This window comes from Hypanus sabinus, chromosome 29, assembly GCF_030144855.1.
Source record: "Hypanus sabinus isolate sHypSab1 chromosome 29, sHypSab1.hap1, whole genome shotgun sequence".
Classification (NCBI taxonomy): Eukaryota; Metazoa; Chordata; class Chondrichthyes; order Myliobatiformes; family Dasyatidae; genus Hypanus; species Hypanus sabinus.
Window position 1 is genome coordinate 11,180,288 of NC_082734.1, and position 485,563 is coordinate 11,665,850.

At 46.5% G+C, this 485,563-nt stretch overlaps 6 protein-coding genes across 32 annotated transcripts; 3 read left to right on the forward strand and 3 right to left on the reverse strand.

Moving 5' to 3' along the window:
• Window positions 1-142,118: 142,118 nt before the first annotated feature.
• LOC132382980 (uncharacterized) lies at window positions 142,119-228,653 on the reverse strand. 5 transcript variants are annotated; one of them, XM_059953626.1, is made up of 4 exons: window positions 228,608-228,653; window positions 223,926-224,080; window positions 198,167-198,254; window positions 142,119-142,906 (listed from the first exon to the last, which is right to left on the reverse strand). In XM_059953626.1, the coding sequence occupies exons 2-4, from the start codon at window positions 223,980-223,982 to the stop codon at window positions 142,446-142,448; spliced, it is 606 nt and encodes a 201-aa protein (XP_059809609.1). In that variant the 5' UTR covers window positions 223,983-224,080; window positions 228,608-228,653; the 3' UTR covers window positions 142,119-142,445. The 5 variants fall into 5 exon arrangements, 2 of the variants coding, with proteins under 2 accessions (XP_059809609.1, XP_059809610.1); XR_009508513.1 differs by lacking the exon at window positions 142,119-142,906 and adding an exon at window positions 178,700-179,301; XR_009508514.1 differs by lacking the exons at window positions 142,119-142,906; window positions 198,167-198,254 and adding an exon at window positions 206,954-207,378.
• On the forward strand, window positions 162,912-173,301 carry LOC132382981 (matrix Gla protein-like). The gene is made up of 4 exons (XM_059953628.1): window positions 162,912-163,082; window positions 166,779-166,808; window positions 167,427-167,496; window positions 170,840-173,301. The coding sequence occupies exons 1-4, from the start codon at window positions 163,028-163,030 to the stop codon at window positions 171,042-171,044; spliced, it is 360 nt and encodes a 119-aa protein (XP_059809611.1). The 5' UTR covers window positions 162,912-163,027; the 3' UTR covers window positions 171,045-173,301.
• Window positions 228,654-241,346: 12,693 nt separating the features above from the next.
• LOC132382976 (protein starmaker-like) lies at window positions 241,347-351,409 on the forward strand. Of its 19 annotated transcripts, XM_059953598.1 has the most exons (72): window positions 241,348-241,640; window positions 242,623-242,652; window positions 247,914-247,967; window positions 250,069-250,125; window positions 252,485-252,520; window positions 252,660-252,695; window positions 253,569-253,625; window positions 255,687-255,722; window positions 256,880-256,936; window positions 259,488-259,523; window positions 260,251-260,307; window positions 261,778-261,834; window positions 263,170-263,226; window positions 266,287-266,343; window positions 266,941-266,976; window positions 267,544-267,579; window positions 268,090-268,146; window positions 270,063-270,107; window positions 272,778-272,834; window positions 273,796-273,831; window positions 274,476-274,532; window positions 275,064-275,099; window positions 275,670-275,726; window positions 277,478-277,513; window positions 278,326-278,382; window positions 279,772-279,828; window positions 280,902-280,937; window positions 281,444-281,500; window positions 283,703-283,738; window positions 285,562-285,597; window positions 286,399-286,455; window positions 288,654-288,698; window positions 291,095-291,151; window positions 293,272-293,307; window positions 293,858-293,914; window positions 294,992-295,027; window positions 295,579-295,635; window positions 297,509-297,544; window positions 298,107-298,163; window positions 300,427-300,483; window positions 301,561-301,596; window positions 302,148-302,204; window positions 304,398-304,433; window positions 304,994-305,050; window positions 310,890-310,946; window positions 312,031-312,066; window positions 312,627-312,683; window positions 315,011-315,067; window positions 316,142-316,177; window positions 316,631-316,687; window positions 317,767-317,802; window positions 318,616-318,672; window positions 319,757-319,792; window positions 320,605-320,661; window positions 321,726-321,761; window positions 322,311-322,367; window positions 326,173-326,208; window positions 326,718-326,753; window positions 327,598-327,654; window positions 328,864-328,899; window positions 329,048-329,083; window positions 332,557-332,601; window positions 332,984-333,040; window positions 333,317-333,352; window positions 333,501-333,536; window positions 337,236-337,271; window positions 340,333-340,368; window positions 340,475-340,510; window positions 342,030-342,086; window positions 343,329-343,364; window positions 347,535-347,610; window positions 349,142-351,409. In XM_059953598.1, the coding sequence occupies exons 1-72, from the start codon at window positions 241,583-241,585 to the stop codon at window positions 349,278-349,280; spliced, it is 3,468 nt and encodes a 1,155-aa protein (XP_059809581.1). In that variant the 5' UTR covers window positions 241,348-241,582; the 3' UTR covers window positions 349,281-351,409. The 19 variants fall into 19 exon arrangements, with proteins under 19 accessions (XP_059809589.1, XP_059809583.1, XP_059809594.1 ...); XM_059953606.1 differs by lacking the exon at window positions 281,444-281,500 and having other exon boundaries at window positions 241,347-241,640; XM_059953600.1 differs by lacking the exon at window positions 270,063-270,107 and having other exon boundaries at window positions 241,347-241,640.
• A 3,527-nt stretch (window positions 351,410-354,936) lies between these two features.
• Window positions 354,937-420,143, reverse strand: ddx47 (DEAD (Asp-Glu-Ala-Asp) box polypeptide 47). 3 transcript variants are annotated; one of them, XM_059953625.1, is made up of 13 exons: window positions 419,985-420,143; window positions 416,577-416,747; window positions 402,148-402,241; window positions 387,934-388,122; window positions 386,649-386,720; window positions 383,090-383,208; window positions 379,989-380,060; window positions 379,083-379,199; window positions 378,362-378,508; window positions 378,126-378,263; window positions 375,671-375,741; window positions 366,036-366,165; window positions 354,937-355,405 (listed from the first exon to the last, which is right to left on the reverse strand). In XM_059953625.1, exons 2-13 carry the CDS (start codon window positions 416,685-416,687, stop codon window positions 355,286-355,288), a joined length of 1,380 nt encoding a protein of 459 aa, XP_059809608.1. In that variant the 5' UTR covers window positions 416,688-416,747; window positions 419,985-420,143; the 3' UTR covers window positions 354,937-355,285. The 3 variants fall into 3 exon arrangements, with proteins under 3 accessions (XP_059809608.1, XP_059809605.1, XP_059809606.1); XM_059953622.1 differs by lacking the exon at window positions 419,985-420,143 and adding an exon at window positions 419,183-419,542; XM_059953623.1 differs by lacking the exons at window positions 354,937-355,405; window positions 419,985-420,143 and adding exons at window positions 361,161-362,517; window positions 419,183-419,542.
• Window positions 419,504-430,168, forward strand: LOC132382977 (E3 ubiquitin-protein ligase TRIM56-like). Of its 3 annotated transcripts, none has more exons than XM_059953621.1 (2): window positions 419,504-419,563; window positions 425,142-430,168. In XM_059953621.1, exon 2 carries the CDS (start codon window positions 425,156-425,158, stop codon window positions 427,133-427,135), a length of 1,980 nt encoding a protein of 659 aa, XP_059809604.1. In that variant the 5' UTR covers window positions 419,504-419,563; window positions 425,142-425,155; the 3' UTR covers window positions 427,136-430,168. The 3 variants fall into 3 exon arrangements, with proteins under 3 accessions (XP_059809604.1, XP_059809602.1, XP_059809603.1); XM_059953619.1 differs by lacking the exon at window positions 419,504-419,563 and adding an exon at window positions 419,582-419,789; XM_059953620.1 differs by lacking the exon at window positions 419,504-419,563 and adding an exon at window positions 421,268-421,674.
• Window positions 430,169-434,985: 4,817 nt separating this feature from the next.
• On the reverse strand, window positions 434,986-479,854 carry LOC132382760 (parvalbumin, thymic-like). Its single transcript, XM_059953219.1, has 8 exons — window positions 479,630-479,854; window positions 455,261-455,382; window positions 448,587-448,896; window positions 448,421-448,501; window positions 447,616-447,683; window positions 442,914-443,046; window positions 439,226-439,335; window positions 434,986-435,101 (listed from the first exon to the last, which is right to left on the reverse strand). The coding sequence occupies exons 5-8, from the start codon at window positions 447,674-447,676 to the stop codon at window positions 435,064-435,066; spliced, it is 342 nt and encodes a 113-aa protein (XP_059809202.1). The 5' UTR covers window positions 447,677-447,683; window positions 448,421-448,501; window positions 448,587-448,896; window positions 455,261-455,382; window positions 479,630-479,854; the 3' UTR covers window positions 434,986-435,063.
• Window positions 479,855-485,563: the final 5,709 nt, after the last annotated feature.

Below are 485,563 nucleotides of genomic sequence, written 5' to 3' on the forward strand. Positions count from 1 at the left end.
TCTGTGCTGGTGTTGCAAGTGATTTTATTGTATTCTCAATACCATTTCCCAAACACTTGTGTTTATCAGTGACAAACAGTAAACACAAGAGATTCTGCAGATACTGGAAATCTTGAGCAATACACACAAAATGCTGGAGGAACTCGGGAAAGGTCCTGATGAAGGGTCTTGGCCTGAAAGGTCGACTGTTTATTCTCCGCCAAAGATTCTGCCTAACTTGCTGAGATCCTTCAGCAAGTGTGTTACTTTCAACAATACTTTAGTAGAAACTTGTTAGACATCCCAAAACTCTTTAACCTTCTAAGAAGGTACCTTGTCACTGCGTCAATGTGCTAGAGCTGTGGCTGTACTTATGGTAATTTCAGCACCGTTTTCCCAACCGCCCATGGTACCCCTCCCTACCGTGGGATCTCTCTCTGCCATGGTATCTCTTCGTGCTGATTTTAAAAGTTCAGATCTTGAGTAAGAGAGCTCCAAAAACCAACCAACACTGGGAAATAAACCCAAGAGGTCTGCAGATGCTGGGAAATCCAGAGCAACACACAGGTCCTGATGAAGAGCCTCAGCCCAAAGCATCGACTGTTTACTCCTCTCCATAGACGCTGCCTGACCTGCTGAGTCCCTGCAGCATTTTGTATCTGTTGCTCTGGAGAATAAAGATAAGCCTCATCTCTGTCATAAGTGAGTGACACTTATTTCTAAACATTGACCCCTGGTCCTACATTTTCACATAAGAGCAAACATCCTCTCCACCACCTTGTCTTCACCAAAATGTTACTTCTTTTGCCAGAAGCTTCATATTTTCCAAAAGACAAAGGAGCGGAATTAGGTTATTCGGACATTCAGCTCTGCTCCACCTTTCCATCCCGGCTGATTTATTTTCCCTCTCAACCCCGTTCTCCTGCTTCCTCGCATAACCTTTGACCCACCGACAAATCAAGAACTCACGAACCTCCACTCATCAACAGCCACCTGCGGCAATGAATCCCGCAGATTCACTACCCTCCGGATGAAGAAATTCCTCCTCTCCTCTGTTCTAAACGGACACCCCCCTGAGACTCTGCCCTCTGGTCCTAGTCTTCCCCTCTAGGGAACATCCTCTCCACATCCACTGTATCCAGACCTTTCAGTATTCGATAGGTGTCAATGAGACCCCCCCCACCATCATTTTTCTAAACTCTAGTGAGTACAGTCCCAGAGCCATCAAACGCACTTCATACACTAACCCTGAAATCATTCTTGGACACACACAAGACACTGGAGGAGCTCAGCAGGCCAGGCAGCCTCTATGGAAAAGAATATAATCAGCATTTTGGGCCAAGACACTTCATTGGGACTGGTAAAGGGTCTCGGCCTGAAACATCAACTGTTTACTCTTTTCCATAGATGCCGCCTGGCTGGCTGAGTTCCTCCAGCGTTTTTGTGTGTGTTGCTCGGATTTCCAGCATCTGCAGATTTCCTCTTGTTTGTGATCATGCTTGTAGACCTCTTCTGGGCTAATACCAATGCCAGCACATCTTTTCCAAGCTAATAGCCCAAAATTGCTCACCACACTTCAGGAGTGGTCTGACCGATGCTTCATAAAGCATCGTTTATTACATCTCTGCTCTTAAATCCTAGTCCTCTTGAAATGAATGCTAACATTGCATTTGCCTTCCACACCACAGACTCAACCTGTAAGTAATCATTTAGGGAACCCTTCACACGGGATGCCAAGTCCCTTCGCACCTTTGATTCCTGAATTTCCTTCCCATTTAGAAAATAGTCTACGCCTTTATTCCTTCAACCAAAGTGCACCAACCATTCACTTCCCTACACAATATTCCACACGGCCCATTTTCTCAGCCTGTCCAGGTTCCTCTGCAGACCCCTGACTTCCTCAACACTACCTGTGCCTCTACCTATCATCCACAAATAAAGGACCCCCATCACCCGGGACATGCCCTCTTCTGCCATCAGGGAGGAGGTACAGGAGCCTGAAGGCACACACTCAATGATTCAGGAACAGCTTCTTCCCCTCTGCCATCGGGGAGGAGATACAGGAGCCTGAAGACACACACTCAGTGATTCAGGAACAGCTTCTTCCCCTCTGCCATCAGGAAGGAGGTACAGGAGCCTGAAGACACACACACAACGATTCAGGAACAGCTTCTTCCCCTCTGCCGTCAGGGAAGGGGTAGAGGAGCCTGAAGACACACACTCAGCGATTCAGGAACAGCTTCTTCCCCTCTGCCATCAGGGAGGGGGTAGAGGAGCCTGAAGACACACAGTCAGTGATTCAGGAACAGCTTCTTCCCCTCTGCCATCAGGGAGGAGGTACAGGAGCCTGAAGACACACACTCAGTGATTCAGGAACAGCTTCTTCCCCTCTGCCATCCGATTTCTGAATGGACACTGAACCCACGAACACTATAATTTACAATAACAATGTTCTTATTGTTATGCATTGCACTGATTCTGATAGATGAGCCTTGGAACTTTCTCTCATTGATGAGCGGACAATCCCTCCTGTTCCTGTCATGAACAAAGAATAATTCACACACGGGAACGTCTCTGCGGGGCTGAATGTTCCCATCGGTGAGGGGCCTCTGGAGGGGCTTGGGCACTTTGTTCTCTGGCCGGCTCACTGGAACGTTTCAGCGCCACTGACTGGCCACAGCCAGCAGAGGGCGACAGAGGCTTAAACTTCAGAGCCGGCCGCGAGATCTGGATTTCAGCCCTTCTCCAGTCCTTCATCTCTTTCACCAATCAGCTTCTTGGCTCTTTCCTTCACCCCTCTTCCTCTTCCCGCTGCACCTATCACCTGCCCCCTCGTACTTCTTCCTCTCCTCCTCCCACCTTCTTCCTCTGACTTCTCCCCTTCCTGTCCAGTCCTGATGAAGGGTCTCGGCCCGAAACGTCGATCGACTGTTCACTCTTCTCCGCAGACGCTGCCCGGCCTGCTGAGTTCCTCCAGCCTTTTGTGTCTGTTGCTTTGGATTTCCAGCATCTGCAGATCTTCTCTTGTTTCTGCCAGAGGGAAGTGGAGTGAGTGGGAGGGGACCACAAGACCATAAGACATAGGAACAGAATTAGGCCATTTGGCCCATCCAGTCTGCGCCACCATCACGGTGAATCTATTATCCCTCCAAACGCCGTTCTCCAGCCTTCTCCCCATAACCTATTAGACACCCTGAATAATCAAGGACCTATCAATCTCCGCTTCAGATATACCCAGTGACTTGGTCTCCTCACCCATCTGAGGTAATGAATTTCAAGAGCAAATACGAGGAAATCTGCAGATGCTGGAAATTCAAGCAACAACACACACAAAATGCTGGTGGAACGCAGCAGGCCAGGCAGCATCTATAGGGAGAAGCGCTGTCGGCGTTTCGGGCCAAGACCCTTCGTCAGGACTAACCGAAAGGAAAGATAGTAAGAGATTTGAAAGTGGGAGGGGGAGGCCTGCTGTGTTCCACCAGCATTTTGTGTGTGTTGTTTAAGGTAATGAATTCCACAGATTCACTACCCTCTGGTTAAAGAAATTCCTTTGCCCCACTACAGGAAACATTCACTCTATCTAGGTCTTTCAATATTCGACCGGTTTCAATGAGATCCCCCCCCCCCCCCCATTCTTCTAAACTCCAGTGAGTACAGGCCCAGAGCCACCAAATGGTCCTTGTTCATTAACTCTTTCATTCCCAGAATGATTCTCATGAACCTTCTCGGGACCCTCTCCAATATCAGCGCATCTTTTCTTCGATAGAACTGCTCACAATACTCAAGTGTGGTCTGACCAATTCCTTTTAAAGCCTCAGTATTACACCCTCGCTTTTATATTCTAGTCCTCTCGAAATGAGCGTTAACATTGCATTTGCCTTCCTCACCACCGACTCCCCCTGCAAGTTAACCTTCAGGGAATCCCGCACCAGGGCTCCCGAGTCCCTTTGCATCTCTGATTTTTGGGTTTCCTCCTCATTTTGAAATTAGTCTATGACTCTGTTCCTTCCAGTACCAGAGGGCGTGGATTGAGAATAAGAGGTCAGTTATTTAAAACAGAGTTGAGGAAGAGCTTCTTCTCCTAGAGAGTTGTGGAGGTGTGGAATGCACTGCCTCGGAAGACGGTGGAGGCCAATTCTCTGGATGCTTTCAAGAAGGAGCTAGATAGATATCTGATGGATAGGGGAATCAAGGGATATGGGGACAAGGCAGGAACTGGGTATTGATAGTGAATGATCAGCCATGATCTCAAAATGGCGGTGCAGACTCGAGGGGCCGAATGGTCTACTTCTGCACCTATTGTCTATCAAACTGCAAGACCTACATTATATTCCATCCGCCACTTCTTTACCCATTCCTCCAATCTGTCAGTCCCTCTGCAGACTCCCTGCTTCCTGTATCATCCGCACATCTGCCCACAAAGCCTTCAAAAGGACAGACAATAGGTGCAGAAGTAGACCATTCGCCCTTCGAGCCTGCACCGTCATTTTGAGATCATGGCTGATCATCTACTATCAATACCCGGTTCCTGCCTTGTCCCCATGTCCCTTGATTCCCCTATCCATAAGATACCTATCTAGCTCCTTCTTGAAAGCATCCAGAGAATTGGCCTCCACTGCCTTCCAAGACAGTTGGAGGGAGGGGTGGGGGAGAGGGAGTGGGAAGGGGCTGTGGGTGGGAGAAGCAGAGGGGATAGAGTAAGCGGAATGGGAGGGAGAAGGACAGGAAGTGTATGATTGGAGAGATAGAGAGAGAGAGATAAAATAGTAATACAGGCAGAGAGAGAGAAAGACAGACTGAGAAAAAGAGAAACAGACAGAGAGATAGACAGAAAGAGGGAAGAGAAATATTCACAGACACTCAGAGGGAGCCAGAAAGAAGGATTGACTGAGAAACAGAGAGATGCAGAGTGAGAGACACACACAGAGAAACAGAGGAGGGAGAGGGAGAGGGACACACACATCAAGTCAGAGAAAGAGTCAGGGAGACTGAGAAAAAGAGAGAAGGGACTGTGTGTATCAGTGAGAAAGAGGGATAAAGTGAGTGGGATAGATGGTGAGGGGGCATAGGTGTGGTCTGAAAGTGGGCTGGTGTCCTTTGATGTGAGAGTCTGTTAGATACAAGACATCCTTAGAATTTTGCAAGCAACGCCCGCCCTCAGTCACACTTCCATGCATCTGTGTCCCAAGGACCAGGGAACCCCTCTTGTGTTTCAACTGCCCCATCCCAAGTAAAACTCTTGAATGTGTGCATCTGACCACCTGCTGAGCCAACCGCAAAGACCCCACAGTCTCCTCGCTGTTTTTGTTCCAGCCATACATCGCGGAACAGGCTCATCTGGCCCCAGCAGAACCCCAATTTCACCCGAGCAATCACGGGATGGTTCACAATGACCAGTAACCTACCCGGTTCGTCTGTGGACTGCGGGAGGAAACCGGAGCTCCCGGAGGAAACCCAAGCACTCCACGGGGAAGATGTACAGACTCCTTCCAGGTGACACTGGGACTGACCTCTGAACTCCGACACCCCAAGGGGTCATGGTATCGCGCTGACAGCCATGTTACCGTGGTTCCCATCCATCACCCCAGCTGGCAGCTTTGTTACGGCTTGCATTGCTTCATGCATCTCCTCATCCCTCTGGGACAGCAGCCCATCACATAACCAAAGGAACTTGTGTGGCTTCCCTCGCCCCTCAGCGATCAATCTCCTCAAAGACTGAGGATCAATCTCAAAGATCAAGTACTTTGGATCTGTTTTCACTCGGGAAGACACAAACAATCTCCCAGATGGAACTAGGGTAAAGGATGAACTGAAGGAAATTTATATTAGGCAAGAAACGGTGTTGGATAGACTGTTGAGTCTGAAGGCTGATAAGTCCCCGGGACCTGATGGTCTGCATCCCAGGGTACTTAAAGAGGTGGCTCTAGAAATCGTGGACGCATTGGTAATCATTTTCCAATGTTCTATAGATTCAGGAACAGTTCCTGCTGACTGGAGGGTGGCTAATGTTGTCCCACTTTTCAAGAAAGGAGGGAGAGAGAAAACAGGGAATTATAGACTGGTTAGCCTGACGTCAGTGGTGGGAAAGATGCTGGAGTCAATTATAAAAGAGGAAATTTTGACACATTTGGATAGCAGTAGAAGGATCAGTCCAAATCAGCATGGATTTATGAAGGGAAAATCATGTTTGACTAATCTTCTGGAGCTTTTTGAGGATGTAACTATGAAAATGGACAAGGGAGAGCCAATGGATGTAGTGTACCTGGACTTCCAGAAAGCTTTTGATAAAGTCCCACATAGGAGATTAGTGGGCAAAATTAGGGCACATGGTATTGGGGGCAGAGTACTGACATGGATTGAAAATCGGCTGGCTGACAGGAAACAAATAGTGATTAACGGGTCCCTTTCGGAATGGCAGGCTGTGATCAGTGGGGTACCGCAGGGTTTGATGCTGGGACCACAGCTGTTTACAATATACATTAATGATTTAGATGAAGGGATTAAAAGTAATATTAGCAAATTTGCTGATGACACAAAGCTGGGTGGCAGGGTGAAATGTCAGGAGGATGTTATGAGAATGCAGGGTGACTCGGACAGGTTGAGTGAGAGGGCAAATGTATGGCAGATGCAGTTTAATGTGGATAAATGTGAGGTTATCCACTTTGGTGGCAAGAACAGGAAGGCAGATTACTATCTAAATGGAGTCGTTAGGAAAAGGGGAAGTACAATGAGATCTAGGTGTTCTTGTACATCAGTCAATGAAAGCAAGCATGCAGGTACAGCAGGCAGTGAAGAAAGCTAATGGCATGCTGGCCTTTATAACAAGAGGAATTGAGTATAGGAGTAAAGAGGTCCTTCTGCAGCTGTACAGGGCCCTGGTGAGACCCCACCTGGAGTATTGTGTGCAGTTTTGGTCTCCAAATTTGAGGAAGGACATTCTTGCTATTGATGGAGTGCAGCGTAGGTTCACAAGGTTAATTCCCGGAATGGCAGGACTGTCATATGTTGAAAGATTGGAGCGACTGGGCTTGTATACACTGGAATTTAGAAGGATGAGAGGGGATCTGATTGAAACATATAAGATTATTAAGGGATTGGACACACTGGAGGCAGGAAGCATGTTCCCGCTGATGGGTGAGTCCAGAACTAGAGGCCACAGTTTAAGAATAAGGGGTAGGCCATTTAGAACAGAGATGCGGAAAAAGTTTTTCACCCAGAGAGTGGTGGATATGTGGAATGCTCTGCCCCAGAAGGCAGTGGAGGCCAAGTCTCTGGATGCGTTCAAGAGAGAGTTAGATAGAGCTCTTATAGATAGCGGAGTCAAGAGATACGGGGAGAGGGCAGGAACGGGGTACTGATTGTGGATGATCAGCCATGATCACGGTGAATGGCGGTGCTGGCTAGAAGGGCAGAATGGCCTCCTCCTGCTCCTGCTGTCTATTGCCACCTGGGCAGCCTCCTGTTCTTGGGGGTGGATTGCCCCCCACTTCCCCACTGTCTTCCTGGAGGCAGGTCTCGGAAGGATGAGGGAGCAGCATTACCATGACACCCAGGTCCTGGCAGTCGGTGACTCCCCCCCCACCTGTTAACCAGACCTGCTGCTCCTCGGCTGGGGAAATTCAGCATGCATTGGGTGGGGCACCAGCCAGGGGTAACTGAGGGCACTTGCCCCCACTACTGTCACCAAGCATGCTGGACCCCTCTCCTGGCCTCCTGACTTTCATGATATCCTATCTCGACCTGGCGGGAGTCACTGCGATGCTCTGCCAGTATCGGGACAGCCTGTGGATTGAAGTCAAAAAGGAGTGGATACCCCCAGAGTACAGACAGGGACACCCCCCACCCAGAGTACAGACAGGGACACCCCCACCACCCAGAGTACAGACAGGGACACCCCCCACCCAGAGTACAGACAGGGACACCCCCCCCACCCACAGTACAGACAGGGACACCCCCCACAGTACAGACAGGAACACCCCCCACAGTACCGACAGGAACACCCCACCACCCAGAGTACAGAAAGGGACACCCCCACCCACAGTACAGACAGGGACACCCCCCACAGTACAGACAGGGACAGCCCCCCACCCACAGTACAGACAGGGACACCCCCACCACCCAGAGTACAGACAGGGACACCCCCACCCACAGTACAGACAGGGACACCCCCACCACCCAGAGTACAGACAGGGACACCCCCACCCACAGTACAGACAGGGACACCCCCCCACCCACAGTACAGACAGGAACACCCCCACAGTACAGACAGGAACACCCCCCACAGTACAGACAGGAACACCCCCCACAGTACCGACAGGAACACCCCACCACCCAGAGTACAGAAAGGGACACCCCCACCCACAGTACAGACAGGGACACCCCCACCACCCAGAGTACAGAGAGGGACACCCCCACCCACAGTACAGACAGGGACACCCCCACCACCCACAGTACAGATAGGGACACCCCCACCCACAGTACAGACAGGGACACCCCCACCACCCAGAGTACAGACAGGGACACCCCCCACAGTACAGACTGGGACACCCCCACCACCCAGAGTACAGACAGGGACACCCCCACCCACAGTACAGACAGGGACACCCCCCACAGTACAGACAGCGACACCCCCCACCCACAGTACAGACAGGGACACCCCCCACAGTACCGACAGGGACACCCCCCACCCACAGTACAGACAGGGACACACACCCCCCACAGTACAGACAGGGACACCCCCCACAGTACAGACAGGGACAACCACCCACAGTACCGACAGGGACACCCCCCACCCACAGTACAGACAGGGACACACACCCCCCACAGTACAGACAGGGACACACCCCCACCCACAGTACAGACAGGGACAACCACCCACAGTACAGACTGGGACCCCCCCCCCCCACAGTACAGGCAGGGTGAACACTAACAGGGCCTTGCCATTAGTCAGAAACATTCTCTCAGAGAAAAAAATAAATGCAACTCTGGAATTGGGGAAATTTGTGTCTCAATTTATTACAATAATTAATTAAATTAATGAGGCTCAACTTTATGGTGAATAAGATAAAGAAGTAGCACAATAGACACATCTATTAGGTAAAATCAGGTAATTCTGTTTCTATAATTTAGGCAATGGTTTTATGAAGCCCTGCATTAAGGTAAGTAAGGTAACAATAATGATAAGAGAATGTTACAATTAGGCTAATTAAGGTAATTAATTTGTCTGATGTTCCATATTTATGTTAGGTAAGATAATAGATTTTGTGACCGGATAATTGAGAGGAATAAGGTAACATTTATTCAAGCAGAGTACTATAATTTAGGATACATAAGGTAATATGTTAAACACATACATTACTGGCATTAATAATTGGTTTGATAGTTCAAAGTAACTCGAATAAGAATATAAAGGGGTCTATAATTAGAGTGGAGTAGGTCTATAGTCTCTGGAGTATAATTCTCCGCACTCCTTAGGAGCAGTGTTCTCTCTGTAGCTCCCGACCGTACCTGAAGCCGAGGACTGCCCCCAGTAATCTCCTCCCTCCCCCTGCTTCTCCCACACCCCCTTGTACCCTCTGGATCTCGCTATTCTGTCCGAAGTACCCCCGCCTTCTCCATCTTGCGCGCCTCCCACTTAGCGCGCACCGAATACGTGTCGGAATCTGGTTTATCATCTCTGGCAGTATATCGTGGACCCAGTTTGTTTCTGAGGCGGAGGTACGGCGCAGTAGGGTGTTCGGGGAGGGGGAGCACCTCTGGGGAAGGGGGTTGTCGCGTCCATTCCGGGGCGGCTCACTCCCCGCTGGACACTCGGATCTCACCTGTGGCCCTGAGGAGGTGTTTGCAGGGGAGAGTGGCCACACCCCGGTCCACCACCTCCCCGTCCTGATACCTGTCATAGCATAAGATCATTAGACAAAGGAGCAGAAGTCGGCCATTCGGCCCACCGAGTCTGCTCCGCCATTTTATCCATTCCATTCCATTCTCCCATTTAGTCCCATTCCCCCGCATTCTCACCATAACCTTTGATGCCCCGGCTACTCAGATACCTATCAATCTCTGCCTTAAATACACCCAATGACCCGGCCTCCACTGCTGCCTGTGGCAACAAATTCCACAGATTCACCACCCTCTGGCTAAAAAAAAATTCTTTGCATCTCTGTTCAATCTTTAAGTCATGCCCTCTCGCACTAGACACCCCCACCATGGGAAACAACTTTGCCACATCCACTCTGTCCATGCCTTTCAACATTCAAAATGTTTCTATGAGGTCCCCACTCATTCTTCTAAACTCCAAGAGCGGTCAAACATCCCTCATGTGTTAACCCTCTCATTCCCGGAATCATTCTAGTGAATCTTCTCTGAACCCTCTCCAACGTCAGCACATCCTTTCTTAAATAAGGAGCCCAAAACTGCACACAGTATTCCAAGTGAGGTCTTACCAGTGCCTTATAGAGCCTCAACATCACATCCCTGCTTATACTCTATTCCTCTAGAAATGAATGCCAACATTTCATTCGCCTTCTCCACCACCGACTCAACCTGGAGATTAACCTTAAGGTTATCCTGCACGAGAACTCCCAAGTCCCGTTGCATCTCAGAACTTTGAATTCTCTCCCCATTTAAGTAATAGTCTGCCCGTTTATTTGAAGAATGTGAAGCACGGCGGGCTCCGTGGAGAGCGAAGGGTGTGACAAAGGCATAGGAGGTATCACGGTCATTCGCTGTAACCGAGGGAGACTCCAGTTTGTGACGCTTGTTCGTACCACTGGACCCAGACTTCCGAGGTCGAGAGAGTGGAACTGTCCCACAGTGCAAGGGCTTTCACTCTTTGAAAACTCCCTCGTCATTGTTGGATAGGGCGGACAGCCAACAGCGTGCAATATAAGTTACAATAAGTAAATAAATAAACAAACGATTAGTGCAAAAAGAGATCAAAATAGTGAGGTAGTGCCCACAAGTTCATGGACCATCAGAAATCTGATGGCGGAGGGGAAGAAGCTGTTTCTAAAATATAGAGTGTGGGTCTTCAGGCTCCTGGACCTCCTTCCTGATAGTCGTTTTGAGAACCCAGATGGTGAGGGTCCTTACCGGTGAATGCCAACTTTCTGAGGCGCCGCCTTTTGAAGATGTCGTCCCTGGTGGGAGGGTCCAGCTGGCTAGGAAGCTAGAGGGGTCCGCGTCCTAGTGGCGCCTGTCCGGGACGCTCTCCACGGTACCTGTGCAGGACTCGCTGGGAGTGAGGTGGGCAGTGAATATCCATCCCTTCCGGGCCGGCTCAGCCTCGGCGGCTGGGGAGTTCAGTACACGGGTGTGAGCGGCCGCGTACTCGGAGGGGACCCGCATCTTCCGGGATCCGTCCCTCCGGCGGGTGTGTGGGGAAGGAGACGCGCCATCTCCACCTCAAGGGAAGGCCCAGGAGTCTGCAGATGCTGGAATCTGAAATAGCGTAAGAAATGCTAGAGCTGGGGGTCCGAATCCTCTTTATGCCATGGGGGGAGTCTAGGACAAGAGGGCACAGCCTCAGGATAGAGGGGCGCCCTTTCAAAACACAGATGTGGAGAAACTTCGTAGCCAGAGTGGTGAATTTGTGGAATTTGTTGCCAGTGCAGCAGTGGAGTCTTGGCCGTTGGGTGTAATTAAGGCAGAGATTGGTAGGTTCTTGATTGGACATGGCATCAAAGGTTACTGGGAGAAGGCCAGGAACTGGGGTTGAGGAGGAGATAGGAAAAAAATAGGATCGGCCATGATTGAATAAAGGAGCAGACTCAAATGGCCTAATTCTGCTCCTATGGGTCCATGGGCCCCAGGTTGGTTGGGGGCCCCAGGTTGGTTGGGAGCCCCTGTGCTAGAGGAACTCAGTGGGTCAGGCAGCATCCATGAAAGGACGTGGACAGTCGATATTTCAGTTCGAGATCCTTCTGGATGAAGTTTTCCAACTTGAAACAGCGAGAGTTTATTTTCCTCCACGGACGCTGCCTGACCCGCTGAGTTCCCCCAGCACCTTGAAAGAAAACCACCATGAAAGAAAACCGCTCTGCCAATGGGAAGGTTCAGTTACAAAGGGGAGCACGCGAGTCCATGAACTTCTGCCTCACAACTCCAGCGACCCAGGTCCGATCCTGCCCTCCGGCACTGTCCATGTGGAGTTTGCAGGCTCCCCCTGCCTCCGGGTGCTCCTGTCATGGTTCTGGTTGGCTGTTCCCCTTTAAGGCTCCTTTCTCCCTGATTATGCCCTAATTTCAGTCATTAGATCTCCAGTTGCTGCTAGTTTACTCAATTACAGTACACCTGGTTTACATCAGAGACTGTGAAATAAATACGATGGCGTCACTATCACAGGTTGCTAGTTTGTTGGTCTGCTCCCACGTGATAACTTCATTTCTCGGCTGCTTAGAACCCGTTGTTCTAAGTTCAGCTCCAGATTCAAGATATTCCATGCCAACCCCGTCTCCATGTCAAGCTTCCTCCAGTTTGCGGTTTAACGTCTGAATCGGCGTGCCCTTGTCCTGCACCTGGGTTCCGTGCAACAGCTCCGGCTTCTGCCCACGTTCCAGCAATGGAGGAGTGAGTCGGATGATCAGGCCGCTGCAAATCGCTCCCGGCGCGTGGGGCAAGGGTGGGATCTGGGGGGGGGGGGGAGACGTTGGAGGGTTTGTGGGCAGCACGGTCACACGGCGACTAGTGTAATGCTTCATAGTGCCATCGCCTTTTGTAAGGAGTTTGTGAGTTCTCTCCGTGAACGTGCGGGTTTCCACCGGGTGCTCCAGTTTCCCCCCACAGTCCAAAGACGTACAAATTAGGGTTAGTGAGTTGTGGGCATAATATGTTGGCACCAGAAGCCTGGCGCACTTGTGGGCTTGTGTCATTGATGCAAACGACACATTTTTCTGTTTTGATGTTTTCATGACTATGTGACAAATACAGCTAATGTAGTCTAGGGCTCCACGATAGTGTAGTGGTTAGTGTGATGCTGTTGTAGCTTGGGGTGCCAGAGCTCCCCACACCGCATGGTCTCCTCCCCCTCACTCCGCTTCAAACAAGAGAAGATCTGCAGATGCTGGAAATCCAAAGCAACACACACAAAGTGCTGGAGGAACTCAGCAGGCCGGGCAGCATCTGCGGAGAAGAGTGAACAGTCGACCGACGTTTCGGGCCGAGACCCTTCATCAGGACTGGACAGGAAGGGGAGAAGTCAGAGGAAGAAGGTGGGAGGAGGAGAGGAAGAAGTACGAGGGGGCAGGTGATAGGTGCAGCGGGAAGAGGAAGAGGGGTGAAGGAAAGGGCCGGGGAGCTGATTGGTGAAAGAGATGAAGGGCTGAAATCCAGATCTCGCGGCCGGCTCTGAAGTTTAAGCCTCTGTCGCCCTCTGCTGGCTGTGGCCAGTCAGTCGCGCTGAAACGTTCCAGTGAGCCGGCCAGAGAACAAAGTGCCCAAGCCCCTCCAGAGGCCCCGCAGAGACGTTCCCGTGTGTGAATTATTCTTTGTTCATGACAGGAACAAGAGGGATTGTCCGCTCATCAATGAGAGAAAGTTCCAAGGCTCATCTATCAGAATCAGGATCAAAGTCTAGAACCACCGGCCTATGTAATGCAATTTGTTGTCATGCCGGAGCAATTCAATGCAATAAAAGCATTATTGTTATTGTAAATTACTGTAGGTATAAATATATTTAAAAAGTTGAAGTAAATAAGTAGTGCGAAAAGAGGGGGTGAAAAAGTAGTGAGGTAGTGTTCATGGGTTCAGTGTCCATTCGGAAATTGGCAGAGGGGAAGAAGCTGTTCCTGAATCGTTGAGTGTGTGTCTTCAGGCTCCTGTACCTCCTCCCTGATGGCAGAGGGGAAGAAGCTGTTCCTGAATCGTTGAGTGTGTGTCTTCAGGCTCCTGTACCTCCTCCCTGATGGCAGAGGGGAAGAAGCTGTTCCTGAATCGCTGAGTGTGTGTCTTCAGGCTCCTGTACCTCCTCCCTGATGATAGCAATGAGAACAAGGCATGACCTGGGTGGTGGGGGTCCTTAATGATGGATGCCGCCTTTTTGAGGCCTCACTCCTTGAAGATGTCCTGGAGGTTAGGGGGGGCTAGGGCCCATGATGGAGCTGACTGAGACCACAGCTTTCTGCAGCTCACTTTGATCCTGCGCCGTGCCCCCCCCCCATACCAGTGATGCAGATGCAGCCAGTTAGAATGCTCGAAATGAAACATCTGTAGAGATTCACGAGTATCTGTGGGGACATACCAAATCTCCCCAAATTCCTAATGAAACATAGCCACTGTCCTGCTTTCTTTGTAGCTGCATCGATACGCTGGGACCAGGTTAGATCCTCAGAGATATTGACACCCAGGAACTTGAGATTGGTCATCCTCTCCACTTCTGATCCCTCTACGAGGACAGGTGTATGTTCCCTCGTCTTACTCTTTCCAAAGTCCACAATTAGTTCTTTGGTCTTAACGATGTGCAAGGTTGTTGCTACGACACCACTCACCCAGCTGATATATCTCACTCCTGTACGCCCTCTCGTCCCCATCTAAAATTCTGCTATCAGTAGTTATATATACAGGTCAACAATAGTTTGACCTGTGCCTGGCCACACAGTCATGGGAGTAGAAAGAGTGGAGCAGAGGGCTAAGCTCACATCCCTGAGGTGCACCAGTGTTTATTATCAGCGAGGAGGAGAAGTTATTTCCGATCTGTACAGATACTGGTCTTAAAGTGAAGAAGTCGAAGATGCATTTGCAGAGGGAGGTACAGAAGCCCAGGTTTAGGAGCTTTTTCATCAGAACTGCAGGAATGATGGTGTTAAATACTTATTTTACATCAGTCCGGTCTCTCGCAACCTCCAGACTCCACAAGTGTTCCACTGAAGTTCGTTTAGAAGTGCGATTGATTACTTTGGTAATGAAGGAAGCTCACAGTTCCGGTGACACAGGTTCGATTCTGACCTGTGGTGCTGTCTGCGTGGAGTTTGCATGACCTCCCTGTGAACACACGGGTTTCCTCAGAGCTCTTCAGCTCCCCCCCACCCCCCGTATCCCAAAGACATGTGGGTTGGTGGGTTGGTTGTGTTGCTAAGCGAAGCGGTGAAGCGGGGGGAGTTAATGACATAGCGTGGAATAGGCCCTCCCAGTCCTAATGCCACCCAGTAACATCACAACCTCGATTTAATGCTAACCTCATCACGGGGCAACTTACAATGACCAGTTAACCTAGCCGGTACGATTTGGACGGTACATTTGGACAAACCCGCACATTCCACAGGGAGGACATATAGATTCCTTACAGAGGACGGTGAGGTGGAACTCCAAATTCCTGCGCCCCGGGTTGTGCTGACCACCACGTCACCATAGCATCCCGGTGGGAGTGTGAGGAGAATGAAATAGAATCGATGCGGGATTTTTTTGTAAATGGGTCAGCAGAGTCTCGATGGGTCGAAGGGCCTGCTTCTGCACTAACAAAGCTCTAACTTGTGACTACACACAAGGCGGGACCGGAGATGAAGACCGGAGTCGTGCGTTTGAGTTTGAGTGATAGTACGGTTTTGGGTGACGAGGTGGAGGTACGTCTCTATCAAAGGGGGTGTAAAAAGGTGCTCCTTCTTTCTCTAGCCTGCAAGTCACCTTTGGGCGATCAGGGTGACGTGAAGCCATGGGAGCAGGTGGTGGATGGTCGTCTGAGCAGCTGGTCCATATCACAAGTCCTGGTTATGTGACCACTGACACCAGGCAGTCAATCTCTGAAGAGTGTTGATAATGGCTGGGGTCACCCATCTTGTAAGGACACTGCCCAGAAGAAGGCAATGGCAAACCACACCTGCAGAAAGATTAGCCAAGAGCAATCAAGGTCAAGGGTAAGACCACGATCACCCACGTCATACGACGCGGCATGTAATAATGGTGATGAGAGTTTGGCTCTCTCCTACCTTCCTTCCATTCGGGGCCATTGGGGTGTTTTATGCCCCTGAGAGGGTAAATGATCCTGGACCCTCAGCCCGCCAGCACTGCTGCGGTGGCAGCCTCGGCTCTGTGCTCAAGTCGGCCGAGGTTTGCCCAAAATTTCTGGAAATGCTCATCAGGCCAGTCCCACACAACTCGTGTAAACTCGAGAGATTCTGCAGACACTGGAAATATTGAGCGACACACACAAAGTACTGGACCTATAGCTTGTGATTGATTATTCAGGCAAAAGGGCTCCGTTCTTGTATTAATTGAAATAAAAGTCACCTTATTTTGGAGTGATTAGCCTGCTTCTTCATGAAAGGAAATGAGGCCGGTGGTACCTGTAAAGATGCAGAGAATACAAACGCCCTTTGGAAAATCCTTGACCACACCCCTCTCTCCCTCTCTGTAAAGCTGCCACGATAAACCTGACTCAAGAAAATAAACAGTCCTCACCGCCTCTTATTACTGAGCAACACGCTGAGCTGCTTAACATCAGAGCCCCTAGTCAGCGATGTGGGCCGTACCGAAACCACAGCCCGTGGCTGCCATGCTCAGCACAAGCCCGACGGAGGGTGTAAACATATTGAGCACAGCCATCCCTCAACAAGTTCAAGGCAAGGCCAATGGACAGACCCGATGTTGATCCTCTTTCGGCAAGCACTCGGAACCCGAGGCGATCCCGCAGCGTACCGAAGACGAGAGGAACCGCGGCTCCCGCAGTCTGCTGGGGTCAGCTTTGCCTCACATCAGCTCACAGGGGAACCGCTGGTGCGCTACCACTTCCAGCTCATCTCCCTTGATGCCAGCCAACGAACCACTCAGCCAGTCCAAGTGACATCAGCTCCCTTACTCTGCAGCGCCAGATGAAAGATACCAGAATCAGGTTTAATATCACCGGAATATGTCGTGAAATTCGTTGACTTTGTGGCAACAGTACAATGTAGTACATAATAATATATATATAGGTAAATTAAGTGTTGGCGCGTGGCCTAGTGGATAAGGCATCGGTCTAGTGATCTGAAGGTCACTGGTTCGAGCCTCAGCTGAGGCAGTGTGTTGTGTCCTTGAGCAAGGCACTTAACCATACATTGCTCTGCGACAACACCGGTGCCAAGCTGCTTGGGTCCGAGTGCCCTTCCCTTGGACAACATCGGTGGCGTGGAGAGGGGAAGGCTTGCAGCATGGGCAACTGCCGATCTCCCATACAACCTTGCTCAGGCCTGCACCCTGGAAACCTTCCAAGATGCAAATCCATGGTCTCACAAGACTAACGGATGCCCATATAAAGTTAAATTAAATAAGCAAAGCAAAAATGGAAATAAAAAATTAGTGAGGTAGTGTTCATGGGTTTGATGTCCATTCAGAAATCAGATGGCAGAAGCTGTTCCTGAATCATTGAGTGTGTGTCTTCAGGCTCCTGCACCTCCTCCCTGATGGTAGCAATGAGAAGAGGGCATGACCTGGGTGATGGAGATCCTTACTGATGGACGCCGCCTTTCTGAGGCCTCGCTCCTTGAAACTGTCCTGGATACGACGGAGGCTGGTGCCCATGATGGAGCTGGCTAAGCTTCCAACCTCTGCATCTTACTTCGACCCCGTGCAGTAGCCACGCAGCCCCCCCCCTCCACCCCCAATACCAGACGGTGACGCAGCCAGTCAGAACGCTCTCCGCGGTACATCTGTAAAAATGTGGTGACAAACCAAATCTCCTCAGACTCCTAATGAACTATAGCTGCTGCCATGCCTTCTTCGTAGCTACATCGACATGCTGGGTCTAGGATTAGATCCTCGGAGATATTGACTCCCAGGAATACCAATATTTGAAAATCTAGGCTAAATATTAAAGTGGGAGCTGTTAGTGTTATTTTTTTGTTGAGAACGTTGTACTCATGCAGAGAGATGCCAAATGGGTGAAACAAAATGGTTCCCCCTCATAAGGCCCTAAGGTGAGAGACATCTTTTTCTCCCAGAGTTGGAGAGCCAAGAACAGAGGACATTGAGGGGGAAGAGATGGGGGAGATTTAGTAGAAACCCGAGGGACAAGTTTTTAACCCAGTGGGTGGCGGGTATATGGAAATGAGCTGCCAGAGAAAGTGGTTCTTGCAGGAATATAAGCAACATTTAGATGGTACTCGATGCATACATAGAAAGCTTTTGATAAATATAGGCAAATGTAAGCAAATGGGACTTATTTACATGAGAATCTTGGTCAGCATTGACATGATGGGCTGAAGGGCCTATTTCTGTGCTGTATGACTCTAGGTAGGTTTCAATGGGTACATTTAATGTCAGAGAAGAGTATACAATATACATCTTGAAATTCTTTTTCTTCACAAACATCCACGAAAACAGAGTGCCCCGAAAAATGAATGACAGTTAAAACCCCAAAGCCCCCCCACCAGCTCCCCCCTCCCACGCGCAAGCAGCAACAAGGTGACAAACCCCCCCCCACCAGCAAAAAAGAATCGGCGCCCTCCACCGAGCGCTCGAACGTGCAGCAAAGCACCAAAAAAGACAAAGACTTGCAGAATCCCAAACACTACTTGTTCACCCAGTAATTCGACATACCACATGCTCTCTCTCCCCAATAAAGGAAAAAGAGGTGTCCCTGTTTCACTGAATGTGACTTTAGCTGAAGGAGGCCATTCTGCCCCTCATAGCTGCCCTATCATTGAAGAAGATCATGGCTATTCTTTTACCTCACTGTCATCTTCTTGCAGTAATCCATCATCTTTGATTCCACTTGTATGCAAAAATCTATCAATCCCTTTTGAATTATTCTCAATTATCTGAGCTACACAAACCTCTTGGGTAGAGAATTCCAAAGGTTCCCCACTCTTTGGGTGAAGAGTTGTCATCTCCCCTCCTGGCCAAGCCTTTGTTTTGGACATGCAGGAGATCTGAAACAAATACAGAAGGTGCAGGTGCACGTTTTGGCATTCATTTCGGTGTCCACATGATACTGAGGCTGTGAACAGTCTGGTTTGACCCCAGACAGTCACCAGGGCAAAAGAGTCATGTGAGTTGTTTTTTTTGTAGAAAATGCTGTTCTCAAGTAGCAGCATGGGGGAATCTTCGATACTGTGGGGGAATCTCCGCTCCTTCAGAGCCAGACATCAGACAGCCTCGCTGTTTAGAGACGTTGGTCAGACAGAGCTCGACGTCACCAGCTCCTGCATTGTGCTTTCGGGCGATGTACCATGGGGCAATACTCGCTTGAGAACAAGAAGGGTTTGGGATGGGTCCTCGCAGGACGACAGAGGTGATATTGCAGGGGCAGGAGGAGAAGACATTCCTGTCTACAGCTGGATAAGAATGGATCCAGCTGAGTGTAACCCTACCTGGTGTGAAGGGGTTAGAGGTTGACAGGTCAAAGGTCTAGAAGAGGGGAGGAGCGATCACTGTCAGATGATTGAGCCGACAAGATATGGCATGGAAGTATTGTCATAGGAGGAGCGATTAAACCAATTGGGCCTTTACGATTAGGCTGGACTGGGTTGTAAAGTCAGATCCAAATTCTACAGAGACAGAACCAAAGGTCAGAAGTGAACCTGGATTGATAGTGCTGGAGGTGGAGGGGGAGGTAGTGTCTCTACCAGCTGCTCCACTGTTGCTTCCCCCTCCCCGATATAAACCTAGAGAACAACTCAAGTTATCAAATCAATTGGCCTTGTCAAGATTTTTTAAAATCTGTCCTGTCCTCCGATTGAGTCCATACTTTCTCTCTTTATTCCTCCTGCCTTGGTTTTTCATTCTACGTCTATTGGTCTCCTCAAAAGGACCACAGCATTGTCATAGGGTTTGGAGGCTTGCCTGCCTCAATGACCCGGAGAGCTACGTTGGCTGGAGTCAGGGCTTTATGCTTTGGCCCTTGGTAGGGTCACCCACACCAAACAGGTCAAAGGGTAGAGGTCAGACAAAGAGTGGTCCACCAGTCCTCCAGGTTCAGGGGCTAACAACCCTGATTGGTTAAACAAAACTATTACGGAAACGGTAATGAAAAATCCTTCTACATCTGAGTGCGACAGTATTCCTGAGTCTCCGCCTGGAATTTGTATGACTGACCGTGGTGAAAGCAGAGAGGAAGCTATTGACATGATGAGGGAAGCCTTGGTCATCACCAGAGATGGGGGACCTTCATTGCTATCCTAAATGCCAGGCAGTAAGTAAGTAATAGAGGTAATGACAAGAGATGTAGATAGAATGGACACTAAAGGCTGATTTATACTTGCGCATCACATCAACGCCGTAGTTAGCACGTAACTACGCTGTAGAATGTGCACCTCTCCAGAAAAGTTATTCACACATCGCGGCGATGCAGACCGCAACAACTGTGATTGGTCCAGTTGGTAGCATCGCATTTCCGGTTGCTTCTTCTCCGCCATGTCTGTACACCGATGCGGAATGGATGAACCAAATCGTCAAATCTACCTGCCGACATGCGAAAATGTTTGAAATGCATTTCCTCGTCCATGTCTCTCACGGAGAAACTCAACACAGTGGCGTAGAAACCCCACCGCCAGCTAGCGTTTTGGCGCACAGCAACGCATGCTGGCTACAGGGTAGAGCGACGCAGAAGTGAAAATCAGGGTTATGGCATAGCCCGTACACACAAGTATAAATCAGCCTTTAGTGTCTTAATAGTTGGTAAATATGTAAGTAATCCGTTGGACTAATCAACTCTTATTCAGCTCTCAGTTGAATAAACATCTGTGATTATACCCAACACCAGGACTTTGAGCTACATGAGGGAAGAACATGGTCTAAACGATACTTCAGTAGGAAGCAAGATAGTAAATGTCCTGTGATGGTTCTCCGTTCCTAAATCTCACCTGTACACTGGGACCTGGGCTGACTGGAAACTACCGAACACAGAACAGAAACAGATCTCATGGACCTCAGTCCATCTGGGGACCACTCGCCAATACAGGGTCACGGCTCCAAGGGTAGAATGCTCTGAGCTCTCTGGTCGTCAGCTCCCAACATATAGGCGCATCTCAAGGGTAAACCACAACACATTTCAGCAGTTGGGTCATGTTTACGTGGAGCCAGTCTCTGAGTTTATACTGATCTGCGGCGTGAAAGCTCAGTGGTTTTTGTGACCCACAGATTAGCCCACTGGCAAGAGCTGCCAAAAACTTACAGGAATACTGGCCCCAGCGTTAAATTACTTGGCAAGGCACTGCCCTGTTTATCTCCGAGGAAGACCGATGCCAGTGTTCCCACCCATCTCCAATGCATTTGAAGAACATCACTGGAACACCAAGGAACTGTCCAAAATTATCTAAAGCCTGCTGTGTACGCTTTGCAACTTGGCCCCAGAGGAACGCTGTTTTGCTCGGCTGCATTCATCTGCGGTTGAATGATCCATTAAACCTGATTTTGAATTTGAACATTCTAGGGCTAGGGTCCTGGTCAAAGGCTGCATCCGTTGGGAGCGTGCGTACAAGGTCCTGCACTTCGTCCCGGGATTATGAAGGGGAAGGAGATTAATTTCCAATTTGTTTGTTGCCGCTACGCACACTGAGGCACAGTGGACATCTTTGTTTTAACGTGGAACACCTCAGTATAGTAGAGGCCCTTCAGCCCACATTGCTGTGCTGACCTCTTAACCTACTCTAAGGTCAATCTGACCCTTCCTTCCTACATAGTCCTCCATTTTCCTATCATCCATGTGCCAATCTAAGAGTTTTTAAATGCTCCTAATGTATTTGCTTCTACCACCAACCCCTGGCAGGATGTTCCATACGTGTGTAACCCCCCCCCCCCCCCTGAGTCGCCTCAGGCTCGCTCAGCTCGTTTCCGTCTAGGGGGAGCAGCCTTTGGCCCCGCCAAACTGGGTAATCAGCTAGTGTGGATGCTGTGTGATGTCCCCACCCCGCCAAATAACAGGCAGTAGTACACCATATGCGATTAAATGATACTACTAGAACTATGTGATTAATAACAATACAGTATATATGAGGGAAAAGAAAATAAAGAAAAGGCGCCAAAACTTATCAAAGTCCAAACCCCTTCGTGCACAACCGTTGGAGCTCAATTAACGAAGTCTTCTGGCCACCATTCGATCCCCTCTGCCCTTCTCGACTCGTAGCTCAGGACCCTCCGAGTGGTCAACCAAGCACCCCCAGCACGTCTGTCTTCGTCTCCTCTCCTCGCCGAAAATCCTGTCCTCGGACCCCCGCTCGGGGTCCGTTCCGTCGCCCAGCTTACAGCAACGTGTCGTCTCTCCCTCACCCCCTTGCGCCGGCTCCCCAAAAGCCCGCCGACGTTAGCTTACAGACCCAGAAGAGAGAGAAGAACATTAATCCCAATTGGTTAACAAATGAACACAATTCTCAATATCAGCAACTCTAAACCCAAACAAACTGAGAAACCACTTATCATAACAAAGAAGCATTCTTGCTTTTAACAAAACAAAGAAGCCATTTTGATTAACAGTAACGATGAAAAAGAAGAAAACCACCCCCCCACACACGCACCACTCTGTGCGTAAAAAAACTTACCTCTGACCCCCCCCCCCCATACTTTTTCCCTGATCTTAAAATTATGCCCCCCATACTAGCCATTTACGGTCTGGGAAAAAGTCTCTGGCTGTCCACTCGATCTATGCTTCTTATCATCTTGTACATCTCTATCAAGTCACCTCTCACCCTCCTTCACTCGAAAGAGAAAATCACAGTGAGGGAGTGCAGTGTAGGAATACATCGAGGTAGTACAAAAGGGGAAACAATAACAGAATGTAGATTATAGTGTTAAACTTTTTCCAATGGGTGATAGGATTTTCTAGGCCATAAGACAATAGACCATAATATATAGGAGCAGAATTAGGCCCTTCGGCCCTTCGAGTGTGTTCCACCATTTAACCATGATTAATTGCTTTTTCAACCCCATTCTCCCACTTTCTCCAACACCCTCAATCCCCTCACCGTTGAAGAACCCATCAGTCTCTGCTTTAAATGCATTCAGAGATTTTGCCTCCATAACCCTCCCAGGCAGTGAATTGCACAGGTTCTCCATCCCTCTGCTTGAAGAAACCCCTCCTCATCTCGGCCCCCGTATTCCCAGACCGTGTCTTTAGACCCCAACCTCCCCCCACTGATGGAAACGTCCTTTCCAGCACGGGATTCACTGAGATCTCCACAGCCCCCCGCCCTTCCCATCCGAGCTCCCATCAAGTAGAACCCCAGAGCCATCAAGTGCTCCTTTCATTTCCGGGATTGTTCTTGTGATCCCTCCCCGGATCCGGCTCAAAAACAGATCTTACCCGACAACCGTCGGGCTCCGGGAACAGAGAGGTGACTTCACTCGACTCTGGACTGCTTTCACAACGTACAGACTTACTGCCAAGGACTTTACAACTCATGTTCTCTGTATCATCATTTTCCGATTTGCACAATTTGGCTTCTCGGACATATTTGTTGCTTGTCAGTATTTATATATAGAGATTTTCATAAATCCTATAGTATCTTAAGATCTATCTGTAAGACAATAAATCTCAGGGTTGTATATGGTGACATATATGTACTTTGATAATATATTTACTTGGACTTTCCTCGACACTCAGCCCTGACTGGAATCGGGAGCCACACACCCAGCGAGGGGTTAACAGTGAGGAATCAGAGCTCTTTCGGATTGCTGGTCTTGCTCAGGAGGCTTGAGTAAATGCCGATCAAAGACAAGGAAAATATTGCTGACGAGAACCTTTCCCATGTAGCCACATCTGCCCTGGGAGAGGGCCAGCTTGGGATTCTGGGTTGTGTATTTTAGGATGTGAGTGGGAGTAGGCTGGTTTCAATGAGGTTTGGAATGTGAGCAAGGATTTAGACTGTGGAAGCCTTGTATTAAATAAACAGCCTTCATCCACCTACACAGCTAATTAATGAACTCCTCAATGCACGAAGGGAAATTTAACCAAACACTAAAAGTAACATTGTCCTCAACCACTAAATTATTAATGATAAATCTGTGGTATTCCTGTCCTTATCATTCCTTTTCCATTTTATTCCCAATATTCCCAATCTAGGAAATGCTGTGGACAACGTGCAGGCCAGGCAGCCACCGTGCAGAGAAATACTGAGTTAACCCTTCAGGTCAAGGATCTGTGTCAGAACGGTTCTGGTGAAGGGGCTTGGACCCCAAAAAAGTTAACTCTTCTTCTGCTGCCTCAGCTTTTCCAGCATTTTCTCATTGAGGATGCTGGTGAATACTGGTAGCTTGCAATGAGGAGCTTGACGTTGGGAGCATGGCAACTAGCTGGCAGACGTTTCTTCACCAGTCGAGAGGACGTACCACAGTGCGCAGTAGTTGGGTGTCCACCTGCCTCGGTCCTGACTGGCTGCCCCTTCGGCTGACCTCCGAATTCTGATGGCTGGCGTTCCTTTGGCGCTCAGTACAACGAGATTTACATCGGCTGGACAGGACGTGAACTCACGACTCGTCTACGGGAAACACAGTCCAGCGGTACAGAGACGTGACTCGCCGCCGCCGATCTCGGTACATGAACACCGAGGAAGACGCCACTTTAACTGGGACTCCCCAGAGGTTCGGGCACAGGAATTCTTAAAGGTATGAATCTTTTCTGCTAGCTCTCCAAACAAACCTATTGAAACAGACACCATCTACAAACAAAGAAATATCACCCAATATAACTCAAAAGGTCAATTGAAGGGCTAGCCAAGCAAATGGGGGTTAAGATGGCACCTCGATTGGAGCTAAAACGTCTGTAACCTAATTGCCAATCTCGTCAAATACCCCAACATCAAATCTTCTGGTTTTATTTCAGATTTCCGGCATCTGCGGTATCTTTTCTTGACTTGCAGTTACTAAGCTGAGCTAAAGCAACAGACACGGTCGTCTTGGAAAGTGAAACTGGTCAACCTCAGTCTTGTTCCTATTTCTGTGGATCTTATTAGATTCCTGATTGTTTCCATATGACATCACTGTTGCCATCCTGCTCAATCGACCCTCACTGTCGAGGAAATGACATCACAAATGCAGTGTGGAAATTAAATGTTTTGGGTACACATTCACTGAAAACCAAGGAATGCCGTTTGGTTATTTATATTGACTGATTTTTTTAAAATCCATTTTGGATGGATAAGACAAGGAGAAAAAAATTCCTTTGATTTTGGCTGTATTCAGCCCCACAACTACTCCGGGACAAGAGTGACGAAGGTTTGATATAGAGTGAATCTCCCTTTAAACTGTCCCAAATACACTCCCAGGATAGCTTAAAGATTAAAGATTAGCTTTATTTGTCACATATGTACTAAAACACACAGTGAAATGCATCATTCGCGTCAAATCAAATCAGCGAGGATTCTGCTGGGCAAGTGTCAGCACACTGCCTGCAGAAAATCAGCATGCCCACAACCCTAACTAGTACATCTGCTAGTAGGACATCTCTGGAATGTGGGAGGAAAGTGGGGTTCCCGGCGGAAACCCACACGGTCATAAGGAAAATGAGCAAACTCCTTACAGACAGCGGTGGAAATCGATCTCCTTGCTTACAGTTGGCGCTGTGATGCATCACGCTAACCACTGCGCTACCATACCACCCTGCTTGGTCCTTCTAACTTGTGTTAGATACAGAGTAAATTTTCCTCTAAATCTGGGGTCCCCAGCTTTTTTTATGCCATGGACCCCTACCATCAAGCGAGAGGTCCCTGCTCTAAACCATCCCTTGAACATTCCCAGGGAAGGGACAATGTGGGTTAACTACAGAGTGAATCTTCCTCTAAGCTGGCTCCCACTCTCAATGCAGGGGCACCTAGATTAAATGAAGTTCAAAATTCCCTGCATAATGCCCCATACCTCACTCAAATAGGGAGATAAATACAGAGCAGAGTTTCCACTACCTTGTGACATTGAGTACTCGTAGGGCTGTTGGTGTGGTTGGGTGTGTGATAAGGCTGCCTCAACACCATTCCATCAAATACTATCAGATACAAAATGAGCTACAGAATTGAAAATATAATGTTTTAACAACAGCTTATTTTCCTTCCCTTCCCCCACCCACTTTCTTATTCTGGCTTCTCTCTCCTTCTTTTCCAGTTAAGAAGAGTAGAGGTTAGCACAATGGTTTACAGTACAGGCGACCCAGGTTCAATTCTCACCGCCGCCTGTAAGGGGCTTGTACGTTCTCCCCGTGACCGTGTGGGTTTTCCCCGGGTGCTCCAGTTTCCTCCCACGGTCTAAAGACGAACTGGTTGTAAGGTTAATTGATCATTGTAAATTGTCCTGTGATTAGGCTGGGGTTAAATTGGGAGTTTGCTGGGCAGCGTGGATCGAAAGGCCAAAAGGGTCTAATCCACACTGTATCACAAATAAATAATAAACAAAATCGTCGACTGCTTATTGCCCTCTGTAGATGCTGCCTGACCTATTGAGTGCCTTTAGCATTTTGTGTTTGCTGGTCTGGGTTTCCAGCATCTGCATGAAAATATTAAACAACAGTTTATGAAAATATTAATGTGATGATAATATTGCAATAATATTAATGAAGAGGCCACACTGATCACAGCCTGAGATGACATTGTCCTTGTTAACTTTCCCCTTTGCTTTTTCCTGTCGGTACAGAGCTCACTCAGACTTGGTTATAACTTGGTTGGGGCACTATCTCAGAACACCAAGTGCAGCAGGCTTACAGCCTGGAGAAACAAATGACTTAACGGGCTTTGAATGAGGTTCTAAGTCACACAAGCAGAACATATAGCCTTGTCAGGATGGACAGCGGTATAAAGTGAACACGGTGTTGGGTTTCCTTACGTGCCGCAGTGGCTCGGTCTGCACTGCTCTCTGAAGGGCGATCCAGCTGCCCTTTCGTTAGGGCAGGTAGAGTTGTAGGGTTGCTTGCAGTGCAGGTTATATCCCCTGCACATGAAGGGTTGGCAACGTGCGGTTCTCTCTTTACATTTCAATGAGGAAAGACCCTGCTGCCCTCTGAAGCTTTGCCAACCATTGTGGTCTCGGTGGTGTTTTTCTGCTTGAAGCCATGTTTGAGGAGCTGGTGTTGAAGGTGTTGGTGACCGGCCAACGGCCACTCCTGGTGTAGAATGTTTGACTCACCTCCAGATGCTGAGGGCCATCCTAGAATTTCAACTTGCCTGCTTCTAGTCGCTGCATTTTCCAGAAGTGTGTCACTAGATACAGCACACCCACTAACCAAACTTCTGTAACTCTCCAGAGATCAGTGAAAAGTTGTTCCTGCATTCAATCAAATCTGTTCACTTTTTCCCATCTCTACCCCCGAAGCTTTCTCTGAACCTCCTTGAATGACATATGTTGCCCTCAGGACAGATGTCAGATGCCATAGGCCTGTTTCCCTTGTTTGGTGGAGAGACAGGCGACGAGGCAGCAGCATGGCCTCGGCTGTAGTGAGGACTAGGCCTCAAGCTAGGGGCTTGCCTGCTTCTGCAGTCCAGGTGTAGCGTGGTGCCTGTGCTCATTTGCTGGGTGGCCTCTCCCATCGATGCTGCCCTCCAGTGTTCAGCCGGTGGAATGATAGGCTGGATCCCTGAGAGCTGTACCATCAACTTACATGTTGCTCAAGGCCTTGGACTATACGTGTGTTTTCTTGCACAATGACGTTTTCTCTCTCTCTCTCTCTCTCTCTCTCTCTCTCTCTCTCTCTCACTATTTTGAATGTATGTTATGCAGCTCGGCCCAGAGAAACGCTGTCTCGTTCAGCTGTATCAACGTACGGTTTGAATGATAACTAACTTTGATTTGGCTTGATTTGATTTTTGATTTGATTTGACCGCTTTGATGCGGAAGAGACCTCCACCTCTTTGCAGGCTGCAGATTTACAAAGAGGAGTGGGGACTGACGCAAGGGTCCGAGTCCTGGTTCATCCCCATCAGCTCCGCAACAGAGGGCTCTGGTCTATGGGCTGCTCCTGCAGACACACACCAAGACAAAACCAAGACACATCAAGAGCTGCTGGAGGGGCACCAACTGGGCGGAGGGCGCACCCTGGTCTGCTCAAAACTTGTTGGTCATCCAGCGCAGTGAGATGATCACAAGGAAAAGCCGATGCAAAGGCTCTGTGGGTAAGGACCTCACAATCTGAGTTCCTTCTGCTACAACGCACGGGGGCACAGCCCCTCAAACAATAAAATTGACTTCATCCCTGGGGGCCTCATCGTGGCAACGTTTCTGTGTTTGTTTGTGTTTTTCTTCTCTCTTTAAAGTTTACATCATGTGACGTATGACCAAGAATGTGAAGTTTTTGCACTCTTTCTTCCTTTCATGTAGATTTTTAAAATCATGAACCGTCTACTTATGAAAGAAGAGAGAACCCAAAGTGATCTATGGGCTGTTAAGTACAATAGTCCAGCTCAGGAACAGGCCATTTGGCCCACAATGTTGTGATGGACCAGCTAAAAACTACATCAAACACTAATCCCTCCTACCTACACAATGTCCATATCTCTCCATCTTCCTCATATCCATATGCCTATCTAAACATTTCTTAAAAGCCTCCAATGTAGTTGCCTCCACCACCACACCAGGCAACACATTCCAGGCATCCACCACTCTCTGAGTAAAAAACTTACCCCTCACATCCCCCTCGGAACATACCCCTTCTCACCTCTCGTTCCCGGCACACACACTGAGACAGCCGAGGGGTGTCACTGGAAGATCTTCAGCTCAGTGAAAGACACCCTTCGTCTTCTAGCACAGCAAGATGTCCATAAAGGAATTGTGCAGCCTGGCACCATGTGTACCGATGGACTCAGTACAGCCGATGCTGAAGCTCCATGGAAAAGGGACCACAGTCTCGGCTCCTTCTGCTCAGAGAGAGGCAGGGTAAGAAAACCTTTGTCAGGTTCAGAATCCAGATCATTTTTAATATCACCAACATATGTCATGAAATCTGCCTTAATAGCAGCAGTACAATGCAATACATAATAATAAAAATGTGGATTACAGGAAATATACTGCACATCTTAAATTAACTAAGCAGTGCAGAAATAGAAATAAAAACGTAGTGAGGTAGTGTTCATGGGTTCAACGTTCATTCAGGAATCAGATGGCAGAGAGGAAGAAGCTGTTCCTGACTCATTGAACGTGTGCCTTCCGGCTTCTGTACCTCCTCCCTGATGGTAGCAATGGGAAGAGGGATTGCCCTGGGTGATGGGGGGTCCTTAAAGATGGATGCTGCCTTTTTGAGGTATCGCTCCTTGAAGATGTCCTGGATACTACAGAGGTAGCGCCCATGATGGAGCCAAGTTCACAACTTTCTGCAGCTTCTTTCAAACCTGTGCAGTAGCCGCACTGCCCCCAACCCAACCAGATGGTGACGCAGCCAGTTAGAACACTCTCCATGGTACATCTGTAGGAATTTGCAGGTGTCTTTGGTGACATACCAAATCTCCTCAAACAGGTTCAGATATAAGAAATAGGAGCAGGAGTAGGCCATCTGGCCCGTCAAGCCTGCTCCGCCATTCGATAAGATTATGGCTGATCTGTCCACAAGGCTCGGCTCCAATGATCCCTCAAAGGCATGCCAGCCCACACACCTTTTGCTACTAACACACAAAGGAATTTAAACTCCGCACAAACCTTGTTGGCATATTAAGTGCTTTTCACGATCATACACAGTCATATTTCCTATTCTGGGTTCCAATGTGGACAGTTTTGACTACGTGGAGTTTGCAATGATTTGTCTGCAGATATTAGAACTGGCTCACTCATACTGTTTTTTATTGAAGACGTTATTTGGAGCGCACATGTTGTTGTCACCAGGCAAAAAAATTGCACAGCACAAGATTTTTGTGCACACTGGTCATTACATATTAGAGGGAACATTGCTTCGCTTCACCTTTTCCCATAATCCTTAATACCCCTGCAATCCAAGAATTCATCTAACTGTGTCTTAAATATTTTAATGAGGAAGCCTCCACTGCATCCCTGGGCAGAGAATCCCACAATCTCTGTCCTAAATCTATTCTCCGAAATCTTGTCTCCTAAATCTATGTCTCCTAATTCTAGTCTCACTTGTTAGTAGAAATGGCTTCCCTGCCTTTATTGTATCTATCGCATTCGTAATTTTTTTTTTGTTCTGGAAGATCTCCTCTCATTCTTCTGAATTGCAGAGAGAGTATAGTCCCAGGCGACTCAATCTCACTTCATAGGTTAACCCCGTCATCGTTGTCTTTCCTCAGGTAGGGAGACCAGAACTGTGCCACTATTCCAGGTTGCAGTATAACATTCGCGCTCTTAAATCCAACCCTTGGATTGTTGGGCGGGAAGACCCCCAAAGTAATGAAAGGGTTAACAACTTGGAGGCACACTGTGGCAATGATGCTGCATTTGAACTTTTCTTGATCTTTACAAAACTGCATGTGTTGTATGTTCATGTATATCTCAACTCATCACAGGTTGCTGTTGCACTTCCCTGTGAGTTATGTACGGAACAAAATGTGAGAGGGCATTCTGGGTAGATAACTTGCAAGTAAAATAAATGGCGGCACAGTTTTGTTCCTCACCTCTCCATCTCTCATGTGTGTTATTCACGGCCACCCAGTATCAAAAACATAACAACTGGTGACAAGGTGACATGTCCTCACGCGGTATTTATTGTTTTGCTCCTTCCAGCAAGGAAGGTGTAATGGTAACGGCGTAAGCTATGAAATGCAGATGAGCAAAAGGAAAACGGCTGCAGGAGATGTAGCGAGTGAATAATCTGAGGAGAGAGAACGAGAACACGGTGGTTAGATAAAACAAATAAGGAAAAGAGAGATGGATAAGCGGTGGCTGTTTAAAATTTTTTGGAAGGACGACAAAATAACAGAGCAATGGAGTTCATATACCAAAAATTTTGAATATTTTTCATTGGCAAATCAAATTTCAGATGATATTCACGTACCAACTTTTCTGATTGTGATGAGTGCAAGAACATTTGATTTATTACGCAGTTAAGCCTGGTGATAATCCTTAGTTAAAGTCTTAAAGGATCACTATACACCAAAGTCTTTGATTATTGCTGAGAGGTTTAGATTTTACAGAAGGAACCAAGAGGACAGTGAGTTTATTTCACGGTCTGTGGCAGTGATGAAATGATAGTCTGAATTGATTTTGGGCAGTTGCTGAATGACACATCACATCATGGTTTGTGGTCTGCATAGAAACATTTGCTTGCAGAAGACAGACGAACATTACAGAAGGTGATAGAGATGAGTACATCTACGGAGATGGCAGCCACGGAAGCACAGCTATTAAGCACATAAGTTCATGAAGTTTCTACTGACTTTAAGAATAAGACATCTATTGACAATCAACACTGTGGCAAAACTGGGCATTCAGCAAAAGAAAGCCGGTGTAGAGATTTAGATTGTCAAAGTTGTGGCAGAAAAGGGACATACTGAACGCACCTGTGAAAGTAAATATCCATCTAAAACACTGTGTAATAAAGAAGAATGACTTTGGGAAAAACAAAAAGAAACGTGAACACGGCGGAGCACACTGAGAGACTGAGCAACTCTCACTCGGTGCTTGAAGAAGCTTTGCGTGTTTTATCTGTTTCAGGACACAGTGGTGACCCTGCAACTGGATGGGGCCACAGTGAGGAAGCAGTGGACGCGGGTGCTGCAGTGTCACTGGCGTCAGAGACGGCTTACAAGGGGAAACTGTGGCATCTCACCCCAAAAGGGGCAAGGTTAACTTTAAAGACCTGCACCGGTGAGATTGCTCAGAGTGGTACGTGTCACGGTGGAGGTCTGCAAACAGAAAGAAACTTCCGCTGTATGTTATTAAAGGGACGTAGTTATCCAGCAGCTCTGGGCCGCTTGATCGGTGGGAGAGCTGGCCTACGAGAGGTGTTAAAGAAGCATGCAGAAGTATTCAATGGAGAGCTGAGCAATACGAAAGGACTCATTGTTAAGCACAGGTTCCTAGCGGATCGCCAGAGGCGACTGTCGAACCTCAGTGGTGGCATGGTTAAAGAAAAGAAATGGATTGAAGAAAATGATCAATAACACAATAAATGATACGATAAAAACATGCATGAAGAAACCAGATAGATATTCCAAGGAAAAGCTGCTAGAAATCTGAGTCCCCAAATGGAGAGCAGAGACCAGCATGTCTTTTGGAGAAATATGGCATCTGGAACTCTGAAAACCGGCATGTTTCCTTGTCTCCCGGTTTTGGTTGGAGTTCGCCACTAGATGGAACTAAGAAGGACCTTATTTCAGGTTTGGAGAGGGCAGTTCTCGAGCAAAGAATTGCCGATCCACAAGAGAGAATTAAGGAAGATCTTGACGTTGTACGCATTCCTCAGCGCCGAAGTTTTCAAGGTGGCTGTCATGTGACTGATAGCCGGTGAGCTGGAAGTCCATTGGAGACGGAAAAAATTCGTGGGTTGGGTTGCCAGCAGAGAAATGGAAGAGGACACTTAATAACATCAAGAACCTTTGATCGGGGTGGAAGAGACAAAGACATGCATGACTGAGATGCAAGAGAAGGAAAGGAATGAGACTTCAAGGAAAAGTGCTTCAGGAGAGGTTTGGAAACTCCATGACCCTAATTGAAAGGAAAACTCAAGAGCTGTGATGAGCATGTCTACTCCATTTTATGTCAGTGAGGCTCTCACCTATGTCACAGTGCCATAATAACGTATGCCATTCACGTATTTCGAACATGTAACAAGCAATGAATTATGTAAACAATAATGGTTAATCAAACAATGTATTTACAATATTACTCAAATATTACTGAAATATTTAATACAAAACATTCCTCCTTGCGTAGTTATAAACTCCAACTCAATATAGAATGCATCTCAACTCAAATATGTAACGTCTCACTCTCTAGTCATAACAGACAGTCAGATAGTATACTGTAAATATATAGTAGTAAATCTAAGTATAAATGTAAATATAGTAGTATAATATACTACTATATACAGACATCCACAGCATCATAAATTTTAAATTGTCCATTCAAGCACAAAGATTTAATTGCTGAATTGCTGTGGAGGATTCCTTACTCTTGTGGGATAACGTCTTCCCTGATGTGGTGGGGGGAGCAGGTTCACTCTGCTTGACAGGTGAGACTTGTGGCTGTGAAACAATCTCAGGTTCTGGGGCCTCCTCCGCGGTGGTTGGTAGGAGCTGACTTGGGGACTTCAGGAAGTGATCTTGACAGCTCAGGCCACTGTTCATCGCTAACAATTGACTCTGCCCTCCTCAACTGATTGACATGACATCAAACACAATCTTCACCACCTAGATTTCTGTTCTTAATCTTTCCAACTGTCGATCATTTCTGTAGTCGCTTGTCCAGGAGTGAAACACTTAACCTCCTTAGTTGAGGAGCCCTCGATTTGTCTCAGCTGTTTGTCCTGCGCCCTCCTTCTGAAATTGGGTTTGACGAGATCCAAGTGTGAGTGCAAGGGTTGGCATGGGAACAGTGTAGCTGGTGAGTTGCTGATTGTGGATTGTGTTGCATTGTCATATGCCAGGAGGAGACTGGCGAGCTTCTGATCCAGTGTCAGTGTAGTATGTTCTACTGATGTTGCTTGCAGGGCGTTCTTTAGACTCTGGCCAAACCTTTCCACCAAGCCATTTGTAGCTGGCTGGACAAGGCAATTGTCTTATTCCAATCATTTTGAGGAATGATGATGGAGTTAGTGCTGCACAGTCACTGGAACACCAGTCCTTGAGAAAAGGCTTTTCAAAACGCCAACAGCGTGCGAGGCTGTCGTGGAGGCCGGTGGGAACACATTGTAGCTGCAACTACTACTACCAAGAAATCCGTGCCTACGAATGGTCTAGGAACATCCACACAAATTCTCTACCAGGGCAACGCAGATCATTCGAGGGATCAGGAGGTGCTGTTCTTCTGGACAAGTTGGCCTCACGAGCAGTGCGTGGCAACCTGCTCGATCGGCTGACCTATCCCAGGCCACCACATAAAGTTCAAAACTTCGAGCCAGCACTTTCATTTTGACCTCTCCTAGATGACCGGCATGAAGCTCCTCCAGCGCTTTAGCTCTCAGCTTGGATGGTACAACAACCCTCGATTCCCCATGCAAGGCCACCTCCTTCAAGAGCAAGTTCATCCTGGTGCTAGTAACTATGGGGAAACCAGAATTTCAGCTCCGCACTCCAGCCGTTTTGGGCTACGATGTAGACCTGAGGCTGTGTGGAATCTTTTCTGATTTCCCTTTGGATCATCTTTACCACAACAGGGAGACTTTCAATTTGCGTTAGAGAGAACACATCTAGTGGACTGTCCCCCTTTATAAAATTTTCACACATTTCCTTTTCCAAGGAGAAATGGGACAACCCTTCACAATTGCCATGATTGGTTGTCCTCTTGAATTTAACCTTGTAATTGCGTCCCCCATGAAACAAGAGTCCATCTCTGCCGCTGCTAGTGGAACACCGTTTGTGGCTTGAAAATGGACACTAGTGGTTGATGATCAGTAACAAGGGTAAACTCTCTCCCATACAAGTACTAGTTGAAATGTTTTACACCCCAAACCAGACTCAATCTGTGCATAATTTTTCTGTTCAGCAGTAGGGGAACGTGATGCAAAGGCTACTGGGCATTCAATTCCATCACCCATAACATGTGACATGACTGCACCTATCCCATAAGGTGAGACGTCGCAGGAAAGCTTCACGGGATGGCATGGATCATTCTGTGTGACGTCACCAAATCCTTTATCTTCTTCAGAGCCACCTCACACTATTTTGTCCATTGCTATTTCTTCCTAATTTATAATTATGAGTTCAGGGGATATAGCACAGTAGCCAGGTTTGGCAGGAACCTGTTATAGTAATTGACAAATCCTTAAAAGAACCACAATGTCCTTTGGCCTTGGGCCATCCACCACTTCCTGAATTTTCTCTGCACACTTGTGTAGTTCTTGCATGTCAATGGTGTGACCACATAAAGTGATGCTCAGATTAAAGAATTCACACGTGTTGTGTCATGGTCTGAGCCCGTAATTTTCTAATCTTTATAACACTGTCTTGAGATTTTGCAGACGTTGCTTGTCATCCTCTCTCATGACAATGATGTCATCCAGGTAACTCTTGAGTGCCTGATCCACAGCTTACTGCCAGAACGCAGGTACAGATGCCACTCCAAAGTTAAGCCTATTATAGTAATAAAGTCCTTTGTGAGTGTTTATGCTGAGGAACACTATAGACTCTTCTTCCATCTCCATCTACAAGCAGGCCTCAAGTAAGTCCACTTTGCTGAAGTGTTTCCCTCCAGGAAGGTTTGCAAAGGAATCTTCTATCCTGGGCAGAGAATAATGGTTTACTTTCAGTACTGGGTTGATGCTGACTTTAAAATCACCACAGATCCTGATAGACCCTTTCTTCTTGGCTGCTGGGACCACCATGTCTGGTTTAGGGGGAAAAAAGAGATTTTTGTGGTTGGTTGAATTTGATGACAATAGTTCAGCAGCTGGTCTGTGTGTGGGAAGGAGCGGGAACTTTTAAAATAAAGGGGGAAGAGATATGTGATGTATTCATGTATACTTTGACCTTTACAAGTTGCTGCTGAGTTTCCCTGTGTGTCACACACTGAACGTAAAAGTAAGAGGGTATTCTGGGCAGGTGACTTAATAGCAAAATAAACAGCAGCACATTTGCTCCTCAACTCTCTGTCTCCTGTGTGTATTATTCGTGGCCACCTGGCTTCCCAGTACCACAAACAGACCAGGAAGTAAAGATCATCAATGTTAAGCTTTTCTTTCTTCCTTTCTGAATGATTTTTATCAAGACGAAAGTTTATGTTCGAAATTTTTCAAAATACAGCACTTGGGGCGCAGACTGACCCTTGGCTAGCAGCTACCATTTACTGTAAAGGGCGCTGGGACGTCCCAGTAGAGACAAGTGAGCTGTTTATTGAACCACAAGTTTTCATTTTGGCTGCAGATTAAAGAAGGAAGTTAGAACCCATCAGATACTTATATTGCAGAAAATGTATGTACAGTAAGCTACCCAAAAATCAATAAAGTGATAATGAATGTGAAAAGAGCTGGCATGGAAGGGCCTGTCTCTATATGGTCTCATTACATGACCATTTGACCCTGATATTGATTGAGGTATAAATACTGATCAGGATGGCAACATGAATTCCTCTTCTCATAAACGACATGGGGCCTTATACAACCACAGTCGAAAGCTGGCAGCATTGCAGGTTAATGTTTTGTGAAAGGGAAACTTGTGGCCGAGAAGCACTCCATCCATTCCAACTACAATCAGTCCAAATCAATCCATTCCAACACCAACGAGACAAACCCCATCCATTCCAGCTCCACCCATTCCAACTCCATCCAGTCCAACTCCAACCAATTCCAACTCCATCCATTCCAACTACAATCAGTCCAAATCAATCCATTCCAACACCAACCAGACAAAACCCATCCATTCCAACTCCATCCATTGCAACTCCATTCATTCCAGCTCCACCCATTCCAACTCCATCCAGTCCAACTCCAACCAATTCCAACTCCATCCATTCCAACTCCATCCAGTCCAACTCCAACCAGTCCAACTCCATCGATTCCAACTCCATCCAGTCAAAGTCCAACGAGTCAAACTCCATCCATTCCAACTCCATTCAGTACAACTCCATTAAGTACAACTCCATTCATTCCAACTCCATCCAGTCCAGCTCCAACCAGTCCAACTCCATCCATTCCAACTCCAACCATTCCAACTCCATCGTCCAACTCCAACCATTCCAACTCCATCCATTCCAACCCCATCCATTCCAACTCCAACCAGTCCAACTCCATCCATTCCAACTCCATCCAGTCCAACTCCATCCATTCCAGCTCCATCCATTCCAACTCCAACCATTCCAACTCCACCCAGTCCAACTCCATTAATTCCAACTACATCCATTCCAACTCCATCCATTCCAACACCAACCAATTCCAACTCCATCCAGTCCAGCTCCATCCATTCCAACTCCAAACAATTCCAACTCCAACCAATTCCAACTCCATCCAGTCCAACTCCATCCATTACAACTCCACCCATTCCAACTCCATCTATTCCAACTCCACCCATTCCAACAACATCCATTCCAACTCCACACATTCCAACTCCATCCAGTCCAACTCCATCCATTCCAATACCATGCATTCCAAATACAACCATTACAACTCCAACCAGTCCAACTCCAAACAGTCCAACTCAATCCAGTCCAACTCCATCCATTCCAACTCCACCCATTCCAACTCCATCCAGTCGAACTCCATCCATTCCAACTCCACCCGTTCCAAATCCAATCAGTCCAACTCCAACCAGTCGAACTCCATCCAGTCCAACTCCAATCAGTCCAACTCCACCCATTCCAACTCCATCCATTCCAACTCCAACCATTCCAAATCCAACCAGCCCCACTCCATCCATTCCAACTCCATGCATTCCAACTCCATCCATTCCAACTACATCCATTCCAACTCCAACCAGTCCAACTCCAACCAGTCCAACACCAGCCATTCCAATTACATCCATTCCAACACCAACCATTCCAACTCCAACCATTACAACTCCATCCATACCAAGTCCAACCATTCCAACACCATCCATTCCAACACAAACCAATTCCAACTACATCCAGTCCAGCTCCATCCATGCCAGCTCCAACCAGGCCAACACCAACCTGTCCAACTCCATCCAGACCAACTCCATCCATTCCAACTCCACCCATTCCAACTCCATCCATTCCAACTCCATCAATTCCAACTCCAACCATTCCAACACCATCCAGTCCAACTCCATCCATTCCAACTCCAGCCATTCCAACTCCAACCAGTCCAACTCCAACCAGTCGAACTCCATCCATTCCAATTCCATCCAGTCCAACTCCATCCATTCCAAATACAACCTTTCCAACTCCAACCAGTCCAACTCCAAACAGTCCAACTCCATCCAGTCCAACTCCATCCAGTCCAACTCCATCCATTACAACTCCATCCATTCCAACTCCATGCATTCCAACTCCATCCATTCAAACTCCATCCAGTGCAACTCCATCCATTCCAACTCCATCCAGTGCAACTCCATTCATTCCAACTCCATCCAGTCAAACTCCAACCAGTCCATCTCCAACCAATTCCAACTCCACCTATTCCAACTCCATCCATTCCAATTACATCCATTCCAACACCAACCATTCCAACTCCAACCAGTACAACTCCATCCATACCGTCCAACCATTTCAACACCATCCATTCCAACTCCAGCCATTCCAACTCCATCTATTGCAACTCCACCCATTCCAACTCCAGCCAGTCCAACTCCATCCATTCCAACTCCAGCCAGTCCAACTCCAAACAATTCCAACTCCATCCATTCCAACTACAACCAGTCCAACTCCATCCAATCCAACTACAGCCAATTCTAACTCCATCCAGTCCAACTCCATCCATTCCAAATACAACCTTTCCAACTCCAACCAGTCCAACTCCAAACAGTCCAACTCCATCCAGTCCAACTCCATCCATTCCAACTCCACCCATTCCAACTCCAACCAATTCCAACTCCAACCAGTCCAACTCCATCCATTCCAACTCCAACCAGTCCAACTCCATTAATTCCAACTACATCCATTCCAACTCCAATCAATTCCAGCCACAACCATTACAACTCCATCCATACCGTCCAACCATTTCAACACCATCCATTCCAACTCCAGCCATTCCAACTCCATTCATTCCAAATCCATCCATTCCAGCTCCATCCATTCCAACACCAACCAATTCCAACTACATCCAGTCCAGCTCCATCCATGCCAACTCCAACCAAGCCAACTCCATCCAGTACAAATCCACCCATTCCAACTGCATCCAGTCAAATTTTGTCCATTCCAACTCCACCCATTACAACTCCATCCATTCCAACTCCATGCATTCCAACTCCATCCATTCAAACTCCATCCAGTCCAACTCCATCCATTCCAACACCATCCAGTCAAACTCCAACCAACTCCATCCATTCCAACTCCAACCAGTCAAACTCCAACCAATTCCAACTCCATCCAGTCCAACTCCAACCAATTCCAACTCCACCCATTCCAACTCCATCCATTCCAATTACATCCATTCCAACACCAACCATTCCAATTACATCCAGTCCAGCTCCATCCATGCCAACTCCAAACAGGCCAACACCAACCTGTCCAACTCCATCCAGACCAACTCCATCCATTCCAACTCCATCCATTCCAACTCCATCAATTCCAACTCCATCCATTCCAACTCCAGCCATTCCAACTCCATTCATTCCAACTCCACCCATTCCAACTCCATCCATTCCATCTCCATCCATTACAACACCAACCAATTCCAACTCCATCCAGTCCAGCTCCATTCATTCCAACTCCACCCATACCAACTCCATCCAGTCCAACACCATCCATTCCAACTCAATCCATTCCAACTCCAAGCAGACCAACTCCAATAATTCCAACTCCAACCATTCGAACTGCAACCAATTCCAACTCCAACCAATTCCAACTCCATCCAGTCCAACTCCATCCATTCCAACTCCACCCATTCCAACTCCATCTATTCCAAATCCACCCATTCCAACTCCAGCCAGTCCAACTCCATCCATTCCAACTCCATCCAGTCGAACTCCAAACAATTCCAACTCCATCCATTCCAACTACAACCAGTCCAACTCCATCCAATCCAACTAGAGCCAATTCTAACTCCATCCAGTCCAACTCCATCCATTCCAAATACAACCTTTCCAACTCCAACCAGTCCAACTCCAAACAGTCGAACTCCATCCAGTCCAACTCCATCCATTACAACTCCATCCATTCCAACTCCATCCATTCAAACTCCACCCAGTGCAACTCCAGCCAGTCCAACTCCATCCATTCCAACTCCATCCAGTGCAACTCCATTCATTCCAACTCCATCCAGTCCAGCTCCAACCAGTCCAACACCATCCATTCCAACAACCAAATCCAACTCCATCCATTCCAACTCCAACCAGTCCAACTCCAACCAATTCCAACTCCATCCAGTCCAACTCCATCCATTCCAACTCCACCCATTCCAACTCCAACCAATTCCAACTCCAACCAGTCCAACTCCATCCATTCCAACTCCAACCAGTCCAACTCCATTAATTCCAACTCCAACCAGTCCAACTCCATTAATTCCAACTACATCCATTCCAGCTCCAATCAATTCCAACTACAACCAATTCCAACTCCAACCAGTCCAAATCCAACCCGTCCAACTCCATCCAGTCCAACTCCATCCATTCCAAATACATCCATTCCAACTACATCCATTCCAACTCCAACCAGTACAACTCCATCCATACCGTCCAACCATTTCAACACCATCCATTCCAACTCCAGCCATTCCAACTCCATCTATTGCAACTCCACCCATTCCAACTCCAGCCAGTCCAACTCCATCCATTCCAACTCCAGCCAGTCCAACTCCAAACAATTCCAACTCCATCCATTCCAACTACAATAAGTCCAACTCCATCCAATCCAACTACAGCCAATTCTAACTCCATCCAGTCCAACTCCATCCATTCCAAATACAACCTTTCCAACTCCAACCAGTCCAACTCCAAACAGTCCAACTCCATCCAGTCCAACTCCATCCATTCCAACTCCACCCATTCCAACTCCAACCAATTCCAACTCCAACCAGTCCAACTCCATCCATTCCAACTCCAACCAGTCCAACTCCATTAATTCCAACTACATCCATTCCAACTCCAATCAATTCCAGCCACAACCATTACAACTCCATCCATACCGTCCAACCATTTCAACACCATCCATTGCAACTCAAGCCATTCCAACTCCATTCATTCCAAATCCATCCATTCCAGCTCCATCCATTCCAACACCAACCAATTCCAACTACATCCAGTCCAGCTCCATCCATGCCAACTCCAACCAAGCCAACTCCATCCAGTACAAATCCACCCATTCCAACTGCATCCAGTCAAATTTTGTCCATTCCAACTCCACCCATTACAACTCCATCCATTCCAACTCCATGCATTCCAACTCCATCCATTCAAACTCCATCCAGTCCAACTCCATCCATTCCAACACCATCCAGTCAAACTCCAACCAACTCCATCCATTCCAACTCCAACCAGTCAAACTCCAACCAATTCCAACTCCATCCAGTCCAACTCCAACCAATTCCAACTCCACCCATTCCAACTCCATCCATTCCAATTACATCCATTCCAACACCAACCATTCCAATTACATCCAGTCCAGCTCCATCCATGCCAACTCCAAACAGGCCAACACCAACCTGTCCAACTCCATCCAGACCAACTCCATCCATTCCAACTCCATCCATTCCAACTCCATCAATTCCAACTCCATCCATTCCAACTCCAGCCATTCCAACTCCATTCATTCCAACTCCACCCATTCCAACTCCATCCATTCCATCTCCATCCATTACAACACCAACCAATTCCAACTCCATCCAGTCCAGCTCCATTCATTCCAACTCCACCCATACCAACTCCATCCAGTCCAACACCATCCATTCCAACTCAATCCATTCCAACTCCAAGCAGACCAACTCCAATAATTCCAACTCCAACCATTCGAACTGCAACCAATTCCAACTCCAACCAATTCCAACTCCATCCAGTCCAACTCCATCCATTCCAACTCCACCCATTCCAACTCCATCTATTCCAAATCCACCCATTCCAACTCCAGCCAGTCCAACTCCATCCATTCCAACTCCATCCAGTCGAACTCCAAACAATTCCAACTCCATCCATTCCAACTACAACCAGTCCAACTCCATCCAATCCAACTAGAGCCAATTCTAACTCCATCCAGTCCAACTCCATCCATTCCAAATACAACCTTTCCAACTCCAACCAGTCCAACTCCAAACAGTCGAACTCCATCCAGTCCAACTCCATCCATTACAACTCCATCCATTCCAACTCCATCCATTCAAACTCCACCCAGTGCAACTCCAGCCAGTCCAACTCCATCCATTCCAACTCCATCCAGTGCAACTCCATTCATTCCAACTCCATCCAGTCCAGCTCCAACCAGTCCAACACCATCCATTCCAACTCCAACCAAATCCAACTCCATCCATTCCAACTCCAACCAGTCCAACTCCAACCAATTCCAACTCCATCCAGTCCAACTCCATCCATTCCAACTCCACCCATTCCAACTCCAACCAATTCCAACTCCAACCAGTCCAACTCCATCCATTCCAACTCCAACCAGTCCAACTCCATTAATTCCAACTACATCCATTCCAGCTCCAATCAATTCCAACTACAACCAATTCCAACTCCAACCAGTCCAAATCCAACCCGTCAGACTCCATCCAGTCCAACTCCATCCATTCCAAATACATCCATTCCAACTCCATCCAGTGCAATTGCATTCATTCCAACTCCATCCAGTCCAGCTCCAACCAGTCCAACACCATCCATTCCAACTCCAACCAAATCCAACTCCATCCATTCCAACACAAACCAGTCCAACTCCAACCAATTCCAACTCCACCCAATCCAACTCCATCCATTCCAACTCCATCCAGTCCAACTCCATCCAGTCCAACTCCAACTCCATCCAATCCAACTACACCCATTACAACTCCAAACAGTCCAACTCCATCCATTCCAACTTCATCCATTCCAACTCCAACCAATTCCAACCCCATCCATACCAACTCCATGAGGTCCAGCTCCATCCATTCCAACTGCATACATTCCAAATCCAACCATTCCAACTCCACCCATTCCAACTCCATCCATTCCAAATCCATCCATTCCAACTCCAACCAGTCCAACTCCATCCATTCGAACTCCATCCAGTCCAACTCCATCCACTCCAAATCCAACCAGCCCCACTCCATCCATTCCAACTCCATGCATTCCAACTACATCCATTCCAACTACATCCATTCCAACTCCATCCACTCCAAATCCAACCAGCCCCACTCCATCCATTCCAACTCCATGCATTCCAACTCCATCCATTCCAACTCCACCCATTCCAACTCCAACCAGTCCAATTCCAACCAGTCGAACTCCATGCATTCCAACTCCAACCAGTGCAACTCCATCCATTCCAACTCCAACCAGTCCAACACCAGCCATTCCAGGTCCATTCATTCCAACTCCACCCATTCCAACACCATCCAGTCCAACTCCATCCATTCCAACTCCAGCCATTCCAACTCCAACCAGTCCAACTCCAACCAGTCGAACTCCATGCATTCCAACTCCAACCAGTGCAACTCCATCCATTCCAACTCCAACCAGTCCAACTCCATCCATTCCAACTCCATCCAGTCTAACTCCATTCATTCCAACTACATCCATTCCAACTCCATCCACTCCAAATCCAACCAGCCCCACTCCATCCATTCCAACTCCATGCATTCTAACTCCATGCATTCCAACTCCACCCATTCCAACTCCAACCAGTCCAGCTCCAACCAGTCAAACTCCATGCATTCCAACTCCAACCAGTGCAACTCCATCCATTCCAACTCCAACCAGTCCAACTCCATCCATTCGAACTCCATCCAGTCCAACTCCATCCACTCCAAATCCAACCAGCCCCACTCCATCCATTCCAACTCCATGCATTCCAACTCCATCCATTCCAACTACACCAATTCCAACTACAACCAGTCCAACTCCAACCAGTCGAACTCCATGCATTCCAACTCCAACCAGTGCAACTCCATCCATTCCAACTCCAACCAGTCCAACTCCATCCATTCCAAATACATCCATTCCAACTACATCCATTCCAACACCAACCAATTCCAACTCCATCCATTCCAACTCCATCCAATCCAACTACACCCATTACAACTCCAAATAGTCCAACTCCACACATTCCAACTCCATCCATTCCAACACAAACCAGTCCAACTCCATCCAGTCCAACTCCAACTCCATCCAATCCAACTACACCCATTACAACTCCAAACAGTCCAACTCCATCCATTCCAACTTCATCCATTCCAACTCCAACCAATTCCAACCCCATCCATTCCAACTCCATGAGGTCCAGCTCCATCCATTCCAACTGCATACATTCCAAATCCAACCATTCCAACTCCACCCATTCCAACTCCATCCATTCCAAATCCATCCATTCCAACTCCAACCAGTCCAACTCCATCCATTCGAACTCCATCCAGTCCAACTCCATCCACTCCAAATCCAACCAGCCCCACTCCATCCATTCCAACTCCATGCATTCCAACTACATCCATTCCAACTATATCCATTCCAACTCCATCCACTCCAAATCCAACCAGCCCCACTCCATCCATTCCAACTCCATGCATTCCAACTCCATCCATTCCAACTCCACCCATTCCAACTCCAACCAGTCCAATTCCAACCAGTCGAACTCCATGCATTCCAACTCCAACCAGTGCAACTCTATCCATTCCAACTCCAACCAGTCCAACACCAGCCATTCCAGGTCCATTCATTCCAACTCCACCCATTCCAACACCATCCAGTCCAACTCCATCCATTCCAACACCAGCCATTCCAACTCCAACCAGTCCAACTCCAACCAGTCGAACTCCATGCATTCCAACTCCAACCAGTGCAACTCCATCCATTCCAACTCCAACCAGTCCAACTCCATCCATTCCAACTCCATCCAGTCTAACTCCATTCATTCCAACTACATCCATTCCAACTCCATCCACTCCAAATCCAACCAGCCCCACTCCATCCATTCCAACTCCATGCATTCTAACTCCATGCATTCCAACTCCACCCATTCCAACTCCAACCAGTCCAACTCCAACCAGTCAAACTCCATGCATTCCAACTCCAACCAGTGCAACTCCATCCATTCCAACTCCAACCAGTCCAACTCCATCCATTCGAACTCCATCCAGTCCAACTCCATCCACTCCAAATCCAACCAGCCCCACTCCATCCATTCCAACTCCATGCATTCCAACTACATCCATTCCAACTACATCCATTCCAACTCCATCCACTCCAAATCCAACCAGCCCCACTCCATCCATTCCAACTCCATGCATTCCAACTCCATCCATTCCAACTACACCCATTCCAACTACAACCAGTCCAACTCCAACCAGTCGCACTCCATGCATTCCAACTCCAACCAGTGCAACTCCATCCATTCCAACTCCAACCAGTCCAACTCCATCCATTCGAACTCCATCCAGTCCAACTCCATCCACTCCAAATCCAACAAGCCCCACTCCATGCATTCCAACTCCATGCATTCCAACTACATCCATTCCAACTACATCCATTCCAACTCCATCCACTCCAAATCCAACCAGCCCCACTCCATCCATTCCAACTCCATGCATTCCAACTCCATCCATTCCAACTCGAACTATTCCAACTCGATCCATTCCAACTCCAGCCATTCCAACTCCATTCATTCCAACTCCACCCATTCCAACTCCATCCATTCCATCTCCATCCATTACAACACCAACCAATTCCAACTCCATCCAGTCCAGCTCCATTCATTCCAACTCCACCCATACCAACTCCATCCAGTCCAACACCATCCATTCCAACTCAATCCATTCCAACTCCAACCAGACCAACTCCAATAATTCCAACTCCAACCAGTCCAACACCAGCCATTCCAAGTCCATTCATTCCAACTCCACCCATTCCAACACCATCCAGTCCAACTCCATCCATTCCAACTCCAGCCATTCCAACTCCAACCAGTCCAACTCCAACCAGTCGAACTCCATGCATTCCAACTCCAACCAGTGCAACTCCATCCATTCCAACTCCAACCAGTCCAACTCCATCCATTCCAACTCCATCCAGTCTAACTCCATTCATTCCAACTACATCCATTCCAACTCCATCCACTCCAAATCCAACCAGCCCCACTCCATCCATTCCAACTCCACCCATTCCAACTCCATCCAGTCTAACTCCATCCATTCCAACTCCATCCAATCCAACTACACCCATTACAACTCCAAATAGTCCAACTCCACACATTCCAACTCCACCCATTCCAACTCCATCCAGTCTAACTCCATCCATTCCAACTCCATCCAATCCAACTACACCCATTACAACTCCAAATAGTCCAACTCCACACATTCCAACTCCAACCAATTCCAACTCCACCCAAACCAACTCCATCCATTCCAACTCCATCCAGTCCAACTCCAACACCATCCATTCCAACTCCATCCAATCCAACTACACCCATTACAACTCCATCCAGTCCAACTCCATCCATTACAACTCCATCCATTCCAACTCCATCCATTCAAACTCCACCCAGTGCAACTCCAGCCAGTCCAACTCCATCCATTCCAACTCCATCCAGTGCAACTCCATTCATTCCAACTCCATCCAGTCCAGCTCCAACCAGTCCAACACCATCCATTCCAACTCCAACCAAATCCAACTCCATCCATTCCAACTCCAACCAGTCCAACTCCAACCAATTCCAACTCCATCCAGTCCAACTCCATCCATTCCAACTCCACCCATTCCAACTCCAACCAATTCCAACTCCAACCAGTCCAACTCCATCCATTCCAACTCCAACCAGTCCAACTCCATTAATTCCAACTACATCCATTCCAGCTCCAATCAATTCCAACTACAACCAATTCCAACTCCAACCAGTCCAAATCCAACCCGTCCAACTCCATCCAGTCCAACTCCATCCATTCCAAATACATCCATTCCAACTCCATCCAGTGCAACTCCATTCATTCCAACTCCATCCAGTCCAGCTCCAACCAGTCCAACACCATCCATTCCAACTCCAACCAAATCCAACTCCATCCATTCCAACTCCAAATAGTCCAACTCCACACATTCCAACTCCATCCATTCCAACACAAACCAGTCCAACTCCAACCAATTCCAACTCCACCCAATCCAACTCCATCCATTCCAACTCCATCCAGTCCAACTCCATCCAGTCCAACTCCAACTCCATCCAATCCAACTACACCCATTACAACTCCAAACAGTCCAACTCCATCCATTCCAACTTCATCCATTCCAACTCCAACCAATTCCAACCCCATCCATTCCAACTCCATGAGGTCCAGCTCCATCCATTCCAACTGCATACATTCCAAATCCAACCATTCCAACTCCACCCATTCCAACTCCATCCATTCCAAATCCATCCATTCCAACTCCAACCAGTCCAACTCCATCCATTCGAACTCCATCCAGTCCAACTCCATCCACTCCAAATCCATGCATTCCAACTACATCCATTCCAACTACATCCATTCCAACTCCATCCACTCCAAATCCAACCAGCCCCACTCCATCCATTCCAACTCCATGCATTCCAACTCCATCCATTCCAACTCCACCCATTCCAACTCCAACCAGTCCAATTCCAACCAGTCGAACTCCATGCATTCCAACTCCAACCAGTGCAACTCCATCCATTCCAACTCCAACCAGTCCAACACCAGCCATTCCAGGTCCATTCATTCCAACTCCACCCATTCCAACACCATCCAGTCCAACTCCATCCATTCCAACTCCAGCCATTCCAACTCCAACCAGTCCAACTCCAACCAGTCGAACTCCATGCATTCCAACTCCAACCAGTGCAACTCCATCCATTCCAACTCCAACCAGTCCAACTCCATCCATTCCAACTCCATCCAGTCTAACTCCATTCATTCCAACTACATCCATTCCAACTCCATCCACTCCAAATCCAACCAGCCCCACTCCATCCATTCCAACTCCATGCATTCTAACTCCATGCATTCCAACTCCACCCATTCCAACTCCAACCAGTCCAGCTCCAACCAGTCAAACTCCATGCATTCCAACTCCAACCAGTGCAACTCCATCCATTCCAACTCCAACCAGTCCAACTCCATCCATTCGAACTCCATCCAGTCCAACTCCATCCACTCCAAATCCAACCAGCCCCACTACATCCATTCCAACTCCATGCATTCCAACTCCATCCATTCCAACTACACCAATTCCAACTACAACCAGTCCAACTCCAACCAGTCGAACTCCATGCATTCCAACTCCAACCAGTGCAACTCCATCCATTCCAACTCCAACCAGTCCAACTCCATCCATTCCAACTCCAACCAATTCCAACCCCATCCATTCCAACTCCATGAGGTCCAGCTCCATCCATTCCAACTGCATACATTCCAAATCCAACCATTCCAACTCCACCCATTCCAACTCCATCCATTCCAAATCCATCCATTCCAACTCCAACCAGTCCAACTCCATCCATTCGAACTCCATCCAGTCCAACTCCATCCACTCCAAATCCAACCAGCCCCACTCCATCCATTCCAACTCCATGCATTCCAACTACATCCATTCCAACTACATCCATTCCAACTCCATCCACTCCAAATCCAACCAGCCCCACTCCATCCATTCCAACTCCATGCATTCCAACTCCATCCATTCCAACTCCACCCATTCCAACTCCAACCAGTCCAATTCCAACCAGTCGAACTCCATGCATTCCAACTCCAACCAGTGCAACTCCATCCATTCCAACTCCAACCAGTCCAACACCAGCCATTCCAGGTCCATTCATTCCAACTCCACCCATTCCAACACCATCCAGTCCAACTCCATCCATTCCAACTCCAGCCATTCCAACTCCAACCAGTCCAACTCCAACCAGTCGAACTCCATGCATTCCAACTCCAACCAGTGCAACTCCATCCATTCCAACTCCAACCAGTCCAACTCCATCCATTCCAACTCCATCCAGTCTAACTCCATTCATTCCAACTACATCCATTCCAACTCCATCCACTCCAAATCCAACCAGCCCCACTCCATCCATTCCAACTCCATGCATTCTAACTCCATGCATTCCAACTCCACCCATTCCAACTCCAACCAGTCCAACTCCAACCAGTCAAACTCCATGCATTCCAACTCCAACCAGTGCAACTCCATCCATTCCAACTCCAACCAGTCCAACTCCATCCATTCGAACTCCATCCAGTCCAACTCCATCCACTCCAAATCCAACCAGCCCCACTCCATCCATTCCAACTCCATGCATTCCAACTACATCCATTCCAACTACATCCATTCCAACTCCATCCACTCCAAATCCAACCAGCCCCACTCCATCCATTCCAACTCCATGCATTCCAACTCCATCCATTCCAACTACACCCATTCCAACTACAACCAGTCCAACTCCAACCAGTCGCACTCCATGCATTCCAACTCCAACCAGTGCAACTCCATCCATTCCAACTCCAACCAGTCCAACTCCATCCATTCGAACTCCATCCAGTCCAACTCCATCCACTCCAAATCCAACAAGCCCCACTCCATGCATTCCAACTCCATGCATTCCAACTACATCCATTCCAACTACATCCATTCCAACTCCATCCACTCCAAATCCAACCAGCCCCACTCCATCCATTCCAACTCCATGCATTCCAACTCCATCCATTCCAACTCGAACTATTCCAACTCCATCCATTCCAACTCCAGCCATTCCAACTCCATTCATTCCAACTCCACCCATTCCAACTCCATCCATTCCATCTCCATCCATTACAACACCAACCAATTCCAACTCCATCCAGTCCAGCTCCATTCATTCCAACTCCACCCATACCAACTCCATCCAGTCCAACACCATCCATTCCAACTCAATCCATTCCAACTCCAACCAGACCAACTCCAATAATTCCAACTCCAACCAGTCCAACACCAGCCATTCCAAGTCCATTCATTCCAACTCCACCCATTCCAACACCATCCAGTCCAACTCCATCCATTCCAACTCCAGCCATTCCAACTCCAACCAGTCCAACTCCAACCAGTCGAACTCCATGCATTCCAACTCCAACCAGTGCAACTCCATCCATTCCAACTCCAACCAGTCCAACTCCATCCATTCCAACTCCATCCAGTCTAACTCCATTCATTCCAACTACATCCATTCCAACTCCATCCACTCCAAATCCAACCAGCCCCACTCCATCCATTCCAACTCCACCCATTCCAACTCCATCCAGTCTAACTCCATCCATTCCAACTCCATCCAATCCAACTACACCCATTACAACTCCAAATAGTCCAACTCCACACATTCCAACTCCACCCATTCCAACTCCATCCAGTCTAACTCCATCCATTCCAACTCCATCCAATCCAACTACACCCATTACAACTCCAAATAGTCCAACTCCACACATTCCAACTCCAACCAATTCCAACTCCACCCAAACCAACTCCATCCATTCCAACTCCATCCAGTCCAACTCCAACACCATCCATTCCAACTCCATCCAATCCAACTACACCCATTACAACTCCAAACAGTCCAACTCCATCCATTCCAACTTCATCCATTCCAACTCCAACCAATTCCAACCCCATCCATTCCAACTCCATGAGGTCCAGCTCCATCCATTCCAACTGCATACATTCCAAATCCAACCATTCCAACTCCACCCATTCCAACTCCATCCATTCCAAATCCATCCATTCCAACTCCAACCAGTCCAACTCCAAAAATGTCCAAATCCACCCATTCCAAATCCATCCATTCCAACTCCATCAATTCCAACTCCAACCATTCCAACACCAGCCATTCCAAGTCCATTCATTCCAACTCCACCCATTCCAACACCATCCAGTCCAACTCCATCCATTCCAACTCCACCCATTCCAACTCCAACCAGTCGAACTCCATGCATTGCAACTCCAACCAGTGCAACTCCATCCATTCCAATTCCAACCAGTACAACTCCATCCATTCCAACTCCATCCAGTCCAACTCCATTCATTCCAACTACATCCATTCCAACTCCATCAAATCCAACCAGCCGCACTCCATCCATTCCAACTCCATGCATTCCAACTCCATCCATTCCAAGTCCACCCATTCCAACTCCAACCAGTCCAACTCCAACCAGTCGAACTCCATGCATTCCAACTCCAACCAGTGCAACTCCATCCATTCCAACTCCAACCAGTCCAACTCCATCCATTCCCTCCATCCAGTCCAACATTCATTCCAACTACATCCATTCCAAATACATCCATTCCGTCCATTCACTCCAAATCCAACCAGACCCAGTCCATCCATTCCAACTCCATGCATTCCGACTCCATCAATTCCAACTACATCCATTCCAACTCCAACTATTCCAACTCAATCCATTCCAACTCCAGCCATTCCAACTCCATTCATTCCAACTCCACCCATTGCATCTCCATCCATTCCAACACCAACCAATTCCAACTCCATCCAGTCCAGCTCCATTCATTCCAACTCCACCCATACCAACTCCATCCAGTCCAACACCATCCATTCCAACTCCAACCAGTCCAACTCCAATAATTCCAACTCCAAACATTCGAACTGCAACCAATTCCAATTCCAACCAATTCCAACTCCATCCAGTCCAACTCCATCCATTCCAACTCCACCCATTCCAAGTCCATCTATTCCAACTCCACACATTCCAACTCCAGCCAGTCCAACTCCAGCCAGTCCAACTCCATCCATTCCAACTCCATCCAGTCCAACTACAACCAGTCCAACTCCAGCCAATCCAACTACAGCCTATTCTAACTCCATCCATTCCAACTCCATCCAGTCCAACTCCATCCATTCCAAATACAACCTTTCCAACTCCAACCAGTCCAACTCCAACCAGTCCAACTCCATTAATTCCAACTACATCCATTCCAACTCCATCCAGTCCAACTCCATCCATTCCAAATACAACCTTTCCAACTCCAACCAGTCCAACTCCAAACAGTCCAACTCCATCCAGTCCAACTCCACCCATTCCAACTCCATCCATTCCAACTACATCCATTCCAACTCCACCCGTTCCAACTCCAACCAATTCCAACTTCAACCAGTCCAACTCCATCCATTCCAACTCCAACCAGTCCAACTCCATTAATTCCAACTACATCCATTCCAACTCCAACCAATTCCAACTACAAACAATTCCAACTCCAACCAATCCAAATTAATCCATTCAAACTCCATCCAGTGCAACTCCAGCCAGTCCAACTCCATCCATTCCAACTCCATCCATTCCAACTCCATCCAGTGCAACTCCATTCATTCCAACTCCATCCAGTCCAGCTCCAACCAGTCCAACACCATCCAGTCAAACTCCAACCAATTCCAACTCCACCCATTCCAACTCCATCCATTCCAAATACAACCTTTCCAACTCCAACCAGTCCAACTCCAAACAGTCCAACTCCACCCATTCCAACTCCATCCATTCCAACTACATCAATTCCAACTCCATCCATTCCAACACCAGCCGTTCCAAGTCCATTAATTCCAACTCCACCCATTCCAACACCATCCAGTCCAACTACATCCATTCCAACTCCATCCACTCCAAATCCAACCAGCCCCAGTCCACCCATTCCAACTCCATCCATTCCAACTCCAACCAGTCGAACTCCATCCATTCAAAATCCATCCAGTCCAGCTCCAACCAAATCCAACTCCATCCATTCCAACTCCAACCAAACCAACTCCAACCAATTCCAACTCCATCCAGTCCAACTCCAACCAATTCCAACTCCACCCATTCCAACTCCATCCATTCCAATTACATCCATTCCAACACCAACCATTCCAACTCCAACCATTACAACTCCATCCATACCGTCCAACCATTTCAACACCATCCATTCCAACTCCAGCCATTCCAACTCCATCTATTCCAACTCCACCCATTCCAACTCCAGCCAGTCCAACTCCAACCATTCCAACTCCATCCAGTCCAACTCCATCCATTCCAACTACAACCAGTCCAACTCCATCCAATCCAACTACAGCCAATTCTAACTCCATCCATTCCAACTCCATCCATTCCAAATACAACCTTTCCAACTCCAACCAGTCCAACTCCAAACAGTCCAACTCCATCCAGTCCAACTCCATCCATTCCAACTCCACCCGTTCCAACTCCAACCAATTCCAACTCCAACCAGTCCAACTCCATCCATTCCAACTCCAACCAGTCCAACTCCATTAATTCCAACTACATCCATTCCAACTCCAACCAATTCCAACTACAAACAATTCCAACTCCAACCAGTCCAAATCCAACCAGTCCAACTCCATCCAGTCCAACTCCATCCATTCCAAATACATCCATTCCAACTACATCCATTCCAACACCAACCAATGCCAACTCCACACATTCCAACTCCATCCATTCCAACTCAAACCAGTCCAACTCCAACCAATTCCAACCCCACCCAGTCCAACTCCATCTATTCCAACTCCATCCAGTCCAACTCCATCCAGTCCAACTCCAACACCATCCATTCCAACTCCATCCAATCCAACTACACCCATTACAACTACAAACAGTCCAACTCCATCCATTCCAACTTCATCCATTCCAACTCCAACCAATTCCAACCCCATCCGTTCCAACTCCATCAGGTCCAGCTCCATGCATTACAACTCCATACTTTCCAAATCCAACCATTCCAACTCCACCCATTCCAACTCCATCCATTCCAAATCCATCCATTCCAACTCCAAACAGTCCAACTCCACCCATTCCAGCTCCATCCATTCCAACTACATCAATTCCAACTCCAACCATTCCAACACCAGCCGTTCCAAGTCCATTAATTCCAACTCCACCCATTCCAACACCATCCAGTCCAATTCCATCCATTCCAACTCCACCCATTCCAACTCCAACCAGTCCAACTCCAACCAGTCGAACTCCATGCATTCCAACTCCAACCAGTGCAACTCCATCCATTCCAACTCCAACCATTCAAAATCCATCCAGTCCAGCTCCATCCAAATCCAACTCCATCCAGTCCAACTCCAACCAACCCAACTCCAACCAATTCCAACTCCATACAGTCCAACTCCAACCAATTCCAACTCCACCCATTCCAATTCCATCCATTCCAATTACATCCATTCCAACACCAACCATTCCAACTCCAACCATTACAACTCCATCCATACCGTCCAACCATTTCAACACCATCCATTCCAACTCCAGCCATTCCAACTCCATCTATTCCAACTCCACCCATTCCAACTCCAGACAGTCCAACTCCATCCATTCCAACTACACCCATTACAACTCCAAACAGTCCAACTCCAGCCAGTCCAACTCCATCCATTCCAACTCCATCCATTCAAAATCCATCCAGTCCAGCTCCAACCAAATCCAACTCCATCCATTCCAACTCCAACCAACCCAACTCCAACCAATTCCAACTCCATCCAGTCCAACACCAACCAATTCCAACTCCACCCATTCCAACTCCATCCATTCCAATTACATCCATTCCAACACCAACCATTCCAACTCCAACCATTACAACTCCATCCATACCGTCCAACCATTTCAACACCATCCATTCCAACTCCAGCCATTCCAACTCCATCTATTCCAACTCCACCCATTCCAACTCCAGCCAGTCCAACTCCAACCATTCCAACTCCATCTAGTCCAACTCCATCCATTCCAACTACAACCAGTCCAACTCCATCCTATCCAACTACAGCCAATTCTAACTCCATCCATTCCAACTCCATCCATTCCAAATACAACCTTTCCAACTCCAACCAGTCGAACTCCAAACAGTCCAACTCCATCCAGTCCAACTCCATCCATTCCAACTCCACCCGTTCCAACTCCAACCAATTCCAACTCCAACCAGTCCAACTCCATCCATTCCAACTCCAACCAGTCCAACTCCATTAATTCCAACTAAATCCATTCCAACTCCAACCAATTCCAACTACAAACAATTCAAACTCCAACCAGTCCAAATCCAACCAGTCCAACTCCATCCAGTCCAACTCCATCCATTCCAAATACATCCATTCCAACTACATCCATTCCAACACCAACCAATGCCAACTCCACACATTCCAACTCCATCCATTCCAACTCAAACCAGTCCAACTCCAACCAATTCCAACCCCACCCAGTCCAACTCCATCTATTCCAACTCCATCCAGTCCAACTCAATCCAGTCCAACTCCAACACCATCCATTCCAACTCCATCCAATCCAACTACACCCATTACAACTACAAACAGTCCAACTCCATCCATTCCAACTTCATCCATTCCAACTCCAACCAATTCCAACCCCATCCGTTCCAACTCCATCAGGTCCAGCTCCATGCATTACAACTCCATACATTCCAAATCCAACCATTCCAACTCCACCCATTCCAACTCCATTCCATTCCAAATCCATCCATTCCAACTCCAAACAGTCCAACTCCACCCATTCCAGCTCCATCCATTCCAACTACATCAATTCCAACTCCAACCATTCCAACACCAGCCGTTCCAAGTCCATTAATTCCAACTCCACCCATTCCAACACCATCCAGTCCAATTCCATCCATTCCAACTCCACCCATTCCAACTCCAACCAGTCCAACTCCAACCAGTCGAACTCCATGCATTCCAACTCCAACCAGTGCAACTCCATCCATTCCAACTCCAACCATTCAAAATCCATCCAGTCCAGCTCCATCCAAATCCAACTCCATCCAGTCCAACTCCAACCAACCCAACTCCAACCAATTCCAACTCCATACAGTCCAACTCCAACCAATTCCAACTCCACCCATTCCAACTCCATCCATTCCAATTACATCCATTCCAACACCAACCATTCCAACTCCAACCATTACAACTCCATCCATACCGTCCAACCATTTCAACACCATCCATTCCAACTCCATCCATTCCAACTCCAGCCAGTCCAACTCCAACCATTCCAACTCCATCCAGTCCAACTCCATCCATTCCAACTACAACCAGTCCAACTCCATCCAATCCAACTACAGCCAATTCTAACTCCATCCATTCCAACTCCATCCATTCCAACTCAAACCAGTCCAACTCCAACCAATTCCAACCCCACCCAGTCCAACTCCATCTATTCCAACTCCATCCAGTCCAACTCAATCCAGTCCAACTCCAACACCATCCATTCCAACTCCATCCAATCCAACTACACCCATTACAACTACAAACAGTCCAACTCCATCCATTCCAACTCCATCCATTCCAACTTCATCCATTCCAACTCCAACCAATTCCAACCCCATCCGTTCCAACTCCATCAGGTCCAGCTCCATGCATTACAACTCCATACATTCCAAATCCAACCATTCCAACTCCACCCATTCCAACTCCATTCCATTCCAAATCCATCCATTCCAACTCCAAACAGTCCAACTCCACCCATTCCAGCTCCATCCATTCCAACTACATCAATTCCAACTCCAACCATTCCAACACCAGCCGTTCCAAGTCCATTAATTCCAACTCCACCCATTCCAACACCATCCAGTCCAATTCCATCCATTCCAACTCCACCCATTCCAACTCCAACCAGTCCAACTCCAACCAGTCGAACTCCATGCATTCCAACTCCAACCAGTGCAACTCCATCCATTCCAACTCCAACCATTCAAAATCCATCCAGTCCAGCTCCATCCAAATCCAACTCCATCCAGTCCAACTCCAACCAACCCAACTCCAACCAATTCCAACTCCATACAGTCCAACTCCAACCAATTCCAACTCCACCCATTCCAACTCCATCCATTCCAATTACATCCATTCCAACACCAACCATTCCAACTCCAACCATTACAACTCCATCCATACCGTCCAACCATTTCAACACCATCCATTCCAACTCCAGCCATTCCAACTCCATCTATTCGAACTCCACCCATTCCAACTCCAGCCAGTCCAACTCCAACCATTCCAACTCCATCCAGTCCAACTCCATCCATTCCAACTACAACCAGTCCAACTCCATCCAATCCAACTACAGCCAATTCTAACTCCATCCATTCCAACTCCATCCATTCCAACTCCAACCAGTCCAACTCCAATAATTCCAACTCCAAACATTCGAACTGCAACCAATTCCAATTCCAACCAATTCCAACTCCATCCAGTCCAACTCCATCCATTCCAACTCCACCCATTCCAAGTCCATCTATTCCAACTCCACACATTCCAACTCCAGCCAGTCCAACTCCAGCCAGTCCAACTCCATCCATTCCAACTCCATCCAGTCCAACTACAACCAGTCCAACTCCATCCAATCCAACTACAGCCTATTCTAACTCCATCCATTCCAACTCCATCCAGTCCAACTCCATCCATTCCAAATACAACCTTTCCAACTCCAACCAGTCCAACTCCAACCAGTCCAATTCCATTAATTCCAACTACATCCATTCCAACTCCATCCAGTCCAACTCCATCCATTCCAAATACAACCTTTCCAACTCCAACCAGTCCAACTCCAAACAGTCCAACTCCATCCAGTCCAACTCCATCCATTCCAACTCCACCCGTTCCAACTCCAACCAATTCCAACTTCAACCAGTCCAACTACATCCATTCCAACACCAACCAATGCCAACTCCACACATTCCAACTCCATCCATTCCAACTCAAACCAGTCCAACTCCAACCAATTCCAACCCCACCCAGTCCAACTCCATCTATTCCAACTCCATCCAGTCCAACTCCATCCAGTCCAACTCCAACACCATCCATTCCAACTCCATCCAATCCAACTACACCCATTACAACTACAAACAGTCCAACTCCATCCATTCCAACTTCATCCATTCCAACTCCAACCAATTCCAACCCCATCCGTTCCAACTCCATCAGGTCCAGCTCCATGCATTACAACTCCATACTTTCCAAATCCAACCATTCCAACTCCACCCATTCCAACTCCATCCATTCCAAATCCATCCATTCCAACTCCAAACAGTCCAACTCCACCCATTCCAGCTCCATCCATTCCAACTACATCAATTCCAACTCCAACCATTCCAACACCAGCCGTTCCAAGTCCATTAATTCCAACTCCACCCATTCCAACACCATCCAGTCCAATTCCATCCATTCCAACTCCACCCATTCCAACACCATCCAGTCCAATTCCATCCATTCCAACTCCACCCATTCCAACTCCAACCAGTCCAACTCCAACCAGTCGAACTCCATGCATTCCAACTCCAACCAGTGCAACTCCATCCATTCCAACTCCAACCATTCAAAATCCATCCAGTCCAGCTCCATCCAAATCCAACTCCATCCAGTCCAACTCCAACCAACCCAACTCCAAACAATTCCAACTCCATACAGTCCAACTCCAACCAATTCCAACTCCACCCATTCCAACTCCATCCATTCCAATTACATCCATTCCAACACCAACCATTCCAACTCCAACCATTACAACTCCATCCATACCGTCCAACCATTTCAACACCATCCATTCCAACTCCAGCCATTCCAACTCCATCTATTCCAACTCCATCCATTCAAAATCCATCCAGTCCAGCTCCAACCAAATCCAACTCCATCCATTCCAACTCCAACCAACCCAACTCCAACCAATTCCAACTCCATCCAGTCCAACACCAACCAATTCCAACTCCACCCATTCCAACTCCATCCATTCCAATTACATCCATTCCAACACCAACCATTCCAACTCCAACCATTACAACTCCATCCATACCGTCCAACCATTTCAACACCATCCATTCCAACTCCAGCCATTCCAACTCCATCTATTCCAACTCCACCCATTCCAACTCCAGCCAGTCCAACTCCAACCATTCCAACTCCATCTAGTCCAACTCCATCCATTCCAACTACAACCAGTCCAACTCCATCCTATCCAACTACAGCCAATTCTAACTCCATCCATTCCAACTCCATCCATTCCAAATACAACCTTTCCAACTCCAACCAGTCGAACTCCAAACAGTCCAACTCCATCCAGTCCAACTCCATCCATTCCAACTCCACCCGTTCCAACTCCAACCAATTCCAACTCCAACCAGTCCAACTCCATCCATTCCAACTCCAACCAGTCCAACTCCATTAATTCCAACTAAATCCATTCCAACTCCAACCAATTCCAACTACAAACAATTCAAACTCCAACCAGTCCAAATCCAACCAGTCCAACTCCATCCAGTCCAACTCCATCCATTCCAAATACATCCATTCCAACTACATCCATTCCAACACCAACCAATGCCAACTCCACACATTCCAACTCCATCCATTCCAACTCAAACCAGTCCAACTCCAACCAATTCCAACCCCACCCAGTCCAACTCCATCTATTCCAACTCCATCCAGTCCAACTCAATCCAGTCCAACTCCAACACCATCCATTCCAACTCCATCCAATCCAACTACACCCATTACAACTACAAACAGTCCAACTCCATCCATTCCAACTTCATCCATTCCAACTCCAACCAATTCCAACCCCATCCGTTCCAACTCCATCAGGTCCAGCTCCATGCATTACAACTCCATACATTCCAAATCCAACCATTCCAACTCCACCCATTCCAACTCCATCCATTCCAAATCCATCCATTCCAACTCCAAACAGTCCAACTCCACCCATTCCAGCTCCATCCATTCCAACTACATCAATTCCAACTCCAACCATTCCAACACCAGCCGTTCCAAGTCCATTAATTCCAACTCCACCCATTCCAACACCATCCAGTCCAATTCCATCCATTCCAACTCCACCCATTCCAACTCCAACCAGTCCAACTCCAACCAGTCGAACTCCATGCATTCCAACTCCAACCAGTGCAACTCCATCCATTCCAACTCCAACCATTCAAAATCCATCCAGTCCAGCTCCATCCAAATCCAACTCCATCCAGTCCAACTCCAACCAACCCAACTCCAACCAATTCCAACTCCATACAGTCCAACTCCAACCAATACAACTCCATCCATACCGTCCAACCATTTCAACACCATCCATTCCAACTCCAGCCATTCCAACTCCATCTATTCCAACTCCACCCATTCCAACTCCAGCCAGTCCAACTCCAACCATTCCAACTCCATCCAGTCCAACTCCATCCATTCCAACTACAACCAGTCCAACTCCATCCAATCCAACTACAGCCAATTCTAACTCCATCCATTCCAACTCCATCCATTCCAACTCCAACCAGTCCAACTCCAATAATTCCAACTCCAAACATTCGAACTGCAACCAATTCCAATTCCAACCAATTCCAACTCCATCCAGTCCAACTCCATCCATTCCAACTCCACCCATTCCAAGTCCATCTATTCCAACTCCACACATTCCAACTCCAGCCAGTCCAACTCCAGCCAGTCCAACTCCATCCATTCCAACTCCATCCAGTCCAACTACAACCAGTCCAACTCCATCCAATCCAACTACAGCCTATTCTAACTCCATCCATTCCAACTCCATCCAGTCCAACTCCATCCATTCCAAATACAACCTTTCCAACTCCAACCAGTCCAACTCCAACCAGTCCAACTCCATTAATTCCAACTACATCCATTCCAACTCCATCCAGTCCAACTCCATCCATTCCAAATACAACCTTTCCAACTCCATCAGGTCCAGCTCCATGCATTACAACTCCATACTTTCCAAATCCAACCATTCCAACTCCACCCATTCCAACTCCATCCATTCCAAATCCATCCATTCCAACTCCAAACAGTCCAACTCCACCCATTCCAGCTCCATCCATTCCAACTACATCAATTCCAACTCCAACCATTCCAACACCAGCCGTTCCAAGTCCATTAATTCCAACTCCACCCATTCCAACACCATCCAGTCCAATTCCATCCATTCCAACTCCACCCATTCCAACACCATCCAGTCCAATTCCATCCATTCCAACTCCACCCATTCCAACTCCAACCAGTCCAACTCCAACCAGTCGAACTCCATGCATTCCAACTCCAACCAGTGCAACTCCATCCATTCCAACTCCAACCATTCAAAATCCATCCAGTCCAGCTCCATCCAAATCCAACTCCATCCAGTCCAACTCCAACCAACCCAACTCCAAACAATTCCAACTCCATACAGTCCAACTCCAACCAATTCCAACTCCACCCATTCCAACTCCATCCATTCCAATTACATCCATTCCAACACCAACCATTCCAACTCCAACCATTACAACTCCATCCATACCGTCCAACCATTTCAACACCATCCATTCCAACTCCAGCCATTCCAACTCCATCTATTCCAACTCCATCCATTCAAAATCCATCCAGTCCAGCTCCAACCAAATCCAACTCCATCCATTCCAACTCCAACCAACCCAACTCCAACCAATTCCAACTCCATCCAGTCCAACACCAACCAATTCCAACTCCACCCATTCCAACTCCATCCATTCCAATTACATCCATTCCAACACCAACCATTCCAACTCCAACCATTACAACTCCATCCATACCGTCCAACCATTTCAACACCATCCATTCCAACTCCAGCCATTCCAACTCCATCTATTCCAACTCCACCCATTCCAACTCCAGCCAGTCCAACTCCAACCATTCCAACTCCATCTAGTCCAACTCCATCCATTCCAACTACAACCAGTCCAACTCCATCCTATCCAACTACAGCCAATTCTAACTCCATCCATTCCAACTCCATCCATTCCAAATACAACCTTTCCAACTCCAACCAGTCGAACTCCAAACAGTCCAACTCCATCCAGTCCAACTCCATCCATTCCAACTCCACCCGTTCCAACTCCAACCAATTCCAACTCCAACCAGTCCAACTCCATCCATTCCAACTCCAACCAGTCCAACTCCATTAATTCCAACTAAATCCATTCCAACTCCAACCAATTCCAACTACAAACAATTCAAACTCCAACCAGTCCAAATCCAACCAGTCCAACTCCATCCAGTCCAACTCCATCCATTCCAAATACATCCATTCCAACTACATCCATTCCAACACCAACCAATGCCAACTCCACACATTCCAACTCCATCCATTCCAACTCAAACCAGTCCAACTCCAACCAATTCCAACCCCACCCAGTCCAACTCCATCTATTCCAACTCCATCCAGTCCAACTCAATCCAGTCCAACTCCAACACCATCCATTCCAACTCCATCCAATCCAACTACACCCATTACAACTACAAACAGTCCAACTCCATCCATTCCAACTTCATCCATTCCAACTCCAACCAATTCCAACCCCATCCGTTCCAACTCCATCAGGTCCAGCTCCATGCATTACAACTCCATACATTCCAAATCCAACCATTCCAACTCCACCCATTCCAACTCCATCCATTCCAAATCCATCCATTCCAACTCCAAACAGTCCAACTCCACCCATTCCAGCTCCATCCATTCCAACTACATCAATTCCAACTCCAACCATTCCAACACCAGCCGTTCCAAGTCCATTAATTCCAACTCCACCCATTCCAACACCATCCAGTCCAATTCCATCCATTCCAACTCCACCCATTCCAACTCCAACCAGTCCAACTCCAACCAGTCGAACTCCATGCATTCCAACTCCAACCAGTGCAACTCCATCCATTCCAACTCCAACCATTCAAAATCCATCCAGTCCAGCTCCATCCAAATCCAACTCCATCCAGTCCAACTCCAACCAACCCAACTCCAACCAATTCCAACTCCATACAGTCCAACTCCAACCAATACAACTCCATCCATACCGTCCAACCATTTCAACACCATCCATTCCAACTCCAGCCATTCCAACTCCATCTATTCCAACTCCACCCATTCCAACTCCAGCCAGTCCAACTCCAACCATTCCAACTCCATCCAGTCCAACTCCATCCATTCCAACTACAACCAGTCCAACTCCATCCAATCCAACTACAGCCAATTCTAACTCCATCCATTCCAACTCCATCCATTCCAACTCCAACCAGTCCAACTCCAATAATTCCAACTCCAAACATTCGAACTGCAACCAATTCCAATTCCAACCAATTCCAACTCCATCCAGTCCAACTCCATCCATTCCAACTCCACCCATTCCAAGTCCATCTATTCCAACTCCACACATTCCAACTCCAGCCAGTCCAACTCCAGCCAGTCCAACTCCATCCATTCCAACTCCATCCAGTCCAACTACAACCAGTCCAACTCCATCCAATCCAACTACAGCCTATTCTAACTCCATCCATTCCAACTCCATCCAGTCCAACTCCATCCATTCCAAATACAACCTTTCCAACTCCAACCAGTCCAACTCCAACCAGTCCAACTCCATTAATTCCAACTACATCCATTCCAACTCCATCCAGTCCAACTCCATCCATTCCAAATACAACCTTTCCAACTCCAACCAGTCCAACTCCAAACAGTCCAACTCCATCCAGTCCAACTCCATCCATTCCAACTCCACCCGTTCCAACTCCAACCAATTCCAACTTCAACCAGTCCAACTACATCCATTCCAACACCAACCAATGCCAACTCCACACATTCCAACTCCATCCATTCCAACTCAAACCAGTCCAACTCCAACCAATTCCAACCCCACCCAGTCCAACTCCATCTATTCCAACTCCATCCAGTCCAACTCCATCCAGTCCAACTCCAACACCATCCATTCCAACTCCATCCAATCCAACTACACCCATTACAACTACAAACAGTCCAACTCCATCCATTCCAACTTCATCCATTCCAACTCCAACCAATTCCAACCCCATCCGTTCCAACTCCATCAGGTCCAGCTCCATGCATGACAACTCCATACATTCCAAATCCAACCATTCCAACTCCATCCATTCCAAATCCATCCATTCCAACTCCAAACAGTCCAACTCCACCCATTCCAGCTCCATCCATTCCAACTACATCAATTCCAACTCCAACCATTCCAACACCAGCCGTTCCAAGTCCATTAATTCCAACTCCACCCATTCCAACACCATCCAGTCCAATTCCATCCATTCCAACTCCACCCATTACAACTACAAACAGTCCAACTCCATCCATTCCAACTTCATCCATTCCAACTCCAACCAATTCCAACCCCATCCGTTCCAACTCCATCAGGTCCAGCTCCATGCATTACAACTCCATACATTCCAAATCCAACCATTCCAACTCCACCCATTCCAACTCCATCCATTCCAAATCCATCCATTCCAACTCCAAACAGTCCAACTCCACCCATTCCAGCTCCATCCATTCCAACTACATCAATTCCAACTCCAACCATTCCAACACCAGCCGTTCCAAGTCCATTAATTCCAACTCCACCCATTCCAACACCATCCAGTCCAATTCCATCCATTCCAACTCCACCCATTCCAACTCCAACCAGTCCAACTCCAACCAGTCGAACTCCATGCATTCCAACTCCAACCAGTGCAACTCCATCCATTCCAACTCCAACCATTCAAAATCCATCCAGTCCAGCTCCATCCAAATCCAACTCCATCCAGTCCAACTCCAACCAACCCAACTCCAACCAATTCCAACTCCATACAGTCCAACTCCAACCAATACAACTCCATCCATACCGTCCAACCATTTCAACACCATCCATTCCAACTCCAGCCATTCCAACTCCATCTATTCCAACTCCACCCATTCCAACTCCAGCCAGTCCAACTCCAACCATTCCAACTCCATCCAGTCCAACTCCATCCATTCCAACTACAACCAGTCCAACTCCATCCAATCCAACTACAGCCAATTCTAACTCCATCCATTCCAACTCCATCCATTCCAACTCCAACCAGTCCAACTCCAATAATTCCAACTCCAAACATTCGAACTGCAACCAATTCCAATTCCAACCAATTCCAACTCCATCCAGTCCAACTCCATCCATTCCAACTCCACCCATTCCAAGTCCATCTATTCCAACTCCACACATTCCAACTCCAGCCAGTCCAACTCCAGCCAGTCCAACTCCATCCATTCCAACTCCATCCAGTCCAACTACAACCAGTCCAACTCCATCCAATCCAACTACAGCCTATTCTAACTCCATCCATTCCAACTCCATCCAGTCCAACTCCATCCATTCCAAATACAACCTTTCCAACTCCAACCAGTCCAACTCCAACCAGTCCAACTCCATTAATTCCAACTACATCCATTCCAACTCCATCCAGTCCAACTCCATCCATTCCAAATACAACCTTTCCAACTCCAACCAGTCCAACTCCAAACAGTCCAACTCCATCCAGTCCAACTCCATCCATTCCAACTCCACCCGTTCCAACTCCAACCAATTCCAACTTCAACCAGTCCAACTACATCCATTCCAACACCAACCAATGCCAACTCCACACATTCCAACTCCATCCATTCCAACTCAAACCAGTCCAACTCCAACCAATTCCAACCCCACCCAGTCCAACTCCATCTATTCCAACTCCATCCAGTCCAACTCCATCCAGTCCAACTCCAACACCATCCATTCCAACTCCATCCAATCCAACTACACCCATTACAACTACAAACAGTCCAACTCCATCCATTCCAACTTCATCCATTCCAACTCCAACCAATTCCAACCCCATCCGTTCCAACTCCATCAGGTCCAGCTCCATGCATTACAACTCCATACATTCCAAATCCAACCATTCCAACTCCATCCATTCCAAATCCATCCATTCCAACTCCAAACAGTCCAACTCCACCCATTCCAGCTCCATCCATTCCAACTACATCAATTCCAACTCCAACCATTCCAACACCAGCCGTTCCAAGTCCATTAATTCCAACTCCACCCATTCCAACACCATCCAGTCCAATTCCATCCATTCCAACTCCACCCATTCCAACTCCAACCAGTCCAACTCCAACCAGTCGAACTCCATGCATTCCAACTCCAACCAGTGCAACTCCATCCATTCCAACTCCAACCATTCAAAATCCATCCAGTCCAGCTCCAACCAAATCCAACTCCATCCATTCCAACTCCAACCAACCCAACTCCAACCAATTCCAACTCCATACAGTCCAACTCCAAACAATTCCAACTCCATCCATTCCAACTACAACCAGTCCAACTCCATCCAATCCAACTAGAGCCAATTCCAACTCCAACCAGTCCAGCTCCAAACAGTCCAACTCCATCCAGTCCAACTCCATCCATTACAACTGAATCCATTCCAACTCCATGCATTCCAACTCCATCCATTCAAACTCCATCCAGTGCAACTCCAGCCAGTCCAACTCCATCCATTCCAACTCCATCCAGTGCAACTCCATTCATTCCAACTCCATCCAGTCCAGCTCCAACCAGTCCAACACCATCCATTCCAACTCCATCCATTCCAATTACATCCATTCCAACACCAACCATTCCAACTCCAACCATTACAACTCCATCCATACCGTCCAACCATTTCAACACCATCCATTCCAACTCCAGCAATTCCAACTCCATCTATTCCAACTCCACCCATTCCAACTCCAAACAGTCCAACTCCACACATTCCAACTCCATCCATTCCAACTCAAACCAGTCCAACTCCAACTAATTCCAACCCCACACATTCCAACTCCAGCCAGTCCAACTCCAGCCAGTCCAACTCCATCCATTCCAACTCCATCCAGTCCAACTACAACCAGTCCAACTCCATCCAATCCAACTACAGCCTATTCTAACTCCATCCATTCCAACTCCATCCAGTCCAACTCCATCCATTCCAAATACAACCTTTCCAACTCCAACCAGTCCAACTCCAACCAGTCCAACTCCATTAATTCCAACTACATCCATTCCAACTCCATCCAGTCCAACTCCATCCATTCCAAATACAACCTTTCCAACTCCAACCAGTCCAACTCCAAACAGTCCAACTCCATCCAGTCCAACTCCATCCATTCCAACTCCACCCGTTCCAACTCCAACCAATTCCAACTTCAACCAGTCCAACTACATCCATTCCAACACCAACCAATGCCAACTCCACACATTCCAACTCCATCCATTCCAACTCAAACCAGTCCAACTCCAACCAATTCCAACCCCACCCAGTCCAACTCCATCTATTCCAACTCCATCCAGTCCAACTCCATCCAGTCCAACTCCAACACCATCCATTCCAACTCCATCCAATCCAACTACACCCATTACAACTACAAACAGTCCAACTCCATCCATTCCAACTTCATCCATTCCAACTCCAACCAATTCCAACCCCATCCGTTCCAACTCCATCAGGTCCAGCTCCATGCATTACAACTCCATACATTCCAAATCCAACCATTCCAACTCCATCCATTCCAAATCCATCCATTCCAACTCCAAACAGTCCAACTCCACCCATTCCAGCTCCATCCATTCCAACTACATCAATTCCAACTCCAACCATTCCAACACCAGCCGTTCCAAGTCCATTAATTCCAACTCCACCCATTCCAACACCATCCAGTCCAATTCCATCCATTCCAACTCCACCCATTCCAACTCCAACCAGTCCAACTCCAACCAGTCGAACTCCATGCATTCCAACTCCAACCAGTGCAACTCCATCCATTCCAACTCCAACCATTCAAAATCCATCCAGTCCAGCTCCAACCAAATCCAACTCCATCCATTCCAACTCCAACCAACCCAACTCCAACCAATTCCAACTCCATACAGTCCAACTCCAAACAATTCCAACTCCATCCATTCCAACTACAACCAGTCCAACTCCATCCAATCCAACTAGAGCCAATTCCAACTCCAACCAGTCCAGCTCCAAACAGTCCAACTCCATCCAGTCCAACTCCATCCATTACAACTGAATCCATTCCAACTCCATGCATTCCAACTCCATCCATTCAAACTCCATCCAGTGCAACTCCAGCCAGTCCAACTCCATCCATTCCAACTCCATCCAGTGCAACTCCATTCATTCCAACTCCATCCAGTCCAGCTCCAACCAGTCCAACACCATCCATTCCAACTCCATCCATTCCAATTACATCCATTCCAACACCAACCATTCCAACTCCAACCATTACAACTCCATCCATACCGTCCAACCATTTCAACACCATCCATTCCAACTCCAGCAATTCCAACTCCATCTATTCCAACTCCACCCATTCCAACTCCAAACAGTCCAACTCCACACATTCCAACTCCATCCATTCCAACTCAAACCAGTCCAACTCCAACTAATTCCAACCCCACCCAGTCCAACTCCAGCCAGTCCAACTCCATCCAGTCCAACTCCAAACAATTCCAACTCCATCCATTCCAACTACAACCAGTCCAACTCCATCCAATCCAACTACAGCCAATTCTAACTCCATCCATTCCAACTCCATCCAGTCCAACTCCATCCATTCCAACTCCATCCATTCCAACTCCATCCAGTCCAACTCCATCCAGTCCAACTCCATCCATTCCAAATACAACCTTTCCAACTCCAACCAGTCCAACTCCAAACCGTCCAACTCCATCCAGTCCAACTCCATCCATTACAACTCCATCCATTCCAACTCCATGCATTCCAACTCCATCCATTCAAACTCCATCCAGTGCAACTCCAGCCAGTCCAACTCCATCCATTCAAACTCCATCCAGTGCAATTCCATTCATTCCAACTCCATCCAGTCCAGCTCCAACTAGTCCAACACCACCCAGTCAAACTCCAACCAAATCGAACTCCATCCATTGCAACTCCAACCAGTCCAACTCCAACCAATTCCAACTCCATCCAGTCCAACTCCAACCAATTCCAACTCCACCCATTCCAACTCCATCCATTCCAACTCCATCCATTCAAACTCCATCCAGTGCAACTCCAGCCAGTCCAACTCCATCCATTCAAACTCCATCCAGTGCAATTACATTCATTCCAACTCCATCCAGTCCAGCTCCAACTAGTCCAACACCACCCAGTCAAACTCCAACCAAATCCAACTCCATCCATTGCAACTCCAACCAGTCCAACTCCAACCAATTCCAACTCCATCCAGTCCAACTCCAACCAATTCCAACTCCACCCATTCCAACTCCATCCATTCCAACTCCATCCAGTCCAACTCCATCCATTCCAAATACAACCTTTCCAACTCCAACCAGTCCAACTCCAAACAGTCCAACTCCATCCAGTCCAACTCCATCCAATCCAACTAGAGCCAATTCCAACTCCAACCAGTCCAGCTCCAAACAGTCCAACTCCATCCAGTCCAACTCCATCCATTACAACTGAATCCATTCCAACTCCATGCATTCCAACTCCATCCATTCAAACTCCATCCAGTGCAACTCCAGCCAGTCCAACTCCATCCATTCCAACTCCATCCAGTGCAACTCCATTCATTCCAACTCCATCCAGTCCAGCTCCAACCAGTCCAACACCATCCATTCCAACTCCATCCATTCCAATTACATCCATTCCAACACCAACCATTCCAACTCCAACCATTACAACTCCATCCATACCGTCCAACCATTTCAACACCATCCATTCCAACTCCAGCAATTCCAACTCCATCTATTCCAACTCCACCCATTCCAACTCCAAACAGTCCAACTCCACACATTCCAACTCCATCCATTCCAACTCAAACCAGTCCAACTCCAACTAATTCCAACCCCACCCAGTCCAACTCCAGCCAGTCCAACTCCATCCAGTCCAACTCCAAACAATTCCAACTCCATCCATTCCAACTACAACCAGTCCAACTCCATCCAATCCAACTACAGCCAATTCTAACTCCATCCATTCCAACTCCATCCAGTCCAACTCCATCCATTCCAACTCCATCCATTCCAACTCCATCCAGTCCAACTCCATCCAGTCCAACTCCATCCATTCCAAATACAACCTTTCCAACTCCAACCAGTCCAACTCCAAACCGTCCAACTCCATCCAGTCCAACTCCATCCATTACAACTCCATCCATTCCAACTCCATGCATTCCAACTCCATCCATTCAAACTCCATCCAGTGCAACTCCAGCCAGTCCAACTCCATCCATTCAAACTCCATCCAGTGCAATTCCATTCATTCCAACTCCATCCAGTCCAGCTCCAACTAGTCCAACACCACCCAGTCAAACTCCAACCAAATCGAACTCCATCCATTGCAACTCCAACCAGTCCAACTCCAACCAATTCCAACTCCATCCAGTCCAACTCCAACCAATTCCAACTCCACCCATTCCAACTCCATCCATTCCAACTCCATCCATTCAAACTCCATCCAGTGCAACTCCAGCCAGTCCAACTCCATCCATTCAAACTCCATCCAGTGCAATTACATTCATTCCAACTCCATCCAGTCCAGCTCCAACTAGTCCAACACCACCCAGTCAAACTCCAACCAAATCCAACTCCATCCATTGCAACTCCAACCAGTCCAACTCCAACCAATTCCAACTCCATCCAGTCCAACTCCAACCAATTCCAACTCCACCCATTCCAACTCCATCCATTCCAACTCCATCCAGTCCAACTCCATCCATTCCAAATACAACCTTTCCAACTCCAACCAGTCCAACTCCAAACAGTCCAACTCCATCCAGTCCAACTCCATCCATTCCAACTCCATCCATTCCAACTCCATCCAGTCCAACTCCATCCATTCCAAATACAACCTTTCCAAATCCAACCAGTCCAACTCCAAACCGTCCAACTCCATCCAGTCCAACTCCATCCATTACAACTCCATCCATTCCAACTCCATGCATTCCAACTCCATCCATTCAAACTCCATCCAGTGCAATTCCAGCCAGTCCAACTCCACCCATTCCAACACCATCCAGTCCAACTACATCCATTCCAACTCCATCCACTCCAAATCCAACCAGCCCCAGTCCACCCATTCCAACTCCACCCATTCCAACTCCAACCAGTCCAACTCCAACCAGTCGAACTCCATGTCATTCCAACTCCAACAAGTGCAACTCCATCCATTCCAACTCCAACCAGTCCAACTCCATCCATTCCAACTCCATCCAGTCCAACTCCATGCATTCCAACTACATCCATTCCAACTACATCCACTCCAAATCCAACCAGCCCCACTCCATCCATTCCAACTCCATGCATTGCAACTCCATCCATTCCAACTACATCCATTCCAACTCCAACTATTCCAACTCCATCCATTCCAACTCCAGCCATTCCAACTCCATTCATTCCAACTCCACCCATTCCAACTCCATCCATTCCATCTCCATACATTCCAACACCAACCAATTCCAACTCCATCCAGTCCAGCTCCATTCATTCCAACTCCACCCATTCCAACTCCATCTATTCCAACTCCACCCATTCCAGCTCCAGCCAGTCCGACTCCATCGATTCCAACTCCATCCAGTCGAACTCCAAACAATTCCAACTCCATCCATTCCAACTACAACCAGTCCAACTCCATCCAATCCAACTAGAGCCAATTCCAACTCCAACCAGTCCAGCTCCAAACAGTCCAACTCCATCCAGTCCAACTCCATCCATTACAACTGAATCCATTCCAACTCCATGCATTCCAACTCCATCCATTCAAACTCCATCCAGTGCAACTCCAGCCAGTCCAACTCCATCCATTCCAACTCCATCCAGTGCAACTCCATTCATTCCAACTCCATCCAGTCCAGCTCTAACCAGTCCAACACCATCCATTCCAACTCCATCCATTCCAATTACATCCATTCCAACACCAACCATTCCAACTCCAACCATTACAACTCCATCCATACCGTCCAACCATTTCAACACCATCCATTCCAACTCCAGCAATTCCAACTCCATCTATTCCAACTCCACCCATTCCAACTCCAAACAGTCCAACTCCACACATTCCAACTCCATCCATTCCAACTCAAACCAGTCCAACTCCAACCAATTCCAACCCCACCCAGTCCAACTCCAGCCAGTCCAACTCCATCCAGTCCAACTCCAAACAATTCCAACTCCATCCATTCCAACTACAACCAGTCCAACTCCATCCAATCCAACTACAGCCAATTCTAACTCCATCCATTCCAACTCCATCCAGTCCAACTCCATCCATTCCAACTCCATCCATTCCAACTCCATCCAGTCCAACTCCATCCATTCCAAATACAACCTTTCCAACTCCAACCAGTCCAACTCCAAACCGTCCAACTCCATCCAGTCCAACTCCATCCATTACAACTCCATCCATTCCAACTCCATGCATTCCAACTCCATCCATTCAAACTCCATCCAGTGCAACTCCAGCCAGTCCAACTCCATCCATTCAAACTCCATCCAGTGCAATTCCATTCATTCCAACTCCATCCAGTCCAGCTCCAACTAGTCCAACACCACCCAGTCAAACTCCAACCAAATCCAACTCCATCCATTGCAACTCCAACCAGTCCAACTCCAACCAATTCCAACTCCATCCAGTCCAACTCCAACCAATTCCAACTCCACCCATTCCAACTCCATCCATTCCAACTCCATCCAGTCCAACTCCATCCATTCCAAATACAACCTTTCCAACTCCAACCAGTCCAACTCCAAACAGTCCAACTCCATCCATTCCAAATACAACCTTTCCAACTCCATCCAGTGCAACTCCAGCCAGTCCAACTCCATCCATTCCAACTCCATCCAGTCCAACTCCATCCATTCCAAATACAACCTTTCCAACTCCAACCAGTCCAACTCCAAATAGTCCAACTCCATCCAGTCCAACTCCATCCATTCCAACTCCATCCATTCCAACTCCATCCAGTCCAACTCCATCCATTCCAAATACAGCCTTTCCAACTCCAACCAGTCCAACTCCAAACCGTCCAACTCCATCCAGTCCAACTCCATCCATTACAACTCCATCCATTCCAACTCCATCCATTCAAACTCCATCCAGCGCAACTCCAGCCAGTCCAACTCCATCCATTCCAACTCCATCCATTCAAACTCCATCCAGTGCAATTCCATTCATTCCAACTCCATCCAGTCCAGCTCCAAACAGTCCAACACCATCCAGTCAAACTCCAACCAAATCCAACTCCATCCATTCCAACTCCAACCAGTCCAACTCCAACCAATTCCAACTCCATCCAGTCCAACTCCAACCAATTCCAACTCCACCCATTCCAACTCCATCCATTCCAATTACATCCATTCCAACACCAACCATTCCAACTCCAACCAATCCAACTCCATCCATTCCAACTACACCCATTACAACTCCAAACAGTCCAACTCCACACATTCCAACTCCATCCATTCCAACTCCATCCAGTCCAACTCCAACCAATTCCAACTCCACCCATTCCAACTCCATCCATTCCAATTACATCCATTCCATCTCCATACATTCCAACACCAACCAATTCCAACTCCATCCAGTCCAACTCCATTCATTCCAACTCCACCCATTCCAACTCCATCTATTCCAACTCCACCCATTCCAGCTCCAGCCAGTCCGACTCCATCGATTCCAACTCCATCCAGTCGAACTCCAAACAATTCCAACTCCATCCATTCCAACTACAACCAGTCCAACTCCATCCAATCCAACTAGAGCCAATTCCAACTCCAACCAGTCCAGCTCCAAACAGTCCAACTCCATCCAGTCCAACTCCATCCATTACAACTGAATCCATTCCAACTCCATGCATTCCAACTCCATCCATTCAAACTCCATCCAGTGCAACTCCAGCCAGTCCAACTCCATCCATTCCAACTCCATCCAGTGCAACTCCATTCATTCCAACTCCATCCAGTCCAGCTCCAACCAGTCCAACACCATCCATTCCAACTCCATCCATTCCAATTACATCCATTCCAACACCAACCATTCCAACTCCAACCATTACAACTCCATCCATACCGTCCAACCATTTCAACACCATCCATTCCAACTCCAGCAATTCCAACTCCATCTATTCCAACTCCACCCATTCCAACTCCAAACAGTCCAACTCCACACATTCCAACTCCATCCATTCCAACTCAAACCAGTCCAACTCCAAACAATTCCAACTCCATCCATTCCAACTACAACCAGTCCAACTCCATCCAAACCAACTACAGCCAATTCTAACTCCATCCATTCCAACTCCATCCAGTCCAACTCCATCCATTCCAACTCCATCCATTCCAACTCCATCCATTCCAAATACAACCTTTCCAACTCCAACCAGTCCAACTCCAAACCGTCCAACTCCATCCAGTCCAACTCCATCCATTACAACTCCATCCATTCCAACTCCATGCATTCCAACTCCATCCATTCAAACTCCATCCAGTGCAACTCCAGCCAGTCCAACTCCATCCATTCAAACTCCATCCAGTGCAATTCCATTCATGCCAACTCCATCCAGTCCAGCTCCAACTAGTCCAACACCACCCAGTCAAACTCCAACCAAATCCAACTCCATCCATTGCAACTCCAACCAGTCCAACTCCAACCAATTCCAACTCCATCCAGTCCAACTCCAACCAATTCCAACTCCACCCATTCCAGCTCCATCCATTCCAACTCCATCCAGTCCAACTCCATCCATTCCAAATACAACCTTTCCAACTCCAACCAGTCCAACTCCAAACAGTCCAACTCCATCCAGTCCAACTCCATCCATTCCAACTCCATCCATTCCAACTCCATCCAGTCCAACTCCATCCATTCCAAATACAACCTTTCCAAATCCAACCAGTCCAACTCCAAACCGTCCAACTCCATCCAGTCCAACTCCATCCATTACAACTCCATCCATTCCAACTCCATGCATTCCAACTCCATCCATTCAAACTCCATCCAGCGCAACTCCAGCCAGTCCAACTCCATCCATTCCAACTCCATCCATTCAAACTCCATCCAGTGCAATTCCATTCATTCCAACTCCATCCAGTCCAGCTCCAAACAGTCCAACACCATCCAGTCAAACTCCAACCAAATCCAACTCCATCCATTCCAACTCCAACCAGTCCAACTCCAACCAATTCCAACTCCATCCATTCCAACTCCAACCAATTCCAACTCCACCCATTCCAACTCCATCCATTCCAATTACATCCATTCCAACACCAACCATTCCAACTCCAACCAATCCAACTCCATCCATTCCAACTACACCCATTACAACTCCAAACAGTCCAACTCCACACATTCCAACTCCATCCATTTCAACTCCATCCAGTCCAACTCCAACCAATTCCAACTCCACCCATTCCAACTCCATCCATTCCAATTACATCCATTCCAACACCAACCATTCCAAGTCCAACCAATCCAACTCCATCCATTCCAACTACACCCATTACAACTCCATCCAGTCCAACTCCAACCAATTCCAACTCCACCCATTCCAACTCCATCCATTCCAATTACATCCATTCCAACTCAAACCAGTCCAACTCCAACCAATTCCAACCCCAACCAGTCCAACTCCATCCATTCCAACTCCATCCAGACCAACTCCATCCAGTCCAACTCCAAAACCATCCATTCCAACTCCATCCAATCCAACTACACCCATTACAACTCCAAACAGTCCAACTCCATCCATTCCAACTTCATCCATTCCAACTCCAACCAATTCCAACCCCATCCATTCCAACTCCATCAGGTCCAGCATGCATTACAACTCCATCCATTCCAAATCCAACCATTCCAACTCCACCCATTCCAACTCATCCATTCCAAATCCATCCATTCCAACTCCAAACAGTCCAACTCCATCCATTCCAAATACAACCTTTCCAACTCCAACCAGTCCAACTCCAAACAGTCCAACTCCACCCATTCCAACTCCATCCATTCCAACTACATCAATTCCAACTCCATCCATTCCAACACCAGCCGTTCCAAGTCCATTAATTCCAACTCCACCCATTCCAACACCATCCATTCCAACTCCACCCATTCCAACTCCAACCAGTCCAACTCCAACCAGTCGAACTCCATGCATTCCAAGTCCAACAAGTGCAACTCCATCCATTCCAACTCCACCCAGTCCAACTCCAGCCAGTCCAACTTCATACAGTCCAACTCCAGACAATTCCAACTCCATCCATTCCAACTACAACCAGTCCAACTCCATCCAATCCAACTACAGCCAATTCTAACTCCATCCATTCCAACTCCATCCAGTCCAACTCCATCCATTCCAACTCCATCCATTCCAACTCCATCCAGTCCAACTCCATCCATTCCAAATACAACCTTTCCAACTCCAACCAGTCCAACTCCAAACCGTCCAACTCCATCCAGTCCAACTCCATCCATTACAACTCCATCCATTCCAACTCCATGCATTCCAACTCCATCCATTCAAACTCCATCCAGTGCAACTCCAGCCAGTCCAACTCCATCCATTCAAACTCCATCCAGTGCAATTCCATTCATTCCAACTCCATCCAGTCCAGCTCCAACTAGTCCAACACCACCCAGTCAAACTCCAACCAAATCCAACTCCATCCATTGCAACTCCAACCAGTCCAACTCCAACCAATTCCAACTCCATCCAGTCCAACTCCAACCAATTCCAACTCCACCCATTCCAACTCCATCCATTCCAACTCCATCCAGTCCAACTCCATCCATTCCAAATACAACCTTTCCAACTCCAACCAGTCCAACTCCAAACAGTCCAACTCCATCCAGTCCAACTCCATCCATTCCAACTCCATCCATTCCAACTCCATCCAGTCCAACTCCATCCATTCCAAATACAGCCTTTCCAACTCCAACCAGTCCAACTCCAAACCGTCCAACTCCATCCATTCCAATTACATCCATTCCAACACCAACCATTACAACTCCATCCATACCGTCCAACCATTTCAACACCATCCATTCCAACTCCAGCCATTCCAACTCCATCTATTCCAACTCCACCCATTCCAACTCCATCCATTCCAAATACAACCTTTCCAACTCCAACCAGTCCAACTCCAAACCGTCCAACTCCATCCAGTCCAACTCCATCCATTACAACTCCATCCATTCCAACTCCATGCATTCCAACTCCATCCATTCAAACTCCATCCAGTGCAACTCCAGCCAGTCCAACTCCATCCATTCCAACTCCATCCAGTCCAACTCCATCCATTCCAAATACAACCTTTCCAACTCCAACCAGTCCAACTCCAAATAGTCCAACTCCATCCAGTCCAACTCCATCCATTCCAACTCCATCCATTCCAACTCCATCCAGTCCAACTCCATCCATTCCAAATACAGCCTTTCCAACTCCAACCAGTCCAACTCCAAACCGTCCAACTCCATCCAGTCCAACTCCATCCATTACAACTCCATCCATTCCAACTCCATGCATTCCAACTCCATCCATTCAAACTCCATCCAGCGCAACTCCAGCCAGTCCAACTCCATCCATTCCAACTCCATCCATTCAAACTCCATCCAGTGCAATTCCATTCATTCCAACTCCATCCAGTCCAGCTCCAAACAGTCCAAAACCACCCAGTCAAACTCCAACCAAATCCAACTCCATCCATTCCAACTCCAACCAGTCCAACTCCAACCAATTCCAACTCCATCCAGTCCAACTCCAACCAATTCCAACTCCACCCATTCCAACTCCATCCATTCCAATTACATCCATTCCAACACCAACCATTCCAACTCCAACCAATCCAACTCCATCCATTCCAACTACACCCATTACAACTCCAAACAGTCCAACTCCACACATTCCAACTCCATCCATTCCAACTCAAACCAGTCCAACTCCAACCAATTCCAACCCCACCCAGTCCAACTCCATCCATTCCAACTCCATCCAGACCAACTCCATCCAGTCCAACTCCAACACCATCCATTCCAACTCCATCCAATCCAACTACACCCATTACAACTCCCAACAGTCCAACTCCATCCATTCCAACTTCATCCATTCCAACTCCAACCAATTCCAACCCCATCCATTCCAACTCCATCAGGTCCAGCATGCATTACAACTCCATCCATTCCAAATCCAACCATTCCAACTCCACCCATTCCAACTCATCCATTCCAAATCCATCCATTCCAACTCCAAACAGTCCAACTCCATCCATTCCAAATACAACCTTTCCAACTCCAACCAGTCCAACTCCAAACAGTCCAACTCCACCCATTCCAACTCCATCCATTCCAACTACATCAATTCCAACTCCATCCATTCCAACACCAGCCGTTCCAAGTCCATTAATTCCAACTCCACCCATTCCAACACCATCCATTCCAACTCCACCCATTCCAACTCCAACCAGTCCAACTCCAACCAGTCCAACTCCAACCAGTCGAACTCCATGCATTCCAACTCCAACAAGTGCAACTCCATCCATTCTAACTCCACCCAGTCCAACTCCATCCATTCCAACTCCATCCAGTCCAACTCCATTCATTCCAACTACATCCATTCCAACTACATCCATTCCAACTCCATCCACTCCAACTCCATCCATTCCAACTCCAGCCATTCCAACTCCATTCATTCCAACTCCACCCATTCAAACTCCATCCATTCCATCTCCATACATTCCAACACCAACCAATTCCAACTCCATCCAGTCCAGCTCCATTCATTCCAACTCCACCCATACCAACTCCATCCAGTCCAACTCCATCCATTCCAACTCAATCCATTCCAACTCCATCCATTCCAACTGCATCCAATCCAACTGCAACCAGTCGAACTCCATCCTTTCCAACTCCAACCAGTCCAACTCCATCCATTCCAACTCCAACCAGTCCAACTCCGATAATTCCAACTCCAACCATTCAAACTGCAACCAATTCCAACTCCAACCAATTCCAACTCCATCCAGTCCAACTCCATCCGTTCCAACTCCACCCATTCCAACTCCATCTATTCCAACTCCACCCATTCCAACTCCAGCCAGTCCAACTCCATCGATTCCAACTCCATCCAGTCGAACTCCATACAATTCCAACTCCATCCATTCCAACTACAACCAGTCCAACTCCATCCAATCCAACTAGAGCCAATTCTAACTCCATCCATTCCAACTCCATCCAGTCCAACTCCATCCATTCCAAATACAACCTTTCCAACTCCAACCAGTCCAGCTCCAAACAGTCCAACTCCATCCAGTCCAACTCCATCCATTACAACTGCATCCATTCCAACTCCATGCATTCCAACTCCATCCATTCAAACTCCATCCAGTGCAACTCCAGCCAGTCCAACTCCATCCATTCCAACTCCATCCAGTGCAACTCCATTCATTCCAACTCCATCCAGTCCAGCTCCAACCAGTCCAACACCATCCAGTCAAACTCCAACCAAATCCAACTCCATCCATTCCAAATCCAACCAGTCCAACTCCAACCAATTCCAACTCCACCCATTCCAACTCCATCCATTCCAATTACATCCATTCCAACACCAACCATTCCATCTCCAACTATAACAACTCCATCCATACCGTCCAACCATTTCAACACCATCCATTCCAACTCCAGCCATTCCAACTCCATCTATTCCAACTCCACCCATTCCAACTCCAGCCAGTCCAACTCCATCCAGTCCAACTCCAAACAATTCCAACTCCATCCATTCCAACTACAACCAGTCCAACTCCATCCAATCCAACTACAGCCAATTCTAACTCCATCCATTCCAACTCCATCCAGTCCAACTCCATCCATTCCAACTCCATCCAGTCCAACTCCATCCATTCCAAATACAACCTTTCCAACTCCAACCCGTCCAACTCCAAACCGTCCAACTCCATCCAGTCCAACTCCATCCATTACAACTCCATCCATTCCAACTCCATCCATTCAAACTCCATCCAGTGCAACTCCAGCCAGTCCAACTCCATCCATTCAAACTCCATCCAGTGCAATTCCATTCATTCCAACTCCATCCAGTCCAGCTCCAACTAGTCCAACACCACCCAGTCAAACTCCAACCAAATCCAACTCCATCCATTCCAACTCCAACCAGTCCAACTCCAACAAATTCCAACTCCATCCAGTCCAACTCCAACCAATTCCAACTCCACCCATTCCAACTCCATCCATTCCAATTACATCCATTCCAACACCAACCATTCCAACTCCAACCATTACAACTCCATCCATACCGTCCAACCATTTCAACACCATCCATTCCAACTCCAGCCATTCCAACTCCATCTATTTCAACTCCACCCATTCCAACTCCAGCCAGTCCAACTCCATCCATTCCAACTCCATCCAGTCCAGCTCCATTCATTCCAACTCCACCCATACCAACTCCATCCAGTCCAACTCCATCCATTCCAACTCAATCCATTCCAACTCCATCCATTCCAACTGCATCCAATCCAACTGCAACCAGTCCAACTCCATCCTTTCCAACTCCAACCAGTCCAACTCCATCCATTCCAACTCCAACCAGTCCAACTCCGATAATTCCAACTCCAACCATTCAAACTGCAACCAATTCCAACTCCAACCAATTCCAACTCCATCCAGTCCAACTCCATCCGTTCCAACTCCACCCATTCCAACTCCATCTATTCCAACTCCACCCATTCCAACTCCAGCCAGTCCAACTCCATCGATTCCAACTCCATCCAGTCGAACTCCAAACAATTCCAACTCCATCCATTCCAACTACAACCAGTCCAACTCCATCCAATCCAACTAGAGCCAATTCTAACTCCATCCATTCCAACTCCATCCAGTCCAACTCCATCCATTCCAAATACAACCTTTACAACTCCAACCAGTCCAGCTCCAAACAGTCCAACTCCATCCAGTTCAACTCCATCCATTACAACTGCATCCATTCCAACTCCATGCATTCCAACTCCATCCATTCAAACTCCATCCAGTGCAACTCCAGCCAGTCCAACTCCATCCATTCCAACTCCATCCATTCCAACTCCATCCAGTGCAACTCCATTCATTCCAACTCCATCCAGTCCAGCTCCAACCAGTCCAACACCATCCAGTCAAACTCCAACCAAATCCAACTCCATCCATTCCAAATCCAACCAGTCCAACTCCAACCAATTCCAACTCCACCCATTCCAACTCCATCCATTCCAATTACATCCATTCCAACACCAACCATTCCATCTCCAACTATAACAACTCCATCCATACCGTCCAACCATTTCAACACCATCCATTTCAACTCCAGCCATTCCAACTCCATCTATTCCAACTCCACCCATTCCAACTCCAGCTAGTCCAACTCCATCCAGTCCAACTCCAAACAATTCCAACTCCATCCATTCCAACTACAACCAGTCCAACTCCATCCAATCCAACTACAGCCAATTCTAACTCCATCCATTCCAACTCCATCCAGTCCAACTCCATCCATTCCAACTCCATCCATTCCAACTCCATCCAGTCCAACTCCATCCATTCCAAATACAACCTTTCCAACTCCAACCAGTCCAACTCCAAACCGTCCAACTCCATCCATTCCAACTCCACCCATTCCAACTCCATCCATTACAACTCCATCCAGTCCAACTCCATCCATTACAGCTCCATCCATTCCAACTCCATGCATTCCAACTCCATCCATTCAAACTCCATCCAGTGCAACTCCAGCCAGTCCAACTCCATCCATTCAAACTCCATCCAGTGCAATTCCATTCATTCCAACTCCATCCAGTCCAGCTCCAACTAGTCCAACACCACCCAGTCAAACTCCAACCAAATCCAACTCCATCCATTCCAACTCCAACCAGTCCAACTCCAACCAATTCCAACTCCATCCAGTCCAACTCCAACCAATTCCAACTCCACCCATTCCAACTCCATCCATTCCAATTACATCCATTCCAACACCAACCATTCCAACTCCAACCATTACAACTCCATCCATACCGTCCAACCATTTCAACACCATCCATTCCAACTCCAGCCATTCCAACTCCATCTATTTCAACTCCACCCATTCCAACTCCAGCCAGTCCAACTCCATCCATTCCAACTCCATCCAGTCCAACTCCAAACAATTCCAACTCCATCCATTCCAACTACAACCAGTCCAACTCCATCCATTCCAACTACAGCCAATTCTAACTCCATCCATTCCAACTCCATCCAGTCCAACTCCATCCATTCCAAATAGAACCTTTCCAACTCCAACCAGTCCAACTCCAAACAGTCCAACTCCATCCATTCAAACTCCATCCAGTGCAATTCCATTCATTCCAACTCCATCCAGTCCAGCTCCAACTAGTCCAACACCACCCAGTCAAACTCCAACCAAATCCAACTCCATCCATTCCAACTCCAACCAGTCCAACTCCAACCAATTCCAACTCCATCCAGTCCAACTCCAACCAATTCCAACTCCACCCATTCCAACTCCATCCATTCCAATTACATCCATTCCAACACCAACCATTCCAACTCCAACCATTACAACTCCATCCATACCGTCCAACCATTTCAACACCATCCATTCCAACTCCAGCCATTCCAACTCCATCTATTTCAACTCCACCCATTCCAACTCCAGCCAGTCCAACTCCATCCATTCCAACTCCATCCAGTCCAGCTCCATTCATTCCAACTCCACCCATACCAACTCCATCCAGTCTAACTCCATCCATTCCAACTCAATCCATTCCAACTCCATCTATTCCAACTCCACCCATTCCAACTCCAGCCAGTCCAACTCCATCCAGTCCAACTCCAAACAATTCCAACTCCATCCATTCCAACTACAACCAGTCCAACTCCATCCAATCCAACTACAGCCAATTCTAACTCCATCCATTCCAACTCCATCCAGTCCAACTCCATCCATTCTAACTCCATCCATTCCAACTCCATCCAGTCCAACTCCATGCATTCCAACTCCATCCATTCAAACTCCATCCAGTGCAACTCCAGCCAGTCCAACTCCATCCATTCAAACTCCATCCAGTGCAATTCCATTCATTCCAACTCCATCCAGTCCAGCTCCAACTAGTCCAACACCACCCAGTCAAACTCCAACCAAATCCAACTCCATCCATTCGAACTCCAACCAGTCCAACTCCAACCAATTCCAACTCCATCCAGTACAACTCCAACCAATTCCAACTCCACCCATTCCAACTCCATCCATTCCAATTACATCCATTCCAACACCAACCATTCCAACTCCAACCATTACAACTCCATCCATACCGTCCAACCATTTCAACACCATCCATTCCAACTCCAGCCATTCCAACTCCATCTATTTCAACTCTACCCATTCCAACTCCAGCCAGTCCAACTCCATCCATTCCAACTCCATCCAGTCCAACTCCAAACAATTCCAACTCCATCCATTCCAACTACAACCAGTCCAACTCCATCCAATCCAACTACAGCCAATTCTAACTCCATCCATTCCAACTCCATCCAGTCCAACTCCATCCATTCCAAATAGAACCTTTCCAACTCCAACCAGTCCAACTCCATCCACTGCAAATCCAACCAGCCACACTCCATCCATTCCAACGCCATGCATTCCAACTCCATCCATTCCAACTCCACCCATTCCAACTCCAACCAGTCCAACTCCAACCAGTCGAACTCCATGCATTCCAACTCCAACCAGTGCAACTCCATCCATTCCAACTCCAACCAGTCCAACTCCATCCATTCCAACACCAGCCGTTCCAACTCCATTAATTCCAACTCCACCCATTCCAACACCATCCAGTCCAACTACATCCATTCCAACTCCATCCACTCCAAACCCAACCAGCCCCAGTCCACCCATTCCAACTCCATCCATTCCAACTCCAACCAGTCCAACTCCATCCATTCCAACTCCATCCAGTCCAGCTCCATTCATTCCAACTCCACCCATACCAACTCCATCCAGTCCAACTCCATCCATTCCAACTCAATCCATTCCAACTCCATCCATTCCAACTGCATCCAATCCAACTGCAACCAGTCCAACTCCATCCTTTCCAACTCCAACCAGTCCAACTCCATCCATTCCAACTCCAACCAGTCCAACTCCGATAATTCCAACTCCAACCATTCAAACTGCAACCAATTCCAACTCCAACCAATTCCAACTCCATCCAGTCCAACTCCGTCCGTTCCAACTCCACCCATTCCAACTCCATCTATTCCAACTCCACCCATTCCAACTCCAGCCAGTCCAACTCCATCGATTCCAACTCCATCCAGTCGAACTCCAAACAATTCCAACTCCATCCATTCCAACTACAACCAGTCCAACTCCATCCAATCCAACTAGAGCCAATTTTAACTCCATCCATTCCAACTCCATCCATTACAACTGCATCCATTCCAACTCCATGCATTCCAACTCCATCCATTCAAACTCCATCCAGTGCAACTCCAGCCAGTCCAACTCCATCCATTCCAACTCCATCCATTCCAACTCCATCCAGTGCAACTCCATTCATTCCAACTCCATCCAGTCCAGCTCCAACCAGTCCAACACCATCCAGTCAAACTCCAACCAAATCCAACTCCATCCATTCCAAATCCAACCAGTCCAACTCCAACCAATTCCAACTCTACCCATTCCAACTCCATCCATTCCAATTACATCCATTCCAACACCAACCATTCCATCTCCAACTATAACAACTCCATCCATACCGTCCAACCATTTCAACACCATCCATTCCAACTCCAGCCATTCCAACTCCATCTATTCCAACTCCACCCATTCCAACTCCAGCCAGTCCAACTCCATCCAGTCCAACTCCAAACAATTCCAACTCCATCCATTCCAACTACAACCAGTCCAACTCCATCCAATCCAACTACAGCCAATTCTAACTCCATCCATTCCAACTCCATCCAGTCCAACTCCATCCATTCCAACTCCATCCATTCCAACTCCATCCAGTCCAACTCCATCCATTCCAAATACAACCTTTCCAACTCCAACCAGTCCAACTCCAAACCGTCCAACTCCATCCAGTCCAACTCCATCCATTCAAACTCCATCCAGTGCAACTCCAGCCAGTCCAACTCCATCCATTCAAACTCCATCCAGTGCAATTCCATTCATTCCAACTCCATCCAGTCCAGCTCCAACTAGTCCAACACCACCCAGTCAAACTCCAACCAAATCCAACTCCATCCATTCCAACTCCAACCAGTCCAACTCCAACCAATTCCAACTCCATCCAGTCCAACTCCAACCAATTCCAACTCCACCCATTCCAACTCCATCCATTCCAATTACATCCATTCCAACACCAACCATTCCAACTCCAACCATTACAACTCCATCCATACCGTCCAACCATTTCAACACCATCCATTCCAACTCCAGCCATTCCAACTCCATCTATTTCAACTCCACCCATTCCAACTCCAGCCAGTCCAACTCCATCCATTCCAACTCCATCCAGTCCAACTCCAAACAATTCCAACTCCATCCATTCCAACTACAACCAGTCCAACTCCATCCATTCCAACTCCACCCATTCCAAGTCCAACCAGTCCAACTCCAACCAGTCGAACTCCATCCATTACAACTGCATCCATTCCAACTCCATGCATTCCAACTCCATCCATTCAAACTCCATCCAGTGCAACTCCAGCCAGTCCAACTCCATCCAGTCCAGCTCCAACCAGTCCAACACCATCCAGTCAAACTCCAACCAAATCCAACTCCATCCATTCCAAATCCAACCAGTCCAACTCCAACCAATTCCAACTCCACCCATTCCAACTCCATCCATTCCAATTACATCCATTCCAACACCAACCATTCCATCTCCAACTATAACAACTCCATCCATACCGTCCAACCATTTCAACACCATCCATTCCAACTCCAGCCATTCCAACTCCATCTATTCCAACTCCACCCATTCCAACTCCAGCCAGTCCAACTCCATCCAGTCCAACTCCAAACAATTCCAACTCCATCCATTCCAACTACAACCAGTCCAACTCCATCCAATCCAACTACAGCCAATTCTAACTCCATCCATTCCAACTCCATCCAGTCCAACTCCATCCATTCCAACTCCATCCATTCCAACTCCATCCAGTCCAACTCCATCCATTCCAAATACAACCTTTCCAACTCCAACCAGTCCAACTCCAAACCGTCCAACTCCATCCAGTCCAACTCCATCCATTCAAACTCCATCCAGTGCAACTCCAGCCAGTCCAACTCCATCCATTCAAACTCCATCCAGTGCAATTCCATTCATTCCAACTCCATCCAGTCCAGCTCCAACTAGTCCAACACCACCCAGTCAAACTCCAACCAAATCCAACTCCATCCATTCCAACTCCAACCAGTCCAACTCCAACCAATTCCAACTCCATCCAGTCCAACTCCAACCAATTCCAACTCCACCCATTCCAACTCCATCCATTCCAATTACATCCATTCCAACACCAACCATTCCAACTCCAACCATTACAACTCCATCCATACCGTCCAACCATTTCAACACCATCCATTCCAACTCCAGCCATTCCAACTCCATCTATTTCAACTCCACCCATTCCAACTCCAGCCAGTCCAACTCCATCCATTCCAACTCCATCCAGTCCAACTCCAAACAATTCCAACTCCATCCATTCCAACTACAACCAGTCCAACTCCATCCATTCCAACTCCACCCATTCCAAGTCCAACCAGTCCAACTCCAAACAGTCGAACTCCATGCATTCCAACTACATCCATTCCAACTCCATCCACTGCAAATCCAACCAGCCACACTCCATCCATTCCAACGCCATGCATTCCAACTCCATCCATTCCAACTCCACCCATTCCAACTACAGCCAGTCCAACTCCATCCATTCCAACTCCATCCAGTCCAGCTCCATTCATTCCAACTCCACCCATACCAACTCCATCCAGTCCAACTCCATCCATTCCAACTCAATCCATTCCAACTCCATCCATTCCAACTGCATCCAATCCAACTGCAACCAGTCCAACTCCATCCTTTCCAACTCCAACCAGTCCAACTCCATCCATTCCAACTCCAACCAGTCCAACTCCGATAATTCCAACTCCAACCATTCAAACTGCAACCAATTCCAACTCCAACCAATTCCAACTCCATCCAGTCCAACTCCATCCGTTCCAACTCCACCCATTCCAAATCCATCTATTCCAACTCCACCCATTCCAACTCCAGCCAGTCCAACTCCATCGATTCCAACTCCATCCAGTCGAACTCCAAACAATTCCAACTCCATCCATTCCAACTACAACCAGTCCAACTCCATCCAATCCAACTAGAGCCAATTCTAACTCCATCCATTCCAACTCCATCCAGTCCAACTCCATCCATTCCAAATACAACCTTTACAACTCCAACCAGTCCAGCTCCAAACAGTCCAACTCCATCCAGTCCAACTCCATCCATTACAACTGCATCCATTCCAACTCCATGCATTCCAACTCCAACCATTCCAACTCCATCCAGTGCAACTCCATCCATTCCAACTCCATCCATTCCAACTCCATCCAGTCCAACTCCATCCATTCCAAATACAACCTTTCCAACTCCAACCAGTCCAACTCCAAACCGTCCAACTCCATCCAGTCCAACTCCATCCATTACAACTCCATCCATTCCAACTCCATGCATTCCAACTCCATCCATTCAAACTCCATCCAGTCCAACTCCATCCACTCCAAATCCAACCAGCCCCAGTCCACCCATTCCAACTCCATCCATTCCAACTCCAACCAGTCCAACTCCATCCATTCCAACTCCATCCAGTCCAACTCCATTCATTCCAACTACATCCATTCCAACTACATCCATTCCAACTCCATCCACTCCAAATCCAACCAGCCCCACTCCATCCATTCCAACTCCATGCATTGCAACTCCATCCATTCCAACTACATCCATTCCAACTCCAACTATTCCAACTCCATCCATTCCAACTCCAGCCATTCCAACTCCATTCATTCCAACTCCACCCATTCCATCCATTCCATCTCCATACATTCCAACACCAACCAATTCCAACTCCATCCAGTCCAGCTCCATTCATTCCAACTCCATCCATTCCAACTACAACCAGTCCAACTCCATCCTATCCAACTACAGCCAATTCTAACTCCATCCATTCCAACTCCATCCAGTCCAACTCCATCCACTGCAAATCCAACCAGCCACACTCCATCCATTCCAACGCCATGCATTCCAACTCCATCCATTCCAACTCCAACCAGTCCAACTCCAACCAATTCCAACTCCATCCAGTCCAACTCCAACCAATTCCAACTCCACCCATTCCAACTCCATCCATTCCAATTACATCCATTCCAACACCAACCATTCCAACTCCAACCATTACAACTCCATCCATACCGTCCAACCATTTCAACACCATCCATTCCAACTCCAGCCATTCCAACTCCATCTATTTCAACTCCACCCATTCCAACTCCAGCCAGTCCAACTCCATCCATTCCAACTCCATCCAGTCCAACTCCAAACAATTCCAACTCCATCCATTCCAACTACAACCAGTCCAACTCCATCCAATCCAACTACAGCCAATTCTAACTCCATCCATTCCAACTCCATCCAGTCCAACTCCATCCATTCCAAATAGAACCTATCCAACTCCAACCAGACTAACTCCAAACAGTCCAACTCCATCCAGTCCAACTCCATCCATTCCAACTCCACCCATTCCATCTCCAACCAATTCCAACTCCAACCAGCCCAAATCCATCCATTCCAACTCCAACCAGTCCAACTCCAAAAATGTCCAACTCCACCCATTCCAACTCCATCCATTCCAACTCCATCAATTCCAACTCCAACCATTCCAACACCAGCCATTCAAAGTCCATTCATTCCAACTCCACCCATTCCAACACCATCCAGTCCAACTCCATCCATTCCAACTCCACCCATTCCAAGTCCAACCAGTCCAACTCCAACCAGTCGAACTCCATGCATTCCAACTACATCCATTCCAACTCCATCCACTGCAAATCCAACCAGCCACACTCCATCCATTCCAACGCCATGCATTCCAACTCCATCCATTCCAACTCCACCCATTCCAACTCCAACCAGTCCAACTCCAACCAGTCGAACTCCATGCATTCCAACTCCAACCAGTGCAACTCCATCCATTCCAACTCCAACCAGTCCAACTCCATCCATTCCAACAGCAGCCGTTCCAACTCCATTAATTCCAACTCCACCCATTCCAACACCATCCAGTCCAACTACATCCATTCCAACTCCATCCACTCCAAATCCAACCAGCCCCAGTCCACCCATTCCAACTCCATCCATTCCAACTCCAACCAGTCCAACTCCATCCATTCCAACTCCATCCAGTCCAACTCCATTCATTCCAACTACATCCATTTCAACTACATCCATTCCAACTCCATCCACTCCAAATCCAACCAGCCCCACTCCATCCATTCCAACTCCATGCATTGCAACTCCATCCATTCCAACTACATCCATTCCAAGTCCAACCAGTCCAACTCCAACCAGTCGAACTCCATGCATTCCAACTACATCCATTCCAACTCCATCCACTGCAAATCCAACCAGCCACACTCCATCCATTCCAACTCCAACCAGTCCAACTCCATCCATTCCAACTCCATCCAGTCCAACTCCATTCATTCCAACTACATCCATTCCAACTACATCCATTCCAACTCCATCCACTCCAAATCCAACCAGCCCCACTCCATCCATTCCAACTCCATGCATTGCAACTCCATCCATTCCAACTACATCCATTCCAACTCCAACTATTCCAACTCCATCCATTCCAACTCCAGCCATTCCAACTCCATTCATTCCAACTCCACCCATTCCATCCATTCCATCTCCATACATTCCAACACCAACCAATTCCAACTCCATCCAGTCCAGCTCCATTCATTCCAACTCCATCCATTCCAACTACAACCAGTCCAACACCATCCTATCCAACTACAGCCAATTCTAACTCCATCCATTCCAACTCCATCCAGTCCAACTCCATGCATTGCAACTCCATCCATTCCAACTACATCCATTCCAACTCCAACTATTCCAACTCCATCCATTCCAACTCCAGCCATTCCAACTCCATTCATTCCAACTCCACCCATTCCATCCATTCCATCTCCATACATTCCAACACCAACCAATTCCAACTCCATCCAGTCCAGCTCCATTCATTCCAACTCCATCCATTCCAACTACAACCAGTCCAACTCCATCCTATCCAACTACAGCCAATTCTAACTCCATCCATTCCAACTCCATCCAGTCCAACTCCATCCATTCCAAATACAACCTTTCCAACTCCAACCAGTCCAACTCCAAACAGTCCAACTCCATCCATTCCAACTCCAACCAGTCCAACTCCATTAATTTCAACTCCATCCATTCCAACTACAACCACTCCAACTCAATCCAATCCAACTACCGCCAATTCTAACTCCATCCATTCCAACTCCATCCAGTCCAACTCCATCCATTCCAAATACAACCTTTCCAACTCGAACCAGTCCAACTCCAAACAGTCCAACTCCATCCAGTCCAACACCATCCATTCCAACTCCATCCATTCCAACTCCATCCAGTCCAACTCCATCCATTCCAAATACAACCTTTCCAACTCCAACCAGTCCAACTCCAAACCGTCCAACTCCATCCAGTCCAACTCCATCCATTACAACTCCATCCATTCCAACTCCATGCATTCCAACTCCATCCATTCAAACTCCATCCAGCGCAACTCCAGCCAGTCCAACTCCATCCATTCCAACTCCATCCATTCAAACTCCATCCAGTGCAATTCCATTCATTCCAACTCCATCCAGTCCAGCTCCAACCAGTCCAACACCATCCAGTCAAACTCCAACCAAATCCAACTCCATCCATTCCAACTCCAACCAGTCCAACTCCAACCAATTCCAACTCCATCCAGTCCAACTCCAACCAATTCCAACTCCACCCATTCCAACTCCATCCATTCCAATTACATCCATTCCAACACCAACCATTCCAACTCCAACCAATTCCAACTCCACCCATTCCAACTCCATCCATTCCAATTACATCCATTCCAACACCAACCATTCCAACACCAACCATTCCAACTCCAACCATTACAACTCCATCCATACCGTCCAACCATTTCAACACCATCCATTCCAACTCCAGCCATTCCAACTCCATCTATTCCAACTACACCCATTACAACTCCAAACAGTCCAACTCCACACATTCCAACTCCATCCATTCCAACTCAAACCAGTCCAACTCCAACCAATTCCAACCCCACCCAGTCCAACTCCATCCATTCCAACTCCATCCAGTCCAACTCCATCCAGTCCAACTCCAACACCATCCATTCCAACTCCATCCAATCCAACTACACCCATTACAACTCCAAACAGTCCAACTCCATCCATTCCAACTTCATCCATTCCAACTCCAACCAATTCCAACCCCATCCATTCCAACTCCATCAGGTCCAGCATGCATTACAACTCCATCCATTCCAAATCCAACCATTCCAAATCCACCCATTCCAACTCATCCATTCCAAATCCATCCATTCCAACTCCAAACAGTCCAACTCCATCCATTCCAAATACAACCTTTCCAACTCCAACCAGTCCAACTCCAAACAGTCAAACTCCACCCATTCCAACTCCATCCATTCCAACTACATCAATTCCAACTCCATCCATTCCAACACCAGCCGTTCCAAGTCCATTAATTCCAACTCCACCCATTCCAACACCATCCAGTCCAACTACATCCATTCCAACTCCATCCACTCCAAATCCAACCAGCCCCAGTCCACCCATTCCAACTCCACCCATTCCAACTCCAACCAGTCCAACTCCAACCAGTCGAACTCCATGCATTCCAACTCCAACAAGTGCAACTCCATCCATTCCAACTCCAACCAGTCCAACTCCATCCATTCCAACTCCATCCAGTCCAACTCCATTCATTCCAACTACATCCATTCCAACTACATCCAGTCCAACTCCATCCATTCCAACTCCATCCACTCCAAATCCAACCAGCCCCACTCCATCCATTCCAACTCCATGCATTGCAACTCCATCCATTCCAACTACATCCATTCCAACTCCAACTATTCCAACTCCATTCATTCCAACTCCACCCATTCCAACTCCATCCATTCCTTCTCCATACATTCCAACACCAACCAATTCCAACTCCATCCAGTCCAGCTCCATTCATTCCAACTCCACCCATACCAACTCCATCCAGTCCAACTCCATCCATTCCAACTCAATCCATTCCAACTCCATCCATTCCAACTCCAACCAATTCCAACTCCAGCCAGTCCAACTCCATCGATTCCAACTCCATCCAGTCGAACTCCAAACAATTCCAACTCCATCCATTCCAACGACAACCAGTCCAACTCCATCCAATCCAACTAGAGCCAATTCTAACTCCATCCATTCCAACTCCATCCATTCCAAATACAACCTTTCCAACTCCAACCAGTGCAACTCCATCCATTCCAACTCCAACCAGTCCAACTCCATCCATTCCAACAGCAGCCGTTCCAACTCCATTAATTCCAACTCCACCCATTCCAACACCATCCAGTCCAACTACATCCATTCCAACTCCATCCACTCCAAATCCAACCAGCCCCAGTCCACCCATTCCAACTCCATCCATTCCAACTCCAACCAGTCCAACTCCATCCATTCCAACTCCATCCAGTCCAACTCCATTCATTCCAACTACATCCATTTCAACTACATCCATTCCAACTCCATCCACTCCAAATCCAACCAGCCCCACTCCATCCATTCCAACTCCATGCATTGCAACTCCATCCATTCCAACTACATCCATTCCAAGTCCAACCAGTCCAACTCCAACCAGTCGAACTCCATGCATTCCAACTACATCCATTCCAACTCCATCCACTGCAAATCCAACCAGCCACACTCCATCCATTCCAACTCCAACCAGTCCAACTCCATCCATTCCAACTCCATCCAGTCCAACTCCATTCATTCCAACTACATCCATTCCAACTACATCCATTCCAACTCCATCCACTCCAAATCCAACCAGCCCCACTCCATCCATTCCAACTCCATGCATTGCAACTCCATCCATTCCAACTACATCCATTCCAACTCCAACTATTCCAACTCCATCCATTCCAACTCCAGCCATTCCAACTCCATTCATTCCAACTCCACCCATTCCATCCATTCCATCTCCATACATTCCAACACCAACCAATTCCAACTCCATCCAGTCCAGCTCCATTCATTCCAACTCCATCCATTCCAACTACAACCAGTCCAACACCATCCTATCCAACTACAGCCAATTCTAACTCCATCCATTCCAACTCCATCCAGTCCAACTCCATGCATTGCAACTCCATCCATTCCAACTACATCCATTCCAACTCCAACTATTCCAACTCCATCCATTCCAACTCCAGCCATTCCAACTCCATTCATTCCAACTCCACCCATTCCATCCATTCCATCTCCATACATTCCAACACCAACCAATTCCAACTCCATCCAGTCCAGCTCCATTCATTCCAACTCCATCCATTCCAACTACAACCAGTCCAACTCCATCCTATCCAACTACAGCCAATTCTAACTCCATCCATTCCAACTCCATCCAGTCCAACTCCATCCATTCCAAATACAACCTTTCCAACTCCAACCAGTCCAACTCCAAACAGTCCAACTCCATCCATTCCAACTCCAACCAGTCCAACTCCATTAATTTCAACTCCATCCATTCCAACTACAACCACTCCAACTCAATCCAATCCAACTACCGCCAATTCTAACTCCATCCATTCCAACTCCATCCAGTCCAACTCCATCCATTCCAAATACAACCTTTCCAACTCGAACCAGTCCAACTCCAAACAGTCCAACTCCATCCAGTCCAACACCATCCATTCCAACTCCATCCATTCCAACTCCATCCAGTCCAACTCCATCCATTCCAAATACAACCTTTCCAACTCCAACCAGTCCAACTCCAAACCGTCCAACTCCATCCAGTCCAACTCCATCCATTACAACTCCATCCATTCCAACTCCATGCATTCCAACTCCATCCATTCAAACTCCATCCAGCGCAACTCCAGCCAGTCCAACTCCATCCATTCCAACTCCATCCATTCAAACTCCATCCAGTGCAATTCCATTCATTCCAACTCCATCCAGTCCAGCTCCAACCAGTCCAACACCATCCAGTCAAACTCCAACCAAATCCAACTCCATCCATTCCAACTCCAACCAGTCCAACTCCAACCAATTCCAACTCCATCCAGTCCAACTCCAACCAATTCCAACTCCACCCATTCCAACTCCATCCATTCCAATTACATCCATTCCAACACCAACCATTCCAACTCCAACCAATTCCAACTCCACCCATTCCAACTCCATCCATTCCAATTACATCCATTCCAACACCAACCATTCCAACACCAACCATTCCAACTCCAACCATTACAACTCCATCCATACCGTCCAACCATTTCAACACCATCCATTCCAACTCCAGCCATTCCAACTCCATCTATTCCAACTACACCCATTACAACTCCAAACAGTCCAACTCCACACATTCCAACTCCATCCATTCCAACTCAAACCAGTCCAACTCCAACCAATTCCAACCCCACCCAGTCCAACTCCATCCATTCCAACTCCATCCAGTCCAACTCCATCCAGTCCAACTCCAACACCATCCATTCCAACTCCATCCAATCCAACTACACCCATTACAACTCCAAACAGTCCAACTCCATCCATTCCAACTTCATCCATTCCAACTCCAACCAATTCCAACCCCATCCATTCCAACTCCATCAGGTCCAGCATGCATTACAACTCCATCCATTCCAAATCCAACCATTCCAAATCCACCCATTCCAACTCATCCATTCCAAATCCATCCATTCCAACTCCAAACAGTCCAACTCCATCCATTCCAAATACAACCTTTCCAACTCCAACCAGTCCAACTCCAAACAGTCAAACTCCACCCATTCCAACTCCATCCATTCCAACTACATCAATTCCAACTCCATCCATTCCAACACCAGCCGTTCCAAGTCCATTAATTCCAACTCCACCCATTCCAACACCATCCAGTCCAACTACATCCATTCCAACTCCATCCACTCCAAATCCAACCAGCCCCAGTCCACCCATTCCAACTCCACCCATTCCAACTCCAACCAGTCCAACTCCAACCAGTCGAACTCCATGCATTCCAACTCCAACAAGTGCAACTCCATCCATTCCAACTCCAACCAGTCCAACTCCATCCATTCCAACTCCATCCAGTCCAACTCCATTCATTCCAACTACATCCATTCCAACTACATCCAGTCCAACTCCATCCATTCCAACTCCATCCACTCCAAATCCAACCAGCCCCACTCCATCCATTCCAACTCCATGCATTGCAACTCCATCCATTCCAACTACATCCATTCCAACTCCAACTATTCCAACTCCATTCATTCCAACTCCACCCATTCCAACTCCATCCATTCCTTCTCCATACATTCCAACACCAACCAATTCCAACTCCATCCAGTCCAGCTCCATTCATTCCAACTCCACCCATACCAACTCCATCCAGTCCAACTCCATCCATTCCAACTCAATCCATTCCAACTCCATCCATTCCAACTCCAACCAATTCCAACTCCAGCCAGTCCAACTCCATCGATTCCAACTCCATCCAGTCGAACTCCAAACAATTCCAACTCCATCCATTCCAACGACAACCAGTCCAACTCCATCCAATCCAACTAGAGCCAATTCTAACTCCATCCATTCCAACTCCATCCATTCCAAATACAACCTTTCCAACTCCAACCAGTCCAGCTCCAAACAGTCCAACTCCATCCAGTCCAACTCCATCCATTACAACTGCATCCATTCCAACTCCATGCATTCCAACTCCATCCATTCAAACTCCATCCAGTGCAACTCCAGCCAGTCCAACTCCATCCATTCCAACTCCATCCATTCCAACTCCATCCAGTGCAACTCCATTCATTCCAACTCCATCCAGTCCAGCTCCAACCAGTCCAACACCATCCAGTCAAACTCCAACCAATTCCAACTCCACCCATTCCAACTCCATCCATTCCAAATACAACCTTTCCAACTCCAACCAGTCCAACTCCAAACAGTCAAACTCCACCCATTCCAACTCCATCCATTCTAACTACATCAATTCCAACTCCATCCATTCCAACACCAGCCGTTCCAAGTCCATTAGTTCCAACTCCACCCATTCCAACACCATCCAGTCCAACTACATCCATTCCAACTCCATCCACTCCAAATCCAACCAGCCCCAGTCCACCCATTCCAACTCCATCCATTCCAACTCCAACCAGTCGAACTCCATCCATTCCAACTCCATCCAGTCCAGCTCCATTCATTCCAACTCCACTCATACCAACTCCATCCATTCCAATTACATCCATTCCAACACCAACCATTCCATCTCCAACTATAACAACTCCATCCATAACGTCCAACCATTTCAACACCATCCATTCCAACTCCAGCCATTCCAACTCCATCTATTCCAACTCCACCCATTCCAACTCCAGCCAGTCCAACTCCATCCAGTCCAACTCCAAACAATTCCAACTCCATCCATTCCAACTACAACCAGTCCAACTCCATCCAATCCAACTACAGCCAATTCTAACTCCATCCATTCCAACTCCATCCAGTCCAACTCCATCCATTCCAACTCCATCCATTCCAACTCCATCCAGTCCAACTCCATCCATTCCAAATACAACCTTTCCAACTCCAACCAGTCCAACTCCAAACCGTCCAACTCCATCCAGTCCAACTCCATCCATTCAAACTCCATCCAGTGCAACTCCAGCCAGTCCAACTCCATCCATTCAAACTCCATCCAGTGCAATTCCATTCATTCCAACTCCATCCAGTCCAGCTCCAACTAGTCCAACACCACCCAGTCAAACTCCAACCAAATCCAACTCCATCCAATCCAACTCCAACCAGTCCAACTCCATCCATTCCAGCTCCATCCATTCCAACTCCATCCATTCCAACTCCAACCAGTCCAACGCCAACCAGTCCAGCTCCATCCATTCCAACTCCATCCAGTCCAACTCCACCCATTCCAACTCCAACCATTCCAACTCCATCCAGTTCAACTCCAAACAATTCCAACTCCATGCATTCCAACTCCAACCAGTCCAACTCCCTCCAGTCCCTCCATCCAGTCCTCCATCCATTCCAACTCCATCCATTCCAACTCCAACCATTCCAACTCCATCCAGTTCAACTCCATACAATTCCAACTCCATGCATTCCAACTCCAACCAGTCCAACTCCCTCCAGTCCCTCCATCCAGTCCTCCATCCATTCCAACTCCATCCATTCCAACTACATCAATTCCAACTCCATCCATTCCAACACCAGCCGTTCCAAGTCCATTAATTCCAACTCCACCCATTCCAACACCATCCAGTCCAACTACATCCATTCCAACTCCATCCACTCCAAATCCAACCAGCCCCAGTCCACCCATTCCAACTCCACCCATTCCAACTCCAACCAGTCCAACTCCAACCAGTCGAACTCCATGCATTCCAACTCCAACAAGTGCAACTCCATCCATTCCAACTCCAACCAGTCCAACTCCATCCATTCCAACTCCATCCAGTCCAACTCCATTCATTCCAACTACATCCATTCCAACTACATCCAGTCCAACTCCATCCATTCCAACTCCATCCACTCCAAATCCAACCAGCCCCACTCCATCCATTCCAACTCCATGCATTGCAACTCCATCCATTCCAACTACATCCATTCCAACTCCAACTATTCCAACTCCATTCATTCCAACTCCACCCATTCCAACTCCATCCATTCCTTCTCCATACATTCCAACACCAACCAATTCCAACTCCATCCAGTCCAGCTCCATTCATTCCAACTCCACCCATACCAACTCCATCCAGTCCAACTCCATCCATTCCAACTCAATCCATTCCAACTCCATCCATTCCAACTCCAACCAATTCCAACTCCAGCCAGTCCAACTCCATCGATTCCAACTCCATCCAGTCGAACTCCAAACAATTCCAACTCCATCCATTCCAACGACAACCAGTCCAACTCCATCCAATCCAACTAGAGCCAATTCTAACTCCATCCATTCCAACTCCATCCATTCCAAATACAACCTTTCCAACTCCAACCAGTCCAGCTCCAAACAGTCCAACTCCATCCAGTCCAACTCCATCCATTACAACTGCATCCATTCCAACTCCATGCATTCCAACTCCATCCATTCAAACTCCATCCAGTGCAACTCCAGCCAGTCCAACTCCATCCATTCCAACTCCATCCATTCCAACTCCATCCAGTGCAACTCCATTCATTCCAACTCCATCCAGTCCAGCTCCAACCAGTCCAACACCATCCAGTCAAACTCCAACCAATTCCAACTCCACCCATTCCAACTCCATCCATTCCAAATACAACCTTTCCAACTCCAACCAGTCCAACTCCAAACAGTCAAACTCCACCCATTCCAACTCCATCCATTCTAACTACATCAATTCCAACTCCATCCATTCCAACACCAGCCGTTCCAAGTCCATTAGTTCCAACTCCACCCATTCCAACACCATCCAGTCCAACTACATCCATTCCAACTCCATCCACTCCAAATCCAACCAGCCCCAGTCCACCCATTCCAACTCCATCCATTCCAACTCCAACCAGTCGAACTCCATCCATTCCAACTCCATCCAGTCCAGCTCCATTCATTCCAACTCCACTCATACCAACTCCATCCATTCCAATTACATCCATTCCAACACCAACCATTCCATCTCCAACTATAACAACTCCATCCATAACGTCCAACCATTTCAACACCATCCATTCCAACTCCAGCCATTCCAACTCCATCTATTCCAACTCCACCCATTCCAACTCCAGCCAGTCCAACTCCATCCAGTCCAACTCCAAACAATTCCAACTCCATCCATTCCAACTACAACCAGTCCAACTCCATCCAATCCAACTACAGCCAATTCTAACTCCATCCATTCCAACTCCATCCAGTCCAACTCCATCCATTCCAACTCCATCCATTCCAACTCCATCCAGTCCAACTCCATCCATTCCAAATACAACCTTTCCAACTCCAACCAGTCCAACTCCAAACCGTCCAACTCCATCCAGTCCAACTCCATCCATTCAAACTCCATCCAGTGCAACTCCAGCCAGTCCAACTCCATCCATTCAAACTCCATCCAGTGCAATTCCATTCATTCCAACTCCATCCAGTCCAGCTCCAACTAGTCCAACACCACCCAGTCAAACTCCAACCAAATCCAACTCCATCCAATCCAACTCCAACCAGTCCAACTCCATCCATTCCAGCTCCATCCATTCCAACTCCATCCATTCCAACTCCAACCAGTCCAACGCCAACCAGTCCAGCTCCATCCATTCCAACTCCATCCAGTCCAACTCCACCCATTCCAACTCCAACCATTCCAACTCCATCCAGTTCAACTCCAAACAATTCCAACTCCATGCATTCCAACTCCAACCAGTCCAACTCCCTCCAGTCCCTCCATCCAGTCCTCCATCCATTCCAACTCCATCCATTCCAACTCCAACCATTCCAACTCCATCCAGTTCAACTCCATACAATTCCAACTCCATGCATTCCAACTCCAACCAGTCCAACTCCCTCCAGTCCCTCCATCCAGTCCTCCATCCATTCCAACTCCATCCATTCCAACTCCAACCAGTCCAACTCCATCCATCCCAACTCCAACCAGTCCAACTCCACCCATTCTAACTCCAACCAGTCCAACTGCAAGCAGTCCATCTCCATCCATTCCAACTCCATGCATTCCAACTCCAACTAGTCCAACTCCAGCCATTCAACTCCATCCAGTCCAACTACAAACAATTCCAACTCCATGCATTCCAACTCCAACCAGTCCAACTCCACCCATTCTAACTCCAACCAGTCCAACTGCAACCAGTCCAACTCCATCCATTCCAAATACAACCTTTCCAACTCCAACCAGTCCAACTCCAAACAGTCCAACTCCATCCATTCCAACTCCAACCAGTCCAACTCCATTAATTTCAACTCCATCCATTCCAACTACAACCACTCCAACTCCATCCAATCCAACTACCGCCAATTCTAACTCCATCCATTCCAACTCCATCCAGTCCAACTCCATCCATTCCAAATACAACCTTTCCAACTCGAACCAGTCCAACTCCAAACAGTCCAACTCCATCCAGTCCAACACCATCCATTCCAACTCCATCCATTCCAACTCCATCCAGTCCAACTCCATCCATTCCAAATACAACCTTTCCAACTCCAACCAGTCCAACTCCAAACCGTCCAACTCCATCCAGTCCAACTCCATCCATTACAACTCCATCCATTCCAACTCCATGCATTCCAACTCCATCCATTCAAACTCCATCCAGCGCAACTCCAGCCAGTCCAACTCCATCCATTCCAACTCCATCCATTCAAACTCCATCCAGTGCAATTCCATTCATTCCAACTCCATCCAGTCCAGCTCCAACCAGTCCAACACCATCCAGTCAAACTCCAACCAAATCCAACTCCATCCATTCCAACTCCAACCAGTCCAACTCCAACCAATTCCAACTCCATCCAGTCCAACTCCAACCAATTCCAACTCCACCCATTCCAACTCCATCCATTCCAATTACATCCATTCCAACACCAACCATTCCAACTCCAACCAACTCCAACTCCACCCATTCCAACTCCATCCATTCCAATTACATCCATTCCAACACCAACCATTCCAACTCCAACCATTACAACTCCATCCATACCGTCCAACCATTTCAACACCATCCATTCCAACTCCAGCCATTCCAACTCCATCTATTCCAACTACACCCATTACAACTCCAAACAGTCCAACTCCACACATTCCAACTCCATCCATTCCAACTACATCAATTCCAACTCCATCCATTCCAACACCAGCCGTTCCAAGTCCATTAATTCCAACTCCACCCATTCCAACACCATCCAGTCCAACTACATCCATTCCAACTCCATCCACTCCAAATCCAACCAGCCCCAGTCCACCCATTCCAACTCCACCCATTCCAACTCCAACCAGTCCAACTCCAACCAGTCGAACTCCATCCATTCCAACTCCATCCAGTCCAGCTCCATTCATTCCAACTCCACCCATACCAACTCCATCCATTCCAATTACATCCATTCCAACACCAACCATTCCATCTCCAACTATAACAACTCCATCCATAACGTCCAACCATTTCAACACCATCCATTCCAACTCCAGCCATTCCAACTCCATCTATTCCAACTCCACCCATTCCAACTCCAGCCAGTCCAACTCCATCCAGTCCAACTCCAAACAATTCCAACTCCATCCATTCCAACTACAACCAGTCCAACTCCATCCAATCCAACTACAGCCAATTCTAACTCCATCCATTCCAACTCCATCCAGTCCAACTCCATCCATTCCAACTCCATCCATTCCAACTCCATCCAGTCCAACTCCATCCATTCCAAATACAACCTTTCCAACTCCAACCAGTCCAACTCCAAACCGTCCAACTCCATCCAGTCCAACTCCATCCATTCAAACTCCATCCAGTGCAACTCCAGCCAGTCCAACTCCATCCATTCAAACTCCATCCAGTGCAATTCCATTCATTCCAACTCCATCCAGTCCAGCTCCAACTAGTCCAACACCACCCAGTCAAACTCCAACCAAATCCAACTCCATCCAATCCAACTCCAACCAGTCCAACTCCATCCATTCCAGCTCCATCCATTCCAACTCCATCCATTCCAACTCCAACCAGTCCAACGCCAACCAGTCCAGCTCCATCCATTCCAACTCCATCCAGTCCAACTCCACCCATTCCAACTCCAACCATTCCAACTCCATCCAGTTCAACTCCAAACAATTCCAACTCCATGCATTCCAACTCCAACCAGTCCAACTCCCTCCAGTCCCTCCATCCAGTCCTCCATCCATTCCAACTCCATCCATTCCAACTCCAACCATTCCAACTCCATCCAGTTCAACTCCATACAATTCCAACTCCATGCATTCCAACTCCAACCAGTCCAACTCCCTCCAGTCCCTCCATCCAGTCCTCCATCCATTCCAACTCCATCCATTCCAACTCCAACCAGTCCAACTCCATCCATCCCAACTCCAACCAGTCCAACTCCACCCATTCTAACTCCAACCAGTCCAACTGCAAGCAGTCCATCTCCATCCATTCCAACTCCATGCATTCCAACTCCAACTAGTCCAACTCCAGCCATTCAACTCCATCCAGTCCAACTACAAACAATTCCAACTCCATGCATTCCAACTCCAACCAGTCCAACTCCACCCATTCTAACTCCAACCAGTCCAACTGCAACCAGTCCAACTCCATCCATTCCAAATACAACCTTTCCAACTCCAACCAGTCCAACTCCAAACAGTCCAACTCCATCCATTCCAACTCCAACCAGTCCAACTCCATTAATTTCAACTCCATCCATTCCAACTACAACCACTCCAACTCCATCCAATCCAACTACCGCCAATTCTAACTCCATCCATTCCAACTCCATCCAGTCCAACTCCATCCATTCCAAATACAACCTTTCCAACTCGAACCAGTCCAACTCCAAACAGTCCAACTCCATCCAGTCCAACACCATCCATTCCAACTCCATCCATTCCAACTCCATCCAGTCCAACTCCATCCATTCCAACTCCATGCATTCCAACTCCATCCATTCAAACTCCATCCAGCGCAACTCCAGCCAGTCCAACTCCATCCATTCCAACTCCATCCATTCAAACTCCATCCAGTGCAATTCCATTCATTCCAACTCCATCCAGTCCAGCTCCAACCAGTCCAACACCATCCAGTCAAACTCCAACCAAATCCAACTCCATCCATTCCAACTCCAACCAGTCCAACTCCAACCAATTCCAACTCCATCCAGTCCAACTCCAACCAATTCCAACTCCACCCATTCCAACTCCATCCATTCCAATTACATCCATTCCAACACCAACCATTCCAACTCCAACCAATTCCAACTCCACCCATTCCAACTCCATCCATTCCAATTACATCCATTCCAACACCAACCATTCCAACTCCAACCAATTCCAACCCCATCCATTCCAACTCCATCAGGTCCAGCATGCATTACAACTCCATCCATTCCAAATCCAACCATTCCAACTCCACCCATTCCAACTCATCCATTCCAAATCCATCCATTCCAACTCCAAACAGTCCAACTCCATCCAGTCCAACACCATCCATTCCAACTCCATCCATTCCAACTCCATCCAGTCCAACTCCATCCATTCCAACTCCATGCATTCCAACTCCATCCATTCAAACTCCATCCAGCGCAACTCCAGCCAGTCCAACTCCATCCATTCCAACTCCATCCATTCAAACTCCATCCAGTGCAATTCCATTCATTCCAACTCCATCCAGTCCAGCTCCAACCAGTCCAACACCATCCAGTCAAACTCCAACCAAATCCAACTCCATCCATTCCAACTCCAACCAGTCCAACTCCAACCAATTCCAACTCCATCCAGTCCAACTCCAACCAATTCCAACTCCACCCATTCCAACTCCATCCATTCCAATTACATCCATTCCAACACCAACCATTCCAACTCCAACCAATTCCAACCCCATCCATTCCAACTCCATCAGGTCCAGCATGCATTACAACTCCATCCATTCCAAATCCAACCATTCCAACTCCACCCATTCCAACTCATCCATTCCAAATCCATCCATTCCCACTCCAAACAGTCCAACTCCATCCATTCCAAATACAACCTTTCCAACTCCAACCAGTCCAACTCCAAACAGTCAAACTCCACCCATTCCAACTCCATCCATTCCAACTACATCAATTCCAACTCCATCCATTCCAACACCAGCCGTTCCAAGTCCATTAATTCCAACTCCACCCATTCCAACACCATCCAGTCCAACTACATCCATTCCAACTCCATCCACTCCAAATCCAACCAGCCCCAGTCCACCCATTCCAACTCCACCCATTCCAACTCCAACCAGTCCAACTCCAACCAGTCGAACTCCATCCATTCCAACTCCATCCAGTCCAGCTCCATTCATTCCAACTCCACCCATACCAACTCCATCCATTCCAATTACATCCATTCCAACACCAACCATTCCATCTCCAACTATAACAACTCCATCCATAACGTCCAACCATTTCAACACCATCCATTCCAACTCCAGCCATTCCAACTCCATCTATTCCAACTCCACCCATTCCAACTCCAGCCAGTCCAACTCCATCCAGTCCAACTCCAAACAATTCCAACTCCATCCATTCCAACTACAACCAGTCCAACTCCATCCAATCCAACTACAGCCAATTCTAACTCCATCCATTCCAACTCCATCCAGTCCAACTCCATCCATTCCAACTCCATCCATTCCAACTCCATCCAGTCCAACTCCATCCATTCCAAATACAACCTTTCCAACTCCAACCAGTCCAACTCCAAACCGTCCAACTCCATCCAGTCCAACTCCATCCATTCAAACTCCATCCAGTGCAACTCCAGCCAGTCCAACTCCATCCATTCAAACTCCATCCAGTGCAATTCCATTCATTCCAACTCCATCCAGTCCAGCTCCAACTAGTCCAACACCACCCAGTCAAACTCCAACCAAATCCAACTCCATCCAATCCAACTCCAACCAGTCCAACTCCATCCATTCCAGCTCCATCCATTCCAACTCCATCCATTCCAACTCCAACCAGTCCAACGCCAACCAGTCCAGCTCCATCCATTCCAACTCCATCCAGTCCAACTCCACCCATTCCAACTCCAACCATTCCAACTCCATCCAGTTCAACTCCAAACAATTCCAACTCCATGCATTCCAACTCCAACCAGTCCAACTCCCTCCAGTCCCTCCATCCAGTCCTCCATCCATTCCAACTCCATCCATTCCAACTCCAACCATTCCAACTCCATCCAGTTCAACTCCATACAATTCCAACTCCATGCATTCCAACTCCAACCAGTCCAACTCCCTCCAGTCCCTCCATCCAGTCCTCCATCCATTCCAACTCCATCCATTCCAACTCCAACCAGTCCAACTCCATCCATCCCAACTCCAACCAGTCCAACTCCACCCATTCTAACTCCAACCAGTCCAACTGCAAGCAGTCCATCTCCATCCATTCCAACTCCATGCATTCCAACTCCAACTAGTCCAACTCCAGCCATTCAACTCCATCCAGTCCAACTACAAACAATTCCAACTCCATGCATTCCAACTCCAACCAGTCCAACTCCACCCATTCTAACTCCAACCAGTCCAACTGCAACCAGTCCAACTCCATCCATTCCAAATACAACCTTTCCAACTCCAACCAGTCCAACTCCAAACAGTCCAACTCCATCCATTCCAACTCCAACCAGTCCAACTCCATTAATTTCAACTCCATCCATTCCAACTACAACCACTCCAACTCCATCCAATCCAACTACCGCCAATTCTAACTCCATCCATTCCAACTCCATCCAGTCCAACTCCATCCATTCCAAATACAACCTTTCCAACTCGAACCAGTCCAACTCCAAACAGTCCAACTCCATCCAGTCCAACACCATCCATTCCAACTCCATCCATTCCAACTCCATCCAGTCCAACTCCATCCATTCCAACTCCATGCATTCCAACTCCATCCATTCAAACTCCATCCAGCGCAACTCCAGCCAGTCCAACTCCATCCATTCCAACTCCATCCATTCAAACTCCATCCAGTGCAATTCCATTCATTCCAACTCCATCCAGTCCAGCTCCAACCAGTCCAACACCATCCAGTCAAACTCCAACCAAATCCAACTCCATCCATTCCAACTCCAACCAGTCCAACTCCAACCAATTCCAACTCCATCCAGTCCAACTCCAACCAATTCCAACTCCACCCATTCCAACTCCATCCATTCCAATTACATCCATTCCAACACCAACCATTCCAACTCCAACCAATTCCAACTCCACCCATTCCAACTCCATCCATTCCAATTACATCCATTCCAACACCAACCATTCCAACTCCAACCAATTCCAACCCCATCCATTCCAACTCCATCAGGTCCAGCATGCATTACAACTCCATCCATTCCAAATCCAACCATTCCAACTCCACCCATTCCAACTCATCCATTCCAAATCCATCCATTCCAACTCCAAACAGTCCAACTCCATCCAGTCCAACACCATCCATTCCAACTCCATCCATTCCAACTCCATCCAGTCCAACTCCATCAATTCCAACTCCATGCATTCCAACTCCATCCATTCAAACTCCATCCAGCGCAACTCCAGCCAGTCCAACTCCATCCATTCCAACTCCATCCATTCAAACTCCATCCAGTGCAATTCCATTCATTCCAACTCCATCCAGTCCAGCTCCAACCAGTCCAACACCATCCAGTCAAACTCCAACCAAATCCAACTCCATCCATTCCAACTCCAACCAGTCCAACTCCAACCAATTCCAACTCCATCCAGTCCAACTCCAACCAATTCCAACTCCACCCATTCCAACTCCATCCATTCCAATTACATCCATTCCAACACCAACCATTCCAACTCCAACCAATTCCAACCCCATCCATTCCAACTCCATCAGGTCCAGCATGCATTACAACTCCATCCATTCCAAATCCAACCATTCCAACTCCACCCATTCCAACTCATCCATTCCAAATCCATCCATTCCCACTCCAAACAGTCCAACTCCATCCATTCCAAATACAACCTTTCCAACTCCAACCAGTCCAACTCCAAACAGTCAAACTCCACCCATTCCAACTCCATCCATTCCAACTACATCAATTCCAACTCCATCCATTCCAACACCAGCCGTTCCAAGTCCATTAATTCCAACTCCACCCATTCCAACACCATCCAGTCCAACTACATCCATTCCAACTCCATCCACTCCAAATCCAACCAGCCCCAGTCCACCCATTCCAACTCCACCCATTCCAACTCCAACCAGTCCAACTCCAACCAGTCGAACTCCATCCATTCCAACTCCATCCAGTCCAGCTCCATTCATTCCAACTCCACCCATACCAACTCCATCCATTCCAATTACATCCATTCCAACACCAACCATTCCATCTCCAACTATAACAACTCCATCCATAACGTCCAACCATTTCAACACCATCCATTCCAACTCCAGCCATTCCAACTCCATCTATTCCAACTCCACCCATTCCAACTCCAGCCAGTCCAACTCCATCCAGTCCAACTCCAAACAATTCCAACTCCATCCATTCCAACTACAACCAGTCCAACTCCATCCAATCCAACTACAGCCAATTCTAACTCCATCCATTCCAACTCCATCCAGTCCAACTCCATCCATTCCAACTCCATCCATTCCAACTCCATCCAGTCCAACTCCATCCATTCCAAATACAACCTTTCCAACTCCAACCAGTCCAACTCCAAACCGTCCAACTCCATCCAGTCCAACTCCATCCATTCAAACTCCATCCAGTGCAACTCCAGCCAGTCCAACTCCATCCATTCAAACTCCATCCAGTGCAATTCCATTCATTCCAACTCCATCCAGTCCAGCTCCAACTAGTCCAACACCACCCAGTCAAACTCCAACCAAATCCAACTCCATCCAATCCAACTCCAACCAGTCCAACTCCATCCATTCCAGCTCCATCCATTCCAACTCCATCCATTCCAACTCCAACCAGTCCAACGCCAACCAGTCCAGCTCCATCCATTCCAACTCCATCCAGTCCAACTCCACCCATTCCAACTCCAACCATTCCAACTCCATCCAGTTCAACTCCAAACAATTCCAACTCCATGCATTCCAACTCCAACCAGTCCAACTCCCTCCAGTCCCTCCATCCAGTCCTCCATCCATTCCAACTCCATCCATTCCAACTCCAACCATTCCAACTCCATCCAGTTCAACTCCATACAATTCCAACTCCATGCATTCCAACTCCAACCAGTCCAACTCCCTCCAGTCCCTCCATCCAGTCCTCCATCCATTCCAACTCCATCCATTCCAACTCCAACCAGTCCAACTCCATCCATCCCAACTCCAACCAGTCCAACTCCACCCATTCTAACTCCAACCAGTCCAACTGCAAGCAGTCCATCTCCATCCATTCCAACTCCATGCATTCCAACTCCAACTAGTCCAACTCCAGCCATTCAACTCCATCCAGTCCAACTACAAACAATTCCAACTCCATGCATTCCAACTCCAACCAGTCCAACTCCACCCATTCTAACTCCAACCAGTCCAACTGCAACCAGTCCAACTCCATCCATTCCAAATACAACCTTTCCAACTCCAACCAGTCCAACTCCAAACAGTCCAACTCCATCCATTCCAACTCCAACCAGTCCAACTCCATTAATTTCAACTCCATCCATTCCAACTACAACCACTCCAACTCCATCCAATCCAACTACCGCCAATTCTAACTCCATCCATTCCAACTCCATCCAGTCCAACTCCATCCATTCCAAATACAACCTTTCCAACTCGAACCAGTCCAACTCCAAACAGTCCAACTCCATCCAGTCCAACACCATCCATTCCAACTCCATCCATTCCAACTCCATCCAGTCCAACTCCATCCATTCCAACTCCATGCATTCCAACTCCATCCATTCAAACTCCATCCAGCGCAACTCCAGCCAGTCCAACTCCATCCATTCCAACTCCATCCATTCAAACTCCATCCAGTGCAATTCCATTCATTCCAACTCCATCCAGTCCAGCTCCAACCAGTCCAACACCATCCAGTCAAACTCCAACCAAATCCAACTCCATCCATTCCAACTCCAACCAGTCCAACTCCAACCAATTCCAACTCCATCCAGTCCAACTCCAACCAATTCCAACTCCACCCATTCCAACTCCATCCATTCCAACTCCATCCATTCCAACTCCAACCAGTCCAACGCCAACCAGTCCAGCTCCATCCATTCCAACTCCATCCAGTCCAACTCCACCCATTCCAACTCCAACCATTCCAACTCCATCCAGTTCAACTCCAAACAATTCCAACTCCATGCATTCCAACTCCAACCAGTCCAACTCCCTCCAGTCCCTCCATCCAGTCCTCCATCCATTCCAACTCCATCCATTCCAACTCCAACCATTCCAACTCCATCCAGTTCAACTCCATACAATTCCAACTCCATGCATTCCAACTCCAACCAGTCCAACTCCCTCCAGTCCCTCCATCCAGTCCTCCATCCATTCCAACTCCATCCATTCCAACTCCAACCAGTCCAACTCCATCCATCCCAACTCCAACCAGTCCAACTCCACCCATTCTAACTCCAACCAGTCCAACTGCAAGCAGTCCATCTCCATCCATTCCAACTCCATGCATTCCAACTCCAACTAGTCCAACTCCAGCCATTCAACTCCATCCAGTCCAACTACAAACAATTCCAACTCCATGCATTCCAACTCCAACCAGTCCAACTCCACCCATTCTAACTCCAACCAGTCCAACTGCAACCAGTCCAACTCCATCCATTCCAAATACAACCTTTCCAACTCCAACCAGTCCAACTCCAAACAGTCCAACTCCATCCATTCCAACTCCAACCAGTCCAACTCCATTAATTTCAACTCCATCCATTCCAACTACAACCACTCCAACTCCATCCAATCCAACTACCGCCAATTCTAACTCCATCCATTCCAACTCCATCCAGTCCAACTCCATCCATTCCAAATACAACCTTTCCAACTCGAACCAGTCCAACTCCAAACAGTCCAACTCCATCCAGTCCAACACCATCCATTCCAACTCCATCCATTCCAACTCCATCCAGTCCAACTCCATCCATTCCAACTCCATGCATTCCAACTCCATCCATTCAAACTCCATCCAGCGCAACTCCAGCCAGTCCAACTCCATCCATTCCAACTCCATCCATTCAAACTCCATCCAGTGCAATTCCATTCATTCCAACTCCATCCAGTCCAGCTCCAACCAGTCCAACACCATCCAGTCAAACTCCAACCAAATCCAACTCCATCCATTCCAACTCCAACCAGTCCAACTCCAACCAATTCCAACTCCATCCAGTCCAACTCCAACCAATTCCAACTCCACCCATTCCAACTCCATCCATTCCAATTACATCCATTCCAACACCAACCATTCCAACTCCAACCAATTCCAACTCCACCCATTCCAACTCCATCCATTCCAATTACATCCATTCCAACACCAACCATTCCAACTCCAACCATTACAACTCCATCCATACCGTCCAACCATTTCAACACCATCCATTCCAACTCCAGCCATTCCAACTCCATCTATTCCAACTACACCCATTACAACTCCAAACAGTCCAACTCCACACATTCCAACTCCATCCATTCCAACTCAAACCAGTCCAACTCCAACCAATTCCAACCCCACCCAGTCCAACTCCATCCATTCCAACTCCATCCAGTCCAACTCCATCCAGTCCAACTCCAACACCATCCATTCCAACTCCATCCAATCCAACTACACCAATTACAACTCCAAACAGTCCAACTCCATCCATTCCAACTTCATCCATTCCAACTCCAACCAATTCCAACCCCATCCATTCCAACTCCATCAGGTCCAGCATGCATTACAACTCCATCCATTCCAAATCCAACCATTCCAACTCCACCCATTCCAACTCATCCATTCCAAATCCATCCATTCCAACTCCAACCAGTCCAGCTCCAAGCAGTCCAACTCCATCCAGTCCAACTCCATCCATTACAACTGCATCCATTCCAACTCCATGCATTCCAACTCCATCCATTCAAACTCCATCCAGTGCAACTCCAGCCAGTCCAACTCCATCCATTCCAACTCCATCCATTCCAACTCCATCCAGTGCAACTCCATTCATTCCAACTCCATCCAGTCCAGCTCCAACCAGTCCAACACCATCCAGTCAAACTCCAACCAATTCCAACTCCACCCATTCCAACTCCATCCATTCCAAATACAACCTTTCCAACTCCAACCAGTCCAACTCCAAACAGTCCAACTCCACCCATTCCAACTCCATCCATTCCAACTACATCAATTCCAACTCCATCCATTCCAACACCAGCCGTTCCAAGTCCATTAATTCCAACTCCACCCATTCCAACACCATCCAGTCCAACTACATCCATTCCAACTCCATCCACTCCAAATCCAACCAGCCCCAGTCCACCCATTCCAACTCCACCCATTCCAACTCCAACCAGTCCAACTCCAACCAGTCGAACTCCATGCATTCCAACTCCAACAAGTGCAACTCCATCCATTCCAACTCCAACCAGTCCAACTCCATCCATTCCAACTCCATCCAGTCCAACCCCATTCATTCCAACTACATCCATTCCAACTACATCCATTCCAACTCCATCCACTCCAAATCCAACCAGCCCCACTCCATCCATTCCAACTCCATGCATTGCAACTCCATCCATTCCAACTACATCCATTCCAACTCCAACTATTCCAACTCCATTCATTCCAACTCCACCCATTCCAACTCCATCCATTCCTTCTCCATACATTCCAACACCAACCAATTCCAACTCCATCCAGTCCAGCTCCATTCATTCCAACTCCACCCATACCAACTCCATCCAGTCCAACTCCATCCATTCCAACTCAATCCATTCCAACTCCATCCATTCCAACTCCAACCAATTCCAACTCCAGCCAGTCCAACTCCATCGATTCCAACTCCATCCAGTCGAACTCCAAACAATTCCAACTCCATCCATTCCAACTACAACCAGTCCAACTCCATCCAATCCAACTAGAGCCAATTCTAACTCCATCCATTCCAACTCCATCCATTCCAAATACAACCTTTCCAACTCCAACCAGTCCAGCTCCAAACAGTCCAACTCCATCCAGTCCAACTCCATCCATTACAACTGCATCCATTCCAACTCCATGCATTCCAACTCCAAACATTCAAACTCCATCCAGTGCAACTCCAGCCAGTCCAACTCCATCCATTCCAACTCCATCCATTCCAACTCCATCCAGTGCAACTCCATTCATTCCAACTCCATCCAGTCCAGCTCCAACCAGTCCAACACCATCCAGTCAAACTCCAACCAATTCCAACTCCACCCATTCCAACTCCATCCATTCCAAATACAACCTTTCCAACTCCAACCAGTCCAACTCCAAACAGTCCAACTCCACCCATTCCAACTCCATCCATTCCAACTACATCAATTCCAACTCCATCCATTCCAACACCAGCCGTTCCAAGTCCATTAATTCCAACTCCACCCATTCCAACACCATCCAGTCCAACTACATCCATTCCAACTCCATCCACTCCAAATCCAACCAGCCCCAGTCCACCCATTCCAACTCCACCCATTCCAACTCCAACCAGTCCAACTCCAACCAGTCGAACTCCATGCATTCCAACTCCAACAAGTGCAACTCCATCCATTCCAACTCCAACCAGTCCAACTCCATCCATTCCAACTCCATCCAGTCCAACCCCATTCATTCCAACTACATCCATTCCAACTACATCTATTCCAACTCCATCCACTCCAAATCCAACCAGCCCCACTCCATCCATTCCAACTCCATGCATTGCAACTCCATCCATTCCAACTACATCCATTCCAACTCCAACTATTCCAACTCCATTCATTCCAACTCCACCCATTCCAACTCCATCCATTCCTTCTCCATACATTCCAACACCAACCAATTCCAACTCCATCCAGTCCAGCTCCATTCATTCCAACTCCACCCATACCAACTCCATCCAGTCCAACTCCATCCATTCCAACTCAATCCATTCCAACTCCATCCATTCCAACTCCAACCAATTCCAACTCCAGCCAGTCCAACTCCATCGATTCCAACTCCATCCAGTCGAACTCCAAACAATTCCAACTCCATCCATTCCAACTACAACCAGTCCAACTCCATCCAATCCAACTAGAGCCAATTCTAACTCCATCCATTCCAACTCCATCCATTCCAAATACAACCTTTCCAACTCCAACCAGTCCAGCTCCAAACAGTCCAACTCCATCCAGTCCAACTCCATCCATTACAACTGCATCCATTCCAACTCCATGCATTCCAACTCCAAACATTCAAACTCCATCCAGTGCAACTCCAGCCAGTCCAACTCCATCCATTCCAACTCCATCCAGTGCAACTCCATTCATTCCAACTCCATCCAGTCCAGCTCCAACCAGTCCAACACCATCCAGTCAAACTCCAACCAATTCCAACTCCACCCATTCCAACTCCATCCATTCCAATTACATCCATTCCAACACCAACCATTCCAACTCCAACTATAACAACTCCATCCATACCGTCCAACCATTTCAACACCATCCATTCCAACTCCAGCCATTCCAACTCCATCTATTCCAACTCCACCCATTCCAACTCCAGCCAGTCCAACTCCATCCAGTCCAACTCCAAACAATTCCAACTCCATCCATTCCAACTACAACCAGTCCAACTCCATCCAATCCAACTACAGCCGATTCTAACTCCATCCATTCCAACTCCATCCAGTCCAACTCCATCCATTCCAACTCCATCCATTCCAACTCCATCCAGTCCAACTCCATCCATTCCAAATACAACCTTTCCAACTCCAACCAGTCCAACTCCAAACCGTCCAACTCCATCCAGTCCAACTCCATCCATTACAACTCCATCCATTCCAACTCCATCTATTCCAACTCCACCCATTCCAACTCCAGCCAGTCCAACTCCATCCAGTCCAACTCCAAACAATTCCAACTCCATCCATTCCAACTACAACCAGTCCAACTCCATCCAGTCCAACTCCAACCAATTCCAACTCCACCCATTCCAACTCCATCCATTCCAATTACATCCATTCCAACACCAACCATTCCAACTCCAACTATTACAACTCCATCCATACCGTCCAACCATTTCAACACCATCCATTCCAACTCCAGCCATTCCAACTCCATCTATTTCAACTCCACCCATTCCAACTCCAGCCAGTCCAACTCCATCCATTCCAACTCCATCCAGTCCAACTCCAAACAATTCCAACTCCATCCATTCCAACTCCACCCATTCCAACTCCAACCAATTCCAACTCCAACCAGCCCAAATTCATCCATTCCAACTCCAACCAGTCCAACTCCAAAAATGTCCAACTCCACCCATTCCAACTCCATCCATTCCAACTCCATCAATTCCAACTCCAGCCATTCCAACTCCATTCATTCCAACTCCATCCATTCAAACTCCATCCAGTGCAATTCCATTCATTCCAACTCCATCCAGTCCAGCTCCAACCAGTCCAACACCATCCAGTCAAACTCCAACCAAATCCAACTCCATCCATTCCAACTCCAACCAGTCCAACTCCAACCAATTCCAACTTCATCCAGTCCAACTCCAACCAATTCCAACTCCACCCATACCGTCCAACCATTTCAACACCATCCATTCCAACTCCAGCCATTCCAACTCCATCTACTCCATCTCCACCCATTCCAACTCCAGCCAGTCCAACTCCATCCATTCCAACTCCATCCAGTCCAACTCCAAACAATTCCAACTCCATCGATTCCAACTACAACCAGTCCAACTCCATCCAATCCAACTACAGCCAATTCTAACTCCATCCATTCTAACTCCATCCAGTCCAACTCCATCCATTCCAAATACAACCTTTCCAACTCCAACCAGTCCAACTCCAAACAGTCCAACTCCATCCAGTCCAACTCCATCCATTCCAACTACACCCATTCCAACTCCAACCAATTCCAACTCCAACCAGTCCAAATCCATCCATTCCAACACCATCCAGTCCAACTCCATCCATTCCAACTCCACCCATTCCAACTCCAACCAGTCCAACTCCAACCAGTCGAACTCCATGCATTGCAACTCCAACCAGTGCAACTCCATCCATTCCAACTCCAACCAGTACAACTCCATCCATTCCAACTCCATCCAGTCCAACTCCATTCATTCCAACTACATCCATTCCAACTCCATCCACTCCAAATCCAACCAGCCCCACTCCATCCATTCCAACTCCATGCATTCCAACTCCATCCATTCCAACTCCACCCATTCCAACTCCAACCAGTCCAACTCCAACCAGTGCAACTCCAACCAGTCCAACTCCATCCATTCCAACTCCATCCAGTCCAACATTCATTCCAACTACATCCATTCCAAGTCCATTCACTCCAAATAAAACCAGACCCACTCCATCCATTCCAACTCCATGCATTCCAACTCCATCAATTCCAACTACATCCATTCCAACTCCATCCATTCCAACTCCAAACAGTCCAACTCCATCCAATCCAACTCCATCCATTACAACTCCATCCATTTCAACTCCATGCATTCCAACTCCATCCATTCAAACTCCATCCAGTGCAACTCCAGCCAGTCCAACTCCATATATTAAAAATCCATCCAGTGCAACTCCATTCATTCCAACTCCATCCAGTCCAGCTCCAACCAGTCCAACACCATCCAGTCAAACTCCAACCAAATCCAACTCCATCCATTCCAACTCCAACCAGTCCAACTCCAACCAATTCCAACTCCATCCAGTCCAACTCCAACCAATTCCAACTCCACCCATTCCAAATCCATCCATTCCAATTACATCCATTCCAACACCAACCATTCCAACTCCAACCATTACAACTCCATCCATACCGTCCAATCATTTCAACACCATCCATTCCAACTCCAGCCATTCCAACTCCATCTATTCCAACTCCACCCATTCCAACTCCAGCCAGTCCAACTCCAACCATTCCAACTCCATCCAGTCCAACTCCATCCATTCCAACTACAACTAGTCCAACTCCATCCAATTCAACTACAGCCAATTCTAACTCCATCCATTCCAACTCCATCCAGTCCAACTCCATCCATTCCAACTACATCCATTCCAACTCCAACCAATTCCAACTACAAACAATTCCAACTCCAACCAGTCCAAATCCAACCAGTCCAACTCCATCCAGTCCAACTCCATCCATTCCAAATACATCCATTCCAACTACATCCATTCCAACACCAACCAATGCCAACTCCATCCATTCCAACTCCACCCGTTCCAACTCCAAACTATTCCAACTCCAAACAGTCCAACTCCATCCATTCCAACTCCAACCAGTCCAACTCCATTAATTCCAACTACATCCATTCCAACTCCAACCAATTCCAACTACAAACAATTCCAACTCCAACCAGTCCAAATCCAACCAGTCCAACTCCATCCAGTCCAACTCCATCCATTCCAAATACATCCATTCCAACTACATCCATTCCAACACCAACCAATGCCAACTCCATCCATTCCAACTCCATCCAATCCAACTACACCCATTACAACTCCAAACAGTCCAACTCCACACATTCCAACTCCATCCATTCCAACTCAAACCAGTCCAACTCCAACCAATTCCAACCCCACCCAGTCCAACTCCATCCATTCCAACTCCATCCAGTCCAACTCCATCCAGTCCAACTCCAACTCCATCCATTCCAACTTCATCCATTCCAACTCCAACCAATTCCAACCCCATCCATTCCAACTCCATCAGGTCCAGCTCCATGCATTACAACTCCATACATTCCAAATCCAACCATTCCAACTCCACCCATTCCAACTCCATCCATTCCAAATCCATCCATTCCAACTCCAAACAGTCCAACTCCATCCATTCCAAATACAACCTTTCCAACTCCAACCAGTCCAACTCCAAACAGTCCAACTCCACCCATTCCAACTCCATCCATTCCAACTACATCAATTCCAACTCCACCCATTCCAACTCCATCCAGTCCAACTCCATCCAGTCCAACTCCAACTCCATCCATTCCAACTTCATCCATTCCAACTCCAACCAATTCCAACCCCATCCATTCCAACTCCATCAGGTCCAGCTCCATGCATTGCAACTCCATACATTCCAAATCCAACCATTCCAACTCCACCCATTCCAACTCCATCCATTCCAAATCCATCCATTCCAACTCCAAACAGTCCAACTCCATCCATTCCAAATACAACCTTTCCAACTCCAACCAGTCCAACTCCATCCAGTCCAACTCCACTCATTCCAACTCCATCCAGTCAACCTCCATCCATTCCAACTCCAACTAGACCAACTGCATCCATTCCAACTCCATCCAGTCCAACTCCATCCATTCCAACTCCATCCATTCCAACTCCATCCAGACCAACTCCATCCAGTCCAACTCAATCCATTCCAACTCCATCCATTCCAACTCCATCCAATCCAACTCCAACCAGTCCAACTCCATCCATTCCAGCTCCATCCATTCCAACTCCATCCATTCCAACTCCATCCATTCCAACTCCAACCAGTCCAACGCCAACCAGTCCAGCTCCATCCATTCCAACTCCATCCAGTCCAACTCCACCCATTCCAACTCCAACCATTCCAACTCCATCCAGTTCAACTCCAAACAATTCCAACTCCATGCATTCCAACTCCAACCAGTCCAACTCCCTCCAGTCCCTCCATCCAGTCCTCCATCCATTCCAACTCCATCCATTCCAACTCCAACCAGTCCAACTCCATCCATTCCAACTCCAACCAGTCCAACTCCACCCATTCTAACTACAACCAGTCCAACTGCAAGCAGTCCATCTCCATCCATTCCAACTCCATGCATTCCAACTCCAACTAGTCCAACTCCAGCCATTCAACACCATCCAGTCCAACTACAAACAATTCCAACTCCATGCATTCCAACTCCAACCAGTCCAACTCCACCCATTCTAACTCCAACCAGTCCAACTGCAATCAGTCCAACTCCATCCATTCAAACTCCATGCATTCCAACTCCAACTAGTCCAACTCCATCCATTGCAACACCATTCATTCAAACTCCAACCATTCCAACTCCATACATTCCAAATCCAACCATTCCAACTCCACCCATTCCAACTCCATCCATTCCAAATCCATTCATTCCAACTCCAAACAGTCCAACTCCATCCATTCCAAATACAACCTTTCCAACTCCAACCAGTCCAACTCCAAACAGTCCAACTCCACCCATTCCAACTCCATCCATTCCAACTACATCAATTCCAACTCCACCCATTCCAACTCCATCCAGTCCAACTCCACTCATTCCAACTCCATCCAGTCAACCTCCATCCATTCCAACTCCAACTAGACCAACTGCATCCATTCCAACTCCATCCAGTCTAACTCCATCCATTCCAACTCCATCCATTCCAACTCCATCCAGACCAACTCCATCCAGTCCAACTCAATCCATTCCAACTCCATCCATTCCAACTCCATCCAATCCAACTCCAACCAGTCCAACTCCATCCATTCCAGCTCCATCCATTCCAACTCCATCCATTCCAACTCCAACCAGTCCAACGCCAACCAGTCCAGCTCCATCCATTCCAACTCCATCCAGTCCAACTCCACCCATTCCAACTCCAACCATTCCAACTCCATCCAGTTCAACTCCATACAATTCCAACTCCATGCATTCCAACTCCAACCAGTCCAACTCCCTCCAGTCCCTCCATCCAGTCCTCCATCCATTCCAACTCCATCCATTCCAACTCCAACCAGTCCAACTCCATCCATCCCAACTCCAACCAGTCCAACTCCACCCATTCTAACTCCAACCAGTCCAACTGCAAGCAGTCCATCTCCATCCATTCCAACTCCATGCATTCCAACTCCAACTAGTCCAACTCCAGCCATTCAACTCCATCCAGTCCAACTACAAACAATTCCAACTCCATGCATTCCAACTCCAACCAGTCCAACTCCACCCATTCTAACTCCAACCAGTCCAACTGCAACCAGTCCAACTCCATCCATTCAAACTCCATGCATTCCAACTCCAACTAGTCCAACTCCATCCATTGCAACACCATTCATTCAAACTCCAACCATTCCAACTCCATCAGTCCAACTCCAACCAGTCCAACTCCCTCCAGTCCCTCCATCCAGTCCAACTCCATCCATTCCAATTCCATCCTTTCCAACTCCATGCATTCCAACTCCATCCATTCCAACTCCATCCATTCCAACTCCAACCAGTCCAACTCCATCCAGTCCAACTCAATCCATTCCAACTCCAACCAGTCCAACTCCAACCAGACCATCTCCATCCATTCGAACATCCATTCCAACTCCAACCAGTCCACCTCCATCCATTCCAACTCCAACCAGTCCAACTCCATCCATTCCAACTCCTCTGACTATGCAGCGCTCTCTCGCTACTGTCCCGCAGACAGTATGGCACTCCCTCAGTACTGTCCCTCTGGCAGTGAGGCACTCCCTCAGTACTGTCCCTCTGACAGTGAGGTACTCCCTCAGTACTGTCCCTCTGACAGTGAGGTACTCCCTCAGTACTGTCCCTCTGACAGTGTGGCACTCCCTCAGTACTGTCCCCCTGGCAGTGAGGCACTCCCTCAGTACTGTCCCTCTGACAGTGAGGTACTCCCTCAGTACTGTCCCCCTGACAGTGAGGCACTCACTCAGTACTGTCCCTCTGACAGTGAGACACTCCCTCAGTACTGTCCCTCTGACAGTGTGGCACTCCCTCAGTACTGTCCCTCTGGCAGTGAGGCACTCCCTCAGTACTGTCCCTCTGACAGTGTGACACTCCCTCAGTACCGTCCCTCTGACAGTGTGACACTCCCTCAGTACCGTCCCTCTGACAGTGTGACATTCCCTCAGTACCGTCCCTCTGACAGTGTGGCACTCCCTCAGTACTGTCCCTCTGACAGTGTGACACTCCCTCAGTACCGTCCCTCTGACAGTGTGACACTCCCTCAGTACCGTCCCTCTGACAGTGTGACATTCCCTCAGTACCGTCCCTCTGACAGTGTGGCACTCCCTCAGTACTGTCCCTCTGACAGTGTGACACTCCCTCAGTACCGTCCCTCTGACAGTGTGACACTCCCTCAGTACTGTCCCTCTGACAGTGTGACACTCCCTCTGTACCGTCCCTCTGACAGTGTGGCACTCCCTCAGTACTGTCCCTCTGACAGTGTGGCACTCCCTGTTCTCCTGTGGTGTTCTCTGGGTCCTATCCCACTGACAACACACCCTACTCTAGGTGCAACCTTCTAAGTAGTGCTGCACTCCCACAATATCACCCCTCCTAACGTGCACCCTCAGACCAGGGTAATGGTCATCAATGCTGCCCATTTAACTGAGCACTTCTAACCATCATCCCTCCATTAATGGGTATCCCTCAACACCAGGAATTGAACCTCCCAGATTCTCTGTTCAACTCCTTGTGTAGTACTGTGCAAAAATTTTAGTCACATATATCCAGCCTGGGTGCCTAAGACTTGCGCACAGTACTGTAGTAATTATATGTATTGCACTGTACTGCTGCTGCAAAAAAGAAAAACAAATTTCAGAACATATGTGAGTGATGATAAACCGGATTCTGATATGGGTCTCTATTGTGGACTGGGAATGGGAAATGGGCGGACAGAGGGGAATCATGTTTGGGAAAAGTGGAAGGGAGAGGTGAGGGAGCGGGAAGCACCAGAGAGGCTTTCTGTAATTAACGATAAACTAGTTGTTTGGAATCAAATGACCTTGTCTCGTGTCTCCGGGCTGGGTGTGTCACATGCCCCTCTGCGGTGCTCCACGTTCGCCATCCCCAGCACCCTCTGATCCCGCCAAATTTACAAACTCGCTCTGCGCTCCATGTTACAGTACTGTGTAAAAGTCTTAGGCAGCCTGGCTGTGTATATGCACCTGAGTCTTTTTCACAGCTCTGCATATTCACGAAAATAGCTTTCTATCTCACTGGTGAATGAATCAGCATCTGCAGGCCTCTGGATCACTGCAAAGATTTAATTATTCATCTCTCAGTCTTAAGTAGGTAACTGTTTAACTTGTGACATTTAAAAGAAATTTGGACAAACACACGGATGCGAAAGCTTGGTGGGACACGGGCCTCACGCAGGCAAATGGGACCTGCCCAATTAGGTAACTTGGTTGCCATGACTACCTCACCCTGGGGTACTTGCATGTTAACATTCAGCATTTCCTTGTATAAGAAATAGAACATAGAACAGTACAACACAGGAACGGTACTGAAACAGCTCAAAAACAAATTTTTAAACAACAAAAACGAACCCCTCCTACCTACCCCTCCATACCCCTCCATCCTCACATCCATGTGCCCGTCTAAACATCTCTTAAAAGCCTCTAATGTATTTGCCTCTACCACCAAACCAGGCAGCACATTCCAGGAATCCACCACTCTCTTGAGTAAAAAAATTTACCCCTCACATCCCCCTTGAACCTACCCCCTCTCGCCTTCAGTGAGAGACATTTCAACCCTGGAAACGGATACTCCCAGTCTACTTTATTTATGCCTCACATAATCTTATAAACCCTATCAGATCTCCCCTCAGCCTCCACCCTGAATGACATTTGACAGTGTCCCACAGGGTACATTATATATCCCATTGTTTTCTGTTCTTCCCACCAAATTAAATCCCATCACACTTCCCCAATTACGCTTTGTTCATTTAAGCCACTGCTCCCTCTCCAGGTATTTTGCTGTGCCCTCCCTTAATCCTAATGTTAATATTGAGACCACAGAAATAAGCCCTGGGGTGTTCCAACAGTTACAGCTTAAACCGCCTGAAAAATGGCCCAGTGTATTTTAACACTTTCTTATATCTTTCAGTCAAGCCTCTGTCCAAAGTAATCATCTCGTGAATTCTTATCAAAATTCCTTTGGAATGCCAAATATGCCACATTCATTGCCTCCTCTTTTTTTTAAACCCTGTTTTCTCATTCTCAAAGAGCTCTCAGAAATTTGTCAAACACAACTTCCCTTTCATAAAACCGTGCTGACTTGGCCAAAACATGTTATTTCTCAAACTCTCTTATAGAGTCATAGAGAAGTACAGTACAGAAACAGGCCCTTCAGCCCATCTAGTTCATGCCGAGACCTTTTAAACTGCCTGCTCCCAATGATCTGTACCAGGACCATAGCCCTCCATATCCCTACTTCTCTTAAAGGGTTGAAGTGAGTAATCCAAACTTCTCTTAAATGTTGAAGTTAAGCTTGCATGGACCACTTGTGCTGGCAGATCATTCCACACTCTCACCATCCTGAGTGAAGAAGTTTCCCCTCAAGTTCCCCTTAAACTTTTCACCTTCCACTCTTAAGCTCTCAGTTTGGAGTCCCACCAATCCTCGATGGAAAAAGACTGCTTGCATTTACCCTATCTATATCCCTCAAAATTTTGTATATCTTCATCAAGTATCCTCTCAGTCTTCTACACTCTAAAGAATACGACCTAACCTATTCAATCTTTCTATATAACTCATGGCCTCCAATCCTGGTAGCGGTCTTGTAAGTTTTCTCTGCACTCTTTCAACTTTATTTACATCTTTCCCATAGGTAGGTAACCAAAATTGCACACAATACTCCAAATTAGGCCTCACCAACATCTTATGTAACTCTAACATAACATCCCGTCTTCTCTACTCAATCATTGGTTTAGGAAGTCAAATGTGCCAAAAGCTTTCTTTATGACCCTGTCTGCCTGTGACGCCACTTTCAATGAATTATGTACCTGTATTCCCAGATCCCTGTGTTCTACCGCACTCCTCTGTGCCCTGCTATCCACTGTGTAAGACCTACCCTGGTTGGTCCTACGTAGTGCAAAACCTCACACTTGTCTGCATTAAATTCCATCTGCTTTCTTCAGCCCATTTCTCCAGCTGATGTAGGTTCTTCTGCAAGCCATGTTGGGCCTTATTCACTGTCCACTACGCCCCCAATCTTGGTGTCATCCACAAATTTGTTGATCCAGTTAACCACATAATCATCTAGATCATCGACACAGATGACAAACAACAAAGGATCCAGCATCGATCCTTGTGGTACTCCAATAGTCACAGGCCTCCAGTCAGAGAGGCCAATCCCTGGCTTCTCCCACAAAGCCAATGTCTAATCCAATTTACTACCTCATCTTGAAGTCATCTTGAGTGACTAAACTTTCTTGACCAACCTCCCAGGTGGGACCTTGTTAAGTTCCTTACTGAAGTCCATGTAGACAACATCCACTGCCTTGCCTTCATCCACTTTCCTAGTAACTTCCTCAAAAATCTCAATAAGATTGGTTAGACATGACCCACCACGCACGAAGCCATGTTGACTATCCTCAGTCAGTCCGTGCCAATCCAAATACTTACATGTCTGGTCCCTTAGAATAACTTCCAAAGCCTTTCCCACAACTGACGTCTATAATTTCCTGGTTTCTGTTTTAAACAGCGGAACAGCATTAGTTATCCTCCAATCCTCTGGTACCTCTCCTGGCACTAAGGATGTTTTAAACATCTCTGTGAGGGCACTGCCAATTTCTGCACTTGCCTCCCAAAAGGTCCGACGGACACCTGGGGATTTATCCACCCTGAATTGCCTCAGGATAGCAAACACCTCCTCCTCCTCTGTAATCTGTACAGGGTCCATGAAGTTGGTGCTGCTTAGACTCTGTATCCATCTCCTGAGTAAATACAGATATAAAGAATTAATTTACAATCTCTCCCCCATCTTTTTTGGCTCTACACGTGGATTACCAATCTGGTCTTCCAGAGGACCAATTCTATCCCTTTGCTCTTAACACACCTGTAGAATCCTTTAGCATTCTCCTTCGCCTTGCCTGCTAAGGCAACTTCATGCCTTCCTTTAGCCTTCCTGATTTCTTTCTTAAATGCTCTCTTGCATTTCCTGTACTCCATAAGCACCTCATTTGTTTCAACTTGTCTATACCTGCTGTGCACCTCCTTTTCTTCTCATAACCAGGGCCCCAATATCTCTTGAAAAGTAAAGTTCCCTTTACTCATTATCTTTTATTCTCACAGGCACACACAAGTTTTGTACTCTAAAACTTTTTGTTTTTGAAGGCCTTACACTTCCCAAGTACACCTTTGTCAGAAAACAGCCTGTTCCAATCCACACTTGCCAGGATATTTCTGATACCATTAAAACTGGCCTTTCTCCAATTTAAGATCTCAACCCACGGACCAGACCACTCTCTTTGCATATTTACTTTGAAATAAATGGCATTGTGGTCAGTGGATGTAAAGCGTTCTCTTACACAAACTTCAGTCACCTGCTCTGTCTCATTCCCTAATAGCAGATCCAGTATCACACACTCTCTCATTGGGACTTCTATGTACCAATGTGTACAAGATGATGAGAGGCATTGATCGTGTGGATAGTCAGAGGCTCTTTCCCAGGGCTGAAATAGCTAGCACGAGAGGGCACAGTTTTAAGGTGCTTGGAAGCAGGTACAGAGGAGATGTCAGGGGTAAGTTTTTTATGCAGAGAGTGGTGAGTGCATGGAATGGGCTGCTGGCGATGGTGGTGGAGGTGGAAACAATAGGGTCTTTTAAGAGACTCCTGGATGGATATATGGAGCTTAGAAAAATAGACGCTATGGGTAAGCCTAGGTAGTTCTAAGGTAAGCACATGTTCAGCACAGCTTTGTGGGCCGAAGGGCCTGTATTGTGCTGCAGGTTTTCTATGTTTCTGTTTCTCTATGAAACTTTCCTGAACACACTTGACAAACTCTGTCACATCTCATCTGTTTACAGTACGGGAATCTAACTAACGAGGCCCTTATCACCACATCACACCTCTTCTCCCCACTTCCCTTCTGAGTCACAGAGCCAGAGTCCCGATTATTATATGTTATAACACTGCTAGAGGACATTTGGCCCATTGAGTCTACCCTGACTCTCAGAATGAGCCCGGCAGTCTTGTTCTCTCACTGACTTCCTAGTCTAGCTGCCCGTTACACCATTGGAGATTAGGGCAGCAATGAAGGTCCTCCATCTCGGGTGCCATCTCGGTTCTCACTACTGTCAGTCATGCAAATCCCAGGTGGAGACTCAGGAATACCGTCACACTCCAAAGTGGCAGTGCTTCATTGTGGTTTCCCTAACAGTACTGTTTTAGCAGTCAGGGTTGTTAGCCCTGAGCTCAACCCTTGAACCTGGAGGACCAGTGGACCACCCTTAATCTGGCCTCTACCCTTTGATCTGTTTGACATGGGTGACCCTACCAAGAGCCAAAGCTTAAAGTCCTGACTCCAACCAACGTACATTAGCTCTCTGGGTTGTAGAGGCACGCAAGCCTCCAAACTTTGACAAGGTTCTGGTCCTCTTGGAGGTCTCACCTGTCTGCACCCTGTACTCTAACATAGACCTTTTCCATGTATGTCCTGTCCTCCCCGTGGAACGCGTGTGTTTCCTCCGGGTGCTCCGGTTTCCTCCCACAGTCCAAAGTTGTACTGGTTAGTAGGCTAATTGGTCATTGTAAGTCGCTCCGTGATTAGTTTGTGGCTAACATTGAGTCAGTGGGCCAAAGGGCGGCAGGATAGAGCAGTGCCGTCTCACAGCACCAAAGACCCGGGTTCGATCCCTGCACCCAGCACTAACTGTGAGCGGGTTCTCCTTGTGACTCATCTCCGGGCGCTCCAGTCTCCTCCCTACCTGCCAGTGACGAATGCTATTTATTTATTTAGAGATGCGGCACAGTAACAGGTCGTACTGGCCCAACAAGAGAGCGCTGCACAATTACAGCCATTTGACCAGTTGACCTACTAAGCTGTTCATTTTAGGACTGTGGGAGGAAACCAGAGCACCTAGAGGAAACCCACACAAGTGGAAGACATGCAAGCTCCTTACAGACAGCGGCAGGGATTTAGTCGTTCTGAATCACTTCCTAGTAGGGAGGAGGCAGCCTCTCAAAGTCCAACCCATCGTGAGAGGTGGAAATGAGTTGACGAAAAAGCTTTTTCACCCAGAGAGTGGTGGATATGTGGAATGCTCTGCCTCAAAAGGCAGTGGAGGCCAATTCTCTGGATGCTTTCAAGAAAAAGTTAGATAGAGCTCTTATAGATACCAGAGTCAAGGGATATGGGGAGAGGGCAGGAACAGGGTACTGATTGTGGATGATCAGCCATGATCACAGTGAATGGCGGTGCTGGCTCAAAGGGCCGAATGGCCTACTGCTGCACCTATTGTCTATTGAAATGGGTAAGGCTAGCCAACAGGGCTCTGGTGAAGGTGAATCAGCCAATCCCCTGTACAGTGGATGCAATGGATTACAGCAACATTAAATAACTCCAGACATGCCATCGACTTCAGACGATGGAGATGGAAGATGGGAGGCCGGCAATGGGCAGTGCTCCATTGAGAGCTAAGGGCCCGAGAAAGATAAATGGGAGGAGGTTCAGGGGCCTCAAAACCACACTCGATATTTTGGTTTGAGGGGGTCACGGTGGTGTTGGGGGCAACAGGCTAGTGAGTGGCTTTCCTTTGCAAGTGGCTCCCCAGCTGTGGTTCCGCACGGCAGCGCCTTCCCGTTCTCGGAGCTCGCCGTGTTTCGGTATGTCCAGGTTCGGCCCGGAGTCCGGCACCTTCGGGATGAGGCCTCGCGCTGCCCCGTGAACACGGATTCTCGCACGCGCTGTGAACCGAAGCATAGCGGGAGCCGGAGCTTGGAGACAGCGGCAGCAGCTGTCGGAGGTCAGATGAGATATATGTGTATATCACTCTATCTCTTTCTCTCTCACTCTCACACTCTCTCTCACTCTCTCTCTCTCACTAACTCACTCTCACACTCTCTCTCACTCTCACTAACACTCACACACACTCTCTCACTCTCTCTCTCTCTCACTAACTCACTCTCACACTCTCTCACACACACACTCTCTCTCACTCTCTCTCTCTCACTAACTCACTCTCACTCTCTCTCACTCTCACTAACACTCACACACACTCTCTCACTCACTCTCTCTCTCTCTCACTAACTCACTCTCACACTCTCTCACACACACACTCTCTCTCACTCACTCTCTCTCTCTCACTAACACTCTCACACTCTCTCTCACTCTCACTAACACTCTCTCATACACACTCTCTCTCACTCTCACTAACTCTCTCACACACACACTCTCACTCACTCTCTCTCTCACTCACTCTCCCACTCTCTCACTAACTCACTCTCACTCACTCTCTCACACACACACTCACTCTCACTCACTCACTCTCACTAACTCACTCTCTCACACACACACACTCACTCTCACTCACTCTCTCTCACTAACTCACTCACTCACTCTCACTCTCACACACACACACACTCACTCTCTCACTCTCACTCTCTCACACACATACTCTCTCTCACACTCTCTCACTCTCACTAACTCACTCTCACACTCTCTCTCACTCTCACTAACACTCACACACACTCTCTCACTCACTCTCTCTCTCTCTCACTAACTCACTTTCACACTCTCTCACACACACACTCTCTCTCACACTCTCTCTCTCTCTCACTAACTCACTCTCACACTCTCTCTCACTCTCACTAACACACACACACTCTCTCACTCACTCTCTCTCTCTCTCACTAACTCACTCTCACACTCTCTCACACACACACTCTCTCTCACTCACTCTCTCTCTCTCTCACTAACTCACTCTCACACTCTCTCTCACTCTCACTAACACTCTCTCACACACACTCTCTCTCACTCTCACTAACACTCTCTCACACACACTCTCACTCACTCTCTCTCTCACTCACTCTCACACTCTCTCACTAACTCACTCTCACACTCTCTCACTAACTCACTCTCACTCACTCTCTCACACACACACTCACTCTCACTCACTCACTCTCTCACTCTCACACTCTCACTCACTCACTCTCTCTCTCACTATTTCTCGTGAATGAGAGTTCTCGAGCGAGGGAACTTGGAAATAAAAAAGCAGTGCCTCGGGTTGTGACTGTAAAATTGAAACAGTAATTGTTTAACTTCCCTTTCGCCTTGGAAGCTGCTATATCTGTCTCTCCCTTGTTAGTGAGAGAGGGAGCCTGAGGGATGTCAAAAGTTGGCAGCAGGACTTAAACAAATTGGAAGAATGGGCAAAAAAGTGGCAGATGGAATACAGTGTTGGGAAACGTATGATAATGCATTTTAGTAAAAGGAACAATAGTGCAGACTATTATCTAAATGGGGAGAAGGTTCCAACATCAGAGGCGCAGATGGTCTTGGAGTTCTTGTGCAAGTCTCCCAGAAGGTTAATTTACAGGTTGAGTCTGTGGTAAAGAAGACAAATGCAATGGTGGCATTTATTTCAAGGGGAATAGAATATAAAAGCAAGGAGATAATGCCAAGCCTTTATAAGACACTAGTCAGGCTGGACTTGGAGTATTGTCAACAGTTTCGACCCCATATCTCAGAAAGGATGTTTTACTATTGGAGAGGTTCACGAGGATGATTTCAGAAATGAAGGGGTTAACATATGAGGACCGTTTGGCAGCCTTGGCCTGTACTCACTGGAATTTAGAAAAATGTGTGGGGATCTCATTGTAACCTACCCAATGTTGAAATGACTCCTATACCACCTCCCCAATGGTAGTAATGAGACTACCATCAGTCTCCTAATGGGACTAATTAGGAGTCTCCTTAATTAGGAGTCTCAGTTTTGTTTTCCTGGATGGTGAGATGGCACAGATGCCAGCTTTTTGAGGCATCACCTTTTGAAGATCTCCTCGATGGTGGGGGGAGGGGGCTAGAACCCACGATGGAGCTGGCTTAGCTTACAAACCTCTGCAGCTTTTGCTGATACCATGCGGTGGCCACTCCCTGCCAGACAGTGATACAACCCGCTAGAATGTCCTTCATGGTACATCTGTAGAAATCTGCTAGAATGTTTGATGTTCCAAAGTTCAAAGTGCATTTATTATCAAAGTACATTATACAACCTGGAGATTTGTCTCCTTGCAGACAGCCACAAAACAAGAAACTCAATAGAACCCATTAAAAAAAGATTGGCAGTGTGCGGAGAGGGGGAGAAGCAAACCGTGCAAACAACAGAAATCAGCGAAGGGCATTCAGAAGTGAAGTTTTATGGAAGTGAGACGGTCCGCAGGCTCAGTTTGGCACGGAGCTGAGCAAACGTTGTGGAGTAGTGAGCCGAAGTGGCCCGTCACGTGTCACCAGTCACAACACCCTGACATTCTCAATTTACCCCGGTGCTGAAATCATCCAAACGTCGGGTTGCTCCTTGCCCTTGGACTCCTAATGAAATATCACCACTAGTGCGAGCTGTTGGATACACACCGACATCTGGCTGGAGGACATAAAGACGAGGGTTGAGTTGCTTTAACACAACAGAACCAAACGTGCCTAGGTTAATCCACTAAAACTGAAATAAAAAACACAAGAGCAAATGGATGATAAAAACATGTTAAATATAAGTATCCTGTTATTGGCATGATTAGAAAATGTCTCCCAAATTCTGGACCAATCTTTATCCCTCAACCAACAGGTTAACTGGGCCTGCTAAAAAGGCCTTGGCCTGAAATGTCAACTGTTTATTTCCCTCCATAGATGCTGCCTGACCTGCTGAGTTCCTCCAGTATTTTGTGTGTGTTGCTCTGGATTTCCAGCATCCACAGAATCTCTTGTGCTTAGAACTGACTGGCCATTACCTGCCTTACCATTCACAATGAACGGCGGTGCAGGCTAGAAGGGCTAATTGGCCTGCTCCTGTCTACTGTCTATTGTTGCTTGTGGAGCCATAAGTTAAATATGGCCCTTGTGGCTAAAGGGATCGGGGGTATGGAGAGAAAGCAGGTACAGGGTTCTGAGTTGGATGATCAGCCATGATCATACTGAATGGCGGTGCAGGCTCGAAAAGCTGAATGGCCTACTCCTGCACCTATTTTCTATGTTTCTATGTCTTGCTGTGCGTCAGTGTGTTTTCAAGAAGGTGGCAAAGTACTTTTAAAAAGATGTGAAAGGTGTTATGGCAGTATCCCTCAGAGAAGAACCATTCACAAAAACGATTCCAGGATTGAAGGGCCTGTCATACGAAGAGCTACTGATGGTTCTGCGCCTGCATGCACTGGAAGTCAGAAGAAGGAGGGATGACCCAATTGAAACCTGTCGAATGTTGAAAAGCCTCGACAGAGTGAATGTAGAGAGGTGTTTCCTATGGTGAGGATACAGCCTCAGAATAGAGGGGTGACCTTTTAGGACGGAGATGAGGAGGAATTTCTTTGGCTCGAGAGCGGTGAATCTGTGTGGAATTCTTTGCCACAGGTGGCCGTGGAGGCCAAGTCACTGGGTATATTTAAGGCAGAAGTTGATAGATTCTGCCCTGTTCCAGGCCTATTTGATTTTCCAATTTTGTTTTCATATATGTCAAGAGGATCGGAGTTGACAACGCTGATGATTTTGTATTTTTGTGAGATATTATAAACAGCCCTTTTTTTCTTTTTTCTTTTTTTCTCTTTTTTGTTTTTTTTCTTCTATTAGTTATTAGATTTTAGATTAGTTTTTTTGCATAATAATTTTTTGTTTCCTTTTTCTTTTTTTCTTTTTTTTATTCTATATTATGATATACTTAGGTTTGCCTTGTTTATTTGTATATTGTATCATTTATGATGTGGGAATACTCATTTATACTGTAATCATTGTTTTTGTATTCTTTTATAGTTAGTTGAAATATGAATGTTTGTAATCCCATTATCTATGTACCAATTTTATTTTGTTGTTATTAATAATGATAATAAAAAGATGGAAAAAGAAGTTGATAGATTCTGGATTGGTCAGGGCATGAATGGACACGGGGAGAAGACAGGAGATTGGGGCTGAGAGAGAAAATGGATCAGCCATGATGAAATGGTGAAGCAGACTCGATGGGCCAAAGGGCCTAATTCTGCTCCTATATCTGATGATCTTGTCTTATAGGAAAAGATAAGCTAAGGCAATGCTCCACATGCTGGAACGTATTGCTTTCTAATGCATAGCTGAGATACTGTTTGCGAGTACCTTAGCTTATTAGTGTCACCGATATTTCTCCGCTCGTTGCCTCCTACACAACTCCCAAAATAAACAGAGCAGGAAGTGTGAGCTGGCACAGTGCTCCAACCATCACAGTTAAGAACAGTAAACAGATTGTCACAGGATCGTGTGGAATAGAAAATGCATAAGAGTTCCCAAATCACAAGGACCCGCCATAGCCACAAACTCCCAGATCCTAAACACATTACAGAATGGAATAACTCCCACTCGACACCACACTGTTAAAATTACGTAAATGCCTTGAACACAAACAGGGCAGCTGACGGCTGTAATAAAACAGTGGTCCGAACATACCAGGTGAAGAATTTTGTGTTGGGAAATCTGAAACTGCTTTATAACTTCTGAACCTCAATCTATAGCAAGTGCAAGAGCACACTTTGACTAAACTTTCAGGGTGAGAATTAATAAACAGTCTTCTTGTGATAGCAGAAGTTTGGATGAATTTCAACACTGCTTTCTAGAGTTAGGACAAACAGTGTGGGAGACAGCAGATAAACTCTTCTTACTGTCTTTGTGTACTGTAATTGTGTGTGGCATCAGCTGTCGGGACGGCACACAAAACACCACTGAACTTTTTATAAACAATAATAACTAATATCAATGGAGAGGGGGAGGGGTTGGGGAGAGAGAGACGGAAAGAGAGAACAGATGAGGGAGAGAGAAATGGAAAGAGCGAACAGATGAAGGGGGAGAGGGGAGAGAGAATAGATGGTGAGAGGGGAGAGAGAACAGATGGAGGGTGAGAGGGGAGAGAGAACAGATGGAAGGGAAGAGGGGAAGAGAACAGATGGAGGGAGAGAGGGGTAAAGAAAGAAAGAGAAAGGGAGAGAGAAAACGAGAGAGAGGGAATGGGAGGGGGAGAGAGGAAGGAAGAGAGAATGAGGTTGAGATGGAGAGAAAGAAAGAGAGAGGGAGAAAATAAAATAACTTCAAAGTGTGGAGATGGGGTGGTCACAGAGAGAGGGAAGGAATCAGGTGAAACTCAAAAATAAGGCAGCTGCAGGAAAAGCTGAAAATACCAGAAATACTCAGCAGGTCAGGTAGCTTCTGTGGGAAGAGAAACAGAGCTAATGCTTCAGTTTAAAGACTCTTTTCCAGAATTGTGCGTTTGTGAGGTAATGCTCTCCTTTCACATGCTCCCAAAGTGTGGCATCGAGGTTCTAGATGTATTCCCAAATGTTCTTTTCCATTTTGTGCAGTGTTCCTGGACCAGATCTTCCCAGAATTCATAGAGTCTTAGAGCATTACAACACAGAATCAGGCCTACCTACTATTCTGCCTGGTCCAATTGACCTACACCTAGACATAACCTTTCATATTCTTCCAACCATGCACTTATCCAAACTTCTCTTACATGTAACAACTAAATTCACACTTGTTCCACACTCGCAACACCCTTTTAGTGAAGAAGTACTCCTTTCACCCTTTCACCCTTAAGCTACGACCTCTAGTTTTAGTCACACCAAACTCGGTGGAAAAAGCCTGTTTGCATTTACCCTATCTATACCCATATCAATACCTTTATCAATTCTCCCTTTATTCTCCTTTGTTCCAGGGAATAAAGTCCTAACCTATTCAACCTTTCCCTATTCCCTCATGTCCCAGCAACATCCGTGTAAATTTTCTCTGTACTCTTTCAAACTTATTGACATCTTTCCTGTTGTCAGTGGAGTTGTTCCATTTCTTCAAGGAGGCTTTGGTCAGGATATTGACTCTTATCTTGCCTAATGGTACCTATAAAAGACTTTAGAATATAGGGTCTTGTTGAGGAGTTCGATGTCAGGAATGGAAACATTGTGACCTTCCCAGCAGAGTGTAACTGGGGCCTCAACATGGAGTACGATGACTTGGGGTGAGAATACAGAACTGGCATTACTTTGCCTGAACATTCAGTGAAGTTGGAAGACTCAGTATTGGTGCCATCTCACCAGTGCCTTGTTGCATCTACTTTCTATAGACCAGGTCTCAAGAACATTAAAGAGGGTGGGAATCATTGCTGCCTGGTCAACATGGGCAATCATGGTCTTCTATCTTTCTTTAATCTAAGAAGTTCTAACAAGCTTTTCAAAATGACTGCCTGTCCATCCCTTGATGTAGCTCATGAACGTCATGAGCTGTCGACGCTACTTTTTCTTCCATCAGTTTTTCCCGTCACTGCAAGATGTTTGAGCTTCAGTTCATGTCCCAGAAATTCCAGTTGCCTGATAGTCCATGATTTTGGCCATGCTCTTCAAATACCATTTCCTCCATTGACTAAGCCTGCACTGACTCACTTCAGTATATGTTGAGCTTCATCACTGTTGTCTGGCTTCCCTGAGAGTGGTTTCCAAGACGCAGCGTCTGCTCCACATTTTGCTGGGCCTCACCCTTTTTTCCTGAGGAGTAGGGTGGTGTAGCAACAGGTAACGATGGATCAAAACCATCCTCTGCTATTTTGCCAAGCGTGGCACAGTTGTGTATCAGATGGTGTAAGGCTAATAAAGCACCAGCAATATCCCACCGAGGCTCAACTCCCGTCTCTGACTGTAAACAGTCTGTCCATTTTCCCTGTGACCATGTGGCTTTCCCACAGTGCATCACCTTTCTAAAGATTTATGAATTAATGGTTAGTAAGTTGTTGGCACAGAAAGCGTGGCAATTGTACTGTTTGTTGACATGAACATCGCATTTCACTGTATGTTTTGATGTACATGTGATAAATAAAGCTAATCTTTTAAAAAATATTTAGGCTGGTAGAAGACTTCGGCTGATTGTGAGAGATTGTCCTGCAAGCACTAGTGAATGATTTGAGAATAACTTTGGGCTGAACCTCCAAATGTGCGTAGCAGTGAGGATCACGGGTGTACCTCAGCTCAACGAGCGAGGGTGTCCGTGGTTCTGAAAGAGAGTCACTGCACGTTGCACAACTGTTCGTTCTGAAGATTAGCTACCCACCCCCGCCACAGATGGTTTGCTGAAAATAAGATACAGTATTGCAGTAAGAAAGATGGGGAAAAGTGGCTGGGCATCGGCACAGCCCTGCTTTGAAATGAGCTCTTCAGGGAGTACAAATCTATTGATCTCCAAAGATTTTAGAGCACCTGAGTTGGTTAGCTATTGTTTAATGAAAGTCATTAATTGTTCTGAGTTCCTTGTTTTTTCTTTTCAAGCTATTTTCTATTTGCAATGTGATTTTTTAATGCATTCTGTTTAAACTTGTTAAGTTTATTCTGATAGGCTCTGGGGGTTCCGTGTCACTTGTAGTATGTAAGTGAATGTCCTATTGGAGCTAATCACAGGGTCCTAGTTTTGAGGATGTTAGATCCTGCGGCGTTGCTGGGCCAAGTCACCAATGTTCTGTTGGAATTCTTATGAATAAACTTTGGTCGGCATCTCGACATCAGAGTTCATCTTTCCTCTGCACTTGGGGTCCATCATTTGCACTCATGTTGTGACGTGCTTAGGTCCAGTCTCCTCTGAGACTGTCTCACAGTTGCAAAAGATTAAGGAGGTTTAGTTTGTCACCGAACGCTCTCTAAGATTACGGTTAGCTTTACGGGTATTCATCACATGAACATTGAAACATATCGTGAAATGTGTCCTTTGTGCCAATGACAATGTGCTGGGGCAACCTGCAAAAGTGAAATGCCATCATTCATGCCCGCTACTTACTAGCCCATATCTCTCTGCAATGTACGTGGGGGCAAACTGGGGACACGTGGAGGAAATGCGCGGTCGCAGGGAGAACGCACAAACTCCGTAGAGATCGCTGGCGCTGCAAAGCGTTAAGTGGACTGCCATGCTACCGTGCTGCCCCAGCAAACCTCTACACGAGTACGGTTTTGGAAGCATCCTGCCTGATAGTATCATACTCTTGGATGGTAATTGTGATATGCAGGAAGGGAAGAAGCTGTGGAATGTAGAGGACGTCGTGGTCACATCCTCCCCACCGTTAGAGGTTCCCACATGAGGTGTTGCCTCAAAAAGACAGAATCTATCATATCCCAGCCATTCAAGCCTTTTCACAGCTACGATCGGGTACAGAGCCTGAAGTCCCACACCAATAGGTTCAAGACCAGCTACTTCCCTTCAGCTATTTAGTTCTTGAGCAACCAGCACGGCCCTCAGTATAGCAACAATATGACCACTTTGCTCTATAATGGAACGCTATTTAATGTTCTAATTGTGCTCTTTCTAGTATAATTTTGCATGATTAAAGTTCAGTTTATGTTTTTCTGAACAATGTTGTACCTCTGCGTGCCCGTGATACTGCTGTGGGTAAATTCTCCAATGCATCTGCCTAGACGTGTATTTCTGCCTATGACAATCACCTCAACATCGGGCTTTGCATGTCATTGTGACGCAAATGTAAGATGAAGACTTATTTCTGTGGGCCGTTGGATTTGAGGAGGGTGTGACACTGACCCCCCCAATTTAGTAAGACCATAATACATAGAAGCAGAATTAGGCCATTCAGCCCATCGAGTCTGTTCACCCATTCCATCATGACTGCTTTAGCATCCCTCTCAACCCCATTCTCCTGTCTTCCCGTAACCTTTGACACCCCAACTGATCAAGAAGCTATCAGCCTCTGCTTTAGTATTTGAAGACGTCAGGGTATGGGGGCTGGTGTTGGTCTCGGAGCTTTTCCTGGTTATCAAGTAGTGAAGAAAGTGCAGAATCCATGCTATAGTTCAGGAGCAACTCTTCTGATATTGGGAGGAGGATGATCCTGGTGAAGACGTTCCCTGCAGCAGACAGCATGGAGACCCCGTCCATGGTTACCATCTTCAAACTTGTTCCCTGATCTTCTTTCCAGAGGTGTTGAGCTGGCTCAGCACCCTGGTTCGCTCCTGACCATGACATAGAAGCAGATCGGCCCATCAGGTCTTCTCCACCATTGCATCTGCCCCATTCTCCTGCCTTCTCCCCGTAGCCTTTGATGCCACAGCCAGACCTTCGGTGCTGACTGCACGGAGTTTACACCTCCTCCCTGTAATGGGGTGGGTTTCCCCTGAGTGCTCCAGCTCCCCCTCCCCCCACATCCCAAAGGTTGGTAGGTGAATCAGCTGCTGTAAGTTGCCCTCTGTATAGAATCCAGGAACGCGGATATCAATAGGATTAATGTTGGGTGATTGCAAACAGATGGTTGGTGTTCAGTGTGGACTCCGTCTGTTTCTAATTCTATGGATCAAGGTTCAAGGTATATTTACTATCAAAGTATGCATGCCATATACAACTCTGAGATTTGTCTCCCCCAGATAGCCACAGAACAATGAAAACCATTGAAGATGTTCAAAGAGAAACATCGAACCCCCAATGTGCAAAAACAAAACCAAATTGCACAAATAGCAACAAGAAGATTATTCCCCCCCCCCACTCACTCCATGTGCAAAAAACAAATCGTACAGATGGCAACTAGAACATCAAACCCCCAAACTCACACAAAAAAAAGTCTCATTCCAGGATGGTGGAATGAAATGGTTAATCAATCAGGAGAAGGTCCTTCGCCAGGTGGGAGTCAGGAGACAGGCTGTATCAGACACTACACTCCATGCCTCTTGCTGAATGTCTACCCCCATCGTCCCTGACAGACTCCATAAGGAAGCTGAGTCAGAATGAATTATGTACAGTATCCCGTGATCCCGATGAATCATCCCAGGGAGCTTCCTCCAATGCACCTCAGCCTTACACTCCTGATCTTCGGTCACCCAATGCTGATGGAGGGAGGAGGGCGGTGGGTCGGGGGATCTCCTGGTTGGTTTTCTCCAAGGTGGCCTATCACAGGTCCAGGCATGGGCAGCCAAGGGTTCTGCCCGAGCAGACTGCCTACCGCTCTCTGGGTTTATATCCTTGGAGAAGGAGCACGTGACATTCACGGGTACAAAGGAGTTTGAGAAATCGATGCCCATACCATCATTTTGGAGGCTACCCAAACGTAAATTGTGTTTTAATGAATTATAGGCATCAATACACAACCTGTATTAACCTATTAATTCATACATGGTTGAGCACTGATATGCAGAAGATCAAAGCCAGTGGGGTGAGTCTGTTAACACAGGGACGTGGGTGACCTTGCGATTTACCATGCCTGACAACCTGTTACATCTCAAACATCTTTTAGTTCTGAGGAAAGTTCATCAAACTGAAGTATTACCTCATTTTCTCTTCCCACACACCTGACCTGCTATGATTTTCCAGCAATTTCTACTTTCATTTCCAATTTCCAGCACCTGCAATATCTCGCCTTGACTTTGGTAAACTTCGGCATGGCAACACACACACATAACGCTGGAGGAACTCAGCAGGCCAGGCAGCACCTATGGAAAAAAACGTGCCGTCAGCGTTTCAGGCCGAGACCCTTCAGCAGGACTGGAGGAGAAAAAGGATGAGTAGATTTAAAAGGTGGGGAGAGGGGAGGGAGAAATATCTAGTGATAGGTGAAACCAGAAGGAGAGGGGTGAAGGGAAGAGCTGGGAAGTTGACTGGTGAAGGGGGAGTCTGATAGGGCGGAACAGAAGGCCGTGGAAGAAAGAAAAGGGGGGAGGAGCACCAGAGGGAGGGGAACGGGCAGGTAAGGAGATAAGGTGAGAGAGGGAAAAAGGGATGGGGAATGGTGAAGGAGAGGGGGTGGGCCATTACTGGAAATTGGAGAAATTGATGTTCATGCCATCAGGTTGGAGGCTATTCAGATGGAATACAAGGTGTTGTTCCTCCAATGAGTGTGACCTCATCACAACGGTAGAGGAGGCCATGGATAGATACATCGGAATAGGAATGGGAAGTGGAATTAAAATAGATGGCCTCTGGGAGATCCCACTTTTTCTGATGGACCTATTCTATTTATTCCTCTTTTTACACTGTTCACGGTTTTTCCCTACTATCACGGATTGCGTTGTGCTGCTGCAGCAACTAAACACTGCCAGTGTTTATATGCCAGTGATATTAATTCTGATTCTGATTCTCCGGGCCCTCCAGTTCCTCCCACAGTCCAAAGATGTACAAGGTAGGTTAACTGGTCACTGTAAGTTATCACTTGATTAGGTTAGGGTTAATCGGAGTTGTCGGGGGTTACTAGGTCAGAAGGGCCTATTCCGCACTACATTGCTAAATCTATAAATAAAAAATAAAAATAAACCATGCTGTTCTGAAGTTTGAGTAGAGAAGTATATGAAATACATCTTATGGAAATGTTTGTTTGATGATGAACTTCAATAAAAAATAAATTACAAAAAAAAATAAATTTACTGTTTGTAAGTAAATGATTAATATACTTTGCAGCCACAAAACCCATGAGTAGAGAAATGCCAGTTTTATACAGAATTGACTGGCAGTTACAGATAATGACCATTTGGTAAACTGTGCAGGCTCAAATTCTGTACTAGCAAGTTCAGTCACGCTTCATAATACAGGTGTTAAAAGTCAATTGAAACTGCAAGTTAACCACTGATGATACTTCGAAATTGGTGAAGTAATTGTCCCTCAGTTGACGTGCGCTCCAGGAATCTTTCCCTTACATTCTTATCTCCTGTGTCAGTTCCCAGCTGGGCATGGGGAGGCTATCCTCTTCAAAGGATCTTTGTTAAAAGGTCTTTCTTGCCTGGGCTGACAGCTTAGCCCTTGTCCAGCCACAACGTCCATCCATGTTCATCCATCACTCACGGTCACCCTTGGACCCTCCTATTACTGACAGTTGGCGCTTATTGGGTTGGGTTTGGAATGTTCTATTGATGAGCGAAAGTCCCTCAAATGAATTGGTTGCCCTTCTGACAACGTGGACATTAAATACGCTTGGAGGGTGGGGCAGGGGGGGTGGTCAAGGTTCAAGTTCATCGTCAGGTGTACAGTGAAATGCATCCTTTGCATTCACAACCAACCCAACCTAAGCATGTGCTGGGGGCAGCCCGCAAGTGTCTCCACACATTCCAGCGCCAACATAGCATGGCCACAATTCTCAGCAGAAAGCCACAGAACCACAGCAAGCAACAAAAGCTGAAGCGAGCCCTGCTCCTCCCTCCCACCCACACACAGACATAGCCTCCAGCGGACATGGACTCGGGCCTGCAGAAAATGGACTTTGATCGCGGACTCACAAGAGATTGACAGACCCAGCTCCAGCCAACAGTGTCCTCTGGGCGGCATGCCTTATTCTGATTCTCGAAAGCTGATTGGTTAGTTTAGAAACTGCAGCTGCTTTTCCCATTGGTTAATTGCCTGGTGTCCAGTTTGAAATACCCTGGGTACATAGAGCACGTATGGGAGGTTTTCTCTCTCTCTCTCTCTCTCTCTCTCTCTCTCTCTCTCTCTTTCTTTATTTTCAGACAAGTGCCGCACATGACCATTGAGAAGGTATGCTCTGCGCGCACTTTTAGCTAAGTATGTTTGTTGAATATTCAGCTTTGTAGTGTCCGTAACTTGAATGTTAACAGCATCTGTTAATCATGAGTTGGAACAATCTGATTCATACTGGGGAAAATGGTTTAACTACATAACCTCATTGGCCTTATTTTATTCTCACAAATCAATGAATATGTTGTAAAAAAGATCACTCCCTACTTGTACATAGTTTTCTCCTTTCGCTTGTTCTTTCTTTCCTCTCTTTTCTATAAGTGTATACCACGGATAAATATTATGTGGAGAACTGTGGCATATATGACTATATGTACAATATCTGAAATACATCTTAGGAAATGTTTGTTTGATGATGAACTTCAATAAAAAATAAATTACAAAAAAAAATAAATTTACTGTTTGTAAGTAAATGATTAATATACTTTGCAGCCACAAAACCCATTAAAAAACAAGCATCCAGTGTGTAGAACAATCGTGCTAATAATAAAAGTGAGCAAATAGCATTCAGAATTGAAGTTTACAAAAGTGAGTCCACAGACACCAAGCCAGGCATCACAACAGCCAGTTCAGGAGCCATTAGTTGCAGGCCACAGTCTCCATTTAGCGCAGAGACGAGTAAACCTTCCAGAGCAGCCAGCTGAACTGGCTTGTCCCTCTCCTATAGCCCAGACACCCTCATCTTTTCAATCAGGCCCCCCCCCCCACTTAAATTGTCCAAGCCTCAGCTCTTGGATCCAGGCCTGACACTTCAAAACGTTCTCAGGCCTGAGCCCCACCTCATTGATTCACCCCATACCCAACATTCCCAATTTGGTCCAATGCTTAAATTGATCAAACTTCGGGTCTTACCTCATCCTTAGGCCTTGGACTCGACTCTGCTTTCCTTGCCTCAGTTCTGCTGTATCAAATCACCTCCAAGCCAGCAAATGTTGGCTCATTCCCTCCTCTCATGCCCGGGCCAGGCCACCTCGAATCATTTATTAGATATTCTCTCAAATTAACAGATTTCTACAGATGTACCATGGAGAGCATTCTAACTGGCTGCATCACCGTCTGGTACATGGGGGTGGGGGGGGGGGCACTGCACAGGATCGAAGTAAGCTGCAGGAAGTTGCAAAATTAGCCAGCTCCGTCACGGGCACTAGTCTCCATAGTATCCAGGACATATTCAAGGAGCGATGCCTCAAAAAGGCCGTGTTCATCATTAAGAACACCCACCACCCAGGTCATGCCTTGTTCTCATTGCTACCATCAGGAAGGAGGTACAGAAGCCTGAAGACACACTCTCAATGATTCGAGAACAGCTTCCTCCCCTCTGCCATCTAATTTCTGAATGGACAATGAACACATGAACACTACCTCATTACTTTTTTATTTCTATTTTTGCACTAATTATTTATTTTAAAAATACATATGTGTGTGTATATATATATATATCTATATATATATATATATATGTGTGTGTGTGTGTGTGTGTGTGTTCATATGTATGTGTCTGTATATATGTCTGTGTATACACACACTTACTGTAATTCACAGATTTTTCTATATTTATCATGTATTGTATTGAACAAATTTCAAGGCATCTGCTGGTAATACTAAACCTGATTCTGGTTCTGGAGACACTATGTTTTGTATGGCAGTACTCCAGTGAAAAATGTTTCACAATGTTAAGGAACTCTAGTAAAAATATAAGTAGTTTTTGTTGTCAATAAAAGAAAGTAATTGCTCTACAAAGGAGTAATATCTATGCTTAAACAAAGATCTATATTAGGAGGGATTTATATTTTAAAGGCATTCCTGGGTTGCTGGGAGGAACACTTTCGCAATTGAGGTCATGGAACTAACAAAATATTTTCTGATACAAATTGAGAGAAATAATGTGATTTAATGGTTTCATCATTTCACCCTTCAGACATAACATTTCCTCCAGGGAGATGCATAACAAACAAGAGATGGGAAAGATACCATCAAAGGAGGGCCTTATTTGTGACCACAGTTTCCAAGGATTGTGGGGAGGAAGTCAATAAACATATAGCAGACACCCAGATAAAGGGAAGGTTGATATATATAGAACATGATTTTAGGAGATAGAGAATTTGAGTCATGAGACAGCATTCCATATCCTCACTAAATGTGGTTATCATTTGAAAGAATAATTTTGATATTTGGAATATAGTCAGTGGACACTATATTAGATACATCTGTACCTAATAAAGCGGCCACTGAATGTGCGTCCGTGGTCTTCTGCTGCTGTAGCCCATCCACTTCAAGGTTAAACATGTCGTGCATTCAGAGATGCTCCTCTGCACACCACTGTGGTAATGAGTTTACTGTTGCTTTCATGTCAGCTTGAACCAGTCTGACCATCCCTCCTCTGTCCTCTTTCAATCACAAGGAACTTCCACACTGAACTACTGCTCACTGGATGTCTTTTTCTGCTTTTTGCACCATTCTTTGTGAACTCTAGAGACCATTGTGTGTGAAAATCCCAAGAGATCAACAGTTTCTGAGATACTCGAACCACCCCATCTGGCACCAACAAAGTCACTTAGATCACATGTCCATTCTGATGTTTGGTCTGAACAACAACTGAACCTCTTGACCATGTCTGTGCGCTTTAATGCATTGAGTTGCTGCCACATGATTGGCTGATTAGATGTTTGCATTAACGAGCGGGCGTACCTAATAAACTAAACACTGTGCCTATCTTTTAACCAGAGGTGAGCTCATCGAGATGTGGAGGACTCTGAGAAGGTTTGACTGGGGAGATGCTAAGTCACTATTTTCTCTAGCTGGAACGTCTAGAACGGAGGGTCACACAAAGGGGTGAGGAGACACTGGAAACTGAGAGGCACCCAAACAGCTGGAGGAACTCAATGAATCATGCTGCATCTGTAGAAGAAATGTGTAATATTTCAGGGCAAGTATAAAATGGTGGAGAGAAGGAAATTATTATCATGTATACTAAGGTAGAGTGAAAAAGCTTTATTCAAAGATTCAAAATGATCAAACTATGATAATAAACCTGAGATTTGTCTTCCCCACAGACAGCCATGAGACAAAGAAAACCATGGAACATGTTCTAAGAAAAACACCAACTTGCACCCCCCAACAACACAAAAAAAAGCTAATTGCACAAACACCAACAAAAAAAAGAGCAAAAAACACACAGAGTGAAAAACACAAACTTGAAAAGAGTCCAGGCATATTCAGTTCTACTCGGTGTTTGTTATCTGCAGGTTCAAAGTTGCCCAAAATATCAACAAAAAAAGGAGCGGCCAGAAACCAGAAACACATCGTAACGTGAACTCAGAGTCCAATACACAAGCTGTGTCCAAGGCCTAGAAAATCTGCAACCATCGTCCAACAGCATCGAGGGGGTGAGGGACCATTTGAACACGGGAACCTTCCTCCAGGAGCAGTGAGCAGGAGGGAAAGCGAGAGCGTCGCACGCAGACATCTTCCTCCGGCAGCAGCGAGCAAGGGGCTGGTAGACGCCGCTAAGCACCCACTTGCCTTCTGCACGCACCTCAATGCTTCCAGCCTTCCTCAGCACATTAATCACTGATAACTGCAGTCGATCATGGGTTCGCGACCTGTCTCCAGGCTGCACGCCTCTCAGGAGCCCCACGGAGACGGCAAAGCGCCAGGTCGCTCGATTGGCTGGAAGACACACCGCCAAACTGTAGATCACGTGTTTCAACAGAACCAGAACCACATCTGAAAGAAAAAGAAGACGTAAAAGAAGTGAAAGAAGTAGTTTCGGAAACCTTCTGAAGGATGTTGGCCTCGGTCGCGTTGTTCACTGGCGCCATCTTCTTCTGGATTCATACAGACCAAATAATTCAGATTGAAAAAACAGGTTTATTTATCCCATGTACATTGAGACATACGGTGAAATAAGTTATTTGTTTAGCAACCAATACACCTGAGGGAGTGCTGGGGACAGCCGCAAATGTCACCACATGTTCTGGCGCCAACAAAGCTTGCCCACAATGCTCGTCAGAGCCACAGAGAACACAGCAAGCAACAAAACAACAACATCAAAACAAGAGAAAATCTGCAGACACTGGAAATCCAAAGCAACACCCACAAAATGCTGGAGGGATTCAGTAGGCCAGGCAGCATCTATGGAAAAAAGTCAACAGTCGACACTTCGAGCCAAGACCCTTCATCAGTCCTGATGAAAGGTCTCAGCCTGCAAAGTCGACTGTTCATTCTTTTCCATAGATGCTGCCTGGACTGCTGAATTTCCTCCAGCATTTTGTGAGTGTTACCAACATCAATACAAGTCCTGTTCCTCCCAATGCAAACACTAAGTTCTCTGAACCCCAGGACAGGGCTCCAGCCTCCAGCAGATTCGGACGCGCAGACACTGGTTGTTTGACTTCCGCGACAAACTTGCGGAAAATTGCAGAAGCGGGGCTCCGACTTGCATTAGGGCAGAACGGGGTAAAACAGTAACAAGGCAGAATAAAGTGAATGCAGAGAAATTGCAGAGCAGACAGACAGTAAGGTGCAAGATCATAATGAGGTAGATTGAGAGGTCAGTAGTCCATCTTATTGCGCTAGGAACCAAGCAAGAGCTGTCGAGTGGAGACAGGCGAGGAGCGAGTGATGATAGGCAGACAGGGGAGGGTAGAGTGTAGGGTTGATGTCAGATGCTGGGAGGTGATAGGAGGAAGTGACAAAGGGCTGAAGAAGATGGAATCTGAGAGGCAAGGAAGGAGGAGCATGGAAAAATGTGAAGGAGGCGGGGAGGGGTGTGATGGACAGATGGAGGGAGTGAGGGAAGGGAAGGAGATGTCACGTGCCCATCACACATTTCACCTGTATGAAACTAACTCTTGCTCACCTCTTTATACTGACTATCTCCCAATCCCTCAGTCCAGGTGAAGGGTCTCAACCCCAAATGGCAAATATCCATTTGCCTCCATAGATGCTGCCTGACTCACCAAGTTCCTCAAACATTCTGCGTGCTGCTTCACAAGGAGGACGGCATCCATTTTGGAAGATCGATTGAAATCTTTGGGTCTCGCTTCCCGAGGGCTCTCCTTGTGCAGCAACTGAGCATGTCCAGGGCTGAGATTGTCAGATTTCCGGAACTGAAAGGCGTGACAACACATAAGAAAGTGAATGAGATATGCTGTGCAGCTGAGAAGGCTCAGGGAACCCAGCGGCCTACCCTTGGCTCTTTTCCTCTTGGTTGAACAGGGTAAAACATGGATCTGTTGTCGTCATGTATGGTCAATCAGGAGCAGTATTTAAGCCAGACTGACAGTGCTGTGTTGTTAGAGGGTGCAGTCTTAGGGATGAGACATTACCTCAAGGCTTTTGTTGGTATAGGACATCCCAAAACCTTGTTCAAACAGCAGGAGAGTTCTAGTAAACACCAGTCTAGACCCAGCCAGCAAGTAAAGAGATTATCCATTTGCTTGGTCACTTCCCGTCTGCGGGATTTTTCCAGGTTCCATGAGTTCACCTGGAATAACTGCATCGAAGGCCACAGAGAACAGACCCAGGCCCTTCGGCCCATTGACTCCATCCTGACCGCCAGCTACCCTTTAACCCCAACCTCCGCATCGACCCCCACCCCAGCCATTCACCTACATGTTAGGGACAGTTTCCAGCGGGGAATTTCCAACTTAACTACCACCATCCCCATGTGTCTTTGGGATCGGAGCACCACGCGGTCACAGGGAAAGCGTGCAAACTCCACACAGACGGTGCTGAAGGGCGGGATTGAAGACATTGAAGAAATGTGACATCTTGCTAATGCAGAGAAAGGCCCACAATTCCAAACTGTTTCTCCGAACTCTCTCTCTCTCTCCTTGATGATACTCTGCCTTGCTTTGTCATAACCGGCTCTCATCTTGTCCCTCAACACTCCCCTTACATTTTATCATGGCTTTTTCTCAGGAGTTAATAGCACTGTTCTGAGTGCAGCCATTCTCCAGTGTTGTCAAATTCTGAGGAGGGTTGGATGGGCAGGTTTCTCATGAGTTTATAATCACACCCTTCTCCGTGGATTGTCACCTTGTCGCGATGGAGAAGCTTGTGTGGTCCTGAGATCCCGAGAGCGAGGACGTCTGGATCTATGCTCCTGGTCGGGTCACCCCTGGCGGTAAGGTCGAGGGTGAGGTCCCTGACAGAGAACAAACCAACCAAGACCTCAACGGTGGAACAGGCGGACAAAGTTACTTCGAACTCAACGGCTGTGAAGGCGGAGGAAGGCTGCAACAAATCCATCAGCTCCAGTCGTCGTGGTTTCCATGCCGTTGGAATCAGTTGGTTGATTTGTGAAGTATCGTGGCATGCAACATCAGGTATGCGTTAAACGAATACACGCACAGCCATCTTCGCTCTGTGGGCCAATAGGTCAACGGAATCAAGACCATCCTCCTCGATCTCGAGGGATACGATGACAATAATCACACCAAATATCCCCACATAACATACCTGGTTACCCAAAGATTTCTGAAATGTGACTCACTGGGTGTCGCTCTGTCTCATTCCCTATTGTCCCACTGAGTGAATACCTAACTAACACTTCTCTAAACTCAACAATGCTCGATGGTTGTTATTAGCCTCACTAAAGCCTAGTCAATGAGTGGTAAAAAATCTCCCCAGCAGAAAGCAAGGTCAGAGACAAGGCCAGGATTATTCCTCCAGGGATTGCTTTGCAAGTTCTAATCAGAAGATAAACAGTCCAGAGACGCCAATAGATAAACAAGGATTAAGTTTTGATCGGGCAGTGCAGCTGGTGAACCTCCTCAAGCCTTGACAAAGCCGAGGGTGGAGGGGTGCTAGCTGTGTCTGTGGGGAAAGATCTGGGGTGTTCCCGACAGTCACACTACGGCACAGAAACAGGACCTTTGCCCTGTCTTGTCCCATCGTCTTCCTATTTGATTGATTATTCTAGGACAGAAAATGAGATCTTCGGCATAGAGTCACAGAGTGTTAGGTGCCCTTTGACCCATCTAGTCCATGCTGGCTCTTTTTATTGCTTAGTCCCACCTACCTGCAGCTGGACCATATCCCTTTTATCCATGTACCTATCCAAGCTTCTCTTAAATGTTTCAGTATGAATCTGCATCCACCACTTCCACTGACAGCTCCTTCCAAACTCACTCTGCCCTTTGAGCGAAGAAGTTGAACATTTCACCTTTCCCCCTAAGACTGGAGCTCTAGTTCTAATCTCACCCACCCTCAGGGATAAAAGCCCCCCCATCTATACCCCTCATATTTCACACAACCCAGGGGAAGATGAAGGTCATCAAGAGCAGGACACGCAGGAGTCGGAACACTGGACTCCTGAACAAAACACTGGAAGACGAGGACAAAGCAACATAGCGGCAATGGATCATAGAGTCATGGGATCTGAGGAACACGGACACTGGGATCTGTGATACTGTGGATCAATTTTCCACTGTGGGGAACAGGACACAGACACAGAATTTTGCGGACTAAGGATCAATGGAATTAGGAACATTAGAAAACCAAGGACACTGGAACACGGACTGATAGTTTCACAGGAACACTGGGGTGTTGATCTACAGGGACATGCGAACTCTGGCCCACGTCGACACTAGAGTGGGACATTGGAATTCTGTCCCACGAGGACACTGACATCCAAATGCTGAACACGGGAATGCAGGGCACCAAAACACCAGCACTTTGAAACATAGGAAGACCGGAACAGAGGCACGCGAATCTGGAACACAAGGACAGAGAGAAGCCATTAGCTTGTCAACCCACTCAATGTGATCTGTAGCTGAATGGACTCTCTCTCGCTCTCCTCTCCCTCTCTCTCCCCTCTCTCCTCTTCCTCTCTCTCTCTCTCTCCCCTTCTCTCTCTCCCCTCTCTCTCTCTCTCCCCTCTCTCCCCCTCTCTCTCCTCTCTCTCCCCCCTCTCTCTCTCTTTCTCCCTCACCCCTCTCTCTATCTCTCTCCCCCTCCTCTCTCCCCCCTCTCTCTCTCTTTCTCTCTCACCCCTCTCTCTTTCTCCCCCTCCTCTCTCCCCCTCTCCTCTATCTCTCTCCCCCCTCTCTCTCTCTTTCTCCCTCACCCCTCTCTCTATCTCTCTCCCCCTCCTCTCTCCCCCCTCTCTCTCTCTTTCTCTCTCACCCCTCTCTCTTTCTCCCCTCTCTCCCCCTCTCCTCTATCTCTCTCCCCCCTCTCCTCTATCTCTCTCCCCCTCTCCCTCTCTCCTCTTTCTCTCTCTCCCCTCTCTCCCCCTCTCCTCTCTCTCCCCCTCTCCTCTATCTCCCCCTCTCCTCTATCTCTCTCTCCTCTCTCTCTCTCCCCTCTCTCCTCTTTCTCTCTCTCCTCTCTCTCTCTCCCCTCTCTCCTCTTTCTCTCTCTCCTCTCTCTCTCCCCTCTCTCTCTCTCAAATGAACTTGCCTAACACTTTTACTTCCCCTCCTCCCCATCCACCCTCCTTGCGTGAGCAACAGACCCTGAGCGAGCTCACGTGAAACCAGCTCTGCTCAGGCTCCTGGTGGAACAGTGAACAGGACAAAGAGCTCCGTACCTGGCCCAGGAGTGCGGACCAAGCCTGGGTCAGCCAGGACCGCGTGGTTTGAGCCTGACGAGAAATGTTCCATCGCTGCAGCTTCAGCCCTGAAACCACCTCTTGCGTGGGCACCTCTGAATGTGTTCTTTTTGCACTGAACTCCAGTTTTGTGCAGTCTTTTCTTGTATAATTCGTGCTCTCTGTGTTGCCTGAACCCGCTACATGCGTTGTTGCTGCAGGCAAGCTTTCTCACGGTGCTCCTGACAATGAACACGAGTCTCCCTGCTGTCTGTGAGATCGTCCTGTGTCGAGTTTGAGTGCCTGGTTGCCCAACTTTAAAACTACCTCACAGAAAGGAAGGTCCTATTATGTCGGAGAGGTCAGAGAAGGGTCAGCGGTGGAGTTGTCTCCCGTGTTATGGAGTCAATTAACAGGGAAATAGGCCATTCAGCCCGTCAAATCATCACAGACCACCAACTATCCATTTTAACACTAGCCCATCTCACCTCTGTCCCGATTCCACCGCTCACCGATACGCTAGGGGCAATTCACAGCGGCCAGTTAACCCAACCACCAGCGTGGCTTTGGGATGTGGGAGGAAAGCAGAATGCCCGGGCGATAAACACGGCCCCTTTCCATTTCGTGTCTTTACATTCTGTGTTTTCGCTCGTTCTTCCTTTTGCGCGTCGATGTTGCTGCCGTTTGCATGATTAGTTTTATTGAGCGTGGGGGTGGTGGGAGGGGGGTGTTGATGTTTCTCTTTGAACGGGTTCCGTGGTTTTCTTTGTCTCGTGGCTGTCTGTGGGAAGATGAATCTCAGGGTTGTACGCTGCATACATATTTTGAGAATAAATTTGCTTTGAATCCTCCGAACCACGGGGTCTGTGAAGCAGCAGGTGTCGTTATTGTTCCTGGCTGAACATGGGCGGCAGCCGCTGCTCTCATTTCAGATTCTGAATGTTCCTCTCTCCCTCCTCCTTAGTGACCTGAATCAAAGAGACTTGGACTCAGTTCACCTCGGCTCCCAGATTGTGGAGAGGGCTCATTCCTACTGCTCCGGCGAGAGATGGTGTCGGGCCCCCAGTAGTGGTGGAACAGCGCCCCAGCCTGTTTCTCCCGCCTCGAGCTATTTGTGGATGTCACGGAGTGCTGTTATAGTTGAAGTGCTCAGAGCCCGGTGAACTTTACAGATTATAAATGGGGCTGGCAGCCAGAGACAACACTGAAAATCAGGATGTGTGTTTAACTTGGAAGTGTTATCTGATGAGGCGATGTGATGAACGTCTTTAAACATGTTTTCAAATAGTTTGAAATCAAGCAGCGTCTTTATATAAACGGATTTAAAGAGGATGTCAGTGTTAACACACTAATGTCACCATCTGTGCCTCTGTTTTGTCACAGTAAACAGAAAAATGCTGATGTTAAAAGTGTCCAGTTGGGCAATTAGCCAATTAGAGTAAAGTCATGTGTGTCTGTAGTACCCTCAGGGAGGCAAACATGACTGTGATTCACTTGATTTTATTAAAGTTGTGGACTTCAACAGTGAGACACTCCCTCAGTACTGTCCCTGTGACAGTGAGACACTCCCTCAGTACTGTCCCTCTGACAGTGAGACACTCCCTCAGTACTGTCCCTCTGACAGTGTGACACTCCCTCAGTACTGTCCCTGTGACAGTGAGACACTCCCTCAGTACTGTCCCTCTGACAGTGAGACACTCCCTCAGTACTGTCCCTGTGACAGTGTGACACTCCCTCAGTACTGTCCCTCTGACAGTGTGACACTCCCTCAGTACTGTCCTTCTGACGGTGTGACACTCCCTCAGTACTGTCCCTCTGACAGTGAGACACTCCCTCTGTACTGTCCCTCTGACAGTGCGACACTCCCTCAGTACTGTCCCTCTGACGGTGTGACACTCCCTCAGTACTAACCCTCTGACAGTGTGACACTCCCTCAGTACTGTCCCTCTGACGGTGTGACACTCCCTCAGTACTAACCCTCTGACAGTGTGACACTCCCTCAGTACTGTCCCTCTGATGGTGTGACACTCCTTCAGTACTGTCCCTCTGACAGTGAGACACTCCCTCAGTACTGTCCCTCTGACAGTGAGACACTCCCTCAGTACTGTCCCTCTGACAGTGAGACACTCCCTCTGTACTGTCCCTCTGACAGTGAGACACTCCCTCAGTACTGTCCCTCTGACAGTGCGACACTCCCTCAGTACTGTCCCTCTGACGGTGTGACACTCCCTCAGTACTAACCCTCTGACAGTGTGACACTCCCTCAGTACTGTCCCTCTGACGGTGTGACACTCCCTCAGTACTAACCCTCTGACAGTGTGACACTCCCTCAGTACTGTCCCTCTGATGGTGTGACACTCCCTCAGTACTGTCCCTCTGACGGTGTGACACTCCCTCAGTACTGTCCCTCTGACAGTGAGACACTCCCTCAGTATTGACCCTCTGACAGTGAGACACTCCCTCAGTACTGTCCCTCTGACAGTGAGACACTCCCTCAGTACTGTCCCTCTGACGGTGAGGCACTCCCTCAGTACTGTCCCTCTGACGGTGAGGCACCCCCTCAGTACTGTCCCTCTGACAGTGTGGCACTCCCTCAGTACTGTCCCTCTGACAGTGAGACACTCCCTCAGTACCATCCCTCTGACAGTGTGACACTCCCTCAGTACTGTCCCTCTGACAGTGTGACACTCCCTCAGTACTGTCCCTCTGACGGTGTGACACTCCCTCAGTACTAACCCTCTGACAGTGTGACAGTCCCTCAGTACCGTCCCTCTGACGGTGAGACATTCCCTCAGTACTGACCCTCTGACGGTGAGACACTCCCTCAGTACTGTCCCTGTGACAGTGAGACACTCCCTCAGTACTGTCCCTCTGACAGTGAGACACTCCCTCAGTACTGTCCCTCTGACAGTGTGACACTCCCTCAGTACTGTCCCTGTGACAGTGAGACACTCCCTCAGTACTGTCCCTCTGACAGTGAGACACTCCCTCAGTACTGTCCCTGTGACAGTGTGACACTCCCTCAGTACTGTCCCTCTGACAGTGTGACACTCCCTCAGTACTGTCCTTCTGACGGTGTGACACTCCCTCAGTACTGTCCCTCTGACAGTGAGACACTCCCTCTGTACTGTCCCTCTGACAGTGCGACACTCCCTCAGTACTGTCCCTCTGACGGTGTGACACTCCCTCAGTACTAACCCTCTGACAGTGTGACACTCCCTCAGTACTGTCCCTCTGACGGTGTGACACTCCCTCAGTACTAACCCTCTGACAGTGTGACACTCCCTCAGTACTGTCCCTCTGATGGTGTGACACTCCTTCAGTACTGTCCCTCTGACAGTGAGACACTCCCTCAGTACTGTCCCTCTGACAGTGAGACACTCCCTCAGTACTGTCCCTCTGACAGTGAGACACTCCCTCTGTACTGTCCCTCTGACAGTGAGACACTCCCTCAGTACTGTCCCTCTGACAGTGCGACACTCCCTCAGTACTGTCCCTCTGACGGTGTGACACTCCCTCAGTACTAACCCTCTGACAGTGTGACACTCCCTCAGTACTGTCCCTCTGACGGTGTGACACTCCCTCAGTACTAACCCTCTGACAGTGTGACACTCCCTCAGTACTGTCCCTCTGATGGTGTGACACTCCCTCAGTACTGTCCCTCTGACGGTGTGACACTCCCTCAGTACTGTCCCTCTGACAGTGAGACACTCCCTCAGTATTGACCCTCTGACAGTGAGACACTCCCTCAGTACTGTCCCTCTGACAGTGAGACACTCCCTCAGTACTGTCCCTCTGACGGTGAGGCACTCCCTCAGTACTGTCCCTCTGACGGTGAGGCACCCCCTCAGTACTGTCCCTCTGACAGTGTGGCACTCCCTCAGTACTGTCCCTCTGACAGTGAGACACTCCCTCAGTACCATCCCTCTGACAGTGTGACACTCCCTCAGTACTGTCCCTCTGACAGTGTGACACTCCCTCAGTACTGTCCCTCTGACGGTGTGACACTCCCTCAGTACTAACCCTCTGACAGTGTGACAGTCCCTCAGTACCATCCCTCTGACAGTGTGACACTCCCTCAGTACTGTCCCTCTGACAGTGTGACACTCCCTCAGTACTGTCCCTCTGACGGTGTGACACTCCCTCAGTACTAACCCTCTGACAGTGTGACAGTCCCTCAGTACCGTCCCTCTGACGGTGAGACATTCCCTCAGTACTGACCCTCTGACGGTGAGACACTCCCTCAGTACTGTCCCTGTGACAGTGAGACACTCCCTCAGTACTGTCCCTCTGACAGTGAGACACTCCCTCAGTACTGTCCCTCTGACAGTGTGACACTCCCTCAGTACTGTCCCTGTGACAGTGAGACACTCCCTCAGTACTGTCCCTCTGACAGTGAGACACTCCCTCAGTACTGTCCCTGTGACAGTGTGACACTCCCTCAGTACTGTCCCTCTGACAGTGTGACACTCCCTCAGTACTGTCCTTCTGACGGTGTGACACTCCCTCAGTACTGTCCCTCTGACAGTGAGACACTCCCTCTGTACTGTCCCTCTGACAGTGCGACACTCCCTCAGTACTGTCCCTCTGACGGTGTGACACTCCCTCAGTACTAACCCTCTGACAGTGTGACACTCCCTCAGTACTGTCCCTCTGACGGTGTGACACTCCCTCAGTACTAACCCTCTGACAGTGTGACACTCCCTCAGTACTGTCCCTCTGATGGTGTGACACTCCTTCAGTACTGTCCCTCTGACAGTGAGACACTCCCTCAGTACTGTCCCTCTGACAGTGAGACACTCCCTCAGTACTGTCCCTCTGACAGTGAGACACTCCCTCTGTACTGTCCCTCTGACAGTGAGACACTCCCTCAGTACTGTCCCTCTGACAGTGCGACACTCCCTCAGTACTGTCCCTCTGACGGTGTGACACTCCCTCAGTACTAACCCTCTGACAGTGTGACACTCCCTCAGTACTGTCCCTCTGACGGTGTGACACTCCCTCAGTACTAACCCTCTGACAGTGTGACACTCCCTCAGTACTGTCCCTCTGATGGTGTGACACTCCCTCAGTACTGTCCCTCTGATGGTGTGACACTCCCTCAGTACTGTCCCTCTGACAGTGAGACACTCCCTCAGTATTGACCCTCTGACAGTGAGACACTCCCTCAGTACTGTCCCTCTGACAGTGAGACACTCCCTCAGTACTGTCCCTCTGACGGTGAGGCACTCCCTCAGTACTGTCCCTCTGACGGTGAGGCACCCCCTCAGTACTGTCCCTCTGACAGTGTGGCACTCCCTCAGTACTGTCCCTCTGACAGTGAGACACTCCCTCAGTACCATCCCTCTGACAGTGTGACACTCCCTCAGTACTGTCCCTCTGACAGTGTGACACTCCCTCAGTACTGTCCCTCTGACGGTGTGACACTCCCTCAGTACTAACCCTCTGACAGTGTGACAGTCCCTCAGTACCGTCCCTCTGACGGTGAGACATTCCCTCAGTACTGACCCTCTGACGGTGAGACACTCCCTCAGTACTGTCCGTCTGACAGTGTGACACTCCCTCAGTACTGTCCCTCTGACAGTGTGACACTCCCTCAGTACTAACCCTCTGACGGTGTGACACTCCCTCAGTACTGTCCCTCTGACGGTGAGACACTCCCTCAGTACCGTCCCTCTGACAGTGAGACACTCCCTCTGTACTGTTCCTCTGACGGTGCTAATTTCCTCTGCCCATTTCACAGGTCACAGATGGGCTCCTGCCTCATCATGAATGCATCTCACAGAGCTGTATCTCCCGAGCTCACCTTCGTCCTGCGGACCTGGTGTTCTCCGTGAGCCTGTGGGCATCACTCACTTCCAAGCCTGAGGATTTAATTCTGACTCTAAAAGTCCCAAGTCCACAAACCACCACTGTTCAATCATTGGCCCCATCTTTCTGGTGGGCTGCCAAACTCAGGACCTTTCAATGTATCAGCTGGACGCCAAGACTATCCCATTCGCTACTTCCAAAAAGAGTGGTGCCCCCTGACCAGTGCCCATTTCTTTACCAACATCTCCTGGTCTTTAACCCTGTACTGGTTGTGGGATCTTACTGTTCATGTTGAATGCTACGTTTCTGAAATTACAACCGCGACTACATCAGTGAGGTAATACGCGGGCCACAAATCACCTGGGTGCGCCAGCCGCTGGTGTAGTGGAACCAGCAGCGGACTTCGAGGTGGAAGGTCCTGAGTTCAAATCCAACTAGGATTGCTGCCCCAACCTGGGCAGCAGCAGAATCTGTGCTGAAGAAAGGCCTGGCAATATACTTCCGCATCTCTCCATGAAAATCCGTAGGGTCGCCGTGAGCCGATGACATTCAGCAACAATTTCCTTGGTGTTGTAGAAGGAGAAGGTCTTTCCTCTTCTGAGTCTCAGAATCAGAGAGCAGCACCACAAGCCCTTCGAACCGTTAGTCCCACACCAGGACCATAGCCCAACCCAAACACACACTTATCCAAACTTTTCTTAAATGTTGCATTCAGGCCCCCATACACCACTTCCACTGGCAGCCGATTCCACATCCATTGAAATACGCCCTTTGGCCCATCGAGTTTGCACTGATCATCAAGCTGCTTTTTACAGTAGTCACTTTTTTTTAAAATCCTCTCCACATTCTTCCAACTTGCCCAGCTACACTTGCCCACTCACCTCCAACCAGGGCCCCAAACAGCCCTTCCAGGTGAGGCACAGCTTCACCTGCGAATCTGCTGGGGTTGTCTACTGTGTCCAGAGCTCCCGATGCAGCCCCCTCTACATTGGTGAGACCTGTCGGAAAATTAGGGGACCCCTTCCTCGAGAACCTCCACTCCATCCACCAAAAGTGGAACTAGATTTTCACTCCAATTCCCAATCCGGTTCTGATCTGACCGTCCACGGGCTCCTCTTGTGGCACCCTCAAGTGAAGGAGGAACACCTGATATTCCATCTGGGTAGCCTCCAACTTGATGGCATGAATAGCGATTGATTTCTCCTTCTGGTAAAAAATATTCCCTCCTCCTCCCCTATTCCCCACTGTGGCCCCTTATCTCTCCTCATCTGCCTATCACCTCCCTCTGGGCCACCTCCTCCTTCCCTTTCTCCTATGGTCCACTCTACTCTCCTATCAGATTCCTTTTCCAGCCCTTTATCTTTCCAACCCGGTGTCAGTTTGGTTGTTGTGATGCATCTAGGGTGGGAGTGTAGAGGGTAGCGCTTGTCATCTCACTTTGAGATTCCACCACCGACTCGCAGTCTTGTAAAAAGGAGGGCTGAATGTGCGATTCTCTCCCTGCCAGTACACAGTCTCTCCAACAACAAGCCTCGTGTCGTGCCTCCTCGCTGGCGACACTCAGAAACTGAACTCCTTTCGGACTCGGGCTGAACTACAGAGGACAGGGAGGAGGTCTGTCCCCTGCACACGTAGCACGCAGGCCCACCGGTGTGTGGACATGCCCCGGTGCTCGTGAACCAGATCCCCAGCTAGGGTTAAATAGCCCCACTGCCTTGTGGGCAGCCTCAGGAGAGACGAAGGCTACGGGAGTAAACCCAGACGGCCAATCCGGAGAGGAGCCCCTAAGGCGGCTGGATGTCACTGAATGTCTCTCCGGCAGCTGCTGCGGCCAAACTGGCGCCAAACGTATTGCTTTCATAAGCTTTCCTTTGGACTGCACTGGTGAAGCCGAGAGCGGGATCTTGACAACTGGGCATCTCAGGATCTCCACACCTTCAGCCCAGGCTTGTGATGATGATCATCACCCATTGTGCTTCGAGACGGACAGGTGCTTACCATCTTTCCAACCCACCTGGCCTCACCTATCACCTGCCAGCTTTTGTCCTTCCCCTCACCTTTTTATTCTGGCATCTTCCCCCTTCTTTTTCAGAACTGAAGAAGTGCCTTGGCCAAAATTTTGATGGTTTATTGACGTACATGGATGCTGACTGATCTGCTGAGTTCCTCTAGCATTTTGTGCGGTTACAGATGGCTACCAATTTTCCATGGTCACCCATGTGTCCCTGAAGAAGGACTGCACTGTATCCACAAGTACAGTGGAAGAATTCTGGGACTGGAGGACAGCCCAGGACAGTATTGAGTGGGTTACAACTTGAAACTGTAAATACTGTGTACTGTATTACTGTAATATGTAACACTGTTATCGCTGGGTTGGCAGGGTTGAAATATATCTCTACCAAAGGAGGTGTAAGGTGCTCCGTTAAGCCTGCAGGTCACCCTTGGGCAAGGTGTAGCACCTGCTTAGCCCCCCGATCAGGGTCATGTGAAGCCATGGGAGCAGGTGGTGGGTGACTGTATGAGCAGCCAGTGCAGATCACAAGTCCTGGTTATGTGACCACTGACGCCAGGCAGACAATCTCTGAAGTGTATTGATAATAGCTGAGGTCACCCGTCTTGTAAAGACACTGCCCAGAAGAAGGCACTTCTGTAGAAAAGTTTGCCGAGAGCAAATTATGGTCATGGAAAGCCCACGTCATACAACAGGGCGCATAACAAGCGAACGCGGGAGGAGACCGGAGCACCCGGAGGAATCCCACATGGTCACGGGGAGAAAGTACAAATTCCTTAATGGCAACGGCAGTGTTGAAGCCGCGTGGGGAATTGAAACTGGGTTACTGGTGCTATACTAGCATTCCCCTAACTGCTACACTATTGCACCTTCCCTGAAGGAGGAAAAAGCAGATTTTATCACTGATCAATAGTTCATGGTTAATGGTTCCATTTAATATCAGAGAATGTATACGAAATACAACCTGACGTTCTTACTTTCCACAGGCAGCCTCAAAAACAGAAGAAAACTCCGAAGAGTGAATGACAGGAAAACATTTGAAACGCAAAGCCCCCCCCCTACACACAAGCAGCAGCAAAGCATGAACCCTCCCCTCAAGTGCCTCAGCAAAAGCAACAGCCCCCTCATATCTACATATTAGGAACAACATACAGTGGGGAATTAATCCAGCCACCCGCACACGCTTGGGACGCGGGAGTTAACAACGGGACGAAACGTGGGCAGTTACGAGGGAGAACTTGCAAACACCACACAGGCAGCACCAGGGATCAGGATTGCTCCTGGGTCACCCTAACATTGACCAGCCTCGAGGTGACAGATATCAATAAGCTCGAAAGATTGCTGGGGCTTGAGGGCCGAGGTTAGAGGGAAAGTCTGAAAAGGTTAGGACTTTATCCCCTGGAGTCCAGGAGAATGAGGAGAGATCTTATGGAAGTATACAAAATTATGAGGTGTATTGATAGGGGCTTTTTCCACTGAGGCCAGATGAGACTCGACTAGAGGTCATAGGTTAAGGGTGAAAGTTGAAATACTTAAGGGAGGTGTGCTGCCTGCAGAAGTGGTGAGAGTGGGGTTACTTGCACCATTTAAGAGAAGTTTGGATGGGAGGGGTATGGTCCAGGTGCAGGTTGGTGGGACCAGGCAGAATAATAGTTCGGCTCAGATTAGGTGGGCCTATCTCTGCCACCGGAAGTGGTAAATGCGAGATCAATTGTAACATTTAAGAGCAGTTAGGGCAGGTAAGATGAGGAGAGAGAGATGGATGGCTATGGTCTGGGGGCAGTCTTTGGAGAATAGGTAGACGACCTGGCTGGCAGAGACTAGATGGGCCGAAAGGCCTGATTCTGTTCTGTCGTGCTGTATGATTCTGCGACTGTCTGGTCAGGTGGATATTACAATAATCCATCAGCCCCTTCCCCAGTGGACAATAATGAGCCGGGCGGAGGCAGATCAAACACATTATCTCCACAGGCAAGACGACCACACTCGGTCTATACAACACTGAACAACAGCCGACATCTGTGCGGGGCTGGCCTTGGAAACCATGTGAAAATGAGAGCAATTCAACAGGAATCCTCAGTAAACTGCCAGGATTATTTTTGGAGCAGAAACATGAAACATCGTCTGTCAGCTTGTACAATTGCAACTGTCTGAATCTGTCGTGCAAACGTTTAGGTTTTAGGTGGATTTAATCAGATGAAAAATTACAGAACTGAGATGAGAACTTGGCAGACGAGCTGTACGGCACTGAGGGAGCACAGCACTGTCGGAGTAACGAGAGATCCTTGCACCATCAGACGGACAGTACTGAGGGAGTGTCACACTGTCAGAGGGACAGTACTGAAGGAGTGTCTCACTGTCAGAGGGACAGTACTGAGGGAGTGTATCACTGTCAGAGGGACAGTACTGAGGGAGTGTCTCACTGTCAGAGGTACAGTACTGAGGGAGTGTCTCACTGTCAGAGGTACAGTACTGAGGGAGTGTCACACCGTCAGAGGGACAGTACTGAGGGAGTGTCTCACCGTCAGAGGGACAGTACTGAGGGAGTGCCTCACTGTCAGACGGACGGTACTGAGGGAGTGTCTCAGCGTCAGATGGACAGTACTGAGCGAGTGTCGCACCGTCAGAGGGACAGTACTGAGGGAGTGTCTCATCGTTAGAGGGACAGTACTGAAGGAGTGTCTCACCGTCAGAGGGACAGTACTGAGGGAGTGTCACACTGTCAGACGGACAGTACTGAGAGAGTGTCTCACTGTCAGAGGGACAGTACTGAGGGAGTGTCTCACTGTCAGAGGGACAGTACTGAGGGAGTGTCACACTGTCAGACGGACAGTACTGAGAGAGTGTCTCACCGTCAGAGGGACAGTACTGAGGGAGTGTCACACCGTCAGAGGGACAGTACTGAGAGAGTGTCACACTGTCAGGGGACAGTACTGAGGGAGTGTCACACTGTCAGACGGACAGTACTGAGGGAGTGTCACACCGTCAGAGGGACAGTACTGAGGGAGTGTCTCACTGTCAGACGGACAGTACTGAGGGAGTGTCACACTGTCAGAGGGACAATACTGAGGGAGTGTCTCACCGTCGGAGGGGAGGTACATAGGGAGTTTTAGCAGCACTTTAGCTACACCCTCCTGATGTTCAGCCACCCAGTTGGCATGTGAGGGGTAGGTTCTTCAGGGGTCAGTTTGCTGCTGGGCCTAGCCAAAGTGGCCATTCATAGGACCAGGCAACAGGCAGTCAAGGATTCTGCCCCTCTGTCATGGTTATGTCTGTGCCTGTGAGACCCTGGAGAAGGAGCACGCAGCGTCGATAGATACAATGGAGGATTACCAAGACTGGTGAGCACCATAGGGGCTCGAGTGTGCTCCGGATTGCAATGACGCATTGCAATTTGAAACTATTGCCTGTAAGTCGTGTGAATCTTGGAATACTGTAGCATTCTAATGAGACAATGCTGTAACCACTGATTAACCCTCTTCAGGAAAAGGCAAAATGCCATGCTGTTGAAGAGAAGGGGTTTGGGGCCTATCTCAGCAACCGTACTGTGGGGTGCTGCACTATTAAGGAGGGGAGTGAGGGGTTCACAGGAGTCCCACACTGCCATAGCTGTCTACGTTGAGCTAACCCAGACTCTGCCGACAACCTGTCAAGAAAATCAGCAGATGCTGGAAATCCAAGCAACACACACACGCACACACACACAAAATGATGGAGGAACTCAGCAGGCCAGGCATCATTTATGGAAAAGAGTAAACATTTCAGGCCTGCTTGAGGAAAAGACTTCTCAGTTTCTGATGAACCGAGGCAGGAAACCAGCCCCATCCCCGCTCCAATGCTGTGAATGCCCATCAGGTCGGGCAGCCCCTACGGAGAGAGAGGCTGACCCGGCGGCTGAGTGTTTCCAGCATTTTGTCTGTCTCATTTTTGGTTTCCAGCATCCCCCATTTCTCGATTTCATTTTTTTAATCTTCAGGCCAGTTTCCGGTGGCGTCGCAGAACAATCGAACAACATTGCTGAATGCAAAAGCAGGTTAACTGGTCATTTACAGTCAGTGACCACTGCCCACCGAATTTGGTAATTCCTGCGTCTAATCAAGTGGCTTCTGGGGGTACAGTATGATTGTAGTCTTCGACTGCTATAGCTCATCTACGTAACGGTATGACCAGTTGTACGTTCAGAGATGCTCTTCTGCACACCACTGTTGTAACGTCTGGTTATTTGAGTTACCGTCAGCTTGAACCAGTCTGGCCATTCTCCTCTGACCTCTCTCATTAAGAAGGCAGTTTCACTGCTCACCGGATTTTTTTCTTGTTTCTCGCACCATTCTCTGTAAACCTTGAATACTGTTGTGAGTGAAAATCCCATGAGATCAGCAGTTTCTGAGATACTCAGACCACCCCATCTGGCACCAACAATCATTCCATGGTCAAAACCATTTAGAATACATTTCTTCCCCATTCTGATGTTTGGTCTGGGCAACAACTGAGCCTCTTGACCATGTCTGCGTGCTTTTATGCATTGAGTTGCTGCCACGTGATTGGCTGATTAGATATTTGCATTAATGTGCAAGTGTATAGATGTACTTATTAAAGTGGCTACTATCATTGTTATATCTCCTTTTTATAATACAGCTCTGCGGTGATAAAAGTTCTGATTAACTTTTCTATATATCGTAAGGTTGGCATGGAGTTGGGTAGTGGGAGGATGGGGTGGTAACTAACTTTATACCATTCTACTATGGGTGCTTTTTCTTAATTGTTATTATTTGATACATTTGTTTTGTACTGTATAAACCTCTTTTTTCACTTTTTTTTGTTTTGTCACATGGTAGAAACTTATATAAAAATTTAATTTTAAAAAGTGTACATCATTGCTGCTTTCAATATCTTCCTGTGCACACCTGTCCGCCTCCTTTCCTGTAACTGCAGCGACACTTCCTGTGCACACCTGTCTGCCTCCTTTCCTGTAACTGCAGCGACACTTCCTGTGCACACCTGTCTGCCTTGTTTCCTGTAACTGCGGTGACACTTCCTGTGCACACCTGTCTGCCTCCTTTCCTGTAACTGCGGTGACACTTCCTGTGCACACCTGTCTGCCTTGTTTCCTGTAACTGCGGTGACCCTTCCTGTGCACACCTGTCTGCCCCCTTTCCTGTAACTGCGGTGACACTTCCTGTGCACACCTGTCTGCCTTGTTTCCTGTAACTGCGGTGACACTTCCTGTGCACACCTGTCTGCCTCCTTTCCTGTAACTGCGGTGACACTTCCTGTGCACACCTGTCTGCCTCGTTTCCTGTAACTGCAGTGACACTTCCTGTGCACACCTGTCTGCCTTGTTTCCTGTAACTGCGGTGACACTTCCTGTGCACACCTGTCTGCCACCTTTCCTGTAACTGCGGTGACACTTCCTGTGCACACCTGTCTGCCTTGTTTCCTGTAACTGCGGTGACACTTCCTGTGAACACCTGTCTGCCTTGTTTCCTGTAACTGCGGTGACCCTTCCTGTACACACCTGTCTGCCTCCTTTCCTGTAACTGCGGTGACACTTCCTGTGCACACCTGTCTGCCTCCTTTCCTGTAACTGCGGTGACACTTCCTGTGCACACCTGTCTGCCTCCTTTCCTGTAACTGCAGCGACACTTCCTGTGCACACCTGTCTGCCTTGTTTCCTGTAACTGCGGTGACACTTCCTGTGCACACCTGTCTGCCTCCTTTCCTGTAACTGTGGTGACACTTCCTGTGCACACCTGTCTGCCTCCTTTCCTGTAACTGCGGTGACACTTCCTGTGCACACCTGTCTGCCTTGTTTCCTGTAACTGCGGTGACACTTCCTGTGCACACCTGTCTGCCTCCTTTCCTGTAACTGCGGTGACACTTCCTGTGCACACCTGTCTGCCTCCTTTCCTGTAACTGCGGTGACACTTCCTGTGCACACCTGTCTGCCTTGTTTCCTGTAACTGCGGTGACACTTCCTGTGCACACCTGTCTGCCTTGTTTCCTGTAACTGCGGTGACACTTCCTGTGCACACCTGTCTGCCTCCTTTCCTGTAACTGCGGTGACACTTCCTGTGCACACCTGTCTGCCTCCTTTCCTGTAACTGCAGCGACACTTCCTGTGCACACCTGTCTGCCTCCTTTCCTGTAACTGCGGTGACACTTCCTGTGCACACCTGTCTGCCTCCTTTCCTGTAACTGCGGTGACACTTCCTGTGCACACCTGTCTGCCTCCTTTCCTGTAACTGCGGTGACATTTCCTGTGCACACCTGTCTGCCTCCTTTCCTGTAACTGCAGCGACACTTCCTGTGCACACCTGTCTGCCTTGTTTTCTGTAACTGCGGTGACACTTCCTGTGCACACCTGTCTGCCTTGTTTCCTGTAACTGCGGTGACACTTCCTGTGCACACCTGTCTGCCTTGTTTCCTGTAACTGCGGTGACACTTCCTGTGCACACCTGTCTGCCTCCTTTCCTGTAACTGCGGTGACACTTCCTGTGCACACCTGTCTGCCTCCTTTCCTGTAACTGCAGCGACACTTCCTGTGCACACCTGTCTGCCTCCTTTCCTGTAACTGCGGTGACACTTCCTGTGCACACCTGTCTGCCTCCTTTCCTGTAACTGCGGTGACACTTCCTGTGCACACCTGTCTGCCTCCTTTCCTGTAACTGCGGTGACATTTCCTGTGCACACCTGTCTGCCTCCTTTCCTGTAACTGCAGCGACACTTCCTGTGCACACCTGTCTGCCTTGTTTTCTGTAACTGCGGTGACACTTCCTGTGCACACCTGTCTGCCTCCTTTCCTGTAACTGCGGTGACACTTCCAGCATCTTCCTTCACCCTGAGGCCGGGCAGGAACAAGAATTCCAGACCTATTCAATATCAATTCCCTCTGCAGAACTTTTGTCCAGCGGTCTGCTCCTGGATACTTTCCCAGTGTTTTTTGTGCAATGCCATTGGGTTTCAGTTCCCCAGACTTTTCCCCACCCCCTCCCTCGCACAGCACCTCCCATCCCATCTCCCTCTCACACCGTGAACTCAGCTGACACCTTGAGTTGTGAGTGTGATGCTGTGTACATGCTACAACTTTTTCAAAGAGTTAAAATCTCCCTCCTGTGTATCCCAGTCCTAAACACTACCTCCTGCCCACATACCCTCCCCCTCACTCCCCACCCTTCAAAACCCCACTCCTCAATGAATCCAGGCCTTCTTGTTACCTGGAAAAATACTTCCCTGAGAAAAAAAAAGAAAGCCTTGAGCGGAGCCAGCTTGGCTGCAGAAGATGCTTTCATAATAGTTCCTCTGTCCTTTGGGACCATTTGCCAAAAATGTGCCCACACCCCTAATCCAGAGCATTAGTCAGAGCTCGCTCGGCTGAGTAAATAAGCCTCCTCTTATAAGGGTCTCTGGAGCCGAGCTCTGCTCAGACACGCACAGGGCCAGCTTGTTGGTGTACAGAAGACGTGGAGCGACCAAGAGCTGAATCAAGATGAGGACCCTGATTCTCCTCGGACTCTGTGTTCTGGCTGCAGTCTGCAATGCAGGTAGGACCCGGGTCAACCCTAATCCCAGGCATAAAGAACATGGAGATTTTATTTGACTGGGTGCAACTTTTGATACAGACAATTGGAACATAATCAGGGTTTTTATATATTTTTAAAACAAACACCGAGGGCTTGAAGCACTGTGTTTATTTTGGATGAGAGTTACTGAGGGAGAGCCTCACTGTCAGAGGGACAGTACTGAGGGAGTGTCTCACTGTCAGAGGGACAGTACTGAGGGAGTGTCTCACTGTCAGAGGGACAGTGCTGAGGGAGTGTCTCACCGTCAAAGGGACAGTACTGAGGGAATGTCACACCGTCAGAGGGACAGTACTGACGGAGTGTCTCACTGTCAGAAGGACAGTACTGAGGGAGTGCCTCACTGTCAGAGGGACAGTACTGAGGGAGTGTCTCACTGTCAGAGGGACAGTACTGAGGGAGTGCCTCCCTGTCAGAGGGACAGTACTGAGGGAGTGTCTCACTGTCAGAGGGACAGTACTGAGGGAGTGTCTCACTGTCAGAGGGACAGGCAGAGAGACAGTACTGAGGGAGTGTCTCACTGTCAGAGGGACAGTACTGAGGGAGTGTCTCACTGTCAGAGGGACAGGCAGAGGGACAGTACTGAGGGAGTGTCTCACTGTCAGAGAGACAGTACTGAGGGAGTGTCACACTGTCAGAGGGACAGTACTGAGGGAGTGTCTCACTGTCAGAGGGACAGTACTGAGGGAGTGTCACACCGTCAGAGGGACAGTACTGAGGGAGTGTCTCACTGTCAGAGGGACAGTACTGAGGGAGTGTCTCACCGTCAGAGGGACAGTACTGAGGGAGTGCCACACCTTATTTCAAGGTGACGTCAATATTTTCTCATACTCATGTGGATTTGGAAGACCCAGTGCCTAACATTTTAATTAGACATAGTGCCAATTTGAACACCACAGTCTGCAGTCCTATGGCAGGCTATCCAGCTTTTCTCGTGGTCGGGGAAGGTAACCGAGGCTGAACCGTGTCCCTCCATGTGTGTCGGTCAGTTACTGGTTGCTCTCAGTCGGGGAGGTCACAGGACCAGGAGCAGACTATCGCTACTCGGGAAGTACCTGTGTTAGTTTTTTATTTCGTGCTGGTGGTTTCCTAGACAGTGATTTCCACGTCCAGCAGCCGACAGATTGTACAAACTATGGGTAACATCCATGCCTTGGATCTGGTGGTTTGGCTTCGATATCTGCAGTCCAGTTGTACTGAGCTCAGCCACGCTCGCCCAGGGAGCCGTGAAGCTGAGGCAGCTACCACCTACCCGGGGCATCCTCACCAACACCCACAAACGGTGGAGAGACGACCATTCATCAGAAGGACAGGCTTTCAAAGTTCAAAGTAAACTTATTATCAAAGTACATTTAACCCTTACATACTGTTCATATTCTATACCTTCACGGTTTGCTCTGGGTCAATTTTGACCCGGCCCAAGTATCTCCTCATAACAAGTGTCTATGCCAAATTTTGAACCACCGATCTATTTATAATTTATAAATAACCTATCTAACATTAATAAATGGGTGATTAATCCTTAATTAATGTTTCTGAGATGTAAAATCCATTTCATAGATACGGGTCGAATTTGACCCGGAACAGCCTCAATGTACAAAAATTTGCAGCACCCGTACAGAAGTTTAAAATTTTTAAATATTTTCATTTTTGCACATTTTGGGTCACTTTCGGAAAAGTCATCAAATTCCAGCTAAAAAAAAAGGCATTTAGGGCGTTTTGACTGCTGTGAAATGTCAAAACGGGTCACATTTCACCCGAACAGAATGTAAGGGATAAGTCACTGCACGTAACGTAAGATTCATTTTCTTGCGGCCGTTTCCCGGTAAGTGCAAGAAACACAACAGAATCAATGAAAGGCTCCACCCCACAGGACGGACAAGCAACCAGTGTGAAAAACACAACAAGCTGTGCAGATACAAAAAGAAATAATAATAATAATAATACTAATAAATAAATAAGCAATAAATACCAAGAAGATGAGGTGAACCGCCCTTGAAAGCAAGTCAATAGGGTGTGGGAACACTTCAGTGATGAGGTGGGTTAAGTATCCCCTTGGGTTTAAGAGATTGATGGTTGAGGGGAAATAACTGCTCCTGAAAGTGTAGACTTCTCAAAGCAGTGGAGAACTCCATTAACCCCTTGGTTATCGGTAGAGTAGGTCTATGAATACTAATTTGCTCAACCGATGGATGTTTTCAAGGAATGGTTTTCTCCGCGCATTTTGCGTCATGGAACGTTATACACACGTGATTTTCCTTTGGCAAACGGAGGGACACTGGCCACAGATGGCAAGAGATATCCCTGTGGAGTGCATCACAGACAAATATTACGCCACCTCTTTGAGATAACGTGGTGCTCAATCCCTGGGAGTCTGATCCTTTTTGCAGCATCTCAGCCTGGAGTTACGGGGACAAACTAGTCGCTGAACTTCCAGAACAGTACCCCACTAATTGACACATGCCTCAAGGCACCCTGCAGCTGTGAAAGAGCCTTTGCAATATCAGACATTTTCAACATCAAAAGCAACTGCAGATGCTGGAAATCTGAAATAAAAGTTGAAAATACTCATTAGGTCAGGCAGCAGCTGTAGAGAAAACACAGTGCTAACATTTCCGGTCCAAGGGTAAGTTTTTCAGAGGTTTGGAGGACGGATAGAATGGAGGGAATATAGGGTGAGGTTAGGGTTGCCGTAGTGACAGGTTATTGAGGGAAGAAGCAAAGCATTATGTAAACGATTTGAAATGAGTTCAAAGGCCTGTTTCAGACGGAGGAAGTCAGTTAATTATAATTGTTGAATTTGAAATGTTGGAACATCAGCTGAAAGAAGATAAGGAGCTGTTTCTTGAGCTTTTGTTGAGTCTTATCAGCAGGGTTTCAGGGTCCGCCATGGCTCATGGTAGAGACGAATTCACTCATTTCCCCAAGCCCACCATGGCTCACTGTAAAGAGGGATTCTCATCACTCATTCCATCAGTAATCAGGAAACTCCTTCTCAGCAACATCTCAAATGCTTGCTTTTTTTGCCGGTGGGGGGAGGGGGGATTGTTGCTCGCTGCCGCTTACGCGAGGGAGGGAGGGAAGCTGGGGGGGGGGTAGTTAGGGGTTCTCACGTTTCACTATCGTTCATTCTTTGTGGTACTTCTCTGTTTTTGCGGATATTTGAGAAGAAAAAGTATTTCAGGATGTTTATTGTATACATTTCTCTGACATTAAATTGGATCTTTGAACCTTTGAAGAAAAGCAATTAATGTTTCAAGTCTGAGGCCCTTCCTCAGAACAATCTTCAAAGATCCTGGGCCTGAAACATGAACTGTTCCTCTCCCCTCAGATGCTGTCCGACATGCTGAATGTTTCCAGCATTTACTGTTTTCACTTCATCTGAAGTTTTTTCATTTACACTCCCTTCTCAGGAATTGTATTTTTCATTTTCAGGCTTCGACAAGTGGGAGAATACAAATTCCCTGAAACCATTTCCTGAACACCGCAGACCAATTAACATTTTAACCCTCTGAGACCATAAGGCTATATTCCAGAGGGATTGCTTTAACTCGCTGAATATTGTGTTTTTAATTGCTTTTGCTATTTAAAGAAAATCGATTTTCGTAGTTGTTGGTTGCATTTGTTAACGTCACTAATGAGAGCTTTTTCTCTCTGCAGATTCCTCAGAGTCCAATGAGATTGACGATGGTATGTTAGAGTTTATTAACGGGCTTTTGCATAATCGTGTGGTGGGCAGGGCAGGAGGTAACGTATTGGAGCCCAGGATGCTGGCACTCACAGTGAGGCAAGGACACAGAGACAGGAAGACAGGATTACTGTCAGTACACTGTGGGACAACTTGCAATAGGGGTACTGGGATTGAAAACCTGGGGCCCATTGGGTCAAGGAGTCACACCACAGAGAGTCAGTGACACTGAGACACAGAGGGTCAGACATCGAGACACAGAGGGTCAGGGACTCTGCAGCAGGAATTCTGGCTGCCCTGGGGCGAACTGCGGCAGGGGCATCCAAATGGAGCACGGACACGAGGACCGACCAGTCCAGAGGCACTGCGACGTGCTGGGGCAGGGTTACGGAGACGGAGATGCCGAAGCGCATTGAGTCCGGGAGACTAAAACAAGCAGAACCCGTGATCTGAGAGTGGGGGCGGTGCCCTGGGAACCGTACTGAAGCTGTAATTGTAAGCTAAAAGTGCTGTGCTGAGGGATGTGGTGTGCAGTCAGGTATCACTGAGTGAATTTTGAAGGAGCAATTTTCTTGTGAAGACCGGACCGCTTTCATTGATGTAATTCCTTTCTCTTGCAGTGCTGTTCCTTGGGAGGGGAGATGCCTATTCCTTTATGAGACCTGCAAGGCAACCGTACGGATGGGAAAGGTTTGTTTGCCTTTATAAGGTCACATCGGGTTTAATACTGGACTGGCCATTGGTAGTCATCTGAGCATTGGAATATTGGTCCGGGCTGGGAAGATAACTGATGGTAAGGGTTAAGAAATCACATGCGCTTCCGCCTTCCCTTTCTGAGTATTGTACACAGACTAGCTGCCACCTTTCCCCACGCTCTCCTCCATAGGCAGTCCCCAGGATTAACTCAAAGTTCTGGAGGAACCCAGCATCTACAGGGAGGAACAAACAGATGGTGTTTCCACCTGAGGCACGTGGGTCTCGGCCTGAAACGCCGACTGCTTATTCCCCTCTACAGATGCTGCCTGGCTGCAGGATTTTGTGCTTATTATCCCGGATTCCCAGCAGCTGCAGGATCTCTTCTGTCCCTAGGATTGAGAGCGAATTGCTGAATGGGGTTCTGAAGTGGCTGATGAGACCAATGTTCAAATCCAGACTCTTCCACCGACAGAGCAGGAGAGAGCTAAAGCAGAGGGTTGAAATTTTGTGAGTGTGTGCGAGTGTGCGTGTGTAGCACCCCATTCCTGCCTTCTCCCCATATCCCTTGACTCCGCTATCTTTAAGAGCTCCATCTTTGGGTGGTGAGGGGTGCAGAGGGCTCTTTCTGTCACTTACACAAGGATCCTATGTGCACGACCTTGGGATTCTCCAAACCAGCCCACTGAATTCCTTATAAGGTTATATGGAAGGCAGATAAGAGTAAACAGCTGGTATTCTTCTCCCAGGGCTGATAGCTCTAGTACTAGAGGGCATGCATTTTAGTTCAATGGGGGTAAGGAGATGTGCCGAGCATTTTTGGAGAGTGGTGGGTGGCTGAAATCACTTCCAGGCTTGGTATTGGAGGCAAACACAACAGAGGTGTCTATGAGGCAGTTAGAAAGGAACGTTAATGCCCAGGGGATGGGGGGACGTGGACACTGCAGAGGCAGGGATTAATTTAGTTATTCATTTAATTAGTTTGGCATAGCTTCATGGGCTGAGGGACCATTCCAGTCCAGAGCTGGTCCCTGTTCTATGTTTTGTGCTCTGCATTCATTATCAGAATCAGGTTTAATAGGGGAAAAAGTGCACCGGGCGTTTCGGGCCAAAGCCCTTCGGCATGACCGGCTTTTCTCCCACAGTTCTGATGAAGGGTCTCAGCCTAAAACGTCGACTGCTTGCTCTTTTCCACAGATGCCACCTAGCCTGCTGAGTTCCTCCGGCGTTTTGTGTGGCTTGCTCGGATTTCCAGCATCTGCAGACTTCCCCTTAGGCAATAGACAATAGGTGCAGGAGTAGGCCATTCAGCCCTTCCAGCCAGCACCGCCATTCACTGTGATCATGGCTGATCATCCACAATCAGTACCCCGTTCCTGCCCTCTCCCCATATCCCTTGACTCCGTTATCTTTAAGAGCTCGATCTAACTCTTTCTTGAAAGCATCCAGAGAATTGGCCTCCACTGCCTTCTGAGGCAGAACATTCCACAGATCCACAACTCTCTGGGTGAAAAAGTTTTTCCTCAACTCCGTTCTAAATGGCCTACCCCTTATTCTTAAACTGTGGCCTCTGGTTCTGGACTCCCCCAACATGTTCCAACAGGAACATGTTTCCTGCCTCTAGCGTGTCCAGTCCCTTAATAGTCTTATATGGTTCAATCAGATCCCCTCTCATCTTTCTAAATTCCAGTGTATACAAGCCCAGTCGCTCCAATCTTTCAACATATGACAGTCCCGCCATCCCGGGAATCAACCTCGTGAACCTACGCTGCACTCCCTCAATAGCAAGAATACCCTTCCTCAAATTTGGAGACCAAAACTGAACACAATACTCCAGGTGGGGTCTCACCAGGGCCCTGTACAACTGCAGAAGGACCTCTTTGCTCCTACACTCAACTCCCCTTGTTTGCGATCAGGTTTAATATCGCTGGCGTATGTCGCAAAATTTGTCGTTGTGCGGCAGCAGCACAAAGTGATGCATGATGAACGTAATCCAGATGGAATATAAGGTGTTGCTCCATCCCCCCGCCCCCCGAGGGAGGCCTCACTTTGGCACAAGGGGAGCCCGTGGACCGACACAGAATATACACGTGTAAAGCAACTACAGAACGCAGAATATAGTTTAACAACTACAGAGCAAGTGCAGTGTTGGTAAACAAGGTAATAATTGGGTTACTTGTGAGGTCATGCCCAAGTTACCCCCAAGGGGGTAGAAGCTGTCCTTGAGCCTGGTGGCACGTGCTTCCCGGTTTTTGTATCTTCTGCCTGACGGGAGAGGGGAGAAGGGGAGAATGTGCAGGGTGGTTGGGGCCTTTGATTAATGCCGGCTGCTTCGCCGAGGCAGTTGGACAGAATCCATGGAGCAGAGGCTGGTTTCTGATGCCTGGGCTCTCTGAAGTTACTTGCTTTCATATGCAGAGCAGTTGCCGTGCAAAGCCGTGATGCATTTGGACAAGGTGCTTTCTACAGACTATCGGTAAAATAGGTTAGGACGTTATTCCTTAGAACTTACAGGAGATCTGATAGAGGTATACAAAATTATGAGAGATATATATTTAGGGTAAATGTTGGCACGTGCTGTTCTAGTGATCTGAAGGTAGCTGGTTCGAGCCTTGGCTGAGGCTGAGTGTGTGTCCTTGAGCAAGGCAATTAACCACACATTGCTCTGCGACGACACCGGTGCCAAGCTGTATGGGTCCTAGTGCCCTTCCCTTGGACAACATCGGTGGCGTGGAGAGGGGAAGGCTTGCAGCTTGGGCAACTGCCGGTCTCCTATACAACCCTGCCCAGGCCTGCACCCTAGAAACCTTCCAAGGTACAAATCCATGGTCTCACGAGACTAACAGATGCCTATATTCTATTTAAGAGCAGGCAGGCTTTTTCCACGGAGGTTGGGTAAGACTACAACCAAGGGTTAAGGGTGAAAGGTGAAAAGTTTAAGGGGAACATGAGGGGAAACTTCTTCACTCGGAGGGTGGTGAGAGTGTGGAAGGAACTGCCAGCACAAGTGGTACATGCAAGATCGATTTCAACGTTTAAGAGAAGTTAAGATCAGTACATGGATGGTAGGGGTAAGGAGGCCAGGTGGAGGTCGATGGGAGTAAGCAGATTAAATGGCTCAGCACAGACTAGATGGGCTGAAAGGCCTGTTTCAGTGCTGTACTTTTCAATAACTCTTTAAAAGTTCGACAAAACACTGTGGGTACTGTACTGCTGTACTGTTCTACGTTCTAAAACGGCCTGCACAAACTAGATGGGCCAAAGAGCCTGCTTCTAAATTCAACGTTACTTTCTGCAAAGTGCTTGAAAGGGTTACTTACTTCCTGTGTTGGTTCTCCAGGCCACGACTCAAGTCCATGTACGAGATGAACAGAGAGCAGTGCGAGGATTACCCGCACTGCGGTCGTCCGATAAGACCGACCAGAGGCAGACGCGCTTACAGCGGATTCTTCGGCGGCGGCTGGATGCGTCCCCAAAGCCGCGGCATGTTGCGGCCTCACCGACAGAGAAACGGCCGGTTCGGGAAACAGTACGATGGGTACTAAGGGTGGGGGCAACAGCAAAACCAGCACACACATCCGCACGCACAGACATACACACACACATGGACACGCGCACAAACGCACGCACGCAGACACACTCGCACACAGGAATCTGTGGTTGGCAGGACAGTGTCAAATAAAATCAGGACATGTTAGAAAGACTCAGCTGGTCAGGCAGCATCTGTAGTGAGGGATGTTCCATTAATGATAAGTAACACACACACAATGCAGGAGCTACACAGCAGGTCAGGCAACATCTGTGGAGGGGAATAAGCAGTCAACATGTTGGGCTCCCTCCATAGATACTGACTGACCTGCTGAGTAGCATTTTGTGCATGTTACTCAAAATTTCCAGAATCTCCTGTGTCTCTTCTATAGACGAGAACCCTCCAACACACCCTGAATGCACCTCAATATCCCACGGGTTTCTGGTGTACCTGCCCCAGGGTGATTCAGTGTGACAGCTTCTGTTCACCCCAGTAACCCTCCTCATTGCCCCTGGACCTATCAATTACAGTATCTCCCCTAAATGCTTCTCATTCCCTTACCTGCTGAGTGCTTCCAGTATTGCCTTTTTATTTCAGACTTCCAGTATCTGCAGTTTTTTAAAAATTTTCAGCCGAGTAATGCTACCAGGCGGAAAGGCAATGGAATCTTCCCTGGCATCCAAGCCATTAACATCCTGCCTTGGGGCCTGTTGCCCAGTTGTGTGGGGGGCAGTTTTTTTTTCCCAGTCGCCATGTTACCTCATTCCCGAGAGAGGTGCCGGGAAAAGGGTCTCACACCAAACTCCGTGTCCGCAGCTTGCTCCTAACGGGATCAGGCGGAGAAAATGCCACGGGCATTCAGCCAGTACCCGTGGAAGGAGAACCATTACAGATCAGGAGGTCTTTGATGAAAGGTCGTCAACCTGAAACGTCAGCTCTGTTTCTCTCCCCACTTATGCTGCCTGATCAGCTGAGCATTTCTGCCGTTTTCTGATTTTATTTCACATTTTCTTTCACTCCTGGAACGATCTCCACACAGCACTGAGGCTTTGGCTTTAGCTAATCTCCCTCCATTCATTCACCAAATCATAGCTAACACTACCAGCTCCACTCCTTCCCCTACTCATACCCTCACTGGAGACAGTTATTAATGTTGGGCTTTCTCACAGTAAGCTGCCACGGGAAGAGATCAGAGAGGAGTCAGCGCTCATTGACCATGGGGGAAGGGTGGGGTGTGATGGCCAGAGGAACACAATCATGTTCCCCTCATTCTGTGGAACGAGAGGGTTCCCGTAGAGGTGACTCACTCAGGGTTGGGGGCGTCCTCCATCTCAGTCCAACTGGGATGAGGAAGAGGGGTGCCTCTGCCCCTTAACAGGGGAACTTAATGTCCCAGCCCCCTTTGGGTGGGTACCATTCTCGTTGACTGAAGAGATCCAATCGTCAAGCGATGCAGAAAGGGAGAGAAGTGGTGGTGGGAAAGTGACATTGGACAGATGATGGACTGGCAAGAGGGGAAGCATGTAAGAGTAAACTAAAGTTCAAAGTCAATGTCACCATACACAACCCAGAGTTTCACTTTCTTGTGGGCATAACTCAACAGGTCAATAGAATAATAAGCATAACAGAATCAATGAAGGACCACCCAGCTTGGATGTTCAACCAGAGTGCAGAAGACACCAAGTTGCTTGAATACAAAAATAAGGAAGAACAACAATAAATAAATAAGCAATAAATATTGAGAATATGAGATGAAGAGTCCTTGAAAGTGAGTCCATAGGTTAGGAGAATATTTCAGTGATGGGGCAAGGTGAGTGAAGTTATCCACTTTGGTTCAAGAGCCTGATGCGTGTGACAGAGCAGTACAAAGCAGACCAGACGGCTGACCTCTTCGGGTGCACGTAACCTTTCCACTACAGCGGGGCTGAGAACTTCCTTAGAACCAGTGGCAAAAGGAAGGCAATTTCAGCTCAAGAGCAGCAAGGTGCTTTTCTCCTGAGGGAGGTGGGTAGAGTTAGCAGCCTCTGGGGCAGGATTGCCCAGCACCTGTTCCAGACTGCCCCAGCTCAGTAGATTGTACTCCAGTTAACAATATCAGTAAACAACGCAGTGTAAAGCATATCGGCAGAGAAAAATAAAATTATAGTCTGCAATATATACTGTATATTATACACTTAAACCTTGTAAATACATCCTGTTTGCGACTTGAACCTGTAACAGCTCCTTATCGACCTCTGTTTGAAGCTTACAACCTAATCATAATAGGTGCAGAGTGTAATTGAAATTTTCAATGGCATTTACAAGAATATATAATAAAGAAATATTGAAAGTTTCACTCTGTGCCCGTCTACTTTTCACTGTAGGATTGAGCGGGTGAGATGGAGTGGTGAGTACCATGGTGTAAATGGGGTTTCGATGGCGACTCTAGCTGAAGGGCCTGCTTCTGAGTTGCGTCTCTCTCCCTAAGCCACGAACCTTGCCAGCAGCATCCATTTCTCAGGAGGTAACAACGAACACAACGTGGCCCAGAATTTTGCCCCCCTTCCCGGCCACTCTGTTCTGAATTTGGACGAGTGTTTGTCAGAAGCCAGAATCAGCGTCTGTAACCCTATTCTTTGACAGCCCTGTTCAGCGTCTATAACCCTATCCTTGGACAAACGTGTTCAGTGTCTCTAACCCTATCCTGAGACCACCGTGTCAGCATATGTCATAAAATTTGTTGTTTTTGAGGCAGCAGTACAGTAATATTAACAACTGTGAATTACAGTACATATATATAAAATAGTTAAATAAGTATTGCAATAAAGCAGTGAGGTAGCGTTCATGGATTCAATGTCCATTCAGAAATTGGATGGCAGAGGGGAAGAAATGAATCATTGAGCAAGTGCCTTCTGTACCTCCTCCCTGGTGGTAGCAATGAGGAGAGGCCATGACCTCGGTGATGGGGGTCCTTAATGATGGATTCTGTCTTTTTGAGGCATCGTTCCTTGAAGATGTCCTGGATGCTGGGGGGGCTAGTGCCCACGATGGGGCTGACTGAGTTCGCAAATTTCTGCAGCTTATTTTAATCCTGTGCAGTCCCCCCACCACCACATATCAGTGATGCAGCCAGTTGGAATGCTCTCCACAGTACATCTGTAGAAATTTGCAAGTGACTTTGGTGACATACCAAAGCTCCTCAAACTCCTAATGAACTCCTTTGTAGCTGCATTGACATGTTGAGCCCAGGACAGATCCTCAGAGATATTGACACCCAGGAACCTGAAATTGCTCACTCTATCCACTTCCGATCCTTTTATGGGGACTAGTTTGTGTTCTACCTCTCTTCGAGGACTGCAGTGTGTACAGGAGCCTGGCCTTAAAAGGTGAATCCAAATCCCACCACAAGGAATTAAAATAAGTTTATTTAAACAAACCTGTTGTTAAAAGTTGGCGATCAGTATTGGTCACTGTAATACAAGGTGTCTGTTGAAAACCTGCAGCCACTTTAGGATCAGAATCAGATTTAATATCACTGCCATACAGGTATGTCATGAAATACTTTAACTGGCTGCATCACTGTCTGGTAAGGAGGGGTGGGGGGCTACTGCATAGGATCGAAATAATATGCAGAGACTTGTAAACTTAGTCAGCTCCATAATGGGTACTAGCCTCCATGGTATCCACAACATCTTCAAAAAGCAGAGCCTCAAAAAGGTGGTGTCCATTACTAAAGACCCTCATCGACCCAGGACATGCCCTCTTCTCGTTGTTACCATCAGGGAGGAGGTACAGGAGCCTGAAGACACACACTCAGCGATTCAGGAGCAGCTTCTTCGCCTCTGCCATCCGATTTCTGAATGGACACTGAACCCATGAACTCTACCACCTACTTTTTTATTTCTATTTTTGCACCACTTATTTAACAATTTAATAAATATGCTTTAATTTACAGTTTTTTCTATTATTATGTATTGCATTGTACTGCTGTCGCAAAGACAACAAATTTCAAGATCCATGCCGGTGATATTAAACATTCAGATTCCGATTCTGGTAAACAGCACATCAGCATCGGTATACTGCATTACACAATAAACAAACTGTAAGTTACAATTACTATATACAGGTGTCCCCACTTTACGCCACTTTGCTTTTGCAAAAGACCTACATTAGTAACCTGTTTTCGCTTTACAAAGAGGATTTTCACTTTTAAGAAAAATTTTCCCATATAAATGAATGGTTCTTCGCTTTACGCCATTTCGGCTTAAGAAAGGTTTCATAGGAACACTCTACCTTTGTAAAGTGGGGTACACCTGTATACAGTACTGTGCAAAAGTCTTAGGCACATACATATAGCTAGGGTACCTAAGGCTTCAGCACTGTACTGAACATTGGTTAAAGTAGGAAGGTGTTGGGAAACAGAAACAAGAGTTTGGCTTTGTACTAGCTCAGTCATATTAGATGTTATTTGGTAACTGGAAAGACATAAAGTAAAGTACTGTGCAAAAGTCTTGGGCACCCTAGTAATACGTGTGCCTGAGACTTCTGTACAGCACTATATGTATATAAAATTAAGTGAATAGTGCAAAAAGGTAGCAAAAAGAAGTGAGTTGTTGTACTTGAGCTCATTGTCGGTTCAGAGATGTGATAGCGGTGGGGAAGAAGCTGTTTCTAAAACATTGAGTACGTGTCTTCTGGCTTCTGCACCTCCCAAACATGAGAAGGTCTGCAGACGCTGGAAACCCAAAGCAACCCATGTAACATACTGGAGAAACCCAGCAGGTCAGGCAGAAGCTATGGAAAAGAGTAAACAGTTGACATTTCGGGCCGAGGACCTTCTTCAGGGACTGAGAAGGAAGGGGGAGCGTGTCAGAGTAAAAAGGTGGTGGGAGGGGGAAAGAAGGCGATAGGTGAAGTCGGGTGGGTGGGGAAAGGTCAAGGGCTGGAGAAGAAAGAATCCGATATGAGAGGAGAGTGGACTATAGGAGAAAGGGAAGGAGGAGAGGACCCAAGGGGAAGCAATATGCAGGTGAGAAGAGGTAAGATGTTAGAGTAGGGAATGGGGAGGGTGTAATAGTTTTATCAGAAGGAGATATCAATATTCATGCCATCTGGCTGGAGGCTTTCCAGACAGAATATATGGTGTTGCTCCTCCACCCTGAGGGTGGCCTCATCTTGGCACAAGAGGAGGCTATGTATCGACACATTGGAACAGGAACGGGAATCGGAATTAAAATGTTTGGTCACTGAGAAACCCTGCTTGTGGCGGATGGTGTGGAAGTGCTCGATGAAGTGGTACCCCAGTTTACAACGGGTCTCACCAATGTGGAGGAGGCCCAACAAGAGGTCATGTCCTGGGTGATGGGGGACCTTCACGTTGGACTGTGTTTGTGACTCCAGGTGGCTCACTCTGAAATGGACTTTCGAGTTAGGCTGGGCCACAGTGTTGTTCAAGAACCTGATGTTTGTAGGGTAGTAACTGTCCCTGAACCTGGTGGTGTGGGACCCAAGGCTATTCTACCTTCTGCCTGATGGTACAGTACTAACAAGAAGAGGGCATGGCCTGGGTGGTGGAGATCTTTGATGATGGACACTGCTTTCTCGTGGCAGTAGCGCTCCTTGTGAATGTACTCAGTAGGGGGCAGACTTTGCCCGTGATGGACTTAGCTGTGAGGCTGAGATAGCTGTCAATCACAGAAGCAGGAGCATATCAGCTGTGCGGGGAGGGCAGTGGAGGGGCAGTCAACTCTGCTGTCACCCACTGGGACAGGTCCTCACAACGTGCACTGCAATCTTGGCTAATGGGTCACCAGATTTTGAGCTTAATGGGCTGCTGTGAGATTCCAGTCCCAGCAACAACTTCAAACTAACCACAACGCCTGCAAATAATTACATGATGGAACAGCAAAGGATGTGGCTACTCTAATTCTTGACACCTCAATCCCAATGGGAACCAATTTGAAGATTTAAATGGTCCCATGCTGGCTACCAATGTGTTGATTCTGTTCAGTTTGCCGTAATCAGAGAGGCAGCCACAACACTTGAACTGACACATTCTAACCTCGTCCCGACACAACCCACCCCCAAGCTCTGAAATCGCCAGCCCAATTCTGCCTTTCAGTTCCCACGGATTGATCGTCCTAGAGGAACCACAACCCTGCCGTGCCTCAATGACCTGGAGAGCTACGTAGACTGGAGTCAAGTCTTTATGCTTTGGCTCTTGGTAGGGTCGCCCACGCCAAACAGGTCAAAGGGTAGAGGCCAGACTAAGAGTGGTCCACTGGTCATCCAGGTTCGGGGGTTCAGTTCAGGGCCAACAACCCTGGCTGGTAAAACAAAATTGTTACGGAAACAGCAATGAAGAATCCTTCTGCATCTGAGTGCGACGGTATTCCTGAGTCTCCACCGGAACTAGCTTGGCAGACAGTAGTGAAAACCGAGAGGAAGCTACTGTCATGATGAAGGAATCTCTGAACAACATCAGCAACTTAATGAGCAGTAACGTATTTGAATTGATAGCTCTGTGAGTTTGCAATGGGCTGTGTTGTAACTGTGAAAAAAGTCACCAGAAAGACACCGATATGAGTGGATATAGAAGCTTCTATTCGACAAAAATGAGAAAAGGCTCCATATTCAAGGCAATCTTTGAAGAAGAGGCCTGCGTGACCCATTATTACATGATAACAGCAGGACAATTCTGTTACAATGTATCTATGCTTCCTTTGAATTACAGATAATTTTCAAACACCTCCTTCTTCATATTGGCACGTGGCCAAGTGGCTAAGGTGTCGGTCTAGTGATCTGAAGGTCACTAGTTCGAGCCTCAGTTAAGACGGCGTGTTGTGTCTTTGCGCAAGGTACTTAACCACACATTGCTCTGTGACGGCAGTGGTGCCAAGCTGTATGGGTCCTAGTGCCCTTCCCTTGGACAACATCGGTGGCGTGGAGAGGGGAGACTAGCAGCATGGGCAACTGCCGGTCTCCCATACAACCCTGCCCAGGCCCACGCCCTGGAACCTTTCCAAGGTTCTCGAGACTAACGAATGCCTGTTTATTTATTTACCTCTTTCTTCACACTCACACTCCAGGCACCCAAGGGTCTCGGCCTGAAACGTTGACTGTACTTTTTTCCCCATAGATGCTGCCTGGCCTGCTGAGTTCCTCCAGCATTTTGTGTGTGTTACCCAGGATGAATGCTAGTCTGCATTGACTCTCTCCTGTCGCACTCATGCAGACACTCCAGGTGGTCTCCAGTTCCAGGAAGACCATTGTTCTGAGCTGGGGTTTCAATTCAATCTGCAAGCACGTTCCAATCTGAAGGATGGCTGCTGTTGAAATTAATATTTGCCAGATACCCTAACTCCAGAATACACATTGTAATCTCATCAGTGGATAACAACAGCTGTTTTCATCTCCTTGGCATCTTTAGCACCGAAAAGCAGACGGGGAGTGTTACACTAGAGCACTACCTAACGCTGTTTGGTACAGGAGATATTAGGGCGGGTGTCGAAAACCTTGAACAAAAAGGTAGGTTCAAGTGTACAAGTACAGTGAGGTACAGGTGCAACAAAAATATTCCTTGCAACAGCATCACAGTCACTTAGGTGCCGACAACATGCAAGTTACACTGCACAGCAATTTCTTTTCCAGAAGTTTTGCTTCCTTAGAATTTTTTTCTGTTTGCGATAGACTGCTTGAAGTCGAACACAGATATAAATTCAGACGACACACGCAAAATGCTGGTGGAATTTCCAGCATCTGCAGATTTCCTCCTGTTTGCGTATAATTTCAGACGACTTGTATCATGTAGGAATTTGGAGAAACAAGAACTAAAACTTTTACTGAACATAACGCATTTAATGGTGTAACGGGGCTGACACTTTGCAGCAGTTCAACTGAGTTAAAAGTGTTTTGTTGATGATCTTCTTTTGTACTCGGTATCTGAGGCTTCTCACTTAAGTGTCCAACAATAATCAGTCAGCATGGATGGATTCCAACAGCCTCTGATACTGTTTCTCCATAACCGCAATGTCTCAGTGGAACCTTTCACCATGCTCGTCACTGACAATGCCAGGACTTGCAGGGGAGAAGTCCAAATGGGAATGCAGGAAATGAATCTTCAGTAACATGGTGCATTTCATGGTTTTGTATGCTTGAAGCATGTTGTCAATCAGCTGGACATAGTTTGCTGCTCTGTAGTTGCCAAGAAAATTTTCAACAGCATCCTCGAATGCCTTCCATGCGATTTTCTCCGCTCCCATTAGAAGTTCTTTAAATTGCCTGTCATTGATGACCTGTTTGATTTGGGGACCAACAAAAATGCCGTCCTTAACCTTGGCATCAGTTATTCTGACTTGAAGTAACGAATATAGATAACTTTTAAAAATGGGGTGTGATAGGGAAATTTCATGGTGATTTTCATGATCAGCAGCCATAACCCATAAAAATACACCCAAAAGTATTCATGAAGCTAAATCTTTATTGTCCAGTGTTATCCATAAATTATATAACCATATAACAATTGCAGCACAGAAACAGGCCATCTCGGCCCTTCTTGTCTGTGCCGAACATGTACTCTCACCTAGTCCCACCGACCTGCACTCAGCCCATAACCCTCCATTCCTTTCCTGTCCATATACCTATCCAATTTTACTTTAAATGACAAAAATCGAACCTGCTTCTACCACTTCTACTGGAAGTATGAGGCAGTAAAGAGAGAGAAAAACAATGACATTGCAAAATCAAGGTCTTAGTGCAAAACAAAAAGACACAATTTTAATGAGGGGTATCAACATCATTATGTGCCGTGCTGTGTGACGTAGGTGACCATGACCATGATTGTTCTTGGCAAATTTTTCTACAGAAGCAGTTTGCCATTGTCTTTTTCTGGGCAGTGTCTTTACAAGATGGGTGACCCCAGCCATGATCAATACTCTTCAGAGATTGTCTGCCTGGCGTCAGTGGTCGCATCGCCAGGACTTATAAAATGCACCGGCTGCTCATCCACCACCTGCTCCCATGGTTTCACATGACCTTGATTGAGGGTGGGGGGAGCGGTGGTTAAGCAGATGCTACACTTCACTCAAGGATGACCTGTAGACTAGTGCAGAATAACAAAAAAACTCAAATTGTAACAATAAACTCAGAATAGAAGTCAGAACCTGCCTGTCTGCTGAACGCTGATGCCATCTAGTCAAAACATTTTACTTTCGCCATTGTGCCTTGTCAGTTGTTTTGACTGCCTGACAATGTTTACCGGTGTCATGAGTTGTAGCTTATGTTTGCCTGATGTGAAAATTTCTATGTTCTGACTTTTTTTAATCGTAAAAAAAAAACATTTAAAGTGCTGTGTCCAATGCCCAGTGCAATGGTTGGTCTATGCAGCTGTAAAAAAAAGTTAAAGAGAACATTGTTCCTCACTGATCCGATTTGACGCAAAGGACACATCTCACTATATGTTTCGATGCTTCAATGTACACGTGACAAAGGTAAGCCGATTTAATCTTCTTCCTCTAAACTTTCCCCCACCCATCTTTAACGTATTGGCCATTGCTCCTTGACGAAAAGAACGGCTTCGGCCTGTACCTCACCTCACTCCAGCACGTAACAACAAACTCAACTGAGATATTTTTTCCTGGTTTAGTAAATTAGGCTGGAGACAGTATTTCAGGATAAGGGATGCTCATTTAAGACTGATATGAGGAAGAACGGTTTTACTGAGGATTGTTGCTTTTTGGAATTCTCCAACCCAGAGTCCTGGGGGTGCTGTGGCTCCGCATATTGGCTCGACAGAATTACAGAGACCAGGATCTGAATTGTCATCACCTTATTGAATGACAGCAGGTGCAACAGCCCCTGTGGTTTGCCTGATCCATTTCTAATGTTCTCATTCAGACTCACACACTGTGACCTGCTGGATGCAGCGGTTACAGGAGTAAATTGTTATCGGTCAGTAAACAGGATGCTGGGGGAACTCAGTGGGTCAGGCATCATCTGTGGAGGGAGATGGACAGTCAACGCTCCAGGTCAAGATCCTTCACGTGGACTGACAGGTAGACGGGAGAGAGACAGTTCAAAGAGATGAGGGGAAGAGACGGTGGGCAGTAGGTGGAGTCGGGTTTTTAGGCAGATGAAAGAGGGAAGGGCAGAATCAGATACAGAAACCAGGAGGTGATAGGTGGAGGTGACAAGGGGCTGGAGATGGTGGAATCTGACAGGAAACGAAGGTAGAGCATGGAACCAAATACAGGAGGTAGGGTGGGCAGATGGGAACAGTGAGGCGAGAGGACCTAGTGGGAGCAGTGTGTGGATACAATCAGTTTTAGTGTTCCTGTGGCGAACTACATATACCTGTCTGGACACGCCCCTCTGCTGACTGCTCCTGTGGCTCCTCCCACAGACCCCGGTATAAAGGCGATTGGAGGCACTGCTCCTCCAGGATGTCGTGTGGGGATCTCTTGCTGCGAATAAAAGCCTATATCTCGCCTCACGTCTCCGAGAGTTATTGATGGTGCATCAGTTCCTCAGTAACGGACACATACAATTCACAACAGGAGCGTGGGAGAGAGTACAAGTAGATTTGTTATAATGGGATTACTTTCCTAAGAAACTTTGCATTGTAGAAAGTCATGTTACATCAGAACAGGCTGTAGCTGCTTTCAAAGCATAGATTTAAACCAATTTTCCTGATCTCTCTAACCACTGCAGTCCACCTAATGAACATAATCTTCCCTCGTCCATTAATTACGTTCTATATCAGACCTACAAGTAACCTGGAGTGTAAGGCAGGATTAGAACTATAGGAAGCAGTTCATGTTCAACAAGGATTGCTCAACAAATCTCCTTGTGGGATGCCCAAATTTTTTTTGAAAACTAAATTAAGTTATTTTAATCAGATAATGGAGTGTATAATTTATATACTGCAATTTCTGGAGCTATGACTGACCCCTGGTGATGTGTACGAGTAATGCAAGATTCCAATTGTCCACTTCAAAGTTCGAAGTTCAAAGTAAATTTATTATCAAAGTGTATATATGTATATTGCTATATACTACCTTGAGATTCGCTTTCTTGCAGGAACTCACAGGAAAAACAAAGAAATACAGTAGAATTTACAAAAAACTGACATACAACCAATATGCAGAAGAAAACAAACTGTGCAAATAAAAAATGCTGAGAATATGTGAATTGTAGAAGTTGCTCAGAAGTGAGTCTGCAGGTCTTAGAAACAGTTCAGAGTTGTGATGAGTGAAGTTATCCAGGCTGGTTCAGGATTCTGAACCCAGGTCGTGCTCTCTTCCCACTGCTGCCATCAGGACGAAGGTATGGGAGCCTCAGGACCCACACCACCAGGTTCAGGTACAGTTATCACCCCTCAAACATCGGGCTCTTGAACCAATGGGGATAACTTCACTCAACCTCACTTGCCCCATCACTGAAATGTTCCCACAAATTATGATCACTTTCAAGGACTCTTCATGTCATGTTCTCTGCACCGGCAACATCAGAATTCAAGTGCAGAGGGAAGACAGACCCTTGACGTATAAATGGTGATGAGAGTCTATTCATAATAATCCCAGAAGAACATCAGTGGCCTGACCAAACAACACTGTGAGAAGCAACGTTCTCAAAACCAGGACCCTGCGATTAGCGCTAACTGGGCACCTGCTTAAATAATACGAGTAACACAGAATCCCTGAACCCATCAAAATAAACTGAACAAGTTAAATGAAAGGCACTAGGAGACCGCATTACAAAGAGCAAATCACCCAAGAAAAACACAAAAGAACTCTTGGTGATTAATGACTGTAGATAAACAACAATGAACCCATTCAGGTGCTTGTGCTCTGAAAACTTCGCAGCCCAACACTCTGAGGCCCAAAGAACTCATTACAGTTCTCAATACTTATTGCTTCTTTATTTATTATTAATTATTATTATTATTTTATATTGCACTGTTTGATGTCTTTTGCACGTCGGTTCTTTGTCTGTCCTTTAGGGGGCAGTCTTTCCTTGATTCACTTATGTTTTGTGGATTTACTGTGATTGCCCACAAGAAAGTGAATCTCAGGGTTGTATATGGTGTCATATAAGAATTTTGATAATAAGTTTAATTTGAACTCTGACAGTTGTAAGGTAATAACTGTTCATAAAGCTGGTAGTGTGGCACCTTGGGTTCCTGTACCTCCTGCTCGATGATAGCAGTGTGAAGAGAGCATGGTCTGGATGGTGGGGGTCCTTGATGATGGATGCTGTTTCATGTAAATATGGTCAATGATGGGGCACATCACAAGAGCAGATTAGACTAGTTTATTGTCTTATATTGGTAGTGGTGTGGAGGCCTAAGACATTTCTTCCCTCCGCTAGCCTGCAGGTCACCCTTGGGCAAGGTGTAGCACCCACCTTAGCCCCCCGATCAGGGCCATGAGAAGGCAAGGGAGCAGATGGTGGATGGTCATACGAGCAGTTGGTACCTATCACAAGTCCTGGTTAGGCGACCACTGACAGGAGACAGACAATCTCTGAAGAGTATTGATAATGACTGGCATCACCCATCTTGTAAAGGCACTGCCCAGACAAGGAGACAATGGCAAAACACTTCTATAGAAGACATTTGCCGAGAACAATCATAGTCATGGACAATAATCACCCATATAATGACATGGCACATAATGATGGGGACGATGATTGTCATATACACCAGGGTGCAAATAAATTCCTTATTCACATGCAATTAAATCCCTTATTTAAAGCTGATTAATTTATTTTTCAAAGGTCTGGGAGATTCTGTTGTGAAAAAGGGAGAAGGCTACATCAGTTGCGAAGTATATTAAAGGATCTGAGCATGAAGTGAGGGAAGAAATATACTGGGGGAATTTAAAAAGGATAGTGGACTTCAGGAAGGGGAAGTTGGGAGAACACACACCAATCCTCATTGAGGGGTCAGTGTTGGAAAGAATGAGTAGTTCAACTTCCTTAGGGTCAACATCTCAGAGGATCTATCCTGGGCCTTGGTGTGAGTCCTGAGGCTCTTGTACCTTCTACCTGATGGCAGCAGCGAGAAAAGAGCTTGGGTGGTGGTGGTCCCTGATGACGGATGCCGCTTTCCTGCGACAACGTTTCGTATAGATGTGCTCAGTGGTTGGGAGGGTTTTATCTGTGTAATGTAATCATGATGGAGGCTATAATTCATCAAGAATTTGAGGAGATGTGACACATCAAGGACTCTAGCAAATTTCTACAGAGAAACTGTGAAGAGTTTTCTGAGTGGCTGCATCACCACTTGCGAAGAGGCACCAATGCACTGGATCAAAGTTCAAAGTAAACTTTATTATCAAAGTATATATATATCATCATATACAACCCTGAGATTCATTTTCTTGTGGGCATACTCAAAAAATTTATAGAATAACAGGCATAAAAGAATCAGTGAAAGACTGCACAACTTGGGTATTCAACCAGAGTGAAGAAGACAACAAACTATGCAAATACAAAAAGAAGAAACAATAATAATTAAACAATAAGCAATACATATTGAGAACATAATAAGAAGAGTACTTGAAAGTGAATCCATTGGTTGTGGGAACATTTCAGTGATGAAGTTAGTTGAAGTTATCCCCTTTGGTTCTAAAGCCTGATGGTTGAGGGGTAGTAATTGTTCCTGAACCTGGTGGTGTGAGTCCTGAGGCTCCTGTACCTTCTACCTGATGGCGGCAGTGAGAAAAGAGCTTGGGTGGTGGTGGTCCCTGATGACGGATGCCGCTTTCCTGCGACAACGTTTCGTATAGATGTGCTCAGTGGTTGGGAGGGTTTTATCTGTGACGGACTGGGCCATATCTGCTACTTTGTAGGATTTTACATTCAACAGCATTGGTGCTTCCAAACAAGAAGATTCAGAGAGGTGTAAACCCAGCTACTGTAAACCCAGCTACTTCGATCATGGACACAACCCTCCCCACCATCTTCAAGAAAGCGCATTCATCATTAAGAACCTGCATCAATCAGAGCATGTTGTCTGCCCATTACCACTATCGGGGAGGAGGTACAAGAGTTTAAAAACCCACACTAATCCACCTACCGTTATTCATTGGCTTACCTCCATTATGTCCTGTTTAAGTTTAGAGAAAATAAGAAGTCAGACATTTGATACAGCCTCTAAATTTGAGGAAACTTAGCGACCCTTCCAGTTACCTTTTTTGAAGTTTTGGATTTGATCAGAAAGTTTTTCCTTGTTTTTTTTTTTGCTTTCACTCTCAGTTTGAGCTGCCCAACTAGAGAGTAGGCCATTCTAGATTGGGTATTGAGCAATGAGGAAGGGTTAGTTAGCAATCTTGTCATGCGAGGCCCCTTGGGTAAGAGTGACCATAATATGGCGGAATTCTTCATTAAGATGGAGAGTGACATAGTTAATTCAGAAACAAAGGTTCTAAACTTAAAGAAGAGTAACTTTGAAGGTATGAGACATGAATTAGCTAAGATAGACTGGCAAATGATACTTAAAGGGTTGACGGTGGATATGCAATGGCAAGCATTTAAGGATCGCATGGATGAACTACAACAATTGTTCATCCCAGTTTGGCAAAAGAATAAACCAGGGAAGGTAGTGCACCCATGGCTGACAAGGGAAATTAGGGATAGTATCAAGTCCAAAGAAGAAACATATAAATTAGCAAAAAAAAGCGGCACACCTGAGGACTGGGAGAAATTCAGAGACCAGCAGAGGAGGACAAAGGACTTAATTAGGAAAGGGAAAAAAGATTATGAGAGAAAGCTGGCAGGGAACATAAAAACTGACTGTAAAAGCTTTTATAGATACGTGAAAAGAAAAAGATTGGTCAAGACAAATGTAGGTCCTTTACAATCAGAAAAAGGTGAATTGATCATAGGGAACAAAGACATGGCAGACCAATTGAATAACTACTTTGGTTCTGTCTTCACTAAGGAGGACATAAATAATCTTCCGGAAGTAGTAAGGGACCGAGGGTCTAGTGAGATGGAGGTACTGAGGGAAATACATGTTAGTAGGGAATTGGTGTTAGGTAAATTGAAGGGATTAAAGGCAGATAAATCCCCAGGGCCAGATGGTCTGCATCCCAGAGTGCTTAAGGAAGTAGCCCAAGAAATAGTGGATGCATTAGTGATAATTTTTTTAAAATTCCTTAGATTCTGGATTAGTTCCTGAGGATTGGAGGGTGACTAATGTAACCCCACTTTTTAAAAAAGGAGGGAGAGAGAAACCGGGGAATTACAGACCGGTTAGTCTGACATCAGTGGTGGGGAAAATGCTAGAGTCGGTTATCAAAGATGTGTTAACAGCACATTTGGAAAGAGGTGAAATCATCGGACAAAGTCAGCATGGATTTGTGAAAGGAAAATCATGTCTGACAAATCTTATAGAATTTTTTGAAGATCTAACTAGTAGAGTGGATAGGGAAGAACCAGTGGATGTGGTATATTTAGATTTACAGAAGGCTTTTGACAAGGTCCCACACAGGAAATTAGTGTGCAAACTTAAAGCACACGGTATTGGAGGTATGGTATTGATGTGGATAGAGAATTGGTTGGCAGACAGGAAGCAAAGAGTGGGAGTAAACGGGACCTTTTCAGAATGTCAGGCAGTGGCTAGTGGGGTACTGCAAGGCTCAGTGCAGAGAGGAATCGAGAGGAAGTTACAGCTTGTGATTCAGCTGGGATCTCAGAGAATTCGATCGTTGTAGGTAGGATTTAAGCCTACCTGGTCAATACCTGTGGAGGAGGGGGAACTGCGCAGGCGCGAGTGAAAAGGCAGGACTTCTTTTCAGATCGGGCAGCAGAGCAGAGTCCTGGGCTTTGGCTAAGTGGGCTTCGGCGTAAGGGGACTTCGGTAAGCCTGTGTGATTGCTCGCTGAGGGGAAGAAGGTAAGGTCGCTAGGTGCTTTTTAGACTTATTCTATCAATCCAGTTCAGGTATGGGGGAGACAGTCAGAGCAGTGGTGTGCTCCGTATGCAGTATGTGGGAAGTCAGGGTCAACACAGTTGTCCCTGATGACCACACCTGCAAGAGGTGCGCCCAGCTGCAGCTCCTATCAGCCCGAGTTAGGGAGTTGGAGTGGGAGCTGGATGGACTACGGATCATTCGGGAGGCAGAGGCAGAGATAGATAGGAGTTATCAGGAGGTAGTCACACCAAAAATCCAAGAAGTAGGCAGATGGGTGACGGTCCAGAGATGCAGGGGGAGCAGGCAGAGAGAGCAGAGCACCCCTGCGGCCATTCCCATTAACAATAAGTATACCGTACTGGATACTGTTGATGGGGATGACCTACCAGGAATGAGTTGTAGTGGTCCTGCCTCTGGTACAGAGGTTGAACCCTCAACTAGGAAAGGGAGGAGAGAAGAGAAGAGAGTGATAGTTTTAGGGGATTCTATAGTCAGGGGGGCAGATAGGAGATTTTGTGGGGCAGATTGGGAGTCTCGGGTGGTATGTTGCCTCCCTGGTGCCAGGGTCCAGGACATCTCAGATCGGGTGCAGGCTATTCTTGAGAATGAGGGCATGAACCCAGATGTAGTGGTCCATGTAGGGACCAACGATGTAGGTAAGGTGAGTGAGGGGGTCCTGCTTAGAGAGTTCAGGGAGTTAGGAGTGAAGCTGAAAGGCAGGACCTCCAGGGTGACAATCTCGGGATTGCTACCTGTGCCACGTGCGAGTGAGGCGAAGAATAGAATGATTATGCACATTAATACGAGGCTGAGAGCATAGTGCAAGAAGGAAGGGTTCAGGTTTTTGGATAATTGGTCTTTGTTCCAGGGAAGTTGGGATCTGTTTCGAAGGGACGGTCTACATCTGAACTGGAGGGGTACTAACATTCTTGCAGGAATGTTTGCCAGTGCTGCTCGGGGGGGGTTTAAACTAGATGTGCAGGGGGCAGGGATCCAGAATATGAGAGAAGATGATATGATGAAGGATAAGGGACAGGTGGGGAATACACGCTTCCCAAATATTAATTGTGTAAAGGAGAAAGGTGAGACAGAACATGTGTTGGAAAAGTTACATGTACAGAGGGTTGGTCAGAAGGAGCATGGGGTTAAATGTGTAGAAGGTTTGGGTGATCTTGAGAAGGTCATTAAAATTCAAGGTGCAATTAGCCCAATGGAAGTTCAAGGAGCTGGGTTAGGTACAATAGACAGTGTTTTAAACAAAGAGAGGAGGAATGGGCTAAGAATTCTATACTTGAATGCGCGTAGTGTCAAAAATAAGACCGATGAGCTTGAAGCTCAGATGAAAATGGGGAACTACGATATTGTTGGGATAACGGAGACGTGGCTGCAAGGGGATCAGGCCTGGAAATTGAGTGTACCAGGGTATACATGCTATCGTAGAGACAGAAATATGGGAAGAGGGGGTGGGGTGGCCCTGTTGGTGAGGAATGAGATTTAGTCCTTAGCAAGGGGTGACTTAGGAACAGGGGAAGTAGAGTCTGTGTGGATTGAGCTGAGGAACAGTAAGGGTAAAAAGACCCTAATGGGTGTTGTGTACAGGCCCCCAAGCAGTAGCGTGGATATTGGGTTGATTAGGGAGTTAACATTGGCATGTGCTAAAGGTAATGCAGTCATTATGGGAGATTTCAACATGCAGGTGGACTGGGACAATCAGGTAGGTGCTGGACCCCAGGATAGGGAGTTTGTGGAGTGTCTAAGGGATGTATTTTTGGAACAGCTTGTGCTTGAGCCAACCAGGAACGAGGCTATTTTGGACTTGGTGATGTGTAATGAACAGGAATTGATAAGTGATCTTGAAGTAAAGGAGCCATTAGGAAGTAGTGATCATAACATGATAAGTTTTTATCTACAATTTGAGAGGGATAAGGGCAGATCAGAGGTGTCAGTGTTGCAATTAAATAAAGGAGACTACGGAGCCATGAGGGAAGAGCTGGCCAAAGTTAAATGGGCGGATGCCCTGGTAGGAAAGACAGTGGATCAGCAGTGGCAGATATTCTTGGGGATAATACAAAAGATGCAAAAGCAGTTCATTCCAATGAGAAGGAAGGATTCAAAGAGGGGGAAGGCGCCACAGTGGTTGACAAAGGAAGTCAGAGATTGTATAGCATTGAAGAAAAAGAAGTATGACAGGGCTAAGATGAGTGGGAATACAGATGATTGGGAAAGTTTTAAGGAACAGCAGATCTTAACTAAAAAAGCAATACGGAGAGAAAAAATCAGGTTTGAGCTCAGTCTAGCCAGGAATATAAAAGGGGATAGCAAAAGCTTTTTTAGCTACGTGAAGAGAAAAGATAGTTAAGAACAATGTTGGCCCCTTGAAGAATGAATTGGGAGAAATTGTTATGGGAAACAGGGAAATGACAACAGAATTTAATGCGTACTTTAGATCTGTCTTCACCAGGGAGGACACAAGCAATCTCCCAGATGTATGGATGGGCCAGGGTCATAAGATATCAGAGGAATTGAAACAGATTGACATTAGGAAAGAAACTGTGATGAGTAGACTGGTAGGACTGAAGGCTAATAAATCCCCGGGTCCAGATGGTCTGCATCCGAGGGTTCTAAAAGAGGTGGCTCAGGAAATTGCGGATGCATTGGTAATCATTTTCCAATGTTCCTTAGATTCGGGATCAGTTCCTGAAGATTGAAGAGTGGCTAATGTTATCCCACTTTTCAAGAAGGAAGGGAAGGAGAAAACGGAGAACTATCACCCTGTTAGCCTAACGTCAGTCGTGGGGAAGATGCTTGAGTCCATTATTAAGGACGAAATAGTGGCATATCTTGATGGCAGTAATAGGATTAGGCCGAGCCAGCATGGATTTACCAAGGGCAAATCATGCTTGACTAATCTGTTGGAGTTTTTTGAGGGTGTAACAAGGATGTTAGACGAGGGTAAGCCAGTGGATGTAGTGTACCTAGATTTTCAGAAGGCATTCGATAAGGTGCCACATAGGAGATTGGTGAGTAAAATCAGAGCTCATGGCATTGGGGGCAGGGTTTCAACATGGATAGAAAACTGGTTGGCAGATAGAAAGCAAAGGGTAGCAGTGAATGGGTGTTTCTCGGACTGGCTGGAGGTGACTAGTGGGGTACCACAGGGCTCTGTATTGGGACCACAGCTCTTTACGATTTATGTCAACGATTTAGATGAGGGCATTGAAAACTATATCAGCAAGTTTGCTGATGATACTAAACTGGGTGGCAGTGTTACATGCGAAGAGGACGTTAGGAGAATACAGGGAGACTTGGATAGGCTGGATGAGTGGGCAGGTACTTGGCAGATGTCATTCAGTGTAAATAAATGTGAAGTTATCCACTTTGGAAGCAGGAACAAGAGGGCAGAGTATTGTCTGAACGGTGTCGAGTTAGGTAAGGGAGAAATGCAAAGAGACCTAGGAGTCCTAGTTCACCAGTCAATGAAGGTGAATGAGCAAGTGCAACAGGCAGTGAAGAGGGCAAATGGAATGTTGGCCTTTGTTACAAGGGGAATTGAATACAAGAGCAAGGATGTCCTTTTGCATTTGTATAGGGCCCTGGTGAGACCACACCTGGAATATTGTGTACAGTTTTGGTCTCCAGGTTTAAGGAAGGACATTCTGGCAATTGAGGAAGTGCAGCATAGATTCACTAGGTTGATTCCTGGGATGGCAGGGCTATCTTACACAGAGAGATTGGAGAGAGTGGGCTTGTACACACTAGAATTGAGGAGATTGAGAGGGGATCTGATTGAAACGTTTAAGATAATTTAAGGATTTGATAGGATTGAGGCAGGAAATATGTTCCAGATGTTGGGAGAGTCCAGTACCAGAGGGCATGGATTGAGAATAAGAGGTCAGTTATTTAAAACAGAGTTGAGGAAAAACTTCTTCTCCCAGAGAGTTGTGGAGGTGTGGAATGCACTGCCTCGGAAGACGGTGGAGGCCAATTCTCTGGATGTTTTCAAGAAGGAGCTAGATAGTTATCTGATGGATAGGGGAATCAAGGGATATGGGGACAAGGCAGGGACTGGGTATTGATAGTGAATGATCAGCCATGATCTCAGAATGGTGGTGCAGACTCGAGGGGCCGAATGGTCTACTTCTGCACCTATTGTCTGTTGTCTATTGTTTACAATATATATTAATGATTTAGACGAGGGAATTAAATGCAGCATCTCCAAGTTTGCAGATGACACGAAGCTGGGCAGCTGTGTAAGGTGTGAGGAGGACGCTAAGAGGATGCAGGGTGACTTGGATAGGTTAGGTGAGTGGGCAAATTCATGGCAGATGCAATTTAATGTGGATAAATGTGAGGTTATCCGCTTTGGTTGCAAGAACAGGAAAACAGATTATTATCTGAACAGTGGCCGATTAGGAAAAGGGGAGATGCAACGAGACCTGGGTGTCATTGTACACCAGTCATTGAAGGTGGACATACTTGAAAAAGGCAAATGGTATGTTGGCATTCATAGCAAAAGGATTTGAGTACAGGAGCAGGGAGGTTCTACTGCAGTTGTACAAGGCCTTGGTGAGACTGCACCTAGAATATTGTGTGCATTTTTGGTCCCCTAATCTGAGGAAAGATATTCTTGCCATAGAGGGAGTACAGAGAAGGTTCATCAGATTGATTCCTGGGATGGCAGGACTTTCATATGAAGAAAGACTGGATCGACTAGGCTTATACACACTGGAATTTAGAAGACTGAGGGGGGATCTTAATGAAACGTATAAAATTCTAAAGGGATTGGACAGGCTAGATGCAGGAAGATTGTTTCAAATGTTGGGGAAGTCCAGAACGAGGGGTCACAGTTTAGGATAAAGGGGAAGCCTTTTAGGACCGAGACGAGGAAAAGCTTCTTCACACAGAGAGTGGTGAATCTGTGGAATTCTCTGCCACCGGAAACAGTTGAGGCCAGTTCATTGGCTATATTTAAGAGGAAGTTAGATATGGCCCTTGTGGCTAAAGGGATCGGGGGTATGGAGAGAAAGCAGGTACAGGGTTCTGAGTTGGATGATCAGCCATGATCATACTGAATGGCGGTGCAGGCTCGAAGGGCCGAATGGCCTACTCCTGCACCTATTTTCTATGTTTCTATGTTTCTACCCAGTTCTCTTTTCTTCTTTTTTTTTGTTTTTTCTTGTGTTTTGGGGTTTTTGTTTCTGTACATGTCAATTATAAAAGATCCTTCATCTTATTTTTCTTTTTATGGATAAGAGGAGAATCAATTATCTTTCTCTTTATTATATACTATTAGATTAATACTACGTTTGATCTTGATAATGTTCCTTTTATTCAAACTGTTATTGATATAGATATTTGTGATAATTCTCCTTGTTTTTATATATATATGTATTTTTTTTATTTAACTAATAAAAAGATTGATAAAGAAAGAGTTTAAAGACCCACCCTAAACATTTCTGAATGGTCCATGACCCCCTGGGCACTACCTCCCTATTTCTCTGATAGACAGGAAAGGGGAAGATGTGCTTAGAGGGAGAATCCTATTGTAGAAGGCAGTATTTACAGAGAATTATGTGCTGGATACAGAGGCTTGTGGAGTTGTAGATAAGGCCAAAGGGAACCCTATTCCTGTTATGGTGGCATGAGGATGTGTGGAAAATGGAGGAGATGCAGGTGGGGGCAGCGTCAGTGGTAGTGGAAGGGAAACCCCATTCTTTGGAGAAGGACATCTCAGATTTTCGGCACTGGAGTGCCTCCTCCTGATAACAGACATGGCGGAGATGGAGGAATTGAGAATGGGAGAGGGTGAACGTAATGATAAAAGCTGCAGGGAAGGAGGAGAATATAACTTATATGGGCCGTAAGGGGATATAATGTACAAAGTTTGTATATGTATAATATATATATGGACCGTAAGGGGATATAATGTACAAAGTTTGTATATGTATAATATATATTTGGGCCGTAAGGGGGTAAAGAACAGAATCAGAATCAGGTTTAATATCACCGGCATGTGCTGTGAAATTTGTTAACTTTGCGGCAGCAGTAAAGTGCAATACATGACTAATGTAGAAAACAATCTGAATTACAGGACGAGGGGTGATTAATATGTTTGTGGCCTAAGATAGAAGGAGTCAATTTTACTAGAAAACCTAGCGCATTTATTTTTCAACATAGTCCCCTTCTACATTTACTCACTTAGTCCAGCGGTTTTGGAGCATATGGATCTTGGACCTTCAGAAAGTGTCCACAGAAGGGGTGATTGATAAATTTGTGGCCTAGGGTAGAAGGAGATGAGTTATACAGCTCTCGTTATATTTACATGCAGTTCAACTCTTTGAGTGATTATGCAGAACGTTTGAAGCTAATAACTCATCTCCTTCTACCTTAGGCCCGAACTCATCAATCATCCATCTGTGGACACTTTCTGGAGGTCCAGGATCCGTATGCTCCACAACCACTGGACTAAGTGTGTAAATGTAGGAGGGGACTGTGTTGAAAAATAAATGTGCTAGGTTTTCTAAAATTGACACCTTCTACCTTAGGCCACGAACATATCAATCACCCCTTGCATTTATGTACTGTATGTGTATATTAAATAGTTAAGTTAAAATGAGCAGTGCAAAGACAGAAATTTTTAAAAAAGTAATGAGGTAGTGTTCATGGGCTCAGTATCCATTCAGAAATCGGATGGCAGAGGGGAAGAAGCTGCTCTTGAATCATTGAGTGTGTGTCTTCAGGCTCCTGTACCCCCTCCCTGATGGCAGAGGGGAAGAAGCTGTTCCTGAATCGCTGAGTGTGTGCCTTCAGGCTCCTGTACCTCCTCCCTGATGGCAGAGGGGAAGAAGCTGTTCCTGAATCGTTGAGTGTGTGTCTTCAGGCTCCTGTACCTTCTCCGTGACGGCAGAGGGGAAGAAGCTGTTCCTGAATCGTTGAGTGTGTGTCTTCAGGCTCCTGTACCCCCTCCTCGGGGGTAACAATGAGAAGAGTGGCTGGAATCACTCTGGGTGGCAGGGGTACTTAACGATGGACACCACTTTCCAGAGGCACCACTCCTTGAAGCTGTCTTAGTTAATCCAGAGGTTGATACCCATGATGGAGCTGACTATTCTTACAACTTTCTGCAACTTATTTCGATCCACTGTACCAGAAAGCGATGCAGCCAGTCAGAACGCTCTCCATGGTAAATCTGCAGAAGCTTGAGTGTTGTAGGTGACAAACCAAAGCTCCTACAAAGCAAAGCTCCTCAAACTCCTAGTGAAATTTAGCCGCTGTCTTGCCTTCTTTATAGCTGACTCAATATGTTGGAACTAGGTTAGGTTCTCAGAGATCTTGACACCCAGAAACTTGAGATTGCTCACTCTCTCCACTTCTGATCCCTCTATGAGGTCTGATATGTGTTCCCTCATCTCACCCCTTCTGAAGCCCACTATCAGTTCTTCGGTCTTACTGACATTGAGTGCAAGATCGTTGCTGTGACCCCAGTCCTAACTAGCTGGTATATCTCACTCCTGTACACCCTCCCGTCACCATCTGAGATTCTGCCAATAAAGGTTGTACCATCAGCAAACTTACAGATGGCATTTGAGCTCTGCCGAGCCACACAGTCATGGATGTAGGGAGAGTCGAGTGGTGGGTTCGTTGTGATTGTCAATGAGGAGGAGATGTTATTTCCAATCTGCACAGATTGTGGTCTTTCAGATAGGAAGTTGAAGCTCCAGTTGCAGGGGAGGTACAGAGGCCAGGTTCTGCAGCTTTTTTGATCAGAACTGTAGGAATGAAGGTGTTAAGCATGGAGTAAATCGGAACCTGACATCGATATTTGTACTGCCCAGGTGAGCCATGGCTGTGTGGAGAGTCATTAAAGTAGGGTTATATTGAACAAGATATTACAGAGTTCAAGAGTGAGTTAAACTGTGTGGGGAGAGAGGGACGGTGTATGAAACTGAGATATTAAAGCATCTAGAATGAATATTAGAAGACAGAGATAGTGAGGCACAGGTTGATTATCCTGATATCTTATTAAAGGATGTGAGAAGGGAGGGGGGAGTGGGATTGGTCTGTAACAGGCACTTTGTGAATTCACTGTTCCATGCACCAATGGTCAGAAATTAATCTTGGAAGTCTTTTTATTTCCCCAGAGGTGGTGACCTTATTAGTCCCAGTACAATTAACAACTAACCTGGGGTCAATGAGAATGGAGCTTGGGTCTGTTGGGACCCAGCACCCCGGCTCTGCTCAGTAGGGGCGACTCCAGTTCCCACTTGCAACCTCTCCTTCTGACAGAGGAACATCTGCGTTTCCTCCATTTCCTACACATCTACCCATACCTCCTCCTGACATAACAGTTCCTTATCTACCACCCCACGAGCTTCCATATTCTACTCTGTATATTATTTTCCACAACTTCTGCCATCTCCAGCAGTATCCTACCACCAACCATATCTTTCCCACTGCACCCCTCATCTCCTCTCCCACCGGCTTTCTGTGAGAACATAAGATGTAGGAATAAATTAGGCCATTTGGCCCATCGAGTCTGCTCTGCCATTTCATCATGGCTGATCCATTTTCCCTCTCAGCCCCAATCACTTGCCTTCTCCCCATGTCCCTTCATGCCCTGCCTAATCAAGAACCTATCAACCTCTGCTTTAAGTGTACCTAAAGACAGCTGCCACAGCTGCCAACAGCAACAAATCCCAGATTCACCACTCTTTGATTAAGAAATTCCTCCTCATCTCCATTCTAAAAGAACATCCATCTATTCTGAGGCTGTGTCCTCTGGTCCTCTCCACATCCACTTTATCGAGGCCTTTCAACATTTGAAAGGTTTCAATGAGGTCACACTCCATTCTTCTGAATTCCAGTGAATACAGGCCCAGAGCCATCATACACTCTTCATATGACAAACCGTACAATCCAGGAATCGTTTTCATGAACCTCCTTTGCACCCTCTCCGATGTCAGTGCACCCTTTCTTAGGTATGGGGCTCAAAACAGTCAAAATACTCCAAGTGAGGCCTCACCAGTGCTTTATAAAGCTTCAACATTGCATCCTTGCTTTTGTATTCTAGTCCCCTGAAATGAATGCTAACATTGCACTTGCCTTCCTCTTCACTGACTCAATCTGAAAATTAACCTTTAGGGAATCCTGCACAAGAACTCCCAAGCCCTTATGCACCTTGGATTTTCTGAATTTTCTCTCCATTTAGAAAATAGTCTATCCTTTTATTTCTTCTACCACAGTGCATGACTATACACTTCTCGATCCTGTATTCCATCTGCCACTTCTTTGTGTAGCCTCTCTACTTCCTCAAAATGACCTGCCCCTCCACCTGTCTCTGCATTGTCTACAAACTTTGTAACAAAGCCATCAATTCCATCATCCAAGTCATTGACATATAAAGTAAAAAGGAATGGTCCCAACACAGACCCCTGTGGAACACCACTAGTCACTGGCAGCCAACCAGAAATGGCTCCCTTTATTCCCACTCTTTGCCTCCTGCCAATCACCCAGTGCCTTATCCATGCTAGAATCTTTCCTGTAATACCATGGGCTCGTAGCTTGTTAAGCAGCCTCAAGTGTGGCACCTCGTTAAAGGCCTTCTGAAAATCTAAGTACACAACATTCTCCTTTGTCTATCCTGATTGTTACTTGTTCAAAGAATCCCAGCAGATTTGTCGGGCAGGAATTTCCCTTGAAGAAACCATGCTGACTACGGCCTGTTTTATCACGTCCCTCCAAGTATCCTGAAACCACATCCTTAACAATCGACTCCAACGTTGTCCCAACCACTGAAGTCAGACTAACTGGTGTACAATTTCCTTTCTTCTACTGTTCTCCATTCTTGAAGAGTGGAGTGACAGTGACAATTTTCCAGTCCTCTGGAACCATTCCAGACTGTACTGATTCTTAAAAGATCATTACTAATGCCTCTACAATCTCTTCAGCCACTTCTGTCAGAACCCTGGGGTGTACACCATCTGGTCCAGGTGACTTACCTACCTTCAGACCATTCAGTTTCCCGAGAACCTTCTTCCTAGTAATGGCAACTTCACACACTCCTGCCCACTGATACTCTCGGACTTCCAGCATACAGCTATTGTCTTCCACAGTGAAGACTGATGCAAGATACTTACTCTGTTCATCTGCCAATTCTTCATCCCCCATTACTACCTCTCCAGCATTGTTTTCCAATGGTCCAATATCAACTCTCGCCTCTCTTTTACTCCTTATGTATCTGAAGAAACATAGGGATCTCCATCCACATGACTCCCTTGTCCACTCATCTCTCTTATCCCTGCAAGCATGGCAAGTAATACACTAGTCCCTACACCTCCCCCTTCACCTCATTCAAGACCCTAACAGTCCTTCCAGGTGAGGTGACACTTCATTTGCCAGTCGAGGTCATCTATTGTATCAGACGCGCTTGGTGTAGCTTCCTCTACGACGGTGAGACCCAGCACAGGTTGGGGGATCAATTCGTTAAGCACCTCCACTCTGTCCACTACAACAGCCAGGATCTCCTGGTGGTTACCCATTTCAACTTGACCTCCACCGCCACACTGACATGTCTGCCTATGACATCCTCTACCATTGAGAGGCAACACTTCATGTCTGTCGGGGTACTCTCCAACATAATGGTATGAACACCAATCTCTCAACCTTCTGGGTAACAATTAGCCTCTGTTTACCCATGCAACCCCCACACCTGTTTTTGTTTATCCCCTCTTACCTGTTCCCTTCACCTCCCTCACCCTCATGAACTTCACATTAGCTCCCCCTGGTTCCTCACTTCCTTCCCTTTCTCCCAGGGTCCACTGTCCTCTCTTATCAGATTCCCTCTTCTTCAGCCCTATCACCTCCCAACTTCTCACATCATCCCACCTCCTCCCTAACTTGTACTTCTCTCCCCTCCTATCTCTTTCTTATTCTGGTTTCTACCCCCCTCCTTCCCTTCCAGTCCTGATGAAGGCTCTCATACCAAAACTTCAACAACTTCTTTCCTCCGTAGATGCCGTCTGACCTGCTGAGTTCCTCCGACATTTGTGTATGTGGCTCCCGACAGAGGCGATTGTTTTGACAGAGGATGTGGGTATTGAGGGGTTTTAATGTCAGTGGCTCAAAACAGCTCAGGACAAGAGAAATTGCAACATTACCAAACATTTTTGGGATAACATCCCACCTCAGTCAAACAAACTTGTTTACCCATAGAGCTGGAACTACTGCACAAATATTGAACTTACCCCATTGGAGAGGCCAGTATTGGATCTTGTGGTACAGCTCCTCTGACCCAGCCAAGTACATGGAAATGGTGACCAAGGAACCATCCACCTGTTTAATTAAAAACACAAGGAATGTTTTCAGCTGAATGAGTGAAAAACAAAGGCAGAACGAGCAGTAAATAATAAACACAAGAGTTTCTGCAGATGCTGGAAATCCAGAGCAACAAGTCAGGGAGCATCGATGGAAAGGAGTATAAAGATAAATCTTCAGACTGCAACCCATCATCAGGACGTACTGCAGGTAGATTCCTATTTTCCACCTTTGTACCTTTCTTCTGCCATGAATGGAAGAAGGAAATACAAGCTGGAAAATTGGGATACCGCTTCCTCAAGCACCTCCATTCCATCCGCCAAAAGCGAAACTTGCCCGTAGCAAAACATTTTAATTCCCGTTCCCGTTCCAACATATGGGTCCACGGCCTCCTCTTGTGTCAAGATGAGGCCACCCTCAGGCTGGAGGAGTAACAGCTTATACTGCGTCTGGGTAGCCTCCAACCTGATGGCTTGAACGTCGGTTTCTCCTTCTGGTAAAAAAATAATCCCTCCCCCGCCCCTCTTCTGTTCCCCTCTCTGGCCTTTTACCTCTTCTCGCCTGCCTATCACTTCCCCTGGGTCTCCTCCTTTTTCTGTTTCTGCTATGATCAGCTCTCCTCTCCTATCAAATTCCTTCCTCTCCTGCCCTTTATCTTTCCCTCCCACCTGGCTCCACCGATCACTTTCTAGCTGTCCTCCTTCCCCACCCCCCCAAATTTTCATTCTGTTAATGGTGGTGGACTAGAGAGCAAAATTGTCATTTTTCTGGTAGGTGATGTATCAGTATACAGGAGGGAGATTGAAAATCTGGCTGAGTGGTGTCATAACAACAGCTTCTCATTCAATGTCAGCAAGACCAAGGAACGTCAGGAAAGAGAAACCAGAGGTCCACAAGCCAGTCCTCATCAGAGGTTCAGAGTTAGTAAGGAGGGTGTCACAACCACAGATTCGGCAGCACAGTGGATACGGCAAAAGTGCTTGTGAGCTTTCATGTGTCAGTTAATTATTATTTAATCGTGGTAGGATTTAACTCCATGCTTGTCGTCGTCGAGACTTGGACAGAGCACAGCAAAGCTTTGCTGCTGTTCTGCATTCGGCCTTCCCTGAGGTATTGGACTTTCAAGTCAACTGACTCTGAAGACTAGCCGTATTCCTTCAGTGTTTAGATGTTCTTTTCAGCCGCAGTGTAGCCTTTGTTTTCCCCTTGTGAGTTTTAGTTTGGCCTTGCGTTTATTGTTTATATTCCCTTTAAACACTGTTCGTATTAAAGTCTGGGAACTATCAACCTGCTTCAGTGTCCCTCACTCCGCACTTGGGCCATGTCTGGTCCTGGTAACAGAGGGGGTTAGTAACTTTAAATTCCTGGGTGTTACTATTCAGAGGTCCAGCACATCAGCGTGATTGCAAAGAAAGCACAGCAGCTTCTCTACTTCTTTAGAGATTCGGCATGACATCTAAAACTTTGACTAACCTCTATAGATGTGTAGTGGAGAGAATATTGACTGGCTGCATCACGGCCTAGTATGGAAACATCAGTGCTCCACAGCAAAGAAAGCCCAGCAGTGTCTCTACTTTCTGCGAAGGCTGAGGAAAGTCCATCTTCCCCCCCCCCCCCCCCCCCCATCCTCATCACATTCTACAGGGGTTGTATTGAGAGCATCCTGAGCAGCTGCATCACTGCCTGGTTCGGAAATTGCACCATCTCAGATCGCAAGACCCTGCAGCGGATAGTGAGGTCAGCTGAGAAGATCATTGGGGTCTCTCTTCCCACCATTACAGTCGTTTTTCATGACAAAGCAAACAGCATTATGAAGGACGCCACACACCCCTCATACAAATTCTTCTCCCTCCTGCCATCTGGGAAAAGGCACTGAAGCATTCAGGCTCTCACGACCAGACTATGTAACAGTTTCTTCCCCCAAGCTATCAGTCTCCTCAATACCCAGAGCCTGGACTGACACCTTACTACCCTATTGTCCTGTTTATGATTTATTGTAATGCCTGCACTGTTTTGTGCACTTTATGCAGTCCTGGGTAGGTCTGTAGTCTAGTGTAGTTGATTTTTTTTTTCCTCTGTGTTATTTTTTACATAGTTCAGTCTAGTCTTTGTACTGTGTCATGTAACACCATGGTCCTGAAAAACATCTCATTTTAACTACATACTGAACATAGCAGTTATGGTCAAAAGTGACTTGAAGAAAAAACTACAAAAGATAGTGGGTTCAGCCCAGTACATCACAGGTAAAGCCCTCCCCACCAGTGAGAACATCTACATGAAACGTTATCATAAGAAAGCAGCATCCATCAGAGATCCACACCATACAGGAGATGCTCTCTTCTTGCCATCGGATAGAAGATACAAGAGCCTCAGGACTTGCACCACCAGGTTCAAGAACCATCAGTCCCTTGAATAGAAGGGGATAACTGCACTCACTCGTCCCATCATTGAGATGTTTCCACAACCAACAATCTCACTTTAAGGACTCTTTGTCTCATGCTCTCATTACTTATTGCTATTTATTTATATTTGCACTTGCACAGTTTGTTGTCTTCTACACTCTGGTTGATCTTTCATTGGTCCTGTTACAGTTACTATTCTATAGATTTGCTGAGTATGCCCACAAGAAAATGAATCTCAGAGTGACATATAGGTATGTTGATAATATACTTTGAATTTTGAACATTGAAATTTAGTTTAACTTTTCCACTGTCTGCTTGTATTTTATATAATCACCTACAACATATATGTGTAATTATTCAGTGAGCTTTTCGGCAAATTATAGTATAGATAGATGAAGGTATATTTTTCTATAAATTTCTTTGCAGTAGATGTCAATCTGGTTATTACATAGGTTATTTTATATCATAAAGTGTTTTGGTTTTTATCTGGTCTGAATTAGCTATTAGAATAAGATAACCACAATTTCTTTGTTCTCCGATATTTTTCTTTGTTTTTTTCTTGACATTTTAATAAACAACTATAACTATCAAGTTTTATGCCTCATCCTTGACTTCTGAAGAACCTTTGGATCGCAAAATTACCGGTGTTCATACTTATAACTTGAAAGCATTAAATTAATTCAAAGAAACACGTAGTTCATGTTTACTTTAAGTGAGGTACGATTGTGTGGTAGCATGATGGTTTATGCAATTTGTATTATTTAATTAGTTAAATGAACAGGAAGCTTAATCAATCAATATATATTTACAAGATTATTCAAATATTGATTAAATATTAAATACATAACAACAAGGATCCAACAAAGATAATTATATTAAATATATTGCTAGGATCATAAAGACCAGGCTAGGTAAAGAAGACAGATTGCTCAGCTTCCTTCCCTTCATGCAGGCCCTTCTGTCCTTCATCTGCGCTCTGATTTCCCGCCCTACCTCCCTCACTTTATCCTGCACTCCACCTTCATCTCCTATCATGTTCCATCATCTGCAGCCCTCCATCATCTCCTCCAACGATCACCTCCCAGCTTCTGATACAATTCCCCCTTTTGCTCCACCACTGACTTCTCACCTGCTTAGCAGCCCTCCTCACCTGGATCGACCAGCTCTTGCTCCACCTCGCTAGGCTGGCCATCTCTCCCCTCTGTCTTTCAGTTTGAACCACAACGTCAGTTTTACATTACCCTCCGCTTCCCGTTCCCATTCAGACACGTCAGTCCGTGACCTCCTCTACTGCCGATAGAGCCGCACTCAGGTTGGAGGAGCAACACCTCATGGGTCCGGGTAGCCTCTGACCAGATGGCATGGGCATCGATTTCACGTACATTCAGAAACTGCCCCCTCCACCATTCCTGTTTCCATCTCTCTTATCTCCTTACCTACCCATCACCTCCTTCTAGTGCTCCTCCTCCTTCCCTTTCTTACATGATCTTCTACCCTCTCCTATCAGAGTCCCCCTTCATCTCTTTCACCAATCAACTTCCCTCCCAGCCCCTTCCCCCATCACCAGCCACCTTGTACTTCTTCCTCCCCTCCCCCCCCACCTTCTCACTCTGACATCTCCCCTTCCTGTCCAGTCCTGAAGAAGGGTCTTGACCCGAAATGTCAACTGTTCACTCTTTTCCATAGATGCAGCCTGACCTGCTGAGTTCCTCCAGCACTTTCAGTGTTTTGATTTCCAGCATCTGCTGCTTGTCTTCCCTGCAGGACATTGGCAAATTTGGCAATGGTAGTTTCACTGATTCCATTATTGAGAGAAGCTGTTTATTCTTGAATTACTCAACAACTTGACTTTAAGTTCCCCCAGCTTATGTGAAGGAATTATCTCAATTCCTCTGTTATAAACATTCTACCAAGCCTGTTGTGGATCTGGATAAGTGGCTTGCTTCTAAGAACTATCAACAGACCATTGGTTTAGGGTGAGTTATGTAGCCAGACATCCCAGTATCCTTTGATGCCCTTACTAGTCAAGAACCTATCAACCTGCTCCTTAAATATTCCCAATGCCTTAGCCTCCACAGATTCACCATCCACTTGCTCAAGAAATTCCTCTGTTTCTCTGTTCTAAATAGAGGTCCTTCTATTCTGAAGCTGTGCTCTCAGGTCCTAGAATCTTTCACTATTAAAAACATCCTCTCCACGTCCACTATATCTAGGCCTTTCAATATTCAGTAGATTTCAATGAGGTCCCCCCTCATTCTTCAAAATTCCAGAGCCATCCAATCTCCCTCATACATTAACCCTTTCAGTCCCATGATAATTCTTGTGAACCTCCTCTGGGCCTTCCCCAATAACAGCACATCCTTTCCTAGAAAAGGAGCCCAAAACTGCTCGCAGTCTGACCAAATGCCTTCTGCCACACCCTTGCTTTTACACTCTAGTCCTCTTGAAATGAATGCTAACATCACATTTACCTTCCTCACCACTGACTCAACCCGCAAGTTAACCTTTTAAGAAATCCTGCACAAGGACTCCCAAATGCCTTTGCACTTCTGATTTCTATATTTGCTCCCTTTTAGAAAAAAGTCTACACAAAGCCAACAATTCTACCCTCGAGATCGCTGGTGTATAATGTGAAGTGATCGCAACACTGACCACTTCAGAACACCACTAGTCAACAGCAGACAACCAGAAAAGGATCCCCTTTATTCCCATTCTTTGCTTTCTTCCAATTGGTCAGTCCACGTTAGTATTTTTCCTATAATACCATGTTTTGTTAAGCAGCCTCATGTGTGGCCCCTCGTCAAAGGCTTTCTGAAAACCCAAGTATACAACATCTACTGGCTCTCCTTTATCTATCCTGCCCTTTACTTCTTTAATGAATCCCAACAGATTTATCAGGCAAGATGTCCCCTTAAAGAAACCCATGCTGAGTTTGGCCTATTTTAGCATGTGCTTCCAAGTGCCCCCAAACTTCATCCTTAATAATGGACTCCAATACCTTACCAACCACTGAAATCAGACTAATTGGCTTATAACTTCCTGTCTTTTGCTACCTTCCTTTCTTAAAGAGCAGCGTGACATTTGCATTCTCAAGTCCTCAGGAACCAATCTAGAATCTAATGATCTTGAAAGAGCATTACTAATGCCTCCACAATCTCTTTAGGTACCTCGTTCAGAACCCTGGAGTGCAGTCCATCTGGTTCAGGTGACTTATCTACTGTACTTTCAAACTTTTAAGCTTCCTAAGCTCCTTCTCCTTCGTGATAGCAACTACACTCACTTTCACCTGGTTCAGAAGTCTGAAAGCAGTAGGGAAGGAGCGGGGATTGATATGTACATGCTGGCCTAATTATAACCTGCTATCTAATCCCATTCTGTTTGAAGTTCACGCCTGGCAGATCAGCAATAAGAAATCAAAACTTATTTTTACCAGTATAAATAATCCGTTCTATCCACAGGGGAACAGCTAATTAGGTTTATTTAATTCATGAAGACCATCCGGGAATAAGTTGTCTATTCTGTTTGCTACAAAGTGATACAGCTTACCAGTGGCTAGCCAACTGATTCACTTCCAGCCTCACAGTGACATCCATTTAGAGTTGAATCAGCAAAACTAGTTGCTCCCTGTGCACGGACATTTAATCTGTTTGATATCCATAACCATCATTTACAGTACTGTGCAAAAGTCTTAGAGATATATATATTAGATAGATAGGTAGATAGCTCGGGTGCCTAAAACTTTTGCACCACACTGCATTTGCCAACATGGAGCAGAGAGCAAGTTCGTAACTCTGGCGGGAGTAAAGGATGTTGGGAATGGTGAGGGTGGTGTGACGTGGAAGGGGTGTGGGTCAGAGAAGGAGTGCCAGAGGTGGGGGGGGGGTGGGGGTAGGGGTAGGGGGTGACATTCCCAGCCCCTACACATGTGGCAAGGTCCAAACAATTGATTTGTTGATCATTATAGAATGTCTCTTCAGTGCTTCCTCTTTTCCAAAATCATGATTCCTCTCTCCCTGTCCCCTTCCACTCTCAGTCCACAACAGAGACCCATATTAGAATCAGGTTTATTATCACTCACATATCATTAAAATTTGTTATTTTTGCTGCAGTACAGTGCAATACATAAAATTATTACTGTACTGTGCAGAAGTTTTTGACACCCTAGCTTCAAATATGTGCCTAAGACTTTTGCACAGTACTGTATTTAGTCAGGTTACTTTTATTGTCATTTCAACCATAACTGCTGGTACAGTATATAGTAAAAATAAAAATGAGACAACATTTTTACTGGACCATGGTGTTACGTGACATAGTACAAAAACTAGACTGACACAGAAAACAGAAAAAAAAACTACCCTAGACTACAGACCTACCCAGGATTGCATAAAGTGCACAAAACAGTGCAGGCATTACAATTAATAATAAACAGGACAATAGGGCAGTAAGGTGTCAGTCCAGGCTCTGGGTATTGAGGAGTCTGATAACTTGGGGGAAGAAACTGTCACATAGTCTGGTCGTGAGAGCCCGAATGCTTCCGTGCCTTTTCCCAGACGGCAGGAGGGAGAAGAGTTTGTATGAGGGGTGCGTGGGGTCCTTCATAATGCTGTTTGCTCTGCGGATGCAGTGTGTGGTGTAAATGTCCATGATGGCGGGAAGAGAGACCCCGATGATCTTCTCAGCTGACCTCACTATCCGCTGCAGTGTCTTGCGATCCGAGATGGTGCAATTTCCGAACCAGGCAGTGATGCAGCTGCTCAGGATGCTCTCAATACAACCCCTGTAGAATGTGATGAGGATGGAGTGTGAGGGGTGGGAGGTAAACACAAGAGATTCAGCAGATGCTAAGAATTTTGAGGAACTGACACAAAATGCTGGAGGAACTCAGCGGGTCAGGCAGCATCTATGGAAGGGAATAAACAGTCGATGTTTCAGTTCGAAACCTTCACCAGAACTGGAAAGGAAGGGATTAAAAGCCTGAATAAAATGGGAGGGGGGCAGAGTGGGAGGAGTACAAGCTGGCAGGTCATAGGTGAAAACAGGTAAGGGGAAAGGTGGGAGGGTTGAAGTAAGAACCTGGGAGGTGATAGGGGAAAGAGATAAAGGGCTGAAGAAGAAGGCATCTATTAGGAAAGGCAAATGATCCATGAGAGGTAGGGAAGGTGGAGGGGAACCAGGGGGAGGTGATAGGCAGGTGAGGAGAAGGGATAAGAGAGAGCCAGCATGGGGAATAGAACAAAGAGGGGAGGGGGGAAGGGGAAGAAATTACCAAAAGTGAGAGCAATCAATGTTCATGCCATCTGGTTGGAGGCCACCTAGATGGAATATGAGGTGTTGCTCCTCCACCCTGAGAGTGGCCTCATCATGACAGCACATGGACTGACATATTGGAACGGGAATCAAAGTCAAATTGAAGGGTCTCAGCCCGAAACGTCGACTGTTTATTGATTTCCATAGATGCTGAGTTCCTCCAGCATTTTGGGTGTGTTGCCCTGGATTTCCAGCACCTGAGGACTTTCTCACGAGCATACACTACTCCCACTTCATATGTGATGAGATCTGAGTTCAGTATGCTGGAAGTTCAGTAGCCTAACGGCGTGGGGCAAGAAGCAATTTCCCACCCTAACAGTTCTTGTCCTAATGCTGATAGTAGGGGGTCAAAGAGATTGCTCGATGGATCATTGACAATACTAATTACCCAGCATAAGCAGAGCTCCTGATAAATACCTCTGATGGGTGAAAGAGAGACTCCCTAAAGCTGAAGACTATAACTAATATAATTATCTTTGCTGTCTAAGTGTAACTAGTATCTAATCATTATTACGTTAATACACAGGAGAATGTCACAACTTCAAAATGGTACTGAATTATAATTGATTTTCATATTTACTGAGACACAGGGTGAAATGGGCCCTTCTGCCCCTTCGAGCTGCTCCGCACAGTAACCCACAACTTAACTCTAGCCTAATTACGGGACAACTTACAATGGCCAGTTAACCTACCAACCAGTGGGCCTTTGGACTGTGGGAGCAACCTGTGCAGTCAGGGTGAGTACATACAAATTCCTTACAGGCAGGGGTGGGAATTGAACCTGTACTATAAAGTTTTGTGCTTACCACTAGGCTATACCCCAGGGCACAAAGAAGCATCTTGCTTGTATGAACATTACAGAATAGATAGATAGATAGATAGATACTTTATTCATCCCCAAGGGGAAATTCAACATTTTTCCAGAGTCCCATACACTTATTGTAGCAAAACTAATTACATACAGTATTTAACTCAGTATAAATATGATATGCATCTAAAATCACCCTCCCAAAAAGCATTAATAAATAGCTTTTAAAAATAAATCAGTAGCGTAGAGCAAAGATCGCAGTGCAGACTGATTTAGCACAAATAAATTCTAAAGTGAAGAGTATGGAATAACTGAGAGAGGTTGAATTAAGAAAGGCACGGGAAGCGGGTGTGATTGATTTAGAAGTCTGATAGCAGTGGGGAATGATACATTCTGATCTAATTACATCCTGCTTGCAAAATCCATTTCACATGACGCTTACTCCGGGGAGATCACCAGGTTTATTTTTGCAGATTAGGACTTGTCACTTATCTGTTGTTTCTCAGTGGGTGGTACGGTGGTGTAATGGTTAGCGTAACGCTGTTGCAGCGCCGGTGACCCAGGAGTTTGTGTGAACGTTCTCGCCGTGTCCACGTGGGTTGCATCTGGGTGCTCCTGTTTCCTCCTGCATTCCAGAAACCTACAGGTTAGTAGGTTAGTTGGTCACATGGGTGCAATTGGGCGGTGGGAGCTCATTATACAGTAAAGGCCTGTTACTGTGCTGTACCCAAGTCTAACGTCTCCATAAGCTATAGGAGTAGTACAAGGACATTTGGCCCATCGAGTCTGCTCTGATCCAATTTTCCTCTTTGCCCCAATCTCCTGCCTTCTCCCCGTATCCCCTCATGCCCCGACCAATCAAGGACCTATCAACCTCTGCCTTAAATATATATGAAGACTTGGCCTCCACAGCTGCACTCTCCAGCTAAAGAAATTCCTCCTCATCTCTGTTCTAAAAGGACGCCCCTGTTCTGAGGCTGCGTCCTCGGGTCTTAGACTCTCCCATCACAGGAAACATCCTCCCCACAACCACTCTATCGAGGCCTTTCACCATTCATTTCAATGAGGTCACTCCTCGTTCTTCTGAGTTCTCGAGACTAGGGGCCCAGAGCCATCAAACTCTCTTCATATGACAAGCCATTCAATCCTGGAGTTATTTTCGTGAACTTCCTTTGAACCCTGTCTCCCATTGAGTTGGAGGCCATTGACATACAGTATGCACAACTTCAGCTGATATAATATTGAGGGAATGCTGCCTCGTTTGAGGAGTTAGAGAGTCAAAGAGTATTACAGTGCAGAAACAGGCCCTTTAGCCCATCTATTCACGCCAGCCCGATGTTCTGCCCAGTCCCAGTTACTTACACCCAGACCTGGATCTTGCACATCAAGTGGTGATGACATCATCAATCTGATTGGCTTTCGGCCAATCAACAGATCACAACATTACCCAAGACTCTGCCCATAAGGAGTCTGTACGTTCCTTCCCTTGTGCTCGTGGGTTTCCTCCAGGTGCTCCGGTTTCCTCCCACAGACCATCGGTAGGTTAATTAGTCATTGTAAATTGTCCTACGGTTAGGCTAGGATTAAATGGGGGGGGATTGCTGGGCAGTGCAACTCGAAGGGCCAGAAGGCCTGTTGCACGCTGTAAATAAATTAAAAGCCACAACGAGAAGGCCATCATGACATCTTCTCTCTGCTACCGGCAGGTAGGAGATACAGAAATATGGAGTCCCACACCACCAGATACGGAAAGAGCAACTTTTCCTAAAGCAACGTCAGGTAGCATCACCAACCACAAGACCTCACTCCCTGAAGGGCTTAGCACATTCCTGGCACAGTTTGAATGGAAGGGAAATGCAACGTCACCACCCAGTTTAACAGTCTCCAACACACCTGTACCCACAGTCACTGTGGCAGGCTTCAGAGCAGCCTTGTGGAGAGTGAGCCTCTGACCCGGATGAAGACCCTGGCCGTGTCTTTAGATCCCGTGCAGAGGGGGTATTTTGCAAGTACTTTTAATCTCTGCCAACTCCAAGCTGAGTTTCCCACCTGCTTTAAAGAGACCACGACCATTCCCATGCCAAAGAAAAACAAGGCCACGTGTCTTAATGACTACTGCCCAGTGACTCTGACATCCACCAACATGAAGAGCTTCAAGAGGTTGGTCAAGGCACTCATTAACTCCAGTCTCCCAAATAACCTCAAGCCTCTGCAGTTCACCCACCAGTGAAACAGGTCCATGCAGATGTCTCCTCTGAACCATATGGACAGCACCAGCTCCTACATCCGGCGACCATAGACTGACCTCAGCTCTGCATCCAGGATTAGAAATCCCAAGCAAACTCACTTCCAAATTCCTAGACTGGGACTCAACACTTCTCTTTGCAACTGGACTTCTTGACCTATACAGATCGCGATCTGCAAGGATAGGCAACAGTTGTCCCCAGCATTTGTGCCCCACTGGGCTGCGTTCTTAGCCCACTCCTTTACTCCTTAATCACTTGTGAGCACGAGGACAGGCTCTGCTGCTCTAGCTTCATCTGCAATTACCTGGTGGGTTGGATCTCATACAAAAATAAGTTGGAGTACAGGAAGAAAACAGCATGGTATCATAACAGTAACTTTTCCCTCAATGTCATAGGGTGATAGAGCACTGCAGCACAGAAACTGGCCCTTTGGCCCATCTTGTCCATGCCAAACTGTTACTTGGCCTAGTTCCATTGACCCACACCTACACACCCTGCCCATCCATGCAGCAACCCAAACTTCTCTCAAATGCTGCAATCAAACTCATATCCACCACACCCACATTCAAATAGATTCCATTTTTCAGGAAACAAAAGACTTTCAGAAACAGGGTGGATGATGCACCACTTTGTTGAGATGGAGGTGGTTGGAAGCATCAAGTTCCTACGAGTAAACATTACCACTAGCTTGCCCTGACGCCACCATGGCCAAGAAAGTGCCCTTGTGCCTATACTACCGCAGAGGCCATGGAAATTCGGCACGTCCCGTTGAACCTCGCCAACTTTTACAGATGCACCACGGGAAGCATCCGATCCGGGTGCATCTGGTACAGCAACTGCTCTGCTCGGGACTGCAAGAAACTTTAGAGATTTGCGGACACGGCTCTGCACATCGCAGAAAGCAGCCTCCCCTCTGCAGACTCTCTCTCGCTGCCTCGGTAAAGACCCCACTACCCCAGGCATTCCTTCCATCAGGCAGAAGATAGCAATGCCTGAAAATCACATACCACCAGACACAAGGGCAGCTTCCATCCTGCTGTTGGATGGACCTCTTCCACGGAAAGCTGGACTCTTGACCTCATGGCCTACCTTGCTATGGCTTTGAACCTTATTGTCTACCTGCACTGCACTTCCCCTGTTAATGTAACACTTTCTTCTGCTTTTCCCTTGCACCACTTCTATGTACCGACATTGCAGAATGATTTGTACAGATGGCATTCAAAACAGTTTTTCACTGAACCTCAATAATAAACCACCTTAACAATTCAAAACCGTCAGATTCTTGAACCGACATACACAGCTCTAACCGTACCTCAGCAACACAACCACTAGGAACCACATCCTGCACCGGTTTGGGCTTCTCTTTAATTGTATTTTCCTTTGCACTAAAGCTTCACACAATCTTTTTTTTCAATTGACGTATGATTTAAGTTCTGCGTGTTGTCTGATCTAGGGGCCCGTGATGCCGCTACACAGCAAGCTTCTCATGACACTTTACCTGCGCGTGACTAAAAATTAAGCTTGACAAAGTTTACCAACAACCTCCCCACCTTGAGACCACCCCCCCCCCCCCCACCGTCAAAATCAGCATCGTCCTCCGGGCATATGGTTCCGCGAGGTTTACTCGCTTGCGCTGAACTGTGGCCTGCAGCTAACGGGCTACCGGACCGGCTGTAGTGATGACCGGCTTCGCATCTGTGAACTCTCTTTCCTGACCTTCCGTTGCTCGTTTACTTTGCTGTTTGCGTGATTTGCTGTTTCCTTCCTGCACACTGGGTGTTGGGTTTCTTTGTTCTGTGGCTGCCCGTAAGGAGACGCAACTCAAGGTTTCATACAGCATACGTACAGAATTTGATAAGAAAGGCAACAACCTAGGGCCTGCCTCAACGTCCCAGAGGGCTCTGTTGGCTGGAGTCAGGGCTTTATGCTTTGGGTCTTGGTAGAGTCACCCATGCCAAACAGGTCAAAGGGTAGAGGACAGACAAGGTGGCCCACTGGTCCTCCGCATTCGGGGGTTCAGCTCAGGGCCAACGACCCGGACTGTCAATCAGAATTGTCACAGAAACAACAATGAAGAGTCCTTCTTCATCTGTGGGCAAAGATACGGACACACAGAGATGGAGGACCTTCACTGCTGTCCTAAATGCCAGCAGCGTGACGGGTAGTAACTAAAAACTACAACCATTGGGCCACTTCTTGTGCAAGTCTCCATATCAGTGAAAGACCAGATAGTTCGTTAACACCTCGACAGACCAACATTCCTTGCTGCAAAATGCATGAAAGTGTCCAAAAATCAACTGTTCCCTTTATCTTAGTCATTCCTCTGATGTACTGATTAGGCTTTTGGAAGCTGTCTGTGATGTCTGGGGCTGGATTACTCCTTTGGCAGATGTAATTCATTTTACTGGAGCTGGCAGACGCCCCATTTAACAAACATGACTGAAAAGTTTCCAGGAAGGAATGCAGATATTTTCCACAAGCTCGCTGAAAGCTTCTTCCACTGACTTTCCACTTCTAATCTGCTCCTTTTGATCTCGACCCCAGCCTTGCAAACACTGTGGCTCTGCACCCCCCCCCCCCCGCCAAGAGCAGAGATTAAGTTATCGCAAAAGAGCAACAGATATGAGTTCTCAGCTGAAGATCAGAGGCCAGGAGTGGCAGCTCACAGTCTGAGGCAGGTTGTAGTTTGAAGATCCACACGAAAGCTTTGAACATCAATACCAGACAGAGGGAGTGTCTCACTGTCAGAGGGACAGTACTGAGGGAGTGTCACACTGTCAGAGGGACGGTACTGAGGGAGTGTCACACTGTCAGAGGGACAGTACTGAGGGAGTGTCTCACTGTCAGAGGGACAGTACTGAGGGAGTGTCACACTGTCAGAGGGACAGTACTGAGGGAGTGTCTCACTGTCAGAGGGACAGTACTGAGGGAGTGTCACACTGTCAGAGGGACGGTACTGAGGGAGTGTCACACTGTCAGAGGGACAGTACTGAGGGAGTGTCTCACTGTCAGAGGGATGGTACTGAGGGAGTGTCACACTGTCAGAGGGACAGTACTTAGGGAGTGTCTCACTGTCAGAGGGACAGTACTGAGGGAGTGTCACACTGTCAGAGGGACAGTACTGAGGGAGTGTCACACTCAGAGGGACTTTACTGAGGGAGTGTCTCACTGTCAGAGGGACAGTACTGAGGGAGTGTCACACTGTCAGAGGGACAGTACTGAGGGAGTGTCACACTGTCAGAAGGACAGTACTGAGGGAGTGTCTCACTGTCAGAGGGACAGTACTGAGGGAGTGTCACACTGTCAGAGGGACAGTACTGAGGGAGTGTCACACTGTCAGAGGGACAGTACTGAGGGAGTGTCACACTGTCAGAAGGACAGTACTGAGGGAGTGTCTCACTGTCAGAGGGACAGTACTGAGGGAGTGTCACACTGTCAGAGGGACAGTACTGAGGGAGTGTCACACTGTTAGAGGGACAGTACTGAGGGAGTGCCGTACCATCAGAGGGACAGTACTGAGGGAGTGTCTCACTGTCAGAGGGACAGTACTGAGGGAGTGTCTCACTGTCAGAAGGACAGTACTGAGGGAGTGTCACAGTCAGAGGGACTGTACTGAGGGAGTGTCACACCGTCAGAGGGACAGTGCTGAGGGAGTGTCACTGTCAGAGGACAGTACTGAGGGAGTATCTCACTGCCAGAGGGAAGTACAGTGGGGGGGGGGGGTACTGTCCCCTTTTTTTGGACATTATGCAACATGTCAAAATCGAAGTTAAAGTTCTAAGTAAATTTATTATCAAACTCTGTACATGTTACCATATACTACCTTGAGATCCATTTTCTTGCAGACATTTACACAAAAAATGAAATACAATAGAACTTTAAAACACTGTATGTTAACAGGCAAAGACTGACAGACAACCATTGTTTAAAAAAAGACAAACTGTATAAATAAAAATAATACTGAGAACATGAGTTGTAAAGAATACTTGACAGTGAGTCTGTAGGGTATGAGATCTCGCTCAGTGTTGAGGTGAGTGAAGTTATCCATGCCGTCTCAATTGGCTGATGATTGTATGGTAATAAGACCATAAGATATCGTATCAGAATTGGGCTATTTGGCCCATCGAGTCTGCTCTACCATTTCATCGTGGCTGATCCATTTCCCTCTGAGCCCCAATCTCCTGCCCTCTCCCCGTATCCCTTCGTGCCCTGACTATCAACCTCTGCCTTAAATATACACAATGACTTGGCCTCCACGGTCGCCAGTAGCAAAGAATTCCCCAGATTCACTGCTCCCTGGCTAAAGAAATTCCTCCTCATCTCCATTCTAAAAGCATACCCCTCTACTCTGAGGCTGTGTCCTCTGGTCTTAGACTCTCCCACCACAGGGAACATCCTCTCCACGTCCACTCTATTGAGGTCTTTCAAAATTCGATAGGTTTCAATGAGGTCACTCCTCATTTTTCTGAATTCCGGAGAGCAGTGGCTCAGAACCATAAACTGCTCCTCATATGATATGTTTTTCAATCCCGGAATCATTTATGTGAGCCCCCTTTGAACTCTCTCTGGTTGGTAGTAGCAAGAAGAGAGCACGGTCAGGGTGGTAGAGGTTGCTTTCTTGTGTCAGTAGTTTGTTTAAATGCTCCATGCTAGGGAGAGCTTTGTTTTTGGTGCCCACCATTTTCAGTAGCCTTTTGTTTTTGTTCCTGGGCCTCTGGTTTCTCCCTGGGTGTTGGAGTGGAGAATATCTCCGCCAAAGAAGGTGGAAGGGTCTCCTTCCCTCTGCTCGCCAGCGTCACCCTTGGGCAAGGTGTGGCACCAGCTCAGACCCCGATTAGGCTCACGTGAAGTCAAGGGAGCAGGTGGCGGACGTCACAAGTCCTGGTTATGCGACCACTGATGCCAGGTAGACAACTTCTGACGGTTATTGATCACGGCTGGGGTCACCTGTCCTGCAAAGACATTGCCCAGAAGAGGGCAATAAATAGCAAAGCACTTCGGTAGAAAAATATGCCTAGAATGATCAAGGTCATAATGATGATGATTGATTTTTCCATACCTGGCCCTGGTACAGCCATTTACAATCATCTCTACTCTGCATCTATAGGCGTATAGTCTTGTTTCTCATGATCAAACTCTCGGCTGGGATTCACACCTCCCACTTCCATTAGGGATCATTGTTTTGGACTGATTCCAGGCTGTTTCTGTCCACGACAACGGAGCAGGCCCATCACCTCCAACTGCAGGTGGGCTCAAGAGATGTCCGTGCCCTGAGGGGAGGCTCAATGTCTGATCATATGGTCTGAGTGACCAGGGGAATCGCTGCTGGTAACTCCCAAACGTCCAGCTGCTGCAGCAACCAGGAAATTCCTCCCCGACTGGCTGACTGACAGGAGCCTTGTATTAGCACAGGTGCAGCCGAGCCAGCAGCCCTGCGGGAGGGCAGCCATTCCAGTGTGGTCTTGTACAGACTTCAGCTGACAGCCTCTGAACCAGATGATTTAGTGTGAAAACATGTTGGGATGAAGAACGACTTCTTCAGGAGAGTGTGTCAGTCTGTGAGAGCTGCCTCTGGCAACACACGATGGGCACTCAAAACTGTCCACTTCTCAGTCTCTCTCCCTCTCTCTCTCTCTGTGACACACACTCACTCTCTCTCCCTCTCACACACTCAAAACTGTCCACTTCTCACTCTCTCCCTCTCTCTCTCTGTCTCTCACACACTCAAAACTGTCCACTTCTCACTCTCTTTCCCCCTCTCTCCCTCTCTCTGTCTCTCACACACACTCAAAACTGTCCATTTCTCAGTCTCTCCCTCTCTCTCACACACTCACTCTCTCTCCCCCTCTCTCTCTCTCACACACTCAAAACTGTCCACTTCTCACTCTCTCTCCCTCTCCCTCTCACGCACTCACTCTCTCCCTCTCTCTGTCTCTCACACACACTCAAAACTGTCCATTTCTCAGTCTCTCCCTCTCTCTCTGTCTCTCACACACACTCAAAACTGTCCACTTCTCAGTCTCCCTCTCTCTCACACACACACTCTCTCTCCCACACACACTCACTCTCTCTCTCTCCCTCTCTCACACACTCAAAACTGTCCACCTCACTCTCTCCCCCCTCTCTCTCACACACACTCACTCTCTCCCTCTCTCTCTCACACACACTCTCTCTCCCTCTCTCTCACACACACTCACTCTCTCCCTCTCTCTCTCACACACACACTCTCCCTCTCTCTCTCACACACACACTCTCCCTCTCTCTCTCACACACACACTCTCCCTCTCTCTCACACACACTCACTCTCTCCCTCTCTCTCTCACACACACACTCTCCCTCTCTCTCACACACACTCACTCTCTCTCTGTCTCTCACACACACTCTCTCTCCCTCTCTCTCTCTCACACTCTCTCCTACACACTCACTCTCTCCTCCTCCTCCTCTCACACACACTCACTCTTTCACTCTCTCACACACTCTCACAGACACATTGTCTCCCTCACACACAAACACACTCACTCTTGCTCTCTCGCACACTCTCTGACACAAACACTCTCTCCCACACAGTCACTCTCTCTCCTCCTCTGACACACACTCACTCTCTCTCTGTGACAAACACACTCACTGTCTTTCACTCTCACACACAATCTCCCTCACACACACACACATACTCTCTCACACACACTCTCTCTCTCACACACACTCACTCTCTCTGTCTCTCACACACACTCTCACAGACACACTGTCTCCCTCACACACAAACACACTCACTCTTGCTCTCTCACACTCTCTCTCTGACACAAACACTCTCTCCCACACACTCACTCTCTCCTCCTCTCACACACACTCACTCTCTCTGTGACACACACTCACTCTCTTTCTCTCACACACACACTCTCTCTCACACACACTCTCTCACAGACACATTCTCCCTCACACACAAACACTCACTTTTGCTCTCTCTCACACTCTCTGTGACACACACACTCACTCTCTTTCTGTCTCTCACACACACTCTCCCTCACATACCCACTCTCTCACACTCACACAGACTCACACATACACTCACTCTCTCACACACACTCACTTTTTCACACACACTCTCTCACACACACTCACTCTCCCCCTCACACATATGCTCACACTCTCTCACACCCTCTCACACACACACAATCTCTCTCTCTCTCTCTCTCTCTCTCACACACACACTCACTCTCTCTCACAGACACACCTTTTTGTGTGACTGTATTTTACTGCTGTCTTATATGGCCTTGTGCTGTGTATGAGTGTTGGTAAAGTGCTTTGAACCTTGGCCCAAACACTGTCTCAGTTGAATGTATTCTTGGATATTTATTAATGGTCGAATGACAATTCAACAGGAACTTCAATGTGAACACAAACTTACATGCACACACGTATATAAATATATTTGCATATAGGTACACCCATACATCACGCATGCATAGACACATCAACTCTCATTCATATCAGGATGTAATGTTGAGACTTTATAAGGCACTGGTGAGGCCTCCCTTGGAGTATTGTGAGCAGCTTTGGGCCCCTTATCTTCGAAAGGACGTGCTGAAACTGGGGAGGGCTCAAAGGAGGCTCACGAAAATGATCCCACTCCAGGATTGAATGGCTTGTCATATGAAGAGCACTTGATGGCTCAGGGCCTGTATTCACCAGAAGTCAGAAGAATGAGGGATGACCGCATTGAAACCTATCGAATGGTGAAAGTCCTCAACAGAGTGGATGTGGAGAGGATGTTTCCTGTGGTGGGAGAGTCTAAGATCAGAGGACACAGCCTCAGAGTAGAGCAACATCCTTTTGGAATGGTGATAAAGAGGAATTTCTTTATCTAGAGCAGGGGTGTCAAACTCATTTTAGGTCACGGGCCGGATTGAGCAAAATGCAGCTTCATGCGGGCCGGATCAGTCGGGCGCGTGCGAACGCAGCTTTCATTGCCTCCGTTTTTTCAGCCTGTTCTCATGTGTCTCAGTCTCTGCTATAACTACAAAGTGTTTCACTTCACAAATTCCGTTTCTTATGAAGACTGCTGAGCAAGCATTATTCTTATGATTGGTATTAACTGACAATCATAGGCTTCATATCGCCAGGCCATTAATAATTAAAGTAATAGATCTAAAATGATCTCGCGGGCCGGATATGGCCCGTGGGCCTTGAGTTTGACACCTATGCTCTAGAGAGTGGTGAATCTGTGGAATTCTTTGCTACAGGCAGCTGTGGGGACCAAGTCTTTGTGTCTATCAAGGCAGGGGTAGATAGATTCTTGATTGGTCGGGGAATGAAAGGATTCAGGGAGAAGGCAGGAGATTGGGGCTGAGAGGAAAATCAGATCACCCATGACGAAATAGCAGAACAGACTCGACGGGCCAAATGGCCTACTTCTGCTCCCGTATCTTAAATGCTGTACTCGTAACCAGATCTACACAGATCGATGTTTGTAGTCACACCTGCTCACAAGAATTGGTTCCAAGTTTCAAATACCCATCTTGCTCTGTAACCAGTGTACGGGGACGGATTTTGACTTTCCCCTCGGTACGACCCACGCCCCGTTGCTCTCAACGGCCTCGGATGAGACCCCAGTGAAAGTGTCTCTGACTGAGCCCGGAGACGAGAGTATGGCCATGTGTTTTTGAGACTCTTAAGCTGCAGGATGCAGATTGGCCAGACACTACCGGCCACCAATTGAGTTCCTTTTGATGATTATTTACTCTGCTTTTCCCGATATTTTCCTGAGCTGTCAGCGGTGAGTCAATGCGTGGGAGGATTCAACTGGTGGTATGGCTATAGTTGTTGCTCAGATTGTGGTTAATAGTTCCTCTAAAAATACCATCCGCATCCTCCTTTGGCTCCGTTCTAATTCCATTCTGCCTCACGTTGGAAGGTGATAAATCAATTTCTATCGTTGATTCTCCCCTCAAGTACCCAGTTTATATTTTGAGATAACCCACGATATCTAGGCGATGGCAGATGCTGTAAATCCAAAATTAAAACAGAAAGCATTGGACATATCTATCTATCAGCAACTTGTGTTTTCCCTGGAGCAGGCTGAGGAGAGATCTGATAAAAGTTTATCAAATTATGACAGGCAGGTCTCTGGTGAGACTGCACTTAAGAGTATTGAGTTCAATTCTGGTCAGCTCATTATAGGAAGGATGTGAAAGCTATGGAGAGGGTGCAGAGGAGATTTACCAGGATGTTGCCTGGTTTGGAGAACAAATATTATGAGGCAAGGTTAGCAGAGCTGGGACTTTTCTCTTTGGAATGTAGAAGAATGAGAGGGGACTTGATAGAGGTCTACAAGATTATGAGAGGCATAGATAGGGTGGATAGTCAGTACCTGTTTCCCAGGGCACCAATAGCAAACACCAGAGGGTATATGTACAAAATTAAGGGAGGGAAGTTTAGGGGAGACATCAGGGGTAAGTTTTTTTTTTACACAAAGGGTTGTGAGTGCCTGGAATGACTTGCCAGGGATGGTGGTGGAGGCTAAAACATTAGGGGTATTTAAGAACCTCTTGGACAGGCACATGGATGAAAGAAAAATGGAGGGTTATGGGGTAGTGTGGGTTTAGTACCTTTTTTTAAGGATTATATGGGTCGGCACAACATGGAGGGCTGAAGGGCCTGTACTGTGCTGTAGTATTCTATGGTTCTATAAACGGAGATAGATACCAGAGGATATGCATTTAAGGTGAGAGGGGATAAGTTTAAAGAAGATATGTGAGGTATCTTTTTTTAAAACACAGGGAGTGGTGAGTCTAGAATGTGCTTCCAGGTGTGATGGTGAAGACAGATACAATGGAGGTGTTTAAGAGGCTTTTAACTAGATACATGAACACTCAGAGGAAGGGGGATACGGACATTGCGCAGGCAGAAGGAATCAGCGTAATTAGGCATCGTTAGTTTGGGGTCCCCACTCACTTACAAGAATACATGCACCTATCCAAACTTCTCTTAAACAGTGAAATCAAAATTGCACGCACCATTTGCACTGGCATCTCCTTCCACACTCTCACCACCCTCTGAGTGAAGAAGTTTCCCCTCATTTTCCCCTTAAACATTTCACCTTTCACCCTTAACCCATGACCTCTAGTTGTAGTCTCACCCAACCTCAACGGAAAAAGCCCAATCTATACCCCTCATAATTTTGTATGTCTCTATCAAATCTCCTGCGTTCCAGGGAATGAAGTCCTATCCTATTCAATCCTTCCTTACAGTCTGGTCCTCCAGTCCCAGCAACATCCTTGTAAATTTTCTCTGTACTCTTTCAATGAAAGGACAGGCAGTTAAAGTGAGGGGGGAAAGTTCAAAGGAGATGAGTGAGGCATGTTTTTTTACTACACAGAGAGTGATGGGTGTCTGGAATGCACAGTCGAGTATGATGGTGAGGCAGATGTGATAGAGGTGCTTAAGAGGCTCTTAAATGGATACATGAATGTACAGAGTATAGAGGGATTATGGACGTTGTGAAGGCAGAAGGAATGAGCATAATTAGACATTATTAGCTTGGCACTGCATTGAATGAAGGGCCTGTTCCGCATGTACTGTTCTATGTTCAATTTTGAGGTATGAGAATAAGACGAGGTAGGAGCCTTCAGTGAAGATTCCTGATTCTGTTTCTCTCTCCACAGGTGCTGCATGACCATCCAAGTACATCCAGCTTTCTTTAGAAACTTCAGACAGAAACAAACAGCAGGCGTAGGCCACTCGGCCCTTTGGGTTTTCTCTACCATTTCATACGATCATGGCCGAGACCCCCTCTATCACTCCAAAAATCCGGTGTCCGATTGCTCAGAAATCCTGATAGTCCAGCATTCGGCTCACTTATCAGTCCAAGTACGATACAGGGTTGAGAATGAAAGTGGCGTGTGGCTAGAGCTGGGTGCCGAGAGCTGGGATTAGGATCAGGAACACCCAGGAACAGAAATAGGATTCTGGTCATAGCAGGGCTGCAGAGGATTTGTAGGATTCCTGTTCCCTTAAAACTCTCTGGATTTTCTGAAATATTTATTATGCTACTGTATGACAGGTAAATAAAAGTGAGTTGGTTCTATTATGAGTAACATCCAATGATCCGGAAGATCTGCTGGTCTGGCTTCACTCAAGGGCGCTGTATTATTCAAGTTTGTCTGTACCATATTCCTGGTCCCTCGTGTTAATGCCTTTTTGAATACAGATGTACCTACCACTTTCTTTCTCTTTATATGGGATTTTAAACTTTAGAATAGCTTCAAAGTTAAACCAGAGCCTTAGCCCATTGACAGGACGACTTGGCAACATAGCAGTTGCCAACATAGCATAACACTATTGTAGTGCCAGACACCCGGGTTCAATTTCGTGTCTGTCTGTAAGGAGTTTTCACACTTCGGTGGCACCCTATTAGGTAGCTTCTGTACCTAGTGAGTGGCCACTGTGGGTATGTTCACAGTCTTCTGCTGTTGTAGCCCGTCCACTTCAAGGTTCAACACGTTGTGCATTCAGAGATGCTCTTCTGCACACCACTGTTGTAACGTGTGGTTATGTGAGTTACTGTCACCTTCCTGTCAGCTCGAACCAGTCTGGCCATTCTCCTCTGTCCTCTCTCTGTGGGCGTTTTCACCCCCAGAACAGCCACCCACTGGATTTTTTTGGTTTCTCACTATCCTCTGTAAACTCGAGAGGCTGTTGTGAGTGAAAATCCCAGGAGATCGGCAGTTTCTGAGATACTCAAACCACCCCATCTGGCACCAAGAATCATTCCACGGTCTAAGTCACTTAGATCACATTTCTTCCAAATTCTTATGTTTGGTCTGAATAACAACTGAACCCCTTGGCCATGTCTGCACAGCTTTCTGCATTGACTTGCTGTCACATGATTGGCTGATTAGATATTTGCATTAACGAGCAGGTGTACTGAGGGTTTGCTCTCCCGTAACCATGTAGGTTTCCTCTGGGTGCTCTAATTTCCTCCCACATTCCAAAGATGGACAGGTTAGGACATTATTGGTCATATGGGTGTAGTTGGGTGGTGAGAGGTTGTTGGGCTGAAACAGCACATTACTGTGCTGTTTGCAGGTTGAGTCTGTGGTGAGGAAGACAACTGTGATGTTAACATTAATTTCAAGAAGACTAGAATATAAAAGCAAGGGTGAGGCTTTATAAAGCACAGGAGAGGCCTCACTTGGAGTATTGCGAGCAGATTTGGACCCCTTGTCTTAGAAAGGATGTGCTGAAACTGGGGAGGGTTCAAAGGAGGTTCATAAAAATGATTCCAGGATTGAATGGTTTGTCATATGAAGATCATCTGGTGGCTCTGGGTCTGTACTCACTGGAACTCAGAAGCATGAGGGGTGATCTCATTGAAACCTGTCAAATGTTGAAAGATAGAGTGATGATAGAGAGGAAGAGGATGTTTCCTAAGGTGGGAGAGCCAAAGTCCAGAGAACACGGCACCAGAATAAAGGAACGTCCTTTTAGAACAGCGATGAAGAGGAATTTCTTTATCCAGAGAGTGGTGAATCTGTGGAATTCGTTGACACAGGCGGCTGTGGCGGCCAATTCTTTGGGTATATTTAAGGCAGAGGTTGATAGATTCTTGATTAGTCAGGGCATGAAGGGATATGGGGAGAAGGTTGGAGAGGCAGGAAATATGTTCCAGATGCTGGGAGAGTCCAGTACCAGAGGGCATGGGTTTGAGAATAAGGGGTAGGTCATTTAGGACAGAGTTAAGGAAAAACTTCTTCTCCCGGAGAGTTGTGGGGGTGTGGAATGCACTGCCTCGGAAGGCAGTGGAGGCCAATTCTCTGGATGCTTTCAAGAAGGAGCTAGATAGGTATCTTATGGTTAGGGGAATCAAGGGCTATGGGGACAAGACAGGAACCGGGTATTGATAATAGATGATCAGCCATGATCTCAGAATGGCGGTGCAGGCTCGAAGGGCCGAATGGTCTAATTCTGCACCTATTGTCTATTGGGGCTCAGAGGAAAAATGGATCAGCCATGATGAAATGGCAGAGAAAACTCAATGGAGCAGATGGCCCGATTCTGCTCCTACTGTGCCTATATAAAGTATTCACCCCCCCCCTTGGAAGTTTTCATGTTTCACAACATTGAATCTCAGTGGATTTAATTTGGCTTTTTTGACACTGATCAACAGAAAAGACTTTTGTGTCAAAGAGAAAGCAAATTTCTACAAATTGGTCTAAATTTATTACAATTATTGAACACAAAATAATTGATTGGATAATTACTCACCCCCCTTCAGTACAGTATTTAGTAGATGCATCTTTGGCAGTAATTACAACCTTGAGTCTGTGTGGATCATCACACAGCTTGGACATCTGGACACCGCAATTTGTCCCCCATTCTTCTTTACAGAGCTACTCAAGCTCTGTCAGATTGCATAGGGATCATGAGTGAACAGCCCTTTACAAGTCCAGCCACAAATTCTCTATTGGATTGAGGTCTAGAATCTGATTTGGCCACTCCAAAACATTAACTTGGTGGTTTTTAAGCCATTCCTGTGTACCTTTGGTTTTATGACTTGCTGGAAAACAAATCTTCTCCCAAGTCGCAGTTCTCTTGCAGGCTGCGTCAGGTTTTCCTCTAGGATTTCTCTGTATTTTGCTGCATTCATTTTACCCCCTACCTTCACAAGCCTTCCAGGGCCTGCTGCAGTGAAGCATCCCCACAGCATGATGCAGCCACCACCATGCTTCACAGTAGGGATGGGGTGTTTTTGATTATGTGTGGTGTTTGGTTTATGCTGAACATAGCATTTAGTCTGATGGCCAAAAAGTTCAATTTTGTCTTTCATCAGACCATAGAACCATCTTCCAACTGACTTCAGAGTCTCCCACATGCTTTCTGGCAAACTCTATCTGAGATTTCATGTCAGTTTTTTCAACAGTAGCTTTCTCTTTGCCACTCTTCCATAAAGCTGTGACTGGTGAAGCACCCGGGCAACAGTTGTTGTATGTGCAGTCTCTCCCATCTCAGCCACTGAAGCTTGTAACTCCTCCAGAGTTGTCACAGGCCTCTTGGTGGCCTCCCTCACTAGCCCCTTTCTTGCACGGTCATTTCTTGATGATTGACTTAACTATACTTCAATGAATATTCAGTGACTTGGAAATTTTATTGTACTCATCTCCTGACTTTTGTTTTTCAATAACCTTTCCACAGAGTTGCTTGGAGTAACCTTTTGTCTTCATGGTGTAATTTTTGCCAGGAAACTGACTCACCAGCAGTTGGACCTTCCAGATACAGGTGTATTTTTACCACACTCAATTGAAACACCTTGGCTGCATACAGGTGATCTCCATTTAACTAATTGTTACTTCTAAAGCCAATTGGCTGCACCAGTGATGATTTGGTGTGTCATATTAAAGGGGGTGAATAACTTAAGCAATCAATTATTTTGTGTTTTATATTTTCAATTAATTTAGATCACTTTGTAAAGATCTGTTTTCACCTTGAACGAGTCTTTTTCTGTTGATCAGTGTCAAAAAAGCCAAATTAAATCTACTGTGATTCAATGTTGCAAAACATGAGAACTTCCAGGGGGTGCGGTGGTGAATAATTTTTATGGGCACTGTTAATCTCGTTGTCTTTACGGTATTGCTAAATTAAAAATAATAAGTAAGCAAATGCCAGTAATGAACTTAATGGGTCCAAAGTACAGCAAATAGCACAAAGACTAAGGCCGTGGAGGCGGTCCAGTCATTTTATTAATGTCTCCCTATAGAGAGGTTGAAGAGAGTTATGGACACATCTCAGCACATCATGGAAACCAGCCTCCCCTCTATGGACCCTGTCTATACTTCTCGCTGCCTCAGTAAAGACCCCCCCACCCACCCAGACATCCTCTCTTCTCTCCTCTCTCATCAAGCAGAGGATACAAAAGCCTGAAAGCACGTACCAGATTTAAAGACAGCTTCTGCCCATCTGTTATAAATGGACTCTTGACCCTCACCATTTACCTCGATGTAGTCATTCGCCTGCGTTACATTTTCTCCGGAGCTGCTACACTTCATTCTTCGTTCTGCTTCGTTTACTTCATTCTGCTTCAGTGCCCTGTGCAATGATCCAACCCGTATGAACAGTATGCAAGACACTTTATCTCAGCACACGGGACAATTCCAGAACCAATGCCAATAATCGCTTTCTGCTCAGCTCTGGGACAAAACCAGCCCGCAGTGAAATTTGATGCTTAAAAAGTAGAATGTAACTGCAGTCAGAACCCTAGGATTATTTAAACTTTGATTCAGTTATTAAGAGTTAATGGCATTGGGATCAAATTTGTCCAAACCAGCTAGGGGTGATCTGTGCAATTGCAGGCACTTATTGTGCGTTCTGAATTCTCCTTGAGCAAAAAATGCTGGAGGAACTCAACAGCCTCTATAGGGGGAAATAAACAGTCGACTGTTTATTCCCCTCAATGGATGCTACCTGACCTGCTGAATTCCTCCAGCATTTTGTGCATGGAAGTCAGATTTGTATATGCATTCCTCTTTTTCATTTTGCAGATATCAACATAAATCTAAACTGTGCGAGGCAGTGATCAACAGATAATGAAAGGATCGAAGCACATTTATTATCAAAATATGTACTCAACCCTGAGATTCGTCTTCCCCACAGACAGCCTCAAAACAAAGAAAAACCATGGAACCCATTCAAAGAAAAACATCAAACCCTCACGTGCAAAACAAATTGTGCAAACAGCAACAAAAAAAACATATAACCATATAACAATTACAGCACGGAAACAGGCCATCTCGGCCCTTCTAATCTGTGCCAAACGCTTACTCTCACCTAGTCCCACCGACCTGCACTCAGCCCATAACCCTCCATCCCTTTCCTGTCCATATACCCATCCAATTTTACTTTAAATGACAAAATCGAACTTGCCTCTACCACTTCTACTGGAAGCTCGTTCCACACAGCTACCACTCTCTGAGTAATGAAGTTCCCCCTCGTGTTACCCCTAAACTTTTGCCCCCTAACTCTCAACTCATGTCCTCTTGTTTGAATCTCCCCTACTCTCAATGGAAAAAGCCTATCAACATCAACTCTATCTATCCCTCTCATAATTTTAAATACCTCTATCAAGTCCCCCCTCAACCTTCTACGCTCCAAAGAATAACAACCTAACTTGTTCAACCTTTCTCTGTAATTCAGGTGCTGAAACCCAGGTAACATTCTAGTAAATCTCCTCTGTACTCTCTCTATTTTGTTGACATCTTTCCTATAATTCGGTGACCAGAACTGTACACAATATTCCAAATTTGGCCCTACTAATGCCTTGTACAATTTTAACATTACATCCCAACTTCTATACTCAATGCTCTGATTTATAAAGGCCAGCATACCAAAAGCTTTCTTCACCACCCTATCCACATGAGATTCCACCTTCAGGGAACTATGCACCATTATTCCTAGATCACTCTGTTCTACTGCATTCTTCAGTGCCCCACCATTTACCATGTATGTCCTATTTTGATTAGTCCTACCAAAATGTAGCACCTCACACTTACAGCCTTGTACAATTTTAACGTTACATCCCAACTCCTATACTCAATGCTCTGAAATGAGAGAAAAACACAGAATATAAAACACAAAATCAAAAGGCCCCTATTCAGTTCAGCTCAGTGTTCATTATGCGCAGGTCACTCTGATTCAAAATCACCCGAGATACTGTAGCGGCTGGAAAGCAGAAACACATCATAACGTGAACCCACAAACCGCATCGATTAAACCTTTGCCCAAGACCCAGGACTCCGGTACCATCCACCAACACCATGGAGCAACAGAGACCTTCCTTCAGGAGCAGCAAGTGAGAGACCAATCGGATAATCATGTTGCGATCTGGTTTCCCCCACAGCGTAATGCACATTCGCTGGAGCATGAGGGAGTCCAGTGGAACTGTTACAGTGAGAATAGATCGGCTTTACTTGTTTTCAGGTGTCTATTGGGGGAAAATAAACAGTCAACCGATTCCCCTCCATAGATGCTGCCTGACCTCATGAGTTCTTCCACCATTTTGTGTGCATTGCTCAGGGTTTCCAGCATTTGCAGAATCTCTTGTGTTTACTGAATTCTTCTAAACTGCAGAGGTTGTGGGGCCATGACGCAGGCCAGTTAAGAGTTAACAGCACTGGGGCCGCACGTTGACCAGACCAGCTTAGGAGAGCAGGCCTCCTGCGCGAATCAAAACAGAAGCTGTTTACTCGTTTCTGGTTGACACTGACAATGAATGTTTCTCATTCGGTTCCACGTCTGCCGCTCGGTATCTGGATCGTTAATCTAGTCTGGCAGATAAGGAGGCTGCTGTGAGAGTGGGGGCTGATTTGAAGATGGATCAGGGACTTGCTCTGCTTCCCCCCTCTGCGGAACCCTCTGGAGTTGCAGGTGTCCTTTCCCCCTTCCCCTTCAGATGCTTCTCAGCCCACGGACTTCCTCAAGCGGAGGGTTTTCTGCTAGCCTGCACTTCATGACGACATCACATCAGGACTCGCAGTGTGACAGAGGATGAGTAACTTAATCCAGACACACTGGACCGGTACCGAGGTGCGCGCACACACACACATTCTGCTCAGTAGCAGTGAGGAGTGCGGACTGTCGGCACCCAGCACTGGAGCAGCCCCTTTGTCGGGTGGCATCATACTTCCTAACAGCTTCTTTTCCCACAGCCATCGGCCTTCTGAACCGATCTCCTCACTCCCATCCTCTCCCCAGTGACATTCTCATCCATCCCACTTAACTCAGCTCATTCTTCTGCCAGAAAGTAGTTAACCCCTTGCACTGAGCTGTGGGAGGAAACCGAAGCACCCAGGGAAAGCCCACACAGTCGCGGGGTGAACATGCGAACTCCACGCAGGCAGCACCAGAGGTCGGGATTGAACCTGAGTTGCCGAGGTGTGCAGTGATGGGAACGAGAGAGAGAGTACGTCACAGGGAAACATGAGGGAATGAGTTTGATGGCATTGCCCCTGACAGCCAGCATAGACTCAATGGGATGAATGGCTATTTTCTATGAGGAAATAGGTTGCGGTCAATGGGCAGACTGAGTCAGGCTATTTCTAGGGAAATACAAATTTTAAAAAAAATATCTGGAGATGTTGGAAACAATGAGGAAAAAAACCTGATGAAGTGACTCAGATCTGAAATATGGTTAGCGCGATCACTTGAGTCGAGTAAGATGTTCTCCCAAGAGATTACTTCCTAACTGGAGAATTCCTGCGCATGACTTTCCATAATGCAGAGAGGCTGGTGCACAAGTAACCACAACATGATCCTTGACAGATCGAGGTCAGCATCCGGTGGAGTGGTATTGGTGACCCTTCTCTGCCGTTGTGATGCGTCATCTTTCGCCAGCTCCACCGTCAAGGGACCCCCCCCCCCCCCCTTTGACCTTTCTGCCATGGGTGACACCGCCAGCAGCTAAGCTCCAAACAGCATTGCTCTGGGGATCACAGAGACTCGCAGGCCTCTCCACCGCGACAAGATAAAGGTCCTCTTTCTACAGACAGAACATTGGACGTAGGACTGTACAGCAAAAGAACCGGTCCTTCAGACCACAATATTGTGCTGAGCCAGCTAAAAGATAAATCATAAACCCCCCAAAAAATCCCTCCTACCTACGCAATGTCCATATCGCTCCAACTTCCTCATATTCATGTGCCTATCTAAACATCTCTAACGTATTTGTTTCCATCATCACACCGACATCCACCACTCTGAGTAAAAACCTTATCCCTCACATCCCCTTTGAACCTACCCCCTCCCATCTTCAAAGCTGACTGATTTACTGAGCGTTTCCATAAAATCTTAAGACCATAAGATATAAACCACATGGCCCATTGAGTCTGCTCCATGATTCAATTATGGATAAGAGTTTTTTTCTCAACCCAGTTCTCCCACCTTCTCCCCATAACCCTTGCCAATCAAGAACCTGTCAAACTCAATGCTTTGAACTTCAACCTTCCCAGGCGAGTCACCTCACGCGCTAACCTGTTGGTCAAAAGTCATCGAGGGACTGAGCTCACTGCAGGTCCGAGAATGAGACAGGGAGGCGGAAGTACAGGAGACAGGACTGCAGATGCTGGAACCTGGAGTAATAAACAATCTGCCGGAGGAACTCAGTGGGCCGAGCGGCATCTGTGGAGCAGAATGAGATTGACTGCACACAGAGAGTTTGAGAACATGGCTGTAGCAAACAGCCGTGACATCTTACAGAGCAGAACAGAATGAGGGCATGAATGGGCCCTGCTGTTCAGGAGAATTATGGCTGAGGAATGAGATTAATGGGAATTCTCTGAAAGCCAGCGCCAAATCATTGGGCAGAATGTTCTCCTCCAACATTGTAAGAAACTAAACATTTTGCTGTGAATCTTTGTATCTGTTGACTCCCCAAAATGCCATCTGTCATTCCCATTCTTAAACCATAAGACATACTGTACGAGCGGAATTGGCCCATATAGTCTGCTCCGCTGATTTATTATTCCTCTCAACCCCATTCTCCTGCCTTGTTTCCTTGGTGCTTGAGGCAAGAATTCCAAAGATGTACAGAACTCTGAGTGTAGAAATATTTTCTTAACTCACTGGTCAATGGTTAACCTTTACTCTGTGCCTGGGCCGCTTGTTTCCAGATTCTCCATCCTGAGGAAGCAGTTTCTCCATATCCACAGTCTCAGTCGCTCTGAATATGTTTGGGCTGAGTTGTTCTCTGACCTTAGAAATTTACTTGCCTCAGTGAAAGTCATGTCCTAGGTTTTCCGCTAATAAGCGGTCACGTAGAACTCAACCCTACTGAGTGTAATGAGTGCCAATGAGTGCAAAATTCAAGACAACAGCGCACGACGTTCGCCACAGAGCCAATCAGCGACGAGATTTCCTCCCGACATCACAACAGAGTTTCCGAAATGATGACCAATCAGCTGATTGATAATATACAGATCTAGTGTTCGAAGGACACTCTGCAATTAACAGCGCAGATGTTAATTGTCCCCCCCGAGATACGAGATGTCCCCTCGTATGGAGACAAAATGTTAAATATATTTGCAAATAAATTGCCAAGGTCAGAGAACAACTCAACCCAACCATCAACCACCTGAGCTACACATTTTCTAAATTGTTCCCTCTGAATATGTGTTGATGAGATTGAGGGTGGGAAAGGAGTTGGGTTGTTGGGCTGAATGGCTTTCTCCAGATTTGAGGTTTTCCTGCATTCAGTTCCTAAATCTGTGGGATTTCAAACAATCACAGCAGAGTTTTGTCAATAGAGTCAGAGCATAGAAACAGGCCCTTCGGCCCAACCCTTCCATGCTGACCAAGCTGTCTACCTGAGCTAGTCCTATTTGCCTGGGTTTGGCCTTCATCCCTCAAAACTTTTCCTATCTGTGTACCTGTCCAAATGTACTTTAAATGTTGTAATTAGACCATAAGACCACAAAACATAGGAGCAGAATTAGGCCATTACGTCCATGGAGTCTGCTCTGCCATTTCATCATGGCTGATCCATTTCCCCCTTAACCCCATTCTCCCCATAACCTTTCACACCCTGACTAATCAAGAACCTATCAACTTCCCAGTGGCCTGGCCTCTACAGCCACCTGCGGCAAAGAGTTCCATAAATTTACCACCACTCTGGTTATGAAATTCCTCCTCATCTCTGTTCTAAATGGACGTGCCTCTATTTTGAGGATATTCCCTCTGGCCCTAGACTCACCCCGCTGAAGGAAGTATCCTCTTCACATCCACTCTATCGAGGCCTTTCCACATCCGATAGGTTTCAATGAGACCCCCCTCCCCATTCTTCAAAATTCCAGCAAGTAATCGTGCCCACCTCTACCACTTCCTCTAGCAGCTCATTCCATCGACCCATCACCCTCTACGAGAAGAGAAACCTGACCCTGAGGTCCCCTTTTAAACCTTTTCCCTCTCAGAAGAATTTTGGACTCTTCTGGGGAAAAAGACAGTGAGAATTCACTGTATCTACACCCCTCATGACACTCTAAACCTCCGTGAGGTCACCCCTCAGCCTTCTACACTCCAGGGATAAAACTCCCGGCCCATCCAGCCCCTCCTGACGATTTAATCCAGTCCCGGTCAGCTTTACTGTATCTTGTCCAGCATAAAGATGTCCTTCCTATGACTGGGCAACCAAAACTACACACAGTACTCCAAGTGTGGCCTCACCACTGACTTGTACAGCCGTAATGTGAAGGCAGCAAGGTAGTGTGGCAGCTAGTGCTTTACAGTGTCGGCGAACAGGGTTCGATTCCCACCACTGTCTTTACGAAGTTTGTACATTCGCTCTGAGACGCCATGAGTACCTCTTTGTGCTCTGGTTTCAAAGTTCAAAGTACATTATTTTCAAAGTACGTTTGCCTTATGCCACCTTGAGATTTATTGCCTTGCAGACAGCCACGAAACAAAGCCACCCCGAAAGAACCTCTTAAAAAAAATACCATCAAACGCCCAACGCGCAAAGAGGAAAAGAAATTGTGCTGACAATAAAAGTGAGCAAATGGAATTCAGAACTGAAGTTTAATGAAAGGCACGAAGCCAGTGCAGCCCGGGCAGGCCACAGCTTCAGATCGTCGCAGAAATGAGTCAACGTCGCGGCAGCGGGCAGAACCAGGTCGCCCCTCGCCTCCCATCCCAACGCTCTGGCCTCTTCAATCTGGCCAAGCACTTAAATCGTCCAAACATTGGGTTGTTCCTCGCTCCCAGACTGCTCTGGGGCCTGGACCCCGCCACCACGATTTGGCCCATGCCCGACCTTACTAGTTCAGCCCAGTGGATGTCAATCAGACATCAGGACTTTCCTCGCTCCCTCCTCCACTTCCTTCCTCTTTTTTTCCTTCCTCCACTTTTTTTAGCCTGGCCTCTGCACGCCTCTCCATTGTGAGCGGTGAGTGTTGTTAATCAAGTGTTATTACTAAGGTGTGTATGGTAGTTTTCTTTGTTTTGTATTTTGCCGCTGGTCGTTGGACCCCACATTCCCAAGACATACGGGCTAGTAAGTTTCATACGTGACATGTTGGCGCCGGAAACATGGCAACATTTGCCGGCTGCCCCCAGCGCATCCTCGGACTGTGTTCAGCGTTGACACAAAACCACGCACTTCACTGTATGTTTCGATGTACATGTGACAAATAAAACTAATCTAATCCCAACTCCTCTATTGCATACTATTTAATTTAACCACTTCTGATTCAACAGTGTAGAACCAGTAATAGTAGGAAGACATTGAGGAAAATTATTAGAAAGGGTGGTTCGGTATGAAACCAGAATCAGAATCAGGTTTATTATCACCGACGTGTGACGTGAAATTTGTTAACTTAGCAGCAGCAATTCAATGCAATACATATTATAGCAGAGAGGGGAAAAATAATAATAAATAAAATAAAACATAATAAACAAACAAGTAAATCAATTATGTATATTGAACAGATCTTTTAAAAAATGTGCAAAAACAGAAATACTGTACATTAAAAAGTGAGGTAGTGTCCAAAGCTTCAATGTCCATTTAGAAATCAGATGGCAGAGGGGAAGAAGCTGTTCCTGAATCGCTGAGTGTGTGTCTTCAGGCTTCTGTATCTCCTGCCTGGTGGTAACAGTGAGAAAAGGGCAGGCCCTGGGTGCTGGGGGACCTTAATAATGGACGCTGCCTTTCTGAGATACCGTTCCTTAAAGATGTCCTGGGTACTTTGTAGGCTAGTGCCCAAGATGGAGCTGACTAGATTTACAACCTTCTGCAGCTTCTTTCGGTCCTGTGCAGTAGCCCCTCCATACCAGACAGTGATGCAGCCTGTCAGAATGCTCTCCACAATAGAACCAGTGAGATTCTGAGATGAGGACTCTGGGTAACTGGGTTATTGGCTGGGTAACTTTGGATCACTGTCTGAGAGCCCTCCCACAAGGATTCTGTCGGAAAATTGCTCATTGTTGTGGGAAATCCAGTCCTGGGCATTGATCTGGCTGCTGGCAAGTCCGATCCAGCCAGTCAAGCTCTGATCTGAGCCCTGAGTGGCTAAGAGCAAGGGCGAAGCTGAGTTCAGGCTGAGTTATTCCACCCTTACCATCTCACCGGGACTTCCACATCAGCATTCAGCTTCTAGTCTGTCAGCACTGGTCACTATACCAGAGCATCTCTCTGTGCGAATGGATCAGGATTAAAAATTAAAGATTAGCTTTATTCTCACAAGTAGATCGAAAGATTCAGTAAAATGGGTCATTTGCATCAGATTTCTGAATGGACATTGAACACTACCTCCCTACTTCTTTATTTTTATTTTATCACTACTTATTTAATTATAATTATATATATATATATATATATATATATTTTTTTTACTGCAATTCATGTTCTTTCTATTGTTATGTCTTGCAATGTACTACTGTCGCAAAGACAACAAACTTCACGACATATGCCGGTGATATTAATCTGATTCTGATTTCAGCTGGGTAGCTGTGGTGAACTACATATACCTGTCTGGACACGCCCCTCTGCTGACTGCTCCTGTGGCTCCTCCCACAGACCCCGGTATAAAGGCGATTGGAGGCACTGCTCCTGCCTCAGTCTCCAGGGTGTTGTGTGGTGGTCTCTGGCTGCTAATCGTGGTCTCTTGCAGCTAATAAAAGCCTATTGTTTGCCTCCCGTCTCCGAGAGTTATTGATGGTGCATCAGTAGCCTCCAACCTGATGGCATGAACATCGATCTCCCTAACACCTCTTGCACCTCTTGTAATTTCTTGCACCCCTCCCCTTTTTATTCCATTCTCCATTCTGCTTCCCAATTCTTCGTATCAGTCCACGGCCTCCTCTACTACCGCAATGAGGCCACACTCAGGTTGGAGGAGCAATGCCTGGGTACCCTCCAACCTGAACATCGATGAACACTGATTTCTCAAACTTTCAGTAATTGCAACCCGCCCCCCTTCACCATTCCCCATTCCTGTTTCCCCCTCTCACCGCATCTCCTTACCTACCCATCACCTCCCTCTGGTGTTCCTCCTCCTTCCCTTACTTTCGTGGTCTCCTGTCCTCTCCTGTCAGATTCCCCCTTCTCCAGCCCGTTATCTCTTCCACCAATCAACTTCCCAGTTCTTTACTTCACCCGTCCCCTTCTCCCGGTTTCACCACCAGTCACCTCTTCCTTCCCACCTCCCCCTACTTTCTTACTCTGACCCCTCATCTACTTTTCCATTCCTGATGAAGGGTCTCGGCCCGAAACATCGGCTGTTTACTCCTTTCCATAGATGCTGCCTGGCCTGCTGAGTTCCTCCAGCATTTTTTGTGTGCTGAAAAAATTGTAAGTTATTTCAGAGAGAAACCTCACCCCAGCTCTAAAAAGAAAGGTATCCTGATCATTTTGCGCAATCATCATATCAAACAAGGGGGCTGGTCAATAGTCCTATAACAGCAGGGTAGAGGTCAAGATTGCATCATATCAAACTGGGGGGACCATTCGATAGTCTGATAACCAGCAGGATAAAAGCTGTCTTTGAACCTGCTATTACATGGTTTAGGCTTTTGTATCTTCTGGCTCAAGGGAGGGGCGAGACAGAATATCCCAAGTAGCTGGGGTCTTTGATTACGTTGGCTGCTTTACCAAGGCAGTGAGGAAGGCACACAGTCTGTGGAGGGCAGGCTGGTTTCCAGGATGTGTGGAACAGTGTGTTCACACCCCTCTGCAGTTAAAAGCACAATCAGAGCAGTTAAGACCATAGGAGCAGAATTAAGACATTCAGCACATTGAGTCTGCTCCACCATTTCATCATCAAATCCAATATTCCTCTCAGCCCCAATCTTCTGCTGTCTCCCCGTATCCCTTCATGCCCTGACCAATCAAAAATCTATCAACCCCTGCCTTAAATATACATAAAGGCTTGGCCTCCCGTGGCAAAGAATTCCACAGATTCACCACTCTCTAGCTAATGAAATTCCTCCTCATCTCCATTCTGAAAGGACGCCCCTCTATCCTGAGGCTGTGCCCTCTGGTCTTAGACTCTATCATCATAGGAAACATCCTCTCCACATCCACTCTATCAAGGCCTTTTACCATTCGATAGGCTTCAATGCGGTCACCCCTCATTCTTCTGAATTGGCCCAGAGCCATCAAATGCTCTTCATATGACAAGCCAATCAGTTCTGGAATCATTTTTGTGAACTTCCTCTAAACCCTCTCCGGTTTCAGCACATCCTTTCTAAGATAAGAGGTCCAAAGCTGCTCACAATACTCCGAGTGAGTCCTCACCAGTGCTTTATAAAGCCTCAACATTACATCCTTGCTTTTATGTTCCAGTCCTCTGGAAATGAATGCTAACATCGGATCTGCACTCACTCAACCAGCAAATTAACGTTTAGGGAATCCTACACCAGGACTGGCAGGTCCCTTTGCACCTCGGTCGCTTGTACGGTTTCAGCTGTCGTACAAAGCTGTGATGGGTCCAGATAGGCTACCCGCACTGCATTTTCCCTGCAGCTGTGACCGTCACATTATATCCTAATGTTGCTCCTTCCCCGCCTTACCACAATATACTTGTGTTTTCAGTTACATGGACAGCAAGCAAGGTTTTTCACAATATCACAGTGCGAAAACCAATTAAAGGTTAGCTTTATTTCTCACACACACATCGAAACGTACGGTGAAACGCATCCTTTCTGTCTGTGATCAACACAGTCCGAAGCTGTGCTGAGGGCAGCCCGCTTCTAACGCCAACACATCACGTCCAGAATTCACCCACCCTAATCCATACATCGTCTGGACCGCGGGAGGAAACCCACGTGGTCACGGGGAGAACGTACAAACTCCTTACAGGCAGCGTCGGGATTTAAACTCCGGTCTTATAGTGAGCGCTGGAAAGTGCTTTGCTAACCGCTACGCGACTGTTCTGCCCACTAATTATCAATTAGTAAGATGCTGTTTCATCTTTAAAAGCATGCCGATAGACAGGACCAATCCCACCAGCAGGAATTGAATAGGTTTCAGATACCATGTCAGTAACTAGCACATTGGGCATACAGCCTGCCCTCTACCACTTTGTGTATAAATAAAAGCTCCAGCTGATGTATACATAGGAGACTTTCCACACGTCGCATAGTTGACAGGGCCATTATAAATCCAGGCTGCATTACTAACTGCTCTACCCGACACCACATCCAGAAGCCCACGCAGCAGCCCAAAGGGAGCTGGCCAATTGTTAATGTCTGTCTGCAATTGGTCACACGTCGGAAGAAGTGATATTTACCCAGTCAAACGGTTCAATCCTGCCTTGGTCCACTCGAAATAGAGGCTTCCTGTGTCAGCTCCCATAGGCCAATGACTAATGCTGTGGTGCAACTGTGGCCAACACTTCCAGGTTATTCAAAATATGTTTTTCACACACACACACACACACACTCTCACACTTTCACACACAGTCTTACACTCACACATACACACACAGTCTCACACTCTTATACTCTCATTCACACACACGCTCTCTTACACTCCCATTCACACACTCTCTTACACTCTCATTCACACACTCTCTTACACTCTCATTCACACACTCTCTTACACTCCCATTCACACACTCTCTTACACTCCCATTCACACACTCTCTTACACTCTCATTCACACACTCTCTTACACTCCCATTCACACACTCTCTTACACTCTCATTCACACACTCTCTTACACTCCCATTCACACACTCTCTTACACTCCCATTCACACACTCTCTTACACTCCCATTCACACACACTCTTACACTCTCATACACACACACACTCTCTCTCTCACACACACACACTTTCACACACAGTCTTACACTCACACATACACACACAGTCTCACACTCTTATACTCTCATTCACACACACGCTCTCTTACACTCCCATTCTCCACACACACACACACACACACACACACACACACACACACACACACACACACACACACACACACACACACACACACACACACACACCAGAATGGGAACGTTTGTTTCTCTGCCTGATACCCAACCCCATGAAGTGGGGCCCACACACAAAATGATTTTAAAATTGACAGTTACATTGTACATGTAGTAAAAAAAGCACAAGGTGCTCTAAAGGAGCGCTTCATTCTGGCTTCAGCCCCCTTCCTTTCCAGCCCTGGTGAAGGGTCTCAGCCTGAAACATCAACTGTTTATTCCCCTCCATAGATGCTGCCTGACCTGCCGAGTTTCTTCAGCTTTTTGTCTGTGTTGTCCTGGATGCAGCGCTTTGAGCCGTTGTTGTTGTTCAGTCGTTTAGTCAAGTCCGACCGTGGGGTCCATAGTGTTTTCATGGCAAGATACGGGAGCAGATTGCCAGGCCTTTCCTCCGCACGGATACTGCTGCCGCCCAGGTTGGGACCCGGTTAGACCTTCTGCCTCGAAGTCCAGTGATGCCACTGCACCATATGCGTTGAGCCGTAATGCCCAACAATCCCCGGTTTTAGTCCTAGCCTAATCACGGGATAGTTCACAACGACCAGTTAACCTTCCAACCAGTATGACTTTGGACTGGGGTGGAAACCCATGCAGTCACGGGGAGAAGGTACAAGCTCCTTACAGGCAGCTCTGGGAATTGAACCCGGGCCACTGGTACAGCAAAGCATTGTACGAACCACTACAGCCTTTTCCAGCAACTTCAGAACCTTGTGCGCTTTTAAAATGTACTCCGTGTTCGCAGCCAGCTCTCCCACAAACAGCACTGTCCCAGTGACTAAATAATCTGCTCTGGGTGGCCATTGTAGACCTGAAGGGATGAGGTCCCAAGTTTTTCCCTGAAGCAATGCAGTGGTATCTTTTATAACCGCATGAGACTGCTGGTTAAGCCTTGGTTTCTCTGCTAAAAGGGGGGTCACCCCAGTCTGTACAATACTCCTTCAGCAGCACCACGACCCTGTGGGGAAGGAACCCTGACAGTGCTGTAGATAATCAGAGTCAGGTTTAATATCACCGGCATATGCGGTGAAATTTGTTAACTTTGCGGCAGCAGTACAATGCAATATATGATAAATATAGAAAAAAAACTGTGAATTACATTAAGTATATATGTGTACATTAAATAGTTAAGTTAAGATAAATAGAGCAAAAAACAGAAATGAATAAAAAGGTTGTGAGGTAGCATTCATGGGCAATCAAAGTCAAAGTAAAGTTATTGTCATAACCATATACGACCTTGACGTTGACTCTTTGCAGGCATTTACAAGACAATAAAAAGATGCGACAGAATTTATGAAGAACTATTCATAACCAAAGACTGACAAGGAAGCAAACTTGATCCTCTGCATCTCCTAACCTCTGCCCCCAATTATGGATATCTTGCATCGTTCAGTTCAAAATTCAAGTTCAAAGTGAATGTACTATCAAAGTGTTACCATAGGCTACCTTGGGATTCATTTTCTTGCAGGTATTTACAGGAAAAATGAAATACAATAGAATTTTACAAAAAAAAACTATACTTAGACTGGAAAACAAGCGATGTGCAAAAGAATACCAGTTGTGTGAATTTTAAAAAGTACCAAGAGCATGAGTCCTCGAAAATGAGTCTTTGTGCCATAGAATCGGTTCTGAGAGGAGGTGAAGCTACCCATGTCAGATCAGCAGCCTGATGGTTCAGGGAGACAGAGAAGACCATAAGACATAGGAGCAGAATTAGGCCATTTGGCCCATCTAGTCTGCTCTGTCATTCAATCATGACTGATCCTTTTTTCCCCTCCTCAGCCCCATTCCCCGGCCTTCTCCCCGTAACCTTTGATGCCACGTCCAATCACAGACCTATCAAGTTCTGCCTTAAATACAACCAAATGGCCTGGCCTCCGCAGATGCCTGTGGTAATAAATTCCACAAATTCACCACCCTCTGGCTAAAGAAACTTCTCTGCATCTCTGTCTTAAATGGACACCCCTCTATCCTGAGGCTGTGCCCTCCTGTCCTAGACTCCCCCACCACAGGAAACACCCTTTCCACATCTGCTCTGTCCAGACATTTCAACATTCGAAAGAACTCCTGGAAGAGTTTAGAAGATAAGATTATAAGATGCATAACAGGCACAGAAGGAGTGCCATTCTGCCAGAGGACATCCACTTAACGCAAGTGGGGAAAAGTTTAGAGGAGACAGCAGAAGTAGGGGTTTTACACAGAGTGGGAAGTTCATGGAATGCTCTGCTGAAGGTGGTGGTACAGACAGCGTTCGCGAATCCGCCAATCCAGAGGTTAGAGGGACAGTGTATACCTACCTGGGTAGGTAGGTGAGTGGAAGGGAGGAACGGGGCGCCTTTTGCTGTTGTTTTGTTGCTTGGCAGGTTCCGTGTCGTTTTGCCGAGCGCGGTCAGCGTTCTATGTTGGTGCCCGAAATGTGTGGCAACTCTTGCGGGCTGCCCCTTCCCCAGCACGTCCCTGATGGAAAGAGAGAGCCTGCCTGAGATACCGCAGTGCTGGTTTGTGGACTGTAGTTTTGACGGACTCTATCTCAAGGTCTCCTTGTGGGGCTGCTATTTCTTGCATGACGGGGGTTGGTTGGTGATTCTGCCGGCACAAGTGGGGGGAGGATCAATTCTTCTGCTGTTGCTTGTGGGCGTGAGGGGGGGGCTCTGATGTTCTAATGTCCCTATCGTTCATTCTATGGTGTTCTTGTTTCGTGGGTGTCTGCAAAGAGTAAGAATTTCAGGTTGTATACGGCATACGTTCTCTGATATTAAATTGAACAATTGAACTATTGAGATGATGCACTTCATTGTATATTTCAATGTACATTTCGTAAACAAATCTGGATCGAAACCTGACATTGTAGGCACCCTTTGACAGGCATATGGATGAAAGAAAAATGGAGGGGGGACAGGTTAGATCGAGCATGATGTAGGCCAGCACTACATTGTGGGCCAAAAGGCCTCTACCTCCAATGTTAGGGGCAGAAGAGAACTTTTCTGGCACGTTGGCTACATCATGTGGGACGGTGCAGCACTCCCTCAGCACAGCAGTCAGCTCGTATCCCTGGAAAGGAGCTGCAACCCAGGGACTCGGAAATAAGGTGATCTGTGTTGGATACCGTGCTTCCCTGGAACTGTGTGGTAACCACCAGCAAGGACATCCTCAAGAGGTGAGGCCTCAAAAAGGTGGCATCCGTCATTAAGGACCCCCATCACCCAGGACATGCCCGCTTCTCATTGCCATCATTAGGGAAGGAAGTACAGAAGCCTGAAGGCACACACTCAATGATTGAGGATCAGCTTCTTCCCCTCTGCCGTCCGATTTCTAAATGAACACTACCTCACTACTGTTTTTAGGACTACTTATTTAATTACACACACACACACACACACACACACACAACCAAGACCTCAACGGTGGAACAGACGGACGAAGTTACGTCGAACTCAACAGCTGTGAAGGCGGAGGAAGGCTGCAACAAATCCATCAGCTCCAGTCGTCGTGGTTTCCACGCCGTTGGAATCAGTTGGTTGATCTGCAAAGTGTCGTGTGCTTCTTGGAGTGCAACGTCAAGTACGTGTTAAAATACACGCACAGGCGTCTTCGCTCTGTCGGCCAATAGATCAACGGAATGAAGAGTATCATCATCGACCTTGAGGGATAGTCACGGCAAGATATATAGAGAGAGAGAGAGATAACAGAGGTACTTACTGTAATTCACAATTTGTACTATTATGTATTGCATTACCGCTGCCACAAACACAACAAATTTCACGACACGTGCCAGTGATTTTAAGCCCAACTCTGATGCTGATTATGAACGGTGAGGGCCTACCAGATCAGGAGCATCCAGTTGAACAGCTCACAGCTGCACAGTTCCCCTCCGAAGTCTGAAGTAAAACAGAAAATGCCCCTCCTCCAAATACTGGGCACGCCAGCTGGTGTCTGTGGAGAGAGGGAGAGAGAGAGAGACGGGATTAATTTTCAGTTACGAGACCCTTCATGGGAACTGGAAGGGAGAAAGCAAGCTGGTCTTCAATAGCAGAGAGGGTGGGGAGAGAGTGGGTAGGAAAATGCCTCCGATAGGATGGGACCAGATAGGTGAATGTGGTTGTGTGCAGCAGAGCGGAAGAATGCAGATGTGCCTGAGTGATTTGTTCAAAGTACTGATTTCGGCGTGGGGGGGGGGGGAGGGGAGGAGGCAGCTGCGTGAGGGGCAACGGGGTGGAAGACGGGTGTAGGGAAGAAGAGCGAGACCCTTGGTTGGCGGGTGCTGAGGTGGACGTGGATCACGGTGGGAGAGGAACGAGATTGAGTGGGTGGAGGGAGAGGCGAATTAGTCAGTGAGGGAACGACGGGGAGAGGTGGGTGCGCAACGTAAAGAAGCGTCAATGGGGGTGACGTGTGACGGGACGCCACATACAGGGGATGCGGAGTTGCAACCAACACTGGGCTGGGTGGCGGGGAGGGGTGTGGGGATAAACAGTAGGCGCTGAGTGGCTGGGGTGGGAGGTGAGAGGTGTGGGGCTGGACAGTAACTGGGCAGAACGGAATGGACGAAAGGGAGGCAGGAGACTCCAATGCATAAAGGGAAGAACAGTCGGGATGGCAAACGATTTCTGCCCTCAGGCCTTTAGGCTTCTGAACTCCCCGCCACATCACATTCCGAGTGTCACCAGATAATCTGTTCTGTATAATTAATTTATATTATTTTTATAACATAGATTAAATTTATGCACTTTGTTTATAGAAACATAGAAAATAGGTGCAGGAGTAGGCCATTCGGCCTTTCAAGCCTGCACTGCCATTCAGTATGATCATGGCTGATCATCCAACTCAGAACCCTGTACCTGCTTTCTCTCCATACCCCCGATCCCTTTAGCCACAAGGGCCATATCTAACTTCCTCTTAAATATAGCCAATGAATTCTGCATAATTCACCTGTAGATTTTATCATTAAGTCATTGTGTGCTATGCGTCCTACTGCGCTTTACTGCCCAGTCTGGAGAAACGTTGTCTCGTTTGACAGTATACATTCATATAGTTAAAAGACAAGAAACTCGAGTTGAACAGTGTGAGTGGATGAGGTCTGCTGGGGTCGGTGAGGTGGGAAGATCAGTGTGGAGGTGGAGGGGGTTGGGGGGGGTAGACAGAGGAGGTAGGCCGCGGACAGCAGGCATGGCGTGGAGAGCCACCGGGCCACAGCCGTGAGATTATGGCATCCCTCTGGAATCCCCGGCTGGAACAATGTCCAGATCCGAAATAAAAAAACGATGCACTTCACTGAGAGTGTAAATAGACTGCAAGCCCAGCGTGACCGCATCTGCCCGGAATTAGCTCGGAAGAGGTGGAATAATTTGTCTCACAGACACACACACACTCTCCCTGTACATTGTGAGCTGCGAAGGCTGGTCCTGTCAGGATTGTGAATCACCGGGCAGGTGGCGGCGGGGGGTTCGGGTTTGGACGCTGTGGTCCATCCTGCGAGCAGATGGTAGAAGCCACAGCATCACATGACTCACTCCGCCAGGCAGCAGGAGCGGCATAAAAACGCCGGGTCTGCCCTTGCAGATCATTGCATTGCCGGTCTCCAGCTCGCTGCCACCCCGCCAGGACAAGCGAAGAGATGAGAAGCCTGCTACTGCTTGCCCTGCTCGGACTGGCGGCTCACACCTCCTGCCGAGGTAGGCAGGGGAGTTAATGGGCTCCGGTTCGGATGTATCTCGCACCTTGGAGACGCAAATCCAAGGGATGTTTTTAGTGCGCAGTCATTCACTCCGCGATGCGGGACCGCGCGTTTTAATTAATCCTGGCTTCCTCGCACTGTCCGGGGGAGAAAAAATCCCAGGGGCGCATCTGCGTAGATGGGGTTTAAATGAGGTGCTCAGCCCCTGCACCGCTCCGCGGGCAGAGCTCTCCCCCTCCTCCCCACTGCAGCAACAGCCTCGTGGGGCTGCAGTGCGTTTCCCCTGCCCCCCCCCCCCGACCGTCCTGCCGGTTAGCCCGGGGTGGAGGCGAACCCCAGGCTTGACCTTGTGCCACTTGAGGTGACATTGGGATCTTTCACCATTCCCTGCGATGGCTGCACCTCCCTCCCTGGCCCTGACGATGACCCTGCGTCGCTTCAGTGACCTTTTGGCCACACAAGCCCGCAGCAACCCTGTGACCCGTCACTGGAACCCCCCCAGAAACCTCTGCTGCATATTTTTACAGCAGCCCCCTGGGGAGGAGAGGGAAGGGGGGTGTGAGGATCTCTGGCACCGGGAGAGGTTAAATCCCCTGGAGTCCCTTCCCGAGCGGTACCCAGTCAGAGGGGGGTCTGTAGAAGGTTCCAGGGAGGGCTGGCATCCTCAGCACCTTAGGATGGACCGACCGTCAGCCAAAGGCAGCAGGGCAGGAGCATGTAGTTGCAGGAAGCCCCAGTCAGTGGGTACTGCAGATGTGCTAAAGATGCAGCAAGGCACAAGCTCCACTGCAATAACGTGGAGACCTGCCCGTTCCCCACTCGCGTTCAAACGACGGGGCAGGGGGGCAGAGGGGCAGAGGGAGAGGGAAAACAAGGCGAGAGACAGTCAGAAAAATTCTTGAAAATCCCTCCGTAGTAAATTGGTCTGTTGACACCTCACTGAAAGCATCATTGTGACACGGTATTTCTGTCTTTTGCAGTGATCTTGAAAGACCTTAATGAAAGAGACGGTCAGTATCTTTACTTCCTTCAACTTTCATGGTGTCCTGTTGCGATTCTGTTCTGATTTAAGATTTCTATTTGTATATTTTTGCTATTACTGCCAATAACTGAGGACTAATTGCTACTGGAGGTTGGTATATTTGCAATTTAGATGTAATTAGAAGATGCCTTGATCAGTCTGTTCATTCCCTGTAACAGCTAGCAGCTAAGTCCCGTTCTGCCACTTACAGGGCTTTTCTCGTTGTGTTTTGATGGTTGCTGTAGTGCTGGACCTGTACAAGTGTAAGGAGTCAGTTTGCAAATCAACACTCTCTCCCTCTCTCCCTTCCCTTCCTCCATTTTTTATGTTCGAGTGAGTGGACACTTTATTAGGTTCTTCTGAGTGCATAAAAGCATGCACACATGGTCAAGAGGTTCAGCTGTCATTCAGACCAAACATCAGAATAGGGAAGTGCCTTTGACCGTGGAATGATTGTTGGTGCCAGATGGGGTGGTTTGAGTATCTGAGAGACTGCTGATCTTCTAGGATTTTCATGCATAGCAGTCTCTAGAGTTTACAGAGAAAGGTGAGATCAACTAAAAAAAAAATCCAGTGAGGGACAGTTCTGTTGGTGAAAATGCCTTGTTAACAAGAGAGGTCAGAGGAGAATGGCCAGACTGGTACAAGCTGACAGGAAGGCAACAGTAACTCAAGTAACAACAGTGGTGTGCAGAAGAGCATCTCTGAACGCAGAACATGTTGAACCTTGAAGAGGACGGGCTACAGCAACAGAAGATCATAAACATACACTCGGAGGCCACTTTATTAGGTACAGTGGCCAACGAATTCCATATATACAGAGGGAGGGCAAATGAGGAATTGCAATAAAGAGTCAGACAGTGCAAGACAGAGATAGAGAGAGAGAGAGACTGAGTAAAAGAGAGAAAGACGTAGAACTGGGCAGGGCAAGAGACAACTAGAGACTGACAGCTCTAATATCTTTATGTCTGTCTATGTTGCAATCTCCTTTTCTCCATTGTTACACGGAGGCAGAGGGGAGGATAAGATACGGAGAGACAGACTGAAAGGCAAAGAGAGACGGAAGAGCAGATGGTGACGAGTGAGATGAGCAGAGAGAGAGAAGGACAGATGGAGGTAGGAGAGGGAGACAGACAGATAAATGGATAGGTTGGCAAAAGAGAGAGAGAGACAGGAGACATAGTCGAGAGAGAGTGCAAGTCCTTACTGGCGTGCCTTTGACCTGCCCTTGTGCAGGATGCTCCAGTATCTCCTGGCACCGCTCACTGACTTGGCTCTTTCCCAGCCAGTGAGGCAGCAGGTCCCTAATAAATCCTGTGTTGCATTTGGCTGTTCATCTGCCGTTACTGATAAGCTACAATGTGGAGCTTCTAGTCACTCCCCTCCCTCCTGAAAGTAATGTTTTGCTCTCATTCCCCCCCACCCACCTATTCTACTACAAGCCTCCGATGAGGGTCCCAGTGACGGTCAATATATCCACTTACCTTCGCACTGATCAGTGCACCCCCTTCCTCAATGTCGGACCCCTTAGGAGACGGAGGCCTGGGGTGTTACACAGAGAGTGGTGGGCGCGTGGAGCACCTTGCCAGGAGCGGTGGTAGAGGCAGGTACATGAGGACATTAAAGAAACTCTTAGATGGGCACATGGATGATAGACAAGTGGAGGGTTATGTAGGAGGGAAGGGCTAGATTGATCTTGAGAGTAGATTAAAATTTTGGCACAGCGTTGTTGGCTGAAGGGCTGTATTGTTCAATAGATAGTCTATGTTAGTCGCTGTGTTCCTCCAGAAATATCATACAGTTTTGATACAAGATGGGTCCTTGTCGTCCTGGCGTTTTATTGAGTAGCATCAGGGTGGGGGTAGGGGGGGACTGGAAAATAGGAGGGTGATTCCGGAAAGCCGGAATGCCACAGGCTGAAGAACCTGCGGAGCAGCAGAGCATCTCCGTAACAAGCCTCGGCTCGAGCACCTCCTCCGCTTTCCAGTTCACTGGCGGCATCAGGGTTAAAATGACGAACCGTGCGTCCAATTCTGTCTGAATTCACTGCTCTACCGGATTGGTTGGGGCGGGGTAACATGCAGGTGGAGAGAATAGGCTGATATCTCCTGCCCCATCATGATGCCTATTTCTGCCCTGTGGTAGGCGAGGCAGGGTTCACTTTGTGGATAGGCGAGGACCCTCCTGATAAGAAAGAATCTGAACTGTCCAGGTGAATATCCAGCACATCATTTGATGCTGGTTTTCAATGCTGGAGCGATTGAATTTAAGAAGGGGGAAGTTATGCCGCAACTCTACAGGGTATTGGTGAGGACACACCCGGAGTACTGTTCATTTCTGGTCTTACTTGAGCAAAGATATTCTGGCTGTGGAAGTGGTTCAGTGGAGATCCACGAGGTTGATCACGGAGATGAGGGGGTTAACCTCTGAGGAGAGATTGACTACGCTTGCTGGAATTCCGAAGAACGAGAGGAGTTCTTGTACAAACATTTTGATAGATACAATGGAGGCAGGAAAGTTGTATCAACTATTAAGTGAGACTAGAACTTGGGGACATAATCTCAAGATTCAAGGGAATAGATTTAGGAGAGAGATGAGGAGAAACTGCTTTTCCCAGAGACTATTGACTCTGGAATTTTCTGCCCAAGGAAGCAGTAGTGGCTACCTTATTTAACATATTGAAGGCACAGTTCGGTAGATATTTCCATAGCGGGGGAACGAAGGGATTCTGGGGAAAAGACACGTAGGTGGAGCTGAGCCCACAGCCATGATCTTATTAAATAGCAGAACAAGCTCGACAGGCCAGATGGCCTTGCCCTCATCCCATTTCTGATGGGTTTTTTTTGCTCTTACATCTGAACCCTGAGACCGTGCGAACTGTCTATCTCTCTGGGGTGAGACTATTCAGCTCAGTGACACAGTCCCGCCAAGCCGCCTCCTCCTCCCGTTGGAGCTTGGTAACACCCTCATCCAGTCAGTCGCCTTGCTTTTGGTCATGTGATCATTTCTCTCCTCCCCGCCTCTAAATATATCATTGAACAATTCCTTTAAAATTTCAAAGTCTCTTGGTGCAGAGAGTATAGAGAAGGTTTAGCAGAATGTTCTCTAGAGTGAAAAGGGTTTTGGATAGGCTAGGGTTAAATCGGTGAGTTGCTGGGCAGCACGGCTTGAGGGGAGGAAGGGCTTATTCTGCGCTGTATCTCAATAAATAAATAATCAGCTTGATCTTCATATTGTACTTGCCCTGGCTTGCTGGAACGCAAGATTCATGGTAGACCCCAACCATCAGAGACCCTCACAAAGATCGCCATGGATATGATGAGCAAAAGATTCTTTCCTGTACTGTATAACTCTATGACTCTACAACTAGATCAGGGGTCACCAATGGTCCAGTTTAATATTGACAATATTCTTGGGGACCAGCTGACGGGGAGGTGGGGGGTGTTAATCACGACCAGAATACAGCGATACTCGAAAGAGGTTCCTTATGTCCAGTCTATTCCGCAATTTAGTTTATGCGGCTCTCAGCACTTCTGTCCCACTTGCTTACGTTTTTTACCGCTCAAGAAACTCAACAGGTTTGTCTTTAAATGTGGGGTGCTTGGACCCAAGGTACTGAAGCAGTTTTGAGGGCTTCATTACCTCATTAGACAGCCTCCAGGCCTGAACTCCAGCCTCTGCCCACCAGACGCCTTGGCCAGGTGCGGCACGTCGTGGGTGGGGTGAGAGGACAAGGTCAGGGCCGGAGGTCCCCATATTGGAGCCGCCGCGGTCGCTGTCCGGAGAGAGCGACCGACCAGCTGAGCAAGGAGTGCGACAGGGAACGTGCCCCCCTTGTAGGGTCCATCGGCTGACAAGGGTTTGTCCCGAGGGATGACCTTCAGTAGATCGCAGCGAGGTAGCTGCTCTGCTACTTACGAAACCCTGAGCCCAAATTGGGTAATCTGCGAATATTTTAGCACCGGGTTCCCCACGAACATTCAGTGTGGTAAACAGGTTTAGAGGCGGCGCCCACCTGTCCGCGCTCCAGGCCAGTAGCAACGCCACTTTCTGCCGGCTGGGCGAGGCCAACCAGTGATCCCTGGCGCGAGGGTGTCACTGTGTTTAGGCAACTGATGACCTCGCATGCGTTCAAGTTCAACAGTCAGCGTGACAGGGAATGAGGAAAGGTGCAGCTGACTCGTATCGTTTCATATCGCCAAATCGTATCGTTTCCTCGCGGCCCGGTGGTTGGGGACCACTGAACTGGAAACTCTAATCCTACCCTGAGCTAGTGTTGGATTTGGAGATGATATTGGAAGTCAAGTCATGTGGTTACAAACATTTCATTAAAGGAATGTCAGTGAACCACAGCACCTGAGAACTAACTCTAACTGTAACCAACTCACTCTGGCTGAGAACCTGCCTCATGGCCTCTCTCTGTACTGAAAACAGGTTCAAGGTGGCAGATAGAGTGGATGTGGAAAGGATGTTTCCTGTAGTGGAGGAGTCTGACCAGAGGACACAGCCTCAGAATAGAGGGATTTAGAGAGTTTTAGATGGGAGATGAGGAGGAATTTCTTTAACCAGAGAGTAGTGAGTCTGTGGAATTCTTTGCCACAGGTGGCTGTGGAGGCCAAGTCATTGGGTATATTTAAGGCAGAGGTTGATAGGTTCTTGATTGCTCAGGGCAATGAGGGATACTGGGAGAAGGCAGGAGATTGGATCAGCCATGATGAAATGGTGGAGCAGACTTGACGGGCCGAACGGCCTAATTCTGCTCCTATGTCTTATGGTCTATAAGGGAATCTTCTCCGATTTATAAAAAAAAAATTGCTCATGAGACAACAAAGAGAATCTTGATTAAGGCTCACAAAGAAAGAAAGAAAACACAGAGCCAGCTATGCCGCAAATGATGGAAAATCAGCGGAATGTTTACGGACAAACAGCTGATTATAAGCATGTAAACAAGCATGAAGAAGATTAAATTACAAGAGAAATAACAATTTGGACCCCAATCCACCACCAGGCGCTTAGGTATGGGGAGATAGCTGATGGGGATTGCGTAGGTATGGGAGTCCATTATGGAGGAGCAATTGGGGTTGATGTCCTCTCCTTGATGAGGTGTTTGACCAGCCCCTATGTTGGCCAAGTTCTTTGGTAATTCATAATAGATTCCTTCCATAATTCATCGCCCAGTCACATGTGTCACTGGGAACCTTCCACGCTCATTTTCCATTTTATAACCAAAAAACCGGTTTTTCTTTACAGATTCCAAAGAGGGCGTCGGAAGGAAAGTCAAAGTCTTCAGATCAGGAGATGATGGTTTGTGGATCTCTCTGTATGGGAGTAGACTGGGTCAGTGGGGATTAACAAGCACATGATATCAGATCCACGGGTACCAGCAACAGCACGGGGAGTGGAAGGCCAGATACAAAGCAGAAGGATTCGGTTTAGGGAAGGCCCGATCGAGGGAAGACCCCCCCCCCCCCCAGTGCTGAGGGAACTGGGGGGCGGGGGAGATGGGAGAGGAGGTAGCTGGAGGCTCTTGCAAAATTAAAAATTGAATGAGATGAGCAGAAAGATTTAGGAAAGAGATCAACAATGCAAAACAGCAACACAGTTAAATAAGGTGAAAAATAGACTCTGGAGTTCACTCCCACACTAAATGGTTGAGCGATGTAACAGTGAAGAAGATGTACAAAATACAAGTAACAACGATATATACGAACATAGAATCTTAGAAATGGCCAATCAGTTCTATACATGCTCTAACAGAGTAACCCCCTTCCCGTTACCCACAGCTCTGCATGTTATTCTATCTCAGTTCCCAAACCCAGTTCCTCGATTGGGGCACTAATTGACAGACACACTCAGATGCAAAACTACAATCTGTACAAAGAGAGGTCCACAAACATGCCTTCTATCTTTGTCCACCATTTTGAAGCTGTGACCCCTCCTGTTTGGATCTTCCGCTGCCAGGGTCAGCTTACCGCAAAGAAAATGTTGTGATCTAGGTCTGCTCTTTCCAATATCTCTCCAAGGAGAGCAATTCTCTCCAGGATGACCTTATACCTTTATCCAAGTCCCAGGAACCATTCCAGATCCTTGTTCCTGTACCCTCCACAAATCCTTCATGCCCTTGCTAAGGTGAAGGGTCTGATGTTGGCCAGAACTCTCCAGAAGCTGCCATCCCAGAGATTTACACAGGCTCGGCAGAACCACCCTATACTTGCCACCAATGCCTCTGCGTAGGCCCTCTGTTGATCAGGGTCAATCACGGATGTTGCATCCTAGCTGTCTGCACTTCCCGGGGCCCGTGCGGCAGGCTCCCCCTCTCCATGCAGCTGATGAACCCAGGGACCGATACGGTTAATCACCAGCAGCATTGCGAGAGTTTCCAGTTGGTGTTGAGCTCAGCGTAGGACTGCCTTAGGGACTCCAGCTTCAGGTTTTCCCTCGGGGTTTACTCCTGAAGCCTCCCCCATGAGTGGGTATAACCTCAAGGCAGCGGAGGCTTGGGATCAGAGTTCCTCCTCCTCCTCAATGAGCTGCCAACCACGGCTGAGGAGCCCCAAATGCTGGAAGCGGCTGGTTTTGGCAGAAACCCACCTTTGCCCCTTCTCCTGTTGGTAGAAACTGTTCTGCTGGGTTTAGTAGCTAAGCCACACGTGAAGGCCAGGAGCTGGACTTGGTAGCCAGAGGCTATTTGAGCTGCATACCATTGGGAGGATTTAATAGGCAATGGGAGCTTATCCCCATTACCATCCCCAACTATGACAACCTTAAGGATCCAAACACTATGTACTAAGGCCAGGTCCCCCTTTGATTTATGGTGGCCAACAGGAAGGAGACTTGAATGAAGCTTAAATATCAGCACACGTTTATTCCTGTTTATTCTACGTACAGTAAATCTGATAATTTGCTATATGCTGTTCAGAAATCCCAGTGTATCAGCACCTCATTCCTGTACTCCCTTCCACGAGCTGGAGCCGGGATTTGTCCTGCTCTAAGCCGAGCTGGCTCTAGTTCCCCAAACGCCCTTGAAGCTTATCGAGAAGGGTCTCGGCCCGAATCGTCTCCTGTCTACTCTTTTCCATCGATGCTGCCTGACCTGCTGAGTTTCTCCAGCAATTTGTGTGTGTCTGTCGCTTTGGGCTTCCAGCTTCTGCAGACTTTCTCTGTGTCTGTGCATTGACTGGAAGACTTAATACATTGGGAGGACACCAACTCGGCAGCCAGGCATCTCCGATCAAGGGGTAGGACACCCACTTGCCCTGGAGACTCTGGGGTTCAATTAGTGGTGAAAAGCTGGACAATCCCACCCACCTGAGTCAGATCAGTAGGGATGCAGCGTTGGAATATGACTGGGAACACAGATGCCCTTTCTTCGCATTGCATAATCAAAAACTGGTTTTGCTTTCAGGTTCCAAAGAGAGTGGCGAGCGGAAGATCAAAGTGATCGGACCCAGAGAAGACGATGGTTTGTGTGGGGATTATTGACTAAACTGGTGTGGGGGGGAGCTGAGGATTAAAAGGCTGCTTATTTCACATCAAACCCGTGTGGAGTCAGAGGACCGGCAGTGGAGTAGTGAATATACAACAGAAACGGTAGCGAGGCGGTCAGCGTCAGAGGTTGGAGTCCTATTCCGCATCCTCTGTAAGCAAGTTGATATGTTCCTTCCCGTGAGTGCATGGGTTTTCTCCGGGTGTTCCGGTTTCCTCCCACAGTCCAAAGACGTGCCGGTTGGTAGGTTAATTGTTCATTGTAAGTTGTACTGTGACTTGGCTAGGGTTGAATCGGTGGGTAGCTGCGCAATGCAACTCAAAGGGCCGGAACAGCCTGTCCTTGCACGAAATCGCTTAATAAAATCAAAACATTTGCCCCCGGGGCAGACTACACTACCATACGGGAGCTGGGTCCATTGTCATTGTTCATCACCCTAGGGCAAATAGTTTCAATAAAGATCTGGATGGAAACAAGGAGACAGGCTCGGGTGGGGAGAAAAGGAGGAGACAGTCTCTTGTGAAAACAGGGCAGCAAATGATGTGGGGGAGAATAGAGAAGTGGGGAGATGCGATCGTAACTCATTCGAAGTAGACGGGTGATAGAATCAGGTTTACTATCGCCGGACGACAACAACACACACAAAATGCAGGTAGAACACAGCAGGCCAGGCAGCATTTTGTGTGTGTTGTTGTTTGAATTTCCAGCATCTGCAGATTTCCTCGTGTTTACTATCACCGGCATAGGTTGTGAAAATTGTTAACTTTGCGGCAACAGTACAAAGCAGTACATGATAATAGAAAGAGAAAGAAACTGTAATAATAATTAGCTGTCATAAAGCTATAATAATAAGCAGAAAATTAAGGGATAACCTGTACAAATCATTTCAGAAGAACACAGATGCTCCAGGAAACAGGGGTTGGTGAAATGGAAAACCAGCAGGGTTAGTCTTGAGGCGGTTGGATTGAAGGATTGGGAAAATCAAAGCAGAAGGTCCAGGAAGCAAGTGTAAATTAACCAGAATGAGTCAATCTAATATAAAAATAAATCATGCCAAAAGAAATAAATATTCCTGGAACTGTTATCATGTGTGATCGCAGTTGTCGTTTCTTTAATAGCACGTCCAGGCTTCTTTAGCTGTTGGGATTAAATATAACGATTTATTTTTAATCCTAAGTAATTTATTTCTTATTTTGTTTATTTAGATACAGCACGAAACAGCCGCACCTCCCAGCCCACCTTTTAACCCTAGTCTAATCTCGGGGCAATTTACAAAGACCTATTAATCTACTAACGGGTTCGTCTTTGGACTGTGTGGGGGGGTGAGGGGGGGAACCGGGTCACCCGGAGGAAACCTATGCGGTCATGAGGAGATCTTGCAAACTCCTTACAGAAAGCACTGTAATTGAACACTGATCTCTGGAGCTGTAATAGTGTCATGTAAACCACCACTCTACCGTCTGTCTGCCCGTTACGCGGTTGGGGTTTAGGGCAGCAATGAAGGTCCTCCATCTCTGGCGGTGTCCAGGGCTTCCTTCATCGTGTCAGCAGCTTCCTCCCGATTTTCACTGCAGTCAGCCATGCAGGTCCCGGGTGGAGACTCAGGAATACCGTCTCACTCCGATGTGGAAGGACTCTTCATTGCTGCTTCCGTAACAGTTTTGTTTTACCAACTGGGGGTAGTCAGCCCTGAGCTGAACCCCCGAACCTGGAGAACCACCATGTTACCATACAGCCCCGTTAGTAAGATAAGATTAAAAATAATCATCATAATCTTTAAACAGCCATCTGATTGAAAATTGATAAGCCTGGATTGAACTGAGTTTGCAAGCCCCACCGATGGAGCAGGCTGAGACGCAGGGCAGAGAGCTGCTCTCTCTAGCGAAGGGGCTCCCAACCCTTTTTAATGCCATGGACCCCCTACCAGTCACCGAGGGCCCGTGGGCCGCAGGTCTAGTGCAAAGATCACGGATCTGAGGCCCTGGGGAAGGTGAATCAGTGATGCATGGGGATGATTAGGAGGCCGAAGCTATCGGGAAGAAGGAACAGAGTGGAACTCCCCTTCTGTAAAGAGACTAAGTGTAAACATTACCTTCGTGAGACGTGTTGTTAATGAGGGGTAGGCCTGATGATGTCAGAGCTTGTGCTTCACACCAGGGCCAGGAACATTACTGTAAGATTCTCAGCGATCCTAAGGTCCCACAGGGAAGGAAGGGGAAGTTTTCTCAAAGATTGCAATGTCGCGGTGTCCACAGGGGGAGTGGGACTTTAGAGAAATGTTTGAGTGGCTGACTGTGTGCTCGGGGAACTGAAATTCTCTCCCTTTACGTTTCAGACTCTGCCGAGAATGAGAGTGGGCCGGACGCTAAAGGTATGTCTGCTGACCTGTCGACAATACGTCACTGGGATATGTCATAAAAGCGGGACGGGTAGAATTTAAAAGAATGCAATGGATGGGAAATAGAAAGCCTTGTGGTTTGTGAGTTGATTTCTTTATTTGACTCTTCCAGATTCTGCTGAAAAAGAGAGTCACTCCACAGCTCGAGGTATTGATATTTATGATTTCAATGTCACCCTATCACATTCTCTGGTGAATAATCCACTGATGACTGGATTAACGACTCTCGGAATCTGTTGGAATCCAGTGGCCTTGGCTGGAGTCCTGAAACTGTGAGCTCAGAGCCAGTGCTGGGCTCTCTGTGTTACGATACGCACCCAACCATGCCGCCTTCCAGGGTTTAGGTGCTCTGACTCTCCGGAATATGGATAGCATTTAAAGATTCAGGCCTGCCCCGCTAACTGGCGGCCATGTTTCGAAGCCAAGATTATAATATTTAACGAGCACCTGACCTGAGGTTAGGTGCTCAGCCGTCAGCTTTACTTTGACGCTAGACCCTTGTCTAGGGTCTAGTTTAGAACCCTTTCCTCATTTTCGTCTTGGATCAGGCCTCGATTCTAGGCTCGGATACTCCAGCACTTGGGTCCTAATCATCCCCACCTAGGCCTCTCGTCGTACCCAGTTCCTGTATCCAAGGAGCTGGGAGGCCAGAGTGGATGGGGGGGAGGGACATTCTCATCCCCAGACACCAGTGCTTTGGAACAGAGGGCATGTGTGTAGCACGACTGGGTTGAAACTGGCAGAGGTGGGTGGATGCCAACCTGGACCCAGAGGCAGGAGACTCTCACTTGCCCCAGAGATGCTGGATTTCAGGCTGCGATGTCCCGGGGTAAAGGTCAGACCCTAATCCCAACCTCAGCTGGGGCTTTGGGCAGAGGGCGATCAGCTCATGGGGAGGCACCCAGATTAGTGGGGGGGCATGTAGTGCATTAGGATGGACAGATAGTTGCACATTACATGTTTGCACTTGGGAGCCGGGAACTCGTCTTCCATTTTATAATAAAACACTCCTTTCTTTCAGACTCCAAAGAGAGCGGCGAGCGGAAAATCAAAGTGATCGGATCGCGAGAAGACGACGGTGTGTGGATCTCTCTGTGTGGGGACTATTGACTGAGCTGGTGTGGGGGAGCTGGCACTGTGAGGAATAACAAGCTACTTACTCCACATCAATCCCATTAGGCCACTCGGTCCATCAAGTGCTCTGCTCTTCAATCATGGCTAATTTATCCTCCCTCTCAGCCCCGTTCTCCTGCCTTCTCCCCGTAACCTTTGACGTCCTGACTGATCAAAAACCTATCAACCTCCACTTTTAACACACCCAGTGACCTGGTCTCCAGACATGCGTGGCAATGAATTCCATAGAATCACTACCCACTGGCTGAAGAAGTTCCTCCTCACCTCTGTTCTAAGTTGACATCCCTCTATTCTGAGGCTGTGCCCTCTGGTCTCGGGCTCTCCCACTATTGAAAACATCCTCTGCACATCCACTTTGCCTAGGCCTTTCAATATTTGGTAGGTTTCAATAACAGTACCCCCCACCCCCCCATTCTTCTAAACTCCAGCGAGTACAGGCCCAGAGCCATCAAATTCTCCTCATACATTAACCCTTTCATTCCCGGGATCATTTTTGTGAACCTTCTCTGGACCCTCTCCAATGCCAGCACATCCATTCTTGGATAAGGGGCCCAAAACTGCTCTCAATACTCCAGACAAAACTGGACGTACAACAGAAGCAGCTTCCCCAGTGCAGAATGCTCTGCTAAACAGGAACTGGGCCTGTTAATTGCCCCAGGGCGGTGAATGGCTTTATCTTTGATAAAGATCTGAATGGGAATGAGGAGACTCGCTCTGGCGGGGAGAAAAGGAGATGACAGTCTCTTGTGAAAATAGGAGGGTAAATGGGTCAGGAGAGAATAGACAATAGGTGCAGGAGTAGGCCATTCGGCCCTTCAAGCCAGCACCGCCATTCAATGTGACCATGGCTGATCATCCACAATCAGTACCCCATTCCTGCCTTCTCCCCGTATCCCTTGACCCCGCTATCTATAAGAGCTCCATCTAACTCTCTCTTGAATGCATCCAGAGACTTGGCCTCCACTGCCTTCTGGGGCAGAGCATTCCACATATCCACCACTCTCTGGCTGAAAAAGTTTCCTCAAGAGTGGAGATCCGGGGAAACAAAATTATAACTCGTTCAGAGCATCTCGGTACTTTTCATGCTGTCCTTCAGTAACCAATGGGTCCTGTTTTTACACAAATCCAGAAATCATTTTTTGTCCTTACATCAGAAAATACAGCAAAATCTCATTATATAGTAACTATACTGCCCCACGAATGGAATCCAAAGCACATCAGATCAATGAGAAAGAACACTGTTATGAAAATTACAGAGAGACAGGAGACTAATTCTTCCATCTGTAGATAAGAACCTGATGTACACACATTGGACTTCTGAATTTAATCGTGTTATGGGAGGGCTCCCCTTAAGTTGGGTATTCGTAACCCAGGTAATTAGCAAAAGGGTCAGGAAGAAGCATTTTCAGGTTATTTAAGGATTATGGAGATGTTCTGCTGGAAAAATGATGACATTGGAGAGCACTGTCCCAGACACTGGGCCCGGAGATGGAACTCTCCACCACAATGAAGCCGAGTCCTTGGAGAGGACGCAAAGTGGTATACAGGGGTAATACCAGGACTGGGAGGCTGTACGTGTTAGGAAAGATTGGGTAATCAGTAGGAAAGTCCACTGCATTTGTCATTAGGTAATGAGAGCTGTTGACAGGGTAGACCTGACAAAGATCTCAGGGCTTGTTTCTGAGACCAAGGTCATCACTATAAGACCATCAGTGATGCAACGGGGAATGAAGAAGAAGATTGCCCTTTCTTTGGTGCAGTGATTTTCACAACCGGAGATGAAACCTTTTTTCTTGCTAACTGACCATATGCTCAAGAATCTAAAATGATCTTCCTTGCATTTCAGTCTCAACTGAGATTGAGAGTGGGCCAGATTCTAAAGATAGGTCTCCCAATCTGTGAAGGATTCATTGTTGGAAAAAAAAGAGAGATTTAAACTATTCTGACAGCAGGGGAAAAAATGTCTTAAAATGGATATGTTAAAATCCTTTTCCTTCTTTTCCAGACTCTACCGAGAAAGAGAGTCACTCTGCAGCTCGAGGTACGGATATTTATAATTTTAATGTTTCCCTATCACATTCTCTGGTGAATTATCAACTCCACGGTTGTCATACCGAGCTGAGATGGATCTGGAGTGGATGTTTTCTATGGGGCATCTATAAAATTTGGTGAGGGTCAACAGGGACATGTGGATTTTCTGTCAGCTTCTGAAGAAGTGAAGGTGTTGGTGTGCTTTCTTGGCCATTGGACCTACATGGTTGGACTAGGACAAGTCTTTTGTGTTGTTGACACCTTCAAACTTCACCAACTCACACCATACAATTAACACATAGAGGGAACTGTATGGAAGCACTTCGATACTGTGAAACTCCCCCAACAATTTCCATTTTATTGTGTTTTTAATATTTCAATAATATTTGAGAAAGTGTGTGTGTGTATCTCATTCACTTAAATAATTGATTACAGATTATATGTAAAAATATGTCATTCTACCTTGTGATACATGCACTCCTCGCTTTGAGTAAAATACAAAGTTATACCCACATTCTTTGGACTTCCTGGAGGGCACCCATTTCAGTTCTACTTCCCATTCTCAGTCCATGGCTGCCTCTGCTGCCAAAATGAGGCTGCACTCGGGTTCCGTCTGGGTGATCGATCCATGAACATCGGTTACTCTAACTTCCAGAAATTGCTCCCCTCCCCCTGCCTCTCCTTCACCATTCCCCGTTCCTGTTTCCCTCTCTCAGCTTATCTCCTCACCTGACCATCACTTCCCTTTGGTGCTCCTCCCCTTCCCCTCCTTCCATGTCCTCTCCGAATAGATTCTCCCTTCTCCAGCCCTTTCACCAATCAACGTCCCAGATCTTCACTTCAACCCTTCCCCCTCTCCCAGTTTCCCCTCTATCATCTGCCACCTTGTACTTCTTCCTCCCCCCTCCCCCCCCAATCTTCTTTATCTGACTTCTCCCCTTCCTTTCCAGTCCCGATAACAGGTCTTAGTCTGAAACATCGACTGTTAACTGTTTTCCTGACCTGCTGAGTTCCTCCAACACTTCACCTGTTGCTTTGGGTTTCCAGCATCTGCAGATTTTTTTCGTGTTTGTTCTTCAGACTCCCATGTTTTCTTAGAACTAGTTTAATGTTTTGAAGATACAAGACGTAACACGCTTTATAATCAAAAACTGGTTTTGCTTTCAGATTCCAAAGAGAGCGGCGAGAGGAAAGTCAAAGTGATCGGTTCGCGAGAAGACGACGGTTTGTTGATCTCTCTGTGCGGGGATTATTGACTGAGCTGGTGTGGGGGAGCTGGCACTGTGAGGAATAACAAGCTACTTACTCCACATCAGATCTGCGTGGAGTCAGGGATCTGGCAGTGGGACAGAGAACAGACTGGCTATTCGACAGAACCAATTGCTCCTGCCCACTGTCCAAGAGCTGGGTCCATTATCGTGTTAGTCACCCCAAGGAAGTAAATTGTAAATATCTTTGGATGAGACGATTCACTCGGTTGAGGAGAAAGGAGGTGACAACCTCTTGTGAAAATTGGAGGGTAAATAGAAATAGAACATGATCTGTTCAGCCCAGTCTAGGCCCTTCAGCCCACAATGTTGTACTGACTAACTCCACAATCAATCTAACCCTTCTCTCCTACACAGACCATTGTTATTGTTCCTTTCCATGCCTTGTGACTCATCGGGTGGCAAACTTAATGTTTCTTTAGGAATTTTTGTCTGTTTTACGAGCCCAAGTTGCTAGCTCGAAGCTCAATCCAGCATGGATGGAAAGTGTGCAAGGAGCTGGCCGGATTCGAACCCGGGACAACTCGACTCCAAGTCCAGGGCAGATACCATTACACCAGCAACCGGCACGCAGCCCATAACCCTCCATTTTTCTTGTGTGCGCCTGTCTAAGATCCTTCTAAATGTCCCTCTTGTATCAGCCTTTACCCCCACCCCCAGCAGTTCATTCCCCACACCTATCGCTCTCCGTACGTGAAACTGTCTCTTGACATTTCCCCGGAACTTTCTATCACTTGTCTTACAGGGCCATTACTGGCTTGGGAAAAGGGCGCTGGGGAGAACAGAGTTTAGGGAAGATAGATTTACATCTCATTCAAAGCAGCCAGGGATGATAATAAACAAGGAAAAAATATTTCGGAAGAACACGAATGTTGGGGTGAATGTGTACTTAGATGTTGGTGAGTGCAGACCTGGACGCCTGGGGTCAGAACTGCTCTCTCTCTACTACTGTGAGGAGACTGGGGCCCTGGAGACAGAGCACCAGTGGTGTACAGGGATAAAATCAGGGTGGGGGGGGGGGTTGCAATTGAATGATCTTTATTGTCATTATATACAGGTACAATGAAACTGTTTGGCTTCCTCTCAGGCAATCAAACGAAGCGGTAGATAAAAACAAGACAGTAATAGAAAAACAGTATTAAATAGATAAGTAGCAGAAAATAAATTAGAGCAGCACCAGAACGTCACAGTAATGCACAAAGTGCCGTTAGTGCAAGTATTCGAGTCCATGTGTGTGCTCACAGTTTCAGTCGTTGTTCTGTGGGAGTGGTGTGATGGAGTCCACAGATCTGGGGTAGAAGCTGTTCCTCAGTCTAAGTGTCAGGAAAGATGGAAGATGTCTGTGGAAATGTTCTCTGTTAAAGACAACAATGGAGGTGACATCAGGATCAAAGCCAAAGTCGTATTTCTTGTCATGTGCATAAGTACATGTATGTATAGGTGCAAAAACCAGCATCAGATACTCTGGAAACAATAGGAATCAGAAGTAATACAAAAAGGACACAGTCAGAACAAAACAAAGCCCACTGGAGTACAAGATGGTCAAAGTGGTCGTAGTGTTGTACGTGTTGTTCGTGTCACGCTGTGTTTCTGGTTTTCAGCCACTCCTTTGTTGCTATTTTGGGTGATTTTTGAATTGGGGTGGCCTGCAGTTGACGAACACTGAGCTGAACTGAATGTGCCTGAACTCTTCCGATTTTTGTGTTTTATGTTCTGTATTTGTCGCTCGTTTTTCTTTCTTCGTCGTCATTTGTGCGATTTGTTTTTTTATCGCGTGTCGGGGGGGGGTGGCGTTGATGTTTTCCTTTGAACGGGTTCCGTGGTTTTCTCTGTTTGGTGGCCGTCTGCGGGGAAGACGAACCTCAGGGCTGTGTGCCTCAGGCGCCCTTTGATAACGAATGTTTGAACCTTTTTGAATCTATATCGAGGGGGTGGTTTGGGGATTGGGCAGGTTGGTCCTTGATTTGAAACAAATTGAAGTTTGAAACTGCCAATAAAGACTGAACAAACTGTGAATATTTCCTCCGAACCGGAGGCCAGCAGCTCAGTAGCGTAGCGGCTAATGTGACAGCACCAGCAGTCCGGGTTCAGTCCTGCTGCTGCCTGTAAAGAATTTCTCCTCGTGACCTCGTGGGTTTCCTCCAGGGGCTCCGGGCTGCTCACACGTGTGGGTTAGAGATGACGAAATGGGGTGGTGTAGGGATGCTGGGTGTGAGAGGACTAACAAGCTGCTTATTTCTTATCAAACCCCTGGGGAGTCAGAGAACACATTCGAGGAACTGACCGTGTGGTGAGAAAGCTCAGATTGCCCTCCCTGTTTATCAGACTGTGCCATGACTGAGGGTGGGCCAAAAACTAAAGGCAGCTCTTCTAATCTGTGAATGCTACATCAACAAGGTGGAGTAAAATGTCTTTCAACTGGGAGGAAGTCACTTAAACCATTCTGACAATGAGAAACAGACAATGTATTCTGATGGATAAACCAAAATTCTTTTCCTTCTTTCCAGATTCTGGAGAAAAAGCGAGTCACTCTGCAGCTCGAGGTATTAATATTTATGATTTCAGTAACTCCCCATCACATTAGCCCATTGACACTTGTACCAATGAATCTGGCAGTCTGCTGGGATCCACTGGGCTTGTCTGGAAGCCCAAAGTTGTGAGCCCAGAGTCTATGCTGTATCTGAGGAGCCAGGAGGCCAGAGTGTGTGGGAGGGGGACATTTGCATCCCCAGACTCCGAAGGTTTGGGATAAGAAAACAATGGGCAGCACAGTGGAGCATCTAGCAGAGCAGCTGCTTCACATCTCCGGAGAACAGGGGTCAATCAGGGTGTCATCTGTGCAGGGTTTGCATGTGCTCCCTGTGACCATGTGGTTTCCCACCCAAATCTCAAAGGTGTATGGAATTGTGAGTTAATTAACCAGTATAAATCCACAGATTCAACATTCTCTGGCTAAAGAAATTCCTTTTCACCTCTGCTCCAAAAGGACACCCCTCTATTCTGAGGTTGTGTCCTCTGATCCTAGATTCTCCCACCATAGGAAACATCCTCTCCACATCCATTCTATCAAGGCCTTGCAACATTCAATAGGTTTCAATGAGGTCACCTCATTCTCTTTCAGCATTTGGGCGACAGGCAAACAGTAGATGGGGAGGGACCTAGATGTGAGCGTAACTGAGTGTGATCAAATACAAATGCACTTTAGTACTGTGAACTTTCTACACTCTTTCCCAATTTATAACTGGAAACCACCTTTTTTTTAAATTTCAGATTCCAGAGAGAGTAGTGAGAGGAAAATCAAAGTGATCGGATCCCGAGAAGATCATGGTTTGTGGAGATTATTTTCTGCTCTAACATTTGGGACCGAGGTCCAATATCATACGAGTCGCCCATGGGTGTGAGTGATGGATCAGGGTGAGGATTGAGGGGAATGAAGAGGCCGCAGATGGGGCGAGCAGTGGGATTTGTAGGAGTTTGTGGGAACAAGTTTGCACAATGAGATAAAAATCATCAACACAAAACCTTGAAACCTAATTTCACTGGAAAACTAAGAATACTACACTCTGTAACATCAAAGCAGAAGCCAATTTTGTGTGGAGTAATAACCAGGAAAATTACCAACAATGCCGAAAATCCACCATGTCTCCCGGTCACATTCATTGGTGAATAATCCATTGATTGACAATTGGGAATCTGTTAGGATTCATTAACCTAACGCGTGAGCCCAGAGTCAGTGCTGGGCTCCCTGTTCATGTACGTGAGGAGGGTGGAGTGTGCGGGAGAGGGGCATTCTCATCCCCAGACTCCAGTCCCTCAGGAAACGGGACGTGTGTGTGTGTCCGTTGGTTTGAAATGAGGAAACAATGGGCAGCACAGTGGAGCATCTAGCAGGGCAGCTGCTTCACATCTCCGGAGAACAGGGGTCACTCAGGGTGTCATCTGTGTAGGGTTTACCTGCGCTCCCCGTGACCATTTGGTTTCCCACCCAAATCTCAGATGTATGGAATTGTGAGTTAATTAACCAGTATAAACTTGCCATAGTGCGTGGTAGAATCTGGGGGGAGGGGGAGATGATGAGAACTTAGGGAGAATAAACTAGAGTTGATACAACTGGGTGATTGATGGGTTGTGGGAACTCAGTGTGCTGACGGACTTGATTTTATTCTGACTCCCTCTGTGACACCAGCAAGGACCCACTTTCACTTCTCTCATTCTCCTGGTGGAAGGCCAGTTTACTCCCACTCTCCGCAAGACCATTGGATGTAGGAGCAGAACTAGGCCATTTGGCCCATCGAGTCTGTTCCGCCATGTCATCATGGCTGATCCATTTTTCTTCTCAGACCCAATCTCCTGCTTTCTTCCCTTATCCTCCCCATTCCCTGACAAATCAAAAATCTACCAATGTCGGCCTTAAATACACCCAATGACCTGGCCTCCACAGCCGCCTGTGGCAATGAATTCCACAGATTCACCATTCTCTGGCTAAAGAAATTCCTTTTCACCTCTGTTCTAAAAGGACACCCCTCTATCTGAGGCTGTGTCTTCTGGTCCTAGATTCTCCCACCATAGGAAACATCCTCTCCACATCCATTCTATCAAGGCCTTGCAACATTCAATAGGTTTCAATGAGGTCACCTCATTCTCTTTCAGCATTTGGGCGATAGGCAAACAGTAGATGGGGAGGGACCTAGATGTGAGTGTAACTGAGTGTGATCAAACACGAGTGCACTTTAGTACCACGAACTTTGCACACTCTTTCCCATTTTCTAACTGGAAACCACCTTTTTTAAATCTCAGATTCCAGAGAGAGCAGCGAGAGGAAAATCAAAGTGATCGGATCCCGAGAAGATCATGGTTTGTGGAGATTATTTTCTGCTCTAACATTTGGGACCGAGGTCCAATATCATATGAGTCACCCATGGGTGTGAGTGATGGATCAGGGTGAGGATTGAGGGGAATGAGGAGCCCGCAGGTGGGGCGAGCAGTGGGATTTGTAGAAAGGGTTTGTGGGAACAAGTTTGCACAATGAGATAAAAATCAACAGCACAAAATCTTGAAACCTAATTTCACTGGAAAACTAATAATACTGCACTTTGTAACATCTGAACAAAAGCCAATTTTGTGTGGAGTAATAACCAGGAAAATGACCAACAATGCCGAAAATCCACCATGTCTCCCGGTCACATTCATTGGTGAATAATCCATTGATTGATGATTGATAATTGGGAATCTGTTGGGATTCATTAGCCTTGGGTGGAAACCCAGTGCATGAGCCCAGAGTCAGTGCTGTGCTCCCTGCTCGTGTACCCGAGGAGTGAGGAGGGTGGAGTGTGCGGGAGAAGGGCATTTCCTCAGGACACAGGACATGGGTGTCTGCGTGCCTCGGTTTGGTTTGGGACTGCCAAACAATGGGCAGCTCAGTGGTGTGGCCCCAATAGCCGCCACACTGTGGAGCTTACACCTTCTCCTGGTCAACACATGGGTTTCCTCCGGATGCTCCCGTTTCCACCATATCCCAAATACATGCCGGTTGGTAGGTTAACAGGCTGCTGCAGATATTCCCTACTGTGTAAGTAGGGGGTAGAATCAAGAAGCAGTTGATAAGAACGTGGGGAGAACCGAACAGGATTAATGTAAATGGATGAATGGTGGTCAGCACTGAGTCAGTGGGCCGAAGGGCCTATATCCACACTGCATCTCAGTGTGACACTCTGACAGCAATCAGAACCCACTTCCACCTTTCTCACTGTCCTGATGAAAGGCTGGACCCTGATCATACTCGAATCAGGCACTTGGGCAACGGGGAGTGAGAGGTGCGGCCCCCAGATAGCGAACTGAGTGGAACTGAATGTACCTTCACTCTTCCGATTCTGCGTTTTATATTCTGTGTTTCTCTCTTTTTTTGTTGTTGCTGCTTGCATGATTTGTTGTTTTTTTTTTCTTTTGTGCATGTTTTTTTTAAACAGGCTCCATGATTTTCTTTGTTTCTCGGCTGTCTGTGGGAAGATGAATCTCAGGGTTGTATACTGCATACAGGCTTTGATAATAAATGTACTTTGAATCTTTCATACATGGGGAAGGATCCAGATCGCTGTGGGTGTGATTGAAGATTCACGTGTGACACCGACACAGTTTAACACTTGGAACATTCCACACTCAATATAACTGGAAATCGCCTTCTCGTTGCAGATTCCAGAGAGAGCGGCGAGGTGAAAATCAAAGCGGCCGTATCGCTAGCTGATGATGGTTTGTAGATCTCTCTGTGTGGGGGTTACATGGGAGCTGTGTCTGTTATCATACGAAACAGCCCATGGGTGTGGGTGTCAAATACCTTCAGGACAGATTAGGATGAGGATTGAGGGGCGTAAGAAGGCTGGCTGCAGGTGGGATGAGCAATGACATCTGTGACGGGAGAGATCCCCTGGCCATTAAAGCGCGGTGAATTAAACACCTCGCTGTCTTGTGCCCTTTTAGACTTACCGGATTCCTTTCCCTTCAACCCCTTGAAACATATCACGTTCACTGCTACTTTATTATATGACTTTACCATGTATAATCTAAACAAAAGCCTTATTAAGTGAGACTGGAGTATTAATTCTAGTGGGGGGGGGGCTTTGGGGTTCTGATGTTACCATCATTTATTCTTTGGGGGTTTCTTGTTCTGTGGATGTCTGTGAAGAATATGAATTTCAGGTTGTACACATTCTCTGATATTAAATTCAACCATTTGAAAATCAAGGGAGGGAAATGGGCGGTTGATGTTTCTGGTCAAGACCCTTTATCCAGACCAGGGGTTCCCAACCTGGGGTCCACAGACCCCTCGGTTAATGGTGTTGGTCCACAGTATAAAAAAGGTTGGGAACCCCTGATCTGGACTGAAAGAGGGAAGATAGCGCTTATAAAAGGTGGAGTATAATCTGATAGGATGAGAAAGAGGAGTAAGGTATAAAGACTTTTAAGATCATAAGAGTTGGGCGCATTAAGTCTGCACTGCTATTCTATCATGGCTGATTTCATTTTCCCTCTCTACCTTATTCTCCCGCCTTCTCCCCAAAACTTTCAATGCTCTTTCTAATCAAGAACCTATCAACCTTTGCTTTAAACATCTTGGCAAATTTTTCTACGGAAGTGGTTTGCCTTTGTCTTCTTCTGGATGGTGTCTTTGCAAGGCGGGTGACTCGATGATTATGAATACTCTTCAGAGATTGTCTGCCTGGAGTCAGTGGTCGCATAGTCAGGACTTGTGATATGCACCATTTGCTCATACGACCGTCCACCACCTGCTCCCATGGCTTCACCTGACCCTGATCTGGGGGCTAAGAAATGTACCACACCTTGCCCAAGGGTGACCCCAGGCTAGCAGAGGGAAGGAGCACCTTACACCTCCTTTGGTAGAGACGTATCTCCACCCAGCCACCCCACTTTAAATATGCCCAAATAAAAAGGGACATTCCACTTTCATTTTCTGTCAAACTCCATCTTCAGTGCTTCATCAATCACCATCCAGACTCTTCCCTCCCGTCTGCTTATCACAGACTCTCACCTGGATCCACCTATCACCTGCCTCCAACTCTCCACTTCTCCTTTCTAAACTGCCTCTCTCCCCTCTATCCTTTCAGTCCAGATGAAGGGCCTCGACCCCAAATGCCGACAATCAGTATCTCTCCGTCAATGTTGTTTGGCCCACTTTGTGTGCTGCTGCTCTAGATTCTGCAATTTCTTGCATCTACGGTACAGAAAATCTGTTGGATTGACACCACTGAAGTGTTGGAATAGGGAAGTTTCTCTGCGAATGGGAAGATCATCAAGGGGAATTATTTCTGGAGTTTAACTGTTCCTGCACCAGATGTTGGGCTCAGTGATGGTTGGTGCTACCTCAGTAGGTCAAAGCGTCTGTCACTGTGCCACGTGTCTCGTTGACTCTACAACAGAGCTGGTCTCTCTGTCACAGAGAACGCATGGGAACCCAGACGGGTACCACAGTGCTCCATCCGGGAAGATGGTGCCAGCGAGCAATACGACCAAGGGCGACATCCTCCAGACGGTTCACAAAACTATTTCTTTCACCTCCTTCCCTACCTTTTCTTTCAAATGCTACTTTCGGAGCCTGTGATCTACATCTTGGTGGTGTGCTTTTGGATTTAGTGATCTGGCGCTTTGCTGTCTCCAAGGGGGCTCGGTGAGGTTTCCAGCGAAATGCATAGCCCGGAGGTGCTGTGCAAGCCCACGATCGACTCCATTTCCCGCTGGTCTCGCCAATTAAAGTGTCCAGGAAGGCTGAGGTCATCGAGGACGAGATCCGAAGGCGAGTGGGTGTTCCAGCGCCATCTACCCGTGGGTGTCTGGTCTCTGTCTCTCTGTCTCTCTGACTCCCACTTGCTCACTGCTGCCGAAGGAAGTTGTCTGTGTGCGTTGCTCTCTCCCCCCTCCCCACCTCTCAACCACTGCTCCCAGAGGAAGGTCGTTATGTTCCAATGATCTCCCTCCCTCTCACTTGATGCTACCGGAGGGTAGTACGGAGTTCTGGGTCCTGGGGCAAGGTTGAATCAACGTGGTTGGTGGGTTGGACTCTGTAGTTCATGTTATGATGTGTTTCTGGTTTCTGGTCATTCCTTTTTTGGTGCTATTTTGTGCAATTTTGATCGGGGTGGACTGACTCTATGGCCTGAAGTTAATGAATGACACAGCACTAGATTGAACTGAGCATGCCTGGACTGTTTTGATGGTTTGTGGTTCAAAGTTCAATTCCGACGTGCTCTGTAAGCAGTTTGTATGTCCCTCCTGTGAGTGAGTGAGTGAGCCCAGGGGTTTCCTCCCACAGTCCAAAGACCTACTGGTTGGTAGGCTAATTGGTCATTGTAAATTGTCCTGAGATTCGGCTGGGATTAATTGGAGGTATTGCTGGGAGGTGTGGCTTATTGGGCTGGAGGAGCATGTTCTGTACAATACCTCTAAATCAGGGATTCTCAACCTTTGGTATGAAACCTTGCCATCGACTTGGGGAGGGGGGGTGTCCATGGATCTCAGGGTGAGAACCCCTGCTCTTATATAAAAAAAAGAGATAATTAACTAGATGTAAGAAGAAAGATCTGCATTCACCCCTGAGATACCGGGGTTTGAGCCACAGTATCCTGGGGAGATGGAGGACCCCAGTCCCACCCTCAGCAGAGTTTTTGGGTGATGGGAACGCAGCTCACTTGTGGGATACCCAAGGCAAGTGTGCGAGTGGTGACAGTGCACTTTGACACCCTGAATCTTCCACGTTCTTTTCTCCACTCTCTAACCGGAACTTTCCTTCGGTTTCAGACTCCAAAGAGAGCAGCGAAGCGAAAATTAAGGAGCTGAGATCTGGAGGAGATGACGGTTTGTGATTCTCTCTGTATGGGCATCAATGTTGCGCTCATAACCGGGGGTGGGGGAGGGGGGAGCCTGCGCCTGTCATCGTTGGTGTAAATAATGAACCCACAGGCTCCGGAGAAAGAAAAGGCCTAAACAGGATAGGGGAAAGGGCAGAGGGATCTGGGAGACTTGTTCTCAATATTGCAGAAAGTCGCAATATTGGATAATATAGGAAAAATTGGAAACGAAACACAAGGTCATTTCAGAGACCAGAGCATCAGTGTAATGTTGCCAGTGACCCAAAAAAAAGGGATTAAAGGAGTGGTTTCCTCAAGCAGAGAATGGAAAGAATATGAAACTGCCACCCCAAGGGGTGGGGAGCTGGTAAACACCCGTGTGAAATAAATGGGGGAGTGGAGGTTCAGTGGACACTGGTGTGGAGTGTAACCTCTGGTTCAGTCCTGCTGGGTCACTTGGCCAGGTACTATGCTGTAAATTCAACGTTTTTGTGTAAATAATCTACCTGAACTGGTGCTGGGTGTGTCGGTGCTCACGGGACTGTGATCTCGGAAAACCGTTTGGTTACCTGACCATGTTGAACTTCTCTTCCTTGTGGTTCAGACTCTGCCGAGAACGAGAGTGGGCCGGACACTCAAGGTAGTTCTGATCTGTGAACAGTACGTCATTGGGATAGAGCGAAATGTCATTAAAGCGGGAGGGAGAGCTTTAGAACCCATCTGTTGTGATGGAAAATAACTGGTTCTTTGAGTCTGAACAGTAGATGCCTGGACACACACAGTTTTAATGATAAGGAATTTATTTACAAGGGGAAGTAAATACAAGGGGAAGCACCACAACAGCTATCCCCCTTGACCTTGGATAGCCACGGCTCCCTTACCAGGACAAATGATAGACCTTCCCGAACATAAATCAATGCACCTACCTCCAATGTAATGGTCTGTAAGAGAGGCCAATCCAGGGACAAGTCTCACCTTTTATGGCATGGGGCTGGGCGAGATAATCCAATTAAGGTGACCAATAATCTAGATGTGCATTGATTAGTTGGGAGGGACCAAATGTTGATTGGCATGTGGTGTGTCCTCCGACCAGCCGGGTGGCAGTGCATCTGTCACGTGGCCGGTATCCCTGGATACACTGTCTGATGATGGGACACAGAGAATGTCCTGTGACTGGTGAACTGAAATTCTTTTCCTGCTTTTCCAGATTCGGGAGAAAAAGGGAGTCAATCCGCAGCTCGAGGTATGGACATAATGTCTCCCTATCATATTCACTGGTGAATAACCCATTGCCGTTTGCACTAAGGTCACTGAGAATCTGCTGGGATCCATTGGCCTTGCCTGGAAACCCAATGCTATGACCCTTTGCTGGGTCAGTGCTGGGCTCCCTGGTCCTGTACCCAAGGAGCTGGCAGGGTGAAGTTGTGGGGAGACACTGGAGCTGTGTGCTGCTCTGAAAGTTAGAGATAGGCACCGGGCTGCACCCACGGGTACCTGCTTCACACCCAGGAGCAATGCGCAAATTCATCCCAAGAGACACTGTTACTAGGGGAACAGACCTTCCTTGAACCAACAGCATAAGCGGCCATCGGGTAATGGGAAAGCAGCTCGTGGGGTGGGAGGGGGGAGGTACCCAGATCAGTGGGGAGTGCAAACTGTAAGTGTGATGAACAGTAACAAGGACACACTTTGACACTGTGAACCTTTCATGCCTATTTACTATTTTCTAATCAGAAACTGGTTTCCGTTTCAGACTCCAAAGAGAGCGGAGAGCAGAAGGTCAGAGTGACTGGATCCAGGGAAGATGATGGTACGTGGATTTCCCTCTGTGTGGGGATTATTGGCTGTGGTCATCTACGGGTACTGGGGCCTTTGTCATTTGAAGCGCCTCGAGGTCAGAGTGAGGGATGAGGAAAATGAGGAGGACACAGTTTCCTGAGCAAAGCTTAAATGTGACTGGGAGGGTAATGGGGGATTGAGGAGTAACATCCACAATTTGTTCACAGCAGCGCGAGAGGCTAACAAGGAGAACGTTAGAAAAATAACAAAGAAGATGATTTATTTTTTATTTATTCATTGAGATACAGCGCAGAATAGGCCCTTCCGGCCCTTCAGGCTGTGCTGCCCAGCAACCCCTGACTTAACCCTGGCCCAATCACAGGACAGTTTACAATGACCAGCTAACCATAAGACATGGGAGCAGAATTGGGCCATTCAGCCCATCGAGTCTGCTCTGCCATTCCATCATGGCTGATCCAGGATCCGGCTCAACCCCGTACACCTGCCTACTCGCCATCTCCTTCGATGCCCTGACCTATCAAGTAACTATCAACTTCTGCCTAAAATATATTTTTTTTTAATCCACTTACGGGACGTGGGCATTGCCAGCTAAGCCAGCATTTATTGCCCATCCCTAGTTGCCCTTGAGAAGGAAGTGACAAGCTGCCTTCTTGAATCAGGGCAGTCCCTGAGGTGTAGGTACACCCACTGTGCTGTTAGATGTACCCACTGACTTAACCTCCACTGCAGTCCGCAGCAGAGCATTCTACAGATTTACTACTCCCTGGCTAAAAAAAAAAATTCCTCCTTACCTCTGTTCTAAAGGGTCACCCCTCAGTTTTGAGGCTGTGCCCTCTGGTTCTAGATGCCCCCCCCCACAGGAAACATCCTCTCCACATCAACCCTATCGAGTCCTTTCAACATTTGTTAGGTTTCAATGAGATCCTCACGTATTCTTCTCAATTCCAGTGAGCACAGGCCCAAAGCTGCCAAACGCTCCTCATATGTTAACCCCTTCTTTCCCAGAATCTTCCTCTTGAACCTCTTCTGGACTCCATCCAATGACAACACATCCTTTCTGAGATGAGGAGCCCAAAACTGTCGACAATACTCCAAGTGCAGCCTGACTAGTGTCTTATAAAGGTTCTGCATTATCTCTTCACTTTTATATTCTATTCCCCTTGAAATAACTACCAACATTGCCTTCTTTACCACTGACTCAACCTGTAAATTAACTTTCTGGGAGACTTGCATGAGGACTCCTAAGTCCCTCTGTACCTCTGATGTTTGAACCTTCTCCCCATTTAGATAATATTCCGCACTATTGTTCCTTTTACCAAAATACACTAACATCTTTGGACTGTGGGAGGAAACTGGAGCACCTGGAGGAAATCTGTGCGTTCCACAAGAGGATGTACAAGCTCCTTATAGATGACATTGGAATTGAACGCCGAATGGCCACACTGTAATAGCATCACACTAGTGCTGCCGCGAGGAATTAAAGAACTTAATTAGAGAATGAAAGAAGTAAAGAGAGAAATTGCTGGAAACACTCAGTAGGTCAGACAGCATCTGGGGAGGGGGAAACCAAGCAAAGGAAGACCCTGTATATGAACTGATCACAATGTGTTCAGAATGACTGGACCATTAATCACAGACGACTCTCAGGGCAGAGTGGGACAGTCCGTTCTGGGTCTGGTCCAACTTCTGCCCTGAGCTCTGGGACTGTTTGGTGCCGGGGTGGTGGAGCGGGATCTGAGAAGCGTTCTCAAATCTGCAGGCGCCCGGGAAAGCTAGGAGCGGGGTGTGTTCAGAGAGCCCCTCCCGCACATTGCCACCCTCCCCTGGTTTTAACGAGAATTTGAGGGGGCTGGAGCAGTTCTAGCATGCGGAGATTTCCCAGACATCCCTCAGTGACCAAAGGTTGTTCTGTTGTCTCTGATGCAGATTCGGGTGAGAGCAGAGAGAGGAACAGCAACAACAACAACTCCAGTGAGTGGACAATTCGAGGCTTTACTGAACCCGTGTGTGTGGCGACCAGACAGTCTGTCCGCTGGGCCTCTGTCCCAGACCCTCTCACAACCAGCACGCACCCTGAGTAGAACGGGAGCTCAGGGATAAAATTAAACCGACCCAAACTCACCTCGCCAAGTTAAATTCATCCCCATCCGGGCAAAGAAAACATGAAAATAACCACTGTTGTAGGCCACTCATCCCTCAAGCCTGCCCCATCAATGAAAAGCGTCACGGCCCGTCTCCTCCAAGCCAAGGAGTCATACAGCCAGAAGACCAGGTTGGCATGGACTAGATGGGCCAAATGGCCTGTTTCTGAGCTGGAGTACTCCATGAATGGTGAACTAGTGGCCTTTGTTGACAAGAGTATTGGAATGGAAAAGATTGTGTTTTTACTGGGATGCAACCTCTTGTGGACTACTCTGATGTCTACATAAGGTATGGTCTGTTGGAGCTGGTTCAATAGACTGATTTCCTGAGATGTGGAGATTGTTGTGTGAAGATGGGTTTATACTCACAATAGATAATACAGGGGGTCCCATTGAAATATATAATTCCAATGGCGCCCAACAAGACAGATGTTGTGACTACAAGACCAGAAAATACTGGAGCAGAAATTGGACCATCAGCCCATTGAGTCTGCTCCACCATTCAGTCATGGCATTTTTTTTTAATTGACCTCCTTCTCCTGCCTTTTCCCCATTACGTTTAACCCGCTTACCTCAAGAACTTATCAAAGCCGCACACACAAAGTGCTGGAGGAACCCGGAAGGTCAGGCAGGATCCATGGAAATGAATACAGTCGGCAATTCGGGCTGAGACCCTTCACCAGGACTGTGAAGGAAGGGAGAAGATGCCAGAATACAAAGATGGTGGGGAGGGGAAGGAGGCTGGCTGGACGTTGATAGGTGAAGCCAGGTGGGTGGGAGGGGTCTGGAGATGAAGGAATCTGATAGGAGAGTGGACTATAGGAGGAAGGGACGGGGTGGGGGGGAGAATGTGATAGCAGACGAGAAGAGGTAAAAGGCCAGAGAGGGAAATAGAAGAAGAGTGGAGGGGGAGGGAAAATAACCTTTTCCCAGAAGTAGAAATTAATCTTCATTAAAACCTATCAATCTCTGCCTTAAATACATCTGCTGATTTGGCTCCTACAGCTCTCTCTGGCAATAAGTTTCACACCACACTCTAGCTGAAGCAATTCCTCCTCATCCCAGTTTTAAAGGGGCATCACTTTATTCTGAGGCTGTGCCCTCGGATCCTTGATGCTCCTCCACATCCACTCTATCCAGGCCTTTCGGTATCTGCTAGGTTTTAGTAGGAATCCCCCTCCTTCTGCTGAATTCCATCGAGGGAAGGCCCAGAGATATCAGACATTCATTGCCAAGATCACTCTTGGGAAACCCCGCTGGACCCTCTCCAGGACCGGCACGTCTCCCCTTAAACCATCTCCAGGACTGGCACGTCTCCCCTTCGACCCCGTCCAGGACTGGCACGTCTCCCCTTCGACCCCGTCCAGGACTGGCACGTCTCCCCTTCGACCCCGTCCAGGACTGGCACGTCTCCCCTTCGACCCCGTCCAGGACTGGCACGTCTCCCCTTCGACCCCGTCCAGGACCGGCACGTCTCTCCTTCGATCCCGTCCAGGACCGGCACATCTCTCCTTCGATCCCGTCCAGGACCGGCACGTCTCTCCTTCGACCTTCTCCAGGACCGGCAGATCTTTTATTGGTGGCGGGGGGGGGGGGGAATCGCTATGGTAACATAGCAATTAGCGCAATGCTATTTCAGCTCAAGACATCGGGGTTTGAAGCTCAATTCAGATGCCCTCTGTAGGGAGTTTGTACGTTCACCCCGTGACCTTGTGGGTTTCCTGTTGGTTTCTCCAATTTCATCCCACGGTCCAAAGATGTACAGGTTAGTAGGTTAATTGGTAAATTGTCCTGTGATTAGGTTAGGGTTAAAAAGGTTGCTGGGCCTGTTCCGCACTCTGTCTCTAAATAAATAACCAAGTAAATAGTTACAGGTCCTAAAATTACTCACAACATTCCAAATGCAGTCTGATAAACATTAAATAAAACCACAGCAGGATTTCCTTGTTTTTTTAATGTTCCAGTCCTCTTGATATGACTGCTAACATTGTACTTGCCATTTAACTGCCGAGTCAACTGGCAAGCTAAGGGAATCCCGAACTTGGACTCACGGTAGCTTTGCACCTCTGATTTCTGAATTCTCTCCCCATTTAGAAAGGAGTCTACACCTTTACTCTTCCTACCAAAGCATGCACCTCACGTGAAATCTCCCCCTGGCGTTTTTGGCAGGGCAGAGGGTGTAAGCACTAGGGGTATTAGCTCAAGATAAGGTGTCACCCCTTTATTCAGTGTATAATTTAATCTGAGGGCGTTACTAAATATTTTCAAGGCTGAGGTAGATCAAGATGATTGAAGGAAAGTGGTTCTGAGCCAGACGGTCTCATTGAATGGAAGAGATAACATGGCTGACACCAGCTTCTGTACTTTACCTTCTAACTTGGGCTTCTGGGCAGCAGATACTGAGGGTGTGTGAGCACGCAGCCATGTGAGAGGCAGACAACCACTGTGAACCCTTCATGCTGAACTTTGCTTCACAATTGGAATCCGGTTTGTATTTCAGATTCCGATGAAAGCATCGAAAGGAAGGTTGAAGTGCTAGCGCCCAGAGGAGACGACGGTACGTGGGGAGTTAACTCTGTGTGGGGGATTATTGACTGCGCTGACGTACGGGGGGGGGGGGGGGGAGTTGTCTGCTTGAGAGCTTGCCTGCCCGCCAGCTAATCTGTGAGGAATCCAGAAACGGGCAGATGAATGGAGGGAAAACGGGATACAGAGCAGTCAGATTTATTTCGGATCAGGGGAATGGTGAAGGGAACTGTGATAAACAAAATTCAGAAGGTGGACTCCAAGGAACAAATAAATTGGATTCAGATCAGGGTGAGGAAGAATATTGTATTGGGAAGGATAAGGGTACCACATGCTCCTGGGATTGGTGAAAAAGCGGGAGGGGAGGAATAGGGGGTTACAGAAGGAGAGATTTTGAATCATTCATCAACGTGCCAAAGTTCCTATTGCAAAGATGTTGTTCGGACCAGATAGTGTGAGTTTTCGGAGAGGTTTGACAGGCTAGTTTTCATTCCTTGGGATGTAGGGAATGAAGGGAGACTTACAGAAAGTACAAGTGGCATTGATAAGGTGGAGGGTGACGGCCTTTTCCCCATGATAGGGGAGTCCAAAGGAACAACAAGCTGTGAAAATACAGATCGACAAAAAAACAAACAAAATAGTAAGCAATAAATATGGAGATTATGAGACGAAGAGACCTTGAGAGTGCGTCTAGAGGTTGTGGGAAAAGTTCAGTGTTGAGGTGAGTGAAGTTATCCCCTCTGGTTCAAGAACCTGATGGATCAGGGGTGCTAACTACTCCTGATCTGGGTGGTGTGAGTCCTGAGGCTCTTGTACCTTCTTCCTGGTGCCAGCAGTGAGAAGACAGCATGACTCCTGATCCGTGAACAATACGTCACTGGGAGAGAATGAGATGTTATTAAAATGGGGCAGTATTAAACTATTCCAATAGCCAGACACAGAAAACATCCTGTGAATTGTGAACTTTAGAATTCTTGCTCTTTCTGTTCCAGATTCTGCAGAAAAGGAGAGCCACTCTGCAGCTCGAGGTATTGATATTTATGATGCCAATACATCCTCTGGTGAATAATCCATTCAGAATTGCAACGAATCTGTTAGGATCCACTGACCCAAAGACGTGAGCGGCAAAACTTTTCTCACACACAAGACCAATGCACAAGCTCAACCATGAGACCATAAGACCATAAGATATAGGAGCCATTCAGCCCATCGAGCCTACTCCACTACTTCATCATTGCAGATTTATTACCCTTCTTAATCATATCCTCCTGCCGTCTTCCCCTAACCTGTAACGCCATGACTGATCAAGACAGTATCAAGCTCCACTTTAAACATACCCAATAACTTGGTCTGTACAGCCGTCTGCAGCAACAAATTCCACAGATTCACCACCCCCTGGCTAAAGAAATTCCTCCTCATCTCTGTTCTAAAGGAACGTCCTTCTATTCTGAGGCTGTGCCCTCTGGTCCCAGACTCCCCTAATATAAGAAGCATCCTCTTGACAACGCTGAGCTCGAGCCGCATTTCCCAGGCCCTGATCCAATGCCAAGTATAGCCTTTGGGTAATGGAAGAACAGCTTGTGGGAGGGGGGGGGGCTTACCCAGATCAGTAGGGAGTGCAGTATGTGGATGTGAACAAACCGTAACACTGCAAACCTGGTTTCCATTTCAGACTCCAAAGAGAGCGGCGAGAGGAGAATCAAAGTGATAGGATCCAGAGAAGACGATGGTTTGTGGATTTCTCTATGTGGGGATTATTGGCTGTGGTAATCTGGGGATTTAATCCTATAAATCACCTCAGGAGTAAACAGCAAATAACTTTGGGACGAGCAGAGTGAGGACGAGGAGAAGGAAGAGAAAACAGATTTCTGAGGAAAGCCTAAATGGGCAAAGGGGTTTGAGGAATAATGTTCACAATTCACTCACAACAGAGAAAACCAAGAAGAGAAATTGGGAAAAAAAATGAAGAGAATTATTTCCAGAATAAAGAAATGAAGGACTTGAAAGGTTTGAAATAAAAATAGAAAATGCTACAAAGACTCAGGAGGTCGGGCAGCATCTGTGGAGAGAGAAACAGAGCAGAGTGAGAGCCCTGATTCTGTGTTCAGAATAGGTCACCAGCTGAGAGTGAAATCCCACTAAAGTGGGAGGAAGAGATTTGGGAATATGGCAATAACAGGGCAAAGAAATTCCTGTAAGTGTTGAACTGAAATTCTTTTGGAAAAAGGACTTGGTGCTAATTCTTTTCCTCCTTTTCCAGATTTTGCGGGAAAAGGAAGTCACTCTGCAGCTCGAGGTATGGATATTAATGGTTTCAAAGTCCCTCTGTAACATTCTCTGGTGGAATCCATTGACGATTGTACTAATGACTCTGGGAATCTGTTGGGTCCAGTTGCCTTGGGTGGAGTCCCAATGCTCTGAACCCAGAGTGAGTGAGTGTGAGTGTGTGTGGGTGTGAGTGTGTGTGGGTGTGTGTGTGTGAGTGTCTCTCTCCCCTCCCAAGGACGCGATAATTCCAGTGAACAAAGTAAGTTTAAATACGACTTAGTGAGTTTATGTTCACAGGTTCATGGACCATTCAGAAATCCGTTGGTGGACATTAGAAGCTGTTCCTATAATTTTGAGTGTGTGTCTTCAGGCTCAAGTATCTCCTCCCTGATGGTAGCAATGAGAGGGAAGCAGCTCTGGGTGGTGGGGATCCTTGATGATGGATGCTGCCCCTTTTCAGGTATCACCTCATGAGGAGGTCCCGAGATCGGAGGGGGTACGGTGTGTGAGTGTGGACAAGCAACGATGCGAGACCGGTTCACACTTTGAAAACACACTGGCTTTCCATTTTATATTCTGAATCCGGTTTTCATTTCAGATTCCAAGGAGAGCGGTGAAAGGAAGATCAGATTGATCGGATCCAGGGAAGACCATGGTTTGTGGATCTTTCTGTGTGTGTGGGGGGGGGGGGGGGGGTTACGGACTGTGGTGAGATACGGGGGCTGGGGCTGTGGGTGTTTTAACTTTGAGAAATTCTCATCAGGCTGTGGTTGTAAGCAGCGGATGAAATGTATCGCATGCAGGGAGAGGCGACATAATCCAGAGAGGGGAACAGAATCAGGTTTATTATCACCAGCATGTGACGTGAAATTTGTTAATTTAGCAGTAGCAGTCCAATGCAATATATAATCTAGGATAGTGAGAAAAAATAATAAAAATAAACAAACTAATCAATTACATATGTTGAATAGATTTTTTTTAAATGTGCAGAAACAGAAATACTGTGTATATATATTTTTTTTAAAAGCTTCTTGCAAGATAAAATGGGTGAATCGGGGGAAAATGTTCCACAATTCTTTCGACCAGAAGTGTGGGTGAATTAGCAGGGAAATGAACACACCACCATGTTACAACCCTGAGACTCATTTTTTTGTGGGCATTTACAGTAAAACCAGAGAAATACAATAGAATCAATGGAAAAACTACACACCGACAAAGACGGACAAACAACTACTGTGCAAAGTATAGTAAATAAATAATATTGAGAACTTTATAGAGTCCTTGAAAGTGAGTCCATAGGTTGAGGAATCAGTTCAGAGTTGAGATGAGTGAAGTTATCCACAATGGCTCAGGAGCCTGACAGTCGAAGGGTATTAACTGTTTTGTGGGACCTGAGTCTCCTGTGACTCCTTCCCGGTGGAAAGAGTCGGGATCCATATTCAGTGTTGGTTCTGTTTTATTACTGGCTCATGTAGCAAGCTATGGTGAAGAGTGTTCCCACCGATCAGATCCCTACACAGTGCACTGAGGTCAAACCATCACCGAGTACAGAATGAGGTATAAAAGCTGCTGAAAAGGTGCAGGGCAGGCTAACGGTAAAGTGCAAGATCATGAAGTCATGAAGGTGCAGGGAGCAGAGGGGACTGAGGGCACAACCTCGTGGAGCACCAGCATTTAAAATAATCATAGCGGGGTGTTCTGCCTGTCCTTACTGGTTATGATGGATTCAAGGAGAAGATGGATAAACATACAAGCTAGAGAGGAACAGAAGGCTTTGGAATCTTTGGAGCCGACAAATAGACCGTCCGGCCCACAGAATCCATGCTGACTCCAACGAATCCCACTTCCCCACTCATCCCCCATTGTCCTTTCCTGTTCCTGCTGAAGACCCTGATTATTTCTGATCCCATCCCCCTCATGACAATACGCTTGGTTAAAAAATACCTTCCAGACGTGTCCTCTGCATCTTTTGCCCAGACTTTTAAATCATTGACCCCCCCCCCCCAAGCCCTTGAGCTAATTAGGGACGGGATCAGTTCCCCTCGGTGTGACATACCTAACCCAATCAGGATCTCAGAGACTTCTGCCATATTGTCTCTCGGTCTGTTTTACTTTACAGTCTAACTTTATTGCTGAGCACCCTCATTTCAGGACCCATTCAAGTAAACCTTTCATCCACTCCCCGTGGGACCTCCACCTTCTTCCTAAGGTTAGATCGTCGGCCCTGATCTAGCTGTGGCCTAGCAAGTGTTTTCACAGCTTCAGCATAAATTCATCTCTTCTGTACCCTAAGGCTCTATTCATGAATTTCCTGTGTTACATGCCGACACCCTGTGTTATTCTGATAACCAGACAGAGAAAATATCCATTTATTTGTGAACTGAAATTCTGTTTCTTTTATTCCAGATTCTACAGAGAAAGAGAGTCACTCTGCAGCTCAAGGTATCGATATTTATGATTTCAATGTCCCCTTATAGCATTCACTGGTGAATTATCCATTAATGATTGTACTAATGGTTCTGGGAATCAAAATCAGACTTGGGTTTATTATCACTGGTGTATGTTGTGAAATTTGTTGTTTTGCATCAGCAGTATAGTGAATACGTATTTTTTTTTTAAATCTGTTGGGGTCCATCGGCCTTGACCGGGAAGCCAAAGCTGTGAGACCGCAGTCAGCGCTGAGCTCCCTGAGGAGACGGGAGGGCAAAGTGCATGGAAGACGGGAAGTGTGTGGGTTCGGGCTCCACTGGGCTCAGACAGGTGGAATTGGCAAGGATAATAAAACCAGAATTAAGTTCATTATCACTGATGTATGACGTAAAATTTGTTGTTGTGTGGCAGCAGTACAGTGCAATGCATAAAGTATACTATCAAATACAATAAGAAATATACAGCATATATATAAATTAATTCAGGAGTATGAAAAGAGCAAAAGTACTGAGGTAGTCTTCATGGGTTCATGATGCGTTCAGAAACCTGATTGTGGGTGGGAAGAAGCTGTTCCTAAGACATTGAGGTGGGTCTTCAGGCTCCTGTATCTCCTCCCTGATGGTAGCAATGAGAGGGGAGCAGCTCTGGGTGGTGGGTATCCTTACAATGAATGCTGCCCTTCTGAGGTATCACCTCATGAGGAGGTCCCAAGATCGGAGGGGGTACGGTGTGTGAGTGTGGACAAGCAACGATGCGAGACCGGTTCACACTTTGAAAACACACTGGCTTTCCATTTTATATTCTGAATCCGGTTTTCATTTCAGATTCCAAGGAGAGCGGTGAAAGGAAGATCAGATTGATCGGATCCAGGGAAGACCATGGTTTGTGGATCTTTCTGTGTGTGTGTGGGGGGCGGTTACGGACTGTGGTGAGATACGGGGGCTGGGGCTGTGGGTGTTTTAACTTTGAGAAATTCTCATCAGGCTGTGGTTGTAAGCAGCGGATGAAATGTATCGCGTGCAGGGAGAGGTGGTGTAATCCAGGGAGGAGAATAGTCACAAACTCCTTCCAAAATAAAGTGGATGAATCTGGGGAAGGAGTTCGCAATCCTCCCTCAGACATTCCAAGGATACGCTGGGACACAGACAGGGAGAATACACACAATCTTTTCCTTAAGGGGGAGGAAACCAAACACTATGTTTAAGGTGAGGGGGAATATTTAAAAGGAAACTGAGAAGAAAGTGCTTCACGCAGAGAATGCTGCACATTTGGAACGAGCTGTCATTGTAAGTAACTGAGGCAGGCACAGCACCGACATTCATTCGGTCAGTCAGTTAGCTTGTTCGTTAGTTAGTTAATGAGGCACAGCATGCAATAGGCCCTTTCCGGCCTTTCGAGCCACGCCACCCAGAAACCCCCAAATTAGCCCTAACCTAATCACGGGACAACGTACAATGACCATTTGCCCTACTGACCAGTAGGTCTTTGGGCGGAAACCAGCTGCGGTCACAGTGAGAACAAACAAACTCCTCACAGACACGGGGCTGAACTGAGGCTCGGTCACTGACCACTACGCCACCATGACTTTTGGACAAGTATATGGATGTGGAAGTGTTTAGAGGAATATAGTCCTAGTGTAAGGAAGTGGGAGGAGCTTAGGTGGGCCACCCTTGGTCAGCCGGGCCCAGTTGGGCCAAAAGGCCTGCTTCCATACACTATGAGTTCAGGGCTGTGTGACACCAACATGGACCGGACTCTGCACCAGCAGAAACACCACAAACACCCCTGTGAGATAATGGGGTTCAAGCTTCCGTGTGTTGGGGAGAGACTGGACCCTTAACCCAACCTCATCTTTGGGTGGTGGGTGGGTGGTGGGAGAGCGGTTCATAGGGATGTACCTAGATCGGGGTGTGAGCATGAGCAAACTGCAAGGTATTACACAGACGCTCTTCGACCCTGTGAACCGTCCACTCTCTCTTTTCATTTATTTATTGAGATACGGCAGGGAACAGACCATTCTGGCCCTTTGAGCCATTCCCCCACACTCCCTGATTTAACCCTAGCCTAATCACAAGACCAGTTAACCTACTAACCGGCATGTCTTTAGACTGTGGGAGGAAACCGGAGCACCCGGAGGCAAACCACAGGGAGAATAGCCAAACTCTTTATAGACAGCAGGGGGGAGTTGAACTCAGGTCACTGGTGCTATAAGGTGTCGTGCTAACCCCTACGCAGTTGTGCCACTAATCAGAAACTGTTTCCCATTTCAGACTCCAAAGAGAGCGGTGAACAGAAATTCAAAGTGGTCGGATCCCAAGAAGACGATGGTTTGTGGATCTCTGTGTTGGGCGGGGTGGTAGGGTAGGTTTGTAGACTATCGGAGATACCGGAACAGGAAACGTGGGGATGAACTGACCGGTTAGCTTTATGATGTCGACTCCACGTGGAGTCAGGGGTCCAGCAGCAACGTGGAGGGCCGGGTGGATGCAAACGAGAAACAGTTCTTCCTGGGAGATCAGACTGGGAGAAGACAACACAGGGGGAAATAGGTCAAAGTTTTCATTTTAAATCAGGGTTGTAAACGGGAAATGGGAAATTCTGCATAGGGTAGGGGTTGATGATCATGTTGCTGCTTGTGTGAGTATTTTTTCACATGAGGGGTTGATGATTGTTCTGTCATTTGCAAGATTTGGTTTTTTTTTGTGCGGTTAAGGTGGTTTGATGGTTTCTTTGAACGACCTCCATGGATTTCTTTGTTTCGTGGCTCTCTGGAGAAGACGAATCTCAGAGTTGTGTACTGCATGCATACTTTGATGATAAATGAACCTGTGAACCTTTTGACGAGGAGTTGGGGAGATGAAGGAGGCCACAGGCTCCTGGGAACATCAAAGTCCAGATTTGGAGAATGTTAAATCGCTGACAGTTCCCACAGAAAACCCGTTTTGTGTCCCAGACTCCGCGTAACTTCACCACATTTGTTCCCTGAGCCTTTGTTCCCGAATCCCGGATTTCTGTTCCCATTACGGTCTGACACTGTGACGTCTCAGTGCATCCGAGACGGTTTCTGTGAGCGTGAATACTAGCCCGCAATATGATGTTTGTTACAGTATTGTGAATCTTATGGCTGTGTGAAGTGCTTTCACCTGCCCGGAGGGAGTGAAAATGTCCACGTCTAGACAAGGTGCTCAGGAAAATAAAGCTCTATTCTTTGTGTTTCAAACTCTGCTGAGAACGAGAGCGGGCCGGACACTAAAGGTAGTTCTCTCAATTCATCAACAGTATGCGACTGGGATAGAGTGAAATGTCATTAAAGCTGGAGTTAGATTTAAACAATTCTGACAGTCAGACACAGAAAGCAACAGTTTAATTATGAACTTGAATTCCTTTCCTTCTCTTCCAGATTCTGCTGAAAAAGGGAGCAACTCCGCAGCTCGAGGTATTGACATTTCTGGTTTTAATGTCTCCCTATTCACTGGTGGATAATCTGTTGTTGATTGTACTCGTGACTCTGGGAATCTGCTGGGATCCATTGGCCTTGCTTGGAAACCGAACTCCATCAGCACGGAGTCGGTGCTGGGCTCCCTGTTCCTGCATCTGAGGAGCCGGGAGGGCGGAGTGGGTGGGAGAAGGAACCCTCATCCCTGGACGCCAGTTCCTCGGGACAGGGGGCATGTGTGCGGCTTAGCTGGGTTGTATGTGACGTATGTTGAGTGGACACCAACCTGGACCCAGAGGCACCTGTCTCCCCACCAGGAGAAAGACCCTTGCTCATTCCGGTGACATGATTCGTGTCCTGGGGAAAGTCAGATCTTCAGCTTGGGCTTTGGGCGAAGGGAGGTCCCCAGATCCGTGCGAGTGTAAATAGACAGCAACGTATTACATACAACGTGGACACATCCACACTTTTACAACGCTGTGACACAAAGCTGGTTTGCATTTCAGATTCCAAAGAGAGCAGTGAGGGAAAAGTCAAAGTGACTGGATCCCGGGAAGATGATGGTTTGTAGACCTCTCTGTGTGGGGATTACTAAATTCACTCAGACACGGGATCTGGGAAACCGAGGATGAATAGTCTTTGACTTTATCCCCGAAGTCTCTACGCATTCTCCCCAGTGTGCCTTTCTCATTCCAAGTTGAAGGCCATAGTTGACTCTGCTTTCCCTCCCCTCCAGGCAGTGAATTCCTGATTGTTGTTAAAAATAAACTTTCTGCACATCCCCTCTCTATCTTTTGCCCAGACTTTTAAACCACTAACCCTTGGACTCTGAACCAACTGCAAACGGGAACAGTGAGGTGCCAGCTTAGCGATTAGCGCCATTGTTTTACACCTCTGACAACCGATCTGGGTTCGATTCCTGCCGCTGTCTGTTGGGAGTTTGTACGATCTCCCCGTGACCACGTTGGCTTCCTCTGGGCGCTCCAGGTTCCACCCACATTTCAAAGACATACAGGTTAGGGTTAGGAAGTTGTGGGCACATTATTGTTGGCATCAGAAGCATGGCGACATTTCAGGCTGCCCTGAACATCCTCAACACAAATGATGCATTTCAGAATTTCAAGGTACATTTATTATCAAAATATGTATCCAACCCTGAGACTCGTCTCCCTCACAGTCAGCCACGAAACAAAGAAAACCACAGAACCCATTCGAAGAATAAAACATCAAACCCCCCCCCTTCACTACACGCAAAAATAAAACGGTAACGAGAAACAGGATTGAAAAACGCAGAATATAAGATAACAAACCACAAAGTCTTCAAAACAGTCCAGGAACATTCAGTTTCAGCTCAGTTCAGTTCGACCTAGCGCTGTGTTGTTTGTCAACTGTAGGCCGTAGAGCCTGTCCGCCCCGATCAAAATAGCAACAAGAACAGAATCAGAACCAGAACAGCATGTGTCGTGAAATTCGTTAATTTTGTGGCAGCAGTACAATGCAATACATGATAACATAGAGAAAACTGAACTATAGTAAATGTATGTATGTGTGTGTGTGTGTATATGTATGTATGTATATATATAAAATAGTTAAATTAAGTAAGTAGCGCAAAGAAGAAGAAGACAGTGGAGTTATCGGGGCACCGTCATGACGGTGTTTCCATAGCGAGCTATTCTTGTTTTTACAAGGCCGAGTTGCTAGCTCGATGCTCAACCCGACTTGGATTCGAACTCGGGAGCCTCCGCTCCGGAGTCCGGTGCTGATACTATTGCGCCACTGAGCGGGACAAATCAGAAATAAAAAAAGTAGTGAGTTAGTGTTAATGGGTTCATTGTCCATTCAGAAATCGAAAGGCAGAGGGGAAGAAGCTGTTCCTGAATCGTTGAGTGTGTGCCTTCAGGCTCCTGTACCTCCTCCCTGATGACAGAGGGGAAGAAGCTGTTCCTGAATCGTTGAGTGTGTGTCTTCAGGCTCCTGTACCCCCTCCCTGATGGCAGAGGGGAAGAAGCTGTTCCTGAATCGTTGAGTGTGTGTCTTCAGGCTCCTGTACCTCCTCCCTGATGACAGAGGGGAAGAAGCTGTTCCTGAATCGTTGAGTGTGTGTCTTCAGGCTCCTGTACCCCCTCCCTGATGGCAGAGGGGAAGAAGCTGTTCCTGAATCGCTGAGTGTGTGCCTTCAGGCTCCTGTACCTCCTCCCTGATGGCAGAGGGGAAGAAGCTGTTCCTGAATCTCTGAGTGTGTGCCTTCAGGCTCCTGTACCTCCTCCCTGATGGCAGAGGGGAAGAAGCTGTTCCTGAATCGCTGAGTGTGTGCCTTCAGGCTCCTGTACCTCCTTCCCAATGGTAGCAATAAGAAGGGGGCATGTCCTGGGTGATGGGTCCCTAACGATGGATACTGCCTTTCTGAGGCATCGCTCCTTGTAAATGCCTCGGATACTTCAGAGGCTCGTGTCCATGCTGGAACTGACCGAAGGGAGCCAACAGATCAGATGCACACCATGACATGATCTGCAGAGTCCAAAGATTTGTAATTTTTACATGCTGATATTGTGAGGGGAGACATTGTGAGGGGACGAGGGGGGGAGGAGGTTTCTGTGAGGCTACTGCACACTCCGAAAGGTCCCAGCATCGGTTTTAAACGCTAGCTCCCTCTGGGGATGTCAGCTACCCAGCTATTCAGTGCGCTGAGTCTCCGGGCTGAGAGAAACCGTTCGGGTAACTGACCAAGTGGTCGGAAAACTGAAATTATCTTCCTTATGTTTCAGACTCTGCTGAGAACAAGAGTGGACCGGATAATAAAGGTAGTTCTGTGCTTCACCAGGATACAATGAAATGCTCTCAGGGTGGGAGAGTGGGTCTTAAAACTATTCTGATAATGGGACAGAGAACATCCTGTGATTTTATCACATGGATCAGTGCTGGGACTCTTAAAGTTTGCACTGTACGTCAGTAACTTGGGTTGGAAGGTACAGGGTACAATCGGTTAAGTTTCCAGATGACACAAAAGGATGAGGGATGAAAAGGAATGTCTTAGATGACAGTATGAGATAGATCAGCTGGAAAGTCGCGCAGAATTGTGGCAGGCGGGAATTACTTCTGACAAGCACAAAGGTATGCATTTTGGAAGGTTATAAAAGGATAATGCCTTCACGGTAGATTGTAGGGTTTTCAGGAATGCTGATGAATAAAGGTACTTTGGAGTACAGATTAGTAAGTTTCTGAAAGTGAATAGAGAATGTTCTAGGCCGGGAGCCTTTCGCTGCAGCGGTACCTGGGTCCCAGTGCAAGGTACATTACACTGTTTGGACAATTTAGACACTGGCTCAGATATACTGGAAAGACAGGGCTTGGAGACGAGAGCTGATTTTGCTCGCTGAGGCTATGAAGTCTGCGCCCGGCTGCTGCGTTCTGTGCCTGCTAATATAATGAGCCAATACTGAGCCTTTGGGCCTGCTCCAGGGTTCAGATTTAAGGACACTTTCTGGATCAGAATGTTGCTGTTCCCTCCCATTGTTTGCATGATTTGTTGTCTTTTTTTTCCCCTTTCTCTGCATATCAGATGTTGGTCTTTATTTGTTTTTAACTGGGTTATTTTGGGTTTCTTGCTTTGTGGCCGCCTGTAAGCAAACAAACCTCAAGGTTGAATAATTTGTGCATTGAATCTTTGTTTGGAGCGAGGTGGGGGTGGGTGGGGTGTTGCTCGGAGAGGCAGGGGCCTGAGGGAGGAGCATGGATTTCCACAGCCATTGCACAGAGTATAACAACACGATCATATTACGTTATAAAATATTGGTCAACGACACCCCGAGTGCTGTGGGCAGTTCTGTCTGCACACAATACACCGATTAGACCAGAGAGGGTGCAGTGGAGATTTGCCACCCTGGACTTCAGCAGGGAGGAGACTGGGTTTGTTTCACCTCAGAGGTTGAGTGGCAAGCAGATAGAGGCATAGAAAATTATAATGGGATAATTGGATAGGTAGATGCTTTTTCCCACATCCGTTGTCTAAAACAAGGAGGAATAGTATAAATTGAGGAGGTTTAGAGGGAATCTGGGAGGGGGGATTTTTCTTCAGTCGGAGCATGGTTGGAATATGGAACCCACCGCCTGAGGAGGTAGTGGAAGCAGGTACTACTCACTACATTCACCAATATTACACAAGCAAATGAACCGCCAAGGCCGAAGGTCTACAGACCAAGCATGGATAAACGGGTCTTGTATGGGCGTGGAGAAGATGCTTTCAATAATGGGAGAGTCTAGGATTGGAGGGCACAGCATCAGAATACAAGAAGGCAGAATTTCTTGAGAGAGTGGTGAATCTGTGGAATTCGTTGCCACGGACAACTGTGGAGGCCAGATCATTGGGTATATTTAAAGCTGAGGGTGATAGGTTCTTGATTAGTGAGGGCGTCCAAGGTGAGGGGGAGAAGGCAGGAAAATGGCATCTGGGAGGGATTGTAAATCAGACAGGATCAATTGGCGGAGGAGACCCAATAGGTCAAATAGCCTAATTCTGCTCATGTGGTCATTTGGTTAGCATTGGCACGATAGGCTGTGGAGCTTGACTCTGTACCATAGAATTCAATCACTCTAATTCAAATTCTTTTACCTTTTTTTTTTCCAGATTCTGGAGAAAGAGAGAGTCACTCTGCAGCTCGAGGTATGGATAGTTGTGATTTCAATCTCACCCTATCACTTTCTCTGGTGAATAATCCACTGATGAGTGTACTAATGATTCTGGGAGTCTGTTGGGATCCATTGGCTTTGGGTGGAAACCCAACACTGTGACCCGGAGTCAGTGCTGGGCTCCCTGCTCCTGAATCTGAGGGAGAAGGCCATCCTCATTCCAGGACACCAGGCCTGTCTGTTGGTTGGAGATGGGTGGACATCACTGGGGCGGAGGGGTGGGGGACACTGACCTGAACTCCTGTGTACCTAATTCATACCAAGGACCAAAGAACAAAGGCATCTCAGAGACACCAGGGCCCGAACTGCACTGCCCAGGGGAACATCCCCACCCTGTTCCAGTGCCAAGCCTGGCCATTGTCTTGTCCATACCGCACCAACCGCCGCCACTGGGCTATAAACGTGCAGGAGCAGTGTGTGGTTAAGTGCCTTGCTCAAGGACACACACACGCTGCCTCGGCTGAGGCTCGAACTAACAACCTTCAGATCGCCAGCCCAAAGCCTTAACCACTTGGCCACGCGCCACTGGGAAATAGGAAAGCTGCTGATGGGGAGGCACCCAGATCAGTAGGGAGTGCAGCGTGTGAGTGTGAACAAACACGCTTTGACATCATGAACCTTCCTTCACCCATTCAGGCAGGAGACCGGGGCTGAGAGGAAAATGGGTCAGCCATGATGAAATGGCAGAGCTGATGCAATGGGCCAAATGGCTAATTCTTCTCCTATATCTTATAGTCTTTGCCGTTTTATAATCGGAAACCGGTCTCCATTTCAGATTCTGAAGAGAGCGGTGAACAGAAAATCAAAGTGATTGGATCCAAAGAAGACGATGGTTTGTGGATCTCCGTGTGGGATTTATTGGCTGTGGTACTCTGCAGAAACTGGGGCCCTTATCATATGTATCACCTCAGGAGTTAGTGGCAAATAATTTGGAGACAGATCACGATGAGAAGATGTAGTGTCTTGAGAAGAAGGAAACAGCCACAGGCTCCTGAGGAAAATAATAATCTAAACGGTGTGAGAACGCAAAGGCGTTTAGGGAGCGAACTTCAAAATCTGTGTGAAGCAGCCGCAGGGAAAGGATGTTCTTTTTATTCTTTGCCCTCGTAATATTGTTACATCTCTCCGTGCCCTGTGGCGGATTGGGTGGCCACCTTCCCTGTTCCTTCAGCATCTCTTTGTTCTTTACGAGGTCGAGCTGCTGGCTCGAAGATCAACCCAGCACAGGTGGAAAACGAGCAGGGGGATAGCCGGATTCGAACCCAGGACCACTCGTCCCAAAGTCCAGTACAAATGTCACCACTCCACCGGCGGGTTATCATAATATTATACACTTATTAATATCCTTCCAAAATCATCTGTCTCAAATTAAACTTCTGAAGTCAATTGAAATTCTGACAACTGAAGTACTCCCACACACCCAACATCCTTAAAAATCTTTTCTATAACTTCCATGTGCAATCTTAACCCTCGAGTCCTGGCAACATTCTCGCAAATCCTCCTTGCACTCTTTATAGTCTAATAACGAGGTGACTGAAACTGTACACAATTCTCCACCTACTGTCTCACTTTCTACACGGAGGTTAGCGCAACGCCTTAAAGCACCAGTAATCAGCGAACGGGGTTCAATTCCTGCTGCTGTCTGTAAGGAGTTTGTATGTTCTCCCTGTGATTGTGTGGGTTTCCTCTGGGTGCTCCAGTTTCAGTCCAAAGGGTTATTAAATTGCGGGCATGCTACGTTGGCATTGGAAGCCCCCCCCAGCGTATATTCAGACTGTGTCAGTCATTGATACAAATAACGCATTTCACTGTATGATTCGATGTTTCTATGAACATCTGACAAATAACACCAATCTTGTCGTGAACACAGAAGCCATTTGGACAGGTACTTGGAAAGGAAATGGTTAAAGGGTTAAAATGTCTCCGCCCAAAACATTGACTGTTTATTCCTCTCCATAGATCAGACATTTCCCAACCCTTCTTATGCCTTGGACCAATGCCATTAAGCAAGGAGTCCATGGACCCCAGGTTGGGAACCCCTGACACAGATGCAGCTTGACCTCTTGAGTTCCTCCAGCATTTTGTGTGTGCGTTGCTCTCGATTTCCTGCATCTGTAGAATGTCCTTGTGTGTATAAAGCTAATTTTTTATCATCGTCTTTAATCTTCGTACACTTGCAATTAACTTCCCAACTCCTGTGCTCAAGGCCCAGACTGAGAATAATCCAAACCTTTCTCTACACTAGTCAGGCTGATCGTCAGAATCGATTTACCAGCATCTGGCCCCGTGTCCAGAGTGGCGAGCCATTTTATGCCCCTGATTGCGGTCAACTCTCAGGACAGAGCTGGACTGTCCAGTCTAGATCTGGTCCAGTTTCTGTTCTAAGATCCAGGACTGATGCTGGATCTGGAGGACCTGAGAAATAAGGAAATATTGAATAGGTTAGCACTTTATTTCTTAGAATATAGAAGGTTGAGAGGAGATTTGATAGAGGTATAGAAAATTATGAAGGGGATAAATAGGGTAAATAACAAGCAGGCTTTTTCCACTGAGGTTGGGTGGGACTACAACCAGAGGTCATGAGTTAGGGGTGAAAGGTTTACAGGGAACATGAGGGGAAACTTCTTCACTCAGAGGGTCGCGAGAGTGTGGAACGAGCTGCCAGCATAAGTGGTGCGTGCAAGCTCGATTTCAATGTCCAAGAGAGGTTTGGATAGATGCATGGATGGAGGGTTATGGTCCCGGTGCAGGTTGATGGGAGTCGGCAGTTTAAATGGTTTCAGCATGGTCTAGATGGGCCGAAGGGCCTGATTCTGTGCTGTACTGTTCTACGACTCTATGACTGTTTGGTCTTGGGGAGGTGGAGTGGGAGCTGAGGAACACCCCCCCCCCCACCAAAAGCCCTGTATCCCAGGAGAGACCCTCCCCTGGTTTTAACGAGAATTTGAGGGGGCTGGAGCAGTTCTAGCACGCGGAGATTTCCCAGACATCCCTCAGTGACCAAAGGTTGTTCTGTTGTCTCTGATGCAGATTCGGGTGAGAGCAGAGAGAGGAACAGCAACAACAACAACTCCAGTGAGTGGACAATTCAAGGCTTTACTGAACCCGTGCGTGTGGCGACCAGACAGTCTGTCCGCTGGGCCTCGGTTCACAATCAGTGTGCTTATTTTCTCCATTCCTACTTGTTTTATTAATGGATATTTATCACGGCAATGATGAGAAAGGCAAAAGGAACATAGGCCTTTGTTGCTATTGAGATGGAATGCGGAATTGGAGGAAAAATTGCAGTAAAATTGAATGGCCTAGATAGAATGAACATGCGAAGGATGCAAAAGTCTAGGACCAGAGGGCACAAGGATATCAGAATACAAGGATGTCCCTTTAGAACAGAGATGAGGAGAAATTTCTTCATCCAGAGGGTGGTAAATCTATGGAATTAATTGCCACAGATAGCTGTGGAGGCTAAAGCTTCGGGTATATTTAAAGTGGAGGTTGATAGGTACTTAATTGGTAAGGGTGTCAAAGGTTATGGGGAGAAGGCAGGATAATGGGGTTGAGAGGGGTAATAAATCAGCCATGATAGAATGGTGGGGCAGACTCGATGGGCCGAGTGGTCTAATTTTGCTCCTGTGTCTTCTGGTGTTATGATCTTACAAATACGGCAGACTATGATGAGACCTCACTGAAGTCGGCTTGGGTTTCACTTAAGGAAAGAGATGCCGGGAGTATCTCCTCTGAAGCCGGGCTGAACGTTTGGGACATTGTTAAGAGAGTGGGAGTTGACGTCATTGAAACTTGTACAATTCTGCTGGTGCTTGACACGGTGAGGATGGTTCCCTGGGTGGGCGTAGGGTGGAATTAGGAGCAGCTTGTTTAGGATGCAGGTGAGAAGCTAGTTCTTCCCTCAGAGAGTTGTGCACCTTGCAGATTTCAAGTCGTGTTTAAATCAGTATTGTTTATTGCTTTACTATTGTCACATATACCATGTGGTAGTTGTCCCTCATGTCTGACGATGACAGGAGATCTGTGAGGGAGAGTTTTTAAAGCGGGGGAGCCGTTGCACTGTGGGACAGTTCCACTTTCTCCAGTGGTACGAACAAGCGCCACAAACTGGGGTCCTCCTCGGTCACAGTGAATGACCGTGACGTCTCCTGGGCGCTGTCACGGAGCCTTGCAGTGCCGCCTTCCTGGCCGTTGGATCTCCGCTGCCCAGTCCACTGGAGCTGGCTCCGCTTGCTAGGACAGCCACGTCCCTAACTTGCTGGGGTACGAGGCCGGCAGCTACCCTCACCCGGTTTAGCCCGCCTGTCGGAGTGGCGAAGCGGGGTGTTACAGCTGTCACATGCAGACAGCAATTTGGAGCCGTGGGTGAGAACCGAGTGTCCGGAGGGGACCAAAAATGAGTGAGCTCCCCGGAATGGACACGACAAACCCCCCCCCCCCCCCACCAGAGGCGCCGCCCCTCCCTGGACATCCCATACAGTGAAAAGTTTGTCTTACATACTCACACAGTGAGGTAGGACAAGATAAAACAATAACAATACAGAATTAAGTGTATAAGTACAGAGAAAATGCAGCGCAGGTAAATTATAAAGTGTGAGACCATAACGAGACGGGTTGAGAGGTCAGGAGTCCATCTTATTGGACAAGAGGGCCGTTCAAGAGCCTGTCAGCAGAGGGATGGAAACTGTCCTCGAGCCTGATGGTATGTGCTTCTGCCCGCTGAGAGGGGGGAGAGGAGAGAATGCCCAGGGTGCGGTGCTGGCAGCCTTACTGAGGCAGCAAGAGGTGTCTCAAGCGTCCTTAGAAGGAAGGCTGGTTTTCTGTGATGAGCACAACCAGAGTGAGGGACGGGTCCGGAGTAAAACTTGCTTGCAGGAACAGAAGCAGAGGGAGCTTGGATCGCACATGTATTATATATAAATTATGACGGTGAAGAGAGAGGGAGACAGAAGAGTGTTAAAGCAAGACCCTAGTGCAAAATCAAATACACAATCAGACTTGCCCATGGGAGAGCAGAAGGTGAGGTAGAGTGAGTTTTGTGCAGGTCGTTTCAAGAACGTGGTGCTTGTAGGAAAGAGTCTGTTCCTCACCCTCGTGGGTTTGGGACCTCGGGTTTTTATACCCCCGGCTGACAGCAACGGCGGGAAGAGTTCACGAGGAATTCCCACCAAAAGGCGTTGAGTGTATTCGAGGGTGCGGTGGATTCCTGGGCGGGAGGTGAATGCAGACTGATGGTGATCGTGCATGAGGGTGGGGAGCAGCCCGTGGCCACGTGCTGGGGGGGTGGGGGTCACGTGGACCACTCTGCCCAGTGTCTGAGCCGGAACTCTACCTGCTAACGAGGGAGTTCCTGATCCTACGGGGCTGCAACACGCGAGTGTGAACTGGCCTGCGACACAGGCAATCTTAATAACTCGACCTTCCTCACTGACTTTCATTCCGTAACCAGAAGCCCATTTTCATTTCAGATTCCGATGAAAGTGCCGAAAGGAAGGTTAAAGTGATTGGATCACGAGAGGATCACGGTGTGTGAACGTCTCTGTTTTGGGGAATACTGACTCGGGGACTGATGGAGATTCAGAGAGTTAGAGAGCACAGAACAGGCCCTTCGGCCTAGCCTAACCACGATTCCCATCTACACTGATCTCATTTGGCTTGTATCCCTATAATCAAAGAATCATGTGCAGTCTTGGTCATCGTGTTATAGGAAAGACGTTGTTAAACCACAGATGATGCAGGAGAAATTTACCATGGTACTGCCTGGACTACAGGGCCTAGTTACAGGGAGGGGCTGACTGCATTGGATCTTTGTTCCTTGGAGTGCAAGAGAATGGGGGAGGGGGGTGACCTTAGAGAGGCTTATAAAGTCTTGAGAAGTACGGATAAGCTGGATAGACATAACCTTTTATTCAAGGTAAAGTCTTAACAGCGGAGAAATCTTTAAAATAGGCCCGAGAACTAACTCCTTTACACAGAGGGTAATGAGTGCCTGGAATGAGTTGCCTGAGGAAGTGGTCGAGGCAGATACAATCGGAACATTTAAGAGTTATTTGGATAGGTATATGGAGGGGGTGAGTTTGGAAGGTTTGGGAAACAAGATGATACATGGACCAGATGGGCCGAACAGTCTGTTTCCATACAGTATTACCCTGTGACGCTAAATGGTTTCTATCCGTGTATCTGTTGAAATACCTATTAAATGTTGTGCCTCTGTTACCTACTCTGGTAGCTTATCCATCTACCCACCATCCTGTGTGTGGGATAACTTGTCCCTCAGAACCCCGGTAAATCTTTCCCCTCTCACCTTAAACCTGTGCCCTCCAGTCTCCCCCTGCCCTGGGAAAAGACTGTGACCATCTACCCTGCTTATGAGCGTGATACGTTGGGGACCAGTCTATGAAAATTTAAGGTGTTTATTTGATAAATGATCCTTGCAGGGTTAGAGGTCGGAAGCAGAATTGAGAACAGGCTGGTGACAAAAGGATTCACTCCAGGAAATCAGAATGGAGGGAGAATCAACAGTGGGGGGAAATGATAAGGAAATGCAACATATTAATTGTGAGCATTTTGGAAGGGATGCAGAGAAGATTTACCAGGATGCTGCCTGGATTAGAGAGGGTGCAGAGGAGATTTACCAGGATGCTGCCTGGATTAGAGAGGGTGCAGAGGAGATTTATCAGGATGCTGCCTGGATTAGAGAGGGTGCAGAGGAGATTTACCAGGATGCTGCCTGGATTAGAGAGGGTGCAGAGGAGATTTACCAGGATGCTGCCTGGATTAGAGAGGGTGCAGAGGAGATTTACCAGGATGCTGTCTGGATTAGAGAGGGTGCAGAGGAGATTTACCAGGATGCTGCCTGGATTAGAGAGGGTGCAGAGGAGATTTACCAGGATGCTGCCTGGATTAGAGAGGGTGCAGAGGAGATTCACCAGGATGCTGCCTGGATTAGAGAGGGTGCAGAGGAGATTTACCAGGATGCTGCCTGGATTAGAGAGCATGTCTCTTTGCTCCTAAGAGAAAACCTTAGGTTTCTCAGTCTTTCGTCATAAGACGTGCCCCTGAGTCCATTCAGCATCCTGGTAAATCCTTTCTGAAGCTTCCTCGATGAGACCTGAACACAGTATTCCAATTGTAGCATAACTACAGGAAGCAGGATAAGAGGTGGTGTGAATGAAGTGTACTGTAAAGGCGTAGATAGAGTGGACAGCCAGAGATATTTTCCCAAGGTGGAAATGGATAATAGAGGGAGCAGAACTCCCGTGTTTCTGGGAAAGTACGGGGGGGGGGGGATGTCTGGGATTCGTTTTTATACACAGAGCAGTAGTTGTGTGGAATGTTCTGCTGGGGCTGATGGTAGAGGAAGTTAGGCACATTTAAGAGACTCTGAGAGAAATGATGAAAGTAAAATTGAAGGATTCTGTGAAAGGAAAGTGTCAGATTGATTTTGGAGAAGGTTAAAGGGCCTGTGGGCTGAAGGACCTGGACTATGCTGTACTGTTCTCTGTTCTATGATCTGTGAACAATTCATCACTGGCTTAAAGTGAAATGTCATTTAAATGGGGGAAGAGGTTGAGAACTGAACTGATGATGGCCATAGAGACTGCCCTGGGAATGGTGAACTGAAATTCTTTTCCTTCTTTTCCAGATTCTACAGAGAGAAATAGTCACTCTGAAGCTCGAGGTATCGATATTTATTATTTCAATCTCTTTCTGTAACATTCATAGTGAACAATCCACTGACGATTGTACTAATGACTCTGGGAATCTGTGGGTAACCACTGGCCTTGGCTGGAACCCCGTCACTGTGAGCCCGGAGTCAGTGCTGGGCTCCTGGTTCCTGTATCTGAGGAGTTGGGAGAGCAGAGTGTGGGGGGGAGAGGGAAACCTTCATCCCTGACAAAGGTTTCTCGGTGTGGGAGGCTCAGTTGTGTTGAAGCTGACCGGTATGGGTGGACACCAACCCGGACCCCTAGGCACCTGTCTGACTTCCAGGGAAAAACTCTCACTCACCCCAGAGTGACCATATTCAGACCACAGTGTCCTCAAAAATGTCAGATCAAATGTCAGAGGTATTAGGCAAAAGATGAGCAGCTCGTGGGGAGAGGATCAGATCGGTGGGGTGCAGTGAGTGAGTGTGAACAGATAGGTTCACGTTGTGTGGATGCATTTTGAAGCTGGAAGACTTTCCACACTCACCTTCCATTTTATCATCAAACACTTTTTACTTTCAGATTCCAGAGAAAGTGGAGAAAGGAAAATCAAAGTGATTGGATCCCGAGAAGATGATGGTTCGTGGATTTCTTTCTATACTGAGATTGTGGACTGAGCTAATCTGGGTCTGAGAGGATTATTTCACTGGTTATTTATTTGACATCAGAATCCACAAGGAATCAGGTAGAATGGGGAAGAGACTGGATACAAAGCAGAAGCATTTATTGCAGGGGAGGCTGAGAAATGGCAGATGGAGTTCAACTCAGGAAAGTGTGGAGTGATTCAGTTTGGAAGGTCAATCTTGAAGGCTGAATTAGTCGGGGGGTCAAGTTCAAGAGCCGGAAGGTAATGTTGCAGCTCTATAAAACTCTAGTTAGACCAGACCTGGAATATTGTGTTGATTTCTGGTCACTTTGTTATAGGAAGGATGTAGAAACTTTAGAGGGAGTGCAGAGAAGATTTACCTGGATGCAGCCTGGAATAAAGAACATTTCTCTTTTCTCCGTAGATAAAAGCCTTAACTTGCTCAATAAACCTTCATAAGACAGGCCCTTTAGAACAGGCAGCATCCTGGTAAAACTTCCTCATACTTCCAATAATGAAGTTAGCAGAACTGATCACAATATTCCAAGTGTGGTGTAACCACAAGATGTGGGAATAAGCAGGGGCGTGATAGAGGTGTACACTAAAGACATAAATAGAGTGGACAGCCAGAGATATTTTCCCAAGGAGGAAATGGAAAATTGAGGAAGCACAACTCACACATTTGTGGAAAGTTCAGAGAGATGTCAGAGATTAGTTGTTATACACAGATAATGTTAATTGAGTGGAATGCTCTGCCGGGAGTGATGGTAGCGGCAGATATATTAGGGACATTTAAGAGACTCTGGGGAACAAGACGAAAGAAAAAAATGGAGAACAATGTGAAAGGAAAGGGCAAGATTGATCTTGGAGTAGCTTTAAGGGTCAGCACAACATAGTGGGCCAAAGGGCCTGATCTGTACAGTACAGTTCTATGATCTATGATCTCTGAACAATTCATCACAGGGATTAAGTGAAATAAAATAGGAGGGAGAGTTTGAGAACTGAACTGATGATGGGCATAGAGAATGTCCTGGGATTGGCGAACTGAAATTCTTTTCCTTCTTTTCCAGATTCTACAGAGAGAAATAGTCACTCTGCAGCTCGAGGTATTGATATTTATGATTTCAATCTCTTGCTGTAACATTCACTGGTGAATAATCTACTGACGATTGTACTAATGACCCTGGGAATCTGTTGGGATCCACTGACATTGGCTGTAGTCCCAAAACTGTGAGCCCAGAGTCAGTTCCTGTATCTGAGGAACAGGAGTGCAGAGTGTGGGGGGGGAGAGGGACACCTTCATCCCCAACAAAGGTTTCTCGGTGTGGGAGGCTCAGTTGTGTTGAAGCTGACCGGTGTGGGTGGACACGACCTGGACCCTTGGGCACCTCTTTCATCTCCAGATGAAAGATTCTCACTTACCCCGGGGGGACCAAATTCAGGCTGTAGCGTCCTAGAAAAGGTCTTATCTAACCCCAACCTCGGGTGGGTGTTGAACATGGGTGATCAGCTCATGGGGGGGGGTACAGTACTCAGATCAGTGGGGTGCAGTGTGTGAGTGTGAACAGATCGTTACACGTTACAGGGATACACTTAGAAGCTGAGAGACTTTCCACACTCGCCTTCCATTTTCTCATCAAACACTTTTTACTTTCAGATTCCAGAGAAAGTGGAGAAAGGAAAATCAAAGTGATTGGATCCCGAGAAGATGATGGTTCGTGGATTTCTTTCTATACAGAGATTGTGGACTGAGCTAATCTGGGTCTGAGCGGATTATTTCACTGGTTATTTATTTGACATCAGAATCCACAAGGAATCAGGTAGAATGGGGAAGAGACTGGATACAAAGCAGAAGCATTTATTGCAGGGGAGGCTGAGAAATGGCAGATGGAGTTCAACTATCAATACCCGGTTCCTGCCTTGTCCCCATATCCCTATATTCCCCTGTCCATAAGATAACTATCTAGCTCCTTCTTGAAAGCATCCAGAGAATTGGCCTCCACTGCCTTCTGAGGCAGTGCATTCCACACCCCCACGACTCTCTGGGAGAAGAAGTTTTTCCTTAACTCTGTCCTGAATGACCTACCCCTTATTCTCAAACCATGCCCTCTGGTACTGGACTCTCCCAGCATCTGGAACATATTTCCTGCCTCTATCTTGTCCAATCCCTTAATAATCTTATATGTTGCAATCAGATCCCCTCTCAATCTCCATAATTCCAGTGTGTACAAGCCCAGTCTCTCTAACCTCTCTGCGTAAGACAGTCCGGACATCCCAGGAATTAACCTTGTGAATCTACGCTGCACTTCCTCTACAGCCAGGATGTCCTTCCTTAACCCTGGAGACCAAAACTGTACACAATATCTTCATAAGACATACCCTTGACAAAGTCTGACTGGCAGGGCTGACTGCAGCTGAGAAGATTGTAGCCCAGCGTTGGAAACCCCCCCCCCCCCCCAATGATATTTCAAATACTCACTGGCTTCGGAGCTTTTTGGACATTTTCTACCTGGAATTATCATCAGCGAGAGTAAATGATGCACAATCAAACATAACCTTAATGTGGACAAACTTGATATCTAACTTCAAAGATCTTCTGTTAAAATAGGAATGCTCTGTCTGTGTATGCACCACCACTCAGCTGGTTGGTGGAGGGGATAGGGGTGGGGGGAGAGAGAGGGGTGGAGAGGGGGATGGGGATGAGGGTTGGGGGGTGGCTGGGTTCAACAGTCATAATGTAATTGGCAACTGGGTGTATTGAATATAATTTGTTGGTGTTGCAATAAAAATTAGAGATTTAAAAAAAATAAGATATGCCCTTAACATCAGCCAGCATCCTGTTAAATCTTCTCTTCACCCTCTCTAAAGCTTCCTTATCCTTCCTATAATGAAGAGACTAAACACTGAACACAATATGCCAAGTGTGGTCCAGCCACAGGAAGAGGATAAGAGATGGTGTGATAGAAGTGTACAGTGAGGCATAGATAGTGAACACAAAGTACACTGCACATGCTGTGGTCAGATCAACACGTACAAACAAGCTGGATGAACTCAGCAGGTCGGGCAGCATCCGTTGAGAGAAGCAGTCAACATTTTGGGACGAGACCATTCATCAGGACTCGAGAATAAATAGAGTGGACAGCCAGGGATGCTTCCCCAAGTTGGAAATGGATAATCGAGGGATCAGAACTCGCGTGTTTGTGGGAAGTACAGGGGGGTGTCGGAATGGATTTTATTCACAGAGAGAGGAATTGTGTGGAATGCACAGCCAGGGGTGATGGTGGAGGCAGATATATTAGGGATATTTTAGAGACCCTGAGGCACATGGATGAAAGAGAACTGAATGACTTTGTGAAAGCAAAGGGTAAGATTGATCTCGGAGTAGGTTAAAGGGTTAGCACAACATTGTGGGCTGAAGGACCTGGACTATGCTGTACTGTTCTCTGCTCTATGATCTGTGAACAATTCATCACTGGCTTCAAGTGAAATATCATTAAAATAGGGGAAGAGTTTGGGAACTGAACTGATGATGGCTATAGAGACTGCCCTGGGATTGGTGAACTGAAATTCTTTCTCATCTTTTCCAGATTCTACAGAGAGAAATAGTCACTCTGAAGCTCGAGGTATCGATATTTATTATTTCAATCTCTTCATAGATTAACATTCATAGTGATCAATCCACTGACGATTGTACTAATGACGCTGGGAATCTGTGGGTAACCACTGGCCTTGGCTGGAACCCCGTCACTGTGAGCCCGGAGTCAGTGCTGGGCTCCTTGTTCCTGTATCTGAGGAGTTGGGGGAGCAGAGTGTGAGGGGGAGAGGGAAACCTTCATCCCTGACAAAGGTTTCTCGGTGTGGGAGGCTCAGTTGTGTTGAAGCTGACCGGTGTGGGTGGACACCAACCCGGACCCCTAGGCACCAGTCTCACTTCCAGGGAAAACTCTCACTCTTCCCAGAGTGACCATATTCAGACCACAGTGTCCTAGAAAAAGGACGGATCTAATCCCAACTTCAGCTGGAGCTTTGGACAGTTGGTGAGCAGCTCGTGGGGAGAGGATCAGGTCGGTGGGGTGCAGTGAGTGAGTGTGAACAGATAGGTTCACGTTGTGTGGATGCATTTTGAAGCTGGAAGACTTTCCACACTCACCTTCCATTTTATCATCAAACACTTTTTACTTTCAGATTCCAGAGAAAGTGGAGAAAGGAAAATCAAAGTGATTGGATCCCGAGAAGATGATGGTTCGTGGATTTCTTTCTATACGGAGATTGTGGACTGAGCTAATCTGGGTCTGAGAGGATTAGTCCTCTGGTTATTTATTTGACATGAGAATCCACAAGGAATCAGGTAGAATGGGGGACAGACTGGATACAAAGCAGAAGCATTTATTGCAGGGGAGGCTGAGAAATGGCAGATGGAGTTCAACTCAGGAAAGTGTGGAGTGATTCAGTTTGGAAGGTCAATCTTGAAGGCTGAATTAGTCGGGGGGTCAAGTTCAAGAGCCACAGGTAATTTTGCAGCTCTATAAAACTCTAGTTAGACCAAACCTGGAATAATGTGTTGATTTCTGGTCACCTTGTTAAAGGAAGGATGTAGAAACTTTAGAGAGAGTGCAGAGAAAATTTACCAAGCTGCTACCCAGATAAGAGAACATGCCTGTTACTCCTAAGAGAACAGCCTTGGTTGCTCCATGTATCTTCATAAGACATACCCTTGACAAAGTCTGGCTGGCAGGGCTGACTGCAGCTGAGAAGATTGTAGCCCAGCGTTGGAAACCCCCCCCCCCCCCCCCAATGATATTTCAAGTACTCACTGGCTTCAGAGCTTTTTGGACATTTTCTACCTGGAATTATCATCAGCGAGAGTAAATGATGCACAATCAAACATAACCTTAATGTGGACAAATTTGATATCTAACTTAAAAGATCTTCTGGTAAAATAGGAATGCTCTGTCTGTGTATGCACCACTATTCAGCTGGTTGGTGGAGGGAGAGAGAGGGGTGGAGATGGGGATGGGGATGAGGGTTGGGGGTGGCTGGGTTGAACAGTCAAAATGTAATTGGCAACTGGTTGTATTAAATGTAATTTGTTGGTGTTGCAATAAAAATTAGAGATTTAAAAAAAAATAAGATATGCCTTTAAGATCAGCCAGTGTTCTGTTAAATCTTCACTTCACCCTCTCTAAAGCTTCCTTATCCTTCCTATAATGAAGTGACTAAACACTGAACACAATATGCCAAGTGTGGTCCAGCCACAGGAAGAGGATAAGAAATGGCGTGATAGAAGTGTACAGTGAGGCATAGATAGTGAACACAAAGTACACTGCACATGCTGTGGTCAGATCAACACGTACAACAAGCTGGAGGAACTCAGCAGGTCGGGCAGCATCCGTTGAAATGAGCATTCAATGTTTTGGGCCGAGACCCTTTGTCAGGACTCGAGAATAAATAGAGTGGACAGCCAGGGATGCTTCCCCAAGTTGGAAATGGATAATCGAGGGATCAGAACTCGCGTGTTTGTGGGAAGTACAGGGGGATGTCGGAATGGTTTTTATTCACAGAGAGTGGTAATTGTGTGGAATGCACAGCCAGGGGTGATGGTGGAGGCAGATATATTAGGGATATTTTAGAGACCCTGAGGCACATGGATGAAAGAGAACTGAATGACTTTGTGAAAGCAAAGGGTAAGATTGATCTCGGAGTAGGTTAAAGGGTTAGCACAACATTGTGGGCTGAAGGACCTGGACTACGCTGTACTGTTCTCTGCTCTATGATCTGTGAACAATTCATCACTGGCTTAAAGTGAAATATCATTAAAATAGGGGAAGAGTTTGGGAACTGAACTGATGATGGCTATAGAGACTGCCCTGGGATTGGTGAACTGAAATTCTTTCTCATCTTTTCCAGATTCTACAGAGAGAAATAGTCACTCTGAAGCTCAAGGTATCGATATTTATTATTTCAATCTCTTCATAGATTAACATTCATAGTGATCAATCCACTGACGATTGTACTAATGACGCTGGGAATCTGTGGGTAACCACTGGCCTTGGCTGGAACCCCGTCACTGTGAGCCCGGAGTCAGTGCTGGGCTCCTTGTTCCTGTATCTGAGGAGTTGGGGGAGCAGAGTGTGGGGGGGAGAGGGAAACCTTCATCCCTGACAAAGGTTTCTCGGTGTGGGAGGCTCATTTGTGTTGAAGCTGACCGGTGTGGGTGGACACCAACCCGGACCCCTAGGCACCAGTCTCACTTCCAGGGAAAACTCTCACTCTTCCCAGAGTGACCATATTCGGACCACAGTGTCCTAGCAAAAGGACGGATCTAATCCCAACTTCAGCTGGAGCTTTGGGCAGTTGGTGGGCAGCTCGCGGGGAGAGGATCAGATCGGTGGGGTGCAGTGAGTGAGTGTGAACAGATAGGTTCACGTTGTGTGGATGCATTTTGAAGCTGGAAGACTTTCCACACTCACCTTCCATTTTATCATCAAACACTTTCTACTTTCAGATTCCAGAGAAAGTGGAGAAAGGAAAATCAAAGTGATTGGATCCCGAGAAGATGATGGTTTGTGGATTTCTTTCTATACGGAGATTGTGGACTGAGCTAATCTGGGTCTGAGAGGATTATTTCACTGGTTATTTATTTGACATCAGAATCCACAAGGAATCAGGTAGAATGGGGAAGAGACTGGATACAAAGCAGAAGCTTTTATTGCAGGGGAGGCTGAGAAATGGCAGATGGAGTTCAACTCAGGAAAGTGCGGAGTGATTCAGTTTGGAAGGTCAATCTTGAAGGCTGAATTAGTCGTGGGATCAAGTTCAAGAGCCAGAAGGTAATGTTGCAGCTCTATAAAACTCTGGTTAGACCAAACCTGGAATATTGTGTTGATTTCTGGTCACTTTGTTATAGGAAGGATGTAGAAACTTTAGAGGGAGTGCAGAGAAGATTTACCTGGATGCAGCCTGGAATAAAGAACATTTCTCTTTTCTCCGTAGATAAAAGTCTTAACTTGCTCAATAAACCTTCATAAGACAGGCCCTTTAGAACAGGCAGCATCCTGGTAAAACTTCCTCATACTTCCAATAATGAAGTTAGCAGAACTGATCACAATATTCCAAGTGTGGTGTAACCACAAGATGTGGGAATAAGCAGGGGCGTGATAGAGGTGTACACTAAAGACATAAATAGAGTGGACAGCCAGAGATATTTTCCCAAGGAGGAAATGGAAAATTGAGGAAGCACAACTCACACATTTGTGGAAAGTTCAGAGAGATGTCAGAGATTAGTTGTTATACACAGATAATGGTAATTGAGTGGAATGCTCTGCCGGGAGTGATGGTAGCGGCAGATATATTAGGGACATTTAAGAGACTCTGGGGAACAAGACGAAAGAAAAAAATGGAGAACAATGTGAAAGGAAAGGGCAAGATTGATCTTGGAGTAGCTTTAAGGGTCAGCACAACATAGTGGGCCAAAGGGCCTGATCTGTACAGTACAGTTCTATGATCTATGATCTCTGAACAATTCATCACAGGGATTAAGTGAAATAAAATAGGAGGGAGAGTTTGAGAACTGAACTGATGATGGGCATAGAGAATGTCCTGGGATTGGTGAACTGAAATTCTTTTCATTCTTTTCCAGATTCTACAGAGAGAAATAGTCACTCTGCAGCTCGAGGTATTGATATTTATGATTTCAATCTCTTGCTGTAACATTCACTGGTGAATAATCTACTGACGATTGTACTAATGACCCTGGGAATCTGTTGGGATCCACTGACATTGGCTGTAGTCCCAAAACTGTGAGCCCAGAGTCAGTTCCTGTATCTGAGGAACAGGAGTGCAGAGTGTGGGGGGGGAGAGGGACACCTTCATCCCCAACAAAGGTTTCTCGGTGTGGGAGGCTCAGTTGTGTTGTGTGGGTGGACACGACCTGGACCCTCGGGCACCTGTTTCATCTCCAGATGAAAGATTCTCACTCACCCCGGGGGGGACCAAATTCAGGCTGTAGCGTCCTAGAAAAGGTCTTATCTAACCCCAACCTCGGGTGGGGTGTTGGGCAATGGGTGAGCAGCTCATGGGGGGGGGCGGGGCGGGGTACGGTACTCAGATCAGTGGCAGTGCAGTGTGTGAGTGTGAGATAGCTATCCATTACAGAAATACACTTGGATGCTGGGAGACTTACCACACACACTTTCCATTTTATCATCAAACACTTCTTATTTTCAGATTCCAGAGAAAGTGGAGAAAGGAAAATCAAAGTGATTGGACCCCGAGAAGATGATGGTTCGTGGATTTCTTTCTATATGGAGATTGGTGATCTGCTAATATACGGCATCTGTGCCTGAGAGGATTAGTTCACTGGTTAATTACTTGATATCAGGATCCACAAAGGCTCAGGAAGAAGGGGGAACAGACTGGATACAAAGCAGAAGCATTTATTGCAGGGGAGGCTGAGAAATGGCAGATGGAGTTCAACTCAGGAAAGTGTGGAGTGATTCAGTTTGGAAGGTCAATCTTGAAGGCTGAATTAGTCGTGGGGTCAAGTTCAAGAGCCACAAGTAATTTTGCAGCTCTATAGAACTCTAGTTAGACTGCACGGAATATTGTGTTGATTTCTGGTCACCTTGTTAAAGGAAGGATGTAGAAACTTTAGAGAGAGTGCAGAGAAAATTTACCAAGCTGCTGCCCAGATTAAAGAACAACTTTAGTCATAGACAATAGGTGCAGAAGTAGTCCATTCAGCCCTACGGGCCTGCACTGCCATTCTGAGATCTTGGCTGATCATCTACTATCAATACCTGGTTCCTGCCTTGTCCTCATATCCCTATATTCCCCTATCCATAAGATAATTATCTAGCTCCTTCTTGAAAGCATCCAGAGAATTGGCCTCCACTACCTTCTGAGGCAGTGCATTCCACACCCCCACGACTCTCTGGGAGAAGAAGTTTTTCCTTAACTCTGTCCTGAATGACCTACCCCTTATTCTTAAACCATGCCCTCTGGTACTGGACTCTCCCAGCATCTGGAACATATTTCCTGCCTCTATCTTGTCCAATCCCTTAATAATCTTATATGTTGCAATCAGATCCCCTCTCAATCTCCATAATTCCAGTGTATACAAGCCCAGTCTCTCTAACCTCTCTGCGTAAGACAGTCCGGACATCCCAGGAATTAACCTTGTGAATCTACGCTGCACTTCCTCTACAGCCAGGATGTCCTTCCTTAACCCTGGAGACCAAAACTGTACACAATATCTTCATAAGACATACCCTTGACAAAGTCTGGCTGGCAGGGCTGACTGCAGCTGAGAAGATTGTAGCCCAGCGTTGGAACCCCCCCCCCCCCACCAATGATATTTCAAATACTCACTGGCTTCGGAGCTTTTTGGACATTTTCTACCTGGAATTATCATCAGCGAGAGTAAATGATGCACAATCAAACATAACCTTAATGTGGACAAACTTGATATCTAACTTCAAAGATCTTCTGTTAAAATAGGAATGCTCTGTCTGTGTATGCACCACCACTCAGCTGGTTGGTGGAGGGGAGAGGGGTGGGGGGAGAGAGAGGGGTGGAGAGGGGGATGGGGATGAGGGTTGGGGGGTGGCTGGGTTCAACAGTCATAATGTAATTGGCAACTGGGTATTGAATATAATTTGTTGGTGTTGCAATAAAAATTAGAGATTTAAAAAAAATAAGATATGCCCTTAACATCAGCCAGCATCCTGTTAAATCTTCTCTTCACCCTCTCTAAAGCTTCCTTATCCTTCCTATAATGAAGAGACTAAACACTGAACACAATATGCCAAGTGTGGTCCAGCCACAGGAAGAGGATAAGAAATGGCGTGATAGAAGTGTACAGTGAGGCATAGATAGTGAACACAAAGTACACTGCACATGCTGTGGTCAGATCAACACGTACAAATAAGCTGGATGAACTCAGCAGGTCGGGCAGCATCCGTTGAAAGAAGCAGTCAACATTTTGGGACGAGACCATTCGTCAGGACTCGAGAATAAATAGAGTGGACAGCCAGGGATGCTTCCCCAAGTTGGAAATGGATAATCGAGGGATCAGAACTCACGTGTTTGTGGGAAGTACAGGGGGGTGTCGGAATGGTTTTTATTCACAGAGAGTGGTAATTGTGTGGAATGCACAGCCAGGGGTGAGGGTAGAGGCAGATATATTAGGGATATTTTAGAGACCCTGAGGCACATGGATGAAAGAGAATTGAATGACTTTGTGAGAGCAAAGGGTAAGATTGATCTCGGAGTAGGTTAAAATGTTAGCACAACATTGTGGGCTGAAGGACCTGGACCATAATGTACTGTTCTCTGCTCTATGATCTGTGAACAATTCATCACTGGCTTCAAGTGAAATATCATTAAAATAGGGGAAGAGTTTGGGAACTGAACTGATGATGGCTATAGAGACTGCCCTGGGATTGGTGAACTGAAATTCTTTCTCATCTTTTCCAGATTCTACAGAGAGAAATAGTCACTCTGAAGCTCGAGGTATCGATATTTATTATTTCAATCTCTTGCTGTAACATTCATAGTGAACAATCCACTGACGATTGTACTAATGACTCTGGGAATCTGTGGGTAACCACTGGCCTTGGCTGGAACCCCGTCACTGTGAGCCCGGAGTCAGTGCTGGGCTCCTTGTTCCTGTATCTGAGGAGTTGGGGGAGCAGAGTGTGAGGGGGAGAGGGAAACCTTCATCCCTGATAAAGGTTTCTCGGTGTGGGAGTTTCAGTTGTGTTGAAGCTGACCGGTGTGGGTGGACACCAACCCGGACCCCTAGGCACCAGTCTCACTTCCAGGGAAAAACTCTCACTCTTCCCAGAGTGACCATATTCAGACCACAGTGTCCTAGAAAAAGGACGGATCTAATCCCAACTTCAGCTGGAGCTTTGGGCAGTTGGTGGGCAGCTCGTGGGGAGAGGATCAGATCAGTGGGGTGCAGTGAGTGAGTGTGAACAGATAGGTTCACGTTGTGTGGATATATTTTGAAGCTGAGAGACTTTCCACACTCACCTTCCATTTTATCATCAAACTCTTTTTACTTTCAGATTCCAGAGAAAGTGGAGAAAGGAAAATCAAAGTGATTGGATCCCGAGAAGACGATGGTTTGTAGATTTCTTTCTATACGGAGATTGTTGGCTGAGCTAATCTGGGTCTGAGAGGATTACTTCACTGGTTATTTATTTGACATCAGAATCCACAAGGAATCAGGTAGAATGGGGAAGAGACTGGATACAAAGCAGAAATATTTATTGCAGGGGAGGCTGAGAAATGGCAGATGGAGTTCAACTCAGGAAAGTGTGGAGTGATTCAGTTTGGAAGGTCAATCTTGAAGGCTGAATTAGTCGGGGGGTCAAGTTCAAGAGCCACAAGTAATTTTGCAGCTCTATAAAACTCTAGTTAGACCACACAGAATATTGTGTTGATTTCTGGTCACCTTGTTCAAGGAAGGATGTAGAAACTTTAGAGAGAGTGCAGAGAAAATTTACCAAGCTGCTGCCCAGATTAGAGAACATGGCTGTTGCTCCTTAAAGAACAGCTTTAGTTATAGACAATAGACAATAGGTGCTGAAGTAGACCATTCGGCCCTACAAGCCTGCACCGCCATTCTGAGATCTTGGCTGATCATCTACTATCAATACCCGGTTCCTGCCTTGTCCCCATATCCCTATATTCCCCTATCCATAAGATACCTATCTAGCTCCTTCTTGAAAGCATCCAGAGAATTGGCCTCCACTGCCTTCTGAGGCAGTGCATTCCAAACCCCCACGACTCTCTGGGAGAAGAAGTTTTTCCTTAACTCTGTCCTGAATGACCTACCCCTTATTCTTAAACCATGCCCTCTGGTACTGGACTCTCCCAGCATCTGGAACATATTTCCTGCCTCTATCTTGTCCAATCCCTTAATAATCTTATATGTTGCAATCAGATCCCCTCTCAATCTCCTTAATTCCAGTGTGTACAAGCCCAGTTTCTCTAACCTCTCTGCGTAAGACAGTCCGGACATCCCAGGAATTAACCTAGTGAATCTACGCTGCACTTCCTCTACAGCCAGGATGTCCTTCCTTAACCCAGGAGACCAAAACTGTACACAGTATCTTCATAAGACATACCCTTGACAAAGTCTGGCTGGCAGGGCTGACTGCAGCTGAGAAGATTGTAGCCCAGCGTTGGGAAACCCCCCCCCCCCAATGATATTTCAAGTACTCACTGGCTTCGGAGCTTTTTGGACATTTTCTACCTGGAATTATTATCAGCGAGAGTAAATGATGCACAATCAAACATAACCTTAATGTGGACAAATTTGATATCTAACTTAAAAGATCTTCTGTTGAAATAGGAATACTCTGTCTGTGTATGCACCACTATTTAACTGGTTGGTGGAGGGAAGAGGGGTGGGGGGAGAGAGAGGGGTGGGGGGAGAGAGGGGTGGAGATGGGGATGGGGATGAGGGTTGGGGGTGGCTGGGTTAAACAGTCAAAATGTAATCGGCAACAGGTTGTATTGAATGTAATTTGTTGGTGTTGCAATAAAAATTAGAGATTTAAAAAAAAATAAGATATGCCCTTAACATCAGCCAGCATCCTGTTAAATCTTCTCTTCACCCTCTCTAAAGCTTCCTTATCCTTCCTATAATGAAGTGACTAAACACTGAACACAATATGCCAAGTGTGGTCCAGCCACAGGAAGAGGATAAGAGATGGTGTGATAGAAGTGTACAGTGAGGCATAGATAGTGAACACAAAGTACACTGCACATGCTGTGGTCAGATCAACACGTACAAACAAGCTGGAGGAACTCAGCAGGTCGGGCAGCATCCGTTGAAATGAGCATTCAATGTTTTGGGACGAGACCCTTTGTCAGGACTCGAGAATAGATAGAGTGGACAGCCAGGGATGCTTCCCCAAGTTGGAAATGGATAATCGAGGGATCAGAACTCACGTGTTTGTGGGAAGTACAGGGGGGTGTCGGGATGGTTTTTATTCACAGAGAGTGGTAATTGTGTGGAATGCACAGCCAGGGGTGATGGTGGAGGCAGATATATTAGGGATATTTTAGAGACCCTGAGGCACATTGATAAAAGAGAACTGAATGACTTTGTGAGAGTAAAGGGTAAGATTAATCTAGGAGAGGGTTAATGGGTTAGCACAACATGGGCTGAAGGACCTGGACTATGCTGTACTGTTCTCTGCTCTATGATCTGTGAACAATTCATCACTGGCCAAATTCAGGCTGTAGCGTCCTAGAAAAGGTCGGATCTGATCACAAACTCGGGTGGGGTGTTGGGCATGGGTGAGCAGCTCATGGGGGGTGGGGTACAGTACTCAGATCAGTGGCTGTGCAGTGTGTGAGTGTGAACAGATCTTTACACGTTACAGGGATACACTTTGAAGCTGAGAGACTTTCCTTTCTTTCTTTTTCAATCTTTTTATTGATTTTCACATGTACACAAAAAAAACATAATAATGAGTAAATTATGAATACAATAGACTTGAAATCACATTGATAATAAGATAACAATATCCTATTAAACATCAACAGAAGAAAATACCTTAATCAATCAAGTCCATGTGATTATATATGAAAAAAAACAAAAATAACCATTAAAAAAGAAAAAAAATATTTGAAAATATGTGGAAAAAAAAGTATATATTAAGAAAAATAAAACTCTAAACTAAACTAACATGGGCAATAATAATAGTTTACAAGTATATGATAGTGTCAACAAACTCCAGAACTCCATACCTGAACATGAATAAGCAGAAAGAAGGTCTGGAAAAGGCCAAATTAATTCATATGAAAATGTCTAATAAACGGTCTCCAAGTTTCTTCAAATTTAATTGATGAGTCAAAAATAGTACTTCTAATTTTTTCCAGGCTCAGATAAGAAATAGTTTGAGAAAGCCATTGAAACGTGGTAGGAGGATTTACTTCTTTCCAATTTTGTAATATAGACCTTCTGGCCATTAATGTTACAAAAGCAATCATTCGTCTGATTGAAGGGGAAAACTGATTACCATCTTCATTTGGTATGCCAAAAATTGCAGTAATAAAATGAGGTTGTAAATCTATATTCCAAATTGAGGAAATAGTAGTAAATATGTCCTTCCAGTAATTATGTAAAGTGGGACATGACCAGAACATATGGGTCAATGAGGCCACTTCTGAATGGCATCTGTCACATTGAGGGTTAATATGAGAATAGAATCGAGCAAGTTTATCTTTAGACATATGAGCTCTATGTACAATTTTAAATTGTATTAAAGCATGTTTAGCACATATAGAAGAAGAATTAACCATTTGCAAAATTTTTTCCCATTTATCTGTTGATATATTATATCGAAGTTCTTTTTCCCATTCTTGTTTAATTCTAACTGATATTTCTGGTTGTATCTTCATAATCATATTATAAATAAAAGCTACTAATCCCTTCTGACAAGGATTTAAGGTAAAAATCAAATCTGTAAAGTCCACCAAAGTTGAATTAGGAAAGGATGGTAAAACTTTATGTAAGAAATTTCTAATTTGTAAATATCTGAAAAAATTAGATTTAGGTAATTCAAATTTGTTGGAAAGTTGATCAAATGACATCAAAGTATCTTCAAAAAAGAGATCACGAAAACATTTTATACCTTTCCTTTTCCATATGTTAAAAGCTTGATCTGTCCAAGAGGGTTTGAAAAAGAAATTAAGTAAGAAAGGGCTATCAAGAACAAAGTTTTTCAAAGTAAAAAACTTACGAAATTGAAACCAAATTCGTAATGTATGTTTAATAACAGGATTAGATATTTGTTTATTAAATTTAACTAAATCCGCAGGAAGACAAGAACCAAGAACAGAGAATAGAGAATATCCCTTTACCTCATTACATTCCAAATTTACCCACTGTGGGCACAGTGGTGAATCCAAATCTAGTTTCCAATACATTAAATTACGAATATTATTTGCCCAATAATAAAATCTAAAATTGGGTAAAGCTAAACCACCATCTTTTTTTGATTTTTGTAATTGCTTTTTACTTAACCTAGGGTTTTTATTTTGCCACACAAATGAGGAAATTTTTGAATCAATGTTATCAAAAAAGATTTAGAAATAAAAACTGGTAGGGCTTGAAATAAGTATAAAAATTTCGGTAAAATCATCATTTTAATAGCATTAATCCCACCAATTAATGATAAAAACAAAGGAGACCATCTTGTAGTAAGTTGATGAATTTGATGAAGCATAGGTAAAAAAATTCAGTCTGAATAAATCTTTATATTTCTTGGTAATTTTTATACCTAAATAGGTAAAGTTATCAGTAACAACTTTAAATGGTATCCTATCACTCAATAAAGTTTGTGCATTTAAAGGAAATAATTCACTCTTATCTAAATTTAGTTTATAACCAGAAAAAGTACCAAATTGAGCCAACAAGGATAAAATAGCGGGAATAGACCTATCAGGGTCAGAAATATATAACAGCAAATCATCAGCATAAAGTGATAATTTGTATAACTTCTCATTACGGGTAATACCAAAAATATTAGGAGATTCACGAATAGCAATAGCTAAAGGTTCTAATGCAATATTAAATAATAAAGGACTTAAGGGACAGCCTTGTCTCGTACCACGAGATAATTGAAAAAAAGAGGATCTATAGTTATTTGTAAAAACAGAAGCAACAGGTTTATGATATATTAATTTAATCCATGATATAAAGTTAGGACTAAAATTAAAATTTCTCAATGTATTAAATAAATATATCCATTCAACTCTATCAAAAGCTTTTTCAGCATCTAATGAAATAACACATTCTGGGATTGTGGGTGGTGAAGTATGAATTATATTAATCAATTTTCTAACATTAAAAAAGGAATACCGATTCCTCATAAAACCAGTTTGATCTTCTGAAATAATCTGAGATAGTACTTTTTCTAATCTAATAGCTAAAATTTTTGTAAGAATCTTAGAATCTACATTTAATAGTGATATAGGGCGATAAGATGTACATAAAGTAGGATCTTTATCTTTTTTAAGAATTAGAGAAATATTAGCTTCATAAAAAGATTGAGGTAATCTCTTCTTAGCAAACGCATCATTAAAAATTTCACATAACCAAGGAGAGAGCAAAGAAGAAAAAGTTTTAAAAAATTCTACTATATAACCATCAGGACCAGGAGCTTTCCCTGAATTCATTGATGAGATAGCCTCTCCTATTTCCACCATAGAAATAGGAGCATCTAACAGGCCATGGTCTTCATCAATCAGTTTAGGAATATTCAAATTGTTAAAAAAATTATCTATAATGGACTGGTCACCATCAAATTCTGAATGATATAAAGATTTATAAAAATCTTGAAAGGTATTATTAATTTCTTTATGATCAGTAGTTAAATTACCGTCTTGTTTGCGAATTTTAATAATTTGTCGCTTAGTCGAGATAGCCTTTAATTGATTAGCTAACAGTTTACCAGTACGATCACTATGAATATAAAATTGAGCCCTGGTCCTAATTAATTGATTTTCAATTGAAGAAGATAATAGTAAACTATGTTCCATTTGAAGCTCAACTCTCTTCTTATAAAGTTCTTTGGTAGGAGTCACGGAATAAATCTTATCAATTTCCTTGATTTTATCCACTAGTAAAGCAATATCTAAATATCTTTGTTTTCTTTTACCAGCAGAATATGAGATAATTTGTCCACGAATAAAAGCCTTAAAAGAGTCCCAAAGTATTCCTCTGTCAATTTCTTCGGTACAGTTTGTTGAGAAGAACAAGTCAATTTGCTGTTTTATATAAGTAATAAATTCTGGGTCTTGAAGCAAAGTAGCGTTAAGCCTCCAAGATCTGATATTATTGGAATAGTCCGAAATCTTAATAGGTGCATGATCCGAAATAGTAATAGAAGAGACTTTCCACACTCGCCTTCCATTTTATCATCAAACACTTTTTACTTTCAGATTCCAGAGAAAGTGGAGAAAGGAAAATCAAAGTGATTGGATCCCGAGAAGATGATGGTTCGTGGATTTCTTTCTATATGGAGATTGGTGATCTGCTAATATACGGCATCTGTGCCTGAGAGGATTAGTTCACTGGTTAATTACTTGATATCAGGATCCACAAAGGCTCAGGAAGAAGGGGGAACAGACTGGATACAAAGCAGAAGCATTTATTCCAGAGCAGGCTAAGAAGTGGCAAATTAAGTTCAACTCAGGAAAGTGTGGAGTTATTCAGTTTGTAAGGTCAAACTTGAAGGCTGAATTAGTCGGGGGATCAAGTTCAAAGGCCACAGGTTAACACTGCAGCATTGAAAAGTTCTGGTTAGACCACACTTAGAGTATTGTGTTGATTTCTGTTCACTTCTTCACAGGAAGGATGCAGAAGCTTTAGAGAGAATGCAGAGAAGGTTTACGAGGATACTACCTAGTTGTTTCTTTGCTTCTTAGATAAAATCCTTAGCTTGGTCAATATAAATTCATAAAACATGCTCTGTTATCCAGCCAGCATCCTGGTAAATCTTTACTGCACCCTCTCCAAAGCTTCCTCATCCTTCCAATAATAAAGTGACTAGAACTGAACACAATACTCCAGGTGTGGTCTAACCACAAGGGTGGTGTGATAGAGGTGTACACTAAAGGCGTGGATAGAGTGGACAGCCTGAGATAACCTCCCAAGGTAAAAATGGATAATAGAGGGAACAGATCTCCCATGTGCATGGGGAGGGACAGAAGGATGTCAGAGGTTGGTTTATATACACAGAGTGGAAATTGTGTGGAATGCACTGCCGGGGTGATGGTAGGGGCAGATGTATTAGGGATATTTAAGAGACTCTGAGGCACATGGATGAAAGAGAAATGAAGGACTATGTGAGAGGAAAGGGTAAGGTTGATCTTGGAGGAGGTTGAAGGGCTAGCACAACATTGTGGGATGAAGGGCCTGGACTGTGCTGTACTTTTCTATGTTCTGTTATCTGTAAACTAAACATCACCAGCTTAAAGTGAAATATCATTAAAATGGGGGGAGAATTTGGGAACTGAACTGATGATGGCCATAGAGACTGCCCTGGGATTGGTTACTGAAATTCTTTCTCATCTTTTCCAGACTCTACAGAGAGAAATAGTCACTCTGAAGCTCGAGGTATCGATATTTATGATTTCAATCTCTTGCTGTAACATTCATAGTGATCAATCCACTGACGATTGTACTAATGACTCTGGGAATCTGTGGGTAACCACTGGCCTTGGCTGGAACCCCGTCACTGTGAGCCCGGAGTCAGTGCTGGGCTCCTTGTTCCTGTATCTGAGGAGTTGGGGGAGCAGAGTGTGGGGGGGAGAGGGAAACCTTCATCCCTGACAAAGGTTTCTCGGTGTGGGAGTTTCAGTTGTGTTGAAGCTGACCGGTGTGGGTGGACACCAACCTGGACCCTTAGGCACCAGTCTCACTTCCAGGGAAAAACTCTCACTCTTCCCAGAGTGACCATATTCGGACCACAGTGTCCTAGAAAAAGGACGGATCTAATCCCAACTTCAGCTGGAGCTTTGGCCAGTTGGTGAGCAGCTCGTGGGGAGAGGATCAGATCGGTGGGGTGCAGTGAGTGAGTGTGAACAGATAGGCACCTGTTGTGTGGATGCATTTTGAAGCTGAGAGACTTTCCACACTCACCTTCCATTTTATCATCAAACACTTTTTACTTTCAGATTCCAGAGAAAGTGGAGAAAGGAAAATCAAAGTGATTGGATCCCAAGAAGATGATGGTTCGTGGATTTCTTTCTATACTGAGATTGTGGACTGAGCTAATCTGGGTCTGAGAGGATTATTTCACTGGTTATTTAGTTGACATCAGAATCCACAAGGAATCAGGTAGAATGGGGAAGAGACTGGATACAAAGCAGAAGCTTTTATTGCAGGGGAGGCTGAGAAATGGCAGATGGAGTTCAACTCAGGAAAGTGCGGAGTGATTCAGTTTGGAAGGTCAATCTTGAAAGCTGAATTAGTCGGGGGGTCAAGTTCAAGATCCACAAGTAATTTTGCAGCTCTATAAAACTCTAGTTAGACCACACAGAATATTGTGTTGATTTCTGGTCACCTTGTTCAAGGAAGGATGTAGAAACTTTAGAGAGAGTGCAGAGAAAATTTACCAAGCTGCTGCCCAGATTAGAGAACATGGCTGGTGCTCCTTAGAGAACAGCTTTAGTTATAGACAATTGACAATAAGTGCAAAAGTAGACCATTCGGCCCTTCAAGCCAGCACCGCCATTCTGAGATCATGGCTGATCATCTACTATCAATACCCGATTCCTGCCTTGTCCCCATATCCCTTGATTCCCCTATCCATAAGATAACTATCTAGCTCCCTCTTGAAAGCATCCAGAGAATTGGCCTCCACTGCCTTCTGAGGCAGTGCATTCCAGACCCCCACGACTCTCTGGGAGAAGAAGTTTTTCCTTAACTCTGTCCTGAATGACCTACCCCTTATTCTTAAACCATGCCCTCTGGTACTGGACTCTCCCAGCATCTGGAACATATTTCCTGCCTCTATCTTGTCCAATCCCTTAATAATCTTATATGTTGCAATCAGATCCCCTCTCAATCTCCATAATTCCAGTGTGTACAAGCCCAGTCTCTCTAACCTCTCTGCGTAAGACAGTCCGGACATCCCAGGAATTAACCTTGTGAATCTACGCTGCACTTCCTCTACAGCCAGGATGTCCTTCCTTAACCCTGGAGTCCAAAACTGTACACAATATCTTCATAAGACATACCCTTGACAAAGTCTGGCTGGCAGGGCTGACTGCAGCTGAGAAGATTGTAGCCCAGCGTTGGAACCCCCCCCCCCCCCCAATGATATTTCAAATACTCACTGGCTTCGGAGCTTTTTGGACATTTTCTACCTGGAATTATCATCAGCAGATTAAATGATGCACAATCAAACATAACCTTAATGTGGACAAATTTGATATCTAACTTAAAAGATCTTCTGTTGAAATAGGAATACTCTGTCAGTGTATGCACCACCACTCAGCTGGTTGGTGGAGGGGATAGGGGTGGGGGGAGAGAGAGGGGTGGAGAGGGGGATGGGAATGAGGGTTGGGGGTGGCTGGGTTGAACAGTCAAAATGTAATTGGCAACTGGTTGTATTGAATGTAATTTGTTGGTGTTGCAATAAAAATTAGAGATTTAAAAAAAATAAGATATGCCCTTAAGATCAGCCAGCATCCTGTTAAATCTTCTCTTCACCCTCTCTAAAGCTTCCTTATCCTTCCTATAATGAAGAGACTAAACACTGAACACAATATGCCAAGTGTGGTCCAGCCACAGGAAGAGGATAAGAAATGGCGTGATAGAAGTGTACAGTGAGGCATAGATAGTGAACACAAAGTACACTGCACATGCTGTGGTCAGATCAACACGTACAAACAAGCTGGAGGAACTCAGCAGGTCGGGCAGCATCCGTTGAAATGAGCATTCAATGTTTTGGGCCGAGACCCTTTGTCAGGACTCGAGAATAAATAGAGTGGACAGCCAGGGATGCTTCCCCAAGTTGGAAATGGATAATCGAGGGATCAGAACTCACGTGTTTGTGGGAAGTACAGGGGGGTGTCGGGATGGTTTTTATTCACAGAGTGTGGTAATTGTGTGGAATGCACAGCCAGGGGTGATGGTGGAGGCAGATATATTAGGGATATTTTAGAGACCCTGAGGCACATTGATAAAAGAGAACTGAATGACTTTGTGAGAGTAAAGGGTAAGATTGATCTAGGAGAGGGTTAATGGGTTAGCAAAACATGGGCTGAAGGACCTGGACTATGCTGTACTGTTCTCTGCTCTATGATCTGTGAACAATTCATCACTGGCCAAATTCAGGCTGTAGCGTCCTAGAAAAGGTCGGATCTGATCACAAACTCGGGTGGGGTGTTGGGCATGGGTGAGCAGCTCATGGGGGGGGGTACAGTACTCAGATCAGTGGCTGTGCAGTGTGTGAGTGTGAACAGATCGTTACACGTTACAGGGATACACTTTGAAGCTGAGAGACTTTCCACACTCGCCTTCCATTTTATCATCAAACACTTTTTACTTTCAGATTCCAGAGAAAGTGGAGAAAGGAAAATCAAAGTGATTGGATCCCGAGAAGATGATGGTTCGTGGATTTCTTTCTATACGGAGATTGTTGGCTGAGCTAATCTGGGTCTGAGAGGATTATTTCACTGGTTATTTATTTGACATCAGAATCCACAAGGAATCAGGTAGAATGGGGGACAGACTGGATACAAAGCAGAAACATTTATTGCAGGGGAGGCTGAGAAATGGCAGATGGAGTTCAACTCAGGGAAATGTGGAGTGATTCAGTTTGGAAGGTCAATCTTGAAGGCTGAATTAGTCGGGGGGTCAAGTTCAAGAGCCACAAGGTAATGTTGCAGCTCTATAAAACTCTAGTTAGACCAGACCTGGAATATTGTGTTGATTTCTGGTCACTTTGTTATAGGAAGGATGTAGAAACTTTAGAGGGAGTGCAGAGAATATTTACCTGGATGCAGCCTGGAATAAAGAACATTTCTCTTTTCTCCTTAGATAAAAGTCTTAACTTGCTCAATAAACCTTCATAAGACAGGCCCTTTAGAACAGGCAGCATCCTGGTAAAGCTTCCTCATACTTCCAATAATGAAGTTAGCAGAACTGAACACAATATTCCAAGTGTGGTGTAACCACAAGATGTGGGAATAAGCAGGGGCGTGATAGAGGTGTACACTAAAGACATAAATAGAGTGGACAGCCAGAGATATTTTCCCAAGGAGGAATTGGAAAATTGAGGATGCAGAACTCACACGTTTGTGGAAAGTTCAGAGAGATGTCAGAGATTTGTTGTTATACACAGATAATGGTAATTGAGTGGAATGCTCTGCCGGGAGTGATGGTAGCGGCAGATATATTGGGGACATTTAAGAGACTAAGGAATGTGACAGAAGAAAAAATGGAGGGCAATGTGAAAGGAAAGGGCAAGATTGATCTTGGAGTAGCTTAAAGGGTCAGCACAACATAGTGGGCCAAAGGGCCTGATCTGTACAGTACAGTTCTATGATCTATGATCTCTGAACAATTCATCACAGGGATTAAGTGAAATAAAATAGGAGGGAGAGTTTGAGAACTGAACTGATGATGGGCATAGAGAATGTCCTGGGATTGGTGAACTGAAATTCTTTTCCTTCTTTTCCAGATTCTACAGAGAGAAATAGTCACTCTGCAGCTCGAGGTATCGATATTTATGATTTCAATCTCTTGCTGTAACATTCACTGGTGAATAATCTACTGGCGATTGTACTAATGACCCTGGGAATCTGTTGGGATCCACTGACATTGGCCGTAGTTGTGTTGAAGCTGACCGGTGTGGGTGGACACCAACCTGGACCCTCAGGCACCTGTTTCATCTCCAGATGAAAGACTCTCACTCACCCCGGGGGGGGGGGGGGGGGACGGACCAAATTCAGGCTGTAGCGTCCTAGAAAAGGTCGGATCTAATCACAAACTCAGGTGGGGTGTTGGATATGGGTGATCAGCTCATGGGGGGTGGGTACAGTACTCAGATCAGTGGCTGTGCAGTGTGTGAGTGTGAACAGATCGTTACACATTACAGGGATACACTTTGAAGCTGAGAGACTTTCCACACTCACCTTCCATTTTATCATCAAACACTTTTTACTTTCAGATTCCAGAGAAAGTGGAGAAAGGAAAATCAAAGTGATTGGATCCCGAGAAGATGATGGTTCGTGGATTTCTTTCTATACGGAGATTGTTGTCTGAGCTAATTTGGGTCTGAGAGGATTATTTCACTGGTTATTTATTTGACATCAGAATCCACAAGGAATCAGGTAGAATGGGGGACAGACTGGATACAAAGCAGAAGCTTTTATTGCAGGGGTGGCTGAGAAATGGCAGATGGATTTCAACTCAGGAAAGTGTGGAGTGATTCAGTTTGGAAGGTCAATCTTGAAGGCTGAATTAGTCGGGGGATCAAGTTCAAGAGCCACAGGTAATGTAGTAACTCTATAAAAATTCTGGTTTGACCACACCTGGAGTATTGTGTTGATTTCTGTTCACTTCTTTATAGGAAAGATGTAGAAGCTTTAAAGAGAGTGCGGAGAAGATTTATGTGGATGATACCCAGATGTCTCTTTGCTCATGAGATAAAATCCTTCGCTTGATCAATAAATCTTCATAAGACATGCTCTCTCATCCAGCCAACGTCCTGGTAAATCTTCTCTGCACCCTCTCTAAAGCTTCCTCATCCTTCCAATAATAAAGTGACTAGAACCGAACACAATACTCCAAGTGTGGTCTAACCACAAGAAGGAGGATAAGAGGTGGTGTGTTCAAAGTGTACAATAAAGCCATGGATAGAGTGGACAGCCAGGGATATTTTCTTGAGGCGAAAATGGACAGTTGAAGGATCAGAACTCGCGTGTTAGTGGGAAAGTACAGGGGGAAGTCTGAGGTTGGTTTTTATACACAGAGGCTGGTAATTGTGTGGAATGTGCTGCAGAGGGGATGGTAGAGGGACATTTAAGAGACTCTGAGGCACATGGAAAAAAGAGAAATGAAGGACTATGTGAGAAGAAAGGGTATGATTGATCTTGGAGAAGGTTAAAGGGTTAGCACAGCATTATGGGCTGAAGCGCCTGGACTCTACTGGACTGTTCTGTGTTCAATGATATGTGAAAAATTCATCACTGGCTTCAAGTGAAATATCATTAAAATGGGGGAAGAGTTTGGCAACTGAACTGATGATGGGCATAGAGACTGCCCTAGGATTGGTGAACTGAAATTCTTTCCCATCTTTTCCAGATTCTACAGAGAGAAATAGTCACTCTGAAGCTCGAGGTATCAATATCTATGATTTCAATCTCTTGCTGTAACATTCACTGGTGAATAATCCACTGACGATTGTACTAATGACTCTGGGAATCTGTTGGTAACCACTGGCCTTAGCTGGATACCCCGTCACTGTGACCCTTGTTCCTGAATCTGAGGGGACAGGACGGTGGAGTATGTGGGAGAGGGGGGCAACATCATCCCCGAGAGGTTCCTTGGTAAGGGAGGCTCAGTTGTATTGAATCTGACGTTTGGTTGGACACCAACAAGGTCCCATTGGCAAACACGAGGAAATCTGCAGATGCTGGAAATTCAAGCAACGCACACAAAATGCTGGTGGAACACAGCAGGCCAGGCAGCATCTATAGGGAGAAGCGCTGTCGACGTTTCGGGCCGAGACCCTTTGTCAGGAAGGGTCTTGGAAGGGTGTCCTGACGAAGGGTCTCGGCCCGAAACGCCGACAGCACTTCTCCCTATAGATGCTGCATGGCCTGCTGTGTTCCACCAGCATTTTGTGTGCGTTGCTTGAGGACCCATTGGCACCTGTCACACCTCCAGGGATAATTCTCACTCAACCCAGAGAGACCATATTCCGGTCGCTGGGTCCTGGGAAAAATTGGATCCAATCCCAACCTCGGGTGGGGTGTTGGGCAATGGGTGAGCAGCTCATGGGGGGGGGGTCGGGGCGGGGTACGGTACTCAGATCAGTGGCAGTGCAGTGTGTGAGTGTGAGATAGCTATCCATTACAGAAATACACTTGGATGCTGGGAGACTTACCACACACACTTTCCATTTTATCATCAAACACTTCTTATTTTCAGATTCCAGAGAAAGTGGAGAAAGGAAAATCAAAGTGATTGGATCCCGAGAAGATGATGGTTCGTGGATTTCTTTCTATATGGAGATTGGTGATCTGCTAATATATGGCATCTGTGCCTGAGAGGATTAGTTCACTGGTTAATTACTTGATATCAGGATCCACAAAGGCTCAGGAAGAAAGGGGAACAGACTGGATACAAAGCAGAAGCATTTATTCCAGAGCAGGCTGAGAAGTGGCAAATTAAGTTCAACTCAGGAATGTGTGGAGTTATTCAGTTTGTAAGGTCAAACTTGAAGGCTGAATTAGTCGGGGGATCAAGTTCAAAGGCCACAGGTTAACACTGCAGCATTGAAAAGCTCTGGTTAGACCACACTTAGAGTATTGTGTTGATTTCTGTTCACTTCTTCACAGGAAGGATGCAGAAGCTTTAGAGAGAATGCAGAGAAAATTTACGAGGATACTACCTAGTTGTTTCTTTGCTTCTTAGATAAAATCCTTAGCTTGGTCAATATAAATTCATAAAACATGCTCTGTTATCCAGCCAGCATCCTGGTAAATCTTTACTGCACCCTCTCCAAAGCTTCCTCATCCTTCCAATAATAAAGTGACCAGAACTGAACACAATACTCCAGGTGTGGTCTAACCACAAGGGTGGTGTGATAGAGGTGTACACTAAAGGCGTGGATAGAGTGGACAGCCTGAGATAATCTCCCAAGGTAAAAATGGATAATAGAGGGAACAGATCTCCCATGGGCATGGGGAGGTACAGAAGGATGTCAGAGGTTGGTTTATATACACAGAGTGGAAATTGTGTGGAATGCACTGCCAGGGTGATGGTAGGGGGAGATATATTAGGGATATTTAAGAGACTCTGAGGCACATGGATGAAAGAGAAATGAAGGACTATGTGAGAGGAAAGGGTAAGGTTGATCTTGGAGGAGGTTGAAGGGCTAGCACAACATTGTGGGATGAAGGGCCTGGACTGTGCTGTACTTTTCTATGTTCTGTTATCTGTAAACTAAACATCACCAGCTTAAAGTGAAATATCATTAAAATGGGGGGAGAATTTGGGAACTGAACTGATGATGGCCATAGAGACTGCCCTGGGATTGGTTACTGAAATTCTTTCTCATCTTTTCCAGACTCTACAGAGAGAAATAGTCACTCTGCAGCTCGAGGTATCAATATCTATGATTTCAATCTCTTGCTGTAACATTCACTGGTGAATAATCCACTGACGATTGTACTAATGAATCTGGGAATCTGTTGGTAACCATTGGCCTTAGCTGGATACCCCGTCACTGTGACCCTTGTTCCTGAATCTGAGGGGAGAGGACGGTGGAGTATGTGGGAGAGGGGGACAACATCATCCCTGAGAAAGGTTCCTTGGTAAGGGAGGCTCAGTTGTATTGAATCTGACGTTTGGTTGGACACCAACAAGGTCCCATTGGCAAACACGAGGAAATCTGCAGTTGCTGGAAATTCAAGCAACACACACAAAATGCTGGTGGAACACAGCAGGCCAGGAAGCATCTATAGGGAGAAGCGTTGTCGATGTTTTGGTCCAAGACCCTTCGTCAGGACACCCTTCCGAGACCCTTCCTGACGAAGGGTTTCGGCCCGAAACGCCGACAGCACTTCTCCCTATAGATGCTGCCTGGCCTGATGCGTTCCACCAGCATTTTGTGTGTGTTGCTGGAGGATCCATTGGCACCTGCCACACCTCCAGGGATAATTCTCACTCGGCCCAGAGAGACCATATTCTGGTCGCTGGGTCCTGGGAAAAATTGGATCCAATCCCAACCTCGGGTGGGGTGTTGGGCAATGGGTGAGCAGCTCATGGGGGGGGCGGGGCGGGGTACGGTACTCAGATCAGTGGCAGTGCAGTGTGTGAGTGTGAGATAGCTATCCATTACAGAAATACACTTGGATGCTGGGAGACTTACCACACACACTTTCCATTTTATCATCAAACACTTCTTATTTTCAGATTCCAGAGAAAGTGGAGAAAGGAAAATCAAAGTGATTGGATCCCGAGAAGATGATGGTTCGTGGATTTCTTTCTATACGGAGATTGTGGACTGAACTAATCTGGGTCTGAGAGGATTAGTCCTCTGGTTATTTATTTGACATCAGAATCCACAAGGAATCAGGTAGAATGGGGGACAGACTGGATGCAAAGCAGAAGCATTCATTGCAGGGGAGGCTGAGAAATGGCAGATGGAGTTCAACTCAGGGAAGTGTGGAGTGATTCAGTTTGTAAGGTCAAACTTGAAGGCTGAATTAGTCGGGGGATCAAGTTCAAGGGCCACAGGATTGAAAAGCTCTGGTTAGACCACACTTAGAGTATTGTGTTGATTTCTGTTCACTTCTTCACAGGAAGGATGCAGAAGCTTTAGAGAGAATGCAGAGAAGATTTACGAGGATACTACCTAGTTGTTTCTTTGCTTCTTAGATAAAATCCTTAGCTTGGTCAATATAAATTCATAAAACATGCTCTGTTATCCAGCCAGCATCCTGGTAAATCTTTACTGCACCCTCTCCAAAGCTTCCTCATCCTTCCAATAATAAAGTGACCAGAACTGAACACAATACTCCAGGTGTGGTCTAACCACAAGGGTGGTGTGATAGAGGTGTACACTAAAGGCGTGGATAGAGTGGACAGCCTGAGATAATCTCCCAAGGTAAAAATGGATAATAGAGGGAACAGATCTCCCATGTGCATGGGGAGGTACAGAAGGATGTCAGAGGTTGGTTTATATACACAGAGTGGTAATTGTGTGGAATGCACTGCCGGGGTGATGGTAGGGGCAGATATATTAGGGATATTTAAGAGACTCTGAGGCACATGGATGAAAGAGAAATGAAGGACTATGTGAGAGGAAAGGGTAAGGTTGATCTTGGAGGAGGTTGAAGGGCTAGCACAACATTGTGGGATGAAGGGCCTGGACTGTGCTGTACTTTTCTATGTTCTGTTATCTGTAAGCTAAACATCACCAGCTTAAAGTGAAATATCATTAAAATGGGGGGAGAATTTGGGAACTGAACTGATGATGGCCATAGAGACTGCCCTGGGATTGGTGAACTGAAATTCTTTCTCATCTTTTCCAGACTCTACAGAGAGAAATAGTCACTCTGAAGCTAGAGGTATCAATATCTATGATTTCAATCTCTTGCTGTAACATTCACTGGTGAATAATCCACTGACAATTGTACTAATGACTCTGGGAATCTGTTGGGATCCACTGGCATTGGCCGGAACCCCGTCACTGTGAGCCCAGAGTCAGTGCTGGGCTCCTTGTTCCTGTATCTGAGGAGTTGGGGGAGCAGAGTGTGAGGAGGAGAGGGAAACCTTCATCCCCGACAAAGGTTCCTTGGTATGGGAGGCTCAGTTGTGTTGATGCTGACCGGTGTGGGTGGACACGACCTGGACCCTTGGGCACCTGTTTGACCTCTAGAGCAAAGACCCTCACTCACCCATGAGAGACCAGATTTGGGACACAGTATCCTGGGAATAAGTTAGATCTAATCCCAACCTCATCTGAGACTTTGGGCAATTTGAACAGCTCATGGAGAGGGAACCAGATCAGGGCGGGGGGCGGGGTGTTTGTGTGAGTGTTATATGGTTGTACTTTGAAGTTTTGAGACTTTCCACACTCAACTACTATTTTATCATCAAACACTTTTTACTTTCAGATTCCAGAGAAAGTGGAGAAAGGAAAATCAAAGTGATTGGATCCCGAGAAGATGATGGTTCGTGAATTTCTTTCTATACGGAGATTGTTATCTGAGCTAATCTGGGTCTGAGAGGATTATTTCACTGGTTATTTATTTGACGTCAGGATCCACAAGGAATCAGGTAGAATGGGGAACAGACTGGATACAAAGCAGAAGCATTTATTCTGGAGTGCAGACAGAGCAATATTGGTTGGTGATGTTGTCAATAGTGTAGAAGGTTTTTGCAGATTGCAACAAGACGTTGATAGGATGCAGAAGAGGCAGATGGAGTTCAATTTGGAAAATCGTGAAGTGATTCACTTTGGAAAGTCAAACTTGAAGGCAGAATACAGGGTTAATGACAGGATTCTTAGCAGTGTGGAGGAACAGAGAGATCTTGCGGTCCAAGTCCATTGATCTCTCAAAGTTGCAATGCAAGTTGATAGGGTGGTTAAAGTACATGCCATGTTGGCCTTCATTTGTCAGGAGACTGACTTCAAGAGCGACAAGATAATGTTGCAGTTCTATAAAACCCTGGCTAGACCATATTTGGAGTATTGTGTTCAGTTCTGGTCACCTCAGTATAGGAAGGATGTGTAAGCTTTAGAGAGGGTGCAGAGGAGATTTACCAGGATGCTGCCTGGATTAGAGAGGGTGCAGAGGAGATTTACCAGGATGCTGCCTGGATTAGAGAGGGTGCAGAGGAGATTTACCAGGATGCTGCCTGGATTAGAGAGGGTGCAGAGGAGATTCACCAGGATGCTGCCTGGATTAGAGAGGGTGCAGAGGAGATTTACCAGGATGCTGCCTGGATTAGAGAGGGTGCAGAGGAGATTTACCAGGATGCTGCCTGGATTAGAGAGGGTGCAGAGGAGATTTACCAGGATGCTGCCTAGATTAGAGAGGGTGCAGAGGAGATTTACCAGGATGCTGCCTGGATTAGAGAGGGTGCAGAGGAGATTTACCAGGATGCTGCCTGGATTAGAGAGGATGCAGAGGAGATTTACCAGGATGCTGCCTGGATTAGAGAGGGTGCAGAGGAGATTCACCAGGATGCTGCCTGGATTAGAGAGGGTGCAGAGGAGATTCAACAGGATGCTGTCTGGATTAGAGAGGGTGCAGAGGAGATTTACCAGGATGCTGCCTGGATTAGAGAGGGTGCAGAGGAGATTTACCAGGATGCTGCCTGGATTAGAGAGGGTGCAGAGGAGATTTACCAGGATGCTGCCTGGATTAGAGTGCCTGCCTGATAAGGATAGGTTGCACAAGCTGGGGCTTTTCTCTTTGAAGAGAAGGAGGATAAGAGGTGACATGATGGAGATGTACAAGATGATAAGAGGTAAAGATCGAGTAGACAGCCAGAGACTTCTTCCCAGGGCAGAACTGGCTAATACGAGGAGGCCTAACATTAAGGGCAGTATAGGGGGGACGTCAGAGGCAAGTTTTTTTAATACAGAGAGTGGTAGGTGTGTGGAACACGTTGTCAGGAGTGGTGGTACAGACAAGGAGATTGACAGGCTCCTAATCCTTGGTTGGTAGAGACCAGTTAGATTTAAAGGCCTCTTTTTGCACTGTATAACCGCATGATTTTAAGATTCATCACCCGAGTTAAGTAACGAAGTGGAAACAAATCTGTTGAATCTAGTCCAGTGAGAAGTCTTAACCCAAGTGTCCATGGATACTGTCTGACCCATTGAGATCCTCCTGCAGATCATGTTTCACTCTCCACTGAATCTACCTTGACCCAAAATCACTCATGCACACCAGTCCTGCACCAACGCCATTTTATTCTCCCCAAATTCCCAGCAGCTCTCCCTGGATTCTAGCACTCGCCTACACACCAGGGACAGTTTGCAGTGCCCAGCTGCTCCTCCAGCTCACATGTCATTGGGATGTGAGGGGGGGGGAACCCATGTGAGCATGCAGACTCCACACAGACAGCACCAGAGGTCAGGATCAAACCAGGGTCACAGAACATGGAATCTGTGGGGAGGTGAATGTCAACAAAGACATTGAGTGAGTGGCCTCAGTCTGCGCCAAAGATTCAATATGCCACTACATTAATAATTTTTTTTTTAGTGTTGCTTCCTCAGAATTTTTTTTGTTGAAGCCAAATGCAAATATAATTTCAGGCTATTTGTATCACATAGAAATTTGGAGAAAAAAGAAATTAATTTTTATTGAATATAATACATTTAATTGCATAATGTTGCTGATGCTTTGCAATAGTTCAACTAAGCTAAAAATGTTTTGTTGATGATTTTCATTTGTACTCAGTGTCTGAAGCTTCTCGCTTAAGTGTCCAACTATTATCACCCGGCATTGATGGATTCCAGTTGCCCTGATACTGTTTCTCCATGACCGCAATGTCCTGGCGAAACCTTTCCCCACGCTCGTCACTGACAGCACCAGGATTTGCGGAGAAGTAGTCTAAATGGGAATGCAGAGAATGTATCTTTAGTGACTTGTTAATGTCAACTATGTCAATGATCTGGATGATAACGTGGCAAATTGGATCAGCAAATTTGCTGATGATACAAAGATTGGAGGTGTAGTGGACAGTGAGGAAGGTTTTCAAGGCTTGCAGAGGGATTTGGACCAGTTGGAGGAATGGGCAGAAAAATGGCGGATGGAGTTTAATGCGGACAAGTGTGAGGTATTGCACTTCAGAAGGTCAAACCAAGGTTGAACATACAAGGTCAATGGTAGGACACTAAGGAGTGCAGTAGAACAGAGGGATCTGGGAGTACAGATACATAATTCCCTAAAAGTGGCATCACAGGTGGATAGGGTCGTAAAGAGAGCTTTTGGTACATTGGCTTTTATAAATCAAAGTATTGTGTATAAGAATTGGCATGTTATGCTGAGGTTGTATAAGGCATTGGTGAGACCAAATTTGGAGTATTGTGTGCAGTTTTGGTCACCTAATTACAGGAAGGATATTTATAAGGTTGAAGGAGTGCAGAGAAGGTTTACAAGGATGTTACTGGGATTTGAGAAACTGAGTTACAGAGAAAGGTTGAATAGGTTAGGACTTTATTCCCTGGAGCATAGGAGAATGAGAGGTGATTTGATAGAGATGTATAAAATTACGATGGGTATAGATAGAGTGAATGCAAGCAGGCTTTTTCCACTGAGGCTAGGGGAGAAAAAAAACAGGTCATGGGTGAAGGGGAAAAGTTTAAAGGGGACATTGTGGGGGGCTTCTTCACGCAGAGAGTGGTGGGAGTGTGGAATGAGCTGCTAGATGAAGTGGTGAATGCGGGCTCACTTTTAACATTTAAGAAAAACTTGGACAGGTACATGGATGAGAGGGTATGGAGGGATTTGGCCCGAATGCAGGTCAGTGGGACTAGGCAGAAAAATGGTTCAGCACAGCCAAGAAGGGCCAAAAGGCCTGTTGCTGTGCTGTAATGTTTTCTGGTTCTTGTTACGCTTCATGGTTTTGTATGCTTGAAGCATGTTGTCAACCAGCTGCACATAGTTCGGTGCTCTGTAGTTGCCAAGAAAATTTTCAACAACATCCTCGAATGCCTTCCTTAGTCTTGGCATCAGTCGTGAATCATGAATTGAAATTACAAATAATGGTGATTTTTTTTTAAGTGGTGAAGTGATAGGGAAATTTCATGGTGGTTTTCATGATCAGGAGCCCAAAATCCCTAAGATACACCCAGAAGTATTCAGGAAGCAAAATCTTTGTTGTCCAGAGTAATCTGGCTGACAACATGCCCCAGGTGTGGATGTGTCAGTGTTTGGAGAGAGAGAGAGGAAAGTCTTAGAAAAGTGCTTGCGTAGTTGATTGCAAGGTCAGAAACTGAAATTCTCTTCCTCTATGTTTCAGATTCTACCGAGAACGAGAGTGGGCCGGACACTAAAGGTAGATCTCCTGATCTGCACTCATATTGGCTCGTTATTATCGCACAGACTGTGATATGTTGAAAATCTTTGCTCTGCAAAGCATCCATACAGATCGATTAAAAGCATAAATATGATGAGGCAGTACACAAGTTAATTGAACAGAGAATATAGTGTTACAGACAAAGTGCAGTGCCGGTAGACAGTAAGGTACAAGGTCTTAATGAGGTAGATTGTGGGGTCGCGAGTTCATCTTTAGTGTATAAGAGACCCATTGAAGAGTCTCTGAAGACCTTGAAGACCCATTGAACGGTAGGGTAGAACCTGGCAGTTCGTGTTTTTGGAAACTTTTGTACCTTCTGCCCGAGGGAGAGGGGGAGAAGAGAGGATGTCTGGCATGGAGGGTCTTTGGTTACGCTATCACCTGGACAGAGTGAAGTGTTATTAAGACGGGATGGAGAGCTTTTTTAATTGATTCCACTGAAAATGTCCTATGACTGGAAAACCGAAATTCTCTTCCTTCATTCACAGATTCCGCAGAGAAAGAGAGTCACTCCGCAGCTCGAGGTATCGATATTTATGATTTTAATGTCTTCGCTCTCCGGTGAATTGATTGTTGTTATTCCAGTGCTGCTCAGTCAGCCACTCCCACGTGGGAGGAGTTTGGTACAGGCAGAGTTATCAGTAAAGTTCGCTTGATTAGCCTGCATGCTGCCATGCTGGTGTGCTCTCCACTCTCCCTCATTACCAAACACAACACTGATGACTCTGGGAATCCGCTGGGATCCACTGGCCCAACACCGTGAGCCCGGAGACGGTGCTGGGCCCCCTGTTCCTGCATCGGAGGAGCCCGGAGGGTGGGGTGTGTGGGAGGAGGACATGCTCATCACCAGACACCAGTCCCTAGGAACAGGGGACACGTGTATGGCTCTGAATGGTAGATGTTGGGGGGGATGTGGGGGGTCACCAGCCTGGATCCTTAGACACCTGTCTCACTGGCAGGGGAAGGACTCACTCATTCTGGAGGTTCTGAATTTGGGCTGCAGTATCCCAGGGAAAGGTCAGATATAACCCCTTGACGAAGTGGCGAATCTGCAAGTATTTTTAAAAAAAAATTATTGTGCGGAAGGCCATATTTACTGCACAGGTTATCAAAACTATCAAATATGTTATCAGTGTACAAATCCTTAATGCGCTTAAGACCGTTCAAACCCCATTGTTTAAAAACTCACAGGGTGGCTGATGAATTGTAATATGAGTGTATTCTGGATCATCTGACATGGGTGTGTGTGTGGGCCTTCATCTTGAAGGAGTGTGGGGGTATGGCTGTGAAACGTCCGTACTTGTATTTGAAACTGAACCTCCCCCGTCCACCTTCTATTTTCCAATTAAACACTGTTTCTCTTCCCAGATTCCAAAGAAAGTGGAGAAAGGAAGATCAAAGTAATTGGATCTCGAGAAGATGATGGTTCGTGGATTCCTTTACGTAGGGATTGTTGAATGAGCTAGTATACAGGATGTGGGTTAAAGTGCAGAATCAGCACCAGAACCAGGCTTGCTCCCACTGACGTACAACACTGTCCAAAAGACTTAGGCACAAATCCAAAAAAATTCTGTAAAGCGAAGATGCTTTCAAAACTAATGAAATGAAAAGTTTCTAAATATCAAAAAAATTACTATAAAGAGCAGTAAGCAGTATAAAACTAAATCAAATCATTGTTTGGTGTGACCACCCTTTGCCTTTAAAACTGCATTAATTCTCTTAGATACACTGTCATGCAGTTTTATAAGAAAATCAGCTGGTAGGTTGTTCCAAGCTTCCTGGAGAACTTGCCACAGTTCTTCTGCAGACTTTGGTTGTCTTGCTTGCTTCTGTCACCCAGAGTTGTGGATCTGTGGAATGCTCTGCCTCAGAAGGAAGTGGAGGCCAATTCTCTGGATGCTTTCAAGAAAGAGTTAGATAGAGCTCTTATAGATAGCGGAGTCAAGGGATATGGGGAGAAGGCAGGAACGGGGTACTGATTGTGGATGATCAGCCATGATCACAGTGAATGGCGGTGCTGGCTTGAAGGGCCGAATGGCCTACTCCTGCACCTATTGTCTATTGTCTCTCCAGGTCATCCCAGACAGCCTCGATGATGTTGAGATCAGGGTTCTATGGAGGCCACACCATCGGAAACCATATATTAAAAAAATCTAGAGTGCCTAAGACTTTTGCACAGTGCTATATGTTGTAATTTTTTTTTTCATTTTGCAGCCGTACAGAGTAATACCTAAGATATTACTAGAAGTTACAATAAGAAATCTGTAATATAACTAGTGCAAAATGTGAGGTAGTGTTCCTGGGTTTCATGGTGAATTCTGAAATCAGATGGTGGAGGGGATACAGTTGTTCCTAAAACACCGAGTCTTCAAGCTCCTGTACCTCCCCCTTGATGAGAAGCACTGAGAAGAGGACAGGTCCTGGGTGATGGGGATCCTTTTCAAGTTGAAGATGCCAACACGGACTTTGGGTTGAACGGACTGAGTCCACACCAAAAGTTCAACACACTGCCACAGAAAGAATCTGCCTGACGGCATGGCCCTGGGGTGGGTTTCACTGGTTGCTGGCAGGGGGCAGTTATCTCAGAAAATCAAGTGCGTGCTCAGGTAACTGAAATAGTCTTTTATGTTTCAGACTCTGCCGAGAATGAGAGTGGGCCGGATACCAAAGGTAATTCTCCTGTCCTGTGAACACTGCCCCATTGGGACAGAGGAAGAAAAAACATCAAAACAGAATTGAGAGTTTAATATTATTCTGGTAATGGGCCATAAAGAACTTCGTCAATTGGTGAACTGAACTTCAATTCTTTCTTTTCCAGATTCTGCAGAAAAGGAGAGTCGCTCTGCAGCTCGAGGTACGGATGTTTGTGGTTTTAATATCAGACGTTACTTATCTGACACCTGTTGTTTAATGATCTGAGATCTACTGATAAGCTTTGCCGTAAGGCCATTTATACGAGGATAGGTTGCCTTTTCTGTGTGGAGCAAAGGAGGATGACTGGATCGAGGTGCACAAGAGTGGCCAGCTGGAGACTTTTTCCCTGGGTGGAGATAGCTAAGGGGGCATAACTTGAAGGTTTTTCGAGGAAAGAATAGGGAGAATGTTCTTTTCAGAGAGTTGTGGGTGTGTGGAAGGCCCTGTCAGGGGTGGATGGTAGAGCCAGGTAGATTAGGGACTTTTAAGAAACTTTAGGAGGGCATATGGATAATAGAAAAATGGGGGGCTATGTAGGAGGGGAAGGTTAGATTGATTTCAAAGTAGGCTGAGAGATCAGCACAATATGAAGGGCTGAAAGGCCTGTACTGTGCTGTAATGTTCTATATTCTACAGGGCTGTGATTGTGGGAAGTGGCGTTAATTCATTGTTCTTACGAGGAAATGCAAAGTCAAGATTCTGGAGTCCCAACTTCTGCATCTGGAGAGCTGGGGTGGGAGGTGAAGCGAGGAAGATCTCGCCCCCAGACACCAGGCCTTGGTGCACTTTAATGGGGATGAGGCCTGTATCTGACCCACGTGGGCCTACCTCAGAGACGGGAATAAGACTCACATCAAAGATGGGAAGGTAGATCAGTCAGGTGCAGAGCCTTGTGACTGCCATCTTTTCTACATACCCTGCTGCATTCTGGGATCTGTGAGATCCCTCTGTTCCTACACTCCACTCAGTTTCTTACCGTTAGGTATTCCTTTTCCTCAGTGCTGCGCGGATCAAATTCCATTTAGAACTAATCTGACAACCTGACCATTACTCCATCCTGGGCAACCTCCTTTCTCGCTGTCAACCAAACTTGCAAGCGCTTGACTCGGTGGCAACCTGCTTAACTTGCTGGCCTGTATCCGAGCGTGTAAGGAACACATCACTGAACCCTGTGATACAGCAGAGTAGCTCAAGCTTCGAACTTTGACCTACTCAGCCTAGACAACTATCCTGTCAACTTGTAAATTTCAGAGATTAGCTTTATTTGTCACACCAACATACAGTGAAATCCGTTGTTTGCGCCAGTGACTGACGCGGTCTGAGGACATGCTGGCTAAGTTTTTGGCACCAACCTGGCATGCCCATAACTTACTAACCTCAACTCGTACATCTCTGGAATGAGAGAGGGAACCCAAGCGGTCACGGGGAGCGCGTACAAACTCCTAACAGCGGCAGAAATTGAACCGCTATCGCTCGCGTTGTAAAGCGTTATGCTAATCGCTATGCTACCGTGCCACCACTTCGATCATTACCTTTTGCGCCCTGGCACTAAAACAACTCGAGATTGACTTCGCTTTGGGTTGGTACTTCTCTCATCTGGGACTTTGTCCAAAGTCTGGCTAACCTTCACACAGACACAAAATGCAGTCCTGCCCCTCAGACATCTGCCAGAAACCACCATCCACGTTTCTCTAAAAGTCGTTCATGATTTATTCCATGTGAGTGCTTGGTTTTAACCAGAAATCACATCAGTGGTCGCAGTGGCTTCAGGATATCTGTCCCTTGATCCCAGTCCACTCCGTGCAGAACTGAACAGTCACCCTGAGTCCAGGGTCCTCCATTGGCTGAGTTGCTCGTTGATAAAATCAAGGATGTGATGCTGAGACTTTAAGAGGCAGTGGTCAGATGGTGGTTAGAGTACTGTGGGCACTTTTGGGCCCATATCTAAGCTCGAGTGTGGTGGGATTGGAGAAAAGTCCAGAGGAGCTACACAAGAATTATCTCAGGAGTGGAATGGTTCATGTGTGGGGAGCATTTGATGGCTGAAGGCCTGTACTCGTTGGCGTTTAGAAGAATGAGGGAGAATTTAATTGAAACTTATTGAACATGGGAAGGCCTAGATCAGGGGTTCCCAACCTGGGGTCCACAGACCCCTTGGCTAATGGTAATGGTCCATGGCATAATAAAGGTTGGGAAGCCCTGGTCTAGATCGAGTGGACGTGGAGAGGATGTTTCTAGTGGGAGAGTCCGGGACCAGAAGGCCCAGCCTCAGAATAGACAGAGATGAGGATGAATTTCTTTTGTCAAAGGGTGGTGAACCTGTGGGATTAATTGCCATAGACAACCGTGGAGGCCAAGTCATTGGATGTTGATAGGTTTTTGATTAGTAAGGGCTTCAAAGGTCATGAGGACAAGGCAGGAGAATAGAGTTGAGAGGGGTAATAATCGAATGGTGGAACAGTCTTGATGGGCCAAATAGCCTAATTCTGCTCCAATGCCTTACGATGATCTCTTAGGGGCAATGAATCACGAGCTGAGTAGTGTCCCAAACACTTCCTTTGAGATTTGAGGGAGCACTGGGGTTGCATGCAAACCACAGGTCCTATCCTCACTGTCTATGTTTACTGGCTTCACAAAAAACTCGGGGAATTGAGCGATTCTGAGAATCAAAATCAGGTTTATTATCACTGACATATGTAGTGAAATTTATTTGTGGCAGCAATTCAATACATAAAACATACTATAAACGACAACAAATATATATAGACAATAGACAATAGACAATGGGTGCAGAAGTAGACCATTCAGCCCCTCGTGTCTGCATCGCCATTCTGAGATCATGGCTGATCATTCACTATCAATACCCAGTCCCTGCCTTGTCCCCATATCCCTTGATTCCCCTATCCATCAGATATCTATCCAGCTCCTTCTTGAAAGCATCCAGAGAATTGGCCTCCACCGTCTTCCGAGGCAGTGCATTCCACACCTCCACAACTCTCTGGGAGAAGAAGCTCTTCCTCAACTCTGTTTTAAATAACTGACCTCTTATTCTCAATCCATGCCCTCTGGTACTGGACTCTCCCAACATCTGGAACATATTTCCTGCCTCAATCCTATCAAATCCTTTAATTATCTTAAACGTTTCAATCAGATCCCCTCTCAATCTCCTCAATTCCAGCGGGGTAGTGTTCACTGGTTTATGGTCCACTCCGAAATTGGATGGGAGAGGGGAAGAAGATGTTCCTGAATCATTGAATATGGTCTTCAGGCTCCTGTGCTTCCTCTCTGCTGGTAGTAATAAGAAAGCCTTGCTTGGGTAATGGGGTCCTTAGTGCTAGATGCCACCACTTGATGGATCACCTTTTGAAGTTGTCCTCGATGCTGTGGAAGCTAATGCCCGTGATGGAGAGGGCTGGGTTCACAGCCCTTTGCGGATTTTTTGTTCCGATCCTGCGCTCTGGACCCTCCGTATCAGACAGCGATGCGACCAGTTGGAAAGCTCTGCGTGGTACACGTATAGAAATTTGCAAGAGTGTTTGGTAACCTTACAAATCTCCGCAAGTTCCTAATGACACGCTGAGAGTTCAAAATAACCTTTTGTGATCAGAGGTTGCTTTCTTATTTCCGCTACAGATTCGGATGAGAATGGAAAGAGGAACGAGAACAACGACGACTCCAGTGAGTGAACAATTCAGAGTTTTATTGAAGTCGTGCGTAGGGCCAGAGCCAGTCTGCTCGCTGGGTTTCTGTGCCAGACTCTCTCAGAATGATGTTGACACAGGAGATTTGTAGATAACTGGAATTTGTTACCACAGGTGGTTGTGGAGGCCAATTCATTGGGTATATTTAAGGCAGAAGTTCATAGTCTTCTTCAGTCAGGGCATGAAGGAATATGGAGAGACAGCAGGAGATTGGGGCTGAGAGGGGAAATGGATCAGCCATGACGAAATGGCAGAGCAGATTCGATGGGCCAAATGGCCTTCTTCTGCTCCTATTTCTGATGGACGCACTCTGTATCTGTGAATCTTTCCCATTGATTTTCCATCTCATTGTTTCTCAGATTCTGACGAAAGCGTTGAAGGGAAAATCAAATTGATTGGATCCAGAGGAGATGATGGTATGTGTTATTACTGACGTTGTTCTCGTTTGTCTGTTCGATGGGAATTGAAAGTGGTTGAATCATACCAGATTCTGAGGGGATTCAACAAGGAGGATGTTATTTACCCTCATGGAGAATGTCAAATTATGGGGCCTAGTTTTAGAATAAGGAGTCGCCCATTCAAGTGGACATGAGGAATTTATTCTATGTTTTTATTAATATAGTAATGTCCTCTAGTTCTGGACTCACCCAGAACTGAGTGTTGAAACTGAAACTCTCTCTCTTTTGTTCCAGACTCTGCAGAGAATGAGAGTGGACCAGATACTAAAGGTACTTGTCCTGATCTGTGAACAATACATCCCTTAGATAGAGTGAACTCTCATTAAAATGGGAGGGAGAGTTTTGGAACTGATCTGAAGATGGGAGACAGAGTACGTCCTGTGACCGATGAACTGAAATTCTTCTCCTTCTTTTCCAGATTCTGCAGAAAAGGGGAGTCACTCGGCAACTCGGGGTAACTGTTCGTTAAGTTTATATCTTGTGTTATCTATCTATTGGCAGTTGTCCTAACTGTGGGGAAGCCAGTGGGTGCCAAAGCCTTGGGCAGAAACCACAAAGGAGATGAGAGACTTCTGTGCCCAGGACTGGCAGTTCAAGGAAATGATAAGTGATGGCAGGCTACTGAGGGGATTCATAGTTCCATAAGTTCATGGTCATAGAATCATTCCACTTCTGAATAAAGCAAACACGAGGAAATCTGCAGATGCTGGAAATTCAAACAACTCACACAAAATGCTGGTAGAACACAGCAGGCCAGACAGCATCTATAGGGAGAAGCGCTGTTGACGTTTCGGGCCGAGACCCTTCATCAGGACTTCTGAATAGACTGATTCTGATCCATACAACATGGAAAGAGGCACTCAACATGGAAGCAGGTCCCGAGATGGCGGGACTGTCATATGTTGAAGGATTGGAGTGACTGGGCTTGTATACACTGGAATTTAGAAGGATGAGAGGGAATCTGATTGAAACATTTAAGATTGTTAAGGGACTGGACATGCTAGAGGCAGGAAAAATGTTCCCGATGTTGGAGTCCAGAACCAGAGGCCACAGTTTAAGAATAAGGGGTAGGCCATTTAGAACGGAGTTGAGGAAAAACTTTTTCACCCAGAGAGTTGTGGATCTATGGAATGCTCTGCCTCAGAAGGCAGTGGAGGCCAATTCTCTGGATGCTTTCAAGAAAGAGTTAGATAGAGCTCTTAAAGATAGCAGTCAAGGGCTATGGGGAGAAGGCAGGAACGGGGTACTGATTGTGGATGATCAGCCAGGCTCAAAGGGCCGAATGGCCTACTCCTGCACCTATTGTCTGTTGTCCAAGGTGATCATCATTACACACAATTTTAGTTGTCCTGTTATAGGAAAGATATCACTAGTCTGGAAAAAGAATGAAGATTTACAAGGATGCTGCCAGGACTGAATTATAGGGAGAGGCTGGGCAGGTTAGGATTTCATTCCTGAACAAAGGAAACTAATGGGTGACCTTACAGAGGTGTATAAAATCATGAAGGGGCACAGATGGGGTGAAGGCACATAGCTTTTTTCCCAGCGAAGGCAAACTAAAAACTAGAGGACATAGGTGCAAGGTTGAGAGGGTAAATATTTACAGGGGACCCAAGGGGCAACTTCTCCACACAGAGAATGAGCTGCCGGAGCTGGTAGTCGAGGCAGTTATGACAACAGCATCGAAAATCCATTTGGATGTATACAGATAGCAGGGGTTTAGAGGGACGTGGACCAAATACGAGCAAATGGGACTAGTTTGGTGGGCAGGATGGACTGTTTCCATGCTATAAGACATAGGAGCAGAATTAGGCCATTCAGCCCATCGAGTCTGCCATTCCATCATGGCTGATCCCAGATCCCACTCAACCCCACACACCTACCTTCTCGCCATATCCTTTGATGCCCTGATCGATCAGGAAACGACCAACATCCGCCTTAAATACACCCACAGACTAGGCCCCCACCACGGTCTGTGGCAGACTCGCTACTCTCTGGCTTAAAAAAAAATTCCTCCTTATTCCTGTTCTAAAGGGTTGCCCCTCAATTTTGAGTCCATGTCTAGTAACCCCCTTTTACCAGGACTTGGCCTATGGACTTCTACACCTGGAAGGGTCAGATATTTTCAATCGTGCGAGAGTACCATCCTCCACCATTTTCTCAGACCGTGTGTTCCGGGTGTAACCACTCTCTGGATTCTCCCTACCTCCTCAGCTTAAACGTAGGTCAGAGCATTGCATATAGGAGTTGGGATGTAATGTTAAAATTGTACAAGGCATTGGTGCGGCCAAATTTGGAGTATTATGTACGGTTCTGGTCACCGAATTATAGGAAATTCGAAAGATAGGAAAGATGTCAACAAAATAGAGAGAGTTCAGAGGAGATTTACTAGAATGTTACCTGGGTTTCAGCACCTGAATTACAGAGAAAGGTTGAACAAGTTAGGTCTTTATTCTTTGGAGCGTAGAAGGTTGAGGGGGGACTTGATAGAGGTATTTAAAATTATGAGGGGGATAGATAGAGTTGACGTGGATAGGCTTTTTCCATTAAGAGTAGGGGAGATTCAAACAAGAGGACATGAGTTGAGAGTTTAGGGGTAACACGAGGGGGAACTACTTTACTCAGAGAGTGGTAGCTGTGTGGAACGAGCTTCCAGTAGAAGTGGTAGAGGCAGGTTCGATTTTGTCATTTAAAAAAGAAAAATTGGATAGGTATATGAACAGGAAAGGAATGGAGTGTTATGGGCTGACTGCAGGTCGGTGGGACTAGGTGGTAGAAAGCATTCGGCACGGACTAGAAGGGCCGAGATGGCCTGTTCCCTTGCTGTGATTGTTATATGGTTATATGGTAATTCCTCTGGTTTTATATGTTTCTGTTATGGGGGAAAGTTTCTTAGTAGCTGCTCTACCTGTGCCCAGAACCAGTGCTAGTCTCACTGTTCCTGTCCCTCAAGAGGACTAAGAATGAACCCAGGGTTGTGTAGTGGTTCGCACACTATTACAGCTCGGGGCATCCTGGAGGGCTGAGTTCAATTCTGGCATTCTCTGTAAGGAGTTTCTATACACCTCCCCAATGGAATGCATGGGTTTCCTCCCACAGTTCAAGGACGTACCAGGTAGGTTAGTTGGTCGTTGTAAATTGTCCCAATAGAATCAATGAAAGGCCACATGTAACAGGACTGATAACAAAGCAAAAAATACAGCAACAATGGAGAGAAAATAATAAACATAGTAAATAAATAAGCAATAAATATCAAGAACATGAGATGAAGAGTCCTTGAAAGTGAATCCAAAGATTGGTGGAACACTTGGGGCGATGGGGCGAGTGAAGTTGAATGAAGTTAATCCCACTGGTTCAAGAGCCTGATGGTTGAGGAGTAATAACTGTTCCCCAACCTGGTGGTGCAGGTCTTAAGGCTCTTGTACCTTCTTCCTGATGGCAGCAGCAAGAAGACAAAAGTATTGAAAGGAAAATCCAAGTGATTGGGGTCCAGAGAAGATCATAGTTAGTGAACTATGCTGTCTGGGGACTAATGACTGCATGTCAGATTGGCGTCCATTTGAGGGTGTGAGAGTACTGCCCCCTGCTGTCTCATTCTGAAACCTACACTCTGGTTGGCAAATCTGTTGGTATACATTTTCAGAGGACTAGAATATAGAACCAAGGATGTTAAGGTCAGAATATTGTGTGTAATTTTGGGACCCGTATCTGAAGAAGGATGTGTTGGCCCTGGAGAGAGTCCGGAGTAGGACATTTGATAATAGATTTACTTTGAACTTGGAAGTGAGACGAGAACTCGAGAACATAGCCTCAATATTCGGGGGAAATACATTTAGGACAGAGGTGAAGAGACACTGCTTTTCCCAGAGAGTAGTGGAACCCTCTGCCCAGGGAAGGGGTAGGAGCTACCTCATTAAGTATATTTTAAGACACAGATAGATTTTTGCACAGCAGGGGAATTAAGGCTTATGGGAGAAAAGGCAGGTAGGTAGAGATGAGTCCATGATCTTATTGAATGGTGGAATAGGCTCAACAGGTCAGATTCCTGCTCCTGTTTCTATAAAATGTCTTTTAAAATGGGAGGGGGATGTTTGATTCTACTCGGATTGCCTGTAATTGCTGAACTGAACCTCAGTTATTTTTTAAATTCCAGATTCTGCAGAAACAGGGAGTCACTCTGCAGCTCGAGGTATCAACATATTTTCTTTAATTATTACTGTTCCTAATTAGGTGGTGGGGTGGAGATGCATCTCTGCCAAGGGGATGCAAGGCACTCTTTCTCTCCGCAAGCCTGCAGGTCACCCTTGAGCAAGGTGAGGCACCTGCTTCGCCCCCTCACCCCAGTCCGTCATGGGAGCAGCTGGTCCATATCACAAGACCACCGACGCCAGGCAGACAATCTCTGAAGAGTATTGATAACAGCTGGGTTCACTCATCTTCTGTAGAAATATTTGCCGAGAACAATCATAGTCATGGGACTTTGATTGCCCACGTCATACAACAGGGTGCATAATGATAGTAACTGTTCCTAATGTTCAAAACACTTATTTAAAAAGACTGGCAGATAACTCATCTGGTGCATTGCCATCAGCTGAAAACCTATTGCTGTGAGCCGAGAACCAGATCTCCTGTCATGGCTCCTGTAATTAAGGAACAAGGAGATGGTGCAGGCTTGGGACTTCCAACTTTGACCCTGATCTACAGGTCAGGTTGTGTAGAGAGGCGGAGAAGCACTGTCAATCCTGACGAAGGGTCTCGGCCCGAAATGTCGACAGTGCTTCTCCCGAAGATGCTGCCTGGCCTGCTGCGTTCCACCAGCATTTTGTGTGTGTTGCTTGAATTTCCAGCATCTGCAGATTTCCTCATGCAGCCTGTTCAGTGTCCAATGAGGGTGAGCAACATGCGACCACACTCGCATTCAAACTTTTAGATTCATTTACCATGTTATAAAGTTTTAATTACATCTACCCTCCCCTGCCACCCCCTGCCCCCAGTGGGTTACTCCAAAACCTGTGCTTTGATTGGTCCTCTGCACCCTCTGGGTGGCTTATACTGAAATGTGTTCTGTGATCGGTTCTCTGTGCCCTCCGAGAGGCTTACCCCAAACCCTGCACTGTAATTGGCCTTGGGCGTCCTTTCGAGTGATTTACTCTGAAACACACCCTGTGATTGGCTCTGGGCGCCCTCTTGGTGACCGACTCTGAAACCCAAGCTGTGATTGGTTCTCTGCACCCTCTTGGTGACCGACTCTGAAACCCAAGCTGTGATTGGTTCTCTGCACCCTCTTGGTGACCAATTCTGAAACCTGCTCTGTGATTGGCCCTCTGCACCCTCTCAGGGGCTTGCAATATTGTACATTTATCTCCACCAATTATCTTATAACGTTCTTATTTCTGTGCTCCATTTGTGGCTGCTATTACAGGGATAACATTATTGGCCATAAAGCATTTTGGAACATTCTGATGATGACAAAGATGTGCTCCATAAAGATGTGCACCTTAAAGTCACAGATCCTGTAGGTGCAGGCATTTCCAGTCTTGCTGACCAATTGCCTACCTGAATTAGTCCCATAGTCATAGAGCAATATAGCACAGATACAGGCCCTTCTGCCCAGCTAATCCATGGTGCCCAACCAGCTAGTTCCAATTTCCTGCTTTCAAGCCTTATCCCTCAAAGCCTTGCTCTCCAAGAGCTCTTATACCTAACTACTGTACCATTGCCTTTGTTAAACTGACCTGCCCAAGCGTATGGCGCACTCTATTGAATAGCTGCAGCATGGCGACAAACTAAAACAACTCGGGTATTTATTCCCGATCCTTGCATAGAGTATTTGATGTGTTGTGAATGACACTAAGGGGTTCTGTTTGATTCAAGGCCAAGCCAGTCTCCAGAACTTAGAAGAGTACAGCACAGGAGCAGACCACTCAGCCCAAGATGTCTGGGCTGAAATCGGTGCCAAATTAAAATATGGAGGAGAATAAACAGTCAACTTTTCGGGCCCATCTTGACATGTTGGCCCATGGCCTCCTTTGCTGCCACGCTGTGGCCACTCTCAGGCTGGAGGAGCAGCACCTCAAATTCCACCTGGGTAGTCTCCAACCTGATGGCATAAATATCGATTTCTCCAACTTCCAGTAGTTTTCCCCCCTCCTCCCTTCACCATTCTTAGATTCCCCACTCTGGCACCCCTCTTTCCTCTTTTCCTGCCCATCGCCTCTCCCAGCGCCCCTCCTCCTTCCCAGTCTCCTTTCCTCGCAGATTCCTCCTCCTCCAGCCTTCTACCTTTTCCACCTCCCAGCTTCTTACTTCAACCCCCTACCCCCACCCACTTGGCTTCACCCATCACCTTCTAGACTGGACTACCCAACCTTCTTGCTCTGGCTCCTTTCCAGTCCCGATGAAGGATCTCAGCCCGAAACGTCAACTGTTTATTCCCCCTCCGTAGACGCTGCCCGACCTCCAGAGAGTGTTGCTCTGTGTTCCAACATCTGCAGAATCTCTTGTGTTTGCCTCCAATTAAACCCCTCTTGCCTTCACGTCATCCATATCCCCCATTCCCTGCAAATCTATGCGCCTTGTTGTTAATGCTATCGCAGCTACCTTTGGCAGCCCTTTTCAAGCACCTGCAGCTCTCCGTGTAAAAAGTCTTACCCACGCATCTCCTTTTAAATCATTCCATTTCACCTTAAATGCATGTCCTCTAGTATTTGACATTCCTAGGAAGAAAAAGATTTTACCCTATATATGCCTCCTTATGGCAAGAGACCAGCTAATCTGTTTGAAGCAAATGCTGAACAACTCTGTACCTTTATCAGAAATTTCGCAGGTTAACCAACTCTATAACCGAGTGGCCATTTTATTAGGTACACCTGAACACCAGTTGGTTAATACAAACATCAAACCAGCCAATCACATTGCAGCAATTCAATGCACAAAAGCATGAAGACATGGTCAAGAGGTTCAGTTGTTGATCAGAATGTAGAGGAAACATGTTCTAAGTGACTTTGTGGAATGGTTGTTGGTGCCAGACAGGGTGGTTTGAGTATCACATAAAACTGCTGATCTCCTGGGATTTTCACACACAGAGGTCTCTAAAGTTTACAGAGAATGGTGTGAAAAACAAAAAAAACATCCAGTGAGTGGCAGTTCTATGGCCAAAAAATTGAGTGTGCAGGTGTTTGTAAGTGATATGAGAATCTTTGAAAACTATTGGTGTAACAGAAATTAAAACTCCATTTCTTGTGTTTCAGACTCTGCTGAGAACAAGAGTGGTCCAGATACTAAAGGTAGCTCTCTTGATCTGTAAACAATGTGACATATGTAGAGCAAAGTCCTATTAAGACAGAGGTTTTGAATTGAACAGTAATTCTGCTCTTTTTTTTTAAATTCTAGATTCTGCAGAAAGAGAGAGCCACTCCGCAGCTCGAGGTACCGAGGTTTTCATATTAAAATATCCTTGTTTGTAAAATTCCTCACCAGGACACACAGATTGAAACCATTTGGCAGAAGAATCCGAGAGAATGTGACAAATCCCTACTTAATGCAGCAGATGGCTGTGATCTGGAACAAGTTGCATGAAGAGGGTGTAGATCTATTGTTAGATTGTTTAAAAAAAGAACTTAATAGATATTGCAGTGGTTAGAAGACATGGGGCTGTGGGGAGAGTACTTGTGATTTTATTTATTTAGAGATAGAGTGCAAATCAGGCCCTTCCGGCCCAACAAGCCACACCACCGATAACCCACATATTTAATCCTGGTCTGTCGCAGGACAGCTTACAATTAAGCTACAAAATCGGAACATCTTTGGACTGTGGGGGAGAGTGGAGCACAGGGAAGAAGCCCATGCGGTCACTGGGAGAACGTACACACTCCGTACAGACAGCGCTGGAATTGAATGCTGAGCTCTGAAACACCCCGAGCTGTAACAGCGCCCAACACTGATACACCGGGCCGAATGGCCAACATCTTTCTGTACCACAACCGTTCAACCTTCATTGTCAGTTGCAGTAACAGATCCAGAAAGTAACTTGTATTGATTGGCCTTGGCTACAAACACAAAGCTGGGCTTTGTGAGAACACTCCCCCCCCCCCCCCAAAATATACTTTATTCGTAATATTCAGTAAAACTGTAATTGCATCCCAATGGTCTCATTGGGCAATGATTCATCGGAGACCCAGCTGCTTAAGCCCCTCCTGAAGCTTTCCGGGGTCCTGGTTTCCACAGTCCCTCAGACACCCGTTTCAATGGAGAATTTATTATAACAGGGTGTAGCATCTTCAAAGCAAAACAAATTGAAAGAGTGTTGAGTGATTAATGTAAATAACATCACAAGCAAGAGAAAATCTGCGGATGCTGGAAATCAGAGCAACACACACACAAGGTGCTGGAGGAACTCAGCAGGCCGGGCAGCGTCTGTGGGAAAGTGTAAACAGTCGGTGCTTCGGGCCAAAACCCTTCAGCATAATTGAATAACATTCCAGTTTGTAAAATCTGGCAACCCAGCATCACTGAAGTCTGGGTTTTTCTGTTCACAGTACGTACAGTCACAACATGCCTTTCTCTACGTCAATTACGATTATCGGAGCTTTACTGGACACAGTTAATGTTGGGAAAGGCACAACCTGATTGTAGTTACTATATCTCCAATCCAGGATATTCCCTGACAGTGTTTTGATGTCTCTCATGTATCCTCCTTTAGAGAGTACATCCCTGAAGCATTTGAAAGGCTGTTACACGAGGCCCAGTCCCTCAGTGAGACCCTAGACTGTCCTCCTTCTCTGGGAGATTAGGGATAATGTCACTGTGGAGACTCTGGTCCCCTGGTCCTGCACTTTATAGCAAAGGAGGTGCTAAGGCTCATCCAGCGAAGAGCAACACTGACATTGTGAATCTTCACAGTCAACTCCCATCTTCTGATTTTTAAAAAAAATGTTTTCTGTTTCAGATTCTAAAGAAAGCTTCAAAAGGAAAAGCAAAAGCATTGGATTTGGAGGAGATGATGGTTTGTGGATCTCTCTGTGTGGGGTTTACAGGGGAGGGGGTGAGATGGGTCTATGAGGGGTGACTATGATGCTGCTTATTGTGCAACCCTGAAACCTGAACCACCACTGGGCACGCTAACCGTGGTAAACCACCTTCTCATTCATTTTCTTGGTGTCTCCGAGGTCCCATGGAACATCCTTCTCTTCTCCAACATGAGCAATCAGGCAACAGCTCCCTCTGCCGAGCTCTAGGATTTCAGCAGGGATGCCTCTGAAGTGGAGTTATTTTCCTAACTAGGACGTGGCCTTCTCAGGAGCTGTAGGATATGAGTGACAAGGCTGGTCCAAATCCACCACTATGGGATGTGTCCCAGTGACAACACTAAACGAGTTTCATTTGACATATCCTAAAGCTGGGAACAGTGTTACAAATCTCTAATTTCTGAAGTTATTTGCACCCCCCTCTAAACCTGGGAGAGGGAGCTTGATGAACCATGCCAACAAAAACAACTCCAGGATTTATTCCAGATCATTAAACACGGGAATTGTTGCTCTGTGCTCTTTGTGCGTAAAGATCAGAGGTTTGTGTTGATGCCAGACTCAAACCTGGCTTGACATGGACACAAAAATTCTGGAGGAACTCAACAGGTCAGGCAGCTTCTGTGGACTGAAGTAAACAGTTGATATTTCAGCGCTTCATCATGATTTGATGAGTTTGAGGACCAAGCGGAGAGCTTTGTGGCCTTCCTGATGGGGGATAGAAGTGAATAGGGACTGGACATCCTTAGTGAAAAGAGGCGATCAGGGCCAGGGCACTGAAAGTGGTTGAAAAGATCAAGAGCACGTCAACTGTCACAGGAAGCGATTGGACCAAATAGAGTCGAGGTTCTGTTTATTGATGGAGAGAGGCCAGATAAACTGCCTGAAGCACCCTGTGAAAATCTCCCCACCGTCAAATGAAAAGAGATTCCTCAGATTAACAAGATCCTTGCCTTTGAAGGCCTGAAATCACTCCGTTGGTGGCTCCAGTCCAATTGTGTTGGTGATTTCATGAGGAGAGAAAAGTCATTCTGGTAAATGGCTGAGAAACTGAAATCCTCCTCCTTATGATTCAGACTCTGGTGAGAATGCAAGTGGGCCGGATACTAAAGGTAGTGAACAATACCGGGACAGAGTGAAATGTCATTAAATGCGAGGGAGGATCTAAGTCCATTCTGATGAGAGGCTTCATTAATCAAAATTCTATTTCTTTTCTATTCCAGATTCTGTTGAGAAAGTGAGTCACTCTGCAGATGGAGGTAATGGTCATATCAGAATGAAAATAATTGGCAAACAAAAATGGGGAAAATAGAGAACGGATCACCACAGAAACAGGCCCCATGTCCCACTATTTCCACACCATCCATCGGGCATGCAATTACACCAGGGGTTCCCAGCCTTTTTAATGCCATGGACCACAGGTTGGGAACCCCTGATTTACACTGTTCCTATTCTTTATTTTAATCTTCCACACATTTCTGCACAGGATTAACAAAAGAGGCTACAGTAAGTTGTAAAATTAGTCAGCTCCATCATGAGTACTGGTCTCCGTGGTATCCAAGACATCGTCAAGGAGCAGTGACTCAGAAAGGTGGCGTCCATTATTAACGACCCCCGTCACCCAGGTCATGCCCGCTTCTCATTGCTACCGTCAGGGAAGAGGTACAGAAGCCTGAAGGCACACATTCAACGATTCAGGAACAGCTTCTTCCCCTCTACCATCCGGTTCCTAAATGGACAGTGAACCCATGAACACCACCTCACTTTTTTTTTGTTTTTTGCACTACTTTTAACTAATATACATACAGTATATATACTTGCTGTAACTGATATATTGTAACTGTATTGCATTGTACTGCTGCCACTAAGTTAACAAATTTCATGACATATGCCAGTGATATTAAACCCGATTCTAACATTTCCATCAACTTGCTCAAGATTCGACCACTCAAAGTTCAAAGTTGTATATATCACTAAATAATGAGGTTCATTTTCATGCAGAGTCACAGTAGAATGAAAAATACCAGCATCACTGAAAAATTACACACAAAGACTGACAAACTGTGCAAATACAAAAATAAGTAAATAGATATTTTTTTTTAAACACTGAGAACAAGAGTTGTAGAGACCTTGAAAGCAAGCAGGAGTGTTTCTTTAACAATAAGCATGTAACAGCTAAGCTTCTAGAATTAAACACATCAGGAAAATGAGTTCTGACGCATCACTTTCTCATTGGCTTTATGGCCAATCCAATGTAAAGGAAGTGGCCCCCTTCCACCTGAACAAGATGCAAATTTTGTTTTTTAAAAGCTAATGTTCAGCTTTGGGCTAAGCGAGCTGCTGAGCATAAATCTTGCAAAGGCACTGAGGCACCTGGAATAGAACTGGGAGACTGAACCGTTCCGCTATAGTGGAGAACCGAAACGCTGGGACGACGTACATTTTCACTCAGAGTCCTGGCAACTTAAGACCGAAGAATGTCTCTTCAGTCACTGGATTACTAAAAGCAGGTTTTAAAACAAACATCCTTTAGGTCCAAAGTCCAGGATCAGGCTTCAACCAGCGTCTGGTTCAGGTCTGAGAATCAGCATCTGGCTCCCAGCTGTTGGAGTCTTGGCAGCCATCGAAGACACAAAAACATTGGAAGGAAGGAACGCCAACAAAAGGGGAGCCTTGATCAGTAACTTGAGAAGGAAGGGAATGGAGAGGAGGGTGATAATATCATGTTTATGGGCTAGTCTGATCACCCAAGCACAAGTGCACTGCCAGATGGTGTGGCGGACTCTTGGCTACAGTCTGTCCTGGTGACCAGAGTCCCCTGTCCCAGGAGAGGAGTCTGGACCAGCCATGACTTCCAGCTCCAGGACCAGGCCCAACTACATGACCTGGCTGCAGTCCAACCTCTCCCCCAACTCTGCATCCAACTTGTGAAAGGAACATCAGGCTCCAAGAGTGTTCAAGTCACAGCAGAGGAAAATGCTCCCTATTGTTAAACAGAGAACACAAAGGGATTGAGCAAGGAAGGAAGGAAGCCCATTCCATCACAGAAAAATCCCTCCCCACCACTGAGCATGTCTACAAGAAGTACTGCCAACATCCATCACCAGAGACCCCCACCATCCACACTATGCCCTCTCCGTGTTGCTGCCGTTGGGAACCCAGGTCCCACACCACCAAGTTCAGGAACAGTTACTACCCTTCAACTATTAGGCTCCTGAACCAGTGTGGACAGCTTCATTCAACTCAACACCAAACTCACTCCACAACCTGCAGTCTCAACTCACTTTCCAGAGCCCCACAACTCGGCCTCAATATTATTTTTCTTTGCCTTTTTAATATATGCATAGTGTGTCATCTTTTGCACATCGTCAGTCTTTCTTACTGTGCAGCTTTTCATTGTTTCTATTGTATTTCTTTGTTCTACTGTAAATGCCCGCAAGAAAATGGGTAGTATATGGTAATGCTGGATCCAACTGTTTCATTCAAAGACTATTTAATTGTAATTTTCTTTGCAGTTTAACAATTAATTATCTGCTTGTATTTTTAATAGTTGTTATAAACATAACAAGAGTTTAATACGCTTTAGTGCAGGGGTTTTCATGTCAAGAACGCCTGCCGTTAACCGAGGGGTCTGTGGACCCCAGGTTGGAAACTCCTGTTCTAGTGGATATACAAAGAATAACTTTGGAAAGCCCTATAAACTTCTTTGTTCTGCATTATTTGAATAATTGCTTTCTCATAGGTTAACTTGGTACGGCGGTATTTGAATAACGGCTTTCTAATTGGTTAATTCTTAAAATTTTGAATGGAATTTTCCTCACCTCTGTGGGTGCAAAAATAGCTGTTCTGTGCTAGATTTGTGTTTTTCTTTCTTTCTTTTTCTTTCTTTTCCTCCCTCTCTCTCTCTCTCTCTCTCTCAACCTCTATCACCGCTTGCTCAACTTCCCTTTGTCCTATCGACTCCTGACAAAACAATCACGAAATAACAAGTTTTCTGCTTCCTTCCTGACTATGGAAAAAACCTTGGATCAAGAACATCGGAATCCAACTGTGACGTTTACAATGTCCACAAGAAGTATTCTCTCCTCCCCCCCCCCCGGAAGTTTTTGTGTTATATTGTTTTACAACATTAAATCACAATGGATTTAATGTGGCTTTTTTGACACTGATCAACAGAAAAGACTTTCGTGTCAAAGTAAAAACTTCTTCAAATTGGTCTAAATATATTACAATTATTAACCACAATAATTGATTGGATAATTACTCACCCCCCCCCCCTCCAGTACAGTATTCAGTAGTAATTACAGCCTTGAGTCTGTGTGGATAGGTCTCCATCAGCTTAGACTGTGATTTTTCCACATTCTTCTTTACAAAGTTACTCACGCTCTGTCAGATTGCATGGGGGTCGTGAGTGAACAGCCCTTTTCAAGTCCAGCCACAAGTTCTCAATTGGATTGAGGTCTGGGCTCGAACTTGGCCAATCCAGGATATTAACTGAATTGTTTTTAAGCCATTCCTGTGCAGCTTTGCCTTTATGCTTGGGGTCACTGTCTTGCTGGAAAACAAATCTTCTCCCAAGTCACATTTCTCTTGCAGACTGCATCAGGTTTTCCCTGTATTTTGCTGCATTCATTTTACCCTCTACCTTCACAAGCCTTCCACTGGTGAACCACCCGCACAACAGTTGCTGTATGCACAGTCTCTTCCATGAAGCTTGGCACTCCTCCAGAGTTGTCATTAGGTCTCTAGTCCCCTTCTTTCCACGGTCACTCAGTTTTTGAGGACTGCCTGCTCTAGGCAGATTTACAGCTGTGCCATATTCTTTCCATTTCTTGGTAACTGACTTAATTGTACTTCAGTGACTTGGAAATTTTCTTGTATCCATCTCCTGACTCGTGCTTTTCAATAACCTTTTCACGGAGTTGCTTTGTGTAGTTTTTGCCAGGATACTGACTCACCAGCAGTTGGACCTTCCAGACACAGGTGTGTTCTTACCACAAGCAATTGGAACACCTTGACTGACAGGTGATCTCCATTTAACTAATTATATGACTTATAAAGCCAATTGGCTGCATCAGTGATGATTCAGTGTGTCATAATAAAAGGGATGAATACTTATGCAAACAATTATGCTTTTTAATTGTAGTTAATTTAGATCACTGTACAGATGTTTTCACTTTGACACAAAGAGTCTTTTTCTGCTGATCAGTGTCAAAAAAAAAGCCAAATTAACTCCTGTCTTTCAATGTTGTAAGACAATAAAACATGAAAACTTCCAAGGGGCAGTGAATACTTCTTATAAGCATTTTACGCTCTTAGGTAATAAATTTGTTTCAAACTTAGATTTTTCCCTATGGACATCATCAGAGCAGCTTTCTGATATTCCATCATTGACTGGTCATCTCAATTACTCTTCTTCTTTGTTCTAGGTCCCTTCCTCGAGAAGAAGAAAGCCAACTCTGTTGTAAAGAGGCCCAGAAGATCAATCCGTGAATATTATGAAAGGTCAGACACATGGAATTTAATATTCTTTTTCAATCATCTTTCTTCAGCAGCTCTGGATCGCTGCTCCACATGACAGAAACAGGACCCTTCATTCCAATTACCACCCACTTACATTAACGCCATGTTAGTCTAGTTGCTAGACTAGAAGGTTGCTAGTCCGAGCCTTGGCTGAGGCTGTGTGTATGTCCTTGAGCAAGGCACTTAACCACACATTGCTCTGTGACAACACCGGTACCAAGCTGTATGGGTCCTAGTGCCCTTCCCTTGGACAACATCGGTGGCATGGACAGGGGAGGCTTGCAGCATGGGCGACTGCCGGTCTCCCATTAAAAAAAAACCTTGCCCAGGCTTGTGCCGTGGAAACTTTACAAGGTGCAAATCCATGGTCTATCAAGACTAACAGAGGCCTATATTAATCTCACCACTCGCCTCCACTCACGGGGCAATCTTCAATGGCCAATTAACCAACTGGCACAATAGCATAGTGGTTAGCATATTGGTATTCCAATGCCAGTGACCCAGGTTCAATTCCTGCTACTGTCTAAGAAGTTTGTACGTTGTCTCCATGAGTGTGTGGGTTTCCTCCGGGTGCTCTGGTTTCCTCCCACATTCCAAAGACATATGTTTTCACTGGGTGAAATTGGGCTGAAAGGACCTATTAGAGCGCTGTATCTCCGCCCTGCATTTCTCTGGGATATAGGAGGAAACTGAAGCACCTGGTGGAAGCTACGCAGTCAAAGAGGGTGCCTGCAAACTCCACACAGACTGTGGGGAAGGTCAGAATTGAACCTGGGTTTCTGGAACTGGAGAGCAGCAGATCAGCCACCAGCTGCAGCACTAATGGTGCAAACCCAACCCCGGGGGATTCCCCGTTAGATGTAGGATGGCAGAGGTGACCGAAAGTTTGACTATCTGCTGGTGTTTGATCAAAAGGTCCGGGGGCTTTCAGGGTGCGGGGGGTGGAGCAAAGGGAATGCCAGAACGTAAGATGTAAGGGAATAGTCTGGGGCCGAGGAGTACCCGAGGGATAGGGTGGGTTTAAGGATTTAAGCATAGAACACTACAGTGTGTAGGCCGTTCAGCCCACAATGTTGTGGCAACCATTTGACCAACTCTAACAAGAATCCAACCCTTCCCTCCTACATAAGCTCTCCATTTTCCTATCATCTATGTGCCTATCGAAGAGTTTCTTAAATGCCCCCAACGTGTCCAAGCACTCTTCACTCTCTGGGCAGGGGGTGGGGGTGAGGTGAGAAGTTCACCATTGGACAGGTGAATCCATTGAACCCTGTTCCCAACCACCAACAACTCCTGGGAATCAAAGTGGGAGTTCAAAGAAATGTTCCAAAATTTCTCACTAGCATAATGAAGCAAGGTTTACAACAGCGTGGCTGATGTATAGGTGAACAAACTTGTTCATCGCAGTCTCCGAACTCAAATCCAATATCCCTCCTTCGTAACCCCCAAACATTCCACTCTTCACAAATCAAAATACAGCACCACACTTAACATGAACCTGTCTTCATTCTAGGCACCGTGAGTATTATTACAAGACACCTTACAAGCGTCGTCGAGAACTATGTGAGTCCTTCTATCCCTGTGACTACCTGGCCAACAGGATTGGATTCCAAACTGCCTACCAACAATACTTCGGAAATTATTATAAATAAACTCGAGCCCAAACATCAGCAATATCACAGTACTTTATATCACACATAATGTTTATACAATGGATTGGACCATGTTAATTGGAATGCTGAACAAATACTTGCGTAGTTTCCATCAGGGTATTTGAATCTAGTTCTGCTGGTCACAACTTTTGCCTGTTAAGAACCTTTGACTTAAGGGGTCCTCACTGCCGTCTGGAACTGGGACGAGATAATGTTTTGCTTACCAATGACCCAATCCAATCTTCCACACTACCACTCATGGCCTGCTTTGAATCTCAAAACTGAACAGATTTTCCAAATCTCTGGTGACTAAATTATGGTCTTCCCCATACCACCCCCCAAGCACACCCATTCCTTTGCCAATTTTACCATAAAGTATGTACAAGCTGCTATTTCTACTGAATGTATGTCACCTTTGAAATAAGTGTGTTGTGAAAGGCTTTCATGAAATATCAGCATCCCAATTCCCCCAAGATTACAGACCCAGAAGGTTGCATACCAGAAAGGCATTGCACGCTATCTGTTTCTAACGCCAAGATGTTCTAAGCTGGCCAGAGTGAAGTATTTGCCCAGACAAATTAGCTGCTGGCAGCAAATGGGCTTTTCATTGTTCTGAATTTAGCCCTTTTCCTCACCAAGGCCACAGTGCAGTTGATGTTGGAGATGGAAACGTGCCTGTGGTTTATAAGGAGGCGTGCTCGTGAGGGCAGAGCCATTGTGTACGCTCACTGCTGCCAACACTGAATGCCTGATGAAGGAATGCTCTGCAGCCAACTAAAATATCCTTCGCCTCAACAAATCTAGCAGACAGGTTATTGACTTTTCCCTACCCTTTATTCAGTTTAAAAACAAAACAATTTCCAGCTCGGCTAACATTAAGCTTGCCATAAACACCGAGCGGTAGAGATTGAATAGCCAAGAGCAAGTGAGGGTTTATCCTTGCATACCAACGCACAAGGCTGAGAAAAATCAAGTGCATGAAAACATGGAAAATTTAAATCAGTGTGTTTGCATTCTGTGTGATATAATTGTGCATGTGATGAGGTAGTGGGTTACCCAGTAGACACCAGGCCTGAGGGAGGCAAACACTCCTGATGTACTGCTGCTCGACAGTACTAGACCAAATACTTACATAAGCATATTTTGGCTGCTTCAAGGGAACCGGATAACCTCGTTACAATCGCAGCCAAACGGTTTATATACGAGCAAACTGTGTAGTATTAGCATGCCAAATTTATGTATAATAACATCACACGGGACATTTTCCAGGGTCGAGGTTATGTGCAATATCGTGTAAACTAACTGAAGTAGTGTACTTTTCTTCAGCATGGAATAAGCTGGGTCTCCTACTGTGTCCTTTTTAGAGTTTAAGCACCAATGTTTACTTCCGTCTTAAGGCACAAATGTATTATAATTTAAACATCAAAAGACACATGGTCATCCTCTCTCCAACAAGCCCAAATACTGACTGTACAGTTGTACATAGTTGAAACTTAAGGCGTTTTAAGTTTTGTAAATTATTTGTTTAGACTGACGCTGTAAATTGGCTATGTGGGGCAGAACAGCACTGGACAAGAATGGGAGCATTATTTTAAAACAAGCTCTTTGGCTGCTCTTCAATTATTTCTGTGCTAATGTAAAAAGTTTTGCAGGAATTAAATTGTTTACAGAGCTACTCTCTCAGGAAAAAAAAACTGACCTGAGGGTCAACAAGTGACATCCATTCAGTTCATTTGTTAGAGAGTAAAGAATCCTAGAAAACAAGGAGATTAGTATTAGTCTGCCCTAAGTTGACACAGGTTTCTAACATTTGCATCAGTTTTTAAGAGGATGAAATAGATTTGTACAAAGAGGATAAACAGCTTCCTTAATTTGGGAGAAAAAATTCCAACAATACTCAGAGGGATAAAACACACCCTCACAACATGGTATCTGTTCCCAGGGTTTAGGGGAGACCAGTGGTGTCTTTGGTTATGTGTTTCGTAATGTTCAGAATTAGTATCACTGCACAAGCTGAAATTAATGCACTTGCGTTCTTTGCATTGTATTTTCCTACTTTAGTTAAGCAGAAATCCTGTAGTTTGATGTCTGTATTTTATGAATATAACAATAAAAGTTAACAAAACTAATCATGTTTGAGTTGTGTCTCAATAACAGTGGTTGGTACCACGAGAATTCATCTCATCTATGCTCTGTCAAAGTCACTTTACATTTAACGTAGCGAAGTGGTTAGCACTCTTTACAGTACCAGCCACACAGGATTCAGCTCCCATCGCAGGTCGGTTAGTTGACTGGTCATTGTAAATTGTTCTGTCATTACTGGGTGGTGTGGCTTGAAGACCCCATTCCATGTTGTATCTCATGGAAGATGACCCTTCTTACATCTGGTGGAACACAGCAGGCCAGGCAACATCGATGGGGAGAAACACTGTCGACGTTTTGGGCCGAGACCCTTCATCAGGCCTGGCTGGCTGTGTTCCACCAGCATTTTGTGTGTGTTGCTTGAATTTCCAGCATCTGCAGATTTCCTCATGTTTCCTTCTTGCATCTCTTATATTCGAACTATTATGAGGATCTTAGCATTGAGATGGTAGCCAATAAGGAACACCCAACGGGGGGAGTTCTTCAGGGAACAGAAGGCCGAAAGGGCCTTTAAACTAGTTTTCCGATGCAGGCATAGAGCAGATATGGTGGAAAAGGCACAAATACAAGATGATCACTTACCAAGAAAACCTTCATTCAGGGTGGCTAGTGTGGGGAATTATTCCCGACAGCAGTGGTTGAGGCAAGTAGTAGGGGTGGTAGAAGTTTTCCTTAAACTTCCCCTTAGATTCCCAGGAGCTGGAGTTATTGGTGGTTGGGGACAGGGTACATCGGATCCACCTGTCCAGTGGATGGGGTGAATCAGGCTCGGTCTGAGGATAACCATTTTTGTGCGATGGTCACAGATGGTTCTATCGGAGGGAGGCTGGTGGAAGGTTAGAGATGAGGTTACCAGTGCTCACTATTAGGAATATTTGATGGCTCCGGGCCCATACGTGCTGGAGTTTAGAAGAACGAGGGCGGGTAAACGAGTAAATGAAATAAATAGATCGGCTGACGGTGAGAGATGGAGGAGTGTGGGAGAACAGAACAGAGGCCCAGTCGCCAGAAATAAAAACAAGCTGTTCCCAGGTTTCAGAGTTGTTCCTCGCCCCACAATGTCTGTGCCAAACTAAACCAATCCCACTAGTCCCTGTGTATTCTTGTACCTATCTAAAAGCCTTTTAAACATCTCTATCGTATTTGTTTCCACCACCATCCTGGCAGCCTGATCAGGCACCTTGTTAAAAGACAATTTGCCGCGGCATCTTTAAACTTCCCTCCTCCTCTCTCCTTCCATGAATATTCTCTAGTTCTTTTTGACCTTGAGAAAAAGATTCAGACTATTCATCTCGTCACTTCTCTCCAGGAATTGGATTGGAGAGTGTGCCTTATGAGAATAGGTTGAGTGAACTCGGCCTTTTCTCCTTCGAGCAACAGAGGATGAGAGGTGACCTGATAGAGGTGTACAAGATGATGAGGCATTGATCATGTGGATAGCCAGAGGCTTTTTACCAGGGCTGAAATGGCTAGCACAAGGGGGGCATGATTTTAAGGTGTTTGGAAGTAGGTACAAGGGGGGGTGTTATAGACAAGTTTTTTTTTTACTTAGATAAAGTGTTATGCACTAGGGAAATGCTAGAGTAGGATACATAGTCGGCCCAACATTGTGGGCCGAAGGGCCTGTCATGTGCTGTAGATTTCTATGTTCTATCCTATTTACACCTTTCAACTTGGGTCTCTCCCCAGCCTCTGCCACTCGAGAAAACAACCAAAGTTTTCCACTGTACTTCCGTACAGTGACAACAAATCGTTTTACCAACCATCACTGAAGCCAAGTTTGTGAATCGACTCCAATCAAACCTCTTCCATCAGATTGCAAGGACTGGATCACTGGTGAGACTGTGAGTCTAGGCAACCAGAAATCCGGAGGCCCTGCAAGCCCATCGATAGCAGTGCTGGTTCTCTAGCCTCCGATGGGGCGGGGGCGGTGAGTAGCTGAGAGGCTTGGAGAATGGACTCACCAAAAACCTCTGCCAAAGCAACACACACAAAATGCTGGAGGAACTCAGCAGGTCAGGCTGCTTCTAAGGAAGTGAATGAACAGTCGAGGTTTCTGGCCTAGACAGTCTTCAGGAATGCAAAGGAAGGGGAAACACAATTAAAAGGTGGTCGGGAGGGGAAGGAGGAAAGCTAGAAGGTGATAGATGAAGCAAGGTGGATGGGAACGTTCAAGGGCTGGAGAAAAAGGAATCTGATAGGAGAGGAGAGTGGATCAGGAGAAAGGGGAGGAGGAGGCGACACAAGGGCAGCTGAGAAGAGGTAAAAGGCGGAGTGTGGAAGAGGGGAGGAGGGGGGAAATATTTACCAGAAGGGGGAGAACAAAAATCGATATTCATGCCATCAGGTTGGAGGCTATCCAGATGGAATACAAGGTGTTGCTCCTCCAGCCTGGGGGTGGCCTCGTCTTGGCACAGGAGGAGCACACAGCGAAGAATTGAAGACAAAATGTCATAATTGTACCAAAGGAAAGCAGATGGTCAAATTTAACCCAGCTTTGGCAATTCAGCGAATAGCTCCAATCACCTCCAGCATTACCCTTGTAGATACAGCTGAAATTATGCACTGTATCCCTTTCCCTGGTCCTCTGTAATAAACTGTCCAAGTGGGACAGCTAAGGGGGGGACTGAAGGATGCCCGTTGTCCTTCGTAGACTTGGCTGTGAAAAAGGGAGTGGATCCGAGATGAGAGCTCCAAATGGCTGCAAGGCAAAACTGAAAGCTGAGCCACAAGGGAGAGTGAAAGGAGAGCCGTCAGAGGTTTGAGAGCCTCCCTTGGTCAGGGGCGACCATGGATGTTGTGTCCCAGCTGCCAGGACAGTATGATATGGAGCAAGCTGTTGTCCACGCAGCCGGTGAATCCAAAGGGAACGGCACAGATCAATAGAGTTTGGCCTTGAGTGCCTTAGTGACTCCAGCTCTGGACTTTTCCCTCGTGGTTTGCTCCCGAAGCCTCCCTTGAGTGGATACAGCCGCAAGGCAGAGGCAGCTTGGGATCAGAGTTTTCCTTCTCCTAGATGAGCTGCCAGCCACAGCTGACAAGCCCCATTTGCCCAAAGCGACTGGTTTTAAGGCGCCAGTAACTCACTTTTGCCCCTTCCCGTCAGTAGAAATGGTTCCGGCTAAGCCGCATGGAGGCCAAGAGCTGGCCTTGGTTGTTAGAGGCTATTTGAGACACGCCACTAGGAGCATTTATTAGACAGTGGGAGCTTATCCCCACTACCACCCCCCAGTTATAACAACCTTAAGGAACCCAGAGGCTGCAGTGAAAGGAAGGAAATTTGCCATTAAGGGATCAAAATCTGAAAAAAAAAAGGCTAACCCTAATTACAGACTATCATTACATCTGGCACATGCCAACTGTAAGAACTACTGAAAGAAGCAGTGGCACTAAAAGGGATTTTTTTCTTTTACTGTAGAATATTTAGTTAATTCTTCTACCCTGTTGGAGCGCTCTTTCATTGATTCCATCACGTTTATTGGGTCTATTGAGTGTACCCGCAAGAAAATAAATCTCAGGGTTGTACGTGATGACACACGTACTTTGATAATAAATTTACTTTGAACATCTCAAATTATACTTTACAAGTGGAAATTCTCTTTGAAATAAAAACACAATCTTACAAGGTTTTATCCCCTGCAAGAAATGCGATAGAGACAGAACATTGGCTGGTTTGCCAGGAACAGCTGTGCGCGACAGCAAACGGTATGACTTCATCTGGCAACGGTGAAGTCTTCGCAGGAGATCCAAGTGAACAGATCGAACCAAGCACTGGCTGATTTTAGCTGTGGCCAGCAAACAAAATATAAATATCACAGCCAATCTGTTTGCTATTTTAGCAGACTGTCCACGGTTAAGGAAACTCAGCGATGCTTTTTCCTCACTCTGCCGCCTGCCACTTTTTTCCTGATGCCCAGCGACTGTTCGGTATCGTCATCGTCTTCCTGCGGCCGCTTCCTCTTATCCCCCCGTTCTCTGAGCTCCTGTAAAAAAGCATTAACATCGGCTGTTATAACAGCACTTGGTCGCTAATGCAATCAGTGATCCCAATGTCAAACAGTACTGTGATAAGTCCCTGAGCAGCCTGTATCCTACCCACGATTCCATCGGCGAGAGACAAAATGGATGCCACTTGGGCTACTCTGCTACCCCACAGAACACCAAAGCATTTCAGTGCTACTGATCCTAAGAGTTCGAGAACTTGCACACAGGATGTGCTGCTGCCGATCAGTTCCAAAGATATACACTCAGTGGCCACTTTATTAGGTACAACTGTGCATTAATGCAATTACTTAATCAGCCAATCAGGAGACAGCAACTCTATGCATAAAAGCATGCAGTCATGGTTAAGTGGTTCAGCTGCTGCTCTGTCCAAACTTCAGATGGGGGAGGAAATGTGATCTCAATGACTTTGACCGTGGAATGATTGCTGGTCACAGACGGAGTGGTTTGAGTATCTCAGAAACTGCTGATCTCCTGGGATTTTCACACACAGCAGTCTCTAGAGTTTATGGTGTGAAAAACAAAACCCAGTGAACTGCAGTTCTGTGGGCGAAAGGGCCTCATTAGTGAGAGAGGTCAGAGGAGAATGGCCAGACTGGATCAAGCTGACAGTAACTCTAATGTGTTACAACAGTGGTGTGCAGAAGAGCATCTCTGAATGCACAACATGCTGAATCTTGAAGAGAATGGGCTACAGCAGCAGACCACACTAGGTTCCACCCCTGTGCCTAACGAAGTGGTCACTGAGAACTGGTTTGATCCTGACCTCGGGTGCTATCTGAAAAGCTTATTTGCTTTCTCCACCACAGCACCGAGTTCCATTTACATGGAGATTGGCTACAAATCACCCCTCAATGGCAAAAACATGAATCTCTGGAGAACTAAAGGGCATTCGAGAAAGAATAAGTTGTAGGGGCACAGAGAAAAAGGATGGGGGAGTCTAGGGCCAGAGGGAACAGCCTCAGAATACAAGGACATCTCTTTAGAACAGAGATAAGGAGGAATTTCTTTAGGCAGAGGATGGTAAATCCGTGGAATTCATTGCCACAAATAGCCGTGGTGGACATGCCATTAGGTATATTTAAACAGGAGGATGAAAGTTTCTTGATTAGTAAGGGTATTAAAGGTTATGGGGAGAAGGCAGAAGAATGGGGATGAGAAGTAAAATCAATGAGACAGGATTGAATGAAGTAGCTGACTAAATGGGCTGAATGGCCTAATTCTACAATGTGTTATAGTCTTATGAAAATAGGACCTGCACTGGAGTTAATATGGGACAAATGGCTGCTCTGGAAAGGGGGAGACAGGTGTGTTTTGCTGTGCCAGAACCTGCTCTCCACTGGCACGGAGATCGCCCGTGAGGGCTGGGGAGCAGTGCGGAGCTTCAGCCATCACTGCAGACCATCAGTGACAGCTCACGAGCTGGCAGACCGCCCACATGACAGAGCCTAATCATCCCAACGGATGCGATGAAAGCTGGCAGTCTCCTCATCTGCACCCACACAGCCCTCCCCAGCCCCGAGGTTTCTCTATGGTAGCAAACGAGGCCAAGCCACAACACTAACCTTCGTTCACTGTTGGATCCGTTATGTAATCTGACTCTGGCACCAGGTTATTAATATCTTAACCAGCAAAACATGCTGATGAATTCTTTATCAACCAAGACATCTTCATTCCCGCAGTCTCCAGAATCAGAGCTATGACATCATTTCCGTCTGCTCGCAGAGTGGCTCAATAATTACTATTTTGTCAGGTAATTTTTGACTCTTAACAGCTCCAGCTAAGCATTCAAGTGTTTCATTGCTACTGCTATGACAGTGCCATAATCCAAGCTAAGCCATCAGCAACAATCTATCTCACTCTCCTCTCCTCGTTTGGACCCCCACCATCCAGGCCATGCATTCTTCTCACTGCTGCCATTGAAGTGGAACCAGCATGGATAATTGCCCAGCAGTGTCTCTACTTTCTGCGAAGGCTGGGGAGAGTCCATCTCTCACCCCCCCCCCCCCCCCATCCTCAACACATTCTACAGGGGTTGTATTGAGAGCATCCTGAGCAGCTGCATCACTGCCTGGTTCGGGAATTGCACCATCTCCGATTGCAAGACCCTGCAGCGGATAGTGAGGTCAGCTGAGAAGATCATCGGGGTCTCCCTTCCCGCCATTACGGATATTTACACCACACGCTGCATCCTCAAAGCAAACAGCATTATGAAGGACCCCACGCACCCCTCACACAAACTCTTCTCCCTCCTGCCGTCTGCAAAAAGGCTCCGAAGCATTCGGACTCTCACGACCAGATTATGTAACAGTTTCTTCCCCCAAGCTATCGGACTCCTCAATACCCAGAGCCTGGACTGACACCTTACTGCCCTATTGTCCTGTTTATTATTTATTGTAATGCCTGCACTGTTTTGTGCACTTTATGCAGTCCTGGGTAGGTCTGTAGTCTAGTGTAGTTTTTTTCTGTATTGTTTCTTTACGTAGTTCAGTCTAGTTTTTGTACTGTGTCATGTAACACCATGGTCCTGAAAAAACATTGTCTCATTTTTACTGTGTACTGTACCAGCAGTTATGGTTAAAATGACAGTAAGTGACTTGACTTGACTTGCACTCACCTCAACTCAAATCTGAACTGATTCCACAATCTACAGACTCACTTTCAAGGACTCTACAACTCACGTTCTCAATGTTATCATTTGTTTCTGTGTATATGCAGTTTGTCTTCTTTTGTACATCAATTGTTTCTCCGTCTTTCTCTATCGTAATCAGAATCATAGACTCATCAAACACTAGAGAAACGGAAAGAGACCCTTTGGCCCTTCTAGTCCTTGCTGAATCATTAATCTCCCTAATTCCATTGACCTGCGCGAGTTACCGTCACCCTCTATAGCCATCCATGTACTTATCCAAATTTCTCTGAAATGTTGAAATCAAAACTGTATTCACCACTTGCAGTACCAGCTCATTCCACCCTCTCCTTAAGCATTTCACCTTTCACCCTTAACCCATGACCTCTAGTTGTAGACTCACCACAGTGGAAAAAGCCTGCTTACATTTACCCTATTAATGCCCCCTCAATCTGGCAACCACTCTCTGGCTTCTCCTGAGAAGCCAATGTCTTATCCACTATACCACCTCATTTTGAATGCCAAGCAACTGAACTTTCTTAACCAACCTCCCACGCAGGACCTTGTCAAGGCTTTGTTCATGTAGTCAACATCCACTGCCTTACCTTCACCAGCTTTCCTGGTAACTTCAAAAATAAAACTAAGGTTGGTTAGACATGGCTTACCACACACAAAGCCATGCTGACTATCCCTAATCAGTTCCGATCTGTCCACACACTTAGATATACAATCCCTTAGAATGCCTTTGAATATTTTTCTCACTATCAATGTCAAGCTCACCAGCCTATCATTTCTTGGCTTATTCTTAGAGCCCCTCTTAACCAACCGGACAACATTAACTATCCTCTATTCCTCCAGCACCTCCACCATAGCTGAGGATGTTTTAAATATCTCTGCTAGGGCCCATGCAATTTCTACACTAGCCTTCCACAAGGTCTGAGGGAACACCTTATCAGGGCCTGGGGATTTATCTACCCTACTTTGCCTCAAGACAGCAAACACCTCCTCCACTGAAATCTATCTAGGGTCCATGAGCTCACTGCTGCTTTGCCTCACTATAGACTCTGCCCGTCTCCCGAATAACTACAGATGCAAAAAATCCATTTAAGATCTTCCCCATCTCTTTCAGTTCCATGCACAGATTACCACTCTGATCTTCCAGAGGACCAATTTTGTCCCTTGAAATCCTTTTACTCTTGATATATCTGTAGATATATCAGGATTCTCCTTCACCTTGTCTGCCAGAGCAACCTTATGCCTTCTTTTACCCCTCCTGATTTCCTTCTTCAGTGTTCTCTTGCATTTCTTAAACTTAAGTACTTCATTTGTTCCTACTTGCCTATACCTGTTATGCACTTCTTTTTCTTAACCAGGACCTCAATATCTATCAAAACACCAAGATTCCCTAAACCTTTTATCCTTGCCTTTTTGACAGGAACATACAAACTTCGTACTCTCGAAGTTTCACTTTTAAAGGCCTTCACTCACATTTGTCAGTAAACAATCTGTCCCAATCTACACCTGCCAGATCTTTTCTGACACCATCAAAATTGGGCTTTCTCCAATTCAGAATCTCAACTCGAGGAACCGACCCATTTATTTCCATAATTACCTTGAAACTAATGGCATTATAATCACCAGATGTAAAATCTTTCCCCACACAAAATTCTGCCACCTGCCATCTCGTTCTCTAATAGATCTAGTATGTTTCTATTATATTTCTTTGTTCTACTGTGAGTAACTGCAAAGAAAACAAATCTCAGAGTAGTATATGGTGACGTATACCTAATTTGATAATAAATTTACTTTGAACTTTGACTTTAAAGAGAGGGGGCAAGGAGAGAGTAGCATTATATTAGGCAGGAAGCTGAAAGGTGGTGAGATTGATTATAATGGGTAGGCTGTTGCAAGGAAACGATGGTTGAAGTTTAAGCATCAATTTCATTAGCACATTCTTTTCCCTCGGTAAGTCTAAGTACAAGTGAGGTCCTCGTGTATAGTTTGGATAAGGGCAGGAGGTTGCCTTGGAAACAAAAACCTCACACTCAGATTGAATTCAAATGAGCCCGTTTGTATATTTGTATTTGATGCTTAGAAAGACTGAACTGTTGCTTGTGTGCAAGCAGAACATCTGTGCCCAAACTCCTGTTGACGTCTGTAAGAACCAGGAGACATCTCCGAGAGGGCCACAGCTTTGTCATAGGGTATGGATGACCCTGAGGGCAATGTCAGGGCTTTGTGACCATAAGGCAGAGGCCAGACTGAGAGTGTTCGGCCAGTCCTCCAGTTTTGGGGAGGGATTCAGCTCAAGGCTAACAACCCTGACTGGTAAAACAAAATTGTTATGGAAACAGCAATGAAAGACCCTTCCGTAGGCATAGGCAGACAGAGACAGAGGACCTTCACCGGTGATGTAAACGGGAATGGTATAATAGGCAGTAAGCAAGTAACAGGAGAGAGACCCGTTGTGCAATTTGTCAGTATTTATATACATTTATTAATTATTGAGATACAGCACGGAATAGATCCCACTGGCATTTCACGCCGCACCACCTCCAATTCAACCCCAGCCTAATCACGGGGCATTTACAATGACCAATTAACCGACCAACTGCTGCGTCTTCAGACTGTGGGAGGAAACCCACACAGTCACAGGGAGAACTCACAAACTCCTTACAGGCAGCGGAGGGAATTGAACCCAGGTTGCCTGTACTGCAAAGCGTTGTGCTAACTGCTCCGGTACCGTGCCACCCTATTTAGGGATACAGCACAAGAACAGGCCCTTCCAGCCAACGAGTAGCACCACTCAGCAGCCCATCTATTGAACCCTAGCCTAATCGCAGGACAATTTACAATGACCAATTAACCTACTAGCAGAATCAGGTTTATTATCACCAGCATATGCCGTGAATTAGTTGCCTCTGAGGCAGCAGCACAATGCAAAACATGATAGAAAAAAAGCTGAATTACAGTAGACATATAAAACATTAATATATTGTATTGTACGGCTGCAGCAAAGGTAATAAACTTCACAACATATGGCAGTAATTGTAAAACTGATTACTATTGGAATGTGGGATGAAACAGGAGCACTCATAGAAAACCCACGTATTCCACAGGGAGGACATTGAAATTGAACTCCGACACCCCAAGCTGCAAAGCGTCTCTCTCACAAAGCGTTTTACCGAGCCTGAAAAGCCCTTCTCATGGTCTTTGGGAGTTGGGGGGGGGGGGGGGGCAGGATCGTAAAATTCAGATAGTTAGGCATCTTAGAAACAAGCAGTCCCACGCAAGAAAATAAATCACCTCCCTGCCCACTCACTTGTCATTCTGCATCCAAATGTGAATCAACTTTGGAGACGGTTCCCAGAAAGGCAATTAATTCTGACAACATTCTAAACAACTAATTTTGCCAGTGATGAGATTTAATTAAAAACATTCTACACGGTCACAAGTATGAATTGTATAAACAAGGTTTGAACCATTCCTGCTCATACAGCACACAGTGTACCAAGCCTACCTCCTCTGATGGTATATATAGATCAGCCTGGGTCTCATGGGACATCATAGAAAAATACACACACACTTGGTTTTCCTCACATATTCATTGCCTTAATACATAAATACATTTCCTATCACTAAAAAAGATTGTTTGCGGTCTTTATCTAAAATGGGCAACTTATCTCCAATAGCATTTTTTAAAAAAAACAGGAAAGATATTAATAAGATTGAAAGAGTGCAGAGAATATTTACAAGGATGTTACCAGGATTTGAGAACCTGAGTTATCAGGAAAGGTTGAGTGGGTTAGGACTTTATTCCCTACAGGACAGGAGAATGAGGGGGCGATTTGATAGCGGTATACCAAATTACGAGGGGCTTTAAATAGGGTATTTGCAAGCAGGCTTTTTCCACTGAGAATGGGTGAGATTAGAATGAGAGGTCATGGGTTAAGGGTGAAGGGGAACATGAGGGGGAACTTCCTTCACTCAGAGGGTGGTGGGAACTAGGAACGAGCTGCCAGCGGAAGCCGTGGATGCCGGTTCGATTTCAATGGCTAAGAGAAATTTGGATTGTCACATGGATGGGAGGGGAACAGAAGGCTATGGTTCAGGCGTGAGTCGATGAAACTAGACAAATTAGTAGCTCGGCACGGTCTAGAAGGGCTGGAGGGCCTGTGCTGTAGTGTTCTATGATTCTGACTATGATAGACAATTGTTGTGCAAAACACAAACTGTGTAAATACACTAAAACAAATAATACTGAGAAAATGTGCTGTAGAGTGTTTGAAAGTTAGTGTGTAGGTTGTGGAATCTGTTCAGAGTTGAGGTGAGTGAAGTTATCCATGCTGGTTCAGGAGCTGATGGATGAACTGTATACATTCCCAGGTGGTAGGTAGGCATCATTGGCAATATTGCTCATCCCTCAATGCCTGAAATAAGTGGTTTGCTGGAACAGTTCAGGGGCTGTTAAGAGTTAAAATTAGAAAATTACCTGACAAAATAAGCAACATTAATTACCACACCACAACCATTCTATTCACAGACTGAGATGATGCAATAAGCTCCAATTCTGGACTCTACAGGAAGAGAAATGTCTTGGTCGATATACAATTCACCAGCCTGTTTTTATTTTTGGTTAAGATGTCAATAACCCCAGAGCTACGATTGAATTACCATGTCCGCACTGTGCCCCAAGTTGAACTCTTCCAGCAAATGGAAAACCGAGAATTGTTTTTTGGAGCAGTTGGGAAGGCAGGAAAGTGCGTAAACAGATTGAACTCAGTGGTCCACATTGCTGCTCCCCAAAGTCTGTTTGTCTTGCTAACTCAATCTAGCCTGGTCTGCAGCCCAGCGCAAGTTACGTAAGCTGGCAACAAAACTCCTGGCGTGGATTCTGCTGGGACAAGTACTGAATACCAGAGTTTCTGCTGAAGGATGACGATGACTTCACCCAAGTTATCGTGCTTGCTGGCACTAATTACACAACGCCTGTACATTCTGAACGCCTTCCAGCATTCATGCAGACAACATCGCCTCTTGTTCAGCACACGTAAGATTCTGAGGTGACGGGGGGTTCAGCTCCATGTTCATTCTCCATCAGACACCCATGACCAGTCACTTTGGCACTCAAAGTATTTAACCATTTCCATTCCTTCACACAGTTACGTGTCAGGAGACACTGAACAGTGACTCGGGTCAGGATCCTTGGTAGCTACGCTCAGTGGCCACCTTATTAGTACAGGAGTGGAACCGGGTGTGATCTTCTGCTGCTAGCCCGTCCATTTCAAGGCTCAACATGTTGTGCATTCAGAGATGCTCTTCTGCACACCACTGTTGTTACACAGTTATTTGAGTTACTGTCAGCTTGAACCAGTCTGGCTGTTCTCCTCTGAGCTTCCTCATTAAGAAGGCGTCTTTACCCACTCACTGGACCTTTTGTTTTTGGTTTTCACACCTCTTTAAGTTCTAGACTCTGTTTTGCATGAAAATCCCAGGAGATCAGCAGATTCTGAGATACTCAAACCATCCCATCTGGCACCAACAATCATTCCATGATCAAAGTCACTTAGATCACATTTCTTCCCCTGTTCTGATGTTTGGTCTGAACAACAACTGAACCTCTACACCATGTCTACGTTCCTTTAAGGAATGAGTTGCTGCGGCAAGACTGGCTGATTAGATAAACACACAAAATGCTGGAGGAACTCAGTGGGCTGTACTTTGCAAAACGCCGACTGTACTTGTTTCTATAGACGCTGCCTGGCCTGCTGAGCTCCTCCAGTAGTTTGTGTGTGTTGTTCGGACTTCCTGCACATGCAGATTTCCCCGTTTGCGGCTGTTTAGATATTTGCATTAAATTAGCTATTGAGTGCACATTGGACAGGTCATCTGCACGCAAGATGAAATGACACGCGTTGCAAGTGGCCTAACAACCCACAGAGGCGGGTTCAAACCCCATGTCAGCTCAAGCTATACAACACAGAAACAAGCCTCTCAGTCCACCACCGAACACAAATCCCACCTTACGCTGCTCCCACCGCCCTCCCGGTTTAACCTGGACATTAGGGGCAACAGAGCAACCAATTCAAACACTAACACCCATGGCTTTGAGAGGATGTGGGACGAAATTAGAGCATCTGGGGCAAAACCATTGGGGGAGGGTTCAAAAGTAGAGCATGCAAGCTCCACACAGATAGAGGTTGGAGTGAACCTGAGTCGCCAATGCTGCGAGGCTGCAGCAATACTAATTTGTCTTTTTCCATATTGGGAGATACAGGCCCTTCCAGACGCACCTCCCAGCAACCTACCCGTTTAACACTAGCCCAATCACAGGACATCTTACAATGACTAATTAACCTACTAACCGGTACATCTTTGGACTGTGGGAGGAAACCCACGCGGTCACGGGGAAAACGTACAAACTCGTTACAGATGGTGCCAGAATTGAACTCCGAGCACCCACAGTTGTAACAGCGCCAGGCTAACTACTTCACTACCGCGGTGCCCCAAGTTAACTTATTAATAACGTGGAGCAGTTAGACTGTCATCAAAAACCGAATCAGGATCAAGGATGGTCTTTGGGGCAACCTGTCAGCCCGGCCTACATGTGGCTACAGATCCACTGTGGCCGAGTCCCAGACGGCTGACTAAGTACCATCACTGTTACAGCGAAACAAAGAAAGAAACAAAAAAACCTATTGGTCGTTTACCCTGGCACCCAGTACGAACACAACAAATTGGGTAAACAGGACAAAGTCAGTTGCAGCACAATCAACCATGAAAAATCCTCTTTACTTGGACATACACCGAAGAGTTTGCCCCACAGATTACTAAAGCGACACAAGTCATAGAAGCAAGAGGATAGTGAGGGATAAAATTGGTCCCTTAGAGAATCAGGGTGGTCAGCTATGTGTGGAGCCGAGGGAGATGGGAGAGATTTTGAATGATTTCGATTGGCGTATTGCTCATGTGGTTCCATTGTTTAAAAAGGGTTCTAGAAGTAAGCCTAGCAATTATAGACCTGTCAGTTTGACATCAGTGGTAGGTAAATTAATGAAAAGTATTCTTAGAGATAGTATTTATAATTATCTGGATAGACAGGATCTGATTAGGAGTAGCCAGCATGGATTTGTGCATGGAAGGTCATGTTTGACAAACCTTTTTGAATTTTTTGAAGAAGTTACGAAGAATGTTGACGAGGGTGTACAGGAAAGGAATGGAGGGTTATGGGCTGAGTGCGGGTAGGTGGGACTAGGTGAGATTAAGAGTTCGGCACGGACTAGGAGGGCCAAGATGGCCTGTTTCCGTGCTGTGATTGTTATATGGTTATATGGTTATAGAACACTACAGCACAGAAATAGGCCCTTCTAGTCCATGCTACTCCCATTGACTTGCCCCTGGACCATAGCCCTCTATACCCCTCCCATCCATGGACCTGTTCAAATTCCTCTTTAAAAAAGTCTGAACATTCAGGATTGACTGATGTTTGAGCTCTCTATCACAATCCCTGCGTACACATTGGATAAAGAATGTGGAAGACACAACCAGAGGTGGGAGAACAGTGAAACAAGCAGGAGAGGACTTGCAAGTCCTAAGAACTGGCTCCGGGTCAGAGATGGGCAGGGAAGTCTCGTTCCGGTTACAGCCAACCACCCTCCCTCAGATAACAATACTATGCTCTTCCACCGAATGCAGGTCGAAGGGTCGGTACAAAGGTAGTGAGGACAGAGGAGGTACTTCACAAAGAGCAGCTTGCCACTAGTACCGACTGACCTCCAAGTTCCACTCATTAGCAAATTCATCATCGCCAGTTTACTGTAGGTCAGTACCCGAATCTCAGTAAAATGTGCTCATACACCATTCAAATACTGAAGTTTCAGAATCTCCTGTTGGATCAATGGTTGTTACTCTAGAGGACTCATAGTAATTTTAAGGAAATCGAATACCCATCTCCCCCATATTAAACCCGGTGCCCCACATACCAGTCGCGCGATCCTCTGTGCCTCCGACACGCGTTCCACCAACATCATGACCTCTTCCTCTTCCGTGGGAAATGCTGGGAGCTTCTTCCCAATCAGGTGCTCGATCCTCTGGAACAACTCCACGTCATATCTGAAATCGGCAAGAGCAATTAATAGCAGGAAGTCTTACAACCTCTGAACGTACAATTACAGCACCAGCAGTACCCTCCTATCTTTCACCATTTCTTTCTCCTGCTCTAAGTGCTCCAACTAGATGTCTCCTTCATTACTCTTAAAGGGTTAGTTACACCTCACCTTCAACTCAAATTCCTCACCAGAGTGAAGATTCAAGATCGTTTAATGTCAATTCCAGTACATAAATATGGAGGATGGAATAATTGTTACTCTGGGTCTGATACAGCAAAAAAAAACAAGATAAAGAACACAATAATAAAAAAAATACAATAAATATAAGTACATATATACATTGATTGTATGTACATAAAGGCACAGGCACGGTGACTGAAAGGAGATGATAAAGTAGTGGTGGGGTGTGTTAGTGGGTGGAGGTGTTGATCAGCCTTACTGGTTGGGGAAAGTAACTGTTTTTGAGTCTGGTGGTCCTGATGTGGATACTACATAGCCTCCTCCCTGATGGGAGTGGGACAAGCATTTCATGAGCAGGGTGGGTGGATTTCCCAGCACCGTTCTGTATATTCGCCCTTGGTGGAGGGTAAGCTGGTGCCAGTGATGAATCGGGCAGTTCTGACTTCCTGTCCACCGCAGTGAGTTTTCAAGCGGTGAAGAAGCATGTTCGGATTCTCTCTACTGTGCGTCTTTAGAAAGCCTGACGTGCGCAGTCCAGCTCTCTTCAGCCTCCTCATGAAGTCGAGGCGTTGGTGAGCTTTCTTGATTGTGTAGGATGTGTTCTGGGACTGTGGGAGGTTGTGCAAGATGGGCACTCCCTGGAGTTTGTAATTGCTCACAGTTGAAACAGAAAATGCTGGATAAAAAAGAACCAAATTAATATTTCAGGTCTGATTCCTTTGTCACAACGTTCTGACAAAGGGTCACAGACATTAAATGTGGAACTGTTTCTCCTTCCATAGGTGTTACCTCTCAAGCGGAACACATCCACCATATTGTTTACCTTCATGTTTACATCATGTTTCTCTGATATTCATCACTGATATTCTATGTGGCTCAGTGCCAAAGTTTGTATGGGTTACCCTGGCATTAGTATCAGCCAACAAATTTCACACCGAGAAGGACAAGGTGGGAACTGGTCACAGTATTGATCAAGAATACTGCAGCACTGGATATAACAGCATCAGAACAATCAAGGCCAGAATCTGCTAATAATTATGAATAGCCAGTGTTTGATAGCACTACCGTGACTATTCTATAAACTGCCAACGTGGGAAAGATATTGAGCTAATCTACTGAAAACTTACATGGGTGTACAAAATCCACAAAGTAGTGAATAGAGTGATAGAGTCATAGAAAAGTACAGCACAGAAACAGGCCCTTCGGCCCATCTAGTCTGTGCCAAACCATTTAACTGCCTACTCCCATCACCAGCTCTCCATACCCCCACCATCCATGTACCTATCCAAACTTCTCTGAAACGCTGAAATCGAGCTTGCATGCGCCACTGGCACTGACAGCTCATTCCACACTCGCATGAACCTCTGGGTGAAGAAACTTCCCCTCTTGTGTAGTTGAAATCAACCCAAAGAAACTGGGTTGCTTACAACGACACAAGTTAGATCTTAATAACATTTACAAGGGAGAGGAGTTCTTTAAAGAGCATTCAGAACTTTCTTGATCAGTCTGTTTCTGACCCAAAGATGAACGCAGCATTGCTGGACTCATTCAAGAGTAAGTATATATGGGGGCCAAATCTAGAGAATATCAAACAGCATACAAGAGCAACACACACAAAATGCTGGAGGAACTCAGCAGGTCGGGCACACCTATGGAAATGAATCAACAGTTGATGTTTCAGGCCAAGAAGGTGATAGGTGAAGCCAGGTGGGGAGGAGATGAAGTTAGAAGCTAAGGAAGGTGATAGGTAGAAAAGGCAAAGGACTGGAGAAGGAATTTCACAAGAGAACAGAATGTACAATGGCAGAACTGCAGGGGCAGAGAGGTGATAGGCCGATGAATAGAAGAGAAGAGGTAACAGGAGATCCAAAGTAGGAAATTGGAGAATAGGGAAAACTACTGGAATTTGGAGAAATCAATGTTCGTGGTTGGCAGCTACCTAGAAGGTGCTGCTCCTCCAATCTGACAGTAGGCTCATCATGGCATTAGAGGAGGCCACGGACCAACATTTCGGAATGAGAATGGGGTCTGGAACTAAAATGGTTAGCCACCACAAATCCTGCTTTTTGCAGATGGATCGAAGGTGCTCGACAAAGTGGTTCCCCAATCTACGTCAGGTCTCACCAATGTAGAGGAGGCTGCATCAAGAGTACCAGATACATTAGACAGCCAATAAAGATTTGCAGGTGAGGTGTTGCCTCAACTGGAAGAATTGTCTGGGGCATTGAATCGAGGAGGGAAGAGTGCCAGGAGGTAGATTAGTGAGAGGCATGAAAAGATAAAGGAATCATGAACTGAACAATCCAAGGTGAAGATGCTATCTGGTAGCAGAGTCCCAGTTCCAGCATCTGCAGAATCTTTTGTTTATAAACAGAAAAGAAACCGTTTTAGAATAGGTAAAGGATACACAGAGCCATAGGCAATTAGAAGAGGGCCAGTTTGAATGGGGCAAGTACAAATGTGGTCTGGGTAAAATTAGGCAAAACTTGGCAAAGAACTCCATATTTTAACAATCAGATGCCTTTAAAAATGGAGATGATTCAGCAACAAACTAGGTATAATTCCCATGTAAGAACCCAATAAGAAAGTTTTCTCATAGAAGCAAATGACACATTTGAGGTTTAGAAGAATGAAGGAGATGTCACTGAAATCTATCAAATATTGAAAGGTGGAGGTAGAGTGGGTATGGCGAGGTTGTGACCTATAGTGGGGGGAGTCCAGCACCAGAGAGTACAACCTCAGAACAGAAGGATGTCCCTTTAGAACAGAGCTGAGGAGGAATTTCTTTAGTAGTGAATCTGTGAAGTTCATTGCCATACATGGCTGTGGAGACCAGGTCATTGGGTATACTTAAACAGAGGTTGATAGGTTCTTTATTGGTAAAGGTGTCAGAAGTTATAGGGAAAAGGCAGGAGAATGGGACTGAGAGGGATAGCAGAGCTATCTCATTGGGCCAAATGACCTAATTTTACTCCTATGTCTTGAGCTTTGAACAACTATATGAAAGGCTATTCATCAAGCTACCTTGCAATGAAGTAGATTGTATTAGCATGGCTTTTGACAAACAGATAAGTAGAGTAAGATACTTTTTGGGGCTGAGGATCACTGTTCTATTCTTATTGATTATAGAGCATAATATCCTAATTTGGAGATGATAAAGCTTAGGAGCCTTTGTGGAGTGTAGGAAGACAGTAAGAGACTTTAAGGAGATGCAGAGGTGTTAAATTTTGATCTTATGAATGAGAGGAGGCATTATAAACTAGAGACAATTCAGAAAGCTGCAGAAGAAACTGATCTGCGAGTACACAGGGCAAGTTGAGGAAGTGGATGAGAGCATATGGGATCAAGGACCTTCAAGTTCAAGTGTCATTCAACCATACATGACTAGCAAGGAATACAGTCAAAAACAGCATTATGCTGGGGTCAAGGTGTAAAACACAATACAAATGTCGTACACAGCACAAGAGACATATAGCACATTAAGACAGCAAGCACAAGACCCTGATTCTATAAACGTTGCAGGAGTCTGCAATCGAACACAATACTTCAGTCTTCTGCTGAGCGACCACGAGGGGGCAGCACCAGCTCCAGCTTGGACGCTGCAGCAAACCGCCCCCGGCACTCCATTGGAGTGCAAACATACAAGGGCAAGGAAGTCACGACGTGCCCTTATAAAACATGCAGGTTCATCCACACCGTGCCCAGTTCCAGTGGCCATGCTGCAAGAAAGATAGGAAGTCTTTGGAGAGGCTACACGTGATATTTATGATGATTCCAAGGATAAGTGACTTAAATTACATGGATAGACAGGGGCCAAGGTTGGATTTCCCTGGAATGCAAGAGTCATAGAGCACTGCAGAACAGAGCAGGCCCTTCAGCCCATCTAGTCCATGCTGAACTATTCTGTCTAGTCCCATTGACTTGGACCATAGCCCTCAACACCCCTCCCATCCACGTACCTATCCAAACCCCTCTTAAATGTTACAATTGGATCCACGGCCACCACTTCTGCTGGCAGCTCGTTCCACACTCTCACTGCCCTTCAAGTGAAGTTTCCCCTCATTTTCCCCTTAAACATTTCATCTTTCACCCTTAGCCTATGACCTTTAGTTCTAGTCTCATCAAGCTCAGTGGAAAAAGCCTGCTCATCTTTACCCGATCTATACCCCTGATAGTTTCATAGACCTCTGTGCAAAATGGAGTTGGTGAGATGATCTGCTTGAGGCATTAAAGCCATGAAGGATACAGACAACAGACAAAAACTGCCAGGATTGCTTACAGTCAATGGACTGGGCCATGTTCAAAGACTCTTCTGCAGATTGGAATGAATACACCATGGTTGCCTTGGACTTCATAAAAATAGTCATAGATGAGTGTGTCCCCATAAAATCATTGAGAGCCCTCTGCAACCAGAAGCCCTGGCTGAACCATGAGATCCACTTTCCACTTGTGGAGGGATCAAGAACTACGAACACAGATTGAGGATACTGGCAAAAGAAATGAAAGTAATACTGGAAAGGTTTTGTGTTTAAAAAGCCAGGATCTGCAGTAGAGGCAGATACAACCGGAGCTTTCAAAGGAGAGGCAGGTAAGTCCTGAAAAGAAAACCTCAAAGCCACAGAGAGAAGGTAGGAAAGCGGGACTTGGTGGGTGCACCTCTGACGTAGACCAAGGTAACTATTCTTTAATTCTAAACAGAAGTGCAGTCTCACTGATCCCATCACCTCAATGAGCAGCAAGATCATAACACATAGGAGTAAAATTATGCCACTTGGCCCATTGAATCTGCTCCGGCACTCCATCATGGCTGATTTATTATCCCTCTCAACCCCATTCTCCTGCCTTCTCCCCATAAACATTGACACCCTTACTAACCTAGAACCTATCAACCTCCACTTTAAATATACCCAATGACTTGGCCTCCGCAAATCCACCCCCCCCCCCCCAGCTAACAAAATTCCTCCTGCTCTCTGTTTTACTTATGTACTTATATTCTGAGGCTGTGCCCTCTGGTCTATGACTCCCCCACTATAGAAAACACACTTTCCACACTAGGACTTTCAATATTCAATAGGCTTCAATGAGATCCCACCCACATTCTTCTAATCACCATTGAGATAAGGCCCTGAGCCATCAAACGTTCCTCATATGCTAACCCTATTCTTGAGAACCTCCTATGGATTCTCTCCAGTGCTATCATGTCCTATCTGAGAACATGGGAGCTGAAGCTAACTGCTGCACCCCACGTCAGATGCAGGGCTCAGCACCCTGGGTACCTTAGGCAGAGCTGCCAGTAGCTGGGATGTGAACTCAGTATGCAGCACAGGAGAAGCACTCATTCCAAGCGCCGTGCGGGCTTCAAAGCTTAGCTGCCTTCCAGCGTAGAGACTCAGCTCCAGAACCCTGCATGACTCAGGGTCTGGTCTCTCAAAAGAGGCAGGGCTTCGTTTGTTCTGGCCTCATTATCGCACAGTCTCAAAAGAAACAGAGACACGGAAACACAAGCTCTGTTGCACAATGGCTGATTAACTGGCTCCAGCCGTATGAGGTCAAATTGGAAAAGAAGTCTGTTTTCAATCCCTTCTCTCCACCTCAGGGTCGGGCCTGCTGCACAAAGCAAAACCACCAACACTAATTTGTTTTGATTTATTTTACATTCTCCTCTTAACTCCTGCAAGAGGACCACAACCTTGATGTGGTTTGCAGGATTGCATGTCTCAATGACCTGGAGAGTTATGTTGACTGGAGTCAGGTCTTTATTCTTTGGCTCTTGGTAGTGTCACCCATGCCAAACAGGTCAAAGGGTAGAGGAGAGAGTAAGAGTGCCCTACCGGTCCTCCAGGTTCGGGGATTCAGCTGAAGGCCAACAACCCTGAATGGTACAACAAACTGAAACAGAAACAGCAATGAAGAGTCCTTCCACATCTGAGTGCGACGGTATTCCTGAGTCTCCATCTGAGGTTTGCATGACTGGCTGTACTGAAAACCGAGTGGAAGCCATTGAAACAATGAAGGAGGCCTCGAACACTGCCAGAGATGAAGAACCTTCATTGCTGCCCTAAACCGTGGCAGTTAACAGGCAGGGACTCCTCGTAATCATTGTGGGAAGGCAAGGGAGGGCCGGCGGTCGACTGTCGGTTGTTACAGGCTTGTACTCGACCAAAGCCATCACAGTCCGAGCTGGGGCACAAAACAATGCCGTGATTCATGCTTCTTGCCAAGCTGCAGCCCACTGAGCAGGAATCTGAAACACTTGTAACCTACGAGCATCGATCGGCAAACTGCTCAGTCCCACGGGCAGCACCTTCCTCAGTCTGCCCCAGAGAGTGGTCTCAGACAACTAAACCCCAACAGCAGTGCCTGTGTCAAAGTTCAAATAAAATTTATTATCAAAGTGGGGGGGGGGGGGGGGCACGGTAGGGTAGTGATTAGCACAGCGTTTTCTCAGTACTGGCGACCCGGGTTCAATTCCCGCCACTGCCCGTGAGGAATTTCTACACTCCCCCACCCCCCCCCCCCATGTAGGTTTCCTCCCGGTGCTCCAGTTTCTTCCCACTGTCCAAAGATGTACCGGTTGGTAGCTTAATTGATCACTGCAAAGTGTCCCGTGATTAGGGCAGGATTAAATCAAGAGACTGCTGGGCAATGCAGCTTGAAGGACCAGAAGGGTCTATTTTGGGAGGGGTTGGGGGGGAAACGAGGTAGACAGGCAGACATCTTCGTCACCATATTCTACCCTCAGGTTCTTTTTTCTTGCGAGCCTTCACAGTCAATACAAAGAAACACAATAGAATCAGTGAAAATCTGCACACAAAGACGGACAAGTAACCGGTATGTAAAAGATAACAAACCATGCAAGTACAAAAAGAAAAACTAAATAACAACAATAAATAACTGATAAATAATATTGAGGACTTGAGTGGTAAGAGTCCTGTAAGTGAGTGATAGGCTGTGGAATCAGTTCAGTGTTGAGGTAAGTGAATTTATCCACTCTGGTTCAGGAGTCCAATGGCTGAGGGATAGTAACTGATTCTGAACCTGGTGGCGGGGACAAAAGGCTTCTGTACCTCCTTCCTGATAGCAGCAGTGTGGAGACAACATGGGCTGGTGGGGGTCCTTGATGATGAGGCAGCCACCTCAAAAATACTCAGTGCCAATGCAAGACGGGGGGTTTCCACGTTGTCCCACTTGGGGGGGAAAGAGGTCACCTTCCCAATGACATGTTGAACTAAGGCTTGTCTGTCCTCTTGGATGGAGGACCCCAGGAGGCAATTTAAATCAGAGCAGGACACACACACACAACTCACTGAGTACTGGAGGAACTCAGCAGTTTGGGCAGCAAGCACCTCCAGAGAACAGTTAACATTTTGGGCCGTGGCCCTTCAACAAAACTGGAAAAGAAGAGGGCAGAAACCAGAGTAAGATGGTGGGGTGAGGGGAAGGTGTACAAGCTGGCAGGTGAGCCCAGGTGAAGGGTAAGGAAGTGAGAGGAGTTAAGTGAAAAAGATAAAGGGCTGAAGAAGGAACCTAAAAGGAGAGGACCATGGAGGAAAGGGAAGGAGGAGAGAAGTGACAAGCAGGTGAGGAGAAGAGGCAAGAGGGGAACCAGAATGGGGAATGGAAACAGCAAGAAAGGAGTGGGAGGAGAATTTAGGGGCAGTTTTCTCTTATACTCCATACCCATAATTAATACTCATCCTAATAACTGAAACAGCTTCTATTTATCACCCCAATAAATGTCCTAGATAGAAAGTCGTTGCCACGTTTCCCAAATTGCAACTGCAATCAAACTACACTGCCCATAACTCCATCAAGCCCCACCTTATACAACCAACTTCCCACTGCCGTCTGCTCTAAACCAGTCTCGCCCCTGGTGGAATGACTCCCTCCCCCACCCCCTTCACTAGGCTGGTGCGGACAGCCCTTGGGTCACTGTCAAAGATACCGCCTCACCAAGGTCCTGCCATTTACTTACACACGCCCCTTACATTTAACCTCACAAAGCACAACTCACACTTGCCCAAATTAAACTGGTCACCATTTCTCTGTTGATACAGATCTGCAATTGATCAATATCCTGCAGTGTCCTTTGACAACTTTCTTATCACTTCAGCACTTTGTGGTGTCACCAGCAAACTTACCAATCACCCGTTCGACACTTGCATCCAAGTCCGTTATACATAACACAGACAACAGAAGTCCCAGCACTGGTCGCTGACTCTCAGTCAGATTAACACCCCTCCACTACTCACTACCCTCTGTCTTCTATGCTCTATCCAATTTCAAGTCCATAGTCATAGAACCGTATAAGCACAAAAACAGACCCTTTGGCCCATCTAGTCCATGCTGAACTATTTAAACTGCCACTGACCTGCACCATAGTCCTCAATACCCCTACGAAAATATTAAGTTACTGTGGATCATGAATACATCTTTATACCCTAATGAGCTACCACCTTGTCGAATGCCCTACTGAAGTCCACGTAGATAACATCCACTGTCCTATCCACAATCTACTCATTATCTCATCAAAAAAATTTCAATTAAGTTTGTACGATACAACTTACCCCAAACCCATTATTCCTCATAATAGTTCTACCCCTAAAATGTTCTCCAATAGTTTCTCTACCACCAGTCTATAATTTCCTAAATAATCCCCATTGTCCTTCTCAAAGGAAACAGCACTGGCTACTCTCCAGCCAAACTCACAGTTATGATCACATGAAAAATCGAGGCATACAGTGAAATGTGTTGTTTGCGTTAACAACCAACACGCCCGAGGCCACAAATGTTGCCGCACATTCCAGCACCAACACAGCATGTCCACAATGTTCTGCAGAACACAAGCAGCAGCAACAACATCAAAACAGCACAGCAAAGTCCTTTTCCCACCTTCCCGACCTACCCACCCATTCACATACACAGAAAGGACCAACCCCAGGACAGGCTGCCAGACTGATAACTCATCTCTGGCCAGATAAGATATAAAGTTCTTTGTCAAGGCTTCAGTAATCTCCTCTCTTAAGCACAAGACAGATGCTGGAAATCCATAGCAAAAAAAACACACACAAACCTCCTTGATCTCAATATACCCTTGATTATTAGCATCTCTCTCTCGTTTTACGGCGCTTGGCACTCAGCTTACTGCTGCGTTACCGCCACCCTTAGCATATGCCACGTTCACCTTACTGGGTATTCCGCACTCCGAACACGCACTAGGTTTCGTGAAGACAGGTAATCTACGAGGGGCTGTCCTCTTCCCCAAAACTCCGTCTGGTCACTTCAGTAGCAAGTTGAATGAGTGCCACACCTCAACGAGCAAAACTTACTGGGTGACGAAGGTGATGGACTTCCCCGAGCGGCCGGCTCTGGCTGTGCGCCCCACCCGATGGATGTAATCCTGCAAGATAAAAATCAGGCTTGCGTTAAATTGGGGCGAACTGCGCAGCCGCACACACAGGAAACGTGACGAGCATCCGCAAGCTGCCTCGCAGAGGGGAGCGGGGCGAAGTGGGGAGGAAATCGGTAACAAAGCTACTCAATGCTTCTCGTAACCTCACGCACATCTGCTGTTTCTAAGCTCCCAGACACTGAAAGGATCAAGAGGGATGTGAGGGGGTAAGTTTTTTTTACTCAGAGAGTGGTGAATGCCTGGTATGATGGTGGAGGCAAATACATTAGAGGCTTTTCAGAGACATTTGGATAGGCACATGGATGTGAGGAAGGTGGAGGGATAAGGACGTGGTGCAGGTAGGAGGGATTAGTGTTTGGGTGTTTCTGATTTGCTTTTTAGCTGGTTCAGCCCATCATGGGGCAAATGGCCTTTTCCTGTGCTAAGTTCTACTGGGAAGGGTGGGACTACAACTAGAGGTCGTGGGTTAAGGGTGAAAGGTGAGAACTCGAAGGGGAACATGAGGGGAAATGTCTTCACTCAGAGGGTTGTGAGAGTGTGGAACGAGCATAGGTGGTGCAAGCGAGTCCGAGTTCAACATTTAAGAGAAGTTTAGACAGGGACATGGACGGTAGAGGTATGGAGGGCTATGGTCCCGGTGATGGTTGATGGAAGTAGGTGGTTTAAATAGTTTGGCATGGAGTAGATGGGCCAAAGGGATTGCTTCTGTGCTGTACTTCTCTATAACTCCAGTATCACATCCAAATCCCTACTGCCCAAAAACAACAAACAATGAGCAGGAGAACCTTTGGCTGATTCCTCACATTCAATGGTACTGCAGTTAATTGCAGAACACTGACTGAAGTCAGCTAACTCAGAACATTACCTAATGGGAGCTGATTAGCACTTATTCCATTGCCCTCAGTTTACCCTTCATATAGAACATAGAAGAGTTTAGCACACAAACAGGCCATTCGGCCCACAATGTTGTGCCAAAAGCAAATCAAGAACTTCCAAACACTAATTCCTCCTACCTACAACAACTGAGTAAAAGATGTACCCCTCATATCCCCCTGAAACTACCCCTTCTCACCATCACACGTGCCCTCTGATATTAGGCACTTCAACCCTGGGAAACAGATGCTCCCTGTCCATGCCTCTCATAATCTTGTAACTCCCTATCAGATCTCCCCTCAGCTCGGATCCAGCACTCCACAGAAAACGAGCCAGGTTTATCCAGCCTCTCGTGACAGTAAACCAGGCAGCACCCTGGTGAAACACTTCCGCACCCAAGCTTCAACATCCCTCCGAGAGTGGGGCAACCAGAACTGTACCCAATACTCCAGCTGTGGCCTCACCAGAGTTTTATAAAGATGCAACATATAAACCTGACTTTTGAACTGGACGTCTCAACTAATAAAACCGAGCATTCCATAAGCCTTCTTAACCACCTTATCAACCAGTGTAGCCACCTTCAAATATCCCAAGATCTCTCTACTCAGCAGCACTGCTAAGTATCTTGCCCTTAACCATGTACTGTCTCCATGCATTTGCAACACCTCACATTTATCTGATCAGCTAATGCACAGAGGTCCACATGTTCTATGAAGAAGTTATTTTCTGCATAAGTGACATAGACAAGACAGTAAGATACAAGAGCGGAATTAGGCCAATTGATTATGGCCGATCCATTTTCCTCTCAGTCCCATTCTCCTGTCTTCCTCCCTCCTCCTGAATCTTTCACACCTGACTAATGAACAACCTGTCAACCTCCCCCTTAAATACACCCAATGACCTGGCCCTCACAGCTGCCTATGGCAACAAAGTCCACAGATTCACCACCCTCCGGCTAAAGAAATTCCTCCTCATCTCCGTTCTAAATGGTCATTATTCTGAGCTTGTGCCCTCTGGTTCTAGACTCCCGCAATATCAAAAACATCCACTCCAGCCTGGCCAGTGGTTTCCAACCTGAGGTCCACAGAGCCCTTGATGAATGGTATTGGTTCATGGCTGGGAGCCTCTGATTTAGACCTTTCAAATTTCAACAGAGTTAGATCAAGAGGACAGACAGGAGACTTTATCCCAGGGTGGAAATTGCTATTACAAGGGGGCATAATTTTAAGATGACTGGAGGAAAGTATAGGAGAGATGTCAGAGGCAAGTATTTTTTTTTAAACACTGAGTGGCGAGTGATTGGAACGTGCTGTTGGCAGTGCTGATAGAGGAAGATACATTAGGGACGTTCAAGAGACTCTTAGGCATGTGGATGATAGAAGAATGGAGGGAAGGGTTAGATAGATTTTAGAATAGGTTAAAAGGTTGGTACAACATCATGGGCTGAAGGGCCTGGACTGTGCCATTGGTCCACATACAATGTTCTGTCCCAGGCTTACCTTAGAATGCGTGGGAATGTCGAAGTTTATAACCACATCCACATGAGGAATATCCAGGCCCCGGCTCGCCACATCCGTAGCTAGCAAGATCGACCGAGACTTGGCCTTGAACTTATTCAAAGCACCCAATCGTTTGTTCTGCAATTGATTTAATAAAAAAAAACGCCAAGGAAAGGATTTTAAACAGAATCACAAGACAAATTCGTCACTTGGAAGTGTAAAGAGCGTCAGCCCACCTGATTCAGCTGGCCATGCAAGGGAATGGCGGTAAATCCGAGATTGCGAAGGAGCAACGCTGTGCGCTGGGTATTGTTACACGTGCTGCAGAAGATGATGAAGGAATTCCCAGCAAGCTCATTGAGAATGTAAACCAGGTAACAATCCTAGCGGAAAACCAGACAAATCATGGAACTTCCCACCATGTGAGCTATTCGCTCAATCCAGAACACAGATCCAATTATTTTCTGTGGCCCATAGCTAATATTATTAATTGGAACATCAACATTTTCCTTTCAATTTCTGATTAAAAGTAAAATTTAGCTTTTTACTTCTCACATGTACATCCAAACATAGTGTAATTTGTCGTCTGCGCCAAGTTCGATGGGCCGGGGCAGTCCAGTAATGTCAACATGCATCTGGCACCAACACAGCAGGCCAACAACTCACTAACCCCGACCGGTACATCTTTGGAATGTGGAAGGAATCAGGACCACCCGAAGGAAACACACGGGATCATGGAGAAAACACGCAAATTACATACAAACAGTGGCAAGAATTGAATCTGGGTCACTGGCGCTGTAAGATGTTATGCTAGCCACTACGCTACAGTGCCATCCCAATTCCACTATGTAAAGTGGCAGACAAGCTCTAGAGGTATAAAATTTCCTTTGTCAGCATCCCACAAGCAGAAAACATCGGATCACTAAATCAGCGAAAGACTGTTTAAATGCGCGGTACCTTGAACTTGGAAGGAATAAATACGTAATATTGTTGCAGCTTCTCCACTGTCTGGTACTTGGTTGATACGGCACATTTCACCGGGTCTTTCAGGGCAGCTCGCTGGAGCTTCTGTACCTGATGAGGGGAGGGAGAGGTGGAGTGTGAGAAAGACACACGAGAGCAGACAGAAGCAGCTCCAGAAAGAAAAAAACACTGCAACTTTTAAAGATACTAATAATTGAACCAGGTTTCTTGTTGGTTCCGCTAGTTCTCCTTCGGAATGAGGTTTGTACATTAGCAGCTGTAGAGTTTTACTTAACCTCTCTCAGGCGACACCTACCCTCTCTATCACCACGAGCACTGAGGTCCTCCATCAGACGCATGCACACAGGTACATTAAATAAACCTGTTTCAGTACACCCCTCTGAGGAACTGCAGATATAAAAATTATCTTGAACCTATGTAACCTCTGGCTGAAAGAATTGGGATTGTATAGGAATTTTTGAACTGAAGTAAACTCTGTCTTCAGAGAGACATTTCAGAGATTGATAACATTGTACATTGTACTCTCGTTTGAGTAGGGGGAGGCGGGCTCACCGATAAGGACAGGAATGAACATCCATCTGTAATTAAGTCTCGACCTAGCGGACTCCCTTATCTGTAACTAAGTACTGCACAAACAGACTTGGCGTACCAGTTCAAATAACATCTTGCAGTAGTAATGTAAGGGGCTTACTATCTACAAATCTATCGCTGTAACCTGAGGGAGAAGGCCCACTTGTCAGGTGTCGGCAGTACTTACTTGCCCTCCCTTTGACGAATTGGTCCCAAACTCCTTTCAGGAGGGTGTGCAATAAACTGCAGTAACTATAAGAATCTGATCTCCAGTGTTTTATTCAAATTCAACTTTAACACCTCCCTTACCTTCTTAGTCATCGTAGCTGAGAACAGATAGGTTTTCCGCTCTCTGGGAATCACCTTGAGAATTTTATCAACCTACGGAAAAAAAATTATGGGTCAGAGAAACATAATAAGAAAGCGGACTTTACATTCAAAGGTCTATTCCCCACAATTAACAAGTCCTACATCACCCATTAAAAATACACTCAGTGGATAATTTCTAGGTGCCACTGTATGTTAACACAAGCATCTAATCAGCCAATCATGTGGCAGCAGCTCAATGCACTGATCTCCTGGTATTTTCACGCACAGCAGTCTCTACAGCAAGGGCTCCCATCCTGGGATTCACAGACCCTTCGGTTAATGGTAAGGCTCATTGGCATATAAAATGAAAGGTTGGGAATCCCCGTTCTAGAGTTTACAGAGACTAGTGAGAAGAATCAAAACACATCAGTGAGCAGCAGTTCTTCAGGCAAAAACCCCTGTTTAATGAGAGGTCAGAGGAGAATGGCAAGTCTGGCTCAAGCTGACAGGAAGATGACAGTAACTCAAATAACTCTGTGCACCAACTGCCTAGAGAAACAGTATTCCAACAAACAGTGGAATGAATATTAAACATTAGTCTAATCGCTTTCTGCAGCATCTATTGGCCAATGTACAGAATACAGGTTAATTCACCCAATGACACGACTCAATGCCACAGAATGTTTCCACAGGACAATGGCACCATCTATTGGCCAATGTACAGAATACAGGTTAATTCACCCAATGACACGACTCAATGCCACAGAATGTTTCCACAGGACAATGGCACCATCTACTGGCCAAAATACAGAATACAGGTTAATTCACCCAATGACACGACTCAATGCCACAGAATGTTTCCACAGGACAATGGCACCATCTACTGGCCAAAATACAGAATACAGGTTAATTCACCCAATGACACGACTCAATGCCACAGAATGTTTCCACTCTTGCTAGTTCAGGATCTCTTCAAGCAAATGACATGGGCACTAAAGGAAATATATTCTCTAGACTGGATAAGAATAAAAGGAGAACTCATCAAAACACACAATGTTTACTTAGGGCTTGACAAAGTGCACAAAAGGCACTTCCCTCAGACCAAGAGGCACTTCTCAGAGCAAGGGTTAGGATTAAGATGAAGAGAAAGTTCTTAGTCACGAAACTTCGGAACACTCTAGCCCAGATCACTGTGTAAGGTCTGTAACTGTGCTCGTTGGAGATAAAATACAAATTGATTCTGATCATTGAGAGAATCAAAGGATATAGAGATTGAGCTGGAAGATAATGGAGGCAGATCAGCTGTGGTCTGCAGATGGCACAGTAGGCCAGAAGGGCAGAATAGTCTTCTCTCTCTTTTAGGTAACAGTCTGCTGTCCCGACAAGCAACAACGTGTCCCAAATAAATGAAGGGAATCCCGGCTATTTTCTCCATTCAGTTTTATTGTTTACGAGTTGCCCCAAATAAGCGGCTTCCCAATTAAGCTGCACAAATAAGCTGATGGCCCAGTTAACTGGAATCCACTCTATATACGCAACTTGTACTTCTGGATTACCTTTCAAGACAGATAAATGAAACGAGTTTGGTGGGCACAACGGTCAGCACGGACCAGCTGGGCTAAAGGACCTGTTTCCATGCTGTCTTACTCTACGAGATTTTACAACTCTAGGATGCCCCAAAATATTTTCTAATGATGATGTTATCTATGAAACCAGCATGACAGGACAACAGCAAAGTTGCCCTCTCTGCTCTTTGGTCGAGGGGCGAGTCTGGTTTGGAGGAACAGGTTCTGCTTCTTAGGAGCAGGCATTGAAGATTATTGGAATTGAATGAACATTTGGGACTGCAGTGTAGCAGAGCTGACAGACCCGCTTCCCCAGAGCACCAGCAAGCCCGGTTCGATCGCAACCTCCGCTGCTGTGCAGAGATTGTACACACTTTACACAGGGACTGTGTCAGCTTCCCCCCCCACCACCACCCCCGGGGGCTCTGGTGTCCTCCCGCACATCAAACTGCTAGGCTCATTGGCCACTGCAAATTGCCTCTAGTGAGGAGGGCAAGGGATAGAATCTGAGAAGAGTTGGTGAGAACAAAATGGGTGCTTGACGCAGATGGGCCGATGGGCCTGCTTCTGTGTTCTATTCCTCTCCATTTGCTCTGCCATCCAGGCAGTGTTAATCAGTAAGCAGACCATCAGGACTCGAGCTCAAAACTCAAGAGGTTATGTTGCAAATTTATTAAACTCTGGTTAAGCTGCATCTGGAGCATTGTGTACAATTCCAGCTAGGAAGGATGCTGAGGCTTTGGAGAGGGTGCAGAAAAGGTTTACCAGGACGCTGCCTGCTTTGGAGAGCTTGTGCTATCACGAGAGGCTGGATAAACTCGAGTTGTTTTATCCGCAGCAGCGGAGGAAGAAGCGAGATATGATGGAGGTTTATAAGATTATAAGAGGCAAATATAGAATAGACAGGGAGCACCCCAGGGCTGAAGTGTCTAAAACCAGAAGGCATGCATTGAAGACGAGCGGGGTAGGTAGGATGCGAGGGTTAAGTTTTTTTACTCAGAGGGTGGTGGATGCTTGGTATGATGGTGGAAGCAACTACACTGGAGGCTTTTAAGAGGTGCTTAGATAGGCACATGAATATGAGGAAGGTGGAGGGATAGGGACATAGCGTAGGTAGGAGGGATTAGTTTTGATTTACTTTTATTTTTAAGCTATTTCAGCACAACACTGTGGGCTGAAGTACTTTTCGTGTTTTGTACTGGCCTATGTTCTATGAAACAGAAAGTCCCTGGTTAAAGCCCCACTCCGGCCTTGGGCAGCAATGAGGATATATACGTCATTGTCAGAGGTTTGACATTGCGACAAAGTTCTGTCTGCCTGATCCCAGTGTGCAATTCTGAACAATACAATGCCCTAGGGTACTTATACCTCAAACATCTTGATCACCTCAGTTATCACAGTACAGTCAGTGAGACTACACCATCAAACAAAACTCCTCAAAGTCCCGAAAGGTTCCAATTAAATCCTGCAGCATCAATCAAATGGAAATATCCCAGAAACAAATGAGGAAAGCATGAGAAATCCTTGTTCACATACTTCAACTTCAAAGTCCATGTTAAGGATTCTGTCAGCTTCATCCATCACCAGGTACTTGAGCGCTCGCAGATTAAAGCCCTTCGTATTCTGCAGGTGATCCATCAGGCGGCCTGGCGTGGCTGGAGGAGAGAGAGCAATTTTAGAAACAAATCATGGAAATGGCACAACAACACTGAAGCTCCCCGCCCTGAGGCCTCTCAATTCTCACTACTTCTACGTGGGAGTCACGGGTGACCATCGTGCAAGGCCACAGGGAGAAATTAACTCGGGCAGTATCTCTCTTCCACTTTAATGCACGAGGAGCACTTGATGGCTCCAGGCCTGTACTCGCTGGAGTTTAAAACAATGAGGGGGATCTCACTGAAACCTATCGAATATTGAAAGGCCGAGACAGAGTGGAGAGAATGGTTCCAGTAATAGGGGTTCTAGCACCAGAGGGTATAGCCTCAAAATAGGATGACCCTTTACAACAGAGATGAGGGGGAAATTTCTTCTGCCAGAGGGTGGTGAAATTCAGTGGAATTCATTGCTGTGAACGTCTGGAGAGGCCAAGTTATTGGGAACGTTTCAAGCAGAGGTTTCTGATTTGTGAGCTTTCAAAGGTTACGGCGAGAAGGTAGGAGAATGGGATGGAGAGAGATAATAAATCAGCCATGACGGAATGGCAGGGCAGACAAGACGGGCCAAATTATGCTCCTGTTGTCTATGGTCTTCTGCATTAAGTGCCTCCAGTTTAAAGAATGTGTTCTGATCTAGGAGTGAGGACTAATGCAGTAACTATTGCTGCTCTTACTGCAGAATCCAATATGCCATGTGGCCCCTATTCAAGATTTATGGCTGCATGAAATTGAGACCTTACCTAAGAGGGGAACACGGAAAAAATGAACCCCTTGCAAAACTTTGGCTATAGGTAACACATCAAAAACATTATAGCAATTTTTTTGCAGACCACATTATTGAAAACCAGATAGTGGACTTCCAAAATGGACAATGTTCGGAGCTCTGGCAAAGAAAGAGATGACCAGGTGCACAGAGGAAGAGTTTCAAGAACGTGCATAGAATCTCCTTGAAAAATGCTATAACCCTACAGACTCCCAGGAATTCCTGGCCCTTTCCCAAACAAATTGGGAAGAACCATTTGGGATGGTAATAAGAATTTTGAGTGCACGCACAGGGAGCTCAAGTACCTCAGTGGAAGGAATACACCAGCTCACAAATTATCCTTCAGCAACCGTGAAAGATTCTGCACACTGCTCTCTCAGATTCTTTAAAAGCCAGAGTGGAAGTGAGTCATCCATGATCCCCGGGGACTGGGAGAGGTAAATCTTAAGCACAGGAATACAGCCTTGTGCTAAATAGCTAAAAAAAAACCCTGATGCATAGTGAAGATTTGATTGACATCTAGCTGAAGGTACTGAAGCAAGAAAAGAGCAATTTTGTGTTGATCCAACTGTCCCGTGATTAGGCTAAGATTAAATCGTGGGATTGCAGGGAGGGGAGGGAGGGACGCACAGACGTACTGGAGGAACTCAGGCAGCAGAGGAATAAAGAGCCAACGTTTTGGGCCAAGAATTACAGGAAGGATATTAATAAGGTTGAAAGAGTGCAGAGAAGGTTTACAAAGATGTTGCTAGGACTTGAGAAACTGAGTTACAGAGAAAGGTTCAATAGGTTAGGACTTTATTCCTTGGAGTGTAGAAGGGTGAGGGGAGATTTGATAGAGGTATATAAAATTATGATGGGTATAGATAGTGAATGCAATCAGGCTTTTTTTACTGAGGCTAGGGGAGAAAAAAAAAGGACATGGGTTAAGGGTGAAGGGGGAAAGTTTAAAGGGAACATTAGGGGGGCTTCTTCACACAGAGAGTGGTGGGAGTGTGGAATGAGCTGCCAGATGAAATTGTAAATGCAGGCTCACTTTTAACATTTAAGAAAAACTTGAACAGATACATGGTGTATGGAGGGATATGGTCCAGGTGCAGATCAGTGGGACTAGGCAAAAAAGTGGTTCAGCACAGCCAAGAAGGGCCAAAAGGCCTGGTTCTGTGCTGTAATGTCCTATGCTTCTAAGACCCTTCATCGGGACTGGAAACGAAGGAGAGGAGGCCAGAATAAGACGGCAGGGAGGCAAAGGAGTACAAGCTGGCAGGTGATAGATGAGACCAGGGGACGTTGAAGTGAGAAGCTGGGAGGTGATAGGTGAAATAATTTAAGGGCTGAAGAAGAAAAAATCTTATAGGATTTTTGCACCATTTTTGCATTTTTCTCCTCGTTGCACCACAGGAGAAAGGGCAGTCACAAAGCAAGAGAAAATCTGCAGATGCTTGAAATCCAAGCAATACACAAAATGTTGGAGGAGCTCAGCAGGCCAGGCAGCATCTAGGGAAAAGAGTAAACAGTCGATGTCTCGGGCTGAGACCCTTCATCAGGACTTAGAGGGCAGTAATAGGCAGGGGAAGAGAAGGGGTAAGAGGGGAGCTAGAATGGGAGCGATCAATAAAGAAATATAGTTGCTGGGTTAAAGTCAATGCCTGGGTTGTTTGATCATGTGTAAAATCTAATCTGTAAAGGCCTTTACTTTGTATCTTTCATTCACACAAAATTTAAATGTAGCATTGTGGAGGATTTTGGCCAACTGAGTCAGGTAAATACCTTTGTGAGACTATAGAATTGTGTGTCTATATTGTTGAATGCCTAGATCAGCAGAGAATTGTGGTGCTACCCTTTTACCCTACTGCAATAAACACGAGGCCATGGGACTTAGTTGAGGAAGAAAATGCTGAATAAACTTTTAAAATATCTGAGTTGATAACACCCTGCACCTTTCTTTAATTAACAACATGCCGAGAGCTGATTCTAGTGCTTAACATAGCAATGTAAACAAGATGGAGACAGTGAAGGTCATAAATTGTAGGGAGGACCCTGTGGGCTGTCAAGTGTCTGATAACTAAACCTTATGTATGGTTTTCCTTCACCAGTCTGATACTGATATACAAAACAAACATTACTTTCGTGCTTCAATGACTTACTGCATCTCAGGTTTAATGAACCCTCCTCAAAGTGAAGACTCACCATTTTGGCCTGGGTTCTCAGCACACTTGCAATAATCTCTCTCAAGTTTCAAGGATGTTCTGACAACCTATCTGTGTGTTGTGGGTAGAAAAGAAACCGCCTCTGGCATTTTTGTTAGAATTGATGAAACACGCAGGATTGACTTTTTGAACCTTGGCTGTTGTAACTGTCTTTCTGTGTGCATTTGTAAAAAAAAGTGAGTCATTCTTCCCTTAATCGTGAATAAAGGTACTCTCTGGTCACTTTGAAGTCCGTGTACAATTTATTAGTGTCTAACTTTAATTGAAATGCCTTAACAAATTAATTTCCCTGACAGCGTCTCATCACATTGAAGTAGATTCTGCTAGTTTGAGACATAGAGACATTGGTCCTGACTCCTACAAAAAGACTTCATCAGGTGCCAAGGAATACCCAGAAGTTGGAGGTACAGCTGGCAGCATGTCAGTGTTTAGCAGAGGAGGGAGGACACAGGGATGCCAAAACTCACCTATGATAACATGTGGTTTCTTCGCCAAAGCAAGACTCTGTGACATCATATCAATTCCACCCACAATCACCGCTGCAAGGGAAAAGGCAGATTCATCAGATTAGGAAAAAAGGGGAGGTCCTCACCATAACACCACGTCCCAGCAAAACTATGAACCATTCTAGTATCTTGTAACCAAAGGCACGGATGATAACAGGCAATGCACAAAGCATGAAATGACCCAGCCACAAGGTGGCTTCACTACTGCATTCCAGTGGGGACGAAAGGCAAAGGACACCTCACATATTACACAACCTCTCCCCACTGAACGTCGACGGTTCCTCGGTAGAGATCGTTAAGAGCACCAAATTTCTTGGTGTTCACCTGGCAGAGTATCTCATCTGGTCCTTCGACACCAATCTCCATAGCAAAGAAAGCCCAGCAGCGTCTCTACTTTCTGCGAAGGCTGAGGAAAATCCATCTCCCACCCCCCCATCCTCATCACATTCTACGGGGGTTGCATTGAGAGCATCCTGAGCAACTACATCACTGCCTGATTCGGAAATTGCACCATCTTGGATCGGAAGACCCTGCAGCGGATAGTGAGGTCAGCTGAGAAGATCATTGGGGTCGCTCTTCCCACCATTACGGACATTTACGCTACACGCTGCATCCGCAAAGCAAACAGCATTATGAAGGACCCCATGCACCCCTCCTACAAACTCTTCTCCCTCCTGCCGTCTGGGAAAAGATACCGAAGCATTCGGGCTCTCACAACCAGACTATGCAACAGTTTCTTCCCCCAAGCTATCAGACTCCTCAATCCCCAGAGCCTGGACTGACACCTTACTGCCCTATTGTCTTGTTTATTATTTATTGTAATGCCTGTACTGTTTTGTGCACTTTATGCAGTCCTGGGCAGGTCTGTAGTCTGGTGTTTTTTTTGTGTAGTTCAGTCTAGTTTTTGTACTGTGTCATGTAACACCATGGTCCTGAAAACACATTGTCTCATTTTTACTATGCACTGTACCAGCAGTTATGGTTAAAATGACAATAAAAGTGACTTGACTTGAACCTCAATCTACACCAACTTGCTACCAATGCCTATACCTCACACCATCTATAAATTTTCTTTTCCCTCCAAGTCTACCACATCCCATCATAACCTTTCTCTCCCCCCCACTTCCCAACCAAACTCAACATTACACCTTTTTTTCCCACCCAAACTCAACATTACTCCTCCCTTCCCATCCAAACTCAACATCACTCCTTTCTTCCCATCCAAACTCTTTTCCCCACTACTAACCGGACTTCACTCCAATCGATGAACCCAGAGCCTCAAATTGCTCAGAGATCTGGAAGGCCAGCTCCCGGGTTGGCGTCAGGACAAGTGCGAAGAGGCGCTGAGGTTTCTCCAGCAGGGCTTGCAGAATCGGCAAAGCAAAGGCACCCGTCTTTCCAGAACCAGTCTCAGCCAGGCCAATAATGTCCCGCCCTGAAAGAGAGAAGGTGACGTGGTCAAATGCAGCCCATCTCAACACAAGCACAGTAAGAGTTGGGTACCCCAAAAATGCTGGGGTACATGCTTAGTGGTAAACTTCATTTCGCAGTGAGACACTGGTAAGTTTTATACTATGTTGGTGGCGAAGGCTCACAAAAATAGTTAGTGGATACAGTCAGGAAATCTGGCTCTTCCAATGCAAGCATGAGCTTTGAGGTTGACAGTCAGATCAGCACAACTCTGCCATAATTCAGTAACCTTAGGCTTTTGACTCAGAGAATCAGGCTTATCATCATTGACACATCATGAAGTCAGTCGTTTTACAGCAGCAGAACAATGCAATATATAAAATACTATAAATTACAATAAGAAGCATGCAGAAAGAGCGCAAAAATAGTGAGGTAGTGTTCATGGATTCATTGACGGAGATGGAAGAAGTTCTTCGTAAAACATTAAGTATATATCTTCGGGTTACTGATCTCCTCTTTGATGGTAGTTATGAGAAGAGAGCGTGTCCTGGATGGTGGGGGCCCTTAATGACAGAGACCATCTTTTTGAGATATCAACTTTTGAAGGTGTCCTTGATGACTAATACCCATGATGGAACTGACAGAGTTAAAAATCTCTGTGGTTTTTACTGATCCTGTACAGTGGCCTCTCCATACCAACAGTAATGGAACCATGTAGTGGTTAAGTGCATGGAAAAGCTGCCAGGGTTAGTGGTAGAGGCACAGATATTAATTTAAGAGACTCTGAGATAGACACATAGATGAAAGAAAAATGGAGGGTTATAGGGAAGGAAGAATTTGATTCATTTTGGAGTAGGTTAAAAGGTCGGAACAACACCATGGGCCAAAGGACCTGTACTGTGCTGTTCTATGCTACAGACAGGTGATTTTACTTCAACTATTATTGGAGTATAGAAGTTGCATTGTTTGCTGTGTAACCAAAACTATGTAGTCAGCTTTGAACTTGCTATTTGCTATGCATGTATCCAATTTAGTAGGAGAATGAAATCTTAAGAATGTAGAAGACAATGGTGTGTTAATGAGAGGCTAGCTAAGAGTTGTAGATTATGTAGTCAGCTTTGAACTTGCTATTTGCTATGCATGTATCCAATTTAGTAGGAGAATGAAATCTTAAGAATGTAGAAGACAATGTTGTGTTAATAAGAGGTAGCTAAGAGATGTAGAGTAGAACAGGATTAAGTCAATGGGTAGAAACAATAGTGGCGGATGTACTTGTGATACGCAACTATAGACCGACTGGATATGCTAATGCAACTAAACCAGGAGATTGCTATAAAAAATGCTATGTACAAGGATCGGTGGGCAATCAGCCACTAGCTCCGGGGTCGGCAACCTGCGGCTCTGGGAGCCGCATGCGACTCTTTCATCTCTGTGCTGCGGCTCCCTATGGCTTTGGAAAATAAATGATGAGTATTTAATTAAAATGTATTTTATGTTAGTTTTTCAAATGTAATTCTAAATTTGAAGATTATGGTGATCTTGTACAATCTAAATAAAACGTGTTTTTTGTCGCTATTAAGATACGTTCCCACGGCCAATGCCTGACACCCACCAGTGCGCGATTTCTTTAATTTTTCGATCCAAGGTAGGCTAAATATGGAGAATTCTAAAAAAAGAAAAGTGACTGAAGAAAACAGAACGTTTAATGACACGTGGGCAGATTCATTTGCTTTCACTGCTGATGAGACTGGTTTAACGGTATGCTTAATATGCAATGAGAAACTAGCAAACAACAAAAAGTCAAAAGTCGCAAGACATTTCCAGAATAAACACGCAGCCTTTGCTCAAAAATATCCGGATGGAGGCGAGAGAAAAAAAGCCGTTTCGGAACTGATGCGGAAGGTTGATCTGAGCAAAAATCATTTCAAGAAGTGGATGAAGTCTGGAAAATCAACTACATATGCTAGTTTTGTTGCCGCTCAGGAAATAGTCAGGCACGGGAAGCAGTTTACAGATGGCGAATATATAAAAGATCTTACATTAAGATTTCAGAACATCTATTCACTGACTTTTAAGAACAAGAGTGAAATTGTGCAGAAAATCAGGGATATGCCCCTCTCTGCAAAGACTGTCAAAGACAGAACCATAAAAATGGCAGAAGACATCAGAAGACAGTAAATTAAAGACATCAATTCAGCTGTGGCCTACTCGATTGCCTGTGACGAGTCTAAAGACAAAGGTGATATTGAACAAATAGCGCTGTTCTGCCGGTATGTAAGCTCTGCCGGGCCACAGGAAGAAATGATTGAGTTGATACCTCTAAAAGGCCAAACACGGGGGGGAGGACATCTGTGAGGATGTCTTGAATTGTTTAAGAGCCAAAGTAATAAAGACCACCCACCTGGTGTCAGTAGCTACTGATGGGGCACCAAGTATGACAGGAGCGCACAAGGGATTTATGGCTTTACTGCAGAAGTCGCTGGACAGAAAGCTGCTGACTTTTCACTGCATCTTGCACCAAGAGGCACTGTGCGGTCATACATTTCCTCTGGAATGCACAGAAGTAATGGATGTTGTCATTCAGATTGTCAATAAAATAATGGCAAAAAGTTTAAATCACTGTCAATTCCGTTTGTTACTGGACGAGCTGGAAAGCGCATATTCTGATCTCCTGCTGCACAACAAAGTCCGGTGGCTGTCCAGAGGGGAGGTGCTGAAACGCTTTGTCGCGTGTCTGGAAGAAGTGAAAACTTTCCTGGGCAGCAAAGGGCTCACCTTTCCTGAGCTGGAACAGCCAGAGTGGCTGGAAAAGCTACACTTCATGGTAGACATGACAGCGCACCTGAACACGCTGAACACAGCTCTTCAGGGGAAAGGACGCACAGCCCTGCACATGTTGGAGGATGTTTTGGCATTCCAGCGCAAGTTGACAGTGCTTGCCAGAGATTTACAGAAAGGCACATTGTCTCACTTCTCCAATTTGAGAGAGTTCAAACAAGCTCACGACATGATAAATTCGGAGTATTTACATTCTGCAATCATCACAATGCAAACATCGTTTGGGAAATGCTTCTGTGAGTTCAGAGAGGAAAAAAACACATTATCCTTCCCGATCACTCCCCTAAGCATCGATCCATCCCTACTGAATATGACTGCATTGGCAGGTGTGAGTCAACCTGATCTTGAGATGGAACTGGCCGACATAGCCGACAAAGACATATGGGTGTCCAAGTTTAGATGCTTGACAGCAGACCTTGAAGATGTTGCCCGTCAGAAGGCCGTTCTTGCTCAGAATCACAAATGGAGTGATATTGAAAACCTCCCCAAATCAGACAAACTAGTGTTCGAAACATGGATGCTATCCCCGACATTTATGTAAACATTAAAAAGTATGCGCTTGGAGTCCTGTCGATATGTATGTGTATACATACATATGTATGTGAGCAGTGTTCACCAACATGAACTTTATTAAAAACAAACATCACTCACGCCTCGCAGATGACAGCTTGCGATCCTGTGTAAAGATGAAGGTGACGTCATACAGCCCTGATGTGCAGACGCTGTGCGCTGAGGTCCAGGAGCAGAAATCCCATTAACCAAGTATGATAAATATTTTAATTGTCTATTATTTTACGTATATTCATATTTTTTCATTGTTCAGTGAAATAGTCCTTTTATTTTTCAGGTTGACAGCTGGCTGATGTTATTTTTGGTTTGCTGCTGGCGGACAATTTAAGTTTGGCGTTTTTCATAAATACAAAAAGGACTCAAATAGACATTAATTATTTTACTTAAAAGTAACCTTCAACCCAACGTCTTTTTTTCGGAGTTCAAAATGTTTTTGTCGCATGCAGAAATGTAATTACATTTTCTCTGCAGGAGTTCATCGATTTCATAAATGCAACACATTATAGTTTGTTTATACATAGCATAAAGGCAAAAAAAAATGTTGTATGTAGTGTTATTTCATTTTAAATGTCAGACGGGTTTTGTGGCTCCCAGTGTTTTCTTTTCTGTGGGAGACGGGTCCAAATGGCTCTTTCAGTGGTAAAGGTTGCCGACCCCTGCACTAGCTAAATGATTGTCTCAGCCTTGATTTGCAAATTAAAAGCTTAACCCTTCTTGAAGAATCTTCTGCATCTCCTGATCGTTTGTGGGGCACAAGAAACCACGACAAAATTGGCGACCGCGGCAGGACCGGAAAGAGTCCCGCGGAAAGGAAACGGCTGACTGGGGATGCTTCCCAGTCCTCTCGGGACCCCCACAAGGCTAACAGAATTAAGGGTGCACCCAAACAAAAGGTAAGCACTTTTTGGGACAATTTGGACTAAGAATTCTGTTGGTTTTGGGGATGTCTTGGAGTCTCAGAAGTGTGGAACCACTGCCGAAGGGTCTCTCCGGTCCAAAGAATCTGGCAGAATTGGGGGTTAACAGGAGGCTCAGAGGATTGATCAAGAACACTGCAGTGAGGGTAAGTACAAATAAGTTAAGAAGTTAACAAAAATTCCACGTGGTGTTGGTAAGTCCCTGTGGATACCGCTTCGTATGAAACAAAGGTCTGAGCGGGCAGGGAAAGGAAAAATAGAGAAAATCCTCGTGGATACTGCCTTAAGAGATAAGGGTCTGAATAGACGAGGTGCATAGAGAAAATCCTTCTGCATACCGCTTCGTATGAAACGAAGGTCTGAACGGGCAGGGAAAGGAAAATAGAGAAAATCCTCGTGGATACCGCCTTAAGAGATAAGGGTCTGAATAGATGAGGTGCAAAGGGTAAGTTCTGTGGATACCACTCTGAGTAGAGGTCTGTACGGGCAGAACAGAATAGGAAACAAGGAGAGTCCAATATATAGTTTAAAGCTCTGGTAGATAGACGATAGATTAGGCATAGAATTAGAGTAAATAATATTATCCTGTAAACGAACTGTGAATCTCTGAAATACCTTAAAAAGAACAACATGACAGGTAAAGGAACGGCAGTAGAGATTCTGAGCAAAAAAATCCCGGTAAATAAATATGAGATCACAAAAACTTCAGAAAAATGAGAAAAGAGAACCAAAAAACTGGTCACAAAATGGCCAAGAGAAGGAACGTTTATGTAAGCTTGTGCGAAGAAATGGAGGCACTAATTTAAATTTACAAACCAAAAGATAAATCTAAGAGGGCAAAAAAGAACGAGAAATGGAAGTGCTAAAACTCTTCAGAACGGAGGGAGAAAGGCTGAGGACAGGTAGAATATTGATTACAAGTGAGTAAGACACTAAGGTGCTGGAGAAACAGCCTGTTAGAGAGAGAGGAAGGTACAGTGAGAAGCTGGCTTCGGCTCCGTACCTGGATGCGAAAGAAACAGAAAGGCCCCCTCCCTATAATGAGGAAGGAACCCCTAAGCAGAGCCCCCTGCTGATGGGAACAGTAAACATGCAGGGAGAAGTACAAGTTTGGGATAATGAGGAGGAAAAAAGACAATACGAGAAGGAAAAAGCAGCGATATGGAAGGAGATACAGGCAGAAAGGATAAAGGTGGAACAGGCAAAGAGAGAAATGAAAGAAGAGATTGAACGGATGAAATACTTGAGAGAGGAAAAGGAGTATGAGGAATATCGGTTATACCATAGAAATAAACAAGACTAGAAAAGAAAGTGGCTCATCAGGGCAGGAAGAGATGAGGCATTCAAGAGGAAGTGGAAAAAAGATAGGAGATGAGAGTCTTAGAGAAACACAAGAGAGAAGGGAATCAAGCACGAGTAAGGATCATGAGGAGTCCCTGCCACAGGTGTACAGACACGGACAGGAAGAAAGAGAAGGTGACTCATTGGAGGAGCAAGAGTTAAGTGGAGAGAGAGGATGCAAGAATTTGTGGGGAAGAGGTAGGAGGCAGAAGCCTAGAAGAGCAGAAGGAGGTGGTAGGGAAGCAACTTGTGGAAGTAGAGAGAGTAAGTTACTGAGAGGAGATGCGAAAAATACTTGGCCAACCAAGTATTGAATCAGGACAGAAAGGAAGGACTCCACAGAGAGACTAAGGGAAGAAGAGGACCCCGGAGAAATTTGTGTAGGAGGCAGTAAAGACATACCCTGAGACAGATGGGGGAGTCAGGCGAGGAGGAGAGCCAGGGCAGGTGGGAAGAAGGAGGAAGAATGATGCCGTTGTTAGGTAAAGGATCAGGACAAGTCCAATATATCCCTTGGGGATCCCAGGACCTAGAAGGGCTGAAAAACACTCTGCCCAATCTACATGAAGGAGCAGGGAAATGGATTAGAGCCTTTGAAGAAGAAACGGCGGGACGATTTGGATTTCTATCCAAATAGAACATACAGGGTAAATGGTAGGGCATTGAGGAATGCAGTGGAACAGAGAGATCTAGGAATAACAGTGCATAGTTCCCTGAAGGTGGAGTCTCATGTAGATAGGGTGGTGAAGAAGGCTTTTGGAACGCTGGCCTTTATAAATCAAAGCATTGAGTACACAAGTTGGGATGTAATGTTAAAATTGTACAAGGCATTGGTAAGACCAAATTTGGAATATTGTGTACAGTTCTGGTCACCGAATTATAGGAAAGAAATCAATAAATTAGAGAGAGTGCAGAGACGATTTACTAGGATGTTACCTGGGTTTCAGCACTTAAGTTACAGAGAAAGGTTGAACAAGTTAGGTCTCTATTCATTGGAGTGTAGAAGGTTGAGGGGGGATTTGATCGAGGTATTTAAAATTTTGAGAGGGATAGATAGAGTTGACGTGAACAGGCTGTTTCCATTGAGAGTAGGGGAGATTCAAACTAGAGGGCATGATTTGAGAGTTAGGGGGCAGAAGTTTAAGGGAAACACGAGGGGGTATTTCTTTACTCAGAGAGCGATAGCTGTGTGGAATGAGCTTCCTGTAGAAGTAGTAGAGGCCAGTTCAGTTGTGTCATTTAAGGTAAAATTGGATAGGTATATGGACAGGAAAGGAGTGGAGGGTTATGGGCTGAGTGCGGGTAGGTGGGACTAGGTGAGATTCAGAGTTCGGCACAGACTAGGAGGGCCGAGATGTCCTGTTTCCGTGCTGTGATTGTTATATGGTTATATGATTATTGGCTGTGGGAGATTTGAAGGCACTATTGATAAGGTTGATGGGAACCTCCAAATTTAATGAACTAAAGGAAATGGCTGGCATAGTAAACTCGAACAACCCGAGAACTGATGGAGACGGGTTTGACAGAGTGAGGCAGAGGGTACGGCAGGCCCTCAGGAAGCTTTATCCACCCAAAGTGGACCCCAAAGCCTTAAAGGGGGATTCACTGGGAGACACTGAAAACCCAGCAGCCTACGTAGAAAACCAGTTGAAAAGGTGGAGACTGGAGACTGAGCAAGAGGCGGAAAATAGCTTATTCATCACCACACTGTTCAGACATAGCATTTTGGATGCAATGCCTCCGCAAGTAAAATCCAAACTGGAGGATGTGGTTGGGCTGACGTCAATGACCCCACAAGAATTTAGAGACCACGTAGTCCATGCGGTTGAGAAATACCGGAAAGACAAACAAAGGTTGGCTGAGCAGCAGGAAGAGGTGCAAAGAAAGTTAATACAAATGCAGCTCGAAGAACTCAAAAAGAAGGAAAAAGAGAAAAGCAAAAAGATGCTGCCAGCAACCACTGGTCCGAGTACAGCCATTGAACTGGATGAAGCACTGCTATAAGAAGGAACCGATCATACTGTAAGACAAGGGCTGGAAAACCCCATGCCAACAAACAAGGTCTTTGGAGGAGCATTCCCACAAATGCCCTATCAGGAACAGACTAAATTCAAACAGCCCAAACAGGACTGGAAGTCCCAAAGAGGGGGACAGAGGAGCTATGGGCAGAGGGGACCAGTGAGGAAACAGGGGGAAAGAGAGGTAGAGAGATTGTGCTGGGGATGTAATCAGCCAGGTCACATGAAAAGCGATTGTCCGTATACACCATGGCCTGTCACACACCAGCAGGAACCGATAAGAAGGGAACTGAAGTTTAGCCAAGGAACAGCCCCCACAGGCCCAAGCGGACCTGTGAACCCCTATGCGAGGTATTAGGGTTTGCCTCGAGAACTCGAGTGGGAAGAGACATTACCCAATGATAACAAGGGAGGCAGACGAGGAACCCATTGTTCAGGTTATGTTAGAAGGGCAACTGACACCAATGATGATAGATACTGGAGCCACGTACACTTGTGTACAGCCACAGTATGCCCTTCACCTTCCCATGTCAGGAAAGTTTATTAAGACGGTAGGGTTCTCGGGGAAAACACAGTTGACACAGTGCACGGCTCCAGTGCGGTTGAGAATGGGAAATAAAGAAATTGTTTTGCCGATGCTAGTATTTAAAGGAACTCCGGTTAATTTGTTAGGCAGAGATGCCTTATTGAAACTGGAATTAAAATTAGAATGCACCAGAAATGGGCTGAGTGTGGAAAGAGCAGGGGCTCAATTGGTAGTACGAGAAGACAAGAAGGCTAATGTCTTTTGGATAGGAGACATCGCAGATCAGATTCAGGAAACCTGGGAAAAATGGGAAAAGGGCGTGCAGGCTATATTACCCAGGGCTGTAATGCCCAAATCTGAGCTACATTGTACAGTGATTTTTGACGAGACTCAGAACAGGGAGTTAGAGGAGAGATAGCACCTGGAGGCATGTACCCAACAGCACCTGGAAGGGGAGGCTGTGATAATTGGAAAGCAAGGGGCAGCTTTACAAGTTAAGTGGAACACCTTTTTAGAAAAATGGTACAGGATACCAGAGGCTGTGCCCCACGTAACATTGTTGGTAAACAAGGGTTATCAGTCTAAAGACTTAGGACCCTTAGTTAAGAGTGCTGAAACCGTAACAGTGTGGAGGAAAATCACGCCAGAGGTGTGGATATCAGAAGACAACAATTGCATTAAAATAATGGTAAGTGTAGATATGGTAGGGACAGTGAGAGAGGTCGAAATAACTCTCCAACCACACATGCCATTGCTGGGAAAGGAAAGAGGCCAGCAGAAAGAAAGGTTAGATGAGTTGCCATCTATTCTGTGGTCACAGCATGACACGGATGTAGGGAAAATAAAAACAGCTAGTCTGGTGGAAATAAGGCTGAAAAGGGGAGTAATTCCACCCAGGAGACCACAATACCCTCTAAGACCAGAAGCAGAAGAGGAAATAGCATCGACAGTGCAGGGGTTGCTTGAAATAGGAGTGTTTAAAAGAACAAACAGTCCATGCAATACCCTGTTGCTGCCGGTCTTAAAAGCAGATAAATCTAAGTGGAGATTGGTGCATGATTTGCGAGTGGTAAATGATGTGGTAGAGGACTGGCCAGCGGTAGTCCCCAACCCACACACGCTTTTGACTAATGTTCCACCAGAAGTGAGTTACTTTTCAGTGATTGATTTGTGTTCAGCTTTCTTCAGCATTCCTCTAGCCGATCAGTGTCAGTATCTGTTTGCATTTACTTACAGAGGTGCTCAGTATACCCATACCAGAATGCCGCAAGGACTTAAACATTCACCACATGTTTTTAATCAGGTGTTGAAGGCAGACCTAGAGGGCATGCCATTGGAAAGTACATTGTTACTGAATGTGATTTGTATGCGTTACCTGTTGATTTGCTCCCACAGTACGGAACAGTGTGAGCAGGACATTATAACTCTGTTAGAGAAGCTGGCGCACGGAGGACATAAAGTATCCAAAAAGAAACTGCAATTTTGCACGCAGCAAGTGGAATACTTAGGCAGGGTAATATCCAAGGGAGTGATCAGATTGAGGCAATAACTAAGGCCTCAAAACCCCAGACTGTAGGGCAGATGATGACGTTTTTGGGAATGGCAGGGTACAGCTCAGATTGGACAGGAGAATATGCTGAGATTGTGGCACCTTTGAGAAAGATAATGAAAGAAGCAGGACATACAAATTTGAAGAACAGCTTACAATGGAATGGAGAGGCAGAGATAGCTTTCAATACTATTAAGCAGGAATTGCAGTCAGCACCAGCATTAGCTTTGCCTGACTACGAGAAGGTTTTTCATTTGTATGCATCCGACAGGAGGGTTATGTCACAGCGGTTAACACAAGAGACAGGCACAAGAAAAGCAAAGCAGCCGATAGCATACTACAGAGTACGAGACTAGATGAGGTGGCTCAGGGGTATCCACCCTGTTATCAGGGATTGGCGGTGCTGTACTATGCATATGAAAAGGCATCATCTGTAACCCTGGGCTATCCTGTGACTCTGTACACACACCACAAAGTAGCAGAATTGCTGGAAAGAGGGAAATTTGTGTAGACGCCAGCCAGAATAGCAGCGTATCAGATGCTATTGACATTTCCAGATATAACTATACAGAGATGCGCTACCAGTAATATAGCCAATTTTGTCCCTTTGGGCTATGAAGGAGAACCCCATGATTGTGTAGGGAAGACAATGACATTTGCCAAATTGAGAGCAGATTTACGGTCAGAACCACTAGATGCAGATAAAAAGGTTTTGTTCGTAGATGGCTCTTGTTATAGGGATTATGATGGAAATCATGCAGGGTTCTCAGTAGTGCAGCAGGATCAGTCGAGCTATAAGATTATTAGGATGGAGTCCTGTCCCCAACCATGTGCCGCCCAACTAGCGGAAATCAAAGTCCTGACAGCTGCGTGTGAAATGATGGAAGGTGAGAAAGTAGACATCTATACTTATTCGGCATATGGTCATGGAGTATGCCATTTATTCGGGGCAGTGTGGAAACAGAGGTTTTAAAAAAAGTCGTGGAGATCACATACAACATTGTCACTGAATTCAAGACTTAATAGAAGCCATGATGACACCTAAAGCATTGGCTGTAGTAAAATGCCAGGCACTTAAAAAGGGAAATGATGTAATAACAAAGGGAAATCAAGCTGCGGACGAGACAGCCAGAAAAGCGTCTGGATGTACATCAGCTGTCATTGCCCCCCAGGTAAGCCTAGCTCCAGAACCTGAGGTAGAGGACCTAATTGGAATACAAGGTAAGGCAACTTTGGCAGAACAGGCAATGTGGAGACGAAGGGGGGGCCAAGCAGAACCCGGAAGGCTTGTGGAGCATGGAAGACCGTTTGTGGGTAGCGCCCACCCCTCTACTGACGATTCTGATTTCAGAAGCGCATGGGATTGACCATTGTGCAGGGGGGGGGGCAAGTGATAAAGAAAATAAAGAAGGATGGTTTTTGGTCACCTTATTTACAGGCTTCAGTGGACTTTGTCTTGTCACAGTGTAAGGTATGCGCACAGAATGCAGGCAGTTATTTGACTGGTTAGAAAGTAGACTCGGAGGATGGGGAGCATGGCTGACTAAAATGGCAATAACTGTCAGTATTGTATTTTTGAGCTGTGTGCTTGTGGTGTGCTGTTTTCTTCCTTTCTCAAGTCTCTTGTAGTGCGTGCTGCAACCAAATAATTTCTGATGCTCGTGGCAATTACTGAAGCAAGCTTAGTGGAGAAAGAAACACCGAAAATGTATCGTTACAGCCTACAACACCTGCAGGATGAACAAGAGCAAAACGACAGTGTGGGAGTAGATTGTAAGGGCTTCTGAGTTTTTTTCCCTGTCTCAGGTACAAAGGGACAGGTTTTTGGCTCAGCAGCTCAGGGTAACAGGGAGAATTAACCCGAGATTTGGGAATAAGTGCTTGAGTTTATTGGGGCTTTTGTGCGCGGACTCTTAAGTCTTCTTTCTCTGTGTGAGACCAAAGTGGGGATATATTGGAGTATAAAAGTTGCATCATTTGCTGTGTAACCAAAACTATGTAGTCAGCTTTGAACCTGCTACTTGCTATGCATATATCCAATTTAGTGGGAGAATGAAATCTTAAGAATGTAGAAGACAATGGTGTGTTAATGAGAGGATAGCTAAGAGATGTAGATTATGTAGTCAGCTTTGAGTTTGCTATTTTGCTATGCATGTATCCAATTTAGTAGGAGAATGAAATCTTAAGAATGTAGAATGGTGTGTTAATGAGAGGTAGCTAAGAGATGTAGATTAGAACATGATTAAGTCAATGGGTAGAAACAATAGTGGCGGATGTACTTGTGATAGGATTGCATATGCTAATGCAACTAAACCAGAAGATTGCTATAAAAAATGCTATGTACAAGGATCGGAGGGCAATCAGCAACTAGCTCAATGGCTGTCTCAGCTTTGATTTGCAAATTAAAATTTAACCCTTCTTGAAGAATCTTCTGCATTTCCTGGTTGTTTGTGGGGTACAAGAGACCACGACAAAATCAGATTCATCTCCTATGATTCTGCAAGACTCAAGTGTGATCCAATCGAAGTACAGTTGCAAGAAAAAGTTTGTGAACTCTTTACAATTAACTGGTTGTCTGTATTATGACCACTCATAAAAAGTGGTCAGATATTCTTCTAAGTCACAATAATAGACAAAAATACACACACACACACACACACAGTTGTAATTCTTCACACCAATACGGAGAACACCAATTTAAACAATCACAGTCTAGGTTCAAAAAGCATGTGAGCCTCTGGGGTAATGCCTTCTACTGGAGTCAGGTGCTTCAGTCAGTGAGACGGGATTGGAGGTATGGGTTATAGAGGTGCCCTGCCCTATAAAAAGACACACACAGTCAGGTTACTGACAGACCCCGCTCTTCTCAAGAAGTTCCGTTTCTGTGCACCATGCCTCAATCTGAAGACTTTAGAAGGAGAATTGTAGCGATGCAAAGCTAGAAAAGGATACAAAAACATTTCTGAAGACCCAAGTGTACATTAGTCCACAGTAAGAGAAATTGTCTACATATGGAGGAACTTCAGTACTGTTGCTACAATCCCTAGGAGCAGGCAGCCTACAAAGATCACACCAAGGGAACAATGCAGGAGGTGAAAAGAACCCAAGGGCAATAGCAAAAACCTGCAGAAATATCTAGAACTTGCTAAAGTTTCTGTTCAGATGTCCATTATAAGAAAAACACAGATCAATAAGGGCATTCGTGGAAGGACACCACGAAAATAGCAGAATCAGGTTTGTTATCACCGGCATGTGTTGTGAAATTTGTTAGCAGCAGCAGTTCAATGCAATACATAATCTAGAAGTAAAATAACAGGAAATAAATAAATCAGTGTGCATATACTGACCAGACCAAAAACAAGCAAAAAAACAGAAATAATATACGATTATTGTACAGGACACTCAAAGCTGCTGTATAGGTTGACTCTGTGGTTAAGAAATCATATGTTGTATTGGCCCTCATCAACCGTGGGACTGAGTTTAAGAGCCAAGAGGTAATGTTACAGCTATATTGGACCCTGGTCAGACCCCACTTGGAGTACTATGCTCAGTTCTGGTCGCCTCAGTACAGGAAGGATGTGGAAACTATAGAAAGGGTGCAGAGGAGATTTACAAGGATGTTGCCTGGATTGGGGAGAATGCCTTATGAGAATAGGTTGAGTGAACTCGGCTTTTTCTCCTTTGAGCGGCAGACGGAGGATGAGAGGTGACAGGATGGAGGTGTATAAAATGATGAGAGGCTTTGATCATGTGGATAGTCAGAGGCTTTTCCCCTGGGCTGAAATGGCTATCATGAGAGGGCACAGTTTTAAGGTGCTTGGAAGTAGGTACAGAGGAGATTATCAGGGGTAAGTTGTTGTTGTTGTTAATTTTCTTTTTACGCAGAGTGGTGAGTGCGTGGAATGGGCTGCCGGCGACAGTGGTGGAGGCTGATACGATAGGGTCTTTTAAGAGTCTGCTGGATAGGTACATGGAGCTTAGAAAAATAGAGGGCTATGGGTAACCCTAGGTAATTTCTAAAGTAAATACATGATCGGCACAGCATTGTGGGCCGAAAGGCCTGTATTGTGCTGTAGGTTTTCTATGTTAAATGTGAGACAGGCACTCAGGAGAAACTTCCCCTTCAGAAAATGCCACCTGGGCAGGTGATTGATATGTGCAAAAGTGCAATCATTAACCAGGTCACCAAAGCTTCAATCAGCTACCAGGCAAGAAAACATCTACGTACAAAACAGCAAAAAAGGTTTGAGATATCCAGCCGGACGGCAGCCACTGTTGGTCTATCTCTCACCTTGCAAGGCCACGGGCAAAGCCTCTTTCTGGATGCTGGTGGGAGATTTCCATCCCAGTTGCTCACAGGCCTCACACAGAACCTCAGTCACACCCTAGAATACAAAAAGATACCAAAACTGAGTTACACACACAGGAAAACATTCCGACACCCCGTCAGGCAAAATTCAAATAAGGGCCTCGGGCATGACCGCTGCCACAGCAAGGCTATGGGAAAAGGGATGGAGGTACTGATGGCTGACACAGAGATCTTCAAGACAGAGAGATAGTGACACCCAAATGAAGGAAATGGGTAATTGGGAGACCATCAGGAGGGGGAAAAGGTTACCTTTGCCATTGTTCCCACCAAGAACAGATATACTGTTGGATACCATTGGGGGATGGTCCAGCAGAGGACAGCCACAGCGGTTATGTCTCTGGTACCAAGTCTGACTCTGAGGCTCAGAAGGGAATGGGGGAAGAGGCAAGCTGTAGCGAAAGGAGATTCTATGGTTAGCGGAACAGATAGGGTTCCATAGATGTGAACGGGATTCCTAGATGGTATGTTGCCTCCTGGGTGGCAGGGCTAGGGATATCTCGGCTCGCGTCTACAGCAGTCTTTAGTGGGACGGTTAACAGGCGGAGATCGTGGTCCATTTCGGTACCAATGGCATGGGTAGGAAGATCGTGCAAAGTGAGTTCAGGGAGTTAGGTGCCAAGTTAAGGAACAGGACCTCCAGGGTAGTGATACGAGGATTGCTACCTGTGCCACGTACTAGTAAGGCCAGAAATAGGAAGCTAATACAATTTAACAGGTGGATAAGGGAGGGATTCAGGTTTTAGGATCAGTGGAATCTCGTCCAGGGAAAGTGAGACCTGTACAGCTAGCATGGTTTGCACCTGAACTGGAGGGGAACAAATACCACTGTAGGAAGGTTTGCTAGTGTTGCACTGGAGGAGGGGGGAGGGTTGTTTAAAACCTAGAGTTACAGGGAGATGGGAACCAGAGTGGCTGTAGGAAAAGATGTTGTTAATCCTATGTACAAAAACGAGAATTGAGATGTCGAACATGGTGGGAATAATGTTCAGAACTGCATCCATCTCAATGCATAGAGTGTCACGAGAGGCGGAAAAGCTTAGAGTATGGATCAGCACGTGGAATCATGACATTGTAAACACTGAGACTTGGCTGCAGGAGGGGCAGGACAGGCAGCTCAATGTTCCGGGGTCCTGTTGTTCTACATTTGATAGTGCAGGAGGGATTAAAGGATGACATTACCAGACAGGGAAAAAATCACAACAATCCTCAGACACAACAGACTAGAGAGCTTGTCTACTGACACGATATGGTGCAACTGAGGAATAAGGAAGGATGATCACATTAATGGGATTGTATCATAGACCACCCAAATTAGTAAACAGTAGTAAATTTGTAAAGTGATCACAAACAGTTGCAAAAAAAACATAAGATTATGATAGTAGATTATTTCAACTTTCCACATATTGTCTGGGACTCCCATACTGTAAAAGGGCTAGATGGAATAGAGTTTGTCAAATGAGTTCAGTAAAGTTTCCTTCATCAATATACAGCGGTCCCAACTAGAGAGATTCTGATACTGGATCAGCTATTAGTGAACAAAAGTCAAGGTAAGTGGCAGAACTGTGAGTAGGGAAACACTGGATCTAATGATTATAATGCCATTAGATTCAATATAATTACGAAGAAAGATGGGTCTGGTCCTCAGGTGGAGATTCTAAATTGGAGAAAGACCAAATTTGATGGTATCAGAAAGGATCTGGCAAGTGTGGAGTAGGAAAGATTGTTTTCTGGCAAAGATATGCTTGCTAAGTGGAAAGCATTCAAAGGTGAAATTTTGAGAGTACACGGTTCCTGTCAGAATGAAAGGCAAGAGTAACAGGTTTAGGGAACCTTGGTTTTTGAGATATTGAGATCCTGGTTAAGAAGGAGGTGCGTAGCAGGTAAAAACAGCAAGGAACAAATGAGGTACTTGAGAAGTACAAAAACAAGAGAACACTTAAGGAAATCAGTGGGCTCGAGGACAAGGTGAAGGAGAATCCCAAGAGCAAAAGGATAGCAAAGGACAAAATTGGTCTTTTTGAAAATCAGAGAAGCCATATATTGATGGACCCAAAAGATATGGGGAGATCTTAAATAGATAATTTGCATCTGTATTGACTAGGGAGACAGATACAGAGTCTACAGAAGTGATACAAACCAGCAGTAAGGTCACAGACTATGAGATTCCGGAGAGGAAATGCTTGCAGCCAAGAGGTAAATTAGGGTGATTAAATTCCACAAAGTCTGAGAAGGTGTTCCCTTGGACCTTGTGGGAGGATAGTGCAGAAACTGCAGGGGCCCTAGCAGAGGTGTTTAAAACATCTTTGGCCATGGGTGAGGTGCCGGAGAATTGGACGATAACCAAGATTGTTCTTCTCTTGAAGACTCTAAGAACAAGCTGAGATAGACTTGGATAGACAGGGACAGATTAGGGATAGTCAATGTGGTTTTGTATATGGTAGCTTGCTTCTGACCAATCTTATAGTTTTTCAAAGAAGTTACCAGGAAAGTTGATAAAGGAAAGGCAGTGGGTATTGTCTACACGCAAGGCCTTTGACAAGGAGGATGGGCAAATAGGTTCAGTCGCTTGGCAGTCAAGGTGAGGTAGTAAGTGCTATTGATTTCGCGGGAGGACCGTGACTAGCGGTGTTCCCCAGGGATCTGTACTGAGCACACTGTTTTTTTATCATCTATGTCAACGATCTGGATGATAATGTAGTAAAATGGATCAGAAAATTTGCAGATGACACCAAGTTTGGGGGTGTAGTGGACAGCGCGGAAGGCTATCATGGCTTGCAGAGGGATCTGGATCATGCAGAAAAATGACAGATGGAATTTAATGCGGACAAATTTGAAGCCTTGCACTTTGGGAGATCCAGCCAGGGTTGGACTTTCACAGAGAGCGGAAGGGCACTGCAGATTGCAGCAGAACAGAGGGATCTGAGGATATAGATCCATAATTCCTTGAAAGAAGCATCACAGATAGGGTAATAAAGAGAGATTTTGGCACATTGGCCTTCATAAATCAAAGTACTGAGTACAGGAATTGGGATGTCATGTTGAAGTTGTCTAAGACATTGGTGAGACCCGATTTGGAGTACTGTATGCACTTCTGGTCCGAGTGCAGAGGAAGTTTACAAGGATGCTGCCAGGACTTGAAGACAGGGGAAGATTGAATAGGTTTTTAATGTTATTCCATAGAGGGAAATTTTGATAGAGGTATACACAATTGGGGTGGCAGAGTGGAGATACATTTCTACCAAAGGAGGTGTAAGGTGCTCCTTCCCTCCGCTAGCCTGCAGGTCACCCTTGGGCAAGAAGTAGCACCTGTTTTGCTCCACCCCCCCCCCCCCACACACACACACACACACACCAAATCAGGGAATACATGAAGCCATGGAAGCAGGTGGGATGGTCACACAGGCAGCTGTTGCACAACACAAGTCCTGGTTATGCGACCACTGACACCAGGCGTACAGCCTCCGAAAGGTGTTGATAACAGCTGGGATCACCCATCTTGAAAAGACACTGCCTAGAAGAAGGCAATGGCAAACCACTTCGGTAGAAAAATCTGCTGAGAACAATCACGCTCAAATATCATAATCTCCTTCGTCATAGAGTGGATGTGGAGAGGATAGTCCCTAAATAGGGTGAGTCTGGGACCAGAGGGCACAGCCTCAGAATAGAGGGACACGCATTTTAACACAGATGAGGAGGAATTTTCACCACAGAGTAGTGAATATTGGAGTATAAAAGTTGCAACTTGCTATTTGCTAGAGAATGAAATCCTAAGAATGTAGAAGACAATGTTGTGTCAATAAAAGGTAGCTAAGAGATGTAGATTAGAAAATCTGAGTTTGCTATTTGCTATGCATGTACCCAATTTAGTAGGAGAATGAAATCCTAAGAATGTAGAAGACAATGGGTTGTTAATAAGAGGTGGCTAAGAGATGTAGATTAGAACATGATTAAGTCAATGGGTAGAAACTATAGTGGCGGATGTGCGTGTGATACGCAACTATAGACCGATTGCATATGCTAGTGCAACTAAACCAGGAGATTGCTATAAAACATTCTATGTCCACGGATCGGTGGGCAATCAGCGACTAGCTCAATGACTGTCTCAGCTTTGATTTGCAAATTAAAGTTTAACCCTTCTTGAAGAATCTTCTGTGTCTCCTAATCATTTGTGGGGCATGAGAAACCACGACAAAATTGGCGACCGCGGCAGGACCGGAAAGAGACCCACGGAAAGGAAACGGCTGACTGGGGATGCTTTCCAGTCCTCTAGGGACCCCCACAAGGCTAACAGAATTAAGGATGCACCCAAACAAAAGGTAAGCGCTTTTTGCCACAATTTGGACTAAGAATTCTGTTGGCTTTGGGGAGGTCTTGGAGTCTCAGAAGTGTGGAACCACTGCCGAAGGGTCTCTCCGGTCCAAAGAATCTGGCAGAATTGGGGGTTAACAGGTGACTCAGGGGATTGATCAAGAACACTGCAATGAAGGTAAGTACAAATAAGTTAATAAAAAGTTGAGTTAAGAAAAATTCCACGTGGTGCTGGTAAGTCCCTGTGAATACCGCTTCGTATAAAACGAAGGTCTGAACGGGCAGGGAAAGGAAAAATAGAGAAAATACTCGTGGATACCGCCTTAAGAGATAAGGGTCTGAATAGACGAGGTGCATAGAGAAAATCCCTGTGGATACTGCTTTGTATGAAACGAAGGTCTGAACGGGCAGGGAAAGGAAAAATAGAAAAAATCCTCGTGTATACCGCCTTAAGAGATAAAGGTCTGAATAGACGAGGTGCAAAGAGAAAGTTCTGTGGGTACCGCTCTGAATAGAGGTTTGTACGGGCAGAACAGAATAGGAAACAAGGACAGTCCAATATATAGTTTAAAGCGCTGGTAGATAGACAATGGACTAGGCATAGAATTAGAGTAAATAATATTATCCAGTAAACGAACTGTGAATCTCTGAAATACCTTAAAAAGAGAGAATAACATGACAAGTAAAGGAACGACAGTAGATATTCTGAGCAAAAAATTCCCGATAAATAAATATGAGATCACAAAAACTTCAGAAAAATGGGAAAAAAGAACCAAAAAACTGGTCACAAAGTGGCCAAGAGAAGGAACGTTTGATGTAAGTTTGTGCGAAGAAATGGAGGGACTAATTAAAAATTACAAACCAAAAGATAAATCTAAGAAAAGAGGGCAAAAAAGAGAACGAGAAATGGAAGTGCTAAAACTCTTCAGAACGGAGGGAGAAAGGCTGAGGAGGACAGTTGGAATATTGATTACAAGCGAGGAAGACACTAAGGTGCTGGAGAAACAGCCTGTTAGAGAGAGGAGGGTATGGTGAGAAACTGGCTTCAGCTCTGTACCTGGATGCGACAGAAACAGAAAAACCCCCTCCCTATAATGAGGAAGGAACCCCTAAGCCGTGTCCCCTGCTGACGGGAACAGTAAACATGCAGGGAGAAGTACAAGTTTGGGATAATGAGGAGGAAAAAAACAATACAAGAAGGAAAATGCGGCGAAATGGAAGGAGATACAGGCAGAAAGGATAAAGGTGGAACAGGCAAAGAGAGAAATGGAAGAAGGGATTGAACGGATGAAATACTTGAGAGAGGAAAAGGAGTATGAGGAGTATCGGTTATACTATAGAAATAAACAGACTAGAAAAGGTGCCTCATTGGAGGAGCAAGAGTTAAGTGGAGAGAGAGAGGATGTGAGAATTTGTGGGGAAGAGGTAGGAGGCAGAAGAGCAGAAGGAGGCAGTAGGGGAGCAACTTGCGGAAGTAGAGAGAGAGCCAGATAAGTTACTGAGAGGGGATTGCCAGAAGAGATGCGAAAAATACTCCAGGGGCCAACCAAGTATTGAATCAAGACAGAAAGGAAGGACTCCACAAGGAGACCGAGGGAAGAAGAGAATCCCAGAGACATTTGTGTAGGAGGCAGTAAAGACATACCCTGAGACAGATGGGGAGTCAGGTGAGGAGGAGAGCCAGGGCTGGTGGGAAGGAGGAAGAATGATGCCGTTGTTAGTAAAAGGATCAGGACAAGTGCAGCATATCCCTTGGGGATCCCAGGACCTAGAAGGGCTGAAAAACACTCTGCCCAATCTACATGAAGGAGCAGGAAAATGGATTAGAGCCTTTGAAGAAGAAATGTAGGGACGATTATTGGCTATGGGAGATTTGAAGGCACTGTTGATAAGGTTGATGGGAAACTCCAAATTTAACAAACTAATGGAAATGGCTAGCATAGTAAACTCGGAACGACCCAAGAACTGATGGAGACGGGTTTGACAGAGTGAGGCAGAGGGTACGGCAGGCCCTCAGGAAGCTTTATCCACCCAAAGTGGACCCCAAAGCCTTAAAGGGGGATCCACTGGGAGACACTGAAAACCCAGCAGCCTACGTAGAAAACCAGTTGAAAAGGTGGAGACTGGAGACTGAGCAAGAGGCGGAAAATAGCTTATTCATCACCACACTGTTCCGACATAGCATTTTGGATGCAATGCCTCCGCAAGTAAAATCCAAACTGGAGGAAGTGGTTGGGCTAAAGTCAAATACCCCACAAGAATTTAGAGACCATGTAGTCCATGCGGTTGAGAAATACCGGAAAGACAAACAAAGGTTGGCTGAGCAGCAGGAAGAGGTGCAAAGAAAGTTAATACAAATGCAGCTCGAAGAACTCAAAAAGAAGGAAAAAGAGAAAAGCAAAAAGATGCTGCCAGCAACCACTGGTCCGAGTACAGCCATCGAACTGGATGAAGCACTGCTATATGGAGGAACCAATCATACTGTAAGACAAGGGCTGGAAAACCCCATGCCAATAAACGTCTTTGGGGGAGCATTCCCACAAATGCCCTATCAGGAACAGACTAAATTCAAACAGCCCAAACAGGACTGGAAGTCCCAAGGAGGGGGACAGAGGAGCTATGGGCAGAGGGGACCAGTGAGGAAACGGGGAAAGAGAGGTAGAGAGATTGTGCTGGGGATGTAATCAGCCAGGTCACATGAGAAGAGATTGTCTGTTTACACCATGGCCTGTCACACACCAGCAGGAACTGATAAGAGAACTAAAGTTTAGCCAAGGAACAGCCCCCACAGGCCCAAGCAGACCTGTGAACCCCTATGCGAGGTATTAGGGGTGCCCCAAGAACTTGAGTGGGAAGGGACATTACCCAATGATAACAAGGGAGGCAGACGAGGAACCCATTGTTCAGGTTATGTTAGAAGGGCAACTGACACCAATGATGATAGATACTGGAGCCACGTACACTTGTGTACAGCCACAGTATGCCCCTCACCTTCCCATGTCAGGAAAGTTCATTAAGACGGTAGGGTTCTCGGGGAAAACACAGTTGACACAGTGCACGGCTCCAGTGCAGTTGAGAATGGGAAATAAAGAAATTGTTTTGCCGATGCTAGTATTTAAAGGAACTCCGGTTAATTTGTTAGGCAGAGATGCCTTATTGAAACTGGAATTAAAATTAGAATGCACCAGAAATGGGCTGAGTGTGGAAAGAGCAGGGGCTCAATTGATAGTGCGAGAAGACAAGAAGGCTAATGTCTTTTGGATAGGAGACATCGTAGATCAGATTCAGGAAACCTGGGAAAAATGGAAAAAGGGCGTGCAGGCTATATTACCCAGGGCTGTAATGCCCAAATCTGAGCTACATTGTACAGTGATTTTTGATGAGACTCAGAACAGGGAATTAGAGGAGAGATGGCACCTGGAGGCATGTACCCAACAGCACCTGGACGGGGAGGCTGTGATAATTGGAAAGCAAGGGGCAGCTTTACAAGTTAAGTGAAACACCTTTTTAGAAAAATGGTACAGGATACCGGAGGCTGTGCCCCACGTAACATTGTTGGTAAACAAGGGTTATCAGTCTAAAGACTTAGAACCCTTAGTTAAGAGTGCTGAAACCGTAACAGTGTGGAGGAAAATCTTGCCAGAGGTGTGGATATCAGAAGACAACAATTGTATTAAAATAATGGTAAGTGTAGATATGGTAGGGACAGTGAGAGAGGTCGAAATAACTCCCCAACCACACATGCCATTGCTGGGAAAGGAAAGAGGCCAGCAGAAAGAAAGGTTAGATGAGTTGCCATCTATTCTGTGGTCACAGCATGACACGGATGTAGGGAAAATAAAAACAGCTAGTCCGGTGGAAATAAGGCTGAAAAGGGGAGCAATTCCTCCCCGGAGACCATAATACCCTCTAAGACCAGAAGCAGAAGAGGGAATAGCATCGACAGTGCAGGGGTTGCTTGAAATAGGGGTGCTTAAAAGAACAAACAGTCCATGCAATACCCCGTTGCTGCCGGTCTTAAAAGCAGATAAATCTAAGTGGAGATTGGTGCATGATTTGCGAGCGGTAAATGATGTGGTAGAGGACTGGCCAGCGGTAGACCCCAACCCACACACGCTTTTGACTAATGTTCCACCAGAAGCAAGTTACTTTTCAGTGACTGATTTGTGTTCGGCTTTCCTCAGCATTCCTCTAGCCAATCAGTGTCAGCATCTGTTTGCATTTACTTACAGAGGTGCTCAGTATACCTATACCAGAATGCCGCAAGGGTTTAAACATTCACCACACATTGTTAATCAGGTGTTGAAGGCAGACCTAGAGGGCATGCCATTGGAAAGTACATTGTTACAGTATGTGGATGACCTGTTGATTTGCTCCCACAGTACGGAACAGTGTGAGCAGGACACTATAACTCTGTTAGAGAAGCTGGCGCACGGAGGACATAAAGTATCCAAAAAGAAACTGCAATTCTGCATGCAGCAAGTGGAATACTTAGGCAGGGTAATATCCAAGGGAGTGAAGGCGATAGCACCAGATCAGATTGAGGCAATAACTAAGGCCCCCAAACCCCAGACTATAGGGCAGATGATGATGTTTTTGGGAATGGCAGGGTACAGCTCAGATTGGACAGGAGAATATGCTGAGATTGTGGCACCTTTGAGAAAGATAATGAAAGAAGCAGGACATACAAATTTGAAGAACGGCTTACAATGGAATGGAGAGGCGGAGATAGCTTTCAATACTATTAAGCAGGAATTGCAGTCAGCACCAGCATTAGCTTTGCCTGACTATGAGAAGGTTTTTCATTTGTATGTATCCAACTGACAGGAGGGTTATGTCACAGTGGTTCTAACACAAGAGGCAGGCACAGGAAAAGCAAAGCAGCCGATAGCATACTACAGTACGAGACTAGATGAGGTGGCTCAGGGGTATCCACCTTGTTATCAGGGATTGGCGGCGCTGTACGATGCATATGAAAAGGCATCATCTGTAACCCTGGGCTATCCTGTGACTCTGTACACACACCACAAAGTAGCAGAATTGCTGGAAAGAGGGAAATTTGTGTTGACGCCAGCCAGGATAGCAGCGTATCAGATGCTATTTGTCATTTCCAGATATAACTATACAGAGATGCGCTACCAGTAATATAGCCAATTTTGTCCCTTTGGGCTATGAAGGAGAACCCCATGATTGTGTAGGGAAGACGATGACATTTGCCAAATTGAGAGCAGATTTACGGTCAGAACCACTAGAGAATGCAGATAAAAAGGTTCTGTTCGTAGATGGCTCTTGTTATAGGGATTATGATGGAAATCATGCAGGGTTCTCAGTAGTGCAGCAGGATCAGTCGAGCTATAAGATTATTAGGATGGAGTCCTGTCCCCAACCGTGTTCCGCCTACTTAGCGGAAATCAAAGCCCTGACAGCTGCGTGTGAAATGATGGAAGGTGAGAAAGTAGACATCTATACTGATTCAGCATATGCTCATGGAGAATGCCATTTGTTCAGGGCAGTGTGGAAGCAGAGAGGTTTTAAAAAAAAAGTAATGGAGATCCCATACAACATTGTTTAGCAAATTCTAGACTTAATAAAAGTCATAATGAAACCTAAAGCATTGGCTTTAGTAAAATGCCAGGCACTTAAAAAGGGAAATGATGTAATAACAAAGGAAAATCAAGCTGCGGACGAGACAGCCAGAAAAGCGTCTGGATGTACATCAGTTGTCATTGCCCCCCCCAGGTAAGCCTAGCTCCAGAACCTGAGGTAGAGGACCTAATTGAAATACAAGGCAAGGCAACTTTGGCAGAACTGACAATGTGGAGAAAAGGGGGGGCCAAGCAGAACCCAGAAGACTTGTGGAGCATGGAAGACCGTTTGTTGGTAGCGCCCACCCCTCTACTGAGTGATAAAGAAAATAAAGAAGGATGGTTTCAGTGGACTTTGTCTTGTCACAGTGCGAGGTATGCGCACAGAATAATGTTCAAAAGGGAATTACAACCCCAATAGGTCACATTCCTGTACCTGAAGGACCATTTAAACATCTAGTGATCGATTACGTAGACATGATAAAGACAGTGAGAGGGAAAAGATGCATGCTGGTAGTAATTGATCGATTTAGCAGATGGGTGGAGGCGGTACCTTCAAAAGATCAAGGGGCAAAGACAGTGGTAAAATTTCTGACAAATGAAGTGATCCCAAGGTTTGGAATACCTACAGAAGTTAGCTCAGACAACGGTTCAGCTTTTATCCAGAAAGTGGTCAAACTGGTACTACAGGCACTGAGGATAAAGCAAAGATTTGGATGTTTATACCACCCTCAGTCGCAGGGCATGGTAGAGAGAATTAATGGAACCCTGAAAGCCAAACTAAACAAAATTTGTGCAGACACTAAACTTAATTGGGTCAATGCTTTACCGTTAGCATTGATGAGTTTCCGCATGCAAACTAATCGAATGACATGCCTGACACGGCATGAGATGCTCACTGGGAGGCCCATGCCAGTGACCCAGTGGAGAGGGCCATATAAGGGTCCTAGTTTGGAACAATTGGAAATATTATTGAAACAATACATGCAGCAGCTAACTATGATACATAGGTCTATTTAAGCCCAGGAAAAACAGAAAGAGCTGGAGACCATACAAGGGGAAGGACCGAGCAAACCAGGAGACCAGGTTTACGTGCGAGTTTTTCGGAGAAAGTGGAACGAGCCGAGAAGGGAAGGACCCTTTACGGTGACCATGGCATCACCCACCGCAGTTCAGGTAGAAGGACGCTCCACCTGGTACCATCTGAACCACTGCACGAAGGCAATCCTGCAAGGGCAACCAGGTGAAGTGTCCGAGGTAAGTGATGCGGAAGAGCTGTTAGCGGGAGACAGACAGGGAGAAACAAGAAGCTGACACTGCACCGCAGGAGTTTGATCAATTAGTAAGGGAAATTTTTGATTCTGCGGACGGGCCTGAAGACCCTCAGGATGTGGTGATGGATAGTAGGGCTTCTTCAGATAATGGGGATGAGCTGGGAACGACCAGTCGTGCCCCTGGGGACAAAGCACCCACATACTCCAGTGCAGACTTGGGAACCATTAGTGGGGCAGATATGGAATGGGACTAATAATCTGCAGAAAAGAAGTAAAAGGAGCACGACACTTACCTCCTTACCATGGTTAAAGACACGTACAGTGGTATCAATGGGCAACTTACACGACAGGAATGATGAAGAGACAGAATTGTTACCTGTGCTCAAGGGAAAGCCCCACTCAGCATGTAGTTCCCATGCCTTATAATTCCTCTACTTGCACGCAGTGGCGAAGAGAGCACAGGGAACAATGCGAACGACAGTGTCCAGGTCCGGTTAGGGCTTGTTTCATGAGGATTTGCGTTAAAGCAGATCCCTGCTAACAAAACTGTATGAACAATGCACCAATGTGCCCCTATTGGTGTATGCTATATCAGGCTTCCTCGCAGTTTGATCAAAGCAAGCTTGCCTCTGAATGCAATTACAGCAGACCATGGGCTATAAATAAAAGAAGCCAGACACCTGCACTGCAACAGCTTATAATGCAGGACCATCTGAATTATGAATGTTTCATGCGGGTGGGCACTCACCCGGTTGGCCACTTCCGAGGCAACTGCACTCAAGACGTGGGATATAACCCCAGTTAAAAGACACTTGACGGGTTCCCCTCCTCCTGAGGGTGCAATGGACTGTCAGACTATCCCATTAGCAGACACTTGGTGGCTGTGTGGACAGGAAGGAGGTATCAGATCTACGCTCCCCCTCAGGTGGGAAGGAACATGTACGCATGTCATGCTGTTTCAGGAAGTTATCATGTCCCCTGAAGTACAGTCCAACGCTAACTTCCCTGAGCAGCGGACTCTGCTACAGCAGCAGAGAAAATATGACCCAGACCCGACAATCTGGATTGACAGTAAAGGGCAGCCGAGAGGTATACCTAACGAATTCAAGGCACGAAATGAGATTGCTGCAGGCTGGGAAGCTATCATACCTGTGATAGGGGTAAGCAAAAATGTTGAATGGATAAACTATATATACTACAATCAACAGAGATTCATCAACTTCACCGATGATGTACTAGAGGCCTTAGGGCAACAGCTGGATGCAACTAGCAGGATGGCGTGGCAAAACAGACAGGTACTGGATTGGCTTTTGGCAGAAAAAGGGGGTGTGTGTGTAATGTTTGGAGAACAATGCTGTACTTTCATACCGAACAATACTAGCCCAGAAGGGTCTTTCACCAGAGCAATGAATAAATTAAAGAATCTGCGGACGGAGGTCAAACAGAATGCAGGATTTGAACATCAGTTTTTTGATTGGTTAGCAAGTAGACTCGGAGGATGGGGAGCATGGCTGACTAAAATAGCAATAACTGTCAGTATTGTATTGTTGAGCTGTGCGCTTGTGCTGTGCTGTTTTCTTCCTTGTCTCAAATCTCTTGTAGTGCGTGCTGCAACCAAACAATTTCCGATGCTCATGGCAATTACTGAAGCAAGCTTAGTGGAGAAAGAAACACCGAAAATGTATTGTTACAGCCTACAACACCTGCAGGATGAACAAGAGCAAAACGACAGTGTGGGAGTAGATTGTAAGGGCTTCTGAGTCTTTTTCCCTGTCTCAGGTACAAAGGGACAGGTTTTTGGCTCAGCGGCCCAGGGTAACAGGGAGAGAATACTTTGAGGTCTTGGCGCAGAAAATTATAGTTTAACCCGAGATTTGGGAATAAATGCTTGAGTTTATTGGGGCTTTTGTGGGCAGACTCTCAGTCTTTTCTCTGTGTGAGACCCTCTGGGCCTCAAAGGGGGGATATATTGGAGTATAAAAGTTGCAACTTGCTATTTGCTAGAGAACGAAATCCTAAGAATGTAGAAGACAATGTTGTGTTAATAAGAGGTAGCTAAGAGATGTAGATTAGAACATGATTAAGTCAATGGGTAGAAACAATAGTGGCGGATGTACTTGTGATACGCAACTATAGAACGAATGGATATGCTAATGCAACTAAACCAGGAGATTGCTATAAAACATGCTGTGTCCAAGGATCGGTGGGCAATCAGCGACTAGCTCAATGACTGTCTCAGCTTTGATTTGCAAATTAAAGTTTAACCCTTCTTGAAGAATCTTCTGCGTCTCCTGGTCGTTGGTTGGGCACGAGAAACCACGACATGAATCACTGGAATTCACTGCCGATGCCACCTGCAGACTTTGGGTATACTTAAGGCCAATTTTGTTAAGTTCTTGATTAACCCGGATGTCAAAGGTTACGGGGAGAAGGCAGGAAAACATGGTTGAGAGGGACAATAAATCAGCCATGATGGGATGGTGGAACAGACTCGGTGAGCCAAAAGGCCTAATTCTGCTCCTACGTCTTCTGGTTTTAGAACAAGAGGACATGGGTCAAGGGTGAAAGGTGAAATGTTTAAGGGGAACATGAGGGGGTAACATCTTCACTCAGAGTGGTAAGAGTGTGGAACAAGCTGTCAATAGAACGTGTGAATGCACACTTGATTTCAACATTTAAGAGTAGCTTGTATAGGTACCTGGATGGGAGGGTATAGAAGGCTGTTGTCTCGGTGCAGGTCAAGGAGACGAGCAGAATGAGTTTGGCACAGACTAGCAGAGCCTAATAGACTGTTTACGTGCTGTAATGTTCTATGACTCAATGAAAAGGGGAGAGGGCAGTGGAGATGAATGGTGGGGGGGGGATAGTGGGTGGTGAGCCTGCACATACAGAACCATCCCCATTCTGCCCCAACCCCCTCTTCTCCCCTTCCCCTCCATCTTCCATCCAAACTACCACCGCATCGCTCTCCCCTCATCTGACCCCTTCCCCACCGCTCTTCCTACTCCCCCTCATCCTACTTTCACTCCACCTCCCTCCCCTTCCCCGCAATCCGGTACCGGACACCCGACATGTGCCCCAGGCCCAACTTCAAACCACTGAGGACTCTGGGCAAAGAGAGGCTTCTCAGACAGCGTCTATTCCCTCGCCCCCAACCACTCAGCGCCGTCCCAGGACCGGTTACCAGATCTCGGAAAGTCTGCGGCTGCTGCTCCGGTTCCCCCTCGGGCTCGGGACTCTGCCGGCCCGGCTCCTCCGGTAACGTGTCCTCCATCTTCACTAACTCAGTGAGCATGCGCGAACCTTGCGCAGTGTGCGCTGGGAATTGTAGTTCTTCGCTGAAGTCACCGCACGACTGGAATGACAAAGATCAACATCAGCAGCATCACTATCGGTAATGTCGTGAAAGTTGTTGTCTTTGCGGCAGTGGTAAAATGTACCGTATATTACAGCGTGATGGGAAAAAAGTGAATCACAGTATATATATTAAATAGTTAAATTAAGTCTAAAAGTAGCTCAGATGAAATGCAGATTTAAGAGCGAGATAGCTACTGAAAATACTGGAAGCATTCAACAAGTAAGGTAGGACCTTAGAAAAAAAGACTAGCTAGGTTATAGGTGAAGCCAGGTGGGTGTGAAAGCTAAAGAGGAATCTGATAGGAGTGAGGGAAGGAGGAGGGGACCCGGAGGGGGTAGTGATAGGTACTGTAGGCGAGAAGATGTAAGAGGCCAGTGTTGGAATAGAAGAAAAGAGGAGGTGTTTTTTTTATAAGATTGAGAAATTGATGTTCATACCACCCAGAAGAAATATGAGGTGTTGCTCCTTCACCCTGAGAGTGGCCTCATCGTGGCACAGGATGAGGCCATGGATTGACTTGTTGGAATGGAAATAAAGTTGACCACTGAAAAATTCGACTTGTGGCGGAGGTGTTTGACAAAGCAGTACGAGGCTGATTTGGGGAATGATAGTAGAGGGAATGGACCAGTGGTGGAGGGTGATTTGGGGAATGATTGTAGAGGGAATGGACCAGTGGTGGAGGGTGATTTGGGGAATGATTGTAGAGGGAATGGACCAGTGGTGGAGGGTGATTTGGGGAATGATTGTAGAGGGAATGGACCAGTGGTGGAGGGTGATTTGGGGAATGATTGTAGAGGGAATGGACCAGTGGTGGAGGGTGATTTGGAGAATGATTGTAGAGGGAATGGGCTGATGGTGGAGGGTGATTTGGGGAATGATTGTAGAGGGAATGGACTGGTGGTGGAGGGTGATTTGGGGAATGATTGTAGAGGGAATGGGCTGATGGTGGAGGGTGATTTGGGGAATGATTGTAGAGGGAATGGACCAGTGGTGGAGGGTGATTTGGGGAATGATTGTAGAGGGAATGGACTGGTGGTGGAGGGTGATTGTATGCAGTGTGCTACACATAGTTCTTTTCCGATCAACTCACAGTTCTTCACTGGAGTGAGAGGAGTCTGTTAGCCAATGGACAGGAACTTAAATCATGAGTTTTAGGTTTTGCTATTCCTTTGAGTGTTATCCGTGTCCAAGAAGCTCAGTTGCGATCGTGTATTGTTTAAGATTCCGGGTTGTGAGGATGCGAGATAGGACAGATGTCCAGCTGTTGGGGGGGGGGGGGGGGAGAGACTGTGTCATCTTTCTGAAGGACGGTTTAGCCGTCTCCAGAGAATTCCAAATGCATAATTATTGAATTGATCCATCCACAGGGAATAATAGTACAGTCTTGTTGGGTACCTCTAAATGTGGGTGTATCGGGTAATGAAAGGGCAGAATTTATAGCAAAACAGGCACTTACTAAGTCTGAGGTTTTTGGGGGGGCAGGAAGTATGAAGCCAGACCTTGTATTGGGTTGGCTGGGGTAGGGAAATGGCAGAAATTGTGGGATAGGAGTGGGACGGGGATTTATTACAAATTATTTCCATCAGTCCAGGAGAGGCACATTTTGGGAAGGGATATGAGGGAAAATGTGTGGTCGGCAAGACTGAGGTTTGATGTCCAGCACATAATTCTCTATAGATCCCACCACCAAGCACATCTCCCCTCCTCCCCCCCCCCAACACTTTCTCCTTTCTGCAAGGGTCACTCCCTGTGTGACTCCCTTGTCTATTCGTCCCTCCCCACTGATCTCCCTCCTGGCACTTATCCTTGCAAGCGGAACAAGTGCTACACCTCCTCCCTCACTACCATTCAGGGCCCCAAACTGTCCTTGAGGGTGAGGCACCACTTCACCTGTGAGTCTGTTGAGGACATCTACTGTATCTGGTGCTCCCGGTGTGGCCTCCTATATATCGTTGAGTCCTGACGTAGATTGGGAGACTGCTTCACTGAGCACCTACGCTCTGTCCGCCAGAAAAAGCAGGATCTCTCAGTGGCCACCCATTTTAATTCCAGTTCCCATTCCCATTCCGACTCCAACATGTAAGTCCATGGCCTCCTCTACTGTCGTGTTGAGCCCACACTCAGGTTGGAGGAGCAACACCAACCATCTGGGCAGCCTCCAGCCTGATGGGATGAACACCGATTTCTCTAACTTCTGATAATGTCACCCTCCCCTTCATCATTCCCCATTCTTATTTCCCTCTCTCACCTTATCTGCCTGCCTGCCCATCACCTCCCTCTAGTGCTCCTCCCCCTTTTCTTTCTCCCATTCCTTCTGCCCTCTCCTATCAGATTCCCTCTTCTCCAGCCCTGTATCCCTGTCACCAACTTCCCAGCTCTCAACTTCACCCCTCCCCCCCCCCCATCTACTGATTCCCCACTTTCTAACTGACCCCCTCATATTCTTTTCCTGTCCTGATGAAGGGTCTCGGCCTGAAACGTTGGCTGTTGCCTCTTTTCCATAGATGCTGCCTGACCGGCTGAGCTCCTCCAGAGGGGGGGTGGGTGTGTGTTGCTTGAATTTCCAGCATCTGAAGATTTGCCCCTGTTTGCCTTTGGACACGCTGGTGTGTGCACTTGCTGCTGTGCATGGGGAGTGGGTCCCACAGACGGAATATGCGATCGCGGTGTGCCGCAGATTTTAGTGAGAGCTTGGGGAGATCTGGACCTAGTTCAGTCGTGGGTGGTGAACTTTTGAACAGGTCCGGGAGCTGGGATCTGATCCCCCGTCCTACTCCATTGCAGTAGGTGGCGGTAATGCCCCTTCCGGGAGGGTAAGAATCGTCATTCGCACACACACACAAAAAAAGCAATTTCTGAATGGAGCTGTTATTTTCCTGATCGGATCGGGGAGGAGGCTGGGACCCAGCAGAGCGGGATTGCAGTGGGCGGGTAGCAGACACAGAGGCCACCGGGAGTGGTCACCGTCTCTCTCCTCCCCCTTTGCCCTCCTCCGGGTGCAACTCTCCGCCGAGCGCAGACGGGGACTCGCTCGCTCAGGTGAGAGGGGGTGCCGAGGGAGGGAGGGAGGGCAGCGGGCCGATGACGGGATTGCCCCCCGACGGGGTGGATCTCCCGCTGCGGGTCGCACCCCAGCTGGCCGGGGTGGCGAACGAGGCCTCTCCGCCGTCGGTCAGCTCCCCCCCAGCCCGCGAGAAAGCATGCGGCCCCCCCCGGAACCTCGCTGGCTTATACCCTCAAAAACCTGTTCGAGGGGTGGGGGCATTTCCCGAGTATAACAACGTATCTGAGTGCGTCTTCTTTCACTTTCGATTCGGGAATTACCCTTAAGTTTCCTTTCCGCTGAGGGGTTGGAAAGCGCCACCTACATGGGACATTTCCAACGCTGATTACACCGGGTCAGTTAAAAAGGAAAACCGAAATGTAGAGTCGTAGTTACAATCAAATTCGGGGAGATTGGGGGTGGGGGGGGAGATCAGTGTGTCCGAGGTCCCTCACACAGTTCGGGAACAGCGTGGCTGAAGTTGTCCTTGTTTTTAGGGGTGTTTGTAACCTGGTGCTGTTTTGATTCTTTTACCCAATGGAATGGGTGGGGTGGGGTGTCCTGCATTATGTTAGCTGCTTCCCCAAAAGGCAGCCAGAAGCAGAGGTGCAGGAGGGGCTGGTTTTGTGTGATAGACGGGGTGGGGCTTTGATCACAACTCTGCAGATTCTTGCAGGTGGTCAGAGCGGTGGTACAGCCAGACAGGATGCTTTTTATGGTGCATCGAGGACCCCCATGCTCTCTTCCTGCTTACTACCACTGGCAGGAGAGAGGTCCCCACCAGCTTTACTTCCCTTCAGCCATCAGCTCCTGAACCAGCATGGATAACTTCACTCGCCTCAACTCTGAACTGATTCCACAACCTGCAGACTCACTTCCAAGGATTCTAACTTGTGCTTTTAGTATTATTTATTTACTTGTAGGTTATTGCTGGTCTTTATATATAGTTTTTCTTAAAATTCTAATATAGTTCTTTATTTTCCTGTAAATGCCTGCAAAAATTGAATCTCGGGATAGGATGTGGTGATACAATCTACTTTGCAATAAAATTTCACTTTGACAGCTATGGGAAATAGAACTGTAGAACATTACAGCACAGAAACAGGCCTTTTGGCCCTTCTTGTCTGTGCCAAACTATTTTTCTGCCTAGTCCCACTGACCTGCACCTGGGCCCATATCAGTTACTTTATTGTCACCAAACAATCGATACTAGAGCGTACAATCATCACAGCGATATTTGATTCTGCGCTCCCTGAAGTACAAATGGAATTTCCCTCCGAACCCCTCTCATCCATGTACCTGTCCAAGTTTTTCTTAAATGTTAAAAGTGAGCCCGCATTTACCACTTCATCTGGCAGCTCATTCCACACTCCCACCACTCTCTGCGTGAAGAAGCCCCCCCCCCCATGTTCCCTTTAAACTTTTCCACCTTCACCCTTAACCCATGTCCTCTGGTTTTTTTCTCTCCTAGCCTCAGTGGAAAAAGCCTGCTTGCATTCACTCTACCTATACCCATCATAATGTTCTATACCTCTATCAAATCTCCCCTCATTCTTCTACACTCCAGGGAATAAAGTCCTAACCTATTCTCTGTAACTCGGTTTCTCAAGTCCCAGCAACATCCTTGTAAACCTTCTCTGCACTCTTCAACCTTATTAATATCCTTCCTGTAATTAGGTGACTCACAATGCTCCAAATTCGGTCTCACCAATGTCTTAAATATTAACTATGTCTCAGACATGGTAGGAGCCATGTTGAATTTCCTTGGTTGTGCGTACTTGGCCACATTAAAAATTCAAAAGGTTCAAAAGTAAGATTATCGTCGAAGTAACGCGCAGAAGGAGCTGGAGGAACTCAGCAGGTCAGGCGGCATTGATAGAAGTGAGTAAACTTTTCGGGCCGAGAAAGGAGGGGGGAAGAGGCACGGGAGGGGAAGGAGGACTCGCTGGAAGGTGATAGGTGGGAGAGGCAAAGGGCTGGAGAGGAGAGTAGACCGTGGGAGAGAGGGAAGATGGAAGGGCACCAGGGGGAGGTGACAGGCAGGTAAGGAGAAGGGGTAAGAGGCTAGAGTGGGGAAAAGAAGAGGGAGGAGAAAAGAGAAGAACAAAAAATACCAGAAGGAGAAATCTGTGTTCATGTTGGAGGTTACCTAGATGGATTATGAGGTGTTGCTGCTCTTACTCTGAGGGTCCTCTACAGTCTTATCAAAGTGTACAGTACATACCATGTGCTAGGTTCATTTTGTTTTCAGGCACCTACAGGAAAATAGAGAAGTACAATAGCATCCATGAGAAACCACACATAACAAAGGCAGAGGGCCTGAAAGTGAGTACGCAGTTGGCTCATCCGCGTCCACGTCAGCCTAGGAGCCTGGTGCTTGTAGGGCAGCAGCTGTTCCTGAACCTGGTGACTTGGGGGCGAGAGATAACACTCACCCTGCCAAACCCATCAGCCCTTGGTTCCCAAGATAGTTCAGGGTCAATCCCCATGTCGTTTTTCCTGGGGTGGGACTGAGGTGGAGTCAGCAGGTACCTGCTGGATTAAGGAGTGTGCTGAGGAGGAAGATGAGGGCTCTAGGTGTAGTGATGGGGGAGAAGATAACACACTTAGTAGTGAGACATCCTCACCCCTCCTGAGAAGTCCCCACTGATATGGCAGAACGAATAAACAGTCAACGCCGTGGGCCGAGACCCTTTCTCAAGACTGAAAAGGAAGGGAGGAGACATCGGAATATGCAGTTTGGGTGGGGGGGGGGGAGGAGGCTAGTGTCGTGGTTTCTCGTGCCCCACAAACGACCAGGAGACGCAGAAGATTCTTCAAGAAGTATTAAATTTTAATTTGCAAATCAAAGCTGAGACTGTCATTGAGCTAGTCGCTGATTGCCCACCGATCCGTGGACACAGCATGTTTTATAGCAATCTCCTGGTTTAGTTGTATTAGCATATCCAGTCGGTCTATAGTTGCGTATCACACGTACATCCGCCACTATTGTTTCTACCCATTGACTTAATCATGTTCTAATCTACATCTCTTAGCTACCTCTCATTAACACACCATTGTCTTCCACATCTCTTAAGATTTAATTCTCCTACTATAAATTGGATACACGCATAGCAAATAGCAAGTTCAAAGCTAACTACATAGTTTTGGTTTGTTACGAACCCCGTAACTGGGTCACTTACCAGCAAAGATAGAGAGGTCCGTTGAAGTCTGATGGTTCTATTTTTAACAGTATTTATTAGTAAAAATACACAAAAATAATATCAATGCAAACAAACAGATAATATACGTCGTCAATACTAAATCTAAAAGTGTGGGTATAATAATAATAAGAAATAGCTGTATCGTTGTCTAGGGGATAATGTATTGTCCAATGGAAATATAAAAGTCAGTCGGTTCATTCAGGCTGCAGCCTTTGGTTGGAGTCAAGAGAGAGATTTTTAGAAACTTGCCGGCTTTTCCTTTTATGATTTCAATCCTTCGAGAGTTCCGTTGGTGTGGCCTCTCCTTTAGCTAAAGCCGTTCTTCCGTGGTGAGGCTGCCAATCCCAGGCGAGGGAAAGGACGCACGCGAGCCCCACCGGCTGTTGCTATTAAACGCTGTCACGGGATTTCCAGTGTTTCTCCTGGTGCGTCTAAAGGGGTTGTTCCCCAGACCCTCTTTTATCCTTACTCACGGGGTCTCAGATGTCAATCAGGTTGGGATGATGCAATCCCTCAACCAGCCCACTCTGGTCATTCCCTGAGGGCTTCAATGAATAGTACAGTACTCAATACACAATTCCATCTCCAAGAGACAATGGCCGTTATCCGTGGCTTTGTCTTGCTGAGGCCAGGACACATTCCAAAATCTTGAGGATTCTCTCTCATTTCCTGGGTCCCAGACCCGAATTAATAGTGATCTTGCGATTCTCAAGAAGGAGGGGGCTACTTTGTACCCTTCGGCCCCTCAGAGCTGTGGCACATTCGTAACAGGTTACACAGCAAACAGTGCAACTTTTATACTCCAATACTTAGCAGGAAGGTGATAGGTGAAGCTAGGAGGGTGGAAAAGGTAAGGGGCTGGAGAGAGGAGAGAGGACCATGGGAGAAAGGGAAGGAAGGGGGGACCCAGGGGGAAGTGATCGGCAGGTATGAAAAGGTGAAAGGCCAGAGTGGAGAATAGAAGTGGGTGGGGGGGAGGAAGGGGAAAAGATTACTGGAAGGAGAAATTGATGTTCATGCCATCAGGTTGGAGGCTCCAATACCTTGAAGGACCGACGTGTCAGAATGGGAATGTTTGGCCACCAGGAAAGTCAGCTTTGGGTGGATGAAGCAGCCCCCCCCCCCCCCCCCCCCCCAATGTAGAGCAGGCTGCCTCATCAGCACGATCCCAGCAGTTTGGCAGATGCAGTGTTCCCTCGCCTGGCAGGACTGTCTGGGGCCCTGAATGGAGGTGAACGGGCAGGTGTAGCACTTGGGCTGCTTGCAGGGGTAATTGCCGGGTAGGCGATCAGTGGGGGTGGGGGAGAGAACGAATGGAAAAGGGAGTCACGGAGGGAGCTATCCCAACGGAAAGCGGAGCGGGATGGGAGGTAAAGATAGATTTAGTGGTAGGATCCCTGTGGAGATGGTGGAAGTTGAGGAGAATGATGTGTTGGGTGGTAGATGAGGAAAGAGGAACCATCACTGTTAAGGTGGCGGGTAGATGAGGTGAGTGCGAATGTTCAGGAACTGGAGGAGATTCGGGCGAGGGCAACGTCAATAGTGGAGGAAGGAAAAGCCCAGGTTTGAAGGAGGAGGACATTTGGAAAGGAAAGCTGTGACCCGGGAATGAATGCGGTGGAAGTGAAGGAACTACGTGCCTCTTCACAGGGGACAGGGTGGGTAGTGGTGTATTCAAGATAGCCATGGGAAATGCCAATTGACAGTTTGTCTCCAGAGAAGGAGACAGAGAGCTTGAGAAAGGGGAGGAAGGTGACGGAGGAATGCACCGTGTGAGTTTAAGGGAGGGTGGAAAGTTAGAGGCAGAGTTAATGAAATTAACGAGCTCAGCATGGGTGCGGGAAGCAGCACCAATGCAGTCGTCAGTGTAGGGGGAGGAAGAGTCGAGGAGTATTGCCCGGGAAGGCTTAAAATGCGGACTAGCCCAGGGAAAATATTTTGAGGATGAGGACCAGCTCAGCCAAAGGGGGGGGGGGGGAGTGCTAGAGGGGATATGTTCAGTTCTTTCATTGAGAAAGAGCTTTGAAGCTTTGATGGGGGACAGAAGTGTGTAGATCTGATGCACGTTAACGTTCAGAATCACCTAAGCTATCTTACTAAGATCTCAACTTTATATAACCAGACATCTGTTCTCTTCTGTTTCAGGCTGTGTTTTCGTCATGGCTACGTCTTTGGCCATTACAGATCAAATCGAAAATGACATTTTAAACTGCAAGATCTGCTTTAATAGGTTTAACCAACCGAAGATGTTGCCTTGCGCCCACACCTATTGCTTTGACTGCCTGGAGAACATGGTGAGAGGAAACAGAAAGATTCGTTGTCCTGAGTGCAGGGAAGAGGCCGACGTGAGCGGGGGCGTCAGCAAGCTGAAGACCAACTTTCAGATCAACTCCCTTCTGGATATCTTCAAGGGGCAGGAGAGCGAGGAGGCGGCCTGCAGCCCGTGCGCCATAGTGGGAAAGAGCAGGACCTCTGCAGCAGCTCAGTGCCAGACTTGCTGCGTTCATCTCTGCCTCTCGTGCAAGGTCAAGCACACGGCAGGCAACCCAGGCCACGTGCTGACGAGCCTGCCCGGATTCAGTTCAGGCCCCTGTGAGGCCGAGGTGGCGATGCAGAAGAAGGTGTACTGTCAGCAACATCCCAGAGCACTGGTGGATTACTTCTGTACGTCCTGCAACTCCGCCATCTGTGCCAGCTGCTCCTCGTACTCTCATGCCCAGCATAAAAGAGTGCCAGTGGCTAAAACAGTGGCAACCACGAAACCCATGGTGACGAAGCTCGTTGGAAGACTGAGAACTGAGCTTCAGTCGCTGGCGCGGCAGGACGACAGTCTCAACGACGCAGTGAACAAGCTGAAAGCTACGGAGTGCTCCTTGATGTCAATGATCGAAAGTACCCTGACGGAGGTCATAAACAACTTGATCAAACAAGGCGACGGCATCAAAGTCACGGTTGCCGATTACGTCAGGAAACAGGAGGAGCTGTACAAGAACGCCAAGACAGAACTTCATCATCAGATAAAGAAGGCGGAAGAGACCAGAGAGTTTGCCGAGCGCATCCTGCAATCTGGCCAGGCCAGAGAGATCGTATGCCTGCAGTCCATTGTAGAAGAGCATATTAACGCTATCCAGGCACTGAAGGCAGCCAGAGAAGAGAAAAACAGTCCCAGCCTAAAGGTCAATGAATCAATAAAGAAAGAAATTTTCCAATCGAACCTGTTCAGCATCACGTTCGAGGGAGAATCCATCCCTCAGGCCCAAACAACTCCAGCCAGAACAGAGCAGAATAGGAGTTCGGCCAAAACTCCTCAGGCATGGGTTCCAGTTCCTCAACCGAGGCAGAGGGTGTCGAGCATGTTCAGCTTCGACACTGAGCTGTCCAACGACGATTGTGATCCCAAGCTGACCGGTATTAGCGTTGCCAGCGATGGAACTATCATTGTCGTGGACGAAGGGAATTCCATTCTGAAATGCTACACGGACACTGGATACTTCATTCGGGTTATTGAGCTGCCCGATGACGAAGATGACCCATGTAGTGTTGCTGTGTTCGATGACACTATTGCCTGCTCGGCAGGGAACAAACTCTACTTTCTGGACCTGGACGGAGGTTTTCTGAAGAAGCTTTTCCTGCGTGGCAGTGAATCCGTTTACCCCATCGCTGCCTATGAAGACGAATATGTGGCGGTGAGTGAGGGGGCTTTGTGCTCCCTGTCCCTCTATGATGTCGACGGGCATGTGGTCAGCAGGGTCAAGCCGATCGGCTACGAAGGCGTCAGGTTTCTCTTCCTGGCAATCAACTCTTTGGAGGAGTTCATCGTAGCCGATAGTGGGAAGAAATGTATTGTCATATTCAACAGGTACGGGGAGGTCCTCACTCTCTGCGACCAGATCACTTTGAATGGGCTGGATTGTGCATTAAAACCGTATAGCATTTGCACAGATGTAAATGACAATATCCTGGTCACTGAGCGAAATAGAATCCTTTTGTTTTGGCCAGATGGAACTTTTAGGGAGGAGCTGTTGAACACGGGAAATGGACTTCACAAACCTCGCGTCATTGCCGTTAATGATGAAGACAGCCTCATCGTTACCCAAGGCAATGGGTTTGTCTCGCTGTACAAACTTGACCTGTCTTAGCTTCAGAGCAGGGTTTAGGGTGAGCACAACCTCCTCGTGTCCTGCATAATGAAGGGAGGTGCTTAGGGGGCAATTGGAGGTGGTGGTTGAAAACCCACGATGTAGTTTGAGTGTAGTTCCGTGCACCCTGTACATACACGCAGTGGCCACTTCGTTAGGTGTGTTTCTGGCCTTCTGCTGTAGCCCCATCCACTACAAGGTCCGATGTGTGCTCACAGATGCTCTCTTGCACACCGCTGCTGTTGGCTGACTTACTGTCGCACTCCTGTCAGCTTGAACCAGACTGGCCATTCTCCTCTGACCTCTCAATCATTAACGAGGCGTTTTCACCCACAGAACCACCTCTCACTGGATTTTTTTTTTGTTGACCATTCCTGGTAAACTCCAGAGGCAGTGGTGCGTGAAAATCCCAGGAGATACTCAGACTGCCCTGTATGGCACCAACTATCATTCCACGGTCCACTTTTACTAACTATCCTGATATTTGGTCTGAACACCAACTGAACCTCTTGACCACGTCTGCGTGCTTTTATGCACTGCGCTGCTGCCACGTGATTGGCTGATTAGATTTTGCATTAACAAGCAGGAATACCTAATAAAGTGGCCACTATGTGTACATAAGCCATTCCAAAAAAAAGATTTAACATTCCAAAGCGATACATAAGGGTTCTGACGGGCAAAATCCTCCAACATTTTTCACTGATGTCTCTTTCTAACCAGCACCATCATCTCACCATGACCCCACAGACTTGGATCTGGACTCCATTTAGACAATAATCAGGCCATTTGGCCCATTGAGTCTGCTCCGCCATACCATCATGGCTGATTTATCATCCCAAATGCAGTTCCACTTCCTCGCATCCCCAATGATCTGCAGGACCTTTGTGCTCCAATCATTTCTACGTCACATGAAATAAACTTGAGAGATCTCAGATCAGTGGTACAAGACAATGACGGTGCCCCTAATTTGACATCGTTGGCACATGGTGTCAGAAATGGGGTTGGCGTATGCGACTGAAATAGATCCAGCTATATTGACGGTGTTCTAAACACCCTGGGCCTTTGTCAGAGTGGAGCAAGATACACTTTTCACTCTTGGAGTGAATTTGATGCTAATATTTCATATAGCCCGAAACATTCCAAGCATGGTCTTTGCAGTCCCAGGAGCCAACGCTAGCATTCCTCCAGCAGACTGTTTGCCTCAGCAGTTTCCCAGCATCTGTCAGCTCTTGTGTCTCCCGTTTTATTTAAAATATAACTTGCTTCTTTTTATTCTTGAGGCCAACACCCGTACTGGAGTACAGGCCACTGACAGCAGCTCCTCTGTCCTGGAGAAAAGGTTGATCGGCCACATGGCCTCCCCTTTCACCACACAATTTCATACGCCTTCAGGGTGAAGATCCTTTCTCTCCCGGGGATGAGGTCTTTGGAGCTTCTGTAGCTCTGGGTCTTTATAGGATGTGGTTCCTAGCCCCCTGCTCAACCCTCCTCCTCCTCTCATACTGGGGCGTGGGACTGTCCATGGCAGGGTGAAAACTTGCTTAGACATTACCAATGTAGCATCCGTGCCCCCAATTTACCCCTGTTCGCCTAGGTTGAACTGCTGTCGCCCTGCCAATAGTGCAATACTTCGGTGTAAGTACGGTGTAAAGCCCCCCCCCCCCCCAGTACACGCTCGCAACACAAATACTAGACAATACACCAAAGGTAGGTAAGTAATTGCAACTTTATAGTTAATGATGGGTTAGTAGAAACAGATAAACTTACTGATTTGGTGCCTTTAGGTTATCAGTTTCTGCACATAATTTAATACGTCGGAGCTCATGCCTCCAGTTCCATCCACAACAATCTTCTGAGCCTTTGGCCACCGTCTGAATCGCTGACATCCTGTATCTGCCACTCTGGAACCACTGACCACTCCTCACACGTCCGCCCTCCTCCCTCACCTCCCGAAAAAGACCGCGAACTCCCGCTCAGCTTACACATACAAGATAGCGTTAACAAATCTCCATGGGTTAGCTGCCCCCCTTATCTGCAGTTATAACCCAAATATTCCAGATACAGAAACCCATTACAGCATTAAGTAACTTTAGAGGAGCCATTTTGTTAGGCTGAACAGTTAACGCCACAGTTACTGGTACTGAGAGCCCTACATTAGCTTAAAACTGCACTCTCTCTGCTTTTTGATCTCTACCATCTGTTTACTGTTCAGACCACAAACCCCCCCCCCCCCCAACCACTGTGTTAGGAAACAGTTGATGAGGCATAGATCATGTCTGTCTGTAAGCCGCTTGTATGTTTCCCTGTGCCCAATTTCCTCCCACATTCCCAAGTTAGTAGGTTAATTGGGCAGCACAGATTCGATGGGCCAAAGGGCCTCATAACCATGCTGTAAAACAAATAAAACAAATCATTAACAAAAATTACTCATCCATAAGGATGCCTGGGAACTAACACGGAGAGCTTTGGTGATGACTTTGTTAAAAGTAGTAAATAATACTTTAATACAGACGATTATTTTAGTGAAGATTTATTGAGGGTAAAGGAAAAGCTTCTGATTGTTATGTATAAGATATCTGGTACTTAACAAGAGTTGTAAAGAAATGCTTCTTTAATAGAAAAACTGCAAACAAATCCAAAAACAAAAGCTTAAGAATTTGTTTTGATTACCTTTTGAGAGATCATCAACAAAAATTAATAAAATCACAGTTAGGTTTAAAGATTAAGGAAATTTCATAGCAGGTAGACTCTGTGGTTGAGCTTTACATCTGATTCCAGTGTTGGACTTCCAATGAACAGTTCTTGGTTAAGATCCACTTTGAATAGTGACCTTTGATTAGCTCTCCCAAGCCTGTTGATTTAGTCATGTTTGGCGATTGTGTTAACGGTGTAGGTGCCAGATCCTGTCAAAATGTTGTTGTTGTACTTGCTGAAAATAACCAATTATTCTGTTCTATCTAACTTGTTGGTTACTCCGATGTACTCTTTTACTGCAGCATCTAAAAACGTTGAAATAAAACTTTTTTGAAGTTCCTTGATGTTTTGTATGCGCTGAGCAGGAACAACAATGGAGTGGTGTGATTAAACGTTCTACTGGGTCATGTTAGCTGTTGTAGACACTGGGCAACTTACAACACGGCAGTGACCAATTGAGCACGCTGGGACGAAAAACGTGCACTCGAAAGCCCACGCAGTAAAAGAGTTCCTCCTGCATGTAGCAGACATTGCCGACTTGGCCACTCGCACACGTGCCACGTTCTCACAAACCATCTGATGGGGTACACTTAATGGCAGGAAGTTGTATAGACCAGTGGGCAGCCCAGCTCAATGCCATTTCCATTCTGGACGCTCCCACCCTACCTGGGATTGCCACACTTGGCCCAGGCATCTTATAGAACAGTGCAGCACAGGAAAAGGCCCTTCAGCCCACAATGTGCCAAACCAGCTTTAAAAAAAAATCCCTCCTACCTACAGAATATCCATATCCTTCCATCTGCCTCACATTCATGTGCCTATCTAAACATCTCTTAAAAACCTCCAAAGTATTTGCCACTACCACCAGACACCAGACTTAGCAGTGCATTCCAGGCATCTGCGACTCTCAGAGTAAAAATCTTTCCCCTCACATTCCCCCCCCCCCTCAATGCATGCCCTCAGGTTTTAGACATTTCAACCCTGGGAAAAAAATACTCCCTGTCTCTCTATGCCTTGCATAATCTTATAAACCTCAATTGGATCTCCCCTCAGCTTCTAGAGAAAGCAACCCAAGTTTATCCAGCCTCTCATGATAGCACATGCCCTCTAAATCAGGCAATGTCTTGGTAAACCTCTTCTGCACCCTCCAAAACCTCAGCATCCTATAGCGGGGCGACCAGAACTGTGTGCAATACCGAGAAGATGTTTGTTGGTCCACGATAGCAGTGCTGACAAATACTTTTCTGTGCCACTCCCATTTATCCACATTAGTTTGTGGCCTAAGCAGATGATTATAAAGTTGCAACATAACCTCTTGGCTTTTGAACTCAGTGCCTTGACTAACAAAAGCAAGCATTCCATAAGCCGTCTTAACCGCCCTACGGACCTGTGTAGCCACTTTCAAGGAGCGATGAACTTGGATTCCGAAATCTCTGCTCAGGATCTTGCCCTTAACAGTGTAATGTCTCCCTGCATTTCCCCTACTGAGGTGCAACACCTCATATTTATCTGGGTTAAACTCCATCTTCACGCAACATTGGCTGCAGTCTTCACCCTTGTCAGCTATTTACTCAACATAACTGCTCTCCCTATTGTTTTTCCAGTAGGAGGAAAGGGATTCTTAGCCAAGGCTTATGATTACTTTGGTAGGAAAGATCAAGAGATCTCTCAAATGATTCAGTAGCTTGAGAACTTTACCCTATTTATCCACACAGAGCCCTACAGAGAAGATACTTTGTTGGTCCACCATATCAATGCTTACAAATTACTTTTCTGTGCTTCTCCCATTTACCCACATTTAGTTTGTGGTTTTCTATGCCATGATTATTCAAGTGACTGCCTAAATATCTGTTTAAGAGTTTAAAGATTAGCCTGCCTTCACCAGGTATCAGATTCCTCCTACTCTCCGTGTGAAAGCATCCCAGATCTCCTCTGCACCTCCCCCATCTCTCACTTTGGCTTTCTTGCTTTGGTCAACCCCACCGTGAAGAAGAAAAAAGTAATCTTGCTATCAACGACAACTATACACTCAGTGACCACTTTATTATGTACCGAATAAAGTGGCCCCTGAGTATGCTGATGGTCGTCTGCTGCTGGAGCCTATCTACTTCATTGTACAGCATGGTGTGTATTCGTAGATTTTCTTTGAATACGACTATTATTTGAGCTGCTGTCAGCTTGAAGCAGTCCGGCCATTCTCTGACTGTTAATTAAAAAGGTGTTTTTGCCCACAGAACTGCCCTTCACTGGATGATTTTTTGTTTTTCACACCGCTCTCGAGACTGTAGTGTGTGAAAATCCCAGCAGATCAGCAGTTTCTGAAATACTTAGAACATCCTGTCTGGCACCAACAACCATTCCATGGTCAAAGTCGCTTAGATCACATTTCCTCCCTGTTCTGATGCTTGATCAACAACTGAACCTCGTGACCTTGTCCGCATGCTTTTATGCATTGAGTTGTTGCCTGATCAGATAATTGCATCAAAAAGCAGGTATACAGCACATCATTGGCTGATTAGATCATTACGTTAACAAGCAGTGGCCAGTTTATTAGGTAATAATGAAGTGGTCACTGAGTATGTATTGTGTGTCATTTATACTGAGGAATGAGTCCAAAAGGAATTCAGAAAGACAATATGGATCATAAAAAGAAGCTATAAAGAGACATAGACACGCTGACTGAGTAAAGTTCATGGCAGATGTAAAGTAACAAGGATAAAGGTGAAGTTATCTTGGTACAGTGACTTTCCTCAGAACAGGGAGCAGGGAATCATGGGATAATTAGCTAATGTCGAATTAGATCCGCATCCACAAAACTGATTGAACCTGACATTCGGTCTGAGTCGCAAGCAAAGACTGGAGGAACTCAAAGGGTCGAGCAACGTCCATGAGGGGAATGGACAGTCAACACCGGGTTGAAACACTTCATTTGACTGGGTCAGGATCCTAGCGATGGTCATCGAGCCACTGTCACGGACTTCCCCTCCACAGCCACCAACCTCTAATGCCTTGGAGAGGCCAAACTTGAGATGAAGGAGGAACAACTCATATTCCACCTGGGTAGCCTGCAACTTGATGACATAGGCATCGATTTCTCTCTCTCAGGGTACTTTCTCTGCCCTCTCCCCTCCTCTCTTTTTCCATTCTCCATTTTGATCACCTCTTTCCCTTACTGCTTATCACCTGCTCCTTCCCTTTCTCCCATGGTCCACGTTCCTCTTCAATCAGGTTCCTTCTTCAGCCCTTTTACCTCCTCCACCTACCACCTCCTTCCTTCATCTCCCTTCCCCAACCCAACCCTCTCCCCCTCCCCAATCTCCTAGCTTGTGCTGCAACCCCCTTCAACCCACCTTCTGTCCCTTCCCATCCTGAGGAAGGGTCTCGGCCTGACTGCTTATTTGCTACAGATGCTGCCTGACTTGCTGAGTTGCATCATTTTGTGTGTACTACAACAGAGAGCCGGACTGAATGGAGCCTAGGTTTCCTGCCCTACCTTATATGGACAGTTGTAGTCAAAGATTCCCTCCAAGTCTTCATCCTTTGAAGTTACTAGGATTGACTCTCACACCTCACAATGCAACTGGTTTAGTCAAGTGAGGTACGTAGAAGGTGACTCACCAGCTGCTTGGTAACCTAACTGCACCCCCCCCCCCCGCCCCCAATCAGCCATCCAGAACAAGCGTATCTCTGCCCTAGTGATCAACGGTGAAGAACCTTGGACAACTGACCAGATGCTGGAGGAACTCAGCAGGTCAGACAGCATGTGTGAGGGGAAATGGACAGTCAATGTTCCAGGTCTAGGCTCTTCATCTCAGCTGAATGATGGAGGGGAGACCACCAGCATAGAAAGGTGAGGTGATGTGTTGGAGCAAGAACTAATAGCGTTGACGGCATCCAAAGAGGACTGCAGCCAGTGAGAGACGACTTTGGGGCCTCCATCCAATGGACCGAATAGGGCACAGGCACCACCTGAGTTAGAAACCGAACTTCATGAAGGGCAGTGAACCCACCCTAGGCTCTAGGAGTCAAGTGCAACACCTCGTGTTCGGGGCTTGGACAGGTAATCCGAGCCTCAGTTGTATTGCACGATTAACCCCGTGTGTGTGCGAGCTTGCGTGCATGTGTATGTACAGTATATGTCTACGTGTGCAAGTGTGTGCTTGCATATACGTGTAGCCTCCCGTATATCGGTGAGACCTGCCCTAGATTGGGAGACCGCTTTGCCAAAAAAAAGCGGGATTTCCTGGAGGCCACCCATTTCATCAGTACATGATCTCTACTGCCACAATGAGGCTACAGTCAGGTTGGATATTTGATATGGATAGTCTCCAACAGTGATTTCTCAAACTTGCGGTAATTACCCCTCCTCCTCTCCTTCACCATCTCCCATTCTTGTTTCCCACTCACCTTCTCACCTGTCCAAAACTTCCCCTTAATGCTCCTCCCCCTTTCATAGTCTCTTCTATCAGATTCTCCCTTCTCCAGCCCTTTATCTCTTTCACCAATCAACTCCCAGCTCTTTACTTCACCCCCCCCCACTCCCAATTTCACCTATCACTTACCACCTTGTACATCTTCCTCCCCCTCCCCCCACCTTCTCACTCTGACTTCTGCCCCCTTCCTTTCCAGTCCTGATGAATGGTCTCGGCCCGGAATGTCGACTGTTTATTCCCATCCATGGATGCTGCCTGACCTGCTGAGTTCCTCCAGAACTTTGTAATTCTCGATCTCCAGCATCTGCAGTCCCTCTTGCAACTTATGTGTGGATGAGTCTGTGTGTGTGAATGAAATTATTTTTGCCTGGGACTCAAGTCAGGATTCATTCAAGACAGAGACTGATAGATTTCTGGACATGGGTAGAATTGAGAATATAGGGAGAACGTGATATTACTGACAGAATATCCAAGCCGAATGATTGAGCTAACTCAATCTCAATGATTCTGATTCTTCCATTCTTAATCTGAAAGAAACTATTTTGTTGTCAATGGACTGTCCTTGGCATTAGGTTAAAACTACTGTTGGCAGCATAACACATTCCACTCCTTATTCCCAGGCGCAAAGCCAAGCCAAACATAAAGAGATTTTATTGCAATTAAGTAATTCCAGCACCTGGAGCACAGTGACAGTCTGTTTGGTAAAACTCGGTGAAGCTTGAAAAGTGCTGATCGATTTGCAGAGATGCTTAGGGCTGTCCAGTCGAAGGATGGGAACATCGGCATGGGGGGATATCTTCATCAAATTTGCTCCATTGAGGTTATCAGACTCTGGAATTCTGCAATTCCAAAACAACTCACTTCACCATTTTGTGTTTATTTTCGATCCTGCCGCGGGCCCTCCTCCAACAGAGTACCCAATGCTATAAGCGGTCAGTGGGGACAACAGGTGACCACGACCGCGTCCTGCTCCAATTCCTTCCTCTGACGGGATGTGTGCATCGTCAGCAAAGCTGGTACTCATTTCCCTATCCCCAGATGCTGCCTGGGTTAGAGAGCACGTCTTATGAGGAGAGGATAAGCAAGCTAGGGCTTTTCCCTACGGAGTTAAGGAGGATGAGAGGTGACTTGATAGAGGTGGTACAAGATGATCAGAGGCAGAGATTCAGTGGAGAGCCAGTGACTTTTTTTTCCTGGCAGAAATGGCTAACACAAGGAGGTGATTTGAAGAAAAACACAAGGATGTCTGAGGTGACTTCTAAACACAGAGTGGTGGGTCCTGGTGGTGGAGGCAGATACATTAGGGCATGTAAGAAACTCATAAAATGGTAGAGTAATGGTGGGTTCTGCAAGAGGGAAGTATTAGGTTGATCTTAGAGTAAGATAAAAGTCTGGCACAAACTGTTATGTTACAATGCTATAATGTTATATGTTCTACATAAGGTGGGATATCATCATGAACCACAGCAGTGTTTCTAGTGAAGGTTGTCCCACAACGTAAGGGAGAGAATACAGAGATGTAGCTGAACAGTGGCTCAACAGTGATTGTTACCGGGCTGGCAGCCAGAGTTCTCAGTCATTATCCAACTGCTGATCACGATAGGCAGAGAATTTAGAAACAATCAGGCTTTTATTGACCAGTGAGGGTCAGTGTGTGTGTGGGATCTGTTCCCCCAGTGATGGTCAGTGTGTGTGTGGGACCTGTTCCCCAGTGAGGGTCAGTGTGTGTGTGGGACCTGTTCCCCCAGTGATGGTCAGTGTGTGTGTGGGACCTGTTCCCCAGTGAGGGTCAGTGTGTGTGTGGGACCTGTTCCCCCAGTGAGGGTCAGTGTGTGTGTGTGGGACCCATCCCCCAGGTGTGTGGGACCTGTTCCCCCAGTGAGGGTCAGTGTGTGTGGGATCTGTTCCCCCAGTGAGGGTCAGTGTGTGTGTGGGACCTGTCCCCCAGTGAGGGTCAGTGTGTGTGGGACCTGTTCCCCCAGTGAGGGTCAGCGTGTGTGTGGGATCTGTTCCCCCAGTGAGGGTCAGTGTGTGTGTGTGGGACCCATCCCCCAGTGAGGGTCAGTGTGTGTGTGGGACCTATTTCCCCAGTGAGGGTCAGTGTGTGTGTGGGACCTGTTCCCCCAGTGAGGGTCAGTGTGTGTGTGGGACTTGTTCCCCAGGTGAGGGTCAGTGTGTGTGTATGGGATCCGTTCCCCAGTGAGGGTCAGTGTGTGTGGGACCCGTCCCCCAGTGAGGGTCAGTGTGGGTGGGACCCGTCCCCCAGTGAGTGTGGGACCTGTTCCCAGTGAGGGTCAGTGTGGGTGGGACCCGTCCCCCAGTGAGGGTCAGTGTGGGTGGGACCTGTTCCCCCAGTGAGGGTCAGTGTGTGTGTGGGACTTGTTCCCCAGGTGAGGGTCAGTGTGTGTGTGGGACCCGTTCCCCAGTGAGGGTCAGTGTGTGTGTGGGACCTATTTCCCCCAGTGAGGGTCAGTGTGTGTGTGGGACCTGTTCCCAGTGAGGGTCAGTGTGGGTGGGACACGTCCCCCAGTGAGGGTCAGTGTGTGTGGGACCCGTCCCCCAGTGAGGGTCAGTGTGGGTGGGACCCGTCCCCCAGTGAGTGTGGGACCTGTTCCCAGTGAGGGTCAGTGTGGGTGGGACCCGTCCCCCAGTGAGGGTCAGTGTGGGTGGGACCCGTCCCCCAGTGAGGGTCAGTGTGTGTGGGACCTGTTCCCCCAGTGAGGGTCAGTGTGTGTGTGGGACTTGTTCCCCAGGTGAGGGTCAGTGTGTGTGTGGGACCTATTTCCCCCAGTGAGGGTCAGTGTGTGTGTGGGACCCGTCCCCCAGTGAGGGTCAGCGTGTGTGTGGGATCTGTTCCCCCAGTGAGGGTCAGTGTGTGTGTGGGACCTGTTCCCCCAGTGATGGTCAGTGTGTGTGTGGGACCCGTCCCCCAGTGAGGGTCAGCGTGTGTGTGGGATCTGTTCCCCCAGTGAGGGTCAGTGTGTGTGTGGGATCTGTTCCCCCAGTGAGGGTCAGTGTGTGTGGGATCTGTTCCCCCAGTGAGGGTCAGTGTGTGTGTGGGACCCATTCCCCCAGTGAGGGTCAGTGTGTGTGGGACCTGTTCCCCCAGTGAGGGTCAGTGTGTGTGTGGGACCCGTCCCCCAGTGAGGGTCAGTGTGTGTGTGGGACCTATTTCCCCAGTGAGGGTCAGTGTGTGTGTGGGACCTATTTCCCCAGTGAGGGTCAGTGTGTGTGTGGGACCTGTTCCCCCAGTGAGGGTCAGTGTGTGTGTGGGACCTATTTCCCCAGTGAGGGTCAGTGTGTGTGTGGGACCTGTTCCCCCAGTGAGGGTCAGTGTGTGTGTGGGACTTGTTCCCCAGGTGAGGGTCAGTGTGTGTGTGTGGGACCCATTCCCCCAGTGAGGGTCAGTGTGTGTGGGACTGTTCCCCCAGTGAGGGTCAGTGTGTGTGTTGGACCCATCCCCCAGTGAGGGTCAGTGTGTGTGGGACCTGTTCCCCCAGAGAGGGTCAGTGTGTGTGGGATCTGTTTCCCCAATGAGGGTCAGTGTGTGTGGGACCTGTTCCCCCAGTGAGGGTCAGTGTGTGTGTGGGCCCCGACCCGCAGTGAGGGTCAGTGTGTGTGTGGGACCTGTTCCCCAGTGAGGGTCATTATGTGTGTTGGACCCATCCCCCAGTGAGGGTCAGTGTGTGTGTGGGACCCGTCCCCCAGTGAGAGTCAGTGTGTGTGTGGGACCTGTTCCCCCAGAGAGGGTCAGTGTGTGTGGGACCTGTTTCCCCAATGAGGGTCAGTGTGTGTGGGACCTGTTCCCCCAGTGAGGGTCAGTGTGTGTGTGGGCCCCGACCCGCAGTGAGGGTCAGTGTGTGTGTGGGACCTGTTCCCCAGTGAGGGTCATTATGTGTGTTGGACCCATCCCCCAGTGAGGGTCAGTGTGTGTGTGGGACCCGTCCCCCAGTGAGGGTCAGTGTGTGTGTGGGACCTGTTCCCCCAGTGAGGGTCAGTGTGTGTGTGTGTGTGTGGGCCTCGTTCCCCCAGTGAGGGTCAATTTGTGTGTGGGACCTAATTCCCCACTGAGGGTCAGTGTGTGTTTGTGGGACCTCTCCCCAGTGAGGGTCAGTGTGTGTGGGACCTGTTCCCCCAGTGAGGGTCAGTGTGTGTGTGGGACCTGTTCTCCCAGTGAGGGTCAGTGTGTGTGTGGGAACCGTCCCCCAGTGAGGGTCAGTGTGTGTGTGGGACTGTCTCCCAGTGAGGGTCAGTGTGTGTGGGACTGTCCCCCCAGTGAGGGTCAGTGTGTGTGTGGGATCTGTTCCCCAGTGAGGGTCAGTGTGTGTGGGACCTGTTCCCCCAGTGAGGGTCAGTGTGTGTGTGGGACCTGTTCTCCCAGTGAGGGTCAGTGTGTGTGTGGGAACCGTCCCCCAGTGAGGGTCAGTGTGTGTGTGGTACTGTCTCCCAGTGAGGGTCAGTGTGTGTGGGACTGTCCCCCCAGTGAGGGTCAGTGTGTGTGTGGGATCTGTTCCCCAGTGAGGGTCAGTGTGTGTGTGTGGGACTGTCTCCCAGTGAGGATCAGTGTGTGTGGGACTGTCCCCCCAGTGAGGGTCAGTGTGTGTGGGACTGTCCCCCCAGTGAGGGTCAGTGTGTGTGTGGGATCTTTCCCCCAGTGAGGGTCAGTGTGTGTGGGACTGTCTCCCAGTGAGGGTCAGTGTGTGTGTGGGACCTGTCCCCCGGTGAAGGTCAGTGTGTGTGGGACCTGTTCCCCCAGTGAGGGTCAGTGTGTGTGTGGGATCTTTCCCCCAGTGAGGGTCAGTGTGTGTGGGACTGTCTCCCAGTGAGGGTCAGTGTGTGTGTGGGATCTGTCCCCCATTGAGGGTCAGTGTGCACCCTTTCCAAAGCAAGTATTCTTTCAGTAATTTATACACAGGCTGTGATTCGGAATTATAAATGTGAATATAAATATTTGTAAACTTACCAGCACAATCAATCCTCCCGTCACCATTTTCATCTCCAACGGAGACAAAGCTGTTTGTCTCAGCTTCGCTCAGCTCCCGGGCTTGCGGGCAGAAAAACCGAAGGAAGAGCCTTCAAACATAAGCGTGTCTATTAGCAAACCCTGACATGTATGTACAGCAGCATAGTGAATCGACCATACATGTGCACATACTTCACACATGTGTGTCTTGGGCATGAATTTAAGATTGGATATCCTGTTGATGGTCATAGTTCCATTTTTCATGAATAATAGTTTCTCGGGAACCGATATGAAGCTGGTCCCTCACATAACTTTCCAGCTTCTTCCCTCCATTGGGTATCTGTGAGGTGTTCTCACACATGAGCACAGGAGGAGTGGTAAGCTGATCATCCGTCGAGCCTGTTAACAAGATGGCGGCTGCTGTGATCCTCTGCCCCAAACTTCACTCGCCTCGCTGATTTGCGTAACCCACTGCCTCTACCAAACACCCTCCTGACTATCAACACGCACAGAGTGCTGGAGGAACACAGCAGGCCAGGCAGCGTGTATAGGAAAGAGTACAGTCGACGGTTCGGGCCGAGACCCTTCATCGGGACCGAAAAGGAATGGAAGAAGGCAGTCAGAAGGTGGGGGGGAGGGGAGGAAGACGTACAAGGTGGCACCTGACGGGTGAAACCGGGAGAGAGGCAGGGGGCAAAGTAAAGCAAGTGGGAAATTGATTGATGAAAGGGATACAGGGCTGGAGAAGGGGAGTCTGATCGGAGAGGACAGAAGGCCATGGAAGAAACGGAAGGGGGAGGAGCACCAGAGGGAGGTGATGGGTAGGTAAGGAGATAAAGGGAAATGGGAATGGTGAAACGTTGTGGGGTCAATTACCAGAAGTTCCAGAAATCAGTGTTCATGCTATTCACCTGACGATGGGTGGCAGGAGTCACTCCGATAAGCTTTCGCTGCTGCTCCTCTCTGGGCACGGAAACCAGGCCTGTGGACACTTGCCCAGGGGTGGACTCACTGATGTCCTGTCCCACTGTGTTGAGGCTCTCAGCCTTGTACTACAAGCTGCCTGTGATAGAGGACAACATTCCCCATTTCTGTTTTTATGATATACGAACCTGACCATTACACAACACGGAACAGGAAGAGGCCATTTGGCCCATCACGTCCTTGCTGACCTTTCTGCCAGTCTGACTCATCCCATCCCTCCGTAAGTGATCTGTTTCCCTCCATTCCCTGCCTGTTTACGTGACCTTTAAAATACCTCTTAAACACCGTTATGGTTTCTGCTTCCACCACTTCCCCTGGCGGCATTCTGGGCACCTACACTCTCTGTGCAAAGAAACTTGTCTCACGAATCTTCGTAAGACATGGGGCAGTATTATCCAAATCAGAATCAAGTTTATTGTCACTGGCGTGTGTCGTGAAATTTGTTAACTTAGCAGCAGCAGTTCAATGTAATGCATAATATAGAAGAAAAAAAAGTAAAAATAAGTAAATCAATTTATATATATATTTATAGAATAGATTTTAAATCGTGCAAAACAGAAATAATATATATTAAAAAGTGAGGTAGTGTTCATGGGTTCCATGCCCATTTAGGAATCGGATGGCAGAGGGGAGGAAGCTGTTCCTGAATCGCTGAGTGTGTGCCTTCAGGCTTCTGTACCTCCTACCTGATGGTAACAGTGAGAAAAGGGCATGTCCTGGGTGCTGGGGGTCCTTAATAATGGACACTGCCTGTCTGAGACACTGCTCCTTGAAGATGTCCTGGGTACTGTGTAGGCTAGTACCCAAGATGGAGCTGACTAGATTTACAACCCTCTGCAGCTTCTTTCAGTCCTGTGCAGTAGCCCCTCTGTACCAGACAGTGATGCAGCCTGTCAGAATGCTCTCCACAGTACATCTGTAGAAATTTTTTGAGTGTTTTTGTTGACATACCAAGTCTCTTCAAACTCCAAATGTAGTATAGTCACTGTCTTGCCTTCTTTATAACTATATCAATATGATAGGACCGGGTTAGTTCCTCAGAGATCTTGACACCCAGGAACTTGAAACTGCTCACTCTCTCCACTTCTAATCCTCCTTGGTATGTGTTCTTTCATCTTACCCTTCCTGAAGTCCACAATCAGCTCTTTCGTCTTACTGACATTGAGTGTAAGGTTGTTGCTGTGACACCACTCCACTAGTTGGTATCGGTCACTAGGCCATTTGGTCTATTGAGTCTGCTCTGCTATTCCATCATGGCTGATTTATTTTCCCCCTCGATCCCATTCTCCTGCCTGCTCCCCATAACTGTTGACGTCCTGACTAATCAAGAACCTATCAACCTCCACTTCAAACATACCCAATGACTGAGCCTCCACAGATGTCTAGCTTCTTCCTCTCTGCCATCCAATTTCTGAATGGAGACTGAACCCATGAACACTACCTCACTACATTTAAAATTTCTATTTACTGTACTTACTGTATTTTCTATACTTACTGTAATTCATGTTTTTGTCTATTATTATGTACTGCTGCCACAAAGGTAACAAATTACATGACATATGCACACATTTCTATTCATGAGCCAATGGCTTTTCAAACTGCCTCCCGCAGCTTGTTCCTTCTACCCATCATCAGCCGTGTGAAAATGTTTCTCCTCAGGTCCCTCTTAAGACTTATCCTCTCACCTTAAATCTATAGATTTATAGCTCCCTACACTGGAAAAAAGATTGTGGACATCCATCTTATCTACATCCCTCGTGGTTTTATACATATCTCTTAGCCTCCTATATTCCAATGAGAAATATCCCAGCCTATCCAGCCTCTCCTTATAACCCAAGTCCTCCAAAATCCCATCAATCCTTCTTGCAACCTTTACAGCTTAATGGCGCCCTAGTTATTGACAATTTCACCCGTAAAAGAGAACTATCTACCCGCTCTATAGCTCTCATAATTATAAATAACAGGCCACCCTTCTGCCTTTAGGTCAGTCCAACTTACAACAGTACAGCACAAAAACACAGGCTAAAAAACAAATCGAAAATGCCCACAAACATTAATCCCTCCTACCGACACCATGTCCCTCCATCTTCCTTACAACCACATGTCTATCCAAACGTCCCTGAAAAGCCTTTAATGTATTTGCCAAACCAGGCAGCACATTCCAGTCATCCACTACTCTCTGAGTAAAAAAAAACTTAACCCTCACCTACCCCCCCTCACACCTTCAATGCATGCCCTCTGGTATTAGACATTTCTACTGTGGCAAACAGAAACTCCCTGTCTTCTCTATCGATACCTCTCATAACCTTATTAACCTCTGTCAGATCTCCCCTCAGCCTCTGACGCCCCAGAGAAATCAACCCAAGTTTATCCAGCCTCATCGTGATAGCAAAAACCCTCTAAACCAGACAGTATCTGGTAAACCTCTTCTGCACCCACTCCGAACCCTCAACAACCTTCCTGTACCGGGGCAACCAGAAATGCATGCAATACTCCAAATGTGGCCTAACCAGAGTTTTATAAAGCTGCAACATGGGTTCCTGACTTTTGAGCTCCCCCCCCCCCCATAGTTAATACTCTCCAAACCAGGCAACATCCTGGTAAACCTCCTCTTCACCTTGTGCGTTCTTGTACATCCTGAGTGCTAACCATGACCTCACGTGATTTCGTGTCGGTGCTTAAGAGAAAATGAGAAGTTGCCTACTTGAGCTCTCTCTTCTCTATGAAACCACTGCTATCTTCGTCGAGAATGGCGAAGATTTTCATGATCTCTTCAGGAGATTTCTTGGCAAGACCGGAAGTTCTGGAAAATTTCTTGAAGTGGAAGGAGCCCGGATCTGGAAGAGGGCAAAGCCATTAACGGAAGTGCATTGGAGGGAAGTTTGAGTTGCTCAGACTTTGGAACTGGAGGTACATTGGGTAGTGCTTCAGATCTCCAGGGATACTCCTTTGCTGCTTCTGTGGAGTTTGCGTGCTCTCACTGGGACCAGCTGGATTTCCTCTGGATGTCCTGGCTTCCTCCCACATCCCCAAAATGCAGTGGTGGTTAAAACAGACACTGAAAATTCGCCTTAAATCAAGGCTGGACAGAATGAGTTGCAGGGCTACAGAAAAGAAGGAGATGGGCAAAGAGATGGATGGGATTGTCCTGCTGGGAGCTTGGAATCAAGGGCATTCTATACCCTTCCCCTGTCAGGCAGGAGATACAAAAGCCTGAAAGGACAGACCACCAGACTCAAGTTCAGCTTTGGATCCACGTTAAAAAACTTGAATGATCTCCTTGTACAATAAAATGGAGTCTTGACTTCACAGTCTACCTGCTCTGTAACTGTAAAACTTCAGACACTAAGACCATAAGTCATAGGAGCAGAATTAGGCCACTCGGCCTGTCGAGCCTGCTCCGACATTCCATTATCCCTCTCAACCCCATTCTCCTGTCTTCTGCACGTAATCTTTGATGCCCTGACTAACCAAGAACCAATCAACCTCTGCTTTGAATTACTCAATGTCCTGGCCTCCACAACTGTCCATGGCAATGAATTCCAGAGATTAAGCTCCCTCTGGCTAAAGCAATTCCTTCTCATTTCTGTTCTAAATGGACATCTCCCTATCCTGAGGCTGTGCCCTTGGTCCTAGACTCACCCACTATAGGAAACATCATCTCCACATCCACTGTCTAGGCCTTTCAATATTCGCTAGGTCTCAATGCAATCCTCCCCCAGTTCTTCTAAACTTCAGTGATTACAGACCCACAGCCATCAAATGCTCCTCATATGCTAACCTTCTCGTTCCCAGAATCATTCTCGTGTACCTCCTCTGGACTCTCTCCGATGCCAGTAGGGACACAAAACTGCTCACTGTACTCCAAGTGTGGTCTGATCAGTGCCTTATTCAGCCTCAGCATCACATCCTTGCTCTTAGATTCTAGTCCTCTCGAAATTAATGCTAACATTGCATTTGTCTTCCTTGTCACTGACTCAATCTGCAAGTTAACATCTAGGGAATCCTACACAAGAACACCCAAGTCCCTTTGCACCTCTGATTTTTTACATTTCCTCCCGGTTTAGAAATTAGTCTTTTCCTTCACTCCTTCTACCAAAGTGCATGTCCATACACTTCCCTAGACTATATTTCATCTGCCACTTCTTTGCCCATTCTCCCAAAATGTTCAAGTCCTTCTGAAGACTTTCTGCTTCCTCAACGTTATCTGCCCTCCGCCTATCTTTATGCTGTCGGCAAACTTGGCCACAGTTCTGTCATGCAAATCGTTGACATAGAATGTAAAAAGAAGCAGTCCCAATACCGACCCATGCAGAACACCATCCAGAATAAGCCCCCTTTATCCCGACTCTTCGCCTCCTGTCAATCAGCCAATCTTCTGTCCCTGCGGGTATCTTTCCTGTAATACCATGATTTCTTATCTTGTTAAGCAGCCTCAAGTGTGGCACCTTGTCAAAGGAAGCCTGAAAATCCAAGCAAACAACATACACAATGACTCTCCTTTCTCTATCCTGTCTGCTATTTCCTCTAAGAATTCCAACAGATTTGTCAGGCAAGATTTCCCCTTAAGGAAACTATGCTGACTTCGGCCTACTTAACCATGCCCCTCCAAGAAACCCAAAACCTCATCCTTAAAAATGGATTCCAACTTTTCCCCAACCACTGAAATCAGGCTAACTGGCCTATAATTTACTTTCTTCTGCCTCCCTCCCTACTTAGAGTGGAGTGAAATTTGTAATTTTCCAATTCTCCTGAACCATTCCAGAATCTAGAATAGATCTAGAGAAAATGCTTATACATCTGTGTACACACAGCCATCAAGAATCTTTGCCCTTAAGGCAAAAGTCTTAGATCTGACTACTGCTGATGACTCTGACTCTGACCTCTTTACTTAGAGATGTCATTGGGTGAGCCTTCAATCTTAGATGACCCTCCCCCAGACTGCAATTACCACAAATCAGGCCTTGGAGGCATCTTCGCAGGTATCATCTCCTGCGAGAGACCCAAAAAAACCTGACACCTCCACTGACATATGGGCCAATTACCCCCGCTCTCAGGCAAAAAGCTTTGAGGAAGCGGTCAAAAATGACCCACACTTGCAAGATATTATCACTCAACAAGACCCAAAGAAACTCCCTTTCCCAGTTATAACTTTTTGAGTCATAAAAGCACAGAGGTGCTTCAAAGGTAGGCTCAAAATTATAAATACTTTGTCAGTTTTGGAGCACAAGATGACTGGCACCTCCACAATCTCTTCAGCCACCTCTTTCAGAACCCTGGGGTGCAGTCCATCAGGGCCAGGTGACTTCTCTACCTTCAGACCTTTCAGCTTCTCAAGAACTTTTCTCTTTAGAAACTACTCACCCTGCCTCTCGGCCCTCTTAAATTGCTAGTGAATTGCAGTCCACAGTGAAGACTGATGCAATATACTTACTTGTCATTTATTCTTATCCCCCATTACTACCTCTCCAGTGACATCCGACATCCATTCTCGCCTCTTTTACTCTTCATACATCTAAAATAACCTGGTATCCTCTTTAAGATTTTTGGCTTACTTACCATCATATTTCATCTTTATTCTGCATTATGTTCGTATTTTTTCCTTGCACTACCTCAAGGTACTGATGTAGTAAAATGATCTGAAGTAATAAGACACTTGTTTCTCTCTGAATCTTGCTACGTGACAATAATAAACCCATTTACCCATTGACTGGCCTCTCAAAGTCCAACCCTACATCTCCATCGGGTAAGGCTGGCCAACAGGGCTCTGGTGCATCTGTACAGGCCAATCCCTTGTACAGTGGATTGCAGAGGCATTGATGAACTCCAACCACACCATTGATTTCCGAGGACGATGGAGATGGGAGGCCATCAATGGCCTTGGCTCCACTGAGGAGCTAAGGGCTCAAGACAAGTCGAACAGTTTACCAGCTTTGATGGCCTCCTTCAGCGTCAGAAGAAATAAACGCCGTGAGGAATTCTTCGGTGGGCGGCACAATAGCAGTTAGCGCAACGCTTGGGAGCTGTGAGATTGGGGTTCGATTCCCGCCACCATCTGTAAGGAGTTTGTGCCTCCTCCCTGTGACTGTGCAGGTCTCCTCCAGGTGCTCTGGCTTCCTCCCACAGTCCAAAGAAGTGCGGTTAGGGTTAGTGAGTCGTGGGCAGGCTAGGTTGGCGCCAGGCGCGTGGTGCCAGCATAGCGTGCCCAGAGTTCTCAGCTCGCGGCCTGCCCTGCACAATCTTCACTGAGTAGATTCAAAGCGACACATTTCACTCTAGGTGCCGATGTGCGTGCGATTAATAAATAAATAAAGCTAATCTTCTGGTGTAAAAGTGCTGGATAAAAAGAGATAATGTTACTACATACACTCAACGGCCACTTTATTAGGTAACTCCTGTCCTTCTGTAATAAAGTGGCCACTGAGTTCAAGCAGACACGAGGAAATCTGCAGATGCTGGAAATTCAAGCAACAACACACACAAAATGCTGCTGGAACACAGCAGGCCAGGCAGCATCTATAGGGAGAAGCACTGTCGACATTTTGGACCAAGACCCTTCCCACTGTCGACGTTTCGGGCTGAGACCCCAAAATGTCGACAGCGCTTCTCCCTATCGATGCTGCCTGGCCCGCTGCGTTCCACCAGCATTTTGTGTGTGCTGACTGAGCGACTGTTCGTGGTCTCCCGCTGCTGAAGCCCGTCCACTTCAAGGTTCGACATGTGGTGCATTCCGAGATGCTCCTCTGCACACCACTGTTGTAACGTGTGGTTATTTGAGTTCCTGTCAGCTTGAACCAGTCTGGCTACTCTCCTCTCACCTCTCTCATTAACGAGGCATTGTCACAGGTAAAAGGCAGAGAACTGCCACTCACGGGAATTTTTTTTTGTTTATCTCACCACTCTCTTTAAACTCTAGAGACTGTTCTGTGTGAAAATCCCAGGAGATCAGCCATTTCTGAGATACTCAAACCACCCCATCTGGCACCAACAATCATTCCAGTCGAAGTCACTTAGATCACATTTCTTCCCCCATTCTGAACAACAGCTGAACCTCTTTGACCACGTCTGCATGCTTTTGTGCATTGAGTTGCTGCCACATGATTGGCTGATCAGATATTTGCATTAACAAGCAGGTGTACCTAATAAAATGGCCACTGAGTGTATAAAGCATTTAAAGTGCTGATTGGGAATCTAGCAAACGGAAGCCCAGCCACCCGGTGTTCGGACTGGGATTAGTGTGTTGCAGAAGGTTTCAATGGACTGCTCGTGTGCTGAGTTCCCAGATCCAAGGGAGCTCATTGAAGCGATGCCCGACTTCGGGTGACTGACCCCAGGTTACACAGGCTTCAGATGATGCCGGGACTCCATGAAGGAAAAAGTCAGCGACAACAGAAGAGGGAGATTACCGCTGCATTCAGCGAGGGCCGCCGTGACATCTCCAGCGACGAGGAAATCGGTGACGCTCATCGTAAACCTGGTAACGGGAAGCGAGCAGACTTAGTGCACCTGGAATGAGCATTGTCACATCGAGCGGAGGCACGAGAGACCGCAGCATGCTGGAATCTGGAGCAGCGCACAGTCTGCTGGAGGGACTCAGCGGGCCGAGCAGCGTCTGTGGTAGTCAGACCCGAAACGTCGGCAATTCACTGAGCTCTGCAGAGGCCGCTCGACCTGCCGAGCACCTCCAGCAGACTCTTTCGTTAAGCTGCAGCGCACATTTCGTTTCAGAGTAACACCCACAAAATGCTGGAGGAACTCCGGAGGCCAGTCCTGGTGAGGGTTCTTGGCCTGAAACCTCGACAGTTTCTTCTCCACAGATGCTGCCTTTCCTGCTGAGTTCCACCAACATTTTGTGTGCGTTACCCTGGATTTCCAGCGTCTGCAGATTCTCTTGTGTTTATTTATGTTGTATTATTTGTTAAATAAATTCCTCTGAGCTCCTGACAATCGGCCACTGACTCTCCCCACAAAGGTCTCCCTGTTCCACTCCCTGCTGCTTTATTAGAAATCAACACTCAAAGCCGGAAACAGCAACAGAAAACACGGGAGAACCTCAGCAAGTCAGGCAGCATCTGCGGAAAGAGAAACAGTCCACACTTCGGGTCCGCGGCTGGTTCAGCCCTCCCTGCGTGAAGTCTGTTTTCCCTTCCTACCTCACCAACCTCTAAAAAACATCGCAGGGAGCATCCCCTAAGTTCTGGGCAACTTTACCTCTCTGGGGCAATTGAAGACAAAACTCTCTGAGCATTTAATCAGCTCCTGCTCCACAGAAAGTTCACACTGGATTCGAATCTGAAAAATTCCAAAGACAATTCTTCCATGCAAACAATAAAACAGCAGAATGATACGTTTCAGATCAATTAGAAACAGTACTTACACTCTCTTGCCGTTCTGTGACTGAGGAAGGCAGCTGTGGGTTGAACGCTTGTGTGCTTTCTGATCACACCTTGCACTTATATACCGCAGGGACTGCCTCCGTTTTTTTCAAACACAATTATAAGCAGGAGGAGACCAGTACCATGAAAAACAGTTAGGATGATTTCAGAATGGGTCCGTTACAGTCTGAATGCACTGTGTTTACACTGCAGACAAAGCTGAACGGGACAGGGTGTTGAGGGGCAGTGAACGGTCGAGGCATCCCTGCTTCCTCTTGCCCAGAGCAGTCAGTGTCTACAAGCCAACGAAAGCTGCCAACAAAGACAAGAACGCTAAAGAGCTCAGACATTCAAGCAGCTTCTGTGGTTAATGATTTAGTCTTAGGGACCCTTCCTCAGAAAAGATAAAAAGTGATCTCACATCTGACAGTGAGGCACTCCCTCAGTACTGACCCTCTGACTGTGATACAATCGCTCAGTACTGTCCCTCTGACAGTGAGGCACTCCCTCAGTACTGACCCTCTGACTGTGATACAATCGCTCAGTACTGTCCCTCTGACAGTGAGGCACTCCCTCAGTACTGACCCTCTGACAGTGATACACTCCCTCAGTACTGTCCCTCTGACAGTGTGACACTCCCTCAGTACTGTCCCTCTGACGGTGTGGCACTCCCTCAGTACTGTCCCTCTGACGGTGAGACACTCCCTCAGTACTGTCCCTCTGATGGTGAGGCACTCCCTCAGTACCATCCCTCTGACAGTGAGACACTCCCTCAGTACTGACCCTCTGACAGTGATACACTCCCTCAGTACTGTCCCTCTGACAGTGTGGCACTCCCTCAGTACTGTCCCTCTGACGGTGAGACACTCCCTCAGTACTGTCCCTCTGACGGTGAGACACTCCCTCAGTACTGTCCCTCTGACAGTGTGGCACTCCCTCAGTACTGTCCCTCTGACGGTGAGACACTCCCTCAGTACTGTCCCTCTGACGGTGAGACACTCCCTCAGTACTGTCCCTCTGATGGTGAGGCACTCCCTCAGTACCATCCCTCTGACAGTGAGACACTCCCTCAGTACTGACCCTCTGACAGTGATACACTCCCTCAGTACTGTCCCTCTGACAGTGTGGCACTCCCTCAGTACTGTCCCTCTGACGGTGAGACACTCCCTCAGTACTGTCCCTCTGATGGTGAGGCACTCCCTCAGTACCATCCCTCTGACAGTGAGACACTCCCTCAGTACTGACCCTCTGACAGTGATACACTCCCTCAGTACTGTCCCTCTGATGGTGAGGCACTCCCTCAGTACTGACCCTCTGACTGTGATACAATCGCTCAGTACTGTCCCTCTGACAGTGAGGCACTCCCTCAGTACTGACCCTCTGACAGTGATACACTCCCTCAGTACTGTCCCTCTGACAGTGTGACACTCCCTCAGTACTGTCCCTCTGACGGTGTGGCACTCCCTCAGTACTGTCCCTCTGACGGTGAGACACTCCCTCAGTACTGTCCCTCTGATGGTGAGGCACTCCCTCAGTACCATCCCTCTGACAGTGAGACACTCCCTCAGTACTGACCCTCTGACAGTGATACACTCCCTCAGTACTGTCCCTCTGATGGTGAGGCACTCCCTCAGTACCATCCCTCTGACAGTGAGACACTCCCTCAGTACTGTCCCTCTGACACTGAGACACTCCATCAGTACTGTCCCTCTGACAGTGAGACACTCCCTCAGTACCGTCCCTCTGACAGTGAGACACTCCCTCAGTACCGTCCCTCTGACAGTGAGACACTCGCTCAGTACTGTCCCTCGATACTGTCCCTTTTAGTCTGTGGGAAAGTTGCCTTTTCTGTCACGATGTGTGGAGTTGTCAGAACTGGCCACGGCTCGTGAGGGAACAGGCACCTTTCTAGTTTTCTCCAACGCGTAGTGACAGCATGGACCCAGGATCAGCATTCTCTTCAGTATCCGTGGTGCAAGGGCGGCTGCCACTCTCTGTTTATCCACGTACCAATGAATAAGAAGAGTTTGACTGGCCGTAGAGCCGTCAAGCAGAGGATAAGGGCCCTTTACCTTGACCTTTGAACTTCTTTAGCCCTCCATGTCAGTGCCAGACAGTAATCCTGCACTTGCACTGATGCCCGGCCCAAAAGATTCTGCAGATACTGGAAGCCTTGAGTGAAATGCATCCTCTGCATCACCATTTTCACTTGCCATGTGCTGGGGCAGCCCGCAAAGCGTCACCACACCTCTGGCACCAACATAGATGCCCACATTTATTTGTTTTTTTAAAAATCATTTGCTCCATTTGTCTTCTTTTTCACATCAGTTGTTAGTATGGCCTTGTTTACGGAAAGGTAGTTACTGCCTGTTACTGCCCCCAGCACATGGCAAGTAAAAATGGTGACGCGGAGAACGCATTTTGCTGTATGTTTCAATGTTTCAACGTACCTGCGACAAATAAAGTTTATTATTGTGCTGGAAGATCGAGGCAAGTTAGGCAGCATCAATGGAGGGAAATAGACAGTCAATGTTTCAGGACAAGGCCCTTCAACAGGACTGAAATCTACTCTTTATTCTCCTGCATAGACGCTTCTTGAGTTACTGAGTTCCTTCAGCACTTTGTGCATTTTGCTCCCTCACTAATCCTATATCTTATTCTCCCCACATTCCCATCTACTCCCCCCACAGAAGCCACCCTTCAGGGTGCAATTGACAGCAGCCAGTGAGCCTATCAAGCTGCACGTCTCTGAGATGCAGGGGAAAAAGAAACTAAAGCTCCTGAGTGTTCACAGGGAGAACATGCAAACTCCACACAGACAGAACGCAAGGACAGGTTTGAACTGGGTACTTGGAACTGCGGGACAGCTGCTTGACCAGTGTGCAAAGGTATCGCTGGGGGGGGGGCAGTGGGAGTGGAATTGATGTGGGTGGACCTGAAGGCCAGGGGGGGGGGTGGTGAGAGAGAGAGAGAGAGAGAGAGAAGAAAGGGAAAGGGAAAGGGGAAGTGTTCAGAATCAGCTTTAATATCACTGGCCTGTGTCGTGAAATTTGTTAACATCAGCGGCAGTACGTTGCAATTCATGATAAATATAGAAAAAATAAATAAATTACAATAAGTACATATATGTGCGTTAAATAGTTATATTTAAAAATAGGAGTGCAAAACCAGAACTATTAAGAAAGTGAGGTAGTGTTCATGGGTTCAATGTCCATGTAGAAATTAGAAAAAAAATTCTTAACACTTTACTTTCTTATTATTATTGATATATTATTTAGCTTTGTTAATCAGTTATTTGCTAATTTAATTCTTTATTGCACATAATGTCATATTGACTTAATGTATCTGTTTTTGTCAATCTTCAATAATAATTAATAAATAGATTTTACAATGAAAAGGAAATCGGAAGGCAGAGGGAAAGAAGCTTTTTCTGAACTAGTGAGAGAGAGGAGAGGGGGAGAAAGAGAGAGAGAGAAAGAGAGAGGAGGGGATCGAGGACGGGGAAGAGATATCAAGAGAGAGAACAAGAGAAAGGGGGAGTGGGAAAGAAGGAATGAGAAAGAGAGATAGAGAGAAAGAAATTTAGAAAGAAAACAAGAGAGAGAGGAGAGGAAGTGATATCAAGTGAGCTTTAGAGAGGAGGACAGAGATAGGTAGAGAGAAAGAGAGGGGAAGAGGGGGGTAGTCGGGGGGAGAAATTGCAAGAGAGAGTTTAACAGGAGCGGAAGGTCAATGTAATTAAGGCCGAGGTGAGGTTCCAGCTGCAGCTGTTTTTTGCTTACTGACAGCATGACTGGAGGGAATTCTGCACAATTATGTCACCACACAGCTGTGTAATTCATATAATCACACCTGCCAGGATCCTGTAATGAGTTACCCAGGGCAAGGTCACCACAGATGCCCCCTCCGTGAAACGGGCGCCCCAGACAACCGCAATTACGGAACCTGTTCGGGAAAGAGTTTAGGGTGGCCGAAGAAAGGGTTGGGAGGCCGCGGGCGAGGCAGACAGGTTGAACAGGCGGAGCACTGCCCCTGCGCCCTACTTTGCCTCTCAGGGACCGAGGGTGACTGGGCTCTAAAGTTGCTGATGAGGAAGGACAACGTCAGAGCTGCAGTCTCCGATGGGCAGGAGGGGGTAGGGAGGTAGGGTCACTTCAGGAGTAGCTTCTTCCAGTCTGTCATCAGATGCATGAGTGCATGAACACTACCTCATCACACCTTTTTTAACACCACACCCTTATTTTGTATTTTATGTTAATGTTACGTCTTTGTACTGCAAATCAACAGATTTCACATCACTTATGTCAAGTTGCCTGACTTTATCGCACCATCACCGTGAGGCTATCCATCATCATCACTCCTGCTATCTCCTGAGGCATGTTAACGAGCAAAGTCCTTGTAGTGGAGGGTAAATAATCCAGGAAGAGTTAAAATACAGTAAATCAACAGTCTCTCTCCCCCTCTTATCTGTAGCAGATGTTCTTGCCTGTGTTTCATCTCTCTCTCTCTCTCTCTCTCTCATGAGCAGCATAGCAACAGCAATAGCTTGTAGTGGTACGTACTCGTGACACATGACGGTGGTACCCTTGTCACGTGACTGGGGTTGAAGCTGTACTGGACTTGAGGTAATGGTCTTGTGATGGTGGAGTGACGTCATTTTCCCGCCAGTAGAGATCATGTGACAGGTTTTTTTTCACAGGGTGTAAAAGGAAGACCCCACCCTGTGAGGGGGGGCAGTTCGTGGCTGGATTTGCCAAGTTGACTTCATGCCGCTGTGTGATTTAATGTGATGACGCAGTTTAGTTGAAGGATGAAGTTTTATCTAATGCCTAAAGTTTAAAAGGTCATTGCCAGCAGTTTCTTTACAATACTGCTAGTTGAGGATCAGTGGAGTGTGAAGATCGGAGTTCGGGAGTTAAAGACCGAGGAGAATCGATTTTCAATGGTGAAACGGGTTCGACCTTGTTTAATCCTTATTCGGAAGGAATTCGTTGACTGTTCTCGTGTTAATCTCTGCAGGATAGCAGAAAAGATTGAGGACAGTGATAAAGGAAAGGTCAGTGCCTTTAAGCCGTTACGTTTCGTAAATTCTTTGTGGGAAAAGTTCGACTCCAGGGACTGAAGCAAAGCGACGTGAAAGAGAATTTAAATCATCTTGAAAAGTCTCTCCCTTAAATGGACTGTGAGCATTTTGAACTTGTGGCAATACTACTTTAAAGAACTGTTTTTGCAACATCGCTTTAAGAACTGGTTGAGCTGCATCGCTTTAAGAACTGTTTAAGCTGCCGCACAGCAGCTGATTTCCGGTTACGTTAGTGTTTGTTTACTTTTGGGGGGTTTGTTTTCAGTGTTTAATAAACGTGTTATTTGTTATATAAACCCTTGCCTAACTCATATATTTATTGTTGCCTGAATACGTAACAGTAGTTCTCGGGGGCGGGGGAGTGGTTAACTCTGCACCCCATTGTCCATCACTCATAACAAATGTATGCATGTTTTGATAATAAATGTACTTTGAACTTTGAGCAGGTGGCCATGGTGGAATGACAGTTTCTTGGGAAGACGGGATTGAGGAGGTGTTTGAATATAAGAAAGTGCCAGAGACAGGGATGGAGGGCACGAAGAGAGCCTATAGAGGTGGGGTGTAGGGGTTTTACTGGCTGCTCACTGTGCAGAATCTACTCTCTCCTTGGCATTACAGGGGCAGCAAAGAAAAGAGCTATCAGAACATCACAGAGGCTACTGACTATTGCCTATGGACCAAGAGGTGAGACCCATGGACCAGTGCTGCTGGGACACAAGCTGGGGCCTGATCAACCCTGGCTGGGTCACCTCGGTGAGAGCGTCTGACGTTGAAAGACCCGAAACAGCTGATGACCCCAGGTTACATCACTGACGATCTGTCCCAGCACATCCTAGAATAGAAACATAGAAAATAGGTGCAGGAGTAGGCCATTCGGCCCTTCGAGCCTGCACCGCTATTCAGTATGATCATGGCTGATCATCCAACTCAGAACCCTGTACCTGCTTTCTCTCCACGCCCCCGATCCCTTTAGCCACAAGGGCCATATCTAATTTAGAATGTAGCGCAGCATCATGCACACACCAGGTACAATTTACAACGGCCACTCAGCCTACCAACCTGCATGGCCTTTGGGATGTGGGAGGAAAGCGGGGCACACGGAAGAAGCCCACGCAATCACTACAAACACAGGGAAGTCTGCAGGCGCTGGAAATCCAGAGCAACACACGCAAAATGCTGGAGGAACTCAGCTGGTCAGGAAGCATCTACGGAAATGAATAAGGAGTCGACGTTTCTGGCTGGAAGGGGAGAAGATGCCAGGATAAAAAGCTGGTGGGGGGGGGGTGGGGAAAGGAGGATAGCTGGAAGGTGATAGGTGAAGCCAGATGGGTGGGAAAGGTCAAGGGCTGAAGAGGAGAGGAGAGTGGACCGTGAGAGAAAGGAAAGGAGGAGGGGCCCCCCCGGGGGAAGTGATAGGCAGGTGAGAAGAAGTGGGGAATGGGGGAAGGGGGGAAAGTTTGCTCACCGGAAGGAGAAATCGATATTCATACCGTCAGGTTGGAAGGTACCCTGACCGAATATAAGGCTGCTCCTCCCAAATCAATAAGTTTATTAGTTTGTGCACATAGTATTTTAATGCGTAGGAGCTCACACCTCTGGTTCCATCCACAACGACTTTCCAAGCCTTCAGCCACCGTCCAAACCGCCAATGTCCAGTATCCGCCGCCCTGGAGCCGCTGACCGCTCCTCCCACGTCCGTCCTCCTCGCTCGCCTCCTGAAAAAGACCGCGAGCTCGTGGTCAGCTCACACATACAAGATAGCATAACAATCCTCCATTGGCTAGCTCCCCCCTTATCGGCAGTCATAACCCAAACATACCAGGCACAGAAACCCATTACAGCATTAAATAAACATTACAGAGAAGCCATTTCATTATAACAATACAGAGAAGCCATTTTGTTAGCCCAGACAGTTAAAACCAGAGTTACTGGTACCGAGAGCCCCACAGAAGTCTGTGGCACTGAGTCTGGTTCTGCGGCTCAGAAGGGAAGGGGGGAGAAGAGGAGAGTGAGGATAAGGAATGCAGTAGTTAGGAGAAGGGACAGAAGATTCTGTGGGTATGAAAGAGACACTGGAAGGTATGTTGCCTCCCAGGTGCAAGGGTCAAGGAAGTCACAGATCAGGTCCTCAGCATTTTTAAGGGAGAAGAAGAGCAGACAGAAGTCATGGCACATATTGGTACCAACAACATACTTTAGATAGAAAAAGGGACGAGGTCCAGAAGGGTGAAGATAGGGAGCTAGGTAGACAACCAGAAAGCAGTACCACAGAAGTACTCATCTTTAGATTGCTGCCTATGAAAGTAAGGAGAGGATGATTTGGCAGATGAATGGGCGGCTGGAGAATTGTGAGTTTCAGATCTGCAGATCTTCGGGATAAGGTGTGACCTGTACAAAGGGACGGGTTACACATGACACCAAGAGTGAGCAGTGTCCTTGCAGGCAGCTTCGCTAGAACTGTTGGTGGGTGCTCAGGCTAGGTTGCTGGGCAGGTCGGAAGCAGATGATGAAGCGGTTGGTGTAAAGATAGATGCAATGTGTAGAGAGACACATGTGAGGGGGAGTAGGCGGTGGATAAAGCAGAAATGCAGTCAGTTGGATGGGTTGAAACGTGTATAGGTTAATTTGAGAAGTATCAGCAACCTAGAGCATGGATCAGTACTAGAAGCTACGATTTTGTGGCCATTAGAGACTTGGCTGTCCTGGAATAGATGTTGGAACTTCCGAGGTTTAGAAGTTTCAAAGGGGACAGGGAGGGAGGTAAAAGAGACAGGAGAATAGTATTGCTGATCAGGGACAGTATCACAGCTGCAGAAAGGGAGGAATGAGTCGGTGTGAGTGGAAGACAAACACAGGAAGGGAGCAATCACTTTGCTAGGAGTACGCTACAGACTCCCCAGTAGAAACAAAGACACCAAGGAACAGATTGGGAAGAAGATTTTGGAAAGGTGCAAAAATAGCAGGGTTGTTGAAATACTTCCCTAATATTGATTGACACTTCTTTAGGTGGGGCAGAATTTGTTCGGCGTGTCAGGAAGGATTTCAGACACAATATTGGACAGGCCATGCTGGATCTGGTGTTGGGCAATGAACCTGCTGAGGTGTCAGATCTCTCGGTAGGTGAGCATTTTGGAGAAAGAGACCACAACACCCTGAACTTTAGGATAGCCGTGGACAGGGATAGGTGCAGACATCTGGGAAGGTATTTAATTGAGGGAGGGCAAAATATGATGCTATTAGGCAAGAACTTGGGAGCATAAATGGGGAACGGATGTTCTCAGGGAAATGAACAGAAATTTCAAGATTGCTTAGGGACCACTTGAATGGCGTTCTGGTTAGATTTGTCTTATTGACACAGGAAAGGGTGGTAGGGTGGAGGAACTGTGCAAGAAAAGTGGAACATTTAGTCAAGAGGAAGAAGGAAGGTTAAGGTTTAGGAAGCAAAGATGAGACAGGGAACTTGAGAGTCACAAGGTGGCCAGAAAAGAACTTAAGAATGGACTTAGGAGGGCTAGAAGGGGGACATGAGAAGATCTTGGTGAGTAAGATTAAAGAAAATCCTCAAGGTGTTGTACACATCTGTGAAGAACAGGAGGATGAATAGACTGAGGGTAGGACTGACCAAGGATGAAAGAGGAAACATGGGAACATGGGAGTGGAGTTGGAGGGAGTTGGGAAGGCTAGTCACCAGCATTCGCCATTGAGAGGACATTAACGAATGTTAGGTCAGCATAAAATAAGATGATATGCCAGAACATGTCAACATTAAGAAATAGGATGTGCTGAAACTTTAAAAAAAACATTTGGATAAATAAGTCCCCGGGACTGAATGGAATATATCCTGAGTTACTACGGGAAATTGAGGATAGAGACAAGATTGTTGAAATGGGGGACTTCAGCTTCCCTAATATTCATTGACTCTTCTTTCGATCATCCTGGGAATTATAGACCAATAAGTCTTACATCAGTGGTGGGAAACTGTTGGAGAGGATTCTTAGAGACTGGGTTTAAGAGCCTGTGGAGAAATGCATTCTGATTAGGAACAGTCAGCATGACTTTGTGAGGGGTAGGTCATGCCTCACGGGCCTGAGAGAACCTCTCAAGGATGTAACAAACCAAACTGATGAAGGTAGAGCAGTGGATGTGGTGGATATAGATTTTAGTAAGGCATTCAATAAGGTTCCCCATGGTAGGCTCTTTCAGGAAGTCAGGTGGGGTGGGGAGAATCCTAGGAAACTTGGCTGAATTGATTCAGGATTGGCTTGCCTACAGAAGACAGAAGGTTGTTGACATGTATTAATAGGTATAGATGAATGCAAGTATATTTTTAAACCAATAATTATGAATATTATCACTGCCAGTACTTTTCCAGTTGTGGGTATTTTTCATAATCACGTTTAGAATATCCATTGTAAATGTAGGTGTTTGCATTTCTTTAACTGTGTGTGTGTGTGTGTGTTCTTTTTCCTCCCTAATCCAGCTTGCTTCTTGATTGTGCTTTGCCCTGTTTGACCAGGTATTTGACCAAAGGTTCATTATCTCTGTGTTTGTTGGTGATTCTGTGCTAAAGGTTGAGGACATTTTGGTGAGTTGAATTTAGTCTCAAAGTCCTGCATAAGCATGTGTCATTGTTCCGGAACTGATCACTTTCTTCGTCTGGCACATTTTGTGTACCTTTTTTGTCTGGCTTTGTATGTACCAAGCTTTTGTTTAGTGTATCTATGAATTCTACAATGCTTTTGTTAGGTTGGTGATATATTGTTATGGATCTGATATTTGCCTAGTATTTCCTTAGCTTTTCTCCAAACTTTCTTGCTCATGTTATCCATCTTATACTCCATAAGGTGGGCTATTTCTACTCTTAAAATTGCAATTTTGTTTCTTAATCTCCTCTGCCATTTCAGTGTTCTCATTTCATTACCCAGTTTTGGGTTTCTATTAATGAGTGCCTCTATTTTGGAGCCATTCCACTGCACTGCCGTTAGTGCTGTACTGTATGTTACTGTGTGTAGTTCTTCAAATGATTCAAGTTTTCCTAAATACTGTGGTAATATAATATTGTTGAGGTATTAACAAATTTTTGCAAACTTTGATGACATGTTTTGTTTTGGCACGTGGGGTCAATTTGTTGGGTCAGTGTTATTATTATTATTATTATTATTATTTCTTATTTTGTATTTGCACTGTTTGTTGTCATTTACGCACTGGTTGTCCATCCTGTCGAAGGCAGACTTACATTGATTCTATTGTGTTTCTTGTATTTACTGTGCATGCCTGCAAGAAAATGTATCAGGGTAGTATATTGTGATATATATGTACTTTGATAATAAATTTATTTTGAACTTTTGAACATTTTTACCAAATCCCCAGGATTTGCCTTGCGTAAATGCTATTCCACTACTCACCAGCAGTGGGCACAGGAGAGCTGTACTGGTGCGGGCATTCTGCGAGACGCAATTCTCAGTCAGGTTTATTATCACTGACATTGGTCGTGAGAATTTGTTGTTTTGCAGCAGTGGTACAACTCAAGACATTAATAAAATAGTATAAGTTACAAAATAAACGAATCGTGCAAAAGATGAATAACGAGGTAGTATTCATGGGTCCATGGACTGTTCAGAAATCTGATGACAGAGGGGAAGAAGCTATTCCTAAAACATTGCAAGAGCCTTAAAGCTCCTGTTCCTTCTCCCCAATGGCAGAAACAAGAAGAGGTATGTCCCAGATAGTGAGGGCCCTTCATATGGGTGCTCCTTTCTTGAGGCTCCACCTCTTGAGGAGGACCTCAGTGGTCAGGAGGGTTGTGGTGGGATGGAACTGGCTGAGTCTACAGCCCTCTGTAGATGAAATCATATTAGACCAAGACCCACAGTCTTTATCTCACAGGATGTGGACATTAGTCACAGGACCAGCATTGATTGCCCTGGACACACGCAGGAAGATGTTATTCAGTCGCAGCACAGTCCACGTCACTGGGCTATGGTCCAGTTTTGCCTCTGTAATGTTACACATTCGTGGTTGATATCACGAAGACTTACTGGCCATTGCTGGAATCAGTGAAGAGCCAAAGGTATTCCTCCCTGTCCCTTCCCTGAAGGACCTTAGTGAACTGGTATTTTACTGATCATTGAAGTTCAAAGTAATTTTTTTTATTATCAAAGTACATATATGTTAATGGTATGGCACTGAGGAGTGCAGTAGAACAGAGGGATCTAGGAATACAGATACAAAATTCCCTGAAAGTGGCGTCACAGGTAGATAGGGTCGTAAAGAGAGCTTTTGGCACATTGGCCTTTATAAATCAAAGTATTGAGTATAAGAGTTGGAATGTAATGGTGAGGTTATATAAGGCATTGGTGAGACTGAATTTGGAGTATTGTGTGCAGTTTTGGTCACTGAATTACAGGAAGGATATTAATAAGGTTGAAAGAGTGCAGACAAGGTTTACAAGGATGTTGCCGGGAATTGAGAAACTGAGTTACAGAGAAAGGTTGAATAGGTTAGGACTTTATTCCCTGGAGTGAGGGAGAATGAGGGGTGATTTGATAGAGGTATATAAAATTATGATGGGTATAGATAGAGTGAATGCAAGCAGGCTTTTTCCACTGAGGCTAGGGGAGAAAAAAACAGAGGACATGGGTTAAGGGTGAAGAGGGAAAAGTTTAAAGGGAACATTGGGGGGGCTTCTTCACGCAGAGAGTGGTGGGAGTGTGGAATGAGCTGCCAGATGAAGTGGTAAATGCAGGCTCACTTTTAACATTTAAGAAAAACTTGGACAGGTACATGGATAAGAGGTGTACGGAGGGATATAGTCCAGGTGCAGGTCAGTGGAACTAGGCAGAAAAATGGTTCGGTATACCCAAGAAGGGCCAAAAGACCTGTTTCTGTGCTGTAATGTTCTATGGTCTATGTCATCACATACAACCCTGAGATTAATTTTCCTGTGGGCATACTCAACAAGTCTATAGAATAGTAACTTTAATAGAATCACTGAAAGTCTACCCAACTAGGACATTCAACCAGAATGCAGAAGACAACAAACATAAATAAATAGCAATAAGTAAGGAGAACATGAGATGAAGGATTGTTGAAATTGGTTGTGGAAATATATGAAATTCCCAGCTGTAATGGGGCAAGCTGATTATTTGTTCTAGCCCCCCCAGATTTTTGTACCCATAACAAGCCTATCAAAGTTCAGGCAACCTGCTCCCCCTTTTGTCCCCTTTCTCTCTCCTCCTGATTTATCTAGTTCATCCTACCATCACTCATCAGTGTCTCTTTCCTCTCCCCCACCCTCTCCATCTGCCCATCACCCACACACTCCTTCCCTACCCATCAGTTCTCACCTGCCCGCTCCACCTCAGTTCCTAGATTCCACACTCCACCTACTTCTACTATCAGATTCCACCATCTGCTGCTGTTCATTGCCCCCACCCGTCACCTTCGAGCCTCTATGGCTATTCCTGCTTTCTCCTCCTCTGTCTACCTGTAACCCTCCTCACTTAGAGGTCTTGCTCCACTCCTTCCCTACCTCTTAATGCTTGCTACCCTCCCCTCAATCTGTCACTCCAGATGAAGGGTCTTTTCCTGAAATGTCAATTGTCCATTTCCTTCCAGAGATGCTGCCTGACCCACTGAGTTGCTCCAGCTCCAGATGGGTTGCTCCAGGTTCTAGAGCCTCTTATGCACTGTTCCCACTAAGCTGCACGGCCGCGCAATAGCCGGAATGCTCCCACGCACATAGCCTTTTGTTGCCACGCGGCTAGAATTTTAATTTATGTACAATGAGAGCGTTGTCTCAAAAATATTGCAGCGATACTGAGATTTCAAAATTTCCAAAAAAGTTAAAACTGGTTCAATAAAGACATTCACTGGTATGTTGAACTATGTGCTTAGAAACAAAGAATTTGAAGAACAGACAATTCATGTTGACGTCGTTGGAACATTTCAAGCTTCTAGTGCTGACTACGAATGTGGATTCAGTTTTATGAATTTAATCAAATGTAAATTCAGAGACAGACTAGAAGTGGAACATTTGGATGGTCTAATGACGGTGAAGATTTATCTTTCATCTGGATACGAAATTAATCTGGATGATGCTTATAGTCAATGGATTTGTAATAAAGACAGATGAGAAAAGGTTTATGAAACGTGTAAGGATTTCTTTGTTGTACTTTATTTTATTACAGCCTTCAATTAATAAATAAAATCAAAAGAATGTGAGTTTTCAATTTTCATTCTAAATATTCATGGTATGTATTTAGCAAAACAAAATATGTAAAATCTGCACGGTTTTCAGGCCACGTAACAATTTCTTGCTCAGAGCAATGGATGGACTCTGTAGTTCATGTTATGATGTGTTTCCAGTTTCTGGCTGTGATTTTTGTGTTGCTATTTTGTGCGATTTTTGATCGGAGTGGACTGGCTCTGCGGCCTGCAATCAACAAACAACACAGTGCTAGATTAAACTGAACATTCCTGGGCTGTTTCAATGACTTTGTGGTTTGATGTTTTATATTCTGTGTTTTATCACTCATTTTTGCGATTTGTTCTTTTTTTTTGCATGTTGGGGGTTTGATGTTTTCCTTTGAACAGGTTCCATGGTGTTTCTTTGCTTCGTCACTGTCTGTGGGGAAGATGAATCTCAGAGTTGTATACCGCATACATACTTTGATAATAAATGTACTTAGAATCTTTGGTCTGCGCAGCTGGTTAAAAATACAGGGAACATTGCTCTTGTGTGTCCACGGTCCTATTATACACTGGGTGAAACATCGCGGCTGAGTTGCTGGACCAAAAATGCAGAGAATAAGGATCAAATCCCATCAGGACAGTTTCAGAACATGAACTTCTTTTCAAAAGCATAAAAATGAGGAACTGACCTTCGTCTCTCTCTAAGGCTGTTGAAATATCATGAGTACCCATCCGGTTCAAAGACATCTCGTTAGACCATAAGATCACAAGACATGGGAGCAGAATTAGGCCATTTGGCCCATCGAGTGCTCCACCATTCTGTCATGGCTGAATTATTATCTCTCTCAGCCCTGTTCTCTTGCCTTCTCCTGACCAACCGAGAACCTATCAAACTCCAGTCTAAAAATACTCAAGGACGCGACCTCCACAGCCCTTCCAGGTACATTGTCGAGGACTGATAGTTCACCCTATTGAAGGATTTTCTGACATCGATCGCTGAGACAGAGATCACAGTGTCACTGGATGCTGCCGAGTTTCGTATAGGTGTAGTGTCATCCTCCCTTCCAAAGTGTGCATAAAAAGTATTGAGCTCATCAAGGCCATTAGGTTTTACCTTGTGGGAAGTAGTGGCATTAAACCCTATCACAGCTGACGTGCATCTGATTGTGTCTTTAAGTTCAAACAGAATTGTCTTTTCACTCTTACTCTTTATTTCTTTATTTTTTAATTTTTATAAATCATCATTATCACTATGTGCCATGCTGTATGACAATATCACTATGCGCCATGCCGTGTGACATCATCATTATGTGTCATGCCGTATGACATGGGCAACCATAGTCTTGACCATGCCTGTTCCTTCTACAAAGGTTTGCCATTGCCTTCTTCTGGGCAGAGTCTTTACAAGGTAGGTGACCCCAGCCATTATCAATACTCTTCAGAAGTTGTCTGCCTGGCGTCCGTGGTCACGTCACCAGGACTTGTGATTGTGCCTCAGCTGTTCATACGACCACCACCACTTGCTCCCATGGTTTTACGTGACCCTGATCAAGGGGCAAAGCAGCTGCCACACCTTGCCCAAGAGTGACTTGCAGGCTAGTGGAGGGAAGGAGCTCCTTACACCTCCTTTGGTAGAGACACATCTTCACCTTGCCGGTAATACCTGCAAGGAATTTAATCTCGAAGTAGTATATAGTAAGTGTGTTGCCTTTATGGCATGTGTTTAGTTTATAATATTTTTGCTTAGTAATTCATTTGTTAGCATTTTCTAGTTAAAGTTAGGATTGTTTAAAGTAAATTAGTTGTCTGTGATACATCACGGCATGTGATGATGTCACATCCGGTTTCGCCGCGTCTTGTGGGAAAATACCGGTTTGGAGAAACGGGAAGGAGGGGGCTCACATGTGCGAGATCAGCGCAAGAAAAGTTGTCTTCTACACATTAGAAACATAGTGGAGCAACGCCGTAAGTTCATGAGATAATTGATATGTTGAATTAAAATGTTAACGCCGATTCCGTTAAAAGTAATGACGGTCGATAAGGTTTATGTTTTCATTAGTTAAAGAGTTGCGGATAGTTCATGTTGAAGAGTATTTAAAGCAGTCAATGGCGTAGGTAGATTCTGACTGTATGCTGCACTTTAATGTAGTTGTTGTAGGTTTACTTTTGCAAGTATTTACGATGTACATGTGATATCAAGAAGGAAACAAATACTGTACAAATCTTGTACTGTTTTATCAACAGTTTTCACCATACGTTAATGAGGAAGAGTGAACAGTAAACGGTTAATCTTACTGCGATCTTGTTTTCATTGACTATGGTTTACCTCGGTGTTTCGTTCGGCGTTCCGTTACACCCGAGCGAGAACACTACAGTAAGATATACACACTTTGATAACAAATTTACATTGACTTTGACTATCCTTCAGTAGATGGTACCAGGGCTTCTTGTAGATTTCGGTTTCGACGTTCTTGAACTCCGCAGACCTAACCCTCAGCAGACTCCAGCGCTGCCGGTTTGGGAAGTTGCCGTATGTTCCCGAAGGAATCCACGCAATCCACACAGGTCTTGATGAAGTTAGTGACGGCTGTGGCATATTCACTCAGATATGAGGTGCAATCCCTGAATATGGTGCAGTCCACTGATATACAACAGCTCCTCTGCCTCTTTCGACCACACCTGCACTGTCCTCGTTGCCGGTGCCGCGGCCCGCAGTCTCTGCCAGGAGGAGAAGCGCAGCCAGGCGATTGGACTTGATGGTTGTGAAACCAGGATTGTGTTGGCTTCTCTGGCTCTGCAGGTGACATGTTGGCGGTGATGCGTCCGGCTTCTTCAAGCTAGTCTGGTTGAAGTCTCCCTTGATCGTGTTGTAACTGTCGATCACAGTGCTCAACTCCTCTGGTGCCAGCCTGACGTTGGCCAGGGAGTGATGGAGGAGGACTCCCTCAGCTGATAGAACAGACAACACACGGGGGAGCAGGACTGGGACAGAACCACCACATCTGTGCACAGCACTCATGAAGCAAATGCTGCCACCTCTGTCTTTACCTGACACCACCGTCCAGTCCACGCGGTGGATGATGAAGCCCTATGGCTGGAGTGGAGTACTGGGGCTGAGCCAAGTCTCCGTGAAGCAGACAGTGTGTGCAACAGTCCCCAATGTCGCTCTGGTCCTGTAGCCTTTAGTGTAATTTCCAGAGACTACATAACATTGTTCAGGAAGATGGAGGTGGGGTTCTAACGCCCCTGCATTTCTGTTTTATCTCCCCACCAACAACACCCACTCCCAACCTCCTCCTTGCAGCCACGTTCCCTGAGATAATGGAGACATCCCGGAACTTGCAGCTGCTTCACTCACTCCATGGTGGCCTGGATTCCTGGGTCTGCAGGTTCCGAAATCCCTAGCTGTTTGAATTAACCCAAAACAGTGTTACTACAGTGTACCTGCCTGCAGTTGTAAAGGGATTACAGTCGATTCCGGTTAACTGGGACACATCAGGACCAGTACACTTAATGTTACTGTAGTGTACTAGCCTGCATAGGTCCCACATAGAAGATTGGTGGGTAAAATCAAAGCTCAGGGCATTGGGGGGAAGACATTGACTTGGATAGAAAACTGGTTGACAGATAGAAAGCAAAGGGTAGCGGTGAATGGGTGTTTCTCGGAATGGCAGGTGGTGACTAGTGGGGTGCCACAGGGCTCGGTATTGGGACCACAGCTGTTTATGATTTACGTCAACGATTTAGATGAAGGCATTGAGAATAACATCAGCAAGTTTGCTGATGATACTAAGCTGGGTGTCAGTGTGACTTGTGATGAGAATGTTAGGAGAATTCAGGGTGACTTGGATAGGCTGGGTGAGTGGGCAGATACGTGGCAGATGAAGTTTAATGTGAATAAGTGTGAGGTTATCCACTTTGGGAGTAAGAACAGGAAGGCAGATTATTATCTGAATGGTGTAAAGTTAGGTAAGGGAGAAATACAAAGAGATCTAGGAGTCCTTGTTCATCAGTCACTGAAGGTGAATGAGCAAGTGCAGCAGGCAGTGAAGAAGGCTAATGGAATGTTGACCTTTATTACAAAGGAAATTGAGTACAAGAGCAAGGAAATCCTCTTACTTTTGTACAGGGCCCTGGTGAGACCACACCTGGAGTACTGTGTACAGTTTTGGTCTCCAGGGTTAAGGAAGGAAATCCTGGCTGTAAAGGAAGTGCAACGTAGATTCACGAGGTTAATTCCTGGGATGTCAGGACTGTCTTATGCAGAGAGGTTAGAGAGACTGGGCTTGTACACGCTGGAATTAAGGAGATTGAGAGGGGATCTGATTGCAACATATAAGATTATTAAGGGATTGGACAAGATAGAGGCAGGAAATATGTTCCAGATGCTGGGAGAGTCCAGTACCAGAGGGCATGGTTTGAGAATAAGGGGTAGGTCATTTAGGACAGAGTTAAGGAAAAACTTCTTCTCCCAGAGAGTTGTGGGGTGTGGAATGCACTGCCTCGGAAGGCAGTGGAGGCCAATTCTCTGGATGCTTTCAAGAAGGAGCTAGATAGGTATCTTATGGATAGGGGAATCAAGGGATATGGGGACAAGGCAGGAAACGGGTATTGATAGTAGATGATCAGCCATGATCTCAGAATGGCGGTGCAGGCTCGAATGGCCGAATGGTCTACTTCTGCACCTATTGTCAATTGCAGATTTCAGTTGTAGTGGCTTGTAAAGGGAGTATTTGATAGGCCCCCCCCCTTAGGAGCTGTACTCAAAATGTCACCCCTCCCTGATGTCTGTTTTACACAGAAGACTCCAGAGGAACTCAATGGGTTAGGCAGCATCTGTCGAGTGAAATATGCTGTTGACTTTTCGGTCTGAGATCCTTCATCACCCTTCATCTGACCCAAAAATTCGACTGTCCATTTCCCGTACCTAATTAAAGTACAGGAAGTGCACTGAGTGTATGTTCATGGTCTTCTGCTGCTGTAGCCTATCCACTTCAAGGTTTGACATTCTTAACATAGTAGTGGAATTTCAAGGTTGTATACTGCATAAAAACTTCGATAATAAATGTATTTTAAATCTTTGAATGGTCTGACAGCTTTTCCAGTCTTTCTCTCCCTCACACGTCCTTGTCTTTATCTCCAGCTCTTAACACTATTTGTGATCCAGCTTAGAAAAGATTTCCACTTACACAAAGAAATCGCCTCCTTTTAAACTCTTCAAGATCCCTCCAAAACTTTAGCATAACTTCCACCCCAGTGCTTTTCCATCCCCTAGTGGTACCTGCTTATCTCTTCTGACCTTTGACCTGGGCACATGACTCAGAGAGAACGACAACTGTCCATGAGGAAACCGTTCTTCACCAGTACCTAATCAAAAGGACATGCGTGTCTCCAGATTATAATCACATTCATTGTGTTAGAAATTTCCATTTGGTGTTACACATTTTAGCATTTACAAAGGAGGAATCAAGTTCAACTCTTTCTTTACACCCAATCTCTTGATTCCTCATTGGTAAAGGAAAGAAAAAGTAAAGAAAAGTAAAATCAAGATGAAAGTAACACACTACGTGAACAAAAGAGATTCTGCAGATGCTGGCGATCCAGCGTAACACAACTCAAAATGCTGGAGGAACTCAGCAGGTCGGGGGGGGCATCTATGGAGGGGAGAAAATGGTCGACATTTCAGCCTGGGATCCCTCATCAGACCTGATAATGGAACTTGGTATGAAACATCGACTGTTTACAGAACGGTGCAAAAGTCATAGGCACTCTATATAGCTAGGTTGCCTAAAAGCTTTGTACCATACTGTATTTGCCAGCACGGAGCGGAGAGCGAGTTTGTAAATCTGGTGGGAGCAAAGGATGTTGGGAATGGTGATGGTAGAGTGCCATGGGCACGGTGTGGACAGGTGGCAGAGAAGGAGTGCCAGGGGAAAGTGGTGGTTGTGGCACGGGTACAGACACACCCAGCCCTGAGACACCGGGCAGGGTCATTTGATTCCAAATGATCATTACAGAATGTCCCTCTGGTGCTGCCTGCTGCCTTCCTCTTTTCCCAACCAAGATTCCCCTCTCCCTGCCCCCTTCCCATTCTCGGTCCACAATGGAGACCCACATCAGAATCGGGTTTATCATCACTCACATAGGTCATGAAATTTGGTTTTTTTTGTGCGACAGCTGTACAGCGCAATACACAAAATTACAACAGTACTGTGCAAAAGTCTCAGGCACCCTAGATATACATATGTACCCAAGCCTTTGCATAGTACTGTATTCCCCTCCATAGATGCTGCCTGACCTGCTGAGTTCTTCCAGCATTTTGTGTATGCATTACATTACATTAATAAACTAGATGTAAATTGAGTATAAATGTTAAACAGCGGGGGTTATAATAATGTGGGTTCCATATGGGAAGGAAATCAGACAATATAGAGGAGATCTGGCACTGCAAGCATCTGAACGTAAGGTTTTAAGCTAAAATAAACTGCTCTACAAACACAACAAACATTACAATTACAAGATATGACAAGATCCCAAGCCAGGGGTGTTTCTGGATCTTGGTTTCCCCCAGTCCCAAAGCTTATCCCAAAAATCTGATTTGGATCTTGCATTATGTGGTGAGAAGTGATTGAATTAATAACATTGAAGAGGAGCCTGTAGGGGCAGAATGACCGTAATATGACAGCATTATTAGGTACCTCCCGTAACTATAAAGTGGCCACTGAGTGTATGTTCATGGTCTTCTGCTGCTGGAGCCCGTTCCCTTCAGGGTTCGATGTGTTGTGTGTTCAGAGAAGCTCTTCTGCACACAGCTGTTGTGATGTTACTGTTGCCTTCCTGTCAGCTTGAACCAGTCTGGTCATTCTCCTCCGACCTCTCTCAGTGACAAGACATTTTCGCCCCCCGGAACTGCTGACGCTCACCGGATTTTTTTTGTTTGTTTTTCACGCCACTCTCTGTAAACTCTAGAGTCTGCTGTGCATGAAAACCCCAGGAGATCGGCACTGGTGGCAGCCTCAGGCTCCCGAGACTTCACATCTCACGCAGCCTCTCATGGTCCCAGGGCATGAGTCAGGAAAGCTCGCCAACGCCTCTAGCTCCTGACCTGGACTCCCACGTTCCAAATTGCACTGCAATGGATCTACAATGGGCAGTCAGAACAGGGGTACGGCCTACCCGCCATCAAAAACAGATGTGCAGAAAGGTGCCAGAAAAGGGCCAGTGACATCATGAAGGGTCCCACCCACCCTGTTCATAAGAACAAAGGAGCAGGAGTATGCTACCTGGCCCATCAAGCCTGCTCCACCATTCAATAAGATCATGGTTGATCCGACCGTGAACTCATCTCCACCTACCTGCCTTTCCCCATAATTCCCCTACTATGCAAATAACTGTTCACTGAGGTAGCATCCGCTGCTTCATTGGTCAGGGAATTCCATCAATTCACCACTTCCTCCTCAACTCCATCCTAAATTTACTCCCCAAATCTCGAAACTGTATCTCCTAGTTCCAGACTCACCTACCAGTGGAAACAACTTTCCTGCCTCTATTTTATCTATCTCTTTCATAATTTTATATGTTTCTATAAGATCTCCTCTCATTCTTCTGAATTTGAATAAATACAGTCCCAGGAACTTCATTCTCTCCTCATAGTCTAACCCCCTCATCTCTGGAATCAACCTGGTGAACCTCCTCTGCACCGCCTCCAAAGCCAGTCTATCCTTCCTCGATTAAGGAGACCAGAACTTCATGCAGTACTCCAGATGCGATCTCACCAGTACCCTGTACAGTTGCAGCATAACCACCCTGCTCTTGAATTCAATCTCTCTAGCGATGAAGGCCAACATTCCATTTGCCTTCTCGATAGCCTGCCACGCTTGCAAGCCAACCTTTTGCGATTCCTGCACAAGTACTCCCAAGTTCTTCTGCACAGCAGCATGCTGCAATCTTTTCCCACTCCCATCAGGGAGGAGGCCATGCACCATCCAAACCAGGACCACCAGACTCAAAAACAGCTACTTTCCCCGAGCAGTAAGGCTGATCAACACCTCCATCCACTAACTCGACCCCAACAGTATAATATTCCATAATTCACCTTATGTGCAGCCTGGCGTCACTAAATGGACATACAATCAATCTATGTATATAAACAATCTTATGTATTTATATTTATTGTCTTTTTATTACTATCATTATTATATTGCTTATTTTTTGTGCTCCTTACAGTTATTTTGTTCTCCTTACACTAATGTACAAGAAATTACCTTAAGCTATCTTGAATCGAGAGTTTATGACACACTCAAACCACCCCATCTGGCACCAGCAATCTTTCCATGGTCAAACTCACTTGGATCACATTTCTTGCCTGTTCCTCTCATTCAAACCCATTATTTCCCCTAATAAAAGGTCTCTAAGCTGAACCAATTGAGTCTGCTTCTCTTCCCATAGATGCTGACCGCTCTGCCAAGTATTTCTGGCGTTTTACATTTACAGCACCATTCTGTTTCCTTTTAGTTCATCCCTGCTCACATACAAGTCTTGGAGCAAAGCAGGAATATCGGAACAACAGGGAGGAATTAACAGAGAACGGAGATATGACAAGAACCAGGCTCATGTTAACCCCTTTATAGACCGATGGCTGGGCCTCAGCTGGAAGACTTTATCCAGTTCAGATCCATTTCAAGGTCTCAGAGGAAGAGTTTTGCTGAATTATCTCTGGACATTAATGACATAGAGCACTACAGCACGAACAGGCCCTTCGGCCCATCTGGTCTGTGCAGAACCGTTGTGCTGCCTCGTCTCACTGACAGATCAGGGAAATCAATTTTTCCCTGAAGTTAAGGATCCTTGAGAGAGCTGTCGGTAGGAAAAAAATGGGAAAAAGATTAGGGGTGAGTTCAAAAGGACACAGATATAAAACAATTTGTAGAAAAGTGTCAGAAATAAACTCTGTAGTGGTCGTGATCTGAAATTCACTGAGTAAAGAGGCAGGTGGCCATAGATTCAACAGGAATTTGTAAAAAATAAAGTTGGATAATAACTTGCTGACTGTGCAGGCTGCTGCATAAATAGCAGGGATGGGACAGGGTGACGGGCCGAATGGCACGCTCGACAGTTCCAACCTGTCCCTCCCTGGGAACCACACCCCGTGCTGCCTTCAGCCCATTGCAACATCTGCAGAGGGTGTAAATCAGACCCAGCCTCAGGACCTGCATCAGTTGCCAAAGACATCACCATTCTAAAAATAGGGCTCTGGAAATACTGGCAGGAAATGAGCTCAAAGTGTGTGGCACTGGGTTGGAGAGTGGTGGGTCTATAATTACCTCACTCCTCCTAACAGCACATAATTGGGTTTCTTAAATAGTTCTGGGGTAAGTCGAAAATATCACGGCCCTGACTCAGAGTATACCACGATTGCAAAACCATTGCCATTTCCATGTATTGTCACATGATGTAGATTACAGTCATAAACTGAGTTACATATTAATAACTAACAAAACTAGACATGCCAGTCTTGTGAAATAATAAACCAACAATAAATTCAAAGTTTCTTGTTTCCCCTTTCCATCACGTAGCTTCAAATAGTCACACTTAGTCAGTGACCACGTTATTAAGTACAGCTGTACACCTGCTCGTTAATGCAAATATCTAATCAGCCAATCTGGTGGCAGAAACTCAATGCATAAAAGCAAGAGGATCGGTTGTTCAGAATGAACATCAGAGTGGGGAAGAAATGTGATCTGATCGAATTTGGCTATAGAATGATTGTTGGTGCCAGATGGGGTGGTCTGAGTATTTCAGAAACTGTTGATTTCTTGGGGTTTTCATGCACAGTAGTCTCTAGGGTGGGTGTTCCCACCACCTCAGACAGGCTCTCTCTCACTAGCTAAAGAGAGGGAGAGGAATTGCTCCTATAACAGTGAGAATGGCAGACCAGCAGCTTGCTGTTCTGATGTTACAGTCTTCTGCGTTGTACCTCCAAGCCCCACAACTTGAGGACTGACAGGCTGGGGACGGGAGAGAATGTAGGATTAGGTACGTTGTACAGACAGCAGCAGGAATTGACCAGCTCGGTAATCACGAGCGCTGTAAAACGATTCCGAGTTCAAAGTACGCTTACTATCAAAGTCCGTATGCAATATACAACCCTGAGGTTCGTCTTCACCACAGACAGCCACGAAACAGAGAAAAACCACGGAACCCACTCAAAGTGAAGGAACAACCCCCTCCCCACCGCACGTAAAAGAGAAACAAATTGCACAAGTGCCGACAAGAACATCGTCACCCCCATGCGCAAATAACAAATTGCAATAAGCGGCAACAGGAAAGAATGAGCAAAAATACAGAATATAAAGAGACAAAATCAAGAGAGGAAAAGAAGCACCATTTGAACACAGGGGCCTCCCCTCAGGATCAGCAAATGAGAGGGAGACCATCACAGTGGAGAGTGAGTAATTTCATGCTCCTTGGTGTCAATATCTCTGAGGATCTAACTTGGCCGCAGCATACCGATGCGGCAATAAAGAAGGCAAGGCAGCACCTATATTTCATTAGGAGTTTGAGAAGAGTTGCTTTGTCACCAAAAACAATTGTAAATTTCGTGCAGATGTTTCTTTAAGAACTACAGGTGTACCATGGAGAGCAGTTGAACTGGCCATATCACCATCTAGTATGGGGGGGAGGGGTGCCCCTGTACAGGATTGAAGCAAGGTGCAGGAAGTTGTCAACTCACTCAGCTAAATCATGGGCACTATCCTCCATGTTCCTTCAAGGAATGATGCCTCAGAAAGGCGGCGTCCATCATTAAGGACCCCCATCACCCAGGACATGCCCTCTTCTCATTGCCACCATGAGGGAGGAGGTACAGGAGCCTGAAGACACACACTCAGCGATTCAGGAACAGCTTCTTCCCCTCTGCCATCAGGGAGGAGGTACAGGGGCCTGAAGTCACACACTCAACGATTCAGGAACAGCTTCTTCCCCTCTGCCATCAGGGAGGAGGTACAGGGGCCTGAAGGCACACACTCAACGATTCAGGAACAGCTTCTTCCCCTCTGCCATCAGGGAGGAGGTACAGGGGCCTGAAGACACACACTCAATGATTCAGGAACAGCTTCTTCACCTCTGCCATCAGGGAGGAGGTACAGGAGCCTGAAGACACACACTCAATGATTCAGGAACAGCTTCTTCCCCTCTGCCATCAGGGAGGGGGTACAGGAGCCTGAAGGCACACACTCAACAATTCAGGAACAGCTTCTTCCCCTCTGCCATCAGGGAGGGGGTACAGGAGCCTGAAGACACACACTCAACAATTCAGGAACAGCTTCTTCCCCTCCGCCATCAGGGAGGAGGTACAGGAGCCTGAAGACACACACTCAGCGATTCAGGAACAGCTTCTTCCCCTCTGCCATCAGGGAGGGGGTACAGGAGCCTGAAGACACACACTCAACGATTCAGGAACAGCTTCTTCACCTCCGTCATCTGATTTCTGAACGGACACTGAACCCGTGAACACCAACTCACTGCTTTTTTATTTCTGCTTTTACACTTCTTATTTAATTTAAACATTTAAGATATAGACTGAATTCAGTTTTTTATCTCTAGTATCACGTATTGCATTGTGCTGCTGCCACGAAGAAAAATCCCACGGCATACGCCGATGATATTAAACCTGATTCTGATTCTGTTATTGGCTGAGGTTTACTGTATTGGGATAAGGTTGAAGTTACAACTAACGTAGAACCATACATTAGAGAAACAGGCCATTTGGCCCACTACATGTGTGCAACCTTTCACATGACAAAAGTGTGAGATGACACCTTTTAGACAGTCAGACCAGGGTAAGACGTAAAGGGCACTGATGAGTGTTGTGGACTTTGAGGGCACAAGTGTACAGTTTGCAGTGGTGGTGAAGATGGCGTTTAGCTTGCTGGCCGTCACCGTCGAGGTAATGAGGTTAGGAGCAGGGATGTTATGTTGCAGTTGTACAAGTCGTTGGTGAGACCACACTTGGATCAGTTCTGATCACCCTGTTATAGGGAAGACGTTCTCCATCTGGAGAGGTTGCAGAAGGGGTTTACAAGAATTCCGCCTGAGCTGGAGAGCATGAGTTGTAGAAAGGAGTTGGCCGTGCTGGATCCTTGTCCCTGGAGCACAGGAGAATAATGGGTGACTGCAAAGAAGTTTATAAAATTGCTGGAGGAACTCAGCAGGTCAGGTAGCATCTGCGGAAAAAAGTACTGTCAAGGTTTTGGGCCAAAATCCTTTGGCAGGACTGAAGTGAAAAAACCGAGGAGAAGATTATAAAGTGGGGGGTGGGGAGAGAGAAACACCAGGTGGTAGGTGAAACTTGGAGGGGGAGGGATGAAGCAAAGAGCTGGGAAGTTGATGGGTGAAAGAGACAAGGAAGAAAGAAAAAGGGGGGAGCAGCACCAGAGGGAGGCGATAGGTGGGCAAGGAGATGAAGTGAGAGAGGGAAGAGGAGATGGGAAATGGAGAAGGGGGGCATTACTGGGAGTTTGAGAAATCAACATTCATGCCATCAGGTTGGAGACTACCCAAATGGAATATCAGGTGTTGTTCTTCCAACCTAAGTGTGGCCTCATCACATCAGTGGAGAAGGTCACGGACTGACATGTTGGAATGGGAATGGGACGTAGAATTGAAATGGGTGGCCACTGGGAGGACGGAGTGTAGATGCTTGGCAAAGCGGTCTCCCAATCTATGTCGACATACAGGAGGCCACCAGCGGGATCTCCCAGCCCACCTGCCCGAAGTGAAAGTAGTTTTGTGAACCTTCTGAAGGATGTCGCCCTTGGTCACATTGTTTGCTGACATCACCTGCTTCCCCCTCATTCAACGCTAACCCCATTTTATCCTCCCCACCTCCCCATCAGCTTGACCCCAGGTTCCACCATTCACCTATGCTAGGGGCAATTAACAGTGACCAATTAACTGTCTTAACCGGAAGACCCAAGGGAAACCCACGTGGTCACAGGGGAAACACGCAAACTCCACACAGACAGCGCTCGAGGTCATGATTGGGTTGCTTCAAAATCTTGGACAGCACCCAGCACATTTCTAGATGTCTTGGTCATTAGCATAAATGACACATTTCACTGTATACTTCAATATATGCTTAGTGGCTGCTTTATTGTGTACCGCCTGTACCTAATAAAGTGGCCACTGAGAGTATGTTCATGGGCTTCTGCTGCTGTAGCCCGTCCACTTCAAGGTTCGATGTGTTTTGCATTCAGAGATGCTCTTCTGCACACCACTGTTGTAACGTGTGGTTATGTGAGTTACTGTCACCTCCCTGTCAGCTTGAACCAGTCTGGCCATTCTCCTCTGACCTCTCATTAACAAGGTATTTTCACCCACAGAACTGCCACTCACTGGATTTTTTTTAGTTTTCCACACCACTCTCTGAAAACTAGAGACTGTTGTGAGTGAAAATCCCAGGATTTCAGCAGTTTCTGAGATACTCAAACCACCCCATCTGGCACCAACTATCATTCCACGGTCAAAGTCACTTAGATCACGTTTCTTCCACCTTCTGATGTTTGGTCTGAATAGCAACTGGACCTCTAGACTATGTCTGCATGCTTTTATGCATCGACTTGCTGCCATATGATTGGCTAATTAGATACCTAATGTACCTAATAAAGTGGCCATTGAATTTATAGAATCTAAATGTGAATCTGAGTGTGAGTTTTTTTTTAGCAATGTGCTTTAGTCCAGATGGGTTTGATGGAAGGAGAACGCATTGAATAAAACACTTAAAAATGGGAACAATGATCTGCAGATTCGTCACTTTGTCAGGGAAAAATTTCCCTCTTTTCCTGATCTACCACCTGCTACATTGTGGGAAACTCACTCTTAGCTTTAATGTCTTTGGAAGTTCAAGACTAAGACTAGGTGGGAGGATGACCTTGGTATGGGTCTGGCTGAGGAATATTGGGCAAAAGCATTGAATAGGGTTCATTCCTCGTCATCATGTGCTAAACTGGGGCTCATACAATTTAAAGTTTTACACAGGGTACATTTAAGTAAAGCCAGGCTTGCTGACGTATATCCCGGGGCAGACGCTGGTTGTGACAGGTGTTCCTTCTCTCCGGCTGGTTTAGTGCATGCATTTTGGTCTTGCCCTCGGCTTGATGGCTATTGGGCACTGGTTTTTAAAATTATCAGTGAGGTTTTGGGGGTGACACTGAGACCTTGCCCGCTTATAGCTGTATTTGGTGTGGCGGATGATGCTTTGGGTTTAAGTGCAAACCAGTCGGATATCGTTGCATTTACACCACTTTTGGCCCGTAGGAGAATCTCGCTGGGCTAGAAATCTGCCACTCCCCCATCTGCTGCTGCTTGGTTAGAGGACGTAATGTTTTACCTGAAATTAGAAAATATTAAATTCACTTTGAGGGGGTCTGTGAAAGAGTTCTATTCAAAATGGGGACCTTTCTTGTCATATTTTGGGAGTCTTAAGGAATTACCTACTAGTTGAGGGCATCTGATTGTACTTGAGAAGTTGCCTCCCTTTTAACACGCAGGGTTTACCTCACAGGGTGGCTGATGAATTGTAATACGAGTGTATTCTGGATCATCTGACATGTGGGTGTGTGTGGGCCTTCAGCTTGAAGTATTATGGGGGTATGGCTGTGAAACGTCCGTACTTGTATTTGTGAAGTGTTGTATTGTAAATACATTAGCTGCCATGGTATGTTCGGGGAGGGAGGGTGAGGGGAGGTTTGTTTAGGGGTAAGATACAAAAGCAAAATGGAGGAAAATGTAATGCATTATGTATTCTGTATTGTGTCATTCCTTGAATAAAAATATATATTTTTTAAAAAGGGAACAATGCTCTGGAACAGAATTCATCTTGCACAGGGGCTGCACAGCCAGGGGAGAGTCTGCCTTTGGTCATACTGGCAGTTTCTCTGATGCAATGAGTATTGTAGACAGGGTCTGTGGAGAGGGAGCTGGTTCTGTGGTGTACCAAGCCATTATGCACCTGGACGGGATGCTTCCTATGGTGCATCGGTAAAAATTGTGGAGGGTCAAAGGGGACTTGATCAATTTCTTTCGCCTCCTGAGGAAGTAGAAACGCCAGCTGGCCTTCTCGCGGGGGCGGCGGAAGAGGCGATGGAGGAAAGGGAAACTAAAAAATCAGGTAATACGTAAAATGCTGGAGGGACTTGGCAGGTCAGGCAGCATCTTTTGAAACAAGCAAATAGTCGAGAGCTTTCTCGAAACGTCGACTGTTTGCTCTTTTCCATAGATGCCGCCCGACCTGCTGAGTTCCTCCACCATTTTGTGTGTGTTGGTTTGGATTTCCAACATCTGCAGGGATTCTTGTGTTTAGATAACCAGGTGTTGCAAGGGGGGGTGGGGGGGTGAGGGGGACACTATTACAGCTCAAGGCCTTGGATTTCAGTTCCAACGCCATCTGTGAGGGAGTCTGTACATCATCCTTGTGGAAAGCGTGCGATTTCTCCAGGTGCTCCAATCTCCTCCCACAGACCAAAGACGTACCAGTTAGTAGGCTAATTGGTCATAGTAAGTTTTACCACAATTAAACTAGGGTTAAATCGGGGGTTGGAAGGGCCAGAAAGGCCTATTCTGCACTGTATTTCAATCAACCAATTAATACACAAATAAATAAATGGATAGATAGTAAGACTTGTGCTGAGTGCGGTGTCTGGAGAGTCTCTTCGAAAGTAAATGCAATATTCCTGAACTCTTGGGAGCTTCTGGCCCACGAGTGCTCGAGGTAGAGAGGGAACATTGGGCTGGCACTGAGAACCTTGCAGGCAGAAGTCCAACACAGCCGCCACCTCCTGCCTCGTGTGGAGGAGTCCCTACCCCTCGCCCCGAATTAGGCCGATTTTATTCTTATTGCTGTCACGTACTGAGATATGGTGAAAAGCTCGTCTTGCATCCTGTCCCTGGTCATACTTATTAGATAATTACATAGAGTACTACAGTTCATAATGAGGTCCTTCTGTCCATCCAGTCCGTGCCAGCCTAGTTTTCTGCCTAGTCCCATCTATACCCATGGCCCTCCATACCTTCTCATCCATGTACCTATCAAAACTTTTCTTAAATGTTACAATTGAACCTGCATCTACCACTTCTGCTGGCAACTCATTCCACACTCTCACTACCCTCTGACTGAAGATGCCCCGCCTCAGCTTCCCCTTAAATATTTCACTTGTCACCCTAAACCAGGGGTCGGCAACGTTTACCACTGAAAGAGCCAATATGGACCCATTTCCCACAGAAAAGAAAACACTGGGAGCCACAAAATGAAATAACACTGCATACAACGGGTTTTTTTTTGCCTTTATGCTATGTATAAACAAACTATAATGTGTTGCATTTATGAAATTGATGAACTCCTGCAGAGAAAACGAAATTACATTTCTGCATGCAACAAAAACATTTTGAACTCCGAAAAAAAGACGTTGGGTTGAAGGTTACTCCGTAGGTAGCCTACCTTGGATCGAAGAATTAAAAGAAAGCGCGCACTGGCGCGCATTGGCAGTTGTGATGTATATTAATAGCGATAAAAAACACGTTGTAGCGGTGTGCTACACGCAGCGCTAAAATAAAGACACTGCAGTCAAAGGTAACTTTATTCGAACTAAACAGCCTTGCTTTAAAGCCTCCCTCAACCCGTCCCCGTGGGCGCGGATGCTCCAAAAGACACGTACTCACAAACCCCCGTAGGCTATCTCCCTTAGTCGGAACGGTAGCTAATTGTGAGCCGGTTCGGATGTGCCGCAAAGTTTTCATATTGTACAAGATCACCATAATCTTCAAATTTCGAATTACATTTCAAAAGCTAACAAACCACGGGGAGCCGCATCACAGAGATCAAAGAGCCGCATGTGGCTCTGGAGCCGCAGGTTGCCGACCTCTGCCCTAAACCTATGATGGCTCGTCCGACCACAGGGAGAAAAGCCTGCTTGCTTTATCTATACTCTATCTATGCCTCTCGTCATTTTGCATAACACTAAAAGATGTCCCTCATTCTCCTACTCCCCAGGGAATAAAGTCCTAACCTATTCAACCTATCCCTGTAGCTCAGATCCTCAAGTCCTGGCAACATCTGTGTAACTTTTCTCTGCACTCTTTTGATCGGATTGACATCTTTCCTGCAGGAAGGTGACCAGAACTGCAGGCAATACTCCAAATAGATCACCTATGTCATGTCCAACTTCAGCACTGCATCCCATCTTCTGTTCTTAATCAATTCACCATATAATACCCTGAGACTCATTTTCCTGCAAGCTCTGATTAACGAAGGCCAATGCGCCGAGAGTATTTTCAGCTACCTTCAAGGGACTAAGGATCTGTCTGCCCAGATGGATCTCCGTCCTATCGCAAACTCAGTGCCCTACCATTACACAGTACCTTAAGGTATTACAAGGGTCTTACATAGGGTCTTTTAAGAGGCTTTTAGATAGGTACATGGAGCTTAGTAAAATAGAGGGCTGTATGTTAGCCTAGCAATTTCTAAGGTAGGGATGTGTTCAGGACAACTTTGTGGGCCGAAGGACCTGTATTGTACTGTAGGATTTCTATGTTTCTATCAGCGTACAGATATAAGGTGCAAGATCGTTATGAGGTAGATTGTGAGGTCAAGCGTCCAACTTATATAACCATGTAACAATTGGATTGCATTCAGGTGTGCCCAGGTGTGTCAGCTCCTGCGTCAGTACACTCCCGCACAGGGGCGAATGAATACCTGCCGACGTTTTGTCTTACCTGTTTCCCCGCCGCCTAGAGATTCGAGTTTCTCCCGCCAAGCTCAGTTTGCTGTTACCCTGCTGAGCTGCATTTCCTTAGCGCCTGCCGAACTCCCCAATGCGATTTCCAGCCAATGAAGCCGGCACTCTAACCATATAACAACCACAGCACGGAAACAGGTAATCTCGGCCCTTCTAGTCCGTGCCGAACGCTTACTCTCACCTAGTCCCACCAACCTGCACTCAGCCCATAACCCTCCATCCCTTTCCTGTCCATATACCTATCCAATTTTACTTTAAATGACAATACCGAACCTGCCTCTACCACTTCTACTGGAAACTCATTCCACACAGCTACCACTCTCTGAGTAAAGAAGTTCCCCCTCGTGTTACCCCTAAACTTTTTGCCCCTTAACTCTCAACTCATGTATTCTTGTTTGAATCTCCCCTACTCTCAATGGAAAAAGCCTATCAACATCAACTCTATCTATCCCCCTCATAATTTTAAATACCTCTATCAAGTCCCCCCTCAACCTTTTAGGTGCTGAAACCCAGGTAACGTTCTAGTAAATCGAGAATCACACTATTGACTTATTTAATAGTCTTTATAACAATTGGGTAGAAGCTGTTCTTGAGCCTGCTGGTAGTTGCTTTCAAGCTTTTACCTAATGGAAGCAATAAAAATGCCTGGGGTGGGTAGGAGAATTGATTATGCTGGCTGCTTTACTGAGGCAGCCACAGGTACAGACATTAGCCAATCAGACCTCACAAAATTGGGGCTCAGGCAAGCTTGACAAAGCTGGGGACTGCCAAAGGAGACCTCACTCTACCCAACACCACCCTGACAACGCACAGCGGAATGAAAGGTAGAGCCCCTCTCAGCTCCACTGCTTCCAGTTCAAGCACTTCACTCTTCCTGCTGGGTGACTCACATCAAGTTACACGAGATTATGCCGAGGCTGGGAGTCGACAGCAGCAACGCGCAAAAATGCTGGAGAAACTCAGTAGGTCAGCCAGGGTCTTGACCTGAAACATCGGCAGGCGAGTTCCTGCAGCGTTTTGTGTGCGTGGTATCGGAATGCACGGTTTTGCACAGTTCTGCTAGCCGCAGCTCAGGTGCTGGTTATGTTACAAAGCCTCCCCCCCCCCTCCACCCCGACCTCTCGTCACACCCGCCATTGTCTCCTCCTGTTCCTTTCTTTCTCCTGAGCTGATGCAGCTGCCCCCTTCACTGGCGAGTAACAGGAGACGGAAGGGAGTTGAACTGAGCCCTCTAGGTAAATTCCTGGTGTAGAATTTCGCCCCGAACCTTGAAGTAAGCAGTTAATTGAAAGAATGCCAGGAACTGCAGAACCTCTGATCAATTCAACATCATCCGAGCAAATGCGATACGGGCGGGGAGGTGGGTGGGGGAAGTGCCACAGACTCAGCTCGAATGCTTTCCAGCCAGCCCACGTGAACAGCTTACTGCCCTCGCCTGAAGCTTTATCTGGCTGAGCGGCCCGGTAAAACAGCGGTTAGCGAAACACTGCCGCAGCGCCAAGCAAACCGAGCTCCATTCTGCGCTGTCTTCGCCGAGCTTGCGCGTCGCCCCCGTGACCGCGTGGGTTTCCTCCGGGTGTCCCGGTTTCCCCCCACGGTCCAACCACATTCGGATTAGTGCGTGTATTGGTCATGTGGGTGGAAGAGGGCGGCGCAGGCTTGTTCCATTTAATATCAGAGCACCTGAGATTCTCACTCTTCACAGACATCCCCCAAACAGAAGAAAAAATCCCAAAGAATGAATGACAGATAAAGCACAAGAGCCCCAAAGCCCCCTACCCTCCTCCCACACACAAGCAGCAGCCACCCTGCCCCCCCCCACTCCACCTATTCTAGCACAGAGCATCAGCACCCCCACCATGCAAGTGACAGCAGGCCAAATCTAGACAGAGCAAAACATGGTCAATCGATGAGCTCCAAAGATGAGAACTAGCTGCCGTGCAGACATCGCGGTCTGGGCGCCGATGTAGATCGAAGGTCCTGACAGGTCCCCAGCCACCCCGAAGAGGAAAGTAGAGATGTTAGAACGGGAAGAACTTAACGAACTGGGAGAAGTCGCCCTCTGGCGCCATCTTTAGCTCCGCCTTGTTGGGATGAAGCTCCGTCTTCATCGAGGGATATCAGGGACCTTGGAATGCCCTTTGCTGGTGGGTAACTGGCATATTGCCCAGACAGAACTGTCAGCACCTAGTGGAGACGGAGTCTTTGATCACCAGGCCCCACCTCCCATCCTGACCCCCGGTGCCAGATGCCTGGGGTGGAACAGCAATGTAGCGATTAGTGTTAACGCTTTCCAGTGCCAGTGATCAGCGGCTGGGATTCATTCCTGCCACTGTAGGTGAGTTTGTACATTCCCCCCCCCCTCCCGTGACGCTATGGGGTTCTTCCAGGTACGTTCCAAAGGTGGGTGGGTTAGGCTTAGCAAGCTGTGGGCGTGCTGTCTTGGGGCCGGAGGCATGGCGGTACTTGAAGGCTTCCCACAGCACAGCCTCAGACTGTGTTGGCCGTTGACACTTTCACTGAATGTTTCGATATACGTGTGACAGACAAAGCTAAACTTCAGAAGTCTGAAAAAATCTGGCTCCCCCCCCCCCAGTGTCCTTGCTTTCCCCCCACATGACAAAAACACGTGGACTGGTAAGGTTAACAGGATGTCCCTTGTATGGAGGTGAGTGGGCAGATCTGATGGCAAAATGAAATGGGGTTAGTGTAGCTGGCTGAAGCTTATACCCTCCAAAGAATGAACAAGATTCTAATATTCCAATGTTTGGGAAAACTCAATATGGTGAATGTCAAGATACTGAGTTCCATCCATCACTGGAGGGTACAGACGTGGAAGGCACAGTTTAAGTATAAGTCACGTAGGCTGAGGTAACTATAGACCAGTTAGCTTAATATTTGTGGTCAGGAAAGTGCATTAAGTCATTAAGGAAGAAACAGAGAGATATCTGAATAGAAGTGGTTCCATCAGGCAGATTCAATATGGATTCATGAAGGACAGGTCCTGTTTGACCAATGTATTGGAGTTCTTTGAGGATGTAATAAGAGAGGTGGATAGAGGGGAGCAGGTGGATCTTGAATTTCCAGAAAGCATTTGATAAGATGCCACATGAAAGACTTCTCCATAAGATAAAGAGGTATGGAGTTGGGGTAATGTGTTAGCATGCACAGAGGATTATCGTCACCATCACCACTCTGTGGCTGATCATTGGCCTTCCACCAGTCTTTAATCTGAGAAGTTCTAATAATCTCTTCAAAACTTTTTCCTGTCCATCCCTTGATGTACTGTAACTCAAGAATGTCCTGCACCATCGACCACAACTTCTTCTTCCGTCAATTTTTCCCTTCACTACAAGATGGTAGGCATAGAAGATAGGTTAACCAACAGAAGACAGAGAGTTAAGAACTGAGTCGGGTCTTCAGGACCTGAGTTATAGAGAGAAATTGCATAGGTTAGGACTTTAGGACTTCATTCCCTGCAGCATAGGGGATACTTGTTAGAGGTACACAAAGTTATGAGGGGTATAATTAGCATAAATGCAAGCAGCCTTTTTTCCACTAAGGTTGGGTGAAACCAGAACTAGAAAGTAAAGGGTGAAATGTTTAAAGGGAACCTGAAGGGGAACTTATTCACTGAGAGGATAGTGCGAGTGTGGAACGAGCTGCCAGCAGAAGTTGTATGGGCTCAATTGCCACATTTAAGAGAAGTTAATGATTGAGAAGAGAGCATTGAGTGTAGCATATCAAACCTGCTGAAGATACTAAGTTGAGTGGAAAAGCAAATTATGCAGAGGATGTGGAGAGTCTGCAGAGAGATATAGATAGGTTGAGTCAGTGGGCAAGGTTCTGGCAGATGGAGCACGATGTTGGTAAATGTGAGATCATCCACTTTGGAAGAAAAAGCAGAAGATCAGGTTTTTATTTAAATGGGGAAAGATTGCAGAGGGACTTGAGAGAGCTGGCGCATGAATTGCAAAAGGTTGGTTTGCAGGTGCAGCAGGCTATCAAGAAGGCAAGCAGAATGTTGGTCTCCATTGCTAGAGGGATTGAATTTAAGAGCAGGGAGGTTATGCTGTAACTGTACAGGGTACGGGTGAGGCCGCACCTGGAGTACTGTGTGCAGTTCTGGTCTCCTTACTTGAGGAATGATATACTGGCTTTGGAGGCGGTGCAGAGGAGGTTCACCAGATGGAAGGGGGTTAGCTAATGAGAAGAGGTTCAACCACCTGGGACTATACTGGCTGGAATTTAGGATGAGTGGAGATCTTATAGAAACATAGAAATTATTAAAGGGATTGATACAATAGAAAGTGGTTTCCATGGGTAGGTGAGACTAGAACTAGGGGCATAGCCTCAAGATTCAGAGGAGTAGTTTTAGGTTGAAGATGAGAAGACTGCTTTTCCCAGAGAGTAGTGAACCTGTGGAATTCTCCGTCCAGGGAAGCAGCTGAGCCCACCTTATTCAATATATTTAAGACGCAGTCAGGCAGATTCTTGCAGAGTAGGGGGATTAAGGGTTATGGGGAAAAGGCAGGTTGGTGGAGCTGAGTCCATGGTCAGGTCAGCCATGATCTGAAATGGTAGAACAGGCTCAGCGGGCCAGACGGCTTACTCCTGATCCTGTTTTGTGTGCTCACTGTTACTCAGGACCGAGTTGACAAGAAATTGATTTGCAAGGGATTCCCCCCTCACAGTCCTCAGCAGCCCTGTGTCCACCGTGGAGAACTTCAGGTTCCTGGAAACCACCATCTCTCAGGATCTGAAGTGGGAGGAGAACATCAGCTCCATCCTGAAGAAGGCCCAGCAGCGGATGTATTTCCTGCGGCTCTTGAGGAAATATGGTCTGCCTCAGGAATTGCTGCTGCAGTTCTATACTGCAGTCATTGAGTCTGTCCTGTGCACCTCCATCACTGTGTGGTTTGGAGCCGCCACCAAGCAGGATAGAACCAGACTACAGCGCACAGTGAGGACTGCCGAGCGCATCATTGGAGCCTCCCTGCCCTCTATTGTGGACCTGTACTCTTCCAGGTTGAAGAAGAGGGCGAGGAACATCATAAAGGACTCCTTCCATCCTGCGCATGGACTGTTTGAACTGCTTCCGTCTGGCAGGCGCTTCAGATCCCTCCAGACTAAGACTAATAGGCACTGGAGAAGTTTTTTCCCTACTGCGGTCACTTTGCTGAACAGTTAACTGCCGGTTAACTATTACTTGGATTGCACTACCTGTATGTATAATCTATATTTTCATTTATATTTATCATTATCATTGTTATGAGCAGAGAGACAACATCTGCCGAAAGTAAATTCCTTGTATGTGCACAGGTACTTGGCGATTAAAGTTTGATTCTGATTCTGATCCCCTGCTTGGTTTTTGGGGAGTAGAGAACACTGTTGCCTATAAACCTTCAAAGGGTTGTGGTAAGGTTAACACAGGAAGTTAGAGTTGCAGTGAGTGAGGGTGATATAGGAGTATAATAGGACCATAAAACCATAAGATACTGCAGCAGAAAGAGGCCATTTGGCCCATCGAGCCTGCTCCTCCATTTCATCATGGCTGATCCATTTTGAACCTCCTGACCATGTCTGCCTGCTTTTCTGCATTGAGTTGCTGCCGCATGGTTGGCTAATTAGGTATTTGGGGTGTACCTAATAAGGTGGCCAGTAAGTGTATGAATTTTTGAGGTGTCAGTTTGGCAATATGGATCTGGTATGACAATAAACAAGAAATGGGCAGTTTTTAAGGAATACGTATTTTACAGTAAATACGCATACCTTTAAGGCAGGGGTTCCCAACCTGAGATCCATGAATCCATTGTAATTTTTCACAGCATGAAAAAACGCTGGGAATCCCTGCTTTGAGGCAAGGAATTTACATGAGATGTCAACCAATCTGTGGCTACTAAGAAAAATT

Excerpts from the sequence above, each read along its gene's own strand:
- LOC132382980 (XM_059953626.1), bottom strand. The coding sequence starts at position 223,982 with ATGGTGAGGGTCAAGAGTCCATTTATAACAGATGGGCAGAAGCTGTCT. Across the intron at positions 198,255-223,925 it reads AGAAGCTGTCTTTAAATCTG|GTGGATGGTTCCTTGGTCAC; the intron begins GTACGTGCTTTC and ends TTAATTAAACAG. Across the intron at positions 142,907-198,166 it reads ATACTGGCCTCTCCAATGGG|ATGTGGTTCTGGTTCTGTTG; the intron begins GTAAGTTCAATA and ends TTTTTCTTTCAG.
- LOC132382981 (XM_059953628.1), top strand. The coding sequence starts at position 163,028 with ATGAGGACCCTGATTCTCCTCGGACTCTGTGTTCTGGCTGCAGTCTGC. Across the intron at positions 163,083-166,778 it reads GGCTGCAGTCTGCAATGCAG|ATTCCTCAGAGTCCAATGAG; the intron begins GTAGGACCCGGG and ends TTCTCTCTGCAG. Across the intron at positions 166,809-167,426 it reads GTCCAATGAGATTGACGATG|TGCTGTTCCTTGGGAGGGGA; the intron begins GTATGTTAGAGT and ends TTTCTCTTGCAG.
- LOC132382760 (XM_059953219.1), bottom strand. The coding sequence starts at position 447,676 with ATGAGCGTCACCGATTTCCTCGTCGCTGGAGATGTCACGGCGGCCCTC. Across the intron at positions 439,336-442,913 it reads ATAGAGAAGAGAGAGCTCAA|GCTCTTCCTTCGGTTTTTCT; the intron begins GTAGGCAACTTC and ends TTATGTTTGAAG. Across the intron at positions 435,102-439,225 it reads CGGGAGGATTGATTGTGCTG|AATTCCAGAGTCTGATAACC; the intron begins GTAAGTTTACAA and ends TTGGAATTGCAG.
- ddx47 (XM_059953622.1), bottom strand. The coding sequence starts at position 419,380 with ATGCACAGCAGCAAGTGCACACACCAGCGTGTCCAAAGGCAAACAGGG. Across the intron at positions 379,200-379,988 it reads CAGCTACGATGACTAAGAAG|GTACAGAAGCTCCAGCGAGC; the intron begins GTAAGGGAGGTG and ends TCCCCTCATCAG. Across the intron at positions 378,509-379,082 it reads TTATTCCTTCCAAGTTCAAG|GATTGTTACCTGGTTTACAT; the intron begins GTACCGCGCATT and ends GTTTTCCGCTAG.
- LOC132382977 (XM_059953621.1), top strand. The coding sequence starts at position 425,156 with ATGGCTACGTCTTTGGCCATTACAGATCAAATCGAAAATGACATTTTA.
- LOC132382976 (XM_059953598.1), top strand. The coding sequence starts at position 241,583 with ATGAGAAGCCTGCTACTGCTTGCCCTGCTCGGACTGGCGGCTCACACC. Across the intron at positions 273,832-274,475 it reads GAGCCACTCTGCAGCTCGAG|ACTCCAAAGAGAGCGGCGAG; the intron begins GTATTGATATTT and ends TTTCCATTTCAG. Across the intron at positions 277,514-278,325 it reads GAGTCACTCTGCAGCTCAAG|ATTCCAAGGAGAGCGGTGAA; the intron begins GTATCGATATTT and ends TTTTCATTTCAG.